The sequence below is a fragment of the Episyrphus balteatus genome, chromosome 3 (genome assembly GCF_945859705.1).
Source record: "Episyrphus balteatus chromosome 3, idEpiBalt1.1, whole genome shotgun sequence".
Lineage (NCBI taxonomy): Eukaryota > Metazoa > Arthropoda > Insecta > Diptera > Syrphidae > Episyrphus > Episyrphus balteatus.
This window is the reverse complement of record NC_079136.1, coordinates 35078041-35537180: the sequence shown is the minus strand read 5'-3', so window position 1 is coordinate 35537180 and position 459140 is coordinate 35078041. Positions and strand designations below refer to the sequence as shown.

Sequence of the window (459140 nt, the reverse complement as noted above, 5' to 3'; positions counted from 1 at the left end):
AAGAAATATTGGCTCTTTAAATTATTTCTTTATTACATTAACAATAATTTTTGTAAAAATTTGCATTGAAATTTCATAATAAACTTAATTACTATTTGCTTTGATATTTATGAATTTGTATCCAATAAAATGATTTGTTTTTTGTTTTGATAAAAATTTAACATGTGTTTTATATTGTGCTTGGCTATTTTCCCACCTATTGGATTCAAGCCAAATTGAAATCAATGGCCTTACAAAACACCTCCATTAGTGTATCATGATTTGATTTTTATTTTTTAATAAATTTAACATTTTTGTCAACACAATTAAAGTCTTATTTTGGTCTTCGTTAATAGACAAAAAAATGATTTAGTATTTTTTTCTGTACAAAGTAATCATTTTTGTTTTCTTGAGATATTCATCTTTTTGATATAGTTTTGTCCGTATTCTGTGGTCAAATTCAGATTCACATTATACAAAATTAAAAAAAAAAAACAAGAAATACAAAGTTAGTGTAGCGTTCCTATCCATTTCGAAATCATGAATCCACCAAGTTTTTTTGAAAGATAGTTAATTTTCTTCCCAACTATCGTTTGTGTGATATACCGAATGTTTGACAATTGCTTTGTTTCAGAGTAACGTTTTATAATAAAATTCAACGAAATGAAAATCAAGTAATCATTTTTGTTTTATTAGGACATTCATCTTTTGAAAAATGCTTTTCTAAAGTCTGTGGTCAGATTCAGATTATCATTATAGATTTAGATTATAACAAAGTTCAAAAACAACAAGAAGTGAAGTGATTCATGACTCCACCAAGTTGTTTTTTCTTAAGTCAACTGTCTTCAGTTAGTTTTAACACATTTCTCTATTCTATCCCATTATCGTTGGATATAGTGACGATCACTTTTGTTTAAATGGAAAAACTGGAGAGTTTAAAAGTTGCTTCATTTCTGATTCTGATTTTTGATTTCTTTATATAAAAAACCCATTTTATTTAAATTTTGTGTCTAATTAAATAAAATTAAAATTTAGTTCTGATCTTAACTGAAAAAAGTTACCATAACTTTTTTGTAACTTATTGGATTATGTTCAGATTGTTTTTGAAAACTGTTTCACAATAGAACAGGGAATTAAAAAAATATTCAGCTTGTATATTTGCATATCGTCGGTGAAACCAGAAAAGTGTGTAACTCCAAATTTTCTGAAAATTAGATTTGAATGCCATCTGTTAGACAAACCTGATATCTACCGTTCCTTAAACCGAGAATCCCCTTAAAGTTCATAGTTTTTATTTAATTAGCAAATTAGAAAATGAAAACTCATACAAATGCCTTCAAAACGATTTTGTTTTTTTGCTCTCCTATAAAATTTGCTAAAAAGGAGTTACACACTTTTCTGGTTTCACCGACGATATCCCAAATCACTTCTTCTCCCATATTGACTCTCACACATTGTTTTCTTCTTGGCTTATTGGAATACACCTTAGTTTTCAGGTAGCTAGTTTTCGGGCGATAGTGCCAACTTCTTAAGATCCAAAAAGTACAGTAAAAACAAATTGTAACTATTAATCAAAGCCTAAAACTAAAAAAAAAAATTAATTATGTAATACGAAAAAAAGTCCAGTTTTCGAAAAATCGAAAAAGAACTCAATTTTGTTTTAAACCAAAAATCCTTAAAAATATTCTCTGAAATTGAAATTTTGAAGATATGAAATAAAGTTCACAGCTACTTATAAGGGAGGTACCGTTAATATCAATGACTTCAAAAATGAAATCTTAAAAATAACAATTTTTTTTTATCAAAATCGTAAAACCCGTTTTGATTGAGTGATTTAAAAGTTTAAAACGAATATCACGAAAACTCTTTGTGTTAGAAAGTTGAGTCCATTGAGACATTTATCAGCAGTTTGTAAAATTCACAAAATTTGATTAAAACCACTTCTTTTTCTTTTTGTTCGTCCAGGTTATAACTTGGGAGGAAAAGTTTTGAATGGAAAATTCAAAATATATCGCTTTTAACAAATCAATGAAAAAAATAAAATTAATAGCCAATGCAAATTTCGTGCATTTAAAGTAATAAATTAAACAGCCACAAAAAACAATTCTGACCTACTGAGGGTGAGACTATGGGCTGTAAGCAAAAAAATGAACTCGAACTCTTTTCTCACTTTTCAGAACAATTGCAAGAAAATGTTATGAAAAGTCAGAAAAGAGTTTGAATTCATTTTTTTGCATATGACGACGACTATGTTAAATATTTTTTTTTTTTTTTTTTGACACCAAATCCGAATTTCTTTACACTCGATCACTTCAGGATTTCTAGATAACCTCAACAAGTTTTCACAGACACACATGACACAAAAATCTGAGTGATGTCGATAAAATGGACTTCGTCCATTTTATGTGATCATTAACAATAAACAATGGAATAAGTATTTAGCTCAGTAAAATTTTGCACGGTATGCAACCACAAAAAATGGCTAAGGATAAAAAAGTACGTATTAATTTTTGTGGTTTACAGAGAAATCTTTTTCTTACAGTTATTTTACAGTATTAAATGTTTAACCAGCTAAGTACTGAGTTACCACAAAAACACGGCTCATATTGTCGACAGCGATAGCAATTTTATATTAACGGCTTGAGTTTTGTGTGTGGATAGTAAAATGTTACGCATATTCATATACCACAGTGACCCATTAAATATACCTACAAATGCAACATTTGTGTAGTTATTGTACCAAAACGGATTCGTTTGGACTTTTATGGTATAAATAAAGAAATTACTTCAATAAAATACACCAATATAATACAGAATATTCAAGATTATTCATTTATTTTGGAGAAATTTATTTATTTGGAAACAAATTAACCTCTAAAGTTTTGAATCTGGCATCGAAAGTATTAAATTTAGGATATTTCATGTTTGAACCGAATATATTATTTTCTATAGTTATGACAATTAATATAATATTGAAAATAAGTAGGTATGCAGATACTAACATTATGAAAAACAGGAAATAAATACATTTTTGAAACAATTTTCAAAATCTGCAATAAATTTAACTGATCCTCTGAAAAAAAAACAGAAAAAAATTAAAATCCAAATGAAAAACACTCAATGTGCCATCTAATTAGACAAAAACGCAAATGCTTCGCTTAAATTAGATTTTCATAATTTCTCAACAATTTATCATTTTGTCTATAAGATCATAAAAATAAAAAAAATAGTATAATCACACTCATACTTTTTGAAAACCAGCACTTTCCTGACTGCACAAAAAAATTGAAAAAACAAAAATATATCAATGAAATCGCTCGCATATTAGCAAATTCACAAAAAACTTAAAAAAAAGTATAATCCAACAAAAATAAAAAAAAAAAAATTAAAAATACTTGTTGTCTCATGGCAATTTAAACTTCGTCTACACTTCATACTACAGCTGCGCGCGAAAATTTTACTTTCTCTTCAAATGTATGAGTGTGTTCCAAAAATAATTCAGCAATGAAGTGAACAGTTTTTTTTTTTTTATTTAAAAACAAAAACTCAAAATCATCCGAAAATCCTGACCAGAATTCAGAAGATCTCTAACGGGCGTTAAGTGAAGACACGACGACACGAGTAGAAAAAACCTTAAAAAAATTTTAATTAAAGTGAAATTTTTATTTTCTTAATTTTTAAAAACTTAAACAAAAAAAAAAAAAAACTTTCGAACGAAAATGGTTTATGAATCTGCTTTCACCACCCGTAGGTCCTATTCTACAAGGCCCGTGGTTTCGTCGTATTCCGTATCGGTAAGCGATATAGAATAAATTTTAAAATTAAAAAAAAGTAGTTAATTAAAAAAAAAAATTAAAAAATTAGCAGTAGTGTAGTGTGGTTTCCCAAAATTATGTGATGATAAAAATATTTGCAATAATAATTTTGAATAAAAGTGGAAAAAAGAAAAAAAAAGGACTTTAAAAAAAAAAATAATAAAAAGTGTTTTACTCAAATTAAATTTTAAATAAAATTTAAAAATTAAAAAAACAAAGTTTTTAGTGAAAATTGCAAATATTTTTTAATTCGCCTGTAGACATTTTTATTTAATTTTTTTTTATTATTGAAATTATTTAATGCTTGTGTCCACCTTGCTGTGTTAAAAAAAATAAATAAATACAACTTTAAGGACATTTCAATAAAATGAAACTTCGAGAATAAATCGAATTGAATGGAATTGAAACACGTTTGAAACATTGAGTCTGTTATATTTTTTTTATTTGTTGTCTTCTCAAAAATCATTTAGTCTTGTATCCAAGTGAACCTTTAGAAACTGTCGTCCTGTTTTTTTTTTCTATGAATATCGCATTTTATGTTACACATTGGAGTATCAACAATTTAATTTGGTTAAAACATTTTCATGAAAAAAATATTAAAAAAATAAGAAAAATCATTTTGAATTTGTTAAAAAAAGAAAAAAAAAAAAAATAAATGTTATGTATTTTTGAATTTTGATGTAAGACATAATATTTGTGTCATCTTTTTGTTGTCAATTGTTAAAAATTATTTTGAAATTCTTTTAAAAGAAGGAAATAAAAATATTTAAGGATAAGATATACTATAAGGAGGTATATGTTATTGTTTTAAGTTAAAAAAAAAAATCATGATGCATGTTGCTATTAATATAATCATCAAATATTATTATTCGCTTTGAGTTTTCAATTTCCAAAAACCTATACACTTATAAAAACACAAAAATAAAAAATAAATGCAAAAATACTTTATTACAATAGATAAATATTTCATTATAAAGATTGAAAATATTAAAATAAAATTAGAATTTTTTTTTTTTGCACGATGATGGTAATAAAAATCTTTTGCATCATTAATAATTTTGTCTGAATGCCAAACCATTTCAAGGCAAAAATTCAAATGCAATGAGAATAATTTTTATATTTAGGTAGTTGATTTTACTTATAAACACTTTATGTAGATATAATTTATTATATAACACACATTTTGGTTGTTGCAATAATTACAAACTTGCACGTGTGTGTATACAAATTCTTATATTAGAAAGTGAATTTTGAAATGAGATTTGTTTATTTTAAATATTATTTTAAAGAGTGTATTCTTACATCATTGCCAAATTTGTATTGCATTTTTGAAACTTGAAATCATTTTTATAAACAATAGGAAATATTCACTCATATTTGAATAAAACATTATTTATATAATTCTGGAATAGACAGCGTTCTTTTAAATAAATCAATGCCAGGAGTATGAAGTATATGTCAAAAATGTCAAAAAATTTGACAGCTTCCATCAAAATAAGATTTTTTATTGGAGTGTCCATTGTAAGCAGTTTAAGATATTGGATTTTGAAATAGAAATAGAATAGTTCTCTCTTGAGCAACAGATTTTTTTTTTTAAATATTGATGTGAGTACAACTCAGGTTTGAACCATTATTGAGGGATATACATAACATATGTATATAAAAATACTGTAGGTGTAGGAAATGTCAAGGATTTTTGAGAAAAACGAAAATGAGAAAATAAATTGGTCCACATGTTGAATTTCGGCCGTCACCAAAATGTTAATAGTGCCAAAATGTGTGGCAACCCTAGTGCCATCACGTCCAAAATTACGTTACGTTACGCATTTCTTTCAAATTTCATAAATCAAAACTGATTCTTTGATTTTTAATTTTAAAGCAAGTTTATAAAATGAATAGTCAAAAACTTGTTTTTCTGATTCATTTTTGGAAATGAAAATAAAAATACAAATTTAGATCCATTAAAAAAATAGTTTTTTAAAGAAAGTATATAATTGAAAAAAAAAACGAAGTTGGTACTTATGCCATTTATAATTCCAATAACGCCAAAAACCAAAATTTTAAAAACAAAAATTTAATATTCCGATTTGGAAAAATTGCTTAAAAAAATTTTAAATTTTTTACAAATCAAATATTTATTATCTTTTTTTGAAAATTTTGTTTTATATCTATTTCCAAACTAGATAAAAAGCTGGACAAAAAATTGATAGCCAAAGTCATAAATAAGGTTCTACGAAAAATAAACTTACACATGATTTATTTTATCCAAATTGTTTGATCCGTTTTCGAGAAAATTCAAGGTATTTTATTTCTTTTCAAGGCCCACAGTTCATTATATTTAAAGTTGCCATTAAAAATTGAAAATCTACCAAATTTTACCATTTTAAATGGCAACTTTAAACTAAACTATCAAGGTCTCAAAAAATAAAACCAAATAAAATTTGAAGAAAATTGTCCAATAGTTTATGCCTAAATGTGTACAAATTGCATTTCTTATTGTTTTATTGGTTTTGATTTATTTTTTAACATTACACCGCAATGATGCCCTGTAATGGCAATAAAAATCATTGACCGTCTGCAATTATAAAAAAAACACACATACAAACAATAGGCTGATAGGAATAAAAAAAAATTATGAGTAGAACTGAATAATTAGTCCAAAGTCACTATAAGTTTCACTATAGACGTGTTTTATTGTAATGCGGTATGTAGTTGAGTAAACATTTTATACTGTAAACAACAACAAACGTTTACTTTTGTTTTTTGCTAATAATCCTTTGGTGTTGAAATTGTCAAAAATGTAAAATGTAAAAGTTTAGAATTTTTTTTTTCGTTAACGTGTGTTTACCTAATTATTTGTTTTTTCTAAAAAACAAACGGTCCTCGTTTGGATCAAAACAACTCTGAGATGATACATATTTGTTTTAGAAATTTTTATAAGGCCTCTTAAGTAATATGGTCGTACAATGGTAAACAAAAATCAAAACGTCTGATTTATTGCTCAAGAGCAGAACAATTTACATTACAAAAAAAGGTTACACATACGCCACAGTGACCGTTCAAGTTTAACTACACAAAATTGTATGGCTGACCAAAATAACCTAAACTATTAAGGGGTCTGGCCGTTAATCGTTGTACATTGATGTATTTATGAAATTGCTCATTAAGTTAAAGGCAGTTCTACATTGGGTTGTGAAAATTATGTAGGGAAATTGGGAAAAATTTAAAACAAACTAAATTTCATTTTTCAAATTTTAAATCTTTATTTCACCTTAAAGATTTTTATCCAAATCGTTTTTTTAATAAGATATGAAAAATTATGAAAATACCTCAAAACTTTGTAAAAGTGACTTATTTGACCTTTAGAAACGGTTTTCATTAAATTTCTAAAATTTTTCTTTTAAAATGAATGAAAATCAGAGTCTCTATAAAAAATACTACATGGTAAAATTTAGACAACAGCTTTGTAGACGTACATATGCAGGAACTAAAAGATACGTAGAATTGATATACTAAATCTCTTAAACATTTTGTATTCATAAATAAAATCTGAGCAAAATAGCAAAGATATCTATACGTAGAAGAAATTACTATTCAAACTAGAAATAGAATATAAAGAGCAGTAGTCAAAACGTTAACGAACGTATGCCGTAGTTTGATCCCTGATCTACATAATATATTTGTAAACTTCTATTGTTTATAAAAGACAATTTGTATAAAAATTAGTATTTTTTTTTATAAATCCCAAAATGTAAACAACATTATAAATCTTATTGAAAGTTTATTTCTCTGCTGACGCATAGTAACATTTTGAAAATATACATTTTCTTAAAAGTTAAAAAAAAAAAATAGGAAAAAAATCGCAATAAACATCTTATGTTTAATTTTTTTTCTTACTATAAGCTCCTGCTAGCGTATAATTAATTAGAAGACCATTCCACCTCTCGTCATTTCTTTTCACCATTCTAATTTAAGAATCCCAGCCAGTATTATATACAAAAAATGTATATCTTTGGACATTCCACATTGAAAAGCAAAAAATAAAATAAAATTTTCTAAACAAACTCAATACTATAGTAGAAATTTTGCTATAGCAATGAATTCATAAGAGAGATTTTTTTTTGGTAATTCTAGATGCGCGCGCATTTAATAACCAAAAATATCTCAACAATTTTTTTGTTTTTCTATTCGTTTTCCATGACTTCATTGGGTGGATAAAAAAAAAAAAAAAATGTTCACAGTCAAAAACAATTAATGATGTGATGTTATTTTTTTTTTAAGTAAAAATAATAAATCCTGACAAAATTTTAATACATATTTTATTTCGGGGGACTGATAGATTTTGATATTTTTTCTCATTAAAAATATATTAACAAATATTTCGATGATGCAGATTTTTATTTGACATTTTGATTTATTAAATATTAGATAAATTATTTGAGGTAATGGATTTTTAATTGAAAATATAATTAATTTTTTTTTTTTGAAAATACTATTTTTAAGTAAAAATATTTCTTGAAAGAAAAAAATGAATGAAGATTTTTGAAAATTGAAAACTGTAACAAACCTTTAACCACTTCTAACACAGTTTTTTTTATTTTGTTACAAAAAAACATCATTTACGCAACCACACTGCAATTTTATTTATGCTTTTTACAATTGTTTTAAAAACCTAATACAACTCTCTTTAAGCCCAATCATATTATTAGCGCTCCTGTAAATATGCAATGAGTCAAAATCGAAATATCCATTTTGTAAATATCAACCCAGTCGTTCTCGTAGATCTCCTGTATTGTAAATATTTGAAAAAAAAAAACAAAAGATCGTCCTGTAAATAGAAATCCATGCACATCCTGCAAAATAATTGGTTGAAAGAATGTAAATAGTTTCATATTTTGATAAACCAAAACAAATAAATACTGACACACAAAAACCCTCTCGGAAATTGTTTTGGAATTTGCAGAAAAAGGATATTCCATGGGAGAAGGTACCATTTGTACCACGCCCAACACTTATCGCCGATCCGGTGACAGCATTCGGCAAGCCACGCCAATACAAGACAACATCTCGCCCATCAATTCTTGATCCCATCAATAGGGCTGCCATCAAACCCAGTGCAAGGGTCTTAAACGAACCAATTAAGCCTTATATCTCAGCTAGGGATCAAACTAGGGAGAGAGTTTTGAAAGAGGTTCGCCAATACATTGACACCATTGAAGTTGGTGGCAATCAGGCTGCACGCACCTCAAGAGATAGCATGGACTTGCTTTTGCCACATTTACATGGAGTTTCGAGGGAACAAAAGTCGAAATATCGAAACACTTATAACTATGGCGATGGCTTTTCGAAATATAATTATTAAATTTAAGGACCAAAAAAAAAAAGATATTTTCCAACGACTCCGAATCCGAAACTTAACATTTCCTTCATAAACTTCATCACAATTATTTTTTTTTGTTTTTCATCATCATCATCCAATTTGTTAAATATTTTTTACTTAAATGTTAAAATTGTTTATTTATTCTTGATGTATTTATGTTTTTTTTTTGTATTACAATCATCCTTGTTCAAACATGTTTCAATTTCCTGGCATTTTAAAATTAAAATTAAAAAAAAAAACAAAAACAAAGTTTTAAACACTTTTTGTTTCTTAAAAAAAAACAAGGCTCTTGAGAACCTAGGGTCTGTAATAATGATGCAGCAAGATGGCTTCAAATCTAAAAATTAAAACTTATTCCTTTGCTTCTTCTTCTTCTTGTATAATAAAAAAAGAATTTTTGTGTTTTCTAAAAAAAAAATCGTAGACCCCACGTTATGACTTACTGACAGAAAGGCCAGGAGCTCATCGCTCCCACAACTCATCCGACTACTCATACCAATACAAGTCGGAGACATCAAGGAGCTCCTCAAATGATCCCCATTCTTATAGGCCAGCAGAGCGTTCTTCTTATTCATCAACTGTTGAGAGGTCAGCTCGCAGCGGTCCAGGTGGCTACAATTACAGCACTGAGAGAACTAGCACAGCTGGAGCTGGACCCGGTGGATATAGTTATTCATCAACAACATCGGGACGCTTGCCAGGTGGCACCACATACCGTCACTACTCATACCGGGTTTAAATTTTAATTATTTTAAACTACGAGTTTTTCTTATTAAAAAAATTACAAAATAAATCGAACGAACAAAAACTTATTCAAAAACAAAATAAATCATTCAAACTAACTAACAAAACGAAAATATATAACTAATTAAAAACAACAAAAAAATAAAAAATCTTTTTTTTTATAATAATATTTTGTATACAAATCTTCTTACAAGCTCGTGTACAAAATCCTTGAGAAGATGGTTTTTTGCCAAAAAACTCCTTTTTTGTATTAAAACTGCAACCATGCAAAGTATAATTATTTATATAATATTTTTACTCAAATAACAATTCATAATTATTTTTTTATATAGAAATGTAGATGTAAACGCTTTAAAAAAGTTTTAAAAATAAAATAATAATAATACCATAACATTTTTGTGATACAAAATGAAGGCCAATAAAATTTTAAATTTTTTTTGGTGAAAATGTTTTATGTTTTATTTCGAGAAATTTTTTTTTTATTAAAATGCGATATTCATAGAGTTGGTTTTTATAGCTAAAATTGATTTTAAGATAGTCCAGGTAGTAGAACCGAAAATCTCTTAACTTATATCTAAGCTTTTAAAGTTAAAAAGGCGACTCATTTGGTCAGAACAAGTTTAATAAGCAAGTGAGTATGATGTGATTTGCGTCCCCTTTATAAAATGTTAGAGGAACTTAAAAAATTAGTTTAAATCTTTTCTAAAAAATAAACAAAAACATGAAAAGTTGGGCAGAATTTGAATTTTTTTCATTTTTTGGTCATCTTAAACAAGATGGTGTTAAAAAAACTTCGTGAAAAATGGAAAACGCTATTTTTTGTTCTACATTTTTTTCAACTTTTCAACTTTTCAGATATTTCATAATAGACCAAACCAAAAGATTATCTATGGTCTGCTCAGCCTTGAATTAAAAAAAATCTAATTTGAGTTTTATGTATGCAAATAAAATGAATACAAAAAAATTAAATTAAATCTAAAAAAGGTTAATATCAAACCAATTGCTAATGCCAATTGCTAATAGTAAAAAAGCATTGGAATTTTGTTTTAACATTCTTGAAAAATCTTAAAAAATTTCTTATGAATCAGTCTCTGATCAATTCTTTAATTTGTTGAAGCGAGTAATTTAAAAAAATTGACTTGAATTAATTGTTTTTCATTTCTGTTTTGAACCAATAGATTTTTTTTATTTGACTGAATTTGAAAAGAGTTTTTTTTAAAAACATATCATGTTTATTAGGTCATAACAATAAAAACTTTTCCTTTTTTGCATTAAATTGCAAAACAATTTCCTGTGGCAAATTAAAAATATGCCCTTAACAGTTTTTTTGTTTACACTCGGTACATTAACTTTATTCGTTTGCAAATCAAATTCACCCCAACAAAATATAAACAAAAAATTAAATATAATGGTCCAAACAGAATATACTGAAATTAAAAACAAACTTACGGGTAACTTGTTAAGTTGTTCATCCCAAATCTTTGGAGTTTTAAATTTAATGCAGTTTTTGTGAAATTTCTGAAAAGTCCTACTTGGAACAGGTATTTTGCTTTCACTTTCTATAATGGATTTTTTTTTTTTTACAAAACTTTCATTTAAACATTGCTTAATAAAATTGGGAAAAAAATTATTTATTAAAACATTTTTTATTACGTTTTTATATAAAATTATTTAATAAGTTTTAATAACAGTCAATTTTCAACTTTAATTTTGATGAACAAAATTCTAACGGTTTGAGACTGGTTTTTGATTTTTAAAACTTGCCCTGTTAACGTAGTTTTCAAAAAAATTTTAAAGTTTCCAAAGTTGGACCAAGAACGAAAGATTATTCAGTAAGTATAATAATAAGCAAAATAATGATTCAAACTTAGAGTGTTTAGAAAAATTCACAAAAAGTGCATTTAATCCTAAACATTTGGAAGAAACAAGATACCAAATTCTGAAAGCTTTTGAGTTAGTCTTTATAGCTCTGTATAACTGTTGAAATGGAGCAATATTCAATACAATTCAATAGTTATTTCGCCAAAAAACTAAGAACTTTTAATAAAATAATTTAATTACTGGGTTTAAAAAATTATTTCACACTGCTGAAAGTAAATAATTAAACGGCGCTTATACGATATTCGTATACTTTGTACCAAGGATATGCAATTTTATTGAAAATAATTAAAGGAATTTGCGTTTGACATTTGTAGATAGCTAATTCACGTAAAATTTAGACATTGCACAGCGCAAGCTCGTTTCCATATAAAAGCATCGTTGTATGGTTGTTACAATATTGGCACAACAATTGTATAAGTTAGAAGGCACTTTAGTAATCAAAACACTACCTACTTTTATTCATAATAAGATGCCCAAAACAAGTATTTATTTTTTAGATATCTCAAAATTGCATTTTCTAAATATTATTTCACTAAAACATAGTGCGGAGTTAATAGTTATCCTACAAGCCGGCTAAATTATCAGTCTGCAATGTGCAAATCTCCAAATTTTATTGTGATATGTGTAAACAAATTTGCTCCAGGGCAAGAGATTCTGCTCACGCAAGTGACCGCTTCATTTAAACAAATGCTTATGATATTTTTAGCTAACGGGAGTTTAAAAAAATCTTAAATTCTTCATCTTATCTAAATGGTTCAATGAGAAGCACATTTAATAGCACTTGTTTATAGTTGGAAAGTTTTGTAGAATTTGTTTTCCAAATTCTTTGGTAAATTCTACCTAAATTCGATATTAACTTTTAGTCGAGAAATAGGCCCGTATGCATAAAATATAGTACATATTTGTACAAGAGAATTAATAAATGTGGAAAAAAAAAGTTCACACTTTTGAATTTTTGAAGTAAAAGCATTTACCTACTATTTTGTATGCATATCAACCATAGTATAAAGCTTTTGATAAGTCCGCAAAATTGCATCTGTTATAAGTAAAATAACGGAAGCTGTCTTGAGAAAAGTAAGTATCTTGGCCTCGAGTTGTAAACAGAAAACTGAGCATAAAATAACGCGATTGGGAATACCTGCAGTAGAGTATTCAGTAAAAAAAATTATATGATTTCTGTGGGCTTACACAATGTGGTATGAAGAATTATCAATTATCACTTATGGTTCGATTCGAGAGTATGGCGAAGCGCACCTTCCAAAGCATATTATTGTATATCACAAAATTTGGATGTAATATTAAAGATTTGAGAGAAAAAAAGTAAGATTTCCCATAAAAAAAAAAACAAGAGAATTTTCGTTCTCCAGAAGTTGAGTTACGCATGAGATTTGAACTGGAGAATCAATACCACACTAAAATTTTTGTGACCTCACAACTTTTGTCCGATTTTTACTTGCTCTAATAGGGCAAGTATTGGTTTCGTGTAGAAAAAAAAATTTGAGATTTTAATCAAAACGATCATGGAGAAGATCCAAAAAGTGGTTTTCGTGATTTTTTTAATATCTCCTTTTTAACGCATATCTCCCATATAAAGTTTACGAGGTATTGCAATTTTCTCGAAAACGGCTCAAACGATTTTGATTAAATTTGGTATACGTAATAGACTTATTGATTCTAACAAAACTGCGTTTTTAGTTTTTCTCAAAAAATGCGGAGAACGGAAATATGGCGTTGCAGTTTTTCAAAAATTGACATATTTTTTAAGTTCATATATTTCATCAAAGCATTAGTTATTTTATTTAAAATTTACAGAGATCATTAAGTATAAAATGTTAAAAAAAATATTTTTAAAAACATTTTTGAGAAAAAAAATTTTTTAATTTAATTTTAATTTAAATTTTATTTTTTTTAAAATTTTAAAAATCTTAAATTTCCAATAGATATTTAAGATAAAGATACTGTGAACTACAAGAGCAAGTACGTGCATTTTATTTTTCTTTAAAACCTCCAGCGAGTTATGATCTAAAAGGCACATCTAATTGTCGTCTATTTAATAACAAGGGAATACTAAAAATTTTAAGGTATAAGATACCGTATTTTTAAAATAAAATCTCGAAACACGGATTGTTCTCGTCATGGGTAAACATTCGCTGTAGTAATATAGTTCATTAACGACTTCAGATTTCGAGGAAAGTGGTTCAATTGTTGAAAGGAGTATTTGTATGAAACGAATATTTTGTAAGCGAAGGTAACGATATATTGACTAGTGAGTAGATATTAAGACGAAATTTTTTCTTCGAGTAATTAAGGATTTTTAGAACCAAAAAAAAAAAAAATGATTAATAAACCAAGGTGGATACAAGTATGAACTCTAAAAGAAAAGAGTATTAAAAACAATATATTTTTATGTTTCAGTACCCTGTTTCACGGACTGTAACTGGCTCCTCAAGAGTAAGTATTATCACTTCATTAACATATCAGCCATACCTCATAATTCACCTCATTTTTTCCATGTCTATCCAATAATTTGCATATTCTTTGCTTACCAATAACCTTATGTCATATCAATTATTTTCTGTTTGCTTCTTGCCTTTTTATAGCATTCTCGAATGTATATTTTTTCTTTCGTACCATTTTCGGAGCTCTAGCCAACTCATTCATCAGTACAACATTTTTTCACTTCTCAAAAAGAAAACATCATCTCTTTTACATCATCATCACAATCACAGTTACATAATATACAATACAAAATACATGAATTTATATTCTATATAAACAAAAATTCCAACCACACAGGTATACAGCACCAGCTATCCGATTTATTCTTACTCGCCCCGTGTTACTACAAAACGAGTTATTACTTCACCTGTCCGTACAATCTATTCGACCCCCATTGTACGAACTCGTGTTATTACTTCACCAATCCGTACCACCACCACCCGAGTGTATTCATCACCTGTCCGTACCACTGTGTACTCGTCGCCATCAATCCACTCGGAGTACATTGCACCATACACATCGTCGTACTCTTCTTCTTCGTACTCATCGGTGTTGCCGTACAGCTCGTACTCGTACTCGCCATCCATTCGTACACGAGTGGTTGAGACCCCAGTCCGTGTTATTAGATCGTCGCGTTTGATTCGCTCCTCGTTGAGCCCTGAACGGATTATTACATCACCAATCCGTACTCTCCCATCCATCCTTAATAAGGAACTCGATCGTATTGCCCACAGAACTAGGCCTGGATATGGTTACCATGCACTTACCAACTACCTCAATTCCGAGCCTTTTATTGTGAGTTACTAAAATGTTTGTCAAATTAAATTTAAGCTACCGATATTAGCCGTGTTTTATTGGTAACTCAGTACTTAGCTTAGTAAAATTTTACACGGTAAGCAACAACAAATGATTGCTAAGGATAAACAAAAGTTTTTTATTTTTTGGTTTACACAGAAAATTTTTTTCTTAACATATACGTTTGGTACCCTTCAACAATAAAGGGTTATAAAAAATAAATAAAAGTAATCGTTTTTTGTTATTTAGAGCATAAAATGTTTACTCAGTAAAATACTGAGTACCAATAAAACACGGCTATTGTAAAATTTTGGGATGGAGAAAGGATTTCAGGATTTGAATTCGCCGTGAATTTGCTCCGTTCTCTAAGCCCACTTTAACAAAAAATATCAGTAGCTTTACGGAAGGTCCTTTCAAACCCTTTCCTTTGCCCAATTAATTTCAAACAAACTTCCTTCTTCCGCTTATTAGAATTTTGAATCGGAAACCAAGAGGATCCGTAACTCTACAAATAATCTAATGCGTGAGCTCCATACACCAGTTACACGTCGTTCTCGCAGCGTTACTCCGTTCCCAGCGTAAGTTTCAAAACCATTATGTCTAAGCTTATAAGTCTTAAAAATCAACTTTAACCCTAAAAAGGTACACATATGAGCCAGCATCGAAGCAAGCTCTTGATGCCTACGTTGCTAGAGTAACAAACCCAACACGTCACTTGGCCAAGGAGGTGCACAATATCACACAATACCCCGATACACCACGCAAAAGCAAATATGTCGGTATGTATGAATTACGTCTGTCTGGACCTTCAGTCAAGTCAGATTTTTATTTTATTAAATTTGGTTAAAGCGAAAAGAGGAAATCACAAAAAAAAAAAAAAATTATCAAAATTTGGATTTTTTATCTAAAAAAAAATTTTTAACTGATTTCCTTTTTAAACTTCAACAAAAACAAAAAAAAATATTTAAGGCAAAAGTCATCTAGCATCGGTAAGGATTCTAGGCGATAAGGCGTATAATACAAGGAGTGCACTATACAATCCGGACAAGGTCCGAACTGATATTAATTTGTTGTCACGTTATATTCAAAACAAACGGGGTAGAAGCGAAGCTTCTGACCGAGTTGTCGTTAGCAATGAAGGTAAGTGCTTTGTTGTGTTTTTTTTTTGGATTGTTTTCTATTACTATTTCTTTCTTTCTTTCTATTCATCTGTTTCTGTTAAATGATCATTCCGTTTAAGCTTACCTACATAATTGTTATGAAGATTAATTTTCATTATTTGTGGGGGTTAACGTTCCATTGAAAAAATAAAAAAATTATAGTTTGTAATTCTATAAAAAAAATGAGACTTAAAAAGTTTTTCTGGCAATAAATTTACCTTCAAAAAAATTACAATTTAAAAAAAATATAGCAATCGAGTATGTTGAACCTTTGCACTCATGTTCGATTTTCCGAGAATACTGAGACGATCTGAAATTGGAAGAGAAATACATACAAAATCGACAAAATCAATAATTTATCCCCAATTCAATTGTTTGTGGTCGAAATAGTTCAGAAATGTCAACATTTTATCCCTGAGGTCCAAAGAGGGCGACAAGCATGAATCGAAGTTTAAAGTCATTGATAAAGACGATGTGGCATGATGAAAAAAAAAAAACAAAGAAATATCGCAATCGTATTTTTACATTTTTCGCCGAATCCAAAGGCCTCCGATATCATAGCAACCCAATTGCAGAATGTTGAATGGACAAATGTATGACTTCGCACCCATTCAACTGCAACAATGGTGAAGTGTCCAACTGTATTTACTTATCGATAATTTTTATTAATTTTATTTTGATAAAACTTTTCCAGGGGCACTGTGACGTATGCGTAACTTTTTTTTTCAATTGAAACAGTGTTAATAGAAATTTGTCTATTTTTGACCTTTGGTTAACCGTATTTATTTGTAAATCATTCTCTGGGTTTAATAGAATATGAAAAGACTTACATATGGGATGCAGAAGAATAGGCTGAGTTATGAGTACCTAGTATAAAATAAATTCAACTGAGGAAACCTGCCATAAGTATTTCAAGATTTTTAACTTTTGACTTTCTTAGTTATGGTTCAGTTTTAGTTTCTTTTTTTTAATATTTTGAAATTCGTTTTGCAATCAATTTTAAATACATTTAAATTCTTTCTTATTTTCATATCAGGGTTTTTGATCCTCCGATTTTAAATTCGATCGATGAATTGTGTGAAATTCCGGCTTTATTTATTATTTTGCGAGTGTAAATTTATATTAAATATGAAAGTCTATAGGTGAATCGCATTGAAATATTTTACAAAACTCTCATTTTTAATGATTAACCCAAAAAATATGCGATTTTTAATTTTGAAAAAGTTTTAAACTAAACAATTTTTTTGTTTAATAAAGATGTTAAAAAGGAATTGTCTAAGATTTTTGAAGAGGAAATTTTGTTACAATATTTTTGTGACGATTTTTAATTTTCATTCACCATTTAAAAATAGAAGAATTGATATTTTTGATCTTATGTTTAGAATAAATATCATATCATATTTTACATAGTTTAGAAACGGGAGCAATTTTTGACCAATATTATAAAAATGATTAAAATGAAAAGTTTTTACAAAATGTAGATTAATGCAGTATTGTACAAAAGCACAATTTTTTAATAAGCCACTTTTCGATAAAACTTACAGTTTAAAAGTTAAAGTTAATTTGACATTGTACAGTTTTTAATTTATAGTGATAATTTTCTTTTGTAGAAAATTACATGGCTTACAAAACCTTCTTTAAACAACTTTCGAATAGATTTCATTGTTTAAGAGTTATATGAAAAAACGATAACTTCGATATTTAAACTTGAATAACTTTTTGAAAAAGGTCGCAGTCGTACATTTTATTTTGATACGCAGTTATCACGTTTGAAATAAAATTACAGTCAAATCCCTGTAAGTACAACCTTTTTTAAGTCGAATTTCCCTCTAACTCAATTTTTTCACAATTTTCTTTTTTCCCAGAGTGCACAAATAAACAGCTCAATATTAATACTTTTTGGATACGAAAAAAGTTCTTTAAAATCGAATTTCGTCTGAGTCACTAAACATAACTACACCAGCAGAGTTTCCACTTTCTAAATAAAATTTGACTGGACTAATGGAAATTAGTTAATCTCAAATTGAAATTGTTAAAAATATTGACAATTAGGAAATTTTTGACCAAATTATTCATTTTAATTTCAACGGAACGCTAACCCCATCAATGGATGCTTTTTCCTTTTTTTCTTTTCCATAATTTAATCCAAAATCAAGTAGAAAGCTTCAAGAAAAACGGTTTAAATTGTAACTAACTCTGTCTATAAATTAATCAACTTAAAAATCTCCTCCTATTTCTTATTACTAACTTGTTTTTTTATGTTTCGATTGATTTATTCTTTACAGTTGAAGGAGCTGTTGAAGCCTAAGAACAGCCTGTTATGGATTTAGATATAAAACATTTTGCCATAAAAATAAAACTTTACACAATTTTTTTTTTGTTTTTAATAATTTTTTTATAATACCAAACGAATCTAAAAATATCTTTTTTTCAATCAACAAAAAGAAGAAAAAAAACAAAACAAAGATTTTATCACTTTGTGTAACAATTTTCCTTTCACACAAAAAAAATCTTCATTCATAATTGTGTTTTTAATTTTTGATATTTTTGCCAAAACTATAAAAAATCATTTTTTTTATAGTAATTTTAACTTTTCTTTCTAATTTAGGAAAAAAATCTTTTAATATCTGTCATGATAAAGATAAGAACAAATATTTACTCCAGTTTAATATTTTAGTTAATTTTATTCAAAAAACGAACGAGCAGTCTCAATTATTGTCAGGCATTATAAAATGATTTATAATTAATTTTGTAAAGTAAAAAATTCTTTTGTTAGTAGTTTTTTTTTTGTTGTAAGTAAATTTAATCAATAATTTTTTTGTATAATATAAATGTATATAAGTTTTTAAGTACAATCTTGTAAATTGCGTTTTAATTTCTCTTCGAGGTTATTTTTGTGATTTTTTCTAAATTGCAAAATTTCTGTTTTGCTGACGCTGTTTTCACTCTTTTTCATTCAGTTTCGTCATAAAACAAAAAAACATGGACACTTTGATGTTTTTTTTTTTGTTCAATTTTTCCTAACAGTCAAAATATACAGACACAATCACATTTTAATAACAATATATCAAATAAAATCTTCATTCTACTAAACTAGCAGCGAATTTGTAATGGCCTTGACCCAGTTTCTGAAATTAGCAAAAACCGACGTCAGTAACGCTAATTTATTATCATTCAATGTCAGAATTAAGTTATTCGCTAATTAAATCTTGTTTTATTTCTTGAAATGTTTTGATGAAGGATCGCTTTAAATTTTTCGCAAATAAATTTTATTTATTAACACCCCTAATGTCATATTATTTTGTTGTGTACGATCTTCAATTTTATGTCGAAGCTGTACGCTTTAACAATGTCAGAGAATAAAAATTAATAATAGTCATTAATCGCGGGGGGTTTATATATTAAAATAGAAAAAAAAAAAAATTGTCTAGATCACAAAAACATTTATATTTTATTTTGCAAATTTGTTTATTTATGTATAAAGGATTTATAGTGTTCTGCCTAGAAAGATCATAATACGTATATGACTATAAACACAACAAGTCTGTGTATGTAGACATTTGTGTTTAACAAATAATAAAATTAAGTCGAAGCATACCATCTGCTACTGATCCATCAAGTTTCTTTTGAACTGACAGCCTAATTCTTACATATTAACAAATTTCAAATATTTTTCAATCAAATTTTTATCATTAGCTTACCCGACAGTCAGTTGAGCAGATGATATAAAAAATAGAAAATGAAAAGTAAAGATAATATTACGAGTAGGTACATGGGATACCGCAAGGTTGAGATTTAACTCGCGCACTTAACATAAAACTTGGGGAATATACTTAACTATTCTTTCTATTTTTGATGTACAGTCTTTTTTTATATTCAACGGGCAAAGCCTCTAAAAATTTATTAATTATCGGGTTTTCGATTGACGACTCCCAACTATGTGTTTGAATAAACGTAAAATAAATTATTTGGAATCAAAAATATAATATTCCAGGCATATTATTTGCTTCTACAATATGATGGTTACAATAATGATTAAAACCTCATTTACAGATGATTAAAAGTATTTTAATTTATTCTTAAAACAAATAAAATTCTTCAGATATTTGAAAACAAAAAATGGTATTTTGTTTTACCTTGCGAGACAAACCCGAACTTTGACCAACTATAAAATTGAATTTAATTAATTTACGGAATTCGTTTACAGATCATTTTTTAGACAATTTTATTGTGAATGAGTATGTCATTGGTAATTTTTAGATTGAATGATTAAAATGTAGATATTAAATAAAAACGGTACGAACCTCTTTTCCCAGATGGCGGCTGCTCCCGGCATCCTATCATCCCAACAAATTGACATTTATGATGAGGACATTCACCCAAACATATTCCATTAAAAAATTTTGTACGGCAAAAAATGCGATTTCATGCCCATATTTGGACTAATTTGCCTGGGCTATAAAAACTTTCTCATAAGAGCATCTAGAGCCATTTGAAATAAACTAGTGGAAATTGTCCAGTGAATGTGGATTGTCAATGTATTTTTTAACGTCCTTTTTAAACTGATGAAGTTCTATTATGGGTCACTGTGGCGAATGTGTAACTTTTTTTAGTTTTAGTTTTGTTTTTTGTTAGTTAAACAAAATCTCCTTTTGTTGATCAAAAAACCTTTCTGAATAATTTACACGTTACGAAGTGGTCAGTTACGTCGGCTTAAGATGCAAACATCGTAAATTCATTTTTATAAGTGTTGTTTAGGCGAATGATTTTTAATATTCAATTTAGGAACAGCTTTATACATATATTCAACATGTCTAACATTTTCTTTTCTGCCATTAAGTAAAACAAATATGTACCTCCATTTAACTTTTTACCATTTTTTACTAATTAAATTAAATGCTTACTTATTAAATCAGACAAAATCTAAATTTCATAGCTGTGATATCCTTCTTTTGTCTATTTCAAAGCAGTTGCCACCTTTTCTTTAACAGTTGTGTAAAAGTTCTTCGCTCAGATTTTTTTTATAAGAGAAATTTTCCATATTAAATTAAAAATATATTTGTTTTTACAAAATTTAATGGTTTTTATAATAAAAACGTTAAATTGCAACCTTTAATTTTGTATAAGGTATTAAATTTTTATTTTTGCATTTTTTTTTTACTGAATGTGTAAAATTTCAAAAATTTTATTTCAAAATTGTAGCAAAACTGACAAAGCTATAAGTATTTTAATGCTTCCTTATGAACGTGTTATATTACCGTTTTCGGTGTTCCAAACTTTAAGCGTTTTCCCCACGACTCATGTTTTTAGAATTGATGCCCCTATAACTTCAAAACTAATGGACCGATACTTTTGAAATTTTGCACACTATCCAAAAGAGTAAAAAATTGAAAATTTCAATTAAATTTTAAATTTCCCAGTGTTACGTGGGAAAAACTTTTACAGTTCATTTTAATTTTTTTGATTTCCGACAGTTCTGACAACAATAAAGAAAAAAAGTTGCTTGGAAGTTGATGAACTTCAAAAAATAATTGAAAATATGTAGTTATAAATGGTTACTGGTTACAGAAGTGAATACGTGGCATCATTTATAGCAAGTATGAATAGATATGGTCAAAAGTGGTAGAATCTTTTCTCATGGTATGATTCTTTCCAGGCTATAAATTAAAAAAATTTTAAAATGTATCTTTCAATATACTGAACTTGGGATTTATATAGAATACTTTTTTTCTGGGCCATTAAAAACTATTAACATTTGCAAAATGAACTAATTACTGGGCTCATAAACTCAGTTTGGAATTAGTTCTTTTTCTTTCCATATATTTTGAATTTCATTTTGAAACTGAGTTCATTTTCTGTTGAGACTTTCTACCAAGAAAAAAGGAAGTTTGTTTATTTTCAGTTATTTCGTAATTCCCTTTTATTTTGGTACAAATTTATGAGTGCTAAAATTTCTCAGGCTGTATAGTTTTACTCGCAAAGGTCTAGTGTATAACGAACTTGGTTTATTCTCGGATCTACGTGAGGTTTATGTTAACGGACACAACACTTGGGTTCACACTGAATTGTATAGGTGTTTTTTTTTTCTTTTTTTTATCAAATGAAGGTCTTAGCAAACAAATTCTTCCAATTATTGAAATATAACAGACAGGAAGAAAACTTGGCTTTATTTTGTTTGAAATTGTGAAATTGTATTGATTTTTTAAATAAAAAAAATCGTGTATCCCAGAGATGCTGACAATGAGCTCTGCCGAAAGATTGTTAAAAACTTTATTATTCATTTTCTTTTAAATGAATACACCTGTAGGTACTTGTGAAGGTATTTAATACTTGCGAAAACATTCTTATTTACAAGCCATCAATTCATTTGAAAAACAATTCATTTTTCTTTAAATGCATGAGAGTTCCTATTCCAAGCCCATCTCATTACACAAAATTAAGTTCTATTAAACAACTCTTGATAAATCAGAGTTCTGTTTAAAACAAATACATTAATTTTTTGTTAATACTCGTATCTGTTATAATATTTTTTTTTGTAAATAAAATTTTGTATGTAATTGTTTTTGATATTTTTATTGGATTTTTGTACGATGATTTTTTTTTGTAAAATTCATTTGTCAAAATAACAATTGCATTTTAAAATTGTATAGTTTTTTTTGTATTGAAAAAAATTAAACCCAATAAAAAACTGTCCCCACAATACCTCTGACACCATCATTCAGAAGGCCGCATTCTAATGTCATCAAAGCCGGGATTCAATCACTTTTGTGTAAGTAAATAACATAAAAAATATACTATAAACATTTAATAGTTTAACTTAATTATTAAAAATAATAAAACAACCACGTGAAATGCTTGCACTTTAGTTATCATGCAGCATAGACACATCACTCAGCTCCCCTCAGCACACACATAACAAGTTATAGAATTTAAAACCTACACAACATTATCATATCATTACAGTTCCAGACTTAGATCCATTCAGGCCATCGCGTAAGTTCTCTGCTCCAAAGCCTTTAGAGGATCCAGTTGATGATGAGACCAAGGAGAAACAACGTCTTAGGAAGGAACGCCTTCTGACTGTCAACGAAGAAGCTTCCATTGATGATGTTGCTGTTGAAAAGAAGAAGGCACAACGTGCTGACGAAATGAAACGTTTGGAAGCTAAGTAAGTCTTTCAATTGTTTGGAAAATGAATGAAGATCTATGGTATCTTTAAATTGCAGAGCTCTAGAGGAAGATAAGAAGAGGAAAGCCGAAGCCGAGAGGAAAGCTAAGTTAGAAGCTGACAAACTTGCTGAAGAGTTAAAGAAAGCAGATGAAGAGGCTAGAAAGGCCCGTGAGGCTCGTCTTGCTGAGCAAGCCCGTCTTGTTGAAGAAGCTGAACAAGCTCGTTTAGCTGAAGAAGCTAAATTGGCTGAAGAAGCTAAGAAAGCAGAAGAAGCTAAACTTGCCGAAGAAGCTAAGTTGGCTGAAGAAGCTAAACTTGCCGAAGCAGCTCGTTTAGCTGATGAAGCCAAACAAGCTGAAGCAGCTAAACTTGCCGAAGAAGCTCGCTTGGCTGAAGAAGCTAAATTAGCTGAAGAAGCTAAACTCGCCGAAGAGGCTAAATTGGCTGAAGAAGCTGCCCGCAAAGCAGAAGAACAACGCTTGGAGGAAGAACAAAAAACCCGCGAAGAAGAAATGAGCCGTTTGGCTGAATTGGAAAAGATTGCCGGAGAAGAACGTGAAGCTGAATTGGCCCGCCAAGCTGCTGAATTGTCTGAAATTGCTCGCCAAGAAGCTGAAATCGCTGCCCAGGAGTTGCAAGCCATGCAACAAAGTTCCACTGCCGAAGCACCAGCTGCTGAAGAACCAGCTGAAGAAGAATCAGCTGAACCTACTGCCGATGCTGAATCAGCTGCTGAAGAAGAACCCAAACCCGTTATTGAGGAACCTCAGTCTCCAGTTGAAGAAAAAGCTGAAGAAGAAGTTGCTGCTGAACCTGTTGTCAGCATTGATGAAGTTAAATCCGATATCGAAGAATAAAAACCTGGTGATGCTAGTTGTTGCTTCTCTTTTGACTCTTTTAAGACTTCTATTATTTTTTTGATAAAAGCTTAAACACCAAATAAGCGTTATTTAAAGTTTTAACTTTTATTTTCGATTAACGTATAACAAAGACAAGAAATTAAGAAAAACAAAAAAAAAACTATTTTTAAGAAATTAATTTATTTATTTATATCAATTGGCATTTCTGAAGTAGGATCAAGGTCCTTATATAGTTTAAACTGCTATGTACTTATATGTTTTGTTATATTATAGCTTAGCATGCGTTATATAAGGAATACTCTGTCTTTATTTTCAGTTAAGCATTTTGTCTGTCTTGTTCAAATGCATTTGATTTTTTTTTTGTTTTTTTTTTTGTTAAATCTTTCGCTTGCCAAGCCCAACGATTTATTTTATTTTTTTTTTTGTTTCGTTAAATTTGTTTTCATTAAGCAAAGATTTATAAAAAAGTATAGTAATTATTTTAAAATGTATACTCATGTATTAATATTAAATACGAGAAAATAACTGATTTAGATCAATTCTTAATAAAGAACAAAAACCGAATTTGTCTGTATTTATTTTATTTATTTTAAATAAAAAATGTGAGAAATTAAGGAATTTAATGAAAGGTAAAAATAAAGAATGGTTTTGGTTGGAAACGAAAATAATAGGTACCTTTGCAGTTAAATGGAATAAAATCTCCAAACTGAATTCAAAATATTTTAAGAAAATAAACTTTAAGACAGAATTTGTTCAAAGAATGCCATTCGATTTTGTGTCATGAATTCTAAAACCATTTTTGAAAAAATTTGAAAACTTTAAAAAAATATAAGTATTATGTGGAACGTATTCATCCTTCCACTTATTAAGCCAGTCAAAATGTTTACAATTAAACGCACAAACCCACAGGACGACGACGATGAAGGGCATGACGAAATCCAATGGCTTGGAGCCAATTAAAGCCGCTTTCAAAAATGGTTTAAAAAACGCCATTGGGTAGAGTTGCCTATTTTTGGCCGTCTTCAGTTTCCGGCCACCTCTCGGAAAATCTTCATTACTAGGGATTTATTAGTGTTTTTTCCAACATTTTGCTCTAGAACAGCATACGAGTGAAAATTTGGATAAACCCTTTGAAGTCACTAGCTATAAAGATTTTTCGAAAAGTGCCCGGTAACTGGAGACGGCCGCAAATGTAAGTAAATTGATGCACTGGTGGTCTCTATTCATGTTCTGGTTCATGTTAACATTTTCAAAAAATTTTAATTTTTTCGTAATATTTAAAAATAATAATTTTCGAACCCCATTTTGTACAAGTATCAATCAATGCCAAAACCACAATTTTAAGAAAAGGTCACTGATTTTCGAAATAAAATGCTAAGTTGATTAAAAATCCTAAAAAATCTATTTTGAATTAGGTAGGTACCTACCAGAGATCCAAATGAGTATGTTCGAACCTGTTCGAACAATTTCAATTTTTTAAAATGATCGTTCGTGCTCGATCGTTTTCTCTCTATACTCCTAAATCATCTTACTCATAAACAAAAATACTCACAAACAAAAACCACACAAATTATTTGAACTCATGAGCATAGTCGATCCTCAATACCCACGAACAAAATTACTCGTAAACAGATTGACTGTTCATAAACACTAGGCTTTTCTCGAAATGATCGAAAGTGATTGAAATGTTCGAACGTGATCGAAAAATCATGAACAGTTTGAACAATGAAAACAACCACTTCCAATTTCTACGTCCTATGGGTACCTGTTGCATATTTTTTTTAATTTAGGTTTTGAGGGTTGGTTGTTTGCGGTACAACTGCAATTAAAGCAGGTTATTTTAATTTTATAATTGTGGTTTTAGAAAAGGATTTTCAATGACTGAGTAAATAAAAAAGTAATTAGTCGTTAGGTAACAATACAAATGGGGTAGTGGGGAATGCCCAGTTAATTTGTGCAGGTAGGTGCGTAGTAGAAACATATCCCTAAAAAATATGCAATAATGCGATTTGGGATGATTGTTTTTAAAACAAATTACTATTTTTTCGGGTAGGTATATTGGGGAAACTACAAATCAATTACAAATAGAAAGATACATTCAGTTTAATTCGAAAGGCCCTGTGGATATTCTTCAATGGTGGTGTGAAAATAAAGGCCAATTCAAAAACCTTTATGAAGCACATAAAATTTTGAATTGTATTCCCGCAACATCAGCAGCATCAGAACGAGCATTTTCACAGGCTGGAAATATAATTACAGAAAAACGATCGAGGTTCAACCCAGAAACTGTAAATAATTTGATGATTGCGAATTCAAACTTAAAGATAAATCCAATATAAATATTTTTTTTTTCATAAATACAAGTGTCATAATTTTTAACTTAATTTAATTTATTCAATTTTTTGTATCTAGCATTAAGTTTTATTTAATTTTTCTTTTTTTCTGTATTTAATTTAATTTTATTCTAATACGTTTTTCTTCATTTCATTATCTTGTCAAATTAATTAATTTAAATAAAACAAATGTAACTTGCTTTTGTGTACCAAACTGATTCTCTTTTATTTATTCTACAAGAAAAACCACCCTCGCTCGAACACTATGAACATTTCCTTTCCAGTTCGAGTAATTTCGATCACATTGATCATAAACATTTTGTTCACGATCATTTTACTCGATTATACTCGAAAAGAAAAATGATCGTTTGAACTCGTTTGAAATGTAGGATTACTTACGAGTCATCATACTCCTAAACAGGAAAGCTCGAACATATTTGAGTTGTGTTGATTCTGTTTGTTCGAGATCGTTTTTTTCGAGTAAGTACTCGATGTTCGTAAACAATACTCGACTCGTTTGGTTCTCTGGTACCTACAGTGGTCGGAAAAAGTATTTTGACAAAATGAACATTTATCTAACTGATGAGAATAATCTGTAACGGTTAAACATAAAATAAGGAAGTGTATGGTTATTTATTAAGTATATTATGGTGAATCTCAAGATGGTCAATGTTAGTCATAAAGTTGGTATTATGCTTCGAGGCTGCATTTTTTGTATAAAAAGTACTAATTTTTGAGGGAAAAAATATTTTGACAAACGTTCTTCTTCAACGTTGGTAAGGTAAGGTAATGCATTGTACATGTTTCAAGCACGTATAAAACTGACAAACTTATTAAGGCCCTGATTTGTAAAAAAGTCTATTAAAAAGTCTATTTAACCTACAACAATAAGGACAATTGGACGAAGAAAAAATAACTTTATATTTAAATGTTGAACTTTGAAAAAAAAAAAAAAATACAATTTTTTCCAATCGCTTCTATTAACAAAAGTTTTATTAACTGTATTGCCATATCCTTTTCTGAATAACAATAAAAATAGCCAACAAATTATGAAAAATAAATCCATATTTTACATACATACATAATGTATGTACATATTTCGAACAATTTTGAAAAAAAGACATTTTAAAATTTTTTTTTTTTTTCAAAATATTGAGGACAAGTTTTTCAAAAACATTAATAAACACTCAAAATAAGGAAAACTTAATATTTAGTATTAATATTCCCCAAATATGAACAATTAAATATTTCAACAACTAGAGCAGCTAGAAAGAAAACAATTTATGATTTTTGAGCTCACTGAACCCAAATCTATAAAATTTGATATACATAAATCTTTCTGGAAAATTTTAAAAAGTTGGAAATTGTTGGCCAGTGTATTTTTTGTTTTATCGTTCGATCTATTTCTAATTTTGCTATCAACTAAAATCAATTGCATAATATCACAATAGCAAATATCTTTGTCCAAAGAGATATACAATACCAAAACAGATATTTATCGATTCGATCGGTTCGAACAATAAGGGCCTCAGAGACTACCTTCTATCAGTTTAAAAGGAATAGCAAAATTGCTTGCACGCGGCGGATGCCCAAAAACTTCAGGAGAAAAAATAATGCTTTAAAACTAGAAAACAAAACTGTTAGTTTGGTACCTACTAAAAAATATAAATTTAAAACATTAAAAAAAGTAAAAATTAAATGTAAAAAATCCCCATACATTCTCTTAAATGAAAAAAAAAAAAAAAAAAATAGAGGATGAGGGGCTCCGAATTTTTATCTTACCTCAGGGCCCCGCTAGCTTAACGTACCAAAATCTATGAATATGAGTCAACAACTAGAAATCAAAGTTATCATATGAAATCTGAAAACTTTGAACTTAAGTGTGTGAGCTGCAGTGTGTGAGCCGAACGATATGCACAGCATTCCCGTCGGGCTCCTAAAAATTGATTATTAATTGCAAAAATAAAGTGACAACAATTTTGAAATCTAACGAGGTTTAATCAAGAAGTGTTTGTTAGTACGAATCAGTGATCAAATTTGAAATAAACATGGATCGCGAAATTTAGCAACAATTCAATGCAGCGGGTCATGTGGTCGTTTTTTTCATGCAAGCTGTGTTGGTGACAAACACGTATTGAATATAGTTGAAACAAAGAGTTTAATATGTGTACTATGTATTGATTGCAAAAATGCACTAATATCATTAAATGAAAGTTTGAAAGTAGTAAAAGAAAGTGTAAGAGAGATAAATAATGAGCTGAAAAGTCAAAGTGTCAAAATAGAAGAAATGAAACAATCTATTAAAAATGTAAACAAATATGAGCAACATGTTGTAAAATTATAAACGACAATGCTTTAAAACAATTAGTTACAGAGCCAACAAGAATAACAGCAAATTCTGAAACACTAATCGATTATGTGATAACCAACTGTGATAATATTGATGTAAAAGTAAATAAAAATCTAAAAATATCTGACCATGAAACCATACAATTTTTTATAAATAATAGTAAGTCTAATAAAGTTCCCACTAAAAAAATTATCAAAATAAACAACTACAAAAAAGAAAAATTCAGAGATCTTTGGTCAGAAAATTGCACCATTGAAGAAGACATTACAATTGATAAATCTGAAAAATTATGTTCGAAATTAGTTCGGGTAATGAATGAAATGTTTTCTTTTAAATCTGTTAGAACCAAAGGAATAACACCATGGTATAATAATGAACTAGACTCTCTAAGAAACATAAAAATTAATGCGTATAACAAAGCTGTGATAACTAAGTGCAATCAAGACTGGAACTCATATAGACTGATTAGAAATAAGTACAAACAAAGTATTAATAAAGCGAAAAACAATTATGTGCAATATAAAATAGCTTTAAATAGTGGTAACCAGAAGGGACTATGGCGTGCAATAAAAGATTTAGTTTTAGGTAATGATCGTAAAGATATAACGAAAATAGAAATAAACGGTGCAATAGAGACAAATATATGTGCAATAGTAAATCATTTAAATGATTTTTTTGTTGATAGTTGAAATAAATAATTCTATTTTGCATGTCCCCTACGTGTCCATTATATGCCCAGTACAATCTGTTTTTCTTTTCAAACCCCTTGCCATTAGTGATCTTGAAAGTGTTTTAAAAGAAATGAACAACAAAAAAGATGTTTTCGGAATAAACTCAACCATTTTTTTAGAGAATTTCGACTTAGTTGGCCATGAAATTTTAGAAATAATAAATGAGTCACTACAATGTGGAGTGTTTCCCAAAACCCTAAAAAAATCTGTTGTTGTCCCTGTTGCAAAAGTCCCAAATCCCAGAGAAGCACTTGAATATAGGCCAGTAAATATGTTACCGACAATGGAAAAAATTATTGAAAAAATAGCAAGCAAGCAACTTTCCCAACACGTCAAAACACAAAATATATTGATAGATCAACAATCTGGATTTCGGGGAGGGCATTCATGTGAAACAGCTCTAGTAAGTACAATCCACGACTGGAAGATAAAGATGGATGAAGGGAGAAAAATAATTGCCATATTCATGGATTTTAAAAGAGCGTTTGAAACCATTGATAGAGAAATTTTAATTGATAAGATGGAGAATTACGGCGTAAGAGGAATTGAGAAGAAATGGTTTGAATCTTACCTAAACCAAAGATCGCAAATAACTAAAATTTCAGAAAGTGAATCAAACGAAAGAAGTGTCAATATTGGAGTGCCACAAGGATCTAATTTGGGTGGTGAATTATTTCTTCTCTACATAAACGAAATTAACAAAGTGTTAAAATGGTGTAAATGTGTTCTTTTTGCAGATGACACTTTAATTTACATTGACTTTAAGAATATAATGGATGTATATGCAAAAATTAATGAAGATCTTGATAATGTTTATCAGTGGCTTTGTATGAACAAATTAAAACTAAATGTGTCAAAAACCAAATTTATGATTCTAAATTCAAATGAAATTGTAAATTTGCAAATTGGATCGGAAAATATCCAACAAGTGAAAAGCATAAAATATTTAGGTGTTATTATTGATAAAGACTTAAATTTCAAAGAACATTCTGATTATATTTGTGCGAAGATAAGCAAAAAAGTGGGCTTTTTAAATAGAGTCAGAAAGAAATTAAGCTTTAAAAATGCAGTAATGATTTACAACACAATTGTTCTGCCACATTTTGACTATTGTGCTACAATTCTGTACATGTGCAATATAGATCTTAGGCAAAGACTACAGGTTCTTCAAAATAAAGCTATGCGTGTTGTCTTAAAGTGTGATAGATATACCCCTTCAAATTTTATGTTACAATCCTTAAAGTGGTTAAATGTTAATCAGCGTCTAATACTGAAAGTCCTTATTTTTATTTATAATATAAAATCTTGCAATTATCCACAGTATCTACAAGAGAAATTGGTTTATGTTGGCGAATTGCAACCATTCAATCTAAGATCTGCAAATGATTTCAGACTGGAGAGATATAACCGGAGCAGCACTCAAAAATCTGTAATGTATCAAGGAGTGAAACTATTTAATTCACTGCCAAGAGATGTAAAAGATGAGTCCAACTTCCAACGTTTTAAGAAACTTCTCATAAATTTCATTAAAATAAATTATTGTTAGATTTCAAATCTTGTTATTATTCAAAATTTAAATTCTAAATTCAAATCAAAATTTTTGTTAATTTAAAATTTTGTTAAAGATTTAAACTTTTAATAGTTATATATATAATTAATAAAATAAATAAATCAAAAATCAAAAAAATCAAAAATTTCAGAGTCAACTCTACACTTACCTGTATAAAAAGTAAAACAAAAGAAATTTTTTGTGCTATTATTAAATTATTCAGCAACAAAATACTACCTCTCCTCATATCAAACTAGTCTAGGTACACAATCAATGAAAACAAACAAATTCTATTTTTATCTTTGTTGCTTTCGATTTCGAAAATAAAAATGCAACAACCACTAAAAGATTGCGTAACCTTTGACAACAAAAAATTATTTTTGCAAATGATAAGCCACCCGGTGATTAATTAATTTCATCCAAGAACTTCGAATCCTACGTGACGAGAAAAAAAAATCAAAAAATACAAATAAAAGAATAAAATTTCATTTCTTCTTTTAGTCAACGATATTCTTCTTCGAAATATATTTTTTTTACTCTTTTTTTTTATAAACAATTTTAACATTCAAAATATTCTTATTATTTTGTGGTTGGTCTTGCTTTTCATTTCAAAATGAAATGAAAAACAACGAAATCACAAAGTAACAAAAATACCTTATTTAACAATGAAATGACTGATCAAAGAACAAAAATACTTTCCAACAAAACTTTATACAAAATTTTGTTGCTTCTCAACTTTTTTCTTTTTTTTTTTTTCTTATAGAAATCTAAAATTTACTTTCGCTACTCTAAAATAGATGATAAATATAAGCTGAAATTCCTGATTCCAAATGATGATTTTGCTGATGGCGGCAAAATAATGAACTTATTGCCTAGCGTTCACAATTTGAACGAATTCAGGTTTAAGAGAAGCACCTCCAACCAAGAAACCATCGATATCTTTTTGGGAGGCAAGTTCCTTAGCATTGGCAGCAGTCACTGAACCTCCATATTGAATACGGAGTGAATCAGAGACAGCTTGGGAAACATTGTCAACCAACCATTTGCGGAGGACAGAATGAACAGCTTGAGCCTGCGAAAGTATCAATGTCATATAAGGTCATTTTGAAAATCAATGAAATAAAATGTATACCTGTTCTGGGGTAGCAGTCTTGCCAGTGCCAATAGCCCACACTGGCTCATAGGCAACAACAACATTTGTCCAGTCTTTGACGTACTTGCTAAGTACGCTCATTTGCCGGAAGACAACTTCTTCGGTCTTGCCAGATTCACGTTCCTGCAAGGTTTCACCAATGCAAGCAATAACTTTCAAACCCTCGGCAAGAGCATGAGCGACCTTCTCTCCAATGAGATCGTCAGTTTCGCCAAAGATTTGACGACGCTCTGAATGGCCCAAAATGACCCAATCAGCGCCAACATCCTTCAACATGGCTGGGGCCAATTCGCCAGTAAATGCACCCTTGGCAACTTTGTATGAGTTTTGGCCAGCAACTCCGATAGTGGCGGGGACAAGGCCACGCACATAGGAGATGTATACGGCTGGACAGCCGATGACAACTTCGGTGTTGGGGTCAAGAGGACCGGCAACCAGAGTTTTGACAATTTCGGCAATTTCAGCCTTGTTGCCGTTCATCTTCCAGTTGCCACCGACACAGAATTTGCGAACCATTTTGAATGAGTGTTTTTGCCTAGAGAAAAAAAATATTCACCACTCAGTTTTAGTTCGAAATTTTCAACTTATTCGAATGAATGAAAAAAATAATTTAATGGAATGACGAATATTAATGAAATAATTGATAATATATTGATGATTTTAAATAAATTTTGGGAGCAACGAGAAAAAAACACACCTTACGTTGATGAAATGCTGAAACAGAATAACCTTTCTTTGACCTTGTTCTTCTTCTGAGGCATTTTGACACTTCGAATTTGCGAAAAAAATGTCTTATCAATTGAGTTTAGTTAAAGATTCGAATGGTAGATGGCAGCTAGAGTAGGTTTGTGTCTTTGATATATGGTTGCCGGATGTTAGTGGACATTTTGTATATGTTGTTTTTTAATTGGCAGTTAAGTTTGAATTTGGTTTAGGATATTGTGAAAAGTGTACACCAAGTCATATTGTAAAAAAAAGTCAAAGGAAAGCATGTTTGATGAAAGGTTAGAGAATACTTGAGACAATCGTGCTTTAGAAAAATTGAATGAGACCAAGCACCAAGGTCTCGAATCGTTTCAACCAACGATGGCAATGATTTGATTATAGAGAAAGTGAAATGTGGAGGAGATATTATGCGCTTACTTCATTCATTTGCATTTGGTAACCTTCTATTCTAAACAATTTTTTAGACACCAAACTGAAAAGATGTAAGGGTCTACTGCAGGGCCGCATTTAAGGCTGTGGGGGCCAGGGGCGGAAAAAAAGTAGGTGCCCCCCTTTCATCTAACTAATTTTTTACACAAAAAACTTAAGATTATTTTTGAACCCGTTTTAAATTTATTGGGAATAGAAGAAAACTACCGTTAAATGGTATGACTTTGTGACTCAAAGGTGGCTTTGCGCCAGCCAGAGATACCTAAAGGAGATGGGAAACTTCTGACGTCATACTGGTTTGCCTACAAGCTGCGTCGTACGCTTTTGGCTAGGTATGCGTGAAAAATCGTACACTTTTGGCTAAGTATGCGTGGCTAAGTATGCGTGAAAGCACGATCTAAAAAGATTATTAATGATAGTTTGATAGCATCAGCGTGCGATCTGAATAGAGTCGAGCCATTCTACGTCCAGGGCCCTATTGCACCAACCACTTTGCATTTTGCAACTTTGCAAAACAATACTTTTCTGCAAAGTAAAAGTGCAAAGTGTTGCACCAAGATTAAAAGTTCCCCACTTTGAACTTTGCAATTTTTGATGTTTTTTTTTGCAAAGCAAAAAGGGCGGGCGTTGCACCAAAATAAAAATGGAACTTTGCGTAATTTGAAAATTTGCAAAGTAAAGCAGTATAAATAGTTTCAACTTCTTTTCGTTGTTTAAAAAGGTTGAAATCTTTTTTTTTTTTACTTAAACACCGATATCTTTTGAAATTTTATTGTACTTTACTTTATCATTTGTTATTTTTTTGGCTTAGTTACTTAGACTTTTGCTTTGCTGCAAATTGTTTAAAGAAGAAAATGATAGAATTTTTAATATCAATATAATATCATTATTTTAACTTTAAATTGCAGTCATTCATAAGGTGGTTGGCAATTCTAGAGGAGGCTATGTGACCGGGATCGGGTCAAAATTCTGGCTTCAAAATTCTGCTTTTCAAAATTCTGCTTTTTTAACGAAAATTCTGTTTTTCAAAACTCTGCTTTTTTTCTATTCTGCTTTCCAAAATTCTGCTTTTTAAAATTCTGCTTTTCAAAATTCTGCTAGCATTATACTTGAACAAAAAAATTCTGCCAATTCTGTTTTTTTACTTGCTCTATAGGGCAAGTATTGGTTTCGTGTCAAAAAAAAAATTCGAGGTTTTAATCAAAACTAACATTACGATGATGGAGAAGTCCAAAAAAGTGGGTTTCGTCATGACGTCCGTCGGTCTGTGCGTCTGTGCGTCGGTGCGTCCATCTGTACAGGTAGCTACAGCCTAAACGGGTGAACGAATTTTCTTGAAATTTGGTATAGATGTTTTTTTCGTAATTTCCAAGGTTGGTTTTTTTTTGTTTTTTAATATCTCGCTTAGAACGTATACCTCCCATACAAAATTTTCGAGTTATTGCAATTTTCTCGAAAACGGCTCTAACGATTTTGATTAAATTTAACACGCGTAATGCTGTATATAGTTCTAACATAACCGCGTTTTTAGTTTTTCTCAAAAAATACGGATAGTGGAAATATGGTCTTTACAATTTTTTGAAGCGCGGATGCCGGCTCTTCCCGTACATCATTATGGAGTTATTGCAATTTTCTCAAAAATGGCTCTAATGATTTTGATAAAATTTTGGATACGTAACATTCAAAGTAATTGCAGTAAAACTGCATTTTTATTTTTTCTCAAAAAATCAAGTCAAATAAAAAAAAATTATTTAAACAACATTTGGCCTCCAAGCTAGCTCTTCCCCTACATCAACCAAATTTCTTAAAAATGTATACAGGGTGTCCCACAGTCACCGCCCCAAACGAAAACCATGGATTTCTGAGGTGATTTTAAGTCGAAAAACTTAAGTGGTAATTTTTTCGTTTTCGTCCCGTTTTCGAGTTATGACGGTTTTTATGATTTTTGCTCTCTTTTCCTTTAACTGGCTTTATCTTTGCCAAACTACGTCAGATTCGAAAGATTTTTTTTACAACCAATCAAGAATTTATTACAGTTTAAGTTTGTCTCAAAACTTTTTTTTCTACGCACAACCGTTTCTCCGCAATTTTGCATCAAACACAATTTTCTTCGTTTTTTAAGTTCTTTTTTAAAACTTTCATATCATTTTAGTCAAAAAAAAAAAAACAGATTAATAAGTATTAATTTTTTGCGCTTATTTTTAAAGCCCAGTTTATTAAAATAAACAAAATAAGTTTTTATTCATAAAAATGACTACTGAAAGTAATTTAAAAAAAAATAACACACTGAGTGAATTAAAAAAAAATAATTTTTAAATACAAAATTAATTAAAATGAATTAAAAACTTTTTTTCTGAGCTACTGAGATTAAGAAAAGAACAAATAGATAAATCTTAGAAAAATTTTTAATTCATTTTAATTAATATTGTATTTAAAAATTACTTTTTTTTTTTAATTCACTCAGTTTATTTATTTTTTTTTATTACTTTCAGTAGCCTTTTTTATGAAATAAAACTTATTTTTTTTTATGAAAATAAACTGGGCTTTAATAAAAAAAACTGGGCACAAAAAATGCTCATTAACGTGTTTTTTTTTACTTAAATGATATGAAAGTGTAAAAAACAACTTAAAAAATGAAGAAAATTGTGTTTGATGCAAAATTGTGGAGAAACGGTTGTCCGCAAAAAAAAAATATTGAGAGAAACTAAAACTGTAATAAATTCTTGATTGGTTGTAAAAAATCAAATCAAACGTAGTTTGGCAAAGATAAGGCCAGTTAAAGGACAAGAGAGCAAAAATCATAAAAACTGTGGTAAGTCGAAAACGGGACGAAAACGAAAAAATTACCACTTAAGTTTTTCGACTTAAAATCACCTCAGAAATCCATGGTTTTCGTTTGGGGCGGTGACTGTGGGACACCCTGTATACAGGCAGCTCTTATAATCTACAAGTAAGCTAACATAAAAGTGCGTTGAACTGCAAGAGCAAGTACGTGCGGCCCCAGTCGTGCATTTTATTTTTTATAGCATATGGGCTGACTTAAGAAAAATACACCTCATCAATGTAATTCAACATTGGAACTTTCCTAAATTTTTTTGTTTAAGTGTCGCAAATATTTTTTTAAAATGCATATACTTACTTTCTTTCAAATAAAATCTATAACTTATTGGAACCGATGTTGTTTGATACAAGGGCACAGGTTAGAAATAAATTGAAGTATTATACGACTGACTGACAAGTAGGGAATTTTAACTACGCACAGTGCGGTATTTCGGTCTAAAACCTGGCCAAAAATATTTGGGGACATTTTCCACATCAAATATAGGTACCAATTGACAAAAAAGTTATTTGGAAGGAAAAATTTTCATTTTCTTGGTACAGTAAAAGCCACTTAAGTACTTACCCACCTACCTCCCGATTAGCCCGGAGAAAAAAAATATTAAAAATCATAAAATGCACGTACAATCCTGTGCTATAACTTTTCTTAAAGTAAGTCATTTATTCTTTATTAAATTTTTTGACTCAAGTTGTTTCAATAAATAGTTTTTCAGAAATTAAGTTTTAAAGATAAAATTTAGAAAAAAAATTTTTTTCGTTTTTTTATTGATTTTGTATAAAATTTTACAATATTATGGGCATATTTATACCATTATTAAATGACCTGGTAGTTTTTATTCAAATACTAAAGACTTCATTCTAAAAAATATTGAAGTTTCTAAGAATACAAAAAAAAACTGAAACATACTTTTTTCCCGGGAATTTTTAAATTTTTATTTGCATTAAAATTTTTTAATATCTCAAGAATATTGTGTTCAAATTGTAGGTCTATTGGAGCCAAATTGACCAAGTTATGAGTATTTTAATACTTCGCTTACGAACGTTTTAGTCCAGAGTTCAAACTTTAAATTGTTCTCCCCACAACTAATGTTTTCAAAGCCGGTGCCCCTCAAAACATCAAAACTAAGTAAAGGTCGCTTTTGAGGAGTTTTTTTCAAGTTGTTTTTATTTTTGGAGGTGCAAACTTGGGCAAACTCTTGAAATGCAAGAGTGTTCTACATATCCAGCAGTTCAATAATATAGGTTATGCAATGTTGTGGCGTGTTGCGCTATTTTAAAAACACAAATGTTAAAAAAAAAAAACAACGAAGTAAGTGTGTACTTCAACCCCTCCGTATGAAAAAATATAGTTGCATATACAATTAAATGTTTTTTTTTTAGAATACCATATATACCTTGATTGTCGATGTCCATATCAAAATTTTTCACCAAAATCACTTTGAAGGTAAAAAAAAACACTTAGAAAATTCACTTTTTTTTATCAAAAAAAATTTTGTGCTTACCCAACAAATAGTCGTTTATTTATTTGTGAGGTGGAGCTTTTCATGGGAAAGGGATGCAACAAACAATTAAATTTGCATTTCCAGACAGAAATAGACAAGAGTTTCGCTTAAGTTCTTTCTGTTATTATTCATATATTTTAACAACTCTTGAAATTTGGTTTGCTTTAAGTATGAACCAGTCCTGGGGGGGGGGGGGACCGTGCCCCCCCTGGATCCGCCGTTGTCTAACAACAAATAGTTCCTAAATGATTTGTAAAAAGAACACAACAAATTCTAACAATGCCACTTCAACTTGTTTTCACATACTAACCATAGTTATATATTCTTAATAGTTAATTATTCCTGATTTCAAAATGTATTCTTAATTTTACATCACTCACGTGACTATTACTATACTGTTCATCTTCAAAAAGTCGTCCAAAACTATTTATTTTAAATTATCATTTAATATACCCGAACTTTGCACGAGAAATGGCCATCCGCAAATGAAATTTTGTCTATGCATATTATTGCAAAAGTGCAAAGTTTTTTATTTAGTGCAACGAAATCGAAGAATTCTTTGCAAATTGGCAAAACTTTGCGCTTTTCAGAAAAGTACTTTGTGCTTTGCAAATTTGTGGTCGGTACAACAAAATTTGCAAAGAAGGAATTTTGTTTTTACTTTTCAAAAAAATAATTTCCTTTAAATTGTAGTTTGGTGCAACAGAATTTGCAAAGTTAAAGTGCAAAGTTGCAAAATGCCTTTTTTGGTGAAATAAGCTATCGAAAGAGTCCATAAATATATCTAACGTTGAGACACTATGGTGTATGAGTGATTAATCACTCAAATTTACAACAGTATCATGAACCTTTTCATACACTTTTGTTGTTTTTTTCTTCTATCGTCTGCTTCATTTAAAAACAATTTAAATATAAACACGCTGTTCCCTAACCAAAGATTAATTTATTCATTTCCCTTCTCATAAATAACTCTTTGTAAAGAAATTCGCGTATGACAAAGAAACAAACAAAAGCATGAATATTCCATTAATTTAATTGACACTTCTCAAAGCACAAACATATTCACCTGATGTTTGCTTGCTTGGTGGCTTCACCGCGTCTCTCTTGTCTTGTGTAAGAGTGTCTCCTTCAAAATCCAAAGCTCTCTCATTTCCAAGATCAAGGCTTCTACCCATTTCCAAAAACACACTTCATATACAATTATTATATTCCTATGAACTGGAGCGGAGAGGGCGTACATGTCCCGCGTCGACGCATAAATTAACAACTTGAACATCTCTTCAAAGTCAATAATTAACTCAAAGGAGCAAACACCGTGAAAAGGATCCAAACAGCAGCAGTTAAAGCATCCAATTACTTTAAACATCCCAACAACGACCTCACCCTTTCATCTATACGAGCTTATAGAGGGCAGGTGTGGTGCGCCTTGAAGTAAATCTTCATATCTTTCAAAAACCAGCGGGTGATGGTTGGTTTTTGGTTTTTGTTGGACGAGAATAAGGACAAGGACGAGTATGGAGATGAAGATGACTATATACGACGACGAGAAGAAGCTTTACATTGCACCCACACCATAATTCTTGTGAAAACTGAAAATTGAAGCGAAGCGAAAGTAAAGTCTCTTCTCTCTTTTTATATCAATTTCCTTGCAGACTACGTGAAAATCTGAAAATCCTTTAGATACTTGAGATCCTTTAAGAAACAATTTTCTTCGTTTTTCTTCTTCACATTGGATACACACCATTGGATTGAGATTTTCTGTCTGTTATGCCATCACAAGAGGGAGTGCATCATCATCATCATCATCATCTCAACAAAGTTTTTGGACATACACCAACATAGAAACACACACACAAAATAACTAACAAAGAAGATGCCGTTGTAAAGTCAGATTTTTGATTTATCCTTATCCTCTAGCTCTCTAGCATATACACAAAGTCAAAAATAAAGCCCCAAAGACTTCTTCATCGACCTATCAATATAATTTTTTGGCCCATCATCAACAGCTCAATTCCGTTTGCTTGTTCTTGTTAACAAAAGTATGGTGCTTTGTAACGTTAAGTTGATTTTATTTTAAAGTTTGTGTATGTGTGTTTTTTGCTGGATATTCACCTAAAATTATTATTAACTCAAAAGAGTCTTCAAGTTGTTTTTTTTTGGAATATTTAAAAAGAAGGCGAATTTCGCCAAATTCAATTTATTTTTTTTATAGAAATTTTAAAATTACAAATAGTGGTCCAGTAAACTTGCTATAAAAGTGTCCAAGGCAACATAGTAAAAAAAAAGAAAATTTCGATCTCCATCAGGTAGCTGATTCCAATTTCGTACATTAAATTGTATGAAGTTCTTTTCCACTTCCGTTGCGCCATTCAAGATCTTCCTCTACTGCGCTATCACTCAGGGTTTGAGTCGAAAACTTTCCGGACTAAAGCATGATCTTATTTTGTAGAACAAGGTTTACAAAAGGCGATATTTACGTGGTAAATAATTAATAGAGCGAGCAATGTTTTTATCGCTAAAATCGACTCGTGAAAAGTCGGCATACCATATTCTTCTAACTGTGGTGTTTATACAGGGTGTCCCAAAAGTTAACGTCGAAACGAAAACGGTAGATAGGGTAGGTGGTGACAGTTATCAAAAATATAATTAAAAAAATCGCAGCCATATATTTTGTGAGTTATGGGCATTTGAATAAAAGTCGAAAAAATGATCACCCTGTGAAGGTTTTTTATGTGCCGTGACTACAAATCTTAATTTTTCTAATTTTTTTCTCTTGTTATGGAACCTTGCATAACCCTGCTACCAAATGCATTCAAAAATTTTTAATCAGCTGCATCAGTTTTAAAGAAAATTTCACTTTTTTGCCCAACTAAGTACTAAAAAATTTTACATGACTCTAATTCAATATACCGTAGTGTAAAAAAAATGCACTACGATGTTTCGGCAAGTTACCTTAAAAGTTAGTGTGTTCAATTTTATTTTCAAAATGGTATAACATCGTTGAGAATAATCCATAAATAACCGAGATAAAATTTATTTTCTTAAGAAATCCAACTTTTTTATTAGGTTATTTTTCCATATTATTTAAGTTTTTGTATTCTGAAAGGTTCTGAAAGGGTAACATTTGTAACATTTTGACCAAAAATAAGGGTAAGTTTATTGTTCTCAATAACGGCTCCAACGATTTTGTTTAAAAAAAATCAAATGTTTTTTTTTTGATAAGGTCTACTTATATTTTGAGGAAAATAGTTTTTTTTTTCTGAAAATCATAACAAGCGTTAACAGTATACCTGCCATAGAACCGTTTTGTAAAATTAAATTTTAATTATTTCTCCCAAAAAACTGATTTAATTCGAACAAGTTTTTTTATAAATAATTTACCTATAGTATTAATATATTCCAAAATAAAATTTTGAAAAATACATTGTTTTATCAAATATTTTTTTTTTAAATTTTGATTTTAGGTGTTGATTTATAACCAGGGATAGGATCTTGTGGACCTAAAAACTTAAAAAAAGGCAAAATAAAACTCCCAAAAAGGCATAAAAAGGCATTTATTGAGAGAAAGAATGAAATATAAAAATTAATGGCAGTAATTTTGAACAATCATGAATTTTTTTAAATTTTCAGTTAAAAAGCGCCTGCGATTGTCCCTTAAGAGTGCTTTAAAGGAGCTAAAAGATCTCTCTACATCTGTAGAGACGACTGGACCCCAATTAAAGCACTCGACATAACCCACTTCAACATTATTTGCCGGGAGCTCTTGATTTGTGTTCCCATGTATTACGCAATTTATTTGTTCAACTCTCTCGAGTCCCTTATTTGCCAAAAAAAATTGATCTGTAGTTCTCAAAAACGTCTTTTGCGACTGCCCCTTTCGCAGCTTCAAAATCTTTCTTGATTATGTCCAAAATCTGGAGAACTTCTCAAAGGAGTATTGTAAATTGAGTAAGTTAGCTTTTGAACCCTGATACGTGTCGGTTGTCGACCGCGCAATAGAACGTAGAAGACAATAAGGCTAGGCGCACACATGCGATTTTAGTCGCGCGATTATTCAGTCGCAAAAATGGATCACATGGATTTCAATGCCTCTGAACACACATGCTTCCCGCGATTAAAAAATTGAAAATTGTGTCTACAGTCATTGAAATTCTTGTCATCTAATTTGCGACTGAATAATCGATCAAAATCGCATGTGTGCGCTTAGCCTTATTCCCTACTTTTTCCTCTGCGTAAACTGTCACATAAGGATTTATGTAGAACTAAAATGCTTAAGTTTCGATTCAGCAAACGGATCTAACTAACTCAGTACATTACTTACTCGAAAGGTACTTAGCTATATCTACATATGTATATTAAAAATTCACTAATTACCCCACAGAAACAAAATTTGAGTGAAAAGATCTACCTATGCAACTTGTTTGCTTGCTATTGCTACCATTTAGGCTAAGCGCACACATGCGATTTTGATCGCGCGACTAAAATGGCATGTGTGCGCCTAGCCTAAGAGTTTATGTTCAACATAAATTATTTGAGTTTCGATTCAGCAAATGGCCCTTAGCTTTTTGTTTGTATATTTGAGTGTTTTGTGTGTAGGCATTAACTTAGAGACGCTAAAAATATAAAAAAACATAGGAAAAGGAAAAAAAAGGCAATAACAAGAGAGAAGGCAAAAAAGGCAATAACGAAAGAAAAGGCAAAAAAAAGGCAAAATAAAAAACATATATTTGGCACGAGGGGGATGTTTATTTAACAATTTAGTGATTTTTTTATGTTGAAAAAATTCAAGAAATTCGTATTTTTTTGCATCGTTATCGTTTTATTATGTTTTAATGGAGTAACTAAAGCAAATTCCAGATCCAATTTTTATGATTTCTGTTCTTAAACGTCGGTAATTAAAAAAAATTTTAACCTCTATGGGTTAAAAATTTTACTTTAAAACTAAAAAAAAAAAAACAAATTTTTCAAAAAAATTTGTTTGAATTTTATAAATTATATGGGAATGCGACATGATTTAATCGTTTAGGCGGCAGAATCAATTTTCTCACAAATCGACTACAAACGTAAAAAAATGTGTTACAACACAACGGGAACGGCAACACATACATTATTAGGGCATACATTTGAACAAAGCCAGAAGTTTATTTTTATTTTTTTCTCTATAAAATATAAGTTTATCTTTCAAAAATTGTTGGCCACATTTATTGTGAGTTGACTTCAGAAGAGAAAAAAATGAAAAAGAAGATTTCTCAGGTCCAAAATAGGGACAAACGTCTAAAATTTTGGCACAGTGTAATTTGCAACAAAATCGATTATGAATATTTTTTCTGAAAATGCAGAAATATAATTGCAAACTTTTTTTAACTCCCACATTATTTAAATAACTTAGGCAATTTTTGTAATATATCATTTAACTTTAGATATTTTTTTGAAAAGAAAAAGAAAATTGTTTTTGTTCACAAAAATTTAATTAAAAGAAAACAATGAGACAAAAACGGCAATTTCAAACCGAGTTCTGATTAAAAAAAAAGTATTTTTCTTAATTCGCACTGTACGAATGTATGTCCATTATCAGAACTTTTAAAAGCATTTTTTTGGATTGCAGTTTAATTTAGTTTACATTTTAGACAACCAGCCAGAAAACAATTAAGTATTTTTGGTGGTTAGTACTTTCGTAAAAATGGAACCCCACCAAGGCATAGGGGAGGCACGTGTTTTTGCGTCCGAGCCACCACAGCTGCACCATGATCAAAAATAACTCTTTTACCGAACCACCAAATGGTGGTTCCCAAATGATTATTTTAAACGGGTTGTGAAAAAATATTTAAATTATAGAAATTCTCCTTATTCTTCTGAATCTAAACTGCACAAGATGAAAGAATTTCAATAAAAAGAAGATGATGAAAATGAAATGAATCCATCTCTATATATTCCCTGAATACATATAAAGATGCAAGATGGCGAACAACATAAAGAAAATTGAGTGTTAGTTCTTGATGATTCTTAAAAGTCAAGTTACATGATTCTGTCGCCCATTCCTCTTATGCCCTATTTCAAGGATCTGAAGATAGGTATGAATCTTTTTTTATTGAAAGAATGGATGCATACTCCATTCTCTTTCCAAAAACCAAAGAATAACGAAGAGATTTCAAAAAGATTTCTTATAGTCTTGTGAAATATATAGGTACAATTTTATATTCTATAAAATTCCAGGATATTGATGAATGCTTTTGAAGAAGCAACTACTGCTTCCTTTCACAAGAAAATTAAAATCTTAGCATATGGTCGTGTATCTTTAGTTAACTTGGTTTCAAGAATTTCAAAAACTATTATACATACTCATAATGTTCTTGGGAATAAACTTGTATTAAGAAATCTTCAAGGCTTGGCATACTTGAGCTGGTATAACTTTTGATTACATATTCAAAATATAGCCAAATCAAGATGAGAGTTGGTCTTGTTGTATATTATTTTGTTGATGATTATTCTGGAGCTTACCTAACAAATGCTCACCAGACATCATTGAGTGGATTGTTTTCTTCGAAAACTCAAAATGTAATTATTTTAGATGAAAATTGTTTAACAAGAGTATTAGGAGTATATTGTTTGATGATTTTCTAAAACTTATTTCATCTCACTTGGTTCTTTAATAATCCGATTTCTGAAAATTCAATTGATTTTTTTTTTCGTTTCCATTGAAAGAACCTTCAAACATGACATTGGTACTTTAGTGGGTGTTTTTACGTTATCTATTGGTGTACAGTTACTAAATATTGAAGAATTATCATGAAAAGGATAATAGAGTGTACATGTCGAGGGTATTTGCAAACATTTGAATGCATCATTGATTGGTTCGGTCTGTTGGAAGGGAATTGTGGTGGTTCTGACAATGTGTGATGATGATGGACAACACTAACTAACCTAAGTAGGCCGCCGCCAAATTGATGATGAAGTTCAACTCTGTGAACTACATCATCTGTGAAAATGCTTAATAACATGCAAAAAAAAAAAACACGGCGGGAGTTTGTTAGAAATACAAAGCACATTTTAAGTTTGAACTTCAAAAAATGTGCTTTGAATGTTATATAGAATGAAAAATATAAATGATGAAGACCAAATTTCTTCGCTATCTTTTGCAGTCTTTTCAGAATAAGCTGGTTCTATATTTAGCATATTTTGAAAATCTTGACTTTCTTTTTTTAAGTAGACCAATGAAAAATTTTATTATTTCCATCACAGACGGCTGTGAAACAGGCAGTTGACACAGTAAGATCAATGGTTCAATTTTTTTTTATTAACTTGTCAAAGAAAACTATAATAATCTTTTTTATCAAAAAACAAAACCGACTTCCATGGAACAAAACAGGGTTTTATGGTTTTTCTTATAGTTCCCATGGCTAAAACTGAACTAAATTGAAATGGGACCACATCGCAGCCACCAGCTATCCAATACAAAAAGAATTATCAAAATTGGTTCACTTAGTCAAAAGTTATGAGGTAACAAACACAAAACAAAAAAAAACCTTCAACTTCAGAAGAAATTGTGAAATTAACAATTTTCGCAAATGAAAACAAAAATTATTGCTTCGTAACTTTTGAAAGTAAGCTACCTGAAAAGGCGGATTGGCTTGGACAAATTAACTACGTTGAATCAAGTGTTGTAGAAACTTAAGCCATATGAAATAGGAAATAATTAATTAATAATTTCCTCCCTTTCTTTTTTTTTTTCAAAATCAAGCAAGTAGGCTTTCAAAATCAAACGTATCTAACAAACAAACTAAATACAGAATTTACAAGAAAACATAATTTTTCGTTATTGTCATGTTGTAGTTTCCGTGGTTACTTGGTAAATTATGGCTCTTGTAAAGGCAGCACCCAGTTTCGTATAATGGAATGTATCTACTGTCTAACTGCCTTCCTAACATTTGTAATTTGAACTCAGCCGTGGGTCATACAGTTCTGTCTATCTGTCTCTATCTTGAGCTTCAGCTTTACACCAAATAACTGTTTAGCGACTTGCTTCAAACTTTGTATGTAGGTAAAGATTTTGATGATTCCCTAGAAATGGAAAAGTAAAGGAAAATGCTAATACAGGGTGTCCCAAAAGTCAACATCGAAACGAAGACGATAGAAAGGGTAGGTGGTGATTTTTATCAGACAAAAAAAAATTGCAGCCATAGATTTTGGGAGTTATGGGCATTCGAAAAAAAAAAAATCGTAAAAATGGTCACCCTGTGACGGTCTTTCATGTGCAGTGACTACAAATCTTAAGTTTTCTCAATTTTTTCTTTTGTTACGGAACCTTGAATAATCCTGCTAACAAGTGCATTCAATTCAATTCAATTTTAACTCAGCAGCATCAGTTTTAAAGAAAATATAACTCTTTTGTCCAACTATGTATTCAACAAGTTTACATGACCCTTATTCAATGAACCGTAGTAAAAAAAATGCACTACGATATTTCGGCAAGTTACCTTAAAAGTTGGTGTGTTCAATTCATATTTCGAAATGGTATAACATTGTTGAGAATATTCCATAAATAACGGAAATAAAATGTTTTTCTTCAGAAATCCGACTTTTTTTATTAGGTAATTTTTCCATTATTATTTCAGAACTGAATTTGTACTTTTAAGGTTTGGCCACAACGGAAGGTATATGCGGTAGCGGAATGGAAACTTGTATGAAAAAAATTCCACACCTGAATATTGATGTTCCAGTTTGGAATTTTTTTCATACAATTACCCGTACCGCTACCGCATATAGCTTCCGGTGTGGCCAAACCCTTAGAAGTCGTAAAGTGATGATATTTTAAAAGATAAACAACCTTAAATAATATTCTAATATAGTTGATAATAGTTGGTACGTTACGTTTTAGCATATGTTTATGAATGAAAATAGTAGAAAAACCTATCCTTTCGGTCTTTTGACCGGAAATGGTGACCACCGTAAAACACTGCGTTCCCAAAGCAGGTTCGAAATAAACTTATTTTTAATGTTGAATTTAAGGACTGCATGAATTTCTGACTTCTCGGGGTAGAAAAAAAGTGAAAGCGTTCTTCTTCATAGTCTCCAACACAATTAGAAAATCACGCAAAATATTAACTAAGCACTATACAATTTGGAAAGGAAGAAAAAGAAAAAGAAATTAATAAAGTACTAATCAGTCTAACACCTTTCACGAGAAGTTATACAATCATTAAATTCAACAACAAATACATCATAGCATAATAACTCTTTTTTCGAACCCTGCTAAATAAGTTTTTTTTTCCCAAATTATTTCTTAAACTATACATATTTTAAATATACTATTACAAATAAAACTCTTCTTTTTTACCAATAAAGAAATATGTTTTAAAATCTGACTACCCCAGTGTTAGGTTTGGATAATTATTTTAAACAACCTCAACCTGCTTCTTTGCTACAAAATAATTTTGACAGATCTATTTTGAAGTGTTGAAGACTGCCTTGTAGGTTTGAAAATTTTCCTTCTAGGCTAAAAGCTAAATTTGCTGTCCTTATCATTGAACAAAATCAAAATATTTGTGAGCTTTAAAACAACATAGTTCATTGCTGAACATAAATGCAGTTCCAAGGATATTAAGTTTTTCACTTGCAGTCTTCCATATAACATTGTGTTCAATCAGTTGATATGACACCATTAATCTTTCATTAACCTCAAAAAAAAAAAATCCAATATGTGACCCAGTTGTAAGATTAAAACCCTATTAACAGTTGAATTATCTGAAAAGTGGGTAACCCGCAACCAATAAAACAAATATGTATCAACAAATTGGTTTTATCGACATTCACCACTAAATAAAATTGACTCTACATATATATTGCTTTCACTATAGCTTAAAACTTAAACTTTTTAATAGTCCCCATAGGCTATGGTATTTTTGGTTTGAATAAAAAAGTCATTGTTATTGCATTCAGTATGTCTCTCTCTCTCTCTCTCTTTTTAAATACCAGAGTATAATATAAATTCCACAAAAACCTGCCTTTTATATTTTTCGACCTCAATAAAGCAATAAATTTTCGCCTGCAGAGATCTTGTTGTAAAACTCTTCACAAATTAAACAAAAAAATAAAACAAAACAAAAAAATACCTCGTTAACAATATCTACCAAAAAACCTCTCTTTTAATATCCGTTGAAAAATTATTTCAAAAAAAGGCTCAAGTCCGTTCGCGTCCGTGCCTTTTAACATCGTCCATTGTGATAAGTGTTTACTTAACCCCCACACCTACTATATATTTGAATCCCGAAAAACACATCCCCTGCAGCGAAACTCTATACAAAACTCTTGATAACCATACCAACCAAAGCAACGGTTTCTCTCTCTGACGAATTTTCATTTCAAAATTTGTGTGAAGGTTCAATTGGCAACGAATAACACACAACACGAAAAAAAAAAAAAATATGAAGGAAAATACTACACAAACTTCACGCTATGTAAATTTTGCGAACTGAGGCGACAAAATCCTCTTTTAATATAGTAGCACAGGTGACAATCTGTATGAAAATAGCTTCCACCATACGTGTGCAAAAGCAACACCCACCACATCATACTTGAAAGCCAAAACATATACATGCTCGTATAAGGTCACAATAAGTATGACCATTTTAGTTATTCTTAAAACTCGGAACAAATGGTATCAATGGAAAAATATAAACATGAAATCCAACACCACCACACAATTTGTTGAATTTTAACTGACTACTATATAATTCTAGTCAACAGATAATAATATACAAACTTTATTTTCTAGTTAATAAATATTTCTAAAAAAAAATTACACATACACCCCAGTGACCGTTTGAAATACTTTGATGCGATTCTATTCAATTTCAATTGTATTTGCATTTCATAAAGTTTCACAATATTTGTAGTACAGAAGACTGTGTACAATAGTTTAAAGGTTTCACTTTGTTGTTCTGAATCAAAATTAAGTCCAAGTATGCTGTTTTATGCTTGATTTAGATAAAAAAAAAAAATTAAATACTAAATTTTGTAACCCTTGTAAAGATTTTTTCCTGCGGAAATTTCAGAAATACACTGACAAATAGTTTCTGAGAAATTGAAACTTTTTTGTATCCATCAAAATCGAGTTTTTTGAAAAACTAATTTGCCCATAACCTCCAGGTCTGCAGGTATCTGCAAATGAAACCTTCAGTGCTGTCTTCTGGGAAGCATGGAACACACCATACTACTTTTTTTTTTTAAACCATTTTTGACCAAATTTTAAAAACTCAACAAGTACAAGTTTAAAAAAAAACACGTCATTTCTTAGTACCTATGTTTGAGATTACTAAGGCTTCTTTTTATATTTTCATATTTCTATTTTATTTATATGGCCCGCGACTTGAATAAGATTATTTTTCAAATAAAATTTTTCAATAAAATCAAATTATACATATAATCATGTGCCACGTCTATCTTAACAATACCAAGGACATAAAACTTAATAGGTTAAAAAATAGTTTTTTCGAAGACCGAAGTTTTTTCATGGCACGACACTAATTTTTTCACATATAGTACATCAGAACTTTCCACTTTAAATACGGTTCTGCTTGACAGCGAAATGTGTTTGATATCATACAATTTGACGAAACAAGAAAGTCCAAACCACCATTTTAAATGTTAAATTTTGACTGCAAACAATTCTTATGATGAATTTTGTTTACAAAAATAAAAAAAAAATCTAAATTAAAAAAGTTTGAAAACAAAAACAAAATGTTACGCATACGCCCCAGTGACCGTTTTGAATTTGTGTTCTGAAACCTCTTAAATGATTGGATAATGAAATTATTTTTACCAAATGACACCATAACACTGTCCTTTTCGGATTGAATTGGTCTCAAGCAATAACGATCTCGAAGAAAATGCGAAACTTTTACAAGAATGCTGCAAATGATACACGGTTCAACTGTGTCGATGAAAAAAGCTGCATCCTTATTTTGTAAAATGATAACACCAGCAAATAAGAAATAAAATGTGACGGCTGCAAAGAAAGGGTTCTTTATTTCGATACGTTGAAACTGAATCCGAGGTCAGTTAGGTCCCATCAGAGGGTCAATTCTCGTTCTGTGAAGCTGTGAAGTGATAACAATAATATCATTTCAGCTTTCACAGAGTTTTTTCATTTTATCACTTCACAGGCACTCGCCTAAAGCGATTCTCAAACTCACTGTGATAAAAGTCTGTTCTAAAAAGTACTAAATGAAAAATTCTGTCATTTTTATATTTCATTTTTGAGTTTTTCAATTGATTTTTTTTTTTTGTGAAATTAATTTTTAATAAAAGTAAGGTATTATCAATTTTGTATTTATATGCAACTATATTTAAGACCAACAATCATTTTTTTTATAATTTTCTATAGGAATAAATCAAAGAAATTGAAACGTAAAGTATGAAAACCAGAATTTAGACGCATTTGGGGAAGAATTGTTAGATATCGTGGGCACAATGCCAAAACCACAAATCTGAAATAAAAAAAAAAATAGTTCTGAGAAAAATGGATTCAAAGTTTTGGAACTAATGCAAACTCATGGAAACTCGTGTAACGGACTCCTAGACTCTTATAGGCAACAATTAAAGGATTGGGGTCCACGAAATGAATAGAGGGACCGATAACAAGTTCAATAACGCATTAAAGTGGAAATGTTCAAAAATGCAGATTCGCGGTTTTGTTTCGGTGATGATTTAATCCAAAATCAGAAACTTACTTGGTAGTTGCTTTTCTGCATTTGCTGCTACTGCAGCAGCTTTAATCTTGCCTGTTATCATTTGAAGATCTATGGTTATGGTTACAAATATTTGTAAGGTTAAATAAAAATGGCATTGACAAAAAAGTGCTTTTTAATTATTGTTTCTACCCTTTTTTTTTGTCTTCAAATCTTCTCGCGTGTACCATTCTTACAACACGTTCTTCATCCTCTTCCTAAGAACATTGCATGATGAACGGTAGAAAAGCTCCTCTACCTTACCTCAGATTTAGGCATTTAGTATAGGTAAGGTGTTGCAGTTTTGCAAACAACACGGAAAAAAAACTATGCGGTGCCAACGGAATCCTCATTAGCTCTTGCATTCAATTTGATTGTGATGCAAGACAGCACTTGATTTAAAAATTTGGGCAATATTTGAAAAGCATTTCAATTAGAAATAAGTTTAAAAAGTTAAAAGCAATTTTGTAGCATTTTTTTTTTCGACTTAAACTACTAAAATGCATGGAAATCATCGTCTGAGCAATCATTGGAAGTTGTTTTTCACGATAGAATTTGTTTGTAATAAATATTTTATCATGTGAAGAGATTTTGACATATTTTTAATTTTTTTCACAAAACAAGGATCGAATTCGATGTGAAGCTGTGATAATTTTTTTCATTTCAAAATATCACAGAACGAGAATCGACCCTCGGTCCTAGTTATTAGTTAAGTTTTTTTTTTAATTTTTTGTGAAAACTCTCAAAAAAAATAATAAAAATAAATCGGCAGTTCACACGGAGTAAAAAGACCAGCTAAAAACAAGCAGATTCTGTATTAAATTAAGCGGATTTCTTTATGGTTTTCTACAGAAGACTTTCGTCTTAAATCAAGCGGAAAAATCTTTTTAATTTCTTGAATGTGTTTTTTTTTTAAATAATTACTACTACTAAATTAAAGAAGAAAATCATGATATTTTTGTGTGTACATTTTAATTTGTAAAAAACCGGCAGCCACTAGGTTCGATTTTACAACTCTTAGGTCACTAGGCGAGTGGTTTACCATCAAGTTATTTCAATGTTGAAAATTAGTGTGATACACTGCAAGTAAAGCTAACGTTTGATTAAAACTTCAAAATGTGTTTAAGTTTTTCAGCTACCAAACATTGAGGCCTAATTTATTCACTCCATTAAATTTAAAGTCGCCATTTAAAGAGGGAAATTTAAAAATTCGTATGCGATTTGATTTTTATTGGCGAGACTAAATAAATTGGGCTTTAAACGATTTCCACATTAATTTTAAATGATTGACTTTTTTAAGAAAATCTTTTTATATTAAGACGTAATCATATTAATGTGTAATTTTTTATTTTTAGTTGTATTTTTTAGAAACAAATTCTTATCAAATGAAATGAACGGTTCACTTTAATTTTAAGCTTATTCCATTTATTTTGATAAAAAAAAACGTAGAAGATGGGATTTAAAATGGAGATTATCTTATTTTAAGGTGCTTTTTTTCTGCGTAGGTATATGTGTAGAATGTAAATAAAAGTGTTTTTTTTTCAGTGTTTTTGTCTCAACTCGCAAAATTGTCTGTGTTGATAAGAAAGAAAATCGTCGTTAAAGAGTTCAAAACTCCATTCTTGGAAGTCAAATATGATTCGTCTGACAGGGCCACCTTTTGTCGATAAATGTTGGACAATTAGTACAGTAAATAACCCAAGTTTCCGGTTGATTTTTTTAATGCTCCACTCTTCTAGATACTAGATTCATGCATATCGAAATAAAAAAAAAAACTGTATGCTTGCCATACTAATAGCTCAACATTCAGTTTATGATTGCAGCTCAAACGCACGTTAGTATTTGTATGAATAAACTTTCTATGTGTATATATCAAAGCCCGACAATTGAAATTTATTCATTTCGAAAAGCGACGATAGCGAACCAAACAGGAGGCTTGATTCTTAAAAAAAAGGAACCATTGTGGGGGTGGTAAACTGTTGTATAAGGCCTGAATGGTGGTACTCTAGAGGAAATGTGGAAAGGTAGTGCAAGCTTTTAGCCAGCAAAGGACACTCCAATGTTGCATTGTACGTGAATATATTTTCTTCTTTTTTTTTTTCTTTTAAAGAACATTTGCTAGAGTATCTAGTTGTTGTCGCTTCTGTGTCAGAGTCTAAGCCCAGCGAAGACACGATGTCTCGTCATCGCTATTTTGAGCAGGTAACAATCATCACATTCATATAGATGAATTGTATTTGTTTGCCATCGCTTCACTATATTTTGAATTGACTTTCCCTTACACAAACAGACACTCTACATACACTTGCACACACATGTGACAAGACCTTCGTTGCCCCTTGGGTGCAGAAAAAGTATATATTTATGCTCAATTGTACCTGTCCAGCTTCCCGTATAAAAGGATGTAACATTCGTTAAGTTGGCGGCAATAGCGACGCCGGCGAGGGCTTATAGCCCACACCGCTACCGCCCGCCGCCGCCGGTTTCAATGTTTTTCTTTTTTCAGAAATACTAAAATAAACTCCTGCATACGCTAAGGTTTTGCAAAAAAAAAAAAAGAAAACAAGAAACAAATCTGCAGGAAAACTCAAAACAATTTCTAACGTTGTCGACGTCCTCGTCATCCTCGTCATCATCGAGGACGACGACGAAGGTGGTGTCCCCAAACTGTTTCGATTCCATTATGAATAGATGACTTATTACGAATACCGAATCGATAGATTCGGTTGAGGTTGGGGTTGTCAATTGTAGAGACCCAGACCTGCTGCCAGTCTATGGAATAACCTATTTCGATGTTCGTCAAATGGAAAAATAAATTTTTCATCTTAGAAAAAAAAAAGCTAGGGGAATAATACCTTCTCTATGATGACAGAAATGAAAATCCTTAAAAAAAGGACGCAGAAAATATATTTTTTTTCTACTTTTCTGTGATCAATAGATGACAACAACAATAAAAAGCTAAAATGTGCTTCATTGAAGTTTGGTCAATGATGTTATTTTGCAATTTTATATTTATTTTTTTTTTATTATTTTGCAAGTGTATCCTTGAATGATAAATAAGTGAGTACCTGCATTATTCTTTCTCAGAAATACCCTACCTTTTAAATTTATTTAATATTTTTTTTTTTTTGCTTGCTGTTGAAGATTCATTTCAAAAAGACCTTCAGACAGATGCTTCAGTTGCAAATTGGTCTCTTAATATTTTCAAAATTGATTGAATTAGCATTTCTTTATGAGTTTTTATAAGGATACGAGTCAGTTAAATTTTGATCAGTATTTGCTTTAAGGAATTGTATTCAGAGTCAGAATGATTTATGATTTTTTTCTAAGAAAAAAAGAGTAGGTACATACCTATATCAGTACAGGCTTAGGTACATTTTATTCAAACACAGATTTTTGAAATTTTTTTGTAAATACTCAAATAAAGATTATAATAAGAGGCGTGTTTTTTCTACAACTCAGTAGTTACTCATTTTTCATTTTATTCTCAAAACAATAATAAAAATTACACAAGTAAGTATTTGTTTTTATTGTTTTTCGAATAAAATAAAAAAAAAAAATGAGTAGCTACTGAGTTGTAGAAAAAACACGCCTAAGATCAGAAATATTTTTAAATACCAATCAATTTAGATAAAGATACAAAAAAAAATACCAAGTTTATCTCTAAATATTTACTTTTTACTGAAAATCGGCCTATAGTGTGGCCATGTTTAAGACACACACAAATCAACTTGTTTTGGTATTTTGTTTGGCAGGTTAACAATTTTAATTTAAATTACAATTAATTTAAAACGTGTTTCGAACGCGTTTTTAACGCGTTTTAGACGCGTTTCAGACGCGTTACAGACGCGTTTTTGACGCATTTTGGTCGTGTTTCAGACGCGTTTTGGACGCGTTTCAGACTCGTTTCGGACGCGTTTTGAAAGCGTTTTGGATGCGTTTTGAACGCGTTTCAGAAGCGTTTCGGACGCGTTTCGGACGCGTTTTGGACGCGTTTCGGACGCCTTTCAGACGCGTTTCGGACGCGTTTCAGGCGCGTTTTGGACTCGTATCGGAAGCTTTTCAGGCATGTTTAAGGTTGAATTAAAAGTTGCAATTGTTTTGTCGCATGGTTATTTGAGGTTACAGCATTCAATTTAGCCTAGTTTTTTTTATATATAAAATTATTTATTTTTATTTACTTAAGATAATGAGCCTTAGAAACGTATTAAAATTTGTTTAAGTATTGATTAAAATTTTAACGAAATAGATTAATTTGTTCAATATCACTTTGAGTTGCAAATGTTTTGTCCGATACTGTATAACATACAAACACAATTAGAAATTTTAAATTCAAAATGTTGAAAAACGAATTTACTTAAATCTGTGTCAATTTAAAAAAACTGATCATAGAGACGATTCTGAATCAAAAAGCTATCATTCGGTCTCGGTCTATTTTAAAGGTCGAATGGACAGACTTTCATAATAGTAAACTTTTCTAACAATAATATGTATTAAGCAATTAAAATACCCCTCAATTTAAAGCTTTGAATAATGTTTCAATTAAATTGAACTGTAGTTATTATGATAATCCCAACAAATCAAACCTTAACTATAGTTTCCATCGTACATATTTATGAACCACAAATAAATCGTTCATTAATTCAATTTGTAAACATACTTAAGGTTTTAGGGAAAACTAAAATACACATAACAGACATCGAAAATATTGAATGTTTTCCTGTTGTCATTTGGGGATAAATCCTTCAGCGACTCTTTTAGCGACAAAAACAACCCTAATAAGTATTAGTTTCACAAATACGCAGCCATGGATACAATAATAATTGCATTGTGACATTTTATCTAATTTATTTTTTTCTTTGTCTCTCTTGTCCCTTTTTTGCAAAGAGCAAGAAACGAATCCTTCGACAACACAACACAAAAAAAAGGGACAAGCCTCTGTGTCGAAAGAACAAGGAGAGAAAAACTTTTGTCGAAACCTTTCTCAGCTTTGCCCGAGATGATAGTGTCGCAGACATATTTCTCCCATAAACCACCCCCAACCCCCATCCCCATTCTACCGCTTCTTCGATAGTATCATCGTTTTGATCTCTGTTTTCTTTCATTCAACGGAAAATTAATTGGTTTTCAGGAGAAAAAATTTAACAACCAGGTCTGTAAGTAATGTTTTGGGTCCTTTTTCGTATTCTATTGTTCTATTTCCATCCATATCCTTTTGCGATATATATTTTATTGGCAAAGAACAAAAGGACAAGGGGATCCGACTATCAACAATCTACCGGGATTAGAGAAGAGATGCGAATAACTATGCCAAAAGGTCTCACAAATCCTCCCAGAAAAGACACTCAAACAGAGAGAATGAGACCTTAAAGTTTTTGTCTATAACTTAGGACTATAATCGCTCTCTGCTCTGTTTAGTCGTGTGTTTAGTTGTTTGTCTTTGGAATGCGAATAGAAAATATTGTAATAAAACTTTTTCTTGTTTTCAAAAATTGAACATTTGTATTGGAATTGCAAAACAACAAACACAAAAAGTTACATTCACCCTCTTTTTGACAAGCCACCCAAAGGACCTGCTTCAAAACTTGAACAAAAAAGGGACAAGTTTGGGATAAGTTCTTTTATTCTTGCTTTTTCTTCTGTTTGTAATTCTTCGGCTCTTTCGCATATCAACGGGAAAGCACTTTGTTTTATTCGCCACACTAGGATTCATATTGGAAGTAAGGTTTTGTCTGGTCTTCATTTGGTTCCTATAAACGTAACGCACCAAACAAAACACATATTCAAAGTTGCAAATTGATGAAGCGGATACAGTGTGATTATAAAGTCAGGTCAACAACGTGGTGTAATCCCCAAAAGTCAAATGTGAATGACATGGAAGATTTATTTTTAAGTTAAGGTCTTTATATAGATGTGCTTTTTGGTAAAGTGATTTTCACTTCACCGGGTTTCTTAAAATATGTTTATAATAGATCAAATAGGACAGGAATGGTATATTGTATCTAGGTCAAGAGAACTATTTTTACCAGATCAAAGGTTAGAAATAGTTTAGTAAAATAGAAGTTATGTCTATGTCAGGGTTGTGCCAGATTAAGAGTTGGGTGTAAACCACAAAATACAAACAGTTCGATATCTGAATTCTTTTTTGTGTCTTGATCTACAGAATCTTCTGGTCAGAAACCAATGTAATACATCCTTTCACAGGAAAATTTGAGGCTATACTTCCGTTGGTAAGGTAACTTTGATTTCAAAAACGATTTCGAGGTTTTATTCAAAAGGAGCATTTAAATAATTTTTACATTAAGAAAATCTTTTCATGATCTTTGGACTGACCTTTCGACTCTTGCAGATGATTTTATTTGAATTTCTAAAGATGTATTATTTAGTCAGTCACTTTGCAAACAACTTATCAGGGCTTTACTTCTGATCCTCAAATCGGCGAACTGTACAATTGGATCAATAGTGCAGATACTTGGGAGAGCTATAATCCCTCGACAAAAGGTTGAACGTACAACAAACAAACCACATAGAATCAACTGGATCGCACCTTAAATTAAGCGGATTTCTGCATGGTTTTATGCTAAGATTAAGGTGAAACTTAAATTAAGGTGACAAATTACATTAATTTCAAATAAAAAAAAAAACTGGCAGACACCGGGCATCGAACCTACAACTGTTGGGTTACAAGACGAGTGGCTTACCATCGTGCTTTCTCACTGTTGGAAATAAGTATGATCAACTGCAAGTAAAGCTAAAGTTTGACTATAATTTAAAAATTTTTATTTTTTTTTTCGGTATTTTTAAGATGAACATTCACATTAAAATAAGATGCAGTTCACATTAAATTTAACTAAGTTTAAGTGGAATCACCTTATTTTAAGCGGACATCACCTTATTTTGAGGTGGTGAAATTTAATGTCCGCAACTTCTTATTTTAAGGTGACATGTTTTTCTCCCGTGTACAAATCATAAAAAAATGCCTATCGTGACCTGTCCTGTTTCACTGGTGGAAGCTTCTGTTCTGTAACCTTGCTTGATGCACTTTTATCGATCGTTTGGTCTTGAGTAATTTGGATTTTGATTCGTTGAAATAGCATGAAATCTGATCTACCTCTAAAATATTGTAATGTTTTATTCCGGGTTCACAATAAAACTTATTTAATTTCCACTTATATTTCCGTTCAAATAAGAACACACTTTATTTCAACTCAATTTACTTTCATTATTCGCTCAAACAAATACACTTTTAAATCACTTTATTTACTACTAACAATTCGCAACACTTTATTTCACTTTGTACTGTACTCTTTCACTTTCAAGATTAAACTGTGTCCGGTCGGTGTCTACGCTGCCCTTTTATACCGGAATTTCGAGATTCGAGAATGTCTTCGAAGGTTCTCGTCTTTGCTTCTCGAAACTTCCTTTCCAGGAGGGGGCGCTTCATACTTCCAGTCTAGTGGGATATTTTGGGATGTGTTCAGAGGGTAGGTAGTTTCTTAATTATTAAAGGTGAGTTCACATTTCTACCTTTGGTGTAGTAGGTAGTGTGTTCAGACATTTATCTTAAACAGAAGTTCTGAAATTCGTTACAATATGATAAAATCTCGCGTCCGTAAGCCGCGAAGTCCGAAAGGGAGGTGCAGGTGCGTAAAACTGAAGAAAAATTATGATAGTTCTGGCTGGGTTCAAAATATAGTCCAAGCTATGACCCTTGAGTAACTTAGCTCATTAGGTTAGAGATTAAAAATAAGTAAATAAAGTAAGTAAAGTAAATTAAAAATAAGTAAAAAATAAATAGGGTTTCCACTTTTAAAATAGGAATTTTTATGTGGCAACCTTATTTTAAAGGAAAAATTGGTCACAAAACTAATATAAACTGTGATATATTTGTAGTTTGATCAAATACGAACATTTTTAAATTGCCATATAAGAGCCTTAATAGTGGCTAAAATCAAAAAATTATTTAAGAATTTAAGAAATGTAGGCCTACAAATACGGCAACCCTATTCAAATGAAAAATACACTAAAAATCTTCTTTGGGGATAAGAACTTTGTTTACACTTAAAATTTAACTATACCTATATTGCCGGTGCCACCTCTAAAATACAAAAAAAAAAGTGCTCGGCAACCTTAAGTAAATGCTTGAAAACACTTATAACACCTACTACTTTTTTAACCAAAATGTATGATATTTGATAGAGTTAAAGGCTAAAACATGCATAAAACAAATTTGTTCGAACTTATGATACAATAACTGCATCATTCCTTCTAACAAATAACTATATTCTTCATCATTTTGAAATTTTTCTCAGATATCGGCTTATTCATTTGTGAAATTTTGCCTAGAAGTGTCTTACAGCTTTATTGCATACTTTCAACAAATATGAGTCCCATACGATAATAACTGATCTGGAAGTATTTAGGCAGTATTCTACAAGAAGGTCATAGAAACTTCAAGCAAAAACCCAAAACATTTCTTGCAATTGCTACTGTTACGAGAAAACAAGTGAACGTAAACAAAAGTCAAATATTAGACACAGCTTTCGAACAGCAATTGAAAAGGCTTGAACGAGTTTTTACAGATTAACTCCTTTCTCCCACAAAACGCTTCTTTTGCAATAGAAAAACCCTCCATTGTTCTTGTTATCGGCCAAACCATCTAACCTTATACCAAGTAGACAGTAGATAGAAACTCTTCCTTCTCTTTGATTCTTCCTATACTGCATTAAGACTCTTTAGATTAACTTTCAATTCCAGAATCAATATTATTGTAGCCTGGAGCTGCAAAAATCACTCTTCTGTATGGGTTCAATTTTGCAACGAAAAATTCACACATACACGCAGACAAGAGTGAAAATTCGCATACACAAAGAAAGAAAACAAAAGCCATGTGTAAGCCCTGTTTGAATTTTCTCGTATAATTAGATTCCTCGTGCGAGAAATGCTCTCATAAAGAACTATTTCTTTCTCTCGCCTCTTCCTGGGCATAAAACTAACAAACCAACAACAAAACCACACAAACTCTGATAGAACTATACAAAAACGGGGGATATACTTTATCCAGGAAAGAGATCATCATTTTGTACAGCAGTGGTGTAGTTGCTAACACACATAAGTGAGTACCCAAAAGTGAGAGTCTGAGGCTGGTTTGCGTTTTGCTTTACGACTTTTTGAAACATGTTAACTTTGCGAATACAAGTAACTAATTGTTTTGAACTATGCTAACCGGAGTCATTAATTTCAGCCTCTCTCTCACAGGAGGTAGTATAGTTTTCGGGGTACACAATAGTGTTTTATGTAGCACCCTCTATCTGTAACCATACGGAACGGTATTGACCTTGTGTGTATGAAAGATGGTGGGTGTTCTGGCTATCATCCCCAATGCCAATCCCAAACCCATCCTTAGCAATTTATTTGAATTTACCTACTCTCAATGGTGCTAGAAATTTATTGCGGTGTGCGTATTTAGAGGGTGCCAAAGGCAAAGGGCTGCCCTGGCCACCCCTGTGCCTTAGTGAATATAAATTATAATTCATCCTTTCGCCAGCCGATCCGAAAAGGACCTTCATTTGTGGTGAGAGTAAGAGTTTTTTTTTTTTTTTACTGTGTGCTTCTGCTTCATAATGCTATCTGCTCTTCTAGGTGCGGGGAAGAATACCTCCTTTTTTTTGTTTCATTTAAGGAATTTATCATTTAAATATATTTACCATTTACGGTTATATGCTCTGCATACGGGATATCCTCTTTGTTTTGTGGACTTGGGCCAAATTGTTTCATAATTCAATTTTAGGCTATTAAAAGTCGACCCCAGCCGCGTAAAGTTGTTGCTGTTGGGGAGCAACTAGAGGTGATACAAAAATTGCTTAATAAATTGGCTGTATAATATGTGTGTGTGTGTGTGGTTATTATATTGTTCTTTAAGGACGACGATACGATGGTGGACAATAAATTCCTTTGAATGGGTATACTCTTTTGCTATACTTTTGATCCTTGCCCATTATTTCGCCTTGGATTTATTTTTAGCCTCTATAAACTGTTTTTAGCGTGGTGGAAAATATTTAGAATTTGTGTGGTTTTAGCTAAAAGTGATAATGGCGAAACTAAACCTACCACCTATTTGTATCCTTATTTGAAAATGGTTTAATATATGCATGTATGTTTTTCGTTCGTCCTTAATTTATTGGATGCTTTTAGAATAGAGGGAGTGTTGTGTTTTTGTGGAGAATTGGGAATAATATTATACAAATACCCACATAATTTCGTGTGTACCACAATGACCACAATCATTGTGATATCGGTCACATTAACATTTATTTGAGGGTATCCCCAGTATAACGCATTTTGGATAAGTTGAGTCTGTTTGGTTTTAAACCATTTTGTGGTTATGTTTTTTTGTGGAAAAAAAAGGTTTTCATTTGTATTTATCTAGGTCGAATTAAATGGCAAGGATTTGGTTTTTGTGAATTAAATTTTTGTTTGAATAAAAATCGATAGAACTTTATTGTTTTTTAGTAGGTAAAGCAAATTTTTTTAAGAACTTATTTTTTTTTTCAAAACCAATTTCAATTTGATTTGATAAATTTTATTTTTAGGTCATCTCAATTATTTTCACATTCGATATTTTCTAGGAAACACGAACAAATTTAGCAAAATTTTCACTTTGCACTTAATATCTTCAATGTATTTTTGCCAAAAATATGTTCAAAAGAGCTAACAAAAATTTCAATTTTGTTAAGTTATAGACAAAAACAAAAAAAAATAATATTTCTTACGTCTTTTTGTTAAAATGGGGATCGGGTCAAAATTCTGGCTTCAAAATTCTGCTTTTCAAAATTCTGCTTTTTCAGCGAAAATTCTGTTTTTCAAAATTCTGCTTTTTTTCTATTCTGTTTTTCAAAATTCTTCTTTTTAAAATTCTGCTTTTCAAAATTCTGCCAGCATTATATTTGAACAAAAAAATTCTGCTAATTCTGTTTTTTTTTATAGCATATGCGCTGGCTAAAGAAAAATACACCTCATTAATGTAATTCAACATTGGTACTTTCCTAAATTTTTTTATTTAAGTGTCGCAAATATTTTTTGAAATGCATATACTGACTTTCTTTCAAATAAAATATGTATACTAATTGGAACCGATGTTGTGTATTCCTTTTCTTATTCAAATTTTTGAATATTCATCTTTATTTGATAAATTAATAAATTTTTAGTTATTTTCGGAAATGTTTAATATTAAAAACCTTTTCTTAATATTTTCAAATTTATTCATTTATAAAACAAAAATTAATTCGCATTTAAAAAATGACAAATTATGTAGGTAAGTAATCAAATAAGCAGATAATTTTTCAAAAAGATGATTTTACAGAATTCTGCAAAAAATTAAAAAAGGGTTTGGAAAATGTTAAAAAGCGCGCGCTTTTTAACATTTTCCAAACCCTTTTTTAATTTTTTGCAGAATTTTGAAAAGCAGAATTATGAAAAGCAGAATTTTGAAAAACAGAATTTTGAAAAACAGAATTTTGGAAAGCAGAATTTTGAAAGCAGAATTTTGTAAAGCAGAATTTTGAAAGCAGAATTTTGACAAAAGAATTTTGACCCCGGCAGAATTTTGACCCCAACCCGTTAAAATGACTATATCTCAGTAATGAACAAATAAAAATTAATGAAATTTGGTACACATATTACCAAATGTACACACAACAATTTACTGAAAGAAAATTTTAGTGCAATTCACAAGAAAAAAAAATGGATGTTTAAACGTTGCAAAATTTTATTTTCTTCCACTGACACAGCTGAACTAAAAAAAAATTCCGTTAAGCACTAAAATTTCGACTTAAGGCAAAAAAAGGTTTTTAGACCTTCAGCCATTGAAAAAAATCTAGCTTCGTCAAATTTTCACCAATTTTAGATTTTTTGACTGTTTTAGAAAGAAGACGTTAAGACCTTTTCAATAATGTATAAAATATTTGGTTTGGTTACACCAAACAAATAAACTTTAAAGAAATATCTATTTCCAAATCAAACTTTTTTAGTTTCGCTTCGTTTAGTTCAGAAGTCTGCCTGCTACGATGAATCCGCATCCAAATAAGCACTGTTGTTTATGTATCTACTCAGTATGAACTCTTATCTTCTCAACCTCGAAATTTCACACCTTAATGCTCTTAACCCGTTTACCCTTCGTACGTTTTAAAAATTTGTTATTGAATCAAAGATTTTATTATCATCATGATCATCAGTCATGAATTTTCCTAATTTTGCAATCGTCTTATAAAACATCTTAATGATAACGGCTGAGCGTTAAGATATGGCTAATTTCAAATTTACTTCACACAATATCTTTACCTGATCATATCTGAAATAAAAAATTTATTGTACCTTTTATTCATCCAACAGTATCTAGTATATTGATCTGTAGAATTTTTGATATAACATTTGCACACATTTTTTTTCCTATAATTTATCTTTCTTTTACTGGGGTTCACATTATCATTTAACTTTTTTAGATTTTTGTAGTTTTTGCTTACACTAAATTAAATATCATATCAGGTAGAATAGCCATATCATTGTTCTTAAGTGAAGAAAAATTGCTTAGGAAGGTTTTGTATTAGAGATGAGCTTAGTCTTGATTTTTCAATCACAGGTATACATGTGACTATGATTTTTAATTCACGGTCATTTTAACCTGTGATTTTTAACCGTCATTTCATAATTTTTTTATAACAATCTAAAGAAAAAAATACTTTTGATTTGACGGGGTAATTAATTTTACCCATACAACCTTTACAACCGGCTCGTGATTCTTCCGGAACCATAGCTATATGCTACGTGAATGGGCAACCAAAACATTAATTTTACCAACCAACCAATCAATTAATTTTAAAAACAATTCACGCTTACACAAGAACTGTTGCAAAAATTGTTTTGAGGAATGAAGAAATCACGTAAAAATTCATTGGAAATTATTTTTAACCTGTGATTTTTCAAAACAAAAAAAATTCTCAATTCTATTGTAAACTTCAAACATAGGGAACTTTTGTATGATTGATCTATGAGAAAAAATAAATTACAAGTATCCTTGGACGAACTCGTCAAAATGTCATGCTTTATTTCTGCGAACTGTGAAGTGAAAAATTAATACAGAAATCACGTTTAAGGTAATCACAGGTTATCTGTGAACTGTTCCCAGGTAGTGATAATGATTTGTTATTCATAGGTTAAAAATCACAGGTCGTGATTTTTTGCTCATCTCTAGTTTGTATTATTAAGAATTTATCTATCTATCAACTAATCTATCTGTTTATCTATAGAAGAACAAAAATATTATCAGTTTGTCCATAAAAATACCGAATTTGTTATAAATACCATCAAATTTGGTCTTAAATGTTTATTATATCAAAACATGTGGTTATTAATTCTTTTCGTTGTTATTGGACTGTTTGGATCTGAAAGTTTTGTTGAAGCTAACTTTACTACCAATTGTACAATTGTAGCAAAAGGAAATTTGAAATTTCCGAAAAAATTTAGTTTTGGCGTAGCAACATCAGCTTATCAAATAGAAGGTGGTTGGAATGCAGATGGTAAAGGAATATCAACTTGGGATGAATTTACACACAATTATCCGGAAAAAATCAAAGATGGTTCAAATGGTGACTCGGCAGCAGAATCGTATAGACTATTCGAATTAGATTTGCAAGCGTTGAAGCAGCTAGGGGTGAGTACAATGTATGTAAATTTAGTATTAAAATTCAAGCAAAAACAAAAATTCTAACAATTTTTCGAAAAAAAAATTTTAATGCAATATGCAAACATTAGTCTTAAAAGCTCTGCACAACAATATCAAATATCAAAAGGAAAATAAATGTTTCGTAGCTATGTGAAGTCAGCACCCCCAAATGCTAATTTTTTAAAACCTGCCTGGTTCGATTGCCCAAGGTTAGCCCAAGATTTTTTTCGCTAGCCCACACTTAGTTCTAAAATTATAGCAGATTTATTTTTTTTTTCACCTCAAAAACCATACAAAATAATTTTTTTTTATTCATTGTAAAAATTTTTTGTTTTGCACTGTGGTTCGTTTGCCCAACGTTAGCGCAGGATAGCCCATTTTTTTCTTTTCACTATCCTTCCTTAGTTTAAAAAATATAGAAGCACTAGTTTTTATTCACCTAAAAAAATAGTACGCATACACCACAGTGACCTTTTTAATTTATAATTTAGAAAAAGTAAATCCACTGGTGTCGGCATTGCGCCTCAAATGAATGTTATTTATTTTACTTAATGCCGGTTTGTTCACACCGATTTGTTACCAACCTCTTAAAAATCAAGATTTGTTTTGTTTTTTTTTCAGTGTAAAAATAGAAAAAGATTGCAAAAAAAAGGTTTTTGTCATAACTTTTGAACAAAGTGTGGGGTAGCGAAAAAAAAAGTGATGTAATTTGATGGAATTAACATGGATAATTGAGAAAAAAATTTAAAAGGACAATTATTGGTGTTTATAAGGCAAACTAAAGAAAAATCAATGATTTTTGCACTTTAAAAAATATTTCTATGTTGTGGTTTTTATGGTAAAATGAAACAAATCAACCTTAGCAAAGATTGTCAAAGATTTTCGATATTATTTAAAATGTCGAAACAGATTTTTTTTGTGGAAAATTTAATAAAAATGCATTTCTTTAATCACTTATTAGGATTTTTGCTTATAATTATCACTTAACTTAAAAGCTCAAATAACCATGATTTTTTTACAAGTTGTATAATTTTTTCGTTTCTTTTCTTCAAGGTAAAACATTATCGTTTTTCGATCGCTTGGACGCGAATCTTTCCAACTGGCGATATACATTTGAAAAATCAAAAAGGAATCGATTACTACAACATGGTGATCAATAAACTCCTAGCAAATAAAATCGAGCCAATGGTTACCATGTACCATTGGGATTTGCCTGTTGGAATACAAAAGTTCGGTGGCTTCTTCAACTCCATGATAATTGACCAATTCTCAGATTATGCAGAGGAACTATTTAAATTATTTGGTGATAGGGTAAGATTAACATTGTTTGGTTTTTTTTTTTTGAAGTATTTGTGTGATTGATAAATATTTTTTTTTGTAATTTTGGTTAAAGGTTAAAACATGGATAACATTTAATGAACCAAATAATATTTGCAAATCAGGTTATGCACCAACTTTAATTGAAGCTCCTGGAGTTGGTGATTATATATGTTTTACAAATGTGCTTAAGGCACATGGTGCAACTTATCGTTTGTATCAAAAGAAGTTTGCGAAAAAACAAAAAGGAAAAATAGGCATCACTTTGGATATTTGGTTTGTCTTTTCTAAAACAAATAACACAGATGATGTTGCTCGTGCAATGCATTATAATGTAATTTTATATTTTTTTGAAAATTTCCAATACGTATTATAATAATTCAAATTTTTTAGTTAGGATTGCTAGCATATCCAATATTTAGCAAATCTGGTGATTTTCCTCCGATTGTTTTGAAAGAAATTGAAAAGAGTAGCATAGAGGAAGGAAGAAAAAAATCACGCCTTCCAAGTCTTGGTGAATATTGGACAAAAATTATTCAAGGCTCTGGTGACTTTTTAGGTATAAACTATTACACATCGAGATATGTGAAGCCTGCTACCGAACCAATGGGTAAAAACCCTTCAATGGAAAGAGATATTAATGTTCAGATGGATTTTGATCCGAATTGGCCAAGAGCAAAGGCAGATTGGCTTTATTGTGTTCCTCAAGGATTGGAAGGTCTTTTAAAGTAAATTTTTTTTACCAAAATTCAAGATATTTAGTTTTTGACTCTTTTTTTTTTTTCTCTAAAAAAATAGATATATTCGAGATGAATATGACAATGTTGAGGTCAAGATCACAGAGAATGGTTGGGTAGATTCTGGTGAACTTAATGATGATAACCGTATTAGATATTATAAAGTAATTTACAAAAATATTAACTGGCAGTAAATAAAATATAATAATTAATTTTTACATTTTAGAGTCACATTCAAGCAGTTTTGAACGCCATCAATGATGGCTGCAATGTTACGTCCTATTCGGCTTGGAGCTTGATTGATAATTTTGAATGGCTTAAAGGATATACGTGAGTTGCATCAGAGTAATAGCAAAACTATGAAAATTTATTTAATTTATTTTTTTGTTTTGTTTTCCTTTTCATAAATTCTTTAAGAGAAAAATTTGGTTTGTATTATGTGAATATGAAAAGCAATAAGAAAGGGCGTATACCCAAGAAATCGGCGCTGTATTACAAAAAGGTCATTGCAACGAGATCAGTTCCCAACGATGTTTGAATATTTATAATAAAAAATTATGTGTTGTACATACCAAAGCTTTGATTATTTAAATTTAAAAAAAAAATGTAATGTAATGTTGTTTTTCAAAAATTTTTATTTCAAAATACAGGGCCTATGAAAAAAATCCGTTTTAGACCCCTAATTTTTTTTTAAATATCTTTCTCATGGTGTAACTCAAATTGCTGTGCAAAATTTTGCGTACCTCTAATAAGTCTTTTGTCGAAGGTCTATGACTGCAAAAAAACCCTCACAACTTGGTTTTGAAATTTTTTTGAATTTTTTCAATACTATTGAATAAATTTGTCTATCATTTCAAAAAAATCAACTCTTTACGACTTACCGTTTAGAAAATAGCCTCTTTTTTCAATGTCGTGTTACCCCTATTTACCCTATAAAATCTTGAATTTTTTTGCCTTTAACCTTCTCCTCTTATGCCTCTTTGATTTCAAAAAAAAATTAAGAAATTGAGTCAGTCTGTGTGGCCGGTTAGCGAACGTACCCAAAACCAAACTTTAATATATATGTATAATAGATTTTGTAACAATCAATATTTTCGACTTATTTTGTTAATTCTTGAGTTTTTGTCTATAACTTGAAAAGCAAGACAAAATTTTGAAAATTTTTATTAAGTAATTTTTTGTAGATAGTTAAATTTCCTATCGATATGTTTTCTTAAGAAAAAATTAAAATCAAAATTGTAAAAAAAACTTAAGAAAAACTATTCAAAAAATGAGAAAAAAAAGATATTTTTGATGTTTTTACTAAATAGTCTATTTTTAACCTTTGACCATTTATAGATATTGAAAATGTAACGAAAAAAAGAAGAAACCTTATTTTTCAGCATAATGGTCACAAAAATTGAATACGGCTGAAATTGGAGAAAAAATGTGGACTTTCAAGTTTCAAAATCTATTGTTTTTGGCCTTGTTGAGCCATTTTTCACTACTAAATTAATCCTGTCCTGTTTGAGGAGTTTCAAATAATTTAACTGTACTCGAATCACATCAACAATTACATTTTTTTCAATTATTTTATTTGATTAATAATAAAAAAAAGACAAAAATAGTAAGTACAAACGGGTGAATTCAAGTATTCCTACCTGAATTGCTTAGCTTCTCATATTTTTATTTGTTATAAGGTTTAAAATGCGCCCAAAACGCTACTGTAAAAAAAAACGTTTCTGAATTATTTTTATGTATTAAAATACATTTCATGCAAGAATTTTGCAAAAGTATTTGTAATTTTTCCAAATTGGTTCCTGCGATTTTTATTAAAATATTCAACTCCAAACGCAGTGTAAAATGTAGAATAGTCAACGTTGATTTAATATTGAAAAAAAAAATGTACAGGACTTTAAAATTATGGTCTTCAACGCAAAATCATTCCGAAAAATAGTTAAATCAAAGTGGTTTCCGTTTATTTTATGTAGTGTAACTCAGTGTAGGATAATTCTTACCCTTTCTAACTTTGTTTAAAATTACATATTATGTACATAATATTGAAAATTTAAATTAAAAAAAGGAAAATATTTTTTTTTTAAATATCAATTTTTTGAAAACGAAACATTTGATTTTTTTTTTCAATCTTGGTTTTAAGAGTGTTGAAGAATAATTACTACATAATAACATACCAACTACATTTTGAATCGTGATTTTTTAATTTCTTAAAAAGTTGTTATAAAAACTTTGAAAATTTTCTTTTCAATTTCTGTGAGAAATTCAATTTCAATTTTTGATAAGAGCGTTTTCATTGAATTCAAATTTCTTTACATAAAACGTTTATGATTAACTATAATCTCTTTTCCTTCGGTAGGAACATTGAAATTTTATGAATTAATTATACCACATAGCATACTACTTTATTTCTAAGGCGTATGCTTTTATTCAAACACGTTCAATGGCAAAATTATTTCATTTTACTCAAATATGGTTAGTATAAGAGCTCCTCTTAAAACTCATGACTATATTGTCCGTAGATTTTGAATCCTGTTTCCATCCTTGTTAAAGGTCAAATATTTTTGCATTGTCTAACCTATACAAAATCTGATAACACAAACATTTTTAAAGCAATATTTAAGTATTTATCATCATTTTTAAATTTTATGTGATTTTTCCATTAAAATTATGAATGTTTACTTTAAAATTGTTTTTCTTTTGTCTCATCGAATCCCCAAAACAATCATAAAGTGTTAATATTTTTGTTTTTCTCTCTCAACACACCAACAAAAACAAAAACAAGCCAGTCTTCAAAATTCAATATAAATTGCCTCAGTTAAAACAAATAACTTTCAAGTCAAGCATATAAACATCCTAACCAAATATTATGACACTCTCATTCATTGTGATGTATTCAGAGCAAGAGAGCCGCGGCAGGATTTTTATGAACTAATATAACTCATATAAGGGTCGTAAAATGGCCCCATTATGAGTGGTTATTGCGAGACGCACCCACTTGAATATGAATAAATCTTAGCCACGGATATTGTGAATGGGAATACTTTTGTCATATTAATGTTGTAACATACCATAATGGGGTGACAGTTATATAGAGGGCGACCTCCTTGAAACTCATATAATATACAGAAGTAAAAACCAAGTCATGTGGAACCATTAGGAAATTATCTTTGCAAATAACAGCCACTAATTGTATTAACAGAGAGAGAGAGAGAATGAAAACATAGGTAATTTTATTATGTTGACTTATGATGTATGATGGTGGTAAGACTCTTTGAGGAATATTATGAATTTAAATAAAAGAGAAAATGTATGCTTTAGCTTAAATTTTATGAATAAATTATATAAATAAAATATAGTAGGTATATCAACAATTTACTAATTTATGATATTAGAGAGAAACGCAATAATTCCAAGTGGATATTTTAATTAAGACATTTACATGATTAATATGCCTATCCTTTTGAATAAATATTCAACAGAAAAATTACCAGTACTTAAAGTAATTTTTGATCACTAAAAATAATCCAAAAAAAAAAGTCTTCGATCGAACAATATACAAAAGAATGATTTTTCTTGTGAATGTACACTACGGTGTATGAGTGATTTTTTTTCAGCTTATTTGTTCTGTGACATACATTTTTGCCAAAAAATCACATCATGATGAAGTATTTACTCTTCATCAACATCGTTTAGAAGATGTCTTTATGAAAAAATTAAGTGTTGAAATCGAAATGAAAGTGATTTTGCAAGAAATTTTAATTTCTAATGTTTTTCTACTGTACTTAATATACGAGCAATCTTCTTTTTACAGATGTTAAATAAACTGAATAAAATGAAAATGAAATGAAATGGAAACTTTATTTTTAGGACTAAAAATAACGGAAAGTCCATATTACAAAAATTGAACAATTTGATGGGTTTGAAAAAGAGGTTGTCTGTAAAGCCGGTTTACGGACGATGATTTTACGTGATAACGTCGTCAGAAAACAGGTTGTATGCTTTTGTTTAAAATGAGTCAATTGAAGCGTTTACTTTTTTCAAACAATCATTATTTTAAAAGCTTACAAAAAAATTTTGCAATTTAAAAGCCAAGTATTTCTTCTTAAGAATAAAACCATTTTTAAATTTTTACAATGCGCAAAAAGTATACAGTTGTGTTCATAATAATAGCAGTGCTCCCCAAATAAAACAAATAGGCTTATATTTTCAACGTTATAATATTTTTCACAAAACTTCAAATAGCAAATTAAAGTATTTTATTAATATTACCAGAAAAAATTAAGATTGATTTTTTACCGTTGCTTTTGTCACGGATACATGCATTTTAAAAATTTGTGGTTGTTCACAAAAATAGCAGTGTATAGCATTTTACTGCATCTATAAGGCAAAAAGTAAGAAAACTATTAAAAGTTGTATGAAAGTGTGTTAATTATTAAAGATTACCATTAATACTTTGTGGAGTAACCATTATTTTAGGTACTGGAATGCATCTTTTGGGCATAGAGTCCATTTAAATTTGACACTTCTCGGCTGGTATTGAAATCCACGAATCTCGCACTACCTGCCACAAATCTTTCTAATTTTTTGGTTTCACCTCATGGACCTCATCTTTTACATTCCCCCATAAGTTTTCATTTCCTCTTTAGCATAGGGTAACATAACCTCCTCGAGAATTTTTACGTACTCCTGAATACCCTTGATGGGCCCTGATGGGATTAATAGGCCCAACACCGTTGTATGAAAAGCATCAGTTTCGCTCTGACATGCTTCACCGTTTTTACGGTGTATCGTGGATCGTTTAATGCATTTTTTGGTCTTCTCACATACTCCCGACGACCCTTGGATCCCAAGAGGGTTATCTGCTCTTTGTCAAAAGTTATAACCTGTTGAATTCTAAAATTTTATTTAACCGTTATCTCAAAATTGTGTAAACGAAAATGATTGAAACTTCGCACACATATAGTCGTAGTCATGGTCTATCATTACTTTATATACTTTATTCCTGTATCTATTAAAGAAAAAAAGATAAAAATAAAAAACGATGAAAATCGATTAAAAACGGTCAGAAAACGTGTTTTTTAGAAACTTGTTTCTTCCGTTATTCAGTCAAAACTCACTAAACGATTCCAAATTCTTGAAATTCTTGCACATGTATGCATTAGGCCAAAACCTACATGTCCTATAAGTTTGAGATTTTTTTAACGCTGAAAAAAAAGCTAAAAATCAAAAACTACCCAAAAATACCCCTTAAAAACAAGGTGTTTTTCAAAAACTCATATTTCGAAACGCAGAGTGTTGGAAAAAAATCCGTATCTTACGCCTAATTTTTTTTTCCTCGTCCTTCACCTGGCACCTTTAGAATTGTCAAAAAAAATTTCCTTTACCCAAAATCATCATTTTGTCATAGCCCCAACACCTGTACAACTTAGTTTCAATTTTTTTTAGAATTTTTTCTTAGGGCCGGTTTGTTGACACTCGATTATCTTTTAATCAAGGATTTTTGTATGGAATAATCCTTGATTTAAAGATAATCGACTATGAACAAACCGGCACTTAATGCAGTTATTCTTAAATTAATCTCATCTATCTATAGGAAAAAAAATTAATTCTCTACGATTTCGCGTTTAGATTTTAGCCCAAATTTCATCTTTCCGTTTTACCCCTGTTTACCCTATTAAATGACGGAATTTTTAAAAATCCTTCATTTGGCTTAAGCTTAAGGTTATTATCTTTCAAATAAGCTATAGAAGATTTTTGTATCTCTAATAGTTTATTTTTAATTTTGAATTGAAATTTTTTGCCGCACTGCGAAAGTGCGAGAGTGTAACGTTAGAAAATGGCGTCACTTTTTTGTGGTGGCTGCCATTGTTCATCGATTTATAAGACGTTATCACTTCAAAAAGCTCTTACAATTTTCATTGATAAAATACGTGTAGGTATATGTAGAAAAAAACAAGGTTCTTCTTTTAAAAACTAAAAAAAAAATATTTTTTGAACTGTTAGTGGTAACTGCCATAAAATGGCTTTTTTATACTCTCGTTAAAGATTTAACCGATTATAACGAACATTTTCATACAAAAAATTTTGAGTATTTTTAATTCTATAAGAAAAACTTAAAAAAAAAACAAATACTTTTGGATTAAAAAAATTTTTTTTTTTTTAATCTGTGGTCAATCAAGTGTAGGATTTTTTTTGTTTTGATATCGTCGGCGTAAAGAAAAATTGTTCTTTCCACTTTTTACCGAAAATGAGATAATGATGCAGTTTTACTAACTTGAGGGTGCTCTTTCCGAATTTGAAAATCGTTTTTGTCAAAAAATTTCATTCCACAGATAATATAATTTAATGACACATAGAACAATAAATACAGGGAAGTAGCCTTTTGAAAATGAGCCCGAGTATTCTTGATTGTTCTAAGTCCCATTATATTTTGTTCTAAGTCCACTTTTTATTTAATGAAAGTGCGTACTTGTATAGGAATTGTTCTATTTCCAATTTTTAGTTTTTAATTTTAAAAAATATTTAAAAATTGTATGCACCTACTAATGAGGTAAACTTGTATGGTTTATTCAAATCAATTCAATGCTTCTTAAAAATCAATTTTCAATATTTTAATGGGACACCCTTTCATTTTTTTCTTCCTGCCTTAAATATATGTATATATTTTTTTTTAAATTTGTAATAAGAATTAAATACTTTATGTTAAATCTTTAACTGTTATGAAAGAAATTTTGATAAAAATACAGCGGAATAAAAATGAAGTTTAATTTTGAATATTTTTGAATTTGACATTATAAAAATTGAAAAAAAGATTTTTTCGACCATATACGAAGCACCCTAATATACATATATATGTAAAAACTATTTTAAAGTTTAACATTTCTTATGAAAATGGATACACATTAGTAAAACTTAATTATTCTAGTAGTTTTGCTGACTATTCCCATTTCCTTCTTACAGTTACGTACAACAATTCGTTTCCACATTTTTGCTCGAATTGATAATTTGACCTTCCCTGGCACTTAGCAATGGCTTTTACCCATAAAATAAAGTAAACGCAAACTTTCTTTATGAGCTCAAAATTAATTTGTTTTAAACTTTAAAAAAATTAGTTTTTCAATGGAAAAAAAACATCTTAAATGAATTTGAGCTCCCAAAAAAGTATTCAATTTAATTTATTTATAAGAGATACCTACATTTCAAAATTTTCAAAATCGTTCGACCGTTTTAAAAAGCTAAATGGTTTTGTACAAAAAATGCCACATACCGTTAGTATAATGATTTTCCAGAAAAATATTTTTCATCAAAAGATAGATCTTGTCTTATTCTTAACACTGGATTTTTGTATAACAAAATCGTTGGAGCTGTTTATAAGTATACTTTTTTTCAAATGAATATATGTCAATTACCATATGGTACATTTGCTTATAACACTTTCGGTAATGTAATGGTAATGGTAAAAGCGCTAGATATCCTTTGAAAGCGAATCATTCCCTTACCTTGTTTTGAATTATTTACCTGCAACCATGAATGTAGATTGTGGTTCCTTAAAGGTTTTCAAAATTCCTCAAAATAAAAAAGTTGTCAGCAAAAGAGAATTATTTTGTTTTTGTATAAAAAGTATTTATTTTCGAATAAATTTTAGCCAAAATTTCGTATTTACAAATTTATTTTTTGATTTTATAACATTTTTTGTTTCGATTAAATGTGTGCGACAAAAATAAAAATTAAATACAAATAAATTAATAACATTTATTTTTTTAATTTATATTATATTTATTTTTACATATAATTTTAATTTAAACTTTCTTATTTATGTATTTAAATGTGAAATTCTTAAAAACATATAAGTTGAAACTTATATGAAAAAGAAAGGGAAGTTTCGATTTTAATCTTAATCTACAATATATATTTAATAATTATAATCATTTTTATTACATATAGTACGAACTTAAATGCCCACCATAGGTAATAAATTGAAAAATTTATGTTTTTCGTTTTTTATTTTATTAACATTTAAAAATTACGACACAAAATATTGTTATCACTTAATAATAATACGGAAACACCTATTAAAGTAAATTGTATCCTTATACAAACTACTTATACAATACTATTAAAAAGAACGCCATAAAAATTTCAAATTTACATAATTTCTTATTTTACTTTTGTTAAATGTTGTTCACATGCAAAATATTATTAAAACAAAGCTTTTTTGGGAATTATATTGTGTATGTATGAACATCAAAACACTTAGTTGCACTCTAGGGAAAGACCTCCCAAAAGACATTAATAATAAGTTGTTGAGGGAAACTATGTTCTCCATTCGAACTGTAATACGTTTAAATATCCCTTGTTTCCTCAACAAGACAGCATAATTTTATTAGTTATTTCCTCATATCTTATTCTATAGGTAACCAAACGTATTATGATTAGTTTTAGCTTCTGTTTCCTTTGATCGTGTGGGGTTTAAGAATTAAATATAATATGGTGTTGAATACAAATTACCTTACTTCTTTTTAAATTATTTATATTGATTCGACATTATTTACACATTGTTTTTTTTTTTTTTTGATTTCGTATTTTTCTTTCGTTTATTCTTATTTTATTCGTATTTTATTATTTTTAGATTATTTCGAGACAAATAAATTTTATAGAATAATAATAATTATTAATATTATTATTTTTATTTTTTTGGAACAAGTGAAATCTATGTAGAAGAAATATTAAATTTAACTTGAACTACTTATACATTATTTTTAATAGAGATACATAAGTCCGTTTTGATTTCCAGTAAGGCAATTTTTATCTTAATTTTTAAAGTTTTTTTTTTATCTTATTTAATTTAGGTATAATATTATATTTAATATTATTTTTTAATAGAATTATGACTTTTAGGAGTTTTAAAATTAGAAACTTATTATAATTTCTTAAAGCAATTTTATAATTTTTTTTTTTCATTTTTTTTTTTAATTTAACTGTGATTTGGAGCACCTTTGGAAATCATTTAAATATTTTTAATAGGCTAGTGAGTTAAGCTTTAACAAAGGATCAATAGCATTTTGGGGTTATGCTTCAATTTAAAATGTTTGTTTGGAATCTAAGCCTTATGGTTATTGTACTACTAAATTAACCCTTGCAGTTTTGAAAGAATGTATTGTATATAATGTTTTACTTTTAGAAGACCTAATTCTTTCCTCAATGGAACATAACAAACCATCATTGATTAAAGTTGTTCGATTTTTTGAATAACGAAATCTGTGTCGAGATTAAGCCTAGTACATACTTGTGAAACAAGTCGTAAAGTGAATTCATACAATTTTGGTTTGTTTTCAATTTTCAAATAAATTTTGTTCGAAAAATATATGAGGAGAGTAGATTCACGAGTGAAAGGGATTCCCGTACATTTTGCACGTGAACTACTTCATGTCGAGAACCAAAACTCTCCAATTGGTGACCCAAAAAAAAAACTGATGGATTCACTTCACTATCTGCTTCACCAAGTAGGCTTTATAAGCTATTTTGGCAAGTGCAGTAAGTCGATTTCCCAACTCGCGCAAAATAGATTAAGCTGTTTCAGCGACTAGTTTTTTGGCTTGGTTCGTGTCAAATTCAATTTTTGGACTTATAATCAAAATCAATGATTACACTGGTCGGAAAAAAACTAAAAAAAGTCGGGAGCAAGAACTTTATAAGGTGATTTTGCTTGACTTTAGTGTGCTGAACTCAAAACTGTTTACAGCTATACTCAACACTATTTTCGCTATAAAGTTTCAAATACTAATTTTTAAATGAGTTTTTTTATGTCTAGTCAAAAATATATATTTTCCGTAATATGTTGCTCTTTATAAGTCCAAATCAGAAGACGCAATTTGATTCAAAAAACCATTCATTACTTTGAAAAAAAAAAAAATAATCAAGATTTTGAGATATCTATCATAAATTTCTTTTTTCAATATCTTTGAGAAAAAAAATAATTTTGAAAAAATATAAATGCCTTTAGGACGTGTTAATATGGCGTTTTGAGATTGCATAAGTAGTTTTACAAAAAAAAAAAATTAACGGTGATGTAATTCGATGTCAAATGTACCCAAAAAAACGCGTTTTTGACCTATTAATATTCAATTATTTCAAAAACGTGACGTGCCAGTGAAATTTTGACTTCAGATTCGGACTCAGCACACAAAATTCCTCTCGAAAAGTAGGGTTTGGTTATTGCTCTATATCCGTTGCCGACCAGTGTTATTTATTACACTGTGCAAGTCGAAATTCTTGACAGGCGCGCGAATAACTGTTTCGCCCTATTTCGGACCCGAGAAATCCATTGGCATCATTAGTTTTTCGATTTATCGGTACGACTTCGAACAAAATTTTTTTTGAAAGATTTTCAATTATTTTGAGAATTTTCCACTTTTTTTAGTCATTTTTCATCCAAAAACAATATTTATATTGTTAATAATTCTGCTCAAACGTTATTTGCTACCAGTAGAAAGACATTATAAACAATTTTGAACAATTTATTTGAAAATTTAGTGATTTTTTTTTTAAATTTAAAAAAATCGAAATTTTTTACATTGTTAATCGTTTTTTCGCTATTTTTGTTCTCTTTTGCACAAATACATTGCATGTTTTCCATTAAAAATTAATTTAACTGTTAATTTAGTGTTGGTTAAACTTCGACAGTCTATCGATAGCATCGATAACAAAAAATATCGAGTATATCGATACTTCACAAAACTATCGATAGTTTCAATACTTAAAAATTATTTTACCACAAGGCTACCGATATTATCGATAGCTTTGAAATTAATTAAACACAATTTGAACTACAAGTTAAGTTTTCGTTTGACATTGGATATAAACAACGAATTAACATAGTGTTTGGTAGATATCGATAGTTTCCATTATCGATTGTGTCGATAGTTTTGAGAAAAAACTTTCGATAATATCGGTAATCTTGTGGTAAAATAATTTGGAAGTATTGAAACTATCGATAGTTTTGTGAAATATCGATATACTCGATATTTTTTGTTATCGATACTATCGATAGACTGTCGAAGTTTAACCAACACTAAATTAACAGTTAAATTAATTTTTAATGGAAAACATGCAATGTATTTGTGCAAAAGAGAACAAAAACAGCGAAAAAAACGATTAACAATGTAAAAAATTTCGATTTTTTTTAATTTTTTCAAACAAAATCACTAAATTTTCAAATAAATTGTTCAAAATTGTTTATAATGTCTTTCTACTGGTAGCAAATAACGTTTGAGCAGAATTATTAACAATATAAATATTGTTTTTGGATGAAAAATGACTAAAAAAAAGTGGAAAATTCTCAAAATAATTGAAAATCTTTCAAAAACAATTTTGTTCGAAGTCGTACCGATAAATCGAAAAACTAATGACGCCAATCGATTTCTCGGGTAAGAAATAGGACGAAACAGTTAATCGCGCACCTGTCTCAAAAAAATTTTTCAAAAAACTTGCACAGTGTTATTATTAAAAACTTTTTGTTCCAAATTTTTACAAGGAAGTGCGTGTGGCCATTTCTCTGTCAACGAATGTGTTTTTCTGGAATTTTGAGAAGTTTCGAATGTCGAAGGAAAAGCGAGCAGAATAAACCAAAGTACGTTATTCCAAAAATCGTACATCTCCTATACAAAATAATAAATATATATGAATGAGTCCCGCGTACCTGCTCTTGTAGTTCAAATTTCCGATACTTTAGATTAACATTAAAAATTTAAGTTGTTGGTTAAGTTTTTTTTTTGAAAATAATATTTTATTTTCAAAATTGAAAAGAAATATCAATCTTTTAAAAAATCGAATTTTTTAAAATCTAAAATGGGGGATTCAAAATTTTCATAATTTTGAACCGGTTAAGTAATGTACGAGAAATTCAATCGAAAATTCAAAAATCAATTACTAAAAAATAAAGGCTTGGCCACACCGGAGGGTATGCGGTAGAGGTACGGGTAGCGGTAACGATATCTGTATGAAAAAAATTCCACATCTGAACGTTGATATGTCAGTTTGGAATTTTTTTCATACAAGTACCGTTACCTCTACCCGTACCGCTACCGCATACCCTCCGGTGTGGCCAAGCCTTAAAGCAAAGAAAATTGAAGAATCGCATTGAATTGGGATAGTAAACTACTGTTGCCCTCTTTTTTCGATGGTGGGTCAAAATTTTAGAAAAACAATTGAATTTTTAGTGACTGAAAAAAAAATTCGAGCTAATGTTTATCATACATTCCATGTAAAGGGAACAAGTGAAAAAATATTTTAAACAGTAATTCAATTAGAAATTGGCTACGGGACGTAGTACCTATGTATGTCTTCTCATACTACAGTTTCTACAGTATAATTCTGACATTCTGACTCTTAATAAATTCAAAAGTCTGTAGTGAGTTAAAATTGTTCTTTTCACAAAAAAAAAAAATTAATATGAATAAATGATAACTTGAAGAAATGCAACAAGTTGAAAAATGTATCACAATTATTCGGAACACGAACAAGAAAGTTTCGGAAAGATGATTTTTCTATGGCTCACGGAAAGTTAAAGTTCATATGAATTTTTTCATCAGAGATCCTGCTTCCTTGTTAGGGGAGATTGTTTTAGGATTTTCTGTAAGATAAATTAACTTGGTTTAATAGTTTTTACTTGCTCTAAAGGGCACATTAATATGATGCAGAAGATCAAAAAAGTCGTTTTCGTCATGCCGTCCGACGACGGTCTGTGCGTCCATCTGGTACATCGCTAGGGCCTAAACGGATGTATGGATTTGCTTGAAACTTGGTACAGATGATTTTTGCTTAATTTCCTAGGCCCATTTTTTTGTTGTTGTTTTAATATCTAATTTTTAAGGAATATCTCCCATATAACGTTTTCGAGGTATTGCAATTTTCTCGAAAACGGCTCTAACTTTTTTGAAAAAATTAGGTGTGCGAAGTTAATAGTCTTATTGATTCTGACAAAACTGCGTTTTTAGTTTTTCTAAAAAAAATAGGAAAACGGAATTATGGAGTTGCAGTTTTTTGCAGAAATTTACATATTTTTAAGGAGTTCATATATTTCATGAAAACATAATCCAATTTTATTTAAAATTTACAGACAGGTATTTCTTAAAAAGTTTTTGAACAAAAAAAAATTTTTTTTATTATTTCTTTTGACTTTATTTTTTATTTTTTTTCTCGAACCTTAATAAAATCATAAATTTCCAATAGATTGCTCTGCATTCATTACTAGTCTTTGTATATGCGTTTTAATACTTAGTTAGTGATAAACGGGTTGGCGAAATCATGACAAAATGCCATTTAAGAATGTAAATAAAATTTAAACTTAAGGTCAGGTCATTATTAGGTTTTATTAAACATTAATTATTTTATCGAATTCTATCTTCTTTGCTTTCTTAATTAGCCACATGAAATGTATTAACATCAAATTTAATTTGACGTTTAAAACCAAACAAAAACCTTCTAACCGAGTATATTTTTCAGAATCCATTCGATCCAGTACAAATTTAAATTTGTTTTTCTTACATTTTGTTATTATTTCCACTCGAAAAACTACACAATCCACTTGAGCGAAAATAAAATAGGTACGGTACATAGGTACAAACAAACACTAGCACATGTTTTTCTCTCTGGGCTAATTAGTAGTAGCTGTAGTAGATTATTGAAATTTTTTTACAAATATATAAAACTAAGCTTTAACCAAAAAAAAAAAAACAATACCGATGCAGAAATTTTACACACTCAAAAGGACGGCAGCAATATTTTTTTCTGTTACTACTTCCGCTTTAACTTCCACTTCCGTATCCGCTTCTGTTTACATCCAAACTGCAACTGGTCGTTTTCCCATCATAATAAAATTATTATTTTAGACTTGCATGAGTAAAGTTCAGTGAATGAATTCAATTGGGGGGGACACGACTTAGACTAAGTTTTTTTTTCGCTCCATCAAAGTTTTTTTTTCTTTCTTTTTCTATTAATTTAAAGTAAATTAAAATTTGTGTTTCAACATCCGGGAATCCTTTGCTTTCGCTCTGATAGTCCTTCTCCGATGAATGCAAAAGATTATCCTTGATGATGAAATTAGAATCGTCTATCGTTGCTGTGTATGTTTATCTACAATTCTGTACTCATCTCTCCAACTATTGCACTCTGTTAAAATACATACAAAATAAAAAAAGAAAAAAAAAAAAGAGAAAGGGAAGAAAAAAAAAGAACAAAATTTGTAATTAAATTTAAATGAAATAAATTTCTTTTTTTTATTTTTTAACTGCAGCAAGGACACACTATGTATGCAAGGATATGAAAATTTGTAATAAAAAAAAAAATGAATGAACATGAGTGAGTGATGGTAGAGTGTAAATGCAAAAATAATAAAGCTGTGTGTGGGTTGTGTACCAGGATAAAGCGAGGAAACTATATATTTACAAATTGTGTTATCCTTGCCCCATCCAGTACACAGACACGCCACATAAATTTGTACAACTTAATTGAATGAAAACTAATTAATTAAAGGCGACAACTAAAACCTAAATATGATTTCATATAAACTCAAAGGAAATCGCTGAGCTTCACAATCTGGGAAATCGGATTTAAGGAAGGATATTGTAGAAAGGACTTCATCGTCGCGCCATTCCGTCTCCAGATAGAAGGATATTATGAACTTAAATGATAACATAAATGTTTGTTGGTGAATACAAAAATAGTTTTTATGCATTTAAATCATTACTTTTCCCTTACAACTATCAAAAGGGTGCGACGAATTGAAATAATCCTTTTTGGCACAAGTAAAGGGAGTTATCTTTTTAAGTCTTTCTAGTAAAGGATTTTTAAATGGCAATTGTATAGTGTTGTATATGATTTCATTTTATTTCTTATGTTTTTTTTTTTCGTTTTTCGAATTGAAAGTGGCAAACGAGGCGTTTTTTTTTTTTTATTAAGTAAATCCTTTCGTATTGTTCGAGGACACTCGCTTTCTTTCTGTTTTTTTTTTTTTGTTTTATGTGGATGAATAAAAAACTCTTTCGTTTATTTGACTTTTATTGAAGAGGGATATAACATATTTTTTTGTTGTACTTTTTTGTTTATATTTAGCATATGCCGGGTTGTATTTTATTTCCTTGTTTCGTTGTTTTTATTTTTGTTTTCAGTTGGATGAATGAATGTTACTACATATTATGAAAAGTTAAATTTGAAAATAAAATTTTATTATGTCATATACTATAAGAGTATTTGAGAGCCAAAGTGGCTGGGAAAAGCGTTTTAAAGCTTTTATTTTACAACTTGTAATAGCGCCTTTTTTTGAATACTGAGTCATTGATGATGTAACCACGCATAAGGATGTGTAATGTTTGAAGGAACAATGTTTAGTTTCTCTACTCTCTCTTTTAAAAGGATAAAGTACTTGGGAACATATTCTTTTGGTTTTAAAATTTTTGTTTTTAAATACTTTTTGAAGATAGATGATATTTTCTTTAAATGTTTATTTTGCCTATTATATACTAGTTAACCAAGATAACATGTTTTTGGAATGATTGCTTAAGTTTTTTGTAAAAAAATATTACTCATACGCAACAGTGACCCGTAAAATATTAAATTAGTCACTTGGATGACTTGCCTAGCAAAATAACCCAGCTATTTATATGTGCCCTTGATTATGAAAGTGGACTAAGTCACTTTTTGCATTGTTTAAAGAAAAACTTACATAATAATTTTCTTATAACGATTTAATTTTATTTTTTTATGAAATCACTAGAGGAGCAACAAAGAAGTTTATTTACTGCAATTTCGCTTTCAAATAAACTTTCCCCTTTAAATAATAATTATTTTTAGGCTAGATTTGATGCCATTTTTAGGAGTGACTTAGTCCACTTTCATAATTAAGGGCACATATATAACCAATCGCAATTTGTAATCAAAGCGATACACTGTTATACCGGTTTCATAGAAAAAACGGGGTTTAACAGAAAAAACACATACTTTCAAGATATTTAAAAAAATTTTTGATACTAAATTTTTGTATTCGTACTTGCCCATAAGGTCATACTCTAAAATATATATTTATGGTACTGGTAGTAGAACTTTTTTCTTGATTCTGACATTTCTTAAAGGGGCACACCGATTTCAACGTTTTTCTGACCGTAATATAAAATTTAAGAATAAAAAAAAAATATTTCAAAGATTGATTTCATGAGTTTTTTTTTTTAATTCCTTATTCTAACTTTTTTTTTAAATCTCTTAAAAAAAAAGAAAAACTCATAGGTGAGTTTTCAGGAGTTATCAATAAAATTTTTTTTTTGTGTAGGGTGATCCAATACTGTCTCACTTTACTGCATTCTCTTAAATCTCTGAATGAGTGAAAAAATAATAAAAATTTACCAGTAAGTTCAGCTACGAGAAAAAAAAATAAAATGGTTTCTTAGAAAAGTTGTGTTTTATTTTATAATCTCGAAAATGAGAAGATATTTTTGCATTAGGTATTCTGAAGAGAATTGAATTTTGAAATTTTAATTAGTAATTAAAAAAAAAATAAGTTCGAACTTTTTTTTTCATTTATTTTTTTTTCAAAATTTTGATTTTGAAAACTAATATTTCAAAAACTTTTTTTATAAAACAGCTTTATTTAACAAAAAAAAAAAAAAATTGTTAAATTTTTCATGAAGTTTTAAAAAAAATGCAAGGTCGAAAATGCAATGATAGTTGAGGTGAGGCGCAACCCAATGTAGTTCATCTTCCGATGATCCTATAGTCGCATGAGTAATCTGCGGTGTCACTTCTATTTGTAATTATTCAATGCTTGTATTTTATTTTCATAAACCAGCAATTACTGCGCTACAAAAAATAAAAATGATTTAAAAAATCACAAGCAAGTATTGGAGCATAAAAATCGAACTTCCGATTTATGTATCACAACAGAAAGCATTCTATTTTTATACCTTACGTGTAAAATTTTAAAACCTTTTTGAAAATGATCATAAAAACCAATGGTTAGAATCAGCAGCGATAGATATTTTCTATTTTTCATAGAAAAAAAAATGTTACCCATACACCACAGTGACCCATAAGTAAATTCGATTTGGCTGACCCAATACAAGTTAGTATTGTTAGTGAGGAAATTTTTGTTCATAATTTCATCAAGAAGCCCCCTGGTTTTTATAACTGTCCCACTACTTAAAGGCAAGGCCAATTTTAGACTATTCTTCATGAAGAACAGGTTTCAAGCAACTCCTTGCCGTAAAATTATGTTTTCTTATATTTTTAGTCGGGACGTTCTCATAAATATTCAATCTCATTTTAATTTGGCGATTGTGGTGGTGTTTTGAGCAGGTTTTGGAATTTTAATAATATTAATTTCACTTAAACCTGTTTTGCCTATTAAGGATTAACGTCTTGCCTGAACACAAATAACCTCTTCATACCAAAAATAGTGGCAATTTCTAACAGGTTGTTCCTTTAAATGTTTGGCAAAGCATCAGTCTATTCGTCAAAGAGGCAATAACTATAAAGCTGGTGCTACGCTACATAACCATAAAATAAGACATTTACAATCATGTTCTACTGTTATTATGAAAGAGAAAGCAAATACATTATTCACAATGGAGGAAGGCGTTAAATATATATATATTTTTTTTGTAATTTTTAAAATTGTGTTTTATAAATACCCTTAAATTAAAACTCAGAAAACCGTAACTATAAAACTCCTATTTTCTTAAATACACAGAGAAAAATAGACCACATAAAATAGAACAAAAACAATAAGATTTCTCTATGGTTTTCATCCAAGAAGGAAACCTTATTAAAACAATCGGGTTTTCCTTATTGTTTTAAAATCTGCAAAAAAATAAAAAAACGATGACCAGGCTGGGAATCGAACTGGAGACTTCAAATCATTAGTCGCCCACCTTACCACCTGGACCAACCTGCCATGAAAATATTGATCGCGATTTTTGTTCTAGTGCTAAGTTGCAAAAAAAAACAACTTTTCAGTCAAATTTTAATAAGATTTTCTCTATAAAAATAATAAGAAATCTCCTTAAAAAAACCTTATTAATCGTTGATTTTAATAAGATTTCCTTATGAAATGTATGGAAGGTAAAACAATATGGCAATCTGTTAGTTTTTAGCGGGTCATATTTTTCTCTGTGTACCTATTTCTTAAAAGGTGTGCTCTATTTTTTGTCGATTACAAATTTTAAATATTTTAACATCCAACCTGTGATACATACCTACTCACATGAGTCTTTATTGCTTTCCAAACCTGTACAAACTGAATATAATTGAAGCGTTTGGATGAAGAAGGGGGTAAGTGACATTTTTTCGATTTTCGGTTTTTTCTGAAAAATAAGGATGCCTTGCGAAAACTTAAATTTCCGTCTAATCTACGTCACGCTACGATTAGTATTTTCTAATTTAGCGCTTTCATTTTTGGTATAAAGGGGTTACTTACAACTAAAAATCGTATAATATGAGTGGAAGAATGGGGTAACAGCACTTAACTCCTTTTTGGGTGAAATAAAAAAACCAAGACTTTTTCGTCCGAGAAAAAAATCGCATAATATGAGTGGAAGAATGGGGTAACAGCACTTAACTCTTTTTTGGGTGAAAAAAAAAATTAAAGGAACAAATGATGTTCATACCAAGGGAACACCACTGGTTTTATGAAAAAGCTTTATCGGAACCATGCGAACAGAAAACAACTATGCAAAATAAAAAGAAAAAAAATTAATTTTGTCACTTAACCCCTTTGTATTCTTAAAAATTCAAAATACTTATATCTAAGCTTTTTGTGCAAGAAAGAGTTAACTGCTCTTTTTCTGAAAAAAATTGTTTTTTTAAATATACCGAGCTACTGTTTTGAAATAAAAGTAACATTGCTAAAAAGCTATTATTTTTCTTGTTTTATTAGTTTTTTCAATTTTATTAAGATTGGAATACGAAAAAAGTTCTCAACAAAAAACTTTAAGTCCTTATATCTCGAAATGTTGCAAATGTCACTTACCCCCTTCTTCATCCAAACGCTTCAATTACATTAGAATATGTAATTGAAATAATAATCACATATAAATGCTTTTATTCATTTCCCCAAGAAAATTCCTTCTTTCTTTTTCTATACGCACATTTTTCGCTTTAAATTTGTATTCTATTGTTTTTCGATCCTTGTTGTAATTTTTCTTTTTCTTTTCAGTAAACAGCAATTTCACCTTACATCAGTGACATTACCATAGGCATAAATCTCCATCCGTTTTTATATAGCTTTCCTTATTTCTTCTTTTTCTAATAAGAATAAAACTGTTTCCTTCTATAGGCAAGGTATATAGGAATTATCCTATATCCTTATTCTATGTAAAATATACTCATACACCACAATCAGACAGACCAACATCACAAACAAAAAAATAGAAGTAGGATTTTTTGTTTTCTAAATTGCTGAACATTTTCCTTTTCGAAAATTACAAAAAACCACAAAAAATAGAAAGAAAAAAAAAACACAAACTCCCTATACAAAAATCTATAACAAAACCAATTGAATGAGATACAAATAAATTTTAAGTGTTTAGCAGAGAATTATTTCCTACGGATGGATGTGTTTTAACCGGTGGTAAATCCTTGCCTAGTCAAACCTTCATTTCCATTTTGCTCTCTCACGCGTGATACGGCAAAAATCCCCAAGCGTAATAGCCATTTCTTTGAAAACAGGAGCAAGGAGAGACCAACCGTCAAGACCATAGAGAAGGTATCTATTTATCTTAACGAATAGGATACTTGCGGTATATGAATTTGAATGGAGGAAAAGATTCACGAGAACGAAATTATTTCAATTTAACGAAAAAGGACGACCGACAACGACAAGAACAAAACGTAAGCAAGCAAGGAATAAATTTTAAGCCCACACTGTTATTTCTGCAGCATCTTTCTTCCATTTATTTATTTTTTGTTTGTTATGTTTTGCCGTATGCCTTCTGCCCTTGCTCGTCCTTCGAGGACGATATTTCCCAATAATATGGTAATGTAAACATGGAACTCACTTTTCACTCGCACTGCGAGTGATGGTGGCGGTTGTTTTTTTAACGCGACAACCAAGCACGTCCATTTGTTACGATAATCACATTCGATGGTACCGGTGCGGCAGTGACGACACATTCAGCCCAGGATCCTGCAAAATTTCCTTCTTCCTTTCCCGATTTAAGAAACACAAAAAAAAAAAACTCTACTCGCAACATTAAAACCAAAAAAAAAAGGAAACAAAACACAACAAGGACATTGTGTTTTCAGCCTCATTTAATGATTTCAACATGAAATTATGATGCTCCTCGCACAGAACAAAAAAGGACGTGGAATATATTTTGTGTGTTCAACACATCCTTCGAAGAGTTATGGGGTGATGAGGTCGAACGAAAGACTGTTGTATATAAGCATCAGGTAGGTATATGAAAAAAGAAGGAATGAGAACAAAATTTAATGCTATGAGAATAAATTCACCACCCAACCACCCTCTGGCATTTTTGCAGACAAACATAATGACTCCAAATTCAATTTGTGCCGTGTTCATAATTTTTCTCACCCAGGTATGGACAAAATATCACAATTCACTGTAGTACCTCGTATACCTTCCAGCAAGGTTCAAGGAATAAAAAAAAAAACCTCAATAAACCTTCCTCAATCTACACCTCATTTCTCTCCCATTTCTCATCGTCTTTTTCATATATTTTTCAACGCAACACGCCCCCAAAGGGGATTCACGTGCGAATTTAAAAATTTATTTTAATTGCAGCAATTGGGCGGGCATTAACACGCTTTTTTGCCTTCCAGTCTATTTAAATTTTTTCATCCTCCCGAGGGGCTTTGGTTGGGATGTGCGGCACTAATAAAATCCTTCCATTTAAGATAATTAGAAAAAGGATTGCTATGGGTGTGGGTATGAGTATACGGGTATGCTTTTCGTTCTTGTTTGTCGTCATCGACTCGACTGTGTTTGAGTGTGTTTGAATATGCTGATGGTAATACAATTTTGGATTTCTGTAACTTTACATTTAACCAACAGTCAATGTCCTTTAATTCGAAAGCCTTGCAGCTAACAATCGACAAATGATTTTTCCATGTAACAGAATTTAATACAATTTTGTGATTGTAACTCATTAGTTGGTTTGAAAAGGCACTACAATGAAATGTAATCATCATAGCCGCCATTCTCAAGGCAGCATTTTGTAAAACGAGTTAAAATATCATTAAAATATTTACGAACTTGAAGAAACAACGGTTTTCTATTTGTTTTTTGTGTTTTCTAGGGTCTAGCCCCAATTGTCCTGCTCCCAAAAGAAGATGACTGCATATCTCTCCGTCGAAACTGTGCATGTTTTGAAATACCGGACGGGTTATTTTCCGTATTGGACATAGTACTGCGTTTTTGATGATTTGGATCAGTTTTTTTTTTTTCGGAATCCCGAGTACAGTACATGGAATTGACTTGAAATACGTTGGTTTTTTTCTTAGGATTTGGCACAGTGTGAGATTTTCTCTATGGTTGATCTCCTTAACCATTCGCCCATCACGTTTAGAATTTTGGTGAATGTATTAACACTTTCACACAGTACATTGGATAGGTTTTATACCGACCGTTTTGTTAATCTTACATTTGTTTCGTTGTTCTTAAATTTGTTGTAAACTTCCGTAACCTCTTCTTATGTAGTGTTTTGTCTTGCTTGACTGGAAGGATATAGGTGGTAGTAGCTGATGGAAATGCTATACTTCTATCAAACTTTATTGTTTCTCTGACTAGGTTAACTTCAAAATTTCAAAAACTCCTAAATTGACAGTGGCATCGACAAAATAGTCCTTTCTTTCAATTGATAACTCAGCTGGCCTATAAAAAAAGTTAATTTGGCACAGAAATTTTAAACTTCATTCCAATGAAGTTGTCTTGAAAGCCTATTTTTTTGAATTTGAAGAAATCTCAAGAGCACCAATTACTTTGCAAAAATACTTTGAAATATAACGATATCTACGTACTTGAGTAAAGGTCAAAATTTTCAAAAAAAAAGTTGCAATTTTTTTTTGTAGAAATTGCAGCTTTGCAAAACAAATTTTGTTAAGCCAAAATTAATTAAGCTACTGACACAAAAAACTTTTGTACATTGGTACACAGCGTACCGGAAGTGCACATTTTAAACTTCAAATTGAAGCAAGTTACTGACTAGAGCTATCTACTAAATTAATTTTTGCGCAACAAATTCTGTTTTGTAAAACTACAATTTCTAGAAGAAAAAAATTTTAAAAAAAATTTAGCTTTTTTGAAAATTTTGATCTTTAGGTACATATCGTCTTATTTTAGCGGAATCTTAAATAGCTAGGGAACTAATCGAACTACAAACTAGAGTTTTTAGCGTTTAATCTGCGTCTATACGGAGAAAAAACACCAAATTAAAACAAGTCGATTCCACATTAAATTAAACGGATTTCTGCATGTTTTTTTCCCAGATGGCTTCGGTCTTAAATTAAGCGGACAAATGTATTTAATTTTTTGAATGCGCAAATTATTAAAAGTAATCCACTTAATATAAGCGGGAAAGCATCTAATTTTTATGTGGAAACACTTTAATTTATTGCCATCATGCTATCTGGCTGTTGGAAATAATTATGACAAACTGCAAACAAATCTGAACTCTAACTATAATATCTAATTTGTCCGTTATTTGAGATGAAAATTCACATTAATTAAATGAAGTTCGCCTTTAATTTAACAGAATTTAAGCGGATTCCACTTGTTTTAAGCAGGCATCGTATTGTTTTAAAGTGGTGGGATTTAAGGTGGGTTTTTTTCCTATAGCTTTAAATTGTTTCAAACAAATTTTTTTCTAAATGATTTTTGTATTTCAATTTTTTTTTTTCTGATTTGATTTCGATTAGTTCAAAAACTTCCCTAGTCTGATACCCAATTAGAGGGTTTTCACTGTAATTTCAAAAAATAAAATGAGGATTGAACAAAAAAAAAATCATTACCCTTTGAATGTCATCATCATGGAATTAGTATTAATTGAAAAAGTTTACTCCTCATCATAACTTCTTTGGAGAAATTAACGTGCAATATGGTAAAGGCGTTATGACGACACAAAAGTGTATGTGTCCTTGTTTTCTCTCTATCATTGTATATACCCAAAGGATTTTTTTTTTTTGCAGATTATACAAGTCAATTTAATTTTTTTGTTACGAAAGTTTTTTTTTTTATAAAAGGAAAAAAAAATACATGTGGCAACTTTGTTAAATTTTAATTTCATAAGTTTCAATTAGATTTTGAAAGAAAACAATTACGAAAAAAGGGTCATTTCAAAAGACCACTTTTACTTAAAAAAAAAATAAAAAACAAAAGATTCTTCATGCAAAAGGTAAGGACACTCTTCAACTCTCTTTTTAGATATAAATATAAGTTAACTACTCGTTAGTTTCAAGTTAATGTAGAATTTCAAGCGAATTCAATGAATTGCCCTACATTTTTGCGACTTATTTATAAAAAGGAAGTTTTATAAAACTTTTTAACAAAGGCCAATGTTTCAGGTTGATGATGTTTTTCAACCTCAATTTTTTGTTTTGTTTGTCAAAAAGTTAACTAATTAGCTAGCGGTCTTTTGGTTTGCTTTGTGACCGTTAAAAAAGTCACTCTTAATGGCAAGTAGCATTTTCAAAGCAAAGTTACTATGAAACCATGTCAAGGAGTTACATCTAAGAGGGACACTAAATTGAAATGAAAAAGTAAATTACAATAATTGTTTTTCTATTTTTTTTGGGGTTACTATCTAATTTAATCTATTCATGTTGCGGAAAAAATGTTATTTGAAAAAAATAAACTGAAAAATAAAGTTTCTTTGATCGGATTTTGTAAACAGAAATAAGGTTTTGGAGATGGAAAACATCTTAAACCTTTTGAGGTTTTTCTCTGAAGTAGAAGAATGTTTTCTTGCAAATTACTTTAGCCTTGTTTTTTTTTTTCTACAAACTCTGGTAGTTATTTTTTTTTACATTTTGAACACAGGGCACAAATGGCTCCCACTTTCAAATCACATTTTTTTTTAATAAGGAAGACAGAAAGTAAAATTGAATTAAATATAATTTTAAAAATTTATCAAAAATACAATATAATTAGAAATATAATTTTGTGAAGCTCAGCGATGTCTAAACTAAAGGTTTTATGTTTATTTATTTGTGCTAAAAAAATGCAGTATGTTTGTAAAAGCAATTGCTACTAATGAAGCGTTAATACCCCATATTTAATTAATTATATGAGTTTATGAAAAAAAAAAAAATAAAAAATAAAACTATAATTAATATTTAATCAAAATAATAAATTTATATTTACAAAAAAAAATAATATAATATTTTATGAGAGCAAAAAATAAAAAAAAATAGGAAATCCAACTTACCGTCGGCTACTTTGGATAATTGGTGTTAGTATTATCTCTAAGCTGGAGGATTTATTTTGTGTGTTAATATTATGATCAACAACACTAGAAGTAGTGAGGGCGGTGTTGGTGGTGTTGGTATTGGTATTGGTGTTGCTATTATTATGATTGTGCTGATGCTGAAGGGAGGACATCTGATTTTGATTTTGATTTTGGGTGAATTCCATCAATCCCTCATTACTACAGGGGCTCTACACAAAAATACACATACACACAATACAACGCGTGTGTGAAGTAAGGATATAAATATTTTTTTTTGTTTGGCCGAATTTTGTTTGGTTTTTAAAATATTTTTTTTACTTACAAACATGCGGTAAAATAAACACACAATTGAAACAAATAAATATTGTAAAGTAGAACAATAATAAAACATTGAGATAAAAATATAACACAAAAAAAAAAAAAAATAACATCGGAACGAATTTTTATTTAATTTATTTCAGGCAGCAGGCAGACTTTATTTTTATTTATAAAATAAAATAAAGGGTTTTTGAATGGTTATATATTTTTTTAATGAAATAAAAAAGGAGACACATAAAGTTTTAATAACACTCACATGCAAATTTGTTTGGTAAAGGTAATAATATACCTATTTCAAAAAATTGGATGCAGACAAATTGGTTAACACTTGTTCTTTTTTTTTGTTTTGTTTATTTGAGACCTGAAATTAAAATATGAATACTCATATACGAGAAAAAAAATAAAGTATCAAGCTCTTACAAAAGATTTATTTTTTTATTTAAATTTAAGAAAAAATTATTTATTATTTTTCGAAAACAAATGAATGTTTATTTTTTTTTTTTTTTTTGAAAAATTCATTTCTAGACTATATAATAAATGAAAAAGACTGACAAAATCAATTTAACCATCTCAAGCTAATTGAAAGAAACCTGCTATAACCTGTTTTTCAGAAGGCTGGATTTCAGATCAACCCAAATGCAACACTTATACTCATATGATACTATGATAAATGATTTCGAGGTTTTTCTTATTACCTGATCTAACAAAACTGAAATCAAAATAATTTGACCATGATGTTAATAGTAATTGGCCTTTTTATGAACAATAAATTTACTTTACGTTACACCACTGGGTCGCTAAATCTTGTTGAAATTGTTTGACAATTTTTATTAAAGCTTTTGTACAAAATAACTCTTTAAAATTGAACCAGTCATTTGGAAGATAGTAAGAAATTCGAAAAATAAAACACTTTTACATTAAAATATAAATTTTTCTGAAAAACTGTTTTCTCTAAATCTATTACTTGAATTTTGAACTGTTATTTTTTGTAAAAAAAAAAGTTTCAAAGAAACTTTTTGTAGAGTTATTAAACTCTGCATACAGGGGGGTTACCCGATTTTTCATTCTCTAAGTGAAATTCGGATTATACCGATATTCCCTGTTCTAAATATCACATAGACGCTGAAACTTCGCTCGATATATAGGGACGTGGGATATAAAACCCTTTTCCCTATACTCCTTGTTTCTACTGAGACATGAAAGCTTCTCATTTTGATTTTAGTTATAGATTGGAATTATATTCTTCTGCCAAGAATCATAAACTTGCTTTTTGTAGTCCTTCTTCGCATTGTTTTCCATCTTGTGTCAATGGTCAGGTCATAAGAAAACATTGTTCCTCTTTGAAAATTTGCTCCGTTTCGTACATTTCGGATTATACTTTTAAACTCCTACTTTTTTATCTAAAGCCTTCCTTTTTTTTATAGTTTTTATTTAAATTTTAATTTCGTAACCGAAATCGATTACTCCATTCTACATTTAACGATAATTACCGATAAGTTTGTATGTTTTTTTTTTTTATAAATAAATGATACAACTTCATGAAAATTCAATCCAATTAATATCTATCACAGAGCAGTTATTTAAAATTAAAATTAAAATTTAATGCATTTGTTATTGCTGAAACCACGAAATTGTTTAATTATTTTGCCAATATGGGTCCTCAAAAAAAAAAAAAAAAAAAAAAAAAACAGAAAAACTAATTAATATTGAAAAACCATTTATATTTATTTGAATTTCATCATCAAAAATATATATAAATCTATATAATTTCCCTCTCCTTACATTATTATTTAATTCAAAACAAATTTCAATATCCTCCTAAATACAACAAAACGAAACCTCTGATGTGCATATTTTGTAATTAACATTTTTCGGTTGCAATTCTAACCGCATTTGTAATACTCCAAAAACAAAATTTCTACCCACAAATAGCTAGCTGCAACAACCCCGAAATAATGAATAATTCCAATACACGTTGCACAATATTGAAAATAACTCAAAATCCATATAACAGAGATGATAATATTGTCACGTAGTAGGTTGGTACTGTGTGGAAACAACAATTCTAAATGTAATTGTACAACAATACTCTCAAAACTAAAATCAAATTTAATTCAAATGTCATCTACACATATATCTAAACACACGATTTGTCTCTGAATTTCGAAAATTCACAGAAAATCAATTTTTAGACAAAACAATCAGACATACATAATGTAAAAAAAAATCAATTGTTTTTCAATAGAAAATCAAACTGAGAGCTATTTCAATTATATTACACAATAATATGTTTTGTTGGAGTATTATTGTTGCATTAGGGACGTGTTAAAAGTCTATATAAATTGATGAGTGTGTTGGTTTTTGTCAAAATATGAATAATTGTGTAATTGCAGAGAGAGACTAGACATTCAATATTCAGGAATGTTCTTTCAATTTTTAATTAAAATATTTGTAAGTAGGTATTTCGTTTTTAGGGAAATCGAGCAAAGCACTACAAATAAATTCTGATGGCTTACAAAAGTAAATATATAGAATATTTTGTTATTGCGGGAAACAACACTTCAGTAAGATTTAATTAATTTAGGATAACATTTATACTGACGGATATATTGCTAGAAATCAATCAGAGCTAGAAACTTGTATGAGCTATTGCATCAAAAAAATAGTCCTATTTGCAGGTTCTTAAAAAAAAAAAACATTCAATTTGATTAAGATGATTTTTAAAAAGCTCTATTTTGGATTTTGTCCAAATAGCTCAAGTGGGTCTTAGGAGCACCTGTCCAAATAAAGATATGGGAATTATACTATACTCCAACTTTGGACACATGTATGCTTTATAAATTGTAGCTAGATCAGAAGGGGTGACCATTAGACCGGAGCGACATTATATGGGAAAATATAAATAAAATTGAAAAATAAAAAATGTACCCCCGCAAAAGTTGCATAGGTTACAAAAAAGTATTAAAAGATTGTTTTTATTTTTAAAATAACCGCTAGAGGTTGTGCAATATTGAATTGAAAATAAAAAAAAAAAAAAAACAAGGAACAAAATGGGCTTATAAAACACATTCCTATCTTGCATTTTTCTATTTTTTTTTTTTTTTTATTAACTTCTGGATTAATTCTTCTTTAAAAAGTCCCAATTGGTTATACCTCATTGCAATTGACGCATGTGTAAAAAATATGCCAAAATAACAAACATTAGATTAGGGTTTGCAGAATAAATAACATTTTAAAAAATTTTCTTAGTTAAAAACTTTATTTTTACTTATTTTTTGAATTAAGTTATTTTATAAATTCCTTTTTAGTACCATTTCTGGACTGCAAAAAAAAAATAATAAAAAAAAATAGTAAACATACATTTTTGCATTGCAATACGCGACCCCTAGCGGTGGGAAAAAAAAACATGGAATTAGTTTTAGGAATATATCCAACTTTTGAGGGGAGTACAATTTTGAATTTTCAAAAAATTGAATTTCGCTTCATTTTTTTACATCTTTGAAAGAAACTTAGGCATTTTACAAATTTTTGGCGACATCGAATATGTTCTCATTCCATATAGTGGACATACCTAAAATCGAAAGCTGTTCAGTGTCCTCGATGAAAGTACCTACCACTCATTGTAATTGGCTAAAAGGGTGTTTTAGAAGCATTCAAGTCTACGCGATTTCTTATTCTTTCATTGTAAAATGATCTGAGGGTCAGAGTTTAATGAGCTTATTATATTTTACCATTAAAGTTCCACATGTGTGTGAATCATTTAACGAATATGAAAAGCTGAGTGTAATATCATCAGCGGAACAATTAATAGGATTATAGAAGTTTCAGAAAGTAGATCATTAATATTATGCAGGTCTTCTTAACTTGCTTGACGTTTTTTCATACGTAAATGAGCTTGATATTGAGAGAACCGCATGTTTTTTCAGCTAAAATTTAAAGTTTAGATACGTTTTACTTTGCGTTGGGCGCCATTTTATTGTTTTTAAACATTAAGTATTATAAATATCTACCTAACTAAAATTAAATTAAAAACGTTATAGTTGAATGTTTAAGATTAATACTTAATATAGCAGTGCTTAGTGAGTAATTCGACTTTATTGGTTTGAAATCTTTTTACTTTATACGGTTACATTTATTTACCTCCAATAGATAAAAAAAGCAATAAGACCTCGAATTGAAAAGAAAAGTGGTAGGATAGTTAACCAAAACATGACTCTATAATAATACACAGTAGTACTTGCAGAAATAAACCATACAAAAAGCTAATATCGGCAAGACCACAAACAAGCCTCATGATACACTTTCAATGCAAGAAATGATAAGCCCCTAGAGAAGCAAAGGTTAGAAGAACCATCTATCCCCCTTCTCTCCTTAACTTTTTATTATGATTAACCCAAAAGACTAAACTGACAATTGCTTATTGCTATTTATGCTACACATTAACGTCTCCATAACAAGGCGAATAAACTTCCTTTAAATAAGTTTATTTGCCCCCACACTCTCCTTATAACCCCAAACAACATAGAGAAACTATGATATCCCCAAGAGTGTCCTGGGATATTCAAGAGGGTGTGTATGGAACTTTTGCCTGGAATAAAGCTGAGAAAATGCTTACAACAACAAGAATATAGTATATATTTAGGCGTGTTGGCCGCCGACACCGTCATAATTCCAAGGATTTTAGTTACATTATTATATAGTTTCTGTTCTAACGTTCTCACAAGGAGGAGGCTGTGTGAGCCATTTTTTTCGGTTTTATTACGCTCTTGTTTTTTGATTAAGTTTATTTGCGAGGTATAATAAAAATAAAAATCTAACAAACACACACACAAAGATATCCATAAAACAAATAAAAACACAAACATCTTAAGAGATATAGTTAAGTGAAATAAACAAGGATGAGATCGTTCTCTCGTCCTTCCGTTTTTGTCTTTGGTTAAAAGAAATTCAAGAGTTTCCCCGATCCAAAATGTCTTGAAATTGTTCTAAGAAGAAAAAACAACAAAAGAAATAAGAAAAAACAACGAAAAAGAAAGAAACTGGAACTTTTTTTAATGACCAATACGATTATGGTCATTTCACTTTAATCGAAATGTTTGCAAGGATTCATCGAGCATCTATAAGCTATATCTGTATTGAGACTGGCTGGAGATTATGCTTACTAAGTGCCAATTCAAAATAGAAACCAAATGATTGTTTATTGGGGACTTTGTCGACAAATTGTCCGCCACAAGTACATCCCGGATTACTACTTCCTGGTTCTGGTATAACTTTGAGTCAGCTATAGTCTGTCAGTCTGATATTGTTGTGTGTATTGAATTGAAAAATATGCCAAATGGACAAAGTTCACATTGCGAAAGGACAATTTACATTATTTGAACAAGACAATAAGTGGCAATATGTTACGTATTTGTGTATAATATGTGTAAGTAGTCAATATAGTTGAAGTTTTTGTTCGATTATTTGACTAAGTGGAGTAATTGAGAGGATTTTATTGACACACATCATTCTAAGAAAAAATCGAATAAAATTGGTCGAAAAGATAAGAAGAATGAAATCAGAAACAATTTTCGAGGATTTACCCAATGAAAGCTTGAGTGTGTTATTGTTTTGAAGTTTTTTTTTTTTCATCAACATAAGAAGAAAAAAAGCTAAAAGAATTATCGAAATCCCCAAATCTGTTAGACAAATATTGGGTCTGAGCTGAGATGTAATTTTATGTTTCGGGTTGTTAAACAAAAATTTTTAAATTAAAAAAAGTTTAAAACAAAAGGCAAAAAGTATCAAAGTAGGAAAAAACCATTTAATATCCTTTTAATGCTATTACTTTGATTTTTTGTTTAAGTTAGCACATTTTTTTACATCTTTCCTATTTATTTTCATAAAAACATAGTTGGCATAATTATATATAACGACAAAATAATTTTTTTCATTGAAAAAAAAAAAAAAAACAAAATTTATATAAACGCCATTGTCCGCCATTTTTTAACCACAATTTTGAAAAATAAAAGTTATTATGCTTCAGTGTCCTAATTTTCATGACTTTTCGTCTAGAAATGGCCGTGTAAATGATTTTTGACGCCATAAAGCACCAAATGCACCACTGTGCGTCGAGGAGAATGATAAAAAGTCAAATCCCTCTTGACCGACTCATATTTAAATCTTTAACTAGTTCATAGCATTCATTGTTTGTGTCAACTTAATTTTAACTTTAAATTTGTAAAAAATAATAATTTACTAATTTGTCTATAACAATTTAAAAAAAATCGTAAAAATAGGAATTTTGCCATATTTCGACAAATTTCAAAACGCCGAAAGTCCTCACCCAACTGGAATAATTTTTTTTTCAACTTAATATTTAGCTCATATAAGAGTTGCAAAAAGCTATTTTATTAAAAAAAAAAAAGATGTTAGGGTGGTTAATTTTTTTTTGGAAAAATACCATTTTTTTAATTTAATTTCAAGCTTTAGAGCCAATGCGCTGGCAGAAGATGTTGATTATATTTTAACTTTTCCGCGCTATTAAGATTTGAAACTCTAAAAAAAAAACGACCCACCTTATTAACCACGTTCCCCTAAAATACTAAAATTTACAGTTTGTTGATGCTGTTATTTTTATAAGAGTCATTAAATCATCGACCAAAATTGTGCGTCTGAGAACAATACGACAGTTACTTTTGAAGGTGAGCTGAATAGCTCGCCGTTTGAACCTCAAAATCGTCAATAATAGAATTAGCTCACTGTTATAATATTGTTGTAAGATTGTTATAATTTGTTTTAATAATCCATTTTAATAAAATCTATCTTGTCTAAATATTTAGGTATAAGAAACGTATATTTGGAAACTTTATAGAATTTAAACGTAGAAAAATAAATATGGACAAACTGCTGCAGACTTCTATACACTATACCTGAAAGAAATCTTTCTATGAAAATAGGGCTTCCAGCAAATTAACTCGAAAAACTTTAACTCTTAATACCTGGAAACTGTCGAGTGTTTTCAAGCGATTTTTAAACCGACAGCGAAGTTTAAAAAATTGCTTTATTTTTTCCACATAAAAAAAAGCTAAGAACATAGGTTTTAAAATTTATCGATTTTACTACTTAGTTCTTTTTGAAATAATCACCTACAACGTCAAAACTTCTCTTTTAAAATAAGAAATTTCATAAAAAACTGTTCTGGTAAAAAAAAAACGAAAGTTTATTAAGGTTCTAGAGCATATAGCTAAACAACCATTTAATTCTCTAACAACCCTTGGATTTCTGAAGACTTCCTTTTAAGTAAATTACAAGAAACTGATCCCCCATATCAACAAAATTTCTCATCCTTTTTTTTTTTTTCTTTTAACATATCAACATACACAAAGAATTTCGATGAACACATCATAATGTGGAACAATTAACAGGAGAGCAATTAAATGAGTGTGACAAAAACACACACAAACTCTTTTGCAAAACATTACACATTTTAACTTCATTGTTCCCTCTTGAGTTTTTAATTAAAAATTTAACAAGATTTCCATGTACTGTTGTGCCATATACCTACACGGGATGTGTTAATTTGCTGCCAAACACCAGAACCCTTGTTTTCAAGTTTGCATCACAGCAACAAAAAAAAAAAAAACACCCTACTCGCCCGATATTTTTGGTATGCGACAAAACAACTCTTAAATGGCAACAAAGATACAACAAAACAATTGTATATCGACAGCAAAACAACAAATAAAAAATATTTACAATTTTGAAAAAAAAAAGTAGAAAGAGAAAGAAGAAATGAAATTAATTCTTCTTCAAGCCATTACCCTAAAGGGTCACAATTTAATTATTTAGCAGATTATTTGCATGCCTATTAACCCAAAACCATTAGTATATACAGCGGCAGCGGCGGCTCGGCAAACTGTACTGGCTTTATAGGCTTGAAGTTGTTTTTGTCGTGATGCTGATTCAATTTTGATTTCCGCCCGCACTAACCAGTGTTTGAAATGGCACAATTGTGCTAAGGAGACAATTGGAATTTTTCATCCCAAAACAAGCCGACGACGACTACAACGAACACCAAGCTGTCAGGGCGGGTTCCTGGTTGTTTGGACGGTTTGTATAAGCCTATATTCCAGAAATAAAAGGGGGAAGCAAATAAAAGGAATCTCATCGCCGCCGTCGATTTCATTGTCGATGTCGTCGTCGCAGACAATAAAGCAATAAATATGAGTTCCGTACTTCTTTAGTGCCTGCTTTTGCTTTGCTTGCCCCCTGAAAACATTGATTTCGAAGAAGTATTATTCGGCCTATTCCTTGTTAACTCGGGCGTTCATTGTTTTCTCCGGTAGAAATTCGCAGAGATATGATATTGAAAGGACCAAAAAGAGGACGATGAATGTATTTTCGAGCTCGCACTTCTTGATCCTGGCTGTTTTAATCTTACACACACAATTTTTAAGGGCCCTAACCCCTCCCCCAATCTCTTTGAGAGATATCTTTTTGTTTAATGTTATTTCTTCGATTTTGCTCGTAATTTCGTATGGGTTTGTAATTCGACAATAATATTGATTTATAGACCTTTTGTTAGTCTTTCTATCCTCCCTTCCCCCAACTCCCCTATACTCAAATGCTATAAAGCCATCAACAAAACTGCTGTTGCAGAGGTCATATTGTATACATTTTTGGCGTTTGGTTACATGCGAGGGGATATAGGCAATTTGATATCAGCAGCGAACAACCGAGATTGCCTTTATGATTTGTTATTGATATTTCGGACGTTAAGGAGCCAATAGAATATATTCGATTTATTAAGGATTTTATGATTGGAAAAAACACAAAACAAAACATAATCTTATCCCGTAAAATAATGAAAATAATATAAAAATGTATCAAAAATAAACATGACGGAGGGGGAGAAAAGATATTCAACACAAATTGCTTTTGTTGTCAGTTTTTGTATAGATGTATGCAAAGAATATTTTTGTTTGAAATTCAGGTAGTGTAGTTTTTAAAAAACGTTCTTTGGAAGAAAGTTCTGATTAAATGGATAAACTAACAAATTTTCATTAGAGATTCTAAAGTTCCTAAAAGCTTTGGTCTCCTTATTTATGCAATATTCAATGTTTAATAAATATAAAGAGGAAATAACTTATTCAAAACATATTGAATGGCTTACATACATTGAACTTTGAAAATAAACCATTTATGTTTTTACTCGGACAGGAACTTACCTACTCGAAAATTCATACTTACTTTTCGAAGTAAATAATAAATGCAAAAATTGAATATTTAAATCAACTGAGGTAATTGAAGTTTGTAAGATAAAAAAATATGAAAGTTTCTTGGTAGAAATCAGTAACTAAAGATAAGACTATTTAAAGTTAGATCAAATTTATTTGAAAGAAAGTTAAAAAGTTTTCCATTATTCAAAAAAAAAAAAAAACTTTCTCAAAAAATGTAAAATTTCTTTTAAATTTTGCATTTATACTGCATGGAAAGAGAGTAACTTAATGTGTTGACTGGTATGTTTACCATAATGTAAGGTTGAAAACTTTCAACGGTCTACACCTCAAATCACCAAAGATTAGTACATAATCAGAATATAGTCCACTGAAATGTTACATTAACCTAGCATTTTGGGTAGGACAAGAATTTTTTGTTTTGATCTGTAGGAGAGGTTAATGTGAGTTTATACAATCTAGTTTTCGTGGTTGAAAGTCCCCCATTTGGCCACCATCTTGGTAAAAGTGGTTAAAACTGTTTTTTACCGATTATAACATCGTTTTTGTAGATAATTAATTTTTCTACAATTTTTCCTATATAAAATTGAAAATTAGAAAGTTATACTTTTTCAAGAAAAAAAAATCTTGCAAGGGCCATTTCAAATATGTGTTTCATTCGTACAGAATATCCTTTAAAAAAGATATTTTTGTGAAATTAAAACTCAGATAAACATCGACTTTAATGTGTGTAGGTACAAGACATTTTTGCATCCGGTTTTCTATTTTTTTTTTTGAAAACACATAACAGCATTGAATTTTGAAAACTAAATTAGTACTTAATTGCATAAAACTAAAACCAAAAATAATTTCGTAATTTTTTTTTTCAAAGTTTTGATTTTGAAAATATTATTTTTTCAAGAACTATTTCATAAAACAGGTTTAATTAAAAATGTAATAAAAGAAAACGTTTTCGGCTTTACAAAATGGATAACACGTAAAAGTAAGTATAACAGTGATTTTTTTTCACAAGTAATGCAATTTTTTAGAAAATTCGTCTATTTTCAAGTTTAACTTTCTTATTTTAAATTTTACAGAAAAAAGTACGTACATTAATCAAAATTGTAGAGAAATAAATTAACCACAAAACGAATAAATATTAACATTTTATTAATAAATATCGTTTAAATTTTAGAAAAATTTAAAGTTTTCAAAAAAAGGAAAATTTTGAAAAAAAAATTCATACCATTTTTGGATAATTTTCCTTTTTTTGAATTTTTTTTTATTTTTCTTTGATTTATCTAGAATTTAAACGATATTTATTAATGAAACGTTTGAATAAACTCAAAAGAATTTGGCTTTGCTCATAAAAAATTAATTACAATTAAGTTATTTACAGCTGCAAAAATTTTTTTATAGAGAATCTATCTATTGTTGAGGTACTTATAGTCAAAGTCAAGAGTATGGTTTTTGGCTTTGATGACTGATATTGCAGTCTTAAAAAAAATCGTTGAAGTTTGAAACAAAAAGAATCTTAAAGCTAAATAAATAGCTTTTCTAAAAATAATAATCATTTTATCAGAAAAAATTTCCTACTTTCTGAAATGAAAAATAAAAACACATAAGATGTTTTTTTTTAATGATATACCGTCTATCGAAAATCACTAAAAAAATCACAATTTTTTTTTTTACTTTAATTTTTTGGGGTATTGTATTTATGGTTTCTGGAGATTACATAAGTAATTTTCAAAATAGTTTTTTCAAAATAAAAACAGATAAGTTTTTTAAGGTTTAGTATAAAAATTAAATTTCTAATTGTGTTTTTTTGGAAGAAGTAACTATTGCCAAAAATGAGCTTTAAAACTGGAGTGTTGAGATATTTTTGATTTTTGATTCATGTGTGCAATTCACACGTGGAGTGAAACCTTAAAAATCATTTAAAAAAAATCGAAAAAATATAACTTATATGAGAGCCTATATAACTTTATATGACAACCTACAATAAATTTTATACCATCTGAAAGCTTATTGTTTCAGCTCAAAATATTTATATCGACCATGTCTATACAACATCTACAAAAAGAGCTAGAATTTTTTTAACCCAATTAGTTTTCATAAAAAAAGCAAAACAATCAATCTCTTTTCTCTTGTAACGCCATTTAATCCATTTTTTAAAAGACAACCTATAATAAATTTTGTATCATTATTATTTCACCTTTAATAAGACGCTTCAATCATATTTCTACCATGCCTACAAAAATAGTAAGAATTTTTTAAAGCCAACCATGTCATGTGTGATATATTAAATGGAAGGTAATATTATCAGCATGCGTATTAAAGTTAAATAAATTTGTTATGTGCTCTAGATCAAAAGATATAACGTTTTTAGAAAAAGAACATCTTTTCACCGTTATCTCAGAATTTTGAATATAAAATTTATTGAAATTTTGCACAATATAAATTTCATTCATCTATCTATTAAAACATTATGATCAATTGATTTTTCGTGTCGCTTTTTCGTTTCATCTTGTTCCAAATCACTACGATACTAAAGAAGTTTTCACTTCAAAAACACCCTTTCACCGAATGGCCCATTTTTTTTTATTTCCCCAATTCCAACTGGAATTGGAATGAAGTTGAAAACTCGTTTATTTATTTTTATGCATGTCGTTTCATATGTTGAGTAATATTTTTTTTTTTCTTGAATTGGCAATCTGATAATTTCAATAATCGAACTAATCAACTAGAGCTAATTAAAAGAAGTTTTATACCTTTCCATTTTAACAGTTCTGAAATCAAATATCTTTTCATTAAATCACAAACTTTTATGAATTCTCATTAGATTTGTTTTTCTTAAAAAAATACTCGTTGCACGTGACGTATATCCAATTTCTTTCATGTATCAAATCAACCCCTTTCACTAAAATCCAAGTTGGAATTTATTTCTACCAATTTATTCGAAGAGATACCACAAAAAGCTTGTCTAAGCATTTTCTTTCAAAGTCGTCTATCTAATTTTATGTCTGAGGTTTGATTTCTATATGAAAATAAAATCACCCCCATATTGGCATCTTTTCTTGGGGGGTTATTTTCTTGATATCGATTCGACTTTGGAATCTAAAATATTTTCACTATAAAATCGTTTCTCTCTCACTTTGCAACTGCCCCAAACAATAAATGTTCTTCGACAGTGTCCTTTTGTCCAAACTCGTCCACAAGCAATCCTTTTTTTTATGGATGAATTTTCTTTGAAAATATTATAGCAAAGTGCCTACCTATTCTATTTGCATTGCGTATCAATATCAATCAACTTTAAGAATGAACTCAAGACTCTTAGCATGTCTACCAGGCTGGTGTACCTCTAGATGGTAGATATAGGTAATGGGCATTATTGGCTTAGCGTATATATAGACTTAGAAGAGGAATAGAAATATTTGCTGAAAAAGGATATTTTCCAAACAAAAGAATTTTTAATTAATTTATTTAATTGAAATAAAATGAAAGCCCAGTCTTTTGAGGGGAATTGAAAGTGTGAGTTATTGGTGGGATTTGTGGGAAGGTATAAAATAAATTTATATGAGAAACTTTAAGAAACCCCAGACACTTAGAATAAAAGATTCAATATTTGCTAAAGAAAAATCGATTTTTGTTTAAATTGAAGAATTTGAACTAATCAATTACTTAAACATCATGAATGTAGGAGTAAAAATACGTACAAGAAAAATGCTTTTCAAGCGAACAATACCAATTAATTATGTAAAATTTAATTAAATCAAATTTTCTAGCAAATACATATTTGCGCAAAAAATTTCAATACCAAAGGTACAAAAAGAAAAGAATGCGAGACACCATGTCTGTGTAGGTAGATATAAATACAATTCAGTGTTGTGGAAAATATATTTCTTCGTCCTTGCCTTGTGTAGAGAGTGAACGACAGGATATAAATCATACGCATGAGGAAAGTACATTTTTTGGGGACATGGTCTGTTTTTTTTTTTTTTTAGAAAATTGGGAGGAAACCAATTTTTTTTCATGTCTGCGAGGTGTGTAATTACTTTTTTGACCTTACAAATTGTTGCATCCCCTTTAATATCCTGATTTTTGTGAATTCTTAATTTTTTTTTCTGTGTATACACACTTTGAAGTGAAGGGCAATGGTTTTTGATTGTTCTTTGTATAAATTTTGGAAGTGACCAGGCAGAAGTAATTATTGTCTAGACAAGTTCATCAAGGTTAAACACAGAATGATTGTAGTGGCTTAAAGGTTGGTCAGTAAGGTATTTTTTAAGGATAAACTGTCCGTTGGCACCACCTGTAATACTAGCAGATAATTTTATTTTTAAATTATTTACACCCTTTCTAAATGGGTTAGGTTTTGTTTGCTAACAATATAATTTCCTTAATGCATAATAAGGTCTGATAACGAAGTCGAATGAAATGCTAATTAAATACTAATTTGTTTCGCAAACCATTAACGAAGATCGCATGAATTTAGAGGGATTGAAATTTCAGCTAAAATAAGTCTGAGATTAGTGGACAACATCTGAAATGATTAAAACAATTAAGTTTGGTTAGCACCCGAATTTGTAGCTTTTTAAATAAAAATAAAAAAATAAAACTGGATAAACATGTTTTTTTTAGGCTACTACAGTTTTTTGGTTATTCGAAATTCCATTAAAATAAGACTGAAGTTAGCGGACCATACTTTATAGTTGACATCACTGGACAAAAAGTCAAAATTGGGAAAAATTCGATGAATTAAAAAAAAAAAAAAATATTTAATGCACATATTTAGCATTGATTTTTCTTTTCAATGCAGAACATTTTTTACGGACTTCCAAAAACGTCTTTTTTTTAATTTTTGTATGCTTGTTACCTCATAACTTTGGATTAAGTGAACCAATTTTGATAATTCTTTTTGTATTGGAAAGCTGGTGCCTGCAGTTCCATTTCAATTTCGTTCAGTTCTGGTTATATAAACTATGAGCAAAACCATTAAACCCAGTTTTGATCCATGGAAGTTTGTTTTTGTTTTTTTGATAAAAATGATCATTTATTTGCAATAATTTTTTTTTAATGCAAAATATTTTTATATTTTAATTTAATTTTCAATGCAAATATTTTTCATCTGCACATTTTTTTTTTCAAATGAAAATTTTTTTTAGTGGCAGTAGATAAATATATTTTTTGAATGCAAATATTTTTTGCAGTTGCAATAAATTATTTTTGTATATTATTATTTTTTAAACAAATAATGTTTTTTACAACCCTGATCTAAGACAATTCAAAAATGCTATACAATAGCAACCGATGTAATTTTGAGTAAATACAACAGTATTACAAAAATTAAGAACATTACTACCTTTACAAAATTTTTGCTTCGTAAAAATGCAACACCCAAAAAGCTTGTGATCTTCGAAAAACCTTCATTCCTACATGATTCAATAGATGGTTATTTTTCATAACTGGAGAAAAATAATTTAAAAACTGTTTTAAATAAATTGAAAAGTGTTGAAGTGTTTGAGAGTAAAAATTTAAGTTGTAGATAAAAACTAGCAAAATGCTCGTATATCGAAAGAGTTATTATTTTTGTGTAAAACAATTTCCAAGGGAATACGATTTAAATTATGCAAGATTTATTGTAGGTATTCACTATTTATTGAATTAAATTTTTCGAATTTTTAAGTCATTTTAGTTATCCTTATATTGATATTAGACACAAACATGAAGTTTAAAAATTGGATAAAAATAATAAATTTAAAAAAACTTAAAACACTTTGATATTGATCAATCATGCAACACAAAAAATTAAGCTTCACCAATATTTTTAATATTGATGATATTTCATCATAGTCATGCGACTAATCTTTTTTGCTAAAAGACAAATAAAATTCAAAATAAGTTAAGAAAAAAACAAATATCATGCAACATTTAAAACTGCAATATGACTAGCAACAATTTTTTTTTACCAGGCAACATTTTCATGCAACACAAAAAGACACATAATGCACTATATAAAGAAACAATTCTAGAGTGCACAGTAACATATTGAATCTTTTTTACTCACATTTTGTGTCTTATTTTCCATTGCAGTTGCATTTGTTCGATACGCTGCCATCTGTTGGGAATTCTCAATATAAACAAGTGGTCCCACCGAAGGCCCTGAATCTTTCGGACTCATTAACTTATTATCAAATTGATAATAAACAACATCATTCGCTGTTGCCTGTCGATTACTGCGACTCCGATTGGCCGGACTAAATTGATCATACATAACGGGTGATACAAAATCTGACGTTTGAACACCCGAAATATGATAAGCCGCAGCTTGTTGCTGCGAAGATGATGCCGACACCGATTGTTGTTGATGGCTTCCTTGATGCCATGCATCACTCAATCTCCCACTTCCCAAACCCGAATTATAATCACTCCTACCACTGCTGTGTACGTACGATAGGAAAAGATCAGATTTACCCCGATGCAAACCGTTATGCGGGTAACCAGCACCCGGATTATTACCCGCCATCAATTTCTTCGATGGACGTCGCGTGGGAACACCAATATCAGACTTGGCACCCGTACCACGTGACACTCTAACACCACCACCAGGATAATAGCCCCCCGATGCCGAGGACATGGGACGATTATAAGGATCTAAGCAATAACCATCACCCGCATTTGGATTATTCAAACTGAACTTGTAGTGGTTATTTTCGAAAGTTGTGTAATTTAATAAGCGATTATTATTGGCAACTTGTTGCGCTGTCAATGGTGCCGTTGTAGAGGAAGATGTTGCTATTGGTTTATTGTTGACAGCTGTCACCTTTTTCGAATTCAAATTCGAACTCGAATTCGAATTGTTATTATTGTTAGTTGGAAATGAAGAAGAAGAACTATTATTGTTAGTAGAGGAGGAAGTTGAATTATGTATTGGAGCCGGGGATGTGTATTTATAGCTTTGTTGCTGGTTGTGTTGTGATGTTTGTTGTTGTTGTTGTTGTTGCTGACGATTAGAAGAATATATTGAAGATTTCCTATTGTTACTCACGGATTGGTGATGCATCATGCTGGGGAAGGCTGTCGAACCTTCTCGCGGTCGACCATGACTTCCCGATGAGGCACCTGAGGATTTATTTGTTCCATAACGGGTACTATCACTCGATCTGGAAAGTGAGAAAAAGGTTTGAAATAAGTAAAGAATTGGGTTTTGAAGTTTAACAAACCTTTCGGACGAGTAGGCATAATCCTGATCAGCTCCAAGACCTGAATCTGTATGCTCATGTGAGACCCTAAGAGCTGAGTTATCCAAGGGACTTAAGCTCGAACCGGTCGGTGAAATAAAATCACCCATACTCATACTTGACATCATCCTGGAAAGAATCAAAACCATGGTTAAACCGTGGTTAAACACAGAATTGGGCTTTTTTTTTAAAAATGGCGCCCATACCTAACTAATCCAGAATTACGATCACATTCCCTAGACGAGATTGTACTAGCCGAACGGATCGATCCACTTTTCGTTCCGGAACTATCGTTCGGATTCGAACTTTGGAAATACAAACTGACAATACATTTCAAATTCATCAACAAACTTATCAACTTATATGTCACACAAGCATGACACATGATCGTCGGTCATCATCTTACCCTCTTATCCGGTCCACTCGATTCCTATTGCTCTGGCCTCCATTGCTCGTAGTGTTGCCACTGCTATTGCTCTTGTGAATCTTCAAGTTGCCCGACCCCGTACGCTTTGAATGGTTCGTCTCAACTACCGTGTAGGGGATTTCTCGAAGCTGGTCCTCAGTCATGCCGGCAGTGTCGACCAGGTCAAATTGCAAATGCTTGGCAAGTTCGCTTGACCAAATGCGATTTCTAGAGTCCGATGGCGATCTAAAAGACGAGACACAAAAAATTCCATAAAGGTCATCATCATTAGAGAGAGAGAGACCCATCATCGATCATATTTGAGACCCCCTAGCGTCTTCAAACTTACTTGTTCTTTTTGTGACGACGCGACTTATGATGCGAATGCGTATCCGAATGACTATCATTACTGTGCAAACTTCTAGCCACCATACTGCTTTTTGATACTGAAGCCTGCTGGACAGAACTCTGACCCAAGCCATCGGCCTGTCGCCGTTGCACCTCTCGCCATTGACTCGTCGAATCGATTAGTTCGCCAGCTGAGCCGCTCGCCGACAACCGATGACCCGAGTAGCTTCGTCCTCGGCTGCTGTCATTCTCCGATCCGCCAGAATTGCGACGGTGCCGCGATCTGCGATGTTTGCGGTGCGAGTGATGAGATCTGCCCGATTTGCCAGATCCACGCGATAATTCACTCTCATTATCTGAAGTGCGGCGGTGTCGGTGCTTGTGCCTTATAATTTTTTCATCAAATTATTTAGCATTTTGCGTTAATGTGGAAAAGAGAAAAAGAATACAAAAAAAAAAGGTAAGAACAGGGTGGTCTGAATTGAATGAAAAATTTTAATGGAATTTTAAAATTTTGTTTGTGAATTAGATTAATTTGAACCAATTCAAAAGAGAAAATTGAGTTATAAATGTTCGTTAAGTAATAAAAGCAACTGTAGAATTGGGTTTGACAGGTGGGAACTGTAAAAAAATTTGCGGAAAAGCTCCATTACAAAGAATTTTGAACTCTTCGGAGCTGATCCTCGTTTGAAGATCAAAATAAGAACAGGGTGGTTCGAATTGAATAAAAAATTTTGATGTAATTTTAAAATTTTGTTTATGAATTAATCTAGTTTTTAACCAATTCACAGAGAAAAATGAGTTTTAAAAGTTCGTTAAGTTTTCGTTAAGTAATAAAAGTAAGTGTAGAATTGGGTTTGACAGGTGTGAACTGTCAAAAAAATTGTGAAAAGCTTATTTACGAAGAATTTTGTAAATTTTTTGGAGATGATCTTCATTTGAAGATCAAAATTTCTGGCTTCTTTTCGACAACTTCCACTTTAGTCCTTTCTTTTCAATAATTTTAATTTAAAAAAAAAAAAACACCCTGTTTCCATATAATTACTTATACCATACGATAATCTCGATTAAGGACCATAAAACAAAAAATCCCCATCAAGATTATAAAATCCATGTACATATGTATATTTACTTACCTTCTTGTGGAATGTGAATCATTTGAAGAATGACTCTCTACAGAGCTAGATCGATATCTGTGATGGCTATGGCTGTGATGGCTGCTGCTGTTGTGTGTAGGAACGTGCGTACTATGACGCGTCGTCGAAGCTGAACGCACCGATCGTGGACTTGATGAATTGCCAAATAGATTACGTTGCTGCGACCTGGGCCATGGGGCACTGCGTGTACTTCGTGGCGAGTCAGGTGTTATTGTTGGATTATTGTGATTATTATTATTGTTATTATTGTTACTATAAGGACGGATGCCAAGGCTAGTTGGTATGCTGTAGGTTGATCGATATGGACTTTCGTAGCTAAAATTATAAATAAAAAAAAATTAAATCATATTATGGATCTTGTTTATAAAAATTAAGGGAACAAATGCGATAGATTGTACGTGATTGGATTTTTTTTGTAATCAATTCAGGCTTTAAGTTTTGGTTTTTTTTCATGGAAATATTTTGAAAAGTTTGATTTTTTGAAGAGTTATTAAGACAAATAACACTGGTCAACAAGGTTTTTGCCCCAAGAACCAAAATATACTTTTCTAGTAGTTTTTGGGGTGCTGAAGTCGAATCTGAAGTCAGAAAAATTTGATTGGCCTTCATTTTTGAAATATAACCGTTAGAAAATGTCACAAAACGTAATTTTGGCTGTTTTCGAGGTTATGTTTTTATGTGGAGTAATTAATTGTGAATAAATTTGTAACGGTGCTTTTAAGAGCTAGTTTTATTCTTTCAAAAAATGTTTTAATCTTCCCGATACCTCTTTTATAGCCCGAGATATTTAAAATTTAAGTAGCGGTCTTTGAATCAGGAACAACACTGGCCAACCAAATTACACTTTTTTGCCACAAGAATCAAAATATACTTTTCTGAAGGTTTTTGGGTTGCTGAACTCGAATCCACAATCAGAAAAATTCTATTAGCCTTCGTTCTTAAAATATTACCGTTATAAAATGCAAAAAAGGGTTTTTTTTATAACGGTTATATTTCAAGAACGGAGGCTAATAGAATATTTCCGATTGCGGATTTCAGTTCAGCAACTCGAAAACCTTCAGAAAAGTATATTTTGGTTCTTGTGGCAAAAATTCTGTGACCAGTGACTTAAGCTTTAGATTAAGTTTAGTTTCTCTTTGACTTATTAAATGAAACTTAAGATATCTCGAGCAATAAAAGAGATATCGGGAAAATTTAAACAGTTTTTGAAAGAAGAATATATGTTCTTATAATAACCTTTACAAATTTGTTTTTAATGAATTACCCCACATAAAAACAGAACCTCGAAAACAGCCAAAATTACGTTTTTTGACATTTTCTAACGGTAATATTTCAAAAACGAAGGCCAATCAAATTTTTCTGACTTCAGATTCGGATTCAGCACCTCAAAAACTACTAGAAAAGTATATTTTGGTTCTTGTGGCAAAAAAAAAGTTAAATTTTGTTGACCAGTGTAATCTAATCTTAGTCTGTCCATTTAGTAAGAATGGCAATCATCATTTACAAATTTTTAACAAATAATTCAGAAAAGGTTACAACTTCGAAAAAGTGATTATTATTGGTAGAAGAACTTTTTTACAGAAGCTTGAGGTACACCCATTAAATGATAATAAATACCTACAAATTTAGGGGTCTACACATTTTTTTCTAAGGCACTAGTTTTCGAAAAATGAATTTTTTAAAATAAACTACATACTATATTTAATTATAAACCATGTATTTGAGTGGTTTTTTATTTTGGATTTCAAAAATGTTTATCTTACCGAGGAACGTGAAAACGTGATAAATAGAATAGAATAAAAAGTTATCGGTTTCAAACAATCATTAGGTAATTTAACTTTTTCGCAACATATAAACTTGAATATTGTTTTATTCTTAGGAAAAATATAAGTCTTTTAGATACTTTTAAAAAAATTGACAAAATGATAAAAGATAAAAAAAAAGAATTTTATATCGCTTTTTGCATAATTTAATTTCCTTCCAAAATGTATTCCTTATTTTTACTAAACGTATAGATATAAAACCAGATAACCGTTTATTTAGAATATATACCTATTTGTATTAAGCCGCATTTTGAAAAAGCTTATCAAGCACTAGCTATACTTAGTTTCTTTAGTTTCAAGTTGAATAAAATAAAATAAAATAATTTGTACACTCGGGCGTGTGAGTGTTTTTATTTAGGGTAAAGTCGGGTGATATGGCACCACGGGTGATATGGCACCCTTTCAATATCTCCCACTTAATGACTTCTTTTCAAAGCAAAAAGAGCAAAATAGAATTCAGTCTGACGTAAGCTTTCAGTGGATGCATTCGGATCCTCAGTAGCCATTGCCACTTAAATTTAAAAAATGGACAAACAAAAAAATGAGTTCAATTTGAGCGAAAAGTTTTTTTGTGTAAAATTGTTGTACGTGTGATTTCAAAAGTATTTGACGCTAAGGGTTCATTTTAACACAAAAACAACGGTAACGGTTGTATTTTTGTGTTTGCTCATTGCCAGCAAACGTGATTATTCGTGTCATTTGAAGAAAACAGAAGTGTAGTCAAATGGGGGATATGGCACCCAAGAACTTCGGGATATATGGCACCGGTGCCATTTCCCCCGCATCTACTTTTGAACCTATTTATTTTTCAACTGACAATTGCATTTACAAAAAACTTCAGCAAACCAGGCCAAGTGGACTCAAACCCAGATCACAGCAGCCGTTGGAGCTGTTGAATGTCAAAAAAAAGCAGGACCTAAGCATTTTGCGATTCCCTTCACACTTCACTACATTAAGAAGGCTTCTTAAATGACCAGAACCTAAAAGTTTGCCAAATAGCTTTCAGATTGACTGAAAAGTGCGGAATAAGGCAGTAATCATAATTTCACTTTTGGTCTCATGATTCGTGTACGTCTTTTAACAACACATGCAACAAGTTTTACAAAAAATATCAAGAAGAAATAGGGTGCCATATCACCCTCCATTTTTTCAATCATGTTTTTTTTAATGGTTTTTATTTTTGCAAAAAATAACAAGAAATTATCTTTGAATTACACTTATGTACCTATTTTGCATTTAAGAAATAGTTTTAAAATAAACCTGCCTTTGTTCGAAATAGATATCTTCTTTATTTCTCAAGTAATAACGAAAAACAAAAATGGGTGCCATATCCCCCGACTTTACCCTAGTATCTTTTTTTTATTACATTTGTTTTATATTGCCTAGACTTGAAAGTAGATATCATCGACTTGCTTACTCCATATAAAATGGATTTCAGAAAAGCTTTCAAATTCTGTGACCTCGTTTCTTTTTTTCAAATTTTTTGTCAGGAGTATAAAGAGTTTGCTGTTTTTAACTCAAAGCTAACAATGTTTTGTTTTGATTTTAAATTTATGTAGATATATTAAGTTTTAATGTGAGTTTATAAGAACTTAGTGATAATGAGTAATTAGGAAAAGCACATCGAGAGTTGGAATGTACACCAAGGCATTTAGGTTTTAAAGCTATACTATACTATACAGGTCAATTAAATGAAAAAAAAAAAATGTTTATTTGTATGCTGAATTTAACAAAACTTAAACCAAATTAATTCACTGAGGGAAAAGCCACCATAAAACAACGTAAAATCAATGAAAACCACATTGATTTAACTATTATTCGAAATGATTTTGCGTTGAAGATGAACATTTTAAAATCAACGTTGAAAAAATGTTAATTTTTGATGGTTTCGTATCTTAAAGTCACATAAATCAAAGTAGTTCATCTTTGAAACAACGACATTTTAACTTCAATTTATTTTTTCCCTCAGTGTAGAAACACAGCAAGTGGCTTATAAAGACTTTTTAATACAGCTACTATTTTCAGTGCAACAGGTACATATTTTTATAGAAAACCCACTTCCGATGACGATACAGGAATACATTTTGGCATGAATATTTCATTTGCAAAGAGAACCAGGAGCCAAAAGAGTACATCGAAATATTTTGAATTAAAGGATGGTTTTTTCTATTACAATTATGATTTTTAAGGGTGAAAGCTATCAAACAACTAATATAAATTGGTGGACAGGGAAAAAATAAACGCTCATACTTTAAATATAACTACTAATGTAGGAAACAAAGATGTCTAAATTTGTGAAAAAGAAGGAACTGTAATATTACACAAGTTCTTGCCTGTTTTGGTGTTAAATACATTTTAGGTATATTTAATCTCTTTTTTATAAATAACCAAACTAAAAAACAAATTCTGTTTTGGTGTTCCGAAAACGGATTTGAAGTGAAAAATGAGAATATAAATACATACTCAAAAAAATTTTTTTTGTAAAACTTTTTTAAAAATTTGAATACATTTTATTCTAAGGTAGGCAGCGGGGATACTAAAATGTCTGTCTTTAAATTTTTTGAGGTAAAAAAAAAATGCATAGTAAAGGTACAAAATTGTACATACTGTTGTAAATACAAATTAATGAGTATAAACTGTTTCCGAAGATCCGAGGAAGCCTTCATGTTAAAAATACCATCTCCCAAAAAATTGAACACGACCGACTCAGTTGGTATTGCCATGTTCAAAGGAGAGATCCTGAGAACCCCGTCAAAAAAGCAATATCATATAACGTTCCAACACGAAATAAAAAGAAAAGTAGGCCTAAAAACTCCTGGTACAAGCAAATGCAAAAACACCAGCATTCAGTTGGCCTCAGAAACGGAACAATACAAAACCGGGAGGCTTGCCGCCGATTTCTGAGGTCAACCCGGCGAACCCCACGGGCGGATCACTAGTGTGAAGCAGTAACGTGGGAAGGTTATGATCCCCTCGACATCGAGATCATAACAGCGCCGAGAAAAAGGAAGAAGAAGAAGAAACTGTTTCCGATATGCTCAAAATGTGGAGAGAAAACGTTCATACTTTATATTTTTTTCAAAGCATTTATTACTTTTTATGAATATCATTCTCAAAACTATTTTGGTATGGAGAACTAACAGCTATGCAAAATGTCATGTTTTTACCTAAAAGTGTTCAATTGTTGAGCAATAATAACTTTTTTTTTTATATTTTTTGAATTTCGAGTGAAGGGAATTTTTTTATCTAAATCATTGCTGAGAACAAGTCATTTATGTTTTAAATGTGCTTATATGATACATCCTTTCCGTTCTTTTTTTTTTTTTTTTTATTGATTTTGATTAAAAGCTTAAACCTTACCTATTGCATAATCCTTCTTCGTCTTCTGAAGTACCTAGTCATATTTTAAAAAGGCGTACTTTCAGAGTAATAAATTCAACTTTCTTCTAAATCCCTTTTGGAATATAAATATTTTATTTACACAGTAAGAAGGTACTTAAAGTTTGTTAATACCTCTTAAAATAAAAAGTTCTACAAATTAAAAAGAATCTTATTAGTAACTTTCATGTTAAGCCTAATTGCAAGATTGTATCTTTAAATAAACAAAAACAAAAAAAAACTTAACAACACCCAAGAAAGAAAAAAATCTCATAAAAATTAAAGAAAATAAAAACAGTAAAATTCCTCCATTGTATTATGTTGTTTTTTTTTTTTTTTCTAAGATTTCACACAGCTTTGCTTTGACTTTTTTTTTTTTTTAATTTTTTTGTTTACACACCCATAAACCATCAGAAAAAGGAAACTTTCCTAATGAGCAACCAAACCCTTTAGCTTTTCTAACCAACCCCTTGATTGATGTGAAATGTAATCCAAGAACCTTGCACAAGCACATCAAGACTTCCATCACACCATCATGATGGTTAAATGTATATAAGTATACAAAATCAAGGAGAAATTTATATATATGTAAACAAAAACTCTATAAAAAAGAACCGTTAAATAAATTGCTGGACTATTACTTACGTCTGCACGGGTTGCAGTATGGAAATGCTTTTAATTTCCTGAGTTTTTCCAACGTAACTTTCACCATTTTTACCGCTACCGCCACCGCCGCCGCCAATCCCGTTTCCGCAACTACCACCTATCCCGCCAGCGCCACCACCGATTCCACTCAGAAAGTCATCCATCACACGCCTTGGTTGCCGCTTCGATGGCATTCGTGTGAATGGGGGTGGTGCTCTGCCAATGGACAGTGCATCCTTGGCAGCTTGTTTTTCCGTTCGTCCACTGCAACAAAAAGAATACAAAAATAACGATATTATTATGTTGGTAGAAAGAAAAAAAAAAAAAAAACACTAAAAATATCTATTATGTTAGAAGGGAACACATGCTCCTTTTGCGAGGAGCTTGCATCAAGAGTTGCTATATGCATCCAGAAATGGATGGAAAATATAGAAGATGTATAAAACCCAAGAGAACATGAACTGGACAACCATAACGACAATGTAAACCAAAGCCACCCGAAGTCATTAGTTGTGAATAAAATATCGCACTGTGATACACTACCACCACGGGTAGATAGGTGGTGCCCTCTGCTATAAAGCAATCTTATTAAAGTTTCTGGTTATGGGAGAGTTAAGTACATTGAATAAACTCTATGAATATATCAGGGCCGCACTGAAGGCTACGGTACAAAAATAAAAATTTCTAATTATGAGGTTTTTGCAATACCTACTTTCAGTCTTGGTAAAGAACTTGCTTGATTTTAATGTAATTATACTTGGGTAGCCATTTGCTCGTATGTTTAATTTCTCCTCACTACAGCACTCAGGGCCACATTCGAAAGCCTTTTTCAGTGACCTTGATCTAGTTTTAACGTCCTTCAATTTTATAGCTCAAGCTTTTGGAGATTATCAACAACCTGCAAACTCCATTTGATTACTAGGTTTCTCTCTATTTCTTGGCCCATTTAGCTTGACATTAAGACTTTGTTGGCTGGTCGCTTAGTCCAATTTCACGGTAGGATAAAGACAGTTCGTCAAATGCAGTTTTGCTTTATCGTTATGCTTGGACTATTCTCTTTGCGAAAATCTTTTAGAACTTGCAAGCTTCCGAGAATTAAGCATTAGGTTGTTGCTTCACAAAAGTGCTTGATTTTTCATGTTTAAAAAAGAGTAAATCACTTCCGGTCTTAAAAAAGATCTGTTCGGATGATTAGGAGAATGCTCTTAGCTATCGACTAGGATTCGTTTACAACTTTAGTAAGATTAACAGGAGAATTGATAGACAAGGGCTTAGTCTTGTTAAAATAATTCTTCCGAGGGTATGACCAACATTTGAAATTACATCTTATCTTATTTAAAAGCTGTTTCTCGGGGCAGCCATTTAATTTTACAAGAGAAATACGTTGATTTTATATGGGGAACCCCTTGATTCTATCCGGGCTAACGCTCTATTATATTAAAAACATCTCTGTTGATCTGACTGGAGCAACGCGCCATTTTTGCAAGAGCAATGCATCGATTTTACCGAATTGTGCCGGAGCATTCCGTTGATTTAACCCTCACTTTTATGGGCCAGCCCTTCAATTTTGAGGGAGAAATCCGTAGATATTACCGGAAATCCCTTCAATTTTACCCAAGCAATCCGACAGTTTTTCCGGGACAGTCCTCCAATTTTTCTAGAGCACTTCGTCTATTTAACGGAAGCAATCCGTATGTTTTTCTGAGTAACTCGTCCATTTTACCGTAGCATTTCGTAGATTTGACTGTTTTGCCAGAAAAACCCTTTAATTTTACCCAATTAATCCGTCGATTTTTCCGGCGCAATCCAATGATATTTTCAGAGAACTTCGTAGATTTTACAGAGCCTACTTTGACGAATGGAGCATTCCATAAATTTTACCGGAAAACATTTCAATTTTACTTGAGCAATCCGTCGATTTTACTAAACAATCCGTGGATTATAGAAATCCGTAGATTTTACAGAAGTAATCCGTAGATTCAACTGGATAACTCGTTGATTTCACTGGAGCATTTGGTAGAGTTTACCGATGTAGCCCGTACATTTTACCGGGACAATCCGTCGATTTTTCCAGGGCAATTTGCACATTTTACGGAATAAATTCGTAGATTTTAAGGGCAATTCGCCAATTTACGGGATAATTCCCTAAAATTTACTGGACTAACCCCTTAGTTTTAGCCATACGTAGATTTTATCAGGCCAACCGATGATACCAGTCAACAACTCCGACTTTAGATCACTTGGGAGGAAAAAAAAATCCAGACTCAAGGGTCTCATCAATTCGAGGAAAACACGTCAATTTAAAAACTTTGGGGAGACGTCAACAGCGGTACCTAGGGACAAGGTAACAAAATTGTTACGCGGAGACTCAGGTGGCACTCGTTTCCCAAATTATCCTGCCAGACATAATGGTGAAAACGCGCTGAATATAGTTTATTACTGTGGAAAACCGTTAGAAGTCTGCTGGAGAAGATGCAAAAAATGTTCTTATCTTACCAGTCCAGAGAACGGAAAGATTTGTCAGCAAGAACGCACGCTTCCAAGAAAAGTCGCATATGGAAAGGAGCAAATGAAGAAGTAGTTCCCGGCACCCAGATTGCCGTTCAAGGAAGTCTTAGAAGAAAACCCTGGGAACTTTTATGATTTCCGAAATGGTCAAAAATAATCATGAGGTAACTTCATCGACCTAACAGCTTATTGCGAATAAGCAAAAACCTTTTTCAACCAAGAACTACCCTTAGAGGCCGCAGAAGTATCTCAAGGAATGGAAATAAGCCCCAAACTTTAGCAGATATCGATCTTGGAACCTGATCATTGGAATTCATTTTAACATAATCGAGGAAGCAGAAAGCACAGGAATTGAAAAGGAGAAGTGAATAGATAGATGGAGTTCTGGAGAAGGAAGCGGTCGTTGGTAGACGTGATAAATAGAAAACTTGCTAAGTGGAATAAACGGAAACACGTTGAAGTGAACTACTTCCCCATCAAGTTCTAAAGCAGACACGGATCGGATACTTTAGTGCTTTCTTCTGTAAAATAGGCAATCTAAAAGTTCAACTTGCTACCGCAGTTCCGGAGATTTTTTGAAAGGAGAAAAAGCAAACTCAGAGATTCTAGAGGTCCCAAGTTCAAAGGAAGCATGTTGTTTTGCACTTATAGTTAAGTGTCTCAACCTAAACCCTTCATTTAGTTCGTTCTTGAAATCATGAAAAGAACTAGATTGTCTGGTTGAGGACTCCTGTCGATGATTTAACTTCCTGAAGTACCTTGGAGCAAGTCTTCCAGTATTTAACCAAGTTTAATTGTTTTTTTTTTTTTGTTAAAAATCCTATGCTCCAGGAACAATACTAAGATTCGGAACAATGGAAACGCCGTATCTAAGGCCCTTAAATGATCAAAAGCTCTTTTAGTAGCGAAGGAAATTTTTATTGTGAAGCGCCCATTTTGTTCCAGTTAGTTAAGTCCACCCTTGGATAATTTGGTCCGCAACTAAACAGCGTTTGCAAAACTCTTTTTGCAAAAATGCACCAGAACTATCATTCCGCTTTTGTATATGTGATGGACGGGTGTGTAGCAGCTATAGCTGGTACCTGTTAGAACAATTATTCTGCAACAAAAATAAAGAAACAAGAAACTCTCTACAAAAATAAAAATAAAGAACAAAAAAAAAACCCTGACAACGACAATGAAGAGAACAAGGACATAACTTAAGGTGTGAAGGCATGAATAATTCATTTTTAATAACGCTCCCGAAGACAACGAACGACGACAACGCGACGTGGTGGATTGGACAAACACAAAAACGCAGCAGCAGCATGTCCCCCAATGCCATGTTGCCAGTGTATATAGGTTTGTTGTAGTCATCTTGGGAATCGCCGCGCCGCATAACGTTGCATCGTCTTAACCTGTTACCCATGCCCACAATGCCGACACACAAAATCATCGTCGGCGTTTCGTAGTCGCCGTTGTCGTTGTTGATTGTTTGGGGGAAGACTACCTTTATAAGGGTTGGGCTCATGGCGCATATATAAAAGGTGGATCAAGAAAACTCCACGGAATAGATAATTTGATTTGTGGCTGATGGGCTGCGGTGAATGCGAAACAGTTGCATTCGCAATGAATGAATGGAGTTGCTGCTGCGTTGCGGTGCAACTGCTGCTGCTGGAGGCAATGGTGTGTGTGCGGTTCGGCTCTAAGCAGCTATCCCCTTCAATATACTTGGAACTTGCCAGAGAGCTCCCAATCCCGCATTCCAAAGAGGCTTCTATACAATTGAATTTGCATTCTGTGCCGCACACGGTGCTGTGTTGAGAAATCAGTGGTTATGGCAAGACTACCAACACCGAGACTGACACCGTTGGCGATGACGACAATTCTCTGCTGCAACGACAACGACGAAAAATCGGTAAGGACAACGGTCTAACGCCACCGCCAACACTACCGCCGCCGCCGCTGCCACTTCTATATAATCCAATGCACAAATAAAGTACAAAGTCCTTCTCTTTCGAGAGGAAGCTTCTCCGTGTTGGTTGGAGTTGGAGATGGTTATGTTTAAAATTTCAAATGCATATAAAAGCGGAATTTTTGTTTGTTAGAATTTTTGGTTGAATGCTTCGAATTCCGAGAGCATTGAATTTGTTTAGCAATCGGAATTGGAGGACTGCAAGGTATGGTATTTTTGTTAGATTTTCAAGAGAAATATCCCCTTGGTCATGGTCACATATACAATAACTTTGTGAGTTTATTTTTGTTTAAGAGTGACGTCATGGGAGAATAGTTTCGTTTTCAACGGAAGGAGTTGGTTGTTTTGTGTTTGGACAATGGATTTCTCTGCATTAGGTGCAGAATGAATTCAATAGAAATTAAATTCAAATGAATTCTAATAAAAGGTTTAGATTTTTGTGGAGGTTTGTTTTAATAGCATATAAATAAGTTGGAGGAAGTGGAAGAACAAAGATCGAAAATTTTATGAATCCTTGAATATCAAATGAATACTTTTAGCCTGAATAAGAATAATAATATTTTTCTGAGAAAGCCTTGAAATTATTTGTTTTTTTTTTTTTTATGAAAAAAATTGGCTAACGCCTTCGAAAGAAATACCTTATCAATAGTTTTAGACGTTTTATCTTTTTCGCCAGAATTCGTTTTGACTATTTCTGCAAAACTTACTCGTATCTTGCCAACCGCTAATTCCTCGGACTAAGAAAGCAGTTGAGCTCAATCTAAGATCTAACCTTTAACCTTAATCATGGCAGTCCTGCAGTATGTCGCATTAACATTGCCATAAGGCCGTATGAAAACCTTATGCGTGGTTTTGAAAGAAAGAAGCCATTTTGTTTTGATTTAAACACCGTTGGTGTATCCATGAATTTCAGCAAACTAAAAGGCATAAGCTTGGCTTTTCCATTGCGTCTCTTAGAGTGATTCTTGAACGCGGACCAAGCTCTCTTCAGCGAGTAAATTTACTTATCATTTGCTTTTAAGATCAGAAGATTTTCTGTTGTCGTTTGCAAAGTTTTCAACTAACTTTTCGGTTTTTCTTTTATGTTTCAAATACCGTGGTACTTGTTTTCATTCACAACGCATAGACTTCTGTTTTTCCATATGATTTCCTTGAGGAAAATTGAAAACAGTTTCGTTGAAGGTTCTGAAAATTCTAGTATTTCATCTATAGAACACTTGATTATGCCCATTTCGGGTTCATTTCTCCATGAAGTTCAGACTGTTTGGATTGCAGCTCTTCAAAGAGAAAAATTTTCCCAGCTTTTTTACCAGTTTTGAATGCGATTCAGCAATATCGGTAGAGATTTACCATTTTTGATTACAGTTTTTCACTTTTGGTCATGATTTATCATTTTAAACAGTTTAATCTGCGTCTTACCAGCGCCCCGTTTTGCTTGTTTTGTATGCAGTTTATCAATATTATAGTTGGTGTTCTCCAGTTTTGGTTACGACTAATCATTTTCTGTTACAGTTACGTCAGCAATTTATACCATTTTCGGTTCAATTTCCAATAAATGTTTAAACAGTTTCAACAACGTTTTACCATCTTTGGTTGTAATTTAACAGTTATGTATGAGATTGAGATGAACCACTCAAACCCAAAACAAAAGCCAATAAGCTTATCAAATCTTGCTACCTTGGATTCGAATACCGAGAATTTTTAGATGGATGTGACAATGCACGGTGGTCTTCAAAACGCGGCAGGTTTTATAAAAATGAATCCCAAAAGTAATGATGCAGATTTGTTCGAAATGATCTCAAAATTCCATATTTGTAAATTTCAAAATAGTACCTGATCCCTTTTTTTAAGTTACAGGCATTATACATATTACATATATATACATTTGACTTAGAATGGGAAAACAAAAATTAAATAAAATACAAAGGCACATTATAATGTTTTATACCGTTTTGGAAAGTTGAAATATACTCCCTGAATTTGATGTTTATTTGAAGTTAAATGAGTATCTAAATAGTTTTTGGGAAATTTAATTTCAAAGTCAAAATTTAGAAAAATAAAAACATTTTTTGTATTTAAGTAAATTTTTTTTTTTTTTAATTTGAATTACAAGGTACAAGTTTTTTTCAAAATTGAATGTTCTATTTAGTTCTTAGTCAAATCCTTAAAAATAGATGCAAAAAACTATTCTAGTTTTTCAAAAATGGAAAAAAAAGATAGGCACTTTTATATTTGTCTTATTTGTTCCTAAGGAAAAATTTGTGTAATGGTTATTTAATCAACAGATTTGTAAGTTCTTATCACACTCAGTGTGACTCAGAATCAACCCCAAGAACGTATAGGTGTTTGGGCTCCTTTGTTGAGTTTTTTTTTGTTAATTTTTGGTGTTTTTTTAAATGTTTTTTTTTATGCCATTTTTATTTTTATATTTATATTTATATTTTTTTTTTTTTTATTTTTATATTTGTTTAAGTTATTTTTGTTACGTTTTGAATATTTCAAGACTATTATTGAAATGTAAGAGTAATAATGTTACGTATAACAGAAAAATATCCCACATTACATAGATTTCAGGACAAGCTAAGGTCCTCAGGGACCACAAAACCTTTTCTCGATTTTCATCGTGAGAGCCATTTTTAATGGATTCATGTTGACTTTTCGCGTTAATTTAAAAAAAAGAACACGTCCTGATCAGCAGCGTGTTACAGTGACCATTTTTTAAATTTGATTTGAGGCCAATTTTTTTTTTATTTGAAAAAAAAAATTTAAAAAAAGGTAAAAAAAAATTGGAGAAAAGATACATTTTTCCTTAAATCTCAAAAACTAAGATTCTTTAAAACATGCGGTTTTTTGTTTTTGACTTAAAATCAATGAAAGCATTGATTTGAGTAAAAAAAAATTTACACTTCATTAAACAATTGCATAAAATAAACTAAAAGAAAAAAAAAATATTTTTTTCAAAAAAAAAAATAACTTTAAAATTAAATTTCTCAAAAACTATTTGCTCAATCAACTTCAAATAAACACCAAATTCAAGGAGTATATTTCAGCTTTCCAAAAAGGTATAAGACAATAAAATTTACTTTTGTTTTTTGTTGAATTTTTTTTCCCATTCTAAGTCAAATGTATATATATGTATAATGCCTGTAGGGTAAATTAGGGCATTATGGCATACCTAAGCACAAACTCAAATAACTTTACTACGGACTACAATTTTTACTTCAATAATTTTTTTTAATTAAATTTCATAAAAACGTAACATAAATAAATTATTTAAGAATAAAAATTCAAGCTTTTTAACAAAAAATAAATTAAATTAAAAATAGTCCAAAAAAAACCATATTGCCCTATGTACGGGCAATATGGCGAACCCCATTTACTTCGGAACCCTTTACTTTTTTTACGTATATTCAGCATTTCTGAAATAAAATTGTAAATAAGTTTCATAAAATTAACGTTAAATTGAGGTTATTTTCAAATTTAAAAAAATGCAGAGTTACTTTTGAAATTAGTTTTACATAAGGGCATTATGGCGCAGTCAGGTATAATATAGCGCCATAATGCCCTTATTACATCTGCGCCATATTGCAAGATATACACATATTCACAAAACTCCAAAAACTAAACACAATTCTTACTTCAGTTAAAATATAACAAGTGATATAACCAAACCAAAACTGTACTCTGCGTTTCACTCTTTACAACAAACACGTGCACTGTATACTTACCGAGATACACACAAACAAAAACAAAGCTATATTATATTGGAACCCAGAACCGGTATATTTTTTTTGTTTTCTTTTTTGTTTGGCACAAAAATAAAAGCACTGACCTGCGATCGTCACAAGGCTAGTGTTCGACGAAGGCCAAAGTTTCTGCATTGGTTTTATTTAAATGCGAGTATTGAAAGTATGGTAGTTGAGAGGTGCGCCATAATGCCCGGTGCGCCATAATGCCCGAAGTTACCCTAACTCAATAAAAGGACCAATTACGATTTTGAAAAAAAGGGATGAGGTACGATTTCAATTCTGATTGCATAGTACAGTTTGAGAATCTATGTTACTTCTTATTTAATGAACCTCAACGCTTGCTTTTATGAGAGGGCCACTCATATAGAAATGTTTTCAGCACATGAGAATTGATTACCAGATGACCGGTCTGCATTTATGCCAGTTTTGAAAACCATTAATATTTTTCAGATCGAAGTGAAAGCCAGAGTTCTCACAATCAATAAGTTTACGCAAGAGATCAGCCTTGGTGCTAAAAGAATAACTTTTCTGGGTTTCTAGAAGTATACCTAGGTTCAATGAATTTAAACAAAAAACAAAGAAAAATTCAAAATATTTTGTACGTGCAGTTTAGTAACCTTAGTGCTTTAGAAAATACTTTTCATTTTATTGGAGTTTAGGCCTTCGTTTAAGCTATAGGTACTTTCCTACTCTCAACTTCTTGTCATCCTAAATTTCAATTTCTGCAATTACTTTTATATTTGATCTTAAAAGATTCGCTAAGGCATCGATACATGATTTGAAACGAATTTTCGTACCTGTATTAACTCTTTTAAGATTTGTTTTTGTAATGAAAATTTTCAAACCTGACAAGCAACTTTATGTTGCTAACTAAATTAATTTTATATACCAGCTTAAGTCAAAGTCAAATTTTGTAGTTTTGACTTTTCTTTAACGTTCAAATAAAATTGATTTTTAAAAAGCAGTGGGTACAGTCATAACATCATAATAATTGTTAGCACCACTATCCACTACACCTAATCATAATTTCAATTTTAACAAATAAATTTAACTTGAGCCCTAGTTTTTAAGTCTGTATAGCATTCTTTAATGTCACACGAACTAAAAGTGAAAAATATCCTCACTCGTTTATTTGAAGATTATAATAACCAAGATATTGAAATTTTTTACTTCATTCTTCATAAGTTTATCATCAAAAGAACATGTTCCTTCAGATTTGATAACTTTTGTCGTTCGAAAAAATCGTTTCCATCAAAAATGAAATATAAAAATGTCATCAATCGTCATTGCACGCATCTCATCTCTCTCGAATCATTAAAAAAAATTCCTTCATCAAAGGATCCATTGGAATCAAAATTGGATTTCACTTTTTTTTTTTTTTAATATCATTTTACACATTCCACGTGTCGTCGTCAGTGCGATAGTTCAATATTCACCATCTACGTTGCCAATTTAAAATGAGATGCAATGTTCTTACTTTGTTACACTTTTTACTATATATGTATGCCACCCTTTCGAGAGGGGGTGAATCAACTAGGTTACTTTCATCAGCAACTTTATAGAGTATAGATATACGAATTCTACTATATCTTACCTGTAGCGGAAACGTGATCCAAGTGTGAACAGCTCCGATGATTGCGATGATGACTGAATTGGTGCAACCCTCACCAAGCGGAAGAATGCATGATGCTCAACGCAACACCGCCAAAGGTGTTTGCATGCTGACTTCCTTGGTGTCTCGAAGCCGTACGTGCTTAATTCATTCTGCAAAATAATGGAAGCAAAAAAAAAAAAAAAAATTTAACACAAAAGAGAAAAAAAAGTAAAAACACATAAAAATGATGATGACGAAGAAGAGATGATGATGATGAGTTTTTTTTTTTTATATTTACATATGTCTGAGTCAGTGTATCTAGACATTTTCTTTTTATTTCGGTTTTATTGTCAGAATCCTTTGAAAGATTGCTGAAAATCCTTTTCACACTTGACTGTGTGATTGTGTGTGTGTAAGGATGTAAAAGAAAATCTCAAGAAAGAAATTATATACCAAAGAATCAAGACTTTTGGAACAATGTATCTTATTTCTACCTTTTCTTTTTGTATTTTTTTTTTTTGAGGAAGCTCTACATTTCACAAAAATGCGATGATTAAACTATTTGTGGATACCGGCTCTGATGAGTAGACGATTGGAGCAAAACAAATAAAATACTTTAAATTTTTACCAATTCTACTTACAGAAGAAAGTTGTTCAATAAAAAGCGGGAATCATTGCTTTAAAAATAGTACAGGCAAAATAGTACCTATACATAAAATCAACAAATAAAAAAAATTGTAACCCTAATGAAACTTGGCAAAAATTTCTGCTCCTGGGATAAGAACCAAGGATCAAAAAGTCTATTAGAAAAATTAGTTGGAAGGGTGTTTTTTCGCAGACAAGACGGAGGGGGTAAAGGTAAAAAATATATGGAAAAAAAATCTGTGGAAAATTTTCCACATGTTTTTAAGGTTTTGAAGATGCTAAATCTAGAATCTAGTAATTTAAAAATAACAAGGGTGCTTGTTTTTTTACTTCAACAGGTAAAATATAACCGAAACCCATCTGAAAACATGATATACTGATGAAATTCGGGATGAAGAATTTAGATAAAATAGGGACAAGTGATTCATAAAGTTTTTAAAAATAGTTTTAGTGAAAGGGTGTTTTTTTGATGGTTTGAGTTATGTGTAAGAAAGGTGTCATAACAGCTGACATGAATTTTGTTAATTTATTAAACTTGGTGAAAATGTTTCATTTGTTATAAGAACTAAGAATCTAAAGAGCCCACAAAATTATCTCGAGTGAAAGGGTGTTTTTTCAGAAATGATGAAATTCAAATACCTACCAAAAAAAATTGGAAAAAAGGGACCCCAATAAAAATTGGTAGAAATGTTTCATGTATATAACAGAAAGCAAGAATCTAAGCTTTAGGGGAAAGGGTGTTTTTTTAATTGGGAAATAAGGCAAATCCGCGATAAGTCCAATAAAATCAATTATTAAAAGGTAGTGTTAAGAATGCTAAATAAATTTAAAAAACATTCATAAATCCGTTTACCCTTATGAAGTTTATTAAAAATGTTGTCTTTCCCATGTGAATTACGAATAGAATAAGTCTATAATTTTTTTTCAAGTAAAAGGGTGTTTTTTGTAGGTGTAGAGAAAATGTGGGTATATTTGAAAATACTAAGTAATAATGAAATTCAGCAACTATTTCTTTTTCGAGATTAGAAAAAAGAATATAAAGGATCTATATAAGAATATCATAGTTAAAAGGGTGTTTTTTAATTGAAAACTAAATTGATGGGCATCCCTGATACAATTTAGTAAAAACGTTGTGTTTGGGATAGAAAGCAATACTAAAGAGTTTGCAAAAAAAAATTTAGGTGAAAGGGTGTCTTTTTTGAAAGTAAAATTCGAATTGGTCTCAAAATAAAATGTACGACTGGGGCCGCCCGAACTTGCTGTTATGGTAAAAGTCACTCTTATTTATGTTCAGCTATTTACTGAACAAAATTGGGGAAAATTTAAAATTTGATATTTTTAAGGAATTTCATAAGTAGGTATGTATCTATATCTAATGTAAAAAAAACTTTTTTTTATAATTAATTAAACACCGTTTTAAACGATATTTTACACAAAATCACGTAGGTATGCCATTTGATTTCTTGCATAAAAAGGAATTTTTAGAAAAATATTTCGAAAATCGTTAGTGCCGTTTTTTAGAAAATTATTTTTTATACATACATATATACAAAATTTCTAGCATTTTTCAGAAAATATTATTCAACAAATAAAAACTAAATTTCGATAAGATTCATCTACCCGTTTTCAAAAAAAACGATTTTTCAAAAAAAAAAAAAAATTAGGTATATTATTTAAATATCCAAAAATATGTTTTTTGAAAAATTTTATATAATGATTGTTTTGAAGTTAATGTATAAAAATTTTGGTCGAAATCTGCTTTGTCGTTTACGAGAAATTTAAAATAAAAAAAGCCGTTCTATGGCAGGTATCGTTAATAACGGTACAAAAATATTTTTTTTATTTATAAGATACATACAAGTTTTAATCAAAATCGTTGGAGCCATTTTTGAAAAAAAAAAAATAACTTTTCTATTTCCGTTATATGACAGGTACCGTTAGTTTTGGTCCTAAAAAAAAAAAATTCAATTTGTCCTCTAGGGAATCACTCAAAACTGTTAACTACCAAGTTAGAACAAAATCACTCCATTAGTTAAGGCTTTAGCTCGAGGTACACCCAGACGGACAGACTGTCAGAAGTGCCGGACCCACTTTTTTGGCATTCTTCATCATCGTAATGTCATGTAAAATTGTTATCTCGAGTTCGATTTTTTTTTACGAATTCTAAACTTGTCCTATAGAACTTATATTAATTTATTTTTCGTTTCAATGACAAATTGAAAGTTTACACCTATAAGACCTCCCTCTTTTTCGCGAAAATACACCCTTCCACCCAATTTTTTTTTATACACTTTATTGATCCTTGGTTTGTATTCCAAAAGCAAAGTTATTGTCAAGTTTCATGAGGGCAACAATGTTTTTTTTAAATGCCTATTTTATCTGTACTAGTAGTTGAGTCAGATTGAGCCTCAGGAAATTTGTATGGTCTAAAAGGTGCCAATGTTCTAAAACATGCTGTAATAAGTTTATTACCCGGCATTTATTAATGCCTAAAGTTGTTAATGTAGCTGATGTTACTGATGTGGTTTGCTGAGAAATAGGCCTAAGGGGTGCCATTGTTGACGCGATAATAGATACATAGTTGATAAATTGACAATTTTGCTCCATAAATAATAATCGATTTTAAATATAAAATATGGCACCTGCTAATTTGCTAGCATAATCCAGTCTTCTAACATAAATCAATATTGCTAGTACCCTTTTCCAAGAGCATGCAGAATTTCGTGAAACAGGTAAAGAGAAATTAAGAAAATGAAAAAAACTGTTTGATGTTTGACGCTTAGGTCAAAAGATCGATAAGGTATTAGTGGTTTTTAGGACCGATTTTTGGGCAAATAACTTTTTCCTTAGTTATTATGTGGGAATATTTTCAAAAATGCTTCTTATATCTAACCAAAAACTTTAAAAATCAACCTTATGAAATATTTGCATCTACACTGTTACTAGAAAAATGCATTAGAGTTTTTTTTTTTTCTTAATCAAAGTGAGTTGCTAGAAACTCTTTGGTTTATTATATCAATTCCCATAACTAAAAACTGATAATAAAAACAAAAATATATTGAAATTAAATTCATGTTAAGTCAGTTTCAAAATTCTTATAAGCTCCAAAGTAACCATGTAAAGAAAGTCTTGGCAAAATTCCAGCAGACTAAAAAACCCTTGATACTAGAACAACAAACAACTAATGGAAACTCGCCCACATTTTTGTTTTCTCCTTGCCATCCATACCTACCACCCTGCTCATGTTTCGCTTCAAAAACTTTGTAATTTGTCGCTAAAAGAAACGAAAGTGTATAATGGTCTCGAGTATCTTCTTCACGAAGGAATTCTCCTGACGATAAAATATTAAAATAAGCCAAACATCAACCAACACAACAAAAACAGTTAAAAAAAAATGAAAGAAATCTGTAAGTAAGAAGAAGAAAGCAGAGCTACACAAAAAAAAGGATATTTCTGGAAGAAAGTCATAGACCATAGAGATATACAAATACACACAGATATAAAAAAAACAAGAGGACATTTACATTTTTATCGCAGATCCTCAGCATAAAATATCGTCCTTTGTAGTAAACTTTCGCTATTCGAGGCCAATAGTAATGAGCCACTGTTGTCTTGTTCCTAAGGACGACTATGCCACTCGGTGTAAGTCCAAGAAAGTACTCAACGCTGTCTTCTCCCTGTAAAAAAAAAAAAAAAACAAAATTAAGAAGAGAAAAGTAAAAGATTTTATTCAAAGAAGTAAAAAAAAAAAAACAGTATATTCAGTTTGAAAAACTTAAAGACGAAGAATAACATTCTGCTCGTCATTATTGCTCAGAACAAAAAAAAAAAAAAAAAAATAAATAAGTAAAAGAAAGAAACGATGATGTGGTGTTAATTTTTGCCAACACCAACTTATCAACCATTTTTGGAGTTTTTGATAAGACACGAAGTTTTGTTTTTTTTTTTTGTACTTCTTTAAGTGTTTTGTTGCTGTCGATCGATATCACGTTGCGTTTGTAATGAATTTTAAGTTTTTGCCAAAACTTTGTATTTTAAGGGATGATGAGGATGAGTCTGCTAGTTTTTATTTCTTAGAACGGGAAGTTGTGAATTTAAATTCAGTTAAGGAATTTGAAGGATGAAGAAAAAGTTGAATCTTAATTCATCAACGTTACTTTTTGTAGATTTTGGTTTTGGTATGAAAAATGAAGTTTTTGTATTTTGCTAATAGACTATTCAATATGTTGAAAAATAAAGGGAAGAATCAGACAGTTGTGTAGAATGGTTTTCTTTCACTTTTATTTAATCTGTTTATTTGAAAAGGCTCTATAAAATAAATCTCTGATCAAATCACAGACAAAAATTTTATTACAATGTTAGGCATTGTAATCATGAGTTTTTAGGACTATTCTTAGATATGTTTAAGAACTTATTTCTTTACCTAATTCTTTAAATTAAAGATTTATTTCTTGGCTTAAAAGGTAAAAACATATTTGATCAGGGTTGCCGATGAAAGGTTTCAGATGAAAAAAGACTTTTTTGTACTTTTTTTTTATTATTTGAATCATATTTGCAGGCTAAAAATTAAATTTAGTCCTTAATTTTCCTTTATAATAGGGTTGCCACAAAGAAGTTTTTATATGGCAACCCTGTTTTTTCAATGTCGTCCGTTCGAAAGAGAAAAGTAGGTAAAAAAATACTAGGTATAGTAAGTTAAACATTGTTGTACAAATTTCTATTAAAACAATGCATTTGAATCTAAAAAAAAAAAAAATTACAAAATTGTATTGCAAACAAAAATTTTTTCCATTACAAAAAATGATATTGTAAATAAACAAAAAAAAAAAAAAAATTAAAAATGTGAACTTTAAATATTTTTTTTTTTTTTAATATTCGTCGAATTTTTTGCAATTTTTGAAAATATGACCTTGCATAAGCTTCAATATTATACTTGTAAAAAAAATATTTAATGCACACATTAATTTGTATTGAATTAATTTTTTAATGCTGAAATTTTTTAGGGCAAAATATTTTCATTTACAAAAATATTTTCAATACAACTTTTTTCAGTTGTAATGACAATTTTTTAAATATTTTTTAAAATTATAATGGAAAGAAAATGCATTAAAAAAAATTATTTTTTACAAACTTTATTATTTTATTATAGGACAGGAAAATTGGTACCTATATTTCTTAACCCTCTGTCGGCACACGGGTGCGAATTTGGCAGGACAAAATGAAAAGTGGTCACAGAAAAGTGTCTTTATAAGGGTGAAAATACATTTTTTTGGAGTTGTGAATACAGTATTCGAATTCCTCGGAAAATTCTACATCAATTTAACATATGATTCTCCATAAAATAGTGAGACCAAAAAAAGTTCTAGCGCCGTGAAAAAGTATAAACCAAATTCGCAAAAAAGAGGTGTGCCTACAGAGGGTTAATCATTTTTTTTTAGATATTTGACAATATTACGTTTGGTTTGGTACTCAAAATCAATTTGTATTGTTCAATTATAATAAATGTTTTTATGCAAAAAATATCACTGAAACAGTCTTAAAGTGAGTATTTTTAACTTTTGTCTTCATTGGCCAGTCATATAAGATACAAAATTGGCTTTAGATCACAAAAAGCTGCACTTAGCTGTGTGCAATGTTAGGATATACCAATACTATAAAACAAATTTACTTAGGGTAAAAGCGGGTGAGATGGCATACCTTTTTTGTTTTTGTCATATTTTTCAAAGTAAACCACATTTCATATTTCTAACAATGCAAAAATGTTCTATATTCAATATCCAACGTATTGTTTGTTTTACAGAATTTTATATTTTAAATTCGTATTTTTAATTTAATATAGAAAAAAAGTTAAAAAAAAACCATCTCCCCCTATAGGGTGGGTGAGATGGCGCATGAGTTTGTTTTAGGTTTCTATTGACAAATTCATTGCACAAATGGTTGAACGATGTGAAGGAGTCAAGCACCAATGCATGCTGTATAATAAATAGCAACTAGTCGTCTTTTTTATAAAATTTGAACTTGGCTGAATTATTTAAAAAAATATTTTGAGGGTGATATGGCACATGCTAAAACTATACTCAATTAAAAAATTCTAGTAGGGAATGCGCCATTTCCCCCGCAAAAAACTGCGCCATCTCACCTTTTTGCGCATAACTTATATTCGTAAGCACCCATAAAAAGCAGATAGAACTAGAGCTCAGATTTCACACGCAATGCATAACTTATACTTTCTTGTATGTATTGGTGTATCAAGGGCATCTAAGATCCCAACGACTCACAAAATATCGGAACAAAAAAAAAAGGGCGAAAAAAAAATTCGAAAAAAATCATCACATGATTTGCTTTGAAATTTTTTTTTTATTTTTTGTATCACAGGTAAAGAAACGATTACTGGCTACTTCGATTTAAAATATTTAAAGAAACCTAAAAATATTTTTCGTACATTTTTAGAGCAATAAATGTAAAAGATATTTAAAGTGCGCCATCTCACCCGCCGCGCCATATCACCCGCTTTTACCCTACCCGAAATTTTAGATATTTTTTTCAGTTTTTAGCTTAAAAACATTTAGCCCAATTTCGGATCTTTAATTTTGGATGATAAATTTCAATTGGTGTCAAAAAATGCGCTCGCAGAACCAACGTAGGAATGGAGGTGCAACGTTGCGAAATAGTTAAACCATTAAATTAAAAAAAAAAAAAAAAAATGTTACGCATACGCCCTAGTGATTGTTTAAGTTAACTATTTGAAAATTACTGATGAGATAATAAAAGCAAATTTTACTAATTTTCTATTAACCTTTCGGTTTTTACATTTTCAAATAAATTCGCAGGCAAAACATGTAGGTATACAAAAAATAAGTTTCTGCGTTTACGGAAGGTCCTGAGTCCAAATCTTTAATATTTGAATAAAATAAAGTTTAGTTATTTTTTTTCCAAGTGCAAATGCATTAAAAATCAGTTTAAAAATCTTGAAACAAATAAAAATAAAAAAAACAATCCAAGAATATTTAAAAGTCTTTTAACAAAAACAACTCCACTCCAAAAGTGGATAGGTATTTCATAAAAGATTATCATCCATAAATTTTTACTACGCATCTTTGAGCTCATTAGTCACAGAGAGCAAAAGCAAGAGGGGATTTAAGGAACTTCTACAAAAACATCCTGATAGACAGAATTTAAAATTCTAAATCATAAATTTTTAACGATTATATCCATCTCCTCCGGGACGGGCCACCCGTCGACAAGCACCCAACTCACGATGAAAATGATGAAACTCCACTTTATTGCTTTGCGAACTGTTTTTTATATCCTATCGTATAATACCTCTCTCGCAACAGAATTATTATTACAATGTCCATCATTGCTTTTGTAAGAAGATGAAGATGTACTCTGGAATCCATCAAGGATATCCCATCTCATTCATTCAGATTTTAACAATCACTCCTCAAATTACCATCCATGGATCAGAGACACACGGACACATGGACAAGGACTCAGTTTCGAGTTGTAAAAATCCAACATATTTTTCTCTGTGACATTTAAAACAATGTGATTAAGGATTTTTATCCTCTCGACAGTTTTTTTACAATGGCAGACAAATAAAATAAAAAAAAAGAAAATTGACAATACACAGAATAAAAAAAAAAAACGGATATTTATTACACTTACCAGAACCGGATGTAAATCAACCCCATACATGTCGTGCCATTTTACTTTGTCGAGGTAGTTGATTTCAGCCGTTGCCGGTGACATGCCCTTTAATTGTTGATGTAATTCGCTAACACGTGTTTCCAGTTCGCCGGTTTGATTTGGCAGCAACCGGAATTCGGAGACATATCCTTTGGAATGGCGGCGTGGATCATAATCGCCCAATTCAGCTGTTGTACAGATTCAGTTTCAGAAGAGAATCAGAGAAAAACAAAAGAGACAAAAAAAAATACAGTTAGTGTAAAATTGTTTAATTGATGTTCATTATTTTATGGAATGATGATGGCACAGAGAGACAGAGAGAAATAAACCCACAACCAAAACCTACCTACCCATTTTAATGTTGGTAGATGTATAGAGCAGAGCAGAGCTTTCTGTGAATTGGGGTAAATGGTTTTCCGGATGCGGATGAATAATTTGCTTAATGAAGTTTAAAACGACTGTCGATTTATTAAATTTATGATAATTATATAGAATGCGTTTAATACCATTTGGTAATTAATTTGGAATTATAAATTTTTGGGCAAAAAGGTTTTATGTGGCGTGCTGTTGTGACGCTGGTAGCTGGCTGGCTTCTCTGCCATTTTACCACTATATACCTATGGAGAGTCAATTTTATTGTTGCGGTGGTTGGTTGGAAAAATAATAGGTACATTTATTTGAACACTCAAAAGTTTAAACGTAAATTTTTTATCTATGGCAGACTTCAATTTAATGATGGAACAGAGTGAGCATAGCAATCATTTTGATAACAAAAATTCAAGCTTCATCAAACTATGATTGACTATGAGAGCATGCGGTTTGTTGATTGGGGCATGGTTTTATTTGAAAAAATATAAAAAAAATATTATTATTTTTATGCTGTGATATTTTAATATTTGCCATTAAAAAAAATCATAAAAAAAGATTTTCAGACAGCAGAGCAACCTTTAACAACTTGCTAAAAAAAATTTTCGATTTAAAGAATAGAACAAAAATTATTTAGTAGTTAGAAATTTTAACTAAGCGCTTAAAAAAAGTTGCAGTGCAATATAGAGTCTTAAAATTAAAATGGGTACCTACGTGAAATAAATTCGATTGAAAACCCTAAGCTTCTTAGAGAGCATTTGAGAGTTCATATTATATTAAATTCAGCTGATATTAGCTTAAAATTAAAAGACAATAATGAGAAAGATTAAATTTTAACTGAACAGGAAAAATACGATATTACGAGTTTCTCGAAAACGGCTCTAACGATTTTGATTAAACTTTGTATACGTAATATTTAAAGCAGTGGCAATAAAACTGCATTTTTATTTTTCTCAAAAAAGTCAAATAACAAAAAAAAATTTTCATTTAACAAAATTTTGCCCTAAATGTCGGCTCTTCCCCAATATCAATTTTTTTTTAAATTTAGATCCAGCTTTTAAAATCTACAAGTAGATTAACATAAAAGTGCTTTGAACTGCAAGAGCAAGTACGTGCGACCCCAGTCGTGCATTTTATTTTTCTTTGATTCAGAAAAATGTTTTATTGGAGTAGCTTTTTTTAATGTACAATAAAAAAATAATGCGTTTTTTTTTCGCTCTTCGCGTTTTTTCTTTCAAAGTCTTCCAAAATATTAAAAAATTGAAATTTGAAAAAACCTTCCTAGAGTTTTCTGCGAAACCGACACGAAGTTATGAATACCAGAGTTGTGCGCGACAGTTATGAAATGTGGTTTTTGGTTTTTGTAAATCCAAAAACTATGTCTTTTAATATGCTTTGAAAACAAAAAGTAAAAAAAAAAAATTTCTAACTAATTTTTTTCAAAATTTTATGTGATTACTAATTTAGTTTTAATTAAAGAGAATTTGTTTTTAAACAAAAACAGACAACTGGATCCAAAAATGTCTTTTTCGACAAAATAACAGAAACTAAAACTACTTTTTTAAAAAAAGACATATGTATATTTTTTTTTTATTTATGAATTTCTCGTAAACGACAAAGCAAATTTTAACCAAAATTTGTATACAGAAACTTTAAAACAATCGTTATAGAAAATTTTTCAAAAATCACATTTTTGGATTTAAAAAAATATTTCAGAATTTTTTTTTTTTTTTTTGAAAAATCGATTTTTTCAAAACGTGTTGATGAATTTTATCTAAATTATGCGTTGAATAATATTTTCTTAAAAATGCCATACTAACTTTTTTTTTTGAATAATGTTAGAGCATTTTTAGGTAGGTACATAATATTAAAGTATTAAAACTATTTTAATAGTTTTAATACTATTTATGAAATTACTTAAAAATATTAAAATATGAAAATATTAAATTTTCTATAATTTTTTTCAGTAAAAGGCTTTTAAGAGTTACTTTTACTATTAGAGCAAGTACGTGCGACCCAGTCGTGCATTTTATTTTCTTCGAGACACCTGAGAATAGTTGCTGTATTCTTTTCATAAATATTAAACATAATTTCATGCTCTACTTTCTAAAAATTTCTTTTTTTTTTTTACAAAATAGAAATATTTTAATTTTTTAACCAAAAAGTTTTATTAGCAGCAATAAATTGTATTTTATCCTTTTTTTTTAAATAAAATGACCTCAAAGTAAAGACACGAAACCAATGCCCTATAGAGCAAGTAAAAAATTATAATGTATAAAATATACTGACAAATGATTAAAGTTCTCTTCGATAAAAAATTAAAATGTACCTTAACACAAAAAAAATCTTAAGACACTTAAAAACAAAATTCAAAAATTTGATTTTTCTTTTGAAAAATCCAAAAAAGTTTTTTTTTTTCAAAATTTTACAAAATTCTTAAATAGCCACAGCTCAAACACTTTTGTATACAAATTTTTGTGGAAATCAGTTTAGTCATTTAGGAGAAATTCAGAAATCAAGAAAACGTTTTGAAAACAAAACTTCCCCGTTTTGTTTAATGATTTATTTTACATATGTACGATATATTGCACTCTAATTGCAAACAAACATCTAAGTATTTTTGTCTCTAAATAAACTTGATTTTTGTGATTCATCCAAAAAGGGCACTATGGTGTATGTGCAACTTGTTTTTTATTGAAAAATATTTAAGTTTTTTTTTGTAATCCCCGAATTGGAGTGAAAATTATGTTTCGAAAAAAAAAATCTTATCAAGTTTGAATACAAAAAAAAAAAAAACAAAGAGAAAAATTTGATTTGGAATAACATAGGTACTAATGTCAAAAATTAACCCAAAACAGTTACATACATCACTCCAAAATTTTTCAAAAATCTTCTTGCTCTAATTATTAAAATCTGCTCCAGCAAACTCTTTTTTGAAATAAGTAAACCAGATTCGAGTGTAGATATTACCTTGATGGTTTTCACATTTTTAGCCCTCTAAATCCTTAAATGGTTTTTAATTCATATTAAATTCATGAGCTAGCTTTAATTAAATTTCAAAAAAAAGCTCAATTGTTCATTTTGCTAACACAACACTGTGGCATCAACCAAGCCCTCCCTATATTTACTTTACGAACGAATCTTTTTGCTAAACTGTTTAAATTTTTAAAACAACAATTTAACTCAACACGTCCTATTAAACTCGCACATAGAGAAAAGTTTCCATTTTTTATTTTTTTGTTTTGTTTTATTTTCCAGCCACTTGTTTAATCATAATAAATTAATTTCTGCTTGGACTAGTAACCAAGTACTGTGCTACTTGAGAGTTCCATAACTGCCCCATATATATAAGAATTAATTGAATAATGCCTACTGGCTTGCCTGCCTGAACTGAACTCAAAATGAGGACATGGGAAATAAAATAAAAAAAAAAAATAAAAAAAAATGGGAATTTCCACAGAAACAAAGAAACAATTTCTTTCATTCATATCGTATACCTACCAGGAATAATACATAAAAATAACAAACGACAATCTCCTCTCCTCTATAAGGCAATTCAATCTGAATGAAATGGGTCATCGAGGCGATGGAGCACCTTTTAGCTCCTTGAAATGTACTTCAGCTCTATAGCAATGAGGAGAGGTCCTTTATCTAAAGCTTTATTATTTTTTTATTTGGACCTAATTCTAAAAGAAGAGTCTCTATGAATAAACTAATTATCCAACATCCTTAAACCGTTAATCCCTTCCTGTTTCAAAAAGCCGCGCTTTTTCACCCTCTGCCGCCGCTCATATTTACAGAAAAAGCAATTGAAAAATACTTACATTGGACAACAAATGCTCCAAGCTCGGCAGCCAACTCAAACGATACTGGCAACCTGCCCTGAAGGACATCCTGTTTCACTTGCAGGAATATCTGGTACCTGAAAATTATATATATATATAAATGTTTTTGTATTAAAACAAACAAACCAAACAATACAAACAAACATTTAAATCTACACACACACATACAGAAAGTTGTTGTTTTGATTGTGAGTTGTTGGGACATGCAAACAATTTGGTTCTCCCTGTTCCGAAGCTGATTGCTCCCCGCATGGTTCCCCAACGTCCCCCATTTATTACCCATTTTTGATTCGTAGCTGGTATTGGAGGATTCGTGCGTGTCCATGATTGCAATTTCAATTAGGGTTGAATATTTGTATTCACTTGGAGAGTGGTACGTCAATATTTGCCTGATGGCATCATCGACACAAAGGTATCCAAGCAGGATACCGAATGATACATCATCACTCGTATAGAAGCTATATTGAGTTGATGGGGAGCCTATATCGAGAGTCAAACCAGAACCAGCAGCACATCCTGCCAATAACAATACTTTGTACCACAGAACGAGTATCATATATTTTCGGATTCGATTGTTTGACTTTGTTGCCGGTTAGAGAGTTGTAGTAGATTTATATAAATATTATAAAGGTACAAAATCATTTGTTTCTCTAGTTTAGCTGGTCTACGGAATACACGGTGGATAAATTTGTGGATTTGTGAAAAGAGGTAACTAGCCGATTTTAAAACGAACAATTACCAAAAGTTTTTGGTTGGGAAATTTGGCGGATAATAATATTTGATAGATTAATTGCAAACTCTGACAGAAAATTTTGTTTTCCTAAGTTCAGCAGTTTTAGAGGAGGCCAAATGGACGACCAGACGCATAGTTGGTATGGGATTTGATAAAAAGGAAAATTGAGTTTACATTTTAGTCTAGCCAAAATATGTATATTTTTGCAAACCAAATTGAGTTTGGCTGTATAAATAGAGACACAAACTTAGTTAAGAATTCGAAAAGTATTATCATTTTTTTGCTGGCCCAACAACAATACCTACAGAAAATGATTTTACACAAAATGCGAAATTTGAATAATTTTGTTTTGTTCACATCTGCTGGTTGGTTAGTAAGAAACTATGAAATTAACAACTGATGCCGAAGGGACTCTAAATTTAATAGGATTTATACAAGTTACGGTGGTATATCAAGCGGTTTTACGAATAGTTTCAAATTAGTCAATAACGACATTTATTTTTGCTGATACAATAAACAATAATGAGGATTAACCCAGCATGTCACAGAACATATTCATGCCTATTACCGAAGACGCAGATGCACTGCGGCGGGAGTGAGAGTCACTTTCACAAGATTTCGTATTACCGAAGCCGCCGCCGCGCCGCACAGTGGTGCCATTCTTCGTTTTTGGCGTCAAAATTCATTTACACGGCCATTTCTGGACGAAAAGTCATGAAATTTGGTACACTGAATGATAATAGTATGGAGAATACAAAAAGGCTGCCAACTTTTTTTTATTCAAAATGGCGGCTCCAAAATGGCGGAAAGAATGAGCTTTAAAATAGAATTTTCATTTTCAAAACAGTATATAAGATAGAAATTGGGCTAAATTCATGTCAAAAAGGTGTTAGATTTAAGATTTATGATTCATAGATTCATATTCTTTACAAAAAAATCAAAAAATTTGAAAACAAAGTCCAAAAAATGCCAATTTAGTAAAACACACTTTAAGACCTCTAAATGCGCTATTTCATGTATTTTTTTTTTCACTTATCACAGTTTTGAGATTTCTTCTATTTATGTTTCATAAGAAAATTGAAAATATTGGGGTTATATGGTTGCCAATTATGTTTTTAAGTAAATAAAGAAAACATGATATAATGAAAAGTTACAATGTTCAATAAAACTGAGAATTTATTTTTTCCGTAAACCAAAATATACTTTTCTAATAGATTTTAACGTTCTAAATTCAAATCTGAAGTCGAAAAAAATCTATGACATCACGTTTTTGAGATATAAGCAAATCAAAATTAATTTGTATCTACGAAACGTACTCTATAATCTATAACTCTGATAGAGTACGTCAAAATACTCTTTTTTTTTTTACTTAACGCTGAGTGTACCACCACATAAACATAAGCATTTTAACGTTTACAAATTGGTGGATAACTTTCATATTTCTAAAGATAGAATTGGTTGAAAAAAAGAACGAGGCTTAAAATATTCGACCTTATAATTTTTAAATTTGAACAATTGTAATTTAGAGAGTACAAAACACTATAATTTTTGTCGTTGTTTTAGTACGACCTATTTGTTTTGTGTTTGTTTCTTAGTCAAACTTAAAATTAATTTTTTTATGTACTGTAAGAAGCAAAAAAAAAAATACATTTTCAAGACTTGAAATAAATGGTACTCTTCTTTTTACAAATGTACTTTTTTTTTCTCTCTGAAATCAAATATACACTGAACCAAATCCTTACGTAAATACAACGAAAAAATTCGTTCAGCCGATGAAAAATTAAATTGGCTCATCGAAATGGCTTTCATACGTTAATGAAGAACTTTATCAATTAACGAAAACTTTCGTATTTTAATAAAATTTTTCATAAAAATTTTGGTCGAGAATTAATGAATTTATACATCACTTTACGAAATTTTTTCATCAATTAAGGTAAAATTTAATTAAAACTTTGGTAAGCTAACGAAGTTTTTCGTAAATTTTATGAATGTTTTAATTAAATTACGAAAAAATATTCGTTAGCTAACGAAACTTTCCGTCGTTTTAATTATTTTTGTAGTAGATTATTCTTACATTCTTTTCGTAGAATTACGAATTTTTTCGTGAACCTACGAATTTTTTCATTCATTTTTCTTCTTATATTTAATTGGACTTGTTAAATCATTGATTTAATATAGCTTTTTATAGCCTTTAGCCCTAACAAAAAATTGGCGTTTGTCCCGGTGGAACTCACTTGGACTCATCAGTTGACTGACTTATCGTGAGACACCTTGGTCCTTGTCAATACGCAAATATTGTTAATATTCAGCTCAACTTACATAGATTTTTAAACAAAAACCTAATGTGAACTATATCCAGCAAGATTAAGTTTTTCATCATTAAAACAGAAATGCACCCAAGTCTACGTTTTTTTTTTTTTTTGTAAGGCACCGATTTTTTCGTTAACTGATGTATTTTTTCATAAGCCGATGAAGAATTTTCATAAGACAAATATTATTTTTCATAAACTTATGAAGATTTTCCTTAGTTAATGTTGAATTTCATAAGTTACGGCCAAATTCACTAGTTTAAAAAATACATCTCGATGTAAAGAAATGGAAAAATCAAAAATAAATCCAAATCTATAATATTCACTATCACACAGAGAAAAAAATAGTCATTTTTAACTATTTTTTTTAACTATTTTCATAGTTAAAATCGGGATTACTATTTTAGATTTAGATTTATTTTTGACATTTGACAATTTTACAACCAGATGTATTTTTTAAACTAGTGAATAATATGGCCGTTAATGAATTTGTTCGTTACTTAATTAAAACTTTGATAAAGTAAGCTAAAAATTCTTATTTTTATTCTTTAAAATGAGTATGAAATTTTTCGTTAAGTGATGAATCTTTTCATTAAATTGGATTTTTTGGCACTAGATAGGGAGAAAAAGTGTATGAAACGTTTTCATTAATTGATGAAGGTTTTCATATTACGAAAAATTACATATTTTCGTTGAGCCAACGAAAGTTTCGTTGGGCCAACGCAAATGTAGTGTATGAAAGGATTTTCGTAATTTTACGAAATTTATTATTTTCAGTGTACTCTATTCCTTGTTAAAAAAGTTGGCAACCATAGACGAGACCTCACTTCTAATCAATAAAGATTAGCATATTGAAGATATTGAAAAAAGAATAGTAAAGCGTAATAAATAACAATAAATATTTCCCGAGTTAGCTTGAAGGAAATTTTATATACACTTGTACATAAGGCGTTTTCAATAAAGCGTGTACTCAGAATCAATACCACCAATCTCCAAGATACCCGTTAAAAGAAAGCTTCACGATCTCACAAGGGATTACATACTTACCGGTATCGCAAGAACTATAGGAAAAATAGTCCACAGTGGTCCAAAGCATAGACTTCCATTACTACATATTAAGAAAGTAATAGTAGGAAATATGAATTACCAACCGAATCAGCAACTAAAAAAGATGCAACTACAACTGAGAGTACAAATATTTTTCCGCCTTTTGACAATAGAGTGCTCCACCAAATTTGGGTTTTGAGATTATCAGATTTAAGATGTTATATTATAAGTCGTACTGGAAACTTTGTAGCAGTATGTAGGTACATTGTAGGACTATTTGAACTATTACTTTTAAAAATTAACGAATTGATAACATTTCTGAGCTTTTTGCATTTTTAATCAATTTTAAAAATAATTTAGAGGTATGAGTAGTTAACAGGCGACTCTAAGGAGGTTTTTATAAACATGAAATTCAGCTTAGTTAAAGTACGACACAGAAAGTAAGACAAAAAATTCTTAAATATTGCAAGGGCAGCAAGAAATTTTAATGCTCTATTAAAAACATAAAAAAATTGTCTAAATCTTCTATACAAACCCTCATTTTTAACCATATTACAAAGGTTTGCTATTCTGAAAAAGCAAATTTCTTTGCAGCTTAATTTTCTGCAAACTCCAGTGTTTGACTTTGTCTAGCAGTGACAGAAAAAAAAAATTTCTTTTGTACTCACTGTGTTGAAAAACATAGCAACATTGGCTAAACTATTTCGTTAGATTTTCTATCTGTCTTGCTCTTCTAGCATATTTCCGAGAAGATGGAAAACTGCTTTGGTTCAGCCTTACCCAAAAATATGATTCGTCATTCCCCTTAAACCATCGATCATTTGCACTACTCCCCATACTTCCGTTTATGAAAAATTACATTTTGAGGAAAGACAGGTTTCGTTAATAGCAGTTTTCTGCTTATTAAATTGGTTAAATGTTTCTTTTCTAATAAAAAACCAACTGGAAATAAATTTTAACCAAACAAAATATTCTCCACCAGATTGCACCAATTTAGTGTGCTTTCCTGCAAAACAAATATTTGAAGTGTGAGTCTAATTGTTTGTTATCCTTCGGTAAAAAATTAACCCTTTCAATTTTCATACTTTTGATTTGTTGATATGAACAACCGTGCGAAGAAATTCAAAATATTTTTTTCTTTTTTCTTAAAAAAATTGAAAAAAAAACATAATACTTAATTGCTTTCGTTGAATAACAGTTGAACCAAAACTAATGTTCTGTGTTTAAGCCCAAACTCAAGCATACTAAGAACTCAATAGCTGCTGCCAAATAAAATCTGAAACTAATTTCCAAACAAACAATTTTCATAACACTGCCCATTTGTACGTATAATCCCCTCCATTAACATAACAGAACCAAAATTTTTGTTAAACCCCAACAACAACAATACAACAACAAAAAATAAAGTATAAAAACTTTCATAAATACAAATCAATAAATTGAAAATAATTGTGTTCATCATTCATACCTGGTTATTTCTTCCAGTAATTTACAAGGATCGGCTGCATAAAATTTCACCCCAAAATACAAATCAAAAGGATCCGACTTTGGTTTCAATTGCCGTGAAATTCTTGATGCTGGATCTAACCAATGCTATATAATTGAAAAAAAAGAGAAAAAATAAGAAAAGCCAAAATGTGATATCATAGTAAAGAAATAGAAAAAAATAAATAAATAAACATAAAAAACATTTTAATAAGGAATCAAAATAATAAAAAAACAACAACATATCTCGGAAGAACAGAATAGAACCACACACAGAAAACAGAATTCTCCTCAAAATTGTTCTGACAAAAGGAAAAAACCATTGCCCCTGAGGGATTTTGTGTTTTCTTTTTTTTTCTGTTAGGACGATGGAAATTTTATCCTTAAGAAATAGTCTGAGAAGTAGCTTTTTATTTATTAAATTGATTTTGCTTTTTTATAGGCAATAGTACCAAAAACCAAAATTGTAAAGTAGGTAATTTGAAATTAATTTTTATAATTTCTTTTTTTTTTATTTTGAACATATCTAATTTTTTGTAAATTAAGTTTAATAAAAAAAAATGTATCTAGAAAATTTCTAAAATATTTTCTTCTTTTATTTTATATTTTCGTAATTTTTTTTTATTCATTTCGAATATTAAGACCTTTCTATTGAAAAAAAAAAAAATTTCAAAATAGCAAACCTACTTTCCAGACTATATAATCTGCCAGAATTTTATCTATTTCTGGTTCATAAACATTGACTATTATTATAAGGCAAAACATTTTCTCTATTCTAAGGGTAAAAGCTTAACTTGCCGTTTGGTTTTCTTCATCGATATATCGAATACCGAAATAAGTTGTTTCGATTAAATTAAGTCTGGCATAAACAACATCTAAAAGAGCTTGTCCTGGCAGATCGTCCTGAAAATACAAAAAAAAAAAAAAAGAATGGCATTAGAGACATAAAAAAAAATATTATAAAAATATGTAAATAGTTTATTTTTAGCAATAATTATAATTAAGGATAATGTAGAGGGTGGATAAGACATTTTCTTTTTTTTTTGTCGCATTTAAGTTTCGACTGTATTCCACTTAATTTTTATCATAAAAACAAATTGACATTTTCGGGAGATAAATACTGCTTTTGGTTGATGTGCCATTTTATATGGCATAACATATGGTTTTTTTTGTGAAGAAAAAATATTGAACTTGTTTTTTTTTTACTATTTAAAAGGAACAAAAATAACGGTAGGTTCTTATGATATGATATCATATCATATAAAATTTTGGATATTTGTAAAAAATTAAGATTTTTTTTTGAAAAATTAAATTGTCAAAAATCGGAAATTGAACCTACCATTGAAGTTTTGATTTTAAATTTTGATCAATAATTTTATGGCCTAAAATATTTAATAAAGATATCAAATTTCATACTTGTTTTGTTTTGTAGAAAGAAAGACCATGTCTTTGTCTATGTTTCAAAAAGTTACAAAAAGTTTTTAACAGTTAAAATATTAAATTGATCATTAAATTATAAATATAACTAGCTGACCCGGCGGACTTCGTTCCGCCATTTCTTGTATTTATTTCTAATTTTTGACTCTGTAATTAGTTAATTTTCAAATGAAAAAGAGGATAAAAAATTGAAAAGTTCATAAAATGAGTTTAAAAATATTCACTTTTAAACTTTTAGCAAAAGTGGCCTATGCAAAATACTTATGCATGCGCATGATTAAAACCTATATTTCCTAAAAGTTTGAGACTTTTTGCAGACTTTTAAAAATTCCAAAAAAATAAAAGACTACTCAAAAATGTCCCTAAAATTTAGTTGTTTTTCAAAAATTTGTATTTCAAAATACAGGGCGTATGAAAAAAATCCGTATTACACCTCTAATTTTATTTTAATATCTTTCTAATGGTGTAACTCAAATGTCTGTGCATAATTTTGCGTACCTGTAAGTAGTCTTTTGTCGAAGGGGTATAACTGCAAAAAAACCTTCATAACTTGGTTTTGAAATTTTTAACTATACAATAAATTTGTCTATCATTTAAAAAAAATTCAACTCTTTACGAGTTACCGTTTAGAAAATAGCCTCTTTTTTCAGTTTCGTGTTACCCCTATTTAATCTATAAAATCTTAATTTTTTTTTTGCCTTAAACCTTCTCCTCTTATGCCCCTTTGATTTAAAAAAAAATTAAGAAATTAAGTCAGCCGGTGTGGCCGGTTAGCGAACGTACACAAAACCAAACTTTAATAGGTATAATATACTGGTATATATACTGGTATATATAATAGATATCTTAAACGAAGTATTTAATTTCTGGTAAAATAGACATTTACATATTTCAAAAAACTATTAAATCGTTATTATCGTATAATTCTTATATGAAAAATTAATTTTTCTTTCAAAAGAAATTTTCTATCGACCCATTACAAACAATTTTTCAAACAGAAAAAAAATTAAACATTTCTTAAAAATCTAAAAAGGTGTTTTTTTTTAATTATAAATAACTTAAATTTTTTGTAACCTAATTTTACTATTTTATATTGTTTTTCGAGAAACATTTAAACTTTAATGTTGAATACTTGTTTTTGCTTTCATGCCAGTAAACTACAGACCTTCAGAAACGGAAATCATTTCAAAAGGGGTAAAAAGGGTTAGAATAAGTTGTGGCTACTAGTTGAAATAATTTATAAAGTTAATATTTTATATATTTTAGCATAAAACTTATCTTACAAGTGTTTTTTTTCTTTTAGGCCCAATTTATTCACAATCCTTTGAACTAAAAGTCGCCATTTAAAAGGGTAAAAAAAGTTGTGTGTAATTTGACAGTTTTCTTATTTTTAATGAAGATTTAAAATATAATGATGAGTGAATAAATTGGGATTTAGTGTAATTTAGGCTCAAAAATTTAAATTTTCCAAAAAAGTTGTCAAAATACTTACCTATTAGTTATTATTCTTATGATTTTTATTTTCAATTTCATTTTGGAATAGAAATTTTAAGGTGGCAATATCAAATTAAAAACGCTTTAATTCTGAAAGTTATTCAAGTTATAGTTCTAAAGTGACCTCATACTCTTGGCTCTGGAAGTATAATTCTATTGAAATTACATTTTGAACAAAAACAAAAAAAAAAAAAAATAGAAAGAAAGACAAATCTTTTTTATCAGAAAGCGTCCACCAAAAATTAAAGTCTTGTTATTTTATCACAATTGCTTTAGAGACACACACTTCACACAATGTTCCAAAATTCAAAAGTGACATAGCTATAATTCATACTAAGTCTGTTCACTGACGCTGTGCTGGACTGTTCTAGGCAGAAAAGTACAGCTTTTTGCTGTTCATTGAGATTTTTTCTGTGCTGAACTGTTCTAGTTTCCTGTTCATTGACAAAACTAGAACAGTTTAGAACAGGATTTTCTGTTCTTGCTTTTGAGTCAGATCAGGTTAGAACAGATGCGTGAGAAGTGTCAAAAGCAAAGCTGTCATTTTTTATTTTTGTTTTGATTTAATTGTGCGAATATTTCTCGGGTGCTCGTGGTTTTTCTAACTAAAAACAATTTTTCATTATATTTTCCGCAGTAAAAACTCAAAAAATAAATAAAACTAACGAGAACCGATAAGCAAAAAATTCATATAATTTACAATTTGTTTTTGTTTTTTTTTTTTTATTTTGACAACTGACGTTTAAATGACTGTTCTAACTTGATCTGACGTTTCTCACGAAACTGTGCTGTCCTGTCCTGTTCTGATCTAGAAAAAACCTCGCTGAACATACTTACTGAAAATCATCTTAATCCACCACTCTGCATAAAAATTTGCTGACGTCATAACATTGTTTGTTTGGTTTTTTTTAAAGTCATTTTTGTTTTGAGATAAAAACCTCATCATCTTAGGTATGCAAACTGTATTCATATCATTATGGTGGCAGGTATTTTTTATTTAAATTTGTTTATTTTGATTGAAATATCTTATGTCAACTTAAGTTACTCTTCCATTCTTAATTTCTTTTTTTTTAATCCGGTTTCTTTCTGCATTGTGTTTCGTCTAAATCTAAATATAAATTCCCTACTTGATATTCTAAGGGGTTGATTATGAATTCATAAAACTATACAAAAAATAATAAATCCATTTTCAAAGTCTTTATTAATATAATAGAAATAAAAATCCAATATGTAGGTAAGGTATTACAAATCCGTGTTGCATTTTTTGTTTCACTGATTTTATCAGCCTGAAACATTTTTCAAAAACCTGAAACTTTCAAGAACCTAAAAGTTTCGCAAGCAGGTTCATAAAACCCAGAAAATTCCTTTAAAAAAATACCTTTTTTTGTTTGTACCTACATAATGAATGAGAACTTAAGTCGACTAAAGCGATACAAATACATTCATATTCTATCGTTTATACAATACAAACAAAACAAGTTTATGTTACTAATCCACCAGTGATGTGTCGTAGTACTAGATGACTACTATTTGTTACTCACTCTGTTTATAACTAAAGAAAATAACTCTTACATAAAGATAAAACAAAATAAAAAATATATTGAAGCAAATACGTAAGAGTAGAATTATGATTCCTCGACATCTAGATCATAATAGTACGAAATAAAGAGAAGAAGAAATTTATATACATAAGTTTTCTTAAGCAAATAAGGTTTCGTTAGAAGCGTCTTGTTCGTTCGCCTCTAGAAGCGAAATCCATAAACATTAAAACAATACAATGCCTTTGTAAATCTTATTTAAGATGAGAATATTTTCTTGATTTTGGAGCAATCGGGTCTTAGTTTTTGAACTTTTTTTATTTCTTGAAGAAATTAAAAAGCTAATAAGCTTAAAAGATATTAAGCGTTAAGCTAATTGTATTTAATAAAATGTTATTAATACATAACATAATACAGTATTGTATTTTATTGATTTTCGGGTAGGTACTTAAACTACAGCTCTGCTTTTATATCTGCTTAAGTCGACATAATATATTTTTTATATTGTGTTCACTGACTAATACATACACAACACACAGTCACAACCACTAGAGATAGAGAAATAAATTTAATGCAGTATAACTTTGTACGTTCACAAAAGAAGACAACGCACGTTACCTCAATTTTTATTGAGAGAAAAAAAAATTAAACTTTGGTTGTTTGTTATTCGTGAAAATAAACTGTTGCAATTGATAAAAGTGATAGCTATTGTGATTTATTTAAAAAAATAAAATATGAACGAAAATATAATGATTCCAATAAAACATGAAGAAGAATTATTATTCCTTGAAATGGAAGACAAACCAAATATTGAACAAAGACAGGAACAGTCTTTAATTGCTGAAGAAGAAACGAAAAAACCAACAAGACAAAAAATCTGCAAACAACTTGAACATTGCCGAAAAAAATGCCAAGAACGAATAAAATTCGCAGATCAAAAAGAACTCTTCGATTTGTATTGGAAGTTGGGAAATCGTAAACTTAAAATTGCTTATTTAAACAAATTAATAGATGTAGTGCCGAAGAAATCAGCTCGTGTGAAGGATAGTTCTTCTTCCAGTAGTCGTAATCGGGCTAAAGTAAATGAATACTATTTGGAAATAAAAGGGAAAAGAATAAATGTTTGTAAGAAATGTTTTATGTACACATTTGATGTAACCGAACAAACTATTAATACAGTTTCAAAGCGAAAACCTTTATCCGATGGTGGATTGGTTAAAATCAGATCTGTAGATGACAAAATAGCCAATGACAACAAAATTCACCAGCACATAAATAGTTTTCAGAAATACCTTCATAGTGATCTAACAATTGAGACGATGCATCAACTTTATAAGGAATCAAATCCAGATCATAAAATTTCATTAAAAAAGTATAAAGAAATATTTTCAAAGACGGGAATTAAATTTGTGCCGAAATCTATGACAGATAATTACTGTAAAAGATGTAAGAATCCGATGATGGATACTGATTTGGCGCTAGAACTGGAAGAAACTGGAATAAAAGAAGAAGAGAGTGAGACAGACGATGAAGAACTGGGTCAATATGTAAAAGTTGAAATTAAAGAAGAATTACCGGTGAAGACATAACTTAATGATGACTTGGATACAAGTTAAAAACAAAATTTAAGGCAACGTTTTTTAAGAACTATTTTTACTTTCTTTATTTTTTTTTGTTACATTAAAATGTTATTTGAGTTATAATTTGTATTTTTGTTGAATAATACACATATGAACTTTAAAAATAGTTTTGGTGTTGTTTTCTTGATTAAAATGTAAGTAAGTTATGGCTAAGTTTATAATGTCGTTCTTAACTTCATTGTTGACAACTACCTATAATGTTTTTGAATGTTTTTGAGCTTTTGACCTACTTCATTCAGAATACAGTTTTTTGTTTCCACTTAAAAGACGTTGTTCTATTAGATGTCCGTTTTGATCTCTAAGAAAAGATTTTAGGTAACCTACCCAACTAACAATTTTACTTCCACAAGGGTCTAACGAAGCTGTTTCGATTTTAGAAATATTGCTTATATACGACCATAGAGAAGCCCATCTGGCCCACCCGAGAAGCTTGATAGGCCTTAGAAGAGTCATATGCAAGTTGATTGGAGAGACTCATAACATGTCTTTAATGCCTTATAGAAACAACCAACATTTGAAATTTGAAAATGTGTATTATTGTTGCAGGCTTTTATTTTTATTTAGAAGCTCTGAGTAGACTTGTCGAAGCATCGTGAAAGTCTAAACGAGGTACCTATATCCCAAATAGAATAAAGAAAAAAAATATTTATTTTTCATTTTATTTTTTTTTTTGTGTACTTATTAACATTTTATTTTTTCATTTTCTTCTTTGTTTTCGATCCAGACAAGTTTTGCTTCTCAAATTAAATTTCCAAACACAATTATATTGAGAAAAAAACTTCTCATTTACTTGAAGCATTTTGCTGGATTTGAACCTCGTACATCCTGATTGATAGTCCGGTACCTTACCCATCGAGCTACTCAGGTATATAATAAAAGAGTTTCAAATTTGGACTAGTTGAAACCAGAGCTTCCTAAGGGCTTCGATTTAACTTCCTGATGAGTTGCACTATCTTAAAGAATATGGTGACCATTTGTGTTTTTTTTTTTTTTCAAAGTTATTATTTTTGGTTATTTTCTGTTTTTTTTTTATCTTGTAAAAAATTATTTAATAAAGACTAAATAATATTATATACTGATTGTCAAACCATGTCATTATTGAGAAGATGAAAGAGAATAACTTGTTACTCAAGAACAATTTTTTCTGGAATATCTGAAAAATTCGGTTTTTTTAAACTTTAGAGGTTTCACCCGGACGACGTCATACCCCATTTTTCCGAAGCAGAAAAAAAATCTTTAATTTTTTTGGGCTTTTGGCTTTTTCTTAAAAATTAGAGAATTAACTTTGTTTTGAATTTAGATAAAAAATTTAAAATGTCCATCACTATTTTATAATTAAATAAGTGGAGAAGTTTAAAATCTTGTTTTCCTTTCTTCTCCACTTACTTGAATATGAACTCCGAATTGGTCAGTAAACCATTTTTAATATCACTATTTTAAACCAATTACCGATATGAAAAGATTTTCTTTTTCATTTATTTCTTTATAACAATGAATAAAAAAAACCAAAAATGGTCACCATAATGGCACTTATCCAAATATTTCTTATTCTCATGAGTTTGCCTGACAGTTTAAAAAATGTAGCTTGTACTCACTTTCACAGGGCTTCTAGAAATAAAATTAGGGAGCCTAACTTCGCTTAGGCAAACTTATAAAATTAAATGTTTTTTACAATGTTTTTTTTTTTTTAAATGAATATCACGACTCATTATTGACATAATTTTGGTAATAAAGAACTATAATAATAAATGCATTTAAGGCAATTGTATAAGTTGTAGGTACTTCTACCATACTAAAAAACATACCTAAGTTATTTTTGAGTCTAATAATTTTCGAATTGGATAAAAAAAATACATAGCATTCATAAAGATTTTGTAAGCAGTTCTAATACAATTTCTTTTGCAAAGCCATTTAAAAGAAGTCAGTTATTGGCTTTTATTTCTTGTGCTTCTACAATGGAATTTCATGTGGCCATATTGAAATTTAAACCAAATGTTTTCATTAATGCTTGTAGAAATTTTTAAATTCCACTTGCGCTAGGTTTCTAGGAAGCGGTAAACGAAAGTTAAGCCTCGGAAGTTTGAATTTTCGATTCACAAACTAAATACAAGCCCTGTAGAGATAATAGCTGCAAGAAATTAAAGATCCTAACCTTGTGGAAGTAAAATTGTTAGTTGGGTAATCTATTTTCTAGCAAAAAAAATTTTAGAAACCTTACCTCCTGTAATACCTACAAGACTTATCTATGTTTTAAAAGTTAAAGAATAAAAGACAAAATATTTAAAATTTTAGTTTTAGTGTTTTTTTTTTTCAAATTGCAACTTTTAATGCCATTAAAATGTGCTGCCACTAATTTTTGTAAAAGCTGTGTATCACCTACATAATTCGTTTTTTTTTGTGCAGATTTGTTAAAAAAAATAAAAAAAAATAAAGGGGTTGTGTGAAAAGCCGGTTTACGGACGATGGTTTTACGTAATAACGTAGTCAGAAAACTTGTGTGCTTTTGTTTAAAATGAGTCAATTGAAGCGTTTACTTTTTTCAAGCAATCATAATTTACAAGAAAAACCTAAAAAATGCCTTTTTTATTTTCTCATTATATTATTTTTTTTTATTTTAAAAGCTTACAAAAAAAAATTATGAAATTTAAAAGCTAAGTATTTCTTCTTAAGAATAAAATCATTTTTAAATTTTTACAATGCGCAAAAAGTATAAAAATAGTTTATTGAAAACAATCATTTTCATAAAAAAAAAACCAAAAAAAAAACATGAAGTTTTATCTTCTCACGTCATTAATTCCATTTTTTCCCTAACAACCTACATATAAAAAATTTTATACCATCTGAAAGCTTATTGTCTTAGCCCAAAATATATGCATCGTTCAGGTCTATGAGACATCTACAAAAATAGCTACAATTTTTTGAACTCGATCAAATTTCATTAAAAAAAGCAAAAAAAACATTTATTTTTATGTTCTCAGGCTATGGAATCAATTTTTTTGTTTGACAACCTATAAAAAATATAAACCATGTGAAAGCTTATTATTTCAACTTTCATATGACAAATCAATCAATGATACAAGGTTTGCCGTCAGGTTTTTGAGATATCGTCGGTGAAACCAGAAAAGTGTGTACCTCAATTTTAGCAAATTTTATAGGAGAGCAAAAAAACAACATCGTTTTGAAGGCATTTGTATGAGTTTTCTATTTCTAATTTTGTAATAAAATAAAAACTATAAAATTTAAGGGGATTTCCAGTTTGAAGAACGGTAGATATCAGGTTTGGCAGATGGCATTCAAATCTAATTTTCAGAAAATTCGGAGTTACACACTTTTCTGGTTTCACCGACGATATCTCAAAACCTTGACGTGATAAAGCAAAATTAACTTCGGATTCGGGTTCAGCGACCAAAAAACTATATGAAAAACATAGTCGCAACTCCAGGTCCGAACTTTTTTTTGTGTGGCTAAATTTTTACCATTAAAATATAAAATTTTTTTACCAATAAACATGAACCAAAATATATTACGAAGAAGTGAAAAATAAAAATTAGTGACCAAAAAAATGAAAAAAAAAACAAAATGTTTTTTTATTTACAAATTAATAACAATATTTTTTGTATTAAATTATAATTAAATTTTAGGTTCATGCAATGGACAATGACAAATTTTGACGGATTTCCAATTTATTTTCTTTTTGCGGTATATTGTTGCCAACTATGTTACAAAAGTAAAGATACAAAATATGAAAAAAAAAAAATAAAAAAAATCAATTTAAAAAAAAAAAATGATTTGGTATTTAATTTTTTAACATTATACTTTTCTAATAAATTTTCATATTAGTTATTCGAATCCCAAGTCAAAAAATAAATTTTTACGTTTCGAAAAAAAAAACTCATCGTGTAGTTGTTAGATCTCAAAAAAGTGATGTCATATATTTTTTTGACATTCTTTTAGCATTTCAAGTTTTTTATTTTTCCACGTTTTTTTCAGTATCTATTAACTTTAAACATATCAACACTTAAATGCGAAAAGTGAAATGTTTATTAAATAAATGGAGAATGGCATGGTAATAAAATGGCCTAAAAGTATGTATTACTAATTTTGGCAATTTCGAACTTTGTTTTCAGAAAACTCTCCATTTCGAAGTCACTATAACAGAAACAGGTTTATCAAAACTATTAACTATTAACTGAATTGAATTTCGTAACAGTTGACAAAATTAATAACAGATCCCAGGTAATTTTAAAAATATATATTCAAGTGTGGAAGCACAAGAATTCGGACTTTTTGAAGCGATTTGTATGTAATGCATCATAATTTTTTGTATTCAAGAGTAAAAATATTCATACATAAATTTCAATTTCATATATGAAACATTAAAATTCTCAAAATAAACAAATATAGAATCTTATATTAATATCATTTTCATAATATGTATTACCATATTTTTCTTGAGGGTCCAACCGAACATAAGGCAAAAAGTATGAAGGAAAATATTCTATTAAACTTTTTCATAAATGATTGCTATAGGAAGTAACTTTTCTCATTTATGCCATCAAAGCAAAATACATAACTTTTGAATAAAAAAACTCCAACAATAACATATAAGTTGTCCTGTTCCACTCTCCCTTTTAAAAGTACAAACATATTCATTGAATTGGAAGACTTCTGGGTTGAAATTGAAAAATCAAAAATTGATTAAATTTTTGTTGCCAGAAACATAAACAGTTCTTAAATAGAAATATGACTCTCTTTTCGCCATGAACTTCAAGATTTCAAGTAGAATTCGTCGTAACTGAAAATCTATCAACTCACAACGGAGGTTCAACTTTTTTTTTCTAATTATTTGAAAAAAAAAAAAAAAATGAAGAAAAAGGAAAAAAGAACAAACTTTTTTAAAACAACTTCTTTCTGTCAAATTGAACCTTTTTTTACTTGGTTTTCTTACCATCAACCATGGCCATGGTTCGTTTAGCTAAATGCCAACTCTTTCAAAATGCTTCTTATTGACCAAACGTCTATATTTTTGTCGGCAAAAACAATTTAAAGATGTTTGAATACCACTTCCTTTTTCTACTACCATCATCATCATCCATCCTCGTCGTCCTCGTATAGTCGTTCGTCATCATCATCATCTGGGGAGTTCATTTGCCTGCAGGGTAAATGAGGGTTTTCTTTGCTTTTTTGCTCTTCTGATGTGGTAAAGTCTGCTATACACTCGACTCGTAGGTAGGTATAAGATGACGAAAAAAAAAGGACGTTTATTTTTCAATCCGGTAGTCGAAAGGTATATAAAATATAAGTCAACAAGTCGTACTAGGAAGAGAGAACACTAATTCATTTTTGAAATGAGAAACGAAATTTCTATGAAAGTCTCATTCCATTTATGGGATTTTTTTTTAAATATTATATAGCTATTTCTCTGGTATCGTATCTGTGGCTTTGAATCTTTGATTGCGTCGTCATAGTCGGTGAAATGAATAATATTTTTTTTATAGAGAATGTTTGTTCGACTAGAAGAAAACAAAAGGTCAATGCAAACTGAAAGTCAAGGTGTGGGTGAGTTTTTTTTTTTGCATTGGAGACAAATAGTACAGAAGGTTGTGGTGCATTCAGAGTTGAAAAAAAAAAAAAAAAACAAATAAACCATGAATTGGCATTGAAGTTAAGACTTGTGACAAATTGCATTCATTTTAAAGCAAAAATTCACAGGATTTTCCTCTGTGATTTTTAAATGAAAAATCACTTGAATTTAAATTATATAAAAGATTTACATTGGTAATCCCAAAGTTTTATATACCTTTGACTGATTTATTTTTTTAAGTGTGAGTGAAAAGAATATTATAAAAATGCTCCTTTCGTACTTGCCCACAAAAATAAGAACCAATCCGATGCATATGTATATAGACTATAGAGAGAGTCAGTATCATTTAAAAAAAATGTCAATAACGTTAATTTTGGTGTAAATTCGGTAAAGATTCTATAAATGGAAAAATGAAAATTTCAGAAGCTGTTTACAAAAGTCTTACTGATTTTTTTTTATGAAACTCTAATATTCCCATTCTCTTACATTCTCAAAAAAGCGTTCCCGGAATCTATTACCTATATATATTAAAGTTTGGTTTTGTGTACGTTCGCTAACTGGCCACACCGACTGACTTATTTTCTTAATTTTTTTTTTTTAATCAAAGAGGCATAAGAGGAGAAGGTTTAAGGCAAAAAAAAATTTAAGATTTTATAGGGTAAATAGCAAGGGCGTATACAGGTTTACTTCTTGGGGGGGGTCACGCTGAAATTTTTTTTTACAAAAGTATAGACTTGAAAATGTGCTACTTAAATTACAAATATTTAAATTTGTTCGTTTCGCATTTTGAACCGAACAGTATCGGAGAATTACTAAACAAAGAAAGGTATTTGATTCGTTTTGCTTTAGTTTAGCCTTAGCCTTGAGCCCAATTGCTCAGACCATCCTGTTCTAAAAATTAAACTGTATAGGTACTTCGATTTTCCGCTAGCCCAAAATCATTTTTAAAAATACATACTATGAATTTTATATTAAATAAATGTGGTAACTTTTTAGTTGAAAGTCTTCCTAAGGCAAACGAATCACAAAGTTAAAAAAATTGCATTTCGAAAAAAAATATTTTTTTAAATCTTATGCAAATTTTATTAGACTAGGGCGATAACATTTTTTATAATATATTAAAATTCAATGCAGTTTGCATAACACCCAACTACGACCGACCCATGTTTAGGATAATTTCCGATTTAAAAAAAACTATCTTTGGCGTAAAACATAATGCTAGTTTAAAGGTACCTATAGAAATTTTGGTAATTTTAAACGGTAATATTATTTTGAACAAAATGCTTTATATTACCTACTTATTAGGAATTTTACAAAATATGGGTCTGATTTCGTCAGCCTTCGGGTTACAAAATAACACACATTCAGTTATATTTATAGATTTTCTTAAATTGGTTCTTAAAGGTTAATTTTAATATTCTAAGCTTGCTGGAAATATGTATTTAATTAGCTGTAGACAAGGTTACTTAAATTCTTACTAATAATTAGTTTAGCATTGATGATTGACAAATCGATAGTTGTTTCAAAAGATAAAGTAAAAAATACTATTATATTTTATAAGCAAACAAAATTCACAAATTCTTGGCTTTTTAGATAACACCCCAACTAACAATTTAGCTTTCATTAGGTTCGATTTTTTAAATTCGGCAAGGTATAGCTAATAAAAAGTTTATTTAAAGTTTAATTATGCAGTTCAACCATTTGGAAGTAAAAAAAGACCTCTTTAAAGCCTTTTCATAGAGTTCTGAACAACACTTGTATATTTAAATTACAAATGGTCTTCTTAAGAACAGCTTAAAGATACTTACAAAAAGACCTGTTTGTTTAAGCATCATTAAGACCTGTTTAAAGAGGTTCACCAAATACACAACCCATTTTATCAACGCCTTGTTAATAAAGCTATTTGCTGTTGTAAGTAAACGTTTAATAGAAATGTTTGCTTGTTTAATTTGTGACATTTCCAATTTGTGAGTAAACATAAATGGTGTCCAATTGAATTTTACTTTAATATTTTTTGTTAGTGAATTAAATCTCTTTTTAGCACTTTTAATTGGTTTTGTGGCTATCATGAAATGATAAAATTGTAATTAGCAAAATATTAATCGCTTTCGCTGATATTTGCAGTCGGATAGCTCCATCACCAAACTCAACTTAAGAAGAAAGTCGGATATTTAATGAATTACATACATATGTATATGAACAATAACAGTGGAAAATCTGAATAAAAAAAAGTTATAAATAATAAACCTACCCAATTTTATTTTTATTGAACAAAAATGCAAACAAAAATGAAAACAAATATATATTTTCAGCTTATTTGACAAAATAATTTTGCAAAGTATTAGCTATCTCAATTTTGGAGAATATAGTAAAAGACAAATGACAAAATCAATATATTCACAATTTTCCACTTCTCTATTACATTGAGTTTGGTCTGGTGGATGCGTGCTGGGCTGGTATGCGGGATACGTGGGTTCAATTCCTACCTGGGGCATGTAAGTAAAGTTATGTTTTTTCAATTAAAATAAATTTATTTCATTTCAGGAAGAAGAAAAAAATGCAGAAGAAGTTCCTAAAAAGGGAAAAAATACAAATTATAAAAGAAATAAATTCACATGTTAAAAATTTTTTTTTAACATTTTATGAAAGCCTTAATCATACTATATTATGATGTTCTTTAAGAAGCTAAATAGCGTTTTCTGAACTTACTAAATGTGTCTTTGCTAACTTTTGAAAGACCTTGTTAAAATGTTGTTAAAAAAGCTTATTAATTTCATAGCACTTGTGAAAGAAAGTCTTAAGGCAACTAAATAACCTCGATAATTTACGCCAAAATGGTTTGTATAAGATTTGCTGTTGTTACTTTACAAATCAAAAACTAGCCTGTATTGACACTATTGGAAATCAAATTGTTAGTTGGGACAGCCACACAAAAAAATATAAAAGTTCTGGTCTGGGGTTGCGACCAGGTTTTTCATATAGTTATGGGGTCGCTGAAACCGAATCCGAAGTCCGTTTTGCCCCATCACGTCAGGTTTTTGAGATAACCTCAAAAAATGTCACGAAAACAAATTTTTTTTTTCTCTGATCTGGATGTGCGAATATGTTATTCATATAGTTTTTGGATCGCTGAATCCAGATTCGAAGTCAATTTTGCCCTATCACGTCAGGTTTCTGAGATATCCTCAAAAAAATGTCAAAACCAAAAAAACAAAATTTCTTATCTGGAGTTGCGACTAGATTTTTCATATAGTTTTTGGGTTGCTTAAACCGAATCCGAAGTCTATTTTGCCGTATCACGTCAGGTTTTTGAAATATCCTCAAAAAATATCAGATAAGAACTTTTTTTTGAGTTTAGACATTTTTTGAGGATATTTCAAAAACCTGACGTGATACGGCAAAATAGACTTCGGATTCGGTTTAAGCAACCCAAAAACTATATGAAAAATCTAGTCGCAACTCCAGATAAGAAATTTTGTTTTTTTGGTTTTGACATTTTTTTGAGGATATCTCAGAAACCTGACGTGATAGGGCAAAATTGACTTCGAATCTGGATTCAGCGATCCAAAAACTATATGAATAACATATTCGCACATCCAGATCAGAGAAAAAAAATTTTGTTTTCGTGACATTTTTTGAGGTTATCTCAAAAACCTGACGTGATGGGGCAAAACGGACTTCGGATTCGGTTTCAGCGACCCCAAAACTATATGAAAAACCTGGTCGCAACCCCAGACCAGAACTTTTATATTTTTTTGTGTGGCTGTGTAATTAAATAAGGGAGCGATTTCTTTTTGTGACTGTATTTGTGTCTAAGTGACCGATGAAAAACAAAAAACTATACAAAACTTCATAGTAGGAACAAGACAACGTAACATTTGTTTGTTTTGTTCACTAAAAATGATTTATATTTCACAAATAAACAAAAATTGGCTCTGGTTCTTCATTTCTTTACAAAATTTTATTTTGGTTTGACGTTTTGTATTTGACAAAATTGTAGTGTTTGTGAAAATGTGTGTAAATACGTCTCGATTTAAAAGGATCGATTCTTCGGGAAAAAGTAGCGAATTTTTTTTTCATTGGAATTCATTTAAGGAAAAAGTAGCGACTGCAAGTCGACTGCAGATCGAATTTTTGGTTATTGAGAATTCGACATATAATATTTTTTCTTTTGCACTATCAAGAACGTATTTTTTTCTAGGTGCCAAAGAAGAAAAACATTAATCGCCACATGAAAAAACATCCATTTAAAAATGAACTGACTGTGACCTCCTGGGAAAATTTTGCGTGACCCACCGGCACCGGTGGGTCACATGGTGGTCAACGTGTTAAGGATACGTTTAAAATTGAACCACTTTTAAGATTGCTTTATAGAAACGACCGTTATTTTGTTTGTTGGTTAAGAGCTGCTCACTAAAAATATGACCGCATCTTCAAAATAATATGGTAAAATAGTTCGTTGACACCAACAAATTTTTTCACTTTTCATTTTCGTTCATGTTCTAAAACTTAAGCATTTTAAAAATCATCTTAATTAAGTATAACTTACCAAATTATTGTTTAAGATTTGACTTCTTGGGGGGGGGTCATGACCCCGTGACCCCCCCCTTGTATACGCCGTTGGTAAATAGGGGTAACACAACATTGAAAAAATAGGCTATTTTCTAAACGGAAAGGTGAAGAGAGTTGAATTTTTTTTTAAATGACAGATAAATTTATTTTTAGGTTGAAAAACGGATTGAAAAAATTCTAAAAAAATTCAAAATTAAGTTGTGAAGGGTATTTTGCAGTGAAAACATGTGGTAGACCTTCGACAAAAGTCTTATTACAGATAGGGAAATTTTTTTTACAGAAATAATAGTTACACCATTGGAACGATACTAAAAAAATATTAGGTGTCTCAAACGGATTTTTTTCATAGGCACTTCATTTTGAAATATGAGTTTTTGAAAAGCATCTAATTTTTAGGAACATTTTTGAGTAGTTTTTTTAAATTTTTTTTGAATTTTTAAAAGCCTGCAAAAAATCTCAAACTAATAGAAAATATAGGTTTTAGTTATGCGCATGCCTAGGTATTTTGCATAGGCCACTTTTGCTAAAAGTTTAAAAGTGAATATTTTTAAACTCATTTTATGAACTTTTCAAGTTTTGATCCTCTTTTTCATTTGAAAATTAAGTTATTACAGAGTCGAAAATTAGAAATAATTACAAGAAATGGCGGAACGAAGTCCGCCGGGCCAGCTAGTACTCTTATAACTCAAAAATATAAATTCAAATAGTTACAAAAGTATTTTAATACAGTCAGTAACACATGGATAGCTTCACCCATAGTACTTTTAAAAATCATCTGTTTTTTGTACTTTTTAGATTCGAACATGTTGTAGTTTTATCTGAGCAGCAAGTCAGGGATAAAGACAAGTTTTAATTGATTTCTTGAAGTAAACGGTGTATTTTTAGAACTTTTTTTTTGAATGTCAAATAAAAAATATACTTTTTTTTTTGTAACATCAGGATAGCATCACCTCATTTATTCTAGCTAAACTGTAAGTTATTTGATTTTTTTTTAACAAAAACAATTTTTTATTATTTTACGAAGTTTGTGAGAAAAACGACTATTTAAAGAATAATCAAGAAATTTCAACAGATCTGATGAAACGTTATTCCAGGGGGCTTGGATGCCATCTTTTGACGTCTTTTTCTTTAGATACAGCTTTCTATATTCATGAACGGTCAATTTTAGTTGTTTTCACAGATTTACCATTACATTTGAAGCTGTAGAAACAAGATTGCCAACTTGGTTTTTTTTTAACTTTGTCTTTCTTTTCACGTTCTTATCCATAATTTGTAAGAAACGGGGCAGTATTCTTCTAAAAAAATGATTTTTAGGACTTTAATATTATCCTGGCATTAATATTAAGTCCATTAAAATTTTGTTTTTCAAGGTGTGGCCATTACTTAACAAGTGACAAAAACAGAAAGTACTGAATAAAGAATGATTTTTCGTCTCGTGTTAATAGTCCCTTTTCTTCGAGTATTGTTGCTACTTACAATTAGTTTATCTGTTTGTTTATCAATATCACTGGTCAACAAGGTTTTTGCCACAAGAACCAAAATATACTTTTCTATATGTTTTTGATATGCTGAACTCGAATCTGAGGTCAGAAAATGTTTATATGCCGAAAAACGTCATTTAGGCTGTTTTCGATGTTATGTTTTTAAATTTTTTTTATTAATTTTCAAAAAATTTTTATATATTTTTTTTAATATATTCTGGTTTTCATGCTAATTATCGGGCGTAAAATTAAATTTTGAATACAAATCAAATGAAAAATGTATGCAAATTGGTCGTCTGTTCACAATTTTGATGAATTTTTGCTGTAAAATGCTTTGATTTTAAAGGAGCCTTAAATCGCCAAGTTCAAAATAAAAAGAGCCGAAATCCGCCCGTGATCTGCCCGTTTATGATAATAATCAACGATTATCTTTTATTCGTAAGACATAGCACATAGGTAAATTATGTATTAATTTAGTCTCTTCGAGGTTTTGTTTTAAACTTCCTTCCTTTCTTAGTAACACTTCTTCTATGATACATTTAAAAACAGTAAAATCAAAGCATTTTCTACTAATTTCCTTCCTGGTTTGTCAACTATAGCAGGCGAGGCGTAGAGCCCATAGAAAAATCCATTTAAGGCAAATAAAAAAAAAAAAAACTTCTCAGAAAATGTTTCACTAGACTTACATACTTTTCGTGGTCTACCTAGGTGGGATATGTGTTGGCATGATTTGATTAACTTACTTCATTCCTTCATTTATTCTTCCTATCATAATATAAATCTTAATTTATACTTGGCCCACATATCTCAACTTGTAGGTGTGAACAATTCGCAGATAAAATAAATTATTGAACAAAGAAATATAAAGAAAGAGTTCAATTAACAGAACGAAAAACAAGAAACAAAAAAAAAAAAAAAAATAACAAAAACAGATAAAGAAATCTAACCTCACAGAAAAAGAACCTTCAAAAGGAAAACAAATTGCCCATTAAAGCAAGAGATAACATCCTTGAATGCTTATTAAAACAACATCATTCGCTCACTCCATCAAGCTTTGAAAGGATTTACCAAGTGATGTTTATTTTATCCTCTTAAATTCTAATCTGAAATGTTTCTTTTTTTTTTCTCTGTTTGCATAGCAAAGAAAAAAAAAAGGACCAAAAGTCCTTCCTTCACATCATTCCACACATTCTGATTGGTGGAAAAATACAAGAAATACAAGAAATACATAAATAGTAAAATAGGAAGTGACAGGACGACCGACCGAACAACGTTTTCATACAAAAAAATAAGACCGAAAAAAAAAAGAAAATAATTTCCACCTCACTAACTCGGTGGAAAGATAACAAAACAGAGTCGTATTTTCTACCTACACTTTAAGGATAATTCTTAAAACGTAAAAAGGATTCTAAAACTCTGCTGGAGTTCCCTGTTGTAATAGACGACCAGCCGACACACGATGAAGAACGATGTAGACGAGTACGGAGACCATGATGTTGTGTTGTTCTTAGCAAATACGACAAAATTGACGGTCGACAGGAGACATAAGCTTCTTATGAGCTAACAGAAGCAATGTGGAGTGCAAGGGTCGACCTATCTTGCAAGTCCAAGTTTAGTGACCTTTAAGGAGAGAGTGTAATCGTGTGTATCGCACATGTGAGTATGCTAGAGTTATTGTAGAATCCCTAATTCCTTGTATTTATTTGCAAAAGGTTTTGAGAAAATTAAAAAAAAAGAAGAAACCCAGAAGATGCTACACTTCATCTATGATCTATGACCGAATGTGTTTTTTTTTTGACTTAATAGTCCAGGAAAATGTTAAACTTAAATTTCTCTTTGTTTATGAATTTCTTCTTCAAGGGTCGTAGTGCAGTTTTATCGAGTTTGCCAAGTCTTGGTTAGGTTTTGTTGGCTGGTTTTATTGCTTTATCAGATGGTACCGGAAAGGCTTTCAAATTAAACATGGTTATAGATTTATTTGCTTAAAATAAATATTTAAGGATCCAGGTGTTAAAGGTTAATAGATATACCTACTCAAAAATTATTTAACAAAAATAAATATGATGCAGAGCTGTGAAATTGAAATGCTTTTGTCGGTGATTGATATATATTTTTATATATTTTTTATTCATTTTCTAATAAAGTGAAAAAGGCAGTAGGCCTTTTTGCATGCAACCACCACACCGTTAAGAAAAATGAGATATTTCCAACCCTCACATACAACATGTATTTCATTTGAGATTGAGACAGATCTCATTCCACTTTCTTGATATCTTGGGAGTTTCCTAGAAAGTAAATAAAACCAGCAGACAGGGATGTTGTATAATACGCACAGCTTTCTTCATCTTGGTCTTACTTAAAGAGGATTAGATTGGATTTTAATGCCTACCAACTACGACTTCCATCTGTGTTATTTTTTTTGCAAACAAAATAGACTACCTACTAAATTGGATGTCATGTCAAATTTTAGCTCACGACACCTTATGTTTAATGGTTGAATTTTTATAACAGACATTTTTTTATAAATGTAAGTATAAGAAGGTTATATGTATTTGAAAACAATTCAAGTATAACCTGAGTGAGATTTTAAGTATGAGTGCTTAAAGGCTTTATTTTGTGGTGTTTCAGTTTCAGACTTTTTTGAAGAAAATTAAATTTTCTTTGAGATTTGAACTTCATCGAAATACAAAGACTCAAAAATGACAAAAAGGAAAAAAAAACACAAAATATCAAAAACACATTGATTTAGTAGAAACTTAATTTATTTGAAAAACCTAAAAACATTTTTTACTCTTTTTTAATTGTGTTTCGATGGAGGTAGTGTGAACTAATTAACAAAATTTATGAAGGTAGTAGGCACGGTTTTGTTAAAAAAAAATCAAATGTTGGAATTTGAATTAATTATTTTTCAAAAAATTGTTTTTAAAAAATTGAGTTGCGATCAAAATTCACTGAATTCAAATTTCTTTTTACTAAATTCTACTTTCAAAATTTTGCTTGTTAAAATTTTGTTTTGTAGAAATCTAATTTACAAAATTCTGCGACATCTTAAAAATTGTTAAAAAAGTTTTTAAAATGTTGTTTGTAGGATTTTGTTAAATCATCATCTCAATTTATTACTTGAGCGAAGTTTTCAATTTGCGATTCGATTAATAACATAGTTTGTAAATTTTTTAATACTCATTTTCGAAAGGTTTAATATTTCGAAAAATATATTGGAAATTATTAATTTTATGTATACGTTGGAAAATTACGAATTACGGCATACGTTCGATAACGTATATGATTGCTATGTGTCCTTATTTTTTTCTACCGATTAAATAGAGAGAGCAATAGTCAAAACGTATGATCGTAATCGTGTGCCGTAATTCGAACCCCTGAATTTTGAAAGACAATAGAAAAAAATCAGAATATAAAAAACAGATTTTTTTTTTAAGCTGATTTTTTAGGCAAAATTTTGTCAGGTCAAAATTCTATATGTGCCAAAATTCGGATTCCAAAACTCTGCATTCGAAAATTCTATAAATAAAGAATTCTAGAAATGCAACATTCTGAATTTAAAAATTCGGTATTCAGAAATTCTGTGGGTAAATGATAAAAGAAAAGAAAAATTATGCTAAATTTAACAAAAAATAATTTTTGCATTTTTTTTTTTAATTTCAAGTTTTAATTGGAAATATCTTGGAAACAGGCGAATTATTTTTTTTGAAACTTTGTTTTCATAGATATTGTTTCAATTAATATTTCACGTTTAACTTTTTTTTTAATATATGAAAATTGTTATATGTACCTATATTAGGGTGGGTCAAAAAAAATGATATTCTTTTTTTTGAGTTTGTACTCCGAAAATAGATTGCTAGACACCTCTAGTATATACACGAGTGTGTGAAGTTAGCCCCCCTTTTTTTGAAATTGTTATTTTTGAAAGTTGTTCCAGGTTGTTCCCGATTTGTTCCGGATTGTTCCAAATTTTTTTTGAAAAATTTTCAAAAATGGAGGTTTTAGAGCCAAAAAACCGTTTTTGACCTAGCCCCCCTTTTTTCGAAAATTGAAATTTTGAAAGTTGTTCCGGGTTTAAAAAGTTGTTCCGAACATTGTTCCAAATTTTTGGACCTCTAAGTTCAATATTTCGAAAGTTAGGGGCCAAAAACCAAAAAATTCTAGCCCCCCTTTTTTCGATTTTTTAGGTTTTTATATTTTTTTTAGCTTTAAAAAGTTGTTCTAAACATTGTTCCAAGAAATTGAGGTCCTAAAGTTTGTATTTTTAAAGATATGGCTTTGGAAACTTTTTTTCAAAAAACTAAAAAAACGACTTTTCCAATTATTATTTTCCAAATTTTTTTTCTGAAATCGAATATTTAACCATACATACATATTTGGAGTGAGTTTCAGTCTTCTACAGTAAGAGTATCAACTCGAAAATGCACTTTCAAAATAAATCGTGATGTTTTCACATTTTCAAAAATTTCCATAGGCCCCCCTTTTTCGAAAAATAAAATTCCAAAAGTTGTTCCAAGTTGAACATTAATATTTCTAAAGCCAAACCAAAAATCGTTAAGAAAAACAAACAACTAGCCATTTAAACTAAAAAAAAACGATTTTAGTAAACTCTGGCCCCAATTTTGCTCCCCTTTTGAAAATTTTAAGATCCAAAAATTAAAACAAATTAGTCTTCTGATTTTCTTTAACGTGTTAAAATATAATATGTTTCAAAGATATATCAACCCCCCAAAAAAATAAAAAACCCCCCACCACCCCCCAAATTCGAAAACCGAAAATCCAAAAACACACACATATGTATTATTATGAAAACCAAAATGTTCCCAAATTTTATCAAAAAATAATGAAAAATATGGATTTTAGAGCAAAAAAACTATTTTTACGATATTAGAAAAAAATTCTTATTGAACATCACAAATTTTCAAAAATTAAATTTTAAAAAACAATATTGTGATAATATAGTCCTTACAAATTAATTCCAGTTAAAACATAAGAAAAAAAAAATGTATATAAGTTTTTTTCGAAAACGTGCTCCCCCGACCCCCTTTTGACCAAAACTGAGAATATCAAATTGAATACTTATAAAAACCCCCACGTTAAAAAACACTATACGAGTTTCATACCATAAAACTTAGACTTAGATACTTTAAAAAATAAAAAAAAAAATTTACGATATAACAAAAAAAAAAAAATTCTGGCTCCCCCTTTTCGAATTTCAAAAATCCAAAACTTGTTCCAGGTTGTTCTAGGGCTCTTCTAAATTGTTCCAGACTTTCGCTTCTTAATATTGATTTTTAGTATGAAAAATTTCAAAAAAATGCTCCCCCATCCCCCCTTTTGACAAATCCAAAATCTAAAAGTTGTTCCAAGTGCACAATCACTCAAATCCAATTGTTCCAAAGTTTCATTCAAAAATATTCAAAACTGAGCATTTTAAGCCAAAATTTCATTTAATATGGGAAAATCATGTTAAACTTGTTCTGGCTCCCCTTTTTCGAATTTCAAAAATCCAAAACTTGTTCCAGGTTGTTCTTGGGCTCTTCTAAATTGTTCCAGACTTTCGCTTCTTAATATTGATTTTTAGTATGAAAAATTTCAAAAAAATGCTCCCCCATCCCCCCTTTTGACAAATCCAAAATCTAAAAGTTGTTCCAAGTGCACAATCACTCAAATCCAATTGTTCCAAAGTTTCATTCAAAAATATTCAAAACTGAGCATTTTAAGCCAAAATTTCATTTAATATGGGAAAATCATGTTAAACTTGTTCTGGCTCCCCTTTTTCGAATTTCAAAAATCCAAAACTTGTTCCAGGTTGTTCTAGGGCTCTTCTAAATTGTTCCAGACTTTCGCTTCTTAATATTGATTTTTAGTATCAAAAATTTCAAAAAAAAATGCTCAAAAAAAAGTATGGCGTATACGTACTTTTTTTTATATCAAAGAGGCCGCCAAATATCAAAAGGGCCGCAAAATTCAGTCTTGCCCAGAGGCCCTAGCAACTAACGAGCGCCATTGATCCCCTCCCCCTTTTTTACAAATGCAAAAGTTGTTCCTAACGCAAAAAAACTTCAACTAATGAAATAAAAATATCTTATGTTTCAAAGTTTTAAAAGTGCTAAATTAGTTTGTCATTTTAGAAATTAAAATACATATCAATTTCATCAGCTTGTCCTTTTAATTCTGTATTAACAATACAAATTATAATTTTAGCTTAGTCTTTTCTAAAATGTAAAAAATTAATATATTAAATATACAGGGTGTCCCACAGTCACCGCCCCAAATAAAAACCATGGATTCCTGAGGTCATTTTAAGTCCAAAAACTTAAGAGGTAATTTTCTCGTTTTCGTCCCGTTTTCGAGTTAGCAAGGTTTTTATGATTTTTGCTCTCTTGTTCTTTAACTGGCCTTATCTTTGCCAAACTAAGTTTGATTTGAAGGATTTTTTTTACGACCAATCAAGAATTTATTACAGTTTTAGTTTGTCTCAAAACTTTTTTTCCTGCGGACAACCGTTTCTCCACAATTTTGCATCAAACACAATTTTCTTCGTTTTTTAAGTTGTTTTTTACACTTTCATATCATATAAGTCAAAAAAACACGTTAACGAGTATTAATTTTTTGTGCTTTTTATTAAAGCCCCGTTTGTTTTCATAAAAAATAAATAAGTTTTATTTCATAAAAAAGGCTACTGAAAGTAATTTAAAAAAAATAAACAAACTGAGTGAATTAAAAAATAAATAATATTTAAAAACAAAGTTAATTTAAATGAACTAAAACTTTTTCTGAGCTTTATCTATTTGTTCTTTTCTTAACCACAATAGCTCAGAGAAAGTTTTTAATTCATTTAAATTAATTTTTTATTTAAAAATCATTATTTTTTTTAATTCACTCAGTTTGTTTATTTTTTTTAAATTACTTTCAGTAGCCTTTTTTATGAAATAAAACTTATTTATTTTTTATGAAAATAAACGGGGCTTTAATAAAAAGCACAAAAAATTAATACTCGTTAACGTGTTTTTTTGACTTATATGATATGAAAGTGTAAAAAACAACTTAAAAAACGAAGAAAATTGTGTTTGATGCAAAATTGTGGAGAAACGGTTGTCCGCAGGAAAAAAAGTTTTGAGACAAACTAAAACTGTAATAAATTCTTGATTGGTCGTAAAAAAAATCCTTCAAATCAAACTTAGTTTGGCAAAGATAAGGCCAGTTAAAGAACAAGAGAGCAAAAATCATAAAAACCTTGCTAACTCGAAAACGGGACGAAAACGAGAAAATTACCTCTTAAGTTTTTGGACTTAAAATGACCTCAGGAATCCATGGTTTTTATTTGGGGCGGTGACTGTGGGACACCCTGTATATTTAATATATTAATTTTTTACATTTTAGAAAAGACTAAGCTAAAATTATAATTTGTATTGTTAATACAGAATTAAAAGGACAAGCTGATGAAATTGATATGTATTTTAATTTCTAAAATGACAAACTAATTTAGCACTTTTAAAACTTTGAAACATAAGATATTTTTATTTCATTAGTTGAAGTTTTTTTTGCGTTAGGAACAACTTTTGCATTTGTAAAAAAGGGGGAGGGGATCAATGGCGCTCGTTAGTTGCTAGGGCCTCTGGGCAAGACTGAATTTTGCGGCCCTTTTGATATTTGGCGGCCTCTTTGATATAAAAAAAAGTACGTATACGCCATACTTTTTTTTGAGCATTTTTTTTTGAAATTTTTGATACTAAAAATCAATATTAAGAAGCGAAAGTCTGGAACAATTTAGAAGAGCCCTAGAACAACCTGGAACAAGTTTTGGATTTTTGAAATTCGAAAAAGGGGAGCCAGAACAAGTTTAACATGATTTTCCCATATTAAATGAAATTTTGGCTTAAAATGCTCAGTTTTGAATATTTTTGAATGAAACTTTGGAACAATTGGATTTGAGTGATTGTGCACTTGGAACAACTTTTAGATTTTGGATTTGTCAAAAGGGGGGATGGGGGAGCATTTTTTTGAAATTTTTCATACTAAAAATCAATATTAAGAAGCGAAAGTCTGGAACAATTTAGAAGAGCCCAAGAACAACCTGGAACAAGTTTTGGATTTTTGAAATTCGAAAAAGGGGAGCCAGAACAAGTTTAACATGATTTTCCCATATTAAATGAAATTTTGGCTTAAAATGCTCAGTTTTGAATATTTTTGAATGAAACTTTGGAACAATTGGATTTGAGTGATTGTGCACTTGGAACAACTTTTAGATTTTGGATTTGTCAAAAGGGGGGATGGGGGAGCATTTTTTTGAAATTTTTCATACTAAAAATCAATATTAAGAAGCGAAAGTCTGGAACAATTTAGAAGAGCCCTAGAACAACCTGGAACAAGTTTTGGATTTTTGAAATTCGAAAAAGGGGAGCCAGAACAAGTTTAACATGATTTTCCCATATTAAATGAAATTTTGGCTTAAAATGCTCAGTTTTGAATATTTTTGAATGAAACTTTGGAACAATTGGATTTGAGTGATTGTGCACTTGGAACAACTTTTAGATTTTGGATTTGTCAAAAGGGGGGGATGGGGGAGCATTTTTTTGAAATTTTTCATACTAAAAATCAATATTAAGAAGCGAAAGTCTGGAACAATTTAGAAGAGCCCTAGAACAACCTGGAACAAGTTTTGGATTTTTGAAATTCGAAAAAGGGGAGCCAGAACAAGTTTAACATGATTTTCCCATATTAAATGAAATTTTGGCTTAAAATGCTCAGTTTTGAATATTTTTGAATGAAACTTTGGAACAATTGGATTTGAGTGATTGTGCACTTGGAACAACTTTTAGATTTTGGATTTGTCAAAAGGGGGGATGGGGGAGCATTTTTTTGAAATTTTTCATACTAAAAATCAATATTAAGAAGCGAAAGTCTGGAACAATTTAGAAGAGCCCTAGAACAACCTGGAACAAGTTTTGGATTTTTGAAATTCGAAAAGGGGGAGCCAGAATTTTTTTTTTTTTGTTATATCGTAAATTTTTTTTTTTATTTTTTAAAGTATCTAAGTCTAAGTTTTATGGTATGAAACTCGTATAGTGTTTTTTAACGTGGGGGTTTTTATAAGTATTCAATTTGATATTCTCAGTTTTGGTCAAAAGGGGGTCGGGGGAGCACGTTTTCGAAAAAAACTTATATACATTTTTTTTTTCTTATGTTTTAACTGGAATTAATTTGTAAGGACTATATTATCACAATATTGTTTTTTAAAATTTAATTTTTGAAAATTTGTGATGTTCAATAAGAATTTTTTTCTAATATCGTAAAAATAGTTTTTTTGCTCTAAAATCCAATGTGTGTGTTTTTGGATTTTCGGTTTTCGAATTTGGGGGGTGGTGGGGGGTTTTTTATTTTTTTGGGGGGTTGATATATCTTTGAAACATATTATATTTTAACACGTTAAAGAAAATCAGAAGACTAATTTGTTTTAATTTTTGGATCTTAAAATTTTCAAAAGGGGAGCAAAATTGGGGCAAGAGTTTACTAAAATCGTTTTTTTTTAGTTTAAATGGCTAGTTGTTTGTTTTTCTTAACGATTTTTGGTTTGGCTTTAGAAATATTAATGTTCAACTTGGAACAACTTTTGGAATTTTATTTTTCGAAAAAAAGGGGCCTATGGAAATTTTTGAAAATGTGAAAACATCACGATTTATTTTGAAAGTGCATTTTCGAGTTGATACTCTTACTGTAGAAGACTGAAACTCACTCCAAATATGAATGTATGGTTAAATATTCGATTTCAGAAAAAAAATTTGGAAAATAATAATTGGAAAAGTCGTTTTTTTAGTTTTTTGAAAAAAAGTTTCCAAAGCCATATCTTTAAAAATACAAACTTTAGGACCTCAATTTCTTGGAACATTGTTTAGAACAACTTTTTAAAGCTAAAAAAAATATAAAAACCTAAAAAATCGAAAAAAGGGGGGCTAGAATTTTTTGGTTTTTGGCCCCTAACTTTCGAAATATTGAACTTAGAGGTCCAAAAATTTGGAACAATGTTCGGAACAACTTTTTAAACCCGGAACAACTTTCAAAATTTCAATTTTCGAAAAAAGGGGGGGCTAGGTCAAAAACGGTTTTTTGGCTCTAAAACCTCCATTTTTGAAAATTTTTCAAAAAAAATTTGGAACAATCCGGAACAAATCGGGAACAACCTGGAACAACTTTCAAAAATAACAATTTCAAAAAAAGGGGGGCTAACTTCACACACTCTATATACACACCAAATATGAGCTCTTATTATTAATGGGAAGGTCCTCCGCTTCGCAATTTTCTATTTTTACATCAAGCTTCTACTAAAAAAAACATTTTTTTACATATTCTTGTAGGAAATTGAACGTTCTACAAAAAAGGCCCCATAGACTTTCTTCGTTTATCTAACTATTTAATAGATATTTGAGGTTCAAAAATCGAGAAAATCTTTAAAAATTCGTTTTTTGTTCTTAATTTTGTAAAAATTTGAAAAATTATAATAATCAAAGGCGCATGACATATTTTTGTAGGAAATAGATTGCTCCACAAAAAAGGTCTTATTAACTTTTTTCTTTAATCTAACCATTCTAATGATATTCTAGGTCAAAGTTAAAAAAAAAGTTATAAAAACGATGTTAGTTTTCTATGCTCCTGTTATGAATTTCATAAGAATTTTGATTTTAAACGATTTTCATTTACTTTTATAAAACAGCTTACAATTTATCATTAAAAACTTTTAAATGACAGAAGTTCTTGTTGCTAATATATTGTATTCACAGATGCCTAATAAACTTTAATAGACGAACAAAAAACAATAACTTTCATGGTCTACAACCAGGGGCGTACAGGGGCCCCCGACCGCCCCAGGGCCCCCACTGGAGACAATGCAGAGAAGGAAACTGTTAGCATAAATTGAGTTACGAAGTAACCAGGGAGACAAATTATGTCATTCAGTGTAATGTATAATGCATTGGTAGCCACACAATATATGTATATTGATTTTAAAAAAGTTACCCCAGGGGCCCAACAAAAAAAAATAAACTGCTTTTTTAAAAGAAAAATTATAATTTTATCTTAGGGCCCCAAAAAATATTACTTGAAAAATCTTTGCCACCACAAATAATACATTAGGGGCCCCAAAAAAGCAAAAAAATATTATTTGAGGATCTTCAAAAGTGGTTCAAAACAATCAAATGGAAAATTAAATATAAATTTAGGGGCCCCAACATAAATACATCAGGGCCCAAAATAAAAACATTACGTTATTGGTGGCATTCCGAATATTACTTCAGAACAGAGGCCCCAATACCTATGTATTAATTCTTGGCTCCAAAAAAATTATATTATATTTTAGGGGCCTCTAAGCAATTAAATTTGAGGCTCTAAAAATAATTTTTCAGCGGCCTGATGATGGAAAATAAAATATGTATTTATTACTTCAGAACAGAGGCCCCAAGAAAATTTTTATTTTAGGGGTCTCTAAATATTTAATTTTGGGGGCCCCTAGTACAAGTGTTTACTACTTTTATGAGAGACATTTTAAGTCAGTATAGCAAAGTGCATTACGAACATATTAAAACATTAAAATAAACCTAAAAATAAATAAGCCATACAAAAAAAAAACCTATGGAGTATACGTATTTTTTTTTGTAACTAAGGGGCCCCCAAATATCAAAGGGGCCCCAAAATTTAGTCTTACCCCGGGGCCCCGGCGACTCAACGTACGCCACTGTCTACAACCATTCGAATTCTAGTTTAAAAGCTTTAAAACTCTATAATATGATTCTAAATGTGTCCTGCTGTACTCAACTCTTCAGAAAGAAACATAAACTTCTTTGCCATGTATTTAGGCCTGTTTATAAAAAAAAAAAAAAATACACCCGCAAGAAATTTTTTGCTATCGTCCATTACTTTAGTAAATTACCGCTTTTTTTTTAATTTTCAATTTCAACATCAACATATTATTCCTCATAACCAAACCAGTGGGTTTCCAATTTATTTTTGTCACCGCCTGTTCTTTTTGGCATCCAGTTATATACCCAATAACGTGATGTGCCTCCAACTAATTCCACTCTACTCATATAACAACCTGACTTTTACAATGTTGCGTATCTCCTCAATAATTAACACATCATATCATGTAGATGATGCTTTTGACTTTGCTTTCTTTCAGTAAGTATTCCACTAATAGAGGACGACATCTCACGAAGCGCGTGGTAGTCGGTAGTATCTGCTCTTCATACCAAAACGTGATTGACTCTCTTAACTGAAGTTTTTTTTTTTTGTTGTTTGCGCGGTTCGGCGCCGATTGCAACTTTGCGAAGGAATACCATCAATGTTTAACTTGCGTGTGGTGCATTTTAACCAATCAACCGCACGAGCAATTTGGATTGCAACCGGACCCACCTGTCGCTCCTAAAGCAGCTAGCCAACTTTACAACCTTTACCATCAACTACATGAAATATCTACTATGACTAACCAGCACCACCTTCATGCTCTCTGGGAAAACAGTGTTTTAATTGAGTCATTTAAGCTTCGATTGGATATACGCTGAATGAGCACTCCCAAACACGTGCATTTTTTGTTGTCTGAACGTGCCGAGTGTTGAGTTCGTTCGTCTACCCAAGCACCAGAGTGAGACATGGAAATTGATTAATTATCGCAATTATCCAAGAGTGACTTCTGTGCTTACGCCTCGGTGTCTGGAGTTCAAAAACTGCAACAAGCATATAGGAATTCTATCTACAAAATGCACCGACCACACATTGTTGTAGGCATCACAGACAGACAAAGTATAAGCTTCCAGCTCCCAGACCCATGACGAGGAATCAATGGTGGAAGGCTTCTCTTCCGATACAAAATTCGATCAAACTAATTTTGTTTGTAATTGATTGTTTATCTTAAATCTCCATATCCCGCAACTTCCATGTGTGTGTGTGTGTGTTCAAGAGTTCCTTTAATAATAGAGTTTGGATAAAGGAATTAATTATATACCTTAACCGACCGGCAGTCTGTAATTTATTTGCTGATAGACACACAGAGAGAGTGTATATCCAATTTGGTAAAGATACTCGGTGTTGTTAGCCCAAAATGAATCAACAACTATTTGAAGAGGTATAGGAGTCTATCGCTACGATATAGTAGACAAGCGAATATGTGCATTGGATTAGAATACGAGTGTCGGATTTCTATCTGTGTAAACCGAAATGGTGTTATGAGGCCTCTGATAGTATAGCGATGGAATAATAAATTCAAATGATACCAAATCCAAAACGAAAATTTATTTGCATTGCTCTTGAAATGCCTTTGGTATATTGTGTTGCATTCAAATTGTAGTGTCAATTTGCGAGAGAAAACACATGATGGATTATTACAAAATATAGACTTGTTGTGTGTGTTGTAAATGTAATAGAAGAGGATTTCAAACGGTTTTTGAAATGCAATTTAGTTACTAAGATTACAAATATTTGTACAGGTGGAATCAATCTGTGTAACTATTGCATTACATGGTGCACAAAGGCTTGAAATTGATTGTTTTTATATTATTAGGCTTCTCGGCAAGGAAAATTTAAAGGCACCTTTTCATTTTAGACTAAAAATGCTGCCTGTCTTTAAACATCTTGGAAGTTGATTTTTTACAACACGACAATAATTTTAAGACTTTTTGCAGTACTTTATGCCCGATTCACAATATTGCGAGACGACGAGACGAGAGCGAGACGAGATTTTTCTTGACGATTTTAAAAATTTCCAAATAATGAAAATATATGAAACAATATTCCGATACTCGTTGCGTTGAAATTCCGAAAAATTTGAAAAAGGACGCACGAGACGACGATTTTTCGAAAATGAAATTTTAATATAAAAATATTCTTGACAGCTTATATGAATAAAAGTTTTCTCAATCTAAAATATTCGAGTTAGCTCAGGTGCGAAGGTGATTGCCTACCAACCTCTCCGCCCGGAGTTCGATTCTCAGAAAATACTGTTTATTTTTTTTTTTTTTTTTACTTTATAGAATAAAAAAATCGCAGTATTGTGAATTTCCATACGATTTTAAAACGATTTTTTTTAAATCGAAAACGTTCCGAAAAAACTTCTCGCTCTCGTCTCGTCGTCTCGCAATATTGTGAATGGGGCATTAGTTCACATCCCGACAAACAATTTTGGTTCTATAAAGCTTTACATATGCAATTGTTGCTTCTGTAAAGCTTTATATAAGCAAAATTGTTAGTAGGGATATAGACATGAACTTTGATGAAAATAGAATAAATACATAAGTTTGGTCTTAAAAGTTGCTGTTATAATATACTTAAAGTGCTTAGTCAAAATTTAATGGGAAAAAAAGGACTGCTGCGTAGTGACGTTTTAACCATCGCATCGGTGCGGTTTTAGGCTTAGAATGTAGAGGTACAATCCTAAAACTCTGTAGCCAGAAAACACAGACTCCCGAAAATCCAGAACTCCGACGGCCCAAAATCCCGAAAACTCAAAATCAGAATCAACCAAAATTCCATAAGGCCAAAATCCCGAAAATCCAAATAATCGAAAATTATAAATCTAGAAAACCTAGAATCTCGAGAATAAAATAGAAAAGTTAAGAAACTCTTTAAAAATTATCTACTCACTGAAACTTACTGAACATTTTTTTTTTACAAGAGAGGAAAACTCAGAATTCCTAAAATTCAGAATCACAAAAACCCAAAACCTTTTATTCTTAAAAAATTCAAAATCCGTAAAAACCCGAAATTCAGAAAGATCAAAATAAAGAAAATATAGTAGAAAAAGTAAAAAACTCTTCAAAATTGTCTGTTCACTGCTATATTGTTTTTTATGCCTCTATACGCCTACGCTTAAGTCCCGGAAAATTAAATAAATTGAAAAATTTGCCCAAGCTTTTCATTTAATATACATAGTTTTTCCATTTGAGATTTTGGGTTTTCGGGATTTTTGGTATTGTGAATTTTCGAGATTATTAGACCAGTGCCAATAAGAAAATAAAAAAATTATTAGCAGCATATGGGTATTGGGAAAATTTAGGATAAATGGTATATGAAAGGGGAAAAATAAATTGCCCACAAAAAAATTGGGGGAAAGGGGGTGGGTGGGCGAAAAAGTGGGGTGGGTGTCAAAAATCATGTTTTTTTACGATTTCTGTCAAAATTAGACGTCCTATCGAAAAAAATCAAATGCAAAAGTTGTAGGTAGTATAAATGTCTACAACTTTTACCCAAACAATTTTTTTTCTATAACCTCAAAAATATTGAAAAAAATGCAAAAATACGATTTTTTTATTTTTTATTTTTATCTTTTACAAAAATAGTTGGATTTTAACAAAACTTGGTTAAAAATTACTTTGTTATGTTTTCTATCTATTAAAAATGTTTTTCGAGCAAAAAGTTAATTTTTGGATTTTTGACGAATTTAATTTGAAAAAATTGTTTATTTTTCAATCAAAAAAGTTACCGAAAAAATTTTTGATTTTTGAAAAGTTTGGTATGCAATTATTTAGCTTAAAACCGTTTTTTAAAGATTGTGTGGAAAAACTATACTTTTGTTTTAGAAAATATTGAGAAAAATTGAAAAAAAAAAACAAAAAAACCATTTTTAAAATTGATTTTTCCGTAAATGACAGTAATATTGGCGAGAAATAATTTTCCATAGAAACCAAATTATACTTTTCTAATGGTCATTAACCTTTTTAATTTGAATCAAGCACTAGAATAGCTCTAACGTGCAAAGTTTATGAGATATTGAATTTTGAACGTCGCAAATACTATTTTTCTGATTTTTGGCATGGTAATATGTCAAAAACGTGATGTGATAGAATTTTTCTGACTTCAGATTCGAGATCAGCGCACACAAAACCATTAGAAAAATATACTTTGATTTCTATAAAAAAAACTTTTTGACTAGTGAAATCGAACAGGGCAGAAAAAATCGAATACCTTGTTGTTGTTCGGTTTCTCTGGATATTCGGGATCAAGTTTTGATTTTTGTTATTTTGACCCCAACGCTTCTTAATTGTATATATTTTTTAGGAGTAGGTATCCGCATTTTGGTTTTTCGCGACTTCAGGGTTTTCGAATTTTGGTTTTCGGGATTTTGGATTTTTGGGATTTTGGATTTTCGGGTTATTGTTTTTTGGGATTCTGATCTCTAATCATCAAATGTGGAAAAATTGGCATTAAAAAAAAGTATCATAATTAAAAAAAAACTCTCATGGGGTATTCTTCAATTACCACATGGTAATAAGAGTTTATGAAGATGGCTATAATGGACCATTGTCACTGGAACCGTTTTCAAATATCGATGTTTGCATGATCAGTAAAGGACATGTGGTACAGCAAAAAAAAAAAAATAATAATAGAAACGGTAAAACCCTATCCAAATTTCAAAAAAGTTTGAGAAACACTAATAAACTCCCATGTATACAGAAAGTTACAGCATCATTAGGGTGGGTCAAAAAAATCGAAATTCTTTTTTTTGATTTGGTACTCCGAAAAATCAATTGCTAGACACCTCTAGAATATACACACCAAATATGAGCTCTTTATATTAATGGGAAGGTCCTCCGCTTTGCAATTTTCCATTTTTACATCAAGCTTCTACTAAAAAAAAATAATTTTTTTATTAATTGACTTTTTAGCAAATTTCTTTTCATATTCTTGTAGGAAATTGAACGCTTTACAAAAAAGGCCTTATACACTTTTTTCGTTTATCTAACCGTTGAATAGATATTTGAGGTCCAAAAATCGAGCAAATCTTTAAAAATTCGTTTTTTGTTCTTAATTTTGTAACAAATTGAAAAATTATAATGATCAAACGCGCAAGACATATTCTTGCTGGAAATTGATTGCTCCACAAAAAAGGTCTTCTTAACTTTGTTCATTAATCTAACCATTCTAAAGATATTCGAGGTCAAAGTTTAAAAAAAATGTGAAAACATTTTTTATTTTTCAAAATTTTCTAATTCACTGAAAATTCAATATTTTCAAACTAGCAAGATGTTTTCTTGTATGGACTTAAACGTTCTATAAAAAGTTCCTTGGCAGCAAATTAATTGCTTTAACCGTTTAGAAGATAATCGTATTCAAATCGCAATGCATACGGGTCATAAGAAAACTATTGAAATCAGTGAGCATTGGTTTGGATACGAATATCTTCTAAACGGTTAAAGCAATCAATTTGATTCCAAGGAAGTTTTTGTAGAACGTTTAAGCCCCTACAAGAATATATCTTGCTAAATTGAAAATAATGAATTTTCAAAAAAAAATAAAATGTTTTTATAATTTTTTTTAACTTTGACCTCGAATATCTTTAGAATGGTTAGATTAATGAAAAAAGTCCTTTTTTGTGGACCTTTTTTGTGGAGCAATCAATTTCCAACAAGAATATGTCTTGCCCGTTTGATTATTGTAATTTTTCAATTTGTTACAAAATTAAGAACAAAAAACGAATTTTTAAAGATTTTCTCGATTTTTGGACCTCAAATATCTATTAAACGGTTAGATAAACGAAAAAAGTGTATAAGGCCTTTTTTGTAAAGCGTTCAATTTCCTACAAGAATATGAAAAGAAATTTGCTAAAAAGTCAATTAATAAAAAAATTATTTTTTTTAGTAGAAGCTTTATGTAAAAATGGAAAATTGCAAAGCGGAGGACCTTCCCATTAATATAAAGAGCTCATATTTGGTGTGTATATTCTAGAGGGGTCTAGCAATCGATTTTTCGGAGTACCAAATCAAAAAAAAAAATTTCGATTTTTTTGACCCACCCTAAGCATCATACAACTTATTTTCAAAAACATTACATTTCAAAGTAATTTTTCAATTTTATCAGTTTCTGGATTCTTAACATCAAGACATTGAATAATTAATTCCAAATGGCAATATATTTTACCAAGAATTATTTTGTTGTGGTCATATATACCACCTTCACTTGAAATACAATTTCCTCCCAATCCACAATCTCAGGAAGTCGTGATTTCTGATTCGAGTCTATTAAATTTTAGTGCTTCAAGTATATCAGGATAAAGAAAATAAAGAAAACGTGCCAACTTCCTCACAAAAGGTACTCCCTTCCTATTCAAACTATACTAAGTAAAAGAATATGTGGTAAGGCAAAAAAAAAAAAACCCCAAAGAGCCACGAGCCACCTAAGAAGATTTATCCCTCCAACCAGAATTACAAAGTGCATCCGTGAGATTAATGGAATGTGTCACCATAAAAATTACATTGAAATAAATCTTTACGACCATAGAGCGCGTCCAAACTACTGTATGTCGTCGTAGGTACTAACAACGAGTAGCACTGTTCCACCATGCCGAACAACAATGTTAACTTCATGTTCCTTTACATTGCTTCATCTGCAGAATTGGCTGGCATTGGGCCCTGCCCAAGTACCCATGCCCATTCTCCATCATCGTCTTCATCCTTGAAATTGTCTCTATATATACCTAACACGAGGATATTCTTCTAAAAGGAGAAGTAAGAGGAGCAAGATTTTTCTAGCTTGATGATTCCTTGGTGGCTGATTGTTCAAATAACGAGTAACGACAACGACATCAACCAAAAAACCAACTTGCTCGCACACTTTAAGAGCCTCTCATCTCGCTCGCGAACAGGAGGCACATGTAAACCATTTTTATGACCACATGTCGCAGTAGTTCTTTTCACTACCTACCAGCCAATGTGTGCTGGTACGAGCATAAAAACTCCGAAGCACGATGACACGACATTTATATCATCATCATGTTTGTGTGTGTGTGTATGTCCTGGATTAGGATTTAGGAATCACCATCAGCATCAGCACTTCAGCAGCTCCATTCAGCTTAGAGCTGAAAACTGCTATCTGGTGTGCTACTTTATGTTGACATCATTGAAACCAAAACGGATTTATTTGACTTTGCCACAATATACTTGCCGCCGCCAAGAGCTGCGGGGAAACTTCTTGAAGACATCATTTTATTTGGTCCATGGTCCTCCAAGGATAAATACAATGTCTCTTGTTTGGCCAATAAATCGTAGATAGTAGCGGTGGCAGCGGCCAAGCAACGTGTTGGAAAGATTTTCTATGTCTGCCTGCATGATGGAGCATGATTTGTGTCTCTCTCATCCTTCAAAGTCGTGTGTCCTTGTGGGGTGACAATAACAAACAAAAAGTAGGTTCGTTCAAATTGAATGGCAATGAATCGCTCCCTTGGGGGCGTTGGGGTCGAATCGGCAGCAACGAGAAGTTGCCTCTTTGGTACGATTAATGTGACCTTCTATTTTGAAGTTCTTATTCTCCTTCTAAACAGCCTTTCCATATAAAGTCCTGGAGTAGTTTTTTTTTTTTTTTTATTTTCAGTTTCGGGTCAGAATTTGTTTTGGGAGCTTTTGTCCTTTTTTTTTGTTTCTTTCAAAATTTGTGGGTTTTGGTTGAATAGTGAGAGGGTTTAGCAACTACCAAGTCAATTTCTATTGTTCTTGCTTTGATTGTGGTGTTACAACGTGCCTGACACAGTGCCTGCCACAATGCCATTGGCACCCGGGCCAAAGTTATAAGCGAGTCCCATTGGTAACGGTTCATTGAGTAAAAATGCCTCTTTGGTGTTTGTTTGTTTGTTATTTTTTTGCTTTCTTAAAGTTTGGACTGAGGATAAGAATAACGATAAGGATAAGGATAAGCAAGGACATTCTTTTCATGAACTTTATTTTGTCTTTTTTTTTTTTGTAAGATTTTTTTTTTATTGCTATCCGCGTGGTGGACGCTCTGCTGTAAATGGTCTATGGAGTGTGGAAATGTATCCTAGTACAAATCTATGATGTAGGCCTTTGGTGCGGATGCGGTTAAATGGTATGGAAATGGATAACTTTTTTTGTTTTTTTTTCCTTGTCCTTTCCCTGTGTTGTGTATCTCTCTCTACGCCTCTTAAACTGATAATCGAAATGTTTCGACATTTGTGCCTTTTTGGCAGGAGGGAGAGAAAGGACTGTGGGAAAAATTCAAATTATATTGGATTTGTTTGGTTTTGCATGGTGAGCAAGAAATGAGGAGGATAGTAGTTGATGGTTATGTTATATAAGAAATGTATTCTTGGGGATGGAAGGAATGAAAAAAAAAATAAACTTCTGAGGTTTTTTTCAGTTTCCGGTTGAGCTCAATTGGCTATGAAGTTTTTTTTATTTTTGATGTTGGTAGGTAGCTTTTGCAGATATTCTTACATATATATATCTCACAAAGGACTAATTCTTATGGTAATATTTTGAAATTGTTAGCTAGAATTTACTTCTTTTAGTTTTGATGGGAGTAAATTGTGAAAGTCACGAAATTGTACTTAAAATTTTGTTGTTGTTGGAAAATTCAACTAAGTGAAAATTTTGTGCTGAGGTTGTTTTTTTTTTTTGAATATAAATTCAAATTATTTTGAATATTCCTTTGGGTGAAATTACTTTGAGAAGAAATATCTCTCTAATTTTGGTAAGAAAACATTTTGAATTGTTTGAATTTAAATAAATAAAACTTTACAAACTACCGGAAACCACCATTCAAAGGAAAAACATCGAGTTCTCTCTGATTATCCAAATTTAAAACCTTTAAAACAGCAAGTATCCGGTATAAATATAGCTTTTTTTGGGATTTGGTGAAGAAGAGTATAAAAGAAATTTTAAGCAATCAAAATGCGACAGCTCACGTTTCAAAAAATAAATTGTCTAGTTTATAAGATTGGTTTTGGTAAACTTTTAGTAAATCTTCAAACTAAATCAACTCTTTCCGATCAGTAGATTTTTTTAAAAACTCAATGTGTCATTTATACATTCCGAAGTATTTTTGAAAATCAATTTCTCGAGTTTTTTTTTAACATTAATTTTTTGTGTTGATTAATACTTATTTCATTTTTAATGGCATTCCAATTTTATTTTGTTTATTTTTTGATAACTTTTATGCTTAAAAAAAACTATTTAAAAAACGGCTCTACCGATTTTTAATAATTTTTCGAAATAAATTTTTGTACAAGTAATAAAATGGTTCCCATATATTTTATTTTTTATGTCACCATTTGCAAGAATTTGCTTATATGTATATTATTGTTTTTTTGTGAAAGCTTTAGTAATGAAAGCATTTAATACCATAAGAGCAAATACATGTGACCCAAAATTGAATTGAATTTTTTCAATTCATTTCTTCAAAAAAATAACAAAGAACAGAAAAACTAAAGAAAAGAAAAAAAAACATAACGCTCCGAAAAATTCTTCGAATTGTTTTTGTGTTTTTTTGTTCGTGGGCAATTTAAATTCTATCACAACTAATTAAGAACATAGAAATTATATACAGCGGCTCTGTAAAAAAAAATGTAGGTACCCCAAAATAATTAAAATAAAAAATAATTTCAAAACATAAACTTATATAAACAGAGTACTCAAAAATCACGCTCAAGAAATATGAAATAAGGAAATATTCTCATCTAAAATTGTTCCATTTCGTTTAGCGGGAAGGGGAAATTAAAAAAAAATCAACAGTTACACCTACAATAACGTGCTAGACCTTTTACCAAAACCCTAGTCCTTTATACGAAATTTAAGCAAAGCCATTTTATGGAACGGTTTTTTTAAAAATTAATTTCTAAAATCAAAATTTTGAAAAAAAAAATTGAAAAAAAAAATTTCAAACTAATTTTTTTCAAAATTGTATGTAATTAAGTACTAATTTGGTTTTTAAAATTTGATGCTCTTATTTATTTTCAAACAAAAACTGGATTCAAAAATATTTTGTCATTTTAGAGAAATTAACAAAAAACCAAAACTACTTTTTTCTAAAAAACCTCTTTATTCCCTTTATTTACGTGGTTGGACTTGTTGATGAATTAATTTATGAAACATTAACCATTCCTCAGTTATTTTTTAAAACTTCAGACTTAAATAAGGATACAATAAAGTGATATAGTATTGGATTAACCCTGAATTGATCAACTTTTTTCATTGATAACATCTGAAAACTTACCTGAGAATTTTGAAATATTGATGCAAAGGAATTTTTTGTAGAACGTTTAAGCCCCTAAAAGAATATATCTTGCTTATTTGAAAATAATTAATTTTTAGTGTATTGGAAAAGTAAAAAATGTTTTTATAATTTTTTTTTAACTTTGACCTCGAATTCTTTAAAATGGTTTGATAAATGAAAAAAGTTATCCAGACCTTTTTTGTGGACCATTTTATTTCCTACAAAAATATGTCATGCGCGATTGATTATTATAATTTTACAAAATTAAGAACAAAAAAACGAATTTTTAAAGATTTTCTCGATTTTTTGACCTCAAATATCTGTTCAACGGTTAGATAAACGAAAAAAGTCTATCTGGCATTAATTGTAGAACGTTCAATTTCCAACAAGAATATGTAAAGAAATTTGCTAAAAAGTCAATAAAAATGATTTTTTTTTTAGTAGAAACTTGATGTAAAAATAGAAAATTGTGAAGCGGGAACCTTCCCATTAATATAAAGAGTTCATATTTGGTGTGTATATTCTAGAGGTGTCTAGCAATCGATTTTTCGGAGTACAAAATAAAAAAAAAAAGAATTTCGATTTTTTTGATCCACCGTTATATATGTATATTATACATGTATTTAAAAAAATCTTTTTTACCAATAATATGTTTAACTGTACCTACCCATTTTAAAAATGTCAAAACTTCACAATTTTGAAACAAGTCTTACCTGAAAAAGAAAAGAAAGTAAAAATTTTAGTTATCGTTATTTCGTTTCAAAAATAAAAAATTAAATTATAAAAAGAAACAATAGAATTTGCTTTACAATTTTTATTAAAAGTCTGATATATTACTGTAGTTGAAAGAAAAGTTAAGTACCTTCATTAGAATTCGATTTATAATTTGAAAATAGTTGCTTTTTTTGATACAATTATTTTTTTTTTTTTTGATTTTCATAAAAATTCATAAAAAATAAAGAATTTTAGAATTGAAACATTTAAAACTCCATTTACTCTTATACCCACACCGGTTCATTAAAGAATTATAACTTCAAAAAAAGCAAATCATGTACGTAGTGGTACGCCTTGCAATTATATCGATTTCAGTTAGGTGTCTTCTTTAACAAATCATCAAATAATTCATCAATAAAATTTACCATTAAAAATAACTACCTGCATCCTTAAATTAACACTAAAAATGGGTTTTGCTGCAGCAACTTAACATATTGATTTTAATTAATAATAATCACTTAAAAATCTGTCATACCTGGAGCCACGATTGCCTTAAAGCAACAGTTAAATCTAATCAATATTTTGAAGTTTCAATAAAAATTTTCTTAGAGAACAAAAATATACTAACAAAAATCTCCTCAAAGCACCTGCTGCTGATGCATAAACTTATCTTTTCCAGACCATTGATCTTAATCTCAATAACACAAGACAATCTTTTATAAAAAAAAAAAACTTAACTAATTCATATTTATTCATCCTTGAGTACACAATAATAATTTCCCTCCATATTATAATAAAATGCCCAATCCACTCAATAAAACTTAAAACCACAAAATTGCCTGCAGCATCTTAATCTATTTCTAACAAAATATTCTCCACACCAATTTATAGCGACCTCCCCAATAAACACATTCGTATACCGTTTAATTTGAAAATTATATGGCCTTCACTCTTCTCTCTCTCTCTCTCTCTCTTTAGCCCCAGGACAACTTATGTTTCAAGTTTCTGGTATAGTTTCAAACTCAAACCAATCCAATGTGGCCTAACTAATCCAATTACCTCCGAAAAATTATATATTCACGGTTGCAAATAGGCAGCCATTTCCGTGAATATAAAATTCAAGCCAGCTTGATGGCCAACAAAGACCAAAAGAATCTAACCGTTTTTTGGTTGTCTCATAGTCAAGTCATACTACAAAAAAATAATATTTCCTTTTCAAGTAAACTCAACGTGAACTACTTCAAAACCAAAAAACGTGGAGGGGTAAAAAATAAATTAAGAACAAAAAGAAAAAAAAAAATGCGATTAATCCATTTCGCCTGCAGATACATTTCGGAGATACACTCAATTACGGATACTAAAGCGCACTACTGTAATGCAATTATTCCGGCTTTCATTTTATGTGGTCTAGAGTAGAGTGGCGGTAGCAGTGGCAGCAAATGGTGGTGGAGTACCTTTTGATTGTGTACAAAAAGCAAAATAGTTTTCCAACTTCAAGCCAAAGAAAGATGCCCCCGGATAGAGTAGTTCTGGGAGTGAAGTTATTTCAACCTCTCCATCACATTCCAATGCAAACCGCTCGATGTTGCAAGTAGACGAAGAGTTTGTAGAACTGCTTAGGCAAACAAGATGCTACACCGCACCGCTCTACGCCGCCGGACGCGTCTTTGGTATATCTTCTTTGCATAAAGAACTTGCTTTTGAAGAAATAACCGAAGCATTTTTCTTGTATCTGTAAAAGAGTTGGAGTTCAACTCATTAATAATGTCCTGAGGGTAAAGCGCTTCTGCTGCCGCCACTATACCATACTATCATCGTGTTAACACAGGATTCTGCCTTGATACAAGACATCCGTCAAACTGTAAAGCGGAACGTTTATTCGCAAAATACGGTCGGTGTGGTGCGCTGATGATGAGCGATGGAGACAGCTTTGCGAACATCCACAGAAAAAACCGGGCGCATAGTTCCACCCTCTGGCGGTTGTGAATTAGAAGAAACTTGTTAGATACTTTTTGTGTAATCATCTTTGAGTGGATTACATTGACTTGAGTGGTGAAGTATTTAGAGGAATTTCTGCAAAGAAGATTTGCGAATGATTGAAAAAAGGGACATCTCATCCCATCAACAGGTTTCCTATGAATTACAGAATTTAGCGATCCAAAAATCCGGTTTCTTTCAAATTTCTAATTTCTCAGTAAGTTTATCAAGTTTTGGGCCTTTTTTTAAGCAGAAAAAATAATTTTTTGAAAGATTGCCAAAGGGCTTCTTCGAACTTCTTCATTACCAAAAATAAAGAAAAAATTCTCACACAAGTTCTTGGCCTTCCTCCTTTTAAATTGAAGCGTGTTGGTTGGCCTTAACAACTATCGACAACCATCAAAAAGTCTTATTTCATTGAAAGGGATAAGTAGGTGGAGGAGTGTATGTTCTTTTGGCGCCCAATGAAGGCCTTCATAATAACTCTTTCGAGGAAAGAATAAATAAGAGATTGCTTGAATACCTACCTTCCTTTTCTTACTTCTTGGTGAACTTTGTTTCGGCAACGATGCAAAATACCACTTCAATAATAAAAAAAAACGACCTCGTCGTGTACTTTACTTGGAATTATTCCAAGAAAAATAAAATTATTGAATAAAAAAGAGCGAAGGAGAAAAGCAAAAAAAAAAATTAATTAAAACCCAAGAGGGAGCTCTAGACTTCTTACTCTGGAGTAAAATTCGACATAATTACTCCAAAAACGAAGGTCGATAAGGCTTTTACTTTTTTTTTTTGTGGATTGACTGAGTTGTTGAGCACACAGAAGGAAGTGTTATGAATTGGTTGTTGTTTTTGTGTTTGGTTTTTTGGTTTGTTTTGGCAGAAAATCCAAAGAACCATCAGAATTCTTAACAAGCATCATTAAACATTTTGTTGATTGGATTGAAGTGGTTATTCAAATTGAAACAATGAATTTGGTGGATAGTAATAATAAAAAAAAAACATTGATTTCGACTTTGATTTTTTGATGAAAGATTTCAAAGAAATAATGAGGTGAGTAGCGAAAAGAAACACTTGATTTATTTTTAGTTGAGTTGTAATATTCGGTGTTGAGAACGTTTTTGTAGAATTTTCTGGTTAGAATTAAAGAAGTTTTATTTATTTAAGTAGGTACCTATCTAATAAACAAAAATTATTGTAAATTTGTTTATATGGGAAAAATGTTACACATACGCCACAGTGACCGTCCGTTTGTGTTGTTTACTTTAGTTTAAAAATTGATAAGAAGCATTCTTTTCCTGAGCACTGACTGGAAGGTTGAGATGATATTCGTTAAAAGATTTATGATTTTTTTAACACAAAAGGTCATTCAAAATTGTACACAATTGAGTGTCGAGTTCAAAAATTGCTTGCTTAATTCAGTTCAAATATATGCTAAATTTGGTCTAGCGGGAACACTTAATAAAAGCAAATATATCTCCCAAAGCCAAAATTCCCAAAATCTCAATTCTTAAGTTTAAATTCATCATATTTCAATTGAACCTATTTAAAAAATACGACCATATGACCAAAATGAAAAGGTTTTATTTTTCATTAAAAATGACTACAACGATAAAAAATAAATTGCACGACTGGGTGGTACGAACTTGCTCTTTTATATAGAAATTTAGTAAATGGAACTATTGTAGATATATAAAAACAAAAAATTACGAACATCTAAAACCAAAATTTTATAATAAATTAATGTCCGGTTTTCGAAAATTTGATTTCTCAAAAAAAAAAAAGAGTAAATATTTTTTTTAAATCCAAAATTTAAGTTTTTCAAAATTTATGATTAATGCTTTCTTACAAAAAATTGAAATCAAATTAGGAGTAGTTAAACGGTTCTATGGCAGGTACCGTTAATCATGATTTTGAATTTTTTTTATAGACAAGGTCTATTTTTTTTTTTGAAAATCGTTAGTAACAGTACCTGCCATAGACCCATTTTTTTTTAATCCGATTTTCTCCGAAACTACTTATTCTATTTCAACAAAAAATAGCATTTAATTAATTTTAATGTAAGCCAAAAATAAAATTTAGAAAAAATCAATTTTTGGATTAAAAAAACAAAATTTGAATTTTTTTTTGAAAAATCAAGCTTTCGAAAACTGGACATTGAATTTTTTCAAAATTTTAGTTTTAAATGTTGATTAGTGATTTCTACAAAATGGCATACCAATTTGATTTCAATTTTTTTCCAAAATATCATTTATAAAAACTTAATTTTTTAAAGAACGGCTCTAACGATTTTGAAATTTTTTTTCTAAAAATGCATGAAATTGCATACTTGTTTTGGAGGGCAATTTGATTTCAGATGTTGTTTTATTATTTTGAAAAAAGATTTTTATGTTTTTTTTTATTTTTTTGTTTATTTTTATATACCCAAATTTACTAAATTTCTATATAAAAAGTCCTAAAAAGTCAATCAACTTGAACCCTAAGAGCAAGTTCGTGCGACACAGTCGTGCATTTTTTTTTTTTTTACGAATGCATAAATGGAAATGTATAGTTTTCCAAACAATGAAGTATTATAACTTTTGGCTAAGACTGAAAAATTTCGAAATCATTACATCTCCATCAAAACCAAATGGATTTTGTTTAAAGTCATAAATACTACGAAATTTCAACATTTCTGGTACTTTTGAAAAGAAGAGAGAAGAGAAAAAATGGATGAAAAATTGAGCCAAATCTAATGATATTATTCTATGAATAAATTATGTTTTTTTTAGGGCCAATTTTTCAATAGTCAGTTAAACAGTCAGTTAGTACTTATTCCTAAAGATAGAGAAAAAATCAATTTTTCAACAGGCAGATATAGCTTATTCCTAAGAAAATAATCTATCTGCTTCTTTCAGAGACGAATAAAATTATTCTAAGGAATAATCTCAATAAAAATATTGTGTCAGTTGTCAAAGCTGTTTTGAAAGAATTTTGAAAAAAATACAGTGGAAAACAAAAACAATCATGAATAAAAATGACGTTTAATTTTAAATATTTTTGAATTTGACAATTTTTTTTTTGTTATTCTGTAGAATAAATTATTCTTGATTGAAAAATTCAATGTTTTTATCTGATTGTTTATGAGCCTAATAACTTTATTCGTCGAACAGTTAACTGACTGTTTATTAGAAGATTGAAAAATTGGCTCTTAGTGAATTATAATAAACTGACGTAAAAGAGTTTTTTTTTTACCAGAATTAAGGTCAGAAATGTCCAATCCCACAAAAAAAAAACAAGCGTAAGGAATTTAAAAAAGTGAAACGTTAGTTGAAACAAAATTTGAATGACCTTGACCTCTCCGTACAAAAAATGACCTCATAAATTAGTTAATACAATGTAAAAACTTGTGATAGTAAGTAACAAATTTTTGAGTATAACATCTACTAACATAAATTGACCATTTCGCGCTTTAAAATAAATCATTCAGGAATTTACATATATCTTACTAAGCTGCCACTTCCTTTATGGCTAAAAAATAATAACCCATTTATCTCTTTGTTATGATTGTTGAATTGCCACTTTGCATTCATAAGAATCGTTTTGCCATTACAAGCTCGAAAAAACGAAAAAAAAACCCCACACAAACATCATGAGGAAACCACAAAACGCAATATAAATTCGACTCTGAAATCATAATTCCCCCATTAAGCCATTTCACGTGAGTCATTTGCCACACTCCCTAACATTAGCGTTCCAGCAAAAAAAAAACAAGAAACAAAAAAAAATCTTTTAGCACTTCCTGCGGCCACATAATCCACACAGTGCAGAGCGTTGGAATTTCTATTTCAAGGCGAGATGGCAATTGTGGCGCGTCTTCACACAGCGAACCTAATGCCTAGCACACGCGTGAATTCCATTGCGCCCCAAAGGATATACATTCTTAGCCAAAGTTAATCTTTAAAATGGGATATAGAAAAGAGTTGGAACTTGGAGAAACTTGGAACCTGCTCTCTCAAGCGCCCGGATAATGGAACTAATGGCAATATTTTACATTTAGCATCGCTCCGAATTGAAATATAGCTCTGCGATCGTCATCGTAGTCGTCGCCATCACCTATCAGCTCTATGGACGACGACGGACGCACCAACTCTCTTTCTCTCTGTCTCTGTATAGTATATACAGTCCAGACTGTCATTACCGGATTTTATGGCGGCCGGTGTGCAGTTTTAAGGTAATCGCAATAAACAACAGAGATTTGCATCCCCCGAGCATGGCGAATCGTATTATAATTTAACTTTTATGATTGCACTCGCTCTAGCCTGCGGTCGCGCGCGTTATGAAGCATAGCACGCGGACCAACCAAAAGCCAAAAGAAGTTGCGGCGGCTGCTACAGCGCACAATGGTCATCATCATCATCATAGCAGCGCATTTGGGCTGGAGCAGCGCGATCCAACAACTCACCCAGTATGCGATGGAGAAGGAGGTTTTTTTGTTGTTGTTGTTTTTATTGCCCAGAATCGGACTTGGCTAATGTCTATAGTAGACACTCTAGTCGCTGGTTGGTCTTGGAACAACAAAGAATGCGGCTGCCAGATCTAGTTACTTCTGCCAACTTTATTTTTGAAGCCCAGTCAGCCCCTATCTTAAACTCGGAATCGGCGCGCGGGATCTAATTTAACCCAAATTCTAGTACAATAATTGTGGCGTGGCTGTTTTGATGTTTATGGGATTTGTGCAGCAAATGTGGCCTGATGGCCAGCTTGCGTGATTGCTTAGAAGTAGATAAGCTTCCATCTATAATAATATTCTTGAGGGGTTCTCGCTGTTGTATATAGTTGGATCAGTTAATGTTTATTTGTTATTATTTGGCGATTAGAAGCTAAAGATAGAACGAGTAGTTTAATTTTATTCATTTTTTTAAGACCTCACACATTGTTCAGGTGGGCTGAGTAGAGTATATCGTTTGATTAAGTGCGGAGAATATTTACGATTGCAATTTTTGTAAAATTTAATTCAAGGTCAGGAAGAAAGATCTATTCTATTTATTGGCTTATTTCTTTTATTTGAAATGAATTACAAAAATAGGTTTGAATTTTGGAGCATATTTTTTTTTTTTTTTCAAGAACCTTTTATTAGATGAACGTGTAAGGAGACTTGTGTTTTACTTCTCGTTCTCTGTTTATTTCCTTTTCAGAATGGAAAGAAAAATCCTGTGAAAGTAACAGCCCTAAATATTAATATAAATTACATTTTAATGGTTCATCGAAAAAGCTGAAATCAATCATTTTTTTTTTACAAAATTGAGTGCTCTATAAATAAAATGCATGACTGTGTCGCATGAACTTGCTCTTAGAGTTCAAGCTGCTTAAATTTTTAAGACTTTTTATATATAAAAAAATAAAAAAAAAAACATAAAATTCGTTTAAAAAAAAAAAATCTGAAATCAAATTGCCCTCCAAAACAAGTATGCAGTTTTGATAGATATATTAAGATGCATTTTTTGAAAAAAAAATTTCAAAGTCGTTAGAGCCGTTTTTTTAAAAAACTAATTTTTTATACGTACCTAAATAATTTTTTGAAAAAAAGTTTTAAAATAAAATTGGTATGCCATTTTGTAGAAATCACTAATCAACATCTAAAAACAAAATTTCAAAAAAATTCAATGTCCCGTTTTCGAAAATTTGATTTCATTTTTTTTTTTTTTAATCTAAAAATTATTTTTGGCTTATATTAAAATTACATAAAAACTTCTTCACAAAAAGTTTCGTTGAAATCGAATAAGCGGTATCATAGAGGGTTGGGGTCGAAATTCTGTATGTTGCAAAATTCTGTATTCAAAATACTGTATGCCAAAATACTGTATGTCAAAATTCTGTATGTGCAAAATGCTGTAGGAACAAAATTCTGAAAGTCAAAATTCTGTATAGCAAAATTCTGGTTGGTCAAAATACTATATTTCAAAATTCTGTACATCAAAATTCTGTAAAAGTGCGCGCGCACTTTTTTACATTATCAAAACGATATTTTTTTACAGCATTTTTACAGAATTTTGATATACAGTATTTTGCCGTACAGAATCTTACAAAACAGAATTTTGCATGTCAGTATTTTGTTCATACAGTATTTTGACGTACAGAATTTTGTATTTACAGTATAATGACGTACAGAATTATGGTATTACAGTATTTTGACCCCACAGAATTTTGTCGTACAGAATTTTGACAAGCAGAATTATGACCCGCTCCCTTTCATAGATAATCGGTTTAAAAAAAAAAAAACGGTTATATGGCAAGTACCGTTAATAATGATTTTCAAAAATAAATTTTTTCATTAGAAGACCTTGTCTTAATACTTCCAATTGAATTTTTTAAACAAAATCTTTGGAGCCATTTTTGAGCAATTTCAACTTTACTAAAATCGGTTTATGACAAGTAGTACCGTTATTTCTGGTCCAAAAAAATTAATTCCAAAAACTCCTCTGGAGAGTCGCTAAATAACGCTACATACCAAGTTTAACATCAATCAGTCCATTCGTTTAGGCTGTAGCTTCGTTTACTGTCTGTAACTGACAGACGGACTTCCGGTACCCACTTTTTTGACATTCTCTATCATCGTAATGTCATGGAAAAATGTTATCTCAACTTTTTTTTTTGTACCAATGCATAACTTGATATATGTATAGTACCGATATATCGCAAGTAAAAAAGGAGTTATAAATTTTTTTAAAAACCGCCGCGTTTCGAATTTATTCAACTTTAAAATATTAAATGTAATATTTTATCATTTTTTCCGATTTTCTGACGAAACTATTAAGATTTTGTCAAATTTTTCAAATTTCTTGTATTATAAGTTTTTTTTTTTTTTGGCTTTACAGAAATGATCCTTTTGTCTAACTGTTATTGTACACATATCAATTACTCGTCAGCTGCTACTGCTATCGAATCGCCATGCCTGTCATCTGCGCGACTCCGCGTCTGTTGCTACAACAGATAAGTTTTTGTTTTTCTATTTTTATGATTCACAGTGTGTTTGTTCAAGGAAAAAAATAAACAAAAGAAAATGTTACCCAAATATACCCTTCTTTTGAAATATAGCTGAGGAGCGTTGTGCACGAGAATCCATCTCTTTGAAGCGGTTTTTAAAAATCAGTTGTTCAATTTTTTAAAAAATGGTTTCTTTAATGGTGTTTTCCCTAGGATGAACTGTCTTTTGATGGGATGTCCAATGATGACTTGCCTTATTATAAGTTGTGTAGAGATAAGAAAAGGGGGTTGGGTTCGATATCCCGTTTTTTATAAACCCGTTTTTTAAAATCCCGCTTTTGAAATCCCGTTTTTCATTATCCCGCTTTTTAAAATCCCGATTTTTATAATCCCGTTTTTTACTATCCCGATTTTGCAAGCAAAACTAGTTGTTTTATTTTAAAAAATCGCGCGATTTTTTTAAAATAAAACAACTAGTTTTGCTTGCAAAATCGGGATACTAAAACAAATTAAAAAATTAGAGATTGTTCTAAACGCATTTAATTAAAACCTTTAACAAAAAATATAATATATAAAAAAAAATAAGAAAAAGTAAGGAATGTGATACTAAAAAGAAATCAATTAACAAACTAATATTTACTTTAAAGTTTCAGAAGAACAATCAAATCGTGATAATCCCATAGATTAATAATAACATAAAATGATCACAACACCTTAAATTAAGTACACACTACATAATCAAAAGAAATTTCATTTAAATATATTTCAACTTATATTTAGATGCATTTCAACAATTTTGATATTTAAATAAATGAAATTTCTTTTATTTGTGAACTCAATTTAAGGCTTTAATCATTTTATGTTTTTATAAAAGAAATAAGGTTTTCATAATGTGTTGAAGGTACATATTGTGTGGGCTTTACAACGCAAAAAATCAGTTTTACTAATTTTTTGTCTATTTCTCATGATTTTTTTATTTGTGAATTAAGCATGTATTTTGTAAAAAAATCGGGATTTTCGGGATTTGACGGGATTTTAAAATGCGGGATTTCAGAAAACGGGAATTAAAAGCGGTTTTTTTAGTAAACGGGATTTTGAAACTTTTTTTTCGGGATTTTCGAAAAACGGGATTTTTAAAAGCGGGATTCCGATACGCTCCCAAGAAAAGTTGAACATTTTCAATGTGTGTTTTAAAATACCTAAATAACATGATGGCCTTATGGTTTCTTGTAGTGAAGCTTCAGTCTACCATTAACCCATGAATTAGACTCATTTCCACTAGATAGATAGATAGATAATATTCTTTATTTTTTCATCATAAAATTTTACAATTTTTTATAGTTAAGAATAAGGACATGGCAATACTGCCGTCTGCCTGATATGACATTTCATAATATGATTTAAAAAATAAAAGAAATAAAATGCAAAAATAAAATTAGAAAATTTGAATAAAAGATTTTTTTTCACTTTTATATATAAAACTGCAAACAAATATTTTTAGTTTGGCAATGTTATCAATTTTGCCGTGATTTGAAACACAAAAAATATATTACACAATTTGCTTTAAATAAATAGGTATTTGTTCAAATTTTTAACAATGTTATCAATTTTTCCATTTCCACTACCTTCTCATTGATTTCAATTGCCTGTGACAAGCTTGTTTATTGAATTTTTATATTCTATTCTGAAACGCCTTGATATTAAATTCACGGAATAAATCAATTACTCCAACATAATAGGAAAAAAAAAATCCAACTATTGTTGGTTCGAATCGATATACGAATTAACCTTAGAGCTTCAAGAGGATGACTTCGGTTGACTTCTACCATAGCTTCATATAGCCACTTCTATATAAATAACTGATCCCCATCAAAATGTATTTACATCTATTTATCTCCAGAGCTCGCCGATACAAAATTACATCACAACGGTTCATTTCATCGCCAAACCGTAGGCATCCCAATCCAAACCCACCTCCTTCTCAAGGAAATGCCTTTCAGCTCACAGAAGAAGAACCAAATCCCCGTAAAGCCAGTGTTGTTATCTCACCCTCCGTGTGTTCTGCAATCTGATTAAAATGTTAAGCTTCCCACTATAAGCACTTCCTGCCATCACCACCACCACCACCACCAGTTATTCCCATTGACGACCAATACTTCCACCACCCCTCTCCCAACCGCATTGGGGGTCGTAGTTCATGCATCGTCTTTCAATTCATGTGGCTATACACAGAGTAAACTCCCGTTGTTGGTTGTGGCGATGTTCACTTCGTCGTCGTCGTCGAATAACAAACGTCTCGTCCTTCGTCCTTTTTGCCTTATAAGAACCCGACAACAAAAGGTTCACATAATTAAACTGTTTGTCGGCGAATCAGGATTAACGGTCCTATCTCTGTATCTCTCGTTGATTTCAATCGATTTCAATTCGAGAAGAGAGAATATTCTGACATCTCTCCCGCACGCTACTGAAGTTTTATTATATCGCCCATCGCCGCTGTTTCTCTCTGGGAGAAAGGGCCGAATTGCGGTTAAGCTCCAATATTCGCTGCTGGTGGTTGGTTAATGACTACAAGAGTATTATACTCGTATACCATAATATCCTTAAGCTAGGGTATATCAGCTTCAGCAGTGCTATGTATCTGCAGCAAGCACGCCATTAAATTGTTTGAGCTTAGTAGCGGATATCGAGGGATTTTGATTTAATTGTGCGGTGAATTTCACATTTCCTCGTGCGTCGTGCAGCAATTCGAAGAAGAGTCAGTCAGTCGATTGCGGTCTAGAAATGTTTTTGTTGTTTTTTTTTTTTATAGACTTTATGAACTGGAAATTGTAGATATCCGAATGATAATTATAGTCAAATAGATTCTATGTGGTAGATTGGAGTTTCCTGAAGATATGATCCAATTATACCAGAAATAAGAAAATTCGAAAATGTAACTTATTCCGCTTATTAAATTTTTGGGAAAGTTTAACGATTGTTTTGGATTGGATTGGGAAGTTTGAGTAAAAAGCTTAACAGCCGTTACTAATTTAAAATCATTTTGCTTGTTAAATGATAGTCTTGGGAATTTTTGTAAGCTAAGCTAACCAGCTCACCAGAAGATGAAAGTCAGTTCTTGACAAGATCATGCATGTTCTGAAAACTTGCGAAAACTGTTTCCGAAACTTAATGAAAATATTTATATACGAACTTGTTTACAGAAGACAAAATTTGAATCTTAATGCTTCATTGTAAAGTGTAGGTATATCATTTTATTTTTTTAATAAAATGAAATGAAAATCACTTCAAGAAACTGCTTAAAATAGCAATGGGACAATAAAATCATATTGATGGAGTGATGTAGTAAAAGAAGGTATGATAACTAGGAAGAGCTTGAATACAATACAAAAAAAAAAAAGACTCGAAAATGTTAAACAGCTTAATGTTTATGGTTGTAAGGAACTGTTAACAAGTAATTTAAACATTCCAAAGCCCACAATCTTCAATGGCTTACATTAAATTCGAGATCATTCTTTACTTCCAGATAACAGCAACTATGTACACCTGCTCAATAAACCTCTCCAATTGGGCCGTTTAGCAGTTCAGCTAAGTATAAAGTTCTACTAAAGACACACTTCATCAACTACTAAATGTTGACAGTTTACAGAAATTGACGCCCCATGATGGATTTGTTGATTTCAAGTGCCCTGGAGAATTCCTGAACTCTATTCAACAGCTCAATTAGAGTCTTAAAGACTTCAATAAATGCATCATCAAAAGCTACTTCTTCAAAAGCGTGACTTTAACAATGACAAGTTCTATAGGAACAATGAACTCTATTAACTTTAATAGGCTTTTCGAGAGCTGATATTCATGAAAGTCAATAAGTTTTACAGGAGGTTTTATGAAGATGAAAAATTTTACTCTGCATTCGCTACTAAAGTTTCTAAAAGACATCAACTCTACCCTCAATTAGCGACACTGCACAGTGGGTACCCTCCCATACAAAGTGCGGTCAAAAATATAATGACCATTTTTTTTTTTAATGAATCCCTGTATTATCATTTTATATGATTTATTATTGCAAAAAAATGCATCAAGTCAGTTTTTAAAATTTTTTGTTATTTTCAAGAAAAATAAAAAAAGGTAAAAAAAAACTTTTTTTTTGAAAATATATAAAAAAAATGGTTAATGCCGGAAATGGACCTGACTGTCAGTGGAGCACTTTACCCTTACCCTCTAGTTCAGTCTTTTATAAAAATAATAGTGCCAAAAAGGAATTTTTTTAGTTTTACGTTGTAATTACGGTATTCTTCATTTGAGAACATAAATTGTAGAGGGCACTCGAAGGCAAACCAACTAAATCTCTAATTTAATGAAAATTGAGCTAAATAAAAATGATTAAAATTGCTTCGCTAACGAGCCCCATTACAATTAGCCTTAATGTTATTTAACAATATAATTTATGTTTTTAGAAAGTATTAACCTTCTCGTTTAATATCCATAACAATTTAATACTGTTCACAATTTTTTAACACCCGCTATCACTATCGCAAGTTCACACCTTATAACTGCAGCGATGAAAAAAACTGTACCTTTTTTAATATACCGACTTTGAATGGCTTTTAAGAAATGAAAAAAAGGGTAACCGTCAAACTTTTTTGGTTTTGGTTCGATGGGAGATTGTAGAACGTTGTTTAATCATTGGATTTTAAAAAAACTGACATTTTTTTATTTTTGACCTATATATGGCGTACCCACTGTGCAATGGTTTCGTTGATTTATAGTAACCATTTGATAGCTTGTTAATTGAACTTTTGAACAAATTAGACTTTCATTTGACCAGAAATTTCTTAAATTTCTTCGTACATTTCTGTCTAACCACCCCGAGGAATGTGAGAAACCTGTTATAATTTAAGAACCTCACGAGCTGACATACTCTACTTCTTTATCCTCAACCATGGTTAAAATTATGGCATTAATGCTTTTGCCTAGATATTCAAGCCGTTTGAGTTCTGGGGAAAAAATGGGTTAGTCGGATCAATTCATCATTAGATGGTTACAAGGTTCACAAATGTGTATCTTGCAACTTGCGTTTACCCGTTAACGGGCCGGTTTTCGGTGATGTGTGAAATGGCTAAAAACATGTAACGTGAGCCAGTTGTATGTTGAGAAAAAAAAAAAAAAAAGCATTTCATTCTTAAACCTAACTTTAAACCTAACATGCAATCAACAAACTACCACTACTTTAATAAAAATATAATAATAAATAATAATAATAAAATTAATAAAATCATCTTAAAATAAAATCTAAACTACAATCTATCTACCATTCATACATAGTGGGAGGGAGGAGGTGATCATACACCACCCCCTCAACCTCGATTCATATTTTTGGATCCATATTCCATCTTCCACTTGTGGGTGCATATCATCCACAATATTTTTTTGGAGTGTATCTTGTACATCCCATAATGCATACAAGATATATCCCCCAGATAGTGGAAAAGCAGTGCTGGATAGTTCGCACTACAACAGGTAGTGGCGAATCAAATTTGCAAATTTGCCTTTGTTGTTTTTATCTCCATCTATCTGGGGCACTAAGTCTTTCGTTATTCCATTTATGTATTCATTATCATTCTCTTATATAATATAGTAAATCTAAAAGAAAAAAAAAAGGTCATTAAAAAAGAAAATAAAAAAGAAATAAATACCAAAAATAAAACTTACCAATTATGCCATCCATTCGCCACCACGTTTAGTTTTGTTTTCATAATTTACATAAAATAGTTTGACATTTCTTAATAACACTCTATCTGTCTCTTTCTTAAAGGAGAGAAAAGAGTACAGATAGAAATTATGTAATTTAAGTCGGCCATTTCTTTTTGCGGCGAATTCAAAAAGAAAGGAAAGTACCAAAGGATGTAGTAGAATTATTTATAGGAAGTTAAGATCGTAGCCGGAAATACGAATTCTAGTGTCGGTTACACTTTGAAAACAGGGAAAGAAGTAGTAAAAGCAATAAATAGTATTTTAGAATGTTTTAGGATTATAAGATGCAATATTTATACTGTGATACTAGTTTATAAGATAGGAATATACTTATAATCTGTGATATTAGTCATAAGGCAACCAAATATAGTACAAACAGTACAATAGTAGTGAATACTTGTTATATGTATAAGGGTAATACGTTACCCATATTAGGCTTGTAAGTACAAAAGAGTGAAGAGTACGAATGTTAATACCAGTAACTATGTCCAGCTACCCTACGGTTAAAGCTTATGTATCTCATAAAACAAAGAATTTTAGAAGTATATTGGGGGTCTTTGTTTAAGGGTTTAGACAAAGGGTAGTCATATGACCAAGAAATCTCAGTCAGATCAGTGTGAATCTTGTCGCAGAATTTTTGATTAGCAGTTGAAGAAAGTTTCACGAAGTTTTAAACCAATTTAGATTTTTTTTATTTTTAAAATAAAATCAAAGTTAAGACTGAAAAAGTGAAAAATTACAACAAATAATAAAATAAAAAAAATTCTAAGAGACAAATAAACTTAAAATTACAAGAAAAGTGAATTAAGTGAGATTTCGTTAATAAAGCTGCAAAGCCCCATTAAGCAGTAAAGGATTTCTTTTTAAGATTCAAAAAAAAAATAAGCAGAGGTATGTAGCTTCACCAGGCATAGATTGTGCTGACTTTATCTTGAACATTTTTTTTACATTCGTGTATAGGTACTCATTTGTAGTCCTGGGGCTACGAAATTCAAGGTGGACACAAAGGTGCCTCTGCCCCCTTTTTTATCAAGACCATAGATGTCCTGTATGAAGGTTGTCTGACAAAAGGAAAAGGAAGCCATTCAGTACAGGAATCCATGTCAAACGAGGGATCTTATAGATTATTAAATCTAGACGGGGACATTAGGATCTAAAAGGAGCTAGAAGCTGCGAAAGTTTAAACAAATAAAACGAAGAAAGAAAGAAATAAGTGACTAAAGAAAGAACTAAAGAGAACAAAAAAAAATAGAAAGAAGTGAATTAAAGATATATATATAAATTTGAATACAAAAAAAAAAAAAAAAAAGAATATCAAAGAAAGGTTCAAACATTAAAGTAAAATTAGATTTTTTTAGTAAAGTAATTTTAAAAGTAATTTTAAAAATATAGAAAAGAAAAAGAGTGAAAAGCTTATCTGCATTTGAAATACAAGTATTAGTATCGGTAAGAACAAAAAAAAAAATAAATTCAGTGATTTTAAAACGACGTTCCTGATACGTGCTGCCGGCAGGACTTCGAGGGACGTGTAAAAACGTGAGTAAACCAAAGATTTACATATATATACATATATACATATATATTTGTCTGGGACGACAAAGAATTCCCCAGATCCAACCTAAAATTACATATATATATATACTTATTATTAAGTGCAGATTTTTTGCTTCTATAACTATAGTAAATTTTGATAATTTTTTTTTCTTTAAATTGAATTTTTATGATTTTTATGAATATACTGATGAAACATCAAATATTAAAAATTTTTGAACTTTCAAACAAATGAAAATCTTTCATTGCTACCAGAATTTGGTGGTTATATTTTAATGATTTTAACAGCAGGATGATTTGCTAAAATTCGAAGCATTTGGTGTGTGAAGGGTCTTTGTCAGACCACCTAAAAGGAATGGACTAGAACGAGAACATGACATAAGATATATTTTTTTTAGCTGGTAAGCAATATAGGGGCTATCTTCCACAACATGGGCCAAGGAAGATAGCGAAAGGATATGTTTTCGAACATATGGGAGGGATGGCCAAGCGGATGCCAACAACACCGGGCAAACCTTCATGGTTCCAGCGAACCATTATCTTGAGGAGACGATGGATATAGGTGTTAGAATATTTTTATCTTGATAAACAGATAAAAATATATTTAGATTAGGTTAGGATAGCTTGTATTAAGGGGGGTTAATTTTACTAATATATTCTATTGGTAATTTCATATTTTAAAATTAATTTTATAGTTAGTTATAAGATATAGTTTATCTAAATTCAAGATAGATATTATTTTCTTTCATCATTTATCCATCCTTTCGTCAAGGTAATGGCATAGGCAATGTGCAGTATGTTCCTTTTTATTTATTTCTTTTCTCCTATCGTCCGAACAAAGTCCGTCTGATTAAAATTATAGATCTTTAGTTTTCTCCTTCTTCTTTTTAAATTTTTTTTATATACAATCGGCATGATTTTTTTGAGAGTGAGCCTAGAGTGTGAGTAAAGGACAAGAACCACCCCGTCCGACGAGCCTTAGCCGTGCCCGAGACAAGCATGCCGCCGTCCTTTAACGAAGCACAATATCGCCCCTATGGCCAAAACCTAGCTCATTTCAATGGCGCCCAACGATTTTTTTTTAAATCATTTCTCGAGACTAATTGCTACTTCAAGGGGACGATTTTCTTCGGAAAGTCGTCACCTTGGACTTTCAATAGCCTCTTCAAAACTTTTAAAATTTTACTTTTCTATCTTTACTATAAAACATACTCATAGCCGTACATACTCCTGCTTCTTCTCATTAATTTAAAAATTTCTGCCCAAAACTTATAGGTCCTTAGAACCAGTGTTTCCGTGAGGAAATTGGAAGATTGATATGGAAGCAGGAGTGGGACGATTTTGAAAGGCCATAGGCATCGCGCTGTCCTTTGAATTAAAGGCACAGTCCAGATTCTAGTGAGGCGTGAGCTTTGGTCTTGAAACATCGTCCGTGTTGATGCTTAGCTGGAAGTTCAGGCCAGCCTTCTATCAGTTTTTTTTCAAACGTTGCAAGTAGTGGCAAGAAGGAAAGGTTATGCATCAACACTCGCTGGGATCAAGGGGGTTCCAGCTAATAACATGACAGACTTGACTGACAGGACATACAGACATTTTCCTTTTTTAGAATGGATACCTGACACAGGGACTTCACACACCACCGCATCAACGAAAGAATCTTCCTTAAATAGAAAAAAAAAAAACAAATACATAAATAATCCATTAAACAAATAAGAACAAAGAAAAAAAAGTATATTTGCTTATATTATTCTTTAATAAATTCAAAATTTTGTTTTATCGTACAAATACATTTTTTTAATACATTTTTTTTATACATTTTTTTTTATATTTCTTTACAACACGTTTTTTTTTTTATTTTTGATATTTTTTTTAGTTCTTTCTTATCAGATTTTATTTTTATTTTGTTTTTTTTTTTTATTATTTTTATACACATTTTTCATTACACTGAAAGAAATTTTCTACACAATTTTTTTTTGGTTTTCATTTAAGAATTTTTTTTGTTTTGCAAATTGAAGTATACTTAAAGCAAAATAAGTGAAAATAATATTTTTTTAGTTAGTAATATTGGTTGAATTCCATTTTTTTTTTTTTTTTTTTTTTTGTTATTATTTTTTTTACTTTTTATATTTTTTTTTTATACCATTTTTTAATGTGAATTTACAAGTAAATATTATTAATTTTATTGAATAAAATTTACTAATATTATTAGTACACTCTTTTAAATTTCTTAACTAGTTAGTTTTTTTTCAAAAAAAAAAAAACTAAGTCTAGTATAAAAGAAGATCTGAATTCTTAGTAAAGAGGAATACTTGAATTTTTTTATCTTTTTAAATACATTTTTTTTTTAATTTAACAATTTTTTTTAGATATTTAAGATAATTTTTTTTTATTTCTGAATTTTAGCTTGAATTTTTTTATATAATTTCTTCATTATTCTCTTTGATTTTTTTTATAAATCATTGCTGAGTAAAATTTTTGTTTGATTAAATTTTTTTACGTTTGATACTAATTCAAACAGTTTATAAAAAGTGGAATTCAAATATTAAAGGATTATTCGAAATATGGCAGGTAGAAATACAGGTGCTGTATCTAGGAATGGTTTACCAAGTCCTTTTGTGAGATTTCCTCTCAGGACTCTTACGGAGGAGATGGAGGATAGGACATCTACAGCTGGGAGCAGTCCTAGTGCAATGTCCACTTTGAATGGCGAAGCTCTAAGTAGGTCATTGGGTGAAAATCCGCCTATGCTATATGGGTCAGATAGACCCAGTGGCATTTCAAGTAGGGGAAGTATTCGAAGTGAATCAAATAGGGAATTTGCTTTTCATCGAGCAACTATAGAAGAGATCGATGAAGAGAATAGCCTAGACGGCGTAGATGATGATAACGACATCATAAATCAGATTCGAATTTTACAGATCGAGGACAGAAATGTCCGTGCTGAGATGGAAGAGAGAAATTCACATCGCGAAAAATCTCGTGAATCATTAGATTCTAATCTTGGGTCAGGGAAAAGAGCTTCTGAGAAGATTGAAAAGAAAAGTCAACTCTATGAATCCGAAGCTGACTACATTAAAAAAATAGCAGAAGAAAGTATCTCAAATAAAATAGAATCGGCGATATCAGTGGCAGTGAGGGAATGTAATGATCGGACACTTAATATGTTTCACGATGGTATGACAAAAATGTTTACAAATGTGGAAAATAAGTTTAAAGAAATAAACAAAAAAATAAGTGAACTTGAAAACACTTCCACTTTTATAAAAGATAATGTTCCTTCTCTGTCTAAACAATCTAATAATACTTTTACGTTCAATTCAAGTGTTAAAAATCCGATAGTTCCTCCCACTGCTAACCTATCTTTAAATACAAAACCACCAATAAGTGGAGGTAACCAAACTAATTGTAGGGATACAGAAAACTTTAGAGATACACGAAAATTAGATGTACACAAATGGGATGTAAAGTTTGATGGGTCATCAAAATCTGTGTCTGTTGAAAGCTTCATTTTTAGAGTTGAATTCATGAAAAAGAATCATAACTTAAGCAACAAAGAATTACTTAAAAATTTTCATTATTTGTTGTCAGGTACTGCTCGGACATGGTACTGGCAGTATCTAGAGGAAAATTATTTAGCAAATACAATCCTCAACTACGAGGATTTGAAATCGGAACTTTTAAATCAGTTTAAGAATAAAAGAAAAGATCCTGAAATCCTTCGACAAATTATGGATAGGAAGCAACTTCAACATGAAAGCTTCGATGAATTTTATAGTGATATTAGGGGTCTCTTTTTGCAAATGCGAAATCGCCCTAATGAACAGGATTTGCTAGGGATTTTAATGCCAAACATTAAGGATAGGGTAGCAAATCTAATTTTTAGCTCTAACATAAGTACGATTCGTGATTTAAGGGAAGAATGTAGACGTGCTGAAATTCACTTAGCAACTAGAGAGAAGTTTAGAAAAAATGTTAGCGAAGTAGATTATAAAAAAACAATTTTACAAGAAGATGAAGGGACAGGTGAAGAAAGCTTCTTTAATGGCGAAGAAGAAGAATACGATATTGCTGCTATTCAACAAAATAGATTGAATACGAATTTTAATAAAAGAGGTTCAGGTCCACCTAAACAATCCGAAAGGGAAAAACCACATTTTAGTGGAAATGACCGCAAGAAAGAGGAAGGGAATTGTAATGCAAATTGTCCTTCAAGTTTCCATACAATGACATGCTTCAGTTGTGGACAGGGAAACATATCATTTAAATGTGCATCTTGTATGGGAAAAGTACAAGTCGGAAGTGCATCCGGGAGTCCACTTCCGACGAAAATGCAATCTCCTGCGAACCCGAGTCAAACGGAAAAATAAATATATTAAGAAGAATAACCAATGAAAATGAAATTGAACCAAAACCTGAAATACTACCTGTAAAATCGCTTCACCAACGGCTTCTTGATTATCAAGAAGCTAGAAAACGTATCTTTGGTGAGGAGATAGAACAGGTAACAAAAAAATCTAAAAATTATAAGAAGATTGAAAAATTAAGGGAGAAGTGTGCAATATTGAGGTTACATAAAAAGAGAATCGAATCATCGATTATAACAAATACAGACGACAATAGACCATATACAAAAGTACATATTGATGGAGAAGAGATGCTCGGTCTTTTAGACAGCGGAGCATCTGTTAGTTGTTTAGGGATTTGTGCAATAGATTTCTTAAGAAATCATAATATAGAAATCATAAAAATGAACATTGGGATAAAAACAGCTGATGGTAAAAATCAACAGATCTTAGGTAGATTCAAAACTAAAGTCTCCTGGGGAAATAAAACTGAAGAATTAGATATTTATGTCGTGCCAGGTCTTCAGCAAAAGTTATACTTGGGAGTAGACTTTTGGAGAGCTTTCAAGGTAGCTCCGAATATTGTGAGTGCTCTAGACATTCCATCACCGATGGTAGGACCGGATACTGATCCTGTACGGGATCTTTCACCAACACAAATTGGAGATCTAGAGCGGGTCAAGCAGCTGTTTCCTTCGTTTGCAGTGTTGGGATTGGGGAAAACTCATCTCGAAGAACACGTAATAGAAATGGAAGATGATATACCCATAAAACAGCGGCATTACCCAATCTCACCTGTGATACAGAAGTTGATGTACGCGGAACTTGACCGGATGCTCGAACTCGGAGTCATAGAAGTAAGCAATAGTGCATATAGTTCTCCAGTTGTGCTGGTGAGAAAACCTGGGAAGAACAGACTTTGCTTAGATTCACGTAAAGTGAACGCGGCTACAAAAAAGTTTGCATATCCGCTACCACATATCGAAGGTATTATAAGCCGCCTGCAAGATACACATTTTATATCCAGCATTGACTTAAAGGATGCTTTCTGGCAGATTCCACTGGAGGCCAAGTCAAGGGAGAAGACAGCTTTCACAGTCCCTGGACGACCATTGTACCAGTTTACGGTTATGCCGTTTGGACTGTGCAATGCCGCTCAGAGAATGTGCAAGCTGATGGACAAAGTCATTCCCGGTCATATGAGGGAGAATGTCTTTGTTTATCTGGATGACCTTTTGATCTGTTCACCAGACTTTGAATCTCACATTAAAGCACTAGAGGAGGTAGCAAAATGTTTGCGTGACGCTGGTCTCACTATTAACGTGGAGAAAAGCAAATTCTGCTTCAAGGAGATTAAGTACCTTGGTTATTTCATCGGTGATGGATGTCTTAGAACTGATCCGGACAAAGTCTCAGCGGTGAAAGACTTCCCAATTCCAAAGACTTCCAAGCAGCTCCGTCGGTTCCTGGGAATGACAGGCTGGTATAGAAGGTTCATACCAAATTTTGCGACCATTTCAGCTCCAATGACCGATTGTCTTAAGCAAGGCAAAGCTTTCTTCATGACAGACGAAGCGGTCAAGGCCTTCGAGGAGCTGAAAAACAAGTTGGTAACTGCGCCAATTTTAATAAACCCGGACTTCTCGAAACACTTTTACATTCAGTGTGATGCATCGACTTCAGGTGTAGGGAGTGTTCTTTTCCAGAAAGATGCTGAGGAGAACGAACGACCCATAGCATTCATCTCTCAAAAACTGAATTCCGCCCAAAGGAATTACACAGTGACTGAACTTGAATGCTATGCGGCCGTTCTGTCGGTAAAGAAGTTCAGGGCATATATTGAGGGATTACCATTCACAATAATCACGGATCATGCTAGTTTGAAATGGTTAATGACCCAAAAGGATCTGTCTGGAAGATTAGCCAGATGGAGTTTCAAACTGCAGGGTTTCGTTTTTAAAATCGAACACCGAAAAGGGGTCCTCAATGTAGTCCCTGATACTCTCTCACGAATCCATATGGAAGAGCTCAATCCCGAAATAGAAATGCAGGAAGTTGATCTCAGTTCTCCATATTTCTGTTCTCAGGAGTATGAGGAGCTGAAGAAGACAGTGGCGGAAAACAAAGAAAGATTGCCTGATGTATGTGTTTCGGAAGGTTTCGTTTACAAACGGACAGACATAAGAACCGGTGACGAGCTTCAAGAAGACAGAGCCTGGAAACTCTGGGTTCCGAAGGAGTTGCATGGAAACCTTTTGGAGGCGGCTCATAATTCACCAGCTGCAGGACATGGAGGAATCCATAAGACCTTGGCAAAACTGCGACAAAAATATTTTTGGCCAAACATGACCACCGACGTGCGGGAACACGTAAGTTCATGCGAAATTTGTAAGTGCAATAAACCTCTAACAGTGATATCACGACCTCCAATGGGTAACCAAGTCGTGACTGAAAAACCTTTTCAAAGGTTATACATAGATTTTTTAGGACCGTATCCTAAGACAAAATCAGGAAATACTCATATATTCATTTGTTTAGACCACTTTAGTAAATTCGTGTTTCTAAAACCCATAAGAAAAGCTACTTCAGCAACCATAGTGCAATATTTAGAAGAGAGTATATTCCATATTTTCGGTGTACCAGAGTACATACATTCGGACAATGGAAAACAGTTTGTATCTGAACTGTTTTCCAGCTTTCTCAAAAGATATGGGGTTAAACACATCAAAACTGCATTTTATTCGCCTCAAGCGAATGCATCCGAACGAGTAAATCGTTCAGTTTTAGCAAAAATAAGATCCTATTTGGAAACCGATCAAAGAAACTGGGATATGCATGCAAGCAGTGCAGCATTTTCTTTACGAAGCGTAATCCATGATTCCATTTCATTTGAACCATACTACGCGGTTTTCGGTTCACAAATGGTACAGCATGGAGGATCTTATGAACTTTTGCGAAAACTAAACGCGTTAAAAGATGGCAATATAGCTATAAGCAACACTAACGATAAACTAGAATTAATAAGAAAAAAGATTTTTGAAAATTTAAAGCTAGCACATGAAAAAACCACAAAAACCTATAACACACGAAGTAGGGACATAAAATACCAAGTAGGTCAAATTGTGTATAGGAGAAACTTCAAGCAAAGTAGTTTAGCAGACCACTACAATGCGAAATTGGGACCAAAATTTCTGAAGTCCATTGTTTTAAAAACAATTGGGAATTCTCTATATGAACTAGGTAATCTCAGAGGAGAAAAAGTAGGAACGTTCCATGCTAAGGATCTTCATACTTAAATCTTCAAAAATCCTGACAATCTGTACTGCTAAGTCAAACCTATGTGATTAATTTTTGTGATATACTATTCACTCTGACAAACCTACTTCTGTCAAAACCTTTACCTACTTTTGGAAAAACCTACTTCTGTGATTAAACTGTGATATAAAACCGTGATAAACTTCTGTGATATTTTTAGTTTTTAAGAGAAAGATTTATTTAGTATTTATTTAGTATCAGAGATTTATATTTTTATTTATTTACTTATTTATCTTAACATAGTTTTATTTTTTTTATTTTCCTTTAACTTTAATGTGCAATATAGTTTTAAGGGCATTATTTTATTGATATGCAAAAGAATCTGTGATACTAAGAAAATTTTAAATACATCTTTCATCTGTGATATCCACGTAACGTCCCTTTTATGTAAACTTTAACGTTCGGACTAACGTCCTCCACAAAAAAAAAAAAAAAAAAAAAAAAAAAAAAAAAAAAAAAAAAAAAATCTCGAAACACAGTATAAGCACAATCATGTATCTTAATAAAAGCCCGGCTGTAACAGTAGAGCATTAGTTCAGGGCGGGGCTCTTGCCACACGTTTGACGAGAAATAATTTGTTGAAAATCGCATATACATACAACCAGCACCACTCCTTTTTACGACGCTTTTGACCTCACGACCACTCAGCCAAAATCGTCGAGCTTGTAACGTGAGCCAGTTGTATGTTGAGAAAAAAAAAAAAAAAAGCATTTCATTCTTAAACCTAACTTTAAACCTAACATGCAATCAACAAACTACCACTACTTTAATAAAAATATAATAATAAATAATAATAATAAAATTAATAAAATCATCTTAAAATAAAATCTAAACTACAATCTATCTACCATTCATACATAGTGGGAGGGAGGAGGTGATCATACACCACCCCCTCAACCTCGATTCATATTTTTGGATCCATATTCCATCTTCCACTTGTGGGTGCATATCATCCACAATATTTTTTTGGAGTGTATCTTGTACATCCCATAATGCATACAAGATATATCCCCCAGATAGTGGAAAAGCAGTGCTGGATAGTTCGCACTACAACAGGTAGTGGCGAATCAAATTTGCAAATTTGCCTTTGTTGTTTTTATCTCCATCTATCTGGGGCACTAAGTCTTTCGTTATTCCATTTATGTATTCATTATCATTCTCTTATATAATATAGTAAATCTAAAAGAAAAAAAAAAGGTCATTAAAAAAGAAAATAAAAAAGAAATAAATACCAAAAATAAAACTTACCAATTATGCCATCCATTCGCCACCACGTTTAGTTTTGTTTTCATAATTTACATAAAATAGTTTGACATTTCTTAATAACACTCTATCTGTCTCTTTCTTAAAGGAGAGAAAAGAGTACAGATAGAAATTATGTAATTTAAGTCGGCCATTTCTTTTTGCGGCGAATTCAAAAAGAAAGGAAAGTACCAAAGGATGTAGTAGAATTATTTATAGGAAGTTAAGATCGTAGCCGGAAATACGAATTCTAGTGTCGGTTACACTTTGAAAACAGGGAAAGAAGTAGTAAAAGCAATAAATAGTATTTTAGAATGTTTTAGGATTATAAGATGCAATATTTATACTGTGATACTAGTTTATAAGATAGGAATATACTTATAATCTGTGATATTAGTCATAAGGCAACCAAATATAGTACAAACAGTACAATAGTAGTGAATACTTGTTATATGTATAAGGGTAATACGTTACCCATATTAGGCTTGTAAGTACAAAAGAGTGAAGAGTACGAATGTTAATACCAGTAACTATGTCCAGCTACCCTACGGTTAAAGCTTATGTATCTCATAAAACAAAGAATTTTAGAAGTATATTGGGGGTCTTTGTTTAAGGGTTTAGACAAAGGGTAGTCATATGACCAAGAAATCTCAGTCAGATCAGTGTGAATCTTGTCGCAGAATTTTTGATTAGCAGTTGAAGAAAGTTTCACGAAGTTTTAAACCAATTTAGATTTTTTTTATTTTTAAAATAAAATCAAAGTTAAGACTGAAAAAGTGAAAAATTACAACAAATAATAAAATAAAAAAAATTCTAAGAGACAAATAAACTTAAAATTACAAGAAAAGTGAATTAAGTGAGATTTCGTTAATAAAGCTGCAAAGCCCCATTAAGCAGTAAAGGATTTCTTTTTAAGATTCAAAAAAAAAATAAGCAGAGGTATGTAGCTTCACCAGGCATAGATTGTGCTGACTTTATCTTGAACATTTTTTTTACATTCGTGTATAGGTACTCATTTGTAGTCCTGGGGCTACGAAATTCAAGGTGGACACAAAGGTGCCTCTGCCCCCTTTTTTATCAAGACCATAGATGTCCTGTATGAAGGTTGTCTGACAAAAGGAAAAGGAAGCCATTCAGTACAGGAATCCATGTCAAACGAGGGATCTTATAGATTATTAAATCTAGACGGGGACATTAGGATCTAAAAGGAGCTAGAAGCTGCGAAAGTTTAAACAAATAAAACGAAGAAAGAAAGAAATAAGTGACTAAAGAAAGAACTAAAGAGAACAAAAAAAAATAGAAAGAAGTGAATTAAAGATATATATATAAATTTGAATACAAAAAAAAAAAAAAAAAAGAATATCAAAGAAAGGTTCAAACATTAAAGTAAAATTAGATTTTTTTAGTAAAGTAATTTTAAAAGTAATTTTAAAAATATAGAAAAGAAAAAGAGTGAAAAGCTTATCTGCATTTGAAATACAAGTATTAGTATCGGTAAGAACAAAAAAAAAAATAAATTCAGTGATTTTAAAACGACGTTCCTGATACGTGCTGCCGGCAGGACTTCGAGGGACGTGTAAAAACGTGAGTAAACCAAAGATTTACATATATATACATATATACATATATATTTGTCTGGGACGACAAAGAATTCCCCAGATCCAACCTAAAATTACATATATATATATACTTATTATTAAGTGCAGATTTTTTGCTTCTATAACTATAGTAAATTTTGATAATTTTTTTTTCTTTAAATTGAATTTTTATGATTTTTATGAATATACTGATGAAACATCAAATATTAAAAATTTTTGAACTTTCAAACAAATGAAAATCTTTCATTGCTACCAGAATTTGGTGGTTATATTTTAATGATTTTAACAGCAGGATGATTTGCTAAAATTCGAAGCATTTGGTGTGTGAAGGGTCTTTGTCAGACCACCTAAAAGGAATGGACTAGAACGAGAACATGACATAAGATATATTTTTTTTAGCTGGTAAGCAATATAGGGGCTATCTTCCACAACATGGGCCAAGGAAGATAGCGAAAGGATATGTTTTCGAACATATGGGAGGGATGGCCAAGCGGATGCCAACAACACCGGGCAAACCTTCATGGTTCCAGCGAACCATTATCTTGAGGAGACGATGGATATAGGTGTTAGAATATTTTTATCTTGATAAACAGATAAAAATATATTTAGATTAGGTTAGGATAGCTTGTATTAAGGGGGGTTAATTTTACTAATATATTCTATTGGTAATTTCATATTTTAAAATTAATTTTATAGTTAGTTATAAGATATAGTTTATCTAAATTCAAGATAGATATTATTTTCTTTCATCATTTATCCATCCTTTCGTCAAGGTAATGGCATAGGCAATGTGCAGTATGTTCCTTTTTATTTATTTCTTTTCTCCTATCGTCCGAACAAAGTCCGTCTGATTAAAATTATAGATCTTTAGTTTTCTCCTTCTTCTTTTTAAATTTTTTTTATATACAATCGGCATGATTTTTTTGAGAGTGAGCCTAGAGTGTGAGTAAAGGACAAGAACCACCCCGTCCGACGAGCCTTAGCCGTGCCCGAGACAAGCATGCCGCCGTCCTTTAACGAAGCACAATATCGCCCCTATGGCCAAAACCTAGCTCATTTCAAACATCATACCTACTGACACTCCAAGATCGGAAAAAATTACCAGAAATGTACACCATATTAACACTCGAAAGATATGGTTGAGGAAAGCATTTACAAGTAAGAGGTGCTGAAGAGGAATGTTGGTTGCATGACTGCATAAGTAACAAAACGTAGCTAAATAAAAAGCAAGAGCTTTAGGGTAAAGCAGTAAGCTCAGCGAAGTTTTTGTCGTACTCAAGGTCTTAAAATTTTCGTAAAATAAAAAAAGAACTAGCTAACTAGCTTTGATAAAAGGATAGGTAATATTCAAGAAAAGATCCAACATCAGAATAATGCCAAAATTGAAATAAAACGGATTTTCTTTGGTACAAAATGTTTCTTTTAAAAGCATTTCTTCAATGTAACGGATTCTAGCACTTAATCTCTGTATATTTACACTCTTTTCAAGCCTACCTCATTATTAAACCACATTCTACAACTAAAAAAAAATGACAAAAATGTATTCTTTAATTTCCAATTCAACCAATTCCGCCTGAAGAAGTGCGAATTGTATCACCTGTGTATTCTGTGGATTGGATACATATATCTACCATTTGGCATCCTAGTAACTTTAATTGGCAATTGGCGTGTCTCGTTCTATCATCCTATACGGGATGATTTCTTGGATTGCACCTTTGGGCGATAATTAAAACTGGGTGGTACTTGAAACTGCCCGCATCATATCATGCGCCAATTGACTGATGTACAGACACAAACACACTGACATAAAACCGGTGCACCTCATCAACTATTCTTCTATCGTATACTCACGCTTAGTTATGGTTGAATTCCAGAGAGCTGCATTGTTGCAACTGCATCTTGATGATCAATTTATGCGCCGAATAACAACGCCGCCAACACCCATCGAGATGCATTTTTCATGAGCTTTGTGTCAGAAGCTGGAACTTCTTTAGCACGCTCTGTGATGGCGTCAGCGTGCACGTCCGTCGTCGTCGGTCGTTTTCGCGGTCCACATATATATGCCGTGTATCATGTCCCTCTTGGCCACATGTGGCTTCCACCATGCAACACGCGAAAGGGGGATATATTTTTTTCGATTTAATTGAATTGATTAAGGACTTTTTGTTGGTTTCTTTATTTTTTTGTAGCCTGTTATTGTTTCATGGGTTAATATTATATCGGTGCGTGCTACAATTGACGACTTGTGCGTAAACTATATCCATCGAACTCAGTGAGTTCCAGTGGTCGTCTCCTACTCCTATCTGGTCCGCCCCTAGACGAATCAAGGAAGCCTATTTAGTAGAGTAGTAAGCTACCTCTACTACGTAACGTAGAGGTAGGCTTCAAGTCCAGAAGAAGCTACACAAAAAAAAAGAAGACTGTAACACAAAATGAGGCGTAATCGATATTTTATTGCTGTGAGTTTAATTCATGATGACTGAACGCACCCTGCAAATGATTTACAGTGACGACGACACTGTATTTATTTTCCAGTTATTGCGTACCTGTCAATTGCACAGTCAATAGGAACATTGAGCAAGTTCCATGGTGTGGTTACTCGATGGGTGGTATATACGACAATGTACTTTTGGGGATAGGCAATATTGTATTGTTGAATCTGCTGTTGACATTTACACAAAACACACACAAACACACATGTGTGTGTGTAATATTCTCAAAGGGGATTATAACACACGAGAACAAAGTGAAGCAAATAGGATTGACAGGTGCTGACAGTTGAAAAGGTACAAAATGAATTACCTCCTGCCTACCTTTTATTCAATGGTCTCTAGTCTATATGCCATCTAATAATAAATTGAAATGAAATATGAATTTTTGAAGCTTTGGCATACATCATTTGCAGTTTTCCTTCTTTTTTATTACAATTACAGGATTCATTGGAATTTTGTGCAGGCTTTTTTTTGGATGAGGTGTTAAAAAGGTGAGAGAAGGATAAAGCAATTGGAAATTTCTTGGAAAAAAATGTATTGATTATGACGTATAAATGTCCTTTTTTTTCTAATTCAAATAACGTTTCCCCTGTCATAGAACAAATCTAAATGAATTTTTGAAGTAAAAACTTCTTTATTATCGTAGTGATTTGAAACACAATGAAACGAAAAAGCGACAGGAAAAATCAATTGATTATAACTTTTTTGTTTTAGTAGATAGGTAAATCAAATTTATACTGTAGATAAGTAATAGAATAAACTATATTTGTACAAAATTTGAATTAATTTCATATTCTAAATCCTGAGATAACGTTGAAAAGATGTTTTTTTTCTAAACACGTTATATCTTTTGATCTATAGAGCACATAAGAATTTGATTTAACTTAAGTACCGTGCTGATAATAGTACCTTTCATTTGATTTATCATAACATAACGGCACGTGCACTACATGTTACACAATCTTAAATTGAAAAACTTAAAAAATACATCAAAACACCCGTGGAGATCTGTTGCCTATGACCAGATACCAGTGTAGGAAGTACCGTAATCTCAGTTGGTTATACAAAATTCTTACTTTTTTTGTAGGCATCGAAGAAATATGATTGAAGCGTCTTATATGTAGGGTGGAATATAATAAGCTTTCAGATAATATAAAATTTATAATAAGTTGTCATAAAAAAAATTATTTAATGGTGTTTGAAGATAAAAAGATTTTTTTTTGCTTATTTTCATGAAAAATGACTGTTTAGAATAAATTATTTTTATACTGTTTGCGCATTGTAAAAATTTAATTATGGCTTTATGGCTTTATTCTTTAGGAAAATTTGTAAGCTTTTAAATGGTGTAGTTTTTTTTTTTCAAAAAAATTATTTTTTAAGGTTTCACTTCTACCACGTGTGAATTGCACGTTTTACTACAACTTTGAGTTTTGTTTTGAAAATTTTCTCAAAAGGCTTTTTCATAAAATCCAGTGTGAATTTTTTTCGTCTTTCCTAATAACCATCTAGTGGTGCAATTTCCAACTCCTTTCATCTAATACCATAAAATTTCCCAAAATTTTTGACTTCGCCACATACTATTTAAAAAGTTGTTAACAATTTTTTTGTAAAGCTATCATAAAAAGCTCTATAGTTTTGAAGATTTTATAAGCTAGTTATTTCCCTTTTGCGACACACATTTATTACTTATCGAAGCTTTACCGAAGTTCAAATGTTGTTTCTGCAATACTTTGGAATTCGTTAAGTTAGTTGGTACCTAACATGCACATGCACTTGTCCCAACTAACAATTTTGCTTCTATAAAGCTTCAAAGAAGCCACAGAAGAATCTGTTAGGCTTTACAGAAGCCGTATTGTTAGCCAGACTTATAATTTTGCTTCTGTAAAGCTTTATACATGCTTCTTTTGCTTCTATAAAGCTTTATAGAAGCAACATTTTTAGTTGGGAGTCGCTTAGTCGGGATACTAAGTATAATTCTTCCAAAAAATTGTTTTTTCGAGATAGTTGAGCAGTGTTAAAGTCTCTGACACACTAAAAGAGCAGTGTCAAATGTTCTTCATTTGATGTCAACTTATGCATTATATGAAGCAGGAAGTTTAAGTAAATAAAATTCTCACAAAAAAAAAAAAAAAAGAATTTACTTTCAAAATTACTTCCGTAGTACCTCACAGAAAAATATTTTGAAACAAAATAGCGGACAATAAAAAAAATGTAATTACACTTGTATTACGTGAAGAATAAAACACATTTTCCTACATGCCAAAAAAAGAAGCCTGCCAGCAAAGCTTCTAAAGACATTCACACACAAACAAACATAAACTGCACGCATATTGTCGTTGTTGTCCTCTCATCGTTTGTTAGTCTCGACACAAAAAAATAAAAAAAACAAGACAAAACGAAAGACTTAAAAATTGAAAAGATACAAAAAAAAATAACAACAAAGTCTGCCAACATAATACACACAATCCTTGTCTCCAGAATGCGTTTGATGATGTAGCTACTAGAAAATATGTACAAAATATAGCTCCAGGACAACACAAGACGACTTCTTCTCACAAACTCACTGCACACAGAGATCCACGTATGGAGGAAAAGCATATAGCTTCAGCTTCATCGACCGGGGGCAAGGATTTGTGTGAATTTTTTTTTTTTTCAATTTTTTGCACATGCAAAAAAAAGGGCTTAACAACTTGGTCACGTTTTTCAAAAGTTGTTGTAAGCATAATGTTTTACTTTGGTTCGTTTGTTGTTTCCTTAGCAGCATTACAACAGAGACAGCAGCGTGGTAAAGGTTGGTGTTCTTTTTTTTTTTTGTATGTCCTGTGTATGGAACGAACTTACATGGACACTCTACTATAAGCCATGCTTCAGAGTGTGTTCCCCACTTCAGTTGATCCTTCTCAGCTTTGTTCTTCTTGACTCTGCCATAGTCCAGTGCGTTTTCTGTCTGTGCTTATCCTCGTGCCTGGAAGGTTTCTGTTCTTTCTTTTTTTTTTGTGTGTGTGTATTAAAGCAGCTTTGGCCTCATATCAAAATGAGTTGAGGAAACAGGAGTTCTCCCGCTTGTAAGTACTTTGTAAGTATCCTCTTGTCTTCTGTTGATACAAAAGGGCCAACGCAACAATCCCTTACGTGCGGCAAACAGACCTTAAAGTGAATCGAGATACAACATCTAAGTAAGTGTGGTCAGTGAATAATCCTCGGACATAATGCAACTTCAGAGAGTATAGTTTCGACCACCATCATCGGTTTGGAGCCATTTTGGCTCATTGGATGGGTAAAATGTAAACAGTAACGATGAGCTTGTACCATTTGCACCTATTTGTTAATTGGAAGAGGGCGAGGCGCGCATACACATGATCAACCCCGATGACTTTTCTTTGGAGTTTCCAAGTCCTGTGGAACAGCAGCTCTATAAAACCCCTTTTTAGATGATGGGTCTCTTCGTTGTTGCAATTTGTTTCCGCTGCCGCAGTTTCGTGCATATGTTATGAGTTCGGAGGGCTTATATTGTAATATTGTTGTTTTGGAGGCAGCGCGTAGCGTATAGCGACACCCGGGGAGTGTTTGGAGGACAACAAACTAGGTACATGGCAGGAGTAGTATCACAGAGAGTAATCCTGGAGGTTCTTTGCAGTTTTACAACGTTCTTATAGGAGTGCGCATTGATAAACACCATCATCATCATCATTGGCATCATTATAAGGACGATGGCTGATGATGTGTCTATATAGATTTTCAGCGGCGGGTTTACATCGTATTGTGATGAATTCTACTAGTCCTTTTGGTTTATTGATTGAGGTTATGTTATAAGGCTGCTTTTACTTCTAATCGATATATGGTAGCCAATTTACTAATGATCTCAAAATTTCAGTTCAGTAATAGCTTTGTGGTGTCCAGTGAGAGACGTACTATTGTACTATTTTCAGGAGACGGAGGTTTTGGCTGGATTTAATCTAATTCGGTATTGGTCTCATTAAAAGGCCATCATCAAAAGTTTGTTGTTGTTGTTGTTGGCAGAGAGGGTATATAGAGCCAAAAGATAAATTTCAGAGTTTTTGGAGGGAGGGTAAAACAAGCATTGATGCATGTGTATCGCAAGTTAATGCATATTGTGGTCAGAATAATTACTGCAGAGAAACCAACTTTTGCCAAATTGTGTGCGTTGCGGTGTTTTAAGTGTGTGTGTGTGCATATACGAGTATACTGGATTACACAAAGATTTTAACATAATTGATATTCAAACTCAAAGAGATAAACGGTTTGTGTAATAGAACATGTTTGGAAGGTTGGGAAGGTAGAAAAGCTAACCTCTAAACCGAATGTTGTTTAGTCGAATCGTTAACGAGCTTGTTTTGATACACAAATAAATAGAGTTTATATGTATTAGAGACTGGATTTTAGTGGTTTACTTGAAACTATAGGAGTTTTATACAAGAAAGGTTATAAAGCAAAAAGGAGATTTAGTAAACAAAGTGAACTATAAGACTGTTGCAGGTGTCAGTGTATGCATTAGATATGAGTTTGTCATAATCTGATATGAAATCGATGTTAAATAAGTAGTGTTGATACCTAGACCTTGAGTTTCAGTTATTTTCAATCTATATTTACATAATTAACTATATAAAAGGACTAATAACATAATTTGGCAAAAGAGATAAGAATTGTCGAAAATGGTTTCCTAAATTTTGAAGCGTGTATTCGACTCATAGCTTAAAATTAAAAAGCAAATGAAGGAAAAGCATTTCAGCTTTAATATAGCTGAGCTAATTTTTCAAATTTTTGGAGTTTTATTTGTTGAATTTCAATATTTCGGAAATTTTACTGAAAAATTACTACTTGAGGGGATTCCGGAAATATGAAGAACAGGAGAAAAAAATAGTCAACATATTTATGCAAATATAAAGCTTAGAAATAAATCTTCAATCTGTAGGAAGCTGATTTTCAAATTTATCTTCTATTTTTAAAATATCGTGTTTTGAAAAACATCATTTTCTAGATTTCTAATGCATTTTTTGGAGTATAATTTTATAATAAAATACACAGTTTTGTGTGTGATAAGGGGCATATCCTGGAGACACTCAAACCAAATAAATTGCATTTTAGTAAATTGCAGATATTAAAACTCAAAACTTGTATGAACAACGTTTTAAAAATAAGGCAAAATTTAACTTTTTTCCGATTTCGACATTTTGATAGGTATGGCAATGGCAGGCATCTTATTAATGGTCTCAAACTTCAGTTGTAATACCTTGTCTTGGCATTTAAATTTCAATATTATAGTCAAATATTAAATTATTATCATCGACTGTCTTTGTTACTCTTAATAAATTCAAAATATCTTCAAAAAAAAAAACCTTCTTAGTCACTCAAAAAAAAAAAAAAAAGAATATAAGATTTTAATGCAATCTGCTGCACTTAACGTATGCAATTCAAAACAGAAGAAAACTTTTTGAAGTTACATCTTATCTGGAAGTCTGGAGTTTTTAATCTAAAGAGCTACTTACAAAAAAAATAATAAAATCCATTGAAGCAAAAACATTGCGCGCAAGTTAAATTAATTGAAATTCACTTTTTGAATTTTTACAACAAAAGAAAAAGCCAAAGAGAGCTGCACATTGCACATATACATACAACATAAAAAGGAATAATATTGCATCTACTTATCTCTCTTTCCATGTACGCATAGGATAGAGGTATAAAGAGATTTCTAGGATGGAAGTTTAAGGTGTACCTACCTTCCTTTATTATGCAGTGAACACTACAGGTCTGAAGAATATGCACAGAGACAACTTTTGTATTTTTTATTTATCTTGATTTTTGTACAAATCAAGTAAAAATACAAAAACTCATGAATAATTTAAACATTTTAAGTTTTGTTAAAAAAAAAATGCCCGATAAAATCTTCAAGTTTATGGTCAATGCCAATTCAAAAGTTATGGGCAAAATATTAACATTACTCAAGTACTAAAGTGAGTTAATATTTTTTGAAACAAAAATAATATTCAAGAATGAATTGTTTTCAATTATTCGCTTACGATAATATTATTGACATATTTAAAAATTACAAGATTTATGTCAAAACTACTTAAAAAAAGCATTTACTAAATCTTAAATTTAATTTGGTCAATGTACAAAGTTTTAGCTCTTTGCAAACTATTTTTGAGATATAACTTCTTTAAATTTTTCAATAATACTATGCACACCAATCGGCCAAGAATAGATGCACTTTTTTACGACAGTGATGCTTTTTCAGGCTTTGATTTACTCGCAGGAAGTAGTCTAATAATGTGCACAGGCACAAATTTTTTTATGGATTTTGTTTTAAATGAAATGTTGGGCCTGTTCAGTGTTTTCAACATTTAATATGTTAAATTAATAGTAAGTGTGAAAAAATATACTCTCAGCAAAGCTCACTATCGGTGCTTTTATATGTTGAATTATATTCCATAAAATGTAAAATATGAGCAAATGAAATTAAAAAAAAAAGTACGTATACGTCACAGTGAACATTTTTTATATACCTCGAGATACAAACCGTAGCTGCTGGATTTCTTTTTTTAAACTTCTAAGTTTACAGTTGGTAGTGATTCCTTAGAGGGGAAATTGAATTTTTTTTTTAAGGACTAAAATGAAATACTTGCCATATGACCAAAATAGAAAAAATTGTTTTTCGCAAAAATTCCTAGGAACAAAAGTTTTTTTTTATATTGACATTTATTCTTCTGATAGTTTAACTGACGATTGAAAAATCAGGGCTTAATGTAACAAATATTTATCATACATTTTAATTGAAAAAAAAAAAAATATTTTTTGAACAATTTTTAATGGTACTTGCCATCGAACCGTTCTTTACATGTTTGACTTACTTCTAAGCGCCACTACCGATTTCAATAGAAATATGTATTTGTACAAAACACTTTTATTAATTTTAAAATCAAATTGTAGAATAAAATTTTTAAAAAATCATTTTTGGATTTTTAAAAAAATGTTCAAAATATTTTTTTCAAAACATACATACCAATGCATTTTATTGAAATTTGGTTTTTATGCGTCAGTTAATACCTTTTTAATAGCATACTAATTTTTTTTTTGTAAATTTTTTGAAAATTTTTATTTAAAAAAGAAAACAAAATTCTTAAAAAGAAATTTCTTTGTTATATAAAAAACTAAATGGTCAAAACCATTTTATGGAATGTTTTTGTATCTTTAAATCAAATTTTATATTTATTTCGTAGTATTTTTATTTTTAATTTTTGCATAACTTTTTAATAAGCTTCAATATTCCAAACAACTTTTGACATAAAGTGCGACCCAGTCGTGCATTTTATATTTAAACGGCTCAAACGATTTTGATTAAAATTTTTTTGTCTAATACTAAAAATAAGACCTAACGAAAAGATTAACCATTATATTTTATATATTCAGAAAACAAATTTAAGTTTAAAAATTTGGCTATTTAAAAAATATAATTCATAACTGTTTTTGTTAAATTTTAACTACAACCCTTTTTTATTAAATGGTCTTTCCCGCCTAAACGTTCTCCAAATGCATTTGATCTGGAGTGTAGTAGTAGATAATTGTATATTGTTACGAATCTCTTTATGCTATCATCACCCAATTGTTAAAGCACACACACACACCAACACACTCAATAAAGAGACCGCCAAAGCAACTTGAAAATGTCATCTTGCAATAATATACAAAAGAGAAATAACAACAACAACAACTTGTATGTAGGTACGAGTATCTTTATCTATAAGATGTGCCATTCAATTCATTCTCAAACCAATTCACTTGCAGCTTATTTTTTTTTTTTTTATTTTTTATTCTTTTTGTTGCATTGTTTTGGTTCATTTTATCTTTTATACCACTGTCATTGTCGTCGTCTACTACGTTTCAAGGACAAAAAGTATCTTTAGACCAGATACGATAGTAGGTACAAACAAAAACAACAACAATATCAAAAAACAAAAATAAAAATTGTCAACAGACACAAAGACGCCGTCAAGTCTGTGGTAGGTTCATTAGTTGATTTCTTCAAGCAAACGGTAATCGAAGGATTTTAGGTCCTTCTTTCGTTTTCTTCTTTTTATAGATAAAGTTGGCTTTCTTAATCGGGAAATTGATTTTACAGCTCAAAAGGTTTTTTCTTCTTCTTTTTTTGTTGTTGTTGTTGTTGTCGAATTTTCGATTCTATTTACGACGAATATCGAAGAAATAGATATCTTTGAATATACCTTTTTTTTGTCGATGCGACAACGAAAAGCTATCCATCCCCGTGAATATAATTTGACGATGATATCATATCAAATTCTGCTGCTAAACATCCGTCGTAATAGCTTTCAATTACCAATCGAGCGATGTAAATCTTTTTTAACAGAAAAAAAAAATTAGGTACAAAAAAACATCAAAGGATTTCGGCAAAACCTCCTCTCTTTCATTCCATGAAATTGGAAAATTAACCAACTTAACTGTACCAAGTCTATAGGGTTTAGAAGAGTCTTCTATATAGTCAAAAGCATCCATGGTGGTAATGTTGTGATCAAAGCGTTGAGCGTTCATTACCAGAAAACAAATTAACATGCCCATGTGCCCAACCCACGTTCAATTTAATTTTTTTTTTTTTTTTTGAGTGCTCTGGATCATGGTACCTATAGTCTCCACTTCACTCTCCACTCCTCTCCACCTCCTCCGTTTTTGAAGCTATGGCTCTTAAAGACATTGGAGCGCAATTAAAGCGCGTACATGCTAAAATTATATCTTAAAGTAGGTACTTATGTACTTTTGATACATATACAAGTCGGTCGTTGTGGATTGCCTATTCTCCCCATTTTGCTCTTGTTTTTTGAATTTCAATAGCTCCCAGGTAGGTGGAGGTAGAAGGTAGGTAAGTGAAGTATAATATCTCAGAAGTCAACTATTTAAGTCTATACACTCATGATGTCAGAACTGACAGTTGGCGAAATGAGTTCATTACACGTTTTACACCATGCAAAAAGGTTCACCGTTTTCAACTTATGGCCCGCGCGCGTGTAAATGCGTAATTGCTATAAATAGAAGATTACTAGGGATTAATGTCAGACGGGAATATGAAAAGTTGCCAAGTTAAAAAAAAAATATAAAAAAAGATGCAAATCGACAGAAGTTAAAAAAAAATAATTTATAACAATCCACAACAAGCCTATATAAAGTCGGGGTGTGAAACGATACGGAATGATTTGATATACAACTTGTATATATGGTAGTCGACGACGATGAATGTAGCTAGCAGCAAGCTTATACACATGCTCTCTGAAGGTTGTTGTTGATGATGTTGATGTTTATGTTGATGATGATGATGATGATGAAGGCGGGCGTGAATATCAGAAAGAGAGACTTTTAAAATTGGATTTAGACATTTAAAAAAGTCTTTCGTGCGAAGCAATTTAGTTTACGCATTTAAAATGAAATCAAATGCGATTTAAAAACGAACTTTCAAGAACTTACTTAAATGTGAAGTTTAATCTTTTTTTTTTTAAGGGGATTTATATACGGGTCTACCATATAAGTTGGTAGGTTTGGTTTTTATAGTGCTTGTTATATTAGCTTGAGGGTTTCAATTTGATGGATGGTTGATATATTTTTATTTTATTACCTTTTTTCTTCTTCATCATATGAGGAATAAGGTGTATCTTTTTTTTTTTTGAAGGTCACAGCATGGAATTGTGGAATTAAGTGCGTGTTGGATTGAAAAAGTTTACGACTTAAATAGTGGATATAATATTTTTTATGACACACATTGGAGGAGGGCTATGTAATAAATATTTGACTAAGGTGATTTCGTTGTGTTTGCAATGTTTTAACCATTTTTTTTTTGTCTAGAAAACCATAAAATGATATGATACTTTTACACCTACTAGTACGTTTAAGAAAGGTGTATATATTTTTTTATTGCTTTGATGTAATTTTGTTTGTACATATTTTGAAAGGTAAAATAATTTCGAAATAATTTTCACTTTGGAAACTCAATATAACTTTCGGAAAAAAATAAGTTGACTCGTTAAACACAAATTAATTTGTATAATATTTTAAATCTACATTCAAGTCTAAATTTGTTCTCAAGTACACGTTTGTAGAAAATTTGAACCACTTGAACTCTTCATAATTAAGTAACTGAAAGCGAATTTTTAACATTTGTTCACTGCTGACGGACTGGCGATGATTTTGACAATTATTTTAAACAACTTCTGTGCCTTTTGTTGATTGAAACAGCAAACCAGTTACCAATATTGTAACTTTACATTAAAAGTCAGAAGTTAAATTTTCCATTGAATAATAATAGCCGAAGAGCTGGCAAGCAATTTGGTTTGGTGATTCTTTCAAAAATAATTATTGTATATTTTTCTAAGCTTAGCTGAATAAAGAAGTCACTCGGGTGTATGAGTAATTTTTTTTATTTCACTTCCCCTTATAGTCTAATACACCAACATTCTAGGACATTCTCTCATCGAGTGCCGCACTTAATTTTTTTTTTTGACAACATTTATCCAGACAAGAAAAAAAAGTGATAGGGATGCCATCAAATATCAAGGGATTGTATTTCACCTTACTTGTCATGGAACCGTTTTCTTGATTTTTTACTCCTCGTAAATGAATTTGTATTGAAACTTTGAACTTTCTTATTAAAAACAAATTTTAAAATACACTAGTCCAAAAAATTAAGGGAACAAAAAAAAAATGGTCATTTTTATTTGATAATTTTATTGAAAAATATCGTTTAAATTTAAGATAAGCCAAGGAAAAACAAAAAAATTTCAAAATTAGGAAAAGTATCCAAAAATGGTATAAAAAGCCTTTTTTCAAAATTTAATTTTTTTTTTTTAAATTTAAGTTTTCCTTGGTTTATTTTAAATTTAAACGATATTTTTCAGTAAAATTATCAAATAAATAATTCAATAATTAAGCCTCAGTTTAATCTTATCGCCATAGAAATAAAATAGCGGTAAATTTTCTAAAAAACCGTAAAAATGCCTATTTTGATAGCTTTTCTAAATTAATCTCAAAAAATAAGAAAACATATTGTTTAACAAAGCAAACTTAATTTCTTTGTAGAGAATTGAATGAAGTTTTTAAATGTGTCCTTGAATGTTCTGTACAGTGATCCGTTATTGAGATATTGATAGTCAAAATCAAAAGTATGGTTTTTGGTTTGATGACTGATATTGCAGTCTAAAAAAAATCGTAGAAGTTTAAAATAAAATGAATCTTAAAGCCAAATAAAAAGCCTTTCTAAAAATAATAATCATTTTATCAGAAAAAATTTTCCCACTTTCTTAGGAGAACAGTAAAAACGAAAAAAAATAAAAAAATGTTGGTTTTTGAACATTTCCAACAGTTTAGCTATTTTAAAGTTAGAAAGAAAATATTTTAACATTTAATCCTAAAATTTGAAGAATAGAGCTTGCACATGCTTTTTATTTTGTCATGATGCGATCATTTTTTACTGAGATACAGCCTATCGGAAATCACTAAAAAAATGACGAGTTTTTTTTCCCCTTAATTTTTTGGGCTAATGTAGTTTTTGAGTTTTTAATAATTTGTTTTATTAAATTAAATTAGAAATATTCGTATTTCAAAAAACTTAATAATTTTAAGAAACTTTTACCATCAGAGCATGTATACGAGCGACCCAGTTGTGCATTGTATTTTTTATGCTGATTAACGAGTCGATGAAAAATATTTTAAAATGGCAATGACTTAATTTTGCTTAGTCAATCCTGATGAAATAATTTTACTTAATTTAAATACAAATATTTACATGATTCTCAACACATGGCAACCCTGACTTCTGCTGGAGTATGGGGTGTCAGCCCAAGTACGTTTTGATCAGTTCATCAATATATTGCACCTTGCTAAATTTTATAATAGAATTCGATGAGCGAGATCTTAGAAACTTCACTCGGGCGTATGTGTGATTTTTTTCTTTACAAAGTTCTTATAAGATGATAAACCGATTCATTGAATAATGACAACTATTTAAAAAATCGCCAATTTCACCTACCCCCAATATCATACTCCTTTACAAACATTGTATTCAACCATTTTTAGTATTAAATTTAAATAAATATAATATAAAATACAAATTTGTTTTTTAATTCCATTTCTAAATCTGTTGATCCAAAAATCCTACAATCGAAAGACTATTATTCATCATAAACCATTGAATCCTCTATTTTTTTTTGTTTACTTTTTTTTTTTTTTTTTTAGATCCTAATCACACCAATTCGTGGTTACAGGACAAATTGCAAAAAATAAATAAAAAAGAGCAAAAACCTTAAATGAGCTGGTGACTAATCCCAACCACAATCTATTTCATTATTAAATTGTTTTCAAATAGAAAATAGAGCCAAGTACTATAAAACATGGTTGTCATCAATGTGTGGCTACAATTTCCCGCGGGTTTTTAAAATAACACGTCATTAATAATTCAAATACAAATTGCCGCTCGCGCCACAAAGTCGCTTCAACACTCTTTATCTAATGTTCTAAATCCTATATGTAACTTTTATATTTTTAATCTTTTTTTTAAAGTTCAACTTTTTTTTTGTAACATTTTTCAATTGAAAAATAAAACTGAAACAGAAACAGGTGCATAAGAGTGCATCATCTATCTAACACACAAACCAAATAAAACAAACATAAACTTATTCAACCGGATGCAGTTTAAATCATTTCTCATCACCGGAGCCATTACCCTTTTCAACAGAATTTGCTTAAACAATTTTCCATCCCATATTCCAGGATAGAGACAGATGCACTCTGGTTGATGGGCTCTGGGGCCTGTTGAAAAGGACACCAACCGGAGGTACTGACTATAGTCTAGAGTTGTTGTTTCTGTCATTAGAGGAGTTCTATATCTACATAGATAAAAATACAGGGATGGATTTTTATAAAACAATAATTGATGAATGGAAACTGACTTCTTTAAAATTGAAAAATTTGATATTCATTTCAAAATTTTCAATTCCTGTTTGTTTGGAAAAATATTTTCTAGTAGAAGACACTCGTAATACCCAAAACTAAACGAATAAATATATATCAACAAAAATACTTGCGCCTTAAATTTAGCAATTTCTTAAGAATAAGCTATGGTAACTATTGCAGGAAGATATTCTTAATTACATAATCAGATCTACAGTAGAGCCAGGCGAGCCTCCAAATTCAGCATGGACGTAGTAAGGGGCATTTTTTAACAGTAACAGTTTTTTCGATTTTTTCATATGTACCTATTATCATCCATTGAAAACACTGCAATTCTTATTTTTGATCATAATGTCCGTACCGGAGAGGTCGGAAATTCTTAAGATATGCCTTTGATTTTATTAAATTTGTTGTATATAGTAATAACACTCGAATTCATTGATAATAATTTGTTAAAGTGAATTGAAAGTGCCTTCACAGCCTTGAAGAGGAGAGCAATAAAGTTAGCATCAGCCTTAAAATGGACGGTAAAATTAACTTGAAAAGATCAATGAAGTCCAGGTTCTTTATATTCTCACTCGTCATGGCTAAGCAATAGGGTGGTCCAAAATTTTAGGGCAGACCACCGCTTAATGAACACGCATAGAATCTTCAATGTAAGATTTATATTTTTTGATAAGCCATCAAGTTAAAGGATTTTTTCTAGAAAGTCGCTATTAACTATATGATGACAGGGTGGTCTAAAAAAAATATTTTTTATATATTTGATCGTGCCACGTGCTAAAATTGTTGCACTCATCTTTAACATTAACATTGTTGTGAAAGTTCAATTCGCTATCTTAAGTGAAAGAGGATTCTGAATTCTGATAGCAGTTCAATGTTTAGGTTTATTTGTACGTAGTGTTGATTTATTTTTCAGTTTTTTGAAAAGAAAATATTTTATTAAAATTTTATTTGTCCTTATAAAACAACTAAAATATTTTTTTTTTTTTTAAAGGATGTGAGCAAAAATTAATAATAATAAATTAATAAGCAAAAAGTGAAAAAAAAAGTCTGTGTTCTACCTGTTGACGAAATTTACTCTGAAATGGCACCGGAAATTATTAATTCGATTTTTTTTTTTCGGAATAAGTACAACAACAACTTTCAAACAATTTTTATCTTAAAAAAACATAAAATTTTATTTATTTATACTTTTTTCCAAAAAAATCAGTCAGAGAAGATCAGTTCAGTTGTCTGGTTAGTATATCCGTGCCATCTGAACACTTGACAAACAAAATTTCGAAGAGACGTAATTTTGACTAACTAATAATATGGAACTCACCTAATTAGCTGAAGGACTTCCTCTACCAAAGGTGACCTTGACCAATACCAGTGGAAAGAAAAGTTTGGGGGGAAACTCACGAGACTAGTACTATTATTTTCAACTTAGAATAACCAATTTTTCCTGAAATGTTTCAATTTTTTCTGAGCTCTACCAAATTTATCGCCCTTTTCTGATATTTTTTCCTCTTAAGTTGAAATTTCTCAGTTTCAATTTTCAGATTATTCGTTTTTCTATGATGTATTTATCATTTTCCAATAACGTCGTATCTGGGTGAAACGCTTTATTAATTTTTGGAGTTGAGGTCACTTGAACTTATATTGAATTTATCATTTTCCTCTAGAATTTTTTGGCAGAAATTTTTATGACTGCAAGTTATGAGTGTTGTATGAAATTTGGTACTTTGGATTGATATTAGCTTAAAAATTTGAGTCTCAACCAAGATCTATGTTGGTATGTTTCATCATTGATAAACGAGGTAAAGTTGGACGTTGCTTGACCGTAAATTATAGGCTATTAAAAAATTTGAAAAAAAATTCAAAATTCAAATTCAAATTCCAAATTTATAGTGATAATTTTTTACGGTTTAATTTTTACTTGCTCTATAGGGCAAGTATTGGTTTCGTGTCGAAAAAAAAAATTGAGGTTTTAATCAAAACCAACATTACGATGATGGAGAATTCCGAAAAAGTGGGTCCAGCAATTCCGTCCGTGCGTCTGTGCGTCCATCTGTACACATTTCCACAGCCTAAACGGGTGGATGGATTTTCTTCAAATTTGGTACAGATGATTTTTGTGGAATTCTGAAAGTTGGTTTTTTTTTTGTTTTTTTATATCTCGATAAGAACGTATAGGTTAGGTTAGGTTAGGTTAGGTTATATGGGCTGACAGTTGATTTTGTTACCGTCACACTTAGATCAATGTAGATCACTACTTGTGATACCCTGAAGTATTGTAACTTTATGAAAAAGTGTTAACCTATGAATGCTATGGTTGTTCGAGCCATTTGGAGGACTTGACAAAGTTCAGTAGGTATACCTCCCATACGAAAAAATACGATATTACGAATTTCTCGAAAACGGCTCTAACGATTTTGATTAAACTTTGTATACGTAATATTTAAAGCAGTGCATTTTTATTTTTTCTCAAAAAAGTCAAATAACAAAAAAATTTTTTTTTTCATTTAACAAAATTTTGCCCTAAATGTCGGCTCTTCCCCAATATCAATTTTTTAAAAATTTAGATCCAGCTTTTTAAATCCACAAGTAAACTAACATAAAAGTGCTTTGAACTGCAAGAGCAAGTACGTGCGACCCCAGTCGTGCATTTTATTTTTACTCCTGATCCTGACATAAACTAAGTTAACCGATATTTTCACTAGAGTCCTTTAAAACCTCAATTATTATTAATATCCCAGTAGGCATTAAAAATTTGAAAATTGTCTCCACATGTCATAGAAACCGTTCTGATCTATTTTGCGATTGAATTAGTCGCGCGAACAAAATGGCATTTGTGTTTCTAGCCTAAGAGACATTTAAAATTAAGTACAGATTGCCGAGTATTTTCCTTATTTCGAACAACACGAATGTTGCTTAATTGCTTTTTTGGTGTTTCAGTTAAAAACACATTTTTTTCAAACGCAATACACTTAAAATTAAATCTTTTTTGACTGTTGACAAATCCATCCCTGAATGAGATACTAAAATCTCTTTCACCTCTGATGTGATATGTCAGAGTAGTAATAGATTGCTGTGCTCGCATTATATCACACCGAGAGGAGAGACTTTATAGAGAGATGCATAGACTTGATTCTGTTTATTTAATATGCAAAACCTTGTCTCGTTCGGCCATCACCATCACACATGGGACACCATCATATAACATGGGGCCCACGAGCGGAAGTTATTTATCGCAGATACACACAGGCAGAGGCTAGATTTTAATAATATCGTCGACATCCATTATAAAGGCTAAATCGAGAGCCCATTGCAAAAAAGGAGGAATATATAGTTTAACATCTGTCTGCTAGCGCAGCACTTTCACACATATCACTCTTCTCTCGAACAACAACACTATAACTAGAGTGCTGACAGTTTGTGATATCAATTTTCATGCTTTATGTGATATAGAATATAAATCTATGGACTATGAACGACGCATGAGAGATATGTTTAAAGAGATAAAGAGGGTTTGAGATCAAAGTGCTTGACGCATAGAATTTGCCACTAATTGATACGATTACCCTGGAATAGATGAGGGCAATCATTATAATCAGGAATTTCCTAGTGACACGATGACAATTTTCATATACACAGACGATATAGATATTGATGATGCATGGGGTGACAGCTGCATCCACTATTTGCACCCACTTGATGGCAGAACGAACGATTTCCACCTGTCATGCTTGAAATCTACAGAATTTTTGAGAGTATCTCTTGAAATTGCTACACAAAAGCATTTAATAGAGTGGCAAACAGTTTGTGCCAATGCAAGTTTTGTGTCTATGAATATGAGACTCCTTGCAACAAAAAATAATAGCAGCGGCGGTGGCACACTCACTCAGTCGCATTTTGGGTAGGTAAATATGTTTTGCATTTTGATTGCAACGCGGTTGATAATTTAGTTTGTTACCCAAAATTGCGTGGGGGTTAGTATAAATTGATATTTCAGTAAAGAGTGGCAGCTCTGTGATTGCCTATACGAGAGAGGAAGAAATTATGAATACACCAATGGAATTTACAGAGTGTGTTGATAGTGAATGCTGGCTGACTATAAATGATCGTAGAGTGACTATATCTTGCATCAATTTGGTCTTTTAAGTGTCCCGACAATGGTTATGAATTAAGATAGAGACTTTAGAGTCACTGCGAAGTGCAACATTGTGGAGGCAATTTTGTTTTCAAAAAATTGTTATTTGTTTGAGAATTAATTGGATAACTAATGGTTTTCTGGCTAGGACAGGATTTTTGTACACGATAGCGGTGTTTTATTGAAGAATATGATTTATTATGATTTGATATTTTGTGTGAGTGTAAATAAAAGTGGGTGCTGCTTTGGAAAATCAACTTTTTTTTTTGCAAATTTTTTTCAAGTTTTAAATTGAGGAAGGATTTCTGAAAACATAAAACATAAAAATTGTCGAAAAGTAGTTATTGTGTAGTATTATTTTTATTTTTGTACTTACAATAGTATTTAAAGCGTTTAAAAGATAAATGTCTTAAACGATATTTTCAAATATTTAAGAAAAAAAATTTGCTTGTAGGTAAATATTAAAAGCTTATGTAAAAACGGAACATTATTATAAGTTTAAAAACGATCTAACAATAAATAGAGAAATTTAGATTTTACACAAACTTAAGTTGACTCTCAGACTCTTTTCTTCAAGCGCTTCATTATGTGTAAAATTCGAAATTACTCCAAAATATTATTTAATGTTATCTTTTGTGGTCCCCAAAAATATAAAATTTTTCTACAAATTTTTTAAAAGTAATTATACTTCTAAAAGGTTATTTAATGCAAACTGACCACTAATAGAAAGTAAATTAAAGAAATTAAACGGTGCTACTTAAATACACTTTATAACACTTTTTACTTAAATTTTTTCACAAGAATACTTTAATTTATGTTCCTCAATCTAAAAATTAAAAAAAAAGTGGATTTCTTGAAGAAAAGTGGGAAAATATCAAAAGATTGAAAAATCCTAGATTAAATTGTATTTCAGATTTTTATCCAAAAAAAAAATCCCGAGGCAATTTTCCTGAAATTTGCTCAGATTTTTACAAAAAAAATTATTTGTAGTGCAAATACCTAATTCTTAAATATTTGAATTTTAAAGTTATTCATTTTTCTTTAGTAAATACATAAATACATATTGCAGAAATATTTTTTTCATACAATGTCACAACTCTTACAAAAGTATGTCAAACCCGTTATAATTTTGAATTGCTATAAAAACAGTGTATTTTATAAATTTCCTTTAAATATATGCTTACAGCAAACGTAATAAAATTTACTTTCGTATTGGATACAATAACCACGATTTTTCACTCAAAAATCTACAATAAGGCTTCTAAAAGTCACTGAAGATCATTGAATCGATTTTTAACGTCACATCCTTTACTCCTTATGTTAAGAGATTGTGACTCGAAAATATATTATTTTGTTGAAGCTATAAAATACCTTATTTAGTAAATAGGAACAGGAACAAAAAATAAACCAACTATGTCACACCCGTTACAATGGAAATACAATTAAATTTTTTTTTCATTAGCAAGAATCTAGAATCAAGTAAATTGATATTTCAAAAGTATAAAAAAGCATAAAAGTATATCGATTTGAAAATTTATAAAAAATAGTTGCGTATACACCACAGTGACCAGTTTGTTTGAATTGACACATGAATGCAAATTTTAGATTTTGATTAAAGCAATGGTCACACTAAATTTTACCAGTTAATAATCAAATAATTGCTTCATTTTCTTCATGAAGTCAAACTTAAAAATGCAACACATGTACACATTTCCACAGCCTAAACGGGTGGACAGATTTTCTTCAAATTTGGTACAGATGATTTTTATAGAATTCAGAAAGTTGGTTTTTTTTTGTTTTCTTATTATCTCGCTTAGAGAGTGTACCTCCCATACAAATTTTTCAATTCAAACCAAATAACTCGAAAACGGCTCTAACGATTTTGATTAAACTTTGCAAACGTAATATATAAAGCAATTGCATTAAATGTGCATTTTTATTTTTTTTTTTTTTTTTTCAAAAAAAGTCAAATAAAAAACATTTTTTTTTTCATTTAACAAAATTTTGCCCTAAATGTCTGCTCTTCCCCAACATCAACAAAATTTCTTTAATTTTATATAGAGGCAGCTCTTAAAATCTACAAGTAAACCAACATAAAAGTGTTTTAAACTGCATTTTATTTTTTGATTATATTAATTTGAACTTATTTATTTTCATTTTTTTTTTTCAATATGATTTTTTTTCTATGAGAATTGAGGAGCGTTTTTTCAAAACTCAACAAACGCATTTTTTGCGAAAATGAGTTATTGGTATCGAAATTTTTGGCACGACCAGGCGCACAAGATGACAAAATAAAATTTTTAAAAAAGTTAACGGTTTTAATTTAAAAAAATATTTAAAATCGAGCGTTTTTTCAAAACTCAACAAAATTACTGGAGGTTTTTGCAAAACTCAACAAAAGCGTGTCCAACAACTGCCAATTTCAAAAAGTTGCCCCAGAAAACAAAGTTTCGGAAAAAAAGATGGCTGACGTGCAGAAGCTAATGAAATTTTTTACTATTCCGGATGATGCCAAGGACTTTTATGAAACTGTTCTCTCCGCAAACGCTCAAGAGTCCACAGAGGATATGGAAAGACACTATTTCGATTAAAAACAATGTTTTTTTTTATTCAATATTTATTTTAGTTAATATTAATGTAAGTTCATTGCAATATATATATTTCTTTAATAAATAAGGTTTTTAATACTAATTTATCTCTTTATTTATTTAAAAGAAAAATAAACGTTTTTGCAAAACTCAACAAAAACCTGTATTTGTTGCGTTTTGAAAAAACGCGGTGTTTTCGTGTTCAAAATACGGACGAATCTTCCCAAATATTGAAATAGCAATCAAGCCTGTCGATTAGCTGTTCAAGAAAGAACAACTCCTCATTTCTACTTTTTGAAAATTCGACTTTGTATTCAAATGGGAAAGAAAAAACCTTCTCCTGAAAAATTTGAAAAATGCACTTGTTGAGTTTTGAAAAAACGCTCCTCAATTATTAAAACAATTTAAAAAAAAAATATTTTGCTTTGCCAATAAATAGAAAAAAAAATTAAAAATTTTCACATTTAAAAACTTTAAACATAATATTTTAAACTTGATTAATAACACCCAACTTATTTCGAACAAAAAACACAATATCAGACTTTTTCAAACATAAATTTTCGTTCGAAATTAAAAAAAAAAAATATCTTAAAAAAAAAGTATTCACGGAAGGATACGTTTATAGTAGTTTGTTGTTTTTAAATTCTTCATCACTTACCTTCAATTCATAAATAAAATCCGTATCATCTAGAAGCACTATCCTAACGGGCATTATCCTTGACGGTCTGCAGAGGCAATCCATGTTGCAGCAGTTAAAGGCAGCAGTTCTCTTCCGCTTCTATAACTTGCACCAAACTTTCTGTTTTTTTGTTTGTTTCGTTTTGCTTTCTTTATTTTGTGTTCGTCCTTGTGTTAATTTTTTTTCTTTACAAACTCTTTTTTATTATTATTTCTTTCATCACACAGCTAGTAGCAAACGGGAGTACCTCTATGTCTGTGTGTGTGTTGGTATTTCTTTTTACTTTTATTTTATTATTCCTCCATGTGTATCCTGAAGCGAAAAAACAAATTGAAATCAAAAAATCAATGTACACATTTTTATAATTACAATTATGTACGTAAATATTAAGAATATATGAAAAAATAAAGTTAAATATTATATATAAAAAAAAAGGAAATGGAAAAAACGTTATGTTTGTTTTTTTTTCAAAGGGTATTTCACCCTGTAAAAAAGTAAAGAGCTGCTGGTGACATCGTTATTTCAAGTTTTTTTTTTTTATATTTTTTTTACATCAAGAGGCATTTTATATTTTTTAATTACTTTTTTTTATAGTAATTTAAATTTTAAAACGGATATCAACAGGTTAATGTAACTTAAATACAGGAAATGCACAAACGCTTAACAATGTTTGTGAAAATATTGTCAACCATTTTTGGTAAGTGACATCATTATCTTTGTCAACATTTTTTTTTTTTCTATGATGCTATTACACAGAGACTGGAGTTTAACATTAGCAATTCCCTTAACCAAAATGTAACGTAATTTTGTGATTCCTGAAAATCCTGAATGCCTGGTAGTCAACAATACGCACACACATATAAAAATTCACATTCACATATATTTGTTGTATGCAAATATTTATTGTAATGTTGTGACTTTACTGTTTCGGGAATACCTATGCGCGCACCGGGTCATTGACAAGCAACTATGGGGAAAGGTGAATTTCACTGAGGTGGTAGTTGATATACTAAACTATCTTAGAGCTATTCTTTTATAATCAGTGAGACTATATGGAGTAAATAAAGCTAAAAAAATCCATTATTAGGATGGGTACTGGGGGAAACTGCTCGAATTTTGATGATCTTTTTCAAACGTTGGTATTTAAAAACATTCAACCTCTATGAATGTAAAATTGCCTCCAAGGTAGTATTGTTTTAGATATCAGAAGATTACATTAGCTATTTTGAAAGAAAAAATTTATAGACTTCAAGCTTAAAAAATTATTTGAACACAACGGCAACACCTATAATAATACGATATGCATTTTTTAAAAATGCATACATTTAATCCTGTTCTTAAGTTAAAAATCAAAATATTTTAAATTAAGTTGGTTTTAAATATTTTAAATAAATCTTTTTCGACATATTTATGTAAGTTGAACTCAGAAAAAAAGAATAGGTCCTATCTTTAGTTAGACAAAAAAAAAAAAAAAAAAATACTACATTTTCATTGAATTCTTTTGATGAAAAACATAATTTTCGTATTGAAAAATGGGTTGTCTCTTAAGCACACTAGATCTTCAAACTTTTTGAATTTGTGAAAAAAAAACAATAATGTATTAAAATGATGAACATAAAAAAATAAAATTGAACATTTTTTTCAAACATTTCTACACTATGCTCAAATAAATAGTTAAATAGGTGTGCGTTAATTTTGAGCAGGAGTGTTGAAAAAAATTCCATGGAAATCAAGTATTTTTTTTTTACTAAGATACATTCGATCCTTTACACTTCTGAATCTAGCTAACAAAAAATATATCCACACAAATTTTTAAAGAAAATTTAATAATAACAAAAAATAAAAACAAAACATGTTAAATTATTTCAGTTTTTTTTTTTAAATTCTGAGTTTACGGATCATTTTTTTCAAAAACCCTCTCATTTAATTAATTTCGAATTAAATTATGAGACAATAATAAGCTATTATTTGCCAAAAATGTGTATCTAAGTCCACGGGAACTAAGTCCACTGAGGGACTTCGTTCTCATTGAGTGGGAACGAAATCCACTTTAGTGAAGTGGTTTTCTTTCCCATTCAAGGTGGGATTGAATTCCTCTCTCAAATGGGAACCTAGTGTACACACTCAACAAAATTAAAAGAGAATTTATTTTCAACAACGATTTAATAACGAAACACGAAAGTAATCAAATAAGCGTTATTGTTCGTAAAAGTACTTTTTAGTAAAAAAAAAAAAACGCGCAGGGGTATAAGTCCCGATTTTTTTCGGAATTTATGTCCCACTTTACTAGAATCCAATTCGGGACTTAGGTTTGTCTCTCACTACTGAGACATAAGTCCCAAAAAAACAATTTCAGCACTCATTTCCCACATGTTAATGGTTAATCGAAATAGCATCGTGACAAAATAAGATCATGGAAAGTGAAAGTCTTTTCGAAAATATTTTTGATATGTATTCTTTTTAAGTTGATAACAGGGTGAAGGGGAAAAACTTTTGCTCACATGAGAATCTATTTAATTTGTACAACCCAATCAATTCTGAGGTGTGAAAATAAAAATTCGCGCGAATTTCGAGCTTTTTTCCACAAAATCAAGTTCTATAGATTTATTATTCATTTAAAAAAAAATAACTATGTATATCGGAGCTACCAAGATTTACTTTACGATCTCAAGAGGTTTGGGGTAAAAATTCTTTAAGTGACCAGATTCGGGTTCCAAGGTTCTGTATTTCAAAATTCTGTGCGTATTATAATTTTAAAATAAAAGGAAAAATTCTGGATTTAAAATTTCAAATTCATTTTTTGAAACAAAAATGAATATGTTTTCCATAAAAGTTTTTGGGACATATTAATATAAACTAGCCGATCCCGCACTCAAAATTCGAGTGCCAACTGTAACTTTTATTTATGCTCAAATAAGCACACTATATAAATCACTTTATTTACTACTAAGAATATCCCGAGTCGAACTTTAGGTAGGAATTTAGTACTCATGATACTTAATATAATCTATATAAAGACTTTTCATTTTAAAATAAACCTAAATATGAACTTTTTATACTTACTTAACTCAGTATCTCCTGAGAAACCTTCACGACTTATGATTAAAGACTTTTAAAACTGAAAACACTAGTTTAATCCTAAATATTCTATATCTGTCCAGATTTTTTAGACCTAACCCGATGAATATCAATTAAAGTTAAATAAAAATTTGTAGTACCTAGTAAAAATATCAAGATTCTTATGAGAACGAAAAGGACTAAATGAGTTTTTGTAGTATATTTAGGCCTTAAATGTAATTTTTTTGGTCCTAAATAACTACCCAAAATGGGATTTTTTCCGATAACCGACTATTTCGGGTCTTAAGTAGAGGTTATTTCCCTTACAAATTATGTGATATTTATGATCTATTTAATCTATTCAGAGAATATTTGGGTTTTAAATAGGTTTCAAATAGTGCCAATTGTTCGACTCGGGATGCAACACTTAATTTTTTTCGAAATTCGAGAATGTTTTCGAAGGTTCTCGTCTTTGCTTTTAGAAGTTTCCACTTCCAGAAGGGAGAGGGCGTGGTTCAGCACATTTGTTTTTCGTTTTTTCCTCAATTTTAATTTATTGTTTTTAGCTATTTCGGTAAAAAAAAATAAATAAGGTATATATTCTGCACATCTAGATAAAATTTCCTATCGTTCCGTATATAATTTATACCCCTTCGGTTTTTGTGGGCCACGTATTTTGTACCACAAAATAAGTGTTTGCCGTTTTATTATATGATTTAGTTATTTTTTCTGACATTTCATTGAATGCATTCTTCAAAGTAAAATAGTTAATTTTGAGCAATTTAATCTCAAAGTCAAAACTCGAAGCGAAACAAAAAATTTGCCTAAAAATTTTAACCATTAACTGGATGAACTAAATCATGATAAAACAAATAGCACCGGATGTGCCGATTTCGCTGGAAACTCTGATGAGTTATCATTTGTCATTATCTTGTGTAGCTTTAGCGACTAATAGCATAGCAATATGCATAACATCGACCGATATCTCACTATTTCAAGTTCACTGGTAAAATTCCTATACTTAAGTAAGAGTAATGCAAGAAAATAAAAAGGAATTGTGCTGCATTGCCATGGCATTCACTAAAAATGAAAGAAAAAAAAAATCGCAGGGCCAAGGGAAAGAAAAAGAAAAATTACATATTTGACGGGAAACTCAGCGATTCCTTCACGTCACGGTTGGAGGAGCTTGCCTTATCGTTGCTGTCGGGACACCATATGTGTTTGTATACTGTGGGCTTTCCTCCAAGTACCTACAAAGATACAGGAGGTAGGTAGGTTAGGTACGCAGGCTACGAGTATGTGGGTTTTCCACATGTTGGCGACAATCTCAACAAAACGATACCAACGACGACAACGATGATGACGACGACAAGACCTAAAACAACGACAACGATGATGTTGATGGCGATGTGATGTCGTCGACGACAACAACGACGTGTGACTTGTTTGTAATATGTAATGTGTCTCTAGTGTGCCTTTCAGCAGGCGGGAACGATGAGTTGCGAGTTTGAGGAGGGCTTGAAACACAAGAGAGCAGCAACGTGCACAAATAAAGCCAACTCACCTCCCTCCGCCTCAACCCTTTCTAAGCAACCATTCAAAGTATATACGAGTGTATCAACAGAGCATTATTCCTTCAGAAGAGTGAAGTGAAGTTTTTTTTGGAGACGCACAACATCATTTTTAACAGAAGAGGCTGTAAAAATAATTTTCTATGTTTTTCAGTTTTTTTTTTTCAGTTTCAGGAGTGGTTTTTTTTTTGCTTTATTTTCATCTCACCTACTCGCGAGAAGGTGATTGTGTGCGTTTGGCATTGTCTTAAAGCTTGAAATCATTTTTCCTCATTGCAATGGAATACAAAAAAAAAATATATATAAACAAGAATATTCTACCCATGCGGAGACCAGGTGTAAAAGGAGGCTTGAATATTTAAATCACTACTTCAAGTGTCAAGCAAATGGAAACGGAATTATTATGGTGTTGAAATGAATCAATGGCAACAGCAAATGCTGCCAGTGTATAGAACATTGTTTCCTTCTTTGGGGGGTAAATTCTACTGGGGGAATAGCTAGTAATACCAGATCACGTCTTTGGTTTGGTATATAAAGGTAATCAAAAAGATTGGAGTTTGTGAGTTTTTATGCAGGTTAAAAGAGTTTTTGACACATGATGAGGCATTTGTGGTTTTGTTAATAAAAACGTTTCCATTTTTATGATAAGGATTTTTAAATTGTTTCATTTGTCGAAGGATTATTTTTGTTTACATACAATATCAGTTTATTTGGTTTTTAATAGTTTTAAAATTATGTTGACTGTGTAATGTGTGAAAAACCACGAAATTTTGAGACATTTTTCAGTTTTTATCATTTAACTTCATTTAGTTTAAGTAATACTAAAAAGGCTATAAGCTATAGTGTAAGAATTATAGAATTTTCCGATCTACGATTTTCCGTTCAAATATATGTAGGCTTTGCAATGTATTGATTCCTTTTTACAATGTTAACCAATTAAGTAATTTTTAGGCAAATTTCAAAATAAATCTTGTGTGGGCTCTATTTTGTTTTGAGCTCTTTCAACTTCTAAACGTTTTCCACACACATATTTATACCTCACTTTTAGTATTATACTGTTTACCATCTAAGCAATTTTATTCAATTGATTTTACAAATTAAATTATTTGTTCATCAGATAGTGCTCAATAAATACTACAAGCCTCATCATTAGCTTATTTTTGGCTAAAAGTACACATATACAGTTATTGCTCTGGACCTCACTACTTAATAAAACCTTTTTAAACTACGTCACCTGTCTGACGGAGTATCACATACTCCATTATTTATATATTTTAAATCTTTTTGTAAGGTATAAGTTCAATATTAGTTCCACATTTTGAGCTTGAAATTTTAGTACTTTGTTTCAACATTCCACTTTGTCTACGTTTATTTTACAATTACGTTTTTAAAATGTGGAAAATATTAACGAAAACATGATTTGTTTAAGTTTTTTTGTTGGTAAAAAGAATTTAGCTATTTTATCAATTTAAAAAATTTAATTTTAACGTTCACTGTGGCGTATGTGTAACCTTTTTTATATTTTTATAATCGTTTTTTTTTTTTTCTTTTGCGAAACTTTGTGGATCATTTTCTAATCGTTTACATTGTGAAGTAGTGATTTGAAAATGTACATACAGCTTTGGTAAAAAGTATTAAGTACCCAAATAAAATGCTTTTTTGGACATAGGTATCTGCTCGAACTTGTTTCAAGTTCCATTTTTTTTTTTTTTTGCATAAATTAGTCGTTATGCATGTGAGTGTCATTAATAAATATGTCTTTAACAGTTTATCCGCTGGTTCTTATCTTGTTTATATGCGTTTTTGGACCGGTTTTAATATATCTTATCTTTATTTTTTTAATTATGACGGGAAGATAAAACAACAGATATTAATTTTTTACTGTATTCAGAGCCGTTTGCTCCAACGGAACTTAAGAATTTAAGTTCTACATGAAATTTTAAGTGAAAATAATTTACGCAAAGGAAAAAGTAGATCATAAGAATGTTAGTTTCAGCAAATAGTTTAGAGCCATACTAACCCATAATGACCGGAAATAATTTAGTTTAATAAAATCGATTAATACTTTATTATTTTGTGAATACATTTCCACTTAATAATTTCTGATAGTATAAATTTTGGTCCAATTTCTATTTGCGGAAACAACCGTGTACTTAAAATGGTCTCAATGAGGTTTCAAATGCTTTTAAACATAAAAAACGGTGCCATAAAAAAAATAACTGCTAAATTTCAAGTTAATAATATAAATTTTTTACTTTTTAAGGATAGGTATTTAATTTTTTTTTTTTAAATTAATTTTGTTAAATTGGATGATTAAATTTTCTTGAAAAAAGAATGCTCAAGAAACCAGCACTGCTAAAAATGAGACCTTTTATATGGCTTCAAAGGGCCTCAACCGTAGATAACAAATATATTTTTTTTTTTTTTTCAAAAAACCATCAACGGAACTTGCTACGACGATTCTCAATTTTAAACTATATAGGGAGTGTTATTTGATTATTTGATTTGTCGAAAATACCCAAAGATCATCTTTGTTAGTTCGTTTTTAGTCAAAGTGTACTTTAAAGACAAATGTCCCGCTGCAATTATTTTTTTAAAAATGCTCCAACAATTAAAAGATAAAACCGGTCCACTGTTTTTGGCTGCAACCCGAGATAGGAATAGGGATTGTGGTACCAACTTTTTCATATTTTCGATCATTGTGTTGTAATGTCTAGTTGTTAATATATCGAATGTTAATTTCCGCCAATTCATTTCAAGTGCCAAACAAATGTTTAAGGTAAAACAGTACGAAATAAAATGCACGACTGGGTCGCACGAACTTGATCTTATAGTTAAAGTTGCTTACATTTTTAAGACTTTTTATGTAGAAATTTGAAAAATTCGATTTTTGAAAAAATAAAATAAAATCTGAAATCAAATTGCCCTCCAAAACAAATATGCAGTTTTGATTGATATTTTAAGATGCATTTTGAAAAAAAATTTTCAAAATCGTTAGAGCGGTTTTTTAAAAAAACTATTTTTTTATAAATAATTTTTTGGAAAAAATGTTTTAAAATAAAATTGGTATGCCATTTTGTAGAAACCACTAATCAACATTTAAAAACAAAATTTTAAAGAAATTCAATGTCCCGTTTTCGAAAATTTGATTTTTCAAAAAAAAAATTTATATTTAAATTATATAAATGCTTCCTCACAAAAAGTTTCGTTGAAATCGAATAAGCAATTTCGGAGATAATCGGATTTGAAAAAAAAACGGTTCTATGGCAGGTACCGTTAATAATTATTTTCCAAAAACTTAAAACTATCACTTGAATTTTTTAAACAAAATCGTTGGAGCCGTTTTCGAGATATTTCAATTTTACTAAAATCGGTATATGACAAGTACCGTCATTTTTGGTCCAAAAAAATTAATTCCAAAAACCCCTCTGGAGAGTCGCCAAATAACGCTACATACGAAGTTTGACATTAATCGGTCCATCCGTTTAGGCTGTAGCTCCTTATACAGACGGACAGACAGACAGACGGACTACCGGGACCCACTTTTTTGGCATTCTCTACCATCGTAATGTCATGGAAAAATGTTATCTCAACTTTTTTTTTGTACGAATGCATAACTTGATATATAGTACCTACATATATCGCAAGTAAAAATTATGGATGACATTGAAGAGGTCTTGCAAGATAAAGAAAAAGTTTCAGCGGAAATTTCAACCAACCTTTAAATGTTCGCAGAAGTTATCGTTAGACTGGGTTACTCACTTGCAATTCTCCAATTGATGATCAACAGACATTTCGATTACTACAGGAAAAGAAGGCTGTAAGTTGTTTAGTTTAAACATATGAAGCTAAATGCATATAAAAACCAGAAATACTCGAACAATATGTTAAAAATCCCAAAAGGTGATTTCAGAATTCAGGGGAGATTCAGCTAAAATTTTTGGTAGCTATTGGTGAACTTAGAACACAACAGTTTTTAATAAATTTCGTTTAATAAATTAAAAAAAAACTATTATTAAAAAAATCAGTCGGACATTCAGAAGTAACGAAAATTCTTAACACCTTTAAAGTAAAATCTGGAACTACTAAAGTCTTACTTCCATCTTCTTAGTAAAACATGTTGACCTCAATAGCTTAAACATTGCATATATCTATATATATGTATGTAAATTCATTAAATCGATTTGGCAACTCTAGGTGCCTAGTTAACATTCTACTTAAGTGGTAACACCTCCTGGCCTGACTTCTTACACTTCGTCAGTTTCTTTTTGCTATCCCAGTTTCACAGTTGATGACGATGATGATGATGAAAATGATGATGAATCTCTATTTAAAGAAAAATCTTCTACCACCTAACCCCGACTATATAATTATGGTTTTGTACATTTGTGACTAAAGTGTGAAGCTATATGCCTTATAAACCTAAGTGTGATGTAGAATAATACTGTACTTGTATCCCGGTAGTAGTTCATCTCCATACCTACATTTATTTTGCTCCTTAAGTTTTATATGTGATGACTCTTCTATATCCATATGATAGCACATACATCTATGAATATGTGTGCTTTGCTTATTTGCGTGAATCACAGACGTCTATAAGTGTATACGAGTTGAAAAAAAAATAAGTATATTTTTGCTGACTTTGCTGCCTCCAGAGAGAGATCCCAGAAACAACGTTCAAACAACCACACAGAACAGTTTGTTCAGCTCATAATATCGTGTCGTCACTCCATTCCATCTTGGACGAGCTGGATTGCTTCCACAAACAGTTCACTGAGTGTTAACATGTTTGCCTATTAGTTTTTATATATTTTTTTTTCGTTTTCTTCTTCTGTTTTTTTCTTCCGTCTTTTCCTTTACTTCTCTTTGCCGATGATGATGATGATGCTATTCCTTCTTATGAGCAAACGCTTGATGATTCTAAATATCTAACCCTCCTTAATTCTGACAGGATGAGTGGTATATCTATATATAAAATATCTAGGGTAGTTTGGCAATGTATGTAGACGATGATGATGATGGCACCTAGGCGAGAGTGTTGATTAACGATTTTGTTCTAGAATCTGCAAGTAGAAGAAAAAAAAAGTGAAGTCGAAAATTAATATAAAGCACAATCTTTTAAAGGCAGAAAATATGGGGTAGAGATAAGGCATCAAAAACTCGAGAGTCAAGAGTGTTGTTTTTTGATTAAAAATATCTGACAAGTCACATGGCAGCTGGAAAACAGGCAATTGAAATCAGGACCGGAATAGAGATAGACAATAAAAAAAATTCTAAATTTTCTAAGAAAATATTCTTACAAAAATAACTGAGAGAACAAAATTCACCCAAGGTTTGCTGGATAACATACGAAAAAATAACAATTTTGACATAAAAAGTCAACAAGCATATTTCCACCGAATTTTAAAATGGATTTCTAATGGTCACAATATCTACCTTCTTATATTTAGGTATAAAAAAAAGGTTGATGATTGCTGCGCCATTGACATTCCATTTTTTAAATATATCAAGCTAGTACCAGATCCGCAAAAAAGTACTCCATACAAATTTTATGAAAGATTTTAAAATAATTCTAGGAAAAAAATATGTATGGCGTATACGTAACTTTTTTTTTATTAAAAAAAAGATAAATTCATACCGCTTTTAATATTGTCTTAAGATTATTTTTTTTTATAGGTATTTTTATGCTCAAAATGCATTCCCTTTAAAATTTTTATTTCAAATTCCATTTTGTGCCAGCGATTTGTAATTCAAGAAATGTATGGGTTAATCGACAGAAGTAAATGATGCATACCTACACATAATAATACACTACGAATAATGTTGTCCTAAAATGCAATGTGAACGTTAATAGAGAAAATATTATTTAAGATTTCAAATAATACCGATTTTTAAGTATTCAAATTTTATAATTTATTTAAATTACTTGATAATTATTTTCATAGAATTACTGGGTTCCCTTAAATACCTCTCACATTTGGTTTATGGAAATGGTTCTAAAATCAAAAAATTGGTATAAAAGGCCAACAAAAGTGTCCTTGGTTTCTAAATTCCTAAATTAATCAATCGTCTGTATTTCCAAATAACTATACTCAGAAAGTAACTTAAATAAGAGCAGGGAACTAAATTCACGGGAGTTACCTTCACATGAGAAATAACTTTACCTACAGAGGAAAAAAACATACATAAGTTTTGAATCTAACTTTAAAGACTGAAATAAAATGAAAAATAACTTTTTTTATAGGCAATTACATAACATAAAAGTGAATTAAGTTTCTACATAAAAAATGAAGTCGGTTCTCACGGTTCGGTAGAGAGTAATTGAAAAGGTGAAATAATTTATATAAAGTTTCTATTTGGTAATGCAGGTAATATAAATCTACAAAGTGTCCCCTAGAATCAAAAACAATCTATTCCACTTTTTCTTTTATTGAGTTATTTAAAAAAAACGTTCCTAAGCACTTTTTCATGCTTTATTGAAAAAACAACTTCTAAATCGAATTAAACATGTACTTTTGATTTTAACCTGACTGTGCTTTCCTTTGTCACCCAACGCGTTCGGAAAATATTTAATAATTAATTTTGGAATAGAAGTGTTTTGAAAGTCATGCATAGGAATAGTTTTGTTTTGAAACTTAGCAATATTTTATTTTGCTTTATATCAGGAATAGTGTTGTTTTGATTCTCAAAGAATGTGAAAAATATGTAATACATTCGTTTTGTAATATTTCTATAAAGTATAACTCTGGAACAAGTTGACTTTGAAAGTGCTCAACCACACTCAAAGAAAGAGGTTGAAAAATTGAGATAAACTGCGTTTCTAACTCATTTTTCACAAAAAGTGGAATAGATTGTTTTTGATTCTAGGGGACACTAAATATTCGTTAAGAAATTCGCACATAAAACATACGTATATCAAATTTCTTTAAATAAAAAAAAAAAAATAGGATTCGGTTTTGAAAAAAGATTACTTGATTTAAATTCGGTTCAAAATGTTTAGTACTAAATTTATAACTATTTTTGTTTGAGATTTTGTATGCTCCAATTAATTGTTATTCGGTTTTGACTAGATTTTTGATTTCTTCTGGTTTTTGAGAAATAATAAAAGCAGTTCTAGACTAAAATCTACCTTTTTCTTCAGTTTTTGTTTTTTATTGTGCTCTAATAATAATAAGATAAGATAATAATAAGATAGTTAAACAAATTGAAAACCTCTCACTCATCAAATGACTTTAACACCCAATAACATTAGAATTTAGAACTTAGAAATAAGACGTTTTTAAAAATCAGAAACAATCTTCATACCTTTTGGTACTTTTTAATAAAAATTTTGTTTAAAGATTTTGTTTTCATACTGATTTTATAGTTTTTTCTTTAATTGTTTTTTGAGCGGAGACTAAAAAGTCCTAAAAAAAATTAACGAGATATAAACTGATGGCAATGTTTTATTTTACTTTAATTTAACATAAACCGTTCTGTAAAATAAGAAAAAAAGAGTATTTTTACGAATTTTTCAGACAACTTGAAGTTCGTTTTGGGCACCCCGACAAACTAATGTTATGATTTTTGAGTAGCCGGACTTTAGTTTTTACTAACAATTAAATTAAGGCAATACATATCTTTTTTGGAGCAAGAATAACTCGTTCACTTAACTAATTGTGATGGTCGTGGTTCTTATATTTTTAAAAAGTTTTCGTAATATTTATTTGCCAAGATATAGCACAAAATGGGCACTAATAAAAGCGCTTGGGCTTGGTAAACTAACTCTACCAATGCATTACTCATATTTTCTTTTCAGCTAAAATTTCTACATAAAGCTGCAGATTTGATGACTCATTGGGAATCGTGTATCTTGTTATGACTTAAGCCTTAAGGTGTTTGTAGAAAAACCCCAGACTTTGAAATCACTGCGTCTAAAACGCAACTTAACATGATCTTTCTTCTTATGAAACCTTAGCCATTGTTGAGTGTTTCGGATTGTTACGTGCGTATTGGTTTTTCAGGATTGATTAGAATTTCAATGTTAAAAAAGCCGTTCGAAATGTTCGAAGTGTGATTTCAGTTCCCATGTGAACATTTAAGCTCTGTTAACATAAGGAATCTCTTTTCAGTTAGACTGAACGCATAGACAAAAAATTAACCATATCACACAACACCACCTGTAGACATTGCTGGGTCAAGCGTTCAAAACTGTGTTCATTTTTGTCTTTGATTTTTTTTTTCGGATTTGCAGAGCTTCCATTGATTATCTGGACTACAGCTTCCATGTTTCGATCCCATTTTGAAACGATAGGGATTAATTGGAAGTTTTGAAATTGTTTTCAGCAGTTACCACCAGATAGCCGCGTAATTCCAAGATTGTTTAAATTTTATTTACTTTTGTTGCATTGTGCTTTGAGAAGCTGTATTAAAATGTCCATAAAATCTTGCTTCTTCCTCTCTCTCACTCACTTATTCTATTCATAGAAGAGCCTTAAAAATGATAAAAGACCTACTCCGCTCCTGAATTTAAAATTATATGAGACATCCTGATGAAGGAAAAAAAAATCCATACCATATAAAGTAATAAAACATCGACGAGTATAAATTGATGTCTTGATTAAGAAGTGGTGTGTGAATATAAATCTATGGCACATCCGCACCTCAAGTCTTTGTTGATATGCCTTTAAATAAATTCACACTTTATCCTGGCTAAAGGCATGCAGAAGAAAAGGACTAGATATTACCCTTAAGCCAACGTACTTTGGCTAAGTACATCATAGATGATGATGAAGAATCTACACAAAATCCACATATACACATGTATGTGTTTTTTGTACTTGTGGAACTATCTACAAATAATGAAATAATATGTCACTAGTAGTCTATAGAGCTATTGACGGCTCTAAAATATACGAGCAGCATCATTTTTTGCATATCTCTATAGTTCTGAGGTTGAGGTATGTTGTAGATCGTCGTTTGTCTTAAGGTTTGAACCAGTTTTTCGTGGCGATGATGTCTCTTTTCATTAATTAAAGTTTTAATCAAACAAAAACAGCACCGAGAAGTGTAATGTTGATTATGCTGAAATGATATAGGGTTTCTGTGTGATGTGATATTATTATTATTATTATTATTTGTGTTCTTCAACATCATGGCATCTGGAAGGGAACTGGGATACTGGTTGGGTTGGGTAAAAACTGATGGGTGCAGAAAACTTAATGGAATTTTTGCAACTACGAGAGAGTAAAAGTAGAAAAAAAAATTAATAAAATAACAAAAAAAAAAAGGGATCTTTGAAGTGAATTTTACTATTTGTCAACTCTACCGAGTAGATGGCGCACTGTGTTTGGGTTGGTCGAGTGTGATGAGAGACTCTGTAACGATAATTCAGTTGGAGTGGGGTAACTACTTATATTTGGCTCTGGATTAAGCTCAGTTTTTTTTTGTTGCCGAGCAAGAGAGGGTCATTCATCCTGAGTGGGTGTGGGTTGTTTGTACTTTAATTTAGTTTAAATTACTTTAATTTAATTGACATGGGAACAGTTTTTTTTTTTCGCTTCTGTTGCTTGTGAATTGAATTATTTTGTATAATGAAATGAATAGCAGAGCATTTTGTGTTGGTTGGGTGTTGAGTTGATTGAATAGATAGAAAGCGAGAGGTGATTGGACTTTGTGATGGAACATAATCCAATATTTTTGTTTGTTTGTTTGTTGATGATATGAAACCTCAGGGCGGTGATTTGCAAAACTATGACTGTATACTATGTGTAGATTAAAGCTTAGATGGGAGGAAGTTATCCAATTATAACATGGCTGTAGGTGTTTTGTCTTTTAACGAGGTTATTATACAGGGGTGAACATTTTTTCCTGGTTCCCAATGCAATAGAAATTTTTTTTTGTTGAATTTTACTTCAATTTTTTACTTGGATTTCAAATCTGAATGAACGGAATATGTAAATGTAATGAATAACTAATATTTCAGATTTTTTGACATGATTCATCAAATATTTTTTAGTGGGGCTATACCTATAGGAGCTTCTTAAACTATTTCAAACAAAAATCAGTCACAAGGAACTTAATTGGGATGGATATGGCTCCAAAACTGAAATACTCTTGATACAGTAGGGGTAAATCGCGACCCCTTTTGCGTTCAATTGAAAACAGTTTTAAAGTTCAAAAAAAAAAAAGAGGTTGTCTGTAAAGCCGGTTTACGGACGATGATTTTACGTGATAACGTCGTAAGAAAACAGGTTTTGTGCTTTTAAAATGGGCCATTTGAAGGGTTTATTTATTTCAAACAATCATAATTTACAAGAAAAAGCTAAAAAAAATACCTTTTTTCTTTTCTTATTATATTTTTTTTTTTATTTTAAAAGCTCACAACAAAAATTATACCATTAAAAAGCCAAATATTTCTTCTAAATAATAAAACCATTTTTAAATTTTTACAATGAGCAAAAAGGATTAAAATAATTTATTTAACACAATCATTTTCATCAAAAAAAGCAAGAAAACATGTAAATTTATCTTCTCACGCTATAAAATCCATTTTTTTTTAACAATCTATAAAAATTTTTACACCATCTAAAAGCTTATTGTCTTAGCTAAAAATATATATATAGATCAAGTCTATGAGACATCTACAAAAAGAGCTAGAATTTTTTAGACTCGATGAAATTTAATCAAAAAAAGGAAAAAAACATTTATTTTTATGTTCTCATGCTATTAAATGAATTTTTTCACTAACAACCTGTAAACAATTTTATACCATGTGAAAGCTTATTGTTTCACCTTTCAAATGAAGTATCAATCTCATTTCAAAGATGCCTACAAGAGAAGTTAGAATTTTTTAAAGTCAACCATGTGGAATTTCCAGACTGAGATTACGGTACTTCCCACACTGGTGGCTGTCCATGGCGCAACAGATCTCCACTGGTGGTATGATGTTTTTCGCAAGTTTCTTGATTTAACCTTGTGTGGCTTGTAGTTAGTCTAGCGTTATGTGTGATATACCAATTGAAAGGTAAGTGTATCAGGATCCTCATAAATGTTTAATCAAATTTTTATCTGCTCTTGGTAAAAAGTTATAACCTGTTGAATTCTAAAATTTTATTTAACCGTTATCTCAAAATTGTGTTCACGAAAATGATTGAAATTTCGCACACATATAGTCGTAGTCATGGTCTATCATTACTCCATATATAATATTCCTCTATCTATTAAAGAAAAAAAGGTAAAAATAAAAAACGATGAAAATTGGTTAAAAACGGCCAAAAAACCTATTTTTTAAAAACTTATTTTTCTCCATATTCAGTCAAAACTCTTTTAACGATTCCAATTTTTTGCACATGTATGCATATTTATCAGCCCTACATGTCCCATATAACTTGAGATTTTTTGAACGCTCCAAAAAAAAAGCTAATAATCAAAAACTACCCAAAAATACCCCTAAAAAAGTAGGTATTTTTCAAATATTTATATTTCGAAACGCAGAGTGTTGGAAAAAAATCCGTATGAGACGCCTAATTTTGTTTTTCTTTCATCTTTCACCTGGCACCTTTAGAATTGTCAAAAAAAAATTTCCCCTACCCATAATCAACATTTTGTCATACCCACAACACCTGATCAACGTTCAAACAAAACGTTGTAGCGGAGTTCCAGAATTTTTTCTTAAATGCAGTTATCCTTAAATCAGTCTCCTCTATCTATAACAAAAAGAATCAACTCTCTACGGCCACGCGTTTAGATTTTAGGCCAAATTTCATCTTTCCGTTTTACCCCTGTTTACCCTATTAAATGACGGAATTTTTAAAAATCCTTCATTCGGATTAGGCTTTAGATTATTATCTTTCAAATAAGCTTCAGGAGATTTTTGTATCTCTAATAGTTTATTTTGAATTTAAATTTTTTGCCGCACTGCGAAAGTGCGAGAGTGTAACGCTAGAAAATGGCGTCACTTTTTTATGGTGGCTGCCATGGTTCATCGATTTATAAGACGTTATCACGTAAAAAAAAAAAAAAATAGAGCCTGGTCATAATCATAACTAACCAAATCCCAATTTTGGTAGGGGTCAACTTATTTTGGTATGTGGATAGTCCTAGTTGCCCAAACAACTGTAACAAATTTGTCTTAAACTTGATAGTTGTAGGTGATTTTCTAAAGCGGAAATTCAAATTTAATTTTTAGAATAAAAATTTACAGTACTCGGCATACATATGAGCAAAATGGAAAAGGTTGTTTTTCGCAAAAATGACTCTAAGGATTTTGATTTAATAAAAATATATATGTACTGTTTCAATAGCATAGTTTTAAAACTATAGGTAGATTAAAAAATAGTTTTTGAATGATTATTTTGTCTAATGTATTTTTACCTCAGGTACTCGGAAATCATACACATAAAAATTACACTGGATATGATATGATTTCTTAAAGTTTTTTTTTTTTTCAAGCATACTAATTATTCGGGCTGTATCTTGAGTTGTTATAAATGACCAATCTGAACAAAAGAACCAGTATTTAAAGCTGAATAAATATTCAAGGAACATTAGAATAATTTTTCTGGGTCACTTTCAATGAATGAAAACATTTTTTAAAAGTTTTGACAAGTAAAAAAAAATTTTAATAAAAGAAAATTTAAATATCTTTCGAGTTTTCAAAGTTTCAAATTTTGCACTTATGTGTAGTTCGGTTCTTGGAAGAGTTAACATTATAATTAGTGGATCGTTTAAAAAGGTATGATCATTTTTGTAAAGATACAAAATTTCGTTACTCTTGGAGTTTTTGTCTATAGGTTGAAAAACAAACCAAATTTGAAAATTTTGACTTTGCTTTTTTTTTTGTAAAATATTAAAAAAATATACAGTTAATAAAAGAGAAAAAACGACTTTTTTTTATGTTTTTACTAAAAAGCTTAAAGAGAAAGAAGATACTTTATCTTTTTACATATTTGGCCACGAGAATTGAATGGAGCTAAATTTGGATAAAATATGGACTTACTTACTTTAAAGTTTTCTGGGTTAAAATCTATACGAAAAGTATCTATAACGGTACTTGGTGTTTAAAAATGTTTCTATTTCATCAAACTTGGGTTACTGACGGTATCTGCCATATAACCGTTTTCAAAATGAATAAACGGATTTCAACCAAGTCCTTTTTATGTATAAAAAGTTTAAATTATTTTAAGACTGAGAAATATTTAATTTTTTTAAACTTCATCTTTTTAAATATTTTTTTTTCCAATTTGGTTTAATAAGTCGATTAATATTTCCTTTTTATTGCCATACTAATTTTTTTAAATTTTTAATAAAAAAACAATATCTCCAAAGTTTTAAAATTCATTTTTCTACAAGTCCTTTGTTGTACAAGAAATTACATAGGTATATAAAATACTTGGTTTTGATTTAGGTACAGGATGAAACCTTGAATAAAAAGATGTTTTTTTTTAATTTAAAAATTTCTTATAAAATAAAATCAAAATAATTAATTTATTAAAATCAATAATTTTAATGGTCACTGTGGCGTATGTGTGTTTTTTTTTTTTTTTTTTTTTTGAAAACTTTAATGCAAAAATCTGCTTTAATGTTGAAATAATTATGTGGTACCACCTACGTATGTGAAGAAAGACACGAATGTTATCCAACTCATATTTTCATTTTAATATCTAATCAAAATGTACTATACAATACAAGTTGCAAAAAGAAATTATTTAAATCGCAAATAGACTGATTCTAAAGATTTGTATCTTTACAAATCAACATTAAAATTAAACAAAGATAAAAACAACACATTCTTTACCTTATTTCATGACATAGGCAAAAAAAAAAAATAATTAAATAGGAAAAGAAAACTTTTAAATCCCAAAAATTTCTTCCAACTTCTTAAATTTAACTTTTTGTCCTGCTCCTTAATCAAGCTTCGAAAAATCAAATCAACCCCCCAAAATAGAATATCAACCTACCAAACCCAACTCCGAACAAACAAAAAAAACAATTATTCATCCTGAAAATAAAGTTTGACTGAAAAAAAAAAAAAACAATTCGCATTACTAACTTCTTTCTATTGAATTGTATACGATGTCTAATCCAAACCAAACCCGGAAAAAAAGAGGACATTTTCACTCAGATTTATTGTGTTTCCTTTTTTGGACACCAACACCATGAAAATTGATAACTGACAGAAAATCCGAAACTAGAGTAAAGAAAAAAAAAAAATAATTCAAGGCTTTATCAGTGTTTCATGAATGATTGCGAAGCATGTTTGTTTTCTTGGTATTTCACCCCAGTTATTTATAAAAGGAATACAAATTAAATCTAAAATTTCGTTAAAGTTCGATTTTAAACCTTTCTGACCTAACTGGGCTACAATTAATTTGCAAATTTAATTAATAACCACTTAACTCATAGGTGTCTCTGGTCTGTCTCTGGTTTGTCTCTGGTTTGTCTCTGGTATGTCTCTGGCCTGTCTCTGGTATGTCTCTAGTCTATCTCTTGTCTATCTCTGGTCTATCTCTGGTCTATCTCTGGTCTATCCCTGGTCTATCTCTGGCTATCTCTGGTATATATCTGGTATATCTCTGGTATATCTCTGGTATATCTCTGGTATGTCTCTGGTATATCTCTGGTATATCTCTGGTATGTCTCTCGTCTATCTCTGGTCTATTTTTGGTCTATCTCTGGTCTGTCTCTGGTGTGTCTCTAGTCCGTATCTGGTCTGTCTCTGGTCTGTCTCTGGTTTGTCTCTAATTTGTCTTTGATTTATCTCTAGTGTGTTTCTGGCTGTCTCCTGTCTGTCTCTGATCCATCCTATGGTTTGTCTTTAATCACTCTTTATTAATATCTTTCTTTCAAGTGAATTTCACTCATATGACAAGTATCTTTTTAAAACTGAAAGTTGTATAACACCAAAAGCCTTTTTTATCAACTTTCCTTTAACCAGAGAGATTTGTAGTAAGCCCACTTAAACCACAAAGAGTAGATACTGTTTGTGTATTACCTACATATCGTGTCCATCTATCTGGCATGACAAGTCTGTCTATCTTTTTTGCGGTCTGGTTTTGTCCTCATAATATTTTTGTTTTTCAGATTTTAATTAAATCAGGATTAAGTGTTGACATTCTGTGTTTTTCGGCACAGATAGTAGCTCGTTACACCTTAATTTTGTCGGTTTTTTGGGTTTTATTCTGAGGGTTGTTGGATTGACGAAAAAAGGACTTCAATTACTTCATATACACAGTTGTCACAGCGACTCACTTTTTTCCATTTTTTTGGAGCAATGTGGTGGAAAAGCGGATTATTTGTCATAATCCCAGGAAATATGGTCTAAATTACCATAAATGTTAAAAAATAAGTTGTGGGTACAAATCTCGACAGCAGACACACGTAAAAAAGACTGAGAGATATATAGAAATCTCTATAGGATACCACGCGGAACCGCAAAGAATCGATATGATGGATTGACATGGGGGTAACATGGCCAGACGTCAACATCGACAATGTCGACAACGATGACGACAACAACAACAACAACGACAATCTGGAATATACAGGTGGGATGCAAGAAAGAACAACGACTCTGATGATTGTAAATTTTTATTTCATTTTTTTTGTGGTGTTTAATTTTTCATCAGAAAATGTGCGTGGAAATAATTTATGAATGAAAAACAGTGTGCTGGTTGAGAGAGGTAGGTCTTACCATAATGACAACAACAACAACAACAACAGAAACAAGTTGGAAACACAAACGACACCACAGAGTATAAATCTAAAAGAGAATTCTACAGAAATTCGATGCAAAACGAAAAATAAAAAAAAAAAAACCAAGAAAGAAAACCAAGAAAGAAAACAAAATTGCATTTTATGCAGTGCCCTGATGATGTATTCAGAGGCTGAGGTTCAGGGTACCTACTTATATTTGTTATGCATGAGAAATGAACTTATGGTGCTTATGCATGGCAACGACAACGACAAAAAAAAAGAGTTACCCTTCTATTCGGATTCGGGCATATACCAACCTTCTACCTATACCTTCCACACACGATACCGAGAAGAATTTTTACATATAAATATGGCAAAAAACACAGGTACAAACACACCTTCCTCGGGCACCACGACGAATGGAACACACATAATTATAATATTTCTCATCCGCAATTGAAAATTCATTCTGAACCACAAACATTATAAGTGGGTTTATTTATATTTGTTTTTATGTCTGCATGACAGTAGGGTTGACAAGCAAGGGTATTCTTGTTTTTAGTATTCTTGAACAGGTACAATTATTCTTGAAAAAATAAACAAAATCTTGACCGCCGCCGCACCACAGCTGCACCACCACCGTTTGGCGGAAAATGTCGGCGCACCACCGCCACATTACGACTGCACCACGTCCGCATCATTTCATTTTGTATGAAAAAAATCGAATTTTTCATTCAAAATGAAATGGTGCTGACTCTGACTGACGTTCTGCAGTCGTGGGCGGCGGTGGTGCAGCGAATTTTTGTCATATTTTTTCATTTTTTCAAAATGAAATGAAGCGGACGTGATACAGCGGTGGTGCGGTGGTTTAGAAATTTTTTAAATGGTGCGGGACGTGGTGCAGCGGTGGTGTGGCAGTTAAGAAATTTTCGATCGTAGTGCGGACGTGGTGCAGCGATGGTGCATTGGTCAAAAAGTGGTGCGGACGCAATGCAGCGGGGGGTGGTGGGGCGGAATTCCTTTTTTACTTGGGTAAACATTTATAAATCCATCAAACGGTTTATTTAGCTCTGGTTTCGGAACTTTTTTTGTGATATACCTGAAGGCCAAAGAACAATTTTCAAGGTTATACTTTCCAATAGCTTCATCAAACTTAAGTGAAGTATCGGATTTGACTGTAGAAGAAGTTATCATCAAACACCGTGAAGATAGTTGGTCGTTTTAATATAAGAAATTTTTTTTAGAATAAGCTCAACTACAAGTTTGAAGAATATGATTTTCATCTAAAACCTATTAGCCCAGGGTCGATAATTTTTGAAACCAAAAAAAAAAAAAAAATCATAGTAGGATGAAACCCATTGGAAAAGGAGGTGAAAATGAAAAAAATTAAAGGAAAAATAAATTACGGGCGAGCCGAGTTCGGGAAGTGGTAGGGTTGAGTTTTTAATGGTAAAAAATTGTATATCTCGATTTCCAGAAAAAACTACAAGTCCTATGTAAAAAAGTTGTATGGCAAAGTTGTAGGTAACGAAAAGATCTACAACTTATGTTTTCAAAATTTGTACATTAATTTAACTTGCCTTTCATTTTTATCATATTCACCTCCTTTTATAATGGGTTTCATTATACTATGATTTTTTCTTACTTTTTAATGTTTTTGAAGGCTTCGGCACTGGTCTTTTAAAAATAGAAAAAATTGAAAAAATTTGATTTTTGAACTCAACAAATTTTCCAACTTTAGCATTCTATATAGATCGGATAACTTGTTTATTCAGATTAATTTTGCTTTTTTTTTTTATAAGATCAATACGATTGCTGCGATATCGGGATATCAAATTTTTAAAAATCTTTTTGCCTTTAATCAGTAATATCTCAGCAACCGCTGATTGCACAGCAAAATTAAAGAGGACTTGAAATGTTGAATACATTTGCCATAAAAATTATGTACGTTTTTGAAAAAAAAAATATATATTTTCTTATTATTTACATTAATTTGAAAGATCAAGAAAAACAGGCCTTCTGGTGGTTTTTGGGATATTAAGGACCTAAATTAGAAAAATCGAAAAAAAAACAGTGATATTGAATGTGCCTTTTACAATTCAATATGCCTTCAAAAACTTTACAAAATTTTGATTCAATCCATCAAGCAGTTTTTTGTTTTATTCGATCCAATTTTTGCAAATATCCTAATAAAAGTGTGTTTTTTTTTATGCTTTCATTTAGGTCAGAAATGCCTTTATTATATCCTCTGATTTAAATTATCAAGATCATACATATTATAATAAAACAATATTTATTTTAAGTTTTTTGTGTCCTCTATTTCAAATAAAATCGAATTCATAGCCTTAGGTCTAAATTTTTTACAAATTACATGCATAAAATTCATTTCTATTTATAGAAGGCGTTAAAAATATTGATTAAAGCCTTGAAGAAAAAAACAAACAACCAAATCAGGTTTATATAAACTTTAAAAAAAATAGTTCCATTTAAAATAAGTTAACAATTAATCAAAAAGTTTCAAGTTTTAAATATTTATATGTAATAGTTTTTTTTGTTGATAAATTTCAACATTATAATTTGAAATCACACCCGCTTAAGTAAATAATAATAAACTTGGTATTACCAAGTGATAAATCATAAATTAACCTACACGTCTTGCAGAATTATTGGCCTTTTTTTTTTTTTCTTTCGTGTATATGTTCCATAAGGAAACCTATTAATCAGCAAAAAGGCCTTTAAAGATAATTTATTATTTCTTTTCGTTTTCATACTACGTCTACCGGAAGGCTATAGCATTTAGCGTAGGTTAATTTAATAAATTCGTGACTTTTGATGTTTGATTGATTGGTCGGCTAAATATTATGCAGAATACATAATATACAATTTAATTTATAAGTACAATGTATATTATTGAGTCTTTGTGAATGATGCAATGCTAGTTGAAGTAGACTTTTGAATTTGAAATATCTTCCGTGCTATTTATTTCTAAAATAAGCTTTCAACTTAGCAATTTGTTTGAATTTTTTGAGATGATTTATCTGATTTATTTTACTTTTACTTTTTTTATTTCATTTTACCTTTTTCAATTATACTTAGGTACCTTTATTTTTTTTAATTAATTTTTTAATAATAATAAATTAGTTTAATTAATAAATGAAAGTCAATTTAGTAATCACATAAGAGATGTAGGCCAATCTTTCATATAGATAATTTGTTACTTCATAAAATAAAAAAAATAAAATTCTATTGAACTGAATCAAACAAAAAATCATCATCCACTTAACCCACTTAAAACACTATAATACTTTCCTTTAGTAACAAAATATCAAAGTAAAAATAAACTAAAGTGTTCAAGTACTGAATAAAAAATTTAATCAATTAAAAAGCTGGTTTTTCCCCAATTTCATTGAAAAAAATATCTCACGAGCATTCACAAAAACTTACCATTTCGTCCTTTATGCCATCAAGTTGTTTTTACTTTGACGTAGTGAAGGACTCTTTTACAAATTCTATATATTTTTATATGGGAATTTGTTTTCATTACATGAAAATTGATTGTGCTATAACCTTCGTTATCATATACTATATGTTTTTCAACCCACGGGATATCAGATAAAACATACGCCTAGTTACAACATTGGAAAACAGCGATATAGTTCGAAACTTTACATTAGGTATGAACCGTTTGATTTTATATGAAATATGTGTGTATGTGTTTTCTGTAATCTGTATCTATGGCAATAAATTTTCATTTAAGTTATCACCCAATGGATTTTTAAATTGATTAAAAAGTGCTAGATAGCGGCGTATTGTATTGTATTAAAAAAGTCTCTTATACAGGGTGTCCCAAAAGTTAACGTCGAAACGAAAACGGTAGATAGGGTAGGTGGTGACAGTTATCAGAAAAATAATTAAAAAAATCGCAGCCATATATTTTGGGAGTTATGGGCATTTGAAAAAAAGTCGAAAAAATGGTCAACCTGTGACGGTTTTTCATTTGCCGTGACTACAAATCTTAATTTTTCTCACTTTTTTCTTTTGTTACGGAACCTTGAATAACCCTGCTATCAAATGCATTCAAAAATTTTAACTCAGCTGCATCAGTTTTAAAGAAAATATTACTTTTTTACCCAACTTAGTACTAAAACATTTTACATGACTCTAATTCAATGAGCCGTAGTGTAAAAAAAATGCACTACGATGTTTCGGCAAGTTGCCTTAAAAGTTGGTGTGTTCAATTCTCTTTTCAAAATGGTACAACATTGTTGGGAAAATTCCATAAATAACCGAGATAAATTTTTTTTTCTTAAGAAATCCGACTTTTTTATGAGGTAATTTTTCCATATTATTCAAGTTTTGTACCCTTTCAGAACCTTTCAGAATATAAAAACTTAAATAATATGGAAAAATTACCTCATAAAAAAGTCGGATTTCTTAAGAAAAAAAAATTTATCTAAACTATTAAAACCCTTTTCTTAATATTTTCAAATTTATTCATTTATATAACAAAAATTAATATGCATTCAAAGAATGACAAATTATGTAGGTAAGTAATCAAATAAGTAGATCATTTTTCAAAAAGATGATTTTACAGAATTTTGCAAAAAAAAAAAATAAAAAAGGGTTTGGAAAATGTTTCAGAATGGTAAAGGTTTTTATTTTTTCTAAAGAATTTAGGAAGTTATTGGTACCAAAAGGCAAAAAAGGCGTACCTATTAATTTAATGAATTTATTTTACTGTATTACCTGTTACTGTCACACATACATACATACCTACATGAATTCCATCGGTTTTTTGCTAAAGTCATATTTCACAATAATTCTTCTTATACATAGGTACATTACCATACAAAAATGTTAAAACTGTTGAATTGTGGTTCTTAAATAAATATTTTAACTTTTACTTAAATGCAAAGTAGAAAAAAAATATTTTTTAAGAAAATTATTAATAAGAGGTAGGTAGGTACATTAATTACACGGTGTTACAAAAATGAGGTTTTAAAATATACGCGGGCAGAGACCTATGCACGTTTTGTAGAGCTAGTCGCACTGATTACGAAACGGTATTTAAAAAGCCCCTATCACCCCCAAAATCCAAAGTTAGAGGCAAAAAACGGTTTTTTTGACCTTCACCCATTGAAAAAAATCTAGCTTCGTCCAATTTTTACCCATTTTCGATTTTTTACAGTTTCTGATAGAAGATAAATAAAACTTTTCAACAATGTATAAGACATGACTCGGTTAAACCACCTAGAATTTATAAGCCGTCAAAGTTCAAAAATTCCATTTTTTTCGTCATTTACCCAACTTCGACATCAAATTAAAGTATAAACCACCTAGAATTTATAAGCCGTCAAAGTTCAAAAATTCCATTTTTTTCGTCATTTACCCAACTTCGACATCAAATTAAAGTATATATTTTCACAACAACATGCTGTTTTTAAAATATATTCTAAAATAATATTTATTTTAAAATCAAACGAGGTATTTTTTATGAAAATCAGTTTAAAATTGGCTTAGAAAAAAAAAATTTACGATTTCAACCCAGATAAAGAAATTCGAACTTTTAGGTATAGAACAAAAATGTCGTTTTGGCACGTAGTAGGATAACTCGGGCGCCAGGAATTGATAACGGGTTTTAGTAGAGGAGTTCAATACAAACATTTTTTTCTTTGGGAGGGGGGTCTATCTGCCCCCGTTTAGATGGGATATTAATATATTATAATTACACTGTGATAGTTCGATTTTGCAACAGAAGCGAGACACATCGATTCTAGTTAATTCGAGTATGCTGAATTCAGTAGTAGCAACCGTTTTGAAAGTTTGGCTCAAGTTTTCGAGATATTTCGAAAATAAAATCTTAGGTCGGGACTATTAAAATACTGATAATTTCGAATAATTAAGTTTTTTTAAGCAGTTTTTAGTTTAGAGAAAAGCTATTCCTGTATACAGGGTGTCCCAAAAGTAATGGATCAAACAAAATATGCTGATAGGGGATCTTAAGGGCTCTCAGAATTTTATAACTTGTTCATCCCAAATCCTTACGGTTTTCGATTTAATGCAATTCTTGTGAAATTTCGAAAAATCCCTACTTTGCAACAGTATTTTGCTTCCTGCGCCCATTATTGATTTTTGTTTTTTACAATTCTTTTACTAAAACATTGCCAAATAATTAGGAACAATTAATTAATCAAAATATTTTTTATTCCATACGAGATTTTGCTGCAAATTAACTAACAGTTTTAAGTTTTATAAAAAGTCAATTTCTAACTTTTATTTGAGAGCAACACCGCAAAAAAAATTTGTACGGTGTGAGAATGGTTTATTATTTTAAAAAGTTGCCCTGTTATTGTAGTTTTCAAAAAAGTATAAAAGTTCCTAAAGTTGCAATTAGATCGCAAAATATTACAATTTGAATTCAACAAAATAGGGTTTTTCAGAGCAAAAATACAAACAAAAATAGGGGCTTTTGTTCAAAGAAAAATAAACAAATAACAGTTCGAGAAAATGTGTTTATTTTTGTTTGTTTTTTGTTCTGAAAAACCCTGTTTTGTTGAATTAAAATTGTAATATTTTGCGATCTAACCGCAACTTTGGGAATTTTTATACTTTTTTGAAAACTACAATAACAGCGCAACTTTTTAAAATAATAAACCATTCTCACACCGTACAAATTTTTTTTGCGGTGTTGCTCTCAAATAAAAGCTAGAAATTGACTTTTTATAAAACTTGAAACTGTTAGCTAATTTGCAGCGAAATGGCGTATGGAATAAAAAATGTTTTGATTAAATAATTGTTCCTAATTATTTGGCAATGTTTTAGTAAAAGAATTGTAAAAAACAAAAATCAATAATGGGCGCAGGAAGCAAAATACTGTTGCAAAGTAGGGATTTTTTGAAATTTCACAAGAATTGCATTAAATCGAAAACCGTAAGGATTTGGGATGAACAAGTTACCAAATTCTGAGAGCCCTTAAGATCCCCTATTAGCATACTTCGTTTGATCCATTACTTTTGGGACACCCTGTATAGCTATATGTTTAACACTATTCCAACCCAGTGGCGTAAATAGGGGGGGGATCAGGGGGATATATCCCCCCCCCCATTGGGATCGATAATTGTGCAGTATAAACAGTCATGAATAAATAAGTTGAAGAAGCGCACTTTGAAAAAAACCCTATGGATTTCGAGTTCTTCATTAGCTTAAAGGTTATAAATATGGTTTACCAACTTTCGTTGCCATTAAGTCGGTGTTTCAAAGAGTGAATTTAGACTTGTGTCCAAGCAATGGAGCTCGCTAAAGATTTAAGGGATCAACTAAAAATTAAACGGGCAGAAGACGACTCATTTTCGAAAGTTTTTTGTATATGGGAAAAATTAGCTGAAATCCTTGACATAGGCGTTAAACATAAGAGAATAGTGAAGCGACAAAAGAATCGTTCGAACCCTTCGGTTCAAAGTACAGTAAAGAATATTTTCGTGTTACTGTTTTCAATCTTTTTCTCGATTTCTATGTAATGGGCCTTGGAGAAAAATGTACAAACCATGAAAACACACTAGAAGGGTTTCCGGTTCTTTCTAAGGATTCTTCGTCTGAAATAGACAAAGCAGCTAAAAAATTTAATGAAACTGTTGAGTTTTACCAAAAACTAGACCACATAAAATAAAACAAAAACAATAAGATTTCCTTATAGTTTTCATCCAAGAAGGAAATATTATTTAAACAATAGGGATTTCGTAATTGTTTTACCGACTTCCAAAAAGGAGGAGTTATTCAATTCGTCTGTACTTTTTTTTGTGTTTGCCACCTCATAACTTTGGACCGAGTGAACCAATTTTGATAATTCTTTTTGTAGGTATTGAAAAGGCACCAGCTGTTCAGTACTATTAGAAAAACCATTTTTTATTAAAAAAATACGATCATGTACGAGATCACCTATTCCAACTTACTATAGAAATATTGGTCACAATTTTTGTTCTAGTGCCAAGTTGGAAAAAATATGAAATTTTTACAAAAAATTTTGAAAGATTTTGTACATGAAAATAATAAGAAATCTCTATGGGAAAACCTTATTAATTGTTGATATTAATAAGGTTTCTTCATAAAACAGTTCAATAAGGAAATCTGTTGGTATTTAGGTGGTCCTGGTCATATTTTTCTCTGTGTGAAGAATTAAAAACTCAGAAAAGATATTTGATCAGAAGGAAAAATACCTCCTCTATGAACTCATTGAAAGCGCTCGAAAGCTGCACCGAAAAAAGTTGTCCTGGTATTTATATTTTATTAAAGATATTAGCTACACTGCTGGTTTCTACGTCAACTACCGAAAGAACTTTCTCCAAATTAAAGAGAATAAAAACAATACAAAGAAGCATTATTAAAACTTAAAAAAAAATTTGCGAACTAGATCTATCCCCCCCCTTAGCAAAAAGCTATCTACGCCACTGTTCCAACCTAGATTGTGATGTTTCGGTCGCTTACAAACATTTTATAAACAAAAACTTCACTTTTTCATGTTTTTTTTTATTTTGTTGACTTTCAAAGCCTTTAATATGGAGGCAATTTGAGTTTAAAATTGATTCGGGATATTTTATATTATTTAAATAGCATATCTTTCCAAAAATGAATAAAATACTGCAAATCTGAAAAAGTTCACTAGTGAAAATCAGCCTACTAAGCTACGGAGTTCACAGTTCACAAAACACACAACTAAAATTAGGGCTGCCATTTATGTAGGTTGTAGGAGTTTCGCTCTTAAAAGTGGTAACCCTTTTTTTATTTCGATTGCCAACTTATCATTCATTTTATTTTAACCCTTTCGAACCCAAGTTATAAAAATCAATATTAAAAAGTGTTTTTTCGGTATTATCGGGTCAAAAACATCACAACTAAGAAATATGAATAGCAAAAAGTAATTTTCCAAAATAATAAATAGCAAAACTAATGTATTATTCTCATGTACCAACCATGTAAGTAACATGCACTGCCTATGATCACCAAAAAAAGTCGGAGAACTGAAAAAATAACTTTTTATGAAACTATAATGTATGCTACTTCTTCTAAGCAAAAAAACAAAACAATTTCTGCATTAACATTTTTTATATCTTTTTTTCAAAATTATGACCAATATAAAAAAAAAATTTTTGCAAAAAAAAAAATTGAATTTCAGTCCCTTTTTCGATAAAAAAATATTAAAGGCATGATATTTGACTAACTTTTTGTAATAATCCAGTAACTAGGCATTATTATCTTTCAATTAAGCCATCGAAACCTAAAAAATTGTTTAATTTAATATTTTTTACGAATTTAAAACAAAATGTTACATGAGAGTAACGCTGGGTCCGAATGGGTTAACACTTATTTCAACCTCTTTTGTATTCACAATAACTTTTAGGTACCATGTATCAATTTCTAGTCTTGTTAGTTGTGCATTATGTATATTTTTTCTTTAACTATGATTTTATATTTTTCAACACCTGGCACCCTTTGTCCCCACTTTGACTTCTTTCAAAAACGTTTGGGTAGACGTAATGTCGAAACTTTTTTAAATTCTCAAATAAGTAAATTGTGGATTTTTAGAATTTCTTCAGAAAAAAAAACATAAACATTCAGCGTAGACAAAAACATAAGTATCGATACAAAAATGTTTTTTCAGCAGCTCTATTTCATTGAACCATTTCGTTCGAAATTCTAATAAATTTCCAACTTTTTTCTTAGTTTTAACAATAAGTTTAACACTTAATAGCAAAATATCCATAAATAAATCCAGTTTTTCAATAGTCCTATACAGATAAGAAATTTATCTACCAAATAAGTCGATTAATCAAAGCTCCTTTTAGCTAAATTATTTTACTTTAGCTCCCCACACAACCAATAAAATAATATAGATGACACTATTTGTTGCAACTTTCTACACATTTATCTCCATTTTCACATTTTCAAAAGCAATAAACCAAAGAAAAAAACAAAGTCTTCCCCTCTAATATGTGATCCAGATTTGTAATACTTAAAGTCGCGTTACAACTACCCATATATTTCTAAAACTTTTTTTTTTTCACCGACCGAGACACGACGCTCTCGATCACATGGTTGTTTTTTTTTTCGTTTTTAGTTATCACTAAACAAACCTACATTTTACTGATGAAGGCCCGCCATGTTGCCGGAAATATAGTGCGAAAGTGGCAATAAAAACAAATTTTAAGCCCAACAGCTCGTATATCACCTACACACGCCGCCCGCCAAAGCCAAAACGCCACTTCTTCCAGTCCATCGACTTAGTTTATCTATGGGATATCGGAATGGAGTATACCCATTTTCACCCTCCTTCACCCTACAACTCACTTTAATAATAAACTATGATAAATCAAGACAAAATATTTGTTCTTAATTTCATATCCACAAACTTGCGAAGCCCTCCGCTATACGAGCACCGGTTTATATTACTCAGCTGCTGGTGATGGATAAAAATATCTTCACTGGGTTCTGCTGGTTAACTGCGAAAAAATGCAAATTTCCAGCTTAAATATTCATGCTGAAGAGGGCGCAGCGCCACCATCAACACCACCACCACCGACGAGCGGCGCGTAGTGTGTCACAATGAAAGTAACTCGAATCTTGAATGCAAAGTACTACAAAGAGAGGGAAAAGAAAAAATTTAATTGAATATCCCTTTTCCTTTAAGGATTTTTTCAATTTTTTTTTGAAAATGCTTTCAAGGTATGGAAATGCACGATATTCAGCTTTTCCGTTCGTCAATTGAGCTCCGACGACGCAGGATATATTTTTTATAATCGAAAGGAAAAGTAATCCATAGTCCTTGAAGCCCCGGGAATGGAGAGAAAAAAAAGTGTCCTTTTGTTGTTTGCCGCATTCAACAAAGATGACGACATCGATGAAGGCGACATAGACGACGAATTTGGTGGCAAGGAGGCGAACTTATGGTTAAGATTAGAGAACGTTATCGAACACCACTTTTGCGAGTAAGAACATTTAAAAACGGATTTGTTTTCGTGTCAAGGATGCGACGACTATACGATTTTATTATGTCCACAGAAATTTTGCGAAAAGCTTTTTTTCACTTGACTCGGTCGGTGGTGGTGTCGCTAGTTCAAAAAACAAACAACAATATTCCTTTGATGTTGGCCTTCTTTTTTTGTGAAGAGATTTTCTTCTTGTTTATGTTTTTGAAGGCGCATTAGGTTAAAGACATGTTCATATACATATAAATGGTGTAAGTGTGAAGATGATATAAAATATAAATCCTATGGCTTTTATTCTTCATGCATAAGTGAAGCACTTTGGCCAGAGTTTTTTCCCAAAGGCCTTGTGTGTAGGTATAGAAATAGAAGAGTGTTGAGAATTGAGATGCGTAAAAGTATGGAATTTAGTCAAAGGAAACGAAAAGGAAAGGAAGTTTCACTCTTGTTAGGGTTAATGAGATGACTTCTCATTTACAAACAGGACGGGACACTCATCATCGTTTCTCTCGTTACTATCCACATAAATGGTTTCAGGTCAAGCTGTTTTTTCACTTCTATGTGTGTGTCCTGTTTCGAGAAGCATAAAATCACTCTTGGTTTACCTTACTCTTATTAAGAAAAAAAAAAAAAACACGACCGACCCTTCGTTAAGGGGCAAACGAAATTAAACAGAGAGATCATTAAAGAAATCCCATAGAGAAGATTTTTTTTCTAGATGGGAAACTTCACAGAGTGAAGATGGTAATTAATCTTTTGGTAAAGATGTCAGTAAGTTCTTGCAGTAAGTATTAAGAACAGGTCCGCACTCAGTTGTGATCATAGTTCCTTGTAAAGTTAGGTAATAGTTTCTGTGAATTAATTTTTTATATCTCCAGCAGAGAAAGTATTAATATTTCTGAAATTGGATCAAACACTGTCAAAGTATCTATTCTTTTTTTTTCGGCAGATTTGGGAATACTTGAAACAGTAAGTGAAACAATAAGTGCATGGAATTTTTGACAGAAATAAGAAATGGCTAATTCAAAATGTCACTATTCTGGAGTTTTTGTTTTCTGGAGTTCTGTTTACATTTCATTAGTTCTGGTTTTCCTTAATATCTCAGTTTGAAAAATATTCATAATTTGGGAGTTTTTGAGTTCTTTAGAGGAATTTAGATTTCGGTTTTCACAAACCTAGTTGAATTAAATTTTTTAGTTTTCGAGGAACCGAGTTAATTTTTTTGAAAAATATTTTTTTTTTTATTTGTTTTAAATAAAATTATGTTACATATCATTACTACGTCAATTTTCAACTGAAAATATATTGAAATAAATGCCGCTAATAGTTAAAAATTACAAGTTCTAATTCAGTTATATGCTAAAAATTGATTTCAAAGTGGAAAATATGGTGGAAAAAACAATATTTTTGAAATTGAGTTTATAAATAAGAATAATATATAAGAATACAACAATCGGGAGAAAATTGTCAATGCTGGAATTTTTAGGCAATTGCTCAAGATAAAAACCTGATCCAAAATATTTTCGCAAAATTTTATATATCTCCAATTATAGTTTAATATTGCCTCTATTTAAAAAAAAAAATTAAAAATGTATTTTCATTACTGGAGCATTTACTGAAATAATGATCCCAAAACTGCTATTTTTTAAAAATATTTTTGACAGTATTTTGTTAAATTAAACAGATAAAGAATAAATTCTTATACTCGTATAAATTTTGTTTATTTAACAAACGTTTTCGAAAATTCTTCTCATTTTCAGGTTTAAAGCAAATTAAAAATATTATTTTAAATTTAAGTGTACACAGAAATCAATTTATACAAATTTCTTAAATTTAAAAAATTAAAGTAATTTTTAAAAGTAGATAATTTTTTTAAATATATCAAATTACAATGTATGAATTTTGGTTTAATTTAGTTTAACTACAAAATAAGATCGATGAATAAATGCATTTTAGAATTTTGTCTCAAATATTTCTTTAGTTGTTTATTATTATGAAGATCGTTCAAATAAATTATTGTTTTTATTCATATTATTTGTTCGATGAATATACATTTCTTCGTATGCATTTAACATATTTGGATTATTTATTTGTTTTAATAACAGAAAACCTGCTAGGTATTTTGTTGTTTTTTTTTTTTTTGTATTTTTCTACAATAAAGTTGCTTAGTTTTCCTGCAGCATATTAAAGAAAAAGTTGGAATCAAAAGATGGTGTGTTAAAATATTCAAAACTGGTAATTTTTTTCGTTACATTTTTTTCACGTCAGGTTTTTTTTTTAAATTAAAAAATGGAAATATTAATAATTTGCTCTTACCAAATTCAAGCTTACTTCAAACACAAAAACGTAAATTTTCACAAAAATTAATCAAAACCCAACGGATACAAAAAAAACATTAGTTTTTGACATATTTCTCAATATTTTCGAGGTTATGTGAAAAAATGTTCTAAATAAAAGTTGTCTACTTTATTAGAAAAATTATAATTTTCTGTTTTTTTGCACTATTATCTATATGTTAAGTATGCGGTTTGAAAACCATAACAAATGCAAAACTAAATCTGGACAGAATTCTGATTGCTTAAGTAAAGTCTTTTGTATTTAAGGCATGCATTATAAATTCAACTCGGATGATTACAGAGTAATCAACAGCACCGATTGCAGTTGAAATCAGGCTTTTTTCATAAATAGTGAAAGAGCTTTCCGAAATACTTTTGCTATTGACGCAAATTTGCTTTACACATAAATAAGATTTGATCTCAATTCCCCATAGAATAAAAAAGATGGAATAGAAACTTTTATATAAATCCGGAGAATGCAAATGTTGGAGTACGTATAAGTCAAATAAATCGTCTTAGGCTGTCAAAAATTACCCCAAGCTTATATGTTTGAAAATCGGATTATCTTACTAGCATGAACTCTTCTTGTGTGTATAAATAAACTTTAATTTCGTTGAATTGACGACTCTTTAATGGCCGGTTTTCACAAGTTGATTTTGTGTAAATGTGAACCGCATAAGGCATCCATTTATTGGAGATTTTAAATGGTTCGATTGTGAAAAGTACCTACTTTTTTCAAAACGTCAGAAATGTCACTTTCCCTTTTGTTCATATTTCCCATGATGTACCCAACAATCTTGTAACTCTCAAATTCTAGGATTTAATTCACATTCACTAGGCAATTTTGTGTTTGTTTAAGAGACGTCCCTGTTATTTTTATTATCAAACTGAGGTTGTTTTATGTTGACCATCGTCCATCGTCTGTATAAACCTTCGGCTTTTGTTAGTGTGTTACCCACATTTTGAACCAACATCTTCGTTATATGTGCCATAAATAATTATTGTTCAATTTACCAAAGGATATTTTATAACCAAACAAGGCATAATACAAGTAGGTTTAAAGCAAAGGTCCAAGTTATAAAACAGAATAATAATAAAAAAAAAAGAACAATAAAACATTATCTGGAAACTGCAAGCAAAAACCGAAGTAAATATATTCCTTGTATTTGTTGATTTATTTATATTTAATTGGTTTCATTCTAGGATCAACATCCTTCATGTGGTAAAATGGTTAAGCCTTTATAAACTAGAGAATCAAGTTCTCTTTATGTTTTACTACAAGTTTGTCAGACATATAAAAACCATTTGATTTAGTATTTTCAAATTACTCACTCTCTCCTAACAAAATATATAAACTTAAGTCACTTTTACACTCAACTAACTCTGTATCAAGCGAAAGTCATTAAAACAGAATCAATTATTTTGTTTTGTGGTTAGCTTTTATATGTCTTTTATTTCAACAACTTATAGGTGGTGTCCTTTATAAGTTGATCGAAAAGGAGGAAATGACATATATAGGAAAGGTATTAGTTATTGGCTTATAATTTCCATTGCATCAATATTCGTCAGATCTGGTAAAAGAGAATAATTTATTAGTTAAATGAATTGAATTGATTGTGATGTATAGTAAAATCCTTCTTTGACTTTATGATGATTACTTTGATGAACAAGGTTATGTGATGTAAGTTTCAAAGAGGTACCTAGAAAGGTATTAAATTTCAAGAAAGTCGTTATAAATTTATAATTAATTTTTGAAACTTTGAATGATGTGATTTCAGATTTCTGAACCTGACATCAAAAGAAATTGATTTGTTATTACGAAATTACACAAAAGCAAAAGGACTCAAATGAAATGTGAATCCTAAAATTGCTTTCAATTATAAACCATTTGAGAATAAACCAATCATAAGTTGGCTAAGACACATTACAATTTTCTCGTCTACTGGCCACAGGACCAAAAAGTGCTTTTGGAACCGTATTTAGCCTTAAATTGCCTAAATTATATTCTTGTTTTGTAGACACTCTTCAAGGATACTAAAATTTTGTTTCTTGTTTACATAAATTTATGAAAATATCTAAATTATCCCTCAAAGTAATAAATTTATTGACCAATAAAATTTGACCAAAAACATGTTCACAAGTCAGCAAAATGGAAAACTATAAAACTCAACAAAACGTAAACAAAATCTTGCTAAATAAGACCTTCAATATAAATCTTATGCGTAACAACTTAAAAGCCTCCGAGACAAATGTATCTTTTTTTAATTATACATTTCCTTAGAGTCTTTCGACTGGCCTCTGAGAAACTTTATTCCCCCCAAATGTAGGAGCCTTCGTAAAGGTTTTATATTGCCACTGGTTTATATTCATAAAGACAGAAAAAATTGCCTCGTTCTGACCTGCCGGACACGCGCGGTATAAAAGATATGAATTTAGTAGATAAGAAACTATGTCGTCGCCAGAGAGATACAAAACCTACATTATCCGTATATACACAAATTTATATGTAAATTCAGAGGACACTAACAAAACCATGTCCACCATTCCATTTGGACAAGCTTGTATCTTGTTGCTAATTTCCAACACCATTCTTCCAACTGACCAACAGCTATTACCTTACAGTTATTTGCAATATATAGATAGCTAAAGTGGAATAAGTTGGAAATAGTTTTGTATATCTTTTTGGTGGTCCTTTTCTTAGTGTAAACTACGTAGACAGTTAATTCAATCACAGAGTAAATAGTTACGGTTGGTAACAGAAATGGAGGAAAAAAAAGAGGTCTTCGAGGTGATATCTAATTAAAGAAATAAATCTCAATAAACTGAAGCGCTACCTACTTTAACCAGGATTTTTTTTGTTTTTGTCTGGAATTGAAGTTGGGGAAGACTGTGAAATTAGTTTATTTAGCAGATAGGAGAGAAAAAGACAGTGTTAAGTAATTTGTGATATCAATTTCGTAAGAGCAGGTATCAACTATAAGAAACACTCAAGACACTTGAAGTTGCAGATTAATTTTTAACTGAGTGGCACTTAAAGATATGAATGCGACTTATGCAGACAGATGAGACTAAGAGGTTTGATTTTGATGAAATTTAAGAGTGCCTACGTTAAAATATTGTCATATTTTGATAATAGGATATTCATATTCGCATATTCTTCAAAAGCTTACGAAAATATCATCAAAATGTCAGTTCCTTCTCAAAATCTATTTAATTTAATTTCATTTAAGAAATATTTTATAAATAGGGTCCTATTTCATAGAATAGAATAGAGTCTCCTTTTGGTTTTATTTAAAATTTAGTACCAACTTCAGACTAGGGATGTTGCCAATATTCGCAACCGCATTCGTAAATGCGGAACATCCGCATAAATTTAGACATCCGTATCCGCCTCCGCACTAATCAATGCGGATTTTCATGCGGATGCAAAGAAGTTGCGACAAGAAAATTCGGGCGGAGCCTGCGAATGGCGCGTACCAATGGGAGTCACACCGAGTAATGGACTGTGACCAGCGTTTATAACTATCACTCAAAATTATGCCTCACCTGAAAAAAAATTATGCCTTTTCAAATAAATTATGCCTCAATTTAGATTTCTAAGTTTATGTTTGAAAAATTATATATAAAAAGTGCAAGTACACAAAACAAAATGTTTAATTAATCAACTTATACATTTAGGCTACTTATTTGTCATGAAACTGCAACTTTTTTTCTTCGAAAGCAATTTTTCAAGGGAGCTAATACATTGGTTTACACAACAGAAAGAAATAAGCGACAAGTTTTTTATAACCAATAAAAAATAATAGCATATTTGCAAGCGTTTTAGACCTTTTTATAGCAACAAAATCGCTTTTTGCATATTCATTTCAAGTAAAATTGATAAGTGTGCACTAAATTCTTCGCAAAATTAAACACTACCAAGAGTTAAATGGTAAAAACGAATTCTGTAAATAAAATTTCGAATAACTTTTATTTAAAATATATGTAGTATATTAATTTTAAGTTTTTTTTTTTATCAAAATATTCAAAAAAATTATAAGAAACTTTTAAAACATAAATCAAGAGTGGAATGAAAAAATTATGCCTTTTTGTCAAAAAATAAGCCTCAATGCCTACGCTAAAAAAATGATGCCTAAAAGGCATAATTATGCCTCAGTTGGCATCGCTGACTGTGACTGATTTTTTAAGGCAAACCACAGAAAAAATGCAAAAGTCTTACTTTTATAGATCGTTTTCACTTGCACAGAAGGTGGTGGTATTACTTTTTATTAAGTCTAATTTACCTCTTTTTAATTTCGCTCACTAAACCCTTACTTACTAAACATGTTATTTATAACTGTATAGTGTATAATTATTTTAATTCATTTATATTAATTTAAGATGTTAACTTTCAAAAACCCGCATTCGCATCTGCAACCGCGGATGTGAAAAAATCTACATCCGCAACACCAAAAATATCAATAAAGGTAACGTTGTTTATTGAAGTCTAAGGGTTTCCAGGGAATATTGAAAATCGGCATAAACAAAGAATATGCAAATAGGGTTGGGGTCAAAATTCTGCCCAGGTCAAAAATTCTTTTGTCAGTCAAAATTTTGAAGTCAGAAACTTGACCCGCTTCCATGCAAATACTATAAAGATAAGTAATTGCTATTCAAAGGGTTGCCAAAAGTCTAAACAATAAAAACTCGAAAATAGTAGGTACAAAAAACACTTTGTTACAAACGGATGGAAATCGGTACAGTGACAGGTTTTTTTAATATCTGGAAGAATAAATTAAAAAAAAAATCAATGAAGAAATTCTGTTAGACAAACAGCTAATAATTATTAAAATAAACAAAAATTAATAATTTTTTTTTAATGAAGTTTACATAAAAAAGTTTTATATTCTAAACACATTTTAACATAAGAGCAACCCAGTTGTTCATTTTACTTAATCAAATTGTATGACTATGACAACTCTTTAAATTCCCGTACATTTCTGAAGTTAAATGTTGTTCTTCCCCTGTTAGCTATGTACAATAGACTTGTGCCAATAATGTTTGAAAAAAATATCATTCAATTCTAAATGTTCAATAAAACCTGCCTTTATACCTTATATAAAGAATAAAACTGTATCACACCCGTTACGGGAAACCTACACTATCTAAAAAAAAAAAAAAAATTTTAATCGGATAAAATCTCCTGACAATTTTTGACCCCATGTACAAAATCTCCATGAGGAAAGGCATCCAATGGACAAAATCTCAAATAAATAATTTTTTCTCCCATTTTCTCCAAATCCCCAAAAATCTCCAACTAGCAAAAACAAAAACGTAATAGAATGATACAAAAACACGGTAAGTCAAAGTAAAATCAGAACTAAAGACGACAATTTTAAAATCATAAAGGTTCTTCTTTTAAAACGGAACAGAAAAAATAAATTATGTACACAACCGTGACTTGAACCTTCGTTGTTTGACCTACCATTCGTGTGCCTTAACAATGATTCTAATATACTGGAATGGTACACCGAGTTGAACTAAGCATAATCTTTTGAGGCAAGTTATCACAGCTTACAATTAAATATCATTAAATATAGGTCTTTCCAAAATGAAGATGCGCAAGTTGTATATCAAGCAATCAAATTGCGCGCGCGATTTGATTGCTTGATACACAACTTGCGCATCTGTAATTTTGGGATTTTCGCTCGGAGATTTTTTTTTTGTGATTTTTTCCTGGAGATTTTGTCTATACCCAGGTTTGTCTTGGGGATTTTGGCTTTTGTAATTTTCTCTTTGGGATTATGGGTTTTGGTCATTCATCACCAACCCACCCGTTACAATGAAAAAAATACCTACCCAAAACTTTTATATTTCAAATGTGATAAAAAATATACAAAAAATTTTGAGAAAACGCAGCTTAAACCATTTTTTGGGCGCTGTTTTTGTACAACTTATCTTCTTTGCTTGCGAATTTCATACAAAAATTAGAAGGCACCCTATTACTGGCATTTAATGAAAAATCGATCCCAAAAATGCTTTTCTTCGTTGCTTCCGTTTAAAAAAAAAAAAAAAAAATGCTGTACATAATCGCAAAATTTTATTAAAATCAAGCAATTTTTGTTAAAAATAATAACCAACAAAATATAGTTTTTGGCATTTTTTTCTCAATAAATCAAAAACGTTATGCACTAACATAAATTTCCAAATTAGTTTGGCAAATCCTCAGTACTGCAATCGACATATACCATACAAGATAATTTTTATATGATGGCTATTTTCATAGCTATAAAAATAATTAACATAAAACAAAGAAAAAAAAAATAGAACAAAAAATAAATTAAACAAAGTTAAAAATCATAGAACTTTTCAATAACTAAAGTTGCATAATACTGTTTTAGAATTTTCTTCTTTTTTTTTTTCAAATCATAACACCATCATCCATCAGCTGTCTCCATTTTGTACGCTAATTACAATTTTTCATCCATTTTCCTTCTATATTTTTCCATGAATATTAATTTATCCATGAAATTCATCTATTTCAAATAAATTCTCATGAATATGGATGAGTGATTATATGGAAATACAACTAAGGCTAAGCAGAAAAAAAAAGAAATGTGAATCAATCCACTATCAGAGAGGGAATCCAAAAGAAAAAGTGAAAAGAAGGAAAAAAAATTCTTTAACATTTAAATCTGTATACACAGGTCCGGATTTATTTGTTAGCCAAAGGCCCAATCCAATAAAAAAAAGGGGCCGTAAAATTTGTTATTAATAGAATTCTTTTTTTAAATTTACCTATACTTTAAAAATTAATGTTTCAAAATAATTTTACAAACTTTGTATTGTTTAAATTTTAAGATAGAAATATGTTCAAATTACGAAGAAGTGCAAAAAATTGTGAAAAAACATAATTTTCGGTTGAGGATAAAAATTGACTTCTTTGAAGTCTCTCAATTTCTTTTTCAAATGAAACATTATTGAATTAAATTTTATTTTTATTTTTAACTGTACCTAATAAAATCCGTTCCTGTCATTAAGTCAATGAACTCAATTACAGTTTTGTTTTCAAACAAAATAACACAACCAAAAAACTGGTTTATATTATTTGAAAAGTCAGTAGAATAGAAAAAAAGAAGATAAAATGGGTCATCTCATCAGAATGGATCTTATCGGCATCGGGAAGAGATGACAAAGTTCAAGAAACTAATTATGTAAATTTAAAAAAAGTTTTTATTTTTTTTATATATTTTCCTCGATGGACATAAAAAAATGTATCCCCATGCAGTGTATCTTCGTCTTATAGATTGTTCTCTGATTGTTTAGTGACTTTTTTTTAAGGTTTCTTTTATTTGCTTTGATGATGTAATATGAGAAGTAAAAGTATTTAGAATTTGTTTTATTTTTTATTTTATTTTTATTTATTTAAAGTTTAGAATTTTGTTAAGAGAAAACAGATGGGAAAATTGAGGCTTATTTATGTAATAGCATTGAAGACGAAATTATATTCCATGTTATATAAAATATTCACTTTTAGATGAATTTGAGTAGGTGCTTATGCTACTATTTCTTTATTGATGATTGATGAAATTATAAAAGAGTAGATACCAATTGATTTTGTTATTTTTTAAATGTTAATTTTCACAAAAATATGTTTTGGTGTAAATTCATATAATTTTTACAAAACTTATTCCACTCTTTTATTTTAAAGTCACGGTCTCCAATAAATAGTTAAAAAAATTTAATATTAAATTTTGAGTGGTTGAGGTAGTTAATAAGATAAGAAAAATTTAAGGGGTGATTTTGGTATGTTATGTTATACCTATGCATGTTAAAAATATTATGTTTGTTATATTTACCGATAGAATTTACTTTTGTCTAATACGGAATAAAGATTGAGCATTGAGAAACTGCGGTCGTACCTGAAATAGAAAAAAAAAACAAATTATTTTAATTGTAAAAAAAAATTATTTTAATAATAGGTACCTATCTATACGAGTATTGTATTATTTAGTTAAGAAAATTATAAAAGGGATTTTTTCGGCCACGTTTTTTTAAATTATTATTTTTTTTTTTTTTTCATTTTTCTTAGTGTGTTAACATTTAAGCTCCTGGTATTGGGAATTTTCAAATTTTTAAGTATACATAAATATAAAACTATAGAATTCGAACATTTGTGCTTTACGCTAAGGAATATGTGAGCCGTTCAAAATAATAATAATGGGATAAGTTTATTTGAAATTATTTGTGCTAATTGACTTTGGGAAACTCTATTGTGGAAAGTGAAGGAATTTTTGAAAAAAAATGTTTTACAGACCAATAGTGGAATATGCCTGAGCCTATTTTTACTATTTTCGACAAGAAATAATAAAATGCTATGTAAATCTCTGAGGTTTTAAAACATCCAACTTGTAGAGAAGTGGATTTGACCCACTATTATTCCGAACGACTCATGTGTTGTTTGATAAAAATATTGATACAAAAATCAATCTGATGTTAAAACAGTGTTTGAATTGTTTACACGAAGTAAAATTCATTATTCGCATTTTTTTACTTGCGATATATATGTACTATACAGGGTGTCCCAAAAGTTAACGTCGAAACCAAAACGGTAGATAGGGTAGGTGGTGACAGTTATTATACAAATAATAAAAAAATCGCTGCCATATATTTTGTGAGTTATTGGCATTTGAAAAAAAGTCAAAAAAAATGGTCACCCTGTGACGGTTTTTTATGTGCCGTGACTACAAATCTTAATTTTTCTCATATTTTTCTTTTGTTACGGAGCCTTGAATAACCCTGCTACCAAATGCACTCAAAAATTTTAAATCAGCTGCATCAGTTTTAAAGCAAATATTACTTTTTTGCCCAACTAAGTATTAAACATTTTTACATGACTCTAATTCAATGAACCGTAGCTTAAAAAAATGCACTACGATGTTTCGGGCAAGTTACCTTAAAAGTTGGTGTGTTCAATTCTCTTTTCAAAATGGTATAACATTGTTGAGAACATTCCATAAATAACCGAAATAAAATTTATTTTCTTAAGAAATCCGACTTTTTTATTAGGTAATTTTTTGATATTATTATTTAAGTTTTTACATTCTGAAAGGCTCTGAAAGGGTTCAAAACTTAAATAATATGGAAAAACAATTAAAAATTAAATTTTGAAAAAAAATAAAAATTTTTTTTTTTTTTGAAAAATCAATTTTTCAAAAACTGGACATTGAATTTTTTTGAAATTTTGGTTTTAGATGTTGATTAGTGATTTCTAAAAATGGCATATTTTAAAACTTTTTTTCCAAAAAAATCATTTACCTATAAAAAATTAGTTTTTTAAAAAACGACTCCAACGATTTTGAAAATTTTTTTTCTAGAAATGCATCTTAATAAAACAAATGATTTTAGATGTTGTTTTATTATTTTGACAAACGATTTTTATGTTTTTTTTTTTAAATTTTTTTTTTTGTTTTTATAAACCTACAGTTATTACATTTACTAAAATTTTTATATAAAAAGTCCTAGAAATCCTATAGCAACTTGAACCCTAAGAGCAAGTTCGTGCGACCTAGTCGTGCTTTTATTTAATAAAACATTCATTACATTATGACTTATCATAAAAAGCAGTCAAATTTCATGCACCCATTAAAATTTTATGTATTTGTGTTTGACTTCTTGTAAATATTTAGGTTTCATTTCAGGTCAAAACTGAAAATTAAATTTACAAAATTACCATTGCCAATGGGATTTTTATATCATTTTTATTCGTGTGCATGTGCATATTAGATATTAAATAAACTTGTCCAACAAAATTTTAAGTTGTTTTCCAACACAAATAGTGAATATGGTTATTTCTTGGGGGCACACTATAGGTACTAACATTGCACATAAATGACACCTTAACTATCTTAAAAGTATATAGCCTTTTAAAATTGTTCAAAATCAATTTTTTTTTTATTACAATTGTTGTCATAAGGTACATTTAAACTTCTATTTACCCATTTAATAAGATTTCTCAGAAGTGCGAATGACATTTTAACTTTATAGATAAAGTTATTGTTATGTTTCACATAATATAAAAAATATTTTAACCACTTGGTTCATATCTGGTATAATTAGGAGCTTCTTCTGCTATCCGTTTCAACATAGATAAAGATTACGAAAGCAGTAAAATTCCTAATTCGTATAATTTTATATATTTTAACATTAAAATTGCTCAATAAAATTTTGAGTATTTAATTTTTAATCCCCATAAGAATAAAGTTCTGATAAGCTAATATATGTTTTGATTTATGTGTTTGAAACATTTTATCACAATTTAATGGAATATAAAGTCTGTCATATAAATGTTCATCAAATAAAAAAAATATAAAGGTTTAAACATTTAATTCGGTCAAATCAAGGTGTTTTAGGGAGTTATTTAATTGTTTTATTGAAGAAGCCAAGACTTAGATCGAAAATGATTTGAAATTATACTACTTATCATTCCTGTTAAATTTTGAATCTGTTTTCGGCTTTAAAGGGTTGTAACTTTAAACTGTGGTGAATATATCTGGAAACAGGGTCGGACTGGACATAGGTTAGGTTAGGTTATGTGGGCTGACAGTTGATATTGTTACCGTCACACTTAGATCAATGTAGATCCCTTGTGATACCCTGAAGTATTGTAACTTCATGAAAAAAGTGTTAACCTATGAATGCTATGGTTGTTCGAGCCATTTGGAGGACTTATCAAAGTTCAGTAGGCTATTGCCTGAGAGTTCCGATAGTTCTTCTAATTCATTAAAGAAGTAGTTTCCTAAGAATTTTTTCCCAGTGCGACAGAGTGCTGGGCAGTGACAGAGGAAGTGAACAGTGTTTTCCTGTTCGTCCTCATTACCGCAGCCTCTGCATAGATCATCCGTACAAAGCTCCATTTTCTTTTTGTGGTATCCTAGTAGATTATGACCCGTTAAGACGCCTATTAGGGATCTTAAAGAAGGCTTACTAAGTATTATTTGATTTTTTCTCGTCGAAGTTCGGCCATAGTTTCCTGGTGTGACCGCAGGTTTCTAGGAGGTTCCATCTATCGTTGGTTTTTTGTGAAATCTTGTTGACGATATTTCGCTTTATTTCACATTGTGGGATTCTAATGTTAAGGTCTATGAGAGAGGGATCAAGCACTGAGCCCTCCCTTGCAAGCTCATCCGCTTTTTCGTTTCCGAACACATCACTGTGGCCGGACTGGACATATAAATAACTGACTTGGCGATTGCCACCATAAAGAACATGTAAAAAACAAGTACAAATACAAATTTGGAACAAAGAAAAGGGACTCGTTTAACAAATGCAGGCCCTTACTCTAACTATTTGAAAGTTATATTTATAATTATAAAAGAAGTGAAAAGGTTTGGGGCCCCAGGGGTGTACAATTGTGCATACCCTTGTAGTGCCCCGGGGCCCCCACGTACATATATGCCAGGGCCCCACGCTAGTTTTTATTTAGGGAAGAAACAGGATGTAAGAAATAAACAACGAAACAAACAGATACCTATGATGTGCACTCCGTTTCCTTATCTTCACCTAAGATATCTATTAAAGACTTAAATCAACAGATACAAATTAAAGGGTTTTGCGGGTACCTTACTTGTGTTCTTTTTTTGTCTTAAATTAATACAGGATTATTTCAATTAATTCATTTGTCTGAAAAAAATAATATGTAATAATAAAACATACCTACGCCTCACTTCTAAACTTGGAATTGGATAAGAAACAGTTCACCTGTAACTAAGTCGTAATAATATCATAGCTTTTTTAAATTTTGAAGTGAGATGTATATTAGACTGATTAGCATTAAGTACTGCCGCACAGTGGGGAACCTTGTATGGGAAAGTGGAAAAAACTCCGTCAAATCTAAAGAACTGAACCGTTTTTGATAAAATTTTCAGAAATAATAGGAAATAAGAAGATAAATCAACACCAGTAATTTCCGCCCACTGCCCCACCCACTAAAGTGAAAAATGGCTATTTAAGTTGAAAAAACTCGAAAACTAGACTTGCCGTAACCAAAATATACTTTTCTGAAGGTTTTTGGTGTGTTGAACTCGAATCCGAAGTCAGAAATAATTTATTAGCTCCTGTTTTTGAAATATTACAATGCAAAAAACCATTACTATTTCGGACCTAATTCTTTTATATAAGGAAAATTGTGTGAACATATTTAGTAACGGTTTCTATTAGAGAACTGATTTCCTTCTTTCAAGACCTGTTTAAATCTTTTCGATATTTCTTTTACCGCCTGAGATATCTTGAGTTGTTTGGCATGTTATACCTACCATAGAAATTTTACCGTCATTATCTCCTTTATTATATATGAAGCCGAACCCACTTACTACATTTTAAGATATCTCGGGAAATAAAAAAGAAATCGGAAAGATTTAAACAGGTCTTGAAAGAAGGAAAATAGTTATAATAGAAACCATTATTAAATGTGCTCAAAGTATATTCTTTATATAAAAGAAAACGGGAGCTGATTAATTTTTTCTGTCTTCGGATTCGAGTTCAGCACATCGAAAAATTTCACAAAAGTATGTTTTAGTTTCAGGAAAAAAAAATTATTTTGTAAACCAGTCCAGGTAGGTCTAGGTAGGTACTAAAAAAAATCAAGTTAGGTTAAAAATGCATGTAATTTCAACTTCAAATGGTTCTAGAAGACGAATCCGGACGGTTCCGGATGAGATCTTTGCGGGGAATTCTTGCTTAACACTACAAGCCTACACTATCCGCTGAAATCAATGAGACATTGTTGGCAAATAGCGGTAGTGCTTGAAACTCTAAAATACTAAAATTAAATCAAATTTTAAATGTTTCTCAATTTTTTTTAAGTATAAGGATATTTTCAAAAACTAACGTCAGATTCGAATTTATGGCATCAAAATACATATTAATCAAATGTGGTTTTCAAAAAATCTTTTCATTTTCTATTATAATCTGCATTTTTAGAAAATACGTTTTTCACATTTGTTTAGCTTTATATAGATCTAAAAAAATTAATTAGGACGAACTAGGATGAGATTTTTGGTGGTAAATGTTGCTGAGATTCAACACTATCATATGATATGAGACCTTCCACAGAGGCAAACAGAGGAAGTAGTTAAAACAATTTTTGAACTTGAAATTCCGGAAAATTATACTCATATTGTTAATCTGTTTATTTTTAATATATTTACAAAAAAAAAATGTTTAAAAAGTCAAAATTTAACTAATTTTATAGCATTTAAAAAATACTCATATTTACATCAGTTTTCATAATTTTTCAACTTTGAATACAAATTTTCATATCTAGAAATTTTTTTTTGAAAGAAATGCTTCCACATCCTGATTCTACAACATAATGACTGTAAGAAAAACTTCCAACATATAAAAAATTCCAGCTTTCACACCAATGAGTTTTTTTCCACTTTTTGCCCACTGTGCGCCGCATCGCAAGTTTCTATTTCCCATATGATTTACATGGGGAAGATTGTGTTTTTGAGTTTGGAATTTTATAACTTTTTAACGGTGCATCAAAAAGACTAAATTTAATCATTTTCTTGAATGTTAATATTAAGGGCTAAAACTTTAACAGTAATTTTTTTTCGTCATTTTCAACAATATTTTCGGTAAATCTTTGAAAAAAAAATAAAAATTTTTTTTATCAGTCTAATGTATGTAGGTATATATTCTTTTTTGTTAAAATAGAGTTATCGCTAAATTCGGGTCTATTACTAAGTTCTTTTGCCTATTTGCAGTTGCAAGTTCAAAAATTTGAAAAGAAAGTTATTCCGCTTTTTAATAAAATATTCGAAGAATTTTCAAAATTTAAAAATTGAAAATAAATATATTACCAAAGGGCCCCTTTGCCCCAGTCCGACCCTGTCTGGAAAACATGACGGATTTGTCTTACATCCTGTATCTATTCTTGTAGCTTCTGAACTAGTAGCAAAGAATTCGTTAATTTCTTAATAGACCAAAAGGTTTCCGTTCCAACCTGGTTTACAAGTCTTTAATTTTAAAATTAATTTCTGCAATTTTAAATAAAATTGCAGGAAATGTAGATATTCTATTCACAGACCCATTGTTATTTCATTACAATGAGAACATTCAAACTCTAGTCTAGAAAACTAGATAGAAACCTGCACAATTATGAATCATCTGAGACTTTCCACCAAACCCATAATTTATCACGGAATGATACACAAAATGACAGGTTATTAATTGTCATAAATTTTCGCTCTAATTGTCTTTTCATCTTTATGGCAAATCCACTCTTCACTTGTTTTATAATTTATTTTCTTTTCAATTGCGATATAGAATGAAGAATATTATTTCGAAGCCACTCCTTTTGTCTACCATAAATACGAACTAAGAGTAAAAAGTCTCATTTGGAACACGCAAGAATATAAGAAGAAAAAAACCCCCTTAGTCCCTATCATACATACAACCTACAACAACATGATGTCACCTTATAACGTTATCAAAATTAATTAATTCGAAACCAAGTCACTCTTGTCTCTCGCATCGCATCTACATGAACTGCGTGCGAATGAAATCGAAAACCGGTGAAAGAAGAAGTGACACCATACAATGAGCCCCGAGTTGGGACTTGTGGAACTTAGCAGAGATATGAGAAGAAGAAGAAGAAAGAACCTAGCCCCAGCTTGAATGAATATGACAGATGGTTTGAAGCATAAATTAATTGCATGATGTTATCTTGGTGCGATGTCATTCATAAACACGAAGTGCATTCAGCGTGCATCGGTATTTTTTTCTTTGCTCTTCAACTAGAATTCAAAGATAAAAATCCTGCGATGCGTTTGCATCAGGACTATAATACACAAAAAGTCTCCCTATAGCGTCCTGCCCTAAACTAAACCTAGCCAAGGCAAATGCAACTGATTTGCGAGCTTCTATTCTAATTTTTGAGATGCATCTCCCAAGTCGATTTCTGCTGAGTGTGGAGAGTTTGTGTGGAAAGATGATGGCGATGACGAGGAGGACATTTTAAACGAATACCAAGCTCAATTCATCAACTGATGGGTGCCTCTATACGTCCTCGTCGTCGTCATCATCGTCCTATTCGTCCTACGTGAGACATGACACAAAGACTCTTGGAAATTCGAGCGAAATGAATGACAGAAATGTCAGAATGGCTCATCATCATTAGATGAAAAAAAAAAAATAATGGGAACGTTTTCCACGACAGATAGAAATAGAAGATACAAAGATACTATATATTCTACGGTACGACGAGAGGAGTATTATAGTGCGCGATATCTTAATTCATCAGTGCCTCTGATGCTGATGATGCTGACTCGGCCTCTATAATACCTACCCTAACACACTCATCCTGTAATTAGAGCGAACACATTGACAAAAGTTGAAGTGATGCCAAAACCGGTAAATAACCATTAAAGTCTTCTCTTCTCCAAAGCAACAAAAAAATAAAGCACCATTACCATCAGAAGAGCTTCGAGGCGTATAAAGTTCAAACTCCTTTACGGCAGCATATACGGATTCAGGTCAGAATCGGTCACTGGTGTTGTGGACTTATTGCTGCTGATGATGGTGATGCTCTGTCGTATGGCTGGCTGCGGCTGTTAAATTGCCACAATTTACCTTTTCAACCACAAAAACCACAATTATGTTCGTCCGTTCGGATGGTGATGGCGGAAAAAGGGAAAACAACGGTAGACGATGACGAGAAAAAAAAAAACAAACAAATATTGAGGAAAAAAATTCGTCACATCAAAAAGGGGAGAACTCGAAGTCGAGCTGTTAAGGGAAAAAGCAAACATCGCTGGAAACAAAATTATGGAACAGTTTCATTAGGTTTGGGAGGAATTTCTCCAAAAGTGTTTTTTTTTTTATTTTAGAAGAAATTAATGTGCACTTCATTGGAGCATAAAATGTTACCCAAAACATAGGGCCGAAAATATCACAATTAGTCCAGGAAGAGGGTAAACCCCTACTCAAGAGCCCATTATCAAAGCAACCAGTTTTCAACGAAAAAGTCCTTTCATTCCATTCCAGGGTCTATCCCTTCAAGCAAGAAAACGGAGTTCAGAAAAGACACTCCGACCGCGAAAGACGGGGTTGCACTCACACACTTGCAACTTTTTGTATATGAACACAAAGTCGAAGGAGAAATCGTGGTGAAAAAAACAATACATATAAAATCGGCTCCGCGGTGATTCTAATTTCCATACTAATTTGACCCGCCTTCGGACCAGTTTCTGCCTCGAAGTCGGACTCAGCTCCGCCTGAGGCGGAGCGGATTCGGACCGAGGTCGGACCTGTTTGCTTGAAGGGATCTAGCATTCTGAGGTGAAGTCTTCTTCTGCCGTTTTCTCTATCATGATAGAATTCGACACTTCGACAGTGACAATTTTCTATGTAACTCGTCACAGATTCTTGTCTTCAACTTTTTACCTACAAAAACTGTATCGAATTACTTGTAGGTCTTTCTCTGGAATCATCCATAAGATTTCAATCAGGTTCGGACAACAATCGTGCAATTTAGTAGAAACGCTATGTTTATTTGTCGAATGACTCCCCTATGCGATATTTGATTTTGATCAGGTAGAAATTCTGATGCGGAATTTGAACCAGTAAGGCCCGATTTTGCGTTTTTTTTTAACGCCATTGTATTCTACAGGAATCATAAAGAAGTGCAGTAACGCTGTGTCAATATACTGATAAATGTTGTCGAGCGTTGTCGATGCGAGCAAAAAGACTTGCCGGTTCCCAAAACACAGCAGCGTTACCGTAGAGTCAGCGTTACGTTATGCGTTGTTTTGATCTACTGTGCTGAAGCAATAATTTGATTCTTACATTTTTAACAGTCAAATTGAGTATGCAAACACTGTGCTGTGTCGCGTAGGGAAAAAATACTCGAATGTTCCTAAAACACCGATACGTCACCACAGCGTCATAGCAGTGCCACGCACCGCCTCGCCTTGGTGTGATTCTTAAAAATAATCAAATGACATCATCATGCGTCAAAAAAATGCATGTGCCCACCGGTTCTAAGACTTGGTGCACACATGTGTATTTTTGACACACGATCCCGCAGTTATTTGATTCTTACAAAAATCACAACAAGGTGGTCCCAGGTGGTGACGATGCGATGATGCTGCAGGAAAAAGGTTCCAAAAACACCGTAGCGTCACCTAAAGGTGAGTAATTTGACGCGATGACGTTAAAAAACGCAGGTGTGCATCGTGCCTACGAACACCGTTCACCCAGAAAGCGGACAAGTTTATGAAAAAGTAACGCCGACGTAACGCACCTTACAATCGTTCAAGAGATTAAATATTTTTTCCAAAATCCGTTATGGTTAAAGTCTAGATTGCTGGTGTATGAATTGTACTTAGTCATTTCCAATACCAGTCTTCTGTGAGTTAGGCTTTTTTTGAGTTTGTAGTTCGAATGCCATGAGATTTTTGGCCCTTCCATACTTTTTTCAATACTGTCGATCCCAGCTTCCACCAATGACTCTTAGGCTTAGTTGCTGATAAGTGGCATTATATACTGGCCCTTGAAACCAAATAAATAACAGGACTTTTGATGTCTCCTAAATTCCGCGTTGGAGATAAGTCAGTTGTTTTCCTCATAAGTCGTTCTTGATTTTTCATTTATGGAACTTTTTGCCAGGAATATAGGAATGCAGAATGTCACTGATCGTATCTTATTTCGGGCAACTTTTGCTAGCATTGCTAACCGAAAGATTTGGGTTTGCCTTAATGGATAAAGAAGAGCCAATTACTTTGTCTTGTACTGCCTAGCGATGCAGGTATCTCAGCAGTTCTACCTGTATAGCACTCATTTATCAGTCTTCCACTGTCTCCTGGCTGAAGGTTAAAAGTCCATGGTTGGGTTTAAGTCCATCTTGTCTAATTAGGTGGTCATTTCTTAGAATTTCTTGAATGAGCCTTTTCCTGGAACATGTTCCATATTCCACAAAGCTATGTCTCATTATATTAGTCACTGTATAGTAAAGCACTTCCTAACGCCATGGCCTACCTTATGGAAAAAAGTCAGGGTTTCAAAAAAATTGCGTCCCCTAAAAACAATCAAAATACTGGCGAATACGACCTACGACCGCACTGATTTCCCAACAAGAAGTACACAGGACAGGACACCAATAAGTATACCTTACCTATGCTTTCCCATTGAATGATACCAAAAGAGACATTAAACGATAGGCTTTACTCTTGTCTGACAGTGATGTGCATTTAGTGTCTACCAAAAGGCACACAAAAAAAAAACAAGCAAAATAAATAAACGTCCGCGAAAAAGTTAATGCTATAATTTTATCCTTATCTTCGAGTCGAGCTGTGTTTGTCTAACTACTCTACTGGCCCGAAATGTCAAGCTTCCTGTTCTGTATTACCCAGCCATTATGCCTTATATTGAAACAGGAAGAAAAACACCAAATGGCACAATTATATAGGTGGAAGGGAAGAGCACCCGGAGAAAAGGAAGAAGAACAAGAAGAAGAAGAAGCCTCCTTTTGGATTGACATAAGCTCGTTAACGTTTCAATGACAACGTTTAGATACCTTTACCTTTAAGACGTGCCAGAGACTAAAAGGGAAGCAACAACAACAAAAAAAACTACCTACTACAATCTCTGATCTAATGAACGAACCGACCGAACTCTTGGTTTGAAGAAGAGTATAAGTAAGGTACTGAAACACAATACCGTTGTTTGTATGAAGACAAAAAAAAAAAAAAAAAAAACCCCAACGATGAGAACTGTACAGAGGGGTTCTCTGGTCTGGTCTCTGGTCAAGTTGAATCGTCTATCTGTGCGGTGTTTCTGTTAGTTTGAGTGTGTATTTGATTCCATTTGACCATTTGATAGCCGGTGTGGCGTTTTGGATTACCGCCTCTGCTGGCTGATGGAAAGACGATATTGAAGATTCTCATTCGGTGACTGACTGACGGATACAGGTGTTAAATACAGTGTCGGGATTGTTGTATGATAAATTGATATCTCTTCCATATATAAACCTACCTTTTGCGGGGATATCTTTTGTTCATTTAAACACCGACAAGGTGATGGGAAGCCGATGTGTCGGTATAAAGTCGGATCAATTTCAATTTATTCTTAAGACTCTTTTATGTTCATTGAATCTGTTTGGGTTTGCGTCTCTTTCTAAATTGATGACCAAAGAGGAAAGTCATTCAGTAGAATGGTAGAGTGTTACCTTCCCATCATATCCATGTAAGGCAAGTCTTTGTAAAGACTTATAAGCTTTTGCCTAAATCGATTTGACAATTTTTCAAAAAAACAAACACACATTTTCAAGCCGATATTTTGGGGAAAGAAAATTACCTCACCTTGGACCTTGGATGGGGGCAATCTATTATTGATAATTTGCCGGATGTTTGATCCCAAAATAAAGCCATTGTATTGGGGTAGAATAGAAGGACTTTAGGAACCCGTTTTCAACTCCTTAGACCAAAAACCCAAACAAAGTAACAAAAATACATGAAATATTTTGCAATCAAAATCCAAATATTTTCCATCATTCGATAAGGGAATATACTTTTTCATATAAAATTACCCCCATGGAGACGTTAGAGTTTACAACCTATTTAATAGAAGTACTAAATTCCACCTTATTCCCCCTCTCGAACACAGAACAGAGCAGTTTTTGACCTTTTGTTGGTGTGTTATGAAGGAGGTAGAAAAACAGTGCTGCCCTTTTCAAACGAAGAATGAAGACCGACGAGGATTGTTGTACCTTCTTTCTGTGATAATAATGTATGTAACTTTACCAAGGATGTAAGTAATACATGTTTACAACTTACTCAGTAGTTTTTGAAAAGAAAAAAAAAAAAATGAAAATCCTTGTTGAAAGCTCAATTTTCTGCACTACCACGTTTGGTTGGAACCGACTCGACTTTGGCATCGGCATTGGCATTATCATCGTTGTTGCAAATAATAATATAATGGAAATGAAAATGAAAATGATGAAGGAAGGAAAAACTTTTACACATAAAATTGCTAGCTCGTAAAAAGATGACAAAAAGGGATGAAGTATAGTATAGTTGGGCTGTTATAAAATAACTGTTAAATAAGTTTGTCTGTGTGTGTATGTTGGTTTGGTTTGATGACTTTCAAAATGGAAATTTTTTTTTTGGAGTATATCTACTTTTTTGGTTGTAAAATTATGTCTTCTTCTATGGGTCTTCTTATCTCTCTCTGTCACTTAGTCTTTGTGTCATTAGTTCATCGTAAATTTTTGAAAAAGCTTTAAAAAAAAAAGTTATCAAGGACTTGAAATATGTTATCCTTAAAATTTTATATAAGGTTGAATCCCTTTAAATTATATAACGAATATAACTCTAGGGACAACAAAGGACCGACGACAAAATTATGGTCCTTAGATATGAGATAATTTTTAAAGGACCTTTTTCTTTAACAGCATATTATATAAATGTATTTAGATAGTTTTTGATTTAAATGGCCTCAGGTGAATTGTATTTTATATTTGTTAGTTTAATCGAATGTTGTTAAAAGTTAATTTTTGGGTAAAATGCTTTTCTCAGTGGAAAGAGCTCTTCGTTGATAAAGGAGAATGTTATTAAAAAGTTTTTTTTTTTTAATTCTGGAAGAAGACTGTTTTTCACTAAGTTTTGTAAGAAAATATTGAAGCATCATTAGAGAATTATCGGAAAGTAGATAAGAAATTGCATGAAAATACAAGTGACTTGATTACACTGGTAAATGTTACTAGTATTCACAAATATTTTACTAGAAATTGGAGTTTAACATAAGTGATTTGAGTTCTGTAAAAGGACTAAAGTATTACCCCGATAATAAAGTATTGATACTAGCAAGGCATTGAAAAAGACGAAGAATTTTCTTGATATGGATATCGTTAGTTGTTTCACTTTCACTAGTTTCAGTCAGCTCGAACTTTTTAGGGTAAAGATGAATCTTTGACTACGTGGAGAGTATTCCGACCTGAAAAAAAGTTACAGAAATAACAAAATATTATAAAATTCAAACAAAGACTTGGTTCGCTTTTTTGAGAGGTAAAAATGCGGATGCATGAGGAGATTAATATTGTAAGAAAATTCATCTTCGGCATGCCTTTATATTAAATCTCTTAGATATCTATAAGCTGCAAGCTTAAATAATCTGAGAATACACTTATTGTAAAATTGAGAACGGAAAATTTTAGAATTCTAGTTTTAGAAACTTTGATAAAATAAAACCCAAAAGGCGATTGAGATGTCTCTCGTTTATGGGGGATCTCAAAACTTCTTGAAACTCATCTAATTTAATGCATATTTGGAGGAAAATCAGAATCAACACTTGTGTTTGGAATTTATGCCTGAAGGGAATTGACATATGTATGTAAATCCCAAATTGGGTTTGTGAATTATATCCCTTTTAAATTTAAAAAAAAAATGGTGATATTTTCCTGGAATTTATGCATTTACCAAGATCGTTTGATAACATTTAACACATTTTCGAAAAAAAAAATTAAATGTGGTTTAATTTCATTAATCATAACCTACATATTGACATAAAATAAGTTGTCAAATAAACAATACTAGATGTTAGACTGACAAAAAACTAAAAACAGTACAAAATTTATACCACAAAAGTAAGTGTACAGTGATGAAAAAACTATAAAAATCGACGTTAAAAGCATAAATTCTTAATTTTTTTAGGAATTAATAGTTTTAAGGGTACCCCTAGGCTGACGAATGCAAACTGTCTTGAAGACATTGAATTTACAAGGTTTTTTGTAACATGCAGGCCGAATCTTCTTCATTCTTCCTATAAGACTCGTTTCAGCCAATCTTTTGACTGCTTCGTAACTTTTTTCCCCAAATAGTGTCACAGCTGATCAATAGAATCCAATTCGAGTGACTGGATGTATTTAGACCAGTAATTTATTTTTTTAGCCAATACTTGCACCGTTTACAAAATAATAAGGCAAGAGTTTGCTAAACAAAAAAACGTCTTTGACTTAATATTACTTATTTTTTATTTGTTTCAACAAAAATAATGTGCACCAAATCGATAGAAAATGTTGTAACGAACAATTAATAGCTTTACTTTTTGTCGTAGGACATTCTGAAGTCGAGTTATTTCCAAAAAACGATATTTTTGGGTGTTTTCGCACCGGTTTTGCATGCGTTCATTTATCAATTGCTCGGCCATCTTTGGTGATAAAGAGCTGATTTTTTCTGTAAAATGCAGGAAATGAATAGGGCTACAAAATAGATTAGAAAAATGTCAATCATGATTTAAGCTTTTTTCCAAATAATGACAAAAATGTGTTTTTTAACAACAAGAATTTGACTTTAAATGGCTGCCATTTTGTATTTACTCACTCAAATACAATGAAATTACATACAACGTTGGAAAATATTATAAGGAAGAGAATGTATGTTTATTTTTTGGTCTACGACAATCTGGAGCAAAGATATTAGCTTAGAAGTAAAATATCCCAAAAAATGCATTTTTGTGAATAACTCCGCTAAAAAGAATGATCAGGTGGTGAGAAATTGGGTTTAAGCCTTTTAAATATACCCCTATCGATCCATGAAATAAAAACTGACAGTGCCTCTCAGCGCAAGGTCAAATGACGCTTTGACTGGAGTATGCAGGTTGTTCTATAAAATGTCTAAATAAGTTTACCATTGTTTGAAGACCAAGTTATTCAAACCCGAAGTTAGGAAATAGCCAAATACCATAAACGATCCACTACCGTTTTTTTTTTCAGTACATTTCTTTCTTATCAGATCAGGTTCTTTACTTGGTTTTCTAGAAATTTTGCCACATCCAGAGCTCATATGAGCGTAAGACAAAGTGCAGTGTTCAGTAAAAATTTGGAGTATGATAAAAAAAATAACAAAATCTAATAAAAGAGCTGGTACTGGAAAAAACCGCAGTAAATCGATTTTGATACTTCATTTTAACACTATTCATAAAGAATGGGATTTTTGAATTAATAACATGAAAGCAAAAATCTGTTGAAAAATATGATATATCTTTTTTAATAGTTGTTAAGTTATTTTCCAAATTTTTTGTTGTCAGTGTTTTATTCTTAGGAATTTGTATGCAATAAAAAAGCATTGAAAATAAAATGCACGACTGGGGTCGCACGTACTTGCTCTTGCAGTTCAAAGCACTTTTATGTTAGTCTACTTGTAGATTTAAAAAGCTGGATCTAAATTTAAAAACAAATTGATATTGGGGAAGAGCCGACATTTAGGGCAAAATTTTGTTAAATAAAAAGAAATTGTTTTTGTTATTTGACTTTTTTGAGAAAAAAATGCAGTTTTATTGCCACTGCTTTAAATATTACGTATACAAAGTTTAATCAAAATCGTTAATGCCGTTTTCGAGAAATTCGTAATATCGTATTTTTTCGTATGGGAGGTATACGTTCTAAACGAGATATAAAAAAACAAAAAAAAACAACTTTCAGAATTCCATAAAAATCATCTGTACCAAATTTGAAGAAAATGCATCCACCCGTTTAGGCTGTGGAAATGTGTACAGATGGACGCACAGAGGCACCGACGCACGGACGGAATTGCGGGACCCACTTTTTCGGAATTCTCCATCATCGTAATGTTGGTTTTGATTAAAACCTCAATTTTTTTTTCGACACGAAACCAATACTTGCCCTATAGTAAAAATTATAAATCACCTTATTGCTGCCATTTACTGAAAAAGCTATCCAAAAAATATAGTTTTTTCCCTTTTTCACAGTATTTTTCTGCAATAGCAGCTAAGTTTTTCTACAACATCTTAATGTAAAATGTTCAAATAAAAAAAAAATGCTGAAACTTTCAAAACTCAAAAATGTTGTTATTAACTTTTTTAATTAGAAATTAGGTAATTTTTTCCAATAAAAAAACTAATTATCGAAAAATTAACACTCGTATTGCTAGTTTCAACTTACAATATTAGTAGTTGATATAACTATTGAAATTTGGTGTTTAAATTCTAATTCAAGGGAAAACTGATCAGTAAAATTTTTCAATAACATTTCGAAACTTTAGTTAATTAAGTAAAAAGATATCGAAATTTAATTTTTATCAACTCTATCAATTGATAGTTTTAATTCTACTTACAAGCATAGAACAGTCAATATTAAAATAATCTATTTTGCAAAATTTTTTTTTTTGTCATTTTTATTATAATTTTGTACTTAATTTGCACGAGCACGATGTAACTTCTTTAAACTCGTTTTAGTTATGAGGTTTTTTAATATATCTTCCAAATAAGCCTTGAAATACTTTATAGTATAACTAACTACTTAATATTTCTTCAGTCAATAAGTCGATTTGGCCTCCAAAGTAAATACAAATGCATAGTTCCAGTTCCCATTCCCAGTTAACGTTTAACTGTTTTTGTTTTCTAATAAAACCGCTTTCAACTACTGGACTTTGATTCAAATCATAATAATTATAGCTATACAAATTAATTTGCCATAATTTTTATTACCCACGGCATTATTATTTGTCTCAAACGAAAAGAAAAAACCTCACACAAAAACAAATGAAGGCAAACAAAAAAAAAATAAATAATAATTACTTTCGTGGGAAAATTTCAAACAATCGTGCACCTGTCTCCATTTCCATTTTTTTATTCCTGACAATTGAACAAAAATTCCACCTAGAGGCAATATTTTCAGTTTCAATTTATCTCTCGAGGTAGTATAAAATAGCACTCATGGATTTATGGAATGGAAATGAGCCTCACTCCAGTTTTTTTTTTTTTTTTCAGAGATTCAAGATTCGGCGGAACTTCATTGTTTAAGCTTGAAAGCAACCTCAATTGTCTATAATATTGTAGAATACAGCCAGAATACAGCAGCTTGCCGAAGGAAGCTTGAAGCTTCTGTTCTGACGAGAGTTGTGGGTGCAGAAGCAGAAAACAGATGCATAACTCAGTCAGAACTTTATGAATAATTAGCTTAAGTAGTTAGTTATGCGTGCAGATGCGCATTTTGTGAGGAGGAATTCGTATTTTATTCTTTTTCTGGAGTTGTTCTTTATTTTTGTATTTATTCTTGTTTTTTTTTCGCTTCGAATTGGATTCTTTTTTCTGTGAAATTATTCAGAATCTGGAATTAAATTTGTGCGAAGCCTGCACACGTCAAGAAACATTGTTATATTGGGGGGTCCCAGAGAGTGGTAAGCAAATGAGTAGACCTCGTTTTCTACTTTATTTATACCTTTTTGGTTGACCCAATTTCATGGGTAAATTGTTTAAGTAAGCAAGAACAGCTGGTTTGGTTATAAAAAAGTTACCCGAACCACCGCTTCGTACCACCTATATATTTACACTATACTTAAATTCAGTGGCTATGGCAGTGGCAGTGGGTTAGGTTAGGTTTCTTTATACTGTTTGCGCCTTTGAGGTTTTACGAGTATCAATAACGACGTGATGATGATGAACGAACTTGGGTCTGGAAAATAGGGCTTTTTGATTATTCTGTTTATTTCTTTCTTTTCGTTGTGATTTTTTTGCTTTTTTTTTTTGTAGACTTTTGCACAATAATGGGTGGTTTTCATGGAATCGCTGATGGTAGTTAAGGTTGGCCCAGTTGGTAATTGGAGATCGGAATAAACACATACATATAATATAAGTAACAAGAATTGCTGCGCCTGGCAGGCAATCATGATAAACAAAAAAATACAGACTGAAGATTGCAGTAAAGAGATCTTCAAAAGTGAAGTAGGTCAGATAGATTTAAATAATTTATAGTCTATGGTTTAAAGAGAAGGGGTTAATGTTGTAATAGAGAGTAAGAGGTTATATGAGGCAAGGTAAATTTGCTGATATAATTTGTCTTTTTTTTTTTTCTAGAACTGATGTATTTAAAACAGAGAATGAAAGACCCGTTTGAAGATAACCTTTAATTAAAAAAAAAATTCATGAGTGCAATTCACACGTGGTAGAAGTGAAACCTTAAAAATTATTTTTCTTGCATAAAATAAAAATCGAAAAAATTTACCTTTTTTTATTCTATCACCTTTAAATCCATATCTTTTATATGACAACCTTATAAATTAAAAAATAATAAATTTTAAATCATCTGAAAGCTTATTATTTCACTTTTTATTTGGCTTTTCAATCATGTTTCTACCATGCCTACAAAAAAGTAAGAATTTTTTAAAGTCAATTATCTCGAAATTTAAAACTGAGATTACGGTACTTCCTACACTGGTGGCTGGTCATCGGCAACAGATCTTCACAGGTGTTTTGAGGTATTTTTCAATTTTTTCACTTTAAGATTGTGTAACTTGTAGAGTACGTACCGTTATGTGTGATATATCAAATAAAAGGTTATGTTATCAGCATGCGTATTAAAGTTAGATCAAATTTATATGTGCACTAGATCAAAAGATATAACGTGTGTAGGAAAAGAACATCTTTTTAACGTTATCTCAGAATTTTGAATATAAAATTAATTGAAACTTTTTACAATTATAATTTATTTAATTACCTATCTACAGTACAAATTTCATTCATCTATCTATTAAAACAAAAAAGTTATAACAAGTTGAAGTCGTGTCGCGTTTTCGTTTCATCTTGTTTCAAATCACTACGATACTAAAGAAGTTTTCACTTCAAAAAAATCAAATACTTAGTTACTTTGCTCGCTAACTTATTGGTCGAGTTTAATTGTGTATAAAGTGAAAAAATGTTATAAAAAAGTTTTTTAACAGATAACCTTTGGTTAATTTAGGTGTCAAACACGAATCGGGTTTTTTTTCAACAAAATATCTCACAGAAACTAGGAACTTTTGAAAAATAAAAAAAAAAGTTACTAGAATTGTTTTTTTTTTTACAAAATACCTTGTAACGGGTGGGACAGAGAATCAATGAATTTATATTGATTTACCTGCAAAACTCTACACAAAATTGTATACCTAGATTAAATATATGTTGACTGTCAAAGTTATTTCATAGTAAAATTTGTTAATAATTTAAAAAGGACAAAAGAACTAAGTTAATTTGATTTTTTTTACAAAAAGACAGGATATTTTCTCCTGTCACGTGTGGGACATAAAAGAAGCGGTTATAAGATGAGGTATTTGCTATGTATTCGAATTCTTTGAGTTAGTATACAAAAAATTCCTAGCTTTATAAAAAAGCGAATTATGTACTATAAAATACATAGTTTTTATTTAAAAATAAAATTAGTTAGAAATGCCACAAGTTATTTTTACAAGTGGGACATGGGCAAGGTAATGAATTTAAATCAAAATAAATTTAGCCATTATATTTGAAAGTGGTATAAGTCCATATGTAAAAAAACAAAACTACGCAAACATTTTTAAATGGAAGCGTTTAAGTAGTGTAATGAGACATTACATAAGCCTACACCACATACTCCATACATCACGTGAGTCATACTGATAAGCCTGTGTGATGTGGACGATCGCATTACAACAACAGTATACAGATTACAAAAGACTAACAACATAACAAAACATTGTGGTGGATTTTTTCTGTGTCTTACAATTCACATCCAGTTACTACAAAAATAAACATAAGACACCGGATAATATCCAGTACAATCGAGTCGTGCTTGAGTTGGAAAAGTACCAATCAGGTGTACAGAGTGCTTCTCCGCTTTTTGAAAGAACTAGGTTCCAGAAGTGGATTACCAGGTTCTAAAATTAGTGACGTCTGCTATCTCAGACTGTAGTTTATAGTGACGTCTGCTATCTCAGATTGTAATTTATAGTGACGTCTGCTATCTCAGACTGTAGTTTATAGTGACGACTGCTATCTCAGATTGTAATTTATAGTGACGTCTGCTATCTCAGACTGTAGTTTATAGTGACGCCTGCTATCTCAGATTATAATTTATAGTGACGTCTGCTATCTCAGGCTTTAATTTATAGTGGACACTGCTACCTCAGTCAAAACTAAGATTAAGTTTATGAACTTGAATTATATAATGTATATGGATTAAAATTGTATTAAGGAAATTGTGTAATGTTAAGATTCTAAAATGAAATATTGAAAACATAAATATTGTAAAACATAAAACCTTTGTAAAAACATTGTAAAACACTGAATATAAAAGGAAACAAATAAAGTGAACCTCAAAAGCTAAAGTTTGTTGCTTCTTTAGTTAAACCCTGGATCCGACGAGTATACTCCAGCCTATGACAAAAAGCTCCTCACAGTAGCCGTAATATTAAATATTTAATTTTCGAAAATCGCATTTTTAAATTTGAAAAATATTTATATAAAATGTTTGATAAGTTTTTTGACAAATTCTTGAAAATGCCATTTTTTTTCATTTTGTGAAAATTTTTGAAATGGGAGAATTTATAACCCAAAAAGTTTATTTAACTATCCAAATTTAATAGTTGTCTTTTAGTGGAGTACTAAAGCTCAAAATTGGCAATATTAGGGAACCCGGCCGAACAGCTTAGTTTTGATAATCTTTTTTTTCAAGCGTCGGTAATTAAAAATACTTAAAGGTCTATAGATTAAAAATTGCCGGTGTTGACGTTTTGAATTTTTAAATTTAATTGAAGATTTTTGTGAACAAAAAAATTTTTTTTCAAATTTTTTTCTTAAATTTCATAAATTAACTGATGCCAAAAGATTGTCTAGGAAATTCAAGGAAAAAAAATATATAGGAGTGAGGGACAATCTTCCATCGTTCAAACGATAGATGCAATTTTCTTATTAATTGAATTCAAACACAAAAAAAAAATATTTGAACACAACGGCAAGACCTAAAATATTTAAATATACATTTTTAATAAGCTAGAAGCCTAGCCACATTTTTAAAACTAAAATTAACTTAATTGAATGCAGAGCTTTTGAAAGAATGGTAATTGAATTCAGATTTTTGAAATTATTGACGAAATTTTAACATGTCGTTTTTAAAGCTTTTTCGTAATATAAAATGCATTTATTTTCAAATTTTTTTGGCCAAATTAATTATGATTTGAAATTATAAAAGGAAATGTAAATATGTATTAGGTACGGTTTAAGAAAAAAATTAAAAATTATTTCATTTTCGAAGTAGTTTTTTTAATAGAAGTATTGAAAAAAAATTTAACTTATTTTTTTTTTTAAGTTCAACACTTAAATATAAAGTTGTTTTTTATTCATTCAATAGCCCTTTTTGTTGAAAGTTAAATAGCAAAACATTTAAAGTCCTTATTTGCCAAAGTCTTCGAGAAACTCAATTATTTCAATGCAAAAATTCAGTTTTTATCAAGAAAATCCGATGAAATTGAAGTAATTTTTTTTTTTTTTTTTTTTTCAAAGCTGTAATATATATTACCTTTTCCTCTTCGGAATTCAAGTGATAATATTTATGGCCAAAATTTTTTTTAAAAAATAAATTCATATTTTACTACGAAAAAGTTTGAAAAAAGACATTTAAAATTTTTTAATAACATTTTTTTTTCGAAAATTCTGAGTTGAGGGCCATTTTTTCTAAAACTCTTGATTAAATTTAGTGGATTCAAATTTTACAGATAGAAATGAGTTTCTGGCTTTTTAAAAAGGTGTCTGTAAATATTGTAGGTGTTGCCGTTGTGTTGAAAATATTTTTTTTGTGTTTGAAGTCAGTTTGTGAGAAAATTGCATTTAACGCTTAAACGATGGAAGATTGTCTTTTACTCCCATATTTTTTTTTTCTTAAATTACTTAGAGAATCTTTTGGTATCATTTATTATATGAATTTTAATAAAAAAATGGTTTGGTTCAAAAAAAAATTTAATTTTAATTTTAAAAAACAATACGGCAACATCGGCAATTTTTAATCTATAGACTTTAAAGTATTTTTAATTACCTGGGTTTGAAAAAAAAATCGTCATAATCAGGGCTGTTCGGCCGGGTTCCCTAATAATTTGCTTAAGTTACTCTACTATTTAGAGAAAAATGAAAAATTGGATTTTATAACTTTAATTTCGTAGCTTTATGGAAGTATTTAGTACATGCGTTTAAGCGTGTTTTTCAATTTGAAATTTTAGAAAATCCGCTATAAAATCCATCTCTTAATTTCTCTCATAAAAATACCCTTTTTTATTAAACCAAAAACGCATGTAACAAGACCTAAAATAAGAAATTTGAATAAAAAAATACAAACTAAGAAGCCACAATTTATGCAAAAATATAAGTAAACCGACCTCACTGAACAATTTACCGCTGCATGAAATATTACAATGTTTATTTATGAAAAACTAAAATTCATAAAAATTTGTAGTTGTACCAAATAAAGGGGGGCGTGGGGTCTAATTTTGCATATTCGATTTAAAAGACAATAAAAAAAAGAGCACGTATACGCCACAGTGCACGGAGACAACTTGTAAATAATTTCATTTACAAGTTTAGCTTGAATGCTAACACACCCTAATCGAAATTAAATTAACGCTTGCATTCAATATTTTAATAAAGCGAGGGTTGACATTTTATCTAATCATAATTTGGACCAAAGGGTTTTCCTTGCACTAAAAGACCTACACTTTCCCACTCATTATTAGGACTAATGTTTTTGTGATGCATAAATATTAGCTTTTAGGTATTTTTTTTTTTAAATGACTTCGATGATAGAACTTATTGTCTTCTATATTTCATCTTTTTTTCTTCCTTTCAAAACTTTCAATTTTGCAACAATCCTTTAATGGTGTTGTATCAAAGTTTATTGTTATTTATGAGCTCTCCAAACAGGAAAAAAATGTTTTCAATACTTTCCTTCAAAATAGTGCGATGAGTCTTAACTTTCAAAAACCAAACAAAAGTTTTAATTAATTTTCAGTGTTAGACTTCATCCGCGAAGTTCAATAAATCTATATATGTGGGATAGATTAACAAACAACAATCTTGTACCTACTCATAGGGTACCCACTCTACACATATAGAACATTGATGCAATGTGCATAGGTCGCATAACGAAGGACCTAAACCTATGTACAACTACGTACTCTCTCTCTACCTATAAGTGCAGTGGTGCACCTCGTTAATCTGCGGCTTGGGATAAGTCAAAGCTTATTTTTTTATCCATTTTGTCTAACTTTTTTGTTGTGTTTTTTTGTTTTTGTAATCGGAAAAGCGAAAATCTATGTCGTGTATTTGTGTATTATCATGCTCATCTCTTGTGCTGCATCGTTTGCAAAACATAAAAGGATCCACCATCGCCGAAGAAGCCAGGCAGCAGCTAGCAACATCATCTTCCTCGTGAATCCGAATGGAACTATCATCCTGATGCGCCCTCTGTATCTCACAAAGGTATATAAGACTATAGAGACTGTAAAGTGTGTTTTTCTTTTTTAACAAAATAAATTAAATAAAAACAAAAAAGAAATAAAAAACCAACAAAAAAAAAAAAAACACTTTGCCAAGCTCAGGGTTAAGAAGAATAAGATATTATAATGTGCCGGCATGTTCACTACAGAGTCAACTATCGTGTTCAATCTTCTCCCAACTGAAACACTGAAAGGAATATAACAAGAAGAAGAAGAATAAGATTCCCTCAGACCTCCAGAGCTATAGAGCTCCTCCACTCACTAGTGTGTCTCTTTATTCTATGAAAACATTTTTCTTGTTGTTTTCTAGTTTTCTTGTTGCTCGCTAGAGTTCACTCTTGATCCATGAGATGCGGACGGACGGAATTTTATTTCTTTTATACTTCTTTTTTTTAAGAATACAAGTTGTGTGTGTATGTGTGTAGAGAATGTAGGTAGTCCTAGATAAGACGACTTGGAACTTAAAACAAAACACAAGAAAAAAAAAAAAGGAAAAAAAAAAACATTCTGGTAAACATAAAATCCTGCAGTCTTGCCTTTTAAAAATATGCATCTTGATCTGGATGCGTTATGGTACGTTATTTTGATAATCTGATACTAGCGCGTATCTGGTTGCTGCAGCCAGCAGCAGCACCGGAGTCGTCTGGTAAATACGAGAAGCGCTTCAATTAATTTACTGAAATTCATTTCATATATCAACCTTGACGTCATGATGGGTCCTTGTTTCATACAGATCTAACCCGATGATGCTACTGCTGGTAGAGTATGGACCGATATGCGGGTAGACTTGGGTGCATTTGATGAGGCAGTTATGTTATAAAACGAAAAGCTCTTAAAAAAGTTGAATTTTATGAATACTGCAGAAGAATTGAATTTAAGGAATAAGTTGGGCTCAGAATCTCGAAAAACAAATTTTTTTTAAAACTTCAAAACCGGAAAACAACAAAATCTGTCAAAAACTGAACACAGCAAATCCAAATTTAAAAAAAAAATTAAAAATTAAAGTATGTTAGGCAAATATGGCCTACGTGGTTAATATGGCCCACACACACATATATTATTCAAAAATATTTTTTGCACCCACGTTCAAACTAGTTTTGTCTAAGTCTTCCGTGAAGTATGTATGTATAAGTAAAATTTATTTTGCTTTTTTTTTAATTGCTGGATTACATTTTTATTATTATTATGATAAAGTTAGTAAAACTTCCTCAGTAAACCATAATTATCAAGTTATTTAAAAAAAATCTAGGAAATCCCTTTGAAATCTATGAATATAATGAACACAAAAGCAATTGAAAACTGAACACCACACATCCAATTGCCAAAGTAAATAAATCAGCCAAATTAAAGCAAGTGTGGCAATATGGCCCATGTTGATAATATGGCCTATGTGGATAATATTGTATTAATCATAACAGAAACATTCAATTAAGTTAAACCTCAGTCATTCCTGAAATTAGTAAAATTTTGCAACTAGGCCATAATAAACACTTTTTCTAAAATACGAGTATAAAACTCTTTTATTTTTTTTTTTTTTTATCAACTTTAAAAGAGACTGAAGTCCAATTAAATCATAGTTAAATATTGGTTTTTATGTTGAAAAAAAAAGATGGGCCATATTTGCCGCACTTACTCTATTAGGTAATTAAAATTGATAGATAGTAAATCAGATTTTATGTTTTAACTTATTATTGAGGTTGCTTATGACTTTCCTCCGCTAGGCCCGATGTACTGGGTCAAAGGTGAAAAAAAACATATATGTACATATTTCAAAATCACTAGGTTTAAGGCAAAAAATATGTTCTTCATACCTGTACCCGAACTACTTTTACATAAAATTGTCCTTTAAGACTTTCTTTTATCACTCGAAGTTTAAAAATTACCACACTTAAAACGTATAAACCCAAAAATAGGTACTCAATTTTGTTCAAATTAGGTATATGTGAAAATTAAAAAAGCTGGAAAATTTTATGTTTTTGAAAGATATAAGTTTCTGTGTCATTTGACCCTGTATAACAAAGAAAAGAGACTTTTCCCCTTTATTATTTCTGGGAACAAAAATTTTTAGTTTTGGTCCCTGAGCAGAAAATGCTCAGGGAATTTTTCAAAATTTTGTTTTAGTTTGGAGACCTTTGTTGGACGTTAAACTTAATTTAAAATTCCGTAAAAATTATGAAAAATGGAAACAAAAAAATATGGGTTTTCAACATATATGGGTTGGTGGAATTTCACATTGAAGAAGTTATTACGAAATATTGGAATTTTGTTTTTTTATCTGACAGTGCAAAGAAATTTAGAAAAATATCACTTTTAAATTTTGGGAATTAACTCCAAATACATAATATTGTTGTTCGATAACGTTTCTGCTACCAGGTTCCAAAAAAAAAAACTACCTACTTCTATGTTTTGAACTCTAAATTTGACAATACAGAAATAGGTGAGAAATTAGTGACTGTGAATTAAATCAAGACACCAGTATAAAATGTTTCAGGGGCAGCGTCGACAAACAAAAAAAAAGCTTAGACCGGCAGCACCGATTTCTATCGGCAAAAGCTATATCGACGGTAACATGGCGGTGGTTGTAAGAGTACTCTCTGTTAGCTACCAAAGATTATTATCATTGTCAAAATTAGGTAAATCAGTCGGACTTAACAGAAAAGTGTTAGTCCCTCATATTCTTGCCAAAATTAATTACGGTGCCGTGAAATAACGCCGAGCGAAATAACGCCGAATTCCAAAATTCGGCGTTATTTCACTTTACAAAAGCGAAATAACGCCGAATTTCAACATTCGGCCTTATTTCACAACGATAAAGTGAAATTACGCCGATTTGGCCTTATTTCACTTTTTCAGTGAGGAAAATCCTGCTAAGTGGAGCTTAGGAAAAATTTCTATGTAACCACCTGCAGTCAGTTTGGTATTGAAATGCCATATTTTTGGCCAGGGATATAAGGCCCATGGAATAACAGCCACTATTATTGTGGGGCTTACATCCCGCTTGAGTGAGACATAAGTTCCAAATTAAATGTGGGGCTTATGTCAAACTCAGGTTGGACAAAAGACCCACAAATAAAGGATGGGCGTTATGTCTCACTAACAAAGAATTTTCAAAATATAAAATTATCTCCCAACTGAATAACTGTATTTGGGATAGTTACATAATTCGATTTTGCACTTATGTCCCACCTTATTGGCAAATAAGCCGATTCAATAGTGTATCCAATCAAGGGGATTGCAGCAGAGCACCATGCTCTCAGCCTCCAAAAATATTTCACTGTTTATAAACCTAAGTATCTTGGGTTTTATTGTTTTATTTATGTGTATACCAAACAACAAAGATATGTTTGTGTTATAACTTGGCAAAGGCGAAGCGAAAAATAAATTCTTACATAAGAATATATTTAATTTTTGGAACCCAAACTCGAAGCGGAAAAAAATTTTGCCCACGGGAGAATCAATTTTGAGGTGTGAAAATAAAAATTCGCGTGGGCAAAATTTTTTTCCGTTTCGCGTTTGGGTTCCAAAAATTAAATAGATTCTCATGTAAGAAATTTGTGTCCGCTTTGCTTTCCACCAATTAAAACAGGTGGGATCTATTTGTTTCTTATCATTATCTTATTCAAAGTTTCTTTTGCATTTAAAGACTCTGGAATAAAACGCGAATAAAATATACCAACGTTATAATTGTTCATTATTGTTTTATATTTCGAAAAGCGTGGGGCTTATATCCCACTTAAATGAAAAATATATGGAGCTTATGTCCCACTCAAGTGGGATATAATTCTTAAATTAAATGTCAACCCACTCAAGTGGAACATAACTCCCATAAATAAAAAGTGGGTGCTATATCCCTGGGCCTTTTGTCCCTGCGACATGTTTTTGTACCTTCTTGAGACTAATCTGTTAATGAATAAATAAGAGGCACATAAGACAAAAAACTTTTTTGGAACCTATACCTCGCTTGGATGGACATAAGTCCCAAATTGGTATTGGGGCCATTCTGCCTTAATAAATTAGGGCCTTATATGCCTTTGAAAATAAAAAAGGTTAGCATTTTAATATACGGGTTAACTTAGGTCCACTTCTATGCTCACTTTTCTAGCATTCGGCCTTATTTCTCACTTGGGACTCGGCGTTATTTCACTTTGACAAAGCGCAATAAGGCCGAATGTTGAAATTCGGCGTTATTTCGCTTTTGTAAAGTGAAATAACGCCGAATTTTAGAATTCGGCGTTATTTCGCTCGGCGTTATTTCACGGCACCATTAATTACTACAGGCTTCGAAAGGGAAAAAGGTTTGAAAATAAATTCGAAAATTTTAACAACCCTGCCGAATCTTTTCTCCAAACAATCCACCTCTACGTTCTACGTTAGTATAGTACTGGCGGCAAGGGTTCATATAAAACAGTTGCTCAGTTGTTGTCGTCGTCTTGGTTATCGCGCTGTTCTTCGTTCTTCAGTCTTGTTCTTGTTGTATTTCGTGACCAATGTAACCACCCTGCCAAGGATAGCAAACAACATTCTGTCTTTTGGTTAAATTCGCTTTAGGTTCTTGGGGTGCACCTCAATTTAGCCCCAAACTTAATTTACCAATGCACTTCGGGGTGACTCAATACCCATTTGCTGATGGGGATTGGTTACTAGGGTAGGGGTAATAGTGGGGAGAATTGAACGTGATGCTCAGACAAACTATGTTCCGGCCCACTGTTTGACTGCACATAAACGCCCAAACAACAACATTTTACCCGAAAAAAAGAAGAAAATCTCTGTTTTTACCGACAAGAACTCTAAAACGACGACCGACGACGACGACCCAAAGGAGATAAATAGCCAATCTTGTGTGGATGTTGTTGATGGTGGCGTTAGGGCAAAGCAAGTACGTAATTTGCTTCAGATTAAAATCGTCCACTGGGTGAGTGAATTAAGGAGCGTTTTCTGGAATTTTTTGTTCCTCTTTTTTTTTAGAATAGTCGTTATGTGGAGTTGGAACTAAACGGCAGCGAGAGGTACATTTTATAGCTGCAACTTCTTGTGGCAAAGTTCTTTTTTTCCCCCATTTTATGACCCAACACAATATACTTTGTACCTTACAAACTTCTTAGAGAGAAGAAGTTTAGTTGAAGGAGGTTATAGATATGGCGTGTGGTGTACCTCTACCAACATTATAATAGTGACAGAAGAAAGTCGTGACTTGGAAATGGTGCAAGTATCATGCTGATAGACATTCAAACAAGCCTTGTAACTTCAAGCATCATGATGAGAACACACAACAACACAACAGTGGCTTGTTGGTTCAAGTATTGCAATAAATTTTGAGTTGCGCGTTTACATAGTTTTAAAGTTTTTAGGTATAGTTGTTTTTTTTTTTTTTTTTCTTCTACTTCTGACATTGTTTAAGGAGAGAAATCTGGAAGTAGGAAGCTAAATAGCGCGCTGAAGGCAAATAAAATGCTTGTAACCCAATTACTTTGGGGAGGCGGACAAATTGCGTTGGTAGGTAGGTAGTAGTTATGTCATTTTGGTTTGAAACCAGAAAAAAAAAAATAAAAAAATAGTGGAGTTGCTGCTTTATAAACATAACAGTTTATAAAAAAAAAACTTTCAAAGTAGGTGTTAGTTTAAAAACACTTCTTATCAGAACATTTAAACTAATAAAAGATTCAACCTCCTTTTTCAGTAATCAACTCCAATATCATCACTTTGAGTGCTTTTCGAATAATGAATCTAGATTTCTGTAGGTTCTTTACTTAATTCTATCTCAATATTTTTATTAAAAGCCATAAGCCTAAAATGGTAAGTGTAGTGTTTACTATACAGGGTGTCCCGGAATGAGATAAAAGTATTTTAGGGGATGATTCTTGGGTATATTCTAAGGATAAAATTGTTATAAAATAAGTCTCTATCTGCAAAATTGATAGGCTTTAGCGATGATTTAAGAAAACGCTTACTTTGGTATTGGTTTACTCATGTTAATGTTAATTTCTCTGTTAATGCTTATGATAGAAACTTCATTAATGTCTTGATTTTTTGTAACTGCATTTAAAAAATGTTAACATCTTTTTTTACTGCTCAGATATTAATATTTAAAGGGTATTATTTTTTTGTTACCAATGATAATTTTTTACTTTGGGCCCGATTTTCTGGTGATAAATGTGCAATAAACATAGTATTTTATAAATTTATAAAAACAATAATGAATAAAAAACAATAATGAATAAAAAAGTCATTTACAAGTTTGCCAGAAAACTCATAGTTTTTATGATATTTAGGAAAACCTGCACCAGTGGCGTACTTTGAGTCGCCGGGGCCCCGGGGCAAGACTAAATTTTGGGGCCCCTTTGATATTTCGGGGCCCCTTAGATAAAAAAAAATACGTATACGCCGTACTTTTTTTTGTATGGCTTATTTATTTTTAGGTTTATTTTAATGTTATAATATGTTCGTAATGCACTTTGCTATACTTACTTAAAATTTCTATCATAAAAGTAGTAAATACTTGTACTAGGGGCCCCTCAAATTAAATATTTAAAGACCCCTAAAATAAAATTTTTTTTAGCTTAGAATTGATAGTTGTTGGGGCCTCTGTTCTGAAGTAATTATGTACACATTTGATTTTCCATCATGAAACATAGTTTATTTCTTTTGGGGCCCCTGAAAAACTATTTTTGGAGCCTCAAAATTAAGTGCTTAGAGGCCCCCATTTGATTGTTTTTAACCACTGAAGTAATAGCTTTTGAGGATCCTCTAATAATATTTGTCATGCCATCAGAAAATTTGATGAATATTTTGGGACCCCCAAATTAATATTTGATTGCCTCTCAACTAACGGGGTTTCTGAAAAATCATTTTTTGGGACCCTTCATATAATATTTTTGGAGCCCCGAAGTCATATTTTTTGGGGCTCCTAAAGTAATATTTAGTTATCCATCAACAAATGTAATTTAATTTAAAAAACATTTTTTTTTAATTTAATTTTTTTTGTACGCCCTGAAGTAAAGGCTTTTGGGGCCCCTGCCCTGAAGTTATTTTTTTGCTTTTTTGGGGCCTCTAATGTATTATTTGTGGTTGCAAAGATTTTTCAAGTAATATTTTTTGGGGCAATAAGATAAAATTATAATTTTTCTTTTAAAAAAGCATTTTATTTTTTTGGGACCCCTTGGGTAACCTTTTTATTAAATTAATATATATATTGTGTGGCTACCATTGCATTATACATTACACTGACTGACATAATTAGTCTCCCTTGTATCCGAAGTGATTCAAATACATTTTAATTTACTTCGTAACTCAATTTATGCTAACAGTGTCCTTCTCTGCACTGTCTCCAGTGGGGGCCCTGGGGTCGGTCGAGGGCCCCGGGGCGCCACCCCGCTTGCCCCAAGGGAGTGTACGCCCCTGACCTGCACAAAGTAAAGAAAAATGTTTTTGACAGATTTAGATCAAAAAATAAATTGATTTTTTTACCAAACGAAAACACCATTATTCAAAAATGCGTACATACGAATTAAAAATTAATTTTTGTAGACCATCGATAACCATTCGGTTAAAATACTAAATATTAACAAATTTTTTTGCTTGGATAGGTACTGCATCTAAATCACCTAGAGTAACATTAAGCTCTATTAAAATGTCATGACAAAATCTTGACAATTGAAACTGCCAATAGTTCAAATGTTCAGAAAAATCTATTCGAATAGTGTGATAAATTATCATCTTCCTCTAAGTGATTTTTTATTACTCAAATCATAATCAATCTTCTAGCTTGGTCTCAATATCCATTGATATCTACTATACAACTTCCTTGCGCTATTTTATTTAGGTATATCAATAAATCTTCCAATGGTCATTTGTCGCATGCGACCTATAAAAGAGCTTGTATTATTGCTTATACAAGTATATAAATATTTCTGTCATTCAATGACATGAGGCCAAGGGACTTATGCTTTGCAAAAAAAAAAACTGTTAACATTATTATGAGTAGCACCTTTTTGTGTCTCGTCTAATCGGCGATAGATCTTTTTGTTTGTTTCTTGTCTCTTCGACTTTGGATGATATATTTCATCCAAAAGTTGACAAATACACCCAACAATATAAATCGTCAATCGTGGTCTTGAAAATCAAAAATTTATGAATTTTTAAATGCGCACAGGCGCTCACAGTTCAACTCCTGAATATTAATTAAAAGTTTTTTAAGTAAGAAAAACATATGAGTAATCAATGAAAAATTTCGCCAGGAGTGTTGTTTGAACTAAAAATGGGTTTCCATTTCTCAAGAGCTGACAAAATAGGCTTTAGAAAATAAGCTTGGAAAGTATTTGGATTTATAAAAGAGCTCAAATTCTAAGTAAAAAGTGATTTTTTTTTTCAAATTTAAACATTTTGTGAAATTCCCCTTACTACAGTGGTCCTTAAAATAAAAAATTAAAACAAAAAAAAAACCTGTCAACAAAGTTGGCAAGATTCAGAATCAGGTGGCAGGCAATAAGGCAATCAAGACCAAGAGTTAGCATATATAATTCTTTTGGCTAACAGGCGGGCCCAGTAATTCAGGATGTAGCGTCATGTTATTGATTTAGTATGCAAAACGTAAGCTAATCGTTAGGTGATTCAGTGGATGTCTGCATAAAATTAAGGATTCTCCTCTTGTGTAGGTATTCTTTTTTCTGTTTCTTTCTGCGTTTCTGGCTGCTATCTGATATATTTTTACTCAGCTTGACCACGTTCTTCCTAATAATCGAACAACAAATTAAAATTCCTAAATGCAAACTCTCAAGCTTTATTGTTTTGAATTAGAATGAAAAAGATGTGGCCGGGCCTGATGGTGAAGGCGGGCATAGGTAGGTATAGAGACTATAGGTAGACTTGCCGCAGCATGTCAATCAACATGCTTTATACGAATGCGAACGCAAAGAGGGTTCATTGAAACCAAAAAGACAGCCAATTACAAGGAGTGGTCAAAGGGAGGACACCATATTCCAGAGTATGGGTATGAATTAATCCCGGTTCCCGGTGTTCGTAACAAATCGGTGCCATATTCATTACACAACAGGAGTGTTTATATCACAGCGGAGGGCGCGTATAAATATTCAAAACTACATTTTATTTACATACACTTTGTCTAGATACATGACCAAGGGGGTTATATACCAATACAAAGGTAGAGTATAGTTACCAGCTTAAGTCAATCTGACGGTTTGCATTTAAATTAAATGGTTGCATATAGGCACTCATTACATGCAATCGTTCGTTTGTAAGTAAGTATGTTAAATTTTAATTCCCTTTGAATTGGAATTTCAATTATGAAATTCTGTTTAAGCCGCGTGATTGTGTGGCAGAGGAGTAAATTAATATTTGCCACCTAACGGCACTAAACGGATTAGTTATTCAAGTTATTTGGTATTTGTGCTTTGTTTGATATGAGAGTGTTGAAGGAGTGTGCTTTAATGTGTCTGGGATTTTGTTTTTTCTTTTAATTCCGATGATGAGTACATAGAAGAAGGGATTAATATAAGTGGAAAGACTATTTTATAATGAGAGGGATTAACAATTTCTGAGGTTCGTTTATTTTAATAGCTTTAGGGGGCATAGAATTTTGTTTTGAAGAAATTAACAATTCTACCAAGGAGGAATTAAACAAAAAGTTAGTCTTTGAAGGAAAAGGCATATAATATTAAGGAAAATGGCTTTCGGGAGAAAACTCGTAAAAGAAAACATTACTGTACTAGATCACTGAAGCTAAGGATTAAAATTATTGGAATATAAAATAAGTCTATTGAGGTGTATTAGCTGAATTTGAACAAATGTCGATAAATAAAGGAATCGTTAGTTTTATATCCATAATGTGATTTTATTTAACGGATTTTCAATATTTACTCATAAAGTTTATATGGGTAATTTGACTGTAACGGAATTTCTTAAACTTTTTCGACATATCTAATAATAATTGTAAAGTGTACATACCTTTTCTTGTATCAAAGGGAAAATAACACCTCCCTTTAAAAGGTTTAAAATTAATAAAATTATCAAACCAACACACAGTGGTGCACTTCGCAGTTTTTGGTGACAAAAATCATTTTCACCACCATTTCTTGACAAAATGCTATGAAATTTGATGCACTAAAAGATACTAGTACTAAAAACACTTTAAAAAATCGTACTTTGTTGGAAAATCATTTTTTTAGACCAATTTCTTCTAAGCTAAATAAAAGTTTTTTATTCAAACTTTGTTGCAATTGAAATCAACACTAGTAATGATTTTTTTTTAAGTGTTAACCCTAGAAAGCTAACTTTCGTCGATTTGACGAACACAAATTTTATTTGTTCTGATTTTTCGGAAAAAGGAGCTTCCGATTGCATTTTTAATTCGTGTAATCCGTGTGTAAAAAAATCCTTTTTTTGCTTTTTCTGTTAAAAAAAATAACTACTTAACATGAATTATTAAACTTCAAAGAAATTAGTTAATAACTTTTTCTTAACAGCGCGGTTAAAAATCACTTCGTCGTTTCGACGAATGGTTAGCTTAAACGTGCTACAAAATAAGGTTAGCTTTTTAGGGTTAAACAACAAAATCTTAGGTTGTAGGGTTTTCACATTTATTATTTATAAGTGTGGCTTTCATAATATATTTAAGTTCAAACATGAATCTTGTTTCTCAAACTTTGATTCGCCAAATTTTGTAGCGCGATTCGAAGGGCATAATAGACCCTTAAAATTTTTTGGTTTTAGTTTTTTTTTTACTAATTAAATTATTTAATTAAAATATATTTAATTGGATTATTTTTCTACTATAGATTTATATGGAAAAAAGGCTATTTTCGAATCAATTTCGATTTTTCTTAATCTATTGGTTTTTTTTTTTCAAATTTACTTCGACTTTTTTTCTGGAAGTGGTTACGCTTAAGAGGCTTAGTGACTAACAACACTCAAGCATTCCATTTGCAAAAATGGAATGAACCTACAATTTACCATTGAGTGTTGAGTCCGATCGACTAAACAGAGATGCACTTTTTTTGACATTGGTACTCTTGGAGGTTTTGTCAATTCCTATCAACAGTCCATCGATTACTGCGGGTAAGGTCATAGAAATCCATAAATCCAAAGCGAAGTGAAAAATTAGTCTTTAAGCTTTTTTACTTGCGATATAGGTAGGTACTTTTTTTTTTGTACGAATGCATAACTTGATAATAAGTTATGCATTCGTACAAAAAAAAAAAAAAGTTGAGATAACATTTTTCCATGACATTACGATGGTAGACAATGCCAAAAAAGTGGGTCCCGGAAGTCCGTCTGTCAGTCTGTCTGTCTGTATAAGGAGCTACAGACGAAACGGATGGACCGATTAATGTCAAACTTCGTATGTAGCGTTATTTGGCGACTCTCCAGAGGGATTTTTGGAATTAATTTGTTTGGACCAAAAATAACGGTACTTGTCATATACCGATTTTAGTAGAATTGAAATATGTATCTCAAAAATGGCTCCAACGATTTTGTTTAAAAAATTCAAATGTTAGTTTTAAGCTAAGGTCTATAATGAAACATTTTTTTTTTTGGAAAATCATTATTAACGGTACCTGCCATAGAACCGTTTTTTTTTCAAATCCGAATATCTCCGAAATTGCTTATTCGATTTCAACGAAACTTTTTGTGAGGAAGCATTTATACAATTTTAATATAAACCAACAAATTTCAAAAAAAAAAAATTATTTTTGGATTTTTAAAAAAAATTTGAAAATTTTTTTTTGAAAAATCAAATTTTCGAAAATAGGACATTGAATTTTTTTGAAATTTTGTTTTTTGATGTTGATTAGTGATTTCTACAAAATGGCATACCAATTTTATTTTAAAACATTTTTTCCAAAAAATTATTTATAACAAATTAGTTTTTTTAAAAAACGGCTTTAACGATTTTGAAAATTTTTTTTTCTAAAAATGCATCTTAACATATCAATCAAAACCGCATACTTGTTTTATAGGGCAATTTGATTTCATATCGCTTTTTTTTAGCTCATTTCCCACCCAGTTATGCACCTATCCTTTTATCATTCACACTGGAACTCGGAATCTACCTACCTAAATTACAGTCCTAAATTTATAAAAATTCATAAGCTCGTCTCCAACCAAAATATTAAACAAAGTGTCAAATATTATTACCTTTCTGTCTTCAAAAACACCTTGACCAAAAAAATTTAAATTCAATTTTCCCGCACAAGCATCACAATAAAAGCCAACCACCAACAAGAATCAAATTAAATTCGGTACTTTGAATATTTTTATTCACAAAACCTTCATTATTCTAATGTTTTCTTGTTATAGGCTTTTACTTGTGGGAATAACCCACCTACTCTTTAGGTATATTTTTTCAAATAATTCCTCATTGATGGTTGCTCTTTAATTTAATTAAATACAAAACGGTACCTATACCTCGTTGCTTTTGCTGTATCTGAAGATAGAATAGGTATTTAAGCCCATATACAGGGTGTCCCACAGTCACCGCCCCAAACGAAAACCATGGATTCCTGAGGTCATTTTAAGTCGAAAAACTTAAGAGGTAATTTTCTCGTTTTCGTCCCGTTTTCGAGTTACCACGGTTTTTATGATTTTTGTTCTCTTTTCCCTTATTAAGCTTTATCTTTGCCAAACTACGTTTGATTTGAAAAATTTTTTTTACAACCAATCAAGAATTTATTACAGTTTTAGTTTGTCTCAAAACTTTTTTTTCTGCGGACAACCGTTTCTCCACAATTTTGCATCAAACACAATTTTCTTCGTTTTTTAAGTTGTTTTTTACACTTTCATATCATTTAAGTCAAAAAAACACGTTAATGAGTATTAATTTTTTGTGCTTTTTATTAAAGTCCAGTTTATTTTTATAAAAAAAAATAAGTTTTATTTCATAAAAAAGGCTACTGAAAGTAATTAAAAAAAAATAAACAAACTGAGTGAATTAAAAAAAAAAAAATAATTTTTAAATAAAAAATTAATTTAAATGAATTAAAACTTTTTCTGAGCTATTGTGGTTAAGAAAAGAACAAATAAATAAAGCTCAGAAAAAGTTTTAATTCATTTAAATAAATTTTGTATTTAAAAATTATTTTTTTTTTAATTCACTCAGTTTGTTTATTTTTTTTAATTAATTTCAGTAGCCTTTTTTATGAAATAAAACTTATTTTTTTTATGAAAATAAACTGGGCTTTAATAAAAAGCACAAAAAATTAATACTCATTAACGTGTTTTTTTGACTTAAATGATATGAAAGTGTAAAAACAACTTAAAAAACGAAGAAAATTGTGATTGATGCAAAATTGTGGAGAAACGGTTGTCCGCAGAGAAAAAAGTTTTGAGACAAACTAAAACTGTAATAAATTCTTGATTGGTTGTAAAAAAAATTTTTCAAATCAAACGTAGTTTGGCAAAGATAAAGCTAAATAAGGGAAAAGAGAACAAAAATCATAAAAACCGTGGTAACTCGAAAACGGGACGAAAACGAGAAAATTACCTCTTAAGTTTTTCGACTTAAAATGACCTCAGGAATCCATGGTTTTCGTTTGGGGCGGTGACTGTGGGACACCCTGTAGATACTTCTTAATAATCCTATGCAAATGAGTTTTATGCTAAACAAAAATGTAACTACTACCTCTGTTCTGTGATCTTTGTTGTTGTTGTTGGTGTAATAATAGAAAAGGACATCATCACACGCACGATATGAGAAGAAATAGAAGCTAGCCCGCCCGCAATCTATTTAAAATTCGTTGTATTCTCTTCCTCGAAACAACAAACAATCGGACAGACGGACGGTTTGAGTGTGGCCAGAAAAAAGAACATCAATAAAAGTCCCATAAAAATTCGGATTGTTACCAATTTAAGTAGAGGGCAATCGAATATAATAAAACGAAGGTAAAAAAATAAGCAGAAATCAAAAGAATTAAAAAAAAAAAAAAATGTTAAACAAATACCAGCAGCCACACCAGAACGCTATTTGAATTCTTAATGACGACGGGACGACTAAACGTTCCTTGGGTTTGTATTGTATTTTTTTTGTCTAAACAGCAATTGTGTGACATAAGCCACCTTATACCTTACCTTTTAACTACCACACTCAGAGCAAAGCAAAGGCACCAGATGATGACATTCCTCCAGCAAGCAGCTAGAGAAGAAGAAGGAACCGAATTTAATTCTATTAATCTTACACACCTTCGAACTTTTATTGCCTTCTGGGAGAATTTATTACCCCTGTGCCGACGTGGTTAGCAATCGCAGGTGCTTTTGGGACGGTCGGTGAGACGGCAACGCGCGAAGTAGCGCTATGGCGTACTTTTCCCTCATCGATTTACCTGACGTAAGCTATATTAGCTGTTTGGAGAACCCAACCGACTACAGAAAAGACTGTAATTTCAATTTAAGTCGCATTTAAGATAGTATACCTCGAGAAGTTGTAGACAGACACCTATCCATAAGATACATCGCGCAATTCAGGTGTAAATTGGAATGGGTGGCATGGTGTGGTGTGTAAATTGGTACCTTTAAGTGCGGCGGCCGTCCGGTGTGACTATGCCACACCTGTTAATATGCGTGCGAGTAACTCAATTGAGGCGGACACTTCTGGTTCTTGGTATCGACCCTCTACTGTATTCTATACGGTCTTTGGGAATTATTATAAGGAAAAGCCTTCTTTTTGCTAACGGCTTTTTCAGCACTCAGGGATTTTCCTGGGATTTTTTTTTGTTTTATTTTCTGCAATTTCCTTAACGACATGATGTTATTTTATTATTTTTACTTTTTTGGGTGCGATCGAAATAGGCAAAGAAGCATTTTACTGAAGGTCAGTTAGTCCCAAGCCGAGGAGGAGTTGAGGTATGCAATAACAATAAATAAAAAGTTCTTTTAATATTTGCTTACCTTAATTGGGGTTAAATTTGTTGTTGTTGCTTCAGAATGACGACGACACAGCGACACTAAAAATAGAAAAAAAAAAGAATAAAAATGATTTCATTAGCTTTGTATTGTTGACCGACATTGGATTTTGTTGATATTATTTTTTTTTTTTATTTTTATAAATTTTGCTGACTTATAGAAATTTATACGTGCATTTTTCATAATGAGAATTTGATATGATGACAAGAAAACATAATAACAATCAAGAATTATTAGGAAGTAAGAAGACCACTTTAAGGTGAAGGAAATTGATATTTTGGATACTTGAGCCCTAAGAAGGTTTTTTGGTGGAATTGCCCTTGAACTTTTAAAGTATCGACAATAAATGTTACACAATTAAGTTTGATTTTATTTTGTTTTGTTTCAAAAAATACATACCTATTTCGTTTGAAGTTAAATTTGAAAAATCATATATTTTTCAAGAAAACTTGTTATTTGAAAAATGTTTTTGAAATAGTGTATATAGTTCAGAAAGATACTTTCAATGATACTGAAGGTCCTACTGCGGGAAAATTAAATTTTATGTTATGGGGTCTGGGAAAAAATTACTAAATTCATTTTGACGTCAGTATTCGAATGAGTATCATGACACGAGTCGAACATTTTGCACAGTCGAACCTAGATTCATTTGGACACCATTTTTTTTACTTTTACTTTTTCACATAACTCTCCTCTCCTTTTGAAACTACAGAAAAAAAATGTTTGACAAACTTGAAAATAATTAAATTTCCTGCAATTTTAAATCACAACAAAAACATTACTGTTAAAAAAAGAGCCAAGTTCTCCTATGTTGAAATTATGCTAGCACAAAAAGTACTGAAATGTAAAAGTGTACAAAGTTCTAAAGCTTGGCTTTAAATTTGTATAAATAAAATTTTGGTTGTTCCCTTGGCAATTTAACTTTAAATTACCGATTTTTAAAGTTATTTGAAAAATTGCCAAGTAAACAACCAAAATTTTATTTATACAAATTTAAAGCCAAGCTTTCGAACTTTGTACACTTTTACATTTCAGTACTTTTTGTGCTAGCATAATTTCAACATAGGAGAACTTGGCTCTTTTTTTAACAGTAATATTTTTGTTGTGATTTTACTTCTTTTTGCAAGGTTTTGCTGTAGAAATTAAAATCTCTATAATTGATGAAAATTCAGATAAAATGGGCGGTTACCACGCCCCTTGTCTAAAATTCTCAAATTTTAAATTTTTTCTTTTGTAATAACTACCAGATCTACCATTTTACCAAGTTTCAAGATTCTACGATAATCAGAAGTGCTCTAAAATATTTGATGTAAATTAAGCAAAAATGGGCGGTTACCACGCCCCCTGGCGAAAATTCTCAAATTTTAAATTTTTTCCTTTGTATAAACTACCAGCTCTACCATTCTACTAACTTTCAAGATTCTACGATAATCAGAAGTGCTCTATAATAATTGATGAAAACTCGGCGAAAATGGGCGGCTACCACGCCCCCTGAATTGAAAATCTCAAATTTTCGATTTTTTCCTTTGTATACACCACAAGTCCTATCACCATGTAAAATTTCAAGTTTCTACGATAGCGGGAAGTTCTCCATAATTTTGATGATCTGTCAGTGAGTCAGTGAGTCAATGAGTCAGTTACGGTTTTCGCGATTTTTGAAGTCCTATATCTCAGAAACTACTCATCGTAAGTAGCTGAAATTTTGTGAGGAATTTGGGTTCGGCCATGTAGCGAGTTTGAAATGTCTGGCATGTTTGGTAAGGAAGTTAGAGAGGGGTCGAAAATGGCCTGAGTTCTTTCCTGTAAATAAGGGTGTAGTGCCAAAGTTGCTAGAGAACTTGGCTGGGCACTACCGTGCCCCTTGATAAACTTTTTTCGAAAAACCTTTTTTAAAACACATCAAAGGGCCATTTTGTTATATTCTTTATATCTCTTATTTGAGTTTTTTTTATTTAATTTTATCAGAAAACACTTAATGAAGCTAACAAAAAATTGTTTTAAATCACAAAAACATCTCTTTAAATAGTTTTTACGTCGAAAAAAGTAGGTACATATGTATGAAATTTAAGTTCTTGCCTAAGCCTAGTACGCAGCTGAAGCAAAACGAAAAATGTTTAAGTCTGCAAAATCAATAGCCAACATATTAACGAAAAAATACCATCGAGTATTAGCTATGTGAAAGTCAAAATAATAAAAACACAAATAAAAAATTCAAGAAAAAACATTAAAAATAAGTTTTTAAACAAAAACAAATTAAATTAAATTTCGTTCAAGATTTCGTTGTGCTATTTATGTGTTGAAAATTTCGTTTCGCTTTAGCTGCTAGAATTGAGAAAAGAATTAAAAAAAATGAAAATCCGTTAAAAACGTAAAAAAAAGCATTTGTTTTTTAATATGTAGGCAAACATTTTCAACAAAAAATAAAATGCACGACTGGGTCGCACGAACTTGCTCTTAGAGTTAAAGTTGCTTAAATTTTTAAGACTTTTTATACATATAGAAATTTGGAAAAAAAAATAAAATTCGTTTTTTAAAAAAATAAAATAAAATCTAAAATCAAATTGCCCTCCAAAACAAGTATGCAGCTTTTATTGATATATTAAGATGCATTTTTAGAAAAAAAAAATTTTTCAAATTCGTTAGAGCCGTTTTTTAAAAAACTAATTTTTTATAAATAATTTTTTGGAAAAAAAGTTTTAAAATAAAATTGGTATCCCATTTTGTAGAAATCACTAATCAACATCTAAAAACAAAATTTCCCGTTTTCGAAAATTTGTATTTCAAAAAAAAAATTTTAAAATTTTTTTTAAAAATCCAAAAATTATTTTTTTCGAAATTTTATTTTTGGCTTATATTTGAGTTATATTAGTGCTTTTTCACAATATTTTGGAGAATATCGGATTTAAAAAAAAGGTTCTATGGCAGGTACCGTTAATAATGATTTTCAAAAAAAAAATTCCATTGGAAGATAGACCTTGTCTTAAAATTTTTAAATGAGTTAAAATTTTTGAATGCATTTGATAGCAGGGTTATTCAAGGTTCCGTAACAAAAGAAAAAAATGAGAAAAATTAAGATTTGTAGTCACGGCACATGAAAAACCGTCACAGGGTGACCATTTTTTTGACTTTTTTCAAATGCTCATAACTCCCAAAATATATGGCTGCGATTTTTTTTATTATTTTTCTAATAACTGTCACCACCTACCCTATCTACCGTTTTCGTTTCGACGTTAACTTTTGGGACACCCTGTATAGTACCTATATCGCAAGTAAAAAAAGAATCTTTAGCTTTTTGGGAACAATTTTATTTCTGGCAAATTTAATCAAAATTTAGTTAAATATACCAGAAATTATTTAAATATACCAGAAATAAAGTTAAATTTATAAGTTAAGTAAATCTATCCCTGCATTATTTTCTCTTTGTGTAATGTCTAGCTTAGATTTTTGTAGATATAATGCCTAGGTACTGTTCATAGTTAAAACAACCGTTCTTTAAGCATACTTCAATTTACGGTTTCTAGGTGTTTGTCTAGGAACTTCAGGTACCTTTGGCTTTCAGAAATTTAAAATCATGTCATTATGAATCATTTAGCAAATATTAAAATCTAAATCAATTTGCTATCGATTAAAATTTATGTGCGTAAAATCAATTTTTTTTTACATCGGTTTAATGAGGTCTTTTGACAATTTATTGTTAATAAAAAAAGAGTTCAAAGTTTAAATTTAAAACCAGAAACGTTTGCAAAACATTGCTAATTGATTCTTGGAACTTTCAAGTGGCTATAAGAGCGATGAATTTAAACTTAACACTTAACTTTTTCCATAATGTAGGCAAACCATTGTATTATTGTATTGGTTCCGTGAAGCTTATCGAATTCGATATTTAAGTTTTCTCTATACCTCGGGTTCATACAAGACGCCAAAATTAATGGAATTATTCTTATACTTTAATCTTTAATCGGAAATAAATAAAAAAAAACTTGGTTTCAAAAATGAATTATTTCCCCCATGAAGGTGATCAAGTTTCAAGTGCAAAAAGTATAAGTACCTCTGTTTTTGTACTAGGTATATCTACATATGGGATGACAAAAAAAAAAAAAAAAAAAAACTGTATCCACCTAGGCAAGTTGGCGGCCATTATCGAGTCTATATACCACATCACTATTGGCTTTAGAAGTGGGGTAAAATTATTCAATTCAAGTAATAAGCATGTTGCCCCTCCGGACAATCTTATGGAAGAGAGCTCTGAATTCATTCACATCTCTGTGCCAATGTCTCGGGCAGCATTAAAATAATCTCGATTATGTTCGCTTGGAAACGACAGCTTTGACAACAACAACAACAGCGACAACGACAACGACGACTACGACAACGCGATATTCTTCGACTTGAGCGACGACCAAACTAAATATTCCGCCGCCTCGCCCGCCACCAAAGTCTCATAACCACATGTTATTTTCCCACCTCCACCTCCGCCCCACTTCAAAGTGACAATCTTAAGCTCGTGTCATGGAAAAGAATAAAAACGCCGCTGGGCCTGAACGTAAGTATACGTTTGTATAAAAACCTAAATGTATCCCCTTATTTCAAGCCTCCCAGGTATACCCTCTGTACTCAGATATGTCTCCGAGATGTGGTACTCATACTCATCTCGTAATCCGTAATTGAAAATGAGGACTTGAAGGCATAATTTTCAGTTGTTTCGTTGTGTTGTTGTTGGTTTTTATACTTTTTTTTTTTTGTATAATCTGATGTCATTCAATTTGTAATTTGCATTTTTTATGCCTGCACTTGCTGTGTTGACTGTCGACTCTGTGGTTTTAACTCTGTCCTAGTCCCAAGTCATTGGCTAATGATCTCTCTCGCTCTCAAGTGTTCGAGCTGCGGTATGCTCTAGTATAGATGGCGTGCCAAGGTGAATAATATCGATATCAAAAACCGATCGCGGGTTTTGAATGTGGTCACTTGTTGCAAATTGCAACTTCTTACAACAACAAAAAGTTTCACATCAAGCTGATGTTGATGCTGATGGACTGTAGATAAATGGTTGTATGGGGCGCTTAAAGTGATTAGGAAATCCATCATCTCAATTGACATTTGATGTTGGTTGTTTCGTTCTTATTTTTTTTTTTTCAATTTAAGCTCATAATATGCAGATATGAACGTCGTCAGTTTTATACTAGGTGGTTTTTATTTTATTTTTTCTTGGAAGTAATTTAGCCTTTAGGCTAGATTCCATCATATTTTATAGTTTCGCAGATATCCCGACAGGACTGTCGCTCACATTTATTTTTTTTTTTTAATTGGTGCTATTTTTAATGCAAAGTGATTTAGTGTGGGATTTAAGAAAGATGCATGACTGGTTTTGGGTGGCACTCTGGCTAAGTACCTATACTTATGGGGATGGGATTCTATTGCGGCAGATGTTTTCATGCAAGGATAGCTTAATGTTTGGAATTTGAAAAAAAAAAAAGGATGGGAGGAAAAATTGTAGAAATTAAACCATTTCCGATGATTTCAAGGCCTAGGTATACTTAATATGAGTCATTGTCAAGGATTTAATTTTTCAGGATTTTCACCGGGAGCCATATTTTAGGCCTTGAAGTTATAAGTCATTCATAAAAACATTCTACATGAGAACCCTTCTATGTAAGTGCTTTATGAGAAAAAATTAATGGAGCTGAAAAATTCATTAAACGACGAAAACAAAATTAATGAAATCTTAAAGTATAGTGCTAGTCAAATTACCAGAGCAAGGTGGCAGTACGTAATATATCTGCTTGCATCATTAAGCATAAGATCACTACTCTAAAATAAAACTAATTGTTCCGGTACCTATATGCACGAATTTTCAGCTACCGGAAATTATTGAAAAATGAAGTAAAAAAATTCTGAGTTGACGTTGATCTGAATTACCTAAATGTTCTCACTTTTTTATTTCTCACTTTCGATTTTAACCAGGGTTTAGCTAAATTCAGAAATGAAAAAATATTTTTTTTATAACCAAAGTACCATGTTATTTATTTATAAAGGTGTATACCTATGGGATCGGGTCAAAATTCTGGCTTTTCAAAATTCTGCTTTTTTAACGAAAATTCTGTTTTTCAAAATTCTGCTTTTTTTCTATTCTGCTTTTCAAAATCCTGCTTTTTGAAATTCTGCTTTTCAAAATTCTGCTAGCATTATACTTGAACAAAAAAATTCTGCCAATTCTGTTTGTTTTTATAACATATGCGCTGACTAAAGAAAAATACACCTCATTAAAGTAATTCAACATTGGTACTTTCCTAATTTTTTTTGTTTAAGTGTCGCAAATATTTTTTAAATTCATAGACTGACTTTCTTTCAAATAAAATCAATATAACTTATTGGAACCGATGTTGTTTGATACAAAATATTCCTTTTCTTATTCAAATATTTGAATCTTTATTTGATAAATTAAAAAAAATTTTGAATTATTTTCGTAAATGTTTAGTATTAAAAACCTTTTCTTAATATTTTCAAATTTATTCATTTATAAAACAAAAATTAATATGCATTCAAAGAATGACAAATTTAGTAGGTCAGTAATCAAATAAGTAGATACTTTTTCAAGAAGAAGATTTTACAGAACTTTGCAAAAAATTAAAAAAACCTTTTTTTTGAAAAACAGAATTTTGAAAAGCAGAATTTTGAAAGCAGAATTTTGTAAAACAGAATTTTGAAAGTAGAATTTTGACCCCGGCAGAATTTTGACCCCAACCAGGTGTGTATTTAGAAAAAGAATCAGAATCGTAAGACCAGTTTTTTTTTATTTATATTTTTTTTTAAAGCGGCACTAACGATTTTCATTAAAATTTTTGTTTGTACCTAATTTTTTTATTTCTGAATACCTCGTATACGACTTACCCGATTTTTACGAAAATTTTTATACAAAAGCGTTTAAGTAGCCGTAATATTAAAATTGTAGAAAATTTGGAATTTTTACCAAAAAATAGTTCGATTTTTTTTTTGAAAAATCTTTTTTAAAAACGGATAAATGCATTATTCTAACCACTTTCAAATGTTTTTTCATAAAATAACAAAATTAATTGGTACACCTCGTTAGAAGGTCAATGTTTTTGCAACTACCCTAAACCCAATTTTTATGTAGTAGCCCAGGGAAATTAGTAATTTAAATCGCATTTTTCGCGGGACAAAATTTTTTTCATGGAATGTGTTCGGGTGGTTGTCCTTATCATAAAAGTCAATTTGTTGGGAAAATTGGAGGTTGGGAACAGCCGCCATCTTGGAAAAGAGATTGGTAGCGTTTTTATTGAATAGCTCCATTGTTATTCATTTTAACAGAAAATGACAAAGGTAGGACTTATTAACAATAAAATTATCTAAACAATGATATACAAAACAATTCCGTGAGTTGATTAAATAAAATTTTATAGTTGGTCAAAGTGCGGGTTTGTATCGCAAGGTTGGGACAAAATGACATTTTTTCATATATCTGACGAACTTTTGATTTGTTTGGATAATTCTTCAAGAATGAATTATAGTACTTATAATTACCTATAAAATGAGCCCACAATTGTTATTGTAACCATCGTATTGTAGAAGTAATCTAACTCCGAAACTCTCCATGTACTAGTCAAAAGTGAGAAAAAAGCTAGTTTTTTGCTAGTAGGCCGAGAAAATTTTGGGAGTAGAGGTATAACCAAAATATAAGTACGCAGTTTTGCTGCCATACTCGTGTTAATGTCGATTTCAAAGGTCTGACAACTCTAATTTTGGGCTTTATACGGTTTTTGGGGGGTTAAATAACGTAAGTTTTCCAGCTAACGTGAATGGGCTAAATTTATACTATTTGAAATTATAAATATAAAAGCTGATGCTCTATTATTTTTCCTAAATCTGGACACCTTAATCTCGGCTATGGGGTTAATAGAACTCACGATATAAGCTTTTTTAACTAACCATATCAGGCTTTTCAATTCAAATAAACAAACAAAAATCGAAACAAAAAAGCCTCTAAAACATAATCGTATAAACGGCTTATATCTTGAGTTCTATTGGTCACATCCTCAAGATTGGGGTGTCTAGATTTAGGAAAAATAATAGGGAATCAGCTTGTATATTTATAATTTCAAATAGTATAAATTTAGCCCATTCACGTTAACTGGAAAACTTACGTTATTTAACCCCCCAAAACCCGTATAAAGCCCAAAATTAGAGTTGTCAGACCTTTGAAATCGACATTAACACGAGTATGGCAGCAAAACTGCGTACTTATATTTTGGTTATACCTCTACTCCCAAAATTTTCTCGGCCTACTAGCAAAAAACTAGCTTTTTTCTCACTTTTGACTAGTACATGGAGAGTTTCGGAGTTAGATTACTTCTACAATACGATGGTGACAATAACGATTGTGGGCTCATTTTATAGGTAATTATAAGTACTATAATTCATTCTTGAAGAATTATCCAAACAAATCAAAAGTTCGTCAGATATATGAAAAAATGTCATTTTGTCCCAACCTTGCGATACAAACCCGCACTTTGACCAACTATAAAATTTTATTTAATCAACTCACGGAATTGTTTTGTATATCATTGTTTAGATAATTTTATTGTTAATAAGTCCTACCTTTGTCATTTTCTGTTAAAATGAATAACAATGGAGCTATTCAATAAAAACGCTACCAATCTCTTTTCCAAGATGGCGGCTGTTCCCAACCTCCAATTTTCCCAACAAATTGACTTTTATGATAAGGACAACCACCCGAACACATTCCATGAAAAAAATTTTGTCCCGCGAAAAATGCGATTTCATGCCCATATTTTGACTAATTGCCCTGAGCTATAGGTAGATTTTAAAATTTTTAATTTTTTAAATTTCTTAGAAAAATTCTTATATGAATTTTGTAAAAAGCTTTAATATTCCAAACAACTTTTAACATAAGAGCAAGTACGTGTGTCGTACATTTTATTTAATAAGGCCAATGCAAACTGTAATTATATATTTTTAATGTAACTTAAAACTTGATTAAATTTTTTCAATTGCATGTCATTTAAAAATATTCGTTAAATAATTAATTTTTGCAGAGTTTTGTTTTTAATTTCCTAAAAAAATTTTGACTTAGGTAGCTAATACGAAAAAAAAAACAAAATTACTTCTTCAAAGGAGAAAAAACAGTTTTTCAAATAAATAATAATATGAAGTTCGGAAAAAGTATGCAATTAGATTACTTTAACAAAAATGAATATTCAGAAGAATAATTTTCAAAATTGTTTTTCCAAAAAGTTAGCACAATGATTAATCAACATCTGAAACCAAAATTTCATACAAATTCAGTTCTCGAGAACTTGATTTACCTCTGTAAAGTCTTTAAAACAATCTGCGTTGGTACCATGTTTGAAACGATCAATTTTTTCTTTGTCAAAATAAGCATTTTACTCATATAAAATTAGGGTTCTAAAATTGTACACTCTAGCTGCAGCAAAAGAAACATACCTAATTTTAATAAAAAAAATTTTAATTTTACATTTTCTCAGGCAAACTTTAATACTGTCAGTAAAAATGTCAATACGAGCAAGTACCTAAGACTCAATGTTGCACTTTATTTTTATTTAAGTTTTTTGTTTTTGTATTTCATTCTTGTGGTGTGGCATTGTCTTGCGAGGAGTTAAATGCCCTCTAATTGTGTATCACTGACGATTGATAACCTCTAGAACTGGAAATATTGACCACTATTTCTTGTTGGTCTATAAATGTGTGTCTGGTTAAAGAACTAATAGTTTTTAAGTGGAGCCTATCTGAGTTATTTTTTTTTATAAATATTTTCCCTTTTAACTTCCAATGATAGATATGGTGGCCTCCATCATGATGAGGATTGAAGATATTGATTGATTTTATTTTTTTTTCCATTTTCTATTCTATTTCCATTGGGAAACTTAACCATCCCACACACGCAGTTCATTTTCATTCTATTTATGATAGTGTGCGTAATTAATGATAAAACCGTATTCCAAATTGTGGCTTTCGTGGTTTGCATTAAAGAATAGTACGAGTGTGGATATATACACGCATATCTATCTAATGCACGCTCAAGCTATTAAAATAAATAATGCACTTATATTCTCTGAAACAGGAAAACTTTATATTCTTTCAAATGAAAACAAAAAATCTCTTCTCTCTCCATGTGGGTAATAGTGTAATTAAAAAAAACTGAAATCTATTTACACCGCACATTTATGGTTTTAATAGATTTGTGTTGAACACGAAACATATTTGTCAAAGCTGATTTATTAGATACAAGATACCTTAATGGTTCAACATTGTTGATGATGAAAAATAATTATATAAATCCATATATAGACTCTCTTTATAACAGCTTCAATATGGTTTGAAGTAATTTGTTATTCAAATGACATTGAATTGATGAAAAACAATAAATCTAAATAGCGATGATGATTCTCTGTGAACTTTGATAGAACAAAAGCCTATTGTTGTATACCTTTACAGTCTTTTCTCTTAAGAAAGACATCAATAATTCAAATAAGATGCTTTTGTGTAAAAGAACTAAAGATTAACGGCAATTCAAGAGATTATAAAGCGTTTCATTTAAATTAACTCGCGCTTAAGGGCTTAGAAAGGCTATTTAAAACTGAACTTTTCTATTCAATCAAGAAAAGTGAACACCCGATTATGAATTAAATATTCAAATTTGACAAGTTAATTAACTTTGTCAAATTTAGAATATTTACTCACGAAATAGTCACCTTTTAAAATTAAATCAAACAGAATTTTAATTATGGGGTGTCAAACTGTAACGGTTGGAATTCTAAGGTCAATGGCTTTCAGCATTTTGTAAACAAAAATAATATATTTAAAGGTGAGGTCTTTGAAAAAAATATTAAAATTATGTCAAATAACTAAAAAAAATTATTTTTCTCTTTGTTTGTTACATGATAACTTCTAAATGGGTTATCATTATCTATACAAATGGGGTATTTTTGAAAGCATCTTTTTTGTCCTCAAGTTATAAGCTATAAAACTTTTTGTAATATGGTGCCCTCTAGTGGCAAAAGTCATGAACTTACCGGGTTTTAGTATTTGGAACTTATTTTTTATTTCAATTATGTTGAAAATAAAAGTTAAGAAATAATTTTAGAACCGCTTTAGATTATATGACAAAATATATTTTATTTATCACTTTTAACCTCTTAAGATCACCTTATTTGAAAATTTTTCATAGCCTATAACCAGTGCACAAAGAAGATGTTTTAAAAGATACCTCATATGTCAAATTATCGTAAGTAGTTTAGAAGTTATAAGGGAATATACACGTCCAAGCACTTTTTTTTTGCCAAACCGGATTACTTTTAAAACAAGAAACCAATACTTGACCTTTTGCATTCTTAGAATTTAGTTTAAAAATTTATCTCAATACTCTTATACGGACAACGACCTACAACGACGGACGGCGACGAGACCCAAGGAGAACACAAAAAAAAAAAAACGCTCATCGCGTATACACCAACCAATATCCGTAATTGCGCTCTCACTTATCCTAATGACACATAAATAGGTTTGCATTTCCCCCCCCAAATGATAGGTGTGCTGCCAAAGAGTGTGGTTATGATCTAAAATTGATACAATTGTCCATGAAAAAACACAGAGAGATACAACACGTAGATACTATAGACATAGAGATGTAAAATGTTATACTAGAGGTACCATTGAACGGAATATTACGAGCTATTAGCGTAAATATGGGAGCCCACTGTCTCTATAGAATTGTGTATAAGACAACACTGGGCACATTGTTGAGTATGAATCTTGTAGAAGCAGGTAAGGTATGTGCGCCTTCCTTCACTTAAGTGGCTCCTAAGCTCTTTAGATTGCTTTATTTGAAGAAGGAATGCGGAGGAACAATAATATAAGAATACAACAAAACAAAAAAAAAAGTTATAAAATAGCGCGCGCGTTTTGTTGAGTGCGATACTATTACTATTACGCGAGTTTGCATAAGGGGTTTTTGTGGTTTTGAGCTCACAGATGCTGGTGCTGGGTGTTTAGGAGGAATAACTTGAAAATAACTAATGCCAGTGATGTTAAAAGATTAATTTTTTTGGGGATAATCTAATTTTCAAAGCATATGGATGTACTGAGCTGAACTGAACTGAACTGAACTGAACTGAACTGTACTGAACTGAACTTAACTGAACTGAACTGAACTGAACTTAACTGAACTGAACTGAACTGAACTGAACTGAACTGAACTGAACTGAACTGAACTGAACTGAACTGAACTGAACTGAACTGAACTGAACTGAACTGATCTGAACTGAACTGAACTGAACTGAACTGAACTGAACTGAACTGTACTGAACTGAACTTAACTGAACTGAACTGAACTGAACTGAACTTAACTGAACTGAACTGAACTGAACTGAACTGAACTGAAATGAACTGAACTGAACTGAACTGAACTGAACTGAACTGAACTGAACTGAACTGAACTGATCTGAACTGAACTGAACTGAACTGAACTGAACTGAACTGAACTGAACTGAACTGAACTGAACTGAACTGAACTGAACTGAACTGAACTGAACTGAACTGAACTGAACTGAACTGAACTGAACTGAACTGAACTGAACTGAACTGAACTGAACGGAGCTGAACTGAACTGAACTGAACTGAACTGTACTGAACTGAACTGAACTGAATGCTGAATTGAACTGAATTGAAATGTGCTAAAAAGATATAAAATGAACTAAATGGAACTGAAACAAACTGAGCCAAACCAAATGGAACTAAAATGAGAACTGAAATGAAAAGTGAAATGAAGTAATGAACTGAAATTTACTAAAATGTACTAAACTGAACTTCATAACAGATACTTTTGAGTTTTGTTTGCCCAAATTGGAGAAGGTAGAAAAATCTTAAAACTATAACATCCCTGTTGTCATCCAATTTGCTTATCTAGATGGAACCCTATATCACCGTTTTTTCGTTCGCATCTCCATTAAGCTACACCACAAATGCATTATTTACACACCAGTATGGATCTGAGAGTAGCTATTTGAAATAATAATTGGAATTGCACAATTGCAGGTTATGTTATTTAGTCCGTTCGTTCGTTTCATGTAGAGGCACGCAGTATACCGTATTCCACACAAACTACGAAAAAAAAAAAACTTATAAAGAAACCACAAACCTAGATTGTTCCATAAGCCCTTCACATCTTAAAAAGGAACAAAAAATAAAAGAAAAATGATGAAAAAAATAATCCATTAAAACGAGTAACAGTTGGTGAAGTGAGTGAAGTAGTAAAATATAAGATACCTATACAATAATCCGTTGTGTGAACGCATAAAAATGCCTTCCGGGCAAGTAGGTGTCTATAAGTAATCCAGCTTTCAGTCATTGTTAACCAGAAAGTGAGGCTTAATACCAATGAAGTAGGTACCAATGTGGGAAGAAGGATTATAGGAGAGACTTGTGCTAAGTCATTTTGACGGGTGTCAAATAAATTCAAATGATATTCTCTTTATTGATTTCGATATACACAACCACACAGACTATTTTGCCATGTGAGATCATTAAAAGACTTTTCATGAAAAATCATAAATATCCTAATCCTGACGTATACATACCACATCACACTTAAAGAAAAAAAAAAAAAGAATTAAAGAAACTTTTAAACCATACTTTTGGAACAGTCTCCCCAAGAAGATAAACTCATGCATTTTTCGCTCAATTTTTGATTTCGCCTAAACATTCAATTTTTAGGACAGAATGATTTCTCTGCTTCGCATTTGAATATACCTTAATCGGGTCCAAAATTTAGCTTAAATGAGTTAACTGGCTTTAAAAGTCTTTTTTTTTTTATTAGAATGGAAATAATGCACACATTCTTCCAGACTGAACTTACTGGTATGAAAAGTACCAAAGTGCTATTCTAAAACATCAAAAACTCATTGAATTGAAACTGTTCGAAAGTTGTTAAAGAATTATTTTCGAGATTCCTTCTTCTTTTAACTTCTATAAGATCAACTACCGAAGTTTTACCGAAAACCTTTTTACAAGCTGTTCATAAAAGACTTTCTTTTTGTTCAAACCCATAAATCTGCACTGAATATTGAACAATAAAACTGTGTAGCTTTTCTTTCAATCACTGACTGTATGAATTTGATTTAAAGAAGTGTAAGCAACTTTAATGCTTGAACAATTTAAATCTCGTTATACGAATGGACCAAAAGTGTCAACTAACGGTGTTGTGTCTGCCATCATTGAGTGAAACGAAAAATTTTCAAAGACTAGACTAAAAAAGACTAGTTGTAAGCTTATGTTATTACAGATAGACAGAAAAAAAGGTTTGAAGTCTTTTACATGTTACATTCTTAATTTTTTTTTTCAATTTCGTTGCGTAGTTATACATAGTTTACGCAAATGTGCACATGAATAAGAATTTTTTCTATAACTTTTGATGTTAACATATCAAAGGAAAGTAAAATCGCTGCATTAACACACATTGATAGTACTTTTTCTTTAAAGAATCAAAAAAATGCTTTTATATTTTGAAGAATAAAAAAAAAATATTATTTAACGATGGCTTAGTGGGTTTAAAGTACCTATGTACATTATCGTCAAAGAAAGTGTATCTTTTTGAAGAGGTATTAAAAAGTAGTTTAAGTATGAATCAATCAAAAGAGATTTTAAAAGTATTACAACAGTAATGTTTATTAAAACCTGGTAATTGCAAAGGAATACAATTATTACGATATTAAAAACGTATTTATACCTTTGCTTATTAACAATTTTAAGATTATTTAAGTAGTTTTTTTTTTTAAAGAGATGGGTGATGTTTAAACACTTAGATTTATTAAAGGTATTGAAAAAATTTTAAAAAAAATTTCAAAACCAAGTTGTGAAGGTTTTTTTGCAGTCATAGACCTTCGACAAAGGACTAATTAGAGGTACGCAAAATTTTGCACAGAAATTTGAGTTACACCATTAAAAAGATATTAAAAAAAAAAAATTAGGGGTCTAAAACAGATTTTTTTCATAGGCCCTGTATTTTGAAATACAACTAATTTTTAATGACATTTTTGAGTAGTCTTTTATTTTTTTGGAATTTTTAAAAGTTTGCAAAAAATCTCATGCGTAGGCATGAGTTTTTTGCTAAAAGTTTAAAAGTGAATATTTTTAAACTCATTTTATGAACTTTTCAAGTTTTGATCCTCTTTTTCATTTGAAAATTAATTAATTACAGAGTTGAAAATTAGAAATAAATACAAGAAATAGCAAAACGAAGTCCGACGGGTTAGCTAGTATTTTTATAAAACAGATAAAATATGGACTGGATCGCACGATTTTTCTCTAAGATTTCAATTTGCAAATTTTTAAAAAAGTTTTATATAAAAAAAGAACTTAAATTCGTTCTACAAATTTAAAAACAACGATTTAAATAAGTTTGAGTTCCAAAAAAAAGTAAGCGATTTGATTTTTTTATTAAGATCCATTTTTTTTAAGAAAAAATCCAAGATCTTCTAAAAAAACTGACTTTAAAAAATTAAATTAAAAAAAAATTAATTAAGTTATCATTCCATTTTCTAGAGGTAAAACAATTCAAATTCTCATTTTCAAAAATTTTATTAAAAAAATAAAGTTAAAATTTTTCTAAAAAATAAAAATCTAATGTTTCAGTTATTCCAAAGAAATTCACAAACAGAGAAAACATAACGCCCCTAGTATTTGTAAACAGAATATAGTTAAATATACCAGAAATAAAGTTAAGTATACCAAAAGTATAGTTATCCCTGTTTTATTTTTCAATTGCAGATACTGTTTATAAAGTATAAAAAGAAAATCATCAAAATATAGACTTGGTTATATAATTATGATAAGGATATGAATTATTAAAACATAATCGTTATGCTTTTAAAAAATTTGTACATGGCAATTACGGTTATTTTTGGCTCGAAACAAATAATATTCCACAAACCCCTAGCCCCAAATCCGAAAATCTGCTACAAACCAACTTAAAAGCGTATCGGCTCCGAAAAAAGTATGCAACTTGATTTCTTTAATTAAAGTTCGTTTTTAGAAAAAAAAAAAAAAAAAATCAAAATTGTTAGAGCTGTTACAAAATAAATATTATTATGAATAATTTTTTGAAAGAATGTATAAAAAGTTATGTTAGATGTATAAGTGGCACATTGAGATACTTATGAATCAAAATATCTGCGGCCTTGGCCCAATTTATTAGGTCTCCATATTTTATATCCCCATTATAAATTAAAAAAACTTTCAAATCGTATACAAATTTTAAAATTTCCTCTTTTAAATGGCGATTTTAAATTTAATGGGGTGCGAATAAATTGGTCCTAAGTATGATATTAGTTACTTGCTAATAAATCAAATTAATTGTCAAACCTCCGTGCCAGAGATCTGTTCTCGCATTGAAGCCTGTAGGTGTAGGTATCTATTCGTAAAATATTTAATTAAAATTAAAATGATTGATACCCGCGAAAATCATAATTTAAAATCTTATATCTATCAAATTGTTTTAAAATAAAATGCACGACTGGGTCGCACGTACTTGCTCTTGTAGTTCAAAGCATCTTTATCTTAAATATCTATTGGAAATTTAAGATTTTGTGGAGAAAAAAAATAAAAAAAAAAAAAAATCGAAAGTTAAAAAAAATCAATTTTTTAAATATTTTTTGAAAAACTTTTTTTTTTAAATTTTTTTTTACATTTTACACTTCAATACCTATGATGTCTGTAAATTTTGAAAAAATTGATCTATGCTCTGATGAAATATATGAACTTAAAAAACATGTCAATTTTTGAAAAACGGCAACGCCATATTTCCGCTCTCGGCATTTTTTGAGAAAAACTAAAAACGCAGTTTTGTTAGAATCAATAAGAGTACTGCGCACACCAAATTTAAACGAAATCGTTAGAGCCGTTTTCGAGAAATTTCAAATACCTCGAAAACGTTATATGGGAGATATGCGTTAAATTGGAGATATTAAAAAAATAAAACAAACGGGTCTAGGCAATTACGTAAAAATCATCTGTAATAAGTTTCAAGCAAATCCATCCATCCGTTTAGGCCCTAGCTCCATGTACAGATGGACGCACAGACGCACAGACGCACAGACCGACGGACGGCATGACGAAAACCACTTTTTTGATCTTCTCCATCATCGTAATGTTGGTTTTGATTAAAACCTCGATTTTTTTTTCTACACGAAACCAATACTTGCCCTATAGAGCAAGTAAAAAGGACTCAATATTAGGTCTGTTTAACGAATCTGATCCGTGCAGAATAGAACAGAAAAGATTTGAAAAGTACAACATTTTGTGTTTCATGAAAAAAAAAGTTAAAATTTTTCTGTTCCTACTTTTGGGGTAGAGCAAATGAGTAGAAAATCTCAATTGCTGACAATTGTTTGATAATGAGAAAATAAGATTTTAAAAAGTGAATTTCTTAAGAGTTTTTGATTAATAACAACAAAAAAATACTGGAATATTTAAAGTGCTAGTAAATCATTTATTTAAAGGCTTGGCCACGCCGGAGGGTATGCGGTAGAGGTAAGGGTAGCGGTAACGATATTTGTATGAAAAAAATTCCAAACTGACACATCAACGTTCAGGTGTATAATTTTTTTAGTACAAATATCGTTACCGCTATACCGCATACCCTCCGGTGTGGCCAAGCCTTAATAGTAAAAACAAATTTCAAGGAAAGATTTTTGAATTTAAAATTTTGCAACTGATGTAGACAACTGTCAATCTTGTTAAATACGAAGTTGAACTTTTCTGTTCTTTCTTGTTCTGACAGTATTTACAAACTTGTGCTGCTCTGATCTGTCCCAGATTTTTCTTCATTAAACAGACCTATTGTTTGATCTCACAAAACTTGGTGATTGAAAACATACCTTCATTTCAAAAGAACTCGTAAGTTCCGAAAAATTTTTGTAGTTATTTTGTTTCTTGGGTCACTTTTCCATACATAAGTACACTGCCATGTACCTACGTTAATATTATCCCAAAGAAGACATTTTTAAACTGTCTAGTTCTTTTTTTTCATAAATCTACAAAAAAAAAAATTGTGAAAGGTATCATCCCGTTTGCTATTTTAAAAAGTACTTGATGTCAAACAAGCAGCTACGTGCAACATTGTGATGCATTATATTTATTTTTCCCAGCACGTTAAACCTCCACCTCATAAAAATGTGTATATCCTTCTCTTTACAGTTATTTTGTTTTCGTTTTTTTTTGACATAAGGAAGGATTTTCGTTTATTTTGTCTACTTCTTTGGAAGAAACATATTTCCTTCAGCAATATAACTTGGTATTTTCCCTTGAAATAGTATATCTCCTTCCCAAAAAAGAAAATACCACAAAAAGGCAGAAAAATAATGTTCCAGCAATATTCTGCGGAATTGTTTTTTCTATTTTTTTTTGTATATTTTTGAGCTCCTCTTGTATCGAGTTCCTGTGGTTCGGTTCTCCACCCTCTCGACTCGACACACGATATCAAGGTTTTTGCTGAATTCTGATTCTGCCATTCTTCGGTTGTTTGATTTTATTTCTTTACATTTTGCACGAAATTCGTTGAGACTAGGTTGTCAATAAATTTTCAGTCAAAATGAAAATTGACAACATTTTTCTGAGATATGTCGATTTGTCTTAAAATAAGGGAATTGCTTATGGTACGTTGACTACGTTGAGGTAAAATACACACGCATGTGAAAAATGCCATGTGAAGATACTGTTAGACAAGATATTTATGATAATGATTGATGTGGTGTAAATGTGTGTGTGTGTGAAATGTTTGTATTCGACTATTTTTTTTTGAAAGAACGTTTGAATATATTTTCTCTTATAATTCGATTGAAGAAAAATGCAATTTACATTAAGAAGGCATAGAAATAATTAAGAACGAAACCAAAAAAAAAACTAAGACTTCTGTGGGAACGAACCTAAAACAAGCAAGCAACCACATCAATAGCGATACCACCCACATCTTTATATATGCCTACGGCTTCGGCACCTGAAACAGAACCAGCTTTTTCATTAAGTATTACAATATTTTTTTTTTTCTTCTCGTCTATGAGCCTGTTATATAGATACACAACAAGACCACTTTCGTGAGTTAGTGGAGTAGGTAATTAACAAGCTTAATTTACGCATAATATCTAACGAAAGGAATTTACTCTGTTTTTGCCTTGAGGAAAGTTTGTTGTAAGGAACAATAAATACCAAAGAAAAAAAAATAACTATAACAACTATACCAACAAGGTCTTAAATTAGACGAAGAAATTTCAAACTTACTTTATTATCTTTATGGTTTCATGCTGTTAATTTAATATAAATGAATATGTAGGGAGGTTACTACTAAAGTTTGTTTATTTTGGGGAATTTCGGTTGAATTTAATATTTTTTGAAAAATTCTTAAAAAAAATGGTATGGAATTATTTTAAAAAAGAAGTAAACAAATCAAAATTGAAATTTTTCTTTAAAAATAATTTAAGTTCAGGGAGAAAAAATGCATGCTAAAAAACTAATCTGTTTAAAAAAAAAGAAAAGAATTATTTCAAATTAAGGTATATATTTTTTTATTTATGTTTAAACACTAAAATTTTTTAAGAAGAAATTTCTTTTTTAAATGAAAGAAAGTACATTTGATTTTAACAGATTTTAATCGAAATCCATTTATTTTTATAAGAAATCACAATTCAAGGTCTGCACAGACTACACAATGTAGGCCAACATTTCATTCCTCCGACCTGCGCTAAGTGAAAGAAATCATATCAAAACGTCAGTCTAATAAAGCTTCTGGAATTGACGAACCTTGCTGAAGATCTGTTTAAAGAAACAGGACCCACCCGGGATAATATTCTTGAATGGTTAACCCATTCAACAATTGAAGCAAACTTTAAACATAGAAAGTTGCGCATACACCATAGTGAACAAATTTCGTTTTTTTTTTTTGTTTTTATTCTAAGAGATTCAAATAAATTCAAAGTATTTTTCAATAAAACAATACAAAGATTCTTTGTTGAGCAAGCAATTGTCTTGACATTAACATTAATGTTAAGAAGATGCTGGTGATTTCATATGATACGTTTAAAGAAAAAAAAAAAAGTAATAAATCGGCGTAATTTGATATAAATTCAAAAATTATACTTTTCAACAAATAAAATGTTGTTTTTTATTGCCAAGCAACAACCAAATCATCATAATAATTAAGCTCATAACTTATTTAAAATTCAAAGAAATAAATGAGAAAGAAAACACCTGTTTCCTGTTTATCCATTATATATGCTTAAAATAGGTATTTCAAGAGTCTCCAAAAATGCAATTTCCCTTTGTAAAATATAATACTGTTCTTCACAAGAAATACACATCCTGCACATCATCATCATCAATTTCATAAATAATTCTCATGAATACTTTACATCTTGTCCGCAATTTTCCACAGAAGCATCATTATTATACGAAAATAACAATCCATATCATTTTAATACTCTCTCATAGAATCTATGCGGAAGAAAGAACCTCGTAGAACAATTTATTAAACCAAGAAGAGGAGACCCCTTAATAATGGCAATATCCTAGTGATTCTCCCTCAATAGAAAACCTCTCCCATTCTTTTACAATATAAGCAAAAAGATGCCAAAAATTGACCCACCCTCCTCCTCTATATCAATTCCACCATCATCATTGTTCGTTCGGTTCCTTTGCAATAATTAAATTTCATGCAAAGTTTGCCAAAATAATATATCGAACAAGGAAACAGCAGTTTGTAGTACTTACAAAATACCCACACGCAGCAACAAAAACTAAGCCAGACAATAAACGAGACCCCAAACTCACACAAATTACATACTACTCTCTCGATCCTTGTTCGCTTAAAATGAAACACAGGAATCTATACTACACACAGGAGCATAAAAGACCCCCCATTCTGCCCAATCTCTCCCAATATCATAAAGTGAATATTTTGCCAATTGGCACTGTACCATATGCTCGGTCGTTAAAATTTATGAACGCAGCAATATATATGTATACGGAACGGACTCGGAACGGATCACAAAATATATTGGCCACACTGACTGACAATCATACTATCCATCCAGCCAGCCAGGAAGTATATTGGTTTCCGCATTACCAAGTGTGTTGTGTCCATTATCCTTGATTGGTTGGATAATGTCATAGTAATTTTCTTTCACTTTTGTTCCGTTCTGTTCCTCTCCCGGAAATCATTTAAAATGGCTATCATCAACATCATAGTCATCGTTATTATCGGTTTTGGGACGTATTATTGTTATGTGGCGGAAAAAGCAGGAAGGTTCTATCAAAACTTATCTTTTTTCATAAAAAAAGCAAAAACACCCACATCTTTTGTCGACAGGAAAAATAATAATAAAAAAAAAAAAAACATACACAAAAATTACGGCGAAATGCCACCACCGTTATCGAAATGAAATCAATAAACAAGGACAAAATGGAAAAACCAAACAAAACACCATTCAATCGAACGCCATCGGCGGCCATCACTATTGCCTTCCGACATCGATATCAACATCCACATCAACATCATCCAGCCAAAAAGCAAACAGAAGCAAAAAAGCAAGCGCGTGTCTAACTACCAAAGGGCTGGCTTGCAGTTTTTGGTTCTCGTTTTCTCCATCGATTCTTTCTCTATCCTGGCAAAAGCAAGCTATATAGGATGTTCTAATTTTTTTATTTTTCTGTTTCCATGAAGATCCTTTCAACCATGAAGATTTGAAAAAGTTAATAAAAGATGAAAGTTAAGCATATGGAATAGGAATAGGGTTTGACTAGGATTTTTTTTTTTTTTTTGTATATAGAGGAACACAGAAGCAACATGCAAATGAATGGCTGGAGACCTTTTCATCCAGAATAAACTCAAACGCAGGTTTGAAAATTGGTGGCGGTGACCGACGAACGCGACGGTTCAAAAAATATCCTGGATTCAAATTGAAGGTATATATTCGTGTCGTACAATATATCTATATAAAGCCAGTTGGAATAGGAAAATTTATTCCAGCAAAGTCCGCTTTATACACGAATGAACATAATCATCGATATCATGTGGATTTAAGGCTACCTTTACGCTTTTCTATCGCAAGTCAAAAAAGAATCAAAGAACATACAAAAAAAAAAAAAAAAAATCATTCTAAAACAACATTCAGCTTTGAAAGAAAAAAAGAAATAGAAGAAAAAAGAACTTGAAACCATTGTCGAATATTTTGTTTGGAAAGTCTCGCAGCTGTTGTGTGTTTGGAGTTAAAATACCTGGCAAAACTATATCCATACTTTGACGATGTAGATAAAACCTTCGAGTGCACTATGATAAAAAAGCGGGATATATTAGAGATTTTCTAAAAAATCTTTTTTAAAAAATATGTAATACATTTTGGTTGAAGTAGCTTTGTAAAGGAAAAAGTAAAAGTATCACAAAAGCATAATGATAGAATTTAAAGACGTTCGCTGAGTAGCTCCCTACTCCAAACGATACTTTTTAAGCCCATCCAACACTCAGAATCAGATACATATCGCTGGATGAGAACTATAATGTTTTATGGAAACCCCTGCAGACATAGTTCTCAGCCAGCGATATACATACATATGTAAGTCAAAAAGTTAAGTACTCGATACCTCGAACTATGAATTTATGTTACCTTTTTTTTATGCCATGAAATATTATTGTAGGTATCAGATCGGAATTTTTACTTTCAAGCCTAATTCTCTTTTTGGGTAGGTCGAAAAACTTAACACCGATTGACAGGACGATTTTTTTAAGTTTAATGTTTAATTTGAAACACTAGAATCATCAATTCCTCTCCCAATGTTAATTTTAATAAGCTGCCATGACTTTAAGATCCCTCCATTCATATGCCAAAAAGACATTGAATTTTCTGGATTTTTTTCTAGCACCTAGCATTTGAATTTCAAAAGGCCCTGACATTAGGGTTATCAGTGATCATGCACTGAAAAACTGACCCTTAAAGCTTATGAGGGTACCAAGTAGATAAAGATACATCCTGACCTCAAAAATAACGTTCAAATTAAAACTTAACATGGATAGGTTTTTCGCAATATGAATTTTATCGTTTTTTTTTTTAATTTCACTTAAATTTCGAGCTATATGTTGAGCACCTTTACGCCAAATAAGCACTAGAAACAGTAGAATAATTTTAGTGGAACACCTTAAAAGTTATAGCTAGTTCGAAAAGACAAAACATTTTTTTTAAATGTTTTTTTTTATTTTTAAGAAAACTTTGACAAACAAATTTGCATTCAATTTGAAAAAGCGGATGTTTTCGTGAATTTTGTGTGACAACACTGTACATTAAAGTATGATACTCGAAGAATAATTTGTAAAATTTTAACAAAGAAGCAGTGATGCCAGCAACTATTCAGAAAAAAAAAGAATTGCGTTGCCCTTCATAAATCAAAATTCATTCCTTTTCCGCTGGAGGTTTTTTTGATACCTATTTAATTTTTTTTTTACTTTTGGAACACTTTGAATGTAAAAAGTGACTTCTAGCTAAAAATAAACCGGCTTATCAGTTACTGTAAAAAAAAAATGATAATAAATTAGAAAACAAAAAATCTTCAGTTTATAAACTATGTACAAAAATAGTACCTAATTCAAAATTTCAAAAATATCGGTGCAAGTAATTTTGAAGTTATGAGGGACACCGACTGTGAAAACGTTCATGAGTGAAGTATTAAAATACATACTCATAAATTCAATTTTGCTCCAAACGACTAACAATTTTGACACAATTTTCTTGAACATTCAGTTAATAAAATGAAAATGAAATTTAAAAAAATGTAATTCCTTATCCCGACATTCGGTTAATAATGTCCCTTAAATGAATTTTCTTTCTGTAATATTTTCAAAACGAATCAATATAGGTATTATGTAATACTATATCTTTATTTAGAAATTAAAAAATAACTTCTATTATCATTAAAAATAGCTGTCTATCGTCTACAAATTTACTGTAATTTTTATACAAAAAAATCTTTTAAAATTTACCATTAAAATTTTAGTTTTCTTATATGAATTTTTTCTCAGAAATTGGTCGGTCTTACCTGAAATAGAAAAGAAAACAAATTATTAAATTTTTATTAAATTAATATATTATTAATAATTTTTGCTATCCGAACTTTTCAATAAAACAAACCAAATCTAAAAGAAATTGTTTAGGTATACCATTTGGGAGGTTCTAAACTATATAAGGAAATAAAAATAAAACAACCTTGAAAACTGCATAAAAATCATTCACACTGCGAGTTTGAAACAAATCTATCAACACGTTTAGGTTCTGAATCTGGATCGATGTACAAATTTAAGAACAGATCCAACAACGGACGATATTATAACGCAAAACCTTAAAGAACCACGAATTAAAAAAAAATGATTTTTTTTTATTTCAAGATAGGTACAGATTTGCCCAGAATATAAATGAAAATTTGATTTTCAAAGAATAATCTTATTTTGACCATCGCCAAACCAAATTTTGGCGGAAAATTGCTACGCAATGTATGCGGCTCACAGTGGTTCCCTTCTATGGAGGAAGTGGAAAAAACCTATTTAAACTGAACGGGTGGACCGATGTGATTGAAATTTGTTATATTAATTAAATAAAACGAATTCTCATCGTGATCTAAAAATTGTGCGTCGAACTTTATAATTTTAAAGTTCGACGCACAATTTTTAGATCATTTTTTCAAAAGTTGTATTGATTAATACGAGTATATTTATTATTTTTGTTTCCTTTTCTTTTTTTTGTGATGTGAATTTCTCTTATACTTTTAAAACTTAATTAAAACTGAATACAAAGAAGGTTTTGAGAAAGCAAATAACTAAAAAGTTTCAGAATTATTATAGCACCTTACTACTTACTTACTAGCCCACAAAATTGTGATTTTTTTTAAGTGATTTTCGATAGGCTGTATCTCAGTAAAAAATGATCGTATCATGACAAAACAAAAAGCATGTGAAAGCTACATTCGTCTAGTTTTAGGATTTAAAAACTAAATATTTTACTTCTAATGGTAAAATAACTAGATCTGGAATTATTCAAATTCCAAAATTTTTCAAATTTGTTTTGTTTTTACTTTTCTCTAAAAAAAGTGGGAACATTTTTTTCGAAAAAATGATTATCATTTTTAGAAAGGCTATTTATTTGACTTTAAAATTCTTTTTGTTTCAAACTTCTACGATTTTTTTTAGACTGCAAACCAAAAACCATAGTTTTGACTTTGACTATAAATATCTCAACAACGGATCACCTTACAGAGAATTTAAGGATACATTTGAAAATTTCATTTAATTCTCTACAAATAAATTAAGTTTACTTTGTTAAAAAATAATGTTTTCTTACATTTGAGATTATTTTAGAAAAGCTATCAAAATAGGCCTTTTTACGGTTTCTGAGAAAATGTGCCGCTATTTTATAACTATGGTTGATTATGAGCAAAATTAAATTCGTTTGAGTTTATTTCAACATTTTATTAAAGCATACCGTTTAAATTTTAGATAAACCAAAGAAAATTAAAAGTTTTCAAAAAAAAGTTAAATTTACACCGTTTTCTGATATTTTCCCTTTTTTTGAAAATTTTTGATTTTTCTTTATTTTTTGGTTTATCAGTGATGGCTACCTCTTATAATGTAAACCACTTTATTTTTAAAAAAAAAACCGTTAAATTAGAAACGGTAATACCAGAAGCCAATTTCAAGTGCTGTTTGAGTGAAACGCATTGCTACACTCAAGAAGCTCTTACAGGTGAATGGGTCAATATGGGTCATTTGTTTTAACACCATAAATAGTATATATCATAAGCTTTAAATTAATACTAAAATGAACGTGGAGCATCGTGGAGCTTTTTTTTTATTGGCCGACAAAGTGTAAAAACTATTCGCTCTAGAGGTTTCTTCATATAATAACAACAAACGGTAAATGTAGACTTAAGGACAAATATACCATTAACAACACTACCTACATACTTTTTTTTTAAAAAAAAAGCTCTATTCTTTAAAAAAAAATCGTCAAAAGTTGCAGAAAAAAAGAACGAAATTTCCAAAATTTTAAAGAATCTAGTTTGAGCTAAGTATACTTGGGACCCAGGCTATGCAAAAAATTAAAATTGATTGCATTCTGTATTTAAATATATTTTTAATCAAAAAACCAAATCAAAAAAATTGAAAAAATTGTTTAACTTTTTTGGGTTTTTTCCATCTGGGAACCACTGTGCGGCTGTATCCTAAAAACACAAAATCCAATAATTCCAAAATCCCAAAACCCGGGATTCTGGATTTTCAGCTGAAAAACTCATTTCCATTATAACATTAAACTAGCGAATTTCATAGTTTTTCAAAAAATTCAAAAAAAATTGATAGTTTCATATTAACCACCAATGCGCTAATTGTATGATTATTATGACAACAAACTAACATATTCTTTAACTTTTCTGCCTAGCAAATTGTCCCAACGTCTTCCGAAATAATGAGACGATGATGACTCTGAAAAATCTAAGTGGGTTGATAATTACTATCCACCTCTATGAAACAGCAACTTTTTGAATAATATATTACATTAACCCCTGCACTTCTGTTTAACCTTTTTTCTAAGACTTGATCACCCAGGCAATTTATCTTCATCAGTACCGCCCTTTCTTCAAGACATTACATCAAATAGATATAAATTATTCAAACACGAGTTCCCATAACGAATTGAAAACCTGCAGCTTCCAAACAAATTAATTTTGCAAAAAAAAAAAAAAAATATATAAAAAATTAACAAAAACCACACAAATCATCATTTTATCTTCCCTCTCGTATATATCTTCTCTAACAAAACCTGACAGAGTCTTCACCATCAAGATCGGCGTCATGTTAGTCGTTGCCATATTATTTACGAAGAATACTACATCTCACCTTTGTGCTGACTAATTTGACATGCCGAGATGCCGACGACCCGAATGACTTAAAAACAATCAAAGAAAAACACTCTCTTCTCCCCAACACCCTTTTCTAGATGGGTATAACACTACTGTCCCAATTCTATACAATTCTATACACGACACAGTCCCGTTTCGAAGACACTATGGATATTGCCATACTGTATAGCCTCTAAGTCGTCTTTGTGTAGTCATCTTCGTCGTCAAGGTGTAATGACCCAAAGAATAGTTTACCCATATCTCGAGAAGACCGAGCGAGACTTATCCACAATATACCCCACCGCAGCAGCACGCACACAATATAGAAAGAAGTCATGGAAGATGAAAAGAAGGGAAAAATATACTTCGACGACGAACGAAACGAAACGACCGAAAGACCGACGATAATGTTGAGACTTGAGAATACATTCCAAACTAACGGTGCTTTCATTCTAATCGTAAATCAAGAAATATCTGAACCAAAGTCTGAACTTATATAAAAGACGACCACGAAGACGTCGACGAGAGTCATCGAAAACTGGTGGAATCCCAAAGACGAAATCAAACAAAACAAAAAAAAAACAATAACAAAAGCCAAAGAAAGGAGAATCCCAAACCAGGCAAAACATCTTTAAAAAAAGTTGAAATCTCTAATGTTGCGTTAGAATAAGAAGTCTCACAGTTCTCAGCTTCCGCAATAATATAGCTCGCAACGGCTCTATGTTCCGACCATGTCCAGTGTCCATATAGATTTTGTGAGGGCCTAACATAACAACCAAGTGTGGATAGTGTGGCAACACTGCAAATGATGACGCAGAATCTACAACAAACTGTGCCTGGAAGCAGGAACAACAATCGCCACAAAAAGACGTGCTTAGTGTCTTCTTACAGACTCTTATAGCTCAAAGATATACACAGACACACTCGCATACTCTAAATTTCCTCCTCTGTTATTATTCGTTTCGTACTATTACGTATTTGCTCAATCGAAGAGTTCATATGCAATAAATGATGCTTTTAAAAGACATCAACAAACAGTCTGTGTGAAAAGAAATTGTTTGGAACAGCAATTAATTTGGGCTGACATATTCTTTGCTTGTTTAAAGTCCTAAATGCGCCCATTTCTGTCGCAAACCTAAGAAAACCGAGAACAAAAACAAAAAACGCCACTTACAGCGTTTTGTCAAAAAAACAAAAATCCACACCGTAACATCGACGTATCAGCGGTTTTTTATTTCGTCCATAGCTTTAAATCCGCCAAACAAAATTCAACTAATCTTTAATACGAAATATAGTAAAATACCAGCATTTCTGGTAAGCTTACTAATAAAAGATATCATGGTATAGTGGATTCCTCTAGAAAAAGCTACACTGAGCGAAAAAACGCAACGTAAAATGTAAAATGTTCAACGTTGATTTAATGTACAAAAAATTAACATGAAACTTCTTCAAAATAAAATTGAACGTAAGAATTTTTTTTATTTTTGTCGGACTTTAGCTTTTGTTGCATTTTATCACTCTAATTTTCAACAGTGAGATAGCACGTTGGTAAAGCATTCGCCTAGTAACAAAAGAGTTGTAGGTTCGATCCCCAGCGGCTGCCCATTTTTTCTTTTTTTTTTAATAAATTGATGCTTTTTTTTAAAGTTAAAACAACTTTGATTAAAAGATGTTTTATAACGGTAAACCACTTTAAACTAACGATGTTCTACTTTGATTTTAAAATTTTCGTCTTCAACGCAAAATCATTCCGAAAAATAGTTGAATCAACGTGGTTTTCGTTGATTTTAAGTTGTTTTTTCCCTCAGTGTAACCATCTTAAAATTGTGCTAAAGTTTGTTTAAGTTCATACATTTTCAGAGTAAAGCATGCTAAACAGCATTCGATGCAGAGTGGCTCCTAGGTATTTTAGTGTGAGGTAGTGAACATTGGCCATGGAAAATAAGTCGGTTTTGTGTTTAAGATGAAAACAAACAACATTTTTCTCATGCTGTTCTTCCGTAAAGAAATCAACATTATGTTCATACGTTAAAAGACCATAGTGAACAATTTAAAAACTGGGATGCCAACACATATCCTTTAGGAAGGCCGTGCGTTGTTGGGTTTTCCTAGGAGAGGAGTTATTCTTTCAGTAACAAAAAGGTCAGCAGATTTTTCAGGGTAGTGCATGATTCAAATTCCTCTAAAGTAAATAGTTTAAAAGTTTGAAACACTGTTTAATCATTTTCTTAAACCTTTTCTGAGAGGTTTTGAGAGTTTAACAATAGGGAGGGGCTTATTCAAACTTTTTTTGGTTGAGTTAACGAAGAAGGTTCGGAATAGTGATAGTGATAATTTTTAGAATGTTAACATGACACTGAAAAACAAGGATTTTCGTCACCAGATTCCTCTAAAAACAGAAGGAAATCATGATAAGCAAGATGAACGATGAGATTCTTACCAAAATTCGATTTTATTTTAAAGCTTTGTTACCAATTATTGATAACAGCTGGAGATCACTTTATAAGTTTTGTTAGCGCTCAGGTCAGGTAATTATGATTCTGCGTGGGAGATAATGAAAGGAAGGGAATTAAATGATTCTTTGAACTTGAGGGCTACTCCTATCTTGCAGTAATCAATAGGTCAAAGTTCGTTTTGCATCTGCAGAGTTATTGTGTATGGAAAAAGATCTTATTGGCAGGCCCTGTTTGTTATAAAACTTTTAACATATACAGACATGAGATTCACTCACATTTCCCCGCACGGTCTAAGAAATAAATAAATTAATGGCACAACAGCTCATGGCAGAGCAAAACAGTGACTAACAACCTTTCAAGCCGCTAAGCAGAGAAGCACTTTTTCATGAAAATGATACTCTTAGAAGCTTTATGAGAAAAAACTGTCCTACTTAACTTTAATATTTTTAATTTCAGATGAGTGCCTATTTTGTTTAAATGTAGTTACTAAAACTAATTATAATTTTTCAGTTTCTAAGAAAAAAATCTTTTCTTTCCAGCAAGACTGTTGAGACAGTAAAACACCAATATAATCTTGCATAAGTAAGTAGATACTATTAATTTAACGAGTTTGGCGATGGGCATCGAGATAATATATGTTGTTGCTTTTTGTTGTTGTTGTTGTTGTTGTTGTTGTATTCTGACGAAGACAATCAAGTTCTTAGCAACGGTACTGTTCATTCCCATAAGCCGACAACGACGATGACTACATAGACAACTATGGTTCGACTTAAGATTCCAGAATTTACTCTGAAGAAACGACCGACCAACAAGAGAATATACGTTGGGTTGCACTTTTTATGAAGTAAATGGATGCGCGCGATCGAATTGTGCGATGTGACAGAACTGAACTAGACCGTGCCTCAAATTGCTTCAAGACATGCGATGCTCAAGATGGAATTTTTTTTTTCTTACTTCTTCCGCAACCCGAAGAAGCTGGAAAAGAACAAAAAAAAAAAAAGAACAGAACCATGTGACATAGAGATTTAATGATCCCATCGAGTGAGTTTTTATTTCCTCTCGTGGTGAAGTCTTGACAAAAATATAAAGACCACAAATAAGAAAAAAAAAAAAATGAAAAAAACCAACAACAATCGTGATGTAATAAGCTGTTCAGCGAGACGACACCAACCGCATCACTGACGTCGTCGTCGAAAACAGGAAGTCCCAGAGTAAATTGAGCCAAGAAAGAGTATTAGAACGTTCGTTGGGTTAGTTTGGACAGTTTCAGTAACTGGATGTGGCCATAGAGTTGATGCCAGGAACTGGCATCTTGGCATCTTATATAAGTTCTCTTTTAACTTGTCAATGGCACATTCAGAGAAGAGGGGGATTTCCCCCCCTTTTTTCTAAACTCTTGACACATCTTCGATGGCATTCTTACTGATGCGTGACTTTTTTCAAGCAACAACTAGAGAATAGTTTGCCTGCCAGAAGGAAACAAAAAACGGTGATAATTGCGCGGGAGAGAAAAGGAAGAACTTAGCCGGAAGAATAATTGTATATCAAGATTTTTATCTTCAAGTTGGATTATTATTAAAAAAACGAAGAAGATTTCTGCCGACCAACTACGACGATAAAGAGGACGACGTTGGACGACGACGATGAGAATGTCAACAAAAGGAGATTCAAGTTACGTGGGAATTTTACAATTGATTGCTTGGATAATTATTTATCAAGCATTTTATGCACTTGATCGCATCTAGAGTGCACTTTTCTGGCACACTGTATACAATCTTCGAAGAAAAATAAATGGCAATTTCATAGCAAAAATAACTTCCTACTCTTCTTACAATTAGTTCTAAGTATCTAAGCAATTTTATCTTTTCACAGTACACAGAGAGAGAGGGAGATAGGTAGGTGAGTTCTGTTAATTGCTTTGGAGGAAAACGACAATTTTTTTCTTTATGTGATAGGTTAAGAACCTTCATTTAATTGAGGTAGATCAAAATTTGCTGACAATTTTCCCTAGATGGGCATTGAACTTGTTGGAAATTGCAGGTGGGAGGATGTATCTATGTACCTATGAATATGACTGCACTAAAAATATACGAGTTGTTTTTATTTTAAATTTCTTGTCACGAAAAATTATTACTGATAGTTCTTGACTACAAAATATTTTGAACACAAATTTCTAAAAACTTTATAGATCATCTTGAAAATTAATGCAGTTTTTATAAATTCTTACTTTATCTGTTTTTATTTGGACCCTTCGATCTGTTTCATCAGAACTTCTTAACTACTTTTCAGAATTTGGCAAATTAGAAATCGTGAGAAAGTTAATGATAATCTACTGTATTTGTGTTTAAGAGAAGTCAGATTTTAATTTTTTGAAATTATTTCTTGTTTAAAAAATTATCTGATAAAAGTTTTGTGATAAAGTGATTTCAGAGCCGTTGAAACAAAAAACTATTTAAACGTTTATGGCTCTAAAAGTTTATCAATTGCAATCGAAAGCTAATTAAAATAGCTTATTATCAGCCCACAAGAAATAGGTGTCCAACGATACCTCTTTTGTCAATTAGTATTTTTGAAGCTATGATGGAAGAGATGAACATGCCGTTTCACCAACCTTTTATCTTTTCTTTGCCGGATCAAAATTGGAACGAACTTATCCTTTGCAGAATTATATTTCCGGAGGGTTGAGGTACATGAATGCAGACCATTCTTAAAAAGTGATTTTCAATCTATAATGCCTAGGTACAAGAACACAGAGAAAAATATGATCACCTAAAAACTAACAGATTGCCTTATTGTTTTACTACCCATATGTTTTATAAGAAATCTTAATGAAACGATTAATAAGTTTTTTCTATAAGGATTTCGTATTATTTTTATAGAGAAAATCTTATTAAAATTTGAGTGAAAAGTTCATTTTTTTTTTGCAACTTGGCACTAGAACAAAAATCGCGATCAATATTTGGTAAGGTTAGCGACTAATGATTTTAAGTCTCCAGTTCGTTTTTTTTTTTTTTCTTTTCAAAACAATAAGGGAAACCCGATTGTTTTAATAAGTTTTACTTCTTGGATGAAAACCATAGAGAAATCTTATTGTTTTTTTTTTTCTATTTTAAGTGGTCTATTTTTCTCTGTGAATGTACCTAAGCCTATCTGTACATATGTTTAAAAGTTTGCAGTAGTATCCGGTATACTAATTTGATAATTTACAAACTTTTGAAAATAACTTCCGAATTGGTGCGGTGAACCATTTAAATATCGTGGAAATAGTGGGAACTTTCAACAGAAAGTGTACGGTTTTTCTAATATCTTATAGACCCCATCAACATCTAAAACCTGCACAACGATTTCATTTTAAAAATCAGTAATTTATTAATATAAATCAACTCGTTTCATTATTATTACACTTTTTTTTAATTTCATATTTCTCTCATAGAGTCACTGTGGCGTATGTGTGACTTTTTTTTTACTGAGCTTTAATTTAAAATACCTACATATTGTTCATGCAAAGTTGTACAATTAGGATGGAGTGCTTATAGTAAGGGAGCCCAGGAAGGGATTTCGCGCGTTACTCGAGCGCGTCAGAAAATCATATGGGGAGAAAGCTTGTACTCAGTAATGTACTCCTACCAAATATAAAAGCTTGATACAGTGGTCTGCGTTGTGGGCAGCCCGTCAGATTAGTAAAAAAAAAATCGATCCTCGGAAATACTGGAGCGCGTCAGATTAAGAAATGGTAGGTTAAGTACATCTAGAAAAGTGTATATTTCAATAATCTGACAATTTGAGCGTGGCATAAGAAAATGGGAGAGGCACAAAGTTGTAAAAAAAACGTCACCTCGAAATACTCGAGCGCGATTAACTTTTTTTTATTCTGAAGGGAATTTTATCAGGAACACGAAAAACATATAATCTGACGGTTTTCATGGGGCAATATAGCCAAAATTATCGATAAAGCATGAACGTACACTAAAAAAAAAATACAATTTTTTGGTTCGTGTTGCTGAGTTTTTAACGTTTTTGTCGAAATATCTTAATTTTTTTTGTCTTATTTACTTACACTTATTATGTGGATACGGATTGACTTAAAAAAATCTAAAGAATTCATTATATTGGATAAAAAATAACGTGTCAAAGGGAATAAGCCCCAAAAGACGTTTTATATTTATCGGAGAATATCCAGTCCGGTCCAACACTTAAATTTTTGTATCGACATTCTTAACTTTATAGCAAAAGCCCCATCTTTAATAAATATAGAAGCTCTGATCGTCTGGTCATTACCTACGTAATGTTCTTATATTTGGGGTATTTTTTCTTTCGTTAAAGACCAGACGAGCAAAACCTATGACTTTAGGTACGTTTACTTTTTAATAATATAATATCATACGAAAGAAAGATTATCAAGTAAGTATCATAACCATTTTTGCTTACAGAAACACGAGATGACGACAAAGTTGAACAAGTGGAAAACAACCTGGAAGACGAATCCAGTTATTATGAATATTAAATTATTATTGATTGACCTTTGTATATAATATGTATATAATGTAAATTTTGTATTACATCCAGTAGGTAATAACCAGAAGAAACGAAAAATATTGTTTTATTCAAAAACTGTCGAATTTTTTTTTGAACTGTCAGATTAGCAATACACCTTAACATAATTGTCAGATTATCATTTAGGGTGACTCCGACATCGAGCTGAACCTACAGTAGAAAAATCTGACGCGCTCGAGTAACTTAACTTAACAATTTTTTTTTACATTTTCAAAAATGATTTATAAGTGTAGGCCACGTCCAAATCGTCAGTTATTCAAATTGAACACTATTAGGAGTTCACTGAACGTACCCTCTCAAAATCTGACACGCTCGAATAACTTTTTTTTTTATTTTTTCTACCGCTTTTTGTAGCCACCCACCACTGTCTTATCGTCAGATTAATATTTATCGGTTATCACAAAGTCAATGCGAGTATATCCTATTAATATCTGAAGCGCTCGAGTATTTCAATGTGGCAGTTTTTTTTTAAATTTTCTTAACGTGTTTATTAGACTGGGCCAAAAAAATAAAATATTTTTTTTTTTGAAAGTTACTTCGAAAATCTTGTTCAGGATGATGAAAAAAAAATTTGGTGAAAATTTGAGCCGTTAAAAAAAATTTTAAGAGGTCTATCATCGGTGTTTTTTATTTTTATACATGATATGATGTTTTACAACAGAACTGCTAGACGATCAAAGTAAAAAAAATTTCTGTTCATTTTTTCTTATATAAAATTAAATTTCCTACAAAAAAGATCTAATTGAAAATTTTCGTCAGACGAGCCGTATTCGAGTTATTAAGCTTTTTAAATCGAAGTGTTTTTTCAATTTGACTGTTTCACTTTGGAATTTTGTGATGAGCAAATAAGTGAATAGAAAAATAAAACCTTGACAGATTCTTATAGGAAATTTAATTCTCTACAAAAAAGGTCTCATAGTAATTTTCCCTAAATTGAGTTTTGAAGAAGTTATTCACGATTTAAATCGAGAAAAAAATTAAAAAATCAATTTTCAATTTCAAAATTTTCTAATTCACTGAAAATTCAATATTTTCAAATTAGCAAGATGTTTTCTTGTAGGGAATTAAACGTTCTATAAAAAGTTCCTTGGCAGCAAATTAATTGCTTTAACCGTTTAGAAGATAATCGTATTCAAATCGCAAATGCATACTTGTCATAAGAAAACTATTGAAATCAGTGGGCATTGGTTTTGATACGAATATCTTCTAAACGGTTAAAGCAATTAATTTGCTGCCAAGGAACTTTTTATAGAACGTTTAATTCCCTACAAGAAAACATCTTGCTAATTTGAAAATATTGAATTTTCAGTGAATTAGAAAATTTTGAAATTGAAAATTGATTTTTTAATTTTTTTCTCGATTTAAATCGTGAATAACTTCTTCAAAACTCAATTTAAGGAAAATTACTATGAGACCTTTTTTGTAGAGAATTAAATTTCCTATAAGAATCTGTCAAGGTTTTATTTTTCTATTCACTTATTTGCTCATCACAAAATTCCAAAGTGAAACAGTCAAATTGAAAAAACACTTCGATTTAAAAAGCTTAATAACTCGAATACGGCTCGTCTGACGAAAATTTTCAATTAGATCTTTTTTGTAGGAAATTTAATTTTATATAAGAAAAAATGAACAGAAATTTTTTTTACTTTGATCGTCTAGCAGTTCTGTTGTAAAACATCATATCATATATAAAAATAAAAAACACCGATGATAGACCTCTTAAAATTTTTTTTAACGGCTCAAATTTTCACCAAATTTTTTTTTCATCATCCTGAACAAGATTTTTGAAGTAACTTTAAAAAAAAAATATTTTATTTTTTTGGCCCAGTCTAGTGTTTATAAGCTCTTATCCCCACTTAAATGGAAAACTTCCATATACTTTTTTTCGTTTTAGAACCTAATCTTCGCAATCCAATAGGTCCCCATGGCGCTCGAGTAACTGCAAATTTAGTATCTCGGGCTCCCCTACTATTATATAAGAACCGCAATTTAGAAAAAAAAAAAGGTATTTATCAACAGAGGAATTCATAGTCGTTACTCGAGTAAAGATTTTTCTCAACTCCAGTAAGTTGAGAAATATTTCAAGCAACCGCTCAAGTTAATTTAAAATAGGAGAAATTTTTAACTCAAACTCGAAAATTTTACTGATTTTAATTAACTGTCATCTTTGGCACTCGTTCATATCGTATTTGTCCAACATACTCGTCGAATTCGTCATCCCACTCGTACAACTGAAACAAATATTCGCGATTCATTTATTTTACTATAAAATTAGTGCAAATTTTAACTGTTAAATACAATAAACAAACGCTCGCAATGACACTTGCTTTTTAATGTCAAGTGACTGAAAAAAAAACTTAAGCGTTTCCTCAAGTAAAAAAGCCTCTTCAGACGTTCACTTGAGAAAAATTTCGACTCCAGTGATGAGTAAGAATAAGGATTCACTTTAGCGAATGCTTAAAATATTTCTCAACTTGTGTGACGACTATGAATTTCGCCCTTAAAAACGAAATATTAAAAAAAAATCTTTAACCAATTTTTAATCACTAGATTTTTGAAAGAACTTTTTTTAAACATTTTTCAAAAGTCCAAATTTTTTTTATGTTTTTATATAGCGAGTTTTTAAACCGCTTAGTTTTTTACGAGAAATTAAAAACTCAAAAAGACTGTTCTATGGTAAAAGAACCGTTAAACGATTATTTTTGTTTTTATTTTAAAAATTTAAATCAAAATAAATTTTAACATTTTTTGTTATTTGCTTTTGGGTGATATTTGCCTCCTAAACATGGAAACTTCTTGTGACTACTGCAAAGGGCATCCAACGTAGTTTTTTTCTACTGTTTTCCATTTCAATTCCATCAGCTTTTTTGCCAGTTCAACCTTATCGTTTTTGACCAATTTTCATTTGGTTTTAAAAAAATACAAGATTTTATGCACGAGCAACCTAGCCATGTATTTTTATTTTCTATCTTAAATCTAAAAGGTAGAACGGATATGTATGAGAACCTACCAATTTTTTATTATTATAATTTTTTTTTTTTTTTGTTAGATTTCTTTCAAAAGTATTTCCAAAAATATTTCCAGAAGAAAAAATAAGGGTATTTAGTATATTTATATCTTTTTAACAGAAACTCTTAGGATTTCGTGGAAATGAATTATATTAATGTATTTCTCTAAATTTGTTTTCTCCGAAAGTGATTCTTTCAAATTAAATAGAGATACAGATTCTCAAAATAAAAACATATTAATTCTTATCATCAAACACAATTTAATTAAATTAAAAACTCATACTATTATGTTGGAGTACTTACTGAACTTTTCAAAAAGTATTTATTCTTAGAAATTTGAAATTTTATTAGAATCCAAACATAAAAGCCTCGTATTCTTGTAAGAAGAAAATCATTTCAATCACTTAATTACTCTTAGAATTTTCTTCACATTCCTTAAACTTTATTTTGATATAACAAAGTTTAATATACAGAATTTCGTTTAAGAATTTAATTTATCTAAAACATTTCCATTCAAATGATAAAAAAAAAGACTCATTTAAGCCTTCAAACGAATCCACTTTCAACCCCAACTTAGAGGTCTTCTAATAATGTGTCTTTCCTCAACCCCATACCACAAAAAAAAAACCCAGTCACTTAATATTCCCAAAAATTAATTAATTTCATACGCCCGCCAGAAAGGCAGAAAAAGAAGACGAAACAAAAAAAAAAACTTCACTTCATTCGCACGTAATCATTATGAAAATCCCAACCAGCATCCCAAAATATATACACTTGCCTTTCTCCTCTCTCGCTCTCGCATACCCCAAAAGTCTTCTAGCCTAAAGGAAAAAAATTAGCTCAAACTCAGAGATAACAAAAAGTTATTGACACCTCGATGTACAGGAAGAAAATACACATCCACCTCCAACACCCGCCCCCTTTAGCAATAAAACAACAAAAACAGCAATCTTTCACCCGCTAACACGCTAACACAATAATCATACACACACTAGTTAGGTATACCTTTACCAATAACTAAGGTCTCTCCTTATGTTGGCTGGTGGTTTTGTCTGGTTGTGGGGCTTAGAGAGTTGGCGGCAATGGCACGCATTTCAAACCAAACTGACAGCTTGTACTGCTGCCGCCCGCCCTTTAAGGAGCTTGTCAACAAAGTTTTTGCGGTTCTCCAGGCTCTTCGTTGCTATATCGCTGGTGGTGGTGGTGGTGTGTGGATGCCACGAGTGCCTTGCAGACACACAACCATGGCAACAAAAATTCCAACACCATAGCTCGAGACGACACAAAAACTATACGAAATACCAATTCGTACGTCAGATGATAAAAGATACATTGGAATTCTGTTCACATCGTAAATCAAAATGCCTCGCTACGTTCCGTTGCGTTGTCGGTCGGTGTACGCTGTACGAACTATACCAAGTACGAGGTTACTCATAATTGCTTATTTTTTTTTTTTTTCTGTCTTCTTGGGAAGTTGAGAGATGGTGGGGTTATATTTTTGGCCTTTAAGAGAGAGAAGATTAATTTATTCCTCAATCCTCGCTCGCATAACGATGAATAAACAAACGATGTATCTGTATCTGATGAAAATTGAGATAAATCGAGACGACGAATGATGATGATGAAAACAGATTCACTTCGAATCGCAACTAATTAACACCCCCAAAGTGAAATTCCAGCAGATTTCATTTCGAAGAATCTATCTCATCTACCAGCTCGACGAAACACGTGACGAAATATGAGCATTTAGAAACCTCGTCTCCACACGAGTGGGCCCATCTCTGTCTGTCTGCTTCTAATTCACAACTCACAGCATCCATCAACCATCAGAAATAGATTCGAATTATATTCTGCAATCTTCTTCTACGAACTCGAAGAAATACGAGATGAAATTTATCTCGCCTAAAGCAGGCGATAGACAGACAAGGTGGTGACTCGACAGTTAATAATATTCTGTCTTGATAATCTTAGAGGTTGAAAGTCTTTAAAAAGCAATTTCAATGTGAAATCCTTTCCACACAAGGATCATCACAATATTGTCTCTCTATAGAAATTGTTGCAGAAGAAGAGTATCAGCATTGGCATCGAATTTCAATTTATATACCAACAACGAAGACAACAAGAAGTGCGGCAAAGTTAAACAAATTAATTATTTCATTTCGTCTTGAGTTTCTTCTTCCAATTTTCCTTATATTATATATATATATTGTCTTGTCGGAGATTTTGTCAACAACGTCATTAGTGGAATATACAACTTGCAACCTTTACATTCATTTGCGCTTTAGAGAGTATACCCAGATAGAGATAGTTTATTTGTTTTTTTTTTTTGCTGAAAGATAAAGTTGCAACAATGGCAACCAGCAGAAGCAGCAGCACAATTTTCAATTCAAGAGATTAATTAGAAGAATTTTAGTTGTTTGTTGTTGTTTTTGTTGGTATTTTTTTTTTAGAGAAAGGAAATAGCATACTCAAAGGAAGATTAGCTTCAAGTTTTAAAAATCGATAAAATCCATTACAAGCAATGTTGTAATGGATAAAGTAAGGACACAAAAAAATAGGAGGAACTTAGTTAAAGATTTTTTAGTTGATTTTTTGTTCATGTCTTGTTATGGACTTTATTTTATTTTTGGTTTCTATACAAATAACTTGTTTGTTTATAAAGAAAAAGGTGACAATTTTGAAAGAAAAAAAAAAATACTGCAATAATTTTTTTTTATTATAAATATCGATCGAAAAAAAATATTACATTTAGTTTGTTAAAAAAACAACACAAAGTCTAGAAATTTTTTATGAACCACTTTTCGATAGCATTTTTTCATTCCAATAGTTTTTTTATACGATAGTTTTTTCATTCAAATAATTTTCTTAAACGATAGTTTTTTCTTTTGAATAGTTTTTTTTATACGATAGTTTTTATTCGATAGTTTATTCGATAGTTTATTCGATAGTTTATTCGATAGTTTGTTCGATAGTTTTTATTCGATAGTTTTTATTCTAATGAATGTAATATTCGATAGTTCATTACACTACTCTTCTAAAGGGTTCCAAACCCTTAGTATATTTCACCATAACAACACAATTAAGATAATTTTGTGATTTGGGCAAAGAAAAAACCAAACTTGTCCCAACATTAAGTTATTGGTTAAATAAGAGAGAACTTCGATGGTCACTATGGTGTATGCGTAACTTTTACTATTGAAAAATCTTATAATTCAAATTTTTCTATTCTTAAATAATAAAACTATCTATTTTTTTTTTGGTTCTTTTTTTCAAACAGTTTTAAGAAAGGTTATCAAATATGACTTGAAATTCTGGTGGCTCAATGAGAGTTCAACAGGTCAAAAATTTTAAATCACCTCTGGAAGCTGACAAATAGATTTATTAGTTCTTATTTTAAAAAATAATGCTAAATGTTGGGCAATTCAAGTGATGCATTTTAGTTTATCAACATGTTAAATTTTAAAATGTTAGTAAATTTATTAAAATTCTTAAATAAATTTTATGGGTTCACCCTTAAATGGACTAATACCACTTTCGTTACTTACAAAAATTATAAAAAAAAAAATTAAGAATAAACTTAAATATAAGTCTATATTTTTTTTATAGAAATTGGTTAACTAATTGGATTTTTTTAAGTGTTAAAAGTAAAATTAAATTTAAAACAATTTAATTTAAGAATTAATCAAATTTATTAGAAGCTGATGTATATATTTAGTTAAAAAAAATAAAATTTAAGTTTGACTTCTTAAAAAAAAAAAAAATAATGATGTTAATGAAAATAAGAGGATGGAAATATTTTTCTTAACTGACCATTTTTTTTTTTTCAAAAGTGTACTCATACCACATAAAAAAAAAAAAGGTCCGTCAAGCTGGGTACGCCACAACCGAAAATCCAAAATCTGAGTATGCAGGAATTTGTTGCTAATTTGTTGCTAATTTGTTACCCCAATCCCGAATTTGTTGCTCCTGCCCTTACCCCTTAAATCTGTGGCGTGCCCAGCTTGACGTCAAGCTGGGTACGCCACAGATTTAAGGGGTAAGGGGGGGAGCAACAAATTCGGGATTAGGGTAACAAATTAGCAACAAATTAGCAACAAATTACTGCATACTTATTTTTTTGAAATTTTGAGTATTACGTGTTTTTGCGTTTTTTCGTTTCATCCACATATGTTCCACAAATGCATTCAAGCTCCACAAGGCATTTTGGACATGAAGGGATTGGAATAAAAACTTGATATGGACCTTTTTGAAAAGGTTTCAAGGACCTCTTTCTATTGATACCACTTTTTTGACTGTGCGATAATTTTTGGGCGATTTAGCTTTTTTGCATAATCTGTTAATGTGCATTTGAAGGGCAAAACGTGGAGCAACAAATTCGAAATTAGGGTAACAAATTAGCAACAAATTAGCAACAAATTCCTGCATACTTACATTTTTGAAATTTTGAATTTTAATTTGTGGCGTACCCAGCTTGACGTCAAGCTGGGCACGCCACAGATTTAAGGGGTAAGGGCAGGAGCAACAAATTCGGGATTGGGGTAACAAATTAGCAACAAATTAGCAACAAATTCCTGCATACTCAGATTTTGGATTTTCGGTTGTGGCGTACCTACCCAGCTTGACGGACCTAAAAAAAAAAAAAAAAACAGCTCATTTGTTGATACATAGTCAGTTTTAAGCTATCGACGCTTTTTTACTAATAGTAAAATGAACTACGATACAGTTTAAATGTTTTGCCTTTTTTGTTTAAACTAAGTGTTGCTTAAATTAAATTAATCGTAATCGCAGTTGATTAAACTGTCAAAAAAAAATACAATAAAATGGTGAATGATAAATCAAATCAAAAAATAAAGTAAGTACCTAGGTAAATTGTTTTCAGTAAAAAAAAAATTAATTCCTAAATAATTCATTTTGTAAAAACTTGAGATTGCATTTTTAGTCGAGAAAATTTTTTTTTAATAAACTGCTCCAACAATTTTAATATTTGTTAACGTTAAATTCTTTGTTGTTAAAGAGTTTTAATGGAATTTTTTCGTTTAAAAATTAAAACCATTCAAATAGACGTGATTGTTATTTTAAACACAACTTTTTTTTAACATTTCTTTTAACATTGAAAATTTATCATCAACCATCAATTTTTTACGAAATTATTTATCTAAGCCAAAAAATTCGTGAAACCTAGTATTTTTTTGCCACAACACTCAATATTTCAGTTCTGTTCACTTTTTTGTGGCTTAAAATTTCGCCACCAAAATCATCAAACACATACAAAATATTTTTCAATAAAAAATAATAAAAATAAACATATCAATGACTGAGAATTACATAGAGTTGACATACAACCATATGCCTAATTCTCACATTCATTGATATTGATGTATCAATAAAGTCAACAATCCAATTAAACTCAACTAAATAACTATTTATGAATTTGTATTGAAAAAATAATTTTAAATTATTTATTTTCATTACAAAAAAAAAATAGAAATTATAATAACGTTTTGAATTTCCAATTAGATTTTCTAGTATTTGCAACTTAATTATAAATAAAACAACTATATTGGTATTGATTTAAATTAGATAAAGTAACATATTTCCCACAAAACTCTAAATAAATACACACAACATTTGTAATGAAGTAACATATCAACCACAAAAAAAAAATTGTGGTAATATACAACTACATAATATCATAAATTCAGTTGAATTTGCATTAAAATCACAAAATAAAAAAAAAATAAATACAGAGCACGCTTTAATCTTGTTTATATTAAACCTTTTGAGTGAAAACTTTGTGAACCTCATGACAATAATGACAAAACCATAATTTAAATATAACGAGGAGAGTATGTGTATATTTATCAATTGCATTGATATATAAATTTTATTATAGCGATACTCGTATTTTATGTTGTTTGTATTTTTTTTTAATTTTTTTTTTTGTTAATGGTTTTTTTTTAAATACAGAACATTGAGTTATGAATTATTGCTTTATGGTAATGATCAAATTAAAATTAAAATATTTAACTCAGGCGAACATATAATAATAATATAACCTACGTTAATATTTGTTTTGGGATTTTTAAAGAGTGAATTAAATTTACCATCAGTGTTTATTAACTCCCCATCGGTTAAAAGTTAATAACTTGCAAAACAAATTCACTGTATTAATATGCAAACTTTTGATATTTGACTTGTGAAAAAAAATGCAAATGTAGAATTAAGTACTTTAAGTAGATTTTTTTTAAATTAATTTTATATTTTGTTGCATTTTTTTATTTATTTATTTTTTTTTTTTGTAATATTTTTAACATAATCATTTGTATAAATGTATTTAAGCTTTCGACGAATTTCCATAAAGTTAATAAAATCGATTTTTTTTTTTCAAAACTGTTACTTTATTTTTCAACAGAATTGTAAATAAATCCTTTTTTTAATGGATTTGTTTTCCTTTACAAATTAAAAAAAAAATATTGCAAATAAAAAAAAGTTTCATTAAAAAAAAATATTTATTGCAACTAAAAAAGAATTGGCATTAAAATTTTTTTTATTTCAGCTAAAAATATTTTGCATTAAAAAAATATTTTATTGCAAATAAAAATTTTTCTGCATTGAAAAAAAAAAATAAATGTAAAATGTGTGAATTAAATATTTTTTTAGTAGTCATCAAATTTCTTACAATTTTGGCTGTTTGACCATACATTAGCTATGTTAACAATAATATTGAACCGAATGTATGGTCAAATAGCCAAAATTGTAAAAAATTCGACGAATATTTAAAACAAATATTTAATGCACATATTTTGCATTGAACTTTTTTTTTAAAGCAGAAAATGTTTACTTTTTTTTAATTCAAAATGTTTTTATTTGCAATAAAAATATTATTTTATATGCAAATATTTCTAAGTTGCAATTACATTTTATTTAAATATTTTTTTTATTTTTAAATGCATTGTTTTTAATTGTTGTTTCTGAATACCCATTATTTTCAAAGTTTTATTTTTTAAACTTCAGAAGTAACTTAAAAATTCCCATTGAAATAAAAAACCTACTCACAAGAGGAATACAAATCAAATCAAATTAATTCCTAGACTAATTTAATAAATTTTTAAGTATCATGTTGAAAAGATATTTTATTGGACAACATCAAAAATACAACATTAAGAGCCCTTAAAATGTCGATTGGACAGAAAAATATAATAAAAAATAAAAAATAAAAAAATTCAACTTGAAGGCAAAAGATTTTTATTATGACCACTTTGCTCTTCTTATTATGTTCTTTTTCTTTTTCAATGCTTTGAGTCTTTTTTGATTTGTATTAATCAACAACTTGTATCTTCTATATTACTATAAATACCTCCTCCTCGTCGTCATATTCTATTCTACTACTTAACTAAATGGAAGTTTATTACTAATTTATTTTCAGTAATTTCAGTGCTTATTTTGAGAAGGGATAATTTCTTATCCATCTTAAGCATTTATAACGAAGTAAAAGTGTAGTTTGAGAAGAAGGAATAAAATACGAGAAGGCAAAGGTATTGATATAATTAAAGATCAATCGTTAACTCGGAATAAATTGACTTCAAGTAATCAAATTAATCAAGCAAATCAAATGTGTGTAGTTTCATTTTATTATTCGAAATAGAGACTATACACTAGATAAAATTTACTCACACTTGTTTTGTGTTTGGGAGTTGTTATATGTCCATCAAAAATAAGGTTGAGGGTAGGCAAAAGGAATATGTATACTCCATTAATCAATTGAGATAATTGAAGTTAACGATTCGCTGAATGGTTCATATTTAAGTGAAATGAAAATAAAATTGGTAGTGAAGAAATAGAGGACAGAAAATTTTAGCCAGCCTAGTAAACAATGAAGACAAAGAGAAGGCATTCGAGTGAAAAATTTGACTCATTTACTCGCTAACAAAAATAAGAAAAGTTGCTTCATTTTTTAGGCAAATTAGGATTTAAATTTTAATCATTACTTAAAACATAGCAGTTTAAAAACAAAATATAATTCCATTTTTTAAAATTTATAAACTTTAAAAGGTAAACTTTTAAAATATTTGATTAAATAATATTGGGCTCGTTTAAATTTTGTTTTTGCATAATAGGTATTATTAATTTAAATTGTATTTTGTATTTTAAAGTGGTATAGATTCATTTTTGCATGTTTCGAGATATTTAAGGGTTTGCGTTTTTAAGTGTTTAAAAATATGGGTAAATTTTAAAGAATTCAAGTGATGCATTTTTTAATTATTAACATGTTTGGTTTTAAAATGACATAAAATTAATTAAACTTCTCAAAGAAAGTTAACCGAAATTTAAAAAGACTACTTTTATTAATAATACAAAATAAAAAAAAAAATAATAACTGTTTCATAATTTTGTGTAGACATTGTTTTAAGAATTGGATTTTTTTTTAGTGTTAAAACTAAAAATAAACTAGAAACAATTTATTTCCATATGAATAATAAAGTTTATAAGGGACTGATTTATTTATTTGGTTAATAAAATTAAATAAAAAATAGACTTCGATAAAAATGCTTTTTTGGGTTTGTGACAAATAACATAGTAAGAGGAAGAAAATTATCTTTCTTTATTGACTCATTTTTTTTTCAAAAGTGGACTTATAACACTTTCAAAAGAAAACGGCTCAATTATTTGTTTTGAAAGTTATTTTGTATCAAAACGAAATTTTTAAAAATGTTTAAAAGTATTTCAATATTTTATTTTAAAACAAGTTTTGTGTAAACCACCCAAACATAAATGTTGATATCTAAGAAAACTGTTATCTAATTTGCGAAATGTTACAAAAATTTCGGTAAATGTAACGTAGAAAAAAAAAATATAAAAAGAAATAGAACAAAATTGAATTCATCATTAAGGTATATTTCTAGAAAAAAATATTCCAAAATCGCTAGATCGTTTTAAAATAAAGTTGGTCCGTTATTTTATAATTATTGATGTTTAAAAAAAATTTTTGTTTTTTAGTTCCAAAACTATATTTTTTGAAAATGAAGATTTTAATTTATGTATATTAAAGCAATATTAAATTTTTTGTAAAAAAAATTGTTTAAATTGAACAAATTGTTTGGCAGGTAGTCCGAAAAAAAAAAACAAATGGTTCTATAGCAAATATTGTTAATAAATGATTTTCAAAATAAAAAACGTTTCTCATTAAAGATAGACCTTAAATCTAAAAACTAACACCCGATTTTTTTTTGTTATAATCGTAGAATCAGTTTTCGAAAAAAGTAAACATTTCTAATATGTGTAGCTGACAGAAAAGTCGTATTTAAAATTTTAAAAATCAGAAATTTACCAGTTGAAAAAAATGTTAAAAAAATATTTTAGAAAATCTAGAATAAAAAAAAAAATTTTAAAGTTTTGACTTCAGGTGAAAATGGTAGAATAAGATGAGCTTAAAAGCCTAGTGGATTAATAATTTTTAATTTTGTCATGATTGTTTGCGTTTTATATTTTAAGGTCTTACTATCACTGTTCAAACCTTAAGTCTTTTCAATGCACCGGACTATCTTTAATCATATTTACTTCAATTCAAAATAATTAGGAAAGTTTTAAGTTTTTCCTGACAAAAAAAAATCTCTGAAAATTCCCAAATATTTAGCTTTTACCCTATTTTAATTTAATTTAAAAAAAATACCTCCATCATCCTAACCCATCTATCATCAAATCACCCCTTAAAGTCAACAAAAATAAACATTCCAATACCACTTTTACATCAAAACACACTCAACAAAGTTACAAAAAAAAGTCTACACGAGAAAATAAATTCAGCAAACTATGTATCAGCAGCATCAAACCAAACAAACAACCAAAAAAACAAATAAACAAAACATCTAGATCAACACCAACTCAAGAGTCAAAAGCAAAAACAAAAAAAATAAAAAAAAAAAAAACATTCAAAGAGACATGATGTTAAAGTTAAAGTTTTATACAAACCACATGCTATTAAACATTAGTCATGAGTGTGTACCAAAACCGAAGAACCAAAAACCTACCAACACAACGTTTAAGTTAGAATATCTCATCCAAAAAGGTACAACTTTTGTAGGGTTAACCATATAGCTAGACTTCCCCCAGAAGACAACTACTCTTGTCTACTTATTGGGCCTCCATATTTCCAAAGTCTCTCTCTATAGCATTGCTATATAGTAACCTATAAAGTCATAGAAGTTACCTAACATACCGCTCTAATGTTTCAACTTCAACTTTATATTCAAAACAACAAACACAAAGTACTATGAACGGTGCTGCGCTTGCTGCGCCATAGACGCTGGAGACGGGACGTGAAAATTTCTTTCCCTAATGTAACCAAACCGACCAACCTAACCAAACCAACCAACTAACGTGCAAATAATAAAGAATACCCAAAAGAATGACATAGGAAGAGAGATAAATAGATACTCAGATACAGAGATACCCCCAACTCGACGCCACCGAAGCCGACCATCAACCGACAACGACGAGGAGTCTTAATTAAAGTGAGAAAAGTGCTGTAGTATTTCAAATGGCACGACCATGGTGGCACGGGGCAAGAAGTTATACAAATGGCCACTTCCTCACCGCCACTTTTTCAGGGTAAAGGTATCAAGTCCCACAACACCGGGAAAGAGAAAAAAAACCAAGAGGGGCTACAGCTTCACGCGGAGCGCCGACAGGGGGCGGAAAACAAACTGCCCACTCTATCTCTTCCGGCAGTTTGTGTCGATATTTGTGTCGACCAGCAGCGTCAGCCGAAGAAGCCTTAGAACTTTTGCAACTATGGGCACAAAACGAAAAAAAAATAAGACCCAGACCCAGGAGAACAACTAGACCAGTGGCCAGGGCCACTTAAGTTACCTGTGTGCTCCTCATAGGCTCTTAGCCTCTGCCCGATGATCCGTTTTGTTGCAACAACTGCAATACAGTTTATCTGCTCTCTGTTGGAGGTTTTTTTTTTTTGTGGATTCCTATGTGTGGACGAAGGCGATGGAGATGGCGATGACGATGACGAAGACGACGACGACGTCCATCTATCCAACGACTTTAAATGATTTAAAACGTTCCGCGATGGTGTTGTAGTGCTCTACGACGACACGCTGACGAGACGAAGAGGATTTTAATAGACACAAAGAGGTGGTGGACAAAGATGTCCAAGCCGTGAGTGATGCGCCTACTCACGTACACAGCGCACACGGTACAGAGGATACACCTCCTCTATTATAATAGCGAACTCCAGTTAATCCAGATTCAAGAGCGATCGCTTTGAGTGACTATTAGTGGCACTTATTATCTCATTACAATCAAATTTATACAAAAAACACACAAATTGGGTTTAATCATTGCATCTTGCTCGTTCTGCGACTTGACTCTTGAAATCATAAAACCGCACGCAGACAACGCACACAACACGAACCGAACGCACACAGCACGCCAGCACTTCAGACAAAACGGTTTTTAATTAAATTTTTACCGCCAAACAAATTTTCAAAAATACCTTTGAAAATATTTTTGTATTTTATTTAAATACGGACATCCGTTTTTCAGTTGGGCGCCAGTTAAAAAATTGAAAATTAAATTTCATCAAACCATCACACTAAAAACCGCAACACTTTGTTCGCACTTGAGAATAAATTTACCCGTTCCCCCGTTTAATTTATATCGTTGATGTCGGTTGGAAACCCCCTTAACCCTCAGACACACGAGAACAAACGAACAAACACTCCAAAAACCCTCCAAAACCGAAGGAAGGTAAAAAAAAACGTAAACGATTCAAATGAACCAAATAAACCACCACAAAGTATTGAACACACTTTTGCGGCCTATGTGTGCCTCTTCAACTTTTTTCAGTTTTAAAACAGAAACTTTGAGGAAGAAGAACTTCGTCCCCAGGTCCCACTCTTGGTATAACCAAAAAAGAGTATTCAGACTCAGAAATCAAACTCAAACTGACTGTGTGCGGAGGACTGATGTGCAAAACCCGAACCTGACCAGCGCGTTCGAATGTCAATCTAAGACTGAAATTGAATTCGTTTTACCAGGTTGGTTTCGGCTTGGGGCCTGGCTACAATGTTTATGTTGCCCGCACCAAACAGTCAACAACACAACCAGCCAACAACTTTGATGCTAGCCTTCGTTCGTTGAATGGGGGGATTTGGGGAGTTATATCAGACAACCCATGGTGTTTTGGTTTGAAGCAATATGATGCGGCAGGCGTTGCTGGTGCTCTCTAGATTTCTCTCTGTATGGAAGCATGGTAATTATTTTTCGTTGCCGGTTGTTTCTTATTTTTGGGCTCCAAACAGTGTCACACAGTGGATGTGATGGGGGATGAAATGTGCTTCCCGCAGTTTGGCATGGTAAACAGAGAGGTGTTTTTAGTGAGAGAATTGCTGAGAATGTTTTTGTAAAATGAACTTTTGGTTTTTAATAAAGCTTTAGCAACATTGGAGTATGGCAGCATGTTGCTGGAATATTATAAGGTAGTGCATACATTTATTGGTTCGAAATATTAAATTAAAAAAAAAAAAAAAAACACAATAGTAATGTATGAAAATTATTCATTCAAATACTTTAAATACTTAGATAAAACCACCTAGAATTTTTGAACATTTTTTTTTTCAAGTTAAGTATTACACCTGAAGTTATTATGTCATAAACAATACAACTGTATACCTACATATTTTGTTTTTAACTTAAACTCATTTCAACAATTTTTTGTTACACCAATGCTTTTGAGTAACATTAAAGTTATGCAATAACAATTTTACAAAAAGTAGGGGAGAAGGGGGTACATTTGACATTATTTTTTTTTTTTTTTTAATTACTGTTAGTATAACCTTGAATAGTGAATAAAAAAAATAATGTTTTCTAAAGAAAGTCATTTTGTCAAAAGTGCCCCGGGACCCTCCATTTAAATATCATTTAAAATTAATCGATGTCTATTTATTTTTAAATAATTTATTTATTATATATTTCCCCAAAATCAACGTAAAACTGTGCTCACAAAACTTGACACAAAAATCGTAGTCAAAAATTAGATCAGAAATACAGAAAACACGAAAACTCCGCGTATGAAAGACTGCTAAATTACACAAATTAACACAAACTAAGCTTCTTTCTTCATCAAAACTATTCTTTATTAAGGGCCCGATCATACCGAAAAACGCAAAGTCAAATGTGCCCCGGTGGCAAATGTACCCCCGCTTACCCTAGTTATATGTAGTTGTTCTTTAATACCTGTCTAATAACATACTGTTTACGGGTAAGTCAGAAATCAAGAAAACGGTTTTTATGAAGTAAAAAAAAACAGGTAGGCTTAAAAACTTCTGATACAAGCAAGTAGTGCAAAAACACGAGCATTCAGTTGGCCTCAGAAATGGAACAATACAAAACCGTTTAAGGATTTAAAAAAAATTCTATCTTTTACTAGATTAAATAGGGGTAAAACAAAATTTCAAAAAATTAGCTATTTTCTAAACTCGACAATGTAAAGAGTTGAATTTTGTTTATCAATAGATAAATTTATTACAAGACTGACAATGGTATTGACAAAATTCTAAACAATTTCAAAACCAAGCTATTAATGGTTTTCTAAAACTAAAACATGTGGTAGACCTTTGACAAAGTAGTGATTATAGGTAGGGGAATTTTTTTTGACAATTTGAAAAACGTCATTCAAAAGAAAATTAAAAAAAAAGTTAGGGGTCTGATACGGATTTTTTTTTAAGTCTCTGCATTTTAATTTTTTGTAGCATTTAAAAAAATCTCAAGCTTATAGAACATGTAGTTTATGACAGTGCGCATACATGTGCAAAAAATTGGTATTTCAAAATGGTTTTTGACCGAATAACGGGAAAAACAAGTTTTTTGACCTTTTTTAACCGTTTTTTATTTTTCTCTTTATTTCTTCAACAGATACAGGTTCTATCTTTTGATTTTAAGCAAATACAAATTTGATTTAACTTTATTGTGCATCCTGATGATGTTACCTTTCATTTTGTATATCACACATAACTGTACATTCACTACAGTGGGAAGTACCGTAATCTCAGTTTGGAACTTCGACATGGTTGGCTTTAAAAAATTCTAACTTTTTTTCTAGGTATCGCAGAAATAAGATTGAAACGTCATATGAAAGGTGAAATTATAAGCTTTTACATGATATAAAATATTAAAGGTTGTCTAAAAAAATTGATTCAATAGCGTGAGAACATAAAATTATATGTTTTTTTTTGCTTTTGTTGATGAAAATTGATCGAGTTCAAAAAATTCTAGCTCTTTTTGTAGATGCCTAATAGATATGAGCGATGTATATATTATGAGCCGAAGCAATAAGCTTTCAGGTGGTATAAAATTTATTATAGGTTGTCATATCAAAAAAATTAATTTTTGGGTGATGGAAATGATTTTTTCACTTTTTTCATAAGATGTGATTGTTTTTAATAAATTATTTTTTTATTATTTTATTATTTAGAAGAAATATTTGGCTTTTCAATGGCATAATTTTTTTGTAAGTTTTTAAAATAAAATAATTTATATAATGAGAAAAGAAAAAAGGTAATTTTTTTTAGTTTTTTCTTGTAAATTATGATTGTTTGAAATAAATAAACGCTAACGTAAAATCATCGTCCGTAAACCGGCTTAGCAGACAACCTCTTTTTTGAAATTTTATTTTAATGGACTTAAAATTTCTACAGAAAAGCGAACCAATTTTTTTTTTTTTGTAGATTAATAAAAATTTTATATAGTAGGTGTAGAAGTAGGTAGGTAGTACCTACCAGGTACCTACCTACATAAATACAATGAGAGAAAAAACAACTTAAAATCAACGAAAATCACGTTGATTCATCTATTTTTTGGAATGATTATTTATGCGTTGAAGACGATAATTCCAAAATCAAAGTAGATGTAGAACATTGTTAGTTTTAAGTGGTTTGTAGATATAAAACGTCCTTAAATCGAAACTGTTTCAACTTTGAAAAGAAGCATAAATTTAAATAAAAAAAAGGACCACAAGGTTGGAAATTAGGGTGATAAAATTTAAAATATTATTATTAATGATAAAATTATTCTTTTATGAATGCTATACTCCCAACTAACAATTTTACTTCCACGAGGTTAAGATTTTTAATTTCTTGCAGCTATTATCTCTACAGGGCTTGTATTTAGTTTGTGAATCGAAAATTCAAACTTTCGAGGCTTAACTTTCGTTAACCGCTTCCTAGAAACCTAGTGCAAGTGCAATCTAAAAATTTCTACAAGCATTAATGTAAACATTTCGTTTAAATTTCAATACGGCCACATGAAATTCCATTGTAGAAGCACAAGAAATAAAAGCCAATAACTGACTTCTTTCAAATGGCTTTGCAAAAGAAATTGTATTAGAACTACTTACAAAATCTTTATGAATGCTTTCTATTTTTTTTATCCAATTCGAAAATTATTAGACTCAAAAATGACTTAGGTATGTATTTAAGTATGGTAGAAGTACCTACAACTTATACAATTGCCTTAAATGCATTTATTATTATAATTCTATATTACCGAAATTATGTCAATAGTATATGAGTCGTGATAGTCATTAAATAAAAAAAAACATTACGTTGAATTTCAAATAAACCGCATTAAACGGTTTTGCCTTTTTAAACAAATATTCCACAAAATAGATTTGTTATAGTTACTGCATTTTAATATTTGAATTAAAAAATTGTTGAATCATTGTTTTTGATTGAAAATATTACAAAGTATGTTTTATATTACTTTCAAATATAACGATTTACATAAATGTTTATTTTGTATCTCGGTATGAGAAAAAAAGAAGTTCAATTTCAGGCGCATGCGCGAAAAGCTTTTAGTTTTATATGTTTGCCTTAGCGAAGCGAAGTTAGGGGACATTTATTTATATTTGTAGAGATCCTTTAAGTACAAGCAAAACATTGTAAAAAGCATTTAATTTTATAAGTTTGCCTAAGCGAACTAATTTTATTTCTAGAAGCCCTGTGAAAGTGAGTACAAGCTAAATTTTTTAAACTGTCAGGCAAACTCATAAGAATAAGAAATATTTGGATAAGTGCCATTATGGTGACCATTTTTTGTTTTTTTATTCATTGTTATAAAGAAATAAATAAAAAAGTGAATCTTTTCATATCGGTAATTGGTTTAAAATAGTGATATTAAAAATGGTTTACTGACCAATTTGGAGTAAGTAGAGAAGAAAGGAAAACAAGATTTTAATCTTCTCCACTTATTTAATTATAAAATATTGATAGACATTTTAGATTTTTACCTAAGTTCAAAACAAAGTTAATTCTCTTATTTTTAAGAAAAAGCCAGAAGCCCAAAAAAATTAAAAATTTTTTTTCTGCTTCGGAAAAATGCAAGTTGACGGCATCCGGGTGAAACCTCTAAAGTCTAAAAAAACCGAATTTTTCATATATTTTTTTCTGCTCCAGAAAAATTGTTCTTGAGTAAAAAGTTATTCTCTTTCATCTTCTCAATAATGATAAGATTTGACAATCAGAATATAATATTATTAAGTCTTTATTAAATAATTTTTTACAAGATAAAAAAAATCAGAAAATACCTAACCAAAAATAATAACTTTGAAAAAAAAAAACACAAATGGTCACCATATTCTTTAAGATAGTGCAACTCATCAGGAATTAAGTCGAAGCCCTTAGAAAGTTCTGGTTTCAACTAGTCCAAATTTGAAACTCTTTTATTATGTATCTGAGTAGCTCGATGGGTAAGGTACCGGACTTTCAATCAGGATGTACGAGGTTCAAATCCAGCAAAATTCGTCAAGTAAGTAGAAGTTTTTTTCTTAATAAAATTGTGTTTGGAAATTTAATTTCCAAAGGCAAAACTTGTCTGGATGGAAAACAAAGAAGAAAATGAAAAAATAAAATGCAATAGAGGTACACAAAAAAAAAATGAAAAAAAATATTTTTTTTCTTTATTCTATTTGGGATATACCTCGTTAAGACTTTCACAATCATTCCACAAGTCTGCTCAGAGCTTCTATATAAAAATAAAAGCCTGCAACAATAATACACATTTTCAAATTTCAAATGTTGGTTGTTTCTATAAGGCATTAAAGACATGTTATGAGTCCTTCCAATCAACTTGCATATGACTCTTCTAAGGCCTATCAAGCTTCTCGGGTGGGCCAGATGGGCTTCTCTATGGTCGTATACAAGCAATATTTCTAAAATAGAAACAGCTTCGTTAGATCCTTGTGGAAGTAAAATTGTTAGTTGGGCTAAGCTTTAATTTTCTAAGTAACTGTTATCATAACAGCAAGTACCTGCTCATCTATTTCTTGCATTTTATCTCTGAAGTAGAGCTGTAGCAAATCGTATGTATTCGTTACTAAAATGCGGGTATTCACTTCAGTAACGAGTAACGAAACGTTACTTTCTAAATAGTATCGTTACTCGTATGTTTCGTTACTGGGTACTGAAGTAACGAAACATACGAAACGTACGAGATACGAAACATACGAGTAACGACGCGATTCCAGTTTCAATACTAAATCCGATGTAAGAGATACGAAATGAAGTGATACATTCAATTTGTCGCATTTCGCATCTCGTGTCGGTATCGTAACCATAGTCAGAATGCTAACTGCAGATAATTATCTTGAGTTTCCTTTGTCTCGATTAAAACAGTAGTGCCAAGGTTCAATAATCATTGTGTTATCGATAATTTATACAGAAATATCAAAAGAGACGTTTTTGTATTTTCTCTATTTGGCTGAAATATGTTTATATCCACGACGCAACCAATCTGTTTATGGCCTTGGTGTTAATGGTATTGATATTTAGCTTAAGAATGTACAAAAGTTTAGTTTATTTTCGGTCCAAATTTTCAACACAAAAAAAAGCAGAGAAAACGAGGTTTGAAAATCACTCTCAATAGAAAAAATAAATGAAAAATTGTTCGACATGGTTGTATTGAAGTGTTAATATTTCGAGATCTGCGCGTTGCACTTTTGAAATAAAGGTCTCTAAAGAATGTTGATAAGATTACTGAAAGAATATAAACAAAAAAATTACCAAAGTCTTGTCTAAAAATTTGGAAAAAAATCAAAAAAGTTTCCACGTTTGATTAAAAAAAAAAACGAAAAAAATTCAATATAGCTACCTTTAAACTCTTATTACATGAGAATGCCGCAACTAATTTTAATGTTTATGACCTTAAAATGTAGCTTAGATTATAGAAATTGTTTTTCGTTTTTTTTTCAAAAAAAAAAAATTTTTACACCCTTATACCAATGTACGAAACATACTTAAAATACCAAACATACGAAACGTATCAAATGCATGAAATATACGAAATGTACGAAAGACACGAAGCATGCGAAAGTAACGAAAGTAACGAAACATGCGAAACACACGAAACATACGAAATATGTGAAAAATGCGAAACATACGAAAGTAACGAGTAACGATATTATTAATGCGGGTACTAGTATCAAAAGTAACGTATACATGCGGGTACTCATTTTATCGTTACTTTTACAGCCCTATCTGAAGTGATGGAACTGAAATGAATGTAAATTTTGATTTAAAAAAAAACAGTGTATTTAAAATGGGCTATTCTAAAATTTAATCCCTAACAGACGCCACTGGCATTTACACAAAAAATAAATGCAACCATAATACCTACTGTCTTCTTCTTCATAAGACTTAATTATCAAAAAAAAAAGAAAAAAAATTATAGAATTTTCCTTGAACACACATCGATTCTAGACTTCTGAAATCATCTCTAAAGTAATCTTCTTTTAAATCATTCTATTGACACTTATAAAAAAAACATTGTTTAAACAATCCCTGGCCTTCATCTCTATTGGAAGATGATAATAAAAGCTTATGTAGGTATTTAAACAATTTTATAGAAATTTGCAGCCAAGGTTGTTTCAATTTTTTAAAGGTCACTTGTCGTCAAACAAAAAATCTTAACTTTAATAATTTCAAAATATATACATAAAGACTTAGCACAGCTTGATACCAGACCGTTGACGAGAGACAATATTTCGAAAAAATTAGTTTAGAATAAAGGAATCGTTGAACGTAGAGTTGGAGTACAAAAATCGCGCGTTCATTGCATATTGTACTCTCGAATATTTAGATAGTCGCCTATGCAAATATTGAAATGAACACAACAAAAAAAAAAAAAAGCAATGCTCTTGTCTCGTTAATTAAAAACTGTTCAATGTTTTGCAAACACAGACAGTCAGAAAACTTCGAGAGTAGGTACCCATAGTCATAGTGTGGTCAGGTCGGTCACTGTCAATGCAATAGTATAGCGAAACATATTTATGTTTTTTTATTCTTTTTTTTTTTTTTGTTTAACTTTATCGACGAAATTGTTAAGTAAATAGTGGAAAACAAATGAAATATTAAATTGAACGTCTATTTATGAGGACTATCTACTCCTTGTTCCTTGTTCTTTTGTGTTTATATTATACCATTGCATCAGTTCAAGGTTGCTGGCGCGCCAGGATAATGGTCAGATGGCCACAGATGAAGCCAATTAATTTAATTCAAATAAATATTAGCTCTTCACAGATATATCCACAATCAGGATATACTGAAAATATGGATATTTATCTCTGATGAATAAATGTAGCAAGGGTATCTACAGAATAAAAAAAAATGCATTGTTTCGACTTTATTGAAGTTATTGAATCGTCAAATATAAGAGTGTACTTTGCATTCGAAGCAGAGTTAATATCCTCGTTTTCGGTGTTGTTTTTTTTTTTTATTAAGTAAATATTCTTTTCTCATCTTTTAAACACTGAAGAGGCAATTTTATCGACTTCGTTGCAGATTTTTAAACGTTTGCTTAAGTATATAAACACGATTGAGTTTTTATCGAGCATACGAAATCGGAAAGATTCCAATTATTTTCTGAAACCATTCATGTTCTCATCTTCAAAAAATAGAGTCTTATGAAAAATTATGAGTTCAAACGCTTTACTCACAATTATATCAATGAAATAACCTTGGGAATGAAGAAGCCAATTGCAACCGTGTTATACTTACTTGTGCCCACTTTGTCATACAATGACACTCAAAAATCAATGCATACGTATCAGAAACTCCTTTTAGCTATTCCAGACATTTAAGTAATTTTTTTTCATTGCATTTTATCTCATATCCTATTTGTCCTTTTGACTGAACTAATGCATTCGATTAAAAACCATTTCAAACGTTAATGATCCCTAAAAGAACGAATTCAATGCTATACAATGTATATCCGAAATGTATGTAGATGTATAACTGAGTGGGCAACAATATAATACTACTTGGTACGGCTATCGTTATTATATACAAAATAAGCCAACATTGTCCAAACAATCTCCTGCAAAATGGCAAAACGATAATTGCAACATATTAATCTAATCAATTACCGTTTCGCCTCAATGACTTTGATGATTATTGGATATTTTTCTTCAATCAAAAATAATAAAAAGGATATACAACAAATGGGGGGTTATACACAATGAAGGAGGTTTAACATCGCTATATGGTGACCATACACAAACCTGAAGTATTTTTATTTTCTCTACATGGCAAAAAAAATAAACAAAACGAACTACTAGTTCAAAGTAACAATCTTCTTAGTATAACTAAAAATGCAGCTTTGTTATAATCACTAAGACCATAACGTACAGACATAATATAAGTAAAATAATACAAATTCTAGATGTCGAAACTCGAAACTGGTCCTATCTCAAAAATGACAAAAATATAGTTGCGTCAATTTGAGTTTTTCTATATTTTTCATCAAAATTGCAGCTGTTTCTCAATAGCATAATTATTGCTTATCATTATTAAGATAGTCAATAAAAAAAAATAAATTTTGTAAGAAAAGAATAAATTAATTAAATTAATTAAATTCCCAGGACTGGTTTAAACAAAAGAGTTGAGCAGCAAACTTTATTATTTTATTTCTCTTAATTTTTTTAACTTTGCTTTACCATTTGATACCATAAGATTAAGGTTATATTTTTTAAACATTTCACTCAGTTGAAATGGTTTAAGACTTGAATTAATGACAAATTTAAAATGCTGTTGATAAAAGAGGTCTTAAAAGTTACAATTGTCGAAATCGATTTTTTAACAATTAGAGAGAGTTTAAGTCCACACTATTTTTTTGAAACTTAAAAGCTTTTTTGGGTGTTTAATTTTAAAGACTAAATCAAATTTTGATCTCTAAAACAGCTCCTTTTTTGATGATTTTTGTTTTTTCTTGAAAGTTGGTTCAAAATGCAAAATAACCTTTATGGTTTCAAACTGAAACTCGTTTGTATTTGTTTATAAATTAAAATTAAGATTTATAGATAAATAATTTGTATTATTGTTTTTTTTTTTTTAATATGAAATCCACTTAATTTAATATACTATAGGGAAAGTTAACGATTTGTGTCTGTCTCTATCTAAAGCAGCAGTTTAACATAATCTTGCAATTTGCTTCACATGCACTGCGTAGGTAAAAGTTTTTGGTAGTTCCCTAGTGGGTAAATTGATTTTTTTTTTTTTTGACTAAACTTAACGGATCTAATTGTTATATGACTAAAATAAAAAAGGTTATTTTTCTAAAAAAAAAAAACCAACCAACGATTTTCATAAAAAAAAAATACGTTTATTGGGGCCAATAAACTCGTACGTTCGAAATAAAATTCTTATAGATAAACGTCGAGGCTAATTCGAACAAAAAATTTTATACAGGCCGAAGCGTCTTATTGCTAGTAGCCGTAACTGTCAAAAAATTTCAAAACTTTTAGTTTTGGATTAAGAAAAAATTCAAATTTTTTCATAAATCAATTTTTTGATAAATTCTTTTTTAATGTTTCGAATAATAATTTCTTTACAATATCTTTCCAAATTTAGTTATAAATTTTTTTTTTTTAATTTTTTATTAAGAAAAAACTAATGTAAAAAGTTCCTTCGATTTTAGAAAAAAAAACGAAAATTTTGTTGTTATACCAAACATTAAATGTTTAATGATTAAAACCATTGCAAAGGTTTAAAAATAATTTTTATTCAATTGTTTTTTTTTTTTCTTTTAATTTCTAATAAAATGAATGAAAAAATTAAATTAAAATTTTTGTTAGGTATATGAATGCTATAAAAAAAATCTTAACATTCTTAGCTACTTTTACCATAAGCGCTAGTATGTGAATAAGGGTGAGTCAAAAAAAATCGAAATTCGTTTTTTCGATTTTGTACTCCGAAAAATCGATTGCTCTAGACACCTCTAGAATATACACACCAACTATGAGCTCTTTATATTAATGGGAAGGTCCTCCTCTTCGCAATTTTCCAGTTTTACATCAAGCTTCTACTAAAAAAAAAATCATTTTTTATTAATTGACTTTTGAGCAAATTTTATACGAATATCTTCTAAACGGTTAAAGCAATCAATTTGATGCCAAGGAATTTTTTGTAGAACGTTTAAGCCCCTACAAGAATATCTTGTTATTTTGAAAATAATGAAGTTTCAGTGAATTGGAAAATTTTTAAAAGTAAAAATTGTTTTTATAATTTTTTTTAACTTTGACCTCGAATATCTTTAGAATGGTTAGATTAATGAAAAAAGTTAATAAGACATTTATTGTGGAACAATCTATTTCCTAAAAGAATATGTCATGCGCGTTTGATTATAATAATTTTTCAATTTGTTACAAAATTAAGAACAAAAAACGAATTTTTAAAGATTTTCGCTATTTTTGGACCTCAAATATCTATTAAATTGTTAGATAATTGAAAAAAGTGTCTAAGGCTCAAAAGTTAATTAGTAAAAAAATGATTTTTTTTTAGTAGAAGCTTAATGTCAAAATGGAAAATTGAGAAGCGGAGAACCTTCCCATTAATATAAAAAGCTCATATTTGGTGTGTATATTCTAGAGGTGTCTAGCAATCGATTTTTCGGAGTACAAAATCGAAAAAAACTAATTTCAATTTTTTTTTTTACCCACCCTAATGTGCGTTTATTTTTTTTTTTTTTCTATGAGAAATTTGGGTAATCTTTTAATGCTATTTACTATAGTTTAGTTTTTTCTCACAGATTTTTTAATTTCATTTTTAAGACAAGAAACAAAACAAATAACTTCTTGAATAATGAACAACCACTGATATGAAGATGAAAAACGCCTGAAAACTAAAACAATCTATTATGTATTTTCAAAAAAAAAAAAAAAAAAAATAACTTAAAAAAGTCATCCATCTATTCTTGCTGTACAAAAAAATTATGGTCACCCTAAATTATTTTTATCCATAGTTCGGCATTTGATACACTCAATACATATGAACGATACTGAACCTGAACAGAACAATAATATGAAAATATATTGACCCTGCTTATTATACCCACACTCTACAGTCTCCGAACCCCACCATCCTCTCTAATACCTATCCCTAAACCATGGATACAGACCGACCGACAAGACGGAAAGAGAATCAGCGGCAAACAGACGATTTCTATGTTTGTAACAATAGAAACACATTTCCAGCCAGTAATTGGATTCTCAAATCTCAGACATTATGCCAGTATTTTTGACCGAAAACGAAAAAACAACTTACGCACCGAAAACAATTTGCTTCTTAGATACGTAAAAATATGTGTATATAAGACTCCGATAAGATGATTAGGGTGCCGCCAATATACCAATACCGCCTTAGGCCATTTGTTGTTCGTTCCTTCTGCAGAAGTAAAAACCCAAAAAATAACATTGTCTACCAATAATTATTTTACCAAAAACGTTTGCAACACAATAACTACCGTCACTCCCTGAAGCTGATGGAGTTTATATAGTTTTGCGGTTGAAAAGATGAATATGTGAATATAAGTCTCAAGATCAAGTTAATTATATGGTTCTAATACAAAATTTTCATGGACCGCATGAATCGATTCAACACCAAATATATCGACAAAGTCTGCTTCTAACGATTATAAAGAGTATTCAAAGCGAAAGTACTCAAATCTCAAACTCATAAGAATGTGCAACATGCACCCGATTGCATGGCAGATCGAGATCGGGATCGAAAACCGGACCGATATGACCGTCCTCCATCAGAGCCAAAGTGTTCAGCACGCAATGTAAAGTATCTCCCTCGGATGTGTCGGTTATCGATGGGGAGATCGTAAACAGCCAAAAAAATTGATGCAGCGATCGTTGAACTCCTCGATCGATCCACAAAACACGAACAAACCAAATCAGAAAGTTAAGTAAAGCAAAAAAAAAAGATCGAAAATCCGAAGCTGGACCGCCTAAATGCTTTTGTTGAAAGATTTTCCAGCCCCGATACCGGACGATATAATTTTGACAGATTACATCTTATTGGGCGCTAGAGGGCATGTTGTTGGAGTTGATTTTTGTGTGTGTGTATTTTGTGTTTTTTTGGTTTGTTTCGTTGTTGGAGCGGGATCTCCAGCAGTGAGTTGTTTAGTTTGGATATTGGGTGCTTCATTCATTGAAGTAATATAGTTTTTTTAGTTTTTTTTTTCTGTGGAGTTAAAGTGGCCATAATTTAGATGCTTCGAGGCAGGAAATAGGTTGGAAGAGGTATGACTTTCGTGCGTAAGAAATTTTGTATTCAAATTTTTTGGTCGCTCATAGTCGTTGTTGGCGTCTTCGTCGACATCTCGAGTCATGACAGTGACGGGATGGTGTCGTTGTTGAGTTAAGACTTTGAAGCCTCAACCACGACCACGAACTTGAACTCACTCTCGGGGTCTTTTGAATTTCAATTAATTTTCGTTTAACGGGGCGTTTGTTGCTTTAACTAATTCGTTTCCCTTTAATTTGTATGTCAATCAAAATGATTAAATTATTTTTAGTTTTATTTTGCGTTTTTGTTTTAGAAAGGTTAACTCCTTTAAAAACTAAATATTTTATTATTATCTAAACAAACACAGGTGTTTTATTTTTTCAAACCTGTAGTATTAGATAGCTGAGATCTAAATAATAATAATTGGGAACGCCTTCATTGAAACGCCTATTTTAAGTGAAAGATCAATCAAATTGTGTATTATATTTGCTAGCCTTATTTAATTTATATTGAAAAATAATTGATTTAAGTACATGTTTTGCTGGATTTTAAATTAATACATTATTTAATAAAAAAATAAATATTTACAAGGCATTTACAAGGCTATTTCAAGATTTTGTTGAGATTGAAAAGGAAAAAGTTAACCAGGGACAAAGCTTATTAAAATGCGTCAATATAAGAGATGAAATTATGATACATTTCTGAAAACTTTTTAATAGAAAGTGTTTTATGGAGAAAATTGTAACACTTTTAATAAATTTCAACAAGTTACCCCCTGAATTACAATGGTTAAACTGTGGCTGTAGCTTGTAGCGCAAGTTGAAGAATTTTCAACTTTTTGCTCAGCTGCCGCCAACTTTTGTAGGGTTTTCCCTCAGTAAAATTGTTAAAATCATATTAAAACTTCTCTTCACATCGTATCAATTTTTAAAGGTTAAAATTTTTCGTGCAGTTTATTTGGTAATAATTTAAAGCATTGAATAAATAAAATATACGAAATTGAATAAAATACAATTTTGTTAACATATTTTTAAGCAATTTAGATAAATATGCAGTTGAGAAATAAATAAGTAAAAGTCTAACTACTTTTTTTCGAAATTAAAAACCTAAAAAGATATACATACATAAGATATAATTTGAATTTCGATAATTTTTTAACTTTTAATTTAACAAAAATTAATTAAATTTTCGTAAGCATTTTTGAGTGCAAATATTTATTGGAAAAACTTAAAAAAAAAGAAGCGGTCTAATATGACTTCTTTGAGTAATTCCAGATCGAGAGTCGAGTAAGTTATGTGCCTATATCAAGTTCTACATTTGTAAAAAAAAAAATGGGATAATAGAGAATGCGAAAAAAAATTGATCCCGCAATTCTGTCTGTCTATTTACCGACCTGGATCCAAAATGGCTGAGCTGATTCAGTTTTTTAAAAGCTTACAAAAAAAATTATACCATTAAGGGGGGGTTTCCATAGCATTTTAATGGAAGACGGTTGACTAATTGTTGTATAACTTTTGCAGTTTATAAGATAATCTTATGAAACGTACTTTTTTGAAAAGGTAATAAACGTACAAATATTTTTGCATCATTTAAGTTTTAGAAACATTTCTTGTGCGATTTTTATAAGGGTCGAAAATGATTTTTTTCCTGCAAATTTAGATTGAATCAGAATTTTGGTTGGGGCACCGTTGTTTATAAACTTTTTATTTATTTTTTTTTTTGTTTTATAATGATCAAATGTGTTTTCATGCAGTACGCAAAACAGATTTTTTTTTTTTTTTTTTATTAGAAAAAAAGCTTCGTTAATTTGTTGTAATTTCATGTTTTTTTACTCACTCTTCTTAGAATAACTTTACCGTTTATTAGTGTTTTTAGATGAAACAAAAAGAAAACAATAAAGGGAAATTAGGAGAATCCAATAAAATTTCTAAAATTTAATTTGAAGTTAGTTTGAACGGTTAATTTGAAGGAAAGGTGTCAAAATGCACTTTTTTAGCATTTTGGTCGTGGGGCAAAGCGTGATTATTTTTTAAAATGTTTTTGTATTTTTTAATGAGAAGTTAATAAAGTTGTTCATGCAACCCGTTTGCCAAAAAAAAATATTTTTTTTATTTACACACTAAAAATTTGATTTTAATAAACCAATATTTGCATTCTGTTTTTGAGGAAGGGGCAGTCAAAGCATCCACAATTTATTTTTATTATTTTTTTTCATTATATTTCAAATCAGTTTCAAAAAAAAATATATATATTTTTGCTCACAGTATTTTTAATATAAATTGTTGAAAAAGTGTCTATTTTAGCTTTTTTTACTTTGAAAATTCCATTGATCACGCACACATGCAAATTTAGTTCAAAAGAATGCCACGCATAAGCTGGCGCTGATGAACTCTTTTTTTCTGTTCTTTTCTATTTATTGAAAAAAAACTTGCTCTTGCGCTCTCATTTTCTCGTTATATTTTGTTTTTGTTTTTTGTGTTTACATAATATGTACTTTTTTTTTTTTTGTTTCCTATTTCCTCACTCAGGCAGGCAGAAATCATTCATGAAATTATGAAGATGCTGCAGAGAGTAGGTAGATAGTAGATATTTTTTGCAAGATCATTATCTTTTGTTTTCAAAAAGGGTTGTTTTGTTCTTGTTGACTCTTGGGTTTTTTCTAACAATTCATTTCGTGTTTATAATATCGCACCCGCGGTTGCTAGTTGACACTTTTGGGTTTTTTTTTTTTTGGTGTCAGCGAAATTCTTTGCATTGTGTAATATTCACATCGCTCGTGCGGGGATATAGGTAAAGGATTAGATATGTGGTATGCATTTGTTTGTGTGTAAAAATGTGTATTGACATTTGACATGTGCTTGTGCAAAATGATTGATTTCTATATTTAGGTTGATTTCTGGGTTGTATTGTTTATTATACTACACTCGCGCGTGCGTGCGGGGTTATATAATATAAATATGTATATCGTTTTGTTTTTCATAGTCTTTGTTTATATGTTGCGGATTCGGTTTTTTTTTGTAGGTTTGTAGGTATAATAGTTATATTTTCGCGGGGGAATGTGTAAAGGGTTATATAAGTGTATTTGTGGTTAGAATGCACCTGATGGTATTTATAGAAATAGTTTTGAATAGGTGAAGATGCTCAGTATGTTTCCTTAGCAAAAACAAAGTTTTTAAAATTACACCTACTGAGGAAACAAGCAAAAAAGTAGCTAATGCCTATCTGAATTTATAAATAAAATATCAGTTTGAAAAAATAGATCATTTTTTTTTTTCAAAGTGTTGAGCTTGAAAATTATTTTTGAAAACTTCCCTAAACTTTGATTACATAGTTGAAAAATTAATTTCAAGGTTTAAAAAAAAGTAACTTATAAGTTACACTGGTCAACAAGCTTTTTGCCACAAGAACCAAAATATACTTTTCTATATGTTTTTGATATGCTGAACTCGAATCTGAAGTCAGAAAATGTTTATTGGCCTCCGTTTTTGAAATATTACCGTTAGAAAATACCGAAAAACGTCATTTTGGCTGTTTTCGAGGTTATGTTTTTATGTGGGGTAGTTCCTTATGAAAAAATTTGTAACGGTTCCTATAAGAACTGGTTTTATTCTTTCAAAAAATGTTTAAATCTTTCCGATATCTTTTTTACTTCCCGAGATATTTAAAATTTAAGGAGTGGTCTTTGACTCAGAAATAGCACTGGCCAAACAAATTAAACTTTTTTTGCCACAAGAACCAAAATATACTTTTTTAAAGGTTTTTGAGTTGCTGAACTCGAATGCGCAATCAGAAAAATGCTATTGGCAACAAATTTGTTTATAATGAATTACCCCACATAAAAACAGAAGCTAAAAAAGAGCCAAAATGACGTTTTTCAGTATTTTATAACTGTTATATCTCAAAAACGGAGGCCAATCAAATTTTTTTTGACTTCAGATTCGAGTTCAGCATATCAAAAACCTATAGAAAAGTATATCTTGGTTCTTGTGGCAAAAAAAAAGTTCAATTTTGTTGACCAGTGTTATTAATGCTGCCTTATTTTTGTTTCCTAATAATGTAGGTATAGGTAAATAAAAAACAAAATCGATTCAACTGAGTTCATTGCATTGGTGACTCTAAAAAAATCTTTATTAAAAAGGTGTTGAAAGTAAATTGGATTGATATCGAGTCCATCCTCAAACAACATATAGATAAGAACCTAAACATTCTATATATTGTAAGTAAATACATTTCCATGTCAGCCGGCACGCGCGTGTGCGAGATAAAAAATTGCTCAACGAAGAACAACTGAAAAGTGAGCAAGAACCTGAAAACCAATCCTTCTGCGCATCTACTCATATTTTTATACAAACTACACAAAGGATACTGTCAAGTATATTATATCAATGCACCCATATAACACATCCTCTACCTGCTTCTCCGCTGAACAACTATAATTATTATTATAATGCAAAAAATTTCTCTGATACACAAAAAACTCAAATGCCATCCACAACAGCAACATGGAAACAAGTTTTCATTTCAAAAATAAATAGGTATACACTCCAGAAATCTTTCATGAAAATATTGAATTTCAAACCAGTTTTCGTCCACAAACACCATATCCATATAAAGATCTATGTAGTATACCTACATCCATTTGCATGTCACCCCGCACGCGTGAGTGCGATGGCGATCTCACAAAGAGACAATGAATGAAAACCATAACCAACATCCTGAGAGTAAAAAAACCAGAGAATTCGATGGCGAGAGAGCGAAACACATTCACTAATACACACAAATGCTTTTACATGAGATTTGACTTTGCTGAAAAAGGGAACCCAGTCTTAAAAATCCAAATCGACGGTTAAACTGCAAAACCTCGTAAGTCGTTTTTGACTCTTTGTTTAGAAATCGAAAAAAAAACCTCTTAAACAATTTAAAAAAAAATAAAGAACTAAAAAAATAGTTGATTTGAGTTATTAAATAAACAATTTTTTTGTTTTCTTCATTTTTTTAATTGTTTTAAGAGTTTTTTTTTCGATTTCTAAACAAAGAGTCAAAAACGACTTACGAGGTTTTGCAGTTTAACCGTCGAAATATTTCTTCTAAATAATAAAATCATTTTTAAATTTTTAAAATGCGCAAAAAGTATTAAAAACAATCATTTCTTATGAAAAAAAAAGTGAACAAATCATTTCCATCACCTAAAAATTCATTTTTTTGATATGACAACCTATAATAAATTTTATACCACCTGAAAGCTTATTGCTTCAGCTCAAAATATATATATCGATCATGTCTATTAGGCATCTACAAAAAGAGCTAGAATTTTTTGAACTCGATTAATTTTCATCAAAAAAAAGCAAAAAAAAAAAACATATACTTTTATGTTCTCACGCTATTGAATCAATTTTTTTTAGATAACCTATAAAATAATTTATAATTTCTTATAATTTCACCTTTCATATGAAGGTTCAATCTTATTTCTGCGATGCCTAGAAAAAAAGTTAGAATTTTTTAAAGCCACCATGTCGAAATTCCAAACTGAGATTACGTTACTTCCCACACTTCACTGGTGGCTGTTCATGATCAACAGATAAGTTATCACAGTATAAGTTGTCGTCGCTAACAACACGCGCGACACAACTTAGCTGACACAACATGTTGTCGACCCCAGTCAACACGAGCCAGTGACCAGACTGCAGCGAGGGTTCCCACAGGTGGGAATTCCAGGAATATGAAGTCAGCAGTACTACAGTCAGCAACACTAACAACATAACAATAAAATTAGGTTTCTTTCGGGCCAACAAAATATATATAATTGAGTTTACTTCTATCAATAAAAGAGCTCACATCATTGAGCAAAAAGTACAAAAACTGTTTTTTTTAGTTCATATAATAAACAAATCCATAACTGGCGCCCGAGCAGATTATCGCGGAATAAATAACCGTTTACTGAAAACCCGTGCAAACTTAAATAAAATAAGTGAAACCCGGTTAAAGTTAAAAAAAAATAAAAGTGAATTAAAACACTAAATGCAAAAAGTGAACTAAGACACTAAAAGCAAATAAAAATAAAAAAAAGTGAATTAAAACACTAAATGCAAAAAGTGAACTAAGACACTAAAAGCAAATAAAAAAAAAAAGTGGATAAAAAGTGGATTAAAACACACAAAAAGTGAACTAAGACAGTGCGTAACTCCCCTGAGGAAAAGAGGCCCCCCAGTAGCAACCAGCAAAAAGGAGGTGAAATTATTTACCAGCCGCCCAGGACATAAGGAAGATGATAATTACAATCATAATAGCGTAAGGAAGTTTATTATTTTTTTAAAAATTTTTTTTTCTCAAAAGAAAATTATTTTTAATTTAATTAATTCAAAATATATTAAAATAATACGACAAAATATATAAATAAATTTATATAAGAATTTACAAAAAAAAGTTACAAAAATTAAATAAGAAATAATTACGCAGTAATTCAAAATATATTAAATAATACGACAAAATATATAAATAAATTTATATAAGAATTTATTACAAAAAAAAAAGTGACACAAATTAAATAAGAAATAATTACGCAACAAGCGAAAAAAGAAACAAATTTTTATATTACAAAAAATCCAAGAATAAATATTTTTTATATTTCAAAAATATTATCTTCACAAAAGTGTAGAAAATTTTAAATCAAGAATAAATAGTTTTAAGAAAAATATATAAACATAAAAAGTGCAACATGGCAAACCAAAACAATAATTTAGTTCCCCCACCTATTAACCCCCCTAATTTGAATATACCCCCTCCAAATCCACAACCACAAGGGAATCGACCACCACCACCTATTCAACCTGCCTTTATCGCTTCTCCGGAATTAATAAATATTATCGCTGAAGTAGTTAATTCAATAGTTAGGCCAGACTTTGATGCTGTCCCTACACGGGACCAAGCCATTCGCCCCGAATTATTGAACAATTTGGAAGAACTTGATAAGATACCCGATGTCGTAAGATCCTTGCGGGATTTTTCGGGTAAGTCAGGAGAATTCAGCTCCTGGCGTAAAAGTGTAGAACGTATCTTAAAAATTTATGAACCTCTCCAAGGTACACCAAAGTTCTACGGTATCTTGAGTATAATTCGTAATAAAATTATTGGTGATGCAGACGCCGTATTGGAGTCGTATAATACTCCACTAGACTGGAGAGCAATTTCCAAATGTCTAACCTTACACTATGCGGATAAAAGAGATTTGGGTACTTTAGAGTACCAAATGACATCTTTCGTTCAAGGATATTCTTCAGTGCAAGAGTTCTACCAATCGGTATATAAACACTTGTCACTCCTCCTAAATAAGATTTCCTGCATGGACGTTGGTCAAGAGGCCATCTCTCTGTTGACTAGCAACTACAGGGACAAGGCATTGGATACTTTCATTAGAGGCCTAAACGGAGATCTTCCAAGACTCCTAGGCATGAAAGAGCCGTCGGACCTCCCAGAAGCCTTAAACTTATGCCAAAAACTGGAAAATCAAAAATTTCGCTCCCAATATGCGAGCAACCATCAAAATCAGCAACATTTAGGAAACTATCAAAAATTCCAAAATAGACGACAACAACCAACATTGTCCACCGGATATGCACAGAATAGGAGAACACCACAACAAAATGCTTTCTATCCAGAAATTGCCTACTTGCCACAACCTAACAACAGTATCCCTAATCTTGCTTACCAAAATAAGCAAAGAAATTATCCCAACTACCCCAACTACACGCACCCTAATTATAACTACCCCAATCCTAATTACCCTAACTATACACAAACACAACCTAACTATAATTTTCCCAAATTTGCTCCTCCACGCCCACCCAAACCCCAACCCAAACCGGAACCAATGGAGACATCAACTATCCACTCTGGTGCCGTAAACTACCAGAACCGTCCCCAACCGTTTAAATACGCTGGTAAAAGGACACAAGGGTTCAACCCTTCAGTTCAAAATATGGTACCTCAGAAAATCCAAAGGAATTTTCATATAAATTCTGAAAATCCAGTTCCATCATCTTCAAATATACCTCCAGATTTCACCCTGCAGCCAACTGGATATATCTCTCCTAACGATGCTTATGCCTTCTACCAACAACCAAACGTACAAGAAGCAGAAAACGATCCCGATCTTTATAATTATATGCAAGAACAGATTGAAGATCAGGAACCCGAAGCCGATGAATGTGACATTCATTTTTTAGGTTAAATGACTCTTCGCTGCCATACTTTCAATGCAGAACGAAGAGTGGACAACTACTAAATTTTCTAATTGATACAGGCTCGAGTAAAAATTACATCCAACCATGTTTGGTAGAGAAACCTCTTCCAAACGAACAAACATTTTTGGCAAAATCATTTGCAGGTAACATTGAAATAACGAAACACACGTTCGTTAACCTATTTAATTTAAATGACGTCAAACTGAAATTCTACCTTCTCCCAACCCTTAAATCTTTTCATGGGATCTTGGGAAATGATAGTCTTAAAAATTTACATGCAGTTATTCATACAAAAGATAATTTTATGTCAATTTTAGGCAAAACTAAAATTCGAATTAAACAACTTAAGTCACAATACGTAAACCCCATAGGTATAAAAATTGACCATATGTCAGAATCGCAGAAAAAAACTATAGCCACTATCTCTCAAAAATTCAAACCTCTATTCGCTAATCCAAATGAAAAACTTACATACACAACAAGAGTCATAGGAGAAATACGCACCAACACAGATTCCCCAGTATACTCGAAATATTACCCTTACCCCGCCTCATTAAAAGATGAAGTGGAAAAACAGATAAATGAGCTTTTGGAAAACAATATAATTAAACCTTCTCGATCCCCATACAATTCACCTGTGTGGATTGTACCAAAAAAACCCGACTCATCAGGAAAAAAGAACTTCAGACTTGTAATTGATTACAGAAAATTAAACGAGGTCACTATCTCTGATCGTTACCCCATCCCAGAAATTAACGAAATATTATCCCATTTAGGTCAAAGTAAATTTTTTTCAGTTCTCGATTTAAAAAGTGGTTTCCACCAAATTCCCCTAAAACGTTCCGATACGGAGAAAACAGCTTTTTCCATTAACGGAGGCAAATACGAATTCACCCGACTTCCCTTCGGACTTAAGAATGCGCCATCCATTTTCCAACGTGCAGTTGACGACATTCTGCGCGCTTACATCGGTAAAATATGTTATGTCTACATCGATGACATAATTATATTTAGTCAAAACGAAAAAGACCATGCATGTCACATAGAAAAAGTACTACACACTATGCGAGGCAAACATGAAGGTACAACTAGACAAATGCCACTTCTTCAAAGAAGAAGTAGAATTTTTGGGCTTCATTGTATCGTCAAAAGGTCTAACGACAAACCCTTCCAAAGTTCAAGCAATAGCAAATTTCCCAATTCCAAAAAACCTAAAAGAATTACGATCATTCTTAGGATTGGCCGGATATTACAGACGGTTCATTCACGATTATGCTAAATTAGCAAAACCATTAACGAGGATGTTACGCGGCAAAGAGGGCCACATTTCAAAATTTAAATCGAGCAAAGTTTTAATTTCACTATCCACCGAAGCAATAGAAGCTTTTAACAAACTTAGAAAATCCCTTACTTCTAAAGATGTAATCCTCGCCTACCCTGACTTTAAAAAAAGTTTCGAACTCACAACCGATGCATCAGAGTACGCAATCGGTGCAGTTCTCTCGCAAGATGACAGACCAATAATGTTCATTTCAAGGTCATTAGACAAGACAGAAGAACATTATGCTGTCAACGAAAAAGAAATGCTTGCCATCATTTGGGCATTGGACAGCTTCAGAAATTATTTATACGGAACAGCTCACGTTAAAATTTATACAGACCACCAGCCGCTTACATACGCTATGAGTAACAAGAATAACAATTCGAAAATGAAACGCTGGAAAGAAATCCTTGAAGAATACGACCACAAAATTATATACAAACCAGGGAAAAGCAACGTAGTCGCAGATGCACTATCGCGTGCTCCACAAAACTCCGAAGTATTCTCACTTACCGCATCTCAACATAGTGACCAAAGCTCGTCGCATAATTTAATCCCTAGTGTTGAAAGCCCAGTTAACGTTTTTAAAAATCAAATCTTTCTTCTCATTGGCAAAGAAACAAAATACGAATTTAAAATCCCTTTCCCAACCTACCATAGACATATATTCACACAACCAGATTATACCATAGACCAGTTAATTTCAATATTTAAAAGAGTCTTAAACCCAAGTGTTATCAATGGTCTTTATACCAACGAATCAATTATGGGAAGAGTTCAAGAAATGTATCCGCTTCACTATCAAACTTTTAGAATTCGTTTCACTCAAACACAGGTTACCGACCTCACAAATGTAATTGATCAGAATGAAGAAATCTTAAAAGAACACAATAGAGCCCATAGGAACGCTAAAGAAAACAAAATTCAACTCCTTTTCAAATATTATTTCCCAAAGATGAACGCTCGAATTTCCGAAATTATTAAACAGTGTAGAATATGCAAAGAACAAAAATATGAACGACATCCTAATAAACCAAAAATTCAAGAAACCCCAATTCCACAATTTCCAGGCGATATAGTTCATATTGACATTTACTCAACAGATTCAAAACAGATACTCACTGCAATAGACAAATTTTCAAAATATGCGCAAGTAAAAATTATTAAATCAAAAGCTATATTCGATATAATTGAACCTTTAAGGCAGCTCATATTTTCCTTCGGCGTACCGAAAAAAAATAATTTTCGACAACGAAAAATCATTCAATTCAGCAACAATATCCTTCATGCTTCAAGATCAGTTAGGAATCCAAATTTATACCACCCCTCCTTACAGCAGTTCGGTAAACGGTCAAATAGAAAGATTCCATTCGACACTCTCTGAGATAATGCGTTGTTTAAAAGCTGAACGACCTCGAATGCCATTTGATCAACTTCTTGATTGCTCTGTATACGAATATAATTACTCTATTCATTCTGTTACAAATAAAAGACCAATCGAAGTATTCTTCGGTAGGACTGTTACAACAGATCCGAAGCAATTCGAATCAGCAAGACAGGAAAATATTGAAAACCTCCGATTGAAGCAGAGTAAAGATTTGCAAACCCATAATAAATCAAGACAAGAATTAAAAACATATTCACCTGGTGAAACCATTTATATCAAAATTAATAAAAGGCTAGGAACAAAATTAACCCCCAGATTTAGAAAAGAGATTGTTAAAGAAGACAAATCAACCACAGTTCTAACAAATTCAGGCAAAATAGTCCACAAAAATAACATTAGGAATTAACTTTTTCAGATTTTTCCTTTGCGGTGTGCTAAGCGAAATACAAATTTTGGATTATTCCAATTCAAAAATTGTAGCCACGAACATGGGCCCAGCAAAATTACAAATCGGCGCGTTAAGAATTATCCACGCCATCGACCTAGGCCAATACGAGGAGATCTTAACGAATATCCAAGCCGACATAGACCATCAAGTCAATAAATCCGATCCCAGTCTTCCCTACCTGTCCCACCAAATATCCGAAGTCCTCAAATCCCTAAATAATTTAAAACCCAATAGAAATCCGAGATCAATGAACTTCTTAGGAAGTGCATGGAAATGGTTGGCCGGTACTCCGGACCACGAGGATTTCCGAATTATAAAAGCACACACACAAAAATTATTACAAAATAATGAGAAACAAATCATTATTAATAATGTATTAACAAAAAAATAAATAAAATAAGCAATATAACAAACAATTTAGTAGAAATTACTAAACTTAATGCAATCCAAAAAAACGAATTTCTGTTAGACATTAAGTTCAAAGTACAAATCATAAAAGAAGAAATAATCAATATAGAATACGCTCTACTTTGGGCAAAAAAATAACATAATAAATTCATTTATTTTATCTAATTCCGAAATCGAAATTGTCAAAGAAAAATTTAATAAGCAAAATGTACCATTCATTAACTTAGAAGAGGCACTAGAATTTTCGAATGTAAAAATAGCCTCCAATAATACAAATTTACTTTATATAATAACTATTCCCACAACGGGAACAGAGATTTGTACAAAAATTCTAATCAAACCTATTAAACAAAATAAAAATGTAATTAAAATAAATTATGAGAACATATTAAATTGTAACAATAAAATATATGGTGTAAAAAGTAAATGCAATACTTGCAACAATCTAACTATCTGTAAAAGAAACGAAATTATAAATTTAGAAAACGACAATTGTACAAGAAACCTAATCCAAAGTAAACAACTAAACTGCGACGAAATCAACAACCAGCATATCCCGACTGTAGAGGAAATACACCCAGGAACAATACTACTCAACCAATTCAACGGCTCTATTCTGGTGGAAAATAAGAAAGTAAATCTAACTGGCTCCTTCATTGTGCAATACAGCAACATATCAATAGTTATAGATGGGCAGGAATACCTATCAAAGGAGACTCCAGCAGGAAAGCCATTACCTGCAATCTTGCATGAGAACTTTTCAACAAAAACCTACAAGGAGATTCTCACAATGGAAATGCTCAAAGAACTGCACATCAACAACACGGTGCATCTAAAGAAAATCCAAAGCGATGCAAACATCCATAAAATCGCCAACTATAGCCTTTCGACCATCCTAATACTTTCCATACTAGCAATAATCGTCAAAATAATCATTCCAACCAAGAAAGTCATACAAATCAAAGAAGAACCAAAGAAAGATCATATGGACCAAAACAAAATACCAGTGCTCTATTTGTCGACTGAGGACAGTCGAATTTAAGAAGGGAGGAGTTATCACATTATAAGTTGTCGTCGCTAACAACACGCGCGACACAACTTAGCTGACACAACATGTTGTCGACCCCAGTCAACACGAGCCAGTGACCAGACTGCAGCGAGGGTTCCCACAGGTGGGAATTCCAGGAATATGAAGTCAGCAGTACTACAGTCAGCAACACTAACAACATAACAATAAAATTAGGTTTCTTTCGGGCCAACAAAATATATATAATTGAGTTTACTTCTATCAATAAAAGAGCTCACATCATTGAGCAAAAAGTACAAAAACTGTTTTTTTTAGTTCATATAATAAACAAATCCATAACTGATATCCACAGGTGTTTTGAGGTACGTCGCAAGTTTTTTAATTTAACATTGTGTAACATCATCAGGATGCTCAATAAAGTTAAATCAAATTTGTATTATCTTTAGATCAAAAGATACCGTTACCCTTATCTCAAAATTGTGACTACAAAATTAATTGAAATTTTGCACAGAAATAGTCCTGTCTATTATCTATCTACAATATAAATTTCATTTATTTATTTGTTGAAGAAAAAAGATAAAAATAAAAAACGGTTAAAAAAGGCCAAAAAACTTGGGACAAAAAAACTTGCTTTTCCCGTTATTCGGTCAAAAACCATTTTGAAATACCAATTTTTTGCACATGTATGCGCACAGTCATAGACTACATGTTCTATAAGCTTGAGATCTTTAAATGCTAGGTGTTTTTCAAAAATTCTTATTTCGAGACCCAAAAACTTAAAAAAAAATCTGTATCAGACGCCTAACTTTTTTTTATTATGTTTCGAATGACGTATTTCAAATTGTCAAAAAAATCACTACTTTGTCAAAGGTCTACCTCATGTTTTAGTTTTAGAAAATAATTAATAATTAATTATTACATGAGTTATTATATGTATTTTATTATTTGAATTGTAAAAAACTTAAGTTGTCACTCTGGCAGACGGCGTAAAGGCATGTTATAAAATGAATTGTTATACAAATTATGAACAAGAAAATTTGATTAATAAAAGTCATTAATAATTGAATTGAATTGAATTGAAATAATTAATAACTTGGTTTTGAAATTTTTAAGAATTTTGTAAATACCATTTTCAGTCTTGTAATAAATTTATCTATTGATTAAAAATAAAAATTCAACTCTTTACATTGTCGCGTTTAGAAAATAGCCAATTTTTTGAAATTTTGTTTTACCCCTATTTACCCTATTAAAAGATGGAATTTTTTAAAATCCTTCAAATGTATTTAACTTTAGGTTATTATCTTTCAAATAAGCTATAGAAGATTTTTGTATCTCTAATAGTTTATTTTTAATTTTGAATTGAAATTTTTTGCCACACTTGCGAAAGTGCGAGAGTGTAACGCTAGAAAATGGAGTCACTTTTTTGTGGTGGCTGTCATGGTCCATCGAATTATAAGACGTTATCACGTCTGTACGGCAAAATACTGTATATCAAAATTCTGTAAAAATGCTGTAAAAAAATATCGTTTTGATAATGTAAAAAAGTGCGCGCGCACTTTTTTACATTATCAAAACGATATAAAGTGCGCGCGCACTTTTTTACATTATCAAAACGATATTTTTTTACAGCATTTTTACAGAATTTTGATTTACAGAATTTTGATGTACAGAATTTTGAAATACAGTATTTTGACCAACCAGAATTTTGCTATACAGAATTTTGACTTTCAGAATTTTGTTCGTACAGCATTTTGCACATACAGAATTTTGACATACAGTATTTTGGCATACAGCATTTTGAATACAGAATTTTGCAACATACAGAATTTCGACCCCAACCCTTTTTTTTTTTATATAAAAATTTTCTAACTTTTTTGTTGAAAAATGTTAGAAAATTTGTATATAAAAAAAAAATATTTTTTTTTTAAACGGCTTTGGTTTTAAATGTTGGCTAGTAATAACTACAAAATGCCATACCAATTTTATTAAAAAAAAAATAATATTTATAAGAAATTAGATGTCAAAGAAACGGCTGTAAAGATTTTGAAATTTTTTTCTCTAAACCTACTAGTAAAAAAAACTGTTGTACAAAGTTTCTCAAGGATCGTGTTTTTGACCATTCCTCTTTTTAAGGAATTCTTCTTTAGCGATCAAAATACGAAATAATAAGACTGTTCTTTTGATGTTACAAGAGTGAGTTTCTACTTGTATCACTTTATTTGAATAGCTATTCAACAAAAACATGTTAACCCAAAAGGTTTTACCAAAGTCATCATCATTATTATGTATTTGATTATTTTTCATTTTATGATGCCAATTTTATTTAAGGACAAATAATTAACTTTTGTTTCTCTGCATCTCCCTTCATCCGATCCGCCATGATTGTCTCCCACAAGAATACGAAAATCTCCCCACCAAAAAAGTATAATATCTCACAGACTGCAACCAACGAGAATCCGGTAACAATTCCGCATATGTTACCAATTGTACCTATGGAAAAGGAAGGAAAAAAAAATGACAATTTATCATCACGCATCCTTTATTGTGTCCTCCAGAGTAAATATACAGAAAAAGAGTATAGAGCACTTACTGAAAACCTCAAACCAAGAATTTTTAATAATCTGCCTATAAAATGGAACAGTCGGCTCGGCGAAATAAAGTTGCAACTTGGTGATGTCCGTGATGTTGCTATAGATACGGTTCATATGAAAAAAAATACCATTTTCCGAAGGAAAAAAAAAAGATGAAAAGTAAAAAAATTTTAATATTTCTACTTTCTCATGCTATTTTCTCTATACTCACTGAACACGACCACCACCATAACGGAATCGATCCAAAGGCAGTGACATCAATGACACCTTGTATTGGATGTCGGAACAAGACGGCAGGCATTCAGGACAATAAAGACCATCTTCCATTTCACGTTCGAGTCCTCGAACCGTTTGTCTTTGGGTTATGACGTTCATCCATTTAACTGCTCGAGTAAACCACCACAACAGAAGCAGAGTGTGTGTGTGGTTTGGTGCCAAAATTGAAGACGAAAGGTAATGTTTGCGATAAAATAAAAAAAAAAAAGTGGAAAATAAAAAAATAAAGGATTCAGGTCGAGGTAATTTAAAAAAATTCAAGACACTGATCTGGATATCTAGTGGGTTGTGCTGAGTGTTTATAGTGGCTGTGGTTTTTTGTGCTTTTTTGGCATGATAACGAGCACAAGGTGGTGCTGTGTATTTTTCATTGCAGGATTGCAATTTTAATGCCAATCCGTTTTATCATGCTTTTTAAGGATAAGGTGAGACTTTAAAACTAGGACATACGAGGATGCCATGCATATATGCATATACTTACACTCGTATCGATTTAGACACTCCAGATGCTGTAATGTACAGTGGACTATTGCAGTGTTCGTGTCTAAGAAGTGATATGGATAGTAAAATGGTAAACATTCACAAAGTACAATGATGCTCCTGATGCGACATTGTGTAATACATCTATTCAGGCTATAATTTTCTCCGTACATATTAGGGAGTTCATCGTCAAAGTAGCAAGCTCTCTGCAAAATGTAATGTTTATTATGGAAATTTGAACACGAAAAGCTTAATTATACAAAATGAAGCTTTCTTCCCTGAACTAAGTAAATAAAATCAATGGTATTGAGTCTATTCTTGCCAAAAAAAAGTCCAGCCATCTGTTTTGTAACAATGGTGAAAAAGAACGGCATTCCCAACATCCCAACCTAATAACCAAGCGAACAATGAAAAGAAAGCAAAGAACTCTTAAGATGACACCGAATCCGTCATCAGCAACATTAGGTACCATACCTTACCGGAAATCAAGCCCCTTTTTAGACCTTACCTTCCCCATCAACACTGGCTTCCATTATACCAAAATTATACGGACCTACGTTTGCCCAACCTTGAACATTAGCTTGTACTAGAAAGCTTTATTGTTGTCTTATAACATTAAACGTCAGATCTTCAACTATGTACCTATTTCAAACCTGATTCTGAGTAAATCGTCTTACCGGCACTGTAGCCACAAGGAACCTTCTAAGTTCCAAATTTTTCCACCGCTATTGACCATAAAGAGTAATCTGATATTTTTGGGGTTTTGAAAAAAAAAAATAATATTCAAGACTGGGTCGCACGAACTTGCTCTTAAAGTTTAAGTTGCTTAATTGGTATGCCATTTTGTAGAAATCACTAATCAACATCTTAAACCAAAATTTCAAAAAAACTCAATGTCCCGTTTTCGAAAATTTGAGTTTTTTAAATCCAAAAATATTTTTTTATTTTATTTTTGATTTACTTATATTAAAATTATATAAATTCTTTTGTATAAAAAATTTCGTTGAAATACAATTAGCATTTTGGCAGAAAATCAGATTTGAAAAAAGCGGTCCAATGGCGGGTACCGTTAATAAAATGATTTTCAAAAAAAAATTACCTTGTTTAAAAACAAACATTTGAATTTTTTTAACAAAATCGTTGGGAGCCGTTTTCGAGAAATTACACTTTTTCGAAATTTTTATATGACAGGTACCTACCGTTATTTTTGGTAACTGTGAGTAAAAAGTTTAGAGATCCTCAAAACTCATGGGATGTGTACAGTGTACATCCAAAAATTGCTTAAGACAAAAGGTAAAAAAGTACAAAACATAAAAAATGCCATAATTTGAAAAGATCGTTTTTTTTACTGTCTCAAATAAACCAAACTGATGCGACATCACTTTCGGAAACAGGAAACCAACTCAGGGATTATTGACAAATAAAAAACGCTGATAAAAGAACAAATAAAGCTGATTAAAGAACAGAATTTACTAGAAGGAGTATCAGCGTTATAAAGCTGCAACATGAAAATTCACCCATAGCCTGACAAACAATGGAATTTGGAAAAATATCAATTACTGAACTACATTTACATGATTTCACCAAAATAAAATGTTACGGTTTCTCTGCACTATAGAACCATTTGATTTTAAACTTATTGTATTCCTCACAAGTCCTAAAAGAAAGTGCTTTTTTCTAATTTAGTTTTACATGATAAAAGAGTTTTCGCTATTCAAATATTAAAATAGACTTTTTCGGTCTAAACGTCCGAAGTCTTTCTTTGTTTATTTAAAAAAAAAAAAATTTAATTTACTAAGTTGTAAATTTTTGGAGCATGAGAGAGTTTTCTATCCTTCTTAGATCATGTTTTTTTAACTTCTGCTGCCAAAACCTTAAAATTTCTATACAAAGCTCAAAAAATTGATCAACTTACCAATTTTGGGCTGTAGTGCCTAATACTTGGAACACTATCAGTTGATCTTGGTGTAATTGCCATATAAGAGTCTAGTTGACTTGGAATAAAACGTTCACTGACACCACCTGATGAAACGTCTCCATACAAACTATGCGGATGAACTAAAACCTTAAAAATCGAAAAATAGAGCTTTACTGTTGAAATTGAATTAAAGTGATTCAACTATGTTTTACACCTACAATGAAGCCATCTGTTTCTAGTACATTGTAAAAAGTGTCATTCGATAATGATCGCAGAGTCACCGATAAACCTTGAGTTGAACCAAAAAATCGCATTTTATGCGAACGCATACGATATCTTAAAATAAAACATTAAACTTTGTTTAACATTTTTTAAAGCAAGACTTTAAAGTCTACTAACTTATTCTTGCTATTGAAAGTACAACAATATCCGTATTTTGTTAATCCCATTTCGAATTCTGTAAGACAATCAATAGTCTTGCCTCCTAAATGACAATCTTTCAAGATGTCATTACATGACGGAGAAAGCTATTGGTAAAGGATTTTTTTTAATATCTTGATATAAGATTAAAACTATGTATATTAGGGTGGGTCAAAAAAATTTAAATTCGTTTTTTTGATTTGGTACTTTTTTTACTTCTCAAAATTTTCTAATTAACTGAAAAGTCATTATTATTAAATTAGTAACATAACTAATTATTGTATGGATTATTGTATGGGCTTAAATGTTCTACAAAAAAGTCCTTGGCATCAAATTGGTTGCTTTAACCGTTTAGAAGTTATTCGCATCCAAGTCACAATGCATAGGGACCATAAGAAAACTATTGAAGGCAGTGGGCATTGGTTTGGATGCGAATATCTTCTAAACGGTTAAAGCAACTAATTTGATGCCAAAGACTTTTTTGTAGAACATTTAAGCCCATACAATAATCCATCTTACTAATTTAATAATAATGACTTTTCAGTGAATTAGAAAATTTTTAAAAGTAAAAAAAGTTTTTATATTTTTGTTTAACTTCGACCTCGAATATCTTTCAAATGGTTAGATTAATAAAAAAAGTTAATGAGACCTTTTGTGTAGAGCAATCTGTTTCCTACAAGAATATGTCATGCGCATTTGATTATTGAAATTTTTCAATTTGTTACAAAATTAAGAACAAAAAACCAAAAAACGAATTTTTAAAGATTTTCTCGATTTTTGGACCTACTAAACGGTTAGATAATTCAAAAAAGTGTATTTAACCTTTTTGTAGGCGTTCAATTTTCTACAAGAATATGTAAAAAAAATTGGCTAAAAATTCAATTAATAAAAAACTATTTTTTTTAGTAGAAAGCTTGATGTAAAAATGGAAAATTGAAAAGCGAAGGACCTTCCCATTAATATAAAGAGCTCATATTTGGTGAGTATATTCTAGGGGTGTCTAGCAATCGAGTTTTCGAAGTACCAAATCAAAAAAACGAATTTCCATTTTTTTGACCCACCCTAATGTATATACTTACAAGTTGCATGGTTTTACTAGTATTAAAAAATACTTCATCATCTGTATCATACAAATCCAAAAAACCTTGAAAATATAAAGCTCTATCCAGGTCCATGGCGTCTTCAGATTGAAATAAATACGAAAGCATTTTAATATTCCCATAAAAATACTCGGGTTTTCTTCTTCTAGGGTCTCTATTGCTTCTAGAAAGTTATTGATAAATATAATTCATTCAATTTTTGATTGGATTAATGAAATGAACTTACAATTCAGTAGCATACAATAATGAAGATGCATTAGAAATTCGATTAATTGAACAAATGGAAACTGTTGGAAATGGTATCTTTTCGATAGGGTACAGTGGATCATAAAGAGTTACATGCAAATGTTGACCAAAAAACTCAGTTATAGTGTATTTAAGAAATAAAATTAACAAAGCAAGAGTCACTATGTGAAAAACAAACCAAATCATTCTGAAACGGAAAGAAAGACAAACTTGAAATTCTTGAATTATAATTTATGCTGAAGCTCCCTCCAAGGTGATGAAACAATCCAATCCAATTCATTTTAACTCACCAAGTTTGCACGATTAAGAACACAGACAAAAACTTACTTTTCACGAAATCCTTTTTTCTCCTCTACCAACTTTGAATAACCATGCAATGAGATATGTGCCAGAAAATCCTTTAACGATTCGGAAAATCGCATCCGTTCTTTCTTTTCGGGTATTTTTTCAATCCACCATGATTTTGGTTTACGTAATGGCTGCGTTATCATCGACATCGTCATCGTCGTTGGCGGCGGCGTCACCTGCAGCGACATGTTGTTTTTGTTAAAACAGTTTAAATCACTCGGAAAAAAATTAAGCCACTTGTTCGTTGGTGCGACATCGGCAGCCTTTATATAGAGATAAACGAGTAAGGATATATTCTCTTTAATGTGCCACTTAATTAACTCATTAGGCTAACATTGTGAACATGGCATCACAATTAAATTAACTGCTGTGGTGTTTAAACGGTTGATTGTAGAGCAATTTGTGCTAAGTTTGTGTTGGTTAGAGGTATACATATGTATGTATTTTATATGTATATTTGTATATGAAAATGATAATATGATAGCAAGCAAGAGGAAACGGAAACACCACCACCAAGAGACACACACAACATGTCCTTGTTTCAATTAAAAGGGGTCGTTTTTGTTAATTAAATTCAGTATGAGACCGAGACCGGCATTTAAGCTGATTTGGTCGAGACATTTCATACATATATGTGCTGAATTGTGCACATAAACAGAAGGGCTGGGAACTAGAAACAAATACAACAACTGTTGGGATTGGGAACCAAAAATTAAATGAAAGAGTTTCAGATTTTTTTTGAAAGGAAATACAATTTTTTTTTTTTTTTTTCTTTTTGTTTTGATGTTGTAAAAGTAGTGGGAGGTAATAATCTTAAATTGTTTGAAATTATGTCATAAGTACTTTGGTTTCCAACGTTTTACACAGACTGAAGCATGTGTGAACTATGAAGTCTTTTGGTAAGAAAAAAGGGTTCAAAAGACATAAAAGTAAATGTCTTTAGAAGAAGAAGAGTGTTTTTGATAATTATTAAAATGGAACACACAAATTTTTAAGTGTTAATTCGAATAATGTTTATAATCTTCATTCAAAAGCAAACAAATAAAATTAGGGATACTCGAGTTGATAAAGAATTAGAACTGTTTGACTATAAATAAGACAGTATCTTCTAAATAAAATAGATTTTATTTGACAAACAAATATAAACGAAACCAGAATATTATTAACTTTTGTTTTATATGAGTACATAAATTGTGGAATTTCATTGCTAAGAACCTTATTTTAGTATGTCCATTCGCAAGCATACTTTCTAACAAGTATTTCTTGAAAAAGGCGATAGTATTAGTTTCAGAGTGTTTTATAACAAAAAAAAGAGTGTGTGTACACATGTACACGCGACTGAAGTTATACTTCTCATTCAGTATATGTAAATGAATTTCATTTGATATTTTTAATTTCTATTATGAAGTAATTAATCCACACTTAGTTTTTTTAGATTTTTATCAAGTGAACAATAAATTAATTCTTTCATCCTCCTTGCGTCCATGTAGTTTTCAATTTATTCTGTGAAATTTACTCATGTTGTGCGGTTCAGAACGTACGGTATATGGTTAACGAAAGTAAATGAATTGCGCATAAAATGTGCGATATGGTAATTTTATGAGAATTGTGTGTGCTTCAGCACTAGTAGTAGCAATATGGAACTTGCAGGGTTGCTACAAAGCTCAAAAGTTAGCTGAGCTCAGCTCACAGCTCAGCTCAAATTTTGAGCTAGCTCACTTTTGAGCTATGTACCATAGCTCAGCTCATTTGAGCAGAGCTGTTGGGTGAGCTGAGCTGTCGGTGAGCTGAGCTGTTGGGTGAGCTAAGGTAAAGTGCGCTGAGCTGAGCTGTGATGGGTGATGGGATACATTGATTTTTATTTGGAAAGTATAATAAAATATTTTAAACTTTTATAAAACACCATAGCTTAAGTTTGGTTCTAGTTATTAATGGAATTATTTTAACACATGGATATTTTTATAAATAAAACAGAATTTTTCGTGATCTTTTTTCTTGGTTTTTTTAATAGTAAATATATTTCTATTTTTTTAGTAAAATATTTCTTTTTTTATCATAAAAAAAAATTCCGGTACAATCCGGTCTTTCGAATTTTTTTCAAAATTCCGAGAAAATCGCGTTTGAAAGTTGGGGTAAATTTTTTTTTTTCGAAAAATCCCCGAATCTTTGAACGCTCCTGGAAGCTAAACCGCTTGAGAGCAATTTTTGGGAGTGATGCCAAATGATAGCTTGTGTCATGGGCCTACGCTTTGCACATTATCAGATTTTTAAAAAATCGCCTTCCATGTTAAACCGCCACATCATGCCCTTTTTTCAGAATCGTGCCTTATTTTTGTTTACTTTTAAGTTCTCCCGGTTTGAGAACGCGTGGACTTACAGGGATGAGAGTTGTACCCAAATGTTGGTTAGAGTCATCGCTTCTTTTTGGCATTAAAAATTTTATTTTCATTTTCTTCAAAATTCCGCTAAATAGGCGTTCGAACGCTTTGATCTAGAGACAGGGGAGTGGTGCCATATGAAAGCTTATATTCTCAGCTACCCAATAGTGGTATAATCCGGTTTTTCGATTTTTTTCAAAATTCTGAGAAAATCGCCTTTGAAAGTTGGGGTAAAATTTTTTTTCGGAAAATCCCCGAATCTTTGAACGCTCCTAGAAGCTAAACCGCTTGAGAGCAATTTTTGGGAGTGATGCCAAATGATAGCTTGTCATGGGCCTACGCTTTGCACATTATCAGATTTTTAAAAAATCGCCTTCCATGTTAAACCGCCACATCATGCCTATTTTTTCAGAATCGTGCCTATTTTTTTTTTTTTACTTTTAAGTTCTCCCGGTTTGAGAACGCGTGGACCTACAGGGATGAGAGTTGTACCCAAATACCCAAATGTAGGTTAGAGTCCCCGCTACCTTTTGGCATCAAAAAATTTTTTTTTCATTTTCTTCAAAATTCCGAGATATAGGCGTTGGAAGTTGGGGCGCTCACTTAGATGTGAGCTGAGCTGAAATCTGAGCTTTTTGCAACCCTGGCAACTTGCCACATGTAAATTACCACATGCAACTTGCCACATGCAACTTGCCACATGCAACTTGCCACATGTAACTTGCCACAGGCAACTTGCCACATACAACTTGCCACACGCAACTTGCCACATGCAACTTTCCACATGCAACTTGCCACATACAACTTGCCACATGCAACTTGCCACATGAAACATGTTACTTGCAACGTGTTGTGTGTTTTATGTTTGCCGTACTGCGGCGTACTGCATTTTTAAATACTAAAGTACTGCCTACTCCAAAGGTAAAACGACAGCCCTGCTACCCAGGGTGATCGCGTCATAATCCCTTTGACATTCTTGTCAAAAAGTAAATTTTCATACCCACCCTCCCATAAGAAGTATAACTTCAAAAATTTCTTACGTTGTTTAAATTTTAATTTAAATATGTTTCATGTTAGTTTTTTCAACATTAAATCAACGTTGAACATAGTACATTTTACGTTGCGTTTTTTCCGTCAGTGAAAAACAATAAAACCCTGTTTTGGTTCATGGAAGTCGGTTTTGTTTTTTGATAAAAAAGATTATCGTTTAAAAAAATGTAAAAAGTATGAAGTTGATAACGCAAGTGGGTTTTCTGATTCGGAACATTTCGTGCAAGATTTTTGAATTTTAACTAACTAAAAGAGAGCAGAACATTGCTCCCTTTTACTGGATTGTCCCTCCAAGTTCCATTTTTTCTATAAAAACTTTCATTATTAATTAAGATGGCGAGACGAGGCTTATTGATTACACTTGTTTCTTTCTTATATCATGGAACGGCTAATCTATTACCAGTTTTAAAAAAATTCTTAAGCTCTCTGTTTCTCATTAATCAAGCTATAGAAATTAAAAAAACATGTTCATCTTTATCTCTTTTCTTATTTCCTTAGCGCTAGTATTCTCAATTGATACTTTGCGTTTGCATAATTTTTAGTTCAGAATATAAATTTCTCTAAAATAAGGTACATAATTATGTTCCTTGATAAATTTTTTTATGTTTTACTCATGTTAACTTCAAATACATTGATCTCAGTTTGTGTAAGTTTTCACCGCAAAAATTTCTTTTGACAAACCATAAAAATATACCCTGCTAGTCTATAATTTTACTTACACAGTTAAAAAAAAAACGATATTAATTTTTCTCATTATGCTCGCATGAAAATACGCATGTGGGGGTGTACCTACCTCGCTAACTCCTTTATCTGCTGAAGGCATAGTATATTATTAAAGGTCTCCCCTTTTTTTTGCCATCAATGGCAATTAAAATCGGCATAATTAAAGCGAAGATCATGCATTTGTTATAAGATGGAAAAAATTCAAGACAAATTGTTGCACCACCGCATCAAACAAAGAAGGTGTTTAAATTGTTTTTCTTATTTTCCATCCAAAGGTATGTTGTGTATAGAGAGAGAGGTACATTTCTCGCATAAAGGAAGGGTTCATTTCTCTAGTGTGTTAGATGTGAAAGCGACTGTTCAGAGTTGAAGTCTCTGAACAGAGTCGCTTGCTAACAGTGTGTTATGTTTTCAGAGCTCTATTTTATGATGCATGCTCCTATGCTCCACTTTGTTTTTCTGTTTTTTTTTTTATTTTCTTTCTATATTAAAAAAAAATATATAGGGGAATTGTTAACAATGAATGCATCTTGTGAGCTTCAAATGCCGCTTTTGATTTACATCATGAAAGCTAAACAATGTGTTGAGTTGAGATGGCTTTCAATTGGAGCGGCAAAATTAGACTGAGCGTGCTTAGGTCCTATTATTTTGAAAGCTGAAGAGAAAATACCACGAACTGAATGTTGTTTTAATTGCAAACAATTTTTTAACTTTTTAAAAATATTTGTGGAATTAAAACTAAACCACATAATACATACCTATATATGTACATTATTTCATTGTAATATATAAAATTTCTATTACCATGTGACAGAGTTCAAGAAAAAAGTTTTCTCATGGTTCTTGGATATACTCATATGTTCATTCACTTCTAGTGAGTAGTGATAGATAATAATCTTCAATCTCTATGGGCTGCTGAGAAATATTTATTTTAGAAAATGGTTAATGACTACTTATTTATTTTCAGCCCCACGATTTTGAATTCTCTTGACGTACTTAATATCATTTGGCCCTGTGAGAAAGTGTACTTACCATCTTATACTAAATGAATTTCCTCATTAGTTGGAAAATTCAAGCGTTATGGGATCCTTCATTACCAGCGTCATGAAGCGCCCTTGCTTACACTCTAAAAACCATATTTTTTTCATCTGATTAGAATGTCCAAAGGTCGTTAAATGTGATCATTCTTGTATTTTAATCTGTCTGTCTGTGTGAGTCTGTTTCTATTTCTAAAGTAAATGGCCAAACCACTGAAGGTATTTGCTTTAAGATTAAAATTAACGGTATAGGTACTTGGGAATATGACAACTTGAAAAGCTTGATTTTCTCAAAAAACGACTTAAACGATTTGGTTTCAAAATACGGGTAGTTACTGAAGCATACAGACTGAGTGCATTACTGGGTGATATGCATAAAAAATAGTAAATGCTTTTACTAGAGAATTTTCAAGTATATACTATTTTTGATATGCATAAAAATCAAGTAAATGATGAAAATTAAGTATTTACTATTAGTAATAGTAACTACTTTTTTGGATAAACTTTTTCAGTAAATACTTTATTCCGTATGCATAAAAACTAGTAAGTACTTTTTTCTTTAGGAATTACTAGATTTTTTCAAAGTTACAAAATACCAACTTGTAAAATTGATTGATAGATACTTTTTTGTTTTGAGTCGTATTTCGACGCAATCGGTTCATGGTATTTCTTAAAAATGGATGGTTGTTAATATTTGTCGAATTTTCAGAATTTGTATGCATCAATTAGGTACCAAAAAGTTTATAAAGATCGATTATCGAGTTAAATTTCAAACAACTTTATCAATATGAAAAAAAAATGCGGATTGGTTAAGTATACAATTTATTGGCAAGTCGTTATTGTAAATGAAAAGTAAATTTTGTACAATAAGTTTTTTTTTTAAGGTAATGTCAAGTTTCAAAACTGAGATAATTTCAACTCTTAATCATTATTGAATTGCCAACAGTATATTAACCTTATTAGCCATGAATAAATATATTTTAAGGAATTCGCAATGAAAAAAAATATGCAAAACTGGGTCGCGTACTTGATCTTATGTCAAAAGTTGCTTGAAATATTACCTAAAGCCTTTTAAAAATTCATAAAAGATTATTATTTAAAAGTTAAAAAATAAAACTTAAAATAGCTAATATAAAATTTGGTTTAAAGTTAAAGAACTTTTTTACTTGCGATATAGGTACTATAGGGCAAGTTTAGGATTCGTAAAAAAAATCGAACTCGAGATAACAATTTTACATGACATTACGATGATGGAGAATGCCAAAAAAGTGGGTCCGGCAATTCTGTCTGTCTGTCTGTCTGTCTGTCTGTCCGTCTGTCTCTATCTGGAGCTGCAGCCTAAACGAGTGAAGTGATTTTCTTCAAACTTGGTAGTTAGCAGTTTTTGGTGATTCCCTAGAGGGGAAATTGAATTTTTTTTTTTATGACCAAAACTAACGGTACCTGCCATATAACGGAAATAGAAAAGTAAATTTTTTTCAAAAACGGCTCTAACGATTTTGATTAAAATTTTTGTGAGTAATACTACACATAAGGGCCAACTTTTTAAATAAAAAAAATATTTTTTGTACCGTTATTAACGGTACCTGTCATAGAACGGTTTTTTTCGTTTCTGAATATCTCGTACAAAATTAACCCGATTTAAATGAACATTTTTATACAAAAGTGTGTAAGTAAAGGTAATATTAAAATTTTAGAAAATTTTCAAAAAACGCATTTTTGGTTTTTTTAAAAATATTTCAAAATTTTTTTTTGAAAAATCAATTTTTTGAAAACGGATCAATGAAAAATTTTGAAATTTAGTTTTGATGTGTAAATTAATTATTTCTTCAAAATGGCATACCAACTTTTTTTTTGAAAAATGTTAAAAAAATTTTATATATAAAAAATTATTTTTTTAAAAAACGGCTCCTACAATTTTCAAAATTTGTTTTCTAAAAATACCTTTTTATACGAGAAATAAAATGGCATATTTGTTTTTTTTTTAAGATATTTTAAAACGGAGTTTAATTAATTATAAAAACAGATTTAATTTTTTTATACTACTTATGAAATTTCTTCAAAATATCGAATTTTAAATTTCTTGAATAAAAAGCTTTAACATTATAGTTACTTTAAGCATAAGAGCAAGTACGTGCGACCCCAGTCGTGCAATTTATTTTTAAATGCATCACAAAGAATTTTTAGAGTTTGGAAATCTGGAGCCACTTTTTTAAAAATAAGTTTTTTTTTATATAAAAATGTTCACAAATTTACCAAAAAAATGGTATACCATTAAAAAGAAGATATTAATTGATAAATAAAGACGAAGTTTCAATAAAATTCATTGAGCCGTTTTCAAAATAGATTTTTTATATAAAATTTCGATCTTTTTTTTTTAATCCAAAAATGATTTTATTGAAAATTTTTCTTTATTTTAATATTAAGGGCCCTAAAACGTTTTTGTTCAAAATTTTTTATTGAAATCGGTAGTGTCGTTAAGGTTCTAAGGGAAATACCGTTAATTACGGTCCAAATTTTTCACATAACATTTTTTTTTTACAAAATCGTTAGTCATGTCATGTCATGTCTGATTGTTATCTCGAGTTCGATTTTTTTATGCTGCTGTCAAGTTTACTTTTGACTCACAAAATAGCACGAACAGATGTTCATACACTCAAATTTATGAAACAGTAAAAATTTGTATTGGATTACACGGTAAAACTTTTAGAACAATTTATTTGTAAGGCCTAGTACGCTGCTAAAGCGAAACGAAAATTTGTCTAGGTCTCCAAAGTCAAAAAACTCTTTTTTAAGCAATTAAATGCTAGTGACGAATGATTTTAATTTTTCCAGAGGTTCGGGCATAGGTAAGAATTTCGTTGGCCAAGCGGAAACAAAATTTTTCGTTCATAATTTCGTAGTGCTTGTTTTGTAAGAAAATTTTCGTTTCGCTTCAGCAGCATACCTACTAAGCTTAAATACAAAACGAATACCAGTCATCAAAAAAAAAAAGTATTTACTATTATTTTTGGATGAATTTAGTATTTACTAAAAGTATTTGCCTTCTAGCAGGTACTTTTTTTATGCATACGAAATTAAGTAAATACTATGCATTTTACCTTTTACTAGAATTTATAGTATTTACTTTCACCTTTTGTCCCAATGTCTCAAAAATTTTAATAAAAAATATTTCTGGTGTAAACATGATGCTTTGTAGGTAAGGTAGTGTTTTCTTTCCATACAAAAAGTTATATAGCGTTTATGAATTCAGCCATAAGGTCCTAACTTTTGAATTAAAAAGTGTCGCTTCTTACTTAAACAACTGCCTGACCAGGCACGACGAAGGCCCCTCAATACATTTCGACTCAATATGCTTCAGAATATTATGGTTGATCAGAAAATATTTTACAAAAAATTAACAACACAAATGTTACACATACACCATAATGACCGCGTCAGATAAAATATTGAAAAATTATTCTGATTTTTTTTTTCTTTTCTTTTGTTATTTTCTTCCTTAGTTGCGCTCTTCTCTAAAATACCATATTACAAGTAACTTCCCTTTTCCACTTGATCATATTTTTCTAAAAATAAATCCATCACCTCTGAGCCCTCTATATCAAAAGTAATACTCTCTTTTCATTCAATGTTGTTTAGCAAACATAATTTACCCAAAGGAAATATTTAATTCAAGGATATTTGCATAAGAAAACAATTAGAACAGTCTAAATAGCTCATCCATTTACTTAAAAAAAAAAATCTTTATTTTTTATTTCCTACAATCAAGACATCAGCGAGGGGATACTTTCACCAAAGAAGGACATTTTGTGTGGTTGGTCATAATAAACAGAAAAAAAAAATCTAAGAAAAGTGAAAACATTCAAGGTGGACGATATAAAACAAAAAAGAAAAGAAAAAAAAAAGTTTAACATAAAAAAAAACTCGCTTCCATCTAAATCAACACACAAAACAACAAAGTCTCGCCCCAATCCCCAGTCGTAGTCATCGTCGTTTTCCTCGACCAACCACCACTCAAGGACCCAACCATCTCGAGAGGACTCTAAATTAAATGCGAATGGACGGAAAATTGTCATTAATTCATTTAATGGACAAGAAGCCCATCTTAATACGACTTTCACTTTGTGTCGAAACCGAAAAGAAGAAGTTTTTCCTTTCAACAAAACAGCCTCAACAAACCGTGTCGATGACAGGGAAAAGGGAACTGCCAGAGGCAGAGCAGAGGACTCTTCGAAGGCAGTAGTAGGAATGTCGACAAAGGCTAGAATTATTACAGCAAAAGCCATAGAGTAAAGTAGGTTGATAGGTAGGTAGGTACTCTTGCTTGTATTTTTTTTTTTGTCATTCATAAATAATAATTACCAAAGTAAGGTAATTCCTTAAGAGCAAGCATTAGCTCATGAAGCTTCAGGGTGGCAGGCACAAAACAGAAGAAGACAATGGGAATGATGTGTCTCGTGCCCTATAGAACCCAAGACTCAAAGGAATCGAGGGTGTTTTTTTGTTGTTGTTGTTGTAAACCAGGCTATTGCCTTGAGTTTTGATATGAAGATGCGTTCTTTCGCGTTCTTCCATTCATCTCGCTCAGCATCGCGCAGTTATGCGTTCTCTCTCAAATAAAGCATTGCCAAACTCAAAGGTTGCCATTAGGTGCTTCTTGTGTATATGCAAACATCATTAGATGTATAAAATATGAGACCGGCATTCGTTTGCATCGTTCGTTATACAAAAGAACCAAAAAGGAGCTGTGTGTAGGACAAGACCGAAATTAAATTCATAAATCATTTGTTTAGTGTTTTTTGGGGCCTAGGAAGTCGAAGATACCTCCAACGACGACGAGCGAGCTGACATTCAGGATAATATGTGTGTTGCTATGATACGTCCTCTGTGAAATAGAACCGAGGTAGGATTTATAAATAGAGTTCAAATGAAAGAAAATATCCCGAAATAGTGTTTTTGGATTCCGGAAGGAACAAGTTACACAACACCACCAAACATCACCACCATCGTCGTCGTCAGTGGTGTTTTGTTGGCGGCGGCTTATTGAAGAATAATTTATGGAACACAAGTAAAGTTGATGTCTGGCTGCCGAGGAAATAGATGAAGACAAATAGATCGATCTAGGATTTGATTTTTCGTTTTGTGGTAAGTAAATTGTGTGATATGCGGTTGGTTATAGACAAAATTTAGAAAGAGGCTTTGTAGAAGAATGACACTGCTGGCATTCAGAGGGTTGAGAAAGTTGAGTTGATTTCGTTTTGATGAGAAAATCACTCGTAAAGCCATAAAGTAGGTATACTGGCTGGAAGACGAAACAAAATTAAGTTATTTGATTAATGGACATTGTTTTGACTGCGAAATAAAATGTTTTTCTTTTATTTTGACGCCTGGATGGTGAAAATCATTCCGAAACGGTGTCGTGTTGACATTGTTTTTTTGGAGCAAGGTTTTGTTTTGATTAAAGATGTTGCGAATCTCTAGCTTGCCGAGAAGAAGATCTAAAGATTGATTTTTTTTTTTTGGAAAATAATCTCGAAATAACATTAATCTTTTTGTATTTACGAATGTCTAACATTTACAAACATTTATACATGATAAAATTTTTTTATGAGAAATCAATACATTAGGCATCTTCTTGACACCATAAATGTACATTGTACAATTCAAGGAAATAACCCAAACAATTGGTAAAGACAATTTAGAACCGTTGAAGAAAATAACTCCCTGAAATTCTTACTTGTTGTATACAAAAATAAAAACAAACGGTTTTTAAAAAAATTCACCAAAAACAATTCTTCGAATCACAATTGACAATTTATCAATAAAATCATTCATCGTTAAACAACCATTCTCCGAAAATAATTTTTCGGAAAACTATTTTTCTCGAATAGCAATTCTTTGAATAAAAATTCTCTGAAAGTAGATTGGGGCAAGTGGGGTGGTGCCCCGGGGCCCCAAACACGCCAGGGCCCCGTAAGGAGGCAATGCAGAGACGGCAACTGGTTATAAAAGCAAAGCAAAAGGATAAGATATTTGACATGAATCACTTCGGACAGAAGAGAGACAAATTATATTTTTCAGTAAATTGGTAGCCAGCCACATTGGTAGCCAGACCCCTCAGTGGTCCCAAAAAAATAAATTGCTTTTTTGAAAGAAAAATTACAACACCAGTAATTTCCGTCCACTGCCCAGCCCACTAAAGTGAAAAATGGCTATTTAAGTTGAAAAAAGTCGAAAACTAGTACTTTTGTATGAAATTGAACGAAGAAAACGTGACTTGCAGTAACCAAAATATACTTTTCTGAAGGTTTTGAATGTTTTGAAATCGAATCCGAAGTCATAAAAAATTAATCAGCTCCTGTTTTTGAAATATTACCGTTAGAAAATGCAAAAAAAGTTTTTTCTTGACTATTTCGGACCTTATTCTTTTATATAAGTAAAATTGTCTCAACATATTTAGTAACGGTTTATATAATAACTCATTTCCTTCTTTCAAGACCTGTTTAAATCTTTTCGATATCTTTTTTACTGCCTGAGATATCTTGAGTTGTTTGGCATGGTATATCTACCATATAAATTATACCGTCATTATCTCCTTTATATATTCGGCTTCATATATATATATATATATATTAATATATGAAGCCGAACCCACTTACTACATTTTAAGATATCTCGGGAAATAAAAAAGATATCGAAAAGATTTAAACAGGTCTTGAAAGAAGAAAAATAGTTCTAATAGAAACCGTTATTCACGTTGTATGGGGAACTGGAAAAAACTCAATAAAACCTTAACCACTGAACCGATTTTAATGAAATTTTCAGGCAAGATTATTAAAAGCAAGGGAACCAAAATAAGATTTTCTTGCAAGCTTAATTATTGTTTAAGACTTAGGAAGAAATTTAAGAAACAATTTGTAGGTTTTAATTTTAGTCATATTTTTTTTTTAGTTTTTTTGTGCTCTGAGGGCCATTTGCTGAAACGAAACTTAAATAATTTAAGTTGAACATAAGCTCCTATTCTCTACTTTTTCCTCTGCGTAAACTACCACATAAGAGTTTATTTAGAACATAAATGCTTAGGTTTCGATTCAGCAAACGGCTGTGAATCTAATATTCGTAAACCCCAGAAAATTTTAAATAAATTGCACAAAACGTTGAAAACCGTCCATTTTTTATGTATTTTTCGATTTTTTTTTAATATGTAGGTATTTTCAAACTAACGTCAGATTTGAATTCATCGGATCAAAATACATATTAAAACATATGATTTTTAAAAAAATCTTTCCATTTTTTATTATAATCTGCTTTTTTAGAAAATACGTTTTTCACATTTGCTTAGCTTCAAATTGCTCTAAAAAGTTTATTAGGACGAACTAGGATGAGATTTTTGGTGCCAAATGTTGCTGATATTCAACACTATCATATGATATGAGTCCGCCCACAGAGGCAAACAGAGGAAGTAGTTAAAACAATTTTTGAACTCAAAATTCCGGAAAATTATAAGTATTCTTAAAATGAAAAATCGAAACATTTTTTTTCTGCTAAACTTGTAACTGATATTGTTAAACTGTTTATTTTTTATATATTTACAAAAAAAAAATTTTTTGAAAAGTCAACATTTAACTGATTTTATACCATTTAAAAAATACTCGTATTTACATCAGTTTTCATAATTTTTCAACTTTGAATACAAATTTCTAAATCTAGAAATTTTTTTGAAAGAAATGCTTTCACATCCTGATTCTACAACATAATAACTGTAAGAAAAACTTCCAACATATAAAAAAATCCAGCTATCACACCAATGAGTTTTTTCCACTTTTTTCCCACTCTGCGGGGCCCCGACAACTCAACGTCAGTCCCTATCTGAAAGACAATTGTTTGTAATTATCATGAAATTGTATTTTTGGGTTTTCGGCTCAGTAAGGTTTTCTTTAATAGGTACTCAAAAAGATATCTATTTGCATATATTTTATAACGGTTATATTTCAAGAACGGAGGCAAAACGAATTTTTCTGTTTACGGATTCGAGTTCAGCAGCCCAAAAACCTCTAAAAATATATATTTTGGTACTTGTGACAAAAATTCTGTGACCAGTGACTTAATCTTTAGATTAAGTTAAGTTTCTCTTTGCTTCATTAACTAAAACTTGAGATATCTCGAGCAATAAAAGAGATATCGGGAAAATTTAAACAATTTTTGAAAGAAGAATATCTGTTTTTATAATCACCGTTACAAATTTGTTTATAATAAATTGCCTCACATAAATGTATAGCCTCGAAAACGGTCAAAATTACGTTTTTTAACATTTTATAACGATAATATTTCAAAAACAGAGGCCAATCAATTTTTTCTGACTTCAGATTCGAGTTCAGTACATCAAAAACCTCTAGAAAAGTATATCTTGGTTCTTGTGGCAAAAAAAAGTTCAATTTTGTTGACCAGTGTTATTGTAAGACAATGAACCATAATATCACTCCCGTGAACTCGGAAAGTGTTTGCCACCTTCACCCATCAAGCCTTTTATCGATAAAAGTGTTCAGTATCAAAAGGGAACTTTAGTTTTGTTAAAAACAATCTTCTTCTTCCTTTTTTCTCGGCGCTGTTATGATCGCGATGTCGAGGGGATCATAACCTTCCCACGTTACTGCTTCACACTAGTGATCCGCCTGTGGGGTTCGCCGGGTTGACCTCAGAAATCGGCGGCAAGCCTCCCGGTTTTGTATTGTTCCGTTTCTGAGGCCAACTGAATGCTGGTGTTTTTGCATTTGCTTGTACCAGGAGTTTTTAGGCCTACCTTTCTTTTTATTTCGTGTTGGAACGTTATATGATATTGCTTTTTTGACGGGGTTCTCAGGATCTCTCCTTTGAACATGGCAATACCAACTGAGTCGGTCGTGTTCAATTTTTTGGGAGATGGTATTTTTAACATGAAGGCTTCCTCGGATCTTCGTACTTCTAATTCTATCAAGCTTTGTTACTCCTGCTGTCATGCGAAGCATCTTCATCTCAGCTGCCGTTAACTTACTCTCATACTTTTTGTACATTGTCCAACATTGTGAACCGTATGTGAGTGCTGGACGCACAACTGCGGTGTAGAGCCTTCCTTTCAGCTTAGGGGGCATTTTTCGATTACAGAAGATAGCAGAATTTTCCCGCCACTTCATCCACCCTACGCTTACGCGATGATTGATATCGTCATCACAAGTACCTTCGTTATTTATCATAGACCCCAGATATTTAAACTTTTCACACTTGGGAAGCACTACACCATTCAAATAAATGTCAGGAATAGGCCTGTGTGGATCAGAAAATGGGCAGCATAGGTATTCTGTCTTTTTCGCGCTTATGCGGTACCCACTACCTTCTAGAACATCCACCCATACATCAAGTGCTCGTTGCAGGGATATCGGGTCTTCACTTATGATGGCTCCATCGTCAGCAAAGAATAACTGATGCACTTTTGGGTCCGTCACTTTGCCTTGAAGCAGGTAATCAAGAACGGTAATAAAGAGCAGAGGACTCAAGACGCTTCCCTGGTGTACACCTACTGTGATTTCGAATTCTTCGGTGACTCCAGCTGCACATCTTACTTTAGTTACTGCTCCATCATACATGTCCATAATTATCCGCACATAGGTTTCCGGAACTCCTCGTTGTCTGAGGGCCACCCATATCAGATCTCGTGGTTGTCGATCGAATGCTTTTTCAAAATCAACCAATACCACATGCAAATCCTCCAAAGAATCTCTATGTTTTTCCATAATGATTCTGATACTCTGGATTGCATCTGTGGTTGATTTACCCGCAACAAACCCGCACTGGTCATCAGATAGCCTTATTATTTTTCGCAGTCGGCTACCCAAGACTCGCTCAACGATCTTCATGGTGTGTGACATCAGCTTAATCGAACGGTAATTATCACAGCTTCGAGTATCACCCTTCCCTTTGTATATTGGAAGAAGATAACTTTCCCTCCATTGATTAGGCATTCAATCACCTCGTATAAGCTTGGAAACAAGAACCATGAGCCATCTAGACCCGATGTCTCCCATCTTTTTCCAAAACTCTGAGGGTATTTCGTCTGGCCCAACAGCTTTTCAATTTTTGGAGTATTTTACAGCCTCACTAACTTCTTCGACTGTGACATCGGATACTTCGCTTAAGTTAGGTGAAGCTATTGGAAAGTGTAGCCTTGGAAATTGTTCATTTAGAAGTTCGTCACAATACTGTCGCCACCTGTGGAGGATTTCTTCGTTTTCCACAAGTAGTTGGCCTTGAGCATTGTTAATAAACTTTAGCGAACAGATCTCCTGAGCATTTCTTCTTCTTTGAGCGGCTATTTTGAAGATTGAAGGTTTTGTTAAAAACAATATAAATACATATTAATGTCATTTTCAATTGGTTCTCCGGCAGGGTCCGGAGTCACTCAGAAAGTACTTCTGAAAGTACTACTAAATTCTTCCTTTCTTTGTGACCTTTATTTACAACAAAGCTGAAGTCTCCAGTTAACTAAGTTCTTTCAAGTTTCGAGTGTATTTTAATTTTTTCTAATGTGATAAGCTGATGAATTTTAAGAGCCCCTTTTTCCCTAAAAGTCAGTAGTTGCTAATTTTTTTATTTAATTAATAAGAAAAGGCAAAAACTTAAATTTTTACAAGCTATTTATTAAAAAGTTAGAAGTTCATAAGGTTATCTTCTGATAACGTACTTTCTACAGAATTATTTTTGTTAAAAAAAACTTTATAAAGAATTATTCAGCGCCAAAACTCATAATTGTCTAAAACGGAAAATTTTAGTAAAAATCCAAGTCCGTTCTTTTAACCTCTTTATCCCACTATCAACTTCTTTATCACTCAAATTTACTCTGTTAATATTTTTTTTAACAGAAGCTGTGTAAAAATTTAAAAAAAAATCAATTTATTAAAAAGTAAAAATAATAATAAAAATCCTACCAAGCAAACTTCTTTCTGAACAACAAGAAAAAAAGGAAGTCACAAACATATATTTTCCAACTTTCAACTTTGCAAGCATACTCACATTCATCTATTCAATGAATGATAGTGTACCCACAGATATGACAGCTTAATTCCATACCATTTATCTATTTCATCCCAGACGATTTGTTGAAAGCCATCTTACCACCCATATTATATGTGAATCACTGGCCAATTACCAGCTGTTACTTAACAATTGCCATTAATCAATATGTTCTTCATCCGGCACGGATGCCAACGAATAACGTCGAATGCTTTTGTATAGAGAAAAGAGAGTCCGCCTCTTCACATCCTTCATCAATGACTTCCATAGTCTTGTAATATGTAATATACAGCAGTCAAGAAATTATAGGTTTTATTGAGGGGTATAAGCTCTATCATCATTTGGTCCGCTTTGAAGCTGCTGCATAGAAAAGACTCATAGCCCTGGTATTTTAAAATCAATTCAAAAGTGATAAAACAAATAATTTTACAAATTAAAGGTTATGAGCTTGAACAATGTTATGATGATGATGATGACGATGGATGAGAATGGATGCTTGGAATGCACGACTTCACTGACCTACAGTAATAATTTCCTATTGATTTTTTCAAGACTATCCTTTAGAAATTTGCTGAATTATTAAATTGCTGATGTCAATAACCTTACGTAATTTGACTATTTCTCTTTAAACTTTAAACTTTTAAACGTTAACTAAAGACTTTCAAGGAATAAAAAGTACCGAAACTTTCTCATTTATAATTAATTTTTTTTTCCTGAATGATTTGATTCAAATCTCTTTAAAGATAATGTTTTCAAGCAAAGAAGAAATATAAAATGTCAGGACCTTTATTCCCTCCACAACACATTAACCTTCATGCAGATTATCCTTTCAAAGTACATACAACTGTCATCTGCAGAGGCCGCTTCTCCTCGTACCTAGAAAAAAAAAAAACGAGAAAAAAAAGAAACCCAAACAAAACAACATTTTCACTTTTTTGGCTTTTAAATAGGATTTACCATCAGGATAACACTTGGCCAAATGCCTTTTTTTGAAGCCATGGTTGCTCTCTTTGAAGACAACAACAAAAAAAAAACCTTCAAACCATTTTTGTCTACTTTGGAGAGAGATTTAAGTTGAAAATCTGACATGAATGCTTTGGTTTTTTTTTTTGTTCATATGAAAATCCTAAACGTAAAACAGTCGCAAATTGATTTGTTAAGCCTTTTTCTCAATGTACTTTTCATAATCCTTTCAATAAAATCCTTTTTAACATTTGAGTTATAATAGCATATAAGGATATAAGGACTAACTTGAGAGGGATGACAAACAGGAGACGGATATGACAAACTATGAGAAAATAGTCAAAATGAATTTGTGGATTACGATTACAATCAGCTCCTTTATTTTCATTCGAATTTTTTTTTTTTTGTTTTTCTTTCCTTTTTTTTTTGGTTTAGGGACATTTCTACAGGATTAAGTTTGAATTGCTGATGATGGTGAAAGTTTTGTCTGCAGACAGGTAGAGCAATGGATTTATTATTTAAAAACTATAAGGTTTTACACAAACATTTCTACATGATAATATATTGAGAATTTCTCTGCCAACGAACACAAACAGAAAATGAACAGTCTGTTTTTGTTGTTTTAGCTTAAAGCTTGCAAAATTTGCATTTAAGTTCATCATTTTGGTCCGAATAATAAGTCACAAATTTTTTTTTTTTTTTAATATTGTTTTTGATTTTTTTTTACTACCCATTAATTCTGAGAGCCAAAAATTTGATATACCTAACAATTTTTTAAGTATTTTATTTATCCAAGTTATTACATCGTACATACAAGTAACACAAAAGTGCTTATAGAAGGACTAAAGGATTTTAAGAAGGGTAGGATAGTGACAAGTGTATTTTAAGGCCAGTGGATCCTATTTATATTAACTCCCATTCAACAGTCTTTATTATCTTTATTATAAGAGTGTTTTTAATTGAATCGAAAATAGCACACAAAACACAATAAAAACTACAGTAACATAAAAAAAAATCCTTTTTAATTTTAAACTTTTTTTTTAGCCATGAAAACAACTGTTGAACGTATATACTCGTTACTCTTTGAAACAACAGCAGCTACATACAGTTACCCAAGTTGAATTTTTTCTTTTACTTATGAATCAATCCACCTATTAGAATGAACCCAAAGCCCACCATATACTCGTATCTAACTATAAAGGCGGCAAAAAATGAAACAGTTTGTTTGAAACAAAAAAAAAAATGAAAAGTTATTACTTTGCAATTTTTTGTCTGGGGAACATCAGAGATAGCATTTTCATCATTCAAATAAACTTGAAATAAACTTTCTGGTCGTCCATTCCTTATGTTTCCTTCATCTGAAACTTAGAGGCATTGAAGAGTATATAGTGATACATGTGTAATAGGTAAAGATAGAAAAGAAATGCAAGGGTCTTTAAATAGAGAAATGGCATCCGTCATAATATGTAGCTTTTGGCGTTGCCATGTCGTCATTCTTTACTAGGAATGAGAATTGTTTTTTTTTTTTTTTTCTTTAACTTTAACGTTAACTTTTTTGCTTTACAATACACTGAAAAAAAAAATGCATGTAAAATTAAAAAAATAAAAACTTATTATTTCTTTTGCTAACTTTTTTATGTACTTATTTCTTTTTATTTCTTTTAAAGATGAAGAACTGCCAATTTTTTGAAATGCTAGAAATTTTGATATATCTCAAAAATATGATTAGTTAAAGATTCTTTCCAATATTTGAATATTTATAATGGGCACGTTCGGGAAATATTAGGGACTAGATATTTAGGGAACATCATTTTCTGAACGGAAATTTAAGTAAATTCACTAATTGGATATGAATCGTTTATTTCAGAAACGACATAAGTCCATGAGCATAAACTTTTCAGGAGCAACAAAAAACTGTTTTTTAGTTATAATCTAGCCTAAGATGCATTTAGAAAGCTTTAAAATATAAACTTTTTTTTATGTTTTTGCGGGTTTTTAAGCCTTTAAAGTCGGTGGACTTATGTCGTTTCTGAAATAAACGAAATTTTTTTGGTAAAACTTTTGTTTTTATTTAGCTATAGTTTTTGAACCCTACTTTCGATTTTAATAAATTAAATAGCATTAGATAGAGTATGTCTTTACTCTAACTTAAAGGCTTGCGTGTCATGATGTTTGCCAAAATAATTTAAAACTGGTAAAATGTCATATTATTCAAGAGTTAAAAATGCTGCCACCACCAGAAATCTGGCTATAACTTTTGAATCCTGAGTACAATTTTAATGAATTTAATAGATATAGATAGAGTAATTCTTTAACTTTTTATAGATATATAACAAAAGGGGGTGCGTGTCAAGATTGCTACCAAAATAATTTAAAACTGGTAAAAAGTCATGTATTTAACAGTCAAAAATGTTGTCACCGGGTGAAATTTTTCCATATATTTTGAACCCTTTACTTTCAGTTTTCGTATTTTGGGGGGTCTGACATACTTAATTTTTTTCAGAAGATGAATAACTTTACATTAATGCGAAATTTCCAAAAAAAAAAAATTTTTGGAAAAAGTGGACTTACACAGAGAAAAATATGACCCGCTAAAAACTAACAGATTGCCATATTGTTTTACCTTCCATACATTTCATAAGGAAAGCTTATTAAAATCAACGATTAATAAGGTTTTTTTAAGGAGATTTCTTATTATTTTTATAGAGAAAATCTTATTAAAATTTGACTGAAAAGTTGTTTTTTTTTTGCAACTTAGCACTAGAACAAAAATCGCGATCAATATTTTCATGGCAGGTTGGTCCAGGTGGTAAGGTGGGCGACTAATGATTTGAAGTCTCCAGTTCGATTCCCAGCCTGGTCATCGTTTTTTTTATTTTTTTGCAGATTTTAAAACAATAAGGAAAACCCGATTGTTTTAATAAGGTTTCCTTCTTGGATGAAAACCATAGAGAAATCTTATTGTTTTTGTTCTATTTTATGTGGTCTATTTTTCTCTGTGCATGCTGTTTCTGAAATAAACGATTCATATGATGTTATTGTCAAATTTCGAAATTTACTTGAGAATTTTAGAGATCGCATGGGGGCAGACACCAAATTTCACTTTAATAAATAAATTATATTAATTATAACTGATAATGCACTTTTTACTCGTTTTTCACACAAATAAATTTAATTCTGCTACCCTAATTCTGTAATTAAAAACAATCAGCTGTCAAGTTGACAAAAAAAATTTCCTAATTTTTTAGGGAAGAATTTCTTGCCTGACTTTCCAGTCAGCTTACCAATAAAATTACCTAAAGTCTAGAACATACTTGGTGAAGCAAGTCGTGAAGTGAATCCAAACATTTTTTTTTTTTTTGGTCACCCGTGAACGTTCCTGTGAACTGTCGTGGTGAAAAATAAAATTGGAGAGTTTTGCTTCACGACGTGAAGTAGTTCACATGCAAAATGTACGGGAATCTCTTTCTCTTTCACTCGTGAATCTACTCTCCCTATATTTTTGGAAAAAAATTAATTTGAAAATTGAAAACAAACAAAAATTGTACGAATTCACTTCACGAATTGCTTCACAAGTAGGCTTAAAATGGAAGGTAGGTTTAAAATGGAAGGTTTTATTTTACAGTTGACCAATCAGAGGCCGAGAAATTACCTTACTATTTAGTCCCTAACGTTCTGAACCTAACTTTTCTGAACCTGCCCAATATCTTTAAAAAAAAACTCCACTTCGCAGATAACTTGAATAACTCTTATCAAACGTATGATCTTCCAGTTAAGCTTCTTAAATATATTTAATGTTTCCATGACTTGCAGTCAAACTCGTGGCTACCACATTCAAGGGAAATCATGATTTTCAATGTGCCTAAATAATCTATTTGATGCAGTCATTGAAAAAGCTATTGATCATCAGCTGGAGACTTCCCGGTGGTTTTTCTACACGCACTCAAGTATTATTTGCAAAAATAAGTACCTAAATTGAATGATTTTCCAAATTATAAACATTCTATTTTGCCATATTTCCCATAAATTTAAAAATATAAATAAAATGCACGACTACACATACTTCTTATGGTAAAAATTAATTTTATGTTAAAGCTTTTTTTTATGAATCAAAAATTAAGGAGCAATTATAATTTTATTTTTTTAAAGAACACATAATGAACTAATGGCAGGTACAATAAAAAACTGTTCAGAAACAATTTTTTATATGAAAAATTGGACCTTATTTGCCATCAAAATCATTACAGGTTCTTTTGAAAAAATAAATTTAAATTCTATTTCTTTGAAAGCAATCTTAATGCTATTCCTAAGCAGAAAAATTTAGTATCGTAGTGATTTGAAACAAGATGAAACGAAAATGCGACAGGAAAAATTAATTGATTATATTCAAAATTCTGAGATAACGGTAAAAAGATTTTGTTTTTCTTAACACGTTATATCATTTCTTAACACGTTATATCATTTGATAATATTACCTCTCATTTGATATATCACACATAACAGTACGTGCTCTACAAGTGACACAATGTTTACATGAAAAACTTGAATAATACCTCAAATCTCAGTTTGAAATTTCGACATGGTTGAATTTATAAAATTTTTACTTTTTTTGTAGGCATGGTAGAAATATGATTGAAGCGTCATATAAAATGTGAAATAATAAGCTTTCAGATGATATAAAATAAATTTTAAAAAATGGATTTAATGGTGTTAGAAATAAAAAAAGATTGACTTTTTTTTGCTTTTTTGATGAAAAGTGATTGGATTCAAAAAATTCTTACTCTTTTTGTAGATGTTGTATAGACATGGTCGATATAAATATATTGAGCTGAAACAATAAGCTTTCAGATGATATAAAATTTTTTATAGGTTGTCATATAAAAAATATAGAATATATGAACAAAAAAAAGGTAGATTTGTTCGTTTTTTTTTTCAAAAAAAAAATTAGTTTTTAAGGTTTCACTTCTACTTTTTTTTTATTTTAGTGAACGAACGAATAGTTAATGTGTTTTGTTTAAATTTTGCTGACAGGTGATTTTTATGTTAAAATTCTGGAATATGCCGAAATCACAGAATTTCTAAAGATTAAGCTAACCATATAAACTATTTTTTAGATTAGGTCACTGTGGTGTATGCGCAACATTTTTTCTACTTTGTCAAACTTAAAAAAATAATTTTAAAAAAATTTAATCAATGGCAATTATATAGAACTTGTTATTCGTTTTAATCATGCTTTATTCTTCTAATGATGAACAAGTATGTACATATTTTCATTCCAAATATCACACAATAGGTATGAGAGGTTTAAAAATCGCTCAGCCCTATTTAAAATTTATAATTGTATAAAAAGATTTTACCAAAATTTTATGCTTATATTATTAAATCATATTTTTTTTCATAGTGTATTAAAGGATAACACTGCACTTACACTCGTGCACTCTACAGCCAAATGAATTTTGTGTTCCTACGTCCTCACCATATCGTGTCTGTACAAAAGGACTGCTTGAATTAATAAATAAATTCCATTTTTTGTTTGTCTTTTTGTCTCCTTCTTTCAATCAACCTAGGATGCTTGCTTTTTTAAAACACAAACATTGAATGTATGAAATCTGGAAAAAAAAAAGGGAAAGGAAAAGAGTGCGCGCTGCCATGCTTTTGGTGGACGGAGATAGTATAAGGGTTTTTAAGGGTATGGACATGAAAAAGCAGGCGGCGGCGCGGCGGCCAAAACCAACTCAAAATACATAAAGAAGATAAAGTTTTCTATCGTTTTATTTGAATGCATTTTGTAAATTTCATTTTTATAACTTTCAAGAATATGAATTCAAGAGTTATATTAAGAAAGTATGAGAGAAGTTTTTTTGAAGGTAGAAAAGAGTATAGGTACAGAAAGTTAAAAAAATTTTTTTTATTGGAAATTGTTGAAATACTAATTCGGTAAATGGCCAGTTGCAGTTTTTATTTGATTTTTTTTTATACATGTGTTTTTGTTTTTTTTTTTTTTTTGACGATTGAAATTAAAGCAAATTCAGATTGAAAAATGCAATAAAAAATAATCTTGAAGTAGTTAACTCAATTGGAAAATAGTGTTTTCAATTGTTTTTATTTAAGAAAGGAATTTCTAATAGATAATAGATAAACTTTACAATTTCTTACAAAACTAAACGGTTGGTTCCCCATATCATGGCAAGAGTCAGGGTTGCCATGCGTTATGAACTAATTTTATTGTCGCCAAAAATAAAAACAAACAAAATCATATACATACATACATACATACATATTTAAATATTTTTGTGGGAGGGCTATAAAAAGGGCTACACCACACCCATATCATTCAGTTCGTCTATTGTCGTCGACGAGTTAACAGCCAGCTTTTGGAATCGGTGAGTGATGTCCATCCGGGACATATCCGGCACACGTCCGGGACATATCCCGGACACGTCCGCGACATATCCGGGACACGTCCGTGACATATCCGGGACACGACCGCGACATATCCGGGACATGTCCGGGATATGTCCGGGTCACGTCGGGGACATGCCCGGGACACGTCCGGGACATGTCCGGGTCATGTCCGGGACATGTCCGGGTCACGTCCGGGACATGTCCAGGACACGTCCGGGACACGTCCGGGACATGTCCGGGACACGTCCGGGACATGTCCGGGACAGTTTTTAGTTTTTACTCGATTATTAAGTAAAATTAAAAAAAAAAAACAAAAATAGTTCAATAGTTCAGTTTTATTTTTTTTTTTTTTTTTTTTTTTTTTTTAATAATTAACGCGCACATCAAGGGGTTATGAATACTCTTTAAATGTTATAAAATCACAGTGCGAGCTTTTAGGAAAAGAGGAGAGGATTAAGTAGGAGACACCGATGTACATTGACTTTAAACCTTTGTAGATTGTAATGCGGAGGAAAGACAGAGCCAGGTAAAGCATTCCACATACGAGTTGAACGGCTAAAAAATGAGTCTCTATACTTAACTGTACGGCCGAAGTTGGGTTCCAGGTAGAATTTATGGGCATTCCTAGCAAGCCGGGTATTGCGGTTGAAATTTTTTAGGGGAGGAATGCAACTAGCAACTTCACTAGAGCACTGATTATAAAAAAAGCGGTAAAAGAGTGAAAGGCAGGTGACATTACGACGATGTTCAAGAGAATCTATTGATTCAGTAATTGCTCCATCACCAATCAGTTTTAATGCTCTATGCTGTACCCTATCTAGTAGGCGCAAAGATGTTTGGGAAGCACCTGACCAAATGTGTGAATTATATTCTAGTTTAGGACGGACGTAGGCTTTATAAATTGATGCCAAGTCTGAAGGGGTGAAGAATTTCCTGCACCTTTTAAGAAAACCTAAGCATTTAGCACCATTTTTGGCAACTTGAAATATATGGTCGTTCCAGCGTAGGTCATCATTAACACACATACCTAGTACTGACAGCTTTTCGGTTTCATTGATGCAGGTACCACTCATGGATAGTGGCAAAGGCGGTACATTGAATTTCAACGACAAAAGACAGCATTGGGTTTTCGAAGCATTGAATTCTACTCGGTTTTCGTATCCCCATTTTACAATGCTGTCGAGATCAGAATTCAATGAACTAATCATACGCAACCGTTCACGCTCTATATCCGAGGAGCAGGGACGTGAAGTAGGAAATGAATATGAGAAGCTTAGGGTTGAGTCGTCGGCGAAACAATTTACTGGATTAGTAGTTTTTGATAAGAGATCATTTATGAATATAAGAAATAGAGTCGGAGACAAAACGGAACCCTGGGGCACACCAGCATTTATGTAGTGAGTGTCAGATTTAAAACCATCCAACACAACTTGTATTGAACGATTAGAAAGAAAGTTACTAATCCAACGGAGAAGGCAATCATCGATACCAAAAGCACGCATTTTTGATATAAGAGCTTGATGCCAAACTCTATCGAATGCCTTGGAAATATCTAGCGCAATAATCTTACTTTCTCCAAAGAAGTGTAAAGATTGGTTCCACTTTTCGGTAAGATATGCCATCAAATCGCCAGTGGATCTTTTGCTGCGAAAGCCGTATTGCCGGTCATTAAGAAGCTTTCGTTCTTCAAGATATTTCATAAGTTGACGATTAATCAATGTTTCCATGACCTTGGAAAGAATTGAAGTTAGTGCAATTGGACGGTAATTGGATGGGGAGGATGATTCGCCTTTTTTGGGAACAGGTTGGACATAAGCAGTTTTCCAACTGCTCGGAAAAAGTCCAGTTGAATGTGACAGATGGAAAATTTTGCGAAGTGGCTTTGCCAAAGTTGAAGAACACCTCTTCAGAATAATGGCGGGGATACCATCTGGACCAGCGGATTTGTGTATGTTGAGATCTTTTAAGACTCTCGCTACCGAGCGAGTGCGAAAAAATATGTGCTTCATGGTGAAGTTTACACTCTCGAGCTCGGGAGGAGCCAGGTTGCTATTTGGAAGCGTAGAATTCGCAGCAAATTGTGCTGCCAGCAAGTTGGCTTTGTCGAGAGAACTGACAGTTGGAATATCGTTGAAGACAAGCGTTGGGATCGAAGATGTAGTTGAGTTCTTGATGTTTTTGACAAAAGACCAAAAATTTTTGCTACCTTTTGGACATGACATTATTTTTTGTCGAATTTGCCTGTCATGTAAAAATTTAGTCTTCCGAATGTGGGCGTTACAGATATTTCTGGCCTGTTTGAACTTTAATTGTTTTTCTATTGTAGGGTCATTTTTATATTTCCGAAAACATTCTTCTCTCATCCTTATCACCTCTTTACAGCTCGAATCGAACCACGAATTTTCTTTGGGGGTGATACTTTTAATTCTGTGAGGAATATAATTTTTCATGCCGTTAAGAATAACGTTAGATATCATATCAGCTGATGCGTCTACGTTACCGTCGAGAAAGCACAATGACCAATTAAAATTTCGAAAGAAATTGTTCAGGCCATCCCAATTGGCTCTCTCATATTGCCAAACAGTTCGCTTAGGGATTTTTACTTTTGTTATAACGGCGGAATACGCAAAATCTACCGATATGACACAATGGTCCGATGAGCCTAGAGGAGAAGATACTTTAACCCTGTATTTATCGGGATGAGAAGAAAGAAACAGATCAAGAGTGTTAGCGGCATGACCAGAAATATCTGGAACCCGAGTCGGCTCGTCAACAAGCTGAGTTAAAAGATTTAACTCAGCGAAGATTTCTACATACCCTCCTTCGGGTGTTGTCTGGCCAGAATGTCGAAGCCAACCCGAATTGTGGATATTGAAATCGCCCGCAATTGCGATCTCAGTGTGAGGGTTTTGGGAAACTATTCTTAATATGGAGTCTGAAAGTCCATCTAACTCACTGTAGGTTGAATTACAATCTAAATTGGGGCTTCTATATATGAAGCAATAGTGGATGGATTGCTTTTGAATAATAAATTTTATCCACATGAAATTAAAGTTCGTGTTCCTTAGTATGGTTCGATTTATTTAGTTTCATCGTATTTAACGTCTCAACATGGAATTTTTCTCCTGCAAAAGGTAGGAACTCTGCGAAATCGTTTTCAATAGAAAATTTAAAAGTATTGACAAAAATTTGGAAGATGTTGAGACATTTTTAATAGAAATATTTTGAAAAATCGATTGCTATTCAACTACATTAAGGGACATGTTCGCTTTGTTTCTCGTTCCTCTTGTTTTGTGTCTGTGGCTACATAGTCGGAACGATGGACAGGTTTAAATTCATTTTGTGGAACTAGTGAAACTGTGTCCGAGTGAGGAACTAGTTCCAGGAGGAACTAGTTCCAGGAACTAGGACGTGTTCCGGACATGTCCCGGACGTGTCCCGGACATGTCCGGACGTGTCCCGGACATGTCCCGGACGTGACCCGGACATGTCCCAGACTTGTCCCGGACTTGTCCCGCACATGTCCCTGACTTGTTCCGGACTTGTCCCGGACGTGACCCGGACATGTCCCGGACGTGTCCCGGACATGTCCCTGACGTGACCCGGACATGTCCCGGACATGTCCCGGACGTGTCCCGGACTTGTCCCGGACTTGTCCCGGACATGTCCCGGACATGTCCCTGACGTGACCCGGACATGTCCCGGACGTGTCCCGGACATGTCCCGGACATGTCCCGGACGTGTCCCGGACATGTCCCGTACATGTCCCGGACATGTCCCGGACGTGTCCCGGCCATGTCCCGGACGTGACCCGGACATGTCCCTTTGTCGTGTCCCGGACATGTCCGGGACATGTAAAGCAGCAGATTTAATAATTTTAACAAAAAGGTTAAGAAAAATGTTTTGCATGTATATACATATGTTATTGTATATATATATACAGGGTGTCCCAAAAGTAATGGATCAAACGAAGTATGCTGAAAGGCCAACTATAGGTCTCTCAGAATTTGGTAACTTGTTCATCCCAAATCTTTACGGTTTTAGATTTAATGCAGTTTTTGTAAAATTTCGATAAATCCCGACTTTGCAACAGTATTTTGCTTCCTCCGCTCATAATTTAATTTTTGTTTTTTACAATTCTTTCACTTAAACATTGCCTAATAATAAGATATAATTAATTAATCAAAATATTGTTTATTTCATTCGCCATTTTGCTGCAAATAAATTAACAATTCCATGTTTTATAAAAACTCAATTTCTTACTTTTATTTCAGAGCAACACCCTGAAAAAAATTTGTATTATGTGACCCTGGTTTATTATTTTGAAAACTTGCCGTGTTATTGCAGTTTTCAAAAATGTATAAAAGTTTCCAAAGTTGAAGTTAGAACTAAACTTTTATACATTTTTGAAAACTGCAATAACACTGCAAGTTTTCAAAATAATAAACCAGGGTCACATAATACAAATTTTTTCAGGGTGTTGCTCTGAAATAAAAGTAAGAAATTGAGTTTTTATAAAACATGGAATTGTTAATTTATTTGCAGCAAAATGGCGAATGAAATAAACAATATTTTGATTAATTAATTATTTCTTATTATTAGGCAATGTTTTAGTGAAAGAATTGTAAAAAACAAAAATCAATTATGAGCGGAGGAAGCAAAATACTGTTGCAAAGTCGGGATTTATCGAAATTTTACAAAAACTGCATTAAATCGAAAACCGTAAAGATTTGGGATGAACAAGTTACCAAATTCTGAGAGACCTATAGTTGGCCTTTCAGCATACTTCGTTTGATCTATTACTTTTGGGACACCCTGTAAATATATATACAATAACATGTGTATATACATGCAAAACATTTTTCTTAACCTTTTTGTTAAAATTATTAAATCTGCTTTATATTCAATCAAAATGATGCTGTTCAAATCCTTGAAAAACTTCAACTCTTTATGAAAAATTGACTAAAAAATTATGTAGAAATTTTTTAAAAATGAATGTTTTTCTTGAATTTGAACTCAACACATCAAAAACCTTTCGAAAAATATATTTTATTTTAACTCACATGTCCCGGACGTGTCCCAGACATGTCCTGGACGTGTCCCGGACATGTCCTGGACGTGTCCCGGACATGTCCTGGACGTGTCCCGGACATTTCCCGAACGTGTCCCGGTCATGTCCCGGACGTGTCCCGGACATGCCCCGGACATGTCCCGGACGTGTCCCGGACATGTCCCGGACATGTCCCGGACGTGTCCCGGACATGTCCCGGACGTGTACCGGACATGTCCGGACATGTCCCGGACGTGTCCCGGACGTGTCCCGGACATGTCCCGGCCGTGTCCCGGACATGTCCCGGACGTGTCCCGGACATGTCCCGGACGTGTCCCAGACATGTCCCGGACATGTGCCGGACGTGTCCCGGACGTGTCCCGGACGTGACCCAGACATATCCCGGACATGTCCCGGACGTGTCCCGGACGTGTCCCGGACATGACCCGGACGTGTCCCGGACATGTCCCGAACGTGTCCCGGACATGTCCCGAACATGTCCCGGACGTGTCCCGGACATGTCCCGGGCATGTGCCGGACATGTCCTGGACATTTCCCTTACGTGTCCCGGACATGTTCCGGACATGTCCCAGGCATGTCCCGGACGTGTCCCGGACATGTCCCGGACAAGTCCCGGTCGTGTCCCGGACATGTCCCGGACATGTCCCGGCCGTGTCCCGGACATGTCCCGGACATGTCCCGGCCGTGTCCCGGACATGTCCCGGACATGTCCTGGACGTGTCCCGGACATGTCCCGGACGTGTCCCAGACATGTCCCGGACATGTCCCGGACGTGTCCCGGACGTGTCCCGGACGTGACATAGACATGTCCCGGACATGTCCCGGACGTGTCCCGTACGTGTCCCGGACGTGACCCGGACGTGTCCCGGACATGTCCTGGACATGACCCGGACGTGTCCCCGACATTATCCGGACGTGTAGCAGACATGTGCCGGACGTGTCGCGGACGTGTCCCAGACATGTGGCAAACGTGTCGCGGACATGTCCCGGACGTGTCACTGACGTGTCCCGGACGTGTCCCGAACGTGTCCCAGATATGTCCCAGACATGTCCCGGACGTGTCCCGGACGTGCCCTGGACATGTCCCGGACGTGTCCCGGACATGTCCCGGACGTGTCCCAGACATTATCCGGACGTGTCCCGGACATGTCCCGAACATGTCCCGTACGTGTCCCGGACATGTCCCGGGCATGTGCCGGACATGTCCCGGACATTTCCCTTACGTGTCCCGGACATGTTCCGGACATGTTCCGGACATGTCCCAGGCATGTCCCGGACGTGTCCCGGACATGTCCCGGTCGTGTCCCCGACATGTCCCGGACGTTTCCCGGACATGTCCCGGATGTGTACCGGACATGTGCCGGACGTGTACCGGACATGTCCGGACATGTCCCGGACGTGTCCCGGACGTGTCCCGGACATGTCCCGGACGTGTCCCGGACATGTCCCGAACATGTCCCGGACGTGTCCCGGACATGTCCCGGGCATGTGCCGGACATGTCCCGGACATTTCCCTTACGTGTCCCGGACATGTTCCGGACATGTCCCAGGCATGTCCCGGACAAGTCCCGGTCGTGTCCCGGACATGTCCCGGACATGTCCCGGCCGTGTCCCGGACATGTCCCGGACATGGCCCGGACGTGTCCCGGACGTGTCCCGGACATGTCCCGGACGTGTCCCGGACATGTCCCGGACATGTCCCGGACGTGTCCCGGACATGTCCCGGACGTGTCCCGGACATGTCCCGGACGTGTCCCGGACATGTCCCGGACGTGTCCCGGACATGTCCCGGACATGTCCCGGACGTGTCCCGGACATGTCCCGGACATGTCCCGGACGTGTCCCGGACATGTCCCGGACGTGTCCCGGACATGTCCCGGACGTGTCCCGGACATGTCCCGGACGTGTCCCGGACATGTCCCGGACGTGTCCCGGACATGTCCCGGACGTGTCCCGGACATGTCCCGGACATGTCCCGGACGTGTTCCGGACATGTCCAGGACATGTCCCGGACATGTCCCGGACATGTCCCGGACGTGTCCCGGACATGTCCCGGACGTGTCCCGGACATGTCCCGGACGTGTCCCGGACATGTCCCGGACGTGTCCCGGACATGTCCCGGACGTGTCCCGGACATGTCCCGGACGTGTCCCGGACATGTCCCGAACATGTCCCGGACGTGTCCCGGACATGTCCCGGACATGTCCCGGACATGTCCCAGACATGTCCCAGACGTGTCCCGGACGTGTCCCGGACATCTCCCAGACGTGTCCCGGACGTGACCCGGACATGTCCCGGACGTGTCCCAGACATGTCCCGGACGTGTCCCGAACATGTCCCGGACGTGTCCCAGACGTGTCCCGGACGTGTCCCGGACATCTCCCGGACGTGTCCTGGACGTGACCCGGACATGTCCCGGACGTGTCCCAGACATGTCCCGGACGTGTCCCGGACATGTCCCGGACGTGTCCCAGACATGTCCCGGACATGTCCCGGACGTGTCCCGGACGTGTCCCGGACGTGACCCGGACGTGTCCCGGACATGTCCTGGACATGACCCGGACGTGTCCCCGACATTATCCGGACGTGTCCCAGACATGTGCCAGACGTGTCGCGGACGTGTCCCAGACATGTGCCAAACGTGTCGCGGACATGTCCCGGACGTGTCACTGACGTGTCCCGGACGTGTCCCGAACGTGTCCCAGATATGTCCCAGACATGTCCCGGACGTGTCCCGGACGTGCCCTGGACATGTCCCGGACGTGTCCCGGACATGTCCCGGACGTGTCCCAGACATTATCCGGACGTGTCCCAGACATGTCCCGGAAGTGTCCCGGACGTGTCCCAGACATGTCCCGGACATGTCCCAGACATGTCCCGGACGTGTCCCAGACATGTCCCGGACATGTCCCGGACGTGTCCCAGACATGTCCCGGACATGTCCCGGACGTGTCCCAGACATGTCCCGGACATGTCCCGGACGTGTCTCGGACGTGTCCCGGACATGTCTCGGACATGTCCCGGACGTGTCCCGGACATGTCTCGGACATGTCCCGGACGTGTCCCAGACATGTCCCGGACATGTCCCGGACGTGTCCCGGACATGTCTCGGACATGTCCCGGACATGTCTCGGACATGTCCCGGACGTGTCCCGGACATGTCTCGGACATGTCCCGGACGTGTCCCGGACATGTCTCGGACATGTCCCGGACGTGTCCCAGACATGTCCCGGACGTGTCCCGGACATGTCCCGGACATGTCCCGGACGTGTCCCGGACATGTCCCGGACGTGTCCCGGACATGTCTCGGACATGTCCCGGACGTGTCCCGGACATGTCTCGGACATGTCCCGGACGTGTCCCGGACATGTCCCGGACGTGTCCCGGACATGTCCCGGACGTGTCCCGGACATGTCCCGGACGTGTCCCGGACATGTCCCGGACGTGTCCCGGACATGTCCCGGACATGTCCCGGACGTGTCCCGGACATGTCCCGGACGTGTCCCGGACGTGTCCCGGACATGTCCCGGACATGTCCCAGACGTGTCCCGGACGTGTCCCGGACATCTCCCAGACGTGTCCTGGACGTGACCCGGACATGTCCCGGACGTGTCCCAGACATGTCCCGGACGTGTCCCGAACATGTCCCGGACGTGTCCCGAACATGTCCCGGACGTGTCCCAGACGTGTCCCGGACGTGTCCCGGACATCTCCCGGACGTGTCCTGGACGTGACCCGGACATGTCCCGGACGTGTCCCGGACATGTCCCGGACGTGTCCCAGACATGTCCCGGACATGTCCCGGACGTGTCCCGGACGTGACCCGGACGTGTCCCGGACATGTCCGGGACGTGACCCGACTATGTAGCCACAGACACAAAACAAGAGGAACGAGAAACAAAGTGAAAGCGAACATGTTTCTGTCCCTTAATGTAGTTAAATGTCTTTTGTTGTTATTGTTTTTTTTTTACACGTCCGGGACATGTCCCAGACATGTCCCGGACATATCCCGGACGTGTCCCAGACATGTCCCGGACGTGTCCCGGACATGTCCCGGACATGTCCCGGACTTGTCCCGGACATGTCCCGGACGTGTCCCGGGTCCGAGTTACACTCTCAGATCCGAATCGGGGAGCTGAATCAAATCGAAAACATGTATATATACCTATTTCCAAACTTATTGTATATAGATTCCTCGATCTGGTATAATCATAGAACTAGATTGAAATTTCGATTCAGATTCAATTCGATCTTTAAATCGGACTTATAAACGGGCTACATATAAGATTTAGTTTTAATTTTGATTTTTATTTTTTGTTGTCATGAAGTAAATTAGGGCATTATGGCATACCTAAGCACAAACTCAAATAACTTTACTACGGACTACAATTTTTACTTCAATCATTTTTTTTAATTAAATTTCATAAAAACGTAACATAAAAAAATTATTTAAGAATAAAAATTCAAGCTTTTTAACAAAAAATAAATTAAATTAAAAATAGTCCAAAAAAAACCATATTGCCCTATGTACGGGCAATATGGCGAACCCCATTTACTTCAGAACCCTTTACTTTTTTTCCGTATATTCAGCATTTCTGAAATATAATTGTAAATAGGTTTCATAAAATTAACGTTTAATTGAGGTTATTTTCAAATTTAAAAAAATGCAGAGTTACTTTTGAAATTAGTTTTACATAAGGGCATTATGGCGCAGTCGGGTATAATATAGCGCCATAATGCCCTTATTACATCTGCGCCATATTGCAAAATATACACATATTCACAAAACTCCAAAAACTAAACACAATTCTTACTTCAGTTAAAATATAACAAGTGATATAACCAAACCAAAACTGTACTCTGCGTTTCACTCTTTACAACAAACACGTGCACTGTATACTTACCGAGATACACACAAACAAAAACAAAGCGATATTATATTGGAACCCAGAACTGGTATATTTTTTTTGTTTTCTTTTTTGTTTGGCACAAAAATAATAGCACTGACCTGCGATCGTCACAAGGCTAGTGTTCGACGAAGGCCAAAGTTTGTGCATTGGTTTTATTTAAATGCGAGTATTGGAAGTATGGTAGTTGAGAGGTGCGCCATAATGCCTGGTGCGCCATAATGCCCGAAGTTACCCTACCCCAAATTTAAATTTTTTTTTTACATGGACTAATACTACTTAAAAAAATAATGATTTAAATCTTCAAACACTGAGGGAAAAGCCACCATAAAACAACGTAAAAGCATTTTAAAATCAACGTGGAAAAAAGGTTAATTTTTCATGGTTTCGTATCTAAAAGTCACATAAATCAAAGTAGTTCATCTTTAAAACAAAGACGTTTCAACTTCAATGTTCGTTCCGGATTTTGAACTGTTTTGCTCATCTCTATCCGGGACATGTCCGGGACATGTCAGAAACACGTCCAGGACATTTCCGGGACACGTCAAAATTGGAAATAGAAAAATAAAAAATAGAAATTATTAAAAAAAAATAATAAATGAATACCTAAATACAGTATTTTGCTGCAACCTAATTGGATTTTATTAATTTTTAAACATACTCTCGATAAAATTACAACAACATTATATGCGTTTATGAGATTAATCGAAACTTAAACAATTTATGTTTAACATAAACTCTTATTTTCTACTTTTTCCCCTGCGTAAACTGTCACATAAGGATATACATATGTTAATCATAAATGCTTAAGTTTCGATTCAGCAAACGGCTCTAAATAAAGTTTAACTAAAGGGCATACGTTTAGTTAATACAAGGAAATATAACTTTTATTTTGTTTATTTAATAGTCTAGGAAATCTATTTATAAATAGCCTGATTCTTTTCAAATGAAACAATTTTACTGAAAAAAAAAACAACATAGATATCTCGCCAGCCAAATACTATCAACTTAAACATACAAAATCACATAAACGTCCTTCAGATTTTTGATATCATGCGAGTTCGAAATGGATAAAAAAAAAAAAAACACTAAAGAAACTAGGTTATACATTTCAAAATATAACCAAAAGAGTAGATACTCGTATATAACAAAAACAAACTCGAGGCTCTTCATTTGCATATTTTGTAAATTTCATAAGTTCTTCAAATGACCTTAAACGAATATCAAACAAAAGCATATCTACGAATAAAAAATATAAAAAAAATATCACAACTGCCGCAATCTAAATGAAATACATTATACTCTCTTCGCAGAGACGAATACAGACCAAAAAAAGAAAAAAAAGTGAAATGAGGAGCAAAATGGTCTTTTGCGAACGCAAACGAAATGCAAATCTGAACAAGGAAACTCCTAAATCTCCACAGGCGACAGAGTGTATCCATTGATGGGAGCTTGGTGATTTCTAGCAAATAGACCCAATTCCCTGTTTTTCTGTGTTATTTTTTTTTTTTTTTTGTCTTTTTGTATTTTCACTTCCTGCGAAATATAACCCATTGACAAAAAAAAATTTATAAATGTATATCTACACACTTCCTATCCTCTCGACTCGATTTCACATTTCATTTGGGTAAGAGAAACAATTGGCCTGGACCTGGGACTGATGTTCTGCTTGGAGCAGCATCAAGTTTATATCTCGTAGAATCGCTTCGCATCTCGTCCTCGCACAAACACAGATTCTGTCAAAAAGATAACTTCGGATGTCCTCGCGTTGTCGTCGCTAGTCGTCCTCGTCGTCGGCAAACAAATCCTATGCGAGCGAGAGCACACAGATTGAACACAAAAATATACCTGAACTGGGTCAATCTAGATACGTTTGTTCTCCCAGAGTTCTCCATATAGCAAACCATCATCAGCAAAAAAAAAAACACCGAAAGGAGAATTTTTGAAAAACACTGAAAAAGCTGGCTGACAAAAAAAAAATTATATGAAAAACTCATCTCATATTTTTGTACACGCGGGACAGGACCCGTCGTCCGTCGTCGTCTCTACCGCTGCGCTGGCTGCCGCCGGCTAACCATATGCCAGCCCACAGTCCGACCGACCGACATGACATAGCCTGAGTTTGAAACTTATCGGAAATTTCCATCTGGAAAATATCCTTTTGATTCATTCAGATGCGAAATGGTATTTGCCAAGAAGATGTCTATCGTCATCCGGACAATTTGTTATGAACACACTGTACAATCTATTCATACGTCGTAATCTGGTATTCATGGCTTCCAATTGGAAAATGTTCCAAGCATAATATTTTTCTATCATTATTTGGGGTTGTATTCCTTTTTTGCCTTACCACCTATTCCCTCCGGAGCGGAGTGGAGCGGAGGAGAGTCCGCTCAATATGTGGGTCATTCATGATGTTCATCGCCAGTTTTTAAGGAGATGGGTTGGTTTTTTTGAGAATGGAAAGAGGGGAGGGTAAGTTTTGGAGCGGTAAAAGAACAAATTTTTTGAATAAGCAAATAGGAGACGAACCCTATAACAGGGAGATGGACTCGCAGGACAACACACAAAGATGTTTCCCTTTGAGCGAAATCCCTTTGAGCCACACAATTGCATGTTCCTTGTTGTATTTTCTTTTTTCTTTTTTTTTTTTAATTTTAAAGGAAATGGAATATTCAATGGAGAGAGAGTCCACTTTGATTTGGCAAGGGGATATAGAGGTGCTTAGATTTTTGGCTTTGTTTTGCGAATAGAGAAACACAATAGAAAAGCTTATGCATTGTCATCGTTGTCCTCGTCCTTTTCTATCCTGGTCCTTTCTCTACAAGATATACGTAGATTTTGTGAAATTTTGAAAGAAGTGTGTCACCATTTGGCTAGATTAAAAAGGGACAACATTTTATGTCCTCTCTCTCTGCGAACAATTGTTATATCAATTCGCAGGGATTTAAACTGGATTTTTGTATGTGATCCTTTTTGTGGTTCATTGAACATTACTGTTATGTACTTTTATACCAATGGAATGGTTCGTTATTATTTGCAACAATGTAGGTATCGACTCAAAAGAAGAGTGCATTGCATTTTTTGTTTTTATTTTAGCAAATTGATGATTCTGCAGAGATTTCAGTAACAGAGAGCTAGACATAGACAGGATATGGAAATTATGTAGAAAATTTTTGGCTTCATTGTGTGCACTATGCAGTGCATAGTTGTAAAGTAAGATTATGGGTTTTTATTTTTTATTGGTCATTTGGGAGTATTTTGTGCGCACAAAAGTGCATAATACTTTCCATAAAGTTGAAAGTTCTTTCAAAAAGAGTAAAATAGTTTGAATAGTAATTTAAGGTTTTGTGGTTATAAAAACGAATTCAGCTAGGAATTTGCCAAACTTGGGTAATATTTACAATGAAACATTGAAATTAAGATATTTTGGCTTTCTAATTTGGAACTCAAAATTTTAATTTACTATGTTTAAGATTTATGTTTTTGGAAACAGGAGAGTGTATTGGAATGTTTTTGCATTGGAGTCTGCAGGTTGGTGTTTTGTTACTTAATAAAATTGAGAACGAGTTGTACTAGATAAATATCAAATACAGTGATAATCAGTGGCGAAGCTACCCCTGTGGGGGCCTGTATCCAAATTATTTTGGGGGCCCCTCCCATCTTTATATAATTTTTTGGAAACAAAAAGTTAAAAGCTGGAAATTTTTTTAGCAAATATACCATTTTCAAAAAATTTATAGTCAAAAAATTGTTTTTTATATTAAAACTATATAGTAAATGCTTTTGTAATAAAAACTTCATTGAAATTGAATTAGTGGCTTGTAGATCAGTGAAAATAAATTTTGAAAAAACAAAAAATTATTCGCAGCAGTGCACAGTGTGTCGAGCCCATACAAAAGTTTATCATAAATACTTGCAGCTAAGTTTTTGGAGTTTTAATATCTTTTTTTGTGTTTTTATGGCAGGAATAGAAAAAAAAAATACAAATTAACAAATTAAACAACCTATTACTTTTTTTTTTAGTATAATTTATGAAATTAACATTTATTGAAGAAGCCACTTGTGAGCAAAATTAATTTTTTTTTTATATATAAACAAAAATATACCTTTCGTAAGGTTTTTGGTGTGCTGAACTCGAATCCGAACTCAGAAAAATTCTATCATATCACGTTTTTGAAATATTCCCGTTAGAAAATCTGAAATGTCGTTTTTTAACAGTTTTTGAGGTTATGTTCTTGAACGTGTTGATTTATTTTAAATAAATTTGTGACAGTTTCTAAAAGAACTAAATGTTTTCTTTTAAAGCCCGTTTAAATCTTTTCAATATCTTTTTTCTACCTTGAGAAATCTTAAGTTGAAGTCAACTTATTTTGTTTATCTTCTCTATACAAAAAAATCGTATGTTTATTTGCGTTTCATAGCAAATCTCGAATTGTTTTTTGTCAATCGCTTTCAAATTTTGAAATAACGTTTTATTTGCATTTTCGTAAATTCTTATATCGGCGAGGTTGGTAAATACGCTATAATACACAGTAGAGCGTGGCCAGGTCAAGTAATTATATTAAAAATCTAGTATGCAGAAAAATATAATTTTTTTCTTGTTGAAAACAATATTTAAAATATTTTTAATTACATAAACAGCTTTTTGTTACTTGTGTATGGCTAAAAATTATTAAAAACATCGATTTTTTCATTTTTGTGATCCCCTTGAAGATGTTTCTCAAAAAATAAATTATTTTGAGTACTTGACTCGTAGCACATAAATGTGAATGTCTCTGGTAATCGCAAACAGAAGCAGACCAAACTTTGCCAATATTAAGTATAGGCCTATGGCAAAATAATATAAAAAAATTATCGATATGATTTAATAAGTATTTTTTTAAATTAAGTTTAAAAATTAAATTTTTTTTTTTTGGCCATTTATCAAAGAAATTTTAATAACTCATATATAATTTTATAAATTTAATTTTTTTTTTATGATACGTTTTACAACAACACTCAAATAAACAAAATAACATTAACAAAATTTTTCAAACAATTACCAAACGTGAAATATATACTCTCAAAGATTCCCATAAATTCCTCAAAATATTTTCGATTTCCGAGGTACTCATGTTTCGGAGCTTATTTTGAATACATAACCTGGATTATTTTGTAAGATTAATATGTTTTCATATGAGTTGACACTTCTAAATTATATTTTAATAGCAAAAATATTAATTTTTAACAAAAAAAAAAGTGATTTATCATAAGGGGACGACACACTGTGCAGTGGTTGGAAAATTTGATATCTGAAAAACTTGGCACGTTAGAGGCATTCTAGTGCTAGATTCAAATTCAGAATGTCAAAAGCCGTTAGAAAAGTATAATTCGGTTTCTGTGGAAAAATTGTTCTCGCCAATATTACTGTCATTTATAGAAAAATCGATCTTAAAAATCGTATTTTTGTTATTTTTTTTTTTTTTCAATTTTAAAAGTGTACCTAATTTTTCTGCATGGCATTTCAAAAATCAAAAAAATAATATATTGATTAAACAACATTTGAAATAGGTAAAAAACATTAAGTAATTTTTAGCCACATTTTGTTAAAATCAAACCATTTTTATAAAAAAAAGGTTAAAGTTTTAGATTTTATTAGCCCCCAATTTTTTTTTTGGCAATTTATTTTTTCCCTTTCATATAACATTTATCCCAAATTTTCCCACCACCCTTATCCTGATAATATTTTTTTTTCAACTTTAGTTCCTTATATAGACAGAGAAATGAACTTTTGTCCTGATTTGCGTGTCTTCGAATTGAAAAAAGTGATTACATGTTGAAGTTGTAGGAGGACAAAAAAAAATCGACGCGAAGAAACATCGACGCGTGTACAAAAAATATTTATCATAACAATTTTAATAATAAAGTATTTTAAGTTTATAGTTAATAATAAGTTAATGTTTTTGCACGCGCTTGTGCTCTGTATCTTTGGGGGCCCCTATACTTCGGGGGCCTTGTTACATGGATACAGCTGATACAGCGATAGCTACGCCCCTGGTGATAATGAAAAAGATACTAAAATATTAATGAGTTAAGAAGATTTCTAGTTAATAATTGGAGTAAAAGCTATGTTTGTTAAACAAGAAATAAGAGTTTTTGTTGATAACGATGTGAAAATCACCATTAGAAATGGATTTATCGTATTCAGTAAATAAAAGTGAACAGCCTGATAGAAAGAATAAAAATAGTATTTTTTCCTTAATTTTTCTTAAACCGGAATTATAATCATTACCATTTTGAAATTTAATTTTAAATCAAAATGCTCAAAGCCGTTAACGATGACCAATATTTTTCATATTTTTAAAGTTATTGATTTATAGCTGTCTTCAAAGGACCAAAACAATTTGTTTAATTTGATTCAATTTTTCTTTAAATTTATTTCTATCCGTCAGGCCGGATACTTATAAGCTTAGTTAAAAAAAGAAAAAAAGACTTTTTGAAACGGTTTGAAAAAGGTACGCCACATTTTCTTTTTGCATAAAGACAAAATCTTAAAAAAAATCAAAATGGTTAGCACCTTTTTTTAAAAAAATTTTAAAATCAAGTAAAATGATTCATTCATTTTCATATACATAGTTAAAATTATTCTAGTTAAAACTTCAAAAAAATAAAAAGTTTGTTTTTGCTCTCCTGTAAAATTTGGTAAAATCGAGTAACAAACTTCGGGTGCCGATGATATGCAAAACTTTGTTTAGAAAATTATCCAAAAAGGCAAATCGTATGATTTAAATGTTAAGGTTTTTATTTAAAAAAAAAGTTGCGCATACGCCATAGTGATCTGTTATGTTGAATTGCAAAAATAATACCTAAATAAAATTTATTTTCTGACTAAATATTGATATCAAACATTTTCAACACTCACCTTTAATCATAAATATAAAGAAAATAATCTAAATGCATACAAGTGAAGTGAACTATAAATGTTTTATTAACTTTTTATTTAATTTTTACATTACAAAATACACAATTGATTACATTTAAGGAATAAATTATGGGTAAATTATTAAATTCCTTCGCTCCTTCCGTAATCCACGTCTCATTACCAACATTATTTGTTGTCCTATAAAATAAACCACCTCACAAAAGATAATCAAAGAAAATCCAATGATAATGCCGCAATAATTCCCAATAGTACCTGTGTGTATAAGAAAAAAATTTTACACCTTCATTATCATACAAAATCCTTATTAATTATTCTTTCCACTTATATTTTAAGTACTTACTAAATGCCTCGAACCATGAATTCGTTACAATCTTTCGGTAGAATTTAATATATTGTTCAGCAAAGTACACCCTTAACACAGTGATATCATTTTCATCTTGTGACCTATAGAATGGAAAGAGAAAAAGGGAGATAATATAAGATTGAAATCCTTATATTTTAAGGATGTCCTTTTCTTTGTTGATAAGAAAAGGTACAAAATAGTTTGTGAGAAAATGTAAATAAAAAAAAAGAAAATCTTACCCCAAGTCAGGATGTGCTGAAAAATCTATTGGTTCAATACTTAAGGCACCTGAATATTGGATGTCATCACAAGACGGCAAGCAATGGGGACAATACAGTGCATCTTCAGCTTCTCGTTCCAGCCCAGGAATGAAGATTTTATGTGTAAGGATACTTTTCCATTTAACTGTGAGCAAAATTTTAAAATAGAAACTATGAGAAATTTAATCATAAATGAATTGCATTTTTCAATTCTAACAAAAGTAAACAATTTTTTACTAAAAATCTAAGGATCCCTTGTAAAAAAAAAAAAAAAAACAAATAAAAAGAGATGCGTAGTAGAATTGAATAAGCTCCTTTCGAATACTTATTAATAACCTTTCGAGTATCGAGATTGAAGTCCTAGATTGTAGTAGGTTGAGATACAGACAAAGTGAATTAACACACCCACTTTTATAACATTTTCTGTCTCATCGTATTTGATTCAATTCCTCAAATATTTTGTATTTCTATGACAAAATTTGCCCTACAACACCTGGAATCGCAAGTAAAAATATTTCATCTATCAAAGAAGATATAGATGAAAATTAGCTAGGATCATGGAAATCCTGTTCTGGTGACAAAATCGATTTTCCACCAATCCCGTATCTAAAAATCTATACACCATACTGGCGCATCATTATTACCGTCCGGAAATTAAAAAAAAATCATTCATTAATAACATTTACCTTAAACATTCATATACTTACAGCTATATCTCCGCAAGCAGTCAAGATGTCTTAGGGTACAGTATACAGTTCTTGTTCCATTTGGTGTTAGCCCCGAGGGCATACTGAATGGCAGACAGTTGCATAGTACAAGGATGCTTTGTATACGACACCGAGTAACACAATTATTAAAGCTATATTGAAGGCGTCCCAATAAATAGCCGTCCGGACTTTCATCATGGAAATAGCAATTTCTCTGTAAGCAAATCAAATATAATTTTTTTTGTAAAAAGAAGTATACAGGTATGTATAGGTAATACCATTTTATACAGGGTAGTTAGAAAAAGATGCCCTAAAAAGATTTAAGAACGTATAGTTGAGTTAAAACAATTAAAATAATGTTGTAATTTTTTATTGGAAAACATCTTTCATGATCTAGTTAATGTTTCATTTGCCTTCTTCTCCAGAATACTGAAAAATGCAACCTATTTCTCAATTTAAAATCTTTGAAGAGTCATTTTAAGATGAGTTTATGTCCAATTGCTTGTTCATAATAAAGCAAATTTAGAGACATTTTTGAAGAATAAAAAATTGAAATTATGCACTTTCCACAGTACTAATTTTTTAAAAAAGGTCTTGAAAATATGACAATCGAAGACTTATTATAACCAAAAAATGGTGTAGGTACTTAAATATCTCATTTTTATTAGGAGGTATTAAGAATTAAAAGAATGCAATGCGGTTATACTTATACAAGACTGAAAATATTTTTACTGAAAATCCCAAAAAATTTAAATTTTGAATAAAGGTTTTACAATTTTTTTAATGCTTGCTTACGAATTTAAAAAAATATGAAAAAATGGTTTTGCTCATACTGAAAAAATTCAAAAATTTACTTAAAATATTTTAACTTATTACCACAGACATAATGCAGTTATTTTGCATTGATATTTTTTTAAATATCAATAAACGATTTTTATGTTTTTTTTTTTCTGAAAATTTATCTTAACAATAGAAATCGCGCGAACTTGCTGTTATGCTTTGGGGGTTTACGCTTTTATGTAAATATTCATTAGATTAACTTAAATTTTAAAAATTAAAGAGTTATTTTTAAAACTACGAAAACACCTTATTTTAAATTGTTTTAACCTCCAATTGCAGCATGCCAACTGATTTATTGTATGATAAAAAACTTTTGATTTCTTTTATATTGTTGGAGACGTTTTTTTTTTTTTCAAAGATAAATTTGTTTTAGTAAAAATTATCAAACATTTTCCAAAAAAAAATTTGTATGACGCACGCCTTGAAAAATATATTAATCCACACATAAAAACAAAATTTTAAGGATATTCACACATGGGTTCAGAAAATATAAAAAAAAGCGTAGAAGAGTCAGTCAAAAATCAAGAAAACGGTTCTGGGGCAAGTACTGTTAAAAACTGTTCAAAAAGTATTGTTTTTTTTTTAATTTCAATGCACATATTTTGTAATAAAAACCTTTAGATCTGCTTAAAAAAAAAAAACAACTTTTTCTCTTTTCGGAGTATTTATGTACGTTCGTATACGTACCTTAAGTTTATTTTGTTCCTAAAAAAAATAAACAATTTTCCATTACCCAACAACACGCTTTATAAATTTGTCGCATCTTATCCAAATCACCCTGTACAAAAATATCAAAACTTACGGTCTTTGGATTAAACTGCCTAACAGCTTCAACACTGTCAACGACATAAGGTGTAATTGCCAGGAAGTTATCTTTTCCATTTGTGATGAAATTCTCTGAAGAACCACCTGAAGAAATATCCGGATATTTATGAGCCGAATGAACTATAACCTGAGTAGATAATTTATTTAAATAAAATACATTAAAATACGTGCTATATATAGGTGTTTCACAAAACACCAAAACCTACCAATGTCCCATCGAATCGTAGCAAAGGATAATGCATGTCCTTGGAGCTAGTATTAAGAACAACAGTCAGACCCAATTCAGCATGTGAGAAACGATGTTTTTGCTTACGGGTGTGATATCTATACAAAGACATTAAATTAATTTCACTTGAAACATATTGGAAACAGAGAAGACAATATTATTTTCTTATCTTACATGTCGTTATAATTGAAGGTACAACAATATCCATAGCTAGTAAGAGTTGTTTGGAATGTACGATTAGAGAAACATTTCACAGCTTTACCCCCAAGAAAGCATTTGATCAGGAGTTCTCCGCAAGGAGGTGTGAGCTATACGATAATAATAATAATATGTTTTGTCGTTTATTTTGATTTATGTTTATTTAATGTGTGGTATATTGTTTGTGTATGAGCTTGAGATTGGTTTTGATGAAGAAAATAGATAATAGCAAAGGATTTGCAAAAATCAATATTCTGGGAATAAATCTTCTTTCAAATCAAATGTCTTCATCAAACGTTATTTATAAATAATAATTGTTTTTGATTAATACATAGACACAGAAAATTTAAACATAAATCTTACTCTTGCAATCTTTTTCAAAGTGTTGAAATACTTTTCATCATCTCCAGTATCGTATATATCCAGAAACTGTTGGAACTCATAGACATCTGGCAACTCTGTCATTGTAAAATCTTTGTTATAAAGTAAACCCAAAAATGCAATGTGTTCCATAAAATATGTTTTGTTTCTTCTATCAGGATCAATTTGACTTCTATGAAGACATCTTTGAAGATGATTTACAATATAAATTATTATGACTTACAATTCAATTGCATAATTTTCGGCGGCTTGTCGGGATATCCTATTGTTTGAACAAATTGAAACTGCTGGAAATGGTACTTTTTCAATTGGATACAATGGATCATAGAGAGTTGTTGCAAAATATTGCGAAACAAATTCTGTCCATGCATCAGAGAGGAACACAATTAATAAGAATATTGCCAGGACATGAACACCAAACCAGATAACTCTTTCACACAAAAAGAAACATAATAATTAAAAATAACAACAAATAAACTTTAATTCAAATACTTTTCTAAAAATCCATAAGAAGGATCAACCATTTTCGAATAACATGGCAACGATGTATGTTCGATGAAATCACGAAAATCTTTGCTAAATCTAGAAGTTTCGGCATGCTTTCGTTTTGGTGGTGTTATTACCCACCAGCTAATCGACTTGTCAATGTGAAACTTTGTTACCATTATATCTCAACAGGATCTCGACAGCAAACTATCTCAAAGAAAACTAAAAGGATAATCTGATATATATTGTTGAAGTGACTTTGATTTCATCGTCATTATAAGAAGTCTCCTGTCTGGATGATAATGGATTTATAGCATTAAGACGATGGCCATTAAGTGTTAATTAGTAAAATTATTTTCACTTTCAACGTCATATTGGATAGGGTAGATTTTGTTTGGTTTCGACTCTTTGAACACATAAAAATAATAAAATAATAAATTAAATAGAGATTAATTAATACATTAGTTCGTTACAAGAAAAAGTCGAAGAATGTATTGTATACGACACATTTTCAAAACAAACAAAAAAGTACGTATACACCCTAGTGTACTTATGAACTTGTTTCATGTTTAATGAACAGGAAAAAAAATAATTATATAAATAAAAAATAAATATTGTGGCACGATATGTTATACAAGCGATCCATTAAGGAACTAGGCCTACACTGAGGGAAAAATTAATTGAGTTTGAAAAGTTTTTGCCTCAAAGATGAACAACTTTGATTTATGTTGCTTCAAAATAGGAAACCTCCAAAAGAACCGTTTTCGAAGTTGATTTTAAAATGTTTATCTTCGAAATCAATGTGGTTTTCATTGATTTTACGTTGTGTTATGGTAGTTTTTCCCTCAGTGTAGTGACTGACAACTCTCAACTATTCTTGTGTGCATGTAATTAATTTGCTAAAATTTACTGCTGGGTCCGAAAGGCTTAGCAGAGATGCACTTTTCATAACTATGATACTCTTCGAAGATTTGTCAGTTCCTCGCAAGAGGTAAAAAGAAAATATTTTTAGGTGGTGAAGGCTGCTGGGTATCGAACTCAGACCTCTGGCCCCATAATAGTTGAAAAGAAAAAAATGCCTTGCTTTATATTTTAAATACTGGAAATAGGTAAATAGATCTTACTCTTGATGAGATTCTTGAGGCAAAAGAACCTATACCTAAGCTCATATAAATCAATGCGATTTCAAAGTTTGCCCTGAACTGTGTCCAGAATAATTGACATATAAAAATATGTATTTTTTCTAAAAATCAAAGAAGCTAAATAAACAAGCTTTTTGACCTTTTTCTAAATTCCCCTTCGTTTACCCTACTCAAATTTCAAAATAAAAAAAAAACCTGAATATTAAAATTTTTAAATTGAATTTCCTATCAAACTTTGTTTTTGTGACAACTCGTAGGCTATTTAAGCAGGGTCGTTTAGTCAAAAAAACAAACTAAAAAATTAACTTTAAAGCGTGGAAACCCTACGACTTAACAGAATACTGGCTAAATACTAGCAACATGAAGTTAATTTGTATAAATTAGGTTTGATATGCACAAAATGTGGATAAAAAGTTCATACTTGACAATTTTTCAAGTAAAAGCATTTACTATTTTTTATGCATATGACCTATTGTTAAACAACCCATGTCCAAAATTTTTCTTTAGACACTACCTTTATGAAAATATAACTCTCAACTGGTATAAGGATGAAGGTGGGTGGTCCTATGGATGGAACTTCTTCTGCTAGTAGTTAAAAAAGGCAAACGTTTAGCAAATTGTAAATTTCGAAATTTCAATAAACAAAAATAAAACTGTTGATGAGGGCATTTGACTCATAACATAAACTAGTTTGAGGAATAAAGTTGAGTTGGGACAACTCTATGAACTCTAAAAAAATAAGTTGAAAACCGCGAACATGGTCCTGTGGGAATTAAATACATAATAAGAAAAAATATGTTGCACTTGGGGTCTGCCGCGTTTAAGCTATTGCATAATATTTTTTATCAACTTATGCAATAACATTTTTTTTCTTTGATATTAATTCAAGTTTTTTCTTTAAAATTAATTCAAGTTACAATTAATACCAATCAAAGAAAAGGAAGAAGTGGTTGTCTGTAAAATCGGTTTACGGACGACTGTACCGATGAAATGGCCCCACACCATGCCAAGAAAAACATCCCCAAACAAGAATACTAGCCCCACCATCCTTAACAGTCTATATTTTATACTGCGGGTCACATTTCAACTGCCCCACGCTGGGAATTTCCCGAATTAGAAATGCCCCATACGGATATTATGGTGGTGGTATTATGGACCACCTTAAGTACAAGGAAATCCTAATTGACACTATTCTACCTTTTACTGAGAAGGAAATGCCTTTAAAGTGGACATTTCTACAGGATAACGATCCAAAACATAAGACTAAGTCTGTGAAACAATTGCTATCCGTCCAAAAAATCGGTGTTATGGAATTGCCAAGCCAGTCCCCAGACTTGTAGAGTGTCGTGGGAAAAGCGATTAACAGGCCTAATACCTTAAATTTGGACAAACTTTGGCAGGAATTTCGACGAGCTTGGTACTTAGTACCTTTTGAACGATTTAGGAGTCTTGTTACGTCTATTAACCGCTGGTTTTATGCTGTGATAAATAATAAGGATTACCCAACCAAATACTAGTTATTTTCTTTTAACTGTGTTAAAATTTTTGTTAATTTGTTTTTGTTTTTAGGAAATGTGCTATTTATTTTGTCCTAAAAAACATGAGCTGTACTAATGATTTTGTTGTTATTTTTTGTTAAAGAATTCAATGTACTTTATTTCTTTTTTAATAAATCAAATATATCTGTGTTCTTACTTCCTCATTAATAAAACAGCTCTTTTAAGTTAAAAAAGTGCGAAAAACTTTCATTTTAGAAATTTTAGGGTACATGTGCTATTTATTTTGTCGCCACTACAGGTACAAGTTACATTTTTTTAAAGACAACTTTGTCAAAATTTGAATGCAAGCTTCGCACAGTCGTACCATATAGCGAACCACCCAAGTTGGTGGCTTGATTCGGTCCCCATGCCAAGGCCTGCGATAAAATCTATGCAATAGCTTAAAAACGGCTTAAATGCTTTTCTCAAGTCAATTCCGATCACTGTACATAATTTAAGTCGAAAGAAATTTATATTTATTAACAGTTTTTTAAATTAACACACATATACACACATTAGTTGCCAAAAATTTACTTTTTGACATAAGAATACCTATCCTACACCAAAATGTCGGAATCTGATGTATCTGAATAGTTGAATTAAAATTAAAAAAGTAGTAGTCGACCTAATATAGATAAATAGACAAAAAATTAAAAGTGTTAGTTTACGAGTGGAGGAAGAAGATGTACCCAATGAACATAGCCGTAGCTAGGATTTCATTTCGGGGGGGGTTACCTCAGACTGAAAAAATTTTTTTTTTTAAGATTCACAAAACTTTTTTATCAACTATAGGTACGGTGACCATCCGTCCCGGTTTACCCGGGACTGTCCCGTATTTCTTTAGCTTGTCCCGGGTTTTTATTTAAGAAACCCGGGACGTATAAGTGTCCCGTATTTTGTTAACTGTCCCGTGACTGTCCCGTATTTCCAGATTCTATGATTTAGTATTCAAAATTTTATACGCTTTTAACAAGAAAACAGTGCCAGTGGTTGGAAAACAAAAGTTTTTCTAATTTTTCGAATAAAAGCATTAGTTTTAAAAAAAATTTCGTCAATTATTTAGAACCAGGTTGAGTTTGTCAGGTTGAAAAGCTACGCCAGAAAAAGTTCTCATATCGTTTAATAAATCTTCGAACTCAAAATTAGGAAAAAATTATGAAAACTAATTGTATTATTTTTTTATTTTTGAAGAATTAATAATTTCAAAACGATCCAACGAATTTTTTATCTGTCCTGGGTTTTGCTCCTAAGAATATGGTCACCGTAACTATAGGCGTGTTTTTTCTATTACTCAGTTGCTACTCATTTTTGATTTTATTCGCAAAACAATAATAAAAATTACACAAGTAAGTATTTGTTTTTATTGTTTTTCGAATAAAATAAGAAAATGAGTAGCTACTGAGTTGAAGAAAAAACACGCCTTATATGTTACTGCAGTCGATTCTTAATTCCGCTAAAGCAAATGGTCATTAGAACTGTGTCAGAGCGAAAAACTTGTCAATATCTTTTTAAGTATTTTTTAGGAGAGAAATTCATAGTTAAAAGTTTAAAATAGCTCTGCTTACCGTAGAAGAATTTAAGAATGTACCGAATATAAAATGGCCGAATATTCGGCGGCATCTCTAGTTTAAATTGGTACAAGGAGTGATAAGATGTTTGATATAAATTGCGAGCGTTAGCGAGCAAGAAAATTTTTTTGATGAAATAAATTTGAACCATTATTAGGCTTTATACAAAAAATTATTTCGCACAATTTTATATATAAAAACATTGAAAAATGAAATTTTTCTTCCACTAAAATTTTGTAGCAAAAAATTTAAATATTCTATTATATCAATTTAGTTCTAAATTAAATCGGGAATACTTAAAATTAAAAATTTTAAATAATCCAAGTTGTTTGGCATGAGCTAATTTTCTAATTTGAAACAATTTGATAAATAGAAAGCTAAAAATATAACGAAAAATTTTACATAGGTACTCTCTGAAATAAAAGGATAAGATGTCGGAAAGACCTAAATAGATTTAACGGTAATATTTCAAAAACGAGATGTGATCGAATATTTTTATCTTCGGATTCGAGTTCAGCAACCCTTTGAAAAAGTATAGTTTAGCCTCGGCATCAAAAACCTTGTAGATAAATACTTGTGTTATTTAAAGGGTTCCTAAAAAACATTTTAAGGTGTTTACATAGTGCTTTAGGAAATGATCAAAGAGGTAAAAACTAGTTTTTTGAAAATCCCTTACCAAACGTTGTAATGGACCACAAAATTGTTGTTTTTCCTTATAAAAACTTCATCGACAGCTTCTTAAACGATACGAAATTGGTAGAGACTTTTAGGGAGATTTTCGGGATCGGGTCAAAATTCTGGCTTCAAAATTCTGCTTTTCAAAATTCTGCTTTTTTAACGAAAATTCTGTTTTTCAAAATTCTGCTTTTCAAAATTCTGCCAGCATTATTCTTGAACAAAAAATTCTGCCAATTCTGTTTTTTTTTATAGCATATGCGCTGACTAAAGAAAAATACACCTCATTAATGTAATTCAACATTGGTACTTTCCCAAATTTTTTTATTTGAGTGTCGCTAATATTTTTCAAATAAAATCTATAACTTATTGGAACCCATCGGTTGTTTGATACAAAATATTCCTTTTAAAAAATTTTGAATTATTTTCGGAAATGTTTAGTATTAAAAACCTGTTCTTAATTTTTTCAAATTTATTAATTTATAAAAAGGAAATTAATATACATTCAAAGAATAACAAATTATGTAGGTAAGTTATCAAATAAGCAGATAGTTTTTCAAGAAGATGATTTTACAGAAGTCTGCAAAAAATTAAAGAACGGTTTGGAAAATGTTAAAAAGCGCGCGCTTTTTAACATTTTCCAAACCCTTTTTTAATTTTTTGCAGAATTTTGAAAAACAGAATTATGAAAAGCAGAATTCTGAAAAACAGAATTTTTAAAAGCAGAATTTTGAAAGCAGAATTTTGTAAAGCAGAATTTTGAAAGCAGGATTTTGACTCCGGCAGAATTTTGACCCCAGCCCGAGATTTTCAGATAGGTAATTAAATTACTAAAATACAAAAACAAACCATTTAGTACTGCAAATATTAGACTTATAGGTATTTTTTTATACTATATCTTTTGATTTTCTGAAAAAAAAAATTTCGGGGGGGGTTAAACCCCCAAAACCCCCCCCCCCCCCCTAAATACGGCTATGCCAATGAAGTCGGAAAGTATCAGTAGTCTTTATTCGTACTTTAAGTCAATCAAGTTAAACAACCCTTAAATAGCGTGCTTTAATAGGGTGCTGTAAAAGTCAAGGCTCCCATAAGTATTTTTTTTCCAAATTTTTCGTCTTTTACCGGTCATCATTATATCGCCCACCACTTCCATCTGCCGCTATTTAGTCAACCGCAAATTAAGTGTAATTATATCTTTCTTCTCTTTGACTCTTTCTTAAAGCCACTCCATAATGAAAGTGTTAGTCTTGCAAAGAATTAGAGGTAGGTATAGATACCTACAGTTATTCATTTCTTTTGCTTACCACCACTTATTAACCGCCTGAGTGGTTATAACTTTTCAAAGTGATGAAATAGGTAGAATGAACTTGTTATCCCATTAAAAATCCCTTAATTCAGTTTTCAACCATCAAACAAAACTCTTCACCCAGGTAAAAAAGATGTAAAAAAGAAGTGAGAAAAATGTATAAAACAAAAAAAAGTGAAAGAAAAAACTTCTTTAAACCTGCGCTTAATGTATAAATTTATATATAAAAGGCAGATATAATTTTCACTTTTTTGCCTGTCTTATTTGTAAATTTAGTTCCCTACCCTCTCCCAAGTCGGCCTTTCATTTCTGTCTGTGTTTTTGTTTTTATTTTTTTTATTATTTTGTTGGTATGTAACTTTGCGGCACAATTCTTGGTTAATTTATGGATTATATATGTATATCAAAGGATATAGCTTCCAATGTTAGCACCCCTCCTCTCTCTCTCTTCGACAAAACAAAAAAACACATCCTTTTTGGTGTGAAATGAGAGGATAATACAAAACAAAAATAGTCCTTTGCCGTCACTTAAGCATATCAGATGGGAGATTGTATTATATTCGCTTTTTTCTGTCTAATTCATTTTTATTACTGTGTATGAGCCTTATCGAATCCCCTGGGGTATGCCATTTCTGAATGAAAAAAAAAAACAGCATTCTTCGCCTACCCCTGCCACCACCAATTCCGTTTGCATTATTAAATTAGGTAGATTGAGAATATTATTTAACAAACAACCCATCTAGAGAGCTGTGAGCCTTCCACACGGAGCGGAGTAAAAAGACGATGAAGACGGCGACGACACATTGGAAAATGTGTGTGTTGGAGTCGAGAAATACATAATTTGGCTTCTCAGATAGATATCCAAACTTTCAGCACTTTTATCCGACTTCGTTTTTTTTTTTTTTTTTTTTTGGTTAAAGCTATAAAATACCCGAAAGAGTAATAATGCCATAAAACTTTACGACAAGGCTCGAACTTGGTTATGGTTTTGTTTCCAGCTTCTTTCCAAAAAGTAGGTAAAAATATTCCATCTCTCTTACAATTTTCTGATTCGGATGTTTCCGAACAAAAACGCTCGTAAAAAACGGGACTCATCCAGAAGAGAATTTTCTCAGTTTTCCATTAGCGAGATTCATGTGCTTCTTCGTCGTCTTCAGCAAAACGTTATTATATGCTTTTGGCCCTCCCCACGCACACTAGATATAGAATAATCCATCGAACTAAATGAAGGATATTCGTCTTCAAACAAAAGTGCAAAAGGTAATAAGGATCAGGATGAGCAGATAACAATATGTTCACTAACGGTAAACGAATCATTTCACTTCTCTTCGTCGTCGTTCCTTTTTCTTTTACTCTCAGTATCAGTAGATAGGGTACTTTCTTGTTGACGTATCTTCTCCTCCATGTTTGTGTATAAAAAAAGATACTCGATAGAAAGTTTGACAAATGTGATCTCATAAAACACAGATGGGCAAATAAGGAAGACGATGGAGCATGGAGACAAGCGACTGCAAGTTATGTCTACGATGATGATGAAAAAGAGTGGGTAGAGTGAGAGTTGATGAATTTACTTAAATTGGGTCAGAATATGGGTTGTACACTTTTTTTCTACACACACACAGATGAAAAAAATGAAGATTACACTTTAATGGGAGTGAGTATAAATGCAAAGAAGTAGATGGGTTGTGGCAGCCGTTTAACGCCCGGTAATAGAGGTCAATTAATTATGGACAACGATAGAGAAAGAAACCCAAGGAATTATTGAAGACTTAAGAGGGAACAATCTGACGTAACAATTCCCAGTTGGGACTACACTTTAGTAAAATTAGTTGACAGGCAGATTATGAGGCGTCCTTTTAAATTATGATGAAGAAATGAACGAAGGTAAATATTTTATAAGATTTGGTAAGGGGACTCGCTTTTAAGGAATACATTTAAATTTTTTTTAACCCTAACTGGTAAAGTAAGGCACATTATATTAAGGAAGGAGTTTTAGGTTATGATAAAGATAGGTGTTTTCGGCTTTCGAACTCGATTTTTTTTGTACTCAAAATTATATGTTTAGATTAAAAACTTTAAGGAATTACTCGAATAGTACTTAAGTAAAATTTCATTTTAAACAAAATTGAATCCCTCTGTGTAGGTACCTTCGCTTGGCTCTGTGATTCGGACACTTAGCATGTTTAATTTTAAACGACCAGTCATCAGTTAAATGATCAGATAATAAACTTAAAAAAATCAATAATGTATGTATAGGTAAATTAAAGTTTTTAAGTTTTCCGAAAAAAAAAATGTTACTCATACACCATAGTGACCCACCTTAAGATTCAAATGCATACAACTTAAAATGGATAAGAGGTATGGCCACTATAGGATTTTTAGAAAATTACTTCACTCACTTGGTGCAACACTGACACATCTAAAAAAACTAGATTTTCGATTCAAATAACTACAGTATAATTAAAGTTTCACTGTAAAATACGTTACTGTTTTTTTATAGATTAACTAGCTGACCCGGCGGACTTCGTTCTGCCATTTCTTGTATTTATTTCTAATTTTCGACTCTGTAATAAGTTAATTTTCAAATGATAAAGAGGATCAAAACTCGAAAAGTTCATAAAATGAGTTTAAAAATATTTACTTTTAAACTTTTAGCAAAAGTGGCCTATGCCAAATACTCATTCATAAAACGTATATTTCCTATAAGTTTGAGATTTTTTTTTATCTTTCTAATGGTGTAACTCAAATTTCTGTGCAAAATTTTGCGTACCTGTAATTAGTCTTTTGTCGAAGGTCTATAACTGCAAAAAAACCTTCATAACTTGGTTTTGAAATTTTTTCAATACTTTTTCTAACTATACAATAAATTTGTCTATCATTTAAAAAAAAATCAACTCTTAACGACTTACCGTTTAGAAAATAGCCTCTTTTTTCAATGTCGTGTTACCCCTATTTACCCTATGAAATCTTGAATTTTTTTTTGCCTTAAACCTTCTCCTCTTATGCCTCTTTGATTTAAAAAAAAAAAAAAATTAAGAAAATAAGTCAGCCGGTGTGGCCGGTTAGCGAACGTACACAAAACCAAACTTTAATATACAGGGTGTCCCATAAGTAATGGATCAAACGAAATATGCTGATAGGCCAACTTTAGGGCTCTCAGAATTTGGTAACTTGTTCATCCCAAATCCTTACGGTTTTCGATTTAATGCAGTTTTTGTGAAATTTCGAAAAATCCCGACTTGGCAACAGTATTTTGCTTCCTCCGCTCATAATTGATTTTTGTTTTTTACAATTATTTCAATAAAACATTGAGTAATAATAAGAAGTAATTAATTAATCAAAATATTTCTTATTTCATACGCCATTTTGCTGCAAATTAATTAACAGTTCCATGTTTTATAAAAACTCAATTTCTTTCTTTTATTTCAGAGCAACACCCTGAAAAAAATTTGTATGGTGTGGCACTGGTTTATTATTTTGAAAACTTGTCGTGTTATTGCAGTTTTCAAAAATGTATAAAAGTTTCCAAAGTTGAAGATAGAACTGAAGATATTACAATTTAAAAGCAACAAAACAGGGCTTTTCAGAGAAAAATAACAAAGAAAAATAAACACATTTTATCGACTGTTGTTTGTTTATCTCTTTTTGAAAAAAAGCCTCGATTTTTGTTTGTTATTTTGCTCTGAAAACGTCTGTTTTTTTGCATTCAAATTAAAATATCTTTCGTTCTAATTTCAACTTTGGAAATTTTTATACATTTTTAAAAACTGCAATAACACAGCAAGTTTTCAAAATAATAAACCAGTGCCACACCATACAAATTTTTTTCAGGGTGTTGCTCTGAAATAAAAGAAAGAAATTGAGTTTTTATAAAATATGGAACTGTTAATTAATTTGCAGCAAAATGGCGTATGAAATAAAAAATATTTTGATTAATTAATTATTTCTTATTATTAGGCAATGTTTTAGTGAAAGAATTGTAAAAAACAAAAATCAATTATGAGCGGAGGCAGCAAAATACTGTTGCCAAGTCGGGATTTTTCGAAATTTCACAAAAACTGCATTAAATCGAAAACCGTAAGGATTTGTGATGAACAAGTTACCAAATTCTGAGAGTCCTAAAGTTGGCCTATCAGCATATTTCATTTGATCCATTACTTTTGGGACACCCTGTATATAATAGATATATTTTGAAATAATAAGTTCGATTCCGAAGTCAGGAAAAAAATAATGAGGCCACGTTTTCGAGATGAGAATACATTCTGAAGTTGTAATAATCCAAAAATGCAATGTTGCATTTTCTTCGAATTCAAACTCAAGATATCAATTTCTATTAGAAAACTATATGTCATTACAAAATCTATTAGAAAACTATAATTTGGTTCAATGGAAAACTAAATTCATAATATTCAGTATTGTTGAGCACTGTATTTTTTTTTTATTTATTGTTTCGATTTTTTTTTTTTTGTTTTTTTTTTTTTTGTATTTTTATTTTATAGTAATTTTTGACGTTTACCTCTACAGGACACCATGTACATTGAGAAAAATAATAAAATGGTAGTTAACTAAATTCATTAAAAAGAAAACCATAGGTCATGTGATCAATTATGGACTTTTACGACAGGTCAATCAGAAATACATAGTTTAAATTGCCTTTTTTTCATGAGATTATATTTTTTAGTTCAAAAAACTTTTTTATTAATGTTTTGCAATAATTTCGGCTTATAATTGGCCAACAAATTTGAACACTGTACTATTAAACATATAAAATTCCGGATCATTATAATATGCTGTAAAGTAATGCAGTTTCTTTTGTTACTTGTTTAACTTTTAAGGACCTCTTTTCTTCCTGAATGTTGCTGCAGTGATTGGTATGCGTGTGTGTACAAGTCCGTTACATGTACATACTTTGACCCTACAAATTTATATTAATTTTTCTACTCAAAATATTGGGAGCGGTACGATTGATCGCAAACTAAAATCTCTTATAACGAAATCTCGCATTTTTAAAAATTTCACGCAAAACAAAATTTCGCATTTTTAAAATCTTACATAAGAAAATCTCGCATTTTCAAAATCCCGCAAACCAAAATTTCGCATTTTTAGAAAAAATCTCGCTTCTGCATAAAATTCTCGCTATAACAAAATCTCGCACCACAAAAATCTCGCATTGTAAAACTCGACAAAATCGATTGAATTAAGTCCTTTTAATCCTTAATCCAGTTGATCTTCAACACTATGAAATAGAAGTCTAATATGCATATAACAAACTTTTACCTTTTCTATCTTTTTCTCATAAATAAACAACAAAAGATAACAAAAACAAAACACAATAAATTCCCAGGAAAGTCATTTAATTGAAAAATAAGTTACTTCAATAGTTACAAACAAAAAGTAAAGATAATATACATAATTCCATACAAAAACAATTATTTTAAGATAGCGAGAGGTTTTGAGCTATGCTTCGCAAGTAATCAATTTTTGACAGTTGAAGTCGTTTTTTATATGTATTTTGTAAAGATGTATTGCAAATAACGGTTTTATTCCTTCGTTTAGCATTTCTATTGGATCTCGATTGCTGCAGCTTAAATTTTCCATAGAACTAAACTCTCGACAATAAATTTACATTACAGCTGTAGAGAGAGTGATGCCAACTTACTGACTGTTTAAATTGTAAATAACGGCATCTTTTTAGATGTAGCAAAATACAATTTTGTTTTTCTCGCTCTTAGAATCAACAGTTACCTATGTTTTTTGTTGATAGGTTTAATACAATTATTACAATTTAAAGTAGTAAGCCAGTAGATTATGCACAGGTAATATCAGACAGACTTACAATCTCGCATTCGCGCTCGCTAATTAATAAATATTTTATTTCAATGCGAGATTTTAAATTTCGAGATTTTAGTTTGCGAGATTTTAATGTTGCGAGCTTTCGTTAAGCGAGATTTTGTAATTGCGAGATTTCGATATAAGAGATTTCATAATGCGAGATTTTAAGATGCGAGATTTTAAAAACACGAGATTTTAAAATGCGGTCAATCGTACCCAACCCCAAAATATTAGACCTGTTTTGTGCTGACGATAACAACATCAATTACAATTGTGGAAGAAAACGTTGGAAAATGGGCTTAGGATTGTATTCACATGAATAGTTTTAATTTTAAGAGTAAAGGTATAAAGTTAAAAATGAAAGGTACCTACTAAATCAATTTTCATAATGGTCATGATCCGTTTATATTTATTCCCATTTTTAAAAAATCTGGGAGTCTGGAGATAATGCTCCAGGACATGAACTTGTTGTAAAGTATATTCAACTGAAAGTCTTTTTAGCTCTTTGCTAATTATTTCAATCTAATTTGACTGGACTATAACAACAAAACTCGCAAAAGAGACTCGAACATTAACCTTTTCATTATCCATTAACATTAACCTAAAATTAAACTCGGTTTTCTTAACTTCTTTAACTCTCACATGGTCATATTGTTATTCTTATAAACTGTAGAAATCTGGAAATCCCCTTGCATTATATCTAAACTTTGGATAGTTTGTTAAAAAATGTCTTATCCTCAGATTACATTCCAATACGGTACTTCTTGAAAAATTTTAAACTAAGAAATTTAAATTCAAAAAACCGATTCAAATAAATTCACTCTGCACCTGCTTGAAAAATAAAAATAAAATAAAAAAAAAGCCATTCTGAATATTTTAAATATATTTTTCCTTATTATCCAGCCAACCCAACAAACACAGAATACCTGACAAGCCGGAGCCGGAACTATTGAGCAGCGCTTGGCCCACATTTGGCAGCCATTGAATTTAATATGCCACTAGTAAGAGTATTGCCACTTCAATGTCGTAATAGATTCACTATGTCATTTTAAGTCTCGACTTTGCTCGATAGTCTTCCCTATACTTATAACCTATGGTTTGTGTGTGTTTGTATATTATAAGACAAGACGTTTGCATAAAATATTTACTTAAACTCCCGGTCTTCGTGTATAGTCCCGTCCCGAGTCCCATCGGCTTTTACATTTCCTAAAATAAATACACCTATCTACATAACGTGACCGTTTTTCACGTGCTAAACGATAATGACGACACTTCCTCAAAAAGGGGTGAAAAGGCACACATTAAACATGAATAGAAAAGGAGAACATTATGTTTGTTCAGACACTAGGCAGGCAGAACATCAACCGACAACCGGGAGCAGGACGACACAAAACTTCAAGACGAAACGAACGAAAAAGAAGTAGGAGGTTACCCATATTTGCCCAGCACCATCTCCATAAAGAACAACCCTGATGGCTATGATGTCCTTCAGAGCTTTAATGTTGGCCTGGCTTTTTCTTCATTCATTCATTACCTGAGAATATTTTTTGTTTTTAGTAGAACACTTTCTTTCCTTGTCATATTTTTTAAGGAATGTGGCAAGTCGAGTGGGGATTTAGTAGTAGGTGGCACAGGCTATATCATCACTATGGGATACCTACCGTTTTTCTTTAGCTTTAAGACTCATGGCATATATATTTTCTTACTACCTAACTGCTTGTTTTTTCTTAATGAAACCCTTGTTTACCTGCTCCTGGCACACGTGACAATATTTCAAGAAATCCATTTAAATTCCTTCTTACTCCCAATATTTTCTTGGAAGAAAGATACGAGGGATGATTTCGGGTTAACGAGAGGATGCCATGTTTGCTTGATTGCGTTAATTCTAAGGAAATAAGTGTTGACTAGGCCACGTGAAGAAATTTTCGATATTATTTCTCTTTCACTTCATAATGAGGGGTATAAAATAAACTCATTTTAATCGTATAAGATAACAAGAAAGGATAAACAATATTGTTAAAGTATGATTAAAGTTATCATATAAAATCTATTAGAACAAATATGTGTAAACAAATTTAAAAAAATCTCCAATCATCTTGAATTATTTTTTATTATCTCCCGAGTTCTATCAATTCATCACGGTCACTGTGGCGTATGTGGAACATTTTTTTTTATTTTTTTTTTTTTTTATTTCTGTTAACAACCTTTTTTTTGTATATTGGTTTTGATCATATATATATTTTTTTTTTTTAAGCAAATAATAGATAGAATAAATTCTTTGCCGCCGGGTACAAAGGGATTAAGTCACAAAATTGCACTTTTCGGTTTTCGATGATATAAGAATAACCTCTTTTTTCTCTTTTATTTGGTATCAAAAACATGAATTTAGAGCAACTCTTTTTTATAAAAATAAGAGGACCAATGCTCAAAAATTCATCGATTAGCTGAACTTTGCATTTTCTGGCCAACTTTCATTTATGACTTAACCCCTTTGTACCCGGCGGCAAAGAATTAATATTCCCAATAAAATCCAAAAAACGGGCTCTATTAAGCACACAAAATCAAGGAGCACACTTTAAATAATTATTGTAAACAGAAATAAACTTAAACTACAAAAATAAATTTTTAATTCGTACCCATTTTTTACTAAAGCAAAAAAACACATTTTTTAGAGATTTTACCTGGTGCAATTTTTCCTAAATATCATAAAATCTATGAGTTTTCTGGCAAACTTGTTAACAACATTTTTGTTCATTATTGGTTTCTTCATAAAAATAAATTTAATTTAATTTAAAATCTTCTTATCTCATCCCAAGACACCCTGTATAAATTAAATTTTGCGTTTAGAATTTTCATTCTAAATAATATTTTTCGCTGGCTCAAAATATAGCAAGAAATCGAATAAATTTGTATTTTTAGATACATATTTTTGAAGTATGTTTTTTTTTTTTTTTAAACTGCGCCATTTGGATACAAAAAAAATATATTAAATATTTTTAGGCTTTCTCGTGAAAGATAACTAAAAAAAAAAACTTTTAAGCTTATATTTGTTGAAATTGAACACTTAATAAAGAAGCTGCGAAATAATAAGAGAAGGAAAAAAAAAATCATTTTTTCAAATAAGTCGTTTTTTCTTAGCAACTTCAACCGATTTGAGCGAGCCAAAGACGAACGATATTGTAATTTTTTTTACATACCCATAATTAAACCTTAGACTATAATATAACTTTTGACCACTATAACATTGCGAAATTAGTGTAGATTCACAAATGCATCACTGCAAAGATGATTTGCGATCATTCCTGTAGCACGTTCATAAACGCAAATAAATAGCATCACTTAAAAGTCAATCGTTCATTATTGCAAATTTGGATAAACTGATGCGCAAATATCAAACAAAAAAGCATCAAAAATTTTCTTGATAACTTGGTGATGCCGACGCGATTTGGAGTAAAAATGAAGGAAAAGGACAATATAAAGTATTTAATCAAATTCTAAACTGTTTATAAATGAATAAATTTGAAGAAATTTAGGGAATATTTTACCAGCACAAAAATTAAACAACTTAAGCCAGAACTATAATTGGCGGATGGAGTCGGATGCTACTGTCAATTGTTGTTGTTTTCCATAAGTTTTCATCCGTCGAGTGCGGTTGCGTCGTTGCTCATCAGCTGAGCAACGATCAGCATCGCAAAAAAGCAGTGATGCGTAATCACTACCAAAAAATTTGACGTTTGTGAATTTACCCAGAGTACCTACCTATTTTTTTTTTTCGGCCAACAAAAGTGACACACCCTGATACATAGTACATATGTAAAGCATGTATCTACATAAAACTTTTGAACAAAATCATTATTCAAACTTTTTTTGGATTTTTTTTTTTTTTCAAAATTTTGTGTTTTCGAAAAGCTATTCATCAAAAAAATTTTATTTCTAAATATGGTTGTTGTACCTATAAATCTTTGAAAAAAGCTACGTTTAGTTTTGTAAGCGTTGCCGTTGTTTTAAATATTTTTTTTTTTTAGGTACCTAATATACCTAATTCCTCTGACCAAATTTTTGGTTCATAAGGCTTTCTCCAAGCCTTATGAACTTATTTCATAAAATACTTACGTTAATAAGTAAGGTAAGTTTAAAGTATAAAAAAAATAGGAACTCAACATAAGTTGGTACTCTCGTGCATCCCGACAAACAATTTTGGTTCTATAAAGCTTTACAGATGCAATTGTTGCTTCTGTAAAGCATTCAGAAGCAAAATTGTTAGTAGGGATGTTTTATTAAACTTAAAAAAAAATAAATAATTTTTGCACCAAATCTTTTTTTTGTTTTTCTAAATTTTCTGCTTCTATGAACTACCGATAACCGTTTTCAGAATTTTTTTTTTAATAATTTTAAGCTTGAAGATGATTTTTTAGATGTCACAATTTTCTCCTGAAAAATGTTTAAACAAAGTAATTGGATGGATTGATTAGGTACCTACCAAGGACCAACCATAACTTGATTTAAAATAGATGTTTCCAATTAATTTTGTTATTTATTTATAGGTACTAAGACTTAAGCATCTATTAAAAAAAAAAAAACGCCAACAAATATAGACATACCATAATACAAGCAGATTTATATAAAATGCCTTAATAATTACCTCTACACAATTAATGGAACACTTAACATTTAACAACATAAAAAGGGGACCTATAACTACCCCATTACCTCTACCATGATAAAGCCATTCAACCCACATTCCTCGAAAAGAGCCCACCAAGCCAAGTATACAACAAATAGAAAAACCTTTACATAAAGCACTCGCAAATTTTATCAGGTAATTAATTTCAAAAGGAGCAATTATACAACCTTTTTGGAGAAGGGCCTATCTAAATGTCATCCGTGGGTATATTCTAGGACATGACTGCTGCGACTCTGCCATATAATAGATAAAAGCTACCTACATTTTAATATAGGACTACAAACATACTTCTACCAATAAAAGCCCATGAAACAGTTGATTGTGCACAAAAAAATGCACATGTGTACCATCTTATGTTATGCTTTGATTTTATTTGTTTGTTTGTTAGGAGCTCCCAGAAGAAGTGTTATAATTGTGCAAAACCCAAATATCAAAGGACATTGGAGTTCTTCTAAAGGACTTTTTTATGCGTCGCTTATTTTGTGTTATGCCTACTCTTTAAGAAAAAGATTGTAGGAAATAAAATAAAAAAGAATCCTTATGTAAGCAATAGAGACAGAGTTTATATGAGTTGAGTTTGAGTATTGAAAACAGCACAAACTTTCTAAGTACACCATAACACTAACAGCTGAGGCTGAAGCATTCATCCCTTCGAAATGTTGCGGATGCTAGCAGAAAACGTATAACATAGAAAGAATTAAAGATAAATGTTATCCCTTTGCCGCCATTTAGATGAGTCTATATTGTCAAATCAGCTTAAGGTAACTGTATTTCTATATACCTGAAACCTGAGTGCTGTAACGTGTTATTGAACAGTGGGACAGAAAAAGTTTGAAAACTGGTAGAAATAATACAGAGGAACTCTACCAAGTCGCGTCTACTGACTAGGTATTCGGTTTAAAGTCCCATCCCGTGTCACTTATTTGTTGGCTGTTAAGTCCTCTTTGAACTTATCCTTCAAACAGATAATCAAGTCAATCTTATCTTCTTGATCAAAGCAGTATTTCCATTCCGGTTATATAATTGCTCACTAATTTAATTGCAACAGCAAAATTTCATAGCACTTTATCACCTTAACTAAATTCCTCTGCCGTTTTGAGACCTCTCCGCCAAACAAATTGGCAAATTGTTTTCACCTTCCAATGAACCCAGACATCCTGTCCCACTGTATCATCTCATCGGGATTTAAATGTGCCTGCTTTTTATGTTGTTTTCCATTTTTTGCACGTCTGTGTCATATCGAAGAATGGGGTAGTATAATGGGGTTTTAGAAGAACTCCCCATACGCAAGCTCCCATTCCATAAAGCAAAAACAAAAAAAAAGGATGTACGGAAATTAGAGACTACCCTGTCGCCCGCCACATTTGAATGCGAACTTTTGTTTTTGTATTGCGGGGAACAGGAAACGCATAAGGATATAGCTAACGGATTAAAGCACAATGCTGCAATAGGGTAAACATATACTAGATTTGTATACATTTGAAGTATTACTAAACGAATGCAAGGTTTTTCAGAAACAGCATGGTTCCGCGTTTAAATTAAATTACTTCATTCGCATCCGCGGAGCGCAAGATGAGGGCTCGTTGATGTGGTGCTTGGTGCATGTTAAAGAGCATAAAGTCCATGTAATTGTAGTTGCAAAGTTCCATTTATAGGAGTAATACTTTTTATTGCAAATATGATACGTGACGTGTAAGTTTTTAGAGCATTTTAACATAATTACCTGATTGTAAATATGCTCTTTAAGATTAACAGCTCAGTGTTGCAATTGCATCGTACTGAGAATTTTTTTTTTATTAATCCTGGCTTAGGAAAACGAGTTGGACACACTCGGTGAGTGTTTGAATTATTTAGAGCCGTTTGCTGAATCGAAACTGAAGGATTGATGTTCTACATAAATGCTTTTGTGACAGTTTACGCAGAGGAAAAAGTAGAGAATACGAGCTTATGTTCAACTTAAATTATTTAAGTTTCGTTTCAGCAAATGGACCTTAGTGATATTAAGAATTAACTCTTTTAAGCTGTAGACCGACTTTAATAAACATTCAGTATGGTGGAATTGACGAATCAAAGGAAGCGAGCGTCGCGTCGCGTCGCCCGTTGTCCCCGTTCCAAAATAAAACCTTTTTTTAATTATTTTTTTGTTTTAAATTCATGAAAAAAACGCAAATAGCAAATACTTTTCTACTAATGTATGCATAAAAAAGTTCTTTATTAAAGATTTACGAAAGTACCTTTTAGTTTTGTAAACATCTTAAATTTAAAATTCATGACAAATGAGTCTTTGGTCATTTCAATACTCAGCAGGCAACTGACCTTAATTGAAGGGCTAAGAGCTGAAGCGAACCAAGTCACAAAAAGTGAATTCGGAGATATAAAGAGTTAAAATAAATACGTTTCCATTGAATCTTATGGTGAATATTGTTTTCGAACAAATGACAATTTGAATCGAAATCCTTTTGGATCAAACTAATGAAACACCTTAGTAGAGTGAAACCTTGCGCAGATTTTGGCACCAGATTTTAAATTTTTTTTACTTGGTCCATTGCAGCTGTGAAACCTCCAATTAAGACTATTGTATCATCCGTGATGAGCTCGGTCCTTGCCTTTCGGTAAATCGAGTTTCCGACGGATACCTCGCTAGGCCCAAATATGGTATCTAAAAAATCCACCCCATGAACATTACAAATATATACATATTAAAAAAAAAAAAAAAACCGAAAACCAT

The 459140-nt window shown here is 31.1% G+C and overlaps 6 protein-coding genes and 1 long non-coding RNA gene across 21 annotated transcripts; 3 read left to right on the top strand and 4 right to left on the bottom strand.

Annotated features, from left to right (window-relative positions):
• Positions 1-3518: 3518 nt before the first annotated feature.
• On the top strand, positions 3519-24848 carry LOC129914259 (protein anoxia up-regulated-like). 8 transcript variants are annotated; one of them, XM_055993422.1, is made up of 8 exons: positions 3519-3773; positions 14215-14250; positions 14596-15093; positions 15565-15671; positions 15736-15872; positions 16096-16233; positions 23217-23421; positions 23480-24848. In XM_055993422.1, exons 1-8 carry the CDS (start codon positions 3699-3701, stop codon positions 24279-24281), a joined length of 1998 nt encoding a protein of 665 aa, XP_055849397.1. In that variant the 5' UTR covers positions 3519-3698; the 3' UTR covers positions 24282-24848. The 8 variants fall into 8 exon arrangements, with proteins under 8 accessions (XP_055849397.1, XP_055849396.1, XP_055849395.1 ...); XM_055993421.1 differs by having other exon boundaries at positions 16078-16233; XM_055993420.1 differs by having other exon boundaries at positions 16063-16233.
• A 7107-nt stretch (positions 24849-31955) lies between these two features.
• On the bottom strand, positions 31956-33174 carry LOC129914686 (triosephosphate isomerase). Its single transcript, XM_055994027.1, has 3 exons — positions 33098-33174; positions 32380-32935; positions 31956-32319 (listed from the first exon to the last, which is right to left on the bottom strand). The coding sequence occupies exons 2-3, from the start codon at positions 32914-32916 to the stop codon at positions 32113-32115; spliced, it is 744 nt and encodes a 247-aa protein (XP_055850002.1). The 5' UTR covers positions 32917-32935; positions 33098-33174; the 3' UTR covers positions 31956-32112.
• A 16810-nt stretch (positions 33175-49984) lies between these two features.
• Positions 49985-50749, top strand: LOC129916753 (uncharacterized). 2 transcript variants are annotated; one of them, XR_008772544.1, is made up of 2 exons: positions 49985-50200; positions 50278-50749. It is a non-coding gene; the product is annotated as an uncharacterized LOC129916753 (long non-coding RNA). The 2 variants fall into 2 exon arrangements; XR_008772545.1 differs by having other exon boundaries at positions 49985-50205.
• Positions 50750-64016: 13267 nt separating this feature from the next.
• On the top strand, positions 64017-66986 carry LOC129914928 (myrosinase 1-like). The gene is made up of 7 exons (XM_055994380.1): positions 64017-64328; positions 65394-65651; positions 65734-65991; positions 66051-66385; positions 66456-66558; positions 66621-66724; positions 66812-66986. Exons 1-7 carry the CDS (start codon positions 64017-64019, stop codon positions 66930-66932), a joined length of 1491 nt encoding a protein of 496 aa, XP_055850355.1. The 3' UTR covers positions 66933-66986.
• A 12655-nt stretch (positions 66987-79641) lies between these two features.
• Positions 79642-362152, bottom strand: LOC129916605 (band 4.1-like protein 4). 7 transcript variants are annotated; one of them, XM_055996640.1, is made up of 19 exons: positions 360987-362152; positions 313109-313164; positions 242437-243015; positions 233304-233636; positions 144076-144180; positions 143261-143385; positions 137683-137780; positions 133472-133680; positions 129328-129480; positions 125159-125328; positions 115354-115617; positions 109487-109822; positions 108352-108735; positions 108003-108248; positions 107803-107901; positions 107579-107725; positions 106423-107518; positions 90820-91049; positions 79642-80560 (listed from the first exon to the last, which is right to left on the bottom strand). In XM_055996640.1, exons 4-19 carry the CDS (start codon positions 233385-233387, stop codon positions 80551-80553), a joined length of 3756 nt encoding a protein of 1251 aa, XP_055852615.1. In that variant the 5' UTR covers positions 233388-233636; positions 242437-243015; positions 313109-313164; positions 360987-362152; the 3' UTR covers positions 79642-80550. The 7 variants fall into 7 exon arrangements, with proteins under 7 accessions (XP_055852615.1, XP_055852616.1, XP_055852613.1 ...); XM_055996638.1 differs by having other exon boundaries at positions 79643-80560; positions 107803-107916; positions 242433-243015; XM_055996637.1 differs by having other exon boundaries at positions 79643-80560; positions 107803-107916.
• Positions 362153-389843: 27691 nt separating this feature from the next.
• On the bottom strand, positions 389844-395087 carry LOC129914927 (sodium channel protein Nach-like). Its single transcript, XM_055994379.1, is given in 9 exon segments — positions 389844-390010; positions 390111-390494; positions 390869-391073; positions 392783-392932; positions 393004-393121; positions 393185-393312; positions 394285-394468; positions 394532-394738; positions 394879-395087. Coding segments are annotated over 9 exon segments (1752 nt in total).
• Positions 395088-435507: 40420 nt separating this feature from the next.
• Positions 435508-439846, bottom strand: LOC129914926 (sodium channel protein Nach-like). The gene is made up of 10 exons (XM_055994378.1): positions 439674-439846; positions 439405-439611; positions 439164-439353; positions 438777-438910; positions 438583-438700; positions 438354-438503; positions 436712-436925; positions 436007-436149; positions 435742-435883; positions 435508-435653 (listed from the first exon to the last, which is right to left on the bottom strand). The coding sequence occupies exons 1-10, from the start codon at positions 439844-439846 to the stop codon at positions 435508-435510; spliced, it is 1617 nt and encodes a 538-aa protein (XP_055850353.1).
• Between the last annotated feature and the right edge of the window lie 19294 nt (positions 439847-459140).

Coding starts and splice junctions, on each gene's coding strand:
- LOC129914259 (XM_055993420.1), top strand. CDS start 3,699: ATGGTTTATGAATCTGCTTTCACCACCCGTAGGTCCTATTCTACAAGG. Junction 3,774..14,214: donor TTTCGTCGTATTCCGTATCG/GTAAGCGATATA, acceptor TTTATGTTTCAG/TACCCTGTTTCACGGACTGT. Junction 15,873..16,062: donor ACGCAAAAGCAAATATGTCG/GTATGTATGAAT, acceptor AAAATATTTAAG/GCAAAAGTCATCTAGCATCG.
- LOC129914686 (XM_055994027.1), bottom strand. CDS start 32,916: ATGGTTCGCAAATTCTGTGTCGGTGGCAACTGGAAGATGAACGGCAAC. Junction 32,320..32,379: donor AGACTGCTACCCCAGAACAG/GTATACATTTTA, acceptor ATACTTTCGCAG/GCTCAAGCTGTTCATTCTGT.
- LOC129914928 (XM_055994380.1), top strand. CDS start 64,017: ATGTGGTTATTAATTCTTTTCGTTGTTATTGGACTGTTTGGATCTGAA. Junction 65,652..65,733: donor TTAAATTATTTGGTGATAGG/GTAAGATTAACA, acceptor TTTTGGTTAAAG/GTTAAAACATGGATAACATT. Junction 66,559..66,620: donor ACCGTATTAGATATTATAAA/GTAATTTACAAA, acceptor TTTACATTTTAG/AGTCACATTCAAGCAGTTTT.
- LOC129916605 (XM_055996638.1), bottom strand. CDS start 233,387: ATGGATTGCCTCTGCAGACCGTCAAGGATAATGCCCGTTAGGATAGTG. Junction 109,823..115,353: donor ATACTGCAACCCGTGCAGAC/GTAAGTAATAGT, acceptor TTATAATTTTAG/CTACGAAAGTCCATATCGAT. Junction 107,917..108,002: donor CGAGTGGACCGGATAAGAGG/GTAAGATGATGA, acceptor ATGTATTGTCAG/TTTGTATTTCCAAAGTTCGA.
- LOC129914926 (XM_055994378.1), bottom strand. CDS start 439,846: ATGGTAACAAAGTTTCACATTGACAAGTCGATTAGCTGGTGGGTAATA. Junction 439,354..439,404: donor GAAAATTATGCAATTGAATT/GTAAGTCATAAT, acceptor ATGTCTTCATAG/AAGTCAAATTGATCCTGATA. Junction 435,884..436,006: donor TAAGTATTGAACCAATAGAT/TTTTCAGCACAT, acceptor TAAGGATTTCAA/TCTTATATTATCTCCCTTTT.